The following is a 547,954-nucleotide window of genomic DNA, read 5'->3' on the forward strand; positions in this document are numbered from 1 at the left end:
GACACATGGAGGCCAGGATGGATATGTGGGGGGGGCAGGCTGGACACATGGGGGGGCTAGGACAGATACAGTACAGACCAAAAGTTTGGACACACCTTCTCATTTAAAGATTTTTCTGTATTTTCATGACTATGAAAATTGTACATTCACACTGAAGGCATCAAAACTATGAATTAACACATGTGGAATTATATACTTAACAAAAAAGTGTGAAACAACTGAAAATATGTCTTATATTCTAGGTTCTTCAAGTAGCCACTTTTTGCTTTGATGACTTCTTTGCATACTCTTGGCATTCTCTTGATGAGCTTCAAGAGGTAGTCACTGGAAATGGTCTTCCAACAATCTTGAAGGAGTTCCCAGAGATGCTTAGCACTTGTTGGCCCTTTTGCCTTCACTCTGCGGTCCAGCTCACCCCAAACCATCTCGATTGGGTTCAGGTCTGGTGAATGTGGAGGCCAGGTCATCTGGCGTAGCACCCCATCACTCTCCTTCTTGGTCAAATAGCCCTTACACAGCCTGGAGGTGTGTTTGGGGTCACTGTCCTGTTGAAAAATAAATGATGGTCCAACTAAATGCAAATCGGATGGAATAGCATGCCACTGCAAGATGCTGTGGTAGCCATGCTGGTCCAGTATGCCTTCAATTTTTAATAAATCCCCAACAGTGTCACCAGCAAAGCATCATCACACCTCCTCCTCCATGCTTCACAGTGGGTACCAGGCATGTAGAGTCCATCCGTTCACCTTTTCTGCGTCGCACAAAGACGTGGTGGTTGGAACCAAAGATCTCAAATTTGGACTCATCAGACCAAAGCCCAGATTTCCACTGGTCTAATGTCCATTCCTTGTGTTCTTTAGCCCAAACAAGTCTCTTCTGCTTGTTGCCTGTCCTTAGCAGTGGTTTCCTAGCAGCTATTTTACCATAAAGGCCTGCTGCACAAAGTCTCCTCTTAACAGTTGTTGAAGAGATGTGTCTGCTGCTAGAACTCTGTGTGGCATTGACCTGGTCTCTAATCTGAGCTGCTGTTAACCTGCAATTTCTGAGGCTGGTGACTGGGATAAACTTATCCTCAGAAGCAAAGGTGACTCTTGGTTTTCCTTTACTGGGGCGGTCCTCATGTGAGCCAGTTTCTTTGCAGCGCTTGATGGTTTTTGCAACTGCACTTGGGGACACATTCAAAGTTTGCCCAATTTTTCGCACTGACTGACCTTCATTTCTTAAAGTAATGATGGCCACTTGTTTTTCTTTACTTAGAATTTGTATTATGGCAAGAAAAAAACAGCTAACAGTCTATTCCACCAGACTTCTGCACAACACAACTGATGGTCCCAACCCCATTTATAAGGCAAGAAATCCCACTTATTAAACCTGACAGGGCACACCTGTGAAGTGAAAACCATTTCCGGTGACTACCTCTTGAAGCTCATTAAGAGAATGCCAAGAGTGTGCAAAGCAGTCATCAAAGCAAAAGCTGGCTACTTTGAAGAACCTAGAATATGACATATTTTCAGTTGTTTCACACTTTTTTGTTAAGTATATAATTCCACATGTGTTAATTCATAGTTTTGATGCCTTCAGTGTGAATGTACAGTTTTCAAAGTCATGAAAATACAGAAAAATCTTTAAATGAGAAGGTGTGTCCAAACTTTTGGTCTGTACTGTATATGGCCGGGGGGGGGCAGGATGGACACATGGAGGCCAGAATGGATATATGGGGGGACTAGGACTGATATATGGGGGGGCAGGCTGGACACATGGAGACCAGGATGGATATATGGGGGAGCAGGGTGGACACACAGAGGCCAGGATGGATATATGGGGGGGGGCAGGCTGGACACACAGAGGCCAGGATGTATATATGGGGGGCAGGCTGGACACACGGAGGCCAGGATGGATATATGGGGGGGCAGGCTGGACACACGGAGGCCAGGATGGATATATGGGGGGGCAGACTGGCCCCATAGAGGCCAGGATGGATATATGAGATGAGGCAGGCTGGACACATGGAGGCCAGGATGGATATGAGAGGGGGCAGGCTGAACACATGGAGGCCATGATGGATATATGGGGGGCAGGCTGGCCACATGGGGGACTAGGATGGGTATATGGGAGGGGGAAGGCTCGATACACGAGGGCTAGGATAAATATATTGAGGGGTCACACTGGACATATGGGGGCCAGAAAGGATATATGGGGGGTGTCAGGATGGATATATTGGGGGGCAGGCTGGACACACGGGGGGCTAGGATGGATATATGGGAGGGGGCAGGCTCAATACACATGGGCTAGGATGAATATATGGAGGGACTACCCTGGACATATGGGGGTGCCAGGCTGGACATGGGACTTAATTACTGTTTGGGGGCCAGATTGAGGAACATACTTTATTAGTTTATGGTGGCCAGTGGGGAACATTATTACTTTAGAGTCCAATTAGGGACATTATTACTTCTGTAATATAATTTACTTTTTAGGAAATTGTTTTCCATGGGATGGGACAAAAGAGGGAGCCTGTTACTGTGCAGGGCGGCACTATATCGCTTTTTTTCTTCAACTGGTGTAGTGTAGAAGTCAGGGGAAAAGTGGGAATGTGCTCTAAAAGAGATCAGTTATTGATAACTGTGTGTTATTTTCTGCAGAGATGATTCCTGGCTGGAAGAAGTGATGGCTGTTTGTGCCTGATGAAGAAGAAAAGCGAAGATGAAAGACTTCACCTAGATATGTCACTGGTAAGTCAGTGTACTACATGTACACTTACACTACAAACGTGGTCAAAATTGTTGGTACCCCTCGTTTAATGAAAGAAAAACCCACAATGGTCACAGAAATAACTTGAATCTGACAAAAGTAATAAATTAAAAATCTTTGAAAATGAACAAATGAAAGTCAGACATTGCTTTTCTGCTTCCACAGAATTTAAAAAAAAAATTAAACTCATGAAAAAGGCCTGGACAGAAATGATGGTTCTTCTTAACTTAATATTTTGTTGAACAACCTTTTGAGGCAATCACTGCAATCAAACGATTCCTGTAACTGTGAATGAGACTTCTGCACCTCTCAACAGGTATTTTGGCCCACTCCTCAAGAGCAAACTGCTCCAGTTGTCTCGTGTGTGAAGGTTGTCTTTTCCAGACGTCATGTTTCAGCTCTTTCCAAAGATGCTCAATAGGATTTAGGTCAGGGCTCATAGAAGGCCACTTCAGAATAGTCCAATGTTTTCCTCTTAGCCATTATTGGGTGTTTTTAGCTGTGTGTTTTGGGTCATTATCCTGTTGCAAGACCCATGACCTGCGACTGAGACCTAGCTTTCTGACACTGGGCAGCACATTTCTCTCTAGAATCCGTTGATAGTCTTGAGATTCATTGTACCCTGCACAGATTCAAGACACCCGGTGCCAGATGCAGCAGAGCAGCTCCAGAACATAGAGAGCCTCCCCCATGTTTCACAGTAGGGACAGTGTTCTTTTCTTGATATGCTTCATTTTTCCGTCTGTGAACATAGAGCTGATGTGCCTTGCCAAAAACTTCCATTTTTGTCTCATCTGTCCATAGGACATTCCCCAAAAGCTTTGTGGCTTGTCAACATGTAGTTTGGCAAATTACAATCTGGCTTTTTTATGGTTTTTTTCAACAATGATGTTCTCCTTGGTCGTCTTCCATGAAGTCCACTTTGGATCAAACAACGACGGATGGTGCGATCTGACACTGATGTTCCTTGAGCTTGAAGTTCAACTTTAATCTCTTTAAAAGTTATCCTGGGCTCTTTTGTTACCATTCGTATTATCCGTCTCTTTGATTTGTCATCAATTTTCCTCCTGCGGCCACGTCCAGGGAGGTTGGCTACAGTCCCATGGATCTTAAATTTCTGAACAATATGTGCACCTGAATCACAGGAACATCAAGCTGCTTGGAGGTGGTCTTATAACCTATACCTTTAACATGCTTGTCTATAATTTTCTTTCTAATTGCCTGAGACAACTCTTTCCTTTGCTTCCTCTGGTCCATGTTGAGTGTGGTACACACCATGTCACCAAACAGCACAGGGAGTATCTGTAGCCCTATATACAGGCCCACTGACTGATTACAAGATTGTAGACACCTGTGATGCTAATTAGTGGACACAACTTGATTTAACATGTCCCTTTTGTCACATTATTTTCAGGGGTACCATCGTTTCTGTCCAGGCCTATTTCATAAGTTTAATTTTTTTTTAAATTCTGTGGAAGCAGGGTTGAAAAGCAATGTCTGACTTTAATTTTAAATTTTCAAAGATTTTTAATTTATTATTACTTTTGTCAGATTCAAGTTATTTTTATGACTATTGTGGGTTTTTCTTTCATTAAACGAGCGGTACCAACAATTTTGACCACGTGTGTATATAATATATACAGAGCTCCTGTGTGTGTCACTGGTGATCACTGTATTACCTATACACTATATACAGAGCTCCTGTGTATAATGCCACTGGTGATCACTATTACCTGTACACTATATACAGAGCTCCTGTTTATAATGTCACTGGTGATCACTGTGTTACCTGTACACTGACACTACGTACAGAGCTCCTGTTTATAATGTCACTGGTGATCACTGTGTTACCTGTACACTGACACTATGTACAGAGCTCCGGTGTATAATGTCGCTGGTAGTAATAACAGTGTTGTCAGTATTGTGGTTTGTATTCATGATCAGTATTATAGTATTTGGTCACTTTGGGGTGGTAATATGTAGTCTTGTCATGGTGTGGCCGTATTTGTTCCTTCTATGTTTTATTATTCGGTCACTATGTGGTTGGTAATATGTGATCTAGTCATGGTGTGGCGATTTTTGTCCCTTTTGTATATGGTATTACTGGTGTTGATATAGTGGACTGTGTTGTGTATGGCGGCCATTTTGTTCTCGCTGATATTAACTAGGAAAAGATTTTTTTCCATTAGGACATAGCCCCCCCATCAGTATTTGGTCAATATATTTTCTCAGGAGTGAGAGCCAAAACCAGGAGTGGGTGATAAATGCAGAATTGGTGACGGGTTTCTATTATACCTCTTCTCAGATTGTTCCTCATCTGGTTTTGGCTCCCACCCCTGAGAAAAAATACTGACCGGATACTGACCGAATACTGATAGTAGGGCCGTGGCTTTAGAGATTAAATACTTGGACCAGAGCTGCAGAGATGCACTTACAGGGGTTCTCTGGTGAAAACAAGTAATCACCTCTCCACAGGATCAGTGATAATATTGATTGGTGGGGGTCTGACTGCTGGCACACAATTGGCAGAATGTGGAGCTTTTCTCCCCATTAGACTGGCGCCGCATGTGAGATGCGACCACTGATCCATTCATTCCCTCAGTGGCTGTGAGCGCTGCTCTTTTTTGGAAGCCCCCAAGAGAATGAATGGAGCTGTGGTCAGACGTCCCACCTGTCGCTGCATTTTAAAATGAGGATAAGTGTCCTGTCAGGGATAAAACTTCCCCATTCTTCCGATAGGTGCGTTTTCCAATGTTCCAAACGATCAATAAGTGATCACCGATCCTGTGGATCCCATGGATCGGTGATAACTTGTTTTAACCAAAGAACCCTTTTAATGCAAGCTACAGTAATTGTAAATCCCAGTTATAGTGTCGCACAGTAGATGTGCAGGAGCCGCCAGTCAATGCTCCACTATAACAGGGATAGCGGATAACAGATATTTGCATATTGCTGTAGATGGGCCCCTAGAGTCAATTCCCCCTGTGGGCCCCAGACACCCCAGTCCGACCCTGCCAGATGGAGTCCAGAGTAACTCGGCTGCCTTTTTATAGTGAATGGATCCCTCTGGGGTTTCATCTGAATTACGTCACTCGGAGATTTCAATGGAAACACAAATATCAGTGCTCAGCGTAGACCGCCGGATAAATGGGAACATTTTACATCACAATAAAAGCTCTTCTACTCAATCCACAGAAAAAGCAAGTCCCCACTCAGGTCCATCATCTGTTAATGGAAATATAGGGGGCTTCCATGTTACAGGTAGCACAAAGGCTCTGGAAAAGAGAAATGGCCCTTGCTCCCCAAAAGAAATTCAGCAAATTCTGTGCTCCCAAATCCAAATGCCCCCCTCCCTTCTGAACCCTACAGTGTGCCTGAGTCACATTTAGCATTCACATGTTTGACAATTCTGTAGTGATCAGAGCCCACCTAATTTATGGGTGCATGTCTCCTGAAGCACGAGCTAGGCATAACGTACTGGTCGCTACAATGGCAGTTTGCAACTTTCACTCAGCAACATCCACTGCTGCTTGTTTCTGGAAAACACCCATGATCAAAATCATCACTACACCTGTAGATAAATTCCCAAATGGGTGTAATTTTCAAAATGGGGTCACTTGAGGTGGGATTCTGCTCTTCTAGCACTTAGGCTATGTGCCCACGATGAAGAAATGAAGCAGAAAATGTCTGCAGCGTTTCTGCATCTCCCTTGCCAGAAAAAACGCATGCAGATTGTACATGCGTTTTTCCTGCAGAATACATGCGGATTCACATGCGTTAACGCATGCGTTTCCGCATGTGGACTGACAAGCACTTTCCAGGCGATAGCATCACTTGGAAAGTGCTTGACAACTAGGTCACACTATATAAATCCATGCAAACGGCATGCATTTATATAGTGTGACCGTAAAAATAAAAAAATAAAGCTATACTTACCTCCAATGCGGCCGCGTGTGCTGTCGCGCTCGTCCTGGCTTCTTCCTGATTGCCGGGCTCTCGCGAGACAGCCTGCGGTCTCATGACCGCGACGTCATCTCAGGTCCTGGAAGATAAGCGCTGCCAGCAAGCAGAGAGAAGCCGCCGGACAGGTGAATATAAACTTTATTTATTATTTTATACTTTTTTTCACAGGTACAATGGTACCCAGGTCGGGATGAGAGTCTTCTCTCCTCCAGAACTGGGTACCATCCGCTCATTGAAACGCATATAATCCACGTGTACAAATGTACTGACACGGATTATATGCATCTCAATGCAAGTCAATGGCTGCGCTTCTGCAAAATTAATAAACATGCTGCGGATTTATGAGCGCTGCGGAAAAATCCGCAGCATGTGCATTGACATTGCGGAATGCCATTGGGGACCATGGGGTGCGGATTACCAAGCGTTCAGAATTTGTGTGACTAATTTGGTGCCATATTTACCCATTTCCCAGTGTAAAAATGTAAAATCTGGGGCTAAAACAAAACCTTGGTGGTAATTATTCTTTCTTCACCGTCCAATGGTGTAAAATTCTATGAGTTACATGTGGTGTCAACATGCTCACTACACCCCTAGATGAATCTATTTAGAGGTGTAGTTTGTAAAATGGGGTCACTTATGGGGAGATCTGCTGTTCTGGCACCTTAGGGGCTCTACCAATGTGACATGGCACCGTCAAACCAGCCCAGCAAAATATGAACTCCAATATCGTGCTTCTTCCCTTCTGAGCTTTGCATTGTGCCTCAAAAGTAGTTTTCGACTACATATTGGGTATCGGTGTACTCAGGAGAAATTGCACAACAAATTTTGTGGTCCATTTTCTTCCTGCTATCCTTGTGAAAATGAAAAAATTTGGGTCTCAAGTAAAAAATTTTATTTTCACGGCTCAATGTTATAAACTTCTGTGAAGCACCTGGGGGTTCCTGGTGCTCATAACACATCTAGATAAGTTCCCTGAGCAGTCTAGTTTCGAAAATGGTGTCACTTGTGAGGGGTTTCCACTGTTTAGGCATATCAGGTGCTCGCCAAATGCGACATGGTGTCCGCTAATTATTCCAGCAAATTTTGCATTTAAATAGTCAAACGGCACTCCATCCCTTCCTTGTCCTGCCGTGCGCCCAAACAGTGGTTTTCCCCCACATATGGGGTATTAGCATACTCAGGTGAAATTGCACATTCAATTTTGGGGTCCTTTTTTTCTTGGTACCCTTGTGAACATAAAAAAAATTGGGTTTAAAGTAAAATTAAAAAACTTCTTGAATGTGGTTTTGAGTACCTTGAGGGGTGCAGTTTTTAGAAAGGTGTGAGTCACTTTTGGGTATTTTCTGTCATATAGATCCCTCACTTCAAATGTGATGTGGTCCCTAAAAAAAATGGTTTTGTAAATTTTGTTGGAAAAATGAGAAATCGCTGGTCAACTTTTAACCCATATAACCTGCTAACAAAAAAAAAATGGTTTCAAAAATTGTGCTGATGTAAAGTAGACATGTGGGAAATGTTATTTATTAACTATTTTGTGTGACATATCTCTCTGATTTAAGGATATAAAAATTTTAAGTTTGAAAATGAAAAATGTTATTCTAGAGTTATTATTTCATAAAGTGATACTGGTCAGAATTGTAAAAATTGTCCTGGTCATGAAGGTGAAAACAGCCTTCAGGGCTAATGACCTCAAGCACTTCAGATGGCCAGACATTCTCCTTCATGATGTTTTGGTAGACAGCAGAATTCATGGTTCCATTTACCACAGCAAGTCTTCCATGTCTTAAAGCAACAAAACAGCCCCAAACCATCACACTACCACCACCATATTTTACTGTTGGTATGATGTTCTTTTTCAGAAATTGTGTGTTACTTCTACATCACATATAATGGGACATAGACCTTCCAAAAACTTAAACTTTTGTCTTTGGCAATTATCAAGATGTTTTCTGGCAAAACTGAGATGAGCCTTTATGTTCTTTTTTCGCTCAGCAATGGTTTTTGTCTTGGAACTCTGCCATGCATGCCATTTTTGCCCAGCCTCTGTTATGGTGGAGTCATGAACACTGACCTTAAATGAGGCGAATGAGGCCAGCAGTTCTTTGGATGTTGTTGGGGGTCTTTTGTGACCTCTTGGATGAGTTGTTGCTGCACTCTTGGGGTAATTTTGGTCGACTGGCCACTCCTGGGAAAGTTCATCACTGTTCCATGTTTTCGCCATTTGTGGGTAATGGCTCTCACTGTGGTTCGCTGAAGTCCCAAAGCTTTATAAATGGCTTTATAACCTTTTCCAGACTGATAGATCTCAATTACTTTGTTTCTCATTTGTTCCTGAATTTCTGTGGATCACAGCATGATGTGTAGCTTTTGAGGATCTTTTGGTCTACTTCACTTTGTAAAGCAGGTCCTATTTAAGTGATTTCTTGATTGAGAACAGGCCTGTGTGTGGCTAAGGAAATTGAACTCCGCTTCTCAAAGATGTGATAAACCACATTTAATTTATGTTTTAAGGGGTGGGAGGCAATCAATTTTTTACACAGGATCCTGTAGGTTTGGATTTCTTTTCCCCTTAATAATAAAGACTTTCATTTAAAAACTGCATTTTGTGGTTACTTGTGTTATCTTTGTCTAATATTTAAATTTGTTTTGTGATCTGAAACATTTAAGTGTGACAAACATGCAAAAGAATAAGAAATCAGGAAGGGGGCAAACACTTTTTCACACCACTGTGTGTACCCCAAAATTAGAGCATAGATAGTGCATAAAATTGTGAACCCAGTCAGCTGCACAATACAAGGGGCAGTCAACGTGACATAATAGAAATCTTTATATAGCGCCATCATATTCGGCAGCACTTTACACTTTAATGGATGCATGTCAATAAATAAAAATAGACAATACACAATACGGAACCCACTTGAAAAAGCGCTATAAAAATGTAAAAAAAACATGCATTGCAATGTCATAACAACTTGCTGTACCGATGTCCCTTCTTTATTAATTTCTTTCCACAGCTTAAGGCCTCATTCAGACGTCTTTGTTGCACGTATGTGTTGTATCCGTTTTTTTCAACGGATACAACACGTACCCATTATAATCTATGCTGCTATTCACATGTTTACGTTTTTCATGGACCGTGTCTGTACAAAAGTCACCGAGACATGTCCATTTTTTTCCTGTATCACAGATGACAAGGGCCAATAAAAGTCTATGGTCAGTGAAAAACACGTAGAGAACACGTGTATGGTAACCGTGCGCGGTCCATATTTAACATTACTTTGTCATTTACTTATTTATCCATCTGTGAAAAACACTGATGGTAAAAATGGACACACAGACCAAACACTGATGACACTGGTACCATTTTTTTCACGTATGTGTTTAACAGCTTGGGGCCCCAGTGCAAGAAAGATGTCTGTGGCCCGGCATGCCACTTATGTTGAGGGCAATCTGGCCATGAGACCCCCGGAGCCTCGGGCTCCGAGCAACAAGCCAGGTTGCCCTCACTGCCGGCCTGCAAGCAGGGGTGTACATAGAAATCACAGGCCCCATAGCAAAAGTTCTATTTGGGCCTCCCCACATCTTTAAAAATTATTTATATTTTTTCACTGACATTGAGATATATATACTGTGTGTGAATATATATTTAAAATTAGGAATCAGTTCTGTTGGTTCCAGCGCAGTCATACTTGCAGTCAAGTGACAACTGGAGTGTCAGCTCTGTCAGTGAATAGAATATTGCAAGACGTGGCTGAGACTCTAGTTGGCACAACAGCAAGCAGAGCCCAACCATGTATATATTATATTACATTATATGTCTGCTATCTGTATCATCTGGCATCTACTTTATTCATTGTCTATGGAGCTGATGGAAATAGCTGAGCGCAGTGCTCAGCAGCTCTATAGATAATGAATAGAGCAGAGGCCAATCAGGCACAACCAGGGGCGTACATAGGATTCATGGGGCCCCATAGCAGAAGTTCAAATTGGGCCCCCACCCCGCAAAAAAAATGTAAATAATTGTCAGGGTCACAGAAGAGCAGATCACACAACCTTCCAGCCTTTACATAGTAATTTTCCTCCTGCTGACGTCCTAGGCCCCTCTTTCATTAACTCATAAAGTGTGATACCAACAAAAGTGTCCCCCAAACACAGTAGGATACCCCCATGGTGAATTCCTCCACATGCGCAGTATAATGACCCTACTGTATCTCACCTCAACTCCCAGGGCAAAGTTTGCTGATCCCAACACAGTATGATCCCCCAATTGTGAGCCCTAGAGATAGAGAAGATGGTAGGTAATAAGGGAGGGTGTTATATATAATAAAAGATGAAACTATATAACTAAGGACGGCGCTATACATAATAAGCGAGTACACTATATACTAAGGGCGTATGCTATACATAATAAGTGAGTACACTATGTACTAAGGGACTGTGCTATACATAATACGGCTACATTCCTGCATCTGTGTGCAGTGTCGGTGCGCTGCCCTGTTTTACAGACGCATTGAGCATGTCCTATTCTAATCCTCAAAATCGGATCAGAACAGGACATTCTCTGACCCTCACAGATCTCATTCTCAGAACCGTGATTTTCATGGATGTGTGAATGGATCTATAAAACTCTACAAGTCCGTGGACTATCCGATAAAAAAATCTGACATTTCACACAAATGTGAGAATGCAGCCTAAAGGCCCTGTCACACTTAGCGACGCTGCAACGATCCCGACAACGATACGACCTGTCAGGGATCGTTGCTGCGTCGCAATGTGGTCGCTGGTGAGCTGTCAAACAGGCAGGCTCACCAACGATCAGGGGAGCAGCGACATCGTGGAAAGAATCTTTCCACGATATCCTGCTCCTGGTTACGAGCCTGCTGAAGCAGGAGCAGGCTGGTAACTATGGTAAACATCAGAGTGGTAACCATGATAAACAACGGGTTACTAGGTGCGCGTGTGCCCCTAGTAACCCGATGTTTACCATAGTTACCAGCCTGATCGCTGCTCCCGCCGGTCACACACAGCGATGTGTGCTGACCAGCGGGAGAGCAACGACCAAAAAATGGTCCAGGACATTTTGCAGCGATCAGCGACCTCACAGCAGGGGCCTGATCGTTGCAAAGTGTCACACATAGCGACATCGCTGGTGAGGTCGCTGTTGCGTCACCAAAACCGTGACACAGCAGCGATCTCGCTAGCGATCTCGCTATGTGAGACGGGGGCTTAAGGGATTTTACAGATAACATTATCACTCCAAGTCACACAGTGCAGATACAGAATAATATTTACATCCAGGCACTTACCGCTGACGTCTCGTCTGATCAGAGTCGGTTTCTGCTGCTTCTTCTCCATCTGGTCAGACCTTCATGTCGACATCTCCCAGTCACGATTTGTCTTGTCATGATGATCTCCAGCCTAGATAATAACAAGGTCACATATATTGTATATATACACATGTGTCTCCCCCGCACTGCGCCCCTCAAAACAGATCTGTAACCCCCCATTAATATACTATTAGCCACTTAGTAATCAAAATATTAAGTGATAAGCAGCACTGTGCCCCCCATTAACTATAATCTCCACCTGCCAATAATATAAATTATTCAGTCTCTGTGACTCTCCCCAATTAACTGTAAGGCTATGTGCACACAGAAAATATACAAGCACCCCCATCATTCCTCTCTCCCAACACCCCCATCATTGCTATGTCCCAGCACCTCCCGTCATTGCTCTCTACCAGCACCCCCAACATTGCTCTGTCCCAGCACCCTCGTAATTGCTCTCTCCCAGCACCCCTGTCGTCATTGTTCTCTCCCTGCACCTCCATCATTGCTGTCTCCCTGCACCCCCGTCATTGCTCTCTCCCTGCACCCCCGTCATTGCTCTCTCCAAGCACCCAGATCATTGTTATCTCCCAGCAACCCCCGTTATTACTCTCCCAGCACCCCCAACATTGCTCTGTCCCAGCACCCCTGTCATTGCTCTCCCAGCACCCTCGTAATTGCTCTCTCCCAGCACCCCTGTCATTGCGCTCTCCGAGCACCCCCATCATTGCTCTCTCCCAGCACCCCCATCATTGCTCTCTCCCAGCAACCCCGTCATTGCTCTCTCCCAGCACCCCCGTCATTGCTCTCTCCCAGCACCCCCGTCATTGCTCTCTCCAAGCACCCAGATCATTGTTATCTCCCAGCAACCCCTGTCATTACTCTCCCAGCACCTCCATCATTGCTCTCTCCCAGCAACCCATCATTGCTCTCCCCATCCCCGTTATTGGTCTACTAATCCCCATCATTGATCTCCCCGCCCCATCAGCCCCATCACTGCTCTTCCCAGCCCCACCATTGCTCTCCCCAGACCCATCCGCGCCACCATTGCTCTCCCCAGCCCCACTAGCCCCACGATTGCTCTCCCCAGCCCCACGATTGCTCTCCCGAGCCCCACGATTGCTCTCCCCAGCCCCATTATTGCTCTCCCCAGCCCCATCAGCTCCATTATTGCTTTCTCCAGCGTTTCAGTAAAAAAAAACAAAAAAAACAAACACTTAGCTCTCTGCCCGTTCCCCCGCAGGCCGCAGCATCCTTGTTGTCTGCAATTTCCTCCCTCACACAGGCCTGCGGTGCATGATGACGTCATCAAGCAGCGCATGCCTGTGTGAGGGAGGAAGCGGCGGGCAGGAAGCAGAGGACGGATCTATGCAGCTCCGCTGCCATTCTGTCTTGGCAGCAGCAGGGAGACGCTGCACCGGCGTGCCCCCCGGCGCAGCTGCACCAGCAGCGGTATGTCCACCCCGGGACAGCTATGGGTCCCCCTAGCTCACGGGCCCCATAGCAGTCGCGTGGTCTGCCACCATTGGCGGTACGCCACTGCGTACACATATACCTAACATACATACACACACATAGATACACAGTTACACACACACATAAAAATATATACAGGCACACACACACATCGATATACATACACAAATACTACTCTTCTATATCAGGTGTTCAGATGAGCTGTGTATGAGCTCTGTCGCATAGTGCAGAGATCAGCTGGAGATGGCTGCAGAAACTACTGAGGGGGATGGGGACACATCAGACAGGACTGATAGGTTCCTGCTGCTACCGTGCTGTCCCGTGCAGTGAGCCTCCTCCCCCGACCTCTTCTCTGTGTGAGATGCTGCTGGAAGGAACAGTGGAGGGAGCAGAAGATGCACAGTCACTCCTGCTCTTCCTTCACTATTGTCCCCAGTGTGCGGCCCAGGCCCCTGACTACAGGCCCCTCACCATAGGGATGCGCCATGCAGGAGGCCAGAGGCTGCAGCCAGTGAGCACTCTCACCAGTCTGGTGGGGAAAGCGTTCATTGGCCAGAGTCACTCTCCCTGCATGACACGCCCCCTTTTTTAAATCCTGAGTCCTGCACTCTGCGTACCGATCTATTTCCGGTAATGGATATCAGAATGATCACGGGCGGGAGTGAGAGGGGCCGTGCTGCTTGACACAGGGCTCCTTTCACTCCCGCCCATAATCTTGATTGAGTGTCTGCATAGCGGCTGTGTTGGTTGCTGCCTGCCTGCAAGGGCCCCTCTCCACCTTTGAGCCCCGGTGCAGTTGCACCGGCGGTATGTCCGCCCCTGGTGTGAATGAGGCTTTAGGTCAGGGATGTCAAAATCAAATACACAGATGGCCAAAATGAAAAACTTGGACAAAGTCGTGGGCCAACCAGTATACAGTATAGTGGGCTCCGCATAGTCCTCCATACACAATAGTGGGCCCCGCATAGTCCGCCATACAGAATAGTGGGCCCTGCATAGTCCTCCATACAGAATAGTGGGCCTCGCATAGTCTTCCATACAGAACAGTGGGCCCCGCATAGTCCTCCATACAGAATAGTGGGCCCCGCATAGTCCTCCATACAGAATAGTGGGCCCCGCATAGTCCTCCATACAGAATAGTGGGCCCCGCATAGTCCTCCATACAGAATAATGGCCCCAAAATGGTGGTTTTGGTTTCAAGGGCTAAATAAAATCACACTGCGGGACAGATTTTGACATGTATGCCTTAGGTTGTTAAAGCTGTGAAGTGACTAAAAGAACTGACTTGTCCATTCTTCCCTATTTTACATATAAAATGCAAAAAAAAAAAGGGAATGTCAAAGATGACAAAAAAGACACTTTAGGAAAAACAGTAAAATACATCATGTGCACATGACTCGCCCAGGGGGACACGGGGAACTCGGTACCCGGGCCTCTACCTTCCTGGGATGTCACGGCAGTTGGCTCCCGGACCTGTACCCTGGGGTCACTCTTTAAAATTGGTTTGTTACTTGAAGGGATGAATAACAGTTTTGTCTCGTGACGCCACCTGTGGTTCCTGGTAATGGGTACCAGCGCTGCTGCAGACCTCCGGGGGATGATGGGATGGCAGCTGAGATGTTTCTGCTCCCCACAGGTGGAGCGGGCCCCCGGGGCAGGGTTGATGGACGGGATGCAGGTGAGAGGTGGCCCAGTCGGGTCAGGGGGAATGACGGACACGCACACAGGGGATTCGCTTCAGTACCTTTACTGGTGTAAACGGCAGGTATGGTCCAGGGTACTTAGTAGGAAGGGTGCTCTTCTTGACTCTCCCCAGTGAGCGGGTAGTAGGCCTCCTGATCCGTTTCTTCCTCTCTCTCTCTGAAGCTCCTGGCCAGCCTGGAACTAGGCCTAGCTTCTGTACTGTTTCACTCTCTCACCTGTCTGCTTGGTAGTAAGAACTTTTCTCTGGCTACCACTATCCCTGGATGCTGGGGCATTCGTGGTTCCTAGTTCTGTACATGATTGTAGCTTCAGGTTGACCAGGGGTCTAGAATCCTCCTAGTATACCGGTTATTCCCACTGGGCGTAGAGGATCCAGTAAGCGCGGACCCGGTGTCCGGCTTATGTTCTGAGGTGAGCTTAAGATGCTCCTCTGCCCCCTTAACTCCTCTCTCCTCTCCTTGCCTCCGGCCATGCTCTAGGCCCTAGGCTTCAGCTTGTGCTTTAGGCTTTGGCTTGCCCTCAGCACAGCAGCTCAACAGGTGCTGCCTCTTCAATGATCTCAAGTGCCAGCACACTCTCCCTACCTAACCCCACCCTCCAGTATATATATCCCTAACAGGGCTCCCTCTGGTGGTATGAGGTGGAAATGTGGAGGTGTCTGTGTGTAGTAAGGGCTTCTTGTGGAGAAGTCCCTCCATGCACCCTTTTGGGTCCTGTGGTACCTGTGTGTAGCAGGGTGCCACATTCCCCCCTAGTACAACTCAGTACTCCTGGACTGAAGCATTTTTTTGTAAACAGGTCACAACAACAATTACAATAACAATAACACATATCAAAGTTACAGTGAGTCCCATAACCAGGTGTCCATCTCACTGGTGAAGGTGCAACATGAGCAGCATGAGGGACCTGTCCGAAAACCCTCAACGTAGGCCCTGGGCATGGCTACAGGGCATAAGTGATCCAGGTGTTGGACCACGTCTTCAGCCACGCCAAACGGGTTTTTGTTCAGTGGTCTCTTAAATATAAAACCAGTAGGGAGCACTTTAATAAGTACAACTATTTACAATGGACAGTTTTTGGCTGCTCACAGTCCTCAGTCTGCAAGTCTTTATACCCTTTACGGGTAACTAAATGCACACACAAATTTTCCTTCTGTACCCTTACGGGTAACTATTTACACTGTAGGCATTTCGTACCTTATTCCCTATACCTGGTAGGGATTTGGCCTTTTGTGCTGCGTGTGGATATACGTAGCACTGGGGTGATACTGGTGTCTGTGCGTGCTCTATCCTCTAACCTATCAGGTCTACGTGCGGGTAAGTTATAGAACTGCCTCAACATCTCTATAGGACTGGCAAGTGTCCTGTTTACTGGACCCTCAGGCTCAGCTTCGACTGGTGATCCTCCTCTTACTGGGGACTCTTCCTGTTCCTGAGCAGGTTCTTCCAGGGTGCTCACAGGTTCTTCTTGTGGTGGAGGTTCTTCTGGTGGCTGACAGAAGTGTATCACTGGTATGATAACTGCTCCATCGAGTTGAGGCCAGTCCGCGGGGAAGTCTCCTAGGACTGTATGAACTACATCTTCCTTTGGTTTTCCCGGTATTATAAGAGGTACTTCTTCCTCCTGTGTCTTCAGTAGACCTGGGCACAATTTTAAGTGGTCTCTTGAGACTGTTGTGGTTGTCCTACCTCCATCCTTGCTGATCAGGCAGGTTTTGGTGTTGTCAAATCCGGAATTTAACACTGTGTAGGGCTCTCTTTCCCACTGGTCATCGAGCTTGTGACCTCTTCTATTCCGCTTTAGCACTATTTCTCCGGGTGCCAAGGGTTCTGCTGGTGCATGCTTGTTATATTGGTCTTCTTGTCTTTCCCTTACTTTGTTTAGGCTGTCTTCAATACAGACCTGTACTTTCCTGTACTACTCTTGCCGATTTGTGTCCCAGTCTTCAGTGGACATATCTGCAGCAGGTTCTACCACCCCGAGTTCCAGGTCCATGGGCAATTTTCCGGGTCTTGCTCTCATGAGGTACGCTGGGGTACAATTGGTAGAACTCACAGGTATGTGGTTATACAGGTCCACCAGATCAGGTAGTTTGTCTGGCCACTGGTTTCTCTCTTCCAAAGGTAGGGTTTTTAACAGGTCAATGACGATGTTATTAATTTTCTCGCACATACCGTTGGTTTGAGGATGATATGGTGTAGTCCGGATCTTCTAACATCCATACAGGTGACAGAATTCTTTAAACAGCTCAGCTTCAAAGGCAGGGCCTTGATCTGTTAGCACCTTGTCCGGGTATCCATGGGGCCTGCAGATGTAGGTTTGGAATGTTCTTGCTGCAGTTTCTGCTGTCAGATCCTTGACAGGGGCTACCACCAGGAACCGGGAATAGTGATCTACCATGGTCAGGGCATAGGAATAGCTTGATCTGCTGGGTGACAGTTTGACGTGATCCAGAGCGACAATCTCCAGGGGTTGGGTTGTTTTGATGGACTGCAAGGGTGCTTTCTGACTTCCATAGTCTTTCCTTCTGAGGCTACAGGGCCCACAATTCCGGCACCACCTTTCTATGGAACTCCGCATTTCAACCCAATAGAACCGGTCCTTCAGGATGGTTTCCAGCTTCTTCCAGCCAAAATGACCTGCTTGGTCATGGCATGGTAGGCCTCTAGCACCATCTGGATATCCGTCCTGGGCACTACAATCTGCCACACCATTTCAAGGGTTCTAAGGTTGACATACCTCCTGCACAGCTTTTCTCTGTAGATGACCAGCCGGCTTCTCTCATTCCACAGGTGTTTGGCTTGTGGAGGAGCATCCTTTTCTTGGGTTATCAGTCCTTTGATGAGGCTGACAACCGGGTCACTGTCCTGGGTCTCCTTCCAGCTGTGATGAGATAAAGAGTTTAGCGTCTTACCATGACGTCTTCTGGAGGTGTGTTGCTCGTGGACCATTCCATTTCTGTGGAAAGCAGGTAATTCAATTTCTTCTAGGTCATCCACTTCATCCTCGGTGACCGACTGGTGGGGCATTCTTGACAGGGCATCAGAATTGGTGTTCTTGTGACCTGCCCGGTACGTGATTGTGAACTGGTAATTCGACAATCTGGCCACCCAACGCTGTTCCATGGCTCCCAACCTGGCTCTCTCCAGGTGTGTCAAGGGGTTATTGTCGGTAAAGGCTGTAAATTTAGTTGAGGCTAGGTAATGTTTGAATCTTTCAGTGATAGCCCAGACCAAGGCCAGGAACTCCAGCTTGAAGGAACTGTAATTCTCCGGGTTCCTCTCAGTAGGACGAAGCTTCCTACTGGCATAGGCAATTACCTTTTCTCTGCCGTTTTGCTTCTGGGACAACACAGCTCCCAGTCCCTCATTGCTGGCGTCTGTGTATAACAGGAAAGGTTGGCTGTAGTCGGGGTAAGCCAGGATTTCCTTACCGGTTAGGGCTTCCTTCATTAATGCAAAGGACTCAGTTTGTTCTTTGCCCCACTGGAATGGGGGACTTTTACCTCTTTTGGACTGTCCTACTAGGAGATCTTGTAAAGGCGCTGCCTTTTTGGTGTAGTCCTTAATGAACCTCCTGTAGTACCCGACCAGTCCCAGAAATTGACGTACCTCTTTGATGTTCCTAGGTTCAGGCCACTTCTGGATGGCAGTGACCTTCTCCGGGTCTGGTGCTACCCCCTCTGAGCTGACTACGTGCCCCAGGTACTGAACCTTCTGCTTGAGCAGGTGGCACTTGGAAGGTTTTAGTTTCATCCCATACCGGGACAATGCCTCAAATACCTCTCACAGGTGCTTTAGATGGTCTTCATACGTCCTCGAGTACACAATAACGTCATCCAGGTATAGCAGCATTGTCTCAAAGTTCCGGTGTCCCAAGCAACACTCCATTAACCTCTGGAATGTTCCGGGTGCGTTGCAGAGTCCAAATGGCATGCTGTTGAATTTGCATAATCCCATTGGGGTGGTGTAGGCTGTCTTCTCCCGGTATTCCTCAGCAACAGAGACTTGCCAGTACCCGCTAGTAAGATCCAATGTGGAGAAATAATTGGCAGATTTTAGTGCAGCCAGGGATTCCTCTATACGGGGCAAAGGGTATGCATCCTTATGTGTTATTCGAGTAATTTGTCTATAATCTACACACATCCTCATGCTGCCGTCCTTCTTTCTGACCAGGACCAGGGGAGCTGCCCAGGGGCTACTGCTATCCCTTACTACCCCTGCCTTTTTCATGTCATGCAACATTTCTTTTGCTTTTTGGTAATGTGCTGGTGGTATGGGTCTGTAACGCTCCTTAATGGGTGGATGGTTACCTGTGGGTATGTGGTGTTGTACCCCTTTGACCCTTCCAAAATCAAGTGAGTGTTTACTAAACACCTGTTCATATTCCTGAACCACTCTGTAGACACCGTGTTTTTGATGGACAGGAGTGGCATCAGTTCCAACATGGAGCTGTTGACACCATTCCTCCAGCTGGGTTTTGGAGTCATTGTCCTCCACCGTATCTGGTGGGGTCAAGGATTCCACTGTGTATACGGCATTATTATTCACAGTGTACAGTCTGGCAACAGTGGCGTATCTTGGCAATTTGACTTCCTCCTCCCCACAATTTAGGAGGCGTACGGGTACCCTCCCATTGCGCACATCAACTACCCCTCTAGCAGTTAGGAGTGTAGGTCTGTGCTCTGAGTTAATGGGCTCTACTACCGCCTGGTAGTTCTGTCCCTTGAGACCTATTGCTGCCCTACACCAAATCATAATTTTGCTTAGTGGGGGAATCACAATGGATATCGGGTCTGTCACCCATACATTACCAATCTCACCACCTGTTAGTTTTACCTGTTGCTGGTACAGGAGGGCGCGAATTTCCTTCTGGAGCACCTTCCTCTGCCCTGGTCTGGCAGTGTCAGCAATCTGTTGGAGTAAGAACAACACTTCTCCCAAACAGTTACCAACAACATTTGTACCAAGTATCATATATGGGTTTGTATCACCAGGGTTAGACTCTATTACAATCAGTCCCTGGTCCTTTAGTTCCACTCTTCCTACCTTCACTGTCACGTCCTTAACCCCGACTAGGTTAAGAGGAAGGCCATTGGAGGCATACACAGAGAGGTTTGGGTCTGGCGGGTGGAGTTCATCTATGGACCAGTACCTTTTGTAGAGGACATCAGGTACGATGGTTACCTGTGACCCGGTGTCCAGTAGTGCAGGTGTTGCTATGCCGTCCAGCACGATGGACAGGAAAGGCCTTCCTCCTACAAACCGGTCATACCAGCTCGATGGGCCTGCTTGATCTACTCCTGGGTGTCGGCCCTTGGCCCCAGGGTTTGCCCGTTTACAGGACAGGTCCGTGTGGTGTGGCCTGCCTTGTGGCAACGGTAGCAAATGAGTTCACCTGGAGGGCGAGGTCGGTCGTTGGTCTTCCCACGGGGTGGCGTTGTCCTCCTTCTCCTCATCCAGGGGGCTTCCTCAGGACTGTCGGCAAGTAGGATCCTTCCATCCGGCTCGGGCTCCGTCTGTAGCTACAGGGCGCTCAGGACAGTGGTCAGGGTTTTACTTAGCTGACGCACTTCAGAGAGCAGGCTGTCCAGCTCGCTAGGGGACGCGGTTTGCACTTTTGCCTCAGCCGCTAATGAAGGGGCAGTGAGTGCTGTGGGCATTGGGGTGGCCCCACCCTGGTAACGCTGGATAGCAGTATCTGATGTTTCCAGGGGCTGAAGGCCCTTAATAGCCATGTCCTTCAGGGCGTCAAAGGTGGCATTTGGATGATCTAAGGCCCACCACCGTACAGTTCTGCTCTCCTCCTGGGACCTTAACCCCCGGATGAATTGTTCTATCAGCATTTTGTCCTCATCATGTATGCTGGCTGGACTAACCTGTTTCAGGGCCCGCAGGGCCTCTTGTAAACGCCAGGCATAGTTCCGGACACTGTCCTCAGGTTTCTGGGTACAGTGGTAGAACCTCATCCGAAGATCTGTCTCAGTGCGGTTTTGAAAGACAGTTTGCAGTCTTTCAAATATAATAGATACTGATTCCTGGTCTGCGGCTGGCCAGGTTTCATCTTCCCGCTCTGCGGCACCAGCCAATTGTCCCAGCACAACAGCGGCTCTCTGTTTACCAGTCATTGAGTACATGTCCAATACACCGCATATTTTTCTTTTGAACCCAGACAGGGTGCCTGGTTTGCCGTCATACTGGGGAAGCCATTTGGCTCCGGGGACGTACGGCAGGGCCATGGGTATCACTGGAGTCACGACCCCTGCTGGTGGGGCGGCCGCTCCGGCCTGAGCAGCGCCGGGCGCAAGTTGAGCATCGGGAGCGTTAACCGGTGCTCCGGCGTTTTGCTGGTCGTCGGCCATGGTTGCGCCCCCCCCCCCAGTAAACCGTAGCCTACCTTCTTTGTTTTTATCGGGTAGGCCGCAGCTCCGCAGATCATGGTCTCCTTCCAGGACCTGATGCTTCCTGGTGCGGCGTCAGAGCGCGAGGTGGGGCTTGGGTGTCGCGCGCTACCAACGGTCATGCCTCCCTGGTTCCCGCGGTTACGCCCCTCTTCTTCCCGTGCGGCGACGTGATAATGGCGATGATGTTCACCACAGTTCAAACACAGTTCAATTACGGCACACAGTACCCGTTGGCAACGGGCACAAAATCCTGTTCGTGATGCCAGGAAGAGTATGAATCGCCCAGGGGGACACGGTGGACTCGGTACCCGGACCTCTACCTTCCTGGGATGTCACGGCAGTCGGCTCCCGGGCCCGTACCCAGGGGTCACTCTTTAAAAGGGGTTTGTTACTTGAAGGGATGAATAACAGTTTTGTCTTGTGACGCCACCTGTGGTTCCTGGTAATGGGTACCAGCACTGCTGCAGACCTCCAGGGGGTGATGGGATGACAGCTGAGATGTTTCTGCTCCCCACAGGTGGAGCGGGCTCCCGGGGCAGGGTTGATGGACGGGATGCAGGTGAGAGGTGGCCCAGTCGGGTCAGGGTGAATGACGGACACGTACACAGGGGATTCGCTTCAGTACCTTTACTGGTGTAAACGGCAGGTATGGTCCAGGGTACTTAGTAGGAAGGGTGCACTTCTTGACTCTCCCCAGTGAGTGGGAAGTAGGCCTCTTGATCCGTTTCTTCCTCTCTCTCTCTGAAGCTCCTGGCCAGCCTGGAACTAGGCCTAGCTTCTGTACTGTTTCACTCTCTCACCTGTCTGCTTGGTAGTAAGAACTTTTCTCTGGCTACCACTATCCCTGGACGCTGGGGCATTCGTGGTTCCTAGTTCTGTACATGATTGTAGCTTCAGGTTGACCAGGGGTCTAGAATCCTCCTGGTATACCGGTTATTCCTACTGGGCGTAGAGGATCCAGTAAGCGCGGACCCGGTGTCCGGCTTGTGTTCTGGGGTGAGCTTAAGATGCTCCTCTGCCCCCTTAACTCCTCTCTCCTCTCCTTGCCTCCGGCCACGCTCTAGGCCCTAGGCTTCAGCATGTGCTTTAGGCCTTGGCTTGCCCTCAGCACAGCAGCTCAACAGGTGCTGCCTCTTCACTGATCTAAAGTGCCAGCACACTCTCCCTACCTAACTCCACCCTCCAGTATATATATTCCTAACAGGGCTCCCTCTGGTGGTATGAGGTGGAAATGTGGAGGTGTCTGTGTGTAGTAAGGGCCTCTTGTGGAGAAGTCCCTCCATGCACCCTTTTGGGTACTGTGGTACCTGTGTGTAGCAGAGTGCCACACACACGCCCTAAGAGGTTAGCACTTTTAGGCTGAGTTCACACGATGCGTTTTTCATGCGTTTCCGCGGCGTTTGCGGAAACGCATGAAAAACGCATGGTAGAAGGGCAGCAATGTTCCCCAATGGAAATCCGCATGTGCTGTGCCCATGATGCGGATTTTTCCGCAGCGTGAACGCTGCGGTCAAAAATCCGCAGCATGTCAATTAATTTTGCGGAAACGCTGCTCTTTTGCCGCCATTGACTTGCATTAGACCGCATGGAATCCGCATCACTGTATATGTTGATGCGCTTTTCATGCGGTCTAATGTGCGGATGGTACCCGGGTGTGGATGAGAGGACTCTCATCCAGACCCAGGTACCATTAAAAAAAAAAGAATAAAATAAAAAATATATATATTCTCACCTTCTGACGGCCCGCGCTGCGTCCTGCCGGCTTCCCGGGCACTTCGCGGTTGAATGAAGAAGGACCTTCGCTGACGTCAGAGTCATGTGACGGGTCACGTGACGCTGACGTCGGAAGGTCCTAAAGTCTTCACTGCCGGCAGCCGGGACCGATGAAGCAGGACACCGGGGGCCATCAGAGGGTAAAGTATAGATTTATTTTTTATTTTTTGACATTCACACACTATATAAATCCATGCCGGTTGCATGGATTTATATAGTGTGAAGTTGACAAGCACTTTCCAAGTGATGCTAAAATCGCTTGGGAAGCGCTTGTCAACCCGCATGCGGAAATGAAAGTGAAGACCGCTTCATTTCCGCATGTCCCTGGCAGGAAACCGCATGTACAATCCGCATGCGTTTTTTCCTGCCAGAGAGATGCAGAAATGCTCAGGAAAAAATCCTGAGCATTTCTGCATCGTGTGCACATACCCTAAGGCTACATTCAAACTGAGTTTTTAGGCCATGTTCACACGTTCAGTATTTGTAAGCCAAAACCAGGAGTGGATGATAAATACAGAAGTGGTGACGTGTTTCTATTATACTTTTCCTCGGATTGTTCCACACCTGGTTTTGGCTTACAAATACTGATGTAAAATACTGAACATGTGAAATGTGAACGTGGCCTTTTGGAAATAGAAAAATCAGAAGAGTTTTTCAAGAGGAATCCACTTCAGAAGAAAATCCTTTTTTTTTTTTTTTTTTTTAAAGCATGTAATTAAATGGTTTTAGATCACATATCCAATGTAGTACTTCTAAAAGGGAGCCTAAAATAAATAAACACATGTAAAAAACACAGTTCTGTTTTTAAGTGTAGAATCCCAAAGATACAGCACTAAAAAATTATAATAATAAATATATATATATATATATATAAAATACTGCTTCAAATCTGCACCAAAAATACATTAAAAAAGGAAAAACAGCAAAAATCAGAGCATATTGCTTTTGTGCATTTTGGTGCAGACAACTGCAAAAAAAAATGCAGTGGAAAAAAAACAGCATTTTGCATGTGTGAACATGGCCATAAAGAGGCTTTCAAACTTATTTTTTATTCCACAAACTGTTAAGATTGGAGCAGATTCCACGCAGAATGTCGCTTTTTTTGCTACCTTTTTCAAATCCTTATTGGGAAAAAAGCTTAAAAACTCCTTTGAAAAGTAAGGTGGATTTTACATTGAAATAAATAGGAAGAATTCAATGCGATCTGCTTCAAAATCCTTCTCAAAAACTCCTTGTAAACCGAACCTTAGGCTTTGTGCACACAGCTCATTTAGACACCGGCACAACAGTGCAGTTTTCCCAGGTGAAGCTGCTTCAGGAAAATGCCAGCTTTCACTCTATACTGTTAAAGGGAACCTGTCACCAGTAAAAACTCTATTAACCTGCAGATATAGGGTTGAGCTGCAGGGTAATAGCGTTACTATCCTGCCTAGTGCCTGCACATTTATAGCGTTTTTTCTGGTGACAGGTTCCCTTTAACAAGTTTACGACCTATAACGTATAGATACATAACAGGTCACCTCCCCCTCTTTCCCAGGACATGACGGCTGATCTGTACAGCTGTCATGTGCCCCTAACAGCCGCTGGTGGAATTGGTGCGCAAAAAATAAGCCCTCACCCGGCCCCGGATCCCAAAAAAATGGAGACGCTACAGGTCTCGGAAAATGGTGACTTTTTTTTTTTTTTTTTTACAAACTTTGGAATTAGTTTTCACCACTTAAATGAAAAAAGAACCTATACATGTTTGGTGTCTACGAACACGTAATAACCTGGAGAATCATAATGGCAGATCAGTTTGACATATAGTGAAGGTGGTAGATAAAAAAAAAAAAAAACATTGTGGAATTGACCTTTTTTTTTTTGCAATTTCACCTCACTTGGAATTTATGGTAGAATGAATGGGGTCATTCAAAAGTACAACTTCTCCAGTCAAAAAACAAGCCCTCACGCGGACATATTGATGGAGTTTTTTTTTAAAAAAAGTGACAGCTCTGGGAAGAAGCAAAAAACAAAAATGGAAAAACTCATGGTCGTGACGGGGTTAACGCAGGAAACTGAATTTGGTCTTGTATATTTTATCATCTGCCCATGTATAAAAACAGGTGATGATAAAGGATGAAAAATCATCCGTTTTTTTTTCAGGGTGTAAATCAGACGCCTTTTTATCCGCTCGTGTGAACTTAATCGTTGAGGAATAAAAGACCCTGCTCACGAGAACTTACAATCTACCCGCTCCCCCCTCCTTTTCCAGTAAAGTATATGCAGGAGGACTGGCAGAGGAGCTACAAGTGGGGTCACCTTGTCATGTCTGCGTCCCTCTCCCTGACATTCCCATGCATTAGAGAGTGAGATGAGAATTTCCACCTTGCAGCGGCGGAGAGCTTTCTGTCTGAGCTTTGGATGTGGAGCCCCTGAGAACTCGATCATGAATTATTCATAGTTGGGTGGTCTCAGCACACCATTGAAGATTGTCATTGGGTTGAAACAGAATGACTCTTCCTTCCAGAGAGTGCTGAATGAGGATGCAGCAGATAGAGTCACTGCAGGAGAGGGAACCTCGCAGCTCAGCACTGCCATAGATCCAGCGAGCCATTCCTGACCCCAGGGGGACATCTCCTCCATGGCACAGACCCACCCCATCCCCTGCCCCAGGGGGTCTCTGTCTTCCAGGTAAGTCTGATCCCTGCCCGCCCTTACATTCTATGTGATGCTATGCTATCCTGGGGTCACCTCATCCTCCAGTAAGTCCCCACACTGGGATGATGTCCTTGCTTGAGGACAGGTGAATTATTCTGCACGGCTGGTGCTGTGATCGGCACCGGGGCACTAAGTATCACATTACCACCGGTCCAGGACAAGCAATGCTTTCATTAAATAGGAACATCTATTGCATTTCCAAAATTAAGTGGGTACGATTAACCAGTTTATTCCCAGGCGATGATGCAGAAAATGCTTTGAACTACTCCCCCCAGCAGATCCACCTGTTGTTCCTATGACAAGCGTTTGCGTCCCCCTCCTTTAATATCATTTAACGCCAGCTTAAACGCAGCGAGTGGGATTGAATCCTGCAGACGGAGAGGGATAATAATGATTTTGTTGTTCCCGCTGGGATCTCACATGACAGGGAAGCAGCATGAGGGGTGGTCTGCCATCCGCTGGGAGTTGTAATTGAGAATCTACCCTATCCACCTGTATGGGGACCTCCTAGCGAACACCTGGGCTAGGTGCCCTCTCCTCCTTCTCAGTGTTAACTATTGCTCTGCTGGGAGCTGCACACTCTGCAGTAATCAATTCAATTAGAAATGTAAAAAAAATGTCACTTTATCCCCATGCGGTAACATTATGGCTTCCAGCGGACGACTGAGGGGGCTGCGCATGTAGCATCGTGGGTGTAGAAAAAAGTGCAGAGTACTTTTTTATTTTTTTTTATATGTTATACCTATTTTTTTATTACACTGCTGATAGCTCCGGTAATTCCTGGGCTGTTATAAACGAAGCTGGAAAAAAATATAGGTATGTTCACACGGTGCTTTGTTTTTGTTTTTTTCTTTTGCAGCTTCTTTTTGTGCAGAAAAAAAAAGCTACGTGCATTATGTGCGTCTTTGATGCGTATCTTATGTATTCAGTTGAACGGGTGGAAAAATGCAGGAAAAATGCAACAAAAATGCTGGAAAAATTGACCCGCTGCAGATTAAAAAAAAAAAAAAAAAAAAAAAAGTACCTGAGTTCGAAAAACGCAAGGAAAAAAAGTGAGCTGTGTGAATGAGGTGTTACAAATCTTGTTTATTTTGCTGCTACCCTAAAATGCTGCATTTTTTTCTCCACTGAAAAATGCTACATGTGAACAAGCCTTAAAAATGTGTCTAAGGCCATATTCATAAATCTGTGTGAGTGTTAGTATCCGAGAGAAAAGGACCGTTTTTTTTTTTTTTATTATTATTTTTTTCCCTCAGGTGTTATCCTAGTTGCATCTTTTCTTTTTTCTTCTCATCCTTTTTTTTTGTTATTGAAGCAGGCAGACTGTGAACTTTTTTTTAATCCATTGAATCTGAGGAAACAGATGAAACTCGGATGGATCTGTGAAGTGCAAAAGTACAAAGTCTGTCATCTGTGTGTCATCTGTTTTATACGGGTCCCCATAGACTTTAATGGCCGAGAATGTGTAAAACGGATGAGAATAGGACAAGCTCTGAGTGTCGCACACCGGAGACACAGATCCATTAATTTAAAGCTGATGTGTGTATGGATCAATGAAACTGTAAGGCCAATATCCAAGGCTACATAGACCGCTGGGAGCTGATATTAATAGGCTGGGAAGCTCCATGGATATTGGCCCCTTCCCAGACTATTAAGACCAGCTCACAGCTCTCTGCTTTCTCATAGCTGGTTATTAAAAATAAGGGGGACTCCACGCTATTTTTTTCATTTATTTAATTATTAGCTAAATACATGTTCCGTAAACTACACACGCAAAGCACTGATTATATATATCACTGACCTATATCTATCAATCTATTCTATTCTGACAGTTCGGGCTGTGAACTTACTGTACTTGGCTGATGAATGTTGGGTTTCCATTGAGATGTGTGTGTAAAAATCGGACGACACACGCATGGTCCGTGTGCCGTGCGATTGTTTTTTTTTTTTCTCGCATCCATTGACTTGCATTGGTGGGTGTGATCTGATTCTCGCAGACAATCACCACATTCTGCAATTTTTTTTTTTTTTTTTTTCAGTTCGATCCAAGCTGAGAAACTCGCAGATGAACACTGCTTCATTTAATGTTTTCACATAGCACTTGTCCAATTTATACACCAGTGTGCATTGGCGCTTATACTTTTCTGATTGTTCCACTCCTGGTTTTGGCTTGTAAATACTGAGATAATAAAGTGACCAAATACCCGTGTGCACGTGGCCTTATGTCATACTGCAGTTTTTTGACCTATTTAAATAAAGCTGCTTTGTTTTTGATACTTCCAGGTATTTAACGTTGACAAAACTTTATTGATTCAATCATTTGTGGATTATATTTGTTTTTAATGCATTTCCACAGCGTAAATGCACTAAAAATGCATATGAGTTTATTTATTTATTTTTTTTTTTACTGCGGGTTTTCCGCATCGAATGCAATTTCATGGGGAAAATTTGCACGTAAAACTCTGGCACCAGGACCAGCTCCATAGCGGCCACATGGTCTGCGGCTATCAGCAGTACATTATATGTGGATTTGCCCATTTAGGCCACGGCCCCAATATCAGTATTTGGTCAGTATTTTGGTCAGTATTTTTTCTCAGGAGTGGGAGCCAAAACCAGGTGAGGAACAATCAGAGAAAAGGTAGAATAGAAACAAGTCACCAATTCTGCATTTATCACCCACTCCTGGTTTTGGCTCCCACTCCTGAGAAAAAATACTGACCAAATACTGATAATGGGGCCGTGGCATTAATTATTTTTCATATGGCCGCACCTGGCAGTATTATGGCCGTTCAGGGTATTTTTGCATGTAGCAGATTTGTTTCAGAAGCTTTTACGCCGGTCTCATTCATGTTAATGGCTCTTGATCACAATCCATGCGTTTGCTGCAGAAACAACCTCGTTCATGTTAAATGGAGCTGATTTTCAGTGGCAAAAATTTCTGCAAAATTTCTGCCACAGGTGAATGGATCCTCTCACACGTTGTGCAGGAGTCACTCTGAAAATCTACAGTTCAATGCATGTGAATGGAAATTGTTATTAGTAAATTGCCATGTGGACACGTTTAAAATTCGGTCTGCGGCTATACCTCGGTATTTGTAACCCAAAGTCAAGAGTGGGTGATAAATACAGAAGTGGTGACGTGTTTCTATTATACTTTTCCTCTGATTGTTCCACTCCTGGTTTTGGCTTACAAATACTGAGCTAAAATACTGAGCGTGTGAACGTGGCCTAAGTGTGAGGATGTGGACTGTCTTACCCCGTCTCTATCCTGAAGACAACTGCCGTATTCATATGTGTAATGTGAACAGTGTTATGCCTTGTATGTATGTAATATGTATGCTCATAATCCATATGACGCGCCCCTGGGCCTGCTGTGTCGTGCGGCATCGCGCGCACGGGGGCTTACCCGGAGCCGGATCAGATGGGGGTAGTAGTCTCGTGGCGGTGACCCGGTCCGTGCCCAGGGAGTCAAACTGAGCGGCAGAGTTTAGCAGAAGATGGTACGGTGTTCGACTACGCCACCCGTTGAATGCGGCTATGAAGCCGCCGCTGCAGGACAGTCCACTGAGGCCGGTGGTACGGATGTGCAGCGTGGATGGTATAACCCCCAACAGGAGGGGTATGGCCTCAGGGCAGCAGATGTGGATGATAGTGGTAGTGATGGTGCAGCAAGGAAGCTCAGAGACGTGTGGTGCAGTTTCAAGGCTTTTACTCACAGGTGTTGCTCCGGTCACTTCGGCCAAGAGTGACCACCCGAGCCATGCTGCGTCCACCAGGTGCGGGACTCGGCCAACTCCCAGGCAGTTCCAGAGCGTGGTCCTGATCTCCCCTCTCTTCCTTCCTACTGGCCGTCCTCACCAGGGACCCACCTATGTCCGGCTTCCTCGGGCCTTATGGGGCAAAACCTCTCTCCGGTTTTCCTGACCCTATGTGGCGTGCCTTCCTGGTGGATGTGGCGAGGGGTCGTGCCAAAGCTTGACCACGACCTCCGGTTCCTGGCGAAGGATGATTTGCCTCCACCAGCTTGGGATCCGGTACCCTTCTCTGCCAACCCTTCACCCGTTTTAGTTCACTCGTGGGATCTCAGGGTTCCTTCTGCTTGCGTCTCTGGGCCTTTCCTAGTGTTCCTCTTCTCCCTTCCCTCTCTTTGCTTCAGGCCTGGCTCTGGAGCTGGGCCCAGACGGAGCCACAGCTCCCCCTCAGCCCTCTCTGGCTGAGTTCCTCTCTCCACTCCTCCAGGCTGAACAGACCCTGTCTTAAGATGGTGCCCACCTTATATACTCCCTCTGACACCCGAGCCCAGGTCACAATGCAACCATGGGCTCCTCCTATGCCCAGAGTCCCTCCCCTGACTGCTCCTACACTACTGGGATGTTCCTCCCCCCCTCCCACTCCAGCCAGGGACAGACGCTGTCGTACCTGCACATCTATCTGGTGGGAGTACCGTTGTTCTGTCCCCCGGAAATGGGATGAGTGTAGTGCATGCAATTAGCTGAGCTCAGTCCCACCCTCCATCCTTACCCGGGAGTGGAATACCACACCTCTGGATCGAGGTGCAATACCCCTGTAGCAGCCGAGCCCTCGGGGTGCTACACATATATAATATGTTGTGGTAATGTATAGACTAGCGGGACAAACGTGGAAGACCGATATTATGGTGTTTTACAGGAAGCAGAGATTATTGGTAATATAATGTAGAGATTGGAAATAGATAAGGAATAGTTAATGTTAGGTACAAGCTCGCAGATGGGAGGGGAATAATGTTACTAAAAGGAGAGGTACTTCCTGGATATGTGTGGTTAAAAGTAGTGGAAGGTTTAAGCAAGTTCTTTGTGGAGTTCAAGTGCAGTGGGCTGCTAGGGCCAACATGGGCCTATCACTCGGGGCAGTGGATTGCCATACATCTCCTCCATGTAGATCCATTCTTCGGGCCCAGGACCTCGAGATTGGCACTGGGGCCATCGGGCACATCGCACCTGCAGGGGAAGATGTACACGGATCTTCAAGGGCGGAGGATGATGGAATCCGGGTGCACTGTTTTCGGTGGAGAGGGAGCCCTAGAGGTAGTGGAGACAGCAGAGGAAGGGATGCTCTATCGGGAATGAGTGCTAGGGCTGAAGTTATGTCCGATACCTGAAGGAAAGACTGTAACCTGTTGTGCCCTATCCCACATGCTCCATTGTAATGGCTGTGGACTGTTCAGTAAAAGTTGAACTGTTGAAAAGCACTTGGTGTCCCATGGATTGTGTGCAGCGGTTCCAGAAGATGGAAGTCTGGAGTTAGCAGAGGCCTATGGCTTACAAGTGAGGCACCCCACACCTAACTGCACACTGGGAATGGGGCACGATTTTCCTGTAGGGTGCCAGAGAGTACAGTTCGGACACCTTACATATGCAGCAGAATAAAAATCTGAATGCATTTGAGAGCAGGTTGAAGATTTTTTTTTTTCCCCTCCGGATTTGAAGCCTGTTTCACCCACTACATTGCTGTGTGGATTTCAAGCCACTGCAACCAGGAGTAATTGCAATGTGGGTGCAAAATGCTTACTAAAAATGACGTCACCCTGTATACTGTAACACTTATGGAGAACAGTATGAGTGCAGCGCTACCAACGTCTGCCTCCTCCTCATCAGCTCAGTCTACAAATAGCAATGTGGGGGCTAACGTACAGTAAAGGAAGAGAAGCTGGTGTTACCGAGGTACGCTCCACCTGCTGAATCAGGGCAAAACAGCAAGGAACAGTGTGACGCTCAGTTGTGAGATACTGGAAAGCCCTACCCTGGGAGATGGGGGACTCGGAGCCGGGTCCTTGATGTTGTAGATGGGGTGCAGCTGTGGCCCGGACCCGCTCCGTGCCCAGGGCCGTCACATTAAAAAGGGATGGTATGGGCTTATCCGGGTTGAGTGGCTGATCTCGACTACGCCACCTGTGGCACCTGGTGAAGGCCACCAGTGCTGCTGCAGTTCGCTGAGGCATGGTGTTCTGGCGGCTGTCGTTATTACTACTCCCCACAGGCGGAGCAGGGCCTCAGGGCAGAGGGACAGGATGGAGGGGGTAGTAGTCTAGGAGGTCTGGTGCTGCGTAGTACATAATAAGAGTCCGGAAGCCATAGGGGTAAACTTCCAGTTTTTTTTTACTCACGATGGAGATGGCAGTAGGAAGGCGTCTCCCTGCTCCTCGCGGAGTTCTGCGGTCACCAAAGACGGGGGTCCGACAACCTCCGAGTAAGTCCAGTGTTAAATCAGGACCCTGCAACAGAGTGTTCCTAAACTTCAGACCGGGTCCTTTCCTGTCTGTGTGTGTGTGTAGATAGGCAGGGTCTCCCTCTGAACTTCACTCAGAAAAGGGCACGGGTGGCAGCTCTGCTCTTTCCGTTACCCGGTGGGATCCTCTGGGCCTACCGGGCTTCCCCGACCAGGACATAGAGTACCAAGGTCAGGTATCGGGGGCCGGTACCACTCTTGCAGCCGGAATCCCTCTGAATAGATCAGGTTGGCGAGGACAGGTGGCGTATACCGCTCAGTCTGCATCCTCCCTGGGATCCATTTGCGGTGGAGCTACACTCCTAAGCTCCGGGCCTTCTTGGTCATGGTCCTTGACCGGGCTGAGACATACATCATCTGCAACCTGCCCCTCGACCCAAGGCCAGGGTACGAGGGCCGTGCCTCTGTCCTCTGCAGGTCCACACAGGATCCACGCTCAGAGAGAGAGATCACGATCGAAAGACAGTCAAAAGAACCAAGAACCAAAATGGCTTTGTATTAAATATGAAATTTACAGTGTCACTAAAATGTGAGTCCTCCACCCTCACTCACTAATTGGTTCCCCTATCTCTTGGTTCCCCAATCTCCCGTATGCCAGTAGGGGCAGCACCTGGTGCCTTCTAGCCTCCTCTGGTGGGAGAAGTGTGGTGTTGGATGTGGAGGAAGGGTCCTGACCATCACACTGCTCTTACCTCAGAGGAGGAACACTACACTCCACTAGAGAAGTGCAGCATCCCTGTGGCGGTCTAACCCTCAGGGGCGCCACAACAGCTCTGCAGCACTGTGATGTCTGCCATTTCCCTGGCTGATGTTTTGGAAGGGATTGATTTTTGGATGATTTCCCTAAAATATTGGTTATTGATTAACACTGGTTTTACAAAGAAGTGTTTTGGTCACTAATTTATGTCAGTATTTTTAAGCCAAAATCAAGGGTCTAACTAATTAGGGCGCAGTCAGACGGCCATATAAATCGGACTGCAGTGCACGGACTGGCTGGCGGATCTCACAACCCGAGAGTGACATCCTCATGTATGTCTATGCAGCTGTCACGCGTCGGTAGGGAGAGCGACCGGCCGGTCCGTGCACTGTGATCTGATCTATGATTTATATGACTGTCTGACTGCGCTCTTAGAGAGAGATTTGCACTTTTTTCATCTTTTTGATCCGCTCCTAGCTTTGGCTTATAAACATTGATGTAAAATGTTGACGTAAAGTGCTTTAAAAGGAATAATGACAGGAGACTCTTGTTGCCCATGTGATTCTGCAGCCGCTACAGCATATCAGAGAAATAATACTTTGCAAGGGCCATAAAGGCGCGTCTCCCCACCCCACTATCCTAGACAGAGAGGTCTCTCCCTATCTGGGTGTATAGGGTAGTATAGGGGAGCAACGACAGGGGACCTGCCTTGGCCTATCCATCTGAGACTCCCAGTCCATGAGAGGATTCTCAAAGCATGTTTTCTATTAAATGCCACATAATTTCATAGTAAAAAACATATCTGTCCATGATAACGCAGCCGGTGTCTGATTTATGCTGCCCATTGTTCTGATAGGATGAATATTTTGCCATGTTCCCTTTAAATTGGATCTGTCACCAGATTTCCTATTACATACTATATACATTATTTAAAAAAAAAAAAAAATCTCCTGGACCTGATGAGGCTGGTGTACTTGCTTTGAAGAGACTGTTTAATCTTTTTTTAAAAATGTGATTATAGCAAAAGTCGAAGTCCGTACATGACCTAAACTCAGTTTCTACCCAGTCGAGCTGACTGAGAAGAGCAGCTTGTACTGAGCATTGTGAGATTTCGGAGGGACACTTAGAAGCTGTCAGTCAGGGTTGGTGGGCAGGGAATGACTTTAGCTCACGAGCACACTTGGATTTATGAGCTCTCTCACTTTCTGGCTTTAGTGAAAATTTCAAAAAGGGTTATATAGCCATTTTGCCGTGAATTTACAGTGTAAGTACACCAGCTTTGGAACAAGCACAATATACAGGCTGTTGGAATAGCAGCCTCAATAGTCAAGACTGTTATAAAAACCACATACTTACATGGTCCCAACTCTTCCAGTCCCATTCTCTTAGGCTATGTGCCCACAATGCAAAATTGAAGCAGAAAATTTCCGCAGCATTTCTGCATGTTCTTGGCAGTAAAAACGCTTGCAGATTTTACACGCGTTTTTTCAAGCATTTTTGCAGTGTTTTTACATGCGGATTTGACTTGCGTTTTTCAAATGCATTGTGACCTCAAATCTACATGCGGAAAAACACATATAATCGACATGCTGCGGATTTTTCCGCAAGGAAAATCCGCTGTGGAAAATTCCGCAGCATGGGCGCAGAACATGCGGATTTTCATTGGGGACCATGGGGCACGGATTACCAAGCGTTTTCCAAGCGTTTACGCTGCGGAAATTCCGCATCAAAAAAACACTTAAAAAATGCATAGTGGACACGCAGCCTTAGTATGAGGACACTCTACTTGAATGTAACATTCCAAAAGTCAGAAAACCTGCCTTACCACCATAAAGGTGCAAGGCTACCTGAAGCCCTTTTGTGGCTTACAGCAATTTCAGCCCATGGACTCACCCCCTACAACTTGTCCCTCTCCTGCCTTTGCCAAACTCCAGTACTACTGATTGTCCAGACGTCTCTTCACGTACCGGTAACATCACCATCAGTAAGGTCACCGCACTCAGATGAGCTTTGCCTCCTCCTGTACCACCGGTAGACTATTTTCCTGAATTCTCATAAAAGTCAAATGAGAGACAGACGTGCGCAGCCACCTCTCTGCTGACTGTGGCCGAGAGACTGAGCAGAGGGAGCCCCATTCTGGAGATATATTGGGTGACACCTCTGGGAAGTAAAGCTATCGAATATTTATAGCATATCCTTATGGTGTCTGTTCATTGTACCGTGCAAACAGCTGTGCCACGTGTATGGGCTCTTATTAAAGAGGACTTTTCACCAAATGTTGAACTGGAAACATGATGTAATAATAGGCGCAGAGCAGAATATAACCTGTTTTTTTTTGTTTTTTTCTTTTTTTAATTTTACCTCTCTGTTGGGAAAATATAAGCAATCAAAGTATTTGGTAGGTAATGAAATACTTTTTGTTAAGTCCAAGTGGGTGTTAATTGAGAGTTCCCACTGACGACAGGTACTTCTTCCCACTGTATGACATCAAGCAATCATAAGCAGGCAGCAACATTCAAGAGAAAGAAGAACATGGCCCACAGTAACTTAGGCCAGTCTACTCCTGTGTGAAACATATAGTGACAGACAGCCTGATCTCACTTCCGAGTGATTACAAGTTGCAGTGAGCACAGCAGACCTGAGTGTCATTACTGACATCTTTGAACTTTCATCTCCTGGCAGTCAGTGTTAGGGGAGAGTCAGCACAGCTGAGTTTAGCGATGTCACATTACAAACCCTTCTATCGGCTCTCATAGCACAGTCGCCTCCATTGTACTTTCTCTACCCTCACACTGCCTGTCTGGAGCTGTTTCAGTAATCACACTTATGTCTATTGTGCTCAACTAATATTGGCTCTGCAGGGAGATCAGGCATTAAGTGTTATTGCTGACACATTTGAGCTTTGATCTCATGTCAGTCAGTGTGGGTGGGGGGTTCGTACAGCTGAGTTTAGCTGTTTCACATTACAAACTCTTCTATCAGCTCTCCTCCTCTCATAGCACTGTCACCTCTGCTGTACTGTCCCTCCCCCTACACTGCCTGTCTGTAGATGAGGGCTCTAAGGTGTCAGTAATCACACTTATGACTCTTGTGCAAAACTTATAATGGCTTTGCAGTGAGATCAGGTATTGACACCTTTTGACCTCTCAGCTCAGGACAGCAGTGTGACAGTGCCATAAGACCAGGAGAGCTGATAGAAGGGTTTGTTATCTGACACAGCTAAACTCAGCTGTGCTGTCCACGTGGACTGCCAGAAGATGAAATCTCAATGAGATCAGACTGTCTATCATTATATGCCTCACTCAGGAGTAGCCTGCTCTAAGCTATTGGGGGCATGTTGTACTTTGCATGTTGCTGCCTGCTCATGATTGGTCAGGGGAAGAAGTACATGCCCCCAGTGAAAACTATCTGATGACGCCCATTTAGACTTAACTAAAATTAACTCATTAGCTACCAACTACTTTGATTGAAATATCACTGTAATGTAGAGGCGAAATTAAACAAAAAACGCAACGATTTATTTCGCTCTGCAGTCACTATTATATCGTGTGTCAAGTTCAACATGAAAAATTTGGTGAAAGGTCCTCTTTTTAAAACAACTTGACTTAATTAACGATTAATGTCTATAATTAAATTGGCGATTGTTAATGATCAGTAACTAGTAAGAAGTGATTAAGCCGTGTGTCATCAATTCTGCATTTTTATCACTAAGGTATGAAGACTTGGCAAATGTCACGGATTGATTGATGATCTTAATGTTTGTGTCAGGAGGTTTTTCAAATGTAAAATATGTGGGAGACGGCAGAAAGAATTCCTGTCTGTAATCATTACTTTAAAGACACTTGTAGAGGCATATGCTCTGTACACAGCCCACTGAGACTGTCTAACAGCTCACACTGTGTGGGTGTCAGCTAGATATCATAGTGATTGCTCCAATCCAGAATATCGGACACATAGATAGTATGTGATCAATAAAATCAGTGTGGAGTTCCTCAAGAATTGCTATAACTGCTCCCCAAGGGGGTAACTAGAAGGAGAGAAAATAATTCCTTTGCTCAATATGAGGACACCAGTATCATTAACCCCAATTCCCCCGAAGGTGGTTTGCACGTTAATGACCAGGCCAATTTTTACAATTCTGACCACTGTCACTTTATGAGGTAATAACTCTGGAACGCTTCAACGGATCCCCCTGATTCTGAAATTGTTTTTTCGTGACATATTGTATTTCATGATAGTGGTAAAATTTATTCGAGATGACTTTGTGAAAATGTTGGAAATTTGACCCAAATTTTTTTTGTTAGGAAGTTATAAGGGTTAACAGTTTACCAGCGATTTCTCATTTTTCCAACAAAATTTACAAAACCATTTTTAGGGACCACATCACATTTGAAGTGACTGAGGGGACCCCAAAATTTGTTGTGCAATTTGTCCTGAGCACACCAATACCCCATATGTAAGGGAAAACCACTGTTTGGGCGCACGGCAGGGTTCGGAAGGAAAGGAGCACCATTTAATTTTTTGAATGTAAAATTAGCTTGAATAATTAGCGGACATTATGTCGCAATTGGGGAGCCACTGATGTGCCTAAACAGTGGAAACCCCCCACAAGTGACCCCATTTTGGAAACTAGACCCCTCAAGGATTTTATCAAGGGGTATAGTGAACATTTTGAATCCAGAGGTATGACACAGACTTTGATAACATTAGGTCATCATATTGAATAAGTTGTCATTAGTCTTGAGCGCAAGTGCTTGCTACTTGAGTTTGCATCGGGTACTCGGGTATGTACCAAGTATCGTGGGTGCTCGAGTGACATGCTTGAGTCCCCGCCTGCATGTTTCACGGTTGTTAGACACCCAAAAAAAAAAAACATGCGGGGATCGCTCGTGCATGGCAGGCAATCCCCGAGTGGTTTTTTATGACTGTATAACAGCCCCGAAACACATGGGGCGGAGACTCAAGCATGTCACTTGAGCACCCGCGATAGTCAGTACATACCCGAGCACCCGATGCAAACTCAAATAGCGAGCACTTGCGCTCAACACTAATCGCCATAGCATCATCATCATTTTTTTTCTTTACTTTTGAAAAAATCCCAGCCCTAACTCCAACCCAACCCTAACCTTAGAGTTTATTTTTTACGCCGTTCCTCGTGTAGTATAAGTGATTAGACGACTTTATTCTTCGGGTCGGTGTAATTACGGAGATAACAGATTTCTATCGGGTTTTTATGTTTGACATTTGTCACACACCAAGAGACGCTTTTTTTGCAAAGACTAGTTTTTGCAATAATTTTTCCATATTTTGGCCGACTGAGTCATGTAAGAGCTTGTTTTTTGCGGGACAAGTTGACATTTTTACTGATAGCATTTTCGGGCAAATAAATTTTTTTTGATGGGTATTTAATGAGTACAGTATATTTTCATTGTTTTTGGAGTATTTTTTAAAATATATATTTTTTCACTTTCTGACCCTTTTTTTTCACTTTTACACTTTGTTCCATTATGGAACTTTCATTTTTTGCACCTGATCGCTTGCATAGCATAGGGATGCAGCAGCATCCCTGTGCTATGCAGGCTGTCGGCTCTGCACTGGCACAAGTTAGATAGATCGTGCGCAGTGCACAATCTAACTTCCTGATGCCTGGTGACCCGGATGTCGTCATGATGACATCGGGTCACCATGGCAACTATCTGGACCCCGCGCTTGATCCAAGATAAGAGGGGTGCTCTTACCTCTGCCTGCCCCGGAAAGCATTTCGGGGGTCAATGTGCCAGGAGCAGTGCGGAACCTCTCCTGGCATATAGTACTGGGTGTTAGCTGTCAAAATCAGCTGACACATGGTAGCACCTGCACAGCTTCTGTTCGGGCGTGATCTGTGAGGCGTAATAGGTACCTGGTCATTAAGGCTCAGGTCACAGACGTATTATTATTACGCCTCACGTCAAAAAGAGGTTCATGATGCATGCTGGGACAACCTTTTTGACCCTCACCTATAAGGAGTACATTGGTCCAGTTCCTGTGAACATACTATTTCTCGGGAAATTACAAAAAAAATAAAGAAAATGTCATTAGTAATTTATTCCTAAATACGGTAGCTTTAATTATTAACTTGCACTTGTTTTGCCTAGGGGGTAAGCACTATAGAAATAAAATGGTTCCTGTCTAGTTAGGGTATGTGCACACGATGCAGAAATGCTCAGGATTTTTTCCTGAGCGTTTCTGCATCTCTCTGGCAGGAAAAAACGCATGCGGATTGTACATGCGGTTTCCTGCCAGGGACATGCGGAAATGAAGCGGTCTTCACTTTCATTTCCGCATGCGGGTTGACAAGCGCTTCCCAAGCGATTTTAGCATCACTTGGAAAGTGCTTGTCAACTTTACACTATATAAATCCATGCAACCGGCATGGATTTATATAGTGTGTGAATGTCAAAAAATAAAAATAAATATATACTTTACCCTCTGATGGCCCCCGGTGTCCGGCTTCGCTCAGTCCCGGCTGCCGGCAGTGAAGACTTTAGGACCTTCCGACGTCAGCGTCACGTGACCCGTCACATGACTCTGACGTCAGCGAAGGTCCTTCTTCATTCAACCCCGAAGTGCCGCGAACCAAGCAGGAGCGCTGCGCGGGCCGTCAGAAGGTGAGAATATATATATTTTTTATTTTATTCTTTTTTTTTTAATGGTACCTGGGTCTGGATGAGAGTCCTCTCATCCACACCCGGGTACCATCCGCACATTAGACCGCATGAAAAGCGCATCAACATATACAGTGATGCGGATTCCATGCGGTCTAATGCAAGTCAATGGCAGCAAAAGAGCAGCGTTTCTGCAAAATTAATTGACATGCTGCGGATTTTTGACCGCAGCGTTTACGCTGCGGAAAAATCCGCATCATGGGCACAGCACATGCGGATTTCAATTGGGGAACATTGCTTCCCTTCTACCATGCGTTTTTCATGCGTTTCCGCGGCGTTTCCGCAACTGCAAAAACGCCGCGGAAACGCATGAAAAACGCATCGTGTGAACTCAGCCTTACACTGACAGAATCTTGTCCTGGAATGTTAATAGGACAGTGAGTATGTGCAGTAGGAAACTCCTTGCTCCTCCCTTGGGGATACCAGGGGTGGTCAGGTAAGAAGAGGCTGCTTACACTGCTGACATTCCTGTCTATCGGATCTGTGAAGATCTGAGTTTGGGGTTTTTTAATAATCACCTAGGCAGGCTTACAATGCAACAATATTTTATTCCTTTCATCCATGGTAATACAGAAATTCCAGGTAAATGTCCAAAATACAATTGTCTCGGTCCACAATCCTCCATACAACAGATAAAACAATGGAAGCACAGGTATCCAGTAGCAGTCCTTTAGGAAAGTTTAAATCCCAACGAAATATCTCCCAACTGTAGCACGTTTATCCAGCCCAGTCGGTGCTGATCTCCATATGACATCGATCCATCCATAGTCCAGGTCCTCAGTCTCGATCCTATTCCTTTAATGTCCTTTCACACAACTCCCCACTAAACATGTGGCTTCTTTTCTCCTTCACTGGGATCCGCCCCCTGAATGGGCAGAACTGCTCTCACCCTCCTCGCCAAAGCTAAGTGTGTATTAGTGGAGGTATTTTTCTCAGGTCGAACCCATCAACTGGATCTGCATTTAACACTCCCTGTGGTGACGGCTCAGCCGGATCTACATTCAACACTCACACAATGGACCTAGTCACTGTTTGAACAATGGTTTAAGGCCCCTGAGATATTAACGAGATTGAAAAAAATTAAATTTACCTTTGGCAATCTTTTGCCAAGCCTTATGTACAGTGCTGGCCAAAAGTATTGGCACCCCTGCAATTCTGTCAGATAATACTCAGTTTCTTCCTGAAAATGATTGCAATCACAAATTCTTTGGTATTATTCTCTTCATTCAATTTGTCTTCAATGAAAAAAATACAAAAAGAATTGTCCTAAAGCCAAATTTGATATAATTCCACACCAAACCTAAAAAAGGGGGTGGACAAAAGTATTGGCACCCTTTGAAAAATCATGTGATGCTTCTCTAATTTGTGTAATTAACAGCACCTGTAACTTACCTGTGGCACCTAACAGGTGCTGGCAATAACTAAATCACACTTGCAGCCAGTTAACATGGATTAAAGTTGACTCAACCTCTGTCCTGTGTCCTTGTGTGTACCACATTGAGCATGGAGAAAAGAAAGAAGACCAAAGAACTGTCTGAGGACTTGAGAAACCAAATTGTGAGGAAGCACGAGCAATCTCAAGGCTACAAGTCCATCTCCAAAGACCTAAATGTTCCTGTGTCTTCCGTGCGCAGTGTCATCAAGAAGTTTAAAGCCCATGGCACTGTGGCTAACCTCCCTAGATGTGGACGGAAAAGAAAAATTGATGAGAGATTTCAACGCAAGATTGTGCGGATGGTGGATAAAGAGCCTCGACTAACATCCAAACAAGTTCAAGCTGCCCTGCAGTCCGAGGGTACAACAGTGTCAACCCGTACTATCAGTCAGCGTCTGAATGAAAAGGGACTGTATGGTAGGATACCCAGGAAGACCCCACTTCTTACCCCGAGACATAGAAAAGCCAGGCTGGAGTTTGACAAAACTTACCTGAGAAAGCCTAAAACGTTTTGGAAGAATGTTCTCTGGTCAGATGGGACAAAAGTAGAACTTTTTGGGAAAAAGCATCAACATAGAGTGTACAGGAAAAAAAAAGAGACATTCAAAGAAAAGAACACGGTCCCTACAGCCAAACATGGCGCAGGTTCCCTGATGTTTTGGGGTTGCTTTGCTGCCTCTGGCACTGGACTACTTGACCGTGTGCATGGCATTATGAAGTCTGAAGACTACCAACAAATTTTGCAGCATAATGTAGGGCCCAGTGTGAGAAAGCTGGGTCTCCCTCAGAGGTCATGGGTCTTCCAGCAGGACAATGACCCAAAACACACTTCCAAAAGCACTATAAAATGGTTTGAGAGAAAGCACTGGAGACTTCTAAGGTGGCCAGCAATGAGTCCAGACCTGAATGCCATAGAACACCTGTGGAGAGATCTCAAAATGGCAGTTTGGAGAAGGCACCCTTCAAATATCAGGGACCTGGAGCAGTTTGCCAAAGAAGAATGGTCTACAATTCCAGCAGAGCATTGTAAGAAACTCATTGATGGTTACCGGAAGTGGTTGTTCGCAGTTATTTTGGCTAAAGGTTGTGCAACCAAGTATTAGGCTGAGGGTGCCAATACTTTTGTACGGCCCTTTTTTTGAGTTTTGTGTGAAATGATCAATGATTTGATTTTTGCTTCATTCTCTTTTGTGTTTTTTCCTTGCAAGCAAATTAAATGAAGATAATAAGACCAAAGAATTTGTGATTGCAATCATTTTCAGGAAGAAACTGAGTATTATCTGACAGAATTGCAGGGGTGCCAATACTTTTGGCCACCACTGTATACATAAGTTTCAGCCAGCATGTCTTCTTCTGCTTATTGTCACTGAAAGGAAACATTGATTCTTGAAGCTGGACACTTTACTAGTAAAATGAGTGTACATAAACTGACGAGCAAGCAGAACATTAATAAAACACAGCAAGCAAATCTCTAATTAAGCACACTAATAATATTGCCGAAAACGTAGATCCATGATGGAAAAGTCTCATAGTCTTTAGTAAGTGGGCAGCTCCTCACAGGATCCAATATTGGAGGTACCAGAAGTGCTGAGATAAGTTAAAGTGGTAGTCTGGTCTAAATTTATAAGTCTGCAGTCACTCTATTTAACTGCTGACTTATGAATCCCTCCAGCGCACGCACTGTACACTGCGGGGATTCTCCAGTTTCTGAGCCGGGACTGGCGGGTACATATTGTATTGAGCAAGGACGTGCCCACTGGATGGCCGCATCTCTACACAGGGCGCGGCCTCGCTCAATGCAAGTGTATGGAGCGAGGCCACCCCCACTATATGTGGTCTGGCAGAGCGGACATCTGATTAGCTGCAGCAGTCATGTGACCTAATGATATAATGTGACCCCCAGTTATACCAGCAATGACAATGCAGGAGCAGTGCTGGTTCGGAAGGTAAGTATACCTTTTTTTTTCTATTTTATTTGACGCACAGTAACAGTTAGGCTATGTGCCCACGATGCAGAAATGCTCTGGATTTTTCCTGAGCGTTTCTGCATCTCCCTGGCAGAAAAAAACGCATGCGGATTGTACATGCGGATTGTACATGCGGATTGTACATGCGTTTTTCCTGCCAGGGACAAGTGGATGTGAAGTGTTCTTCACATGCATTTCCGCATGCGGGTTGACAAGCGCTTTCCAGGCTATTTTAGCATCACTTGGAAAGTGCTTGACAACTTGGTCACACTATATAAATCCATGCAAAAGACATGGATTTATAAAGTGTGACCCTAAAGAATGGTAAAAAATAAATCTATACTTACCTTCTGATGGCCCCCGGTGTCTTGATTCGATGCGTCTCGGCTTGCCTAACTAAATGTCAGCGCAGGTCCTTGAGTCCACCGCGATCTGCCAGCAAGTGGAGACAAGCACACCGGGGGCCATCAGAAGGTAAATATAAATATTTATTTTTTATTTTATTCTTTTTTTACAGGATTTATGGTACCTGGGTCTGGAGGAGAGTCTGCTCTCCTCCACACCCGGGTACCATCCGCAAATTGAAACGCATGGATTCCGCATGTACAGATGCAGTGATGCGGATTCCATGCATTCCAATGCAAGTCAATGGCGGCGAAAATGCAGCGCTTCCGCAAAATAATTGGTAGTGCTGCGTTTTTTACCGCAGTGATAATCCGCAGCGGAAATTTCCGCATCATGTGCACAGCACATGCGGATTATCATTGGGGAACATGGCAGACCTTCTACCAAGCACTTTTTAAGCGTTTCTGCAGCGGAACTGCCGCTGCGGAAACGCTTAAAAAATGCATCGTGGGCACACAGCCTTAAGAAGACATTGTTCAGTAGTTGACAAAGCCTTTAATAATGACATTTTGTTTTTCTCCTTTTCTTTTCTATTTTTCTTTTCCTTTTTTTTTCTCATCAGTTTCCTTCCTTCCTCTTTCTCCTTTTTCTCGGAGAACACTATCTGCCCACTGTAGAAGATGTATTGAATGGTTGTCCATAGGGCTTCTGCACTTGGAGGTCAAACGTGCAGGCTAACTGGGAAATCGAAGGTCAGAACTTATCTGATCTTGCCCCAATAAACTTTGAATTCAAAGTAGCTGTATAGTTGCCAGTATTTAGCCTCCTTCAGTTGGTCTTCAAAGTTGATAGAAGGTCGTAAAGCTATTGCAAGAGAGTTGGGCTTAAATTCCATGAAGTGCATCATATTTGCAAGCATGGGGACCTCAGTGTCCTCGCTCATTCCTCAGCATTCTTCGCGCTTCTTGTTGTTTCTTATGTATGGACAGCTCAGGTATTTATTTATTTTTTTATACATCTCTAGTTTTTACAATTTATATGCCTCATTGGGATTTGACACAGATTTTAAGCCTTCTTAAATGCATATAAATGTGTTTTTTTTTTTTTTTTTTGTAACTCTATTGACATGCAGCAAAAAAAGGCTCAAATTTTTGGCACAGCAAAAGTAAATCAGCCACAGAACTAAGTAGCCATTTACTTTTCTGCAGATTCAGCTTGGAGGCTCAGAGTATTAGATGACAAAGTGCAGATACGCGGCATAAATGTAAGTGTTAGACTGGGATTACTGAAGAATTCAGTAGTAAGTAAGTGTCAGATTAAATCCAACACATGAATATACCCATAGGGTTGCGCTTTCATTGTTATTAGTTCAACCCGCAAAGAGACTAATGTACTGTGCGAGGTATCACCTCCAGCACATAACAGGGCAGTAATTACTGATTAATAGTGACAACCTAATTGGTTTCTCACATTTCTGAGATGATGTAATCACTCCTCCAGTACAGCAAATGCAACAATTAAAAAAAAAAAAAAAAAAAGTGAAAATGTGTTATAGACGAGTAAAACAGTCTCTCGTCTTCTTCCTCCTGCTGTGATCATTTTGTTTTTGTATCAAGGGAGTGAATATAACAAAGATAATAAAAAATTAAAAATCCACTCAAATATGACACCATTTTAATGCATATTTAAACTGATAATTCTGCCCCTAGTCCAAATCTACTCTCTCCTGCCCAAGGACCCACATGGTTAGTATTCTGATCATTGATCATTATTTTGCTAATTAATAACTCTTTTTAAGGTGAAGTTTTTAGTTTTCAATAATAACGATGCAATAATAAATTAACTGTCGAGTAGAGATGAGCGTTTCGATTTGCGCTGCCCTGGTTCGGCGTCTACACGGTCCTCCGTTATAGATGGTCTTCACTTCCGCACTCGGCATCCAGAGGCAGACAGGAAGACCAGCTATCATGGAGAAATGTCTGGACACCGAACCAGGGCAGCACAAATCAAATTGCCTTTTTCTTCTGTCTAGTTAAAGGGTTTAACCAAGACTTTTTTTTTTTTTTTACTATGAACTTAAAAACTACTAGCAGGTAGTTGATAGCTTAATAACTACCTGCCTAGTCTACCTGTGGCCGGCACAGAACGGTTAGGGACCTCTCAGCTACTCAACTTCAACAGACCTGCTCTTCCTCTTCTGTCTGCTTTAACGATGGGGCGTGACTGTCGACGTCATGCTGATTGACTGCCGGCTCTCCGCGGTTAGGTAGTGGGGAGCTGCCTGCTAATCAGCATGACATTGTGGTCACAGACCTCTCCTGTTGGCGATTCAGCTGCTCAATGTCAACAGAGCAGCTCTTCCGCTTCTGTCTGCTAGGACGATAGGGCGTGACTGCCGACGTTATTATAATTCACAGCCGGCTCTCCGCACTTAGGTAGTGGGGAGCTGCCTGCTAATCAGCATGACATTGTGGTCACAGACCTCTCCTGTTGGCGATTCAGCTGCTCAATGTCAACAGAGCAGCTCTTCCGCTTCTGTCTGCTAGGACGATAGGGCGTGACTGCCGACGTTATTATAATTCACAGCCGGCTCTCCGCACTTAGGCAGTGGGGAGCTGCCTGCTAATCAGCATGACGTTGCAGTCACGCCCAATCGTCAGAGCAGCTCAATCGCTGGCAGAAGCTGCTCTTCTGTTGATGTGACGTCAGTGGAAGCCGCTGAAGCATCAGCAGGAATGGTCTGTCTCTGCTCTGTGCCGTCAGAGATTGGTGCTGGCACAAAGGGGTAGGTAGGTAGCACCTACCTGTCTTTTCATTTTTAGGCCAATAATAATAATTAATTATTATTATTAAGTCTTGGATAAACCCTTTTTAAAGCCTGTAATTTGCCATTTAGCCGCTGCTTCCACTCAACAAGTATTAATACTTCATTGTCCAAGCTGAAGCTTCTCAGATGTGGATAGTTATGCATCCTCTTCTTTTCTTTTTTTCTTATATAAAAGACACATTACCCTTTTTGGTGAGTGATGGCGCCGCTACTATACGTAACACGTACAAGCTGCTGATAACTTTGCGGTATCTTGACATATATTACTATGATGTGAATGGTTTCGGAAACTAAGTAAGATTTCTCTGGTCTCTGAGGACTTTTGTCAGGAGAATCCCATGTTAAGAGAGTCGGCTTCCCAACCTTTCATCTACTATCCTGTTTCAGAGCCGACCTCTGGCAGCATCAATAAAGGAAGTTATTGTTTTACTATTTCATGCGGATTTTTAATGCTAAGAGGGCTAAAATGATCTTTTCAGAACCAGCTCTTACACGAAGAATTCACATTTAGGTCCATGTCCTATGTAAACTCCACTGTCATAATTGGTCTACTGATGTGTATAGGAGTGTACGGAGGAGTTTTTCCACAATCTACATTTTTTATTGTCTGTTTTGATGGATTTTTATTTTAAAGGGAATGTGTCAGCAGGATCCATTTTCCCCAAAAACTTTTTATATAGTCATGTTGCTCTCTGAAAGATGTCACCCACACCTATACTGATGCAATTTGCTGATCCCTAACCAAAAAAAATCAGTGTTTTCATTAATATTCAAATGAAGCTTGAGTGCTCTGGGAGTGTCAAAGCACTTCTCAAGCCTCTGTCTTCCTGGCTCTATTCCCCACCCATATTCACCTTCCTCTGCTGGATTGACAGCTCACTGACTGTGTACTCAAAGCATTGAGCTGTCAGTCAAGCAGATGAAGACGGTGCTTTACATGGAATAGAGCCATGGAGGCATCACTTTAGAAGACACCAGTAATATAATGGCAATTGGTTAATGTGGGGGTTGTTACAGGTTTTGCATTGTAGCCCAGGAACCTTAAATTAAAGGGGTTTTCTAGTAAGAAGAAGGTATCACTTACCTACGGGACTTCAAGATTGGTAGGGGTCAGACAGATGAAACCCCTACCAATCTCCAGAACAAAAGACTCTGCTGTGGAGCATATGCACTATGCTACTGATTCTCCATGGGACTGCCGGAGACAGCTGAGCACCGGGTATCGACTGACACTGCATTCAAATTGGGGACGAGAGTCCCGTTGTACTGATCAGTGAGGGTCTGAATCGTCGGACCCCATCAAATATATAAACTGAATGGATGACAATTTTTGACACAAAGTACATGAATACATGTGAAGTGCAGACACTTTTCACATTATACTGCTTTGGAGAAAACCATGAACAAAGGTAATGCAATGGAAACATGGCTAGCTAGTCCATGGCTAGCTAGTCCTCTTGTTTCTTTTTCAATAAGGGCTATGAAAATAAAGAGAACTTGATCGCTTGTTAAGGGTCATCTGTTCTTCTTTTCCATTAATCTTCATTTCAATATAATTCATATAAAATATTTATTTATAAAAATTAAATATAATTTTAAACACACTTTTTAATTCAGTCCATTTTACAGCAAGTCGTAAAGCGATACCTTGACAGCAGTGCAAAATGCAATCATCTAGTGGATTATCTAAAAACTGCAATATTTCACCATCCATTTTTATGCAGGTCCCACAATGATTGTGTAACCTTTAACACAATATGCAATACTTTTATTCTCTGATGGTGTTTTATTTTTGCTGAAAAAGAGATGTCTTCTAGTTGGTGGACCCTGATCTGCTTTTCTAGTGGTATCTATAAGAAATGCTAAATAAATTGGCCATAATTTCATCTGCCTGAAATATCACTCTAGACAGCTGTACAAAGTAGACTTTATTAAAGACAAAGACTCCTTAGCAATAATATACTATAACCTAGACTATGCTGGCTCCTATTCTGATATCCTGGAAGGCAACTATTGAGAGACCTTCTTAATCCATGGGCGTTAATATGGTTTTGTCTGTCCTCTTCCCAGCAGTGACCTGTAAGATCCTGTCTACTAAATCCCTTCCTACCTCCAAGTGAGCAGACGTTCAGATCACACACAGGACTGAGGACATCAGGTGCTCCTACAAAAGAGAAGCTACTACCACATCCAACCCACCACCTCCAAGGCTCATGTGGTTGTGACACCAATGGCTCTTAAACTTTATATACTAATGATGCTGTTCTGTGGAAGTACTATTTCTGAAAAATCCCTCTCTCACAATATTGCACCATTGGATTTTGGATACGTACCCACTGGAAGCTATGACACCAATGCCTATCATGAGCCAGGACCTATCGGATTGTTGTTTCACCTAGTGCAAGGATTCCTATATATTGTACAGCCCAATGCATTTCCTCAAGGTACGTGCCGATGCCTCCATTATTTACTCCTGTCTTAATCGAGATGCAATGATGTGTCACCTACATGGGATTATTACAGGCTGGACTTGTGTGTCTGAATTAGATTAAAGGAATGTTGTCATCATTATCGGCTTTCATCGACATAAAGACTGGAGATAAATATTCCGTAGCGGTAATGTCATAGACCTTCCGTCACTTGGAGTAGAAGATTCAGTTTGATCTTCTAGCCCCGTACTTAAATATCATTGGTTGAGAGAGAATGTCTTGTTAGCGCTCCCCTGGAGCACAACACCAGGGGGAACCAACCCCACCAGCCACCCCCAGTTTTACATTATGTAATATCATAGGTTAGTTCACATCATATTCAAGACACATTCTCTTATATGTTTATTCATAATTTTAGACCAAGGTTCAAAGGAGAAGGCAAACATTTTCCATGCTAATATTTTCCCTTTCACTTGTGCCGCCATCCAACACTCCTTTCATGAGACAACAGATCTCCCTTACGTAATGTAAGAAACATGGGAAACCAGCCGGCACTACTCCAATGTAATTTCAGTGATGGTTGGGTGAACGTAAGAAGATTAAAAACAGTTTTTTTCCGATAACTCAACCCAAGCAAATATAGAATAAAAAAGTATGAAGTGGCACTCACCCATAAGAAAGACAAAATGAATGGTGAGTGCCACGTTGTGCTCTTTTATTCTATGTTTGCTCGTCTAAGACAAATTGGGAACTCCATAAAAAAATAGAAGGGTTAACTGATACTCAAGGATAAAGGAAAATAGGGCATAGGAGGGGTAGACAAGAGCCATATATTTTTTTTTAAATCTAAGGTTACTGGTTTAAGAAATGGAATAGTGAGTGGTAAGAACAATAAAAGGTCTAGATTCTACATTTTCTCATATTTAATGTTCTGAAAATTCTCATATTAGATATTTTACATATTTCATCAAGGTACATATTCTTCTGATATCAGTTTAAGTATAACACATTTAAGGAACTATGGCCCTAATGAATCAGGCTTTGCTCCTTTTTTAGGTGATAATTGATTTGAATAATGACTTTGTTCTTTCTGTTTTATTCATTCTTAAAGACAAAAAAAATAGATTTTTTGATTTTATGCAAAATTCATAACACGCTTGTGCCATTTTAAAGAATTTGACACAAAAATTAGCAATGATTACCTCAAGAAAAAAAAACAGATGCTTAAACTCAGCAAAGGAAGAATTGGGGCCTTTTTTTTTTTTTTTTTTTTAAATTGCGTTGGTCGAGATTAAAAGGTGTAAAGGAAATTGTTGCTTTTGTTGAATCCATAAACAGTTCCTTTGAAATATTTTTTTAAACCTAAGTCAGATCAATTTTGTGTTCATTGTTTTAGGGATATCCAGAATGGGCTGTTTTATGAGGTTCCTGTATGGCATTGTACCAAATTAGGATGTTTAATTCAGTATAACAATTGAAACAAATTGGATCATACTCTTCATATCAGCATAAAATATTCTTCTCTGGTGACACTCGGAGTCTACATGGTGATATGTACTATATAGGAAAGCATTAAATAAATGTCAAGAAAGAAAAAAAACGAATAAAAGCTTCAAAGAAATAGTAAATTGTAATAGAAACTCTCAAACAAAACTAAAAAAAAAAAAAGTTGATAAAAGGGCAGCAGGGTGGCTCAGTGGTTATCCCTGTTGCTTTGCAGCGCTGGGGTCCTGGGTTCAAATTCCACCAAGGACAACATCTGCAAGAAGCTTGTATGTTCTCCCCGTGTTTTCCTGGGTTTCATCCGGGTTCTCTAGTTTCCTCCCACACTCCAAAGACACACTGATAGGGAATGTAGATTGTGAGCCACAATGGGGACAGTGCCAATATGGTCTGTAAAGTGCTGTGGAATTAATGGCGCTATATACAATACAGGCCAAAAGTTTGGACACACCTTCTCATTTAAAGATTTTTCTGTATTTTCATGACTTTGAAAATTGTACATTCACACTGAAGGCATCAAAACTATGAATTAACACATGTGGAATTATATACTTAGCAAAAAAGTGTGAAACATCTGAAAATATGCTTCAAGAGGTAGTCACCGGAAATGGTTTTCGCTTCACAGGTGTGCCCTGTCAGGTTTAATAAGTGGGATTTCTTGCCTTATAAATGGGGTTGGGACCATCAGTTATGTTGTGCAGAAGTCAGGTGGATACACAGCTGATAGTCCTACTGAATAGACTGTTAGCTGCTTTTTTCTTGCCATAATACAAATTCTAAGTAAAGAAAAATGAGTGGCCATCATTACTTTAAGAAATGAAGGTCAGTCAGTCCGAAAAATTGGGCAAACTTTGAAAGTGTCCCCAAGTGCAGTTGCAAAAACCATCAAGCGCTACAAAGAAACTGGCTCACATGAGGACCGCCCCAGGAAAGGAAGACCAAGAGTCACCTCTGCTTCTGAGGATAAGTGTATCCCAGTCACCAGCCTCAGAAATCGCAGGTTAACAGCAGCTCAGATTAGAGACCAGGTCAATGTCACACAAAGTTCTAGCAGCAAACACATCACTACAACAACTGTTAAGAGGAGACTTTGTGCACCAGGCCTTCATGGTAAAATAGCTGCTAGGAAACCACTGCTAAGGACAGGCAACAAGCAGAAGAGACTTGTTTGGGCTAAAGAACACAAGGAATGGACATTAGACCAGTGGAAATCTGTGCTTTGGTCTGAGGAGTCCAAACTTGAGATCTTTGGTTCCAACCACCGTGTCTTTGTGCGACGCAAAAAAAGGTGAACGGATGGACTCTACATGCCTGGTTCCCACCGTGAAGCATGGAGGAGGAGGTGTGATGGTGTGGGGGTGCTTTGCTGGTGACACTGTTGGGGATTTATTCAAAATTGAAGGCATACTGAACCAGCATGGCTACCACAGCATCTTGCAGCGGCATGCTATTCCATCTGGTTTGCGTTTAGTTGGACCATCATTTATTTTTCAACAGGACAATGACACCAAACACACCTCCAGGCTGTGTAAGGGCTATTTGACCAAGAAGGAGAGTGATGGGGTGCTACGCCAGATGACCTGGCCTCCACAGTCACCAGACCAGAACCCAATCGAGATGGTTTGGGGTGAGCTGGACCGCAGAGTGAAGGCAAAGGACCAACAAGTGCTAAGCATCTCTGGGAACTCCTTCAAGATTGTTGGAAGACCATTTCCGGTGACTACCTCTTGAAGCTCATCAAGAGAATGCCAAGAGTGTGCAAAGCAGTCATCAAAGCAAAAGGTGGCTACTTTGAAGAACCTAGAATATAAGACATATTTTCAGTTGTTTCACACTTTTTTGTTAAGTATATAATTCCACATGTGTTAATTCATAGTTTTGATGCCTTCAGTGTGAATGTACAATTTTCAAAGTCATGAAAATACAGAAAAATCTTTAAATGAGAAGGTGTGTCCAAACTTTTGGTCTGTACTGTAAGTGAATAAAAGAACAGTTTTTTTTTTGTGATTGTAGCCTGGTCATGTGTTTAAATATTAATATGGCTGGAGAAGAAGACCTAAATAATTGGTTATGAGTGCGTGATCATCTCGAACGGTTCACGGGAATTTTCATCTCATTCGTTCACGTCGGCAGTATAATAACTCGTAATTATCAGCATATACTGCACGTAGTGTGAAGAACGTTGGGTGTTGTTCAATTTAATTATTCTGACAGATTTCTGGCTTTCAGAGTTCTTCTATCATAGAAGAGCTATAGTTTGTGAAACCATGGAAACTGATGTCTAAAATAGGATAATACCATTCAATTTTCCAGTTAAGAGTCACTTCTTTTATACTTTTCCCTAAATAAACAGGTTTGGAATAATAATGGAGTTTGGTGGTTACCGGCTATGTCCTGGAGAGAAATGTTTGTTAATAGGGTTTTCTGGGTTTTAGGTAAATGCAGCTTATCTAAATTACCGGTATAATAAAAAAAAAAAAAAAATGATGCAACTTTTTAATATGCATTATCATATCATTTTCTATAAGTTTCAAACTCTCTGCTTGTTCTCCAAGAATGGAAATTTCCATGTTTATCTTCAGAGTCTGAAAAGCTTTCATCCACTGGTATTACCCCTGCACTTATGTCATTTTCACATTATTAGGGCAGTTTTTCCGCCTTTTCAGCCACTGACAGCAAGCAGAGATCTTGAAATTGTTTCTAACAGTCTCTCACAACTTTGACACCGATTATTGACATTAAAGGGGTTGTCCATTACTAGGATAACCCCTTCTTGATCTAAATGTTAGGCCTTGATAAAATAAAAAAGCAGATACTCACCTCCCGTGCCGGTGCCGTGCCAGCGATGTCGGCACTCACTCTCCTGGAGCTCCCATGCTGTTGTTGTAACACCTGAGCCGGGTGCACAATCAGCGCTGACGTCATTGTCCCCGCTTTCGAACGAATTAAACATGAAGAGAAAGTCAGAGATCAGCTGCAGCCCGGACTTCCTCTTCATGTTCAATTCATATGAAGACGGAGACCGTGACGCCAGCGCTGATTGGGCACCATGAGTTACAACAACAACACTGGAGCCCCGGGGAGAGTGAGTGCCGACACCGCTGGAATGTTATAACACTATTGCAGTATATAGAAGAAAAGTGACATGCCTGTGGCCAGGTGTCATGGCAGTACAAGATGGTGGCAAAAGTGTGGGCCCCCGACAGCCATGGCAGTCCATTGGCACTTCGCATTTGCTGCTGTTAAAGGCAGATTATGGCTGTATAAAACAGCCGGCACCCTCTGTGTATGAAGCGGGTTTAGTACCTGAGCCCACGTGACACACCTGTGACGCGCCCCCTGGGCCATGGGGTGCCGGGCCGGTAGATGCTGGGGGTTGTAGTCACAGTGGCGGTGACCCGGTCAGTGACCCAGGGCGGTCAATCCAAGGGAAATTATATGTATAGGTTTTATTGAAGAGTCCGACTACGCCACCTGTGGAATGCGACTAAGGGGGGAGGGCCGCCGCAGCGTTAGTCCTCTGAAGCTGGTGGTATTGCAGCAAGGATGTTATGACTCCCCACAGGAAGAGTTAGCTTCAAGGCAGGGTGTGGATGTTGGTGGTTGTGCAGGGTGTCGTAGTGCAGTAATAACCACAGAGTCAGTATAGTGCAGTCCCAGGGTCTTTACTGATGACAATTTAGGCAAGCCTGGATTGGGGTACTGGCTAGAGGTAAGAGTCCGGTCAGCCTGGAAGCAACCATAGAGTCCTCCTTGCCAGGTGAAGTTGTAGGCCTCCCCTTCTCACTATGCTCTGACTTTTCTGCTTGTAGCTGTGCTATAGCCCACGTCCCTGAGTGTAACGTTCTGTGCTCACCCGTATGGTTTGCAGCTCGGGCCTTACTCACGCATTGCTCCCACGTAGCGGTGCTGGTCCCTCTGTGCTGCTGAGTCTCCGGGCGTCTGATGGGACCCGGAGACTTTCAATCTCCTGCCCTACGGTATCCGCTGCTGGGCCTTCCGAGCCCCACAGCCTCTGACTCCGGTGTCCGGTCCTCTGTGTTTCTCTAGCTAGGACGAGCTACCTCAGCTCCAGTCCCTAGCTCTTGTCTCCTCGACATCCTAAACTCAACTCCTGACACTAAGACTAACTAACCCCGCCTCCAGATCCCAGTTGCCAAGGGGAGGGTCTCCCCTTGTTGGTCTGGAGCCAGGAAAGTGTTGCATGTTTAGTATCCCTGACTAGGGGATCCCTGCTTGCTTCCAGGCATGGCATTACCTCTTTTGAGGGAGGCAATGCCACTGTGGCAACCGGACCCCTGGGGTGCCACACCTGCACCAGACATAGGACGTATCAGTATGTCCTATGTCGGGAAGAGGCTAGAAAGGTTTTCCACTTCACAATAAGATGATCACAAAATGTCTCACTGCTGGGACCTCTAGTGATAAGTGGTAATTCTTGGGAAAGCCTGTAAATGTTCAGTTTCTCTGCAGTTCTCCCAGAGGGGAAATTGAGCACTGCATATTACCCATGCAAATCAATGTGTTGTCTATGTCATACAGGATGGGACGTCCTCCGGAGCAAGAGATCTTAAGCCACTCTCCACTCGGAATAAAAAAGGAGGATCCCGAGCAAATGACCCGTGAACTCAGATTTCCTAAATGGAATTCTTTAAAAATGTAATTTGGGATTAGGATTTACCTATGGCAGATCGGATAGGACTTTCAACGTGGCAATATTCCCACCCATCCATTCTCTGTTAGAACCATTGTACAATCCTATCCTGGTAACTAAGAAGATTTGCAGCATTTTTAGTGTTGGACATAATGCTACATTTTATTCCGTTCTGCCTCCATTATTACATGGTGTATCCAGTTCAACATAAAAAATGTGGTTAAAGGTTCTCTTAAAGACCAGACCTGTTCCTGACCAGGCACATTTTTGGGGTTTTATTTTGTTCTAGCTTGGACATTTAAAATAATTTCTGCATCTATTTTAATGTTACACTGGGGCTAATTTTTGTGTTCTTTTTTTGCCAATATTTGATGAGATCAGTGGAAAAATAAAGAAAATATGTCTGATTTATTATTATTATTATTATTAATAATCTTTTTTAGGACTACAAAGGACCACTGGAAAACATTTTATATTTCTGTTCCCCTTTACATAACAATTTGTTTTATATATCTAACACATTTTATTTTATTTTTTTCTCAGCGAGGGTGGGGCTTGTAACAGTATTTTTGGATTTTTTTTCCTGCAATTTATTTATTTTTCATTTATTTCATATATTCTGACCCTAATAAGTTCATTAAAGTCCTTTTGGAGGGCATTTCATTAATTATATAAAGTTGTTTTTTTATCCAATTTGCCCTGTAACTGGTGCTGGTATATTATCCCCAGTTACATGGCAAATTCTGCTTCCTACCTATATAAGGAAACCGAAAAAGCTGTGGTCCAAAGACAAATGTAGTTCTTCCCACTGCATTTATGAGATAATAGTAAACCAAGAAAAAAATGCAGAAAGCAGGGAAACTCAATATAAAACATATGAATTTTATTTAGGTCTCATTAAAAGCATATATGAAAAATTAAAAAATGCCACATTACATAGATTCCACAAATGTTTGGAAGAAGTATACGAGCAGTGGTGTGGTTCACCATCATGCACCTGACGCGCGTTTCACAGATGCATTGTTCCTTGCTCATTACGGTGATCTTATATGGTGCACAGTGACCGCCACTAATACTTATTTCTGTACCCCTGTAATGTTTTGCCAATATTATTTGAATTAATAACATATGTATTTTTTTTTTACCAACGGCTCACTAGCCTTACATTGTATCTAACAAATTGTGGCATTCTATGTTTTTTGGCTCACCCGCCATTTCTTTTATGTGTCCGGATGTGACTGCCATTTGGCTCCCCGCTCCCTCAGCTGCTTTACACTGCAGTAACTTTTTAGAACATCACTGCAGTGTAGAACGCGGACTGCACAGACTTTTATAAAGTCTATGGGCGGTCCGCAAGTAGTTAAACATAGCCCAAATTTTACCAAATGTCATTCATAGAAACCTAAGTTTCATGTGAAGAAGTTCAAGCTTGTGGAATTAATTTGCTGGATAATTAGAAGAGGATTAGTGTTAGGGTCCTTTGACAATTCTGTGGAAAGTAGGTCAATAGAAGAAACCTGTTTTAAGGCCAAGAGGAACATCTAAGGGGCTTTCATTTGATGGGTCCTGCTCAACACTAGAGATATCATGATTATTATACTTTGATATCACATCATTAAAAAAAAAATAAAATACTTTTTTTTCTATAGGTTTTAATAAAATGTAACATATTACGTATGTTGTGATAGTTAGACTTTCTCTGCATAGAATCCGTAATATTGAAAGGAAGATGTCCCCAGAAAATAACCTCTTGGTTAGATCACATTTTTAAAAAAAAAAAAAAAAAAATATATATATATATATATATATATATATATATATATATATATATATATATATATGTTTTTAAATTTTTCATATCTAAAAAAAATAATCATAAAATCTTCCAATTTTTTCACTTCGGCCATTAAGCTTAAAGGAGGATTCCAAATCCATTGGGAGGTGAGGGGGGCCACATCAGCTGATAACGTGCACCTATCCTGTTCATTAGAATTAGACAGGTGTACAATAGCTACCAATCACGCAAGTAATGTCACCAATCCTGCCTACCTCCCACTGCGAAATACTTCTTTAATATGATGCTGATACTCCATGTTCTGTATAGATCACTTTTAGGCAGTCATCATATTATCATCACAGGCAGAATGACGATGGCAGATAACCTCTTTATATGTAGTAATAATTAACGATGAGCGGATCTTTTGAAAATTGATTTCTACAACTTCATATACCCCCCCCCCAAAAAAAAAAAAAAATTCAATTTGCATGGCTCTCATTACTGAAAACTTTGCAATTACTCTGAAAATACACATGGGCAAGAGGTGATAGAGAGAGAGAGAGAGAGAGAGAGAGAGAGAGAGGCAAAGGACCCCACAGAACATAACAGCTTACACTCTACAGAAGAAAGAGAGAACCCCCTGACCCTGCCCATAAGAGCTTACACTCTACAGGAGAGAGAGGCAAAGGACCCCGCAAGACCATAAGAGCTTACACTCTACAGGAGAGAGAGGACCACGCTGACCATAAGAGTTTACACTCTACAGGAGAAAGAGAGAACCCCCTGACCCTGACCATAAGAGCTTACACTCTACAGGAGAGAGAGGCAAAGGACCCCGCAGACCATAAGAGCTTACACTCTACAGGAGAGCGAAAGCCCTACTGACCATAAGAGCTTACACTCTACAGGAGAGAAAGGACCCTGCTGACCCCATAAGAGCTTACACCCTACAGGAGAGAGGGAGGACCCCGCTGACCATAAGAGCTTACACCCTACAGGAGAAATGGATTTATCCAGTGACTTTGGATATGGAAAACAACTCTGCAGTACAAACTGTGTGCCGCTGGGAACCACTGATCGCTGATGGCGCAGGTACTGACCACCACTGTACAAGGTACGATAAGTCGTTAGATGTCATTGGTGTAGGACATTATGGGGTGGCCCGCGCGGCAATGTAAAATGACGTTAGCCCACTCTCTGATGCTTCAGAAGTGTGGGAAATGGTGCTGGGCAAGTTTTTTTATTTATTTTTGCGAATAGAATCTCAAAATGTTTGAACTTGCGTGATACTGTAAATTTCAGTAAATTCGAATTTAACTCGATCCTCCGTGGATCCATCCGCTCATCTCTAGTAGTTAACATAGAATTACAAGAGGTGACAGTCAGAGCTCACCCCCTTCTCCTCTCTGCGCAATGGCTTCTGCACAGTTCAGAAAGCATGCCTACATCAATCTCCCACAGAAATCAATAATTCAGATACGGTCTATGCTCCAAATAATGTTAACAACAGCTCAGGCAAGATGACTGTCCCCATAATCATGTACAAAAAATTATATTTGTGGGTAACCAAAGGACAAGCCGACCAGTTTGAACACCCTGTTACTTGGATCCAATGAGTTGCAACTGGTCCGCAGTGCACAAGCTGTAACTGGGAGCCTGTAATACTGGTATCATCACGTATTGCCAGAGGGATCTTCTGGGACCCCTGGACCCAGGAGCCATCGCTACCTGTGCTAAGCCTACAGCTACACCCCCTACTTTTTTTATCCATGTTTATATCTCTGATGACTTCTATTTTCATTATTCACAGTATTTTGTACCAAAAATATATCATGGTTTGAAAACCCTTTGTGTAAAATCATCTAATTAGAACTGTCGAGACTTATGTAGATATATTATTATAGGTGTACAATGAGTGGGTGACCTGCTTTTTGAATTATGGAGCTGATTTATGATGGAAGCCAAATAATTATGCCTGGTGGTCGGTATTTTGTCACTCAGCTTGTGTATTATTCAAAATAATTATTCATTATTATAAGTGTTTACTGAATTTCATTAAAAAATACTTTCTGTTCTGACAATTTTTAAATAATAATCCCACTAAAGGTAATTATGAGTGGATAGAAATGAACATCTATTTATTCTAATTTTTTTTTTTTATTTCCCCAATGGGGTCTTGATTCAAAGCCATGAATAAACTCGGCAAAGTGACTAACTCACAAATCTTCTTGGCGGATCTCCACTCTGAATGGAAAGCATTGTCTTCCCCTATGTTGGCTGTCTGGTGTTGATGATATCCTGTGCAAGCTGCAGACGATCAAAGGTGTAGCAGCTCCCTCCTGTGACCAGAGACTAGCTGCATCGTTCACATTTCCCTGTGATTAGATGTCCTTGCTGCAACAGGAAATCTAGACTGCCTACAGACACTCCTTTTAGCTTCTGTGTGAAGGACCCACATTTTTTTTATGTGGAGCTATCATGGTTGTCCCTTTTTTTTTCCTCTCTTTTTTACTTTTTTTTTGTTTTTTGTTTTTAAGTCTTGGGTTCATTACACTTCAGAAGTTTAAAAAAGTTTTTATATTACAGCTCAACTCCATATGATTCTGACTAAATTCAAAGCCCCTATTGCCAGTTCAGTCGCTTTTGACAGCAAGAATAAGAATACAGATATAACAATACAATATCTTTGTCAGGTGGATCCATCTGGAACCCACCTGAAAAAGCACTGAAGAAACCCTAAAATATAATATATCCACAGCAATGTCAAAATTACTTTCTGTGCATATGATCAGTCTTCTGTAACTGGGGCTGGTAATAATAGCTTCAGTTACAGGGGAAATTCGGCCTCCCAGGTGCATAACAGAGCTGTCTGACTCTTCTAGGTCCCAGAAGCTCTTGCTCCCTCCCTACATCCGACAACCACATGATAACTGGGTCCAGAGGAAGAAGCGCCGTTATAGGGACTCTGTCAGCACAGAATGACTGTTCAAACCAAGTCCTGCTGCTCGCTGCTTCATGGCGGGCCAGCCATTTAAATACACCTTCCCACCTGCTTGTTTTCCATCTATCTCCACCCTTCTCTGGCTCTATAAAGCCAGAGCTGTCAATCAAATGAGAGGAGTGGAGCTAGATGGGATACAATCAGGTGGGAAGGAGTATATAAATGACTGGCCCCGCCATGAAGCACCGAGCGGCGGGACTTGGTTTGAAGAGTCATTCTGAGCTGGCAGTCCCTTTAATGCTGTGTCTACACAGCAATCGGTAAGGCAGAGGCAGTAGTATTAGGCTTCTTTATGTATCTGAAGGGCGTGTCATTCCCCTCCTTCTGGGTATGTGCCACCCAGCTATTTTTTTAGGATATGCCGGTGTCTTTTGTCCTGAAGTGCCTTTTTTATTTTTTACATCTTTTCAGTCATTTTTTAGGATATCTTCGGCCCCCGTTTTTTTTTTGTTTTGTCTTTTTTAAAGGTGTTATCCAGTATCACCTACCTGCCTTTTAAGTTTTTAGGCCTATACAAAACCAAAAAAAATAGTCCTGGATAATCCCTTAAACTTGTATTGAATAGACTAGTGAGTAGCTTCCAAGCAGAAGCCGTCTTAAGAATGGTCATGTCGTTTCTTTTAACCACTTGGCGTCATTGGAAACCTCAAATCGTTAAAAGCTCAAAAGACTGAACAAATATGCACAGCAAGTCATTTTTTTATATAAATACATATATTGATTATTTTTAGAGTTTATTTAGCGTTTTTTTTAGGCGGGTTATGGAGTGGACCCATTTGGGGGAAAAAAAAAAACACTTTATGCCTCTTCCATAGGTCCTTTTTTATGAGAAGCTTTCCAAGAGGGGTTTCAGGAGTTCCGGAGGTCGCGCTATTTTCTGGATGTCTCTCGGAATAAATGTGGAACAAATGTGAAATATAAAAATATACATGGTATATAGGAACTCTACTGAGACTCTTCCTAGTGTTATCTGTACATTGGATCATACTGATTTAAAGGATGTTCCTTCTCATATTAAATCTTAAAACAAGACACTGTAGGACCAAGACTGCCTCCATGTATCACTGGCATGTATCCTGGTGCAGATCAACACTCCTGTATGTGGGGATGGTGCGGAGATCTGAGTCATGCGATTTAATTAGCTAATCCTTTAATCTTTTTTTCTACCATATGTCAGTCAATTTATAATCCACAGCGATGAATATATTCTGCGCTTTTTTTTTTTATGTATATATTGAATTTAATAGTTATGTGGCACAGACGATATTAACTATTTGTGCACTTAGAATGTTGGGAATTTATCCTGATATTATTCAAGAAGGAGAAACTAAGACGCGAGGGACACTGGGAAGGCAGATAGTTAAATCTTCTCTCACTTACTCCCGACTGTTGCGCCTAATAGTTAGCAGGTGGCAACTGAAGTGATAAAGAAAAGTGCTTATTGCAATCAATGGGGATAAGATGGAGAAGATTCAAATGCAAATGATGGATTATAACTGTACGTCGAAAGAACATTTTAGTCCAAGAGAATCTAATTTCTCTTTATTGGTGTTGGTGGAAAAGAATGCAGGAAGCTCAGATCTAAAGTACAAATGAAGAGCTAGAAGTCTGTGAGGTCATATAATTGTAGTAAAAGAGCAGAGAATAGTAGAGCTAACGTATAAGGTTACATACAGCATAATAATAGGGAAACGTTCAGGACAACACTGACTACAGGACATATTTCAGAACTTCAATAAATGTCAAAATAAAATGAAAAATTAGGAGATGAGAAAGAAGGGTGGAAGATGGTTGAGTGAGAAAGCACCAGGTAAGGGCTCCCAGAATAATGCCTCGAAAAGGGAAAGGCCAGCAGGAAAGTGGAGGAGATACGGGGAACCAGCTTATACTAACTCACAAGTGCACAATATAAGTTCAGTCTATTCATGGTTCACCCATTGTGCCGGCACAGTCTGACATTGTTGTCTAGGACAGGAGCACACACGTTTTGTGTCTACCACAATTCTCCCACTGACCGTCCTTCTCGAGGAGGCTCATTCCTCCACACACCAAAATTCCTCACTTCCCTTGTGGACATTACGCAGTAGCAAAATTCCCTGTCCGACTCTCAGGCCACTCTACCACTGTACCTTTTTTCTGCCAAGGTTCATTTGGATATTTTCACTATCACTCGGGGCTGTACAGAATTATCAACTTGAAATTTATCCTGCTATATTTGGGCAAATATTTAATTAACTCACCCTTAATGTGATGGATTTTGCTGCTTCTCATTGGTGAGAATTGTGACGCTAGGTGGTATGGATTATGTTGCTACTCACAACTGCTTTTCCAGGTTTGCATCAGTCTGGAGCACAGTCGACTCTTTGCAATAAGTTTTGTAAAGAACTCGCAGCAGTAAGTTGTTTCAAACACATATATATTACACTGCATTTCTCCTCACAATGGGAAATAAATCACAGCATGCTCATTTTACATTCATATAACTCAAGTAGTGGGAAGTCGGTAGTATACATCACATAGGAGACACAGACTGCTGTATACACATGACATAGGATACACCGATACTGCTGTAAACATCACATAAGAGACACCGAGACTGCTGTGTACGTCACAAAGGATACGCTGATACTCTGCTGTATATACATCACATAGGAGACACCGAGTGTTATGATCTGCAACAAGTACTAAGGAAAGATAGGGGAAAGCTGTCCCTACAGTAAGACTAAGCTGAATCCCTATGATGTAGCGTGCTGCCAGTTCCTAGTGAACAGACCCGCCTTTGTCCTCGGCTAGTCTGAACGAAGACCGATAGCATAAAGGGAGGCGTCCCTAAAAGAACTAAGGACTTGGACAAAAATGGGACACCTCCTAAACAGAGAAGTTGTTGCAGAACACAAAAAGACAAACTGACAAAAAGCTACTACACTGTGTTCCAAATTATTATGCAAATAATATTTTCTCAGATTTTCCCAAATTGCCTATATGAATTGCAGTCATTGTAATTTTCCAGTCAAATAACTATTAGAGTACAATTGAAAGGTTTTTGTACAAACTGCCTATGATAACAGTATATTTTTAAAAAAATAAAAAACTCAAACTGCACTCAAAATGCATGTTCCAAATTATTATGCACAGCAGAGTTTTCAACCTTTTCATTTTAATAAAGAACAAAAAAATGGTCATTTTTTGAAATTATAAGCATTAGCAGGTTATTACAAACTGAAATCAAACAGTTTTCAACTCAAAACTTTATTCTAGGTGATGTTACATTTGCACATAGGACCCCTTGTTCGAAAGGAGCTTCTGAACTCTCTCGTCCATTGAATTTGTCAGGTTTTGGATGGTTTCTGCTTCAATTGTTTTGCATGAGGACAGAATATCCTCCCAGAGCTGTTGCTTAGAAGTGAACTGCCTCCCGCCATCATAGACACTCCTTTTGATGATGCTCCAGAGGTTCTCAATGGGGTTGAGGTCAGGGGAGCATGGGTGCCACACCATAAGTTTGTCCCCTTTTATGCCCATAGCAGCCAGAGATGCAGATGTGTTATGTGCAGCATGAGACGGGGCATTATCATGCATGAAAATGGTCTTGCAGCGGAATGCACGGTTCTTCTTCTTGAACCATGGAAGGAAGTGCTGTTTGAGAAACTCAACATACATTATGGAGTTCATCTTTACCCCTTCAGGGATCCAAAAAGGGCCGACAATCTCTCTCCCCATGATTCCAGCCCAAAACATTACTAAACCTCCTCCTTGTTAGCGCCGTAGCCTTGTTTGCATGGGGTGACCATCAACCAGCCATCCTCCACTCCATCCATCTGGACCATTGAGATCATTTCATGCATGATAATGCCCCGTCTCATGCTGCACATAACACATCTGCATCTCTGGCTGCTATGGGCATAAAAGGGGACAAACTTATGGTGTGGCACCCATGCTCCCCTGACCTCAACCCCATTCAGAACCTCTGGAGCATCATCAAAAGGAGTATTTATGATGGCAGGAGGCAGTTCACATCTAAGCAACAGCTCTGGGAGGGTATTCTGTCCTCATGCAAAACAATTGAAGCAGAAACCATCCAAAACCTGACAAATTCAATGGACGAGAGAGTTCAGAAGCTCCTTTCGAACAAGGGGTCCTATGTGCAAATGTAACATCACCTAGAATAAAGTTTTGAGTTGAAAACTGTTTGATTTCAGCTTGTAATAACCTGCTAATGCTTATAATTTCAAAAATGACCATTTTTTTGTTCTTTATTAAAATGAAAAGGTTGAAAACTCTGCTGTGCATAATAATTTGGAACATGCATTTTGAGTGCAGTTTGAGTTTTTTATTTTTTTTTAAATATACTGGTATCATAGGCAGTTTGTACAAAAACCTTTCAATTGTACTCTAATAGTTATTTGACTGGAAAATTACAATAACTGCAATTCATATAGGTAATTTGGGAAAATCTGAGAAAATATTATTTGCATAATAATTTGGAACACAGTGTAGAGGTCCCAGAAGGACCAACCAAACTGACAGAGAAACGCACCGAAGCACCTGGCTAGAGAAACAGTCAAACACTGCAGTACAGCACAGCTAAAAGGGCGGAGCTGGAATATAATGGCAGATGGTCATGTGACCGCAAAACACAAGATGGAAAAAACAAACAGGAGAGTTCTAACAGTAACCCCTCTTTTATGAGGATCGTCCGGATCCTCCAGGCCCAGGCCTATCTGGAAACCTCTTGTGGAAAGATTTAACAAGCCTAGGAGCAGAGACATCATCCGTCCTTACCCAGGAGTTGTCTTCGGGACCGAAACCCTTCCAGGAGACAAGATACCGTAATCTCCCTCTATGCCATCTAGGTTTCAAGATACGAGAAACTTAATATTCGCCGTCTTCCACCACAGGAGGAACTGTGACAGTGGCATCCCTATTTGACACATCAACCTTTTTCAACAAGGAAACATGAAACACAGGATTAATCTTCCAGGAAGTAGGGACATCCAACCTAACAGCAGACGGGTTAACAACCTGAATCATGTCACACACAGTAAACAAAACCTCCTTACGTTTCCTGTCAAAATACTTCTTGGACTTCTTGTTAGCCTCTTGAAGGTTGCAACGTACATTAGTCCAAACTCTCTCCAAATCACCGGAAAAATTCTCCTCCTCCGGCACCGCTGACCCCAATTTGGAGAACGAACCAAAAGACGGATGTCTCCCAGTACAACAAAAAAAAGGAGAACACCCAGCAGAGGAGGATATATGATTGTTAAGAGCAAATTCCGCGAGAGGCAGAAACTCAGACCACACCTCTTGATTGTCTGGCAAAAAATGTTCTACATCCTGGTTCTTTCAGTCTGTCCATTAGACTCAGGATGATACCCAGACGAAAATGACAAATGGACTCCCAACCTGTCACAAAAAGCACGCCAAAAGCGAGCCACAAACTGGGGTCCTCTATCAGAAACAATATCCGTGGGAACGCCATGAAGCTTGACAATCTCCTTAACAAACGCCTTAGCGAGTGTCTTGGCGCAGGGCAACTTAATGAATGGAACCAAATGACACATCTTACTAAAACGGTCCACGACCACCCAGATGACAGTAAAACCCTCGGATACAGGAAGATCAGTAATAAAATCCATTGTGAGAAGCGTCCAGGGCGCACTAGGAACCTCCTGAGGGCAAAGCAACCACGCAGCAGGAGTATGTGAAGCCTTTGACCTAGCACACACCGTACACTGACGCACCCACTTGATGACTTCTTTCTGCCATCCAGGCCACCAAAAACTGCAACCGATAAGTCTCTTAGTCTCCGAAATTCCTGGATGACCTGCCAACCAAGACTCATGACACTCCACAAACAAATCTCTCCTAAAAGTTCTAGGCACGAACAACCTCCCATGGGGAGTGTCAGATGGAGCATCATCTTGAGCTTTCAGAATCCCATCCTCCAAAACGGAGTCCAATGCCAACACCACAACTCCTTTCTGTAAAATGCACTCCTCCTCTGCACCGACCGTAGGAGAGAAGCTGCGAGATAAAGCATCGGCTTTAACATTCTTAGTACCAGGGATATAGGTAACAGAAAAATGAAACCGAGAAAAAAGAAGTGCCCACCTAGCTTGACGGGTATTCAAGCGCTTGGCAGCATCCAGATAGATCAAATTCTTAGGATCTGTGAAAACCTGAATAGGAAATCTAGCGCCTTACAAAAAATGACGCCAATTTTCGAATGCGAGTTTAATGGCCAGCAACTCCCGATTTCCACCATCATAATTCAGTTCGGTTTCCGAAATTTTTTTCTCGAAAAGAAGGCACAAGGATGTACTCCATCCCTGTTCTCCATCCCTGTTCTCCTGAGACAAAACTGCTCCGACCCCCACTGATGAAGCATCGACCTTGACCAAAAAGGCTTGGTCTCATCAGGCTGCATAAGGATAGGGGAAGAACTGAACCTCTCTTTGAGATACTTAAATGCTTCAATGGCCTCAGTAGTCCACTGGACCGTATTCGCACCTTTCCTGGTGAGATCGGTTAGAGGTTTAACAATTACAGAAAAATTCTTAATGAATTTCCTGTAATAATTGGCAAAACCCAAAAATATCTGTATAGATTTCAAACCAATAGGCCTAGGCCATTCCTGCATAGCCTGAACCTTCCCAGGGTCCATCTCAAAGCCCTCGCTGGAGACAATGTAGCCCAAAAAACTAATTTTCTGCACAGCGAACTCACATTTCTCCACCTTAGCAAAGACTGAATTATCACTCAATAACTGCAAAACTTCACGTACACTCTGCCAATGGGACTCTAGATCTGGTGAATAAATCAAAATGTCATCCAAATAAACAACCACATTCTTACCAATCAAAGATCTCAGGATGTCATTAATACGGTTCAGAAAAATGCAGGTGCATTGGTAAGACCAAAAGGCATCACCAGATTCTCAAAATGACCTACCAGAGTGTTAAAAGCAGTTTTCCATTCATCACCCTCCTTCACTCGTAACAAATTGTATGCCCCCCGTAGATCAATTTTAGAGAACCACTTGGCCCCCACTAACTGGTTAAACAAGTCAGGAATTAACGGCAATGGGTAGGAATTGCGTACGGTAAACTTATTAATTTCACGAAAATCCAGACATGGATGTGAACCCCCGTCCTTTATTTTAACAAATAAAAATCCAACTGCCACAGGCAACTTAGAAGGTCTAATGTGACCAGCAGCCAGGCTAGTCTGTATGTACTCCTCCAAGGCCTTTCTTTCAGGGATAGTCAGATTAAACAAGCGACTCTTGGGAAGAGTAGCTCCAGGAACAAACTCAATGGCGCAATCATAATCCCTATGAGGAGGTAAAACTTGCGACTCCTCCTCCGAAAAAACCCTCCAAAAATCTTGAATAGGTACCAGTAATTCCCCTTTTTCCACAGCCGCAATGCGACCATTACAACATTTATCATAGCACTTCGGACTCCAAGACTTAATCACATTAGTAGACCAGTCCAATAAAGGATTGTGCAGTTTTAACCAAGGCAAACCTAGAACAACTGGAGAGGGTAAATTATCTAATACAACCAAGTCCAAAATTTCTTGGTGAACTCCATTGATAGTGAGGGCAAATGCAGCAAACTTGTGAATAATACATTTCAAGGGAGTGTTATCAATTGCAATCACAGAAATAGGTGATGACAAAGGTTTGGATTTCAATTTAAGTTTTTCCAAAAACCCTTTATCAATCACATTAAGTGTTGAACCACAATCCACAAATACCTGAAATTCAATCAAATCTCCCTGCAAAGTAGTACTCCCAGAAAAAAATACTCGTGCAGAGCGTGAACAAGCAATACGGGTGTACCTGACCTATTTTTTTTTTCTTTACTTAAACGAAGCTCACAATACTTAATCAAATGGTCAGCTTTACCACAATAAAGACACAATCCCTCAGCGAACCTCCGGTCTCTTTCCTGAGAGCGGAGTGACATCGCCACAACCTCCATCGGTTCTCCGCCGTCTGAGCAGATTTTCTGGGGACTAGGACCTGACATTACAGGAGTCTTTACCTCATTCAGCCTGAACCTCAGACTCCTGTCCACACGAACAGCTAATTGCATGGCATCCTGTGGAGTCGCAGGTGCAGGGAATGCAATTAGCAGATCCTTAACCTTTTCACTCAGACCAGCAAGAAATAAACATTTCAGAGCAGGATCATTCCATAAGACGTTTGAAGCCCATCTTCTGAAGTGTGTGCAATAATTTTCAACATCACCTGACCCCTGATTCAAACGCCTGAGTTCTGCCTCAGCAGATGAGATTCTATCAGGATCGTCATATAATAGACCCATACCAGAAAAAAAATTCTTCTACAGACCTTAAGCATGGATCATTAGGTTGGAGAGAAAAGGCCCACCCCTGTGGTTCATTGCGTAAAAGTGACATAATAAAACCAATGCGCTGTGATTCATTCCCATAGGACCTTGGTCTCAAACGAAAATATAACAAACAAGCATTTTTAAAGGGAAAAAAAATCTTGCCGTTTACCATAAAAAACATCAGGCAGTCCTACCTTGGGTTCCACAAAATGCGCTCCAGAACAGCTACTCACGTGTTGCTGTAGCTCGGCCACCTCCAGAGACAATCCCTGCAAGCGTTGAGCCAAATCCTGGACGGAAACCATACGGATCCCCGAATTTCTTTCCTTTTAGTTTTTTGGGCTGGACTTACTGTTATGATCTGCAATACGTACTAAGGAAAAATAGGGGAAAGCTGTCCCTACAGTAAGGCTAAGCTGAATCCCTACGATGTAGCGGGCTGCCTGTTCCTAGTGAACAGACCCGCCTTTGTCCTCGGCTAGTCTGAACGAAGACCGATAGCATAAAGGGAGGGGTCCCTAAAAGAACTAAGGACTGGGACAAAAATGGGACACATCATAAACAGAGAAGTTGTTGCAGAACACAAAAAGACAAACTGACAAAAAGGTACTAGAGGTCCCAGAAGGACCAAGCGAACTGACAGAGAAAGGCACCGAAGCACTTGGCTAGAGAAACAGTCAAACACTGCAGTCCAGCACAGCCAAAAGGGCGGAGCTGGAATATAAGGCAGATGGTCACGTGACCGCAAAACACAAGATGGAAAAAAACAGGAGGGTTCTAACACCGAGACTGCTGTATACACATTAGTGAAAAAAACTTGGCACTCGTAGTAAGATGGAGAATATTTTGAATATATTTATTTAAAGTGCAGGCAATCCAAAAAGTGAAGACGTTTCGGTCATTTGACCTTCATCAGTAAAACAGATTGTACAAGACAGAATGTATATGCTAACGCTGTGGGTGAGAAGTGTGCAATGCAATGGCAGGAAGTGTTCCGGTCATTCCTGCCATTGCTGTGCACACTGCTCACCCACAGCGTTAGCTTATACGTTCTGTCTTGTACAATCTGTTTTACTGATGAAGGTCAAATGACCGAAACGTCTTCACTTTTTGGATTGCCTGCACTTTAAATAAATATATTCAAAATATTCACCATCTTACTACGAGTGCCAAGTTTTTTTTTCATTACTTTACAAGGGATAGGATCCTACTTGTGCACGATATATAATAGTGACGTGGTTCTACTTTGCTGTATACACATGACATAGGATAGACTGATACTGTTGTATACATCACATAAGAGACACCGAGACTGCTTTATATGTCACATAGGATACACTGATACTCTGCTGTATATACATCACATATGATACACTGGGACTGGTGTATATACATCACATATCCCTAACTTTTCGTGAGTAGTGTATTTGGCTTTCGGGTGAAATTTATGGTAAACATACATCACTGTTCACGCTACAGTGATATTTTATCACGAAAGTAGGGCATTTAAGTAGAAGCATGCAATGGTGATTTCCTCATCTCAAACAATTTATTGAAACAAATGCCAACAACAGTGGTGGGTATACTCTCCAAAGAATGTCAATGTCCCAATAACTTATGTGGCCTTGAGCATCAATTACAGCTTGACAACGACATCTCATGCTGTTCACAAGTCTAGTTATTGTCTGCTGAGGCATGGCATCCCACTCTTCTTGAAGGGCGGCCCTCAGGTCAATGAGATTCTGGGGTACAGAGTTAGGAGCATGTACATGGCCACTCAGCTGATCCCATAGATTTTCTATTTGATTCGGGTCTGGAGAAAGTGCAGGCTGCTCCATTTGAGGTACCCCAGTCTCCAGCAACCATTCCCTAATGATGTGATTCCAATGAGCTGGAGCATGATCATCCATGAAGATGAAATTAGGCCTGTGTTATTCATGCAGAGGCGCAATGACTGGATTAATGATGATATTCAAGTAATAGGGTCTTGTCACTGTACAATTCACAAAGCGTAGGGCGGCACCACCACCACCAAAGGCTCATCTGCCGACACATAGTGCTCTCCTTGACGTCTCCATCATCGCTGGCGGCCATCATTTCAGCTCACTTGGCACTCAAAGGAATATGAATATTTTTTGAAAATTTAATGGCAGTCCAATATATAGTACAACAAGTAAGACATTTCGGTCTTCAAGACCTTCATCAGTGTACAGACTACTCATGAAGAAAGATAGATAAATTACGGTGAACTCAGTGTCCAGAGAAATAGGTGATCCAGTGAAGGAGATAGAACTGTATGAGGAGGCGAGTCGAAAGTGGCATCCACCGCTTGTTCCAGGTATCGCCAGTGGTGATTTTGTCCTGAGTAGTCTGTACACTGATGAAATTCTTGAGGACCGAAACATCTGACTTGTTGTACTATATATTGGACTGCCATTAAATTTTCAAAAAATATGCATATTCATTTGAGTGCCAAGTGATTTGTTATTTATATGGCTTTGGATCCTACTTGAGCACCATTCCTCAGTAGTGCTACAGTTTTTTCCTATCATTTCTGCTCAGCGTGAATCTACTTTCATCAGTGAACATCACTGAGGCCCACTGGTCCCTCGTCCAGTGTAGATGGTCCCTGGCCCATTCAAGATGATAACACCGGTGCCTGGTGGTGTGGTCAGGTAGCCTTGCGGATCATCTAGCACGCAGACCACGCTGATGTAAACTGTTTCCAATGGTCTGACGTGACACTTGGGTGCCTCTCACATCCCTTAAATATGCCTGGAGTTTTGTGGCATTCCTCATCCAGTTCCGAAGGGCATTGTTCAGAATTAAGTGGTCATCAGTGTGTGATGTGACAAAAGGACGTCCACTTCTCTGCCTTTCTGTGACTCTGTTGCAACCTGCTGATGACTCTGTGACACTGTAAGCGCAGTGGTCACTTCCGTCTGAGAACACCCTGATTGAATCCTCGCAGTGGCGAGGTACTGCTGATCAATTGTTAGGTGTCGTCTTGGTCTCATGTCAAAATGTGAACAGCATGATGAGGAAGACTGTTTAATAACAATTCTAATTGAACCTTGAAATGTATTGGGCAATTCATGTATCAAACACTTGTTGTTAATTTTGCCATTAAGTTCCTTCTTAGCGAACAGCAAGTTGTGCAAAAAGTACTAAAACATTGAACAGTTGGACATGTGCATTCAAAAGTTTAGAGATGTCACATTAAGTTCACCTAAAAGCTTGGAGTGCATTTTAGGATCATCCTGAAGTTTCACCCGAAAGTTAAATATCCCTAACTTTTTGTGAGTAGTGTATGATACACTGAGACTGGTGTATATATATATCACATAGGAGACATTGAGACTGCTGAATACATCACATAGGATACACTGGGACTGGTGTACATACATCACATAGGAGACTGCAACTGCTGCCTTCATAGTAGGTACGGGAGCACAGAACGTGCCATTTTCACCCACAAACAAAAATATGCTCACGCTGGCACAGGCCAGCGTCAGGACGTAATTCTTAGTTGCATGCACTGCAGCGTGCTCGCAGTCTAAGGATAAATTAAAGGGCTGGCAAAATGAGGCCAGCGACCCAACCACTGTGGTCCCCATGAATTTGCCTGAGGGGGGCAGAGGAAATAACTCTAGAGCATGTGTCAAATTCAAGGCCTGCGGGCTAAATATGGCCCACCATGTCATTTTATGTGGCCCACGAAGTCCAGACACAGAAGGACTGACTCTCCACTTTCCCCAGTGCTGCAGCCTTCGCTAAGCTCTAGTTGCATCTTATGGCCTAGGATGCAGGCCAGCGATTGGCAGTGGGGACATTGCCAGCACAGGAAGCATGTGTCACCTTAAATTCTGAGTTCCAACATGCACCTCAACACTGTTCTTTTCTGCAACTCACTGGCAGTAGCCCATCACTGAGAGTCCAAGCATCCTAACACCCTCCAAGATAAAAAAAAAAGTCAGTGCTAATGAGGTGGAAAGGACTGGCTATTATCTAACCTGGTCTTAAAGGACATTTTGACTTTTTACTGACCAAGTGGTGCACCATAACAATAATGGTGAAACTATTTTGAACTACTTTACCAACAACCTGGAAACCTGCCTGCTGGGACACTTCCATTAAGTGCACGATGTGTCTTGTGTTTTTTTTTTTTTTTTTTTTTTGAGGATTGTGTATCTGCAAAAAAGTCATGGAGAACCAGTCTATTTTTATCAGTGTCCCACATGAAAATCGCCCATCTCAGTCTATGGGTCTGTGAAAGTCGCGGACTGCACACAGATGGCATCAGTACACAATCAGTGTGCTGTCTGTGATTAAAATTGTATAGGAGAAGCTTTGTAAGTTTATTTATTTTTTTCACACATGAAGGCGGTTTTCCAACAAGTGGAATTGAGAAATTTTATACATTAATCCCCAAATATCCAGCAAGAGAATAACTGATTCACTGCGTATTTTCACTTTGCAAAAAACGCAGAATTCTAGCAAAGTGAATGGGATTTATAGAAATCTCATACCCATTGGCCTTTTTTTTTCTTTTTACTCAATGTAAATTGACTTGCAGTGCATGTTTGAAATGCACAACATGTCAATTTCTTTTGCGGGTGCACTACATTTTGTGCAGCTTTTCCCCAAAGAATTGCGTTTAGGTGTGGAAAATCTGCAGGTTAAAAATGCATGTGCGCATATTTCCCCCTGCGGAGACTCATAAAAAATGTATTTCATCCACACATGACTGTATCAATGAAATTTTGTCAAAGCTAAATACCAGGAAGAATCAAAAACAAAGCAACTTAATTTAAGACATGACATAGCAACAAGAGTCAAAAACCACAGCATCAAAAACGTGATAAAAATGCATATAAAAAAAGCACAAAAAAATTGAAGCTTCTTAATTTACCCAAAAGGTGCAGAAAATCTGCAACATAAAAAAAACTCAGCAAATAGTCATTGTGGGAACGTAGCCTTAAAGGGAACCTGTCAGCAGGATTTTGCCAAGTAAACTACAGGCAGTGTCATGTTGGGGCTGCTGCACTGATTAATATGATACCTGAGGTGAAGAAATCCGTCTTGTAGTTCTTGTGTAATCAGTGTTTGCAGTTTTGAGTTAGTGATATGCTAATGCTCCGGGGCAGGATTGTAGGCAGGGTCTTATCATAGTGCTCTAGGGTAGATCAGCAAGGTGAGACCTGCCCACAGACCGCCCCAAAGCACAAGAATGGTCCTCATCATAGAGACAGCCAGCCAGAGGCAGACAGGGGAGCGCCAGCCAGAGGCAGACAGGGGAGCGCCAGCCAGAGGCAGACAGGGGAGCGCCAGCCAGAGGCAGACAGGGGAGCGCCAGCCAGAGGCAGACAGGGGAGCGCCAGCCAGAGGCAGACAGGGGAGCGCCAGCCAGAGGCAGACAGGGGAGCGCCAGCCAGAGGCAGACAGGGGAGCGCCAGCCAGAGGCAGACAGGGGAGCGCCAGCCAGAGGCAGACAGGGGAGCGCCAGCCAGAGGCAGACAGGGGAGCGCCAGCCAGAGGCAGACAGGGGAGCGCCAGCCAGAGGCAGACAGGGGAGCGCCAGCCAGAGGCAGACAGGGGAGCGCCAGCCAGAGGCAGACAGGGGAGCGCCAGCCAGAGGCAGACAGGGAGAGCCAGCCAGCCAGCGGCAGACAGGGAGAGCCAGCCAGCCAGAGGCAGACAGGGAGAGCCAGCCAGCCAGAGGCAGACAGGGAGAGCCAGCCAGCCAGAGGCAGACAGGGAGAGCCAGCCAGCCAGAGGCAGACAGGGAGAGCCAGCCAGAGGCAGACAGGGAGAGCCAGCCAGAGGCAGACAGGGAGAGCCAGCCAGAGGCAGACAGGGAGAGCCAGCCAGAGGCAGACAGGGAGAGCCAGCCAGAGGCAGACAGGGAGAGCCAGCCAGAGGCAGACAGGGAGAGCCAGCCAGCCAGAGGCAGACAGGGAGAGCCAGCCAGCCAGCCAGCCAGCCAGAGGCAGACAGGGAGAGCCAGCCAGCCAGCCAGAGGCAGACAGGGAGAGCCAGCCAGCCAGAGGCAGACAGGGAGAGCCAGCCAGCCAGAGGCAGACAGGGAGAGCCAGCCAGCCAGCCAGAGGCAGACAGGGAGAGCCAGCCAGCCAGCCAGCCAGCCAGAGGCAGACAGGGAGAGCCAGCCAGCCAGCCAGAGGCAGACAGTGAGAGCCAGCCAGCCAGCCAGAGGCAGACAGGGAGAGCCAGCCAGCCAGCCAGAGGCAGACAGGGAGAGCCAGCCAGCCAGCCAGAGGCAGACAGGGAGAGCCAGCCAGCCAGCCAGAGGCAGACAGGGAGAGCCAGCCAGCCAGCCAGAGGCAGACAGGGAGAGCCAGCCAGCCAGCCAGAGGCAGACAGGGAGAGCCAGCCAGCCAGCCAGAGGCAGACAGGGAGAGCCAGCCAGCCAGCCAGAGGCAGACAGGGAGAGCCAGCCAGCCAGCCAGAGGCAGACAGGGAGAGCCAGCCAGCCAGCCAGAGGCAGACAGGGAGAGCCAGCCAGCCAGCCAGAGGCAGACAGGGAGAGCCAGCCAGCCAGCCAGAGGCAGACAGGGAGAGCCAGCCAGCCAGCCAGAGGCAGACAGGGAGAGCCAGCCAGCCAGAGGCAGACAGGGAGAGCCAGCCAGCCAGAGAGAGCCTCTGTCTCTGACTGTTTCTATGTTGAGGAACATTCTTGTGCTTCGGGGGCCTGTGGGTAAGTCTTGTCTTGCTGATCTGACCTAGAGCACCAAGGAAAGACTCTGCCTTCAGTCCGGCCCTGGAGCACAAACATATCATTAACTCAAAACTGCAAACACTGATTACACAAGAACCACAAGACGGATTTCTTCACCTTCGGTATTATTTTAATCAGTGCAGCAGCCCCAACATGACACTGCCTGTAGTTTACTTAGCAAAATTCTGATGACAGATTACCTTTAAAGCCCTTGCTGCCTTCTTAAACTTTTCTGTCTCTCTCTTACATTTCTGTAGCTTGAATTAACCTTTTATGCTGCGTCAACACTTAACTTTGAGGCGCACACACATTGCGTTCAAAACTTTTTTTATATAGCCACAAATGTGCATGTGTCTGCACAAACGGTTAGAAACCGACTCCATGAGGGTGGTATGAGGGCCCAACGTCCACAGATGGGGGTTGTGCTCACAGCCCAACACCGTGCTGGACGCTTGGCATTTGCCACAGAACACCAGGATTGGCAAAACCGTCACTGGCGCCCTGTGCTCTTCACAGATGAAAGCAGGTTCACACTGAGCACATGTGACAGATGTGACAGAGTCTGGAGACGCCGTGGAGAGCGATCTGCTGCCTGCAACATCCTTCAGCATGATGGGTTTGGCAGTGGGTCAGTAATGGTGTTTGGTGGCATTTCTTTGGAGGGCCGCACCACTCTCCATGTGCTCGCCAGAGGTAGCCTGACTGCCATTAGGTACAGAGATGAGATCCTCAGACCCCTTGTGAGACCATTTGCTGGTGTGGTTGGCCCTGGGTTCCTCCTAATGCAGGACAATGCCAGACCTCATGTGGCTGGAGTGTGTCAGCAGTCCCTGCAAGATGAAGGCATTGAAGCTATGGACTGGCCCGCCTGTTCCCCAGATCTGAATCCGATTGAGCACATCTGGGACATCATGTCTCGCTCCATCCACCAACGTCACGTTGCATCACAGACTGTCCAGGAGTTGGCGGATGCTTTAATCCAGGTCTGGGAGGAGATCCGACAGGAGACCATCCGCAACCTCATCAGGAGCATGCCCAGGCAAAGTGTTGGGAGGTCATACAGGCACGTGGAGGCCACACACAATACTGAGCCTCATTTTGACTTGTTTTAAGGACATTACATCAAAGTTGGATCAGCCTGTAGTGTGTTTTTCCACTTTAATTTTGAGGGTGACTCCAAATCCAGGCCTCCATTGGTTAATAAATTTGATTTCCATTGATGATTTTTGTGTGATTTTGTTGTCAGCACATTCAACTTTGTACAGAACAAAGTATTCAATGAGAATATTTCATTCATTCAGATCTAGGATGTGTTATTTGAGTGTTCCCTTTATTTTTTGAGCAGTGTATATTTACCGCATCACCATGGCATAATAGTAGATGCATTTATATACATACAGTGGTGCTTTAAAATTTGGAAACCCTTCAGGATTTTGCATATTTTTGTATAAATTTTACCTAAAAACTACATCTGATTTTCACACAAATCCTAAATGTAGATAAAAATGACCAAATCAAACGAATGAATCCAAAATATTACTATTTGTCATTTTTTTATTTTAGAAAAATTATCCAATATCACAAGTCTGTGAGTGGCAAAAGTATGTGAACCTTTTCAGATTAACAGATAAATTAAAGGTGAAATTAGAATTTGGTGTGTTCAGTCAATGGGATTACAATCAGGTGTGAGTGGTCAACCTTTTTTATCTAAAAAAAAACAGGTATCTATGAAAGACTGATCTTTACAGCACGTTTATGGATGTATATCGTGCACAAACAAAGGAAATTTCTGAGGACCTAAGAAGAAATGTTCTTGATGCTTATCTAGCTGGAAAATGTAAGAAAACCATCTCTATAGAATTTGGACTCCACCAATCCACATTCAGGCAGATTGTGTACAAATGAAGAAAATTCAAGACTATTATTATCCACCCCAGGAGAAGTCGACCAGCAAAGATCATTTCAAGAGCAATGGGTATAATAATAGTCCACAAGGTCACAAAGGAACCCAAGATAAATTCTAAGTCACTAAAGGCCTCTCAGACATATGTTAATGTTCATGTGTCCACCATCAGGAGATCACTGAACCACAATGATATACATGGCGGGAATTCAAAGAGAAAGCCACTGCTCTCTAAAAAAAAGAAAATTGCTGCCGTCTGCAGTTTGCTAAAGATAATCTGTGCAAGCCAGAAGGCTATTGGAACAATGATTTGTAGACGGATGAGACCAAAATAGGGATTTTTGGTTTCAATGAAAAGCATTATGTTTGTTAAAGAAAAAACCTCATGCCATCTGTGAAACACGATGGAGGTAGTTTCCTGGTTTGGGCCCGTTTTGCTTAATCTGGGCCAGGACAGTTGTTATTGATGGAATAATTGATGGAAGGAGACAATACGGCGCCGGACTACTGGCAGCCCATTGCAGCAGCAGAAGCTTCTACTTTATTTTAGTTACAGTTTTGTTACAGTTATTTTATTTTATTATTTTATTACCTTCTCTGGATTGCAACGTTCCTGTATACTCGTCTATTGGGGATGGAAGATACAACACTTCCCACACTATCAACTGCTGCTGGGCACACAGCACGAGATCTGCACCTGGATCTTCTTCCACCACTTACAAGTCTCCTGCAGGTACAGACACTCTGGGGCACGCAATACGGACCATCTCAGCTAATGCTACTGAAGGATGCATGCTGCTACCCACAGCCTGTGACAGGGATACAGCCATATGTGAGCGGTGGAGGTCACTGTATACGATTTGCCATGGAGAGGACTGGTGTGACGGGTGGAAATAATGACGGGATGGTGGACCCTAGGTCTGTTGCTAAATGAGCAGTGTATTCTAGGGATCGTCTTCTGGAACTGCGCAGGATAAAGTCTTCTCCAGCAGTGGCAATACTGAATGTTCCACGGGAAATAAGGAGACCTTTCAGAGGCTGCAGAGCAGGCAAGAAGATCAAGTCCTGGAGGAGAAGGTTTAAACCAGTGGTCCCATCCATTATCATGGGTAACGTACGATCGCTGGGAAATAAGTCGGATGAACTGCTGGCTCTGAGTAAGACCCAGAAGGAGTTTAGGGAATGCAGTCTCATGTGCTTTACAGAAACCTGGCTGCATGAGGAGGTCCCAGATTCATGTGTCTCGGTACCAGGGTTTCAAATGGTTCGGGCTGATAGAGAGAGAGTTAGATGCGGCAAGAAAAAAGGTGGAGGAGTGATACTCTACATTAACAACAGATGGTGCAATCAGGGGCATGTAACTGTTAAGGAGAAACATTGCTGTCCAAATATTGAACTGTTAGCAGTGGGCCTCAGGCCTTACTATCTGCCTAGAGAATTCACTCTTGTTATTGTAGTTGTGATGTATATACCACCATCTGCGAACCCAGAGGCTGCTGGGGATGTGTTGTCAAGGGTGATGGCCCGGCTTCAGACTAAACACCCAAACTCTCTAACTGTAATTTCTGGGGATTTCAATCGAGTAAAGATCTCATCTGCAATACCAAAGTTCTATCAATATGTCAAATGTCCTACACGGGACAACAACACACTGGATCTCCTCTTTGCTAATGTTAAGAATGCTTATTCATCGGCTGCATTACCCCCCCTGGGGAAATCTGACCACAACCTCATACTATTGTCTCCTGCTTACCAACCAGACGTCCGCAAACAACCAGTGACAATTAAAAAGATAAGGAAGTGGTGTCCAGCAGCAGAGGAGGCGTTACAAGACTGCTTTGACTGTACAGACTGGGAGGTGTTGTGTACCATGAAAGAGAAATGTAATGTTAATGAGATTACTTGCAGAGTTACTGATTACATCAACTTCTGTATGGACATTGTAGTACCTGTTCAAGAGATTCGGTGTTATGCAAACAATAAGCCATGGATTACAAAAGAGTTGAAACATTTACTAAACATGAAAAAACTGGCTTTTAAAAGGAAGGACAAGGAGGCATTGAAAATTATACAGCGAGACCTAAAGGGGAAAATTAAGATTGCCCGTGAGGCATTCAGAGTTAAATTAGAAAATCAATTTGCACAAAAAAGCTCCAGAGAGGTGTGGGCTGGAATGAAGCTAGTGACTGGGTTTAAGGCAAGGTCGGAGCAGGGGGGTGGTGGACTTACAATGGCTAATGAAATGAATCAGTTCTTCAATAGATTCAGCAATAAAGGTGCGGTAGCAGCAGGGAAGGGGGAGGAGGCCGGGGAACAACTAGCTAAATTAACAGGGGGTGAAATAGATCATTTCTCGGTCTCCAAAAATGACGTGAGGGACCAGTTTAGTAAGCTGGCCATTGGCAAAGCAGCAGGGCCTGACGGTCTCAGTCCACGTGTCCTCAGAGTGTGTGCAAATGAGTTATGTACTGTCTTCCAGCATCTCTTTAACCAGAGCTTACAATCAAAGAGAGTACCAGTGCTATGGAAGACTTCCTGCCTGGTGCCGATTCCCAAGACTACCTTCCTGGCTTCCCCGGGGGACTATAGACCGGTGGCCTTAACATCGCATGCGATGAAGTCCTTGGAGAGAATAGTACTTGCTCACTTGTGTCCGAGGGTGATGGCGCATACTGATGCTCTTCAGTTTGCGTACCGGCAGGGACTGGGTGTGGACGATGCTGTAGCGTCTCTGCTACAAACAGTACATTCCTTTTTGGACAATGATGGAACCACAGTGCGTGCTTTGTTCTTTGATTTCTCTAGTGCGTTCAACACATTACAGCCACTCTTACTGCGAGGAAAGTTGATTAAAATGGCGGTGGATGAGGGACTTGTGAATTGGATAATTGACTACCTGTCGGATAGGCCACAGTTTGTTAGGTGGGGGACGGCTACATCAGATAGTGTACTGAGCAGTGTCGGAGCCCCGCAGGGAACAGTGCTGTCGCCATTCCTCTTTACATTGTACACAGCTGACTTTCAGTATAAATCAGACCGTTGTCACCTCCAGAAGTACTCGGATGACTCTGTGATAGTTGGCGGTATTGGGAAGGACCAGGACGAAGAGGAATATAGAAGGGTGGTTGCGGACTTTGTAGTATGGTGCCAGGCTAACCATCTAGAACTAAATGTTAAGAAAACCAGGGAGTTGGTGATGAGCTATGGAAGGTGCAAGAAGGTATGCCTACCTGTTACTATTGACGGTCAGGATGTGGAGATGGTGGACAGTTTCAAATATTTGGGGGTTTACCTGGATAGCAAGCTAGACTGGAAGTGCCACATGGAGAAGGTCTACAAGAAGGGGATGAGTAGATTGTACTTCCTAAGGAAGTTAAGGTCTTTTAATGTGTGTGGCAAAATGCTTGAGGTGTTCTACCAATCCATTGTGGCTAGTGCCACCTTTGCGGCAATAATTTGCGGGGGTAACAGTGTGCGTGTTGCTGACGCCAACAAGCTCAACAAACTTATAAAGAAGGCTAGCGCGACGGTGGGCCTACAGCTTGGGACTTTTGAAGAGGTGGTAGAGGAAAGGATTAAGAAGAAGTGCAGAGCTATAATGGGCAACAACACACACCCGCTTTATGAACTGTTTGCGAAACAGAAGAGCACATTCAGCAATCGCCTAATACAACTAAGGTGTAAAAAGGAAAAATACAGGAGATCGTTTGTTCCAACAGCTATGGGGGTGTTTAACAAATGTCTGAAAAGCAATGTCTAAAGTATTCCAAATGTTTTGTTATCATATGTGTCATGTTCGAGATCTGTGTTCTGCTGCTGTGATACCGCAATTTCCTCCGGGATAAAAATAAAGTATATCTTATCTTATCTTATCTTATCTTAATTGATTTTTACCAGCAAATTCTAACTTTTAGGTCAAATTTATGCAGAAAACTAGAAAACTCTGAAGGGTGCACAAACTGTTAAGCACCACTTTATATTATACCCGGTTTCCTTCTTTCCGAAAATATATTGTTGATCAGGTCTTGCTAAGCAATAACTAACACCACGCCGAATGGTACTTAACCACAGAGGACCATGAAGATTGAAGAGAATAGCTCCCTGATCTCTCATTAATATTGGATAAATGCTCCGGCAGCGACTGTACATAAACTCCTCTCAATGATGGTGGTTACAGGTTAATTATTCATGACGCTCAGATAAATATAGCAGATGAGCAGAGAAACACAATCTCGTCACTTTGGATTTTCATAAATCGGCACCACATAGCAGAAAATCATCTATAATATTTATAGCACAAAAGACACATTTCATGTTCTCGTAGACTTTCCAGTAAAGAAATACTGAAATAATGAAAGGAATATTCTAAGCAAAAGCAGCCTATGATTTAGTGCTGGGTCTCAGCCATCAAATTCCGGTTGGACCAGAGTTACTGATAATGCATATGACTGTGTAAAGTACCTGAGCGAGGTAGTCATGGACAAGCTGCTGCTTCTACTCGCTCTGACACCTTACAGAAAAATCGTGTCCCGATGTGCTGCTGTGTGTGGGGTGCATCACACTTACTTGTGGCCCATAGGCCTCCACGGGCTCCAGGTTTTCACCTTCCAGAACCTTTGCAGCACAATATCCAGGGGACACCGAATATGTTAAAATAGTCAAACTTTTACATTGCAGTATACAGCCATTACAATTGAGCATGTAGGATAGGGAACAACAGGGTATAGTCTTTCCCACAGGCACCGGACATAACTCCAGCCCTAGTTCTCAGTATGGGTAGAATATCCCTCTTGCTAACTCTTCTAGCACTAGGAATTCTTCTCCACCACTATCAGTGTACCCGGATTCCATTACCTTCCACCTCTTAAAGTATGAGTCCACCTTTCCCTGCAGCACCGCAGGCTTAGTGCGCCCAAAGGCCAACGTCCATCTCGAAGTCCCCATCCTGACTGACAGATTTGCACGGAAGGGTTGTATGGAAATCCACTGCCCCGAGTAACAGACTCCTGTAGACCCTAGTAGCCCACTGCGTAAGACCACTGCTACTCCTTAATTCTCTTAACTGAACTTGAGTCTTCCTGAACTTGGTGCTAACTCTGTACCCCCTCCCCAGTCTGGGCCGGCCATTACAGTTAACCCTGTCTAGGCTAAACTGCAGCCCCAGGGGGTTTTACTTTCAGATAACACTTTACTATAAAATACATTTAACCACTTGGGGTGTCAGAGAGTAGGACCTCATCTCCACCACTCCTACAACTGTTCCCCAAAGTACTCCTTACTGAGTTTTGTTACTCACATGTCCAGCCTCCATTCCTTGGTGCTGCATCCTCCTCCTCTTTCGGGTGGCTATCTCTGCTCCATGGGTTACGGGGGCAACCCGACACACTTCTGTGACAACTCCCCCTTTGGAGCTACGTATATCGTCCAGCATATTGAGATAGTTTGACTCCATTACAAACTCCGCTTTACTACTCCTGTCTCCTATTGTTGGGTAACTCTGCTATACTCCTGTTCCAGCTCTACTACTTGAACTATGATACAAATTCAGATCTGCTACACTGGTACCTCATCCCTCAGTCAATTCTGCTACATCGTACTACCAGCTCTGTTACATCGCTCCGCTATATTGCTGTATGAGTGCTACCATATTGAACTCTGCTGCAAAGTCAACTCTGCTGTATCATTGTGCTTGCTCTGTTATATCAAACCTATATCTTGTGCAACTCAGCTCTGCTCCTCCTGTTCCTCACCTCTGAATTAGCTATGCTCCATCGCTATGCCCACTCTGCTACACTAGTTGCCATAATGCCAACTCATTGTGGATTATAACACTGCTGTACCAGTTGGTTATGTTCACACGTTGTGTTTTTTGCATTTTTTTTTTTTTTTTTGCTGTTGTTTTTTTTAATGTAAATTTAAAATCTGCTTTTTACAGGCCATTAAAAGTTATAAGATTTCAGAAATCTCATGCACACGCTTGTTGTTTTTTTTTTCCCGACTGAATTGGAAAGCTGTTCCTGAAACAAATGTATAGGTTATATACAGATATAGGGTCTGTACCAGAGGACTGGCGTATAGCAAATGTGGTGCCAATATTCAAAAAGGGGACAAAAACCAAACTGGGAAATTATAGGCCAGTAAGCTTAACCTCTACTGTGGGTAAAATCCTGGAGGGTTTCCTAAGAGATGCTATACTAGAGTACCTGAAGAAAAATAACCTCATGACCATGACCCAATATCAACATGGGTTTACGAGGGACCGTTCCTGTCAAACTAATCTGATCAGTTTTTATGAGGAGGCAAGTTCCGGACTGGACCAAGGAAATGCAGTGGATGTTGTGTATATGGACTTTTCAAAAGCTTTTGATACGATTCCACACCAAAGGTTGATACATAAAAAGAGAACAATGGGGATAGGGGAAAATATATGTATGTGGGTTAAGAATTGGCTCAGTGATAGGAAACAAAGGGTGGTTATTAATGGAAAACACTCAGACTGGGTCTCAGTTAACAGTGGGGTACTACAGGGGTCAGTATTGGGCCCCCTTCTTTTTAACATATTTATTAATGACCTTGTAGGGGGCATACAGAGTAATATTTCAATATTTGCAGATGACACTAAACTCTGCAGGGTAATCAATACAGAGGAGGACCATTTTATATTACAGGAGGATCTATGTAAACTAGAAGCTTGGGCTAATAAATGGCAAATGAGCTTTAATGGGGATAAATGTAAGGTAGTGCACTTGGGCAGAGGAAATAAAATGTATAATTATATGCTTAATTGTAAAACACTGGGCAAAACTATCACTGAAAAAGACCTGGGTGTATTGGTGGACAACAAAGTCACGTTTGGTGGCCAGTGTCAGGCAGCTGCAGCAAAGGCAAATAAAATAATGGGATGCATTAAAAGAGGCATAGATGCTCATGAGGAGAACATAATTTTACCTCTATACAAGTCACTAGTGCGACCACACTTAGAATACTGTGTACAGTTCTGGTCTCCGGTGTATAAGAAAGACATAGCTGAACTAGAGCAGGTGCAGAGAAGAGCGACCAAGGTTATTAGAGGACTGGGGGGTCTGCAATACCAAGACAGGTTACTACACTTGGGGTTATTTAGTTTGGAAAAACGAAGGCTTAGAGGTGATCTTATTACTATGTATAAGTATATGAGGGGACAGTACAAATACCTGTCTACTGATCTTTTTACTCTGAGGCCTGAGACGGGGACCAGGGGGCATCTTCTAAGTCTGGAGGAAAGAAGGTTTAATCATAATCACAGACACGGATTCTTTACTGTAAGAGCGGTGAGACTATGGAACTCTCTGCCGCATGATGTTGTAATGAGTGATTCACTACTAAAATTTAAGAAGGGGCATGGATGCCTTTCTTGAAAAGTATAATATTACAGGTTATAAATACTAAATTACTTGATAGGGCGTTAATCCAGGGAACTAGTCTGATTGTCGTATGGAGTCGGGAAGGAATTTTTTTCCCCAATGTGGAGCTTAGTGTTTGCCACATGTTTTTTTTTGCCTTCCTCTGGATCAACATGTTAGGCTATGGGTTGAACTAGATGGACTTAGTCTTCCTTCATCCTTAAAAACTATGTTACTATGTTACGGTGTTACTTTTGTTTTTTTGGACATGGGGCCAAGGCTTAGCCAGGGAGGAGGGTTAGCATTCCTGTTTCTTCTTGCAGACACATGCGTTAACTGGGGAAGGGCTCCTGTTAGAATCCTCTGTAGTACAGTTGGACAAAAATTTTTGATAGGGTGGTCGGGAGAGTAATAACTAATCTCCTAGGACAAGACTTGAGAAAAAGATCACAGGACCCTGGTCCAGCGACCATGCCAGAAGTCCCTGGCTGCTGGACCAGAGCCCTGTGAACCTCCTACCTACCGGCATTCCCAGCTCCTCTTCTGATTAGTAGGCCCAATGCAATTTTATGCATGTGTTGTGCTGGAACAATGTTGTGCCGGATCTATTAATGAGAAGTAGAGATTGGGATGTCACCAGATAGGAGGAGACTTGCAGCGCTCTGGTCTGGCAGCCATCGACTACCAACATGGCTGCTGGACCAGATTCTTGTGAATCTTTTTTGCTCAACGCCCCATGAGTAATTGTGACGCCTCTACTCGTAAAGCCCGTGTTTTACCCTGGGTGTTGGGGGATTCTGTGTCGGGCCCTGTGATGGAGAGGTGAGATGCAGCCGTGGCCCGGGCCCGACCCGTGCTCAGGGCCGTCACATTAGAAAGAGATGGTGTGGGCTTGTCCGGGTTGAGTGGCTGATTAACGACTACGCCACCTGTGGTGCCTGGTGAAGGGTCACCAGCGCCGCTTCAGTCCGCTGAGGCCCGGTGTCATGGCGGCCAAAGTTCTCACTGCTCCCCACAGGCGGAGCAGGGCCTCAGGGCAGGCAGACAGGATGGAAGGGGGGATAGTAGTGCGAAGAGTACGGGCACCGCGTCGCATGGTATGGCGCATAATGAACAGTCCGGAGGCCATAGGGGTGAACTTCCAAGGCTTTACTCACTTAGAGATGACAGCGGGAAGGCGACTACCTGCTCCCCGCGGAGTCCTGCGGCCACCAGGGATGGGGGTCCGACTACCTCCGAGACAGTCCAGTGTTCGGTAGCGACCCTACACCAGAGTGTTCCTGCACTACAGACTTCACCCTTTCCCGTCTGTGCGCGTGTAGATAAGCCGGGACTCCCTCTGAGCTCCTCTCAGGACTAGGGCACGGGTGGCAATTCCTCTCCATCCGATGCCCGGTGGGATCCTCAGGGCCTAACTGGGCTTTCCCGTCCAGGACATACAGTACAAGGTCGGGTGTCGGGGGCCGGTACCCCTCATGCAGCCGGAATCCCTCTGAATAGATCAGGTAGGCGAGGACAGGTGGAATACTCCGCTCCGTCTGCATCCTCCCCGGGACCCGTTTGCTGGGGAGCCACACTCTACAGCTCCCGGGCCTTCTTGATCCTGGCCCTTGGCCGGGTTGAGACATTCCTTGTCTGCAACCTACCTCTCGTCCCAAGGCCAGGGTACGAGGGCTGTGTCCCTTACCGGTGCAGGCCCACACAGGATCTGCGCTCCCGGAGAGAAGTCACATTAACACACAGTAGTTGGACAGCACAGTACGACCACTAGAACTTGACTAACTAGGACCAGCCAAAAAGGACGAAGGGCCAAGATCAAAGATGGCTTATTATTAAATATGAAATTTAAAGTGTAACTAATTTGTAAGTCCTCCACCCTCACCCACTAACTGGTTCCTACCACTTTGTGTTCCCCAGTCTCCCTGTAACCAGGGGAGCAGCACCTAGTGCATACTAGCTCCCTTTGGTGGAGAAGTGTGGTGTTGGATGCAAAAGGTTAGGTCACAACTATCACACTGGCCTTACCTCGGAGGAGGAACACTACACTCCACTAAAGAAGTGCAGCAGTCCTGTGGCGGTCGAACCCTCAGGGGCGCCACATTCCCCCCTGGTAAAACACAGCACGTCCGCGGGCTGCAAAAGAAGTAACACCCAGGAAATTTTCTTTTTATAATACCAAACTATCTTCCCTTTATGGGAGGCACCATTTCTTAAACGTTGCATAACCGGTATAAAAATACAAAAGTTTAACATTATAAAATTATAAAAGTGCTAGCATTTTTCCAGAGACATTTTGTACAAACAGACAGGTAAAATGCAAGGACGCCGAGTCACTTCAGAAGTGCGAGGGACCTGTCCTAAACCCCCAACGTTGGCCCTGGGTTGGCTGCAGGGCATGAAGATCCCGGGTTGGACCTCCCGGAGAGCCACCCCAACAGGTTTTTCTTCTGAGGCTTTGAGGTAGAGAACATCCGCGGTTTTGTATAAAACCAATATGGAGCACCTAAAGAGATGCAAACTATGTACAATTTTAAAGAGTCTGTCTTCTGCCAGTCCGCAGGGACACGTGTCTCTAGAAAAACCCGGTAGGAATCAAACAATAATAGAAGAAAGTCAACACACACTTAAACTTGTAAACAAATTGCAACAACAGCCGGGGGCTGCTTTAAACCTTGGGCTGTCTTCTTGGAAAGGGCTCATTCCTCCCGACTGAGGCTAGCCGGTCCCCTGAGGCTGAGCGCGGGGTGACGTCGCTCCCGGACACTTTGTGTACGTCCAGGGCGTACCACCCACGCTCCCCCTGGTGGCGAGAGAAAGTCACTGTGTCGTCCGGGAAGAGGTTCCGACCGGGGTGTCCCTTCTTGAAGCGCGGCTCAACATCTCGCCGGCTGACGAACACATCGTCCTGGAACTGGGGACACCGGATGAACCCCCACCCCTCCTCATGATGAAAACGGACGACTCGGCCTTCGTACCGGGGACTGGGACAGGTGGCCTCCTCCTGACGCGCCCGAGTTTTAGCAGCTTTGGTCCTGACCTCGAGGCGCTCGCAGCGCTGCTCCTGCCGACGCTGCTCCCATGCAAGCTGGAATATCTGGTCGCTGCACCACTGGCTCCTCCTCCGCGCTTCAGCCCGGGTCTCCCGGGGGAAGCCCATCAGGTCGCCCCCCTGGCTTTCCCAGGCCCACTCCTCAGCCTCGGGCCAGGTTACTGCTGGTGCGGGTAGCGGGGTAAGAACGAGTTGCTGCGAGTCCTCTGTAGGCGCGGACCAGTCCGGGTTGGAGCCGGTAGTTTCCTCCGCAGCTTCAGGCACCTCCATGTCAGGGTTTGGGCGGCATCGCAGGTCCCCACCGATGGCTGCCGATTGCAGCTCTGGAGCCAACGCTTGCTCCCAAGTGACCGCGTGGGGAATTAGATACTCCGTCATGAGGTCCAGAATAGTCACGGTAGGCTCTGCAGCCAGGGCAGGGGTTGCACACTCACCCGCCGCTGGGCCGCCCTCGACCTCTGTCACCGAGTCGACTTGTCCTGGAACCTCGACTCCTTGGCGGCAGTCCCGGATACGCAGCAGCATCTCCTCCCTCCATGCAGCCGTCGCCGCCTCCTGGGCCTCTCTTTCTGCCTTCTTAAGAGTTCCGGAGCTTCCTGCTGGAGAAATACAATATCTCCCGGGGTCAACACGCTGCCGCCTTGCTCTCTGCCGGGTGAAGGGCCTGAACCAGGTTCAGTAGACGCGTGGTCTTGCTCCCCAGAGGCATCCATGTCTGCCTCTGTTGACTGACAAGCTCCGACTGCAATGGCCGCACCTTGTTGCTTTTCTTCCTCCTCTTTCGGGGCGGTTCCTGGGCGGAATGCTGACAGACCCGCCTTCGTTCAGCCCATCCAGTTTGACTGGCATTACCCCGCGGACAGTCTCTGATGGAAGGGGCAGTCCACATTTTTGGCGCCAAGCGGGAGCCCAGCCCACGATGGGAGGCGTTCAAAGGCAGTCTTTTTACAGCGTTATGGCGTCTGTTCTTCTTAGGCGGGCGCCATTTTAAGTGTAAAACAACAGTTCAAGGTGTAAGGCACACAGTACCCGATAGCAATGGGCACTTCTTTCTTTGCTGCGGGCACGCGGATCCTGCCGACTACGCCAGGTTGTGACGCATCTACTCGTAAAGCCCGTGTTTTACCCTGGGTATTGGGGGATTCTGTGTCGGGCCCTGTGATGGAGAGGTGGGATGCAGCCGTGGCCCGGGCCGGACCCGTGCTCAGGGCCGTCACATTAGAAAGAGATGATGTGGGCTTGTCCGGGTTGAGTGGCTGATTAACGACTACGCCACCTGTGGTGCCTGGTGAAGGGTCACCAGTGCCGCTACAGTCCGCTGAGGCCCGGTGTCATCGCGGCCAAAGTTCTCACTGCTCCCCACAGGCGGAGCAGGGCCTCAGGGCAGGCAGACAGGATGGAAGGGGGGATAGTAGTGCGAGGAGTACGGGCACCGGGTCGCATGGTATGGCGCATAATGAACAGTCCGGAGGCCATAGGGGTGAACTTCCAAGGCTTTACTCACTTAGAGATGACAGCGGGAAGGCGACTCCCTGCTCCCCGCGGAGTCCTGCGGCCACCAGGGACGGGGGTCCGACTACCTCCGAGACAGTCCAGTGTTCGGTAGCGACCCTACACCAGAGTGTTCCTGCACTACAGACTTCACCCTTTCCAGTCTGTGCATGTGTAGATAAGCCGGGACTCCCTCTGAGCTCCTCTCAGGACTAGGGCACGGGTGGCAATTCCTCTCCATCCAATGCCCGGTGGGATCCTCAGGGCCTAACCGGGCTTTCCCGTCCAGGACATACAGTACAAGGTCGGGTCGGGTGTCGGGGGCCGGTACCTCTCATGCAGCCGGAATCCCTCTGAATAGATCAGGTAGGCGAGGACAGGTGGCGTACTCCGCTCCGTCTGCATCCTCCCTGGGACCCGTTTGCTGGGGAGCCACACTCTACAGCTCCCGGGCCTTCTTGATCCTGTTCCTTGGCCGGGTTGAGACATTCCTTGTCTGCAACCTACCTCTCGTCCCAAGGCCAGGGTACGAGGGCTGTGTCCCTTACCGGTGCAGGCCCACACAGGAGTCACATTAACACACAGTAGTTGGACAGCACAGTACGACCACTAGAACTTGACTAACTAGGACCAGCCAAAAAGGACGAAGGGCCAAGATCAAAGATGGCTTATTATTAAATATGAAATTTAAAGTGTAACTAATTTGTAAGTCCTCCACCCTCACCCACTAACTGGTTCCTACCACTTTGTGTTCCCCAGTCTCCCTGTAACCTGGGGAGCAGCACCTAGTGCATACTAGCCCCCTCTGGTGGAGAAATGTGGTGTTGGATGCAAAAGGTTGGGTCACAACTATCACACTGTTCTTACCTCAGAGGAGGAACACTACACTCCACTAAAGAAGTGCAGCATCCCTGTGGCGGTCGAACCCTCAGGGGCGCCACATAATCATGCATTTACCATCGGAAAACCTGTTTACCAGAATCGGTGTGACTCTTGAGCAGCGCTTGTTTCTATAGCAGTCCGATGTTCGTCTCGGTCAGATAGTGTTAATCCCAGATTAATTCCTCCGTGGGATATGAGCAACAAATCTGCAGCTTTGTCTTCTATTGTATCCCCCCACAAAATCGAGCAACCTGTAAAAAATGGGATTAGTGAAAGCAACACAAAGTTTGGGGCTCTTCCAAAAATTAAAGAATGTGTTGCCAGCGTTTCCTGTGCCAGCTCGGTCGTGTGAAACCATGGTAATCCTCCAGTATTGTCTATTAATTGTGTCACGTCAAATATTATCAAGTCTACTTATTCTCGTTCCTATATACTAATACATTCCATAGGAACCTTTAGAGTATTAACATAATTGTTTCTATGGTTTGTAATAATATATTACACTAAATAGGTTGTTTTTTAGAAACAGATAATTTGTGTCTTTTATGCAGACTTGTGTGTCCATGATTACAAACCCTTTCATCTCTCCGTAAGGTATCTTCATTCTAGCCATCTTTTGAGAAATTACATTAAAGGGGTTGTCCAGTACAAATCAATAAGTCTGCAATCACTCTGTGTGACTGCAGACTTATGAATCCCCCCAGCGCACGCACTGTGCGCTGCAGGGATACGCCGGTTTCTGACCCGGGACTGGAGGGTATGTATGAGTTATACAGGGTGGGCCATTTATATGGATACACCTAAATTAAATGGGAATGGTTGGTGATATCAACTTCCTGTTTGTGTCACATTAGTATATGGGAGGGGGAAAACTTTTCCAGATGGGTGGTGACCATATACCACACCATACCATCAAGATACGAGATGTGCAGCATCTGAAACAACGGATACTGGAAGCCTGTGCTAGCATTTCTTCTGCGGTGTTGCTATCAGTGTGTAAAGAGTGGGAGAAGAGGGTTGCATTGACAATCCAACACAATGGGCAGCACTTTGAACACATTTTATAAGTGGTCATAAACGTGTAAAAAACTCATGAAAGAATAAAGTTACGTTAAAACCAAGCACACCATTGTTTTTCTTATGAAATTCTCAATAAGTTTGATGTGTCACATGACCCTCTTCCCATGGCCATTTTTTTTGCAAACTTCAAAATGGCCGCCATGGTCACCACCCATCTGGAAAAGTTTTCCCCCTCCCATATACTAATGTGCCACAAACAGGAAGTTAATATCACCAACCATTCCCATTTAATTTAGGCGTATCCATATAAATGGCCCACCCTGTACATACTCCGGGTTTCTGGGCGTGTATGGAGCGAGACCATTCCCAATAGATGGGCTCTGGCCTGGAGTATGTATAACACATACATACCCTCCAGTGTCGGGTCAGAAACTGGCACAGTGCCTGCGCTGGGGGGATTCATAAGTCTGCAGTCACACACAGTGACTGCAGACCTATCGATTTGGGCCGGAGATCCCCTTTAAGGAGATTCTGAGCTGACATTGAGTTTCAAAGGGTTATTCTTAACTTAGTATATTAATCCTTTATCCATAAAATAGGGGACAATTTTCTGATTGCTGGGGTCAAACGACTGTGACCCCCAAGAATCATACAAATGATGCTAAATAACCGGGAATTGGGGCTCTGCAAAGCCCCAATGTGAATGAAGTGGAAGTGCTCATGTTCAATCTACACTCCATTCATTGTTTATGGGACTACGGGAAATAACTAAGAACATTGATTCACTATCTCTAGCAGTCCAATAGACAATGACTGGAGCTAAGGTAGAGCATGGGCACCTCCATTTCACTCAAGATGGGGCTTTAGTTAACCTATTCGGCCTTGTATGTGATTGAAAGTCAATATAAATAAATCAATCAAGAAATAGTAATGACTCTTTTACATAATACGGCCGATTTACGGTGAAATAAGTATTGAACACATCACCAATTTTCTAAGTAAATATATTTCTAAAGGTGCCATTGACATGAAATTCTCACCAGATGTCGGTAACAACTCATCTAATTCACAAAGACAAATATATCACACGAAAGATGTCCTTAAATTAAGTTATGTGTAATAATGTTTTGCAACAATAAGGTTGCAAAGGTCTTGAGACAGCTCACTGGTTTTACCCATCATGAGATGTTTCTTGTGTGGTACCTTGGTAATGACACCTTTTAATAGGCCATGAATTGAACCAGCTGAGTGGCAGGATTGCTTTCTAATTACTGATAGATTTCAGCTGGTGTGAGGGCTTTTAGCACCTCTTTCTTCATGTGTTCTATACTTTTTTCCCTGTGTCATTTCTCATTATTACACATAACATAATTTATGGACATCTATGGTTTGATTTCTTTGCCTGTGTGGATTGGATGGGTTGTTATCGACATCTGGGGAGAATTTCATGTCAACAGCATCTTTAGAAATATATTTACTTAGAAAATTGGTGACGTGTTCAATACTTATTTCGCTCTCTGTATATCAAATAAACTAATTCTTTATATACACTGCTCAAAAAAATAAAGGGAACACTCAAATAACACATCCTAGATCTGAATGAATGAAATATTCTCATTGAATACTTTGTTCTGTACAAAGTTGAATGTGCTGACAACAAAATCACACAAAAATCATCAATGGAAATCAAATTTATTAACCAATGGAAACCTGGATTTGGAGTCACCCTCAAAATTAAAGTGGAAAAACACACTACAGGCTGATCCAACTTTGATGTAATGTCCTTAAAACAAGTCAAAATGAGGCTCAGTATTGTGTGTGGCCTCCACGTGCCTGTATGACCTCCCTACAATGCCTGGGCATGCTCCTGATGAGGGTGCGGATGGGCTCCTGTGGGATCTCCTCCCAGACCTGGACTAAAGCATCCGCCAACTCCTGGACAGTCTGTGGTGCAACGTGACGTTGGTGGATGGAGTGAGACATGATTTCCCAGATGTGCTCAATCAGATTCCGGTCTGGGGAACGGGCGGGCCAGTCCATAGCTTCAATGCCTTCATCTTGCAGGAACTGCTGACACACTCCAGGCACATGAGGTCTGGCATTGTCCTGCATTAGGAGGAACCCAGGGCCAACCGCACCAGCATATGGTCTCACAAGGGGTCTGAGGATCTCATCTCGGTACCTAATGGCAGTCAGGCTACCTCTGACGAGCACATGGAGGGCTGTGCAGCCCTCCAAAGAAATGCCACCCTACACCACTACTGACCCACTGCCAGACCGGTCATGCTGAAGGATGTTGCAGGCAGCAGATCGCTCTGCACGGCGTCTCCAGACTCTGTCTCGTCTGTCACATGTGCTCAGTGTGAACCTGCTTTCATCTGTGAAGAGCACAGGGCGTCAATGGCGACTTTGCCAATCCTGGTGTTCTGTGGCAAGTGCCAAGTCCTGCACGGTGTTGGGCTTTGAGCACAACCCCCATCTATGGACGTCAGACCCTCATACCACTCTTATGGAGTCGGTTTCTAACAGTTTGTACAGACACATGCACATTTGTGGCCAGCTGGAGGTCATTTTGCAGGGCTCTGCCAGTGCTCCTCCTGTTCCTCCGTGCACAAAGGCGGAGGTAGCGGTCCTGCTGCTGGGTTGTTGCCCTCCTAGGGCCCCTTTCACGTCTCCTGGCCTGTCTCATGGTAGCACTTCCAGCCTCTACACACTACGCTGACAGACACAGCAAACCTTCTTGCCACAGCTCGCATTGATGTGCCATCCTGGATGAGCTGCACTACCTGAGCAGCTTCTGTGGGTTGTAGAGTCCGTCTCATGCTACCACGAGTGTGAAAGCACAACCAACATTCAAAAGTGACCAAAACATCAGCCAGAAAGCATTGGTACTGAGATGTGGTCTGTGGTCCCCACCTGTAGAACCACTCCTTTATTGAGGGTGTCTTGATAATTGCCAATAATTTCCATCTATTATCTATTCCATTTGCACAACAGCATGGGAAATTGATTGTCAATCAGTGTTGCTTTCTAAGTGGACAGTTTGATTTCACAGAAGTTTGATTTACTTGCAGTTATATTCTGTTGTTTAAGTGTTCCCTTTATTTTTTTGAGCAGTGTATAAAGCAATGATGAAAACATTACATCAATGAAATGTGGGGTACAAGGTACAATTCCGGTGACACTTAGCATACTGTATATCAAAGATTACAAACAATATTTCAAAGGTTACAAAAAATTGCACAAAGACCCTTGAGAACTTCTGATTATATACAGTAAATATCCCTTTAACAAAATACACAATTAGGTCAGAGTATAATGCTAAATGGTCATCAAAGTGCTTTGTGCTCATAAGGTCAAGAAGGATGTATTGCACGAAAATAAATGATATTGCCGCATCTAATAAGTCTGGTTGAACCTGGGATCATTAACTACAGTGTCCTCATGTGTGTTCAAAACATTATTATTTTATAATTACTTCTAGTGGGAATATTTGAAACTTGCAAATGCAATATATACAAAGTAGAAGAGTGTACACACTGTTACAAATAAGGCAACCAGTATTGCAAAAGAGATAAGCATTAAAAAAGGCAGATAATATTGACAGATAAATTAAGGATGGATTCATGGATTTTTGCATAGTGCACAAATAGTAGTAGTAGAGCTCAGCATGATTAGAAGCGCAAACAGTATTCAACGTAGAGTAAACAATATTAATAACAGCACAGGCAGCTCAGGGGGGCAAAACATCTGAGTGGGCCCCTAACCAGGTAACCCTGATTACAACTATAGTTGTACCTAATCGTGGGTATAGGGGTACAACAGCAGATGACCCTGCTGTAACAGAAAATAAATCTACACAAAGACCAACACCAATATTACCGCCATATGGTGACATATAGTGGTAGATATCAGTCCTGCAGAACATGTAAGAGATTACAGTACAGTTGTAGATTGTGACTTACAGCTGATGTTCTTTCTGATGGAGTCATTCACTTTTCCAGTCTTTTCCTTCTGGCCCAAACCGACATAACTACTTTTCCAGCATCAACTTGTCTACAGAGTGTGGGGTTTCTACTCGCTTGGGTGCGACAGAGGCAAACTGGAAGTGTTTTCATTTAAATGTCCATGTAGGTTTATTGCTTCATAAACCGGCCAAAAGCAAAAGGAAAACAAGCAGCCTTTAGTGCAAGCAAAACAAAGAAAACAGTCCTTTAGGCAAAGTCTGTGGTTAGCCAGTCCTGTGGGAACACAGCCTGGATAGCATCCAGTTCACTGGCTCAGTCTGGAGACACACCACACACAGGAGGCCTTCTCCCTCCAAACACAGCCCATGTGCCAAACAACGGCCTCCATTTTAACCAGAGATGAGGTTTGTGGGTAGCCAGACACGCCCATCTCTCCGGCTACCTGTAAAAGCTGGCCCAGAGCACCAATCAATCCTCTTAGTGCTTACATGCACTAGAGCAACATTCCAGGATTACATCACATAGGATAACCATCTCTGTGATACATACCTTCCATCGACTATGTGTCCGTGAGCTATCTTACAAGAGATTACAACAGACACATTTGACGTCTCACATTTCCCGCACCGTCCTACTCTATTCCCAACCTGCACAACCTCCTGATCCTTCTGATACCCCAATGCTGAGCTGCTGCCATATGTGTCTCTATTACACCTGCTGTTTGGCATAACAACAGCGCTCCTCTCTCTTAGTGCACCACATAATAATGCCCATTACTGTGCCCCTTACATAGCAATAATGCCTTCTTTGTGCCCTCTAGATGGTAAAATTGCTCCCTAGAGAATATTAATGCCCTGTGCAAATGCCCTAGAAAACACTGCACACATTTTGCCCCTAGAAAGTAATAATGACTCCATGTGCACCTTTGACAGTAACTGTACTATGTGTGCCCCTATAACAATAATGTTTCTTAGGTGCCCACTTAAGATTTATTAATGTATCCTGAGTCTCCCCATGTACAGCTCCTCTATACGCAGTATGATGGGCCAACAGCTCCCCTATACACGGTATGATGGGCCCACAGCTCCGCTATGCACAGTATGATGGGCCCAGAGCTCCCATTTACACAGTATGATGGGCCCACAGCTCCTCTATACATAGTATGATGTCTCCATTGCTTTCCCAAAACAGTTTGACCCCCACAATAGCCCCCACACTGTATGATGGCTTCCATAGTAGTTCCCACACTTTATGATGACCCTCACAGTAGCCCTAAAACGGTATAATGGCCCCTACAGTAGCCCACAAACTGTATAACCTCCCTCACATTAGCTCTCACACTGTATAATGGCACCCACGATAGTCCCCAAACTGTATAATGGCCCACACATTAGCTCTCATGCTTTATAATTGGCCCCACACTTTGGGGACCCCCATAGATGTCCCTACAATGTATTAGGGGCCCAACCACAGTATGAGAGCCCCCACACTGAATGAGGGTCCCCTACAGTGTATGAGGACCACCCACAGTAGTCCTCACAAAGCATTATGGCCTCCACATTAGCCCCAAAACTGTATAATATCCCTCCCATTAGCCCCCAAACTGTATAATGTCCTCCACATTAGCTCTCAAACTCTATAATGGCCCCCACATGTTATGGGGCCACCCACAGTAGTCCCAACAATGTATGATGGCCCCTCCACGCTGTTTCAGGGTCCACCCAGTAACCGTCACACTGTATGATGCCCCCAGTCACACCACAAGTTTTATTTAAAATAAAAAAATCATATACTCACCTAATCCAGGATTCTTGTGGACCAAGGCGCTGATATCATGGCGCCGATGCACGCACAGGACATCAGAGACCTGGTGCGGCGCGATTACGTCACCACACCGAGACATCCTGTGCTTGCGCCGATGCCATTATCACTGCATCACCCTGCTGTTCTGTAGACTGCAGGCATAAAGCGACTTGCGGTCTATTAAATGGATAATGGTAGTGCAGGGGGATCGTGTCTCACTGCACTACCGCTGAGCTTAACTATATTGGTGTGCGCAATTAGTTAAGTTCTAGTTAAGAGTGGCATAGCTTCGGTTGGGCCCCTTTGAGGCCAAGACAACCGCACCTTCTGCCCCTCCCAGTAGATACTCTATGTATTACAGGCCATTTACCTTATTAAGGTCCCCAGAAAAAAAAACCTTTGAAATATGTTAAGTGCCAGCGAATAGTAAGTTATCACCTATCCTATGTAAAGTGGATATCTCACTATCTCAAGAGTAATCCTTTAAAATTTTCCCTGCTTAAGACTCACAATTGCATATGAACCCAATCATTACACCTCAAAATGAATACAAACCCAAGCTAAAATAAATACAAACCTCAATTGAACCCCTTAGACCAGGGATGTTAAATGCAAAGAGTGCCGAAATTAAAAACTTGGACAAAGTCGCGGGCCAACCAGTATATAGTATAATGAGCCCCACATAGTCCTCCATACATAATAATGGGCCCCACAAAGTCTCCATATAGAATAATGGGCCCCAAATAGTCCTCCATATAGAATAATGGGCCACACATAGTCCTCCATACAGAATAATGAGCCCCATATAGTCCTCCATACAGAATAATGAGCCCCATATAGTCCTCCATACAGTATAATGGCCCGACATAGTCCTCCATACAGAATAATGGCCCCACATAGTCCTCCATACAGAATAATGAGCCCCATATAGTCCTCCATACAGTGTAATGGGTTCCACATAGTCCTCCATACAGTGTAATGGGTTCCACATAGTCCTCCATACAGTATAATGGGTTCCACATAGTCCTCCATACAGTATAATGGGTTCCACATAGTCCTCCATACAGTATAATGGGCCCCACATAGTCCTCCATACAGTATAATGGGCCCCACATAGTCCTCCATACAGAATGATGGCCCCACATAGTCCTCCATACAGTATAATGGGTTCCACATAGTCCTCCATACAGAATAATGGGCCCCACATAGTCCTCCATACAGAATAATGGCCCCACATAGTCCTCCATACAGTATAATGGGCCCCACATAGTCCTCCATACAGTATAATGGGCCCCACATAGTCCTCCATACAGTATAATGGGCCCCACATAGTCCTCCATACAGAATGATGGCCCCACATAGTCCTCCATACAGTATAATGGGTTCCACATAGTCCTCCATACAGAATAATGGGCCCACATAGTCCTCCATACAGTATAATGGGCCCCACATAGTCCTCCATACAGAATGATGGCCCCACATAGTCCTCCATACAGTATAATGGGTTCCACATAGTCCTCCATACAGAATAATGGGCCCACATAGTCCTCCATACAGTATAATGGGCCCCACATAGTCCTCCATACAGAATGATGGCCCCACATAGTCCTCCATACAGTATAATGGGTTCCACATAGTCCTCCATACAGAATAATGGCCTCTTATAGGAGTGGTGGTTCTGGTGTCGCGGGCCAAATAAAACTACCCTGCGGCCAGATTTGTTTCACATGTATGCCTTAGACTAATACAGATTCCAGACCACACCTACCTTAGACAATTGAGACCCTATATCAGACTCCATATATAAGTACAATCCCTAGACCAAACCACCTAAACAAATCCAAACAAACAGATGAGACCCCATGAATTAATACAGACATAGACCAGACCTACTATATAAATACAGACTGCAGACCCGACATCCTAGTCTCTTTACATACAGATCTGCAGATACTTATCTCTTCTCTTTCCCATAGTCCACTTCACCTTTATATACAGTGGGGAAAATAGGTATTTGATACACTGCTGATATTGCAAGTTTTCCCACCTACAAAGAATGGAGAAGTCTGTAATTTTTGTCATGAAAAAAAAAAGTTGAAGAAACCTGCTTCCAAAAGTGCAAATATTTATTGAAGCAAATCCACGCAGTTTAAAAATTTCCAAATTACATCGGGGAATCTCACATGGAAAAAACGCAACGCGTTTCGAACACAGAGCTGTGTTCTTTGTCAAAGCTGGTCACAGCTCTGTGTTCGAAACGCGTTGCGTTTTTTCCATGTGAGATTCCCCGATGTAATTTGGAAATTTTTAAACTGCGTGGATTTGCTTCAATAAATATTTGCACTTTTGGAAGCAAGGTTTCTTCAACTTTTTTTTTCATGCAAACACGTGAGGCCACACGTACTCGTGCTTCCTTCCAAAGCCTACAGCAATCAGGTGAGCTGAATCTACTTTCCTCTTTTTTCACTTTATAATTTTTATCGTAGATACACTTCAAGTGTGAGAGACAGAATCTAAAAAAAAATCCAGAAAATCACATTGTATGATTTTTACATAATTAATTAGCATTTTATTGTATGAAATAAGTATTTCATACAATACAAAAGCAGAACTTAATGTTTGATGCATAAACATTTGTTTGCAATTACAGAGGTCAGACATTTCCTGTAGTTCTTGACCAGGTTTGCACACACTGCAGCAGGGATTTTGGCCCACTCATCCATACAGATCTTCTCCAGGTCTTTCAGGTTTCGGGGCTGTCGCTGGGCAACATTGAGTTTCAGCTCCCTCCAAAGATTCTCTATTAGGTTCAGGTCTGGAGACTGGCTAGGCAGCTCAAGGACCTTGAAATGCTTGTTACGGAGCCACTCCTTAGTTGCCCTGGCTGTGTGTTTCGGTTCATTATCATGCTGGAAGACCCAGCAACGAACCATCTTCAATGCTCTTACTCAGGGAAGGAGGTCGTGGCCAAAATCTCACAATACATGACCCCATCCATGCTCCCTTCAATAAGGTGCAGTCATCCTGTCCCCTTTGCAGTAAAGCACCCCCAAAGTATGATGTTTCCCCCATTATGCTTCACGGTTTGGACGGGGTTGTTCTCATCCTTCTTCTTCCTCCAAACAGTGGAGTTGATACCAAAAAGTTCTATTTTGGTCTCATCTGACCACATGACCTTCTCCCATGCCTCCTCTGAATCATCCAGATTGTCATTGGTGAACTTCAAACGGGCCTGGACATGTGCAGGCATGAGCAGGGGGACTTTGCGTGCCCTGCAGGATTTTAATCCATAATGGCGCAGTGTGTTACTAACAGTAATGTTTGAGACTGTGGTACCAGCTCTCTTCGGGTCATTGACCAGGTTCTCCTGTGTAGTTCTGGGCTGATTCCTGATTCCTTTCTCAGAATCCTCCTTGCCCGACAAGGCGAAATGTTGCATGGAGCCCCAGACTGAGGAAGATTGACTCTAGTCATTTTGTGTTTTTTCCATTTTCTAATAATTGTGCCAACAGTTTTTGCCTTCTCACCAAGCTGCTTGCCTATTGTCTTGTAGCCCATCCCAGCCTTGTGCAGGTCTACAATTTTGTCCGTGGTGTCCTTAGACAGCTCTTTGGTCTTGGCCATGGTGGAGAGGTTGGAGTGTGATTGATTGTGTGGACAGGTGTCTTTTATACAGGTATTGAGTTCAAACAGGTGCAATTAATATAGGTAATGAGTGCAGAGTAGGAGAGCTTCTTAAAGACAAACTAACAGGTCTGTGAGAGCCAGCATTCTTGCTAGTTGGTAGGTGATCAAATACTTATGCAATAAAAACCCATTTAATTATGTAACTATCATACAATGTGATTTTCTGTATTCTTTTTTTAGATTCTGTCTTTCACAGTTGAAGTGTACATACGATAAAAATTACAGACCTCTCCATTCCTTGCAGGTGGGAAAACTTGCAAAATCGACAGTGAATCAAATATTTATTTTCCCCACTGTAGCCAAATGTGGTATTTGTTACAGGTAATTTAAAGTGGTTGTGCTACGGATCCGGGTGGTGGAACCTCTGTGCTGTGGTGCAAAGAGGGACCAGAGGGGCGTGACTAAGTATCTACTCGGCCTGACCAAGGTCGCACGGCGGCTCAGTCGACTCCGTGAACCAGGGAGGGACTGAGTAGAGGGACCAGGTGCCACTCTGGGACCGACCTTGTATGAGAGCAGGTGACTCCCACGGGTCAGAGGGCAGGAGCTGACCGGTATAGCGGATGAGCAAAGCAGGCAGGCTGACGGGTGCTCCGGGTAGGCAAGCTGGCGGGCACAACAGGTAACAGGCAGGTGCTTCCAGGTAAGCAGGCTGGTGGGCACAGCAGGTTAAAAGCAGGTGCTTCCAGGTAAGCAGGCGGGCAGAGCACGGCAGGTAACAGGCCGGTGCTTCCAGGTAAGCAGGCTGGCGGGCTCGGCAGGTAGCATGCAGGTGCTTCCAGTTAAGCAGGTGGGCAGAGCCCATGGACAGACTCACGGACTGGACCGAAGATCAAACTGGCGGACAGGCCTGACTTGCAGAGGACCTGAGGGCTGAAGCAAAGTAAGTATCACAAAGCAACAACCTTGTACGGGCACCTCCATATGCTTTAAATAGGGAAAGTCCTCCGGCCATTGGCCGGGGACTTTTTAGGATGGCGCGTGCGGCCCCTTTAAGAGGGAGGGAGCGCGCTTTCCCTAAGCACAGTGCCTGGGAAGCTGCGTGCACCAGCAGCAGCAGCGAGGCCGGAAGACTCCGGAGCAGGAGCACGGCGGTAAGGGGGACGGCGTCTCTGCCTGGCAGGGTGCAGAGACGCCGATGCTATAGTACCCCCCCCTTTACGCCCCCTCTTTTTTAGGCCTGCAAGAAATTCTTTAAGAAGAAGGGGGGCATGAATATTCTCTCTGGGTTCCCAAGACCTCTCCTCCAGGCCAAACCGCTTCCAATCCACCAGAAAATAGGTTTTTCCTCTTACCCTTTTGGCGGCCAAAATGTTCTCTACCTCATAGACGTCCTCAGCGGAGACCGGAGCTAGAGAGGTACCTGGATCGTCAGAAAAATAATTAAGAACAACTTGTTTGAGGAGAGATACGTGGAAGGAGTTGGGAATCCGTAAAGTGGCCGGGAGTTTTAGCTTGTAAGCCACGGGATTGATTTGCTTGAGAATCTCAAACGGGCCGATGAACCGCGGACCCAACTTACACGACGGTATTTTGAGCCGAACATGTTGGGAGGAGAGCCAGACACTTTCTCCCGGATGGAACTGAGGCAGATCCAGATGTCTCTTATCGGCATGTTTCTTCATCCGCTCAGAGGACAGAAGAAGTGTGGATCTAGTGTTTTCCCAAATAGTAGAAAATTCTCTGACCAGAGACTCCATGGCAGGATTGTCCACAGAAGCGGAGACGGGAAAAGGAATCAGGGGGTGTTGACCGTACACCACAAAGAACGGGGATTTGGAAGAAGACTCATTCTCATGGTTGTTATAGGAGAACTCGGCCCAGGGCAGGAGCTCAACCCAATCATTATGGTGAGCATTGACGAAATGCCGGAGAAAGCTGGTAAGAACCTGGTTGATACGTTCCACTTGACCCTTGGACTGGGGATGATAAGCAGAGGAGAAATCCAGGGTGACATCCAGCAGCTTACACGTAGCTCTCCAGAAGCGCAAATTGAACTGAACCCAGCGATCAGACACAATGTGGAGGGGAAGGCCGTGGAGACGAAAGATGTGATGGATGAAGTCCTTAGCCAGCTCAGATGCAGACGGGAGACCAGGCAGAGGGATGAAGTGGGCCATTTAAGAGAAGCGGTCAGCGACCACCCAAATGACAGTACAACCGTCAGAAACAGGGAGATCCGTAATAAAGTTCATAGCAATGTGTTGCCACGGAGCGGAAGGTACGGGTAGAGGCAGGAGACGGCCGGTGGGAAGATGCCTGGGAACTTTGTTATGGGCACAGGAGGAACAAGCTGTGACGAATTCCGTAACATCTTTGCGTAGAGAAGGCCACCAGTAATGCCGGGTGATGAGCAGGAAGGTCTTCCTCTGGCCCGCATGGCCAGCTAGTTTGGACGAAAGACCCCAGAGAAGAACCTTCTTACGATCCGGAACAGCTACAAAAGTCTTACCGGGTGGAAGACGAGACAGGTCAAACGGGGCCACAGTCATTACACTGGAGGGTTCAATGATATGCAGAGGCTCCTCCTCTTGGTCGGGGGACAGGAATGAGCGGGATAGAGCCTCGGCTTTTACGTTCTTGTCCGCAGGGCGGTAATGTAGAGTAAAGCTGAATCGGGCAAAGAACAGAGACCACCGGGCCTGACGTGGATTGAGTCTCTGGTCGTTTTGTAAATAGGCCAGGTTTTTGTGGTCTGTGTAGATGATTACTGGGTGCAGAGCCCCCTCTAGCAGGTAGGGCCACTCCTCCAGCGCCAATTTGATGGCAAGAAGCTCACGATCTCTTATGGAGTAGTTATGCTCGGATGAGGAGAAGAGCTTGGAGAAGAAGCCGCAGGTTACCATTCTTCCGGACGGGGATTTCTGGGTAAGCACCTCTCCGGCTCCGGAGGAGGTAGCATCGACCTCCAGGAAGAACTGCTTGTTGCAATCCAGACGGTGCAGCACAGGGGCGGAGGAGAAGGCTTGTTTTAGGGAGACTAAGGCCTCCTCTGCTTCGGAAGTCCATTCCTTGGGATTTTCTCCCTTACGGGTGAGCGCGGAGATAGGAGCGTTCCGGGAGGAGAAATGAGGGATGAAGCCCAGGAATCGCTGAATCGCCTTCAACCCCTCCGGTCGGGGCCATTTTAAGACAGCAGAAACCTTCTCGGAATCCATCCGAAGACCAGTGTCGGAGATAATATATCCCAGGAACGGAAGGGAAGTCTGCTCGAAGAGACATTTCTCAAATTTTGCGTAGAGATGATTCTGCCGGAGCCTTAGCAGAACCTAACGAACATTCCTCCGGTGTGTGTGGGCAGATCCTGAGAGAAGACCAAGATATCGTCCAGGCACACCACTACGCAAGAATACAAGAGGTCACGGAAGATGTCATTAACCAGCTCCTGGAAGACGGCTGGAGCATTACAGAGACCAAAGGGCATCACGTGGTATTCATAGTTACCGTCCCGGGTGTTGAATGCTGTCTTCCACTCGTCTCCCTGGCGGATCCGGACCAAATTGTACGCCCCACGAAGATCGTGCTTGGTGAAGATCCTCGCGCCTTTAAGGCGGTCGAACAGCTCCCAGATGAGAGGCAGGGGGGACTTATTCTTGATGGTAATCTGGTTTAGGCCCCTGTAGTCGATACACGGCCGTAGTGAGCCGTCTTTCTTTTTAACGAAGAAGAATCCTGCTCCAGCCGGGGAAGTAGATTTCTGAATGAATCCCCTAGCAAGATTCTCCTCTATGTATTCAGACATGGCCCGGGTCTCAGCCAGCGACAAGGAGTAGATACGCCCGCAGGGAGGAGAAGTGTAGCGCCCCGAGGGTTCGGCCGCTACAGGGGTATTGCACCACAGACCAGAGGTGTGATATTCCACTCCCAGGTAAGGATGGAGTATGGACCAGGGCTCAGTTAGCTGCATACAGCACACACACACCATTTCCGAGGGACAGCTCAACGGTGCTCCCACTAGACAGAAGTGCAGGCACGACCGACCATGTCCCTGGCTGGAGTGGGGAGGGGGGTGGAATACCCAGTGCTGTAGGGGCAGATAGGGGTTGGTTCCTGAGCATAGGAAGGAGCCCATTGGTTGCTGGTCACCTGGGCTCATGGTCAGAGGGAGGTATAAAAGGTGGTCAACATCTTAGATCTAGGTTCTGTCCAGAGAGGAGAAGACTGGGAGTAGAGGCTCCGTAGGAGCTCTACTCCAGGAGGGCCTAGTGAGAGGCCGAGGAGGAGGTGAAGGGGATCTGTGGTGCCACCTGAGCCCAGCTCCACGAGAAGGGAGGATAAGAAGGAACAGGAAAGACGGAGGAGAGACAGAGAAACAGAAGGGCTCAGGAACAAGAAGGTGGAAGGGACCCTAAGAACCCACGAGAATCCAGGGTGAAAGGTCAGGCAGATTAAGGGTACCGGATCCCAAGTTGGTGGAGGAGAAACTACCCTCAGCCAAAGACCGGACGTCGGTATCATTTATTGGTGCGACACCTCATCAAACCTGCTAGGAAGGCACCATATAGGACAGCGGAGGACGGGGCCCACGTTTAACCGCACAAGTCCGCGGCAGCTGGACAAAAGTGGGTCACTGGTGAGGCAGGCCAGAGAAAGGACAAAAGGGGGTCCTGAGCCATACTCTTGAACTGCCTGGGAGTTGACCGAGCCCCACACCTGGTGGACGCAGCGTGGCTCGGGTGGTCACTACGTGTACAGAAGTGACCCGGAGTACCTGAACTGTGAGTAAAAGACATTGGACTGCAGTACGTTGTCTGTGTACTCTTTCGCTCCTCCAGCACTAACGATACTAGGACTCTCATCACCATCACTCCCACCATCCACTACACTGCCCTGGGGCCGCACTCTTCCCGTGGGGAGTCACACCATCCCAGCTGCACATATCATCGGCCCCAGCGGTCTGCCCTGAAGCGGTGGTTCCTAATAACCGCAATCCACGGGTGGCGTAGTCGGACATCTCTTAAAACATCTAAAAGACTGCCACTGGTCTGACCACCCTGAGCCACAGGACCGGGTCGCCACTACTACCCCCACCGTCTCCCTGTCGCCCGGTTCCGAGTGCCCCAAGACCCAGGGGGCGAGTCAGAAGCACCGGGTACCAGGTCAATGGGGCAATCATAGGGCCTATGGGGTGGTAGAGTCTCAGCCTCCTTCTTGTCAAAGACGTTCGCATAGGACCAGTAGGGTGCCGGCAGACCGGGTAGATTAGCCAGAGAAGACGGAGGTCGAACCGGACGAACCTGAACCAGGCAGGTCTCATGGCAATCCTGCCCCCAACGGAGCACCTCACCAGATCACCAATTCAGGACAGGTTCAAGTCTCTGTAGCCAGGGTAGACCTAGCAATAGGGAGTGAGAGAGTCCAGATAGCACATGAAAGGAGATCCTCTCCGAGTGCAGCATTCCCACCTGAAGTGTTACTGGCTCTGTGACCAGCAAGATGGTCACCGGAAGGAGTCTCCCATCCACGGAAGCAACTGCCAGTGGCTCGACCAGACGTTTGGTAGGAATCTGATACCGCTCCACAAGGGCCTGAGAAATGAGATTCCCAGCGGCTCCGGAATCCAGGTGGGCGGTCTCAAAGAATCGGGTATCACCACTGGAAATAGAAACGGATAGAGTCAAGGACGGAGAGGATTTACTCTTGCCTAGGACGACCTCTCCAAGAGGTCCTAGACACTGGAGTTTCCCGGCTTCACCGGACAGGAACAGATCAGATGCTCCTTGCTGCCACAGTAAAAGCAGCTCCCCTCGGCTCAGCGTGCCTCTTGGCGAGACTTGACCATCTTGGTCAGGTCAATTTGCATGGGTTCGGGAGAGCGTGACCGGGGAATTGCTGGTTGGGAGGCAGGTTTCTGGAATACAGGAGCGAGGCGAGGAAATCTTCTCTCCCAGGTAGTCTCCTTAACTCGTTCCAAGAAACGGATGTCAATCTGGGTAGCTAGTGACACCAGGTCATCCAGGGTAGAAGGGATGTCACGACTGGCTAGCTCATCCTTGATCCGACTGGAAAGACCCTCCCAGAAGGTGGAGACCAGGGCCTCATTGTTCCAGGCAAGCTCAAATGTGAGGGTACGGAACTGTATAGCATACTGGCCCATGGTGAGACTCCCTTGGCGGAGACAGAGAAGAGAGGAGGCAGTAGAAGTCTTTCGTCCAGGCTCATCGAAGACCTTCCGTAAGGCAGTGAGGAAATTCGGAAGATCAGACACCAGGGGATCCCCTCTCTCCCATAGAGGGTTAAGCCATGCCAATACTTCCCCAGTGGGGTGAGACATAATGAACGCCATCTTGGCCCGGTCAGAGGGAAATTGATGTGCCAGGAGTTCAAAGTGCAGTGTGCACTGGTTCAGGAAGCCCTGACATAAGACAGGGTCACCACCAAAACATGGGGGCGCAGAGAGCCGGGGTCCAGAGCCGTGTGCCTTGGCACCAGTGGGTTGAGGTGCCGCCGGAGTGGGTGCTGCTCGGCTGGAGACAGCCACAGACGGGGTGGACAGCGTGTCCAGGCGGGAGTTGACAGTCCGCAGGTAGGACAAGATAGTCTCCTGTTGGGACCTCTGACGTGAAACCTCCAGGTAAAGGTCAGAGAGCGAAGGAGCCTGGGAGCCACCGGGTTCCATGGTCCGTGCAAACTGTTACGGATCCGGGTGGTGGAACCTCTGTGCTGTGGTGCAAAGAGGGACCAGAGGGGCATGACTAAGTATCTACTCGGCCTGACCAAGGTCGTACGGCGGCTCAGTCAACTCCGTGAACCAGGGAGGGACCGAGCAGAGGGACCAGGTGCCACTCTGGGACCGACCTTGTATGAGAGCAGGTGACTCCCACGGGTCAGAGGGCAGGAGCTGACCGGTACAGCGGATGAGCAAAGCAGGCAGGCTGACGGGTGCTCTGGGTAGGCAAGCTGGCGGGCACAACAAGTAACAGGCAGGTGCTTCCAGGTAAGCGGGATAGCGGGCACGGCCGGTAACAAGCAGGTGCTTCCAGGTAAGCAGGCGGGCAGAGCACGGCAGGTAACAGGCCGGTACTTCCAGGTAAGCAGGCTGGCGGGCTCGGCAGGTAACAAGCAGGTGCTTCCAGGTAAGCAGGTGGGCAGAGCCCATAGACAGACTGGCGGACTGGACTGAAGATCAGACTGGCGGACAGGACTGACTTGCAGAGGACCTGAGGGCTGAAGCAAAGTAAGTATCACAGAGCGACAACCTTGCACGGGCACCTCCATATTGGAGGAGGTGCTTTAAATAGGGAAAGTCCTCCGGCCATTTTAGGATGGCGCACGAGGCCCTTTAGGAGGGAGGGAGTGCGCGCGCCCTAAGCACAGTGCCCGTGAAGCTGCGTGCACCAACAGCAGCAGCAGCAGGGAGGCTGGAAGATGCCGAAGCAGGAGTGCGGCGGTAAGGGGGACGGCATCTCTGCCTGGCAGGGGGCAGAGATGCCGATGCTACAGGTTGTCACACAAATACCACCTATATATACAAAATAAGTGATAAGCGCCAGATCTCTTGTGGACAGACGGCTCCACCAGGCACGAGTACCAAAGTCTTGTGTCCCTCATTGGACTGAGTAGCGGTCGCACATACGCCACTCCATTAACTGTACATGGAACTGAGGGCAATAGCAGAGTATAGTGCTCAGCTATCTTTGTCACTCTCACAAAGAATGAATTGATCGGCAGTGCATGGGTATCGCCACTTATGATTGGTGGGGGTCCCTTTGATGGGCCACCAGGGATCAGACACAACTTTTCATCTATCCATCGGAAAGTTCTTGGATGTGTGACAACTTCTTGACACCATGCTTCCTAAATGGCCAGATCTGCATAGTTCTGATGTTCTCCATGCACTCACTGACTTGCATAGAATCCTATAATGTTAGAGTTGGAAGGGACCTCCAGGGTCATTGTGTCCAACACCCTGCTCAATGCAGGATTCACTAAACCATCTCAGACAGATGTCTTTCCAGCCTCTGTTAGAAGACTTTCATTGAAGGAGAACTCGCCACCTCTCATGGCCCCTGTTCCACTCATTGATCACCCTCACTGTCAAAAAGTTGTTTTCTAATATCTAATTTGTATCTTCTCCCTTTCAGTTTCATTCCATAGCTCATGTTTCCATGTGCAAATGAGAATAAGGATGATTCCTCTACACTGTGACATCCCTTCAGATATTTGTAGACTGCTATTAAGTCTCCTCTTGGCCTTCTTTTTTGCAAACTAAACATTCCCAAATCATTTAACTGTTCCTCGTAGGACATAGTTTGCAGTCCGCTCATCATTCTGGTTGCTCTTCTCTGAACTTGCTCCAGTTTTTCAGTCTTTTTAAAAATGTGGTGCCCAGAACTGGACACAGTAATCCAGATGAGGTCTGACCAATGAGGGGTCGATGGGGATAATTTCTTCATGTGACCTAGACTTTATGCTTCTCTTAATACATCCCAGAATTGTTTGCCTTTTTTGCTGCTGCATCACACTGTTGACTCATGTGCAGTCTGTGATTTATTAGTATAACCAAGTCTTTTTCACACGTGCTGTTGCTTAGTTCTACTTCTTCCATTCTGTAGATGTTGTTTTTCATTTTTCTCGCCCAGATGTAGAATCTTACATTTCTCCCTGTTGAATACTATATTGGATGCAACTCGAGCATGCTGTGATTTTCTTTTTTTCACCTTGGACAGACTCGGTCCGAGGAATAACATTGGTCCGAGTGCGATCCGATGTTTTGTTAGATTGCAATTGGACCAAAACTACGGTCACCTGCATGAGACCTTAAGCTGAAAATTTTAACAGCTCTTGTCTATCTCCATTGTGTTTTGGCTGAAATTTAAGAATTAATTACTGACGAGTCAAATCATAGACCTGTGGGGGACCCAACTTTCAGGATGGAGGACAAAAACTTGGAGACTGCGTTTTTCACCTACTACTGAATTCAATTTGTACAACACCATACACACGTGGTCAAAATTGTTGGTACCCCTCGTTTAATGAAAAGAAAACCCACAATGGTCACAGCAATAACTTGAATCTGAAAAAAGTAATAATAAATTAAAAATCTATGAAAATGAACAAATGAAAGTCAGACATTGCTTTTCAACCCTGCTTCCACAGAATTAAAAAAAAAAAATAAACTCATGAAATAGGCCTGGACAGAAATGATGGTACTCTTAACTTAATATTTTGTTCAACAACCTTTTGAGGCAATCACTGCAATCAAATGATTCCTGTAACTGTGAATGAGACTTCTGCACCTTTCGACAGGTATTTTGGCCCACTCCTCATGAGCAAACTGCTACAGTTGTCTCATGTTTGAAGGTTGCCTTTTCCAGACGGCATGTTTCAGCTCTTTCCAAAGATGCTCAATAGGATTTAGGTCAGGGCTCATAGAAGGCCCCTTCAGAATAGTCCAATGTTTTTCTCTTAGCCATTTTTGGGTGTTTTTAGCTGTGTGTGTTGGGTAATTAACCTGTTGCAAGTCCCGTGACCTGCGACTGAGACCAAGCTTTCTGACACTGGGCAGCACATTCCTCTCTAGAATCCCTTGATAGTCTTCAGATTTCATTGTACCCTGCACAGATTCAAGACATCCTGTGCCAGATGCAGCAAAGCAGCCCCAGAACATAACAGAGCCTCCTCCATGTTTCACAGTCGGGAAAGTGTTCTTTTCTTGATATGCTTCAATTTTTTGTCTGTGAACATAGAGTTGATGTGCCTTGCCAAAAACTTCCATTTTTGTCTCATCTGTCCATTGGACATTCTCCCAGAAGCTCTGTGGCTTGTCAACATGTAGTTTGGCAAATTCTAGTCTGGCTTTCTCTTTGGTCGTCTCCCATGAAGTCTACTTTGGATCAAACAATGACGGATGGTGCGATCTGACACTTATGTTCCTTGAGCTTGAAGTTCACCTTTATTCTCCTTAGAAGTTATCCTGGTCTCTTTTGTTACCACTCGTATTATCTGTATTATTTGACATTAATTTTCCTCCTGTGGCCACATCCAGGGAGGTTGGCTACAGTCCCATGGATCTTAAATTTTTGAATAATATGTGCAACTGTAGTCACAGGAACATCAAGCTGCTTGGAGATATTCTTATAACCTTTACCTTTAACATGCTTGTCTATAATTTTCTTTCCAATCTACTGAGACAACTCTTTCCTTTGCTTCCTCTGGTCCATGTTGAGTGTGGTACACACCATGCTACCAAACAGCACAGTGAATATCTGTAGCCCTGTATACAGGCCCACTGACTGATTACAAGATTGTAGACACCTGTGATGTTAATTAGTGGACACAACTTGATTTAACATGTCCCTTTTGTCACATTATTTTCAGGAGTACCATCATTTCTGTCCAGGCCTATTTCATGAGTTTAATTTTTTTTTAATTCTGTGGAAGCAGGGTTGAAAAGCAATGTCTGACTTTAATTTGTTCATTTTCATAGATTTTTAATTTATTATTACTTTTGTCAGATTCAAGTTATTTCTGTGACTATTGTGGGTTTTTCTTTCATTAAACGAGGGGTACCAACAATTTTGACCACGTGTGTAATAGATATCCATAGATTTTCCAGATGATTAACTCTAAAAAGCAATTTTTTTATATAGTCATGACAAAACAGGAAATGTAATAATTATTTAAATGGTGAGGAATCTATAATAGTTTTTTTCTGCCAACAGCAAAATCTCATAATTTTGAAACCAAGTTGAGTCTGCAACTGACAGTGTGAACATGACCAAATAATTCCATAGAACTAATCCTTATTTCTATCCTATTCAGACTAGAGCGCTTGTAATAGATCAGTCTCAGGAAATAATTGAGAAAGATCTTGTGGAAAAGAAAAATTTAGAAAGATCTAACTAAAAACTTGAAGGCCATCAAGCGTTACAGGAAAATTAATAACCACAAGTACCTACTAGCGATAAGGGAGGGATGTCTTGATGAATGCATGATTATATAGGAAATGTAACATTAAAATGTTCGAAGACAGTAACACCTATACAGGACATAACAAAATCTCACCAAAGGATTTCAAATTCAATAAAGAACGTCATGGACGAAGGACTAGTGATGAGAGCATGGACCAATAAATCTAAATCTATGTGTAGAAAACTCAATAGCACTAATGTGTAAATCCTTGCCAAAAATGTAGAAAAATTATTTTCCACCACCGATTTGACCCAATTTTTTTCCTTTCAGGAAATGTAGTGGCGTAACAGCTATACATGGATAACTTGTGATGTAATAGCATTGCATCTATCCATAACCCACTCTCAGGGTTTGGAGTCCTACCATTAAGACAAGTATCGCATATATCCCCCTCGTAGTGTCGGACTATGTTACCAAGGGCCCACCAGTAACACTTACTGTGGGGTCCCACGCTACAGCTACATGCAAATATTACATTGCCCTCTTTCACAAAATTAACCTGTGCTTCTATATAATGATAAACTGGGTAGTTTAAGTGAATGATGAGAAGCTGCCATTGTTTGTACACAGTGAATCAAGTATATTGTGCCAACTACAGCTCGTGTAGGGGAGTGGGAGCTCTCCCTTGGAGATGAAGGAATTCTTACTAATCTCAGAATTTATTTTTTTACTTCTGATTTTTTTTGTATACAGAAACTAGAAGCTTTAGTGGAGGCTTTGTGAAAGTTTTATGCCTATGTGGGAAGAAATGCAATTATACAGTACAATTATTCAAATCAATTTGCCTCCATATCAGGTGGTATGGTCATTATATTGACGACCTGCTCCTGACAAGGGAGGACACTTAAATTGAGGCACTGAATTTTGTACGGTGTATAAACATAAAAACATGAATAAAAACATGAATTTAAAGAGGGTGCCCACCTTTTAGGGACAATATTTTTTTCTTAATTGCATATACACCGAATTCCAAATTATTATGCAAATTGGATTCAAGTGTCATAAAGATGTATAATTTTGTTTGTTTTTCAAATAAGCTCATGGATGGTATTCTGTCTCAGGGCTCTTTGGATCACTGAAATCAATCTCAAACACCTGTGATAATTAGTTTGCCAGGTGAACCCAATAAAAGGAAAACTACTAAAGAAAGACGATCCACATTATTATTCCGGGCCCATGTTTCAAGCCATATGGAAAAGAGAAAGGATCTCTCTGCTGCCGAAAAGCATCAAATAATGCAAAGCTTTGGACAAAGTATTAAAAAATTTGAAATTTCATGAAAACTTAAAAGGAACCTGTCAGCAGGATTTATCACTATAAAGTAAAGGTATGGCCATAATGGTGCTATTACACCGATTAAATTGATACCTTTGTTGAAGGAATCCGATCAGCGATTCTTTTTTAATCATGGTTTTAAGTTTTCTTCTGATGACGTCTTCTGTGCATCAGGGCGGACCAGGGGGGCATTGGGTCTTTTTCTGCTCTGGCCCCTTCGCCTGCCTCCTGTGTTTCTGCAGGTTACTGATTATTAGCTGACCTGCCTCTGTTTTTTTAAATTTCGCACCTCTGCCATCATTGGATAGGCGGCACGTGCGCAGTGTGAGATTCCTCATCTGGTTTTCGAGTCTTCAATAAAATGGTGACTGAGTCGGCGCATGTGCAGATCGAGTTCTCTGCTCAGATCACAGATTTGTGACAGTTTGTGCACATAAAGGCATAATGAGGAAGGTTTCTGCCAAATAAATTCATCTGATTAAGAGAGCTGCTGCAAAAATACTATTGCAAAGTAGAAAACAGGTATTTGAATCTGCAGGTGCCTCTGAAGTCCCGCAAACTCCCAGAGGCTTGCAGTTGTGCATAGCCATACTATTCGATCACCCCTAAACAGTGCTCACAAAAAGAAATAGTTGCAGTCGGCCCAGACATGCATGAAGACTACTTTTCAAACAGTTGTGTTTACTGATGAGTGCAGATGGATGGAGTAGTGGATGGCCACCATGTCCCAACAAGGAGGTGGTTGAGTCATGTTTTTGGCCGAAATTATGTTGAGAGAGCTTGTAGGCCTCTTTATGGTCCATGAAGGTGTGAAAATGACCTTGGCAAAGTGTATAGAGCTTCTGACTGACCACTTTCTTCCATGGTACAAAAAGAAGAACCGTGCCATCTGTAGCAAAATCATCTTCATGCATGACATGCTGCAAAGACCTGTGAGTCATTGGCTGCTATTGGTATTAAAGGAGAGAAACTCGTGCTATGGCCACCATCCTCCCCTGACCTCAACCCTATTGAGAACCTTTGGAGTATCCTAAAACAAAATATCTATGAGGGTGGGAGGCCGTTCACATCAAAAGTGCAGTTCTGAGAGGTTACTCTGACATCCTGCAAAGAAAGTCAAGCAGAAACTATCCAAAAACTCACAAGTTCCATGGATAAAAGAATTGTGAAGGTGATATCAAAGAAGGGGTCCTATGTTAACATCTAACGTGGCATGTTAAGATGTTTGATTGAAAAAGCTGTTGATTTCAGTAAATGTGACTCCTTAGTGCTGCAACTTCAACAAATAACCATTTTCAGTTCTTTACAATCTATAAAATGTTTCAAAATTCTGTTGTGCATAATAATTTAATAATTTGGTGCATTTTGATTTTTTTTTGTGAAAAATAAAAAAAAAAAACTGTGAGGTTTGTCCAATAAAAATAAATTTGATTTTCATTGGACAATTTTTTGCAATTGGACTTTGTTTCCTTGCACATTCAACTTTGATGTGGTCATAAATCAGCTGAGAGGAGCTCAGAAAAAGAGAAAAAAGAGTAATAAACTCCTTATCAGATCATCATAGTAAGCTGACAGATGGGTTCTCTCTCAGTTAATTCTGTGGTCAGCAATAGACAGTGCTACACAGAGGCTATAGAAGGCAAATGGTGTGAAATTTTAATGAAACTCAATTGCATAAACGTATTTTTAGCTCAAAATACATGCATTTAAGTGTAAATCAATGGCCTGAAATGTGGACAACCACCCTAAGTTTACAGCAAATCGTAGTAGTCACACTGCTGAATATTTGGATATTTCAAAAATAACTATGGCCACCTGTAAAGATCTGAGGTTGTGGGTTACTTGTAAGTAATCACCTAGGTAGGTTAACGATGCAACAATATTTTATTGATCACAGCCATGGTAATAAAACAATTGCAGGTAAATGGCCAAAATACATTTCTCTCAGTCCTCAAGTTCCCAATCTGGGTTCAGTAGTTCCACTGGCTTTGTATCAGGCCATACTCACTGTCTCCCAACTTTTGGTTGGCCCACAGATTTCGTATCTCAGGCCAGTATAGTCTGTAGCCACTGTCCATGATCCTCTAGATGGCAGATAAAACGACGAAAGCACAGGTATCCAGTATCAACAGTCCTTTTAAGAAAGTTTAAATCCAAACGACATAATCCATAATGGTAACATGTTTATCCATCCATCCTTCCAAGTCCACGGTCTCCATCCTCTTCCTTCAATCCTTGCACACACTCTCCAAAACATGTCTCTCCTTTCTTCCACGGGGATCAGTCCCCTCCCAGGTCAGAAGAGATCACACCCTCCCCCTTAAACATTCACTGTTTGCTAAAACAATGAAGAATATTCTAGAATCCTTCATCTGAGACTGCATGTAAGACCCCCTGTGGTGACAGCTCCACTGTGTCTACAATCTACACACACATAATGAGATTATTGGCTGTTGGAACAATGGTTAGATAGGTCTGAGACACAGATATCCTGAGATACAGATTAGTGGAATGCTGGACATTTTACAAGTGAATCTAGTGCACATACTGACAAGTTAGCAGAACTATACAAAACACAACAAGTAAATCACCAATCAAACACAACAATAATATTGACAAAAATGGTGGTCCGTTGCTGACAAAGTATCATAGTCTTTAGTAACTGGGCAGCTCCTCACACCACCAATTTCACGTAACTTGCCACATCTTGCCATCCATCACCCACATGTTTTCTCAGTAGGAAAATTGATCAGAACAAAACTAAACTGCACTGATCAAGAGAACTATAACAGGAAAGACAACATAGTTTGTAAAAAAAAAAAAAAACTGTGAAATTATCCAAATTGGATGTTTAAAGGTAATCTGTTACTAGATATTTTCTACTTCATCTGAGTGCTGCATAATGTAGAGAGACCCTTATTCCAGCGATGTGTCACTTCCTGGGCTGCTTGCTGAAGTTTTGATAAAATCACTGTTTTGTCTGCTGGAGCTCTACCAGTTCTCTGAATGTAGAACCCTGTATAACCCCGCCCACACCACTGATTGGCAGCTTTAGACCTATGCAGAGCGTACAAAGAAAACTACCAATCAGTGGTGCTGGCTTGTTTACACACAGCTCATAAATATTAAGGACTACCTGGCTGCAGGTTTACTAATCCTCTAGTGATAATTTCCTGCTGATAAAACAGTGATTTTATAAAAACTATAGCAAGCAGCCCAGTAAGTGACACATCACTGGAATCAGGGTCTCAGCCCCTACAGTATGCTGCTCTCGAATTAGGTAGCAAAAATCTGGTGACAGATTCCATTTGAGACAACTACGAATACTCTTCATGATATGGTTAGAATTAAAGGGGTATTCCCATCTCCAAGATCCTATCCCAATATGTAGTATAGTTTTTCTGATTCACTGTCTCTTTCCTCATGTGCAGACATTGCAGGACCTTAGGTATCCATGGTTACGACCCCTGATAGTTAGCTAGTTACTAGTGGTCGTAACCATGGATATCTAAGATCCTACAATGCCTAAACATGAGGAAAGAGACAGTGAATCAGAAGAACTATACTACATTTCTAATTGGAGGTATTCGCTATTATTGTTATTATACCTACTACATATTGGGATAGGATCTTGGAGATGGGAACAACCCTTTAAGTACTTTTCCCATTAGAAAAACTTTCATCTACCACCATAACTCAGAACAGCAACATCAAGCATTTTATTTCTGATGACCAAATACATGTAAGTGTTGTGTGCATGTACATAGGACCAGGACATTTACCTGCATGGTGAGCCGACCCTCTTCCTCTCTGCTTGACTTATGAGAGATATTCTCTAATGGGGTCGTATTCTGCTGCTGGATCAATAGGGCCCATTATTGTGCCAGAATCAGGGCTGACTGTGGCTTCCCTGGTAGCACAGCTTGTACCACGGCTGCGAATCATGGTGGATAATTACTTTGAAATCGAGTGTACCGCCAGGATTAAATGCTTGTCAGGGCATCATTTATCATTATGGCTCGTGATGAGCAGTGATGAGGAGTTTGCCTAGGGTGCCCGGGTATGCACAGAGTATCGCGGGTACTTGATCATGTCACCCAAGTGCCCACGATACTCGGTACATACCCGAGCACCCTAGGCAAACTCCAGTAGCGAGCACTTGCGCTCATCATTAATTAAGGCATTACACTCCATATTAATTAAACCCTAAGCATGCCTTTAACTAAATAGATAACATTAAATACACATAACACGTTGACTTAGTGGATATTTTCTGGCCACTGCCTTTATTAAAATTCTTTTAAATACATGAGTAACCAAACTTCAGCAACTCACGTAACAGTCTATTCTTTCTTAAAACCAAAAACCGCAGCTTAGCCAAAGCTCAAGCCCGTTAACCCTTTAAAATACCTGTTGTACATTCAGTTCCCTTAATGACTGACCCTGTGACCATGACCTACCAATTCTAGGGGTGAGGAAGGGTGGGGCAGCACTTCAGCTAATGCGGCGTGGAGGACTGACACTGCACCTCGGCGCCGCCATCTTTTATCCACAACGCTCTCATGTATTTACAAATATAAGTTTCCCTATCAGCGGATGTCGCAGGGGTACAAACACAGTCTTCCCCTGTGACATACCGCTGACTGGCTAACTTTCCCAGTCAATCACCAACTTTTCCTCCCCCTTGTACGTGTTAGGAGAAATTGGCTGGAAAATCTTTTCCCACCAATTAATCCCTTGAGAAGAAAAATAACAAATGCACGGTAATGCAATGTATTCCCATCCTGAGGGTCCAGGTCTATCATTACATAGGTCTATTAATTATGTTAACTAGAATTTCACGCTATTTGGGCTGTGTTTAACTCTTTGTTCATTTATCAGGTGTCTTATCAGGAGATGACATAACAGGACTTTAAGTGCTCTTGATATTACGCAACCATTAAAGACACCAGTCTGAATCTCGTCTGTGTTCATTTTAGTTTCATTTGAGTGGTGTTGTAGCACATTTTTTACAATTAAGAAATAAACATGATAGTTTTCAGCTATGGGGTTGATGGTGCTGGATATATTGATTTCATAGAATCCTAGAATGTTAGAGTTGTTGGGGACCTCCAGGGTCAGTGTGTCCAACCCCCTGCTCAATGCAGGAGTCACTAAACCATCTCAGACAGATGTCTGTCCAGCCTCTGTTTGAAGGCGTCCATTGAAGGAGAACTCCCCACCTCTCATGGCCCCTGTTCCACTCATTGATCACCCTCACTGTCAAAAAGTTTTTTTTCTAATATCTAATCTGTATCTTCTCCCTTTCAGTTTCATTCCATTCCTCCATTGCTCATGTTTCCATGTGCAAATGAGAATAAGGATGATCCCTCTACGGTGTGACAGCCGTTGAGATATTTGAGATTGTCTCCTCTCAGTCTTCTCTTTTTTGCAAGCTAAACATTCCCAGAGGATGGAGGGGAAAGGGGAACCATTCAGGGTTGCCGGCAACAGCGTTACATAGACCGACGCAAACCTGTAAAAGCAGTTGCGGGTAGCAACATCATCAATTTGACCTAACATCACAGCTGCACTAAAGAAAAACAGTTCCAGCCATCACATTAGGAGTGACTTAATTGTTTGACCAAATATAACATGTTAATTTTCAATTTGATAATTTAGCATGGCCCGAGAATGATTGTATAAATATCCAAATGGCCCTTTGGCAGAAAAAAAGCTTCCCCACCCTTGCTGTAGGCAGATCACTCATTTCTATCATGGTGCTTGATTTTAGTAATTCATGAGTAATAGATTCTGTGAGACTGGGCTCATAACCCCCATGGCCCTCCTCACTAAAGCTATCTATACATGTGAAATGAAAGTTGGTCAATCTTTATGATTTTGGTAGGTTTTGCCAACAGTTTAATACATATGGGGGCCTCCTGACCACCGATGATATGGGAGATAAGTTGCTGCCATTGCACTCGGCATGCATCTCATTTTAATAGCTACCTAATGTAATTTACTTATGTATTTTACTCACTTATATAGCGCCATTAATTCCACAGCGCTTCACAGACATTATCAGCACTGTCCCCATTGGGGCTCACAATCTAGATTCCCTATCATTATGTCTTTGGAGTGTGGGAGGAAACCGGAGAACCCGGAGGAAACCCACGCAAACACGGGGAGAACATACAAACTCCTTGCAGATGTAATTATGTAGTAATTATGTAGTAATGTGTCATATTAATACTCCTGTTTCAGCCAGATTCAGTTGGACGTTATCATAGGTCTGTGATGTCTGCAAATTGCGGACATCACTAGGTTAATGGGCAGCTCTTCTACATCATAGCCAGGTGTAGGAGCTGCCTGCCATTACATGCACTGTTCTCCATAAAACAAACCACATAGGCTAACATTGGTCCGTGTGCCCATGGAAGCACAGTGACCAAAAATACACCTGTCTAATTAAGGGCTTAAAGAGGTTGTCCAGTACTTTAGCATTTATGACCTATCCTTAGAATAAGTCATCAATGTCTGATTGGATCGGGGTCCGGCACCCACGCCGATCAGCTGTCATCAGTGTCGGTGGCAGCCGCCGACCTGAAAACTCATTAACGGAGCTGCTCCATCTCCTGATAGTGGCCGCCACAAGGTACTACACATCCGCCTCCACCCTGCCGCGCCACTATCAGAAGATGCCCAGCTCCGCAAGTGAGTATTTCCGGCCGGTGGCAGCCAATACCAGTAACAGCTGATCGACAGGGGGAGCAGGGTGTCGGACCCGACCGATCAGACATTGATGACCTATCCTAAGGATAGGTCATGAATGCTAATGTAGTGGACAAGCTCTTTAAATGTACAGTTAGGTCCATAAATATTTGGACAGAGACAACATTTTTCTAATTTTGGTTCTAGACATTATCACAATGAATTTTAAACAAAACAATTCAGATACAGTTGAAGTTCAGACTTTCAGCTTTCATTTGAGGGTATCCACATTAAAATTGGATGAAGGGTTTAGGAGTTTCAGCTCCTTAACATGTGCCACCCTGTTTTTAAAGGGACCAAAAGTAATTGGACAATTGACTCCAAGGCTATTTCATGGACAGGTGTGGGCAATCCCTTCGTTATGTCATTCTCAATTAAGCAGATAAAAGGCCTGGAGTTGATTTGAGGTGTGGTGCTTGCATTTGGAAGGTTTTGCTGTGAAGTAAACATGCGGTCAAAGTAGCTCTCCATGCAGGTGAAACAAGCCATCCTTAAGCTGCAAAAACAGAAAAAAAACATCTGAGAAATTGCTACAATATTAGGAGTGGCAAAATCTACAGTTTGGTACATCCTGAGAAAGAAAGAAAGCACTGGTGAACTCATCAATGCAAAAAGACCTGGGCGCCCACGGAAGACAACAGTGGTGGATGATCGCAGAATAATCTCCATGGTGAAGAGAAACCCCTTCACAACAGCCAACCAAGTGAACACCACTCTCCAGGAGGTAGGTGTATCAATATCCAAATCTACCATAAAGAGAAGACTGCATGAAAGTAAATACAGAGGGTTCACTGCACGGTGCAAGCCACTCATAAGCATCAAGAATAAAAAGGCTAGACTGGACTTTGCTAAAAAAACATCTAAAAAAGCCAGCACAGTTCTGGAAGAACATTCTTTGGACAGATGAAACCAAGATCAACCTCTACCAGAATGATGGAAAGAGAAAAGTATGGCAAAGGCGTGGTACAGCTCATGATCCAAAGCATACCACATCATCTGTAAAACACGGCGGAGGCAGTGTGATGGCTTGGGCATTCATGGCTGCCAGTGGCACTGGGTCACTAGTGTTTATTGATGATGTGACAGGACAGAAGCAGCCGAATGAATTCTGATGTATTCAGAGCCATACTGTGTGCTCAGATCCAGCCAAATGCAGCCAAACTGATTGGTCGTCGTTTCATACTACAGATGGACAATGACCCAAAACATAAAGCCAACGCAACCCAGGAGTTTATTAAAGCAAAGAAGTGGAATATTCTTGAATGACCAAGTCAGTCACCTGATCTCAACCCAATTGAGCATGCATTTCACTTGTTAAAGACTAAACTTCAGACAGAAAGGCCCACAAACAAACAGCAACTGAAAACTACTGCAGTGAAGGCCTGGCAGAGCATCAAAAAGAAGGAAACACAGCGTCTGGTGATGTCCATGAGTTCAAGACTTCAGGCAGTCATTGCCAACAAAGGGTTTTCAACCAAGTACTAGAAATGAACACTTTATTAACAATTATTTAATCTGTCCAATTACTTTTGGTCCCTTTAAAAACAGGGTGGCACATGTTAAGGAGCTGAAACTCCTAAACCCTTCATCCAATTTTAATGTGGATACCCTCAAATGAAAGCTGAAAGTCTGAACTTCAACTGTATCTGAATTGTTTTGTTTAAAATTCATTGTGATAATGTCTAGAACCAAAATTAGAAAAATGTTGTCTCTGTCCAAAATATATGGACTTAACTGTACATATGTGAATGAGCTGATCTGGGGTGTACTATCTACATAAGCACTAAATCTAAGAAACTGTCATATTAAGATCTGTCAATAGCAGTTAACCTGATGAAGACATATCATATATATTATAGATGGAGCATAAACAAGTTAAGAAAAAAGAAGTGAAAACAGCAACAGAAGCAACATATATTACATTTGCTGACTTCAGCGTCAATTTTAAAAAAAATGTGGCGTCTCCTTTCAAATACACAATTACCTGTATTGTCGTCATTACAATAATTGCATTGGGAAAGCTCCTTACATGGACCGCACTCGCTTCCTCTAGGATTTCTGTGCCTTTTGGTCAGGGATTGTGTGTAACAGAAGAGATTCTGGATGATCTGCCAGATGCATCTCACTTGGAAGACTGCACACTAAATGTGTAGCTGTGCCCAAGCCATTAGCCTGCCAGATGGAGCGACTTATCCATGTGAGTGCTGATTGGCATTGTTAGCAGGCAGTGCCCAACATAGCTGTACTACATGTATCTCTTCAATAAAGGCAGGCTTGTTATTATACTTTCCTATTTCTACACCTTTCTTTAGTCAGTATGAAGAGCTTCACAAAATACTTGGAAAATCATCTATCATGTCCTGTATATCGATTCACTGATGCTAATTCTTTTTACTATACCCAAGAAATATATATTTTATATATATATTTTTAAATTAGTCTACAGCTGGCCATACACCTCAGATATTCCACTTTTCCTCTCGACTGTCTCTCCCACCCTCCAATACGCGTGCATGCTCCGACGAGTGTTCACGATGGTGAGAGGAGAATAAGCCACGGTAAAACCACTGTAGTAGTAGTTTCTTTCCTTTGAGAAACAAAGGATTGTGCATGTTGAGATCCAACATGCCCAATCCTTTTCATCCGATATTTTCCATTGGGTGAATGTTGGAGGCACCTTTATACACAGTAGATGGTTGGATGGTCCTGCTACAATTGGTGTGTTTGGACGATGCTCCTCTAATATATACTTTAAGACTATAATAGATGTGAACTGTTGTGTTAATCTGGACCCTGCTCAAGGAATCTTATCTGGAGGGCACATGCAGTATGCAGGACCTCCAACATACAGTGGTGGCCAAAAGTATTGGCACCCCTGCAATTCTGTCAGATAATACTCAGTTTCTTCCTGAAAATGATTGCAATCACAAATTCTTTGGTATTATTATCTTCATTTAATTTGTCTTCAATGAAAAAACACAAAAAGAATTGTCCTAAAGCCAAATTGGATATAATTCCACACCAAACCTAAAAAAGGGGGTGGACAAAAGTATTGGCACTGTTTGAAAAATCATGTGATGCTTCTCTAATTCATGTAATCTACAGCACCTGTAACTTACCTGTGGCACCTAACAGGTGTTGGCAATAACTAAATCACACTTGCAGCCAGTTAACATGGATTAAAGTTGACTCAACCTCTGTCCTGTGTCCTTGTGTGTACCACATTGAGCATGGAGAAAAGAAAGAAGACCAAAGAACTGTCTGAGGACTTGAGAAACCAAATTGTGAGGAAGCATGAGCAATCTCAAGGCTACAAGTCCATCTCCAAAGACCTGAATGTTCCTGTGCCTTCCGTGCGCAGTGTCATCAAGAAGTTTAAAGCCCATGGCACTGTGGCTAACCTCCCTAGATGTGGACGGAAAAGAAAAATTGACGAGAGATTTCAACGCAAGATTGTGCGGATGGTGGATAAAGAACCTCGAGTCCGAGGGTACAACAGTGTCAACCCGTACTATCCATCGGCATCTGAATGAAAAGGGACTGTATGGTAGGATACCCAGGAAGACCCCACTTCTTACCCCGAGACATAAAAAAAGCCAGGCTGGAGTTTGCCAAAACTTACCTGAGAAAGCCTAAAACGTTTTGGAAGAATGTTCTCTGGTCAGATGAGACAAAAGTTGAGCTTTTTGGGAAAAAGCATCAACATAGAGTGTACAGGAAAAAAAAAGAGGCATTCAAAGAAAAGAACATGGTCCCTACAGTCAAGCATGGCGGAGGTTCCCTGATGTTTTGGGGTTGCTTTGCTGCCTCTGGCACTGGACTGCTTGACCGTGTGCATGGCATTATGAAGTCTGAAGACTACCAACAAATTTTGCAGCATAATGTAGGGTCCAGTGTGAGAAAGCTGGGTCTCCCTCAGAGGTCATGGGTCTTCCAGCAGGACAATGACCCAAAACACACTTCCAAAAGCACTATAAAATGGTTTGAGAGAAAGCACTGGAGACTTCTAAGGTGGCCAGCAATGAGTCCAGACCTGAATCCCATAGAACACCTGTGGAGAGATCTCAAAATGGCAGTTTGGAGAAGGCACCCTTCAAATATCAGGGACCTGGAGCAGTTTGCCAAAGAAGAATGGTCTACAATTCCAGCAGAGCATTGTAAGAAACTCATTGATGGTTACCGGAAGCGGTTGTTCGCAGTTATTTTGGCTAAAGGTTGTGCAACCAAGTATTAGGCTGAGAGTGCCAATACTTTTGTCTGGCCCATTTTTGGAGTTTTGTGTGAAATGATCAATGATTTGATTTTTGCTTCATTCTCTTTTGTGTTTTTTCCATGCAAGCAAATTAAATGAAGATAATAATACCAAAGAATTTGTGATTGCAATCCTTTTCAGGAAGAAACTGAGTATTATCTGACAGAATTGCAGGGGTGCCAATACTTTTGGCCACCACTGTAACTATTCAGTAAAAGTCTAAGGGAGTCACTGGCTCAGCACGGTCTTTAACTTCAGTGGCGAGAACCATACACATGCAGCCATCTTTTATTTTTGTGACTGTGATGAAAAATCATGGTCTCACAATATTTTTCAAGCAGGGATTTATTGCTGAAAGTCCCTGTCCTTTGTATCTCACCTGTCCCAGGTTTGATGCCTTGCCTTGTTTCCTCTCTCTACAGCTGATTCCCTTTGTGCTGGTCCATGCTGGGTTACCATATGTCATCATAACCCAAGGCCTTTTAAGGCAGCTCAGGCAGCCATGTGTTGTCTGAGTACATAGTTACATAGTTACATAGTTTATAAGGCCGAGAAAGACAAGCGTCCATCCAGTTCAGCCTATTTCTTGTGCACTGCAGCTATTCCGCAGCGTTGATCCAGGGGAAGGCAACAAAAAACCATGCGGTATAGGCCAACTTACATCATTGAGGAAAAATTCACTTCCCGACACCAATCTGGCAGTCAGATTAAATCCCTGGATTAATTAACTAAGCATAAGATGTAATTTTATTATTCTCAAGAAAGGCGTCCAGGCCTCTCTTGAACTCATTAAGTGAGTTGGACATCACCACTTCCTCTCCCAGAGAGTTCCAGAGTCTCACGGCTCTGACCGTAAAGAATCCCCTTCTATGCTGGTGCAGGAACCTCCTTTCCTCCAGACGCATAGTGTGCCCCCTCGTCTTTGTCACCAGCCTTGGTATAAACAGGTCATGGGAGAGATCTCTGTACTGCCCCCTGATGTATTTATACATGTTTATGAGGTCTCTCCTAAGCCTTCTCTTTTCCAATGTAAATAGGCCTAATTTTGACAACCTCTCTGGGTATTCTAGTCCCTCCATTCCCTTTATTACTTTAGTCGCCCTCCTTTGTACCCTCTCTAGCTCCAATATGTCTTTCCTGAGCACCGGAGCCCAGAACTGTGCACAATATTCTAAGGGCGGCCTTACCAGCGCTTTATACAGAGGAAGAACAATGAGTAGAGATAGCATTGCTCTAAGCAACCATGTACTTTTCGGGAGTTGCATCATCTTTTACTTAGCTCAGCTCCAGGTCCTTGCCTAATTATGTCCTGCTATTCCTAACTTCCATTGAACTACCAGCGTTTATTACCAGGCTCAGTCCAGACTGAGTCCAGCCTACCTATGTTTAGTCCATGCCTATCTCTTCTAATCAAGTTTCCAGATTACCACTTATTTTTGGCTCTGTTCAGACCTTAGTCACTGTATTCAAGGTAACACATCACATTAAGCAAGTTTCCAGTTAGACTTTATTTTTCTGCTAATTATGTGTGAACTTCACCTCTGCAAGTAAGAACTGGTTGCTATTACTTCTGTGCTACTCTTTAGTTAACTATTTAATAGCTACAGATTCCTGTTTGCCTACATCTGCAATATAAACCATAACTCTGCAAGCCAGTTACCAGATTGGCTATTTGTCCATTACTACTGTATGTATCTACACCTCTGCAAGCAAGAATCACTTGAAATTATATCACTGCTGTCCTGCTATTAACTGCATCCCTGTTGGAACATAGCAGACTGCATATACTTTTCTGTTATCCCTATGATTAACTGCTTCCCTGCTGGATGAAATCCTCACATTTGGCACTGCTTCATCTGAAGCTTCCTGCTTCACTTGTCTATATACCATCCTACATGCTCCGCTGTCATGGTACTTGCTGATTCACGTGGTATCCGACACAACCAGCTGTGCTGCGCCATCGACTCTGGACATGCTATTCACCTTAACCTATGGCTTAGAGAATCCAATTCACAAAGTGAGCACATGAGGCTTGGGGACTGAAGCCTCAACATCTGACCAGTTTCCACTGAGGCCTCCTACAAAAGGCATTAGTCAAAACGTTATGCTACCTACAGGTTGAACTGTTCAGCTGCACCCCATATCTAAGCTGAAACATAAGCAGGTAATAATCAGTCTGAAGCAAAGTACAGTGGTAACCATGATTGTAGCTAGACTAAGTAAGTCAAGAAACCATGAATAAAGACAGAAATAATAGAAAACAAAAGCTGGAGATATTGGCGTGACGATTTAGTGAACCTCTCCACTAGGTATCACTGTCAAAGTGTGCCTACCCTTTTTGTTCTCCAGAGTGATCTCACTAACTGGTATGGTGCTAATAGCCTCTTTAGAGCGGAAGCGGACATGAACTTTAGCGCCACCTATTGGATGTAGAGATCCTAAAATTCAATATTGACCCTTCATTGAGCCTTGCCACATTACTCAGGAAAAAAAGCCAAACTAGAAGCTCCATTTGCGGACACATGTTTTGGCTTGTTTGCCACTCATCAGTGCAAAGCAGGAGGTCTTATTTGGCTGGGTGAGAGGCCTCTGACAGGTCCAAGGTGGAACTTTCTCCTTGTGGAAAATGCCAAGCCATATGGAGACTTACAGGCCATGCAATGCTCCTCTGGTAATTTAAATATCTGGTATGGTATAACACATCTGCATGAAAAGCGGTAAATTGCTGTGCAAGCCATAACACACCCAGAGAGCATGGTACAATTGCCACAGCCACTGTGCTGCCCCCTGTACAATGGCATCACAACACATTTTCAGACCCACTGGTAGAATATACAGTATAGTAAGTGTAGATAATATGCTTTTGGGCTCATTCAGACTTCCGTGCAAATTGATCCGATATCGGACCGCAATGCATGGATTGGCCATGGCTCTCCCGACCACAGCCTCCTAGAAATACGTGAAGCTGTCACACGTGGCCAGTCCGTGCATTAGCGGTCCTATGCTCACATTAAATGACAGAAAGCTCAAATCAAAGAGAAGTAAAAAAAAAAAAATACAGTCCTAGGAGACTTCAGGGTGTCATTCTTGTCTTTTTGGGGTCATTGAAGGCTTTGTAGGACTTTTGAGTCACAGTGAATGAATTTTGCCAGAACTTGAATTTCCTGGGAAAAAAATCTGCAAAGCTGGATGACTCAAATATCAAAAGACTCACTCATCTCTAGTTACATGGAATATTTTATAAGGCATTAATTTAACCCCTTCGTGACATGCTGATTTTCTGGGTTTTGTTTTTTTTCATTTTCGGATTTTTTTCCTCCCCTTCTTCCAAGAGTCATAACTTTTTTTGATTTTTCTATCAATAGGGCTGTATGAGGGCTTGTTTTTTGTGGGACGCATTGTACTTTTGAATACCACCATCCATTCTGACATATAGTGCACTAGAAAATTGGGAGAAAATTCTAAGTGTGTTGAAATTGTAAAAAAAAAGTTCAATTTCACAATTGTTTTTGGGATTTTTATTTACCATGTTCACTATATAATACAGGTAAAAAGAAAATCGAGTCAGCTCACCCATGTGAAGAACCATGGCATGGAAGCAAGTTGTGCTACATGAGAAAGGACCTAGAGAATTTTTTTTTCCAGTATATTGGTCTTCCGTAATCACGGCAATGAATAAGGATTACTATCCGAAACGCATTTGCCTGATACTGCCCCTTGTTGCAGTTGTGACTTTGGATACATTTTATATTTTTCTAATAAACTTTATTTTTTTTACGTTGGAAATTTTTTTCTCATGTTCACTATTATGGTAAAGCTGACCTGGCAATATGATTCTCCAGGTCAGTATGAGTACACAGATACCAAACATGTATAGTTTTTCTTATTATTTAAGTGGTGACAAAAATCCACAAATTTGCAAAAAATAAAAAATATTTGCTTTTTTATTTTCCCAAGACCCATAAAGTTTTCATTTTTCGGGCTGTGTGAGGGCTTATTTTTCACGCCGTGAGTTGTCGTTTTTACTGATACCATTTTGGGGTAGATATGATGTTTTGATCGCCTCATATTGCATTTTATTGCAATGTTGTGGTAGCCAAAAAATCATAATTATTGCGTTTTGATTTATTTCTTCTTACACCGTTTACTAATGGGATTAATTTATTCTATATTTCAAAAGATCGGACTTTTACAAACACAGTGATACCAAATATAAGTGTTTATTTTCTTTTTTTTAAAAGGGGGGGCGTGATTTGAACTTTTGTGTTTTTTTCTTTTCATGTTTTTTAAAACTTTTTTTTTTTCACTTTTTACTGTACTTAATAGTCCCCTTAGTGGACTTTGAAGCTGCGATCGTCTGATTGCTTGCGCTATACAGTACAGACCAAAAGTTTGGACACACCTTCTCATTTAAAGATTTTTCTGTATTTTCACGACTAGGAAAATTGTACAGTTGTGTTGTGCAGAAGTCTGGTGGATACACAGCTGATAGTCCTACTGAATAGACTGTTAGAATTTGTATTATGGCAAGAAAAAAGCAGCTAAGTAAAGAAAAACGAGTGGCCATCATTACTTTAAGAAATGAAGGTCAGTCAGTGCGAAAAATTGGGAAAACTTTGAAAGTGTCCCCAAGTGCAGTTGCAAAAACCATCAAGCGCTACAAAGAAACTGGCTCACATGAGGACCGCCCCAGGAAAGGAAGACCAAGAGTCACCTCTGCTTCTGAGGATAAGTTTATCTGAGTCACCAGCCTCAGAAATCGCAGGTTAACAGCAGCTCAGATTAGAGACCACGTCAATGCCACACAGAGTTCTCGCAGCAGACACATCTCTACAACAACTGTTAAGAGGAGACTTTGTGCAGCAGGCCTTCATGGTAAAATAGCAGCTAGGAAACCACCGCTAAGGACAGGCAACAAGCAGAAGAGACTTGTTTGGGCTAAAGAACACAAGGAATGGAAATTAGACCAGTGGAAATCTGTGCTTTGGTCTGATGAGTCCAAATTTGAGATCTTTGGTTCCAACCACCGTGTCTTTGTGCGACGCAGAAAAGGTGAACGGATGGACTCTACATGCCTGGTTCCCACCGTGAAGCATGGAGGAGGAGGTGTGATGGTGTGGGGGTGCTTTGCTGGTGACACTGTTGGGGATTTATTCAAAATTGAAGGCATACTGAACCAGCAAGGCTACCACAGCATCTTGCAGCAGCATGCTATTCCATCCGGTTTGCGTTTAGTTGGACCATCATTTATTTTTCAACAGGACAATGACCCCAAACACACCTCCAGGCTGTGTAAGGGCTATTTGACCAAGAGGGAGAGTGATGGGGTGCTACGCCAGATGACCTGGCCTCCACAGTCACCAGACCTGAACCCAATCGAGATGGTTTGGGGTGAGCTGGACCGCAGAGTGAAGGCAAAAGGGCCAACAAGTGCTAAGCATCTCTGGGAACTCCTTCAAGATTGTTGGAAGACCATTTCTGGTGACTACCTCTTGAAGCTCATCAAGAGAATGCCAAGAGTGTGCAAAGCAGTCATCAAAGCAAAAGGTGGCTACTTTGAAGAACCTAGAATATAAGACATATTTTCAGTTGTTTCACACTTTTTTGTTAAGTATATAATTCCACATGTGTTAATTCATAGTTTTGATGCCTTCAGTGTGAATGTACAATTTCCATAGTCATGAAAATACAGGAAAATCTTTAAATGAGAAGGTGTGTCCAAACTTTTGGTCTGTACTGTATATAGAAGTGCATCAGCAAGCAATGTATAGAGTAAATGATGATCTCCTATGAACGCCAGCCACAGGCCAACGTTCACAGGGGGAGTGTGATGATTGGCACGAGGGTCTCCAGCAGACCCCGGCTGTCAAGACAACCCATCAGAGAACCACGATCATGTCACGGGTGCGCCATTGGAAATGAGGCATAACGCGCCCCCCTTGTTGCGTTTTCGCTTCGTCCGGTTCAGTCGTCCTTGGTAGCTGGAGCAGGACAGTATTTACTCCTGCGCTGGCAATCTTCTGCTAAGCATACTAAGTAGCTCTACCGCTTACTAGGACCCAATGATGTCATAGTTGGAATCTTTTTGATCATCTCTAAAAGTGACCCAATGATCTGGAGAGATTTTGAATGTCTGTGAAATATTTGTGATATATTGAATACTACGCAGGGATCTTCTAAGTTGACACAGCAGGGTGGTCTACATTATTCTTCTGGTGAGATCCATGACATCATCATGATCATGGTGTATAAATCAAAATAGAAAAGCTTCCTACTACACATGCTCACAGGCTCCTGTCCTACTGCACATGCTCACAGGCTCCTGTCCTACTGCACATGCTCACAGGCTCCTGTCCTACTGCACATGCTCACAGGCTCCTGTCCTACTGCACATGCTCACAGGCTCCTGTCCTACTGCACATGCTCACAGGCTCCTGTCCTAACATCCTAGGACAGGTTTTCCTCAGTGACAGAAGGCGGCGGCCATTTTAATTCTATAGCGATTTACCTCCCTTGTGATTTGCTAATTAAATATATTTAGGAATTTATTTATACTAACATTTGCTTTCTAGTTATTTCGTTTTCTCTATTCCCGGTGAACCCCTTTAAGAAAAAAAAAAGTCTCAATCACTACTTTCTAAAGTAACATGGGGAGGATTAACCCTATATATAAATAATGTGACAAAGTTACTGGCAGAGTACTGGAGGGGAGACATGTAGCACTGAGATTGTTAGCTCCAATAATATAAACATAGAAAAAATGTTCCAGCACACAAAGTGATGAGAGAGGTTAATCAGCCATGATTAGTGCTAGGGTGATTAGACACTTGTACAGAGGGAGGAGGGCAGAGGATAAATCCCCAGCCTTTTATAGTATTTGGTGTGTGGTGGGTTTGGAGGCACAAGCTCTGGAGCTGTATTGCCATGTGAAGGAAAGCTAAACCTTGGGTTGTTTGTTCCTGAAGCGGGTGGTTACCCGTAACAGCAAAGACTGTGCCATATGTTATGTTTTGTTTTTTCCTGTTAGGCCGTGGTTTATGCAATACTCTTAATAAACCATCGCAAGATTTAAAAAGACATTGTTCCTGTATCCACCTCTATGTGCAGCTGAGTGAACCTTCTTCTTCCGGCCACTTTATCTCTGGATACCAATCTTTTGGGACAGACCAAGTTTAAACCTCCTTTCTGACATCCCCCTTTCCAGTCACAGACTCACAATCACTTTTTTAAATTTTTTATTTCATGATGACTTCAGGACTGGATCTAGACTGCAATGATACAATCTCAACAACTGAATGTGTGGCAGTCAGGAGGTCTCATTCTCTTGTAGAAATCACCACCTCCTTGTCTACATAAAGGGACTTTTTGCGACACATTTAGATGTCAGTTTTTCTGATAGGAGTGCTATCTGAGATTTTCATGGATAACACTCTATGGTAGTTTATGTGGTAGTTCACATGTCCATTTTTTTCTCCTCAGATCGAGTAAGCCACACAAAAGCACGGAAACTTGTCTGATATTGATATCAATATTGCTCACAGAGTCTTTTTGCTGCATTTCTTGAGCAGAAACTTCAAGTATTTGAGGAGGATTTGGAGGGTGTCCACCAAGTTTCTGCTCTAAGATCTCAGCAAATAGATTCTGGGGCCGATTCATCAAGGCTTTTATGCCAGAAATGTGGTGTAAAAACTTTTAAAAAGCTGCAACATTTTTGGGCAATACAGATTTGCATAAAAATTTAGCAATTTTTGTAATTTTCACAAAAGTTTGAATTTGGGCAGAGCTGGGGAGGAGGCTGTGTGGGCGTCCTGTATGGCAGAAATGCCACTTCAGTCCCTAACAATTCTGGTGTGGCACACTAAGACAGGTTCCACTCAGAAGATTCGCCAAATTAATTGAGTGGCGTGCACCTCTTAATGAATTTGGTTCTTTGTACTACATCCCCTTTATGTGCATGTAAGGGCTCATGCGCACATTAATAATTTTATTCTATGGAAAAATTGGTCCAAGTTTTATCAGTGTTTTTGATCAGTGTCATCAGTTTTTCTCTGATGAGAAAAAAAACATGTCTCCATGATTTTGCACTGACCACTCAGTCAGCAAAAAATCACAAACATGTGAACCACCCCATAGACCATCATGGATACGAGAGCTGTGAATGAGCTCTTAGGAGTTTATTCACCCCTGGAATGGCGTATAAGTCTCCTCACTCTGACATGCCAGGCCTTGCTTGTCACTCTCCACAAGGAGAAAAGTTACACCTTAAATCCCAGTCTTAAGCCTCTCACCCAGCCAGATCAGATCTCATACTTTGCACTGACGAGGGGCAATACCCAGAAACACTGTGTCTGCAAATTAAGATTCTGGTTTGGCTTTTATCTTAAGTCATATTATTATTATTATTATTATTTATTATTATTATAGCGCCATTTATTCCATGGCGCTTTACATGTGAAAAAGGGGTATAATACAAGAACATTACAATAATCTTGAACACAATGTGGCAGTGACTGGTACAGGAGGAGCGAGGACCCTGCCCGCGAGGGCTCACAGTCTACAAAGTCATATGCCAAGGCTTGTTAAAGGGTCAATATCGACTTTTAGGATTGCTACTTCCAATAGGTGGCGCTAAAGCTTTAGTCCCCTTCCTCTGTGAAGAAGCAATTTGCATATTTAATTTCCCAGAGCAGCATGCACGGCGTATATAAGTCTTCTCACTCTGACATGCCAGGCCTGGCTTGTCACTCTCCACAAGGAGAAACCTTACCCCTCAGAATGCATCTTTCAGAAATCCATGTGTTTTTCGCTGAACAATCACACGGAACTGAATTTCAGTTGCAGAAATCTGCTTTGCACAATGTTTTAGTACAAATTTCCACAGTTTTGAGATATTGAAACTTGTAAAATAAATGTGGCGCGAGTGTAAAAACCACATCCCAGCACTTTGGCAACTGATGTTAAAATTTTGTGTGTTTTTTGATGTTTGGTGTTTTTTTTTTTTTACTACGCGGTCATGTAAATACACCCTATGGATTATTATTGGATCGCTTCACCCCGTAAAAGAAGACAATCCGCTAATACCATTATGTTAGGATATTGCTGGTTACGCAGGACGGTAATATGGTCAAATCCATAGTTTATGCTGCGGCTTCGCTCTCCGTTCTCCTCTTACTTCTGCTTAGTGTCATTAGCCGTTGTCTACTTTTTAGTACAAGATATGGGGGCATTTCTCCTGTTTTCCAGCCTGTAAACAACAAGCTTTGTACTCGCTGTAGAGACATCCACCATGCACAAAGCACAACAGCTGGGTTGACGTTAAGCTCCCTATTATTAGACGACACAAGTACTGATCTAATCAGGTTATGTCTGGTCAAGCGCCTTTGTATCTTGCGGATGCTCAGTAGCGGCTGCAGACAGGGGCGCTTTGTTCGCTGCTTGGCTTTGATCTGATATGATCTTGTCATCCAGCGTATGTTTCTCCTCTGCTCACTTGTCCATTGGTGGATTCAGTGACATACGAAAATTGGGCTATTTCTGATGCACCAGGTTCTTTGTGAGCAAAGCCTGTTCCATGCCACTGGAAAAACATATGTCATATTGGTAAAGGTTGGACATACGCTTGTGCACGTATCAGTTTTGATTCTTTTTTTTTTTTTTCCAGGATGCATAAAACAAAGTCCGCTGCTCTCGTTCAATCAATAAAAAAAAGGATGAAAATTGGAACAGTTTTTTTTTTTTAACATTGCTTTCAATAACGTTTCCAATATAAAAGTGCGAGGCTGTTAAAAACATTTCAAAATATTTGTGGGAAACAGGTCTAAGGGTATGCGCACATGGCATCTCTTAGACACCGGTGTGCCAGCATCATTTTTGAAGCAGAAGTGGAAGCTGCCTGAAGAATGGACCGGACACTTCTTTTAGCTGCTTCACAGATTTCGAAGTCTGAAGTGGATAAATGAAGTAACAAAAGACAAAATTTTGTGCACAGCAATATAGTTTTAACATTACAGTGCATATGTTCTTTATTTTTAACATTTGTTGAGCGCTTTTTCAGGTGGGTTCCAGGCAGAATCCGCCTGAAAAAGACGTTGTGTGCACATTAGCTAAAAGATAAAGTTCTGGTTAACGTTAATTGAGTGCACACAATGGCCTCAAAGTTGAGCAAAAGTTTTGTGACTTTTGACACTTTCACACCAGTGTCTCCCAGCATCGCCAAAATTGACACAGCTGGACCAGGACAGGGGTGCATCAGGGACGTGACCATACAGCTTGTCTAATTCCTGACGAGCTGTGGAGCTCCTGACTTGTAACAAAACGAGAGGCGCACGTCACTTGTCAGATGCTCCTGATTCATTAAGAAGTGTGTGATTCTTAATACATCAGGATTGTTTGACTCCAGCACCCTCCTAAGCAAGACTGACGTAAACAACATTGGTTTTGATGAATTTGGGCAACTCTTTAAATAATGCCCCGGTCCCAGAGACTCAATGGGCATTCTAATTCATCATGTCTCATTCCTCATATGCAGGGCATTGCAGGACCTTAGATATCCATGGTTACGACCATTAGTAAATGGTCCGTGGCGGGGCTGACCCCCTACACTACAATATTTACAGCAGTGCCCCCCTTCCAATGTTTAACGCCTCCTCTCTACTTTCCAATAGTCCCAGCAGTGGTCCCACTCTCAGTCACAGTAGTCATTCCTGGCACAATGAATAGCCTCTTTCCCCAGCAGTCACAGCAGAGCCGCCATCTCCTTTTCATTATTTCCTCACCCTTACCAAATATTTTAAATATGCCCTTTGCTGGCAGGAAGCCACGGGAGCTTTTTTTACCACTTGCTACATGCATCTTCCTCCTCCTTCTTTGCTCCACAATGCGAGAGGAGAACACAACATTATAATTATCTGGCAGATCTGATGTTCACCTCTCTCCAGCACAATAAAAGTTATGTCACCTAGAATGAAAAAATGTGTGGATGTTAAATGGAATCTATTACCACGTTTTTGCCACCTAATCTGAGAGCAGCATAATGTAGAGACAGAGATCCTGATTCCAGTGACGTGTCACTTACCGGGCTGCTTGCTGCAGTTTTCATAAAATCACTGTTTTATCAGCAGCAATTATCACTAGAGGACTAGTAAACCTGCTGCCATGTAGTCCTCCATATTCATGAGCTCTGTATAATTTCACCCCACCACTAATTGGCAGCTTTCTGCCTATGCACAGTGAACACAGAAAGCTGCCAATCAGTGGTGTGGGTGGGGTTTTACAGAGCTCAGGATTTAGAGAACTGCTAGATCTGCAGCATTTAAAACAGTGACTGTATCCAAATGACAGCATGCCGTCCAGTAACACATCGCTGGAATTAGGGTCTCTATGTTCACATCATGCTGCTCTCAGTTGAGGTAGCAAAAACCTGATGACAAATTCCCATTAAGGCCAAATTCTTAAAGGGTTAAACAGTAAAATATCATCCGTGAACTCTTTTTTTTTTTTTCTTTTACATGGGGCAATTATCTTGCTTTGGCGACTTTGATCCACAACATGGACCAAAGTAGGATGTATCTCAGTTTATTTTATTGTGGACAATCGGTCCATAAAAAAAGGACATTGAAAAAAAGTGAAAAATAAAAGACAGCGCATACCCTCAGACCAGTCTTTTATGGTCTTTTCCTGGTAAAATTGGGCATGTAGAATATGGAGCGAGACCTTGTCATCAGACACACTGTTACTTCCACGTATATACCAGGATTTGGCACACGGCTCTGGTGCGCTCCTACTGTATATACTACATACAGGGCAGCGCCAGGCTTTGGATACTATATGAGGTCCATATATTTCTATAAGCTGCTCTGCCCCCACTAGAGACCAGTAATATACATGAATTACCTTCACCGCTGCTACATTGTAATGACTTTCATTTATTATTGGCTTCTATATTCATCCCATTGTGACCCCCAGGAGCAGATTAGTGCAGCAGAGTGGCAAAGTCTGATGTTTAGCCAGTGTGATAAAAGAAATCCTGACCTTGCAAATCAACTGAACCATAAAAACACACAACCATGTCCAGACTGGGATCACAATCCCCGGTGCACAAAATGCGCCAGTCCACAGGGATCGTAGGTGGTGATGAATGTATGTCTACCACAGCTATGCCATTATTATTGCCACCGTGTTTAATAGGATTTTGGGAAATGTTCCTACAATTGCTTCTATGGAAAACGATGTCTGTAGTTTTCGCTGTATAACCAATATGGTTAGGGTGAAAAATTTGCAAACTGTATGAATATTGTAATGCGGTATTATCTGTGCACTACATTGTAATACAGGTCTGATAATAGCGGAGCCAGAGGTCAGGGTGCGCTGCCCTTGACTATAGCACTTATAGTGTCCACAACACAGCTCACCTGTCACGGGTGTGTCGGAGGTGACAGACGGTCACCCTGCAGTGGGTTGCAGGAGAGTGATGGGGTGCTACGCCAGATGACCTGGCCTCCACAGTCACCAGACCTGAACCCAATCGAGATGGTTTGGGGTGAGCTGGACCGCAGAGTGAAGGCAAAAGGGCCAACAAGTGCTAAGCATCTCTGGGAACTCCTTCAAGATTGTTGGAAGACCATTTCCGGTGACTACCTCTTGAAGCTCATCAAGAGAATGCCAAGAGTGTGCAAAGCAGTCATCAAAGCAAAAGGTGGCTACTTTGAAGAACCTAGAATATAAGACATATTTTCAGTTGTTTCACACTTTTTTGTTAAGTATATAATTCCACATGTGTTAATTCATAGTTTTGATGCCTTCAGTGTGAATGTACAATTTTCATAGTCATGAAAATACAGATAAATCTTTAAATGAGAAGGTGTGTCCAAACTTTTGGTCTGTACTGTATGTATATATATATATATATATATATATATATATATATATATATATATATATATATATATATACTGTGTATTAAGGTGCAGTCATCAGCATCTTATTAGCTCATTTACCTCTCCCCTCTTATATAACATGACCTCACAAGCATGTGCGCATATGTACAGGAGAAATCGCTGTTGGATGAACGCTGGTTGCCTTTCATGCCTAATTCTAGCTTTAGGGTTACTGTATATAAATTCATTATCAGGGACCCTGTACAGAAGTTCAATCCTTCCTGCGCTGTAGAGAGTAGATCACTGGGCTGACGAGATTAGTCACATTTCTTCCAGACAATCTCTGTAAAGTTTACACCTTCTGTAGCTCAGAAACAATAGTATTATCCTATGCAAGCATGGCAGGAATTATAGGAGTGTTATAGTGAGTGTGACATTATAAATGGAAAATAGCGCCACCTAATGGCAATAGTAGGAATTACAGTGTTAAAATTAGTTATTGTTTCTTGCACTTCAATCTGCATGGATCATGATGAACACAGGGAAAAGTTAATCATTGGATATAACTGGGTCATTTATAAGGCGTCATTTATAATCGACTGTCCCGTTACTTTGCGGTGTAGTGGATGCTTGTTGTTTTACCGTCAGGGGGTTGAGGAGTACTGTATGGTCGTATACGGACACAGGGAATATGTGACTAACCTGGCGGGGGAATTATGATTTATTACTGACCTACTCTCTATTTGTCCATTTCAGACCTAGTGAAGCGGATAGCACAGCAGAAGTTTGGGGAAACGCGCAATGACTATCAGAAGGTAATGTATTCCAGATTATACAATATTCAATGTTTACAGCTAAAGTGCTGACCAAATTGAGAAAGAAATGCAGTGAACTAATTGAAAACTTTTATGGAGTAATAGTGTCTGTAGGGGTTCACTCTCTCTGGTAGGCATTAGGCCTTAGGTTGCGTTCACACAGGCAATGCAGTTTTGGTCCAAACATATGCAGTTTTTATCGCTTTTCACAGGTTAGCCAGCACCAAAACAACAAAACCATAAACATAAACCCCTAGCCTTGTCCAGGCACTAACTAAATAGAACAGTCACCCAAAACTTCTATTGTCCATAGTAACCACTGATTTAATTATGATCCCATATGTCAGTGCAGGCTCACCAGAACAGATAACAGTCCTTTCTCCGGAGCAGACTTCATACACAGAAGAAGCACAATCCCACCAGTTGCGTTGTCCCCTTCAGCCTGAACTCCAGCAGCTTCCAGCACCAAACAGAAGTGTTCAACACCGGGCACAGTTCACACTGAACAGGCTGCAGCTTCCACACGGTTCCCTGCGGCTCTCACATACAAACTGTTTAGCGCATGTTTCTATCTCACAGCTACAGCTCACATTTTGGCTGATCACTCCCCAGTAGCACACTCAACTCTGTTCAACATCCAACTAACCAACTTCCTGGTTCTTACCAAAACCCTACAGGTGTATCTAATCAAAATCCTTGCAGAGCTGGGATTTAACACTGTCCTTCCTAGCTATGCTACAGTCCCCCATTCTGGCTCCCATACAGTAATATTGTCCTACAAGTGGCCACATACAATAATAATGTCCCCCACTTGCTCCAATAAACTAAAAATGTATGTTCTTCATTCTGGCCCCCATTCTGTAATAATGTCAGCCATCTTGGCCCTTATCGTGTAATAATGTCCTCCATCCTGACCCTTATCTTTAATAATATCCCTTGTCCTGACTTCCTTTGATTATAATGTCCCCCATCATGTAGTAATATCCCCCATCCTGGCCACGATCTTGTAATAATGTCCCCCATCCTGGCCCCTTTCTTTAATAATGTTCTCCATCTTTATAGGAGGGAGTGGGGGTCAAGACTCTTGTTTTTGTGATCACTGGGACACGGAGGTTGGACTTCACCCATTTGCTATTTATGCTGTGAATATCCTCTTGATTTCTAGGATATAAAGAATATAAAGAATACTTTTCTAGTAGAATCCCATCAACACTTAATACTAGATATTGCCCTCATGTATGATCTATAGCTTCTATATAATAAGTGTAGCTGATTTTACTCTTTATTTCCGATTCCTTGCTTATTCGCTGTGTTTTTGATGTATTCATCCATGAATGGTTTATCCTGATATTAAGCTTGCTGCATCTTCATTACATGCTGCCCACGACCGCTGTGCCTTCTGCAGCCGGAGAACGTCGTCCTGACTCTGCAGGTAATCTCATCTTGTTATCTTGTAGACCTGTAACGTGTCAGTGGGATGTCTAATGTACTGTGAGCTCTTGCCGTGAGGACACAATTTGGTTTTCTCAATTTAAAAGACGGTGCTGACAATAAAGGCAAAGTCTGTACTGAAATATCCAGAATCGCCCATAGATACCTTGTAGCACTCTAATACCCTTATTGTACCAGGTTCTGAAGGCCACAGTCTCGGAGAAGAAGTCTTTACAAAATATACGCCATGTAACACATGTACCTTAGTGGTAGCTTCCGTACTTGCCCTCATGGGAGCCCAAGTCCTCTTATTCAGGGATAAAAGGAACACGTGCAGGGCTTTCCCCACAGCCACGGTTGGACTGAAATACTGAAGAAAACGATCCTTGGGATATGTTCATACGATGCCTTTTTCAGGTGGGTTTGGAGCTGGAGCACCTGAAAAAGCGCTAGTGAAACACAAAAATGAACATATGTATTTCTACGTAAAAATGACTTGCTGTTCTTATGTCCAGTCTTATAACCACTTTAGACCTCTAAAGATGCCAAGCGGTTAATAAAAAAAGTGAGCTGACCATTCTTCAGACATTTTCTACTCTAAAGACACCCTATTATTTAACAATACAAGTCAATGGGAAAGCTCAAAAGATGCCTGGACTTTTTGAGCGTTTTCTTAGCGTTTTTGCTTGACAAACTTCTAGCGGTTTCATTGTTAAATGGAGTTAAAAGTAATGTTTGGAAAATGTCACTCTAAAATCTGCCCCAAAAAACACTAAAAAAATCTGTCAGCGGTCAAAAACGTCAATTGACGTAAAAAAAAAGCACTAAAAAAAAGACGCTTCAGATGCCAGAGAAAAAGTTTCCTGAAACTTCTTCTTTAGAGAAACTAACTTTTTTGGCTGCCTGAAAAAGACGTTGTGTGAACACACCCCAGGGTCCAGCCTGCAGCTGTACAGAACCGACTCCTGTTAGTGTTTTAAGCACATTATCCCTTTACTGATTCACACAAATTTTGTTTTTGTGCTTTCATTCTTTTCTCTTCTTCTTCCAAGAGTAATAGCTTTATTGATTCTGTCAAAATAGATGTTTTTGTAGGCAGAACAAACCAGAATAAACCAAAGTTAAAAACAGTAATCGCTCGAACAGGCATAAATAGTTTAAAAAACAGATATACACAATGTATAATTAGTAGATAATGAACAAGAGAAGAAATATGGATATATATTTAAATTAAGTATAATTCCAAAGTGTATTTAGTTATTGTATAATCTTATATACTGTACTAAATCCATATAGAAGGGACTGTAAATGCATGAACCGGACAGTCGATGATTAGGGCAGCACGGTGGCTCAGTGGTTAGCACTGTTGCCTTGCAGCGCTGGGGTCCTGGATTCAAATACCACCAAGGACAACATCTGCAAGGAGTTTGTATGTTCTCCCAGTGTTTGCCTGGGTTTCCTCCGGGTTCTCCAGTTTCCTCCCACACTCCATACACATACTGATAGGGAATGTAGATTGTGAGCCCCAATGGGGACAGTGATAATGTCTGTGAAGTGCTGTGGAATTAATGGCGCTATATAAGTGAAACAAATAAATAAATAAATATATACAATAGCAGAAAAAGAGAAGAAATTCAACCAAAAAGGCCAGATAGTTCAAGTGCTAAAAATATCATGTCTTTATTAATGACCAGGTGATAACAGAGGATTACAAAGAAAACAATTTTAAATAAATTCAGATAGGAGACCCACAATCAGGAAAATTAAAATGAAAGAACACATATAACTAGTGGGATGTAACAATAAATAAAGTGCTAGTGCATCAAAAATTATTATTACGTATCCGTATGTCATACAAATATATGTGCATCCCTGCACATAAATGTAGTGGCTGATCACTATTGTTTAACAAAGTGCTAGTGTTTTATTTTGTATGGATGTAAATCATACACATATATACAGAAATGCACCAGAAAATAGATGTAATTGCATCCTACAAGGAGCCGCATCACACTCTTATATCCAAGCTAATGTAGTAAAGTGCTAGTGCAGCAAACATTATTCATACACATCCTATATGGGTAGGAGAGCATTACTGCATAAATGTAATGACTTGACCTCTTTTATAGAACTGTGCTAGTGTATCATCATCACGTACCAAATACAAATCATATGTAACACCATTTGTTCAGCAAAAGTATATAGTGCTCATGCATTATCCTATATATATATATATATATATATATATATATATATATACATGTATATGTATAAATTGTGCTCGCTATAAATGGTATATAGATCCCACTTCGGAATGACGTCCACCCGTGTATAAATATATATGATGTTGGTTTATTCTGGTTGGAGGGTCTGTCTTCATCCTCAGGCCCATTGTTTGGTCCTGGGATAATATTTATGCAAACACAGTTGAGTCGAGTTTTTGCAGTGTTTTTCACCTATTCAAATGAATGGGGGGGAAAGCATCAAATACGCATACAAAAACGAACCAAAAACACACATATTTTATTTAGCATTTTACCTGCCAAGAGATTCATTTTTGGTGCAGAAATTTCTGCTGCAAAAACTGAACATGTGCACATACCACAAGGCCGAGTGTTAAATGGGTTGCCCAGGTTTGATGTGTAAGTCTGCAGTCATTCTATGCGACTGCAGACTTGTGAGTCCTTACATTGTGCACAGTGCACGCTCTCAGAATTCTCAGTTGCTGACAGTGAGACTGGACAGTCATATGCAAATCATATTCTTGTGGTTATGTGACCTGCAGCATCGGAGAATCCTGACAGCACGCGCTACGCACAGTGTGAGGATTCACAAGTCTGCTGTCACATAGTGTAACTGCAGACTTTTGACCCAAACCTGAACAACCACTTAAAAAGCAATAATTAATTGTCTTTATGTTACATGCACGCCGCTAGGTTCAGATAGGGCGAGACGGGTTTCATGAATTCGTTGGAATCTTGGGGGAACCGTTACTCAGGGCGACCATAGGCTGCAGCTTCTCTCAGGCACACGATAGATTCAATTGCTGACCAGACACATCTGACAAGAGTCTTTTTCAACAGCTTAACAGTGGAATTTAATCTGAAGCACGGCCAGTGCAATTCAGGGATATTACAGCAACAATCTTCATTACAGTACAGTCTGAGTTTCTTGAGCAACCGGCTCCAGTAACAATACAGTAGTTTCTTCACAAGGCACAGTAATGTCAGTCTCTTCAGTAGCATAATTCAGCATAGATTAGATCTCTTAGCAGCACACTTCTATGCATACACAACTACTGGCTTTTCCTTCACAAGGACACAATAGTACACAGCATTCTTTATCCTGCATGGAGATGGAGGGGTGAAGGTTTGATGAGGGAGATTATCCCTGTGACACAATTCCTTCCAGTCCTTATCTTCCTGCTCGATAATACTCTGCGCTGTTAGCTCAGGGAGTTTATCTGACCTGTGTTTAGCTTCACTCCTGACCTGAATCATGTTCAGTTCCCTTCTGTCAGATCCAGATAACACACCACCTTTCTCTTTGGCTTCAGCCAGACTACAACACCAAGTTCCCCACAATCCCCCTGGGGCTCTTGCTAAAACACTCCCTGTCTCCTGTGACTGTGTTAACCCCTCTAGTTGCTGGATGCTTCTGAAGCACAACACTTCCTGTCTCCTGTGACTGTGTTAACCCCTCGAGTTGCTGTATGCTTCTGAAGCACAGCACTTCCTGTCTCCTGTGCTTATTTTATTTGTTACAGTTGCTGGATGCTTTTGAAGCAACCGCACTACTTCTGCATGTCACATTTACTTGCGCAGGGTAGCCAGACAATACCTGGAGGACATCCTGACGTTTCTTAGGGGATCTGCTGTTACTTCTCGTTTGTTTGCCTGCTCTTATTAATTATTTCCAATTGTGGTGATCACTTGTGACCTTGTTTTACTGATGAAAGAGAGAACCATTAACACAAGAGTCTGGAGAGTAAGACGACGGAAGGACTTTAGGATGAGATCAATGGAAAGTTTTAAATCAGTATATTATTAGACAATGTCCTGGGAAGTGGTCGCATTATGTAACATTTGTCCCATAATGAGCAACTGTAGGTTGGACATTGTAAGCTACCATCTGTACCTTATTTTTGGATTCCCTATATAACATCCTTTCTGCATTGTGTGCTTCCTCTCCTATTCCTCCTGGAATGATATAATATAATTGTAACATGTCTGATGATATATAATAGTTAATGGGTCTCGTCTGGGGGAGATTCGCATTTTTTAAAGCGTATGGACACCTTAAGGGAAAATTTCTCTGACTACAGAATGAGTTAACTCAGAATTTGTCAGTGAGTTTATTCTGATGGAAGAGTTTACAACTCTTATCTTCCTTCTTCTGAGCTCCTCTCAGCTGATATATAATCACATGAATGATGAGCTGAACTTTGTAGTCATAAATCAGCTTGGAGGAGCTCAGAAGTAGGAAGGCAAGAGTTCACTGATGGATTCTCAGTCAACTTATTCAACAGTCAGAAGTAAACGGTAAAACACAGACGCAAAAGAGAGCAAAAGGTACAAAATATTTAAGAAAACCCAAATAAAAAATTATTTTTAGAGTAGACGGACATTCCTTCTATTTGGACCTTTCTCACTAGAACAGTGTTTCTAAACTATGTTCTCAAAGTGAAAAGACATTTTAACCAGGTACCCATAAGGCTATAATTGACCATATTATGAAGCGGCGAGAGTTTGTAGGGGGATTAAGTCAAATCTTCAACATTTTGTGATGGAAAGAGGACTGAAAAAGGAGAAACTCATTGGGGGTGAGCTGTGTACACCTTGGGACCATGGAAGAAGTAACAGATCTGCAACATTTGCAAGACCTTGTCCACCACATGTTTGCCTAAAAGCAGTGATCATCTGAGTGAGCCAACCTGGACAACCTATATAAAAAGTGTAAACCTCACAGATCAGGATCACGGACTTTGCCAAGGACAGTAAATCTGATAATAATTAGTATAATCAGAATCTCTCAGCTATTAGAACACAATTGCCACTATAGGTCTTGGTTAATTAATAGATGTGTTGAGTTTTCTGGTTGATGTCTTCACTATCACTCCTACACTGATGACGTGTTTCTGCTGATATTCCAGACCATACACTATGAGGTTGGCTTCATCGTTGCTGCTTCCCTGGGACTGATCTTCTTCTTCTTGATGCCCCTGTTGGGGTTGTGTTTCTGCATGTGTCGTTGCTGTGATAACTGTGGAGGGGAGATGCATCAAAGACACAAGAAGAATGCAGACTGCCAGCGAGGATGTTTCGCCACCTCCCTCTTTGTGACGACTATGATGATCAGGTCTGTTCTGGATACTACATTACCTTTAAAAGATGATCTGTCACCAGATATCACGTTACCAACTGCTTATATTATTAACTAGATCTTTTAGACCAGAGGAGGCTGGTGTACTTACTTTGATAATTTATATCAGAATGGCTGTATAATCTTCGATCACAATCTCTACCCACCCAGCATGACTGATTTGACATTTCCTCAGTGTCCCTCCTCCCCGCTGAGATCTCGCACTGCTCAGTATAAGCTGCAGCTATCAGGCTGAGTGGACAGAGACTGAAAACACTTGGACTCATCAACGCTCCCACTTTTTTGCTGGATAAGTTGCCAAAAGAGAAAGACACATATACACTGCTCAAACAAATAAAGGGAACACTCAAATAACACATCCTAGATCTGAATGAATGAAATATTCTCATTGAATACTTTGTTCTGTACAAAGCTGAATGTGCTGACAACAAAATCACACAAAAATCATCAATGGAAATCAAATTTATTAACCAATGGAGGCCTGGATTTGGAGTCACCCCCAAAATTAAAGTGGAAAAACACACTACAGGCTGATCCAACTTTGATGTAATGTCCTTAAAATAAGTCAAAATGAGTCTCAGTATTGTGTGTGGCCTCCACGTGCCTGTATGACCTCCCTACAATGCCTGGGCATGCATGCTCCTGATGAGGTTGCGGATGGTCTCCAGTGGGCTCTCCTCCTAGACCTGGACTAAAGCATCCGCCAACTCCGAGAAGTCTGTGGTGCAACATGACATTGGTGGATGGAGCGAGACATGATGTCCCAGATGTGCTCAATCGGATTCAGGTCTGGGGAACGGGCGGGCCAGTCCACAGCTTCAATCCCTTCATCTTGCATGAACTGCTGACACACTCCAGCCACATGAGGTCTGGCATTGTCCTGCATTAGGAGGAACCCAGGGCCAACCGCACCAGCATATGGTCTCACAAGGGGTCTGAGGATCTCATCTCGGTACCTAATGGCAGTCAGGCTGCCTTTGGAGAGCACATCAAGGGCTGTGCTGCCCTCCAAAGAAATGCCACCTCACACCATTACTGATCCACTGCCAAACCAGTCATGCTGAAGGATGTTGCAGGCAGCAGATCGCTCTCCACGGCGTCTCCAGACTCTGTCATGTCTGTCACATGTGCTCAGTGTGAACCTGCTTTCATCTGTGAAGAGCACAGGGTGCCAGTGGCGACTTTGCCAATCCTGTTGTGGCAAATGCCAAGCGTCCTGCACGGTGTTGGGCTGTGAGCACAACCCCCATCTGTGGACGTTGGACCCTCATACTACCCTCATGGAGTCAGTTTCTAAACGTTTGTGAAGACACATGCACATTTGTGGCCTGCTGGAGATCATTTTGCAGGGCTCTGGCAGTGCTCCTCCTGTTCCTCCTTGCACAAAGGCGGAGGTAGCAGTCCTGCTGCTGGGTTGTTGCCCTCCTTTGGCCCCCTCCACATCTCCTGGTGTACTGGCCTGTCTCCTGGTAGCGCCTCCAGCCTCTGGACACTACGCTGACAGACACAGCAAACCTTCTTGCCACAGCTCGCATTGATGTGCCATCCTGGATGAGCTGCACTACCTGAGCAACTTCTGTGGGTTGTAGAGTCCGTCTCATGCTACCACGAGTGTGAAAGCACAACCAACATTCACAAGTGACCAAACATCAGCCAGAAAGCATTGGTACTGAGATGTGGTCTGTGGTCCCCACCTGCAGAAACACTCCTTTATTGAGTGTGTCTTGATAATTGCCAATAATTTCCATCTATTGTCTATTCCATTAGCACAACAGCATGTGAAATTGATTGTCAATCAGTGTTGCTTCCTAAGTGGACAGTTTGATTTCACAGAAGTTTGATTTACTTGGAGTTATATTCTGTTGTTTAAGTGCTCCCTTTATTTTTTTGAGCAGTGTATATAAACAAGGCTGCACATCCAGCTCCAGTATCTGTACACAAATATATATACTTTACTATTATTATCATGATGCAAAAAATAGGAGTCAAATACACACTATTAAAGGCAATTAAAAAACTAAGACGTACAGATCAAGGTCCAGACCCATCATAAGGCCACAGACACGGCCCCTAAAGCAAAAGTATGCACTTACAATGGGAGTTTGAATAGTACATGCAACACAAAAGCTTTTCTCCAAATAAATCTGAATACTATAGTATATGTTAAAGTGCAAAGAACCCAAATAATACATCCAAAGTAATAGAATGCAGGTTCAATAAAATGCATAAAAAAGAGAATATGTAAGAGACAAAAAGGAATCCAAGTGGGCAATATTCATGGAAATAAAAAAAAATGTGTATACAATTCATCCTGTTGCAGCCATGCGTATCGCCAAAATGGCTTCATCAGGGGTTTTGAGGCGTTGCACAGATAACTTGGCTAACTTGGTTATGGTGCTTTTTAGTTGGGCTCATAATAGCTCATTTTAAGATCAGGATTAAACAACCCATTCTGACATGAATTTGTTAAAGTTAGGCCTCATTCAGATGTCAGCTTTTTGTATACATGTTCTTTATTTTTAACGGATAGAACACGTCTATTATAGTCTATGGGGCTGTTCACATGTCTGTGTATTTTTGGGGACTGAGTGTCAGCACAAAATCACGTAGACATGTCTGATTTTGATCCAATTTATGGATCAAACTTGCTAATGGGAGTCTATGGTCCATGAAAAATTGGAAAACACTCTGATGCCATCCGTGCGCTGTCTGTTTTTCACAGATTGTTGATAGCAGAATCTCGAGAAACCGCCATCTTTTATTTTTTCTTTTCATATGAGAAAATTACTAATGGTAAAAACTGATACTGACGAAACACTGCTAAAAATCATATGCAAAACACTTATGACAGAAAGTCATGTTTTCATGTACTCGAAAAATTTCTGACGTCTGAATGAGCCCAAAGTGTCCTCAGGACGACGAGATCAGTCTAGCATTGTCTACAGTTTGCATTGAGAAATATGGTGATAAATCTGCAGTAAATGATCTGTGATCTAATTTAGAAATTTCTCTAAAAAAATAATGAGTAAATCACATCATTAACTTCCAAATCTGCAAATGATTTACATAGCTTCATTACAGAAATGTAAAACCTGTATTGTGAAACAGGAAGTTAACAAAATAATATACAAAGGCCAAATGCATTACATTTGAGACGCTTAAAGGGAAACGGTCTCTTCCAGAAATGCTATTTACTTGTAGATATAGGGGTAATCTGTAGTTAAAAAGCTCTTAAATTCTATTTAGTCAGCTTCCTGGATCGGTGGATGCAGGGAGAAAATTAAGTTTTTATTCTCCCTGCAGCCTCTTGCTTTCAGTCATCGGACGGTGCAGGTACAACTGTAATCACTCCCCAGCAATTTGCTTTACAACCTGCTCCGCACACACACAATGCACACACACTACAGAGAAAGCTGTCAATCAATGTGCCAGGAAGTGATTACAGCTGCTCACCGTATACGGCTCCGTGCACCACTCCTGACTGGAAGCGAGCGGATGCAGGTAGAATAAAACTTTATTTCCTCCCTGTAGCTGCTGCTCCAGTAAGGCTACCAGACACTGCTTACCTGCAAATTACCATTAAATCTGCAGGTAAATGTTGATGGTGTAACAAGTTCCCTTTAAGGGAATCAAATGTAATGCATATGGCCGATAACAAGGTGTATATGATCTTGTTAAAGGCCTGTTTCCCAATACATGTTTCCAAACGTTAGGAAACCTATAACTACTGAAAACTCTCCCTCTGCTCTCTTAGGTAGCTATTCTGTAAGTCAATGTCCAATCCATAAAAGCTCTATCTCTAGAGTTAGTTAACTGACATACGAAATAACTATAGATGGCGCTAGAGAGAATGTTCTTCCTTTTTGGAGAAAAGCTAATCTGCATCACGCAGATTGTAAGATAGTGAGTATGGGATGTAAACCAGGGGTGGACAATTAATTTTCCCGAAGGGCTACATGAGAGACATGAATTCTGCTCAAAATGAATATTAACATTATTATTGTATATTAATATTAAATGTATCACTTAATTGAGCAGAATTAAGTATGCTGACACCCCTCTCTATGCTGTATGAGCCCACATACAGCCCCCCATATACAGTATGAGCCTCCACATAGCCCCTACAGTGGTGGCCAAAAGTATTGGCGCCCCTGCAATTCTGTCAGATAATACTCAGTTTCTTCCTGAAAATGATTGCAATCACAAATTCTTTGGTATTATTATCCTCATTTAATTTGTCTTCAATGAAAAAAAACAAAAAGAATTGTCCTAAAGCCAAATTGGATATAATTCCACACCAAACCTAAAAAAGGGGGTGGACAAAAGTATTGGCACTGTTTGAAAAATCATGTGATGCTTCTCTAATTCGTGTAATTAACAGCACCTGTAACTTACCTGTGGCACCTAACAGGTGTTGGCAATAACTAAATCACACTTGCAGCCAGTTAACATGGATTAAAGTTGACTCAACCCACTGTATATATGGTATGAACCCCCACATAGCCCCCTATGCAGAGTGAGCCAACACACAGCCCCCTATACACAGTATGAGCCCTGACATAGCCCCAATATACAGCATGAGCACTCACATTGCCCCCTATATACAGTACGAGCCCCCACGTAGCCCCCTATATAAAGTATGAGCCCCACATAACCTCCTATATACAGTATGAGCCCCACATAGCCTCCTATATACAGTATGAGCCCCCACATAGCCCCCTATGAGCAGTATGAGTCAACACACAGCCTCCTATATATAATGATAGAAGAAAAATCGCTGCACAGCTGTTTGCTGGTGCTCGAGTGGGGGCCGAACCCGTACAATATAGTGGAATAACCTCGGCACTCAGATTAGATCAAACAAAATTTAATTTTATTGCAGTCCAAAAAATTAACAAACGTTTCGGTCAAGCAGACCTTCATCAGTAAAACAGACTGCCTATAAGGAGGAGGGTTAAAGGCATGGGTGCCAGGGCTGAGGACACAATGTCACAATGCAGCAATAAACTACCTTAACCGCTGTAAGTGTGGGGAGCCTGGTGAAGAACGCGGTGTCCACTGCATTAAAATTACATTTTGTTTGATCTAATCTGAGTGCCGAGGTTATTCTCCTATATATAATGAGTCCTGACATAGCCCCCTATATACAGTATGAGCCCACGCACAGTCTCCTTATATACAGTATGAGCCCACACACAGCCTCCCTGTATACAATATGAGCCCCCACACAGCCTCCCTGTATACAGTATGAGCCCCCACACAGCCTCCCTGTATACAGTATGAGCCCCCACACAGCCTCCCTGTATACAGTATGAGCCCACACACAGCTTCCCTGTATACAGTATGAGCCCCCACACAGCCTCCCTGTATACAATATGAGCCCCCACACAGCCTCCCTGTATACAGTATGAGCCCCCACACAGCCTCCCTTAATACAATATGAGCCCCCACACAGCCTCCCTGTATACAGTATGAGCCCCCACACAGCCTCCCTGTATACAGTATGAGCCCCCACACAGCCTCCCTGTATACAGTATGAGCCCCCACACTGCCTCCCTGTATACAGTATGAGCCCCCACACTGCCTCCCTGTATACAGTATGAGCCCCCACACTGCCTCCCTGTATATAGTATGAGCCCCCACACTGCCTCCCTGTATACAGTATGAGCCCCCACACTGCCTCCCTGTATACAGTATGAGCCCCCACACTGCCTCCCTGTTTACAGTATGAGCCCACACACTGCCTCCCTGTATACAGTATGAGCCCACACACTGCCTCCCTGTATACAGTATGAGCCCACACACTGCCTCCCTGTATACAGTATGAGCCCACACACTGCCTCCCTGTATACAGTATGAGCCCACACACTGCCTCCCTGTATACAGTATGAGCCCACACACTGCCTCCCTGTATACAGTATGAGCCCACACACTGCCTCCCTGTATACAGTATGAGCCCACACACTGCCTCCCTGTACACAGTATGAGCCCTGACATAGCCCCAATATACAGCATGAGCCCACACACTGCCTCCCTGTATACAGTATGAGCCCCCACACTGCCTCCCTGTATACAGTATGAGCCCCCACACTGCCTCCCTGTATACAGTATGAGCCCACACACTGCCTCCCTGTATACAGTATGAGCCCACACACTGCCTCCCTGTATACAGTATGAGCCCACACACTGCCTCCCTGTATACAGTATGAGCCCCCACACTGCCTCCCTGTATACAGTATGAACCCCCACACTGCCTCCCTGTATACAGTATGAGCCCACACACTGCCTCCCTGTATACAGTATGAGCCCACACACTGCCTCCCTGTATACAGTATGAGCCCACACACTGCCTCCCTGTATACAGTATGAGCCCACACACTGCCTCCCTGTATACAGTATGAGCCCACACACTGCCTCCCTGTATACAGTATGAGCCCACACACTGCCTCCCTGTATACAGTATGAGCCCACACACTGCCTCCCTGTATACAGTATGAGCCCACAAACTGCCTCCCTGTACACAGTATGAGCCCTGACATAGCCCCAATATACAGCATGAGCCCACACACTGCCTCCCTGTATACAGTATGAGCCCCCACACTGCCTCCCTGTATACAGTATGAGCCCCCACACTGCCTCCCTGTATACAGTATGAGCCCACACACTGCCTCCCTGTATACAGTATGAGCCCACACACTGCCTCCCTGTATACAGTATGAGCCCCCACACTGCCTCCCTGTATACAGTATGAGCCCACACACTGCCTCCCTGTATACAGTATGAGCCCACACACTGCCTCCCTGTATACAGTATGAGCCCACACACTGCCTCCCTGTATACAGTATGAGCCCACACACTGCCTCCCTGTATACAGTATGAGCCCACACACTGCCTCCCTGTATACAGTATGAGCCCACACACTGCCTCCCTGTATACAGTATGAGCCCACACACTGCCTCCCTGTACACAGTATGAGCCCTGACATAGCCCCAATATACAGCATGAGCCCACACACTGCCTCCCTGTATACAGTATGAGCCCCCACACTGCCTCCCTGTATACAGTATGAGCCCCCACACTGCCTCCCTGTATACAGTATGAGCCCACACACTGCCTCCCTGTATACAGTATGAGCCCACACACTGCCTCCCTGTATATAGTATGAGCCCACACACTGCCTCCCTGTATACAGTATGAGCCCACACACTGCCTCCCTGTATACAGTATGAGCCCACACACTGCCTCCCTGTATACAGTGTGAACCCACACACTGCCTCCCTGTACACAGTATGAGCCCACACACTGCCTCCCTGTATACAGTATGAGCCCACACACTGCCTCCCTGTACACAGTATGAGCCCACACACTGCCTCCCTGTATACAGTATGAGCCCACACACTGCCTCCCTGTATACAGTATGAGCCCACACACTGCCTCCCTGTATACAGTATGAGCCCACACACTGCCTCCCTGTATACAGTATGAGCCCACACACTGCCTCCCTGTATACAGTATGAGCCCACACACTGCCTCCCTGTATACAGTATGAGCCCACACACTGCCTCCCTGTATACAGTATGAGCCCACACACTGCCTCCCTGTACACAGTATGAGCCCACACACTGCCTCCCTGTATACAGTATGAGCCCACACACTGCCTCCCTGTATACAGTATGAGCCCACACACTGCCTCCCTGTATACAGTATGAGCCCACACACTGCCTCCCTGTATACAGTATGAGCCCACACACTGCCTCCCTGTATACAGTATGAGCCCACACACTGCCTCCCTGTACACAGTATGAGCCCTGACATAGCCCCAATATACAGCATGAGCCCTCACATAGTCCCCTATATAGAGTATGAGCCCAGAAACATTCACATGTAAAAACTATATATACTCCCCTCGCTTCTGTTCTCCTGGTGCTCTGCTCCAGTCTGTGTTTGTTGCTCCGCACAGTAGACACAATGTAGTGACGTCATCGGGTCGGCTTTCTCAGTTGAACATGCTAAATGGTGAAAGAAGGAGCCGCCGGCTCCCTCCTCCACCATTATATTCACCGCCATTTGCAGCCTGAAGAGGCGGAAAGCTGTGATATCGGGATGTTGGGCGGGGGAGGGCAGTCGCATGGTTCTGCCCGCGGGCCACTTTTTTCAGCCATTCGGCTATCTTTGTTTATAGGCTGGACTGTACCAGCCATAGGGGCGGTTGTGGCCCGTGGGCCGCACTTTGCCCAGGTCTGATCTAAACCAACCCAAATACCCAGTGCCCCCCATTTAGCCACAATCCCTGAGAACATTTCTCATGACCAAATTGTAACATTTATTTTAAACCCACCTACTAGATTAAAGTTTAAGCCATGTAACTTTACTGCAGATGTAACTTGATTAATGACTTCATGTGTAAGATATCACGTGCTACTGCTTGCATTAACCGTGTCGCCCCGTTCCTCGCAGTCTTGGCGTTCTCTGTGCGTTTGCTGCCAATCAGAATCTTACCGACCAAATTCGAGGGTCAAAAAAGCTGGTGCAAAGCAACTTCAAGGACCTGAAGACCCTAATGGCGGACACTCCCCTGGTATAGTACCCACTCGTGAATACAATGAGCACGTGAACATATATAACGCCTCTAAACACACCTCTTCTGATAATAAGATCATTTTATGATGTCAGCTGGTGCCATGATATATAGTATATGCACTGATTATGTTTTGTATATATTTTTCTTGAGGTTTAAGGTGGAGGAGATAATCTCTCTGGAACTAGTAGTTTGTGTTTGTCTCCTGTAAACTCTTAGTATCCGTAGCAAAAAAAAATAAAAAAATCACAGCATTGTAAATCTTGAAATAACCAACAGAGGGCAGTATCGGGCTTCAAACAAAAGCCAATGTATAATTTATTGCGAAATGCAGTTTTATTATACTGGTTGTAAAATATTTTTTTTTAACAAACTGCTTATCTCTTAAGTCCTAACTGCAAATTAAAGGTGCATGTTGTGGCTTCTCCACCCTACGGTCATGCATGGAATAATTTAGGATCGTGACACGCATTACTTTCACTTGTTCAATATTGCAAACCATGAAAGAATTGGTGATCTATACCCTTAAAGGGAACCTGATGTAAAATTTTTTTTTATTAAACTGCAGATATATGATTAATCTGCAGGTTAATAGCATCCTGATGCCGTGGAGCCACTGCACTGAGAGCCCCGCTGCCAGGAGGAAATGAACTTATATTTCCTTGGGGCAGCCTAGGGCTTTCAGTCATAGAGGCACAGCTGGCCGGCTTCATTCACCACCCAGAACATAGTGATTGGTGGCTGTAACTGCGCCCCTGGCAATGACTGACAGTCGGCTCTCCAGTGCATCAGTGCAAAGTCGGCTGTCAGTCAGTGCCGGGGTGTGGACTGGTTAAAGCTGCCGCTCACTATGTACTGAGAGGTGACTGAAGCCACGTCGGCCGCACCCCTTTGACTGAAAGTGGGAGGATGCCAGGAGGAATAACATTCATTTCCTCCCGGCAGTGGGGCTCTCAGTGCGGTGGTCGCATGACTTCAAAATGCTATTAACCTGCAGATTAACCCTATATCTTCTGCATGTTAATAATGTTTTTTCACATGACAGGCTCCCTTTAAAACGGATCTGTCAGCACATTGCTCATTGCAAACTGTATGCATTATTAACCAGATTTCTTAGACCCGATGAAGCTGTTGTACTCACTTTGAAATCCCATGTCAGAACATATGAGCAATACAAGAGCACAGCTAGAGTGGGAGAGCTCGTGAGTCCAAGTATAATCAGTCCCCGTCCATCCAGCCTGACTGACAGCTGCATCTTGTACTGAGTAGTGTGAGATCTCAGCAGAAGGAGTAGCTGGCGATCAGACTAGGTGGCCGGAAACTGAGATAAAACTTTCTAAAAGGATTATACAGCCGTTCTGACATAGATTATTACAGTGAATACACCAGCCCCATCAATCTATTTAATAATATATGCAGCTTGCATTGTGAAATCTGGTGACACTTTAAGACGTCTCCTTCTCCATTGCTACCATCTGTTTAGCAGTTAAACTATTGTTATGAATCTTTGATTCAGTGCTGCAGGCAGCACAGGACACTTGCCAGTTAGGAGCATAGCATTGGGGTGGCCTCAGGAGCAGTTGCACAGGGCGCCAAATTCTATGGAGATGCAAAATTTCCTCCACTATCCCCATTGTTACTTCTTCTTGGAGTAGAAAAGATGAGCAATGAGTGCCTGCCCAGTGACCGTCAAGCTTGACATCTCAGTTGCTGCCGCTGTGTTGCAGGGTCCAATGCAGAGAGCAGCAGTTAAGATGAGTTTGGCTCCAGCTGCTGCCCTCAACATATGCAACAACCAAGATGACAAAGGCTTTCAGTATAATGAAGTACCTTAAGCTTTGTCATCTTAGTCGCTGCCTATGCAGAGCGCAACAACCAATGAAAAACCCATCTTGACTGCTGCACTCTGTATCAGCAGGTACTGAGATGACAAAACCTGCACTGTGCTCTCCTACAGCTCCCCCGCTCTCCTCTCACAGAAACCTGATGGGGGGAAGCTGTCACAAATGTAAATGTGTACCCTGTAAAAAAAAACAAAAAACTAAACCATATTGTTCTGATAAACTTTTTCTAACTCCAACTAAGATTATAATTAGGACTAGGATTCAGTTCAGGACTAGGGTTAGAGCTAGGGCTAGAGTTTGAGTATGGCGACCCACACTACGTATAGTGCCAGTATTTACCTTCCCTGCTCTTCTTGTAAATCTGAATGAAACATCCAGATCTCCACATTATCCTGAACATTTTCCTGGTGTTTTCCTTTAAGCTACACATATAGACACATGAAATCACACCACTTTGCTTTATGGCGGACCTTTGACATGTCATGATTATATTTGGTTTGTTCCTTTTAGCAAATTGACTATTTATTGGACAAGTTTAACATCACCAAGGAGAAGGCACTGGCGGAGCTGAGCAGTAAGTAATACATAACACTTATCAGTAGTAATATTAGATGTAAGGAACAGAGTAGTGGCCATAGCAGTGATGAGTGTGGAGGATGATGAGTACACACCAAAATAGTTTTTAGTCCTTAATGTTCTGATAAAAGAGGAGCTCCATCATCATCCAGTACATCCACGGCTACTAGTCTTCATGATTTGCATGTGATGATACTTGGACTGGCCCACAGGAGAACAGGAAAATCCTCCGGTGGGCCGCTGTGCAAGATTGGGCCACCACCTTCTTATATGAGCAGTACTTGGCACAACACGCTTGATTCACTATATACAGACAAAGGCACCATCTTATTCATTTCATAATCTACCCATTTTATTGCTATAGATTTTTGTGAATGAGGGTAAAGTTATAATTGCATGTACCTGAAGAGTGGGGCCTTGGAGTTTATGTCACTGGTAGGTGCTTGGAATGCCAGTCCGACACTGCATGTGATTATTGTAGACAGTTCTTTGTAATATACAGTACAGACCAAAAGTTTGGACACACCTTCTCATTTAAAGATTTTTCTGTATTTTCATGACTATGAGAATTGTACATTCACACTGAAGGCATCAAAACTATGAATTATCACATGTGGAATTATATACTTAACAAAAAAGTGTGAAACAACTGAAAATATGTCTTATATTCTAGGTTCTTCAAAGTAACCACCTTTTGCTTTGATGACTGCTTTGCACACTCTTGGCATTCTCTTGATGAACTTCAAGAGGTAGTCACCGGAAATGGTTTTCACTTCACAGGTGTGCCCTGTCAGGTTTAATAAGTGGGATTTCTTGCCTTATAAATGGGGTTGGGACCATCAGTTGTGTTGTGCAGAAGTCTGGTGGATACACAGCTGATAGTCCTACTGAATAGACTGTTAGAATTTGTATTATGGCAAGAAAAAAGCAGCTAAGTAAAGAAAAACGAGTGGCCATCATTACTTTAAGAAATGAAGGTCAGTCAGTCCGAAAAATTGGGCAAACTTTGAAAGTGTCCCCAAGTGCAGTTGCAAAAACCATCAAGCGCTACAAAGAAACTGGCTCACATGAGGACCGCCCCAGGAAAGGAAGACCAAGAGTCACCTCTGCTTCTGAGGATAAGTTTATCCGAGTCACCAGCCTCAGAAATCGCAGGTTAACAGCAGCTCAGATTAGAGACCAGGTCAATGCCACACAGAGTTCTAGCAGCAGACACATCTCTACAACAACTGTTAAGAGGAGACTTTGTGCAGCAGGCCTTCATGGTAAAATAGCTGCTAGGAAACCACTGCTAAGGACAGGCAACAAGCAGAAGAGACTTGTTTGGGCTAAATAACACAAGGAATGGACATTAGACCAGTGGAAATCTGTGCTTTGGTCTGATGAGTCCAAATTTGAGATCTTTGGTTCCAACCACCGTGTCTTTGTGCGACGCAGAAAAGGTGAACGGATGGACTCTACATGCCTGGTTCCCACCGTGAAGCATGGAGGAGGAGGTGTGATGATGTGGGGGTGCTTTGCTGGTGACACTGTTGGGGATTTATTCAAAATTGAAGGCATACTGAACCACCATGGCTACCACAGCATCTTGCAGCGGCATGCTATTCCATCCGGTTTGCGTTTAGTTAGACCATCATTTATTTTTCATCAGGACAATGACCCCAAACACACCTCCAGGCTGTGTAAGGGCTATTTGACCAAGGAAGAGAGTGATGGGGTGCTACGCCAGATCACCTGGCCTCCACAGTCCCCAGACCGGAACCCAATCGAGATGGTTTGGGGTGAGCTGGACGGCAGAGTGAAGGCAAAAGGGCCAACAAGTGCTAAGCATCTCTAGGAACTCCTTCAAGATTGTTGGAAGACCATTTCCGGTGACTACCTCATGAAGCTCATCAAGAGAATGCCAAGAGTGTGCAAAGCAGTCATCAAAGCTAAAGGTGGCTACTTTGAAGAACCTAGAATATAAGACATATTTTCAGTTGTTTCACACTTTTTTGTTAAGTATATAATTCCACATGTGTTAATTCATAGTTTTGATGCCTTCAGTGTGAATGTACAATTTTCATAGTCATGAAAATACAGAAAAATCTTTAAATGAGAAGGTGTGTCCAAACTTTTGGTCTGAACTGTATAGTTGAGTAGATTACTTGCTGGTTGTCTGAGAATCTCCTTTTTCAGATGTCGTACCTTTGCTGGGCGAGCGTGTCCATGATCAGCTTGGGAAACAAGTCCGTCCTGCTTTAGATGGCGTTCTCAACATGGCCGGAGGTAATTATTATTAAAGCAGTAGTTCTTTAATGTTCAAGATGTCCATGTGATACTGTACTTATTATTGAGGTTATTACTATGTTTCTCTTTGGTCAAATAGTGAGTCACAGTCACTACATTCACATGTATCTCTATCAGGAAGCACACAGGACAGCAGAGGGAGAGACCTGCAGCACTGAGAAGAAGCAGGCTGCTGCAGGGAAAGTTAGTTTTAGAATTTCCCATTCAGCTCTGTGAAGCTGGATGCACAGAGAGGCAAAAGGAAATACACAGTACCAGTACAACTTGAAGTTTTTTTTCTTGTATCTTTGTGTCAAAGGGGTTGTCCAGGTTTGAGAGAAAAGTCTGCAGCCAGACTATCGCATGATGTCAGCATTCTCCGATGCAGGTGTCAAGAGCATGTGGTTATGTGGCTGCAAGTATGTGGTTTGCATGCTTTTGGCCACATTACAACTAGACGTGCACAACCTCGTTCAATTCAAGTGAATCAAACGAGGCCGAGCATGTCTAGTCAGCATGTAACCGCATGGATGCAAATCACATATTTGCGATTACATGACTGCCAGCTCTTGTAGCCGGCACTGGAAAATGTGGACAGCGTGCAAAGGACGAGCTGTGAGGATTCAAAAGTCTGCAGTCACACAGAGCGACTGCAGACTTTCGTACCAAATCTGGACAACTTTTTTAACAATAGTGCAGGTATTGGGCTTTGTAAAACATATTGCCATGGTGTGAATAACACTTTCTAGGGATTCTGACAACTAATACATGCTGCTCGATCCATGAGCAGCATTTATCAGACACTGGCTTAAAGATTTCAGTCATGTATGACTCTGAACGCTGTGCAGGTCTATCCGCAGGTCTCTCTCTGCGTCTGTGTGTATACAGAGAAAGCCGTCAGTCACTGGCAGGAGGGAGGGAGAAGCCGTCAGGCCGTCGGGCAGGTCGCCTTTCCGACAAGTCTCCTGTGCGGCTCAGTCCTGTTTTCGTCTGAAACGCTCCAACATTTTCGTCTGAAACGCTCCAACATTTCCGAGTCAAAACATACATGTCTGAAATCTTACAAATAACTAACAAAAATTGCTGCCAACAATTATGATAGATGCAGTGGTAGGGCTGAGTCTTAGCCCCAACTTAGTGAAGGAAGGCCCAGCTACATCTCTGAACATAAGAGAAGCCATTAATACTGTTCATAGATCTTCGCTCGTCATTGATCTGGGTGTTGTATATTACTAAATTACAGTAATATTACAATTACAACAAAGGATCAAAGTATAAAAGTAGATATCAAGCATTAGTGACATCAAAGGGACCTCTCTGTATAAAGGTTCTGGTTCTCTCAACGATATCATGATTGTGTCATATTAATCAGTGTTATGTCAGGTTTTCATCCATGATGGCAGACGGTGCGGGATGTGTCCAGACAGGCCTGTGTAATCACACCTGATACAATTGAGTTAGGGCTTCGGGGCTCTCGCAGTAAGAGCGCAGCAAACACTTAGTTGTCCTATGGCAACATTATTAATTATCGAATGATTTATCCCTGTCTTCTGTAAATTCTTGCTGAAGAGCTCGGCGTTACTCATTAGTGCAGCATAATGTCACCACGGAGGAATGTCGAACTCTGACTTCCCAGCACAGGTAGTGAGATACGACCTATGAAACGTATAGGAGTGGGGTAAAAGTCTGGACAATGCTCTGCATCCCACAACCAATGTCTGCAAACCTCAAGATCAATTATTCCTAAAGAATGGAAATGTCAGCCCTGTATTATTAATAATTACTCGAATTGTTAGGAAATATTGTGCACAGATCTGTAACCTTAAGAAGGTGTCCACTTATTATAATAAAACTTAAAGCGAATATTCACCCATAAACATCATGTTTCCATCTAGATCTGTCCAAAATTTGGCACTGATAAATTTACTTTTCTAAGGTGTTTCTGATACAGAGCTCAAAACCCACTGTATAGGCATAGATTTAAAAGATAACATTCTAACTACCTGCAGCCACCACTAGGGGGAGCTTAGGAGGTCACTGCATACTGCTCAATAGCGACATAGTATGTAGTAGGCTCGTAAGCTCCCTCTACTGGTGACTATGGCATGAAGAATATTTTTATGAAACTCTGACCCCAACTTGTCGTAGTCTTGCACCTTTTTCTGGAGTAAATATGGTTCTATTTAGTGACTTTTATGTTTGCAGTTTGTTCATTATTTAATTTGCGCCATTTTTTATTAGACTTTACTTAATGAACCTAATTTCATCATTTGTGGCTAATCGAAATGTTGCCAATTTTTTTTCGTTTATCGGTGTACAAAATCTGCCTAATTTTTATTTTTGTGCATCTGAAGACTAAAGTGCAACATTTTTAAAGATCTTGCGATTTTAGCTTTAAAAAAAAAGCGTAAAAAAGGTAAAAGACTCAAAAAAAATAGCATCTTTTGTGTTTGTGCAAAACTAATCAACCCACGTGTGCCATTTTGAAGAATTTGGCACAAGAAGTGCCATCGATTACCACAAGTTAAAAGAAAGGTCACTTAAAGAAAAAAATGGAAATGATGAATTGGGTTCTATGGATATCCCAAAAATAAAGCTCCGAACACTGAGATATTATAGGAACGAAGCTAGCATAGAATTTTTTACCTGCAAATGGCATGATTAAAAAGAGTAGGTAAAATTAATCTACATCCCCAATACCAAAACATTTGTGACACTGTCTAAGATATAAAGAAAACGATAATGTAATAATTTGGAAATCTCTTATAGCCACATTTTACACATCAGAATATAGAAGACAGAACAGACCGTGAAAGTTTTTCCATTTTATTTGAAAGAAAATAACTCATTTACAAGTTGATGGCAGCAACGCATCTCAAAAAAAAGTTGAGACCGGACCGTGTCTACCATTTCTTCTCATTATAACAATCTGTAAACATCTGGGAAGGCAGGAGACAATTGCCAGAGTTTTGGGAGAGGAATGATGTCCCATTCTTGTCTAATGCAGGATTCTCGCTGCTCCACAGTCTGGGTCTTTGATGGATTTTTCATTTTATAATTCACCAAATGTTTTTTATTAGTGACTAAGAGTTTCAGTGACCCCTGTAACACATACCACGATTCATGATGCACAGATAAGAAATTATATATCTAGTACAAGGCCAAAGATTTCACTTCTTACATTACATGAGTGATATCTATTGTAAATTCTACAATGGCTCAGAAACCGGCGAATCCTCGCAGCGCACAGTGCGTGTCCTGAGGAGGGAGGGGAGGAGTCAAACATTATCATTTTAGACAGGAAAATCTAGTCCTCCACACAGTATTATGAGCCCCATATAATGCTCCATACAGAATACTGGCCCCCATATAATGCTCCAAACATGATGGGCACTATATAATGCTCCATACATGATGGGCCCCATATAATGCTCCATGCAAGATGGGCCCCATATAATGCTCCATACATGATGGGCCCCATATAATGCTCCTTACATGATGGGCCCCATACAATGCTCCATGCAAGATGGTCCCCATATAATGCTCCATGCATGATGGGCCCCATATAATGCTCCATACAAGATGTGCCCAATATAATGCTTCATATAGGAAAAAAAAATCAAATACTTAACTCTCCTCGTTTCTTGCTGGCTGCAGCTTCATACTCCTCAGCGTCTTCCCGGCTCTCTGCCCTGTGACGCTCATAGCAGAGGGCACGCTGTAGTGATGTCATCGCGCCCTCTGCTCTGAGACGTTATAAGTCAGCAGACACGGAAGGAGCTGCAGGGGAATGGGGAGTGGTTAGTATTCCAAGTGTCGGGGCCCTGAGCAAGCGGGGGGGCCTACTCACGGGCGCTGGCAGTGAGCTCCCCCGATTCACTTGCCCCATAGTGTGCTCAGGGCCCCGGAACTTGCCCGGGTGCGCCGGGTGCTGACGCCGACCCTGGTGACCAGTTCGGACTGCAGACGGCTCGTTCATTATCAGGACTCTTCTTCTGGTAAACCATGCTCTTGTGATGGAGGCAGTATGTGGTTTAGCATTGTCTTGCAGAAATATGCTGGGACATCCATGAAATAGACGTTATCTGGACGGAGCATATGTTGTTCTAAAACATTTATATAGAGCTCGGCATTCATGATGTGAAAGCTGCCCATGCAATAGGCACTAATAGTTTCATAGTTTTAAAGGTGGAAAGTAGACATAACTCCATACAGTTCAACCCATAGCCTAACATCTTGATTCAGTGGAGGGCAAAAACCCCATGGGGCAGACATTAATAGCTCTACATTAGGTGAAAATGCCTTCGAGACTCCACATACAGTACATCAATCAGACTAGCTCCCGGGATCAATGCCCCATCACACAATCTAGTGCCCATAACCTGTAATATTATATTTTTCAAGGAAGGCATCCAGGCCCTACTTTTACCTTTATACTGAATCAGCCATTACAACATCATGCGGCAGAGAGTTCCATAGTCTCACTGCTCTTACAGTAAAGAATCTGCATATGTAATTATGATTAAATCTTCTTTCCTCTAGAGTTAGAGGATGCCTCCTTGTCCCCGTCTCAGGCCTAAGTGTAAAAAGATCATTAGAAAGATCTCTGTACAGTCCCCTCATATATTTGTACCATGTAATAAGATCGTCTCTAAGACTTTGTTTCCAAACGGAATAACCCTAAGTGTAATAACCTGTCTTGTTATCGTAGTCCATCCATTCCCTTGATACCCTTGGTCACTATTCTCTGAACCCGCTCTAGTTCAGCTATGTCCTTCTTATACACTGGAAACCAAAATTGTGAAAAAGTTTCCAACATTCACCTTCTGATATGTTCTACGTTCTGTTGTGAATACACTATGGCTTTAAGAGATTTCAAAATCATTGCATTCCTGTTTTCTACACATTATACACAGTGTCCAAACTATTTAGGAGTTGGGGCAGTAATATACCCCATTGTTTTGTGTCTATAACTCTAATGTTCCTATTTGTCTATACGGTAGCATATTACAATCTGTGATCCAAAGTGTTACGTTTCTCTTTGTGGAGAGTGACATACCAAGCCTGGCATGCCAATGTGAGCAAACTTTTAAGCATTGCAATGCTCATCTGGGAAATTAAATATGCAAATAACCTCTTCAGAGAGGAAGGGAACTAGAACTCTGGAGTCACCTATTGGAAGTAGCAATCCTAAAAGTCAATATCGACCCTTTACTGAGCCTTGTCACATAACTTAGGATAAAAGCCAAACCAGAATCTCAATTTGCAGACACTGTATTTCGGGGTGGTGCCCCTCATCAGTGCAAAGTGTGAGATCTGGGTTGGATAGGTGAGATGCTTCTGACTGGGATCCAAGGGGTAACGTTTCTCCTTGTGGTTTGGCTTTTATTCTGCTAGCTAAAGGGTCGATATTGACTGTTAGGATTGCTATTTCCAATAGGTGGCTCTAGAGTTCTAATCCTCTTCCTCTGTGAAGAGGAAATTTTCATATTTAATTTCCCAGAGGAGCATTGCAATTCTTAAAAGTCTCCTCACATTGGCATGCCAGGCTTGGCATGTCTCTCTCCACAAGGAAAACGTTACCCCTTGGATCCCGGTCAGAAGCCTCTCATACAGCCAAATCAAATCTCACATTTTGCAATGATGAGGGGCAATACCCCAAAACACTGTGTCTGCAAATTGAGATTCTGGTTTGGCTTTTGTCCTAAGTCATATGGCAAGGCTCATTAAAGGGTCGATACTGACTTTTAGAATTGCTAATTCCTATAGGTGGAGCTAGAGTTTTAGTCCTCTTCCTCTCTGAAGAGGCAATTTGCCTACTACAATCTGTGTAATGTTTGATCCTATAGTCATTTGTCCATGCCTCTGTCCACTACTTCGGCTCTGATGGAAAACTGAAAGGCTGCAGCCTCTTAGCGTCTGCTGATTGGCTGCAGTGGTTACGTGATACAGCTATGTAATTTGACAACCTTGAGATTTGGCTCAGACATCAGAAAAACAGCGCCAGTCCCAAAGGTAAGGGACTTCTTTCTGATGGGGAATTTAGCTATTCCAAAGGGGTTGTCTAGTGGTATGTGACACCTTTTAATAAGAAGTAGAGGACAGATGGAAAAAATGATGGCTGCTGGATCAAACTGCACATGTTTGCTTGTGGTCTGGAACCATGGAGAGACATAGAGCAGTATACACAAAACAATGGGATATTATGCACAAGTGTTATGTGTTAAGCATAGTGTACGTTACAATTCAGCCGCCGTATATATGGAAGCAGTTAGTGATGTTTTGGTTGCACTGACATAAAAGGTAAGTATAAAGCATAGAAAACTTCCTATAAAATTATTATTGTGCATTTGAAGAGTTTAATGGGGCTTTTCTTCTACATACAATGTGACATTGTGAATTAAAGCCATTGATGTTCAAATGATTTTCATTCTCATGGTGTTTTTATGTCTTGTTGTGATTTGTTTCATTGTCACTTTTTTTGTTGCATATTTTATTTTCACGTTTTGTCTTAACTTGAAGTCAAAGTGGAAAGGGCAATTAAAGGTAAAAAAAAAAAATTTAGAAAAATCTGTGATGTGAAGTGATTGTTCCATATATACCTAGCTGTGCTGTGTGTAGTCTTGTAATTCTCTTTGGTTCCACCAACTAAACAGACCCTAAATATGAAAAAGAAAAATGGCGGCACTCAAGGGCCTTGGAGGCAAATGAGCAACATGCCAGAGGAGTAGCTGTAAGGTGTGCAGTGATAGAAGTCACAGCTAGACCCTGATATGTAAGGGAATCCCTCTGCCACAATAGAAGACGTAGTATCACAGATGGTGCTTGGTAGGTGGGAGGCCGAGGACCAGATTTTGCATTGGGCCCTAATGATTCTACTGCAGAAGGTAATAGTCTATAGGCAGAACTCTATCTATCTATCTATCTATCTACAGTAGATATACAGAGCCTTGAAAAAGTATTCATACTCTTTGAACTTTTCCACATTTTTTCACTTTACACCCACAAACTTAATTGCATTTTATTGGTATATTATGTGATATACTAGCACAAAGTAGCAAGTATTTGTGAACTGTAAAGGAAATGATATATGGTTTTCTAAATATTTTAAAAATATAAATCTGAAAAGTGTGACGCTCTTATTAGTATTCAACCCCCCTGAGTCAATACTTTGTAGGACCACCTTTCACTACAATTACTGATGAAAGTCTTTTGGGACCTGTCTCTACCAACTGTGCACATCTGGAGGTGACATTTTTGCCCCTTCTTCTTTACAACAAAATCACACAAAAATCATCAATGGAAATCAAATTTATTAACCAATGGAGGCCTGGATTTGGAGTCACCCCCAAAATTAAAGTGGAAATACACACTACAGGCTGATCCAACTTTGATGTAATGTCCTTAAAACAAGTCAAAATGAGGCTCAGTATTGTGTGTGGCCTCCACGTGCCTGTATGACCTCCCTACAACGCCTGGGCATGCTCCTGATGAGGTTGCGGATGGTCTCCTGTGGGATCTCCTCCCAGACCTGGACTAAAGCATCTGCCAACTCCTGGGACAGTCTGTGGTGCAACGTGACGTTGGTGGATGGAGCGAGACATGATGTCCCAGATGTGCTCAATCAAATTCAGGTCTGGGGAACGGACGGGCCAGTCCATAGCTTCAATGCCTTCATCTTGCAGGAATTGCTGACACACTCCAGCCACATGAGGTCTGGCATTGTCCTGCATTAGGAGGAACCCAGGGCCAACCGCACCAGCATATGGTCTCACAAGGGGTCTGAGGATCTCATCTCAGTACCTAACGGCAGTCAGGCTACCTCTGGCGAGTACATGGAGGGCTGTGCGGCCCTCCAAAGAAATGCCAACCCCACACCATTACTGATCCACTGCCAAACCGGCCATGCCGAAGGATGTTGCAGGCAGCAGATCGCTCTCCACGGCGTCTCCAGACTCTGTCACGTCTGTCACATGTGCTCAGTGTGAACCTGCTTTCATCTGTGAAGAGAACAGGGCACCAGTGGCGACTTTGCCAATCCTAGTGTTCTGTGGCAAATGCCAAGTGTCCTGCACGGTGTTGGGCTGTGAGCACAACCCCCATCTGTGGACGTCGGGTCCTCATACCACCCTTATGGATTCAAAAGTGACCAAAACATCAGCCAGAAAGCATTGGTACTGAGATGTGGTCTGTGGTCCCCACCTGTAGAACCACTCCTTTATTGAGTGTGTCTTGATAATTGGCAATAATTTCCATCTATTGTCTATTCCATTTGCACAACAGCATGTGAAATTGATTGTCAATCAGTGTTGCTTCCTAAGTGGACAGTTTGATTTCACAGAAGTTTGATTTACTTGCAGTTATATTCTGTTGTTTAGGTGTTCCCTTTATTTTTTTGAGCAGTGTGTATGTATATATATATATATCTACTCTCTACAGCGCAGGAAGGATTGAACTTCTGTACAGGGTTTCTGATAATGAATTTATATACAGTAACCCTAAGGCTATGTGCCCACAATGCAGAAAGATTTTTTCTTGAGCGTTTCTGCATCTCCCTGGCAGAAAAAAACGCATGCGGATTGTACATGCGGATTGTACATGCGTTTTCCTGCCAGGGACATGCAGAAATTAAGCGTTATTCACTGACATTTCCGCATGCGGATTGATAAACGCTTTCCAAGCGATTAGCATCACTTGGAAAGTGCTTGTGACAACTTGGTCACACTATATGAATGCATGCAACCGGCATGGATTTATATACTGTGACCGAGAGAGTGGTTAAAAATCAAAAAATAAATATATACTTACCCTCCGATGGCCCGTGCTGGCTTTCTTCGCTCGGTCCCGGCTGCTGGCAGCGGTGGATTGAAAGACCTGCGTGACCCGTCACATGACTCTGACGTCAGCGCAGGTCCTTCAATCCACCGCGAAGTGCCGGGAGGCAAGGCGGAGCGCATCAGGGGCCGCCAGAAGGTAAGTATACATTTATTTTTTATTTTATTCCTTTTTTACAGATTTTTTAATGGTACCTGGGTGTGGATGAGACTCTCCTCTCCTCTACACCCGTGTACCATCCGCACATTAGAACGCGCCATTTACGGAAGTACAGATGCAGTGATGCAGATTCCATGCATTCTAATGCAAGTCAATGGCGGCGAAAACGCAGCACTTCCGCAAAATAATTGGTAGTGCTGCTTTTTTTTCCGCAATGATAATCCACAGTGGAAATTTCCGCAGCATGTGCACAGATTATCATTGGGGAACATGGCAGACCTTCTACCATGCGTTTTTAATGCGTTTCCGCAGCTGCAAAAAACGCTGCAGAAACGCATTAAAAACTCATCGTGGGCACACAGCCTAAAGCTAGAATTAGGCATGAAAGGCAACCAGCGTTCATCCAACAGCGATTTCTCCTGTACATATGCGCACATGCTCGTGAGGTCATGTTATATAAGAGGGGAGAGGTAAATGAGCTGCTGATGACTGCACCTTAATATACAGTATATATAATATATGTATATATATATTATATATATATATATATATATATATACAGTACAGACCAAAAGTTTGGACACACCTTCTCATTTAAAGATTTTTCTGCATTTTCATGACTATGAAAATTGTACATTCACACTGAAGGCATCAAAACTATGAATTAACACATGTGGAATTATATACTTAACAAAAAAGTGTGAAACAACTGAAAATATGTCTTATATTCTTGGTTCTTCAAAGTAGCCATCTTTTGCTTTGATGACTGCTTTGCACACTCTTGGCATTCTCTTGATGAGCTTCAAGAGGTAGTCACCGGAAATGGTTTTCACTTCACAGGTGTGCCCTGTCAGGTTTAATAAGTGGGATTTCTTGCCTTATAAATGGGGTTGGGACCATCAGTTGTGTTGTGCAGAAGTCTGGTGGATACACAGCTGATAGTCCTACTGAATAGACTGTTAGAATTTGTATTATGGCAAGAAAAAAGCAGCTAAGTAAAGAAAAACGAGTGCCCGTCATTACTTTAAGAAATGAAGGTCAGTCAGTGCGAAAAATTGGGAAAACTTTGAAAGTGTCCCCAAGTGCAGTTGCAAAAACCATCAAGCGCTACAAAGAAACTGGCTCACATGAGGACCGCCCCAGGAAAGGAAGACCAAGAGTCACCTCTGCTTCTGAGGATAAGTTTATCCGAGTCACCAGCCTCAGAAATCGCAGGTTAACAGCAGCTCAGATTAGAGACCAGGTCAATGCCATACAGAGTTCTAGCAGCAGACACATCTCTACAACAACTGTTAAGAGGAGACTTTGTGCAGCAGGCCTTCATGGTAAAATAGCTGCTACGAAACCACTGCTAAGGACAGGCAACAAGCAGAAGAGACTTGTTTGGGCTAAAGAACACAAGGAATGGACATTAGACCAGTGGAAATCTGTGCTTTGGTCTGATGAGTCCAAATTTGAGATCTTTGGTTCCAACCACCGTGTCTTTGTGCGACGCAGAAAAGGTGAACGGATGGACTCTACATGCCTGGTTCCCACCGTGAAGCATGGAGGAGGAGGTGTGATGGTGTGGGGGTGATTTGCTGGTGACACTGTTGGGGATTTATTCAAAATTGAAGGCATACTGAACCAGCATGGCTACCACAGCATCTTGCAGCGGCATGCTATTCCATCCGGTTTGCGTTTAGTTGGACCATTATTTATTTTTCAACAGGACAATGACCCCAAACACACCTCCAGGCTGTGTAAGGGCTATTTGACCAAGAAGGAGAGTGATGGGGTGCTACGCCAGATGACCTGGCCTCCACATTCACCAGACCTGAACCCAATCGAGATGGTTTAGGGTGAGCTGGACCGCAGAGTGAAGACAAAAGGGCCAACAAGTGCTAAGCATCTCTGGGAACTCCTTCAAGATTGTTGGAAGACCATTTCCGGTGACTACCACTTGAAGCTCATCAAGAGAATGCCAAGAGTGTGCAAAGCAGTCATCAAAGCAAAAGGTGGCTACTTTGAAGAACCTAGAATATAAGACATATTTTCAGTTGTTTCACACTTTTTTGTTAAGTATATAATTCCACATGTGTTAATTCATAGTTTTGATGCCTTCAGTGTGAATGTACAATTTTCATAGTCATGAAAATACAGAAAAATCTTTAAATGAGAAGGTGTGTCCAAACTTTTGGTCTGTACTGTGTGTATGTATATATATATATATATATATATATATATATATATATATATATATATATATATATATATATATATATATATATATGTATGTATATATATATATATATATATATATATATATATATATATATGTATGTATATATATATATGTATATATATATATACACACACACATATACAGTATATAAAGGATAGGAGAAGCTTGCAAGTATGTTCCCGCTCGTGAGCTTCACTTTAACTCTGTTCTCGCTTCTTTCTGCTAGGAGATATATTTGCCCTGCTTTGACAGCTTAGCAGAACAATGTGATCAATCGTTCCTATTAAACGTTTAAAAAAAAAAAAAAAAATGCCAAATTGATCATTACAGAAGTGACATTTCTGCAGATTTCAATGATGGAGCGGTCACTTCCACACTTGTATTTTATGATTAAATTAAGATACGGAGCTGTGTACGCGAGGAAGAAATAGATTATGGTGAAGACTCTGTTCTTCCATGTTAGGACACTAAAGATGATGCATGAGGTTGTCTGACCTGTAATAAATGGAGAATGCCTCCTCATCACAGTAAAGGAGAATAAAGCTTAGGGACTATTAAATCGCAGATGTTCTGCAGCAAATATATCTGATCCCATAACCATCATTCATGTAGAAATACAACCAATAGAATAATAGTTAATCCTCACGATTGTCAAGAACTGTAGCCATTAAAAAGAATCCGGATAAAAAATAAAACTGAAACCAATAAAATTAATTATTGGATCATTTAGAAGACGAAAGAGGACTGTACATTCTTTTATTTTTCGGGTATGACCTCTTAAAGGTTACGAGCACATCAGGACTAGACTGATCCACCTGAATAGTAGAGGATTCTCCGATATTTCCCTGGTTCTGATAATATCATGGAACTTGATAGCCCTTCAGAAGACCATATCATTTGGGCCAGTCACTTACTGCCAGGGAGAGACCATTCACAAATAAACTAGAAAAACAATACCATAGAATTCTAGAATGTTACAGTTGGACGGGACCTCCGGGGTCATCGTGTCCAACCCCCTGCTCAATGCAGGATTCACTAAACCATCTCAGACAGATGTCTGTCCTGCCTCTGTTTGAAGACTTTCAATATAAAACCATTGTAGTATTCGTTGTCATTTTTGGAACCAAATTCATCAACATTATGCACGTGACTCATGTATTTGGCACAATATAAAAAATGGCCTTTTTCCTGCCTTGAACTGCTTTTGTTGGAGCCAAAAGTTGCAAACAAGCGTCAAAATTTTGGCATACTCGGGAAAAAAACAGGCGCAAAGGCAATTATGAATCGGGGTCATACTATGTAGAAGGTAAAAATAGACATGCACCATTTCTGTATAGATTGAATGGAGATTTAATCCACCTTTGGGGAACTTTATTACTTAAATGCATGCTAAAAATCATTTTTGCAACTGGGTTTTGTTAAAAATTCTCACAGTTTGGCTTTTACAAGCTAATTTTTCTTGTACATTCAACTTTGATGTGGTCTGCAGCCATAAATCAGTTGAGAAGACTTTCGATAAAAACAAATAAAAGTTACAAACTCTTCTGTCAGAATCTCACTGACGGATTCTCAGATAACTCATTCTGCAGCCAGCAATAGACAGTGCAACACAGAGCCGATGCAAGGCAAATGGTGCAGCATTTTTAATGAAATGTAATAGCAAAATAGATTTTTAGACATGATTACATGAACTTAAGTAAAAATAAAATATGTCCACAAAAATGGATGTCAGCAGGTTTTTGCTATGTAATTTGAGAACCGCATGATGTAAGGGCTGCAGGGATTCACATTCAGCAGTAGGCAGCATTCACACAAGCACTGGATTCTTGTGTCAAAAACAATGTGATGTTTATTTCCATAAGTTGCACAGCACCAAAACAAAACTATAAACACAAAACCCCTAACCCTTGTCCAGGTGAGAACTAAACAAAATAGACCCTGGCTACTAATGATCTAGTCCCAATTCGGTCAAACAAAATGGCTATCATCCATAACAACCACTGATACTTTCTTTTCAGAGAGACTCTGGTTTGTCTCTTCCCAGCTCCAACACAGCCCACACTGCTTGTCTTCTCCAGCTGACTGAGAGAGAAAGGTGAATAGGTCTTGGTTTTTAGTTAAAGCTAGCCAGGTGCATTTAATCAAACCTGCAGTGCTAGTATTTAACCCAGTCCTAGCTGGCTTTTCTACATACCCCCCCCCTCTGCCCAAAGCCTAAGGCTGGGCACCATCTGCCAACCCACAGTGCCTACAGGGATTTAAATTGATCCTAGCAGGAGGTTCATGCTTGATGATATGAGTGTGACTTTCTACCTCCACAAACCTTCCCCTATTTTCGGGTACCCAAGCAGCCGTTCTGTTTTTGGGAAGGCGACAAATTTCCTGCTACTTTAACACCGGCAAAGTTGGCTTCTGACTTGGTCAACCAGCAAGCAATTTCAAGCAGATCCCTATCCGTCCAGGATTTTTGTAGGTTGCCATAATATATCGGGAAGGGCTTCCTTTTCCCTGGTTGGTCTATGTTATAGTAGACCTCTCCCACCTTTTCCACCATCTCAAATGGTTCCTGTCACTTGGCAAGGTACCCTACACTGCAGTCCATTGTTTCTGAGACCATCAGACAATGGGCTGATATATGACACCGGGCACGACACCTCCAACAGACAATGATACGAGACGTACCCCTTGAAACCAGCTCTGACACCTCCTGGGTCCTTGGATGCTCCTCAGATGTGGTCTTGGGCCTCTTCTTTTGTGTATCACAGAAAGGTGACCTCAGGCTTCCTTGATTGTTCAAGGAGTTTTCCACCTCCAAATATCTTTCCACAATGCTCACAAGATCATCTGCATTCCAGGTATCTCCTTTGGAAACCCTGTTTTGCACGGATTTAGGTAGTGAGTGGATAATTTGGTCCACTTCCACTTTTTCCACCATCATTTGTGCCAGAGAGCAGGTCTTAGGCTGCTGCCATTTTTGCACCAGGTGTAAAAGTTCAAACATCTTGGACCGAAGAGGCCTGTCCTTTTGGTAGCGCCAGAGTTGCACCTGTTGTGCCCGGACAGCTAGGGTTACGCCCAAACATGCCGTAATCTCTGCCTTCAGCTTGCCATACTCCTTGGCATCCTGCAGGACTAGGTCATAGTATGCTTTCTGCGGTTCCCCAGTAATGTATGGAGCCAGGACCTCTGCCCATTGCTCTGGATGCAGTTTCTCTCTGTCTGCCACCCTCTCGAAAACAATCAGGAAAGCCTCGACATCATCGTCCTCCAGAGTCATTTTCTGCAAGGCCTCCTGTACTGTTCGCCTGACACGGAAATCGTCCCTTTGGCTGGCGGAAAGTGCCGTTTCCCTTGCTCAGACAGTTTCTGCCAAGAGAGCCATCTGCTGCTGTTGCAGCTGAAACTGTTACTGCAGTTGATAATGATGCAGCTGTAATTGCTGTTGCTGCACCTGCACCAACTGCTTAACAAGCTCCTTCATGCTTTCAGACTGTGTTTGCAATGCTGTAGTTATCTTTTCCATTCAGTTTTAAACTGTAATCATCTGTGCTCTTTGGGACTGTGCCTGCATTCTCCACCAACTGTAGGGATTCACGCTCAGCAGTAGGCAGTGTTCACACAGGCACAGGATTCTTGTGTCAAAAACAATGTGACGTTTATTTATACAGGTTGCACAGCACCAAAAACAAAATCATAAACACAAAATCCATAGCCTTGTCCAGGCGCTAACTGAACAAAATAGACCTTGGCTACTCATACACAGCTGAGCTTGTCCCAGTTCAGTCAAACAAAACGGCTATTGTCCATAGCAACTACTGATACTCACAGCTTGATGCACACAGCCATGTGGAGACTCTTTTCAGAGAGACTCTCTGGTTTGTCTCTCCCCAGCTCCAACACAGCCCACACTGCTCAGCTTCTCCAACTGACTGAGAGAGAAAGGTGAACACATGTCCTGGTTCTTAGTCAAAGCTAGCCAGATGCATCTAATCAAGACCTGCAGTGATGGCATTTAACCCAGTCCTACCTGGCTTTCCTACAGAACAGAGACCCTGATTTCAGGAATGTGTCATTTGCTGGATGCATGTTGTTGTTTCAGTAAAATCAGTGTGTTATCAATAGGAAATTATCATTACAGGTCTAGTTGTCTTGTGCTATGTAATCCTTCTGCTCAGTGTAACCACACACCCCTACCACTGATTGGCAGGTTTCTGTCTATGCACAGTGTACACAGAAAGCTGCCAATCAGTGGTCTGGGTGGGGTTATACAGGACTCAAGTTTCTGAGCACTGATAGGTCTGCAGCAGAGAAAACAGTGATTTTATCAAAATGACACCAAGCAGCCCAGTAAGTGACACATCGCTGGAATCGGGGTCTCTGCCCTATATTATTCTGATTTCAGATAACATAGCAAAAACCTGTTGACAGATTCCCTTTAAGAATAATATCACTATGTCATTGACCTACCACATCCAATTCCTCCAATTTATAGGGCTTCTCTTGTGCTTTACGTATTATATAGAATTCACTGACCCTTACAATTAGATTGGTTCCCAACATTACCAGTTTAAGGGTGGCTAGAAAACTCAGAGAAGACTATGCTAAAAAGCTGTTCTAATACAACTATAGCCCATGGCGCACATACAGCCTCACTTCTAGTCTGTCCGCGGCAAGCTTCCCTTGTTACATCGCTCTCAATGTAATACCTTTATAGGTTCAGATATGGACTGGTGAGGCGTTTGTGCAATTCTATTTATCTTCCCTGTGCCAACAAAAGGGGCTTGTCTACTAAATTAAAATAGCACCATGTACCTATCGTGTCACTTCTCCCATTCCATTCAGATTGTAAACTCTTAAACAGTAACCTTCATTTTAATTTGTATTTTATAGATCAATAGTACAAATGGAAATGAGCAACTTTATAAAATATCTTATCAGAGAAATTTGCTTCCTTCTCCTCCTGGAATGATCTTTCACTCTCAATTCATTGGTTAAATTCTGGATTTACTGAAGACAGGTTTTCCCATTACAGAGATAGGAGATGACAGTTGGTGCTTTTAAAATTCTATGCAGGGAAAAGGAGGAGGAGAAAGGAGGGGCTGATCTCACTGAATACAAATTTTACTTGTGAATTGAGAATTTTGAGAATGAAAGATCAGTCCTAAAAAAAAAAGAAGCAGATTTCTCTGATAAAATATATTACAAAGTTTCTATTTTTTCCATGTACTATTGATTTATGAAAAATTAAAAACACGGTTACACTTTAAGAACAGGGATCTCTTTCCTTTTGTTTCATTGTTTGTTCATTTGTCCAGAATATACTGGCGTTTGAAGAATTATTATTATTTTCATTGGTTGGCCCAATGTTCCTGTCTGAAGATGGATGTTTAATTATTATGTAATTATTATTATTATCATTGGTTGGCCCAATGTTCCCGTCTGAAGATGGATGTTTTTTTTACTTAGAAAATGGACAGATTCCTTTCTATCATATCTTTTGTTTTAATTTTTTTATATCAATCATAAGAACAAGGTGAAATGTAACCGCTGTTTTTCATTGGAATCTGGTTTTGGTCTATTTCTACAAAATGATTTTACTTGTCTGTTTCCCGTTCTGTGAGATTAGAAGTTGTTGTTTCTTGGGTGGGATGAAAATCTAGTGAAATCCAAGAAAATCCATTCTAGTCGTGGCCATGATATTCCTTCCCAATACAACTCAATGGGGAAATGAGGAGGTTCAGGATGTTACAATAGAACCTGGACAATCGTGATGAGAACTGATGAATGAGAGAAACCAAATGATGGGTTCTGTTCTTAATTAGTCTTAGGCTTTTAATAAAATATTAAACCGCCATATTTGTATTCTCAGCAATCAAGGAAACAAAGGAAGCTTTGGAGAACATCAGCATTTCTTTGGAAGTCCTTCAAGAGGCAATGGACCGGCTTCACGAAAACCTTACAGATGCCAAGATTCAACTGAACACCACATTGAGCGACCCGGCGTGCTTCACCAATGTGGCACTGATTCCCTGCAACAAGATCAAGAGCTCGTTGTCCCAGCTACGGGTCAATGCCAACTTCAGTTTGGTAAGTTAATTAAAGATCCAATAAATCAACCCATAAAGCTAAAATCTGATCATCCTTATAAATAACATACTATTGTATAGATCCTCACACAGTAATTCATGCAATCTTGAATCACTTTCTGTAGTTACCAGACCTAAACCATCATCTTGGCAAATTAAACAACGTTCTCAAGACGGATCTCAGCAACTTGGTACAAAAGGTGAGATGCTGAATGCTTAGGACAGGGATATTCCAGTAGTTCTAGGCAGGTTTTAATAAAGCATTATTTACATTGGTTAAGAAAGGAAAACTCCAGCATTAAACAAAAGAGGAGTTAGTAGAGATGAACCGATCTTTTTAAATTCAAATTCACCTGCTTTTCTAAACTTTTCCCCATAATTTGATTCATGGCAAATTGAAAGTACTGCAAATCTATGAGTAAATCGATGGTAACCTACAACCTGTTCTTCACACATTAATCTTCTTCCATGCTGTGCTGTGACGCACACTATTTGTAAAGTTTCTTCAGTGTTTTATGGCTTTCTCTTCCTATGTCTATGGCCAGTGGCGTAAGCAAAATCCGATGCGTCCTGGTGCAAAATATGGACTTGGGACCCCACCTGCATGTATGGGCCCTTGTAGCATTCTAGATCCTATAAATGCGTATGTGTTAGCCCACCATGTAATAAGTCCCCAATAATGGGCCCCTTCCTTTAATAATATACCCCATCATGGGCCTCTTTCAGTAATGCCCCCATCTTGAGCCCCTTCCTGGTATAATATCTTCCATCCAGGACCCCTTCCTAGTATAATGCCCCTCATCCGTGGCCCATTTTAGTAATAAAGGCCTCCATCCCAAGTCTCTTTCAGTAATAATGTCCCTCATCCTGAGCCCCTTCCTGGTATATTGTCCTACATAGAATTATAGAATGGTCGAGTTGGAAGGGGCCTCCTGGGTCATCTGGTCCAACCCCCTGCTCAAAGCACTATTCACTAAACCATCTCAGACAGATGTCTGTCCAGCCTCTGTTTGAAGATGTCCATTGAAGGGGAACTCACCACCTCTCGTGGCCGCCTGTTCCACTCATTGATCACCCTCACTGTCAAAAAGTTTTTTCTAATATCTAATCTGTGTCTCCTCCCATTCAGTTTCATCCCATTGCTTCTAGTCTTTCTTTGTGCAAATGAGAATAAAGATGATCCTTCTACAATGTGACATCCATTGAGATATTTGTAGACAGCTATTAAGTCTCCTCTCAGTCTTCTTTTTTGCAAGCTCAACATTCCCAAATCCTGTAACCGTTCCTCATAGGTTACATCCTGGGTCCCTTTCTGGTATAATGTCCCCCATCCTAGACTTCTTCCTGATATGATGTCTTCCTTACTGGGCCTCTTGAAGTAATAATGTCCCCCATCCTGGGTCCCTTCCTGGTATAATGTCCCCTGTTTTGCCACTCTTCTCCAACACATTTAAAAAAAATTAACAATTCTTTTTACTGTCCCTTGCTCCCGCGATGTGCGGCATCCTCTTCTATAGCTGGAGCGAAATAGGTGCTGGTGTCGGCGTACCCCCCCCTCCTGCACGAGCCCGATTGCGGCTGCACCATCTGCAACTATGTCCTTACACCTCGGTGTATGTCTAAGCTGGGAGCTGAGACATCCTCTCAATATCCAGATTCCCCCCCAATATGGCTGCTGCATTTCCTGCTTCTGCTTTTATAGTGGCTATGACAGTTCCTCCTAATTGGTTGTGCTATATCATGTGATGTGATAGCTTCTAGATATAACGAGGAACCCATCCAGGTGCACCAGAGGTCATGTGATTCTTCTCTGGTTGATGCAATCATTTTCAATATGTAAAATGACAGTGGGCATTTCAAGCAATTTGCTCGAAGTGTATTGCAAATTGTTCAAATTTACCAGGTTCAGCAAATTCCCACAAATTTAATGCACATTTGATTTGCTTTGATTTGATTCGCTCATCTCTAATTATTAGCCAGTTCTTCCATAATTTAAAGATTAAATTCAGCCGTTCGGGTTGGTCATTTTCTTTAAAAAAAAAAGTTCAGTAGGATGAAAGAGGATGGGAAAGTGGATGCTGTTACTGTGTCTGTGTTTGTTAAAATTAGTCATTTTGTCTCAAGAAATATTTTATCTTTCACCAAATTAAAAAAGATATACACTTTGGAAAATATATGTCTGCTATAAGGGTTACACTGAAAATTGGGTTTCATGTGGTGTTCTACTGATGTAACCTCTTGCGATGACCTACTGCAAGGGTTAAGTTTGCCTGCAGCGCCACCACAGGTGAAATATTGCATTACACCTTGCCTATTGAAATCCTAATTATGAAAGAAAAATAGAATGCTCTGATTGCCAACTTTAACTTAAAGGAGTTGTCCAGAATTAGAAAAGTATGACTGCTTTTTTTATTTTTTTTTACAAAAACTGCACCACAACTGTCCACAGGTTAGGTCTGATATTCTGGCTGAGCTCCATTGAAGTAAATGAGGATAATCTACAGTACCATATGCAACTTGTGCAATCCTTTTTGTGTTTCTTTTAAATTAGTTTTTTTTTATTAAAGTGTCTTCACTTTTTTTTCTCTAAGGGTTATGCTGCTTTCAATAACACTCCAAAAATGGTACAAAACCAAACGAAAAATATAGAGGAAGGTGAGTGACTCTCTTCTACCCTGGTACTAATGATACCGTCTTCTATCATTTATACTGATATTCCAATAGATCTCCTCCAGCATTAGGACTCTCTAGACTGTTTCCTTCATTGTACATGGCATTGAGAAATTTACTGATCACATTGCGACTCCTCCTCATATTGTTATACAGTACTGGGCACAATATGATGGTTTTGGATAAGACGTCTTGCACACGGCTAAGTATGGAGCCTTCAGCTTGTAGGGGAACTACTTCTGTACTTCCAGCGTCTGAAAAGTCCTATTTATAAAATTGGAGTCAGAGGTACAAGAAGGGCCCAGATACAAAAGTTACATTTTTGTTAATGTATAATTAAAGGAATCCTGTCATTATTTTATACCCCAATGTGATAAAATGTATGTAAAGGCACTTTGCTGCTGATTACGTCCTTACCGTTTTTGTAGTAATTTCTTTTTCCCATTTTTGAGAAATCCAGCGTTGATATTTTATGCTAATGAGTTGCAAGTGCAGCGCGGTGGGACAGTGCACTTGCAGTTCTACCATTTCCTGCCGCCGTCAGCCTCTGACTGACACATCACTCTTGTCCCATTATAACTAACAAATTAAAGCTGAACTCTGTAAAACTGTAGCATGCAAACATGGAATATATGAAATAGGAATTGCATTACTGCTCTAGAAAATGGGTTAAAATGAAGATAGGAGACGAGGGGGGAGAGTCAGGGAGCTTCACGCTGAATCCAACAACGAGGGAGACATGCTTCAATGGAGGGTGCCGGTCTCGCTGGTGAGCACAGCAAATAGCAAAAAATTGGAAAGGAGGGATGGCCGGTACTCCAACGGATAAAATTAAAAAGCTTTATTGGATCATCTTAAAAGGTTTCTGGCGCTAGTACTGCACCCTTAGTCATTTTTTAAAATGAAGATGCTTAGCTCAGAAATTGGCCAATTCCTGTATGTCCTGTAGCCAAGAATAAGGTGACCTTTCTTTCTGGGAACCTAACCTAATATACCTCTCCTGGGCTGATAGCCTACATTTATTCAGCTACGTAGGATCTTGTCCCAGTGACCTGCCTCTGCTGACCAAGAACTCTCTGTGCGCAGTAAGGACCTCATGATGTTACAAGACCAGTGCAGTCATGGGAGGCAGCTCAAGGAGACAGGAGTGACCTGTCAATCACAGACAGGAGGCAGGCAGTCAGGGGAATAGGGAGAGAGGCAGGAGAGCTGCAAGTGCAATGTCCCGCCCCTCTGCACTTGCAGTACAATTTCATCAATGGATTGCTCTAAAACAGCAAAACAGATTTCTACAAGAAAGGTAAGGATTTCCTCAGCATTAAAGCACCTTCATATAAAATCCTAATTACAGGCTCCATGCAAGTTTTTCCCACTTCTGTCCTATCCATTACTAAAATAAATTATTTGGGTAACAAATAAATTAACTTTTTTCTTTTTAGAATGAAATACAGATACAAGGTACATAATCTAGTGCTCCAATTACAGGGCAGCATTATGACTAAAATCTCCCACTGGTCTGTACTCTGGGGTGACTTGTAGGTTCCCAATAAATGTAGTGATAATGTTTCCCTACTGCACCTCTGGAGTTTGACCACCAGGTGTAGGTGAGACATGTGAAAGCCTGACTCAGTAGAGCCCCTTCTTTACTTGCAGGCACAGGATCACCTCCATGCTAGATGGTCAAAGCAACAACAGACATCTGTATGTCACAGTGTAGTACAGAATCACCACAAAGAGAGTCACAATTGCAGTTTCTTGGTTCACCCTTTGGAGACATTAATAATATTGTCTTATACAACTGGAAGTAATTCCAGAAAAAGAGTCTACACGTGCACGGGCAAGTGGTCTTCATGGCTTCCTGTGGGAATGGCCTATGGGACCTCTCCATTGTCCGCATGGTATCTACATGGCAGCCACCGAAAATCTGATTTCCCTGCTGCTGCCTTGTTCTGAGCAACCTGGATACCAGATCTTGATGGCCATTTTGGTTACTGCATATCTTTTTTTAGAAAAATATATAACTAAGAAATGGCAGAATAGACAAAAAAATTACAGCTTGTACATAATTGCCAACATATTTGGAGACATTTAAAATGGTATTCCCATCTCCAAGATCCTATCCCAATATGTAGTAGGTGTAATAATAATAATATTAGCAAATACCTCCAATTAGAAATGTAGTATAGTTCTTCTGATTCACTATGTCCCTTTCCTCATGTGCAGGGCATTGCAGGACCTTGGGTATCCATGGTTACGACCACTGATATAGTGACAGTTAGTTAGGTAGTTGCTAGTGGTCGTAACCATGGATATCTAAGGCCCTGCAATGCCTGCACATGAGGAAAGAGACATAGCAAATCAGAAAAACTACACTACATTTCTAATTGGAGGTATTTGCTAATATTATTATTATTATTACTCCTACTACATATTTGGGTAGGATCTTGGAGATTGGAATACCCCTTTAAGTCTGGTCTTCAATCAAGCCACTTCTAGGAACGTTTCCAGCCCACTTTTGGGTGGGGATTACATAACCTTCCCGACAAGGAAAACTCTGGACATTGACAAGTATGCTTGTAATATATTCCAGAGCTGCATTCATAATTCTGCTACTTTTCAGCAAGCGTAAGATCAGACAAAACCCCTAGCAGCTCAGCTGAGCTCTTACAATACAGACGGTATGGGTAGTGTTACTGTACTTTGCTGGGGTAAAGACTGCACTTCCCAAAAATGCAAATCTCCAGAGCAGACACTGGGAGATTTCAGCTCTGAAGCCTACAGAACTGTATTATAATATACAGCATAATGTAGGATCATTTTATGAATATCAGAATACAGGGGCTGCTTTTAAATCTGCTGGCCCTTTAATCCCTCCGGAATCGTAGGAGTACAGCGGTGCTATGAACAGGCTCTGCCAAGACTGATGACATCATAGTAATTACATCACACTGGCTGGCGCTATACCAAAACTACAATATCTGTGGATGCTGCACAGGAGGGCAGTACAATTTACAGCAGTTCGTGGCATCACTTACATCTGGCAGACAAAGCTTTTGGTTCAGAGCCCAGCATTCTCTACCTTTGTCTCTGCTGCTGTTTTATTAATTTCTCCCTTCTCTCTTCACTACAGATCATTTATTAATTTTAATATTTAAAAGTCCTGAGCAGAATCCTATAAATCATTTGTAAAATACATTTGACTTCTATAAATTAAGTGAAGTAAGTAGTTAGAAAACAATCAGTTTAAAATGGGATTAATTTCAAAATGTAAACTGTACACACCTATCAAATACAGTGCCTACAAGTAGTATTCAACCCCCTGCAGATTTAGCTGGTTGACACATGCGGAATTAACATGGTATTGTGACATTTGTACTGTAGATCAGCCTGGAAGTGGGAAATGCACTGCAGCAAATTTTGTTTTTGTTTTTTTTTGTTTTTTTTTTTAAAAACGTAAAAAGTTAATTCAGAGTGTCATTTATTATTCAACCCCTCAAACCACAAGAATTCTGTTTGGTCCCCCTAAAGTATTAAGAAGTAGTTCAGGCACCAAGAATAATGAGCTTCACATGTGTGGATTAAAGATCTCTTTTGCCAGCCTTTTCGGACTATTTAAGACCCTCCCCAAACTTGTGAACAGCACTCAGACATGGTCAACATGGGAAAGACAAAGGAGCATTCCAAGGCCATCAGAGACAAGATCGTGGAGGGTCACAAGGCTGGCAAGGGGTACAAAACCCTTTCCAAGGAGTTGGGCCTACCTGTCTCCACTGTTGGGAGCATCATCCGTAAGTGGAAGGCTTATGGAACTACTGTTAGCCTTCCACGGCCAGGACAGCCTTTGAAAGTGTCCTCCCGTGCCGAGGCCAGGCTTGTCCGAAGAGTCAAGGCTAACCCAAGGACAACAAGGAAGGAGCTCCGGGAAGATCTCATGGCAGTGGGGACATTGGTTTCATTGGTTTCAGTCAATACCATAAGTAACGTACTCCACCGCAATGGTCTCCGTTCCAGACGAGCCTGTAAGGTACCTTTACTTTCAAAGCGTCATGTCAAGGCTCGTCTACAGTTTGCTCATGATCACTTGGAGGACTCTGAGACAGACTGGTTCAAGGTTCTATGGTCTGATGAGACCAAGATCGAGATCTTTGGTGCCAACCACACACGTGACGTTTGGAGACTGGATGGCACTGCATACGACCCCAAGAATACCATCCCTACAGTCAAGCATGGTGGTGGCAGCATCATGCTGTGGGGCTGTTTCTCTGCCAAGGGGCCTGGCCATCTGGTCCGCATCCATGGGAAGATGGATAGCACGGTCTACCTGGAGATTTTGACCAAGAACCTCCGCTCCTCCATCAAGGATCTTAAGATGGGTCGTAATTTCATCTTCCAACAAGACAACGACCCAAAGCACACAGCCAAGAAAACCAAGGCCTGGTTCAATAGGGAAAAAGTCAAGGTGTTGGAGTGGCCTAGTCAGTCTCCTGACCTTAACCCAATTGAAAACTTGTGGAAGGAGCTCAAGAATAAAGTCCACATGAGACACCCAAAGAACCTAGATAACTTGGAGAAGATCTGCATGGAGGAGTGGGTCAAGATAACTCCACAGACCTGTGCCGGCCTGATCAGATCCTATAAAAGACGATTATTAGCTGTAATTGCAAACAAGGGTTATTCCACAAAATATTAAACATAGGGGTTGAATAATAATTGACCCACACTTTTATGTTTAAAATGTAATAAAATTCAACTGAGCAACATAACTTTTTGGTTTGTAAGATTTATGCTTCTGTTCATAAAACCTACTCTCGTTTGCAGTTTGAAGGCTCTAACTTATTTGCATCTTATCAAACCAGCTAAATCTGCAGGGGGTTGAATACTACTTGTAGGCACTGTAGATCTTAGTCCTGATGAGGCGGGTGTGCTTACTTTGATAATCCATCTCAGAATGACTGTATAAGCCTTACTGAAAGTTTAACTTTATCTCCGTCCACCTAGCCTGATGAACAGGTCCCCAATGTCTTTACTCCCTGCTGTTGCTGAGATCTCACACTGCTGAGTACAAGCTGCAGCTGTCAGTCAGGCTCGGTGGAGGCCAAATACACTGATCTATTTTATTCTATAGTTAGACTCATAAATGTTCATATTAATATCATAGTTTTACAGCCATTCTGACATGGATGTTCAAAGTAATTACATCAGTCTCATTAAGATTAATTTAATAGTGTATGCAGTTTGAATTGTGAAATAATGTGGCAAATCCTCTTTAAAGGGAATCTGGCAGCAGGTTTTTGCTATGGTGAGAGCAGCGAGATGTAGGGGGTGAGAGCCTGTTCCTAGCAATGCGTCACTTACTAGGCTGTGTGTTGTGGTTTCAATAAAATCAGTGTTTTATCAGCAGGAGATTAACAGGACTAGATGTCTCGTGTCTCCTAGTCTAACCCCGCCCTCACCACTGATTGGCAGCTTTCTGTGTACACTGTATATTGACAGAAAACTGCCAATCAGTAGTGTGGGCGGGGTTATACGGGGCTCAACATTCTGAGCTCTGCTAGATCTGCAGCAGATAAAACAGTAATTGTATGAGAATGACAACATGCAGACCAGCAAGTAACACATCACTGTAATCAGGGTCTCTGCTCCTACATCGTGCTGCTCTCAGGTTACATATCAAAAACATGCTGACAGATTCCCTTTAAATCACAGTCTGCCCTTAAAACTCATCCAAATATTATCATCCTGCTTTCCTAGACTTTTAATGGCCTACCTGCCCAGCTGTACATTGAATGTTCCCTCAAATATAGGCAATGTAAAGGTATCAGTCTCATCAGGTCCTGGTGCAAGAGGAGGTCTAGTCACCCACTATCACATAAGAAAATTGTTGTCCAGAAGAGTCAAATGTTATGTTGTATAACTGATCAGATGTACCTTTCAGGGGCTGTAGTGACTGCCAGATTACACAGCAATATCAGAAAAATGTATAACTAAAATATAGCTGTATAGAATATGCAAGTATGTATATAGAAAAAAATGAGTTACTTTATAAATATATTCTCTTGCACTGCCCGTGTTACTTCTTGTATAATATTCCAGAGCTGCATGCATAATTCTGCTGCTTTTTAACCAGCATCTCAACAAACAAATCGCTAACAGCTTACAACACAGCTGGGACAACTTTTTACTACCTCACATTAAAAATTCACTTTACTAGAAAGCAAATCCTCCCCAGAGTAGACCCTGGGAGATTTCACCTCTAAAGTCTCAAAAAGCTGTGTTCACACGCAGCGCTTTATCTGCAGCCAGGAATTGCTCTATTGCCAGTAAAAATGACAAGTAAAAATAGTGTTTTCCCAGCGTTTTTTGCAACGTTTCTTGGTTGTAGATTGCATTTATGCTTTGTCTACAGTAAATAAAGTTAATTTTATTCACCAAAACGCCACGAAAATGCCGCAAAAAAACGCTTGTTGTGTTGTTTTGGGGTTTTTTTGCAGTGTTTTTTCACTTTCTCGTTGCTTTCTGGTTGTGAAAACTAAAAAAAAAAATGCTGCAAAAATGCTGAAAGTGTTGACATGCTGCAAATTTAAAAACCGCTGCAAATTTTAAAAAAGCTGCAGTTTTCAAATTCGGTCATGGGAAAAAAAAACAAGCTTGTGCATGAGATTTCTGAAATCTTGTAGCTTTGGCTGATACTGTAAAAAGCAGCTTTTAATGTGCATCAAAAAATGCTGCAAAAGAAGAAACAATAACACAGCAAAAATGCAATGTAACCAAACTGTGAATGCAGCTCTGGAGTATACCATAATCCATATGGAAATGTAGGATCAGTAAAAGATAAGCATGATTCTCTTGTCTTAAAGAGGTTGTCCACTACTTTAGCATTGATGACTTATCCATAGGATAGGTCATCAATGTCTGATTAGCTGGGGTCTGACCCCCGGCCCCCCACCGATCAGCTGTTCTCTGTGTTGGCGGTGGTGGCCGCTGGCCAGAACTGCTCGATTGTGGAGCTGCTCTTCTTCTGATAGTGGCCACGGCAGGGTACTGCACATCCGCCTCCTATTGATTTGAATAGGAGACGTATGTGCTGCGGCCACTCTCAGAAGACTGAACAGCTCCGCAATCAAGCAGTTCCGGACGGTGGCTGCCAACACCGAAGACCGCTGATCAGTGGGGAGGGGCCGGGTGTCGGACCCTGACCGATCAGACATTGATGACCTATGGAGAATGTCGGACCCTGACCGATCAGACATTGATGACCTATCCTGAAGATACGTCATCAATGAAAAAGTAGTGAACAACCTCTTTTAAATCTAACTGCAAAAACTTTAAAGAAATGTTCAGATGGACATACCGCAGACTAACTTTTTTTTATATATGTAAATTATATAGTATATATATATTTTAAAGGATTGTTTTGAAAATCTTGTGAAACTGTCCTATTTCCCCTTCTTTTACATTATTTTTCTGTTTAGTTGGTTGGTGACTAATAACATGTTTTGTTTCCTATTATTAACAAAATCTTTTTGGACCTGTTTTTGGAAATGTTACTCAGCCATTCCCTGTAAGTTGTTCCTGGATAATGTATCCTTACAGGAGATTGTGTCCCTTATATGCCAAGCGGAAAGTCAGAGCTTTCTTTAATCACAACTGCTGCCCGAGTATGTGAAAAAGGAGCAATCAGCTCACCTGTCCGGGAGCACGGCAAATACTCCAGTAACAGCACCAGTCCAAACCACAGCCGGCACTCACATCTACTTAAAATAATTGCTTTATTGATCCAGTAGTATAAAAGGCACAAAAATGGTTGAACACAACAGCACAAAAATGAAAAAGACAGCAAAAAAATATCTGCTGCCTTTTTACTTTTTTTTGCTGTTGTGTTCAACCATTTTTTGTGCCTTTTATACTACTGGAACAATAAAGCAATTCTGTAAAGAAGATGTGAATGCTGGCTGTCGTTTGGACTGGTGCTGCTGTCCGAGTATACTACTGCTACTACTACTATGACTTCTATGCCCACCACCATTACTACTACTACCACTATTATTATCACTATTATGACTTCCACCACTACTACTGCTACTACTATCAGTATTATTATCACTACTATGACCACCACCACTACTACTCTTGATACAGGAGCTGTATATTTAGAGCTAAAGCCTGATTTACATCTGATATTACACACATCTTCAATGCAAAATACTATCATAAAATACTTACTTCCTTCCAGATCAGGGGTCTCAAACACGTGGTCCGTAGCCACCGGAGCTCCCGTGATGATCACGGCAGAATGGGGGAAATTACTACAAGATAGTAAACAGGATGGGGACATTACTACAGTATAAGATGTGTAATCCAGAAGCAAGTATGAGACCCGGCGATGGAGGGCCCAGTGCACTTCAGAGGTCTTTTTTGCATAAAACTTCCATTTTATTGAAAAAATGTTAAAAAAAATGTGTAAAAAAACAGTTACAAGCAGTCAGATCAACTAATGAACATCTAGAGCTCTGCAAAAAAGACCTCTGAAGTGCACTGGGCCCTCCATCTCCGGGTCTCATACTTGCTTGTGGATTACACTGTGGCGATTGCTGAGCCGCGACCCCGCCTGAACGAAGGACCCCTGGAGTGAGATGTGAATGGTGAGCTGACTTCATTCATTACTACAAGATGGTGAACAGTATGGGGACTTTACTACAAGATGGGGACCAGAATGGGGACATGACTACAAGATGGGGACCAGAATGGGGACATGACTACAACATCGGGACCAGAATGGGGACATGACTACAAGATGGGGACCAGGATGGGGACATTAGTACAAGATGCTGACCAGGATGCGCACATTACTACAAGATGGGGACCAGGATGGGCACATTACTACAAGATGGGGACCAGGATGGGCACATTACTACAAGATGGGGACCAGGATGGGCACATTACTACAAGATGGGGACCAGGATGGGCACATTACTACAAGATGGGGACCAGGATGGGCACATTACTACAAGATGGGGACCAGGATGGGGACATTAGTACAAGATGCTGACCAGGATGCGCACATTACTACAAGATGGGGACCAGGATGGGCACATTACTACAAGATGGGGACCAGGATGGGCACATTACTATAAGATGGGCACCAGGATGGGCACATTACTACAAGATGGGGACCAGGATGGGCACTTTACTACAAGATGGGGACCAGGATGGGCACATTACTACAAGATGGGGACCAGGATGGGCACATTACTACAAGATGGGGACCAGGATGGGGACATTAGTACAAGATGCTGACCAGGATGCGCACATTACTACAAGATGGGGACCAGGATGGGCACATTACTACAAGATGGGGACCAGGATGGGCACATTACTACAAGATGGGGACCAGGATGGGCACATTACTACAAGATGGGGACCAGGATGGGCACATTACTACAAGATGGGGACCAGGATGGGCACATTACTACAAGATGGGGACCAGGATGGGCACATTACTACAAGATGGGGACCAGGATGGGCACATTACTACAAGATGGGGACTAGGATGGGCACATTACTACAAGATGGGGACCAGGATGGGGACTTTACTACAAGATGGGGACCAGGATGAGGACATTACTACAAGATGGGGACATTACTACAAGATTGAGACCAGGATGGGGACATTACGACAAGATGGGGACATTACTTCAAGATTGAGACCAGGATGGAGACATTACGACAAGATGGTGACCTAGATGAGGACATTACTATAAAATGGGAACATTACTACAAAAGGGAGACCAGGATGGGGATATTACTACAAATTGGAGACATTACTATAAGATGTTGGTCAGAATTAATATATCATGCTAATTTTAAGAAAAAAATACTGTTTGTGGCCAATTAGAGGACACGGAAAGGAAATAAAAAAATCTACAAAAAAAATCAAAATGAAGTATGAATTGTTTTTACACTAAAAATGCTGTTTTAAGTATAAACTAAAGTAAACAATAAAAAGTGCACATTTGTTACCTGGGCACTTGTAATGACCCAAGCTATAAAACTGTTCCATAACCCATAAGATGAATGCAATTTAAAAGAATAAAATATAAAAACAAGGCAAAAATGTTCAAAAAAATTATCAATAGGTGTATAGAAAAAACAATATGGCATCACTAAAAATGTCATCTTGTGCTGCAAAGAATACGGCCCTTAAATTCACATTTTTTCTATGTGCGGCCAATATACCCAGCCGTGTTTGAGCCCCCTGTTCTAGATGTTTCTGATTACTGCACATTTGCCACACTGTGAAGTTTTATGACCAGGAAAAAAAAACTTAAATTTGATTTGTAAATTATTACTACAGGTTTTTGTTATCTAATACTAATCTTATCCATCGCAAGAAGTACCGGTAATGATTGCGTTAATGATGATAGTAGGCTGAAACTCCAATAATGGCAATGAATGCAACTAGAGATGATCACAACCTGTAACTACTGACACAATTTAAGAGCGCCTGCAGATGAGCATATGAAAACATTTCTGGATAAAACTCAGACAATTTTTTTTATAATTTTCATCAGTTTCATCCTTGTGCCATCAGTGTGTCTATTTTTTACATCCGTGTGCGATCTATTTTACTGCAAGTACTTTAAAACATGTACATGATCACACATTTTAACTAATAAGTGTGAGATCTGAAGGAAAGGACCTCCAAGGTTGTTATTTTTAGGAATACTGTCTGTGTCATCACAGAAGAGACAGCGGGAGCTCAGGGAGTTAAAGAAGACCTTTCAACAAATTTTTCATGTTGAACTGGAAACACGATATAGTGGCCGTAGAGTGAATAAAACAAGTTTTGTTTGGTTAATGTTGTCTCTTTGTTGTGGAGATATTAACAAAAATTAACTCATTAGCTACCAAATTGCTTCATGTCTAAGTCCAGGTGCAGTTTTAAATGTTTTCACTGGGGACATGTATGTAATCCACCTGTATGACATTGACCAATCACAAAGAAGCAGCAACATTCAAGGGAAAGACCTCGCCCCACCATAGCTTAGAGCAGACAGCTTGATCTCACTGCAGAGCAATTACAAGTATCTGGGAGCATATCAGACATAAGTGTGATTACTGACACCTTTGAGCTTTTATCTCCTTGCTGTTGCTGTGGAGGGAGGGGTAGCACAGCTGAGTTTATCTGTGTCACATTAACAACAAATAAACCCTTCTATCAGCTCTCCTCCTCCCATAGCACTGTATCTCTGCTGTACTACCCCTCCCCTTATAGTGTCTATCCAGAGCTGAGAGCTGAAACATGTCAGTAATAACACGTATGTCTGTTGTGCACAGCCTACTTGATCTCCCTGAGAGCCATTACAAGTTACACACAAGAGACATAAGTGTGAAGATTACTGTCACCTTTGAGCTCTCACCTCCAGACAGGCAGTGTGGGGGCAGTACAGGAGAGGTGACAGTGCTATTAGAGGAGGAGAGCTGATAGAAGGGCTTGCAAGGTGACACAGCTAAAGTTGGCTGTGCTTTCCCTCCCCCTCATGGGCGGCCAGGAGAGGAAAGCTTAAAGGTGTCATTAATCACACTTATGTAAGCAATTTGTAATTGCTCTGCAGTGAGATAAGAGCTGTTATTATATGTCTCACACAGGACTAAGCCTGTTCTAAGCTATGGTTAAGGCGTGTCCTTCTTTCTCCTTTGCAGCTGCCTTGATAAGGAGATCCATGTATTACAAACAAACAAACCGTGAAGACAAATAGGCCAAAAATAATTTCAGGAATTAGCATTTCTGAAACTAAATGAGGGAAAATGGAAGGAAACCAAAAAGTTTATGCTCACAAATACCAGGAGTTTAGCAAGCAAAATTGGGGAGATTGAGGCATTTGTACTTGAGGAACACATTGATCTAGTTATGTGTAGTAGTATATGTAGAAATTAGACCCTTCAAACCATTTTTTGGGTCAGATTTCTACTATAGATCTATCACGTACCACACTCTATATAATACATTTGTTATATAAGTCATATTCCATCTTCACAGGGATGTCCAACTCGTATGAAATCTGCTTGTGTAACACCTTGTTGCCATGAACTTTATCGGTGTACCAGATATATTTAGGTAAAAGTGTACACATTACAGAAAGTTACTTTTTACACACCCCTTTCAAGTCTGAACACCACTAGCAGAATATATGACAGATCTTGCTTAAAAATAGATCCCACGGGCAAAAAAATAAAAATACCTAAAATTCCAAAGCCTGAAAAATGTATGTTCATGAGATGTTCAATGTGAAAGATAAAGAGAACTCTGACTTTATCCCAAGACTTCATTAAACACCAGTTGAGTGCGTCTAGTGTGTACCGTGTCCATTACTCATCATGTGCCCTGTTTTCCTCATTCATGATACATTTGTGAGTTCTTTCTATTAAACATCAGTTGATACCTGACATAAACGGGCAGCCTTTGGACCTTCAGTTTTGGAGAGCTACATGTTCTGTTTTGTAGGATATGTAGTTAATCAAAGCTGTGCCATCTAAGATTGCCCAGAATTGATAGGAAATGTTGATTTTGCATTTGTGTTTTTGTTGTTTTTTAGATGTAAAGAGAGTTTTGGATTCTATTGGAGCGAATATCACAATCTTTTCCAAAATGATCCCAGTCAATCAAGTACTGTCCAACCTCTCGTTCTTTCTAGCTCAAAGTGAGATGCATGTCCGGGACTTTTATCCTGTCATCGAACAGTATGACTTTTACAGGTACGGTCTGGTTAATGCGTTCTATGATGTTCGTATCTAAAGCCTGGATCCAAAGCCTTGATTATAACTAATTAGCGCCTAGTCACAGAGAAGGTGATAATATAGATGACAATGATTGGTAGGGATCTGACCTTTTGGACCTCCATCGACTGCAAGAACAAGGTCCCTGTGTAAACAGTGGTAGTATATGTTGCATGTATGACTACAACCACCACATTAACTTCTTTAGGAGCGGTAGTGCACATGCGTGACTACTGCCCCATAGTCAGTGGTTTGAGAGATGGTCACAATTGTGCACTAAAGCTCCATTCCTTCTTGAGACACAGTACCCCATTCTCATGATTTATGACTTTAGATAAGTCTTGGCAAAACAGATATTTGAATCTATGGACTGATACATGACTGTTTCATTAAAGAATAACGATCAAACTATGTAAGTCACCAGATAACACCACTATTGTACATGGCACAGATTAAGTAGGGGACCTGTTAAAGATTTAGCATTAGGGACCAAGAGCTTTCCGTTGCACATTTAGGCTGTGTGGCCAGTTTTTGACGCTGCATATTTTTGATGCATTAAAAAAGCAACATCTTACACACTATCCTCACAAGAGTCTTTAGCACTTAGTAGAACCCCTTTGGCTGTTATAACCTGCAGAAAAAGTGATGCATAACCTGGCACCAGCTTCAGGCAGCATTCCTGAGGAATGTTTCAAACCTCTTCTTCAAATCCCACCAACGATTTTCTGGAAACAATGATGGCCACTACAGAATCTTCCAGGACTTCTTCTGAAACCAAGCCTTGGTGCACTTTGAGGTATGATTGAGATAATTATACTGTTGGAAGGTCATTTGACACCCAAGCTTAATTTTCCCCACAAAAGCCATAATGTTTTCTCCTAGATTTCCTGATACTTGGTTGAATCCATCTTGCCCTCCACACACTGCAGATTTTCAGTGCCAGATGAAGGAAATCAGGCCCAGAATATCACTGAGCCACCGCCATGCTTCACTGTAGGCATCACTGAGCCACCACCATGCTTCACTGTAGGCATCACTGAGCTACAGCCATGATTCACTGTATGCATCACCCAGCCACCGCCATGATTCACTGTAGGCATCACCAAGCCACCACTGTGCTTCACTGTCGGCATCACTGAGCCACCACCGTGTTTCACTGTAGGCATCACTGAGCCGCCACCATGCTTCACTGTAGGCATCACAGAGCCACAGCTATGCTTCACTGTAGGCTTCACAAAGCCACCACTGTGCTTCACTGTAGGCATCACTGAGCCATCACCGTGCTACACTGTAGGCAGGGTGTTCTATTTAACGTATACTTCAAACTACTGATCCATAGGCTCAAAAAGTTCCAGTTATGTTCCATTGCTCCACAAAACAGAATTTCCAAGCTACTGTAGCTTACTTAATTTACATGGTTTTCAGCATATTGCAACCAGTCTTCTGGTGGCAGCCGGTGACGGCTTCCTCTATCTGCCAAGCCAGGTATTGTATCCAATGCTCCTTTAACTTTGATCTTGGCTTCAAATTGTACTGTATGTCTAGGAACACTCAATGCCGTTATTTTTTGTTGTATCCTTTTCCCTTTTTAAATTCTCCTCTCACCTTTTTGGACCACTCTCTTAGTACCTAAGAACATTAGTGAACTTGAGGTCATGGCTATGAAAAATGGGCTAGGATTCCTCAGGAACGCTGCCAGAAGCTTGTATATGCCTATGCACCACGTTTGTAGCAGGTTATAACAGCTAGAGGGGCTTTACTAAGTACGAAAGGCACTTGTCATGAAGGGGTGAACTATTCTGAGACTGCAGTACTGAATTTTGAGAAACGATTTGTTGTTGTATTGACCTTTTTTGTTTCATTGGTTTATTGCAAACAGCAGAAGTTTGTACATTTTTCTAATAAACCCAATGTGCAGTGGAGGGTGAATAATTTTGATTGCAACTGTGTAAGTGTGTTTGTGTCTGTCTTTTTATCTATATACAGATATCAAATAGCTTAAATTCCATTCAGCTATTAGTCATATTAATATAAAAAATGTCAATTATGAGATGAATGTTGATGTTTCAGACACTTTGTCCAGACACGCTATAGACTTGACTTTCTGGGGAATTTTGATTCTACATTATTCCCTTTTAATCTTAACTTCGGATAAAAAAAATAACATGTATTTCTTGCTATGCTGTTTGGTAAGAAGAGGTGTGAATATATTTGGGCTGTTGGTTAGTTGCAGGTGACCATACTGAGCCGTCTTGCTCTTGTGGAAGTCACTCTCAATGACAAGTGCTAATGGTCTATATCATCGGTCTCAAAATAAAGTGGGGTCCAGGGTCACTTAGAAAAATCCCCTTTGTGCTCAGGCCGCATTGTTAAATTTAGGTTGGGGTTACACAGCAAGAAAGGGGTCACGTGGCCAAACATTTTTCTGTGTAGCTGCTACATCAAGGTCATATAAGTAAATGGTGCCTTATTCTGATGCCTAGTGTATTGTGACCCTACATCCCTATATGTACACAGTATTATGGGCTCACAGACCCCAAATACAGTATGGTGGCCCCATAGCTATCCTATATATAGTATTATGGCCCTACATAGCCTCTATGCACAGTATGATGGCCCCATAGCCTTCCTACATACAATATGATGGCCCATAGACTCCCTACATACAGTATGATGGCCCATAGACTCCGTACATGCAGAATGATAACCCCACAGCCCCCTATATACAGTTTTATGACCTCACAGACCCCTATATAAAAATATAATGGCCGCACAGCCTCCCTACATACAGTACAATGCCCCCTATAGCGCTTACATCTTGCTATACGGCTCATCTCCCGTCCGGCACTGTTGCTTGGAGATCCTCTCTGGCAGGTACAGGCAGTGACGGGCGCGCTGTGTGATGTCATTCAGCAGGCATGGCCACGCACCGCATGCTACGTGGCCGCGTCTGCTATTCTGTGATGCAACCAAGTCCACACATTTAAAGACACAGTGCCGGCCAGGCTGATAGCTGCACCTCTGTCACCCGGCCCAGCCTACCCCTGGCTGTGGGCTGTAAAAAGTTGTTTCTGGGGCCATATGTCTAAGATCCAAGGTCTATATTTATGACTTACTATCACAAGTGGCCTTAAGGCGCACTTAGATGGCCCGTTACTGATCGCTGATCGAATATATATAAGTCAATCAGTGCTTTCTTACTGGCTTCTTCACACAAGCCCATGAAAACAGATGGGACCAAAATGATGATTCTGTCCCCATATTGGCAGCACATCTACCATATACACTGGGCAATGTGTTGCTGACCACAATGATTATTTTGCTTGTGCTTTGGGTGGTCTACGGCATGCTTACATTCAACAAGCGTTCGTTCCCTGAGTCTCAGCCCATCAAACTGCACAGTGTGAAGCATGATGGAAGGACAGCCCAGTAGTCTGACAAGACATGAGATCGATTGAGGCTGATAATTGCTACTTATTAGTAATAAAAAAATAACTGAACGTACAGCCACACACTTGCATTATGTCACCGGGCTGTTTATCACTTGTACACAGTAGCTGTATACTTTGCCCTACGATGATCACAGCTTCATTAAAGTAATCAGTGACCTCTGCACAACACGTAGATGTGAACTCTTGTACTTCCAATATCCAAGAGGAGACCTGTAAACTTATTGGAATGGGAAAGGGGTTGTCCACCTTTGGGGACAATTTTTATTTTATTTTATTTTTTTTACTTTAGTGCATGTATTTTGGAAAACAAATCATTTTTTAAATTGGGTTTCTTAGAAAAAAAATGTTCCATATTAAAGCGCCATCCTCTGCAGCCGTACTCTCCTCTATATCCCCTTAGCCAGATCCACGACATATGGCTGGAGTTACCCTTTAAGTGCTCTGTAAGCATTGTCTTCCTGATCTCCCAGCTGTAGCCCTTGAAGTCTTACCTGTGCATATAGTTATAATAACTGAAGAAGAAAACCCACAGATGTGATCTGTATATGACTAGATGCCTGAACGGAACGTCTGCTCCTCAAGGCCAGCAATTCTTGCATATATTTATCAGGAAATCTATTCATTTTACAGTCACTTTGAGGAGAGTTACATAATGTTTCATACAGTCATCTGTAAAGTATGTTCTGCGATGTATGGGAACATTTGGTATCTATGTAGCTAGCAAGAGTTCGGAAAAATGTGATGAGGAGATGAGCTGCAATTTCAAGCACGGCACATGGACAAGGGGCGCTACCAGTGGGGTACTCAGAAATCACAGGACCCCATTGCTAAAGTTCTAATCAGACCTCTCCCCTAAGATATACAGTGGGTACGGAAAGTATTCAGACCCCTTTAAATTTTTCACTCTTTGTTTAATTTCAGCCATTTGGTAAATTCTAAAAAGTTCTTTTTTTTTTCTCATTAATGTACACTCTGCACCCCATTTTGACTGAAAAAAAATAGAAATGTAGACATTTTTGCAAATTTATTAAAAAAGAAAAACTGAAATATCACATGGTCATAAGTATTCAGGCCCTTTGCTCAGACACTCATATTTAAGTCACATGCTGTCCATTTCCTTGTGATCCTCCTTGAGATGGTTCTACTCTTTCATTGGAGTCCAGCTGTTTAATTAAACTGATAGGACTTGATTTGGAAAGGCACACACCTGTCTATATAAAACCTCACAGCTCACAGTGCATGTCAGACCAAATGAGAATCATGAGCTCAAAGGAACTGCCCAAGGAGCTCAGAGACAGAATTGTGGCAAGGCACAGATCTGGCCAAAGTTACAAAATAATTTCTGCATTACTCAAGGTTCCTGAGAGCACAGTGGCCTCCATAATCCTTAAATGGAAGAAGTTTGCATCCACCAGAAGTCTTCCTAGACCTGGCCGTCCAGCCAAACTGAGCAATCGTGGGATAAGAGCCTTGGTGAGAGAGGTAAAGAAGAACCCCAAGATCACTGTGGCTGAGCTCCAGAGATGCAGTAGGGAGATGGGAGAAAGTTCCACAAAGTCAACTATCACTGCAGCCCTCCACCATTCGGGCCTTTATGGCAGAGTGGCCCCACAGAAGCCTCTCCTCAGTGCAAAACATATGAAAGCCCGTATAGAGTTTGCTCCAAAACACATGAAGGACTCCCAGACTATGAGAAATAAGATTCTCTGGTCTGATGAGATGAAGATAGAACTTTTTGGTGATAATTCTAAGCGTTATGTGTGGAGAAAACCAGGCACTGCTCATCACCTGCCCAATACAATCCCAACAGTGAAACATGGTGGTGGCAGCATCATGCTATGGGGGTGTTTTTCAGCTGCAGGGACAAGACGACTGGTTGCAATTGAAGGAAACATGAATGCGGTCAAGTACAGAGATATCCTGGATGAAAACCTCTTCCAGAGTGCTCTGGACCTCAGACTTGGCCGAAGGTTCACCTTCCAACAAGACAATGACCCTAAGCACACAGCTAAAATAACAAAGGAGTGGCTTCAGAACAACTCTGTGACCATTCCTGACTGGCCCAGCCAGAGCCCTGACCTAAACCCATTTGAGCATCTCTGGAGAGACCTGAAAATGTCTGTCCACCAACGTTCACCATCCAACCTGACGGAACTGGAGAGGATCTGTAAGGAAGAATGGCAGAGGATCCCCAAATCCAGGTGTGAAAAACTTGTTGCATCATTCCCAAGAAGACTGATGGCTGTACTAGCTCAAAAGGGGGCGTCTACTCAATACTGAGCAAAGGGTCTGAATACTTATGACAATGTTATATTTTAGTTTTCCTTTTTTTAAAAAATTTGTAAAAATTTCTACATTTCTGTTTTTTTTCAGTCAAGATGGGGTGCAGAGTGTACTTTAATGAGAAAAAAAATAAACTTTTTATAATTTACCAAATGGCTGCAATGAAACAAAGGGTGAAATTTTTTTTAAAGGGGTCTGAATACTTTCCGTACCCACTGTATATATAGAGTTCTCACCAGCAATACACCCTTCATGGCCATTTTAGATTATGATGCTCTGAAAAATGCCCGCACCCACACACACGGAGTATGGTATCCCCACAGTAAAGCCCCCACTCTTTCACAACACACATACAGTATTGTACCAGTCAGTATGGGTCTCCTAATCCGTCTGAGGGCCTCCACAGCTCCCCACAAAGAAAAAGGCTATATTCACACATTGCATTTTTTTCAGCATTTTTTTTCTGCAGCAAAACCTGATCTCTTGCCAGGAGGTTTGATCAGGATTTTACTTATTTTTTTTTGCTTGGTTTTTACTTGTTTTTTTGCTGCGTTTTTGGTGCGTTTTTTTCCCACTGTCCTTTTGTCTCTTTATGCATGTACATAAAGTTCAGTGAAAAAAAAAAATTCATTCTGGTTTTGGCACAAAAAATGCTGAAAAACCTGACACCTGCGTTTTTGGTGCATTACTTCCAATGAATGAAAAACGGTGGAAAAACACTGAAAGAAGTGACATGCTCTATTGTGCAAAAAAACATGCAAAGCACAAAATACTGATCAAATAAAAACCAAGCTGTGTGCATAAGATTTCTGGAATCTCATAGACTTTGCTGGTACTGTAAAATGCAGCTGAAAATTTGCATAAAAAAGCATTAAAAAAAAACACTGAAAAAAACACAATATGTGAACATAGCCTAAGAGTCCCCATGCAGAATGAGGGCTCCACAGACCCTCACTCAGTACGGGAGTCCCCACAGTCCCCACTTAGTATGGGAACCCACACAGCCCCCCACTCAGAATAATGGTCCCCTCAGCCCCTCACACAATATAATGGCCCCCACAACTCCCCAGTCAATATGATGACCCCCACAGCCCTTCACACAGTATTGGGACCAGCACAACCTCCCACACAGAATGAGGACCTCCACAGCTCACCACTCAGTATGAGGGCCCCCACTCAGTATAGGGGCTTTCACTGTCCTCAACTCAATAGTGGGTACTTACAGTCCATCATAGCCAATCATACAAAATGATAGCCACTAAAGCCCCCCATTCAGTGCAATTGCCCCCACCAGCCTTCCACTCAGTATTATACCCTTCGGCTCCCTGATCCACCATTGTATTCAACGGTATCCGCGTCCTGACAATGCAGATACCGCTGAAATTGTGATGATGGAGGGAGGGGCCACCCTGACTCACGGTCCCCATAGTGGCCACGTGGTCTGCCGCTATGGACGGTACGCTCTTGTTGCTACCTGTCCTTTAAAGTAAATCTGTCAAGAAGTTTTTCCTACACTGAGGACCGCATGATGTAGGGGCAGAGACCCTGATTCCAGTAAGGTGTCACTTATTGAACGGCTTGTTGCAGTTTTGATAAAATCACTGTTTTATCTGCAGATCTAGCAGTTCTCTAAATGCTGAGCTCTGTGTAACCCCGCCCACACCACTGAGTGGCTGCTTTCTGTGTACACTGTGCATAGGCAGAAATCTGCCAATAAGTGATGGGGGGCTCATGAATATGCTGCTCTCAGGTTAGGTGGCAAAAACCTGATAATAGATTCCCTTTAACTAAGTAGTAATTAGCTTTTTCCCCTTACATGCCTTAAACCACGATGGATGCTAATGCTAGCCCCTTACATGTGTAAGTGCTGTGTTTATTTGTCTACCATCATGGTAGCTGGTAACCCGAGCAAGAAGCAGGAAACAATAGAATTTAAAAAAATTCTGTTCTTGAGAACTGGGAGGTTTTTAATAAGAGATTAATAGCGAAGTTGCTTATTTTTACAAGCGCTTTTCATTTTTACCCATTAAATTAGGTGAGACAACCCCTCTAAGTACCCAAGTCCTCTGGGAATCATGGCGTTAACCTATTTACTATCCTACATATTTATAGTGGTTTAGGTAACAATCAAATGGGCAAGTTGTTTTATAAAATCTTGGACAACCCATAAAAGATGTTCAGATCTGCCGATATTAGATCATATCTATTCTGTCATTCTACAGTATTTCTCTAACATGTTTATTGATGATGCCTAATAGGGTTTCACCAACTTAAATGGCCAAATCTGATGAAAAGTAGCAAAGATTTTTTTGTCTTAGGCCACGGCCCCACTATCAGTATTCGGCCCCACGATCAGTATTCAGTCAGTGTTTTTTCTCAGGAGTGAGAGCCAAAACCAGGAGTGGGTGATAAATGCAGAATTGGTGACTTGTTTCTATTACACCTTTGATATGATTGTTTCTCACCTGGTTTTGGCTCCCACTCCTGAGAAAAAATACTGACCGAATACTGATCGTGGGGCCGAATACTGATAGTGGGGCCGTGGCCTTAGGTGGACTCCAGATGGCCAAGAATCAGAAGCTCTCTAAAGAACATATATTCTCAGGCATTGAAATCTATCTATCTATCTATCTATCTATCTATCTATCTATCTATCTATCTATCTATCTATCTATCCTTTCTATTTTTCAGCAATTAACTAGTTTTCATTTAACACTGACGTCTCCTCTGCAGGTGGTTGGGATCTCTTGTCCTCTGTTGTATGGTGACACTTATTGCCGTCTTCTACTTCCTTGGCCTGCTATTTGGATCTTGTGGTTTTGACCAACATGCTTCCCCAACCACGAGAGGCTGCATCTCAAATACTGGAGGGAATTTTCTCATGGCGTGAGTATACTTTTCACAGCTTGTAGGTACCATATCATATCTCCCTCCTGATTCAGTGCAGTCTTACATGGTGTCCTTATTGGGGTCAGTGGCATAGAGTGGTGGGGGGGGACAGAGAGGCGGTAGTCCTGGGTGCCACAGCCCCTTGAACATGCAAACTTCAGAGTGTAACCCGTGAGATGAGTTTATCATCCGCTGCTACGCTCTGCATAGGCAGAAGTGACAAAGCTCAGTTTAATGAAGTAAGCTTTGTTATCTCGGACACTGGATAAGCAGATCACAGTAGCCAATGAGAAACTCATCTTTGCTGCTGTGCTCTGCATAAACAGCGACAGAGATGACGACAGAAGATGAGCATATATTGGATGAAGGCTGAATTGAATCACTTACAGTGCACATGATTCAATACTATCATCATTTATTTCTATAAAGCTGCTTTTAGATTTTAACTAGAGTTTAGGGTTAGAATTAGGGCTAGAGATTGATCTAGGGTTAGGGCTAGAGTCTTAAAATTGTTACATAAAAATAAAAATATTGTAAAAAAAACAAACAAACAGAACAATGTATCACTTTGTATTTTAAAAATTGTAACAAAAAGCAGAAAATAAACCTAGGAATTAGGAGGTCAAAGTGCAAACTATTATTACATATGTATTTTCCTCCAATTACAATACATGTGCTTGGGAGATAAGGGGTTAAATACGAGAGTTGTGCACCCAACTCTGGGAGCGATAACTGTTCAGGAGCTGAGGGGCACAATATACTTGCCCCAGGGAGTTGGTAACTTGCGCTACACCACAGATTGAGGTCCCTAATAATTCATGATTTTATGCTTCATATGTCACATACGTCATTTTTTTTCTCTGAAATTCTCCTTTATTACTTTGCAGCGGAGTTGGATTCAGCTTCATCTTCTCCTGGGTTCTCATGCTTATCGTGATTGTTACATTCTTGGCTGGAGGAAATGTAGAAAAGTTGGTGTGTGAACCTTTCCAAGACAGATCTTTGTTTAAGGTGAGAATGAATGTCATAGACCTTGACTGTAGGGTGAAAAAGTTGCAAAATGGCAATTTTCTAACACCTGGTTACATTGTTGGAAAGAATGAATGGTTCTTGTGGAAAAAAAAAGCTAAAATGGCTTTATTCTGGAAGATCTGACCCAGAGAAAAGCCTTGATGGCCAAACTGTAAAGGTCCAGCTGTCCCATTCTTACTTCCTCTCACACAGATTCGCCATGATGGAAATGAAATGGGGGAATACTTATGTAACGTATTACCTCCGAATGTAAACTCTAATCTTCTTTTATAATTAACTATCAATACAGCAACATGTCTGCATATATGGCCATGGCATATGTGCACCTGCACATTAAATTTATGCCATTTTCTGAGATAATATAATATTGTTGGCCTATCCTTTTGTACTAGATGGTGGCCTGATTCTAACGCATCGGGTATTCTAGAATATGTATGCGGCCGACCGGGCGCAATCAGCAGAACGTTGTTTAAATTTGGTGCCAAAATCGCTGATAGGTCGCGGCCGGCCACCGCGACCAATCAGCAGAGCGGCGTTTAAATTTGCCGCCCATCTCGCTGATTGGTCGTGGTCGGCTGTCCACCGCGACCAATCAGCAGAGCGGCGTTTAAATTTGCCGCCCATCTCGCTGATTGGTCGCGGCCGGCCACCACGACCAATCAGCGTCGTATTAGTGTGGGCCCGGGAGCGGCGCTGCTTGTGCGGCTCCGTATTAGCGAGGACCGGGGAGCGGCGCTGCCTGTGCGGCTCCTTCTGCTGTGAGAAGCCGGGAGATGAGCGGCTGCTCGCAGCAGAAGCATCCCGACCGGCGGCGCCGCTCCCAGGTTCTCCGTTCACACTTGCTGTCGGGAGATCAGCGGGCAAAGCCGCTGATCTTCCGACATTAGCCGCATGGAGGTCAGTGGCGCCGGTCGGGGTAGTTGTGCTGCTAGCGCCGCTCATCTCCCCGCTGCATCGCCGCTGACCTCCGTCCGCCAGATGAGCCGCTAACTGCCGCCATCTTTTTTCAGAAATCCCGAGGCGCTGATTGGCCGCTGCCGGACCAATGAGCGACGCAGGATTTCCAGGACAGACAGACGGACAGACGGGATAAGACGATTATATATATAGATAGGTTATCAGTATCAGATTCTGAATCCTGTATCCCCCCACTGATCAGATGATTGAAGGTGGTGTAGGGCCCGAAAGTGGTACATTTAAGTAGTGTCAAAAAATAATACTGTAGGCTAGAGAACCCTATAGGTGACATTATTCCTCTTCAGTGAAGGATTGAGAGAACCAGTTATTCAATTTCTAAAGTATATATTAGATTTATTCCCAAAATTAAAAGGGATATCCAGAATAATTTTTTTTAACATTGTGTCTAAGAATGATTTCTGCCGGCACAGAGTGGTCACAAACTGCTCCTGCTGACGATTCAGCGTCTTCCATTGATTTCACGTCGACAGAGCAGTAGCTTCTTTTCCACTCTGCTCTGTTGACAGGGTGTGACTGCCGACATCCTGCTGATTGATAGTCTGCTCCCTGCTGCCTAACTGCAGGAAGCCAGCTGTTAATCAGCATGATGTCGGAAGTCTTGTCCCATCAACAGAGCAGCCCGGAAGAACAACCGTTCTACTGACGTGGAACCGCTGAATCACAGGTAGGAGAGGTAGGTGACCGAGAGGAGAGTTTGGCACCTGGACAACCTCTCTAAAAGTTATCACCGATCTAAAGTTGGGTAATAATATGCAGATTAGTGGGGGTTCTGGCCATTGGGCCCCCTACTGATCTTAAGAACAGGGCTCTAAAATGCCACTTTGATTGCTGCACATGCGTTCACAGCTCCATTCACTCTCCCGGCTGTCTCTAACACTCCCATGGATGCATGCGCAGTCAACGCTCTATTCCACTGGGGCATTTCAGAGCCCCAATCTCAGAATCCCAGCATTCCCACACCCACCGATCCGCAATTTATCACATATCTATTGATCTGGAGTGCTCCGCGCAGCAATCGGGATAGTTCAGAGTTATGTGTGAATCGCTCATTGAAGTGCGGTGTTATAGACAGTCCTATGAGACAAGTTAGTTATTGTTTCTTTACGTCAAATCCCACTAATTTATCCCATTGACACATCCTGGACCTCATTCTGTGCACGTTCCTCTTCATCATCAGGCACTGTAATATTTCTTGACATATTACCTTCCCAATGCATAAAGGAGCAGTAGGAGTCTGTGTATAATCCACACAAATATGACGCTCCGGGGGAGATCCCATTTGTCTGTCCTTCCAGCTTATTTTATGGTGCATGTTTTCTCAAGCCGCGGCCTGTATGACAGCCGAGATATGTCAGTCACTTGCTCACTGCTCCAGGCACCAGCACAGACACTGGAATCTTCTTTTGCACACAGATACAGACTTCTATATATTTCTAGTTATAGATGATTTCACTTTGTCATTTTCAGTAATTTTTAAGTAAATGGTTTAACGATAATAGGAAGGAATGCCTGACAAATGGGATTACATTATAAGTATACTGTTAAAATAGGGTTAATCCGGCATGTACGGTAATCATCTCCGCATTTCTATTCACCCTCTTCTATGTCTCCGTATAAGACTCTTCTTTATTCATCCTGAGCCTCCTGATTCAGGACTATATAGCCGTAACTACAGAACATGGAGATTGTAATGTTTTATCATCCTACTGATTTAAAGGTCGGTCAGGAGGGCAATCATTATGGGCATAGTAATAGTCACCATTAGAGGTGGTCACCCAGCGTGGTATACCAAGAAAATACTTCTCACACATTGATGACTTAGGAACTTTTTATTTAAGAAGAAAAAAAAAATCCTTTAAGAATGAAAAATTAGAAAGAAAAATGTCAAAGTTTTGAAAAATTTGTGTCCGGTACTATGTAGGATATGCAGGTATTCCAAGCATGCAAAATCCAGCATTGCAGGAGGAATACTCAATCGCTTACTACCCTTAGGCCAATATCACACATGCATTTTTTATGGCTGTTTTTGTTGCAATTTTTGAGACAAAGGTAGAAATGTTTTTATAAAGTTGGGTAAAATAAAGGAAAGTCTTATGAATCTCTTCCCGATACACTGATACAATTCCTGCACCTCAAACGACTAGAGTCCATTTCCCCATTTATTATGGAAAACTATGATGTGAACTAAGCGAAATCCATTCATTTTCTCCATAACCATGACACAGGCTGCAGGAAAACCCTATGGGACTTGAGTATTTCATAGAATCCTAGAATATTAGAAATGCAGGATTCACTAACCATCTCAGACAGATGTCTGTCCAGCCTCTGTTTGAAGACGTCCATTGAAGGAGAACTCACCACCTCTTGTGGCCGCCTGTTCCACTCATTGATCACCCTCACTATATCAGTTTCATCCCATTGCCTCTAGTCTTTCTTTGTGAAAATGAGAATAAAGCTGATCCCTCTACACTGTGACAGCCCTTCAGATATTTGTAGACAGCTATTAAGTCTCCTCTCAGTCTTCTCTTTTCCAAGCTAAACATTCCCAAATCCTGTAACCCTTCCTCATAGGACATTGTTTGCAGACCGGTCACCATTCTGGTCGCTCTTCTCTGAACTTGTTCCAGTTTTTCGATGTCTTTTTTAAGATGTGGTGCCCAGAACTGGACGTAGTATTCCAGATGAGGTCTGACCAAAGAAGAGTAGAGGGGGATAATTACTTCACATGATCTAGACTGTATGCTTCTGTTAATGCAACCCAGTACTGTGTTTGCCTTTTTTGCTGCTGCATCACACTGTTGACTCATGAGCAGTCTGTGATCTATTAGTATACCTAAGTCTTTCTCACATGTGCTGTTGCTTAGCTCTATTCCTCCCATTCTGTATATGCTTTTTTCATTTTTCTTGCCCAGATGTAGGAATTTGCCTTCTGTTAGTTGCTGCCCACAGTTCCAATTTGTTTAAATCTTTTTGAATCCTTTCTCTCTTCTCTATTATTATCTATCCCTCCTAGCTTTGTGTCATCAGCAAATGTAATCAGATTATCCTCAATTCCTTCATTTAAATCATTGATAAAGATGTTGAGGAACACAGGGCCCAGGACAGAGCCTTGTGGCACCCCACTTGAGACATTCTTCCAACTGGATATTGAACCATTTATGACCACTCTTTGGGTCTAATCACTAAACCAGTTATGAATCCACCGAACAGTTGCCTTAAAACTTTAAAAGGGTTGTCTAATTTGGACAATGGCTTCTTGCTAGAATGGTCCTTTTTAATATAAGCGAATCACAAAAGTACTCTTGCTGGGACCCCCAACGATCCGCTCGTTTTTGAGGGGAAATCTGTCTGTCTGTAAGGGTCCGTTTACACAGACCAACCTGTATCACTGAATGACTGCCGATTGGTAAACCTTTACTGATTGGCGGTCATTTAGTAGCCTGTTTTACACCAGAGTAGACGATGCACACTGAGTGATCTGTAATGGATCTGTATTAGACTAAGGGCAGACGACCAAGAGAATTGGGCAATTATGCTAATCACACTCTGCTCATACTCTCCATCTTCTCCTTTCTGTTAGTCCATAGAGAACGAATTGCACTCAGATGTTATCCGAGTGCAGTCCGATGTTTTCCATTGACTTGTATGGTCAAGTGTGATCCAAATATCAGGTCAAACTTGGGCATGCTGCAATTTTTTTTCCTTGGACAGATCCTGCCCAAGGTAAAAATCAGACATGTGCACGGCCCCATACAATCGTACTGTTTTGACGAATCGCACTCGGACCGGAAATATGAGCCCTTAATTCGCTCAGCATGCATCAGCTGCCATTGTTCCCGGCAGTGCGAGTCCTGTTTACACAGGTCGATGTGCTACCGAGAACGATGACAAAAGATAATTTCACCCTATGAATGAGTGTTTTGGTCGTTCATCGTCAGCCTGTTTACGCTGAAAGATTATAGTGAACGAATGATAATCTTTCAGTGTGAATGTAGATTAACTTCTGTTTCTCTACAGCGCCTCCATAAGAGAAATTAAGCATTACTCAGTTTCCATTAAAATCAGTGGATTGTCTGGGTAATGCAGGACAGGACAGGTCCTCCTGTGAAAGATTTATTTTTCACATTTTTCATTCTGGCCAAAAAATGAGGGTCCTGAAAATAGGACCTCTTCCATCGTACTGATCTCTGGGTCTTGCAGGTGTATATATCAAGCTCTTCCACTGCACTTAAAGCGCCACTCCAGTGTTTTTTTAATGCACCACTGGAGTGGTGCTTTAAATGCATTTCCCCTGTCCCCTGTCTCATACTCACCTGCTGCTGCCTTCATTGTTTTCCAGCGTCGTTCCCGTCGGTCTCTGGCGAAAAGTGACCTGCCGGCAGCTCCAGTGTCTCATGGAGCGCACCGGAGATCACTTCTCAATACAAGTCTATGAGCGCTTCATTCTGGTCCTCATAGAGTTACATTGAGCTCTTGTGATGTAACTTCAGACTTCCAGCCAGGCAGACTGGGGACTGGAGTGGCGTCGGTAAAAGATGAAGGCGAGTATATGACTGGGGGCAGAGGGATCAAATTTAAAGCACCACTCCAGAGCTGAAAAAAAAACTAAATGTTGGAGTGGTGCTTTAAAGGAAACCTGACAGCTGATTCATGGTTACTCTAAAACATACTTTTAAAAGGCGGACTGAGAGGATACGACAAGGATGACTAGTCCAAAAGGCCGGTCCCTTCTCCTTTAGACTAACAGGTATCTCGGTGTGTATTATGGAGAACGAGACCGGTCAATTCAAGCAGAGCACCTTGGACTTGCATCCAAGACACATAGTTCCCAGACGGCCTCTAATAATGTGTCCTCTCTTGAACGCTAACTAGCAACCACCTGCTTAACCTACAGCCGGATACACCTCAGAATCAAAAATCACCAAATACAGCCTTGAGGATTCTATTAAAAATTAACTTTTACTTGTTATTATAAAAAATATTGGCCTCAGTTGCCATACACCCTAGAAGCTTAACCAAAAAAGACCCCGCTAACCTCAGGACATTAAGAGCTATATATAACAGACACAATAACATAAATGTCATATCTGTCATATCTCTTCACATGTAATGTCCTGACGGTTAGATAACATACATAAACAAGTGCTCAAAAATAACAAAGAAGGAAAATGTCTGGATCTCCCCCATTTCACTGGTATGCATTTCTCAGGGATAGTCGTCCATGTTCATAAGTTCTTTTCCTGGACTATTCTACCCTGTCGTGCCCCGGTAATGGCTCCTGCCCTTGCAAGGGCAGTACTCAAGTATACCCTCAACTTAGTCCCATAAAAACCCTCCCGACGCATTTCTTTCTCCTTTCGGCGAAGTCATCAGGGGAGTACGTTAGGCATTTGGGAAGGCACGGGTATTATATAGAAAATAAGTAACTCCGTGCTTAAAAAGTGCAAAAGTGCTTAAAAACGCCAAAAGAGCTTCCTCACAGTGGGGAGTGATCTCTCATAGTGGTGCAGAGTGCTGCCACCACTCTTTCCAGCAAAAATAATAGAGAAAACCCACTATACCTACACTGTTTAAATAGGCTTGTATTCCCTCTTTTCTCATTTCTCTGTCGGCGTCCCACCTCACTTCCTGGGCCGGGCCTTAATCTCTATATTCAGTTAGTCTATTTATGAAGATAAACACATTTCTCCTTTCCCTTATCCTTAAAATATGTAAATTTTGCATTTCAAATAATGTGTGTTACCTCTATTTTTCTTTTTTAATCCCCATATATGAAGTAAGTTGAACCAGCTTCGGTAGTCATGTGCCATGTCATGTGTTTCCCACCGTGACGTCATATCCAGTCACGTGGCCTACCACAGTCACATGACACCGCTACTTGCCACACACCTCTCTGCACTGCAATTTCCTCAAAGATCGCGCCATTTCCAGCCCCGCATCACGTGACCGCATGACGCGGTTACATCAGGTGAACACCATACATGCAGTCACGCATCCTAACGCGATGATGCAGCACAACCGCATCATGCGGATACTCAAAACCCTCCCTGATGCTTTCCATCATTCTCCGCCACACTTTAACTGCAAATCTATACCAAATGGGCCAGTTCTTATTTGTACCCTTAAACCACTCAAATCCCCTTGGATCACCCTACCTTTTCCCAATATGACATCTGGAGGGTGGGGCGGGGGCTCAAGGGTGGGCAGAGGGGTGGGGGGACACGGCCGGAGGGGGCAGGTAAAGGAGAGAAGGTCAGTGGTTCAGAGAAGCCAACATAAAAAGGAGCCCTCATATAACATAGAAATTTGGAGGGACTATCAGTTCCTCCAGGTCCTTTCCATTCTTATATCAACTGTCAACTTACGGGGTTAAGAAGGATAATCAGAGAAAAGGAGTATCTTCCTTATTGGATATGTACTCCCCAATAACATTAATCAGTAACGTTGAACGCTGCAGCGTTTCACCATAAACCATACACGGCTGCGATAATGGAGGCGGTCTCTGATTCATGCTGCCCGTGGTTGCCTTTAAAATCACAGGGTTCTCTCTATGGTAACTTGCTCTTCTTTTTTCCCAGTAATAATGAATGTTACCTTTTGTCATATGTAATAACATTTGGTTCTTTTTGTTTTCAAGGTTCTGGATACTCCATATCTGCTGAATTCACAGTGGAAAAACTATCTCTCCGGTGCCCTGTATCAAAACGCCAACATAAATCTCACTTTTGAAAAAGTCTACAGGTAAAAAAAACAAAACAAAGATAAACAGGCGGGAATGGATTCATGGGAAGGGGTAGATGTGTAGTTATAAGGTTTTAAGACTCAAGGTAAGAATTTTACCTGGGTCCATGTTCTAAGCAGTCCTGTCCACTGTATATAGTAACATCAGGCCCAGCTGGGTATATAAAGTACCAAGTACCAATATCTCTGTATAACCCCAAAAGTGCTCTATACCTGGCCTCGTAGTACTGGGATCTATGGGCCACAAGAAAGGGTTAGAACCAGGGGGAGTAAAGTGCCTATAATGAATATGTAAAGGGGTATTCTCAAGTTTGAAAGTTATCCCCTATCCATGAGACAGGGGATAACTTCCCGACTGCTGGGGGTTCCAACTGGTGGGACCACCAGTAATCCTGAGATCTGGAAAAGCCACGTTCAAATGGTGCGGTGGTGGAACATGCGCACTTCTGCTCCAAACTCTAAACTTGAGCACATACCCTTACACTGTGAGCTGCGCCCCCTTGGTAGAAACCCTTAAAATGAACACTAAATTAAAATGGCAGATAAAAAAGGAATACTCAGGAGAGCAGTGAGAATAAACTAAGAGCAAAAACTGGCCACTTTTGATCTGGTGACAGGGCCACGTTAAATACGACAACCAACATGTCCCCGATTTGTGTAGCCACTTTTGCAAGAATGGAAACAAAAGCACCATGTGCAGGGTTATTCTTCCTGACACTATTTTTTCCCTAAATCTACAATTGAAGCTCTGACTAAGATAGGAACAGAGGGTTATACTGACGCCCACTGAATACCATGCAATGCAGCGGAGCATCCTGGGTGTTTTCTCCGACAGTGGAATTAATGGGACAGCCCCCTTTAAATGCATTATTATTTGGGAAATGACTGATCCTATATCTTTTTATTCTTTTCCAGTGACTGCAAGGAAAACAAGGGCGTTTTTACAGCTCTTCAGATCGATAATTTGTTTAATCTCAATGAATTCTTAAATATCAGCATGGTAAGTGCTAATGTTGCAGACGTGAGGTTAGTTGCGATTCTGGAGTGTAGTATATCAATGACATACATTAATTATAAGAGTGGGAATTACAGTAACTTTCAGTGTCTGCTTTATTATTGCACCCCGATGGCTAAATGGGACTCATAAATGGTGCAAGAGTAGTTGACACTTCCACCATCTTGTAGGACGAAGGAGCATTATAACTTTCAGCCCTATTCCTCATCTCTAACATCAAGGTCCTTTTTGACACATGATCCCACTGGGATCCACAGAATTTATAGTGGGGTATTCACATTTCAATAGAAGGGTGATTTTATAAATTTGAAGATCTCACTTAGTATTTAGCATTACTAATTTCTGTCACCTCAGTCGTCATTTCTGTCAATTGGATACCATGACAGACCTCAGTATAAGGCTGGTCCAATATTCAGAATTCAAATACAGACCACGATGTCCAGACCAGCCATGTGTCTCCTGACCGAAACTCAACAACACTATATATGCCTATGAAGCTGTTGATTTTGGCCAGTCTGGCATTGTGGATTTTATTCGGATTTTGAATGTTGGACGTGTGAAACCGGTCTAAGTCAATGGGGTTGGTCATGTGCTATTGGAACCTGTTGTATGACATCCAATTCTGTCATTATAAAGAAGCCATAACACAGATGTGAATAGAGCCCAACATTATGACTGGGTGTGACTCCAGGGGAATTTTGGCAGTATAGGGTCTTTGTGAAAGAAAAGTACATGGGCTCCTTGTAGTGTGATGTGTCAACCAGTCACTTTGACTTGACCAAGATACAGAGCAATGGCAGCAAACTGAACCTTACCCTCTGGTGAAGGAAAGCTGGTTTATTGAGAATGAGGTGCTCATCATTTAGCTCCTTTCTAGCAAGATCTGTAATTATAAGCTATGATGATCATTAACAGTCCTCAAAGAGTTATCCCATCTTAAACACTTATAGTGCATTCAGAGGATATGCCATAAACGTCTGATAAATTAAGTCTCCCCTCTGAGAATCACACCTATCTCCAGATAGAGGTCCTCTGACTTGTTCCCTGACTGATGAGTTGGTTGACAGCTATTGTATCTATACGGTGAACGATTGGAGAGGTGGAAGGCATGGGAACATTCGATGGGGCACACTTATCTAAGAGGAGAATACCCCATTGACATGCAATCAGGTAGATCATAGGAAGCCTCTGTATTTTCTTTTAGGATAGTTATGGACTCCATCACCTAAGGTATGTCCATCCCGGTGTGAGTTTTCAGCACTTTACATCTCTTACTCTTGGTTTCCCAGTACGTTGATGAAATATCAGATCGGATTGAGATGATGAATATTAACTTGAGGAATATCGTTTTGCTGGATCAAAGAGGAAGAAAGAATTTAGAAGATTTTAGAGCCACAGGGATCGATGGCATAGACTTTGATGCATTTTTATCTGAGGTAAGTACATGCTAAGAGATGAGGTCTCCATGCCTTGAAGGCCTTGTATGTGTCATAGATCAGTAAAAGCCACATAACATGCTGTTGTGTGTATGGGTGCAACTCAATTAAAATGATAAAACCATGTTAGAAACAGATGCAATTTCCAGTATTTGTCTATATCATCCCCAATATCATAACGGCATTGACATCACATCTCTACATGAAGCAACCTGTAGGCAATGAAATGTCATCCAAGTACCCTGCATTCACACACAGGACACAACCGGTCGGTATGATACTGGGGTGGTTTTCCGCCTGCATTGGGGGTGATTGGTGCCCATTTCCTTCACACAATTTATGTTGGATAATTTGCAGCAGGGTTGAAAACGTTCTGTAAATTTTTGGACAGTTTGTATAAATAACCGTCCACTCGAGAGCTCAGGCAGCATAACTCCTAGTGGTATGGTTGCTGGGAGCAGGATCTGGGTAGGCTGACCACTGTCCATCAATATAAATATAGATCAACAAAACAAATTGGAACAGAACCCAAATAATGCTTAAAACAATTTTTATTCAGATCCACGGACTCACGGCTGGTGTATAACCTTACATGCAAAATTTCAGGTATATAAGCTCTTCGTCAGGCTTTACAAGAACAAATAAAAAAAAATCAATACAAAATAAAAATAGAAAAAAAATCCTATAAATCAAGTAATTCTATACATGTGAGCGCACCATTATGTTAATGCATTAATAAGGTGTTGGAGCATATTTCATTATTCTCTACTGCTTTTACTTGCATGTGTCCATGTTTTTCCTATCATCTTATGTTGGAACCCTGATCACGGAGTATGCCGGTTCACAGCCCAATTTCCCCATATATTTATGTATAAACACAATGTTGTTGTGCTCACATGTATAGAATTACTTATACTACATGTAATTTTTCGATTTGATTTTTTTTTATGTGTAAAGCCTGAAAAAGGGATCATATACCGGAAATGTTGTAAAGTTATACCGCTGCCATGCATTCATGTATCTGATGGAAAATCACTCTAAGCACTAAAGAGTTTGTACCAAGATTGGAAGTTGTTACTTCTCAATAGGATAAGGGATAACTTTCTGATGGCTGGGGATCCAATTGCTTAGACCCCCACCGTTCTCGAGAACGGGTTGAGCTGAGGTCGAGCATGCGCACCTCCAGTCCATTCATTCTCAATGGAACCTCAGTACTCGGAACTCCCATTGAGAATGAATGGAGTGGAAGTGCGCATGCTCGACCTCAGTGATTTTATTTAGAGTTTCATATGTTCAACAGAGTTTCATTTGAGTTTGGTCTGAGTTTCATCAGTTTTTCTCTGATGAGAAACAAAAAAAAATAAAAAAAATAAAAATATTTTCCACCTTCTACTATCTAACAGTCTGTGAAAAACGGACAACAAGCATATGGCATCCGGGTGCAGTCTGATTTTTTTCCACTGACCCATAGACTTGCATTGCCGATTTTGATCCGAGATACGGATCAATATCGGATATGTCTCTGCAAATTTGCATGGATCACTTGGTCCAAAATAAAATTTGAACATGTGAACAGCTCGATAGGCTATACTAGGCATGAGTTCTGTCCACAAAAAAACAAAAGTTGGTACTTCACGTGGACTTTTTCTCCACATGGACCGTCAATCAGTTTGGGGAAAAAAATTTCAGCAGGTGCTAGTCACCTCAATTTTTTGGATGAGGCTCGCTCATAAATTTCAATAGGTGTGCAATAATGTGATGCCATACAGACACCATCCATTTTAACGGATCCCATTGCAATTATTATCGTAGGAAACTAATTTTTTAGTTATTGTTGTACAAAAACAGACGGCATATGGATGGGGTACGGATGACAATATGAATTAATAATCGTCCATCTTTTCTGGACTAATGCTGAGAGAAGGGGGAGCAGAGAGCCAGGAGGACCAGGAGCAGGAGTTACATAATGGACGAAGACACTCCACAGCAGCAACATGGTGGAAAATATTTAATAAAGACTAAAAAGAAAGTTGCTTCACTTTTCATTTAGGAAGCAAATGAACAATAAAAAATGTCTATGGCAAGATGTACAGAGCCGGCTTTAAAGCAGTGTTCATACCCCGTAGAGCACGAGCACCGCAGAACCGCTCTAAAAGGTAAATGAGTATAAACCACTGAGCCTTGTTACAGTTCTTACATTGGATCTTTTCATTTTTCTGTCTCTAGACAGGCAAAAGCAGCACAAAAGTGGATCTCTTGGCTTATGCCAATGAGCTGGAAGGCAATGCTGACATGCTGGTAAGTCCATACAGTCTGACTTTGTTCTTCATACGTTGCAGGATATAAATTTTACATTTTAAACTTTAGAATTCAGTAATATGCACAGGCATTTCTACAGATTTCTTCTGATGTCCTAGAATGATGGCGTGCACACCTGATCTTCTATTAGTATTACGGAACATTTCAAGAATTTAGTTCGGGGTTCTAAGGGGTAACGTTTCTCCTTTTGGAGAGTGACAAGCCAGGCCTGGCATGTCAGAGTGAGGAGACTAATATGCCATGCAATGCTCCTCTGGGAAATTATATATGCAAATTATCTCTCCAGAGAGGAAGAGGACTTGAACTCTATAGCGCCACCTGTTGGAAGCAGCAATCCTACAAGTCACTATAGACCCATTAACAAGCCTTGCTATATGACTTAGGATAAAAGCCAAACCAGAATCTCAATTTGCAGACACGGTGTTTTGGGGTGTTGCCCCTCATCAGTGCAAAGTAGTTAAAATACTAAAGATAGAACTTTTTTTGTCTCCTGTCCTGACTTGTCTGATTTAGTACATAATTATATTCCCCAATGAATAACAATAATGGAACATGTTTTCTGAGGTGTCATCTGAGAATTGTTGAAGGGCTTGTACCAAGTTTGGAAGTAATCCACTATTTATCGGATAGGGAATAACTTCCCCATCACTAGGGGTCAGAATGGTGGGACCCCCATTGATTTTGAGAACCTGGGTTCTGAAGATTGCTGTATGAATGGAGTAATGGTCGATCATGTGCACCTGCGCTACATTCATTCACAATGGGAGTGTCGAAGACCAGAGGTCCCGTTAAGAATTAATGGAGCAGTAGTGTTCATGATCCACCATTACTCCAATCACACAGGACTCTTCAGAGCCCCGATTTTCCAAATTGACTGTGTCCCAGCATTCGGACCCCCAGCGATCAGGAAGTTATCCCCTATCCAATAAATAGGACTATAAAGGAAATATCTAGTTACGCAGAGCAGATTAATGTCTTAACATATTGTTATCGCTGCTGGAACTCCAATATTCCGATATAAAGTTTAAAGGGTTGATCTCATCTTCTTTTCTTCAGGAGCACATTGCTCCTCTGCCCACCAGCTTCCTGTTGTGCTGGGGGGCGGTTCGCTCCCGAAGACTGACAGTTCAGACCGGTGGCATGTTCATGTTGCTGGTCCGAACTGAGCACTCTGCAATACTGCTAGCAGAGGTAGCTTTGTCTCTGTATCATCGGAGGAGCACAGAGCAACTGAGGCTTGTCTGATGCAGTGATCCGGCCAGTTACAGATCGGCGCTTGCAGGCTCTAAACCAGGGGTCTCAAACTCGGCTGGGTATATGGGCCGCACATGGAAAAAATTTGAATTTGGGGGGCCGCATTCTTTGTTCAATGTGACATTTTTAGTGATACCATTTTTTTTTCTATACACCTTTTGAACATTTTTTCCGTGTTTATTTTTTTATAGCTTGGGTCGTTATGGATGTGGCGATAATAAACGTGCACTTTTTTGTGTTTACTTTAGTTTACATATAAAACAGCATTTTTAGTGCCCAATATTTTTTCATGCTTTATTTTTATTTTTTTGATTTTTACAATTTTGTTTCCCCCAATTGGCCACATTCAGTAATATTGTCTTACAATTAGCATCATATAGTAATAATGGCAAACATCTTGTAGTAATGTGCCCCATCCAGGTCCCCATCCTGTGGCTATGTGCCCCATCCAGGTCTCCATCCTGTGGTTATGTGCCCCATGCAGGTCCCCATCCTGTGGCTATGTGCCCCATGCAGGTCCCCATCCTGTGGCTATGTGTCCCATCCAGGTCCCCATCTTGTGGCTATGTGCCCCATCCAGGTCCCCATCCTGTGGCTATGTGCCCCATCCAGGTCCCCATCTTGTGGCTATGTGCCCCATCCAGGTCCCCATCCTGTGGTTATGTGCCCCATTCAGGTCCCCATCCTGTGGCTATGTGCCCCATCCAGGTCCCCATCTTGTGGCTATGTGCCCCATCCAGGTCCCCATCCTGTGGCTATGTGCCCCATCCAGGTCCCCATCCTGTGGTTATGTGCCCCATGCAGGTCCCCATCCTGTGGCTATGTGCCCCATCCAGGTCCCCATCTTGTGGCTATGTGCCCCATCCAGGTCCCCATCTTGTGGCTATGTGCCCCATCCAGGTCCCCATCCTGTGGCTATGTGCCCCATCCAGGTCCCCATCCTGTGGCTATGTGCCCCATCCAGGTCCCCATCCTGTGGCTATGTGCCCCATCCAGGTCCCCATCTTGTGGCTATGTGCCCCATCCAGGTCCCCATCTTGTGGCTATTTGCCCCATCCAGGTCCCCATCCTGTGGCTATGTGCCCCATCCAGGTCCCCATCTTGTGGCTATGTGCCCCATCCAGGTCCCCATCTTGTGGCTATTTGCCCCATCCAGGTCCCCATCTTGTGGCTATGTGCCCCATCCAGGTCCCCATCTTGTGGCTATTTGCCCCATCCAGGTCCCCTCTTGTGGCTATGTGCCCCATCCTGGTCCCCATGTTGTGGCTCTGTGCCCCCTGTGCTGTTCTTCACACACATAAAATAGAAAAAAAAAAAGATGATTCTCACCTGTCCTCCGTTCCCTCGGCGGCCTTCCTGCAGATGTGGCCCGCGGGCACCACAGAGTCCGACCCCTTGACGATCCCGACCTGGTCCAGGAGGAGCCGCCGACAGCAGCGCTGCATTGCCGCACAGAGACTGTCTCCCAGCACTGCATTTCCAATGTCAGCCGCCGGCCAATCAGAGGCCAGCAGCTGATAGCTGCGTATGGCAATGACGTCATACTCGCTGCGCCGACACGCAGATATCAGCTGCTGGCCTCTGATTGGCCAGTGGCTGGCATTGGAAATGCAGTGCTGGGAGACAGTCTCTGTGCGGCAATGCAGCGCTGCTGTCGGCGGCTCCTCCTGGACCTGGTCGGGATCATCAAGGGGTCTGTGCCCGCGGGCCGCGTGTTTGAGACCCCTGCTCTAAACCATAAAGTCGGCAAACGGAATACATTCATTACTTAGGTAATCAGCCGCTCTGGGGACTGTAGGGCGGCCGGTAACCTAGGGTATAATTTGTATACAATAGTTTTTTAAAAAAAACTCGGTTATTAAGAATAGGGAGCATTTTTAAAAAAGGGTAAATTGCAAAGTTGCTTGTTTTTACAAATACTTTGCAATGTCAACTATTTAGGAACCTGAGAAAACCCCTTTAAATGATCAAATCTGACTGCAGACACCACTAGAAGGGGCTTAGGAGTGTGCCGCATACTGTATTAATGCTGCAATCAATGTAAGAACATAGCTCTCTTTAATGGTGGCTGAAGGAAGACAGTGTAGTTTATTTAAAGGGGATGTCCACTACTCAGACAACTCCTTCTCAATTACTATATTCCCACCTGTAAAATAAAAACAGCCTGTACTCATGTCTGGTGCTGGCGCCATTCCAGTGATGATGGCGCTGGGAATCCCATGATGTTGTTATGCCACGTGAGCCCTGCAGTCAATCAACTTCTGGTAATGGACCATTGGTCTCCCACTTTCTTCGGATGCAATGGACATCTGGAAAAAGTCAGAGAGCAGCAGCAGCTCTCACATAAAAATGTCACGCGAGCCCAGGCACTGACAGCATTAGAATGGCGCCAGCAACGGAAGTGAGTATAGGCTATGTTTATTTTATATGGGGGAACTCCTCCTTGGTCACACCTCATCTGGAATACTGTGTCCAGTTCTGGGCACCATATTTTAAAAAATACATAAAAAAACTGGATCAAGTTCAGAGAAGAGCTACCAGGATGGTGAGAGGACTGCAAACTATGTCCTACGAGGAACGGTTAAAGGATCTGGGAATGCTTATCTTGCAAAAAAGCAAAAAAGAAGACTGAGAGGAGACTTAATAGCTGTCTACAAATATCTGAAGGGATGTCACATTGTAGAGGGATCATCCTTATTCTCATTTGCACATGGAATCATGAGTAGCAATGGGATGAAACTGAAAGGGAGAAGATACAGATTAGATATTAAAAAAAACTTTTTGACAGTTAGGGTGATCAATGAGTGGAACAGGCGGCCACGAGAGGTGGTGAGTTCTCCTTCAATGGAAGTCTTCAAACAGAGGCAGGACAGACATCTGTCTGAGATGGTTTAGTGAATCCTGCATTGAGCAGGGGGTTGGACATGATGACCCTGGAGGTCCCCAACAACTCTAACATTCTATAATTCTATGTTTCTATATAGCAAGTGAGTAGTAGACATCCCCTTTAACTCTATGTCGGCACAGAATTTTAGACCTTTCTAGTTGAAAAAATGTAAATAGTTTTCAAGACTGGTCATTTACTTTTTGAGTTGAGATGAATTTTTCCTATTTCAAAGAGCAGGCTTGTTGTTTTGTTATGGTCACTGCGACTAAAAGATTGCACCTTCCATACGGCTATTCCTAGCTTGCGATTATGGGTCAGATGTGGCTAATTACAGAGGTGTCCTTCCTTACTTTTCCTGGACATATCTAGTTGTGAATGGTAGTCGCTGAGCGATTCTAGTGGGGATCCGATTAATACCACAACCTTAGATAACGAATGCCGTGACTTTTTGTTCTTGTCGGGCAGCTCTTCTATGGGCAAAATCACAATCCTGCTTTGAGCTACTAAAAATGTTGCACAATCAATGGACGTGTTTTTTGACGATTAACCCTTTGTTCTAGCGCTGCTTTTGCATCAATAATGACTATGCTCAGAAATCTTTCTATTTTCTTTTAGCCAAAAGGAGCATTAGGAAATGCTTTAAAAGGACACGCAAATAGTATACGGATGATACACCTTCAGCAAGTCGTACCGATGGAGCAAACGATGGTAAACACTATGGGTACTCTGCATTGTGTAGACAGATGATGGTCCCTGGACTCTATATTCTGCCTACTAGAGCTGCACTGGTGTTCTCCAATATATGGGCGGCCGTCACTCATCACAGTTACTATATTCAATATATTTGCTCGCTGTTTCCTCTGAAGGGGTAGCAGTCTAAGTGTGGCCAAAATATAAAGGGTAAAGGCAGCACAGCAGATTGTTAGGATATTGGAGTAATGTCTGTTCGGTGGTGTCTGACACCTGTCACCAGAGGTGTAACTTCAAGAAACTGGATGTTTTGGTCCCCCGCAGGAACCAGGACATGGGAGCGAATACAACCTCTTCATCCCTTATAGTGATACCCCTGCCTGTGAGCCCCAGCTGAAGCAAAGTGGTGTCATGACACAGCTTTTTTTTTTCAAAGGCCATGTGGTTGCTCAGATGACAATAAGGGGCTCCAAAATAAAAGATGTCCTAAAAAATAGTCAAGAAGGCAAATCCACATGGCACTTAACTAGATTTGGTCACGGCGGTCCCACTTGGAAAATAATCCAAAGGCACATATCGGTTAAAATGCTAGTCACCCTTCCCCCCTCCCCAAAAAAAAGTTATGTCCTACTGTAATTTAGGATAGGGAATAACTTGCCTACCGTGGGGATCCAACCGCTGAGACCACCTGTGATCCCAAGATCGGGGCTGTGGAACCCTGAGATCAGGGCTCTACAGCCCCTTCTTGAAATCTGAGAGCTGTTCTCTGCTATTTTCGGCAGCCCCATTAACTGAGTGCAGCGGAGGTATAGCATCCGCATCTCCACCCCATTCAAGAAGGGGCTGCTAAACACTGTTTTTGGGGATCAGTGGGTGCCCCAGCGGTCAGGCCCCCATCGGTCAACAAGTTATTACATATCCTGTGTATAGGAGATAACTTGTTATTTTTTTGGGACTAACCCTTTCAGCTTGGGTCACGCTTGTGTGATGGCTTAATTTATTAAGCCAAATGATTCATATACAGTGAAAGAAATAATTATTTGAACCTTTGCTGTTTTTGTAAGTTTGCCCACTGACAAAGACATGGACAATCTATAATTTTAAGGGTAGGTTAATTTTAACATTGAGAGATAGACTATCCAAAAAAAATCAAGAAAATCACATTTTATAAATTAGATAAATTTATTTGCATTTTGCCCTACAGATAGGGCATCAATGTAAAAGTAGTGGACACCTTCTTTAAGCAAAGCTACAACTGACAATCTGCTGCTCACAGCAAGCCAGCTAAATACCTTGCAAATCAATAGAGGATGGGAGGCACCCGGGGAAACGCCCGCAGGCTAGACCAGATTGAGCAGCAGGGCTATCAATCAAAATGCTGACAGCCCAGCATGCCTCAAGATCAGATTGGATGACTGGACTGTCACTCACAAAACTGACAGTCCAGCACATCACAGATCCAATGGGGGGGCTGAACTGTCACTCTCAGAGTCCACAGGCCAAAATCAGTGATGGAACCATGACATGAATAGTTGATAAAGGGTTTTCCCATTATAGATGTTTAACTGAAGCTAAAAAAAACAAACATGGGTCCAATCTTTCCATTGATTGCACATTTTGGTGGACCAAGTCCTTAGTGACTGAGTCTGAAATATCCAGACTTGATATAAGACTTAGGAAACATGTGATATGTAACTCTTGTCATATTTGACACTTGAAATTCTAATATTACTTCCCTCTGGTCTATTTCCCCAATGGATTTAACATCCTATTGATGTGCGTCCTCCTGTTCCTTTCACCACATAATATCCTTCAGACGTCAGACATTACTACACGTCCCATCATGGTCCTAGCCTCCTCTGTACTGTGGTGAGATCAGGAAATGGGATAGTTTTAGAGCTAGTAATACAATATGTCAGGCTTGCATGTCCCAGTATGGTCTACACAACGGGTTGCTCTCAGCTAGTTTAGGAGCCACGGTGCACTTTGATTTCTATTGTTCATATTACTTTCTTATTCTTCCCTCTGCTTGTCAAGAAATATGTTAAAGCCAGGGTAAGCATACATTACATGTTGCACGTCTGTAAATGTATGTTTTACCTGTGGTGTTCTATGTTGTGAATAGGGTGACAATTACTATTGAAAGATCCTTGGTCCTCAGTGCCATCTTGTAAGAAAAGAAGGCATTTGGGATCTGTAGAGATGTCACTATAAGTCACTATGAGAAACTAGACAATGGTAAGTAAATGGCAGCTTATGACAGATCCAAGACAGCTGTGATCTTTGTCATTTTACTGATTACACATTTGTCTATGTTTATTAGTCTGTTTATTAGTGCATGCTGGAATATTTAAACGAGACACAGACATCATCAGGGGGCAAAGGCTGCGGTCACTGCTACAGCCTTTGTTCCCACCCTGAAATGAGGCATTAACACTGACGTCTGTTTCAGGGGCTTGACTAGTCCCTGCTCTACTGAGCATATGTCGGTTGTCAATTCTGATATATGCCAAGTTCAAACTCCCACCTTACTGTGCAATATTCATCTTCGTGCACAGTGACAGTGCACTCCCTCACCATCTCTAATTAGAAATGAAGAGCTGGCAACAGAGTGCACTATTAGTTCATATTGGAAGGAGAGAATGCGGCGATCAAAGACCAGCCCCGTCCAATAGAGACATCCAATTGCTTGTCACATCTGATCAGAGCCGGAGAGAGAGTGCACTGTTGTCACTGTGGACTGAGAAGAATATTGTACAGTAAGAAGGGAGCTCGTACTAAACATATGTCGGAATTGACAACCGGTCCATGCTCAGTAGAGCAGGGACTAGCCCAGCCCCTGAAACTGTGGTCACTGATAACGCTTCGTTTCAGGATTGGGACAGAGGTTGCGGCAGTGATTGAAGCCTCTGCCCTCTGATGACTTCTCATTTAAGAATCCCAGCATGCACTGGGGGTTCTCAAACAAAGCGTCATCAAAACGGAAATAGGTAAGAAAAAAAAATAAAGCAGTTAGATTACAGATGGAAGAGTAGGCATTTTTTTAATTAAACCATATCAGAAAAACTATTCAATTATTAAAATAAATAGAGAGACATTTAGAATGAAATTCAATATTCGTTTCGGACCACCTTTATTAAAGAGTAACGTCACCAGACGTGAACGAAGGACAGAGGCAACCTTTTTCAAGAGTGTTATAAAGCAATTGGCTTTAAAACTATCCCATTCACGTACAGGACGTAAAAGTATATGTCACCAATGTCAGATCAGTGGGGGTCCGACACATGGCTCCCCCAGCGATCAGCTGTCACCAGGCAGATGTATTGTGTAGTGGTCACTCCTGGGTCCTGCAGATCAACTCTTATTGAAATGAGTAGGATAGGTCATCAATATCACAGGAGTGGACAACCCCTTTAAGGATAATAATAAAATGTTTGTTGTGTATGTAAATTAATATCATGGTGATTGTTTTGATTATTAACCAGTTACAGTGGCTGCCCTTTTGGTATGGCTATTTGGCTGTATAGAATCTGGGATGTTAAAGGGGTTGTCCACTACTTGTACATCCCCTCTTTAAATGAAACGGGGCCCTATTGAAAATAAATATACTCTCCTCCCGCACCGTTGTTCTCATCGATGTCGTTGCGGCAGTGCCAGTACTTGCATGACATTATTTTACATGACAGCTGCAGCCAATCAATGGTCGTTAATGGGTAGCAGTGTTCACACCCCCTCTGGACGTACGATGGAAGAGTGTGCAAAGCAATCCATTAGCAGCCGCTGATTGGGCGCACCTCTCACGTAACATAACAATGTGTGCGAGTGCTGGCAGACGCCGCGCCAACATCGCTGAGAACAGCACTGGTGCTGGCGGGGAGTTTAAGCTCCGTTTACTTTTAATGAGGCCCTGTTTAGTTTAAGAAGGGATTGTCCAGGTAGTAGACAACCCCTTTAAGAACATCCCTAGTATTTAGAGAATGTTGCAGTGAATTGCAAGTCTATCAATACGACAATCCATCCAAGTCTGATCTCCAGTGTAATAAAAGCTGCTCACACTCGGCTTCCTCCTCCTGCAATGACATTTACTGAGTTCCCGGCAATAACAAATAGAAAATGTCAAAAAGTGAAATCTGAAAATATTTGGAAAAGGCACATAAGATCAGCTCAGAATATCTGACTTTATATTACAGAAATATGCTGGGAAAATATTGCATATTACCTATTACATCTAAGGAAACCAGTGTGATTATTCATTCCTGTTTTTATGTCCTATTAAAGACACCAGATTTTAGCTACCCCATCTGAGAACAGCATGATGTAGGGGCAGAGACCCTGATTCCAGTGATGTATTACTTACTGGGCTGCTTGCTGTCATTTTTATAAAATCACTGTTTTATATTCTGTAGATTTAGCAGTTATCTGAATGCTGAGCCGTCTAACCCCGTCCCCACCTCTGATTGGCTGCTTTATGTGTACACTGTGTATAGGTAGAAAGCTGCCAATCAGTGGACGGGGCGGGGTTATACAGAGCTATGGAGGACCACATGACAGCAGGTTTACTAGTCCTCTAGTGATAATCTCCTGCTGATAAAACTATGATTTTATCAAAACTACAGCAAACAGCTCAGTAAGTGACAAATCATTGAAATCAGGGTATTTGTCTCTACATAATTCTGCTATCAGATCAGGTGGCAAAAACCTGCTGACCAATTCCTTTTAATAAAATATATCTATTTATTCTTAAAACCTAAAGTATTGATGCGTATATAAGAGTCAAACAAGTTGAAATGCCTGCAAGATAATTTTATGCTTATTTATATGCAAGTCTATCCATCCATATTCCTGAACATGGTTATGCTACTAACCAACCAAGTGTTTTGATGGAAATACTTTATTTTACAGGGTGTTTTAAATCAAAGTATTAAATTACTAGAAAGGACGTCATTTGATATTGAGGTATGTAATTCATGATCACCTGGTCTTGACTATGACCATATCATATGTATGTGTGTGTATATGTATATGTGTGTATATGTATATGTGTATATGTGTGTGTGTGTGTGTGTGTGTGTGTATATACATATATATATATATTATACATTAATATATAATACAGAAAATATGATAAGTAGTTAGTATTAAAGGGAATGAATCTTCAGAAAATGATCTATTGATAAATCAGGTTCATGTGTTAAATATATATTTTTTTAAATTGCCAATGTTTTTTTTTTCTATATCATAATTTGTATTAAATAAAACTAGACATTTTAAAATTTTACCTCTGGGGCCATTATAGAGTCTAACTTTCTGTAGTTTCAGGAAGTTCACATGTATATTAGCAGCAATAAGTGTCTAATTAGTATGTACACAGGTAATTTTGAAGGAGGGGAGAGCTGTGACATCACTTATTGTGATTGTTGGATTGAACATGTCAAGATTTCTATTTTTTGTTTTTTTAATACAGATCATAATATGGGAAAACATATTGCAAATAAAATTTAATAAAAAATACATGTACTTTAAAAAACTTATTTTAAACTGTAGTAAAACTGCAGGCACATTTCCATAACCAGTAACATATCAGGCCACCATAAGTTGTTACACTGACTGTAAGCACGCCCCAGCACTGACTGACAGCTAGCTCTGCACTAATACAATATAGAGCCGGCTGTCAGTCAGTGCCGGCTGTCAGTCAGTGCCGGCTGTGCTTACGCTCTCAGCGAACGTTTGTTCTTTATTCTAGGAAAAGGTCCGTGATGTCATTTCATCGATTGATGCAGCTCAAACGCTGATCAATAACAATGCTTCTGCAATCATAAAGCAGGTACGACGTTTCTTGTATTTGATCCCTATAATAAGGGATAATTTTTTTTCAATTTGAGTAGATATTACTCTATACATTTTCTAAAATTCCTATTTTCTATGGTTAGATGTGATCACAGACCCAAAAGGATGAGGCTGCACTACTGAGAGATTTTATTTTTTACATACTTTTCAAACTTTCATATTGCTTAAAAGATGATTTAGGGATTTCCAATCCAGACCTCTCTTATTAGTCCCTGCACGTCAACAATGTGCCGTTAATAATACTGATGTTGACATGCGATCCCCTCAGGCACCAGTTATGAGTGCTGCCTCTGCCATATGAAGGGTTAACTAATATTAATTATTTGTGCTTTGTTTCAGGAATCTAAAAAGTTCATTGATACAGTCCTCAGCTACTTTGTTCAGTATGTTCAGTGGGTGAAAGATTCGGTAAGTAATTCTGAAGATGTAAACATACAGTGCATTGTGAAAGTATTTGGCCCCTTGAACTTTTCTACCTTTTGCCACATTTCTGGCCTCAAACATAAAGATATAAAATTCAAATTTTTGGGGGAAGAATCAACAAGTGGGACACAATTGTGAAGTGGAACAAAATTTATTGGATATGTTAAACTTTTTTAACAAATTAAAAACTGAAAAGTGGGGCGTGCAATATTATTCGGCCCCCTTGAGTTAATACTTTGTAGTGCCACCTTTTGCTGCGATTACAGCTGCAAGTCGCTTGGGGTATGTCTCTATCAGTTTTGCACATCGAAAGGCTGAAATTCTTGCCCATTCTTCCTTGCAAAACAGCTTGAGCTCATTGAGGTTGGATGGAGGGCGTTTGTGAACAGCAGTTTTCAGCTCTTTCCACAGATTCTCGATTGGATTCAGGTCTGGACTTTGACTTGGCCATTCTAACACCTGGATACGTTTATTTTTGAACCATTCCATTGTAGATTTTGCTTTATGTTTGGGATCATTGTCTTGTTGGAAGATAAATCTCTGTCCCAGTCTCAGGTATTTTGCAGACTCCAACAGGTTTTCTTCCAGAATGGTCCTGTATTTGGCGTCGTCCATCTTCCCATCAATTTTAACCATCTTCCCCATCCCTGCTGAAGAAAAGCAGGCCAAAACCATGATGCTGCCACCACCATGTTTGACAGTGGGGATGGTGTTTTGAGGGTGATGAGCTGTGTTGCTTTTACGCCAAACATGTCGTTTTGCATTGTGGCCAAAAAGTTCAATTTCGGTTTCATCTGACCAGAGCACCTTATTCCACATGTTTGGTGTGTCTCCCAGGTGGCTTGTGACAAACTTCAAAAGAGACTTTTTTATGGATATCTTTGAGAAATGGCTTTCTTCTTGCCACTCTTCCATAAAGGCCAGATTTGTGCAGTGTAAGACTCATTGTTGTCCTATGAACAGACTCTCCCACCTCAGCTGTAGATCTCATCCAGAGTGATCATTGGCCTTTTGGCTGCATCTCTGATCAGTCTTTTCCTTGTTCGAGATGAAAGTTTAGAGGGACGGCCGGGTCTTGGTAAATTTGCAGTGGTCTGATACTCCTTCCATTTCAATATGATCGCTTGCACAGTGCTACTTGAGATGTTTAAAACTTGGGAAATCTTTTTGTATCCAAATCCGGCTTTAAACTTCGCCACAACAGTATCTCGGACCTGCCTGGTGTGTTCCTTGGTCTTCATGATGCTCTCTGCCCTTGAAACAGAACCCTGAGACTATCACAGAGCAGGTGCATTTATACGGAGACTTGATTACACACAAGTGGATTCTAGTTATCATTACCAGTCATTTAGGACAACATTGGATCATTCAGAGATCTGCACTGAACTTCTGCACTGAAAGTAAAGGGGCCGAATAATATTGCACGCCCCACTTTTCAGTTTTTAATTTGTTAAAAAAGTTTAAAATATCCAATAAATATCGTTCCACTTCACGATTGTGTCCCACTTGTTGATTCTTCACAAAAAAATTTGAATTTTAGATCTTTATGTTTGAACCCAGAAATGTGGCAAAAGGTAGAAAAGTTCAAGGGGGCCAAATACTTTCCCAAGGCACTGTATATGTACTGCATGTATGCATATATACAGTGGTATGTAAAAGTTTGGGCACCCCTGGTCAAAATTACTGTTATTATGAACAGTAAAGCAAGTTGAAGATGAAATGATCTCTAAAAGGGCTAAAGTTAAAGATGACAGATTTCCTTTGTATTTTAGGCAGAAAAAATATATATGTTTTCTTCTTTTACATATTAAATATTACAAAAAGGAAAATGGGCCAATGCAAAAATTTGGGTACCCTGCATGGCTAGTACCTAGCAGCGCCCCCTATGAAAGTATCACAGCTTGTAAATGCTTTTTGTAGCCAGACAAGAGTCTTTCAATTCTTATTTGAGGAATTTTCATCCATTCTTCCTTGGAAAATTCTTCCAGTTCTGTGAGATTCCTGGGTCGTCTTGCATGCTCTGCTATTTTGAGGTCTAGCCACAGATTTTCAGTAATGTTCAGATCAGGGGACTGTGAGGGCCATTGTAAAACCTTCAGTTTGCGCCTTTTGAGGTAGTATATTGTGGATTTTGATGTGTAAGATCATTATCCATTTGTAGAAGCCATCCTCTTTTCAACTTCAGCTTTTTATAGATGGTGTTATGTTTGCATCAAGAATTTGTTGAAATATCATTGAATTCATTCTTCCCTCTACCTGTGAAATGTTCCCCATGCCATTGGCTGCAACACAACCTCAAAGCATGATTGGTCCACCCCCATGCTTAATGATTGGGAGATGTTCTTTTCCTGAAATTCTATGCCCTTTTTTCTCCACACATACCTTTAATCATTGTGGCCAAAGAATTGTTTCCAAAATGCACCAGACTTGTTTAGATGTTCTTTTGCATACTTCTGATGTTGAATTTTATGGTGCAGATGCAGGAGAGATTTTCTTCTGATGACTCTTCCATGAAGGCCATATTTGTGCAGGTGTCTCTGAACAGTAGAACAATGTACCACAACTCCAGAGTCTTCTAAATCTTTCTGAAGGTCTTTTCCAGTCAAGCAGGGCTTCTGATTTGCCTCTCTAGCCATCCTTCGAGCAGCTCTCCCTGAAGTTTTGCTTGGTCTTCTAGACCTTATCTTGACCTCCACTGTTCCTGTTAGCCGCCATTTCTTAATTACATTTTGAACTTAGGAAAGGGCAACTTGAAAATGCTATGCTGTTTTGTGGGCCTCCACCATTTTCATTTTCAGGGTGCTAAGCAGCTGCTTAGAAGAACACATGGCTTCGTTTTTTTGGCACAAGGTTAGAGGAGGCTGGGTTTTTATAAAGCTGGGAAATTTACATCACCTGGTCTTTCCTAACGATTATAGTGAACAAGCCATAACCCTAATGGGATAATTAAGGTCTGAAACCTTGGTCAAAGTTATCTAAGCACATAAATCTCCAAGGGTGCCCAAACATTTGCATTGGCCCATTTTCCTTTTTGCAATTTTTAAAATGTAAGAAGTGAAAATGTATTTATTTTTGCCTAAAATACAAAGGAAATGTGTCATTTTTAACTTTAGGCCTTTTAGAGATCATTTCATCTTCAGCTTGCTTAACTGTTCACAATAACAGTAATTTTGACCAAACTTTTAAATGCCACTGTATATATTAGCATAAAGACTGGATTAAAATCGATTAAAACTGCTCTGCCATCAGAAGGATGATGAGGAGACAGGAATCCAAGATTGCGGTTTATTGGTCAATGCTTTTTCAAGTATCAAACTTCTTCATCATGACAAACCACAGCAAGCTGATAAAGTTTGATCCTTTGAAGCTCGTAAAATCTGGGTCACTATGACTCTGATATTGTGCATCAATATCTAATATTATGATTTTACTATCATGGGATCCAGAGTCGGAACTGGTTATTATTTACACATATTGATAAAAATATGACAATAATTACTTCTAGAATGCCCTCAGTCTAGTGCCAGCCCGAGACATGTGAAGATTGCTGGCGCGTTGGGCAGCACCTTTTGACGCTTACAGATAAATACTAAGGGCCGGATTCATCATTGAATTTCTGATAGTTTTTTTGGCGCGAATACCTCTTAGTCAGTGACTTTGTGATTTCCAACAAATTCATTAAAATACTTGCGCCTTTTTTTTAAAGTTGTCTTTTGTTGCTTAGTTTTCTGATCTTTACGTCAATGTGGCTTTTCCAGATGTTTTAGAAGTGATTTAAAAAGTAAAAAAAAAAATTGTTGCAAATGTAGTCCCAAAGACAAGAGAAAACAGAAAAAAATGTGCAAAATTCACAAACCACATGCAACATTTGAAAGAATTTGCTACAAAAAATACAACGAATATCACAAGACAAATAATAAAGTGTTTAAAAAAAAAATGCAGATGATGAATTGGGATCCAAGTTTTTATAATAGCAATTATCAAGAAATCTAACAGGGGCTCTTGATCTGGAATATTCGGCAAGACCAAGTATTTCATTGTTGACCATTTATATTGGACTATCAATGGTGGTGTATATGGCTGAAACTTTGGTGGGCATTTGTCTGGAACATTGTACAGAGGTACACTGTAAGAGGACATGTATCGGCATGGCTGACACTGTATGGTGAGGTATATGAATATCGTATCGGTCCGACACATGGCACCACTGTCAATCAACTCTACAGATCAGCTCCCATTCTCTTAGCTCTGATGTTCGGCTAGTATATTAATTTATGCACTTTTTTCAGAACTAAGTGTCTCCGCAAATACCTTTTTTTGCCCTAAGTTATTCAGGTCTGATGTATGTCTGTGCCAAATTATGCAAAAATACTGTATGTTGTAGATTATTTAGAGGGAATCTGTCAGCAGGTTTTTGCTATGTAATCTGCGGGCAGCATGAGGTAGGGGCTGAGACACTGATTTCAGCGATGTGTCACTTTATTAGGTTGTGTGTTGTTTCACTACAATGAGTGTTTTATCAGCAGGAGATTATTACTGCTGGCCGGCTCCCGCATGCATCCTGGTCCAACTCTGCCCCCAGCATTGATTACTGTCAATAGACAATGTACATAGAGAGCTGTGGTGTGGGAGGGGCAGCTTTCTGAGCTCTGCTACATCCTATATCTAAAAACTTTGACTGTATCACAACAGCTGCACCCAGTAATCTAAGTCATACATCGCTGGAATCGGGGTCTGTTTCCCTACATTCTGTTGCTCTCTGATGAGGTAGTAAAACCTGGTGACAGATTCCCTTTAATACCAAACAGGAAGGAATACAGCAGAATCATGTGTATGAGTTTCAGTGAGTGGTACCTTGAACAATATATACTGGGTATAAGTATTGGAAGGGGAAAAAAGGGAGAGTCGGCTCACCAATTGCTGGTACACCTGTTGTCCGGACTAGGTAACACTACACAGGAACGCTCGAGTCAAGGCTACGTAATAATATCCAAGAAGAAGGTAGAAAATCCAGTGATGAGAAGGATAATGGTTAAAGGGTTTGTCCGGTCCAAATCGCTAAGTCTGCAGTCACTCTGTGTGACTGCAGACTTACGAATCCCCCCAACGTACGCACAGTGCGCTGCGGAGATTCCCCAGTTTCTGACCCGGGACCGGAGGGTATGTATGAGTTATACATACTCCTGGCCACAGCTCGTCCAGTGGGTGCGACCTCGTTCCATACACTTGTATTGATTGAGGCCGCACCCGTCTAGTGATGCGGCTGCTCAGTGGGCGTGGCCGACCAGAGGGCACGACCTAGCTCCATCCAAGTGTATGGAAGCTAGACCACGCCCATTAGCCAGGAGTATGTATAACTCATACATACCCTCTGGTCACAGGTCAGAAACCGGCTAATCCTCGCATCTCACAGAGTGACTGCAGACTTATCGATTTGGACCAGACAACCCCTTTAAGGCTTTTAACCGAAATGCGTCAGTCTCATGTCCTAAGTGGACTAGCATGTTTTTGCATTGAAGCTCGTTTTTAATTCTACAATATATCTGAAGTTTTATTCATTATCCTTTTCATGGCTGGGTTTTTCTACCTTCTTCTTGAGTACCCTGAATAACACCCAAAGGTCCAAAAGCTGAAGGTCAAGGTCTCAGGCTGTTGACGGATTTGCCTAATGTTTGTAGTGTACAATAATTCTATATGGGAAATGATAACAGTCAGTAGGCAGGTTAACAACACATGAAGATGCTCCAGATATGCTGTGAACAATCTGTTACTATTCTTCTTTAGCTGACGCCATCTTTCTGATCTTGTCTTTTCAGATCGCCCTGGATGTTGCAGGATGTAAACCCGTGGCAAATGTCGTAGATACTGCAGTAGATGTCTTTTTATGCAGTTACATAATAGACTCGGTGGTAAAGAACTTCATATTTCTCATCATTTCATTTAGAAAATAATAGAAAACCTGGGATGTATTTACAGTGAAACCACTGTGCACAGGGAATTACCATCCGGCGTTTCATTTCTTCCACTCACTGTACATACTGTACCAAGGCTTCTATCCTGCTGGAAAATTACCTCTTTTTACACTTTTTAACTCCCTCTCATTTATTTAGTCTATTACCTGGGGAGACAGGTGCTGTGGTAACGGCACAACAGTGCGGAAAACATTCAGCCGGCATGATCCGACCCCTATAGTGAGAACAATTATTCTCAGGGACACATTCTATCATATTTATTGAAAAATAAAGCAGAAACAGAAGAGAAACCCTGTGCAGAACTGATACATGCCTGATGCAGAGCCGCGGGGGGATGTATGGCACAGGGGTTATCACCGGTGTACTTCGAGTTCATGCCCTGTGTATAATACAAATAATACATTTTACCTGTAATATTTTTACGAGTTGTGAAAGTTATTTTCTGTTTTCTTTTTTTTTTTTTTAGAATTCCTTCTGGTTTGGCTTGGGAGGCTCGACGGTATTTTTAATCCCTGCTATTATTTTTGCTATCAAGTTAGCAAAGTTTTATCGTAGAATGGAGACAGAAGATGTTTATGATGAGTAAGTGCATGTTTATGTCTGCATACTATTGAGCTATAGATTACTTCATCACAGAGGCCTGAATTTAGAAAAAAGAAGAAATCTGTGTGCATTTGTATATCCTGCTCCTATTCTATCTATATACTGTGTGTGTGTGTATATATATATATATATATATATATACAGTACAGACCAAAAGTTTGGACACACCTTCTCATTTAAAGATTTTTCTGTATTTTCATGATCATGAAAATTGTACATTCACACTGAAGGCATCAAAACTATGAATTAACACATGTGGAATTATATACTTAACAAAAAAGTGTGAAACAACTGAAAATATGTCTTATATTCTAGATTCTTCAAAGTAGCCACCTTTTGCTTTGATGACTGCTTTGCACACTCTTGGCATTCTCTTGATGAGCTTCAAGAGGTAGTCACCGGAAATGGTCTTCCAACAATCTTGAAGGAGTTCCCAGAGATGCTTAGCACTTGTTGGCCCTTTTGCCTTCACTCTGCGGTCCAGCTCACCCCAAACCATCTCGATTGGGTTCAGGTCTGGTGACTGTGGAGGCCAGGTCATCTGGCGTAGCACCCCATCACTCTCCTTCTTGGTCAAATAGCCCTTACACAGCCTGGAGGTGTGTTTGGGGTCATTGTCCTGTTGAAAAATAAATGATGGTCCAACTAAACGCAAAGCGGATGGAATAGCATGCCGCTGCAAGATGCTGTGGTAGCCATGCTGGTTCAGTATGCCTTCAATTTTGAATAAATCCCCAACAGTGTCACCAGCAAAACACCCCCACAACATCACACCTCCTCCTCCATGCTTCACGGTGGGAACCAGGCATGTAGAGTCCATCCGTTCACCTTTTCTGCGTCACACAAAGACACGATGGTTGGAACCAAAGATCTCAAATTTGGACTCATCAGACCAAAGCACAGATTTCCACTGGTCTAATGTCCATTCCTTGTGTTCTTTAGCCCAAATAAATCTCTTCTGCTTGTTGCCTGTCCTTAGCAGTGGTTTCCTAGCAGCTATTTTACCATGAAGGCCTGCTGCACAAAGTCTCCTCTTAACAATTGTTGTAGAGATGTTTCTGCTGCTAGAACTCTGTGTGGCGTTGACCTGGTCTCTAATCTGAGCTGCTGTTAACCTGCTATTTCTGAGGCTGGTGACTCGGATAAACTTATCCTCAGAAGCAGAGGTGACTCTTGGTCTTCCTTTCCTGGGGCGGTCCTCATGTGTGTTAGTTTCTTTGTAGTGCTTGATGGTTTTTGCAACTGCACTTGGGGACACTTTCCCAATTTTTTGGACTGGCTGACCTTCATTTCTTAAAGTAATGATGGCCACTCGTTTTTCTTTACTGAGCTGCTTTTTTCTTGCCATAATACAAATTCTAACAGTCTATTCAGTAGGACTATCAGCTGTGTATCCACCAGACTTCTGCACAACACAACTGATGGTCCCAACCCAATTTATAAGGCAAGAAATCCCACTTATTAAACCTGACAGGGCACACCTGTGAAGTGAAGACCATTTCCAGTGACTACCTCTTGAAGCTCATCAAGAGAATGCCAAGAGTGTGCAAAGCAGTCATCAAAGCAAAAGGTGGCTACTTTGAAGAACCTAGAATATAAGACATATTTTCAGTTGTTTCACACTTTTTTGTTAAGTATATAATTCCACATGTGTTAATTCATAGTTTTGATGCCTTCAGTGTGAATGTACAATTTTCAAAGTCATGAAAATACAGAAAACTCTTTAAATGAGAAGGTGTGTCCAAACTTTTGGTCTGTACTGTATGTACATATATATATTATATATACACATATATATATATATAGATATACACACACGCACGCACATACATATATACATACACGCACGCGCATACATATATACACATAATGCTGTATAATACATAAGCATATACAGTATGTGAGTGTGTGTCTGTATTGCTTCATAGTAGTGACTTTACATTTTTATATATAAATTGAGCCTGTTTTCTTTCATTTTATATGTTGTATACAATATTTACTGTGGAGATCTGGCAGTGAGGACCTGAGATTCTTGATCTAAAAGGGTATAGGCGTTTGGTGAAGTAACCAAACTCCTCCTGGGGTAGTCAGGGTTTTACATGATTAAATATCCAACATTGTGTATCTATTGCTGTATTACCTAGTAATCAGCTGATTTTTTACTGTGTAATCTGACAGCAGCATGATGTAGGGGCTGAGATCCTGATTCCAGCGACATATCACTTAGTTTACTTAGTTGTGACACAATCACAGTTTTCTCTGCTGCGGATCTAGCAGAGCTCAGAAAGATGAGCCCTGTATAACGCCGCCCCACACCACTGATTGTCAGCTTTATGTGCAGAGAAATTATTGACAGAAAGCTGTTAATCAGTGGTGGGGGGGATGTGGCTGAACCAGGAGGCACGAGACACCTAGTCCTGTAGTGATAATCTCCTGCTGATAAAACACTGGTTTTATCCATGTACGAGTGGGGAGACCAAAGTGAATGGTGCTCACCTGATGTGGTTGTGTGACCACAGCCACTCATCAGTTTATGGCTGCTGCAGACCCACAATAAATATAAACTGAAATGGAATGTATTTTGGCCGGTCCTGTGGAGATCTACAAAGTTTTGTTTGTTTGCTATCATTTTACAAGGTTAAACTGATTGCTTAGTCATGAAATAAAAAAATAATAGTTCTTAGAATGTTATAAAATAACAAAAGAAGTCATACCTATCCTACAGACCTAGCACTACCCCTGCTGTTCCGGGTCTAATGCATCATACTGTTCATTACAGTATATTTCTCTGCAGCTGATCTTGTGCTGTCGAGCCGCATGATCTTTGCAGGCAATCTTTTTTTTTTTTGAGGACTATTCTTAGTGCAGTTTTGAGTGTTTCAGATCATTTTTGGGATGATATAACAAATCTGTTTTGTGTAATTGGGCTAGACGATAACTTTGATAGTCCTAGATTTGGCTTTGGGGTTACTGCAGGCAGAAAGTGACTTGAGTTTGGCCCCAGGTAATTTTACGTTTATTTGGTCACTTACTGTGAATAAGGCTTCTCTCTGTATCGGTACTACTAAAGAGTGTTTGGGCTTTGTATGGTTAATGTGATTAGAAATAGAATAGAATTATATTGGAAGATGATACATAGGAGTTTTTTCCTTTTAACTAGTTTGGTATAACAAAGAGTAAGTAAACTTTTTTTTTAATTTAATTATTGATCAGCCTTTGCAAAGTTATGAAACTTTGTATTATACTCCATTACCTTAGTTTGCTTCCTTTTCTCTCAAGCACCATGCTGAAAGTACTTTGCAAACATTGCAGAGCTACAAGTTGTATTCCTGCCAAGTAAAAACACCAATATTTAAATAATCTAAAATGGCAAGTGAACGAGCTTGCAGTGATTTGCACAAAGTTTGCTTTGACTTATGTGTGTGACTTGTGTTTCAGTGACTTTGCAGCTAGAGAATGTAGAAGGGAGTGACTTGTGTTAGTTCACTGTTTATTTACTTGTTTATATTCCTTGTTTTCTGCCATTTTCATTAATAAAATGTGTTCCATTATTGACAATGCTATCCAGGGTTCATCTTGTCGCACCAGCTGTTTTGAAGGTGCACACTGCTATTTGAGATTACATAATTACACAGCTTGAAAAAAAGACCTAGATCCATCAAGTTCAACCTTTCTCCACCAATTTAATTACACATTTTATCATATTTTTTTCCACAGTCTGATGCTCTAACAGTAAAGAACCCTTTCCTATTTAGCTACTGGGACAATATCCAGAGAAATAAAAATACACAAAGCAAATGAGGGACTTCTATAAACATTCTGAATAGAACCTGTGCACAATAAATACCCTATGGCATACATTTTAAACTCTGGCCTGCACGGTGGTTATATTTGGCCCATGACACCAGAACCACCACCCCTATGTGGGGCCATTATCCTGTATGGAGGACTATGTGGGGCCCATTATACTGTATGGAGGACTATGTGGGGCCTATTATACTGTATGGAAGACTATGCGGGGCATATTATTCTGTAGGGAGGACTATGTGGGGCATATTATTCTGTATGGAGGACTATGTGGGGCCCAATATTCTGTATGTAGGACTATGTGGGGCCCATTATTCTGTATGGAGGACTATGTGGGGCCATTATACTGTATGGAGGACTATATGGGGCTCATTATACTGTATGGAGGACTATGTGGGGCCATTATACTGTATGAAGCACTATGTGGGGCCATTATTCTGTATGGAGGACTATGTGGGGCCATTATTCTGTATGGAAGACTATGTGGGGCCCATTATTCTGTATGGAGAACTATGTGGGGTCCATTATTCTGTATGGAGGACTACGAGGGGCCCATTATTCTGTATGGAGGACTATGTGGGGCCCATTATTCTGTATGGAGGACTATGTGGGGCCCATTATTCTGTATGGAGGACTATGTGGGGCCCATTATTCTGTATGGAGGACTATGTGGAGCCATTATACTGTATGGAGGACTATGAGGGGCCCATTATTCCGTATGGAGGACTATGGGGGGCCCATTATTCTATATGGAGGACTATGGGGGGCCCATTATTCTGTATGGAGGACTATGTGGGGACCATTATTCTGTATGGAGGACTATGTGGGGCCATTATACTGTATGGAGGACTATGTGGAGCCATTATACTGTATGGAGGACTATGAGGGGCCCATTATTCCGTATGGAGGACTATGAGGGGCCCATTATTCTGTATGGAGGACTATGGGGGGCCCATTATTCTATATGGAGGACTATGGGGGGCCCATTATTCTGTATGGAGGACTATGTGGGGCCCATTATTCTATATGGAGGACTATGTGGGGCCCATTATTCTATACAGAGGACTATGTGGGGCCATTATACTGTATGGAGGACTATGTGGGGCCTTTATACTGTATGGAGGACTATGTGGGGCCATTATACTGTATGGAGGACTATGTGGGGCCCATTATACTGTATGGAGGACTATGTGGGGCCCATTATACTGTATGGAGGACTATGTGGGGCCCATTATACTGTATGGAGGACTATGTGGAACCCATTATACAGTATGGAGGACTATGTGGGGCCCATTATACTGTATGGAGGACTATGTGGGGCCATTATACTGTATGGAGTATAGAATAACCTCATGACCCAGCATCAACATGGGTATATGAGGGATCGGTCCTGTCTAACTAATCTGATCATCTCCTATGAGGAGTAAGATCCAGACTGGACCTGGCTAATGCTGTGGATATTGTCTATTAGGACTTTTCAAAGGTGTTTCATACAGTGTCACATAAAAGGTTGGTACATAAAATTAGAAAAATGTGCCCAGGGTAAAATATATGTATTTGGGTTAATAACTGGTCAAGTGATAAAATAAACAGAGTGTGGTTATTAATGGAACTTGTCACCAGTTTTTGAGTATCTCAACAAATGCCACCACCTTTATCCGCTCCTGTACTGCATTCTACAAACCTGTATATTATCTCCTAACACCCACTGTATACACCCCCAAAAATATCTTCTGAATATCTCCCACACTGTATTTAAATGAGCATGGTGCGGTCTGATGGGCTTCTTCGCGGCGGCGTCTGTACCTCCTCTCTGCCCTTAATCGCAGTCCTCCGGCTCTTTTCGATGTGGATGATGCATCCTTCTTTTTAACATATTTATTAACGACCTTGTAGGGGGCATACAGAGTATAATTTCAATATTTGCAGATGATACTAATCTCTGCGAGGTAATCAATGCTGAGGAGGATAATTTAATACTACGGAGGGATTTATATAAGCTGGAGGCTTGGGAAAACTGTCGCTGAAAAAGACCTGGGTGTATGGCTGGATGACGAACTCAACTTTACTGACTAGTGTCAGGCAGCTGCTGCCAAGGCTAATAGAATCATTGGATGCTTTAAAAGAGGCATAGATGCTCATGAGGAGAACATAATTTTACCTCTATACAAGTCATTAGTGCGACCACACTTAGAATACTGTGTACAGTTCTGGTCTCCGGTGTATAAGAAAGACATAGCTGAACTAGAGCGGGTGCAGAGAAGAGCGACCAAGGTTATTAGAGGACTGGAGGGTCTGCAATACCAAGACAGGTTATTACACTTAGGATTATTCAGTTTGGAAAAACAATGGCTTAGGGACGATCTTATTACATTATACAAATATATGAAGGGACTGTACAGAGATATTTCTAATGATCTTTGACACCTTAGGCCTGTGACACTGGGGCATCTTCTATGTCTGGAGGAAAGAAGGTTAAATCATAATCACAGACGCGGATTCTTTACTGTAAGAGCGGTGAGACTATGGAACTCCTCTGCATGATGTTGTAGTGGTTGATTCACTACAAAAGTTCAAGGAGGACCTCGATGCCCATCTTGAAAAATATAACATTACAGGTTATAAGTACTAGTTTCTGCAATGGGACGATGATCCAGAGAACGAGGCTGATTGCTGTATGGGGAGTCAGGAAGGAATTTTTCTCCTAATATAAGGCAATTAGCATCTGCCTCATGGGGTTTTTGCCTTCCTCTGGATTAACATGTTAGGCTATAGGATGAACTCTGTGGTTATAGGTCTACCTTCATAAAGAGAATCTGTCACCAAGTTTTTGCTATGTAATCTGAGAGCAGCAGCATTTAGGACTAGAGACCTTGATTCCAGCAATGTGTCACTTACTAAGCTGTGTTTTGCTGTTTCAATACAATTAGTGTTTTATCAGCAGCAGATTATCACAAGAGAAATAGTTGTCTTGTGACTTCTGGTCCAACCACGCCCCCACCACTAATTAGCAGCTCTCTGTCACTATACAATGTACACAGAAAGCAGCCAATCAGTGGTGTGGGCGGGGTTATACAGAGCTCAGCATTCCGAGCTCTGCTAGATCTACAGAAGAGAAAAATGTGATTCTATCACTCAGTAAAAGAAGTGACACATCTCTGGAATCAGGGTCTCAGTCCCTATATCATGCTGCTATCAGATTGCATAGCAAAATCCTGGTGAGATTGCCTTTAAGCATTATGAAACCATAAAAGTGTTTTTTAACTGCCTAGTTCATGCTCTTTTAAAAGCTATTATGAACTGATGTTCTGCCAAGAATCTGTGTGCCCCTCTCCCATACTCACAGAGAAAAGTGATCGGAACTGGGTTTTGATTACGGATTCTTTGTAGAGCATCAGCTCAAAGCAGATTCTAAAAGAGCATGAACTAGGCAGTTCAAAAAAACATTTTCAGCATGGTGTTTGAGAGAGAAAGAAGCAAAATAAGGTAGTAAAGTATATTACAAAGATTCTTAACTCTGCAGATGCTGATCAACCATTAAATAAAAATAAGCTTACTTACTTCTTTAAATGGATTCTCCGAGAAATGTAATAAAATAAATAACGTAAATAATACACATCTAAGTATTGAAATATTTTTTTAAATACCTTAATTTAGCAAAAAGGTATGCTTCATCTAGTGCACTATGTCAAGATTGCAAAGATGGCAACTGCCATTTATATCCTTGTGCAGCCCGTCCTAGATTTCAGAGAACACCGAGTAGGACAGGCTGCTCGAAGAACATCTGCTCGAGACAGAGGTCACGTCAGAGCAGCTTCCGGCCAGGCGTCTGTTCAGTCAACCTGACAGGACACTGAGCGGAGTGGACTAAAGGAGAAAATAGACGCCTTTCTTCAGATCCATCTCAGTCAGCCTGACAGTTTTAGTGTGTATGTCTCTAGCTCCATGCAGCCCGTCTTACTGCTTGTATTCTGAAATCTAGGACGGGCTGCACAATGATATACATTGCAGTTGCCATCTTTGAAATCTTGACTTGGTGCACTAGATAAAGCATATATTTTTGCTAAATAAAGGTATTTAGAAAACGTGTATTATTTATTTTATTACATTTTTACATTTCTCAGAGAACTCTTTTAAAGTTGACCTTTCACCAAATTTTACATGTTGAACCGGACGCACAATGTAATAGTGGCTGCAGAGCGGAATAAAACATTTTTGTTTTCAATTTGGTCTCTCTTTGGCAAAGATATTAGCAATCAAATTATTTGGAACCCAATGAGTTAACTTTAGTTAAGTCTAAATGGGTGATTTCACTGGGGGCATGCACTTTTTTTTCCCTGTATGAGTTGCTAATACCAACTTGGACTTAAGGAAAGCTAACTCATTAGGTGCCAAATACTTTGATTGCTATGGGCGGCACGGTGGCTCAGGGGTTAGCACTGCAGCCATGTGGCGCTGGGATCCTGGGTTCAATCCCACCAAGGACAACATCTGCAAGGAGTTTATATGTTCTCTCCGTGTTTGTGTGGCTTTCCTCCAGGTTCTCTGCTGTACACTCTGCCGGCTCCATGATGGGCTCTGGTCCCGTTGGAGCATATGTCTGAATTCTGTTTTGCGAGAGGGGGTTCAGACACAAACCCGATGGAGTAAAGCGCAATGTGAAAGCGCCCTTAGTGTGAGGTGACTTTTCTCGAAAAGTTTTACTGGCATGAATGCTGTTGGAGATTTGGAGATCCTCTTCTACTAGACTTTAGTGAGTCTATCTATTCTAGGAAATATTTCCTAGAATTTAGACCCACAACGAACCATGACTTTATGATCACATAGCTGGAGTAGTGCCATCACAGTTGGCCATTTTTTAATTGATATCGTTTTATTGTTTCATGATCATGACTTCACCACATGACCAATACGATTACAACAAACTTTGCTTTTGAACTTCCTCACTGTGGCCGAATGTGTCCGTCCTAATTGGTTTTTCTTCTCTTATCTACAGTACTTCTGTTTCAGGGACTTGGCATTTCACTTTATGATAACTGTTTTTACCATTCGACCTCCTCATTCCTCTTTCTTCAGTTTTAATTCACTCTCCGAGAACCTTTACCGCTATACGTTATCCATATTTCCTCTTGTATTTTGCTTTCACCGATGCAGACAAATCCTATACATTGCATTGAGTAATAACGGTGCTGCCGGAACGCACTTGCATTGTTCTCAAGGCGCTTCTGGCATTATAGCCAAATGTAAAAGAAAATCAGGACTGACTGAAAGTCTGACCCACTAGAGCACAAGCTTATATTTTTTTAGAAATTTATTACATACTAACTTTGCCGTTTTAAAAGTAATTTTCCCTCTTTTTATATCTTGTAGTGTTGAAACTGTCCCCATGAAAAAGTAAGCTTTTTATGCAATTTTTGTGTTCTTTTTTATTATTTTTGTATAATCTTTACAAAGGGACTATCTTGTATTTTGTGATACCTTTTGTGTCAGTCTGTGCTTATCTATGTTTTTTTTTATACCAGAATCACTAATTTTCAATAATATGCACGATGAAATAATATGATAATATTAACTCTATTTATTTTAATACAGTTTTGGATTTTTATTGCATGGCACTCTTTTAATTATCCTGTTATTGTCACACAGGATCACAAAGAAATAAATATCACATGTCACGTTCATTTTATTTTATTTTCCAAATTATTGATCTTTTTTTTTTTTCTTTACATGATACATCAATTTATTTTTTTTTCATGCAATTGTTTTATTACAGTATGGAAAATGGTAATAATGGTTATCATAATGAGTATTTGTATGGTATACGCAATCCTATTATGACAAGGTAAAACATTTTTTAAAGCATGCCTATCTGTTTATCATTCATTTTTATGCATGATATATTTTTTTTCTTGCATGACTTTTGGCTGTCCTGGTTGCACGGACATATAACATATATGTTTTCATTTTATTTGCTAATCTATAGAGTTCATTGCTAGCTGATGGTCTGGTCTAGCTTTTCGTTAAGAAATTTGCAAACTTTTTTTTATTTTTTAAGTAAACTATTAAAACAATAAAAAAAATTAATTAGCCATCGTTCAGATCGTCACGTTGCATGAAGTAATTGACTTCAACAATTTTGATTGCCAGGCAAGTATCTGAATTACACTTTTATTAAATGTAATCTGTCAGCAGGATTTGCTATGTAATCGGAGAGCAACATGATGTAGGGACTGAGAGCCTGATTCCAGCAATGTGTCACTTACTAGGCTGTGTGCTGTTGTTTCAATAAAATCAGTGTCTTATGAGCAGGAAATTATTACTACAGGACTAGGTGTATCGTGCCTCCTAGTCAACTGCTCTGTATTAACCCCGCTCTTACCACTAATTAGCAACTTTTTGTCAATGTATAGTGCACACAGCTGCCAATCAGGGGTGTGGGCGGGGTTATACATATCTCAGGATTCTGAGCTCTGCTAGATCTGCAGCAGAGAAAACAGGGATTGTATCAAAATGACAGCAAGCACACCAGCAATCGACATCTTTGGAATCAGGGTCTCTGTCCCTACATCATGCTGATTTCAGTTGAGGTAGCAAAAACCTACTGACAGATTCCCTTTGCTACACCTAAAAATCGGATAAATATATGATAAAACTAATATTCGAACAACATCAGATCACAGAGAAGCAGAAAAACAGTTAGGGAGCCCCCTGGATATAAATGTAACCCAGCAATACATAGATCTGCCACTAGAAGCATAAGACTACAAGTGCATCACCCAATGCCAATGCGGATAGGAAGGCTATATATATATATATATATGTGTACAGTACAGATCAAAAGTTTGGACACACCTTCTCATTTAAAGAGTTTTCTGTATTTTCATTACTTTGAAAATTGTACATTCACACTGAAGGCATCAAAACTATGAATTAACACATGTGGAATTATATACTTAGCAAAAAAAGTGTGAAACAACTGAAAATATGTCTTATATTCCAGGTTCTTCAAAGTAGCCACCTTTTGCTTTGATGACTGCTTTGCACACTCTTGGCATTCTCTTGATGAGCTTCAAGAGGTAGTCACCAGAAATGGTTTTCACTTCACAGGTGTGCCCTGTCCGGTTTAATAAGTGGGATTTCTTGCTTTATAAATGGGGTTGGGACCATCAGTTGTGTTGTGCAGAAGTCAGGTGGATACACAGATGATAGTTGTCACGCTGTCTCTGTATACTGGAGGTAGGGGGCCTAAGCTGACCCTAAGCTGGGGCCCTGACTAATCCCTCAACCTGGAGGTACTGTTAAAGGTACAGAGGTCCAGGCCGCCAGCGTAACCCCTACCTCCTGAAGATCCCTGCACCTCAGTAATCTAGTCCTGAGAAGGACCCCGATCACAACCAAAGGGAACAAGAAATAATATGCCCAAACACAGTATTTAGACGAACGAGACAGTACAAGGGAAAAACCAAAACCACCTTGCATACAAACAACTTCTCAACTACAACAGAGGGAAAACCAACGGGAAAGGAGATAAATGATAAAGCGAGGAAAGGGAAAAAACACTTCCAAATACACTTATCTCAGCAACTCCAAACACCACGATCCGCTCTGTCAGTCTGAATGAAATGCTTTCACCGACACCTCCCAAACAGACCAGCAGGTATATGAAGGAGTCTCACTACAGAAGTATTGATTGCAGCTGGGCGAGGCTGGACCTCATCTAGCCCAGAGAGAGAGAGAATTAACTCCCTCACTGCCGAGAAACACAAAGCACCAACAAGTCAGCTGCGAGAAGTCAGGCTGTGTACTCGTGATGATCTTCGTGGCAACACACCCGTGACAGTACCCCCCCTTCTACGAGGGGCCTCCGGACCCTCAGGGCCAGGTTTATCCGGGTGAGTCGTGTGGAAGGCCCGAACTAATCGGTCTGCGTTAATATCCGACGCAGGAACCCACATCCTCTCCTCAGGACCATACCCCTTCCAATGAACCAGGTACTGAAGGGACCGGCGATTAAAGCGTGAATCAATGACCCTCGATACCTGGAACTCCAAGTTACCATTGACAACCACTGGAGGGGGAGGTAAAAGTGACGGTACCACCGGCGCCACATACCTCTTAAGCAATGATCTGTGAAACACGTTGTGAATTTTAAACGTAGGGGGGAGGTCAAGACGGAATGCCACCGGATTAATAATAGAACTGATTCTGTACGGCCCGATGAACCTGGGACCCAGTTTACAGGAGGGAACCTTAAGCTTTATATTCCTGGTAGACAACCATACCCGATCGTTCACACTTAGGTCCGGACCAGACACTCTCCTCCTATCAGCCATACGTTTGTATCGGTTCCCCATAGTATTCAGATTCTTCAGCACCCCTCTCCATACTGAAGCGAGTGATGAGGAAAATCGTTCCTCCTCAGGAACCCCCGAAGAGCCCCCCCCACTGAAAGTACAAAACTGGGGGTGAAAACCATATGCCCCAAAAAACGGGGACTTACCAGTGGACTCGCTCCGCCTATTATTAAGAGCAAACTCTGCCAGAGGTAAGAAAGAAGCCCAGTCCTCCTGGTTCTCTGACACAAAACACCGGAGATATGTCTCCAAGCTCTGGTTCATTCGTTCCGTCTGACCATTGGTCTGAGGATGAAAAGCCGATGAGAATGACAACTGCATCCCCCGCCGTGCACAAAACGCCTTCCAGAACTTAGACACAAACTGAGACCCCCGATCAGACACCACCTCGGAGGGTACCCCGTGAAGCCTCACAATCTCCCCAATGAACACCTGCGCAAGAGTTTTAGCATTAGGGAGAGCCGGAAGAGCGATAAAATGTGCCATCTTGCTGAACCTGTCCACTACAACGAGTATGACCGTTTTACCCGAAGACGGAGGGAGGTCCGTAATAAAGTCCATAGACAGATGAGTCCAAGGACGCTCCGGGATCTTCAAAGGTAAGAGGGCCCCAGACGGACGGGTATGTGAGGTCTTAGAGCGCGCACAAACCCCACAGGACGCGACAAAAGTTACCACCTCCTTATGTAAATTAGGCCACCAAAACCGACGTGAGAGGAGATCCACAGTTGCTTTACTCCCCGGGTGTCCTGCAAAAACTGAGTTATGGTGTGCCTCGATCACCTTTTGTCGCAACTGATCTGGAACAAACAATCTCCCTGGAGGTCCAACAGGGGCGTCCCCCTGAGCCTCCAATACCTCCTCCTCCAGCTCAGAGCATACTGCCGAAACCACCACCCCCTCCTGAAGGATAGGAATCGGGTCGTCCGTATTCCCGGCCCCCGGGAAACTACGAGATAAGGCATCCGCCTTTACATTTTTTGACCCAGGACGATATGTAACGACAAAATTAAACCTGGTAAAAAACAATGACCACCTAGCTTGTCTGGGATTCAGACGTTTCGCGGACTCCAGATATAGCAGGTTCTTGTGATCGGTGATGACGGTGACCGGATGAACTGCCCCCTCCAGAAAATGGCGCCACTCCTCAAAAGCTAACTTAATGGCCAAGAGTTCCCTATTGCCGACATCGTAATTCCTCTCAGCGGACGACAATTTTTTAGAGAAAAAGGCGCACGGATGCCACTTACCAGGGGACGAACCCTGTGACAATACTGCTCCCACCCCTACCTCGGAAGCGTCTACCTCTACAATGAATGGCTGAGACGCATCAGGTTGAATGAGTATGGGCGCCGAGGCAAAACATTTTTTCAAAGAGGAGAATGCTTGACAAGCCTTGTCAGACCACCTAGAAAAATCCGTCCCCTTTTTAGTCATGTCAGTGAGAGGCTTAACCATGGACGAGAAATTACGAATGAACTTTCGGTAATAATTAGCAAACCCCAGGAAACGTTGTAGTGCCTTAAGATTCTCTGGCCGATCCCACTCAAGAACTGCCCGCACTTTCCCAGGGTCCATACGAAAACCGGACGCTGAAACCAGGAAGCCTAAAAACTGGAGTTCCTGTACGGCGAACACACACTTTTCCCACTTGGCATACAGTTTATTATCCCGCAAGATCTGTAACACCTGCCTAACGTGCTCCTGATGAGACACCAGATCCGGCGAGTAAATTAGGATATCATCCAGATATATGACAACAAACTGTCCCACCAAGCGGCGAAAAATGTCATTAACAAAGTGTTGGAACACCGCCGGGGCATTAGTCAGACCGAATGGCATGACAAGGTTCTCATAATGCCCCTCCGGAGTGTTAAACGCCGTCTTCCACTCATCCCCCTCCTTCATCCTAATCAGATTGTACGCCCCCCTGAGATCCAACTTAGAAAACCATTTGGCGCCCACGATCTGATTAAAGAGATCGGGAATAAGTGGGAGCGGATACGGATCTCGGACCGTAATCCGATTAAGTTCACGGAAATCCAGGCAAGGGCGTAGGCCTCCATCTTTCTTCTTAACAAAGAAGAACCCCGCAGCCACCGGTGAAGATGAAGGTCTAATATGCCCCTTAGCCAGACTTTCTGAGATATAATCCTTCATGGCCTGCCTCTCAGGACCAGAAAGGTTATACAACCTAGCTTTAGGTAACTTGGCCTCAGGGAGCAGTTTTACAGAACAGTCATACACGCGATGAGGAGGTAGTTCCTGACACCCTTTCTCCGAGAATACATCCTCAAAGTCCGCCAGAAATGGAGGTAAGACCCAAGGAGTAACCGCACCAATGACCGTGTTCATGCAGTTTTTATTACAGAATTTACTCCATTGGCTTATCTCCCTGGTTTGCCAATTAATAACCGGGTTATGCTTAGCTAACCAAGGAAGGCCCAACACAATAGGAGTGGGAAGACCCTCCAACACATAGCAAGACAACAGTTCTTTATGTATTGCCCCCACTTGAAGTTTTACGTCATGCACAACTTGCAAAAAACTTCCCTGCCCGAGAGGCCTGGCATCGATCGAGAATATGGGGATGGGTTTAGCCAACTCACTCAACCGCATACCTTGAACCCGGGCAAACCGAGCATCAACCAGATTAGCCCCGGCCCCACTATCCAGAAGAACAGATATCCTCTCAGTTCTCGTACCCACCACCACCTCCGCCGGTACGAGAAACTGAGACGAACCTAGGGACGAAATACCTACTCCCAGATTGCCGTCCACCACACAACCTGGGATCAACAGTTTTCCGACGACTCTTCACTCTGCAAGGGACGGGATGGACACCCCCCAATAAAATGTCCCTTTCTCCCACAGAAGAAACACCTTCCTGCCTTATGGCGCACCACCGGTCCCCTCCCCCGAAATGATGTCCCTCCTAATTGCATAGGCTCCTCTGGACTGACCAGGGGAACCACCATATGAGGGGACCTTGTAGGAGGTGGAGTCATCACAGGGGGTAGAGTTATCCCGCACCTCTCCCGAAGCCGTCTGTCCACGCGAATAGCGAGGGCCATAGCGGCTTCCAGAGACACGGGAGAGTCATACTGTGCCAACACATCCTGTAATTTGTCGGATAAACCATGATAAAACTGGCTCCTAAGAGCCGGGTCATTCCACTGGGTGTCCGTGGCCCACCTACGGAACTCCGAACAGAATTCCTCCGCCGGACGATCTCCCTGCTGGATCCTACGTAACTTAGACTCAGCAAGGGAGATCCGATCTGGGTCATCATATACGAGTCCCAGGGCAGCGAAAAACCTATCCACTGACTGGAGAGCCGGGGAACCCGGGGGAAGAGAGAACGCCCAAGATTGAGGGTCCCCTTGTAGGAGCGAGATGACAATTCCCACCCTTTGTTCTTCACTCCCCGATGACCGAGGCCGCAGCCGAAAGTACAATTTACATGCCTCCCGGAAAACAAAAAACTTGTCCCGCCCCCCAGTGAACCTATCAGGGAGAGCTACTTTAGGTTCTGGTCCGGCTTGCTCCTGAGGATGCCAAACCTTGGACCTAACGTCCGCCAGCTCCATGGACAAACTCTGCAATTGCCGAGCTAGACCGGCTACTGGATCCATAGTAGCTGGAGAAAAACTAAGTGGGTCGGTGAAAATGTCACGCTGTCTCTGTATACTGGAGGTAGGGGGCCTAAGCTGACCCTAAGCTGGGGCCCTGACTAATCCCTCAACCTGGAGGTACTGTTAAAGGTACAGAGGTCCAGGCCGCCAGCGTAACCCCTACCTCCTGAAGATCCCTGCACCTCAGTAATCTAGTCCTGAGAAGGACCCCGATCACAACCAAAGGGAACAAGAAATAATATGCCCAAACACAGTATTTAGACGAACGAGACAGTACAAGGGAAAAACCAAAACCACCTTGCATACAAACAACTTCTCAACTACAACAGAGGGAAAACCAACGGGAAAGGAGATAAATGATAAAGCGAGGAAAGGGAAAAAACACTTCCAAATACACTTATCTCAGCAACTCCAAACACCACGATCGGCTCTGTCAGTCTGAATGAAATGCTTTCACCGACACCTCCCAAACAGACCAGCAGGTATATGAAGGAGTCTCACTACAGAAGTATTGATTGCAGCTGGGCGAGGCTGGACCTCAACTAGCCCAGAGAGAGAGAGAGAATTAACTCCCTCACTGCCGAGAAACACAAAGCACCAACAAGTCAGCTGCGAGAAGTCAGGCTGTGTACTCGTGATGATCTTCGTGGCAACACACCCGTGACAATAGTCCTACTGAATAGACTGTTAGAATTTGTATTATGGCAAGAAAAAAGGAGCTAAGTAAAGAAAAACGAGTGGCCATCATTACTTTAAGAAATGAAGGTCAGTCAGTCCGAAAAATTGGGAAAACTTTGAAAGTGTCCCCAAGTGCAGTTGCAAAAACCATCAAGCGCTACAAAGAAACTGGCTCACATGAGGACCACCCCAGGAAAGGAAGACCAAGAGTCACCTCTGCTTCTGAGGATAAGTTTATCCGAGTCACCAGCCTCAGAAATAGCAGGTTAACAGCAGCTCAGATTAGAGACCAGGTCAATGCCACACAGAGTTCTAGCAGCAGACACATCTCTACAACAACTGTTAAGAGGAGACTTTGTGCAGCAGGCCTTCATGGTAAAATAGCTGCTAGGAAACCACTGCTAAGGACAGGCAACAAGCAGAAGAGACTTGTTTGGGCTAAAGAACACAAGGAATGGACATTAGACCAGTGGAAATCTGTGCTTTGGTCTGATGAGTCCAAATTTGAGATCTTTGGTTCCAACCACCGTGTCTCTGTGCGACGCAGAAAAGGTGAACGGATGGACTCTACATGCCTGGTTCCCACCGTGAAGCATGGAGGAGGAGGTGTGATGGTGTGGGGGTGATTTTCTGGTGAAACTGTTGGGGATTTATTCAAAATTGAAGGCATACTGAACCAGCATGTCTACCACAGCATCTTGCAGCGGCATGCTATTCCATCCGGTTTGCGTTTAGTTGGACCATCATTTAGTTTTCAACAGGACAATGACCTCAAACACACCTCCAGGCTGTGTAAGGGCTATTTGACCAAGAAGGGGAGTGATGGGGTGCTACGCCAGATGACCTGGCCTCCACAGTCACCAGACCTGAACCCAATCGAGATGGTTTGGGGTGAGCTGGACCGCAGAGTGAAGGCAAAGGGGCCAACAAGTGCTAAGCATCTCTGGGAACTCCTTCAAGATTGTTGGAAGACCATTTCCGGTGACTACCTCTTGAAGCTCATCAAGAGAATGCCAAGAGTGTGCAAAGCAGTCATCAAAGCAAAAGGTGGCTACTTTGAAGAACCTAGAATATAAGACATATTTTCAGTTGTTTCACACTTTTTTGTTAATTATATAATTCCACATGTGTTAATTCACAGTTTTGATGCCTTTGTGAGAAGGTGTGTCCAAACTTTTGGTCTGTACTGTGTGTATATATATATATATATATATATATATATATATATATATATGTGTGTATGTATATGTATGTATATATATATATATATATATATATATATATATATATATATATACATATACATATACATGCACAATGGTTTATATGGAACAATAGACAAGGTCCAATTCAATAAATGTAATTGGACTTGCATGGTAAGCCTACCAATTAGGGTGATTTAAGAAGAGCGATGAAGACCAAAAAACCTCAAGGTAAACATGTAGACATATATCACCAAGTAGTGAAAAGAAAATAAACCAAAGTACATCAGACGAAAATCAGGGAAAATCCAGCGAAACCCATATGTTTATTAATAAAGCAGTTTTTTTCTAATTAAGTTACTTGCCTGCACATCTTTTTCTACTTGTTTTCTATACTTATTTTTGTTGTGCTTTACAATACAATTGGACACCACCCAAATAAAGAAGTGTTTGGGTTGTTTTTTTTCAGTGTGGTAACCTATGCAACTGTATGGCACATAGTTTTGTATATTGGTGCTTTATGTTCATTGCATATCTATTGTGATTTCCCTGTACATGCACTGAACATAGAGTTTAAACGCAATGTGAACAGAGTCACAATGATATTTGCATGTTTAAGCAAATTGCAAATGTTGAAAATAGGAACTGTGCAGTTGTCATGTAAAAGTGCTGTGAGTTGGGCTGATCTACTATTCTGTTTTGTTTTTAAGAAGGTCTTATTACTTAGTGCATGGCTGTTGTTGGCTATAGATAAATGAAGCATGAGCATCTAAATAACTATTGTCCATTAGTTTGCTTGACTCTTTACTTGTCTGAATTATATTAGAAATAAGATCATATGTTTTTCCTTTTCCTGCAATTTGTTGGAAAAACATATCAATTGTTGCAAGTTGTTATGCTGAAAAAATAAATTAACAAATTTCTTAATTACTTTATGATAATCTGTTGAATTCCTCTACAGCGCTACCACAGGAGAAAATAAGCATTACACTGTGGTCAATAAATTCAATTTCTGTCCTATGTACCAAGTCCTCCAGCCAAGAGCTTCTCTCATCTGTGGATAGTAAATGAGATATCTTAAAGTGTTACTTAACTTTGGAACATATTTGAATACTTTGTAGGCTTTCAGATTTGCTGCAGCTCGGTGGGGGTCCAAGTTATGAGACCCCCACCAATCACTGAAAAGACTGCTCAGAAGTAGGCAGCTTATGAGTCAGAAATACACGGTTTTACCTGAGCGCACAGAGTGGAGTACAAGCACAACAGAAACTTTATGGGTCCGTACTCTGCTCAGTGCATGTTTTCCGGCAGGATCTGAGTGCTTCTGCCTCCTGAGCTTGGCACTTCTGAGCAATCTTTTGAGTGATCGGTGGTGTCTCAGGTCCTGGACAGCCACCGATCTGCACGGAATTTAAGGGTCTACAAACATAAAAATATGCTCCAAAGCAAAGAAGACCCCTTCCATTAACTGAGAATACTAATAGCTTATTTGGTAATGGGTTTTCTAAACCAGACAACCCCTTTACATGTGCCTTGAGCTACTTCTATATGGTCTTGATGCTTTGCGAACAGCCTTTGCCAGCTTTTGTGTATAATATAAAACTGCATGATTTTAATTTTGCAGCATAAAACGATGTTGAATGTTCCTAAATAAATGCTGGCTTACACCTGGTGACACTTTAATTTTTTTCATACTACGTTCCTTGAATTTTCTACTTGAATAGCCTATCTTCATTTGACACTGTGAGTAGATTCCCTCGAGCTTCTGCCCCACCACGTCAAGATGATTGATGAATCCTATCCAGTTGTATGAGATTGTCGAGGTATCATATCTGTTCTCTGTAGCTTGACTCTTGTCCATCATGGCTCAAGTTTTTGCCTCTATCCGTTACTAAGTTCTGTACATTTCTATTACTTGGTTTCTTCCCAGCTTTCTAACACTGGTGCTTCTGCAACAATCCACATAATTATTCTCAACAATAAAAGTCATACGTAGACATCCACAAGAAAATGCCTGAATTCTGGGGGCCCCACCGCTCAGAACCTCACTGATTGACAAGAATGGAAGCCCCGAATGCCCACTCTACAATTCCCCTAAGTTTTCTAGGATTTTTTTAACAGTCCTGTAGTAGGGAATAAGTTAAAAATTTAGAAACAAGCATTACTTACCCTAAAGATCCCCGTCATTGTAGTGCAGCTACACCTGTGATCTCTGTCAACACCGGACATGATGACTTCCCATGTCAGTAATTTGAGCGTTGCACGCAATCACTGACCTCAGTAGTCAAGTGTCATACATTAAAAGTCACCACTGAAGCCAGTGATTGGCTGCAGTGGTCAAATGAATGATGTATGGGAAATTACAACCGCCAGTAGTGGCGGAGACCACTGAAATTGCAGTACTTGAGTGGTGGGGAATTCAAGGGGTAAGAATGCTAATTTCTTTGTTATGGATTATTCCCTACACCTGGGCAAATGTGTAAGAAAATCCTGCAACAATTTTAACCCAAAGAAATAAATTACCCAGAATAAACCTTCTCACATAGGTAAAATGGAAATGGGCCTTGCAGGGAACATGCATAATTCCCATGGCCGTTCCCAAGATTTGTTTTAATTGCCCATTCTACATTACTGAACTGTAAGTGTTGAGAATAGTTATGTTCTTTAAAAATAATGGTGTGCTTGGGATAAATGTCATCTTTTCAATATTTGTGTCAATGCTATCTTTATAAAAAAAATAGACATTTTAATGACTTCTAATTGGATAATTGACTTTTAGTTCTGGTGAAATCAGCTGATTTGTCTGTTTTGGGCTTTGTCATGTCTAAGCTATTTATTGTTTTGTTTTATGTCGCATCTTAAAGGCTACTGACATTGTCTGTGAATTCAGGGGTCATGGTATAATTAAATGATTGTTTATGTAGCTGAAATATGGTTTAAAAGGTATTTGGTAGTGAATACATCAAGATTAGATAAGTGAAATTGTAGTTTAAAGGTTAATTGTAATGTTTTTAATTAAAAATTATATACATGAATGTTATCATGTTTTTTTAGTTTATAAAGTTTTATTGGAAATCATTAATTAAATTAAAGGACTAAATATTCATAAATTCAAAAAAGAGAATTAATGTCATACGAAATGCATACTTCTCTGAAAAAGTTAGAAATTAAAGAAAAGAAATTCAAAGTAGAGGTTTTATACCTTTCGAAAATGTTTTGCACCAAAACTTTGATGCTGGCACTAGACGGCTTCATTTAGAAAAATCGTACTTTTACCCAACTGATACCAAAGTTGGAACGTAGGTTGGGAAAATATGAGAAAAGTGCCTATTCGTTCACGATTTTGTCATATCAAGGCCGGGTTCAGACAAGCGTATGAAAATTAGTCAACGTTTTTGGGATTTTCATCCATATTCCATCCATGTGTCTGTTTTTTACATCCGTGTGGCATCCGTATTTCTGCATCAACAGTTTAAAATATACAAGATCAAATACAGTTTCCTAGGTTATTAATTGCAATCTATCTGTAAAAATCTGATGTTATACAGATGATCCATATGGTATCAGCCGAATAGGTGAGTCTCATACAAAATACGGAAGAGAATAGTGCATGCCGTGATTTTATTTTCACACAGACACTCGGTCCACGTGAGAAAACTGTTATCTGAAGAACGCAATTGAGTAACATTCAACAGTCCAAACAATAGCCGTCACTCATATCTTCTTAAAAGAATTGCTTTATTGATCAAGTAGTATAAAAGGCACAAAAAATGGTTGAACACAACAGCAAAAAATGTAAAAAAAAAGGCAGAAAAGAAATATCCGCTGAGCCCACAGGCAACATGTTTCAGATCTACATGGTCCTTTGTCAAGCATGTAGGTCAGAAACATGTTGCCTGGGAGCGCATTGGATATTTCCTTTCTGCCTTTTTAATTTTTTGCTGTTGTGTTCAACCATTTTTTGTGCCTTTTAGACTACTGGATCAATAAAGCAATTCTTTTAAGAAAATGTTTGTTTGCACTGTTGTTATTACTGGAGTATTTTGTGATGCACCCAGACAGATGAGTTGATTTTGCTCCTCTTTCACAATTGAATTACATTAGTCAGTGCGCTGTTCGATCGTTTCACGGACCACACACATCCATATAATACACTGGTCTGAACCACCCCTAATCCTGTGCAACCAACTTTATGCTCACTGACTACATAGAACAGCTCAACATAGATTTCGATTAAGTGGAGAGTTATTTTAAGGTCTTGGAGAAGCAGCTTAGAATTAGACTACGGCAGGATTTCTGCGTAAATATTCTGTAAGAATTTCTGTAAAAATTAGAAATACGTAAAAGAAAAAAAACACATTAAATTATATCTTCCTTTGTTCATTTCAGTGCTATGGAACAGTGGTAGAAAACAATGGAGATTATGGTAAGTAAAGTCAATTAAGAACTGACCAAATGTCCGGATAATACAGGTTACGCTTCAGCATAAATAACACATCTAAAGATATGAGTGTGAGTTAATAAATGGAGTATAGACATGAGGATGAAAAGCTGCAAAAAAACTGTTGCAAGTCAGAAACATAGAAAACATACAGTACATGGGTAAATTTCATAGAAAGACTGATAAAATCACCGGAGAGGAACATTCCAAGAAAACTACCAGATGACAATGGAAAGCCCCTACACATATCGCCTTGGGCCTCTTTTCTGAAATTTCTAAAATATTGAGAATAATTGTAAATTCATCATCCAGATTGATAAAGAATTAACAAGAATATAATGAAATTATCCAAAAGGTAGCAACAGGTTTTAAGGTTTTTCTTTGGCCAGAACATATGGTTGTGCTCAAAAGTTTACATACCCCGGCATCATTTTTCCTTTCTTGACCTTGTTTCAGAGAATATGAATGATAACAAAAAAACGTTTTCTCCACTCATGGTTATTGGTTGGGTGAAGCCATTTATTGTCAAACTACTGTTGCTCTTTTTAAATCTTATTGACAACCAAAAACATCCAAATGACCCTGATCAAAAGTTCACATACCCCAATTCTTAATACCGTGTATTGCCCCCTCTAACATCAATGACAGCTTGAAGTCTTTTGTGGTAGTTGTGGATGAGGTTCTTTATTTTCTCAGATGGTAAAGCTGCCCATTATTCTTGGCAAAAAGCCTCCAGTTCCTGTAAATTCCTGGGCTGTCTATCATGAACTGCGCGCTTGAGATCTCCCTGTAGTGGCTCAATGATATTGAGGTCAGGAGATTGAGATGGCCACTCCAGAACCTTCAATGACAGGTCGACTTAGCCTTGTGTTTTGGATCTTTGTCATGCTGGAACGTCCAAGTATGTCCCATGCGCAGCTTCCGGGCTGATGAGTGCAAATTTGCCTCCAGTATTTGCTAATAATGTGCTACATTCATCTTTCCTTCAACTTTTACCAAGTTTCTTGTGCCTTTGTAGCTCACACTTCCCCAAAATATCAGCGATCCACCTCCGTGCTTTACTGTAGGAATGGTGTTCCTTTCATCATAGGCCTTGTTGACCTCTCTCCAAATGTAACGTTTATGGTTGTGGCCAAAAAGTTAAATTTTGGTCTCATCACTCCAAATTACCTTGTTCCAGAAGTTTTGAGGCTTGTCTCTGTGCTGTTTGGTGTATTGTAGGCGAGATACTTTGTGGCATTTGCGCAGTAATAGCTTTCTTCTGGCGACTCGACCATGCAGCCCAGTTTTCTTCAAGTGCCTCCTTATTGTGCATCTTGAAACAGCCACGCTAGTTTTCAGAGAGTCCTGAATTTCAGATGATGTTATCTGTAGGTTTTTCTTTGCATCCCGAACAAATTTCCTGGCAGTTGTGGTTGAAATTTTTCTTAGTCTACCTGACCATGGTTTGGTTTTTACAGAGCCCCTGATTTTCCATTTGTTAATCACAGTTTGAACGCTGCTGACTGGCATTATCAATTCCTTGGATATTTTTTTGTATCCCTTTCCTGTGTTATACAGTTCAACTACCTTTTCCCATAGATCCGTTGACAATCCTTTTGCTTCCTCCATGACTCACAATCCAGAAACGTCAGTGGCTGGATGAAAGATGCAAGAGTCTGTCTGGATCCCAGAAACTCACTCAGCTTTTATACACACACACGGATTACAAGCAAACAGGTCACAGGTGGGGATGTTACCTTTAGTAGCCTTTCAAACCCATTTGTGTCAAATTCTGTGCATGTTATCAGGCCCCAATCAGCAGGGTATGTGAACTTTTAATCAGGGTCATTTGGATGTTTTTGGTTGTCATTAAGATTTAAAAAGAGAAAACACAGTAGTTTGACAATAATCTTACTAATAATCATGAGTGGAGAAAAAGTTTTTTGTTATCATTCATATTTTTTGAAACAAGGCCAAGAAAGGAAAAATTCTGCCGGGGTATGTAAACTTTTGAGCACAACTGTACATTTCTATATGACTGCAGATTGCTAAATCCTGACTGTGCGGTAGAACATTGAGAAAAGCCGGAAAAGTTGCTAATCGGCATGTGGCCTCCACAAGTATGTAACTCACACACTTGCAGTCACATGATGATCGCTTGAGCAGATAATAGAGGGGAATCCTGACAGTATGTACAGTGCCTTTAAAATGTATTCATACCCTGTGAAGTAGTAAATATTTGTGAAGTGTAAAGGAAATGATATAAGGTTTTCTAAATATTTTAAAACTATAAATCTGAAAATTGTGGCATGCTTTTGTATTCAGCCCCCCTGAGCATCTCCTTCCACATTTGTAAGGGGTATATCCTGTGCACCACTTCGTGACCCATGCAGGCTTGGTAAACCGTCCACTAGGTTGCAAAATCTGCAAACAATCCAAGAATCCAAGCCAGTGTACACACAAAAAAATCACTGACATGCGATGTTTCAGCCACTCAGGGCTTTTATCAAGCCAAACAAGAGGTGTACATAACACAAAACAGGTACTATTCATAGTAAGTCAGTTGTAGACCACTCCCCTTAGTTCCTCCTTGTGGTCCAACCTCCATAACCATAGAGACACCCCCTTCACGTTTTCCCTTATTTTATTGATTGAATCCATTGCTTAATCCGACTGGTATTTGAAAACTCCTCTAGATTCTCTTTACATCATCTTACCCCCCCACGATCTGTGCCTAATTGAGAATGAGAACTGACAATGCTTTGATTCTCCCTACTGCGACTGGATTAATCGGCGGTGACCTGACCCATGACGTGTGTCCTTTTGTGGTCCTGCCATTCTGCTGTCAGGTGATTTGGGCCTCAATGGCACAGTGGGAGGTGTCCTTAATGACACGCACGTCACATGACAGCCGAGCGCACCTTATACACATGATCTCGGCGGTCACGTGATGGATTGTGGTGACGTTACGATCAGCCTCGCTGTGATTGGTCCAATGGACCGAGATGTTTGAGGAGGTGCGTCTTCCATTCTGAAGTATTTATTTGGCGGAATACCCTGTTCAATACCACAGTAGAGCACCCTATGAGTGCGTTTGGCGCATTTGTTAAAAAAGTTTATCCTCTCTTGGTGTCTTGGTGTTACTGGAGACTAATAAATAGCTCTCCCCGGTTTTCTCCAGTAAGTAGATGAGTGTAATCTGACACATAATACTGGCTGGGTTGAATCAATCTGGGCGTATACCTTTGTCAATGGTTATGTCATACACAGGAAAATGTGTCTATGTCAAACTATATATATATATATATTTACAGTGGGTACGGAAAGTATTCAAATCCTTTTAAATTTTTCACTCTTTGTTTCATTGCAGCCATTTGGTAAATTCTAAAAAGTTCATTTTTTTCTCATTAATGTACACTCTGCACCCCATCTTGACTGAAAAAAAAACTGAAATGTAGAAATTTTTGCAAATTTATTAAAAAAGAAAAACTGAAATATCATATGGTCATAAGTATTCAGACCCTTTGCTCAGTATTGAGTAGAAGCACCATTTTGAGCTAGTACAGCCATGAGTCTTCTTGGTAATGATGCAACAAGTTTTTCACACTTGGATTTGGGGATCCTCTGCCATTCTTCCTTGCATATTCTCTCCAGTTCAGTCAGGTTGGATGGTGAACGTTGGTGGACAGCCATTTTCAGGTCTCTCCAGAGATGCTCAATTGGGTTTAGATCAGGCCTCTGGCTTGGTCAGTCAAGAATGGTCACAGAGTTGTTCTGAAGCCACTCCTTTGTTATTTTAGCTGTGTGTTTAGGGTCATTTTCTTGTTGAAAGGTGAACCTTCGGCCAAGTCTGAGATCCAGAGCACTCTGGAAGAGGTTTTCATCCAGGATATCTCTGTACTTGGCCGCATTCATGTTTCCTTCAATTGCAACCAGTTGTCCTGTCCCTGCAGCTAAAAAACATCCCTATAGCATGATGCTGCCACCACCATGTTTCACTGTTGGGATGTATTAGGCAGGTGATGAGCAGTGCCTGTTTTTCTCCACACACACCGCTTATAATTATCACCAAAAACTTTCTCCCATCTTCCTACTGCATCTCTGGAGCTCAGCCACAGTGATCTTGGGGTTCTTCTTTACCTCTCTCACCAAGGCTCTTATCCCACGATTGCTCAGTTTGGCTGGAAGCCCGGACTAGGAAGACTTCTGGTGGTCCCAAACTTCTTCCATTTAAGGATTATGGAGGCCACAGTGCTCTTAGGAACCTTGAGTAATGCAGAAATTCTTTTGTAACTTTGGCCAGATCTGTGCCTTGCCACAATTCTGTCTCTGAGCTCCTTGGGCAGTTCCTTTGAGCTCATGATACTCATTTGGTCTGACATGCACTGTGAGCTGTGAGGTCTTATATAGACAGGTGTGTACCTTTCCAAATCAAGTCCTATCAGTTTAATTAAACATAGCTGGACTCCAATGAAGGAGTAGAACCATCTCAAGGAGGATCACAAGGAAATAGACAGCATGTGACTTAAATATGAGTGTCTGAGCAAATGGTCTGAATACTTATGACCATGTGATATTTCAGTTTTTCTTTTTTAATAAATTTGCAAAAATTTCTGTTTTTCAGTCAAGATGGGGTGCAGAGTGTACTTTAATGAGAAAAAAGGAACTTTTTAGAACTTACTAAATGGCTGCAATGAAACAAAGAGTGAAAAATTTAAAGGGGTCTGAATACTTTCCGTACCCACTGTATGTGTATATACAAAGTTTGGACACACCTTCTCATTTAAAGATTTTTCTGTATTTTCATGACTTTGAAAATTGTACATTCACACTGAAGGCATCAAAACTATGAATTAACACATGTGGAATTATATACTTAACAAAAAAGTGTGAAACAACTGAAAATATGTCTTATATTCTAGGTTCTTCAAAGTAGCCACCTTTTGCTTTGATGACTGCTTTGCACACTCTTGGCACTCTCTTGATGAGCTTCAAGAGGTAGTCACCGGAAATGGTCTTCCAACAATCTTGAAGGAGTTCCCAGAGATGCTTAGCGCTTGTTGGCCCTTTTTCCTTCACTCTGCGGTCCAGCTCACCCCAAACCATCTCGATTGGGTTCAGGTCTGGTGACTGTGGAGGCCAGGTCATCTGGCGTAGCACCCCATCACTCTCCTTCTTGGTCAAATAGCCCTTACACAGCCTGGAGGTGTGATTTGAGGTCATAAAAATAATGACCTTATAATAGAGGGAATGTGTATGGAAATTACTCCTCCCTCCATACTGATTACTGATCCACCTATTTTATCCACACAAGCAGCAGATGTAGAATTTATTGCTAATCCGTCTACTATTTCCACACAAGTAGCAGATATTGATGAACTGAACTTCACATTACATATTAACACACAGGAGATATCCCATAGTGGATCTAATATCTCAGAGCTTTCTAGTGCAATACAGATTCCTATTGCTGGGGAGTCATCTGGTCAGATCCCGATAGCGGATACACTGAATATTTTTAATCAAGGGAGACCTTCTGATAAAACAAATGGTATAAACCACATAAAACCCCCTATAAACAGAATGACATCCTTGGAATTATCTCCGATTTTGAATGAAAATAGTATCTTGATAAATCCTCAAACACAGAATGCAGTTGCATCTCAAACTAATAAAACGAAAATTACACATTTTTTTCACGTGGTCCCCGGACGTTGTCCAAAACGAAAAAGAAATTTAGGGGATGTAGAGGGAGTGGAAAAACCCGAGGCCTCAATAACAAAAATAGTCCAAATGCCGAAATTGAGACACAATCCAAATATAAAGAAAATGAAATCTTGCCAATGAACCAGAATACAAATTCCCTGCAGATAGAAACCCCTATCGGTTGTGGGGGTATTTTTAATATTTCTAGCTATGTGCTATCTGAAGCTGAACGATCCTTGTTAGGTCGAGGATTATCTTTCTGTCCAGCTGTCCCATTTAATAATTTCACTTTGTTCTGTGATTTAAATGAATTTATAAGGAAATTGACACTAAAAAGACATTTTCTATTGGAAGATAAGAGAAAATCACATCCTATTAGTTCATGCTCAACAGTATCCCCCTCCATTCAAGAATCTAATATACCAGGCCCCCCATTACTGGACCCTTTCACTCATGTAAATGTGAAGGGGAAAAATAATTTTTATCCATTACATCACAAAGGTTCACACCTTGAAACTTTCCAACAATTAATTTTGAGGGACCTTAGGACATTCCCCCCAATTTCTAAAAAAGTGAATAACTTGAGCTACCAGGAGAAATGTGCATTAAAAACCCTTCAGGATAATAAAGAAATAATTATAAAGAGAGCAGATAAGGGAGGGGGGACTGTGATAATGAACAGAGGCTGGTACATCAAGGAGGGCCTCAGAATCTTAGACGACTCAAACTACTACTTGAAATTAGAAGCAGACCCATCTGTAACCATTTTTTTGGAGTACAAAGGACTTGTAGCAGGGGCCTCTACAGCTGGCTTCCTCAATAAAAAAGAAAAATCCTTTTTAGACATTAAAAAATTCAAAGTCCCTTATTTTTATTTTTTACCCAAAATTCATAAAGATAAATTTAATCCCCCTGGACGTCCTATTATTTCTGGTATTAATTCTATCACATCCAACTTATCCCACTATATTGATCTTTTTTTACAGAAGTACGTTTTATCCCTAGATTCTCATTTAAAGGATTCCACACATTTAATTAGACTATTGAGAGAATTACCCCCTCTTCCAGGCTGTCTTCTTATTACACTCGATATAAGCTCTCTTTATTCCAATATCACACATGTATTGGGTTTACAGGCAATTAAAAAATTCCTAGATGAGGACCCTAACTTACAAGATCCTCAAAAAAACTTTTTATTGAGGGGTATAACTTTCATTCTTGAGAACAATGTATTTTCTTTTGAGGGGGTGATGTATCGGCAGCTGAGGGGCTGCGCGATGGGGACGAGGTTTGCCCCCAGTTATGCAAATCTATATATGGGGGCATTCGAGTCTATCCACATCGCGCAATCCCTCGGCGCCGATAAATCCATCGTTATGTACCGCCGCTTTATAGACGATCTGTTTATTATATGGAGGGGAAATACTGTGGAGGCTGCCAAATTTATTGATGAATTAAATTCTAACGACTGGGGTCTTTCCTTTACCTCTACCATATCTGAGAGTAATATTCAATATCTTGACCTTCAGATAAATATAGACAATTCGGGTAAAATATCCACATCTACCCACTTTAAGGAAGTGGATGTAAATAGCTATCTTGAATTTGACAGTGGCCATCTACCCAGCTGGATTAGAAATATTCCATACGGTCAATATTGGCGTGTCAGAAAAAATTGTACACATGATTCGGATTTTTTTCTGGAATCTAAGGTTTTACAAAAACGTTTTAGAGCTAAGGGATACCCCCGGAAATTATTAGAGGATGCTTTCTCCAAAACTAGATCCCTATCACAGAACCTGTGTATCAACAAATCCAAGAATACCAGCCAAGAGCCATACAGCGATTTCAGTTTAAATCTGATTACTACCTATGGTAAACCTACGCAAGTGTTATCCAGTTTATTAAAAAAATACTGGTTCATTTTAAGTAATGATCCAATATTAACTGGTCATTTACCGGAATTTCCTCATGTCATATATCGGAGGAGTTAAAATCTAGGAAACTATATAGCCCCTAGCAATACAACAATTGGTAGAAGACCGAACCATTCAGTTCCTATTAGCAATAATGGATGTTATAAATGTAATGTCCCTAAATGCTTATGCTGTCAATCCATTGATAACGGAGCCAAAACATTCGTCTCTGCGGTCACTGGAGAGATATATCCCATTCGCTTTAGACTTACATGTCAGTCCTCATATGTGATCTATCTGCTCCAGTGCACCTGCGGCCTGCAATACATTGGCCGCACTATCCAGGAAATGCACTCCAGATTAAATAAACATCGCCAAAATATTAGAAACGGCTTTCCCCTACATAGTGTTTCTAATCATTTCTTAAAAGAACATCAAAAAAATCCTAATAACCTAAAACTAACTATCATTGATCATATAGTTGATACACACCCTGATAGACTAAATCGTCTCATTACACGTGAAAATTATTGGATTTTCAAAATGGGAACCTTGTCTCCTGAAGGTTTGAACCTTAATATAGAGAAGACAACTTTTTAAATAATTGTTTTCATATTTTAGCAAATTTATTATATATATCTTTTATATGGAGGAGGAGGGGGGAGGAGAGAGAGAAGGAGGGAAGAGGGGAAAGGAGAGAGGGAGGGGAGGAGGGAGGAGAGAGAGAGAAGGGAGAAAAAATTTAAAGAAAAATTTTTTATTTTTTTTTTATTATTTTTTTTATTATTATATTTTTTTTTTATTTTTTTTTTTTTTTTCTCTTTCCTTTCTTCGTCTACTTTTCCTAATTATAATGATAGAAACTGATTGTAATTTTATACTTTATATTTATGCATTGTTTTATGTTGTATGTAAAAATTATTATTATTTTTTTATATAATCTAAAATATAGGGTGGTAGATGACAATATATCCTATGAAGTATTAAGATTATAGGATTCACAAGTTGTTGTTTTTTTACAGCGAATCCTTTTTATAAGAACCCTATATGCTTCATTAGGCATTATTTTATAACAATCCTTTTTACTCTATTGAGCATATATGAACTCAAGGGGTTAATATAGAGGTATTACTCTGTATTTGGCCCCGCCCCTTTTAAGTAATTGTATACCTAGTCAAATGTATATAAGGATCAATTGTTTGCTGCTTGTCACACCTGATGAAGGTGGCTGTGTCCACCGAAACGCGTTGTGTGTATATTAATAAATCAGTCCTTTTAATATTTTTGCCCTGTTATTGGCGCTCTGGTACCGCTATTCATATCCATTTATTGTTTGAGGTCATTGTCCTGTTGAAAAATAAATGATGGTCCAACTAAACGCAAACCGGATGGAATAGCATGCCGCTGCAAGATGCTGTGGTAGCCATGCTGGTTCAGTATGCCTTCAGTTTTGAATAAATCCCCAACAGTGTCACCAGCAAAGCACCCCCACACCATCACACCTCCTCCTTCATGCTTCACGGTGGGAACCAGGCATGTAGAGTCCATCCGTTCACCTTTTCTGCGTCGCACAAAGACACGGTGGTTGGAACCAAAGATCTCAAATTTGGACTCATCAGACCAAAGCACAGATTTCCATTGGTCTAATTTCCATTCCTTATGTTCTTTAGCCCAAAAAAAGTCTCTTCTGCTTGTTGCCTGTCCTTAGCAATGGTTTCCTAGCAGCTATTTTACCATGAAGGCCTTCTGCACAAAGTCTCCTCTTAACAGTTGTTGAAGAGATGTGTCTGCTGCTAGAACTCTGTGTGGCATTGACCTGGTCTCTAATCTGAGCTGCTGTTAACCTGCGATTTCTGAGGCTGGTGACTCGGATAAACTTATCCTCAGAAGCAGAGGTGACTCTTGGTCTTCCTTTCCTGGGGCGGTCCTCATGTGAGCCAGTTTCTTTGTAGCGCTTGATGGTTTTTGCAACTGCACTTGGGGACACTTTCAAAGTTTCCCAATTTTTCGGACTGACTGACCTTCATTTCTTAAAGTAATGATGGCCACTCGTTTTTGTTTACTTAGCTGCTTTTTTCTTGCCATAATACAAATTCTAACAGTCTATTCAGTAGGACTATCAGCTGTGTATCCACCAGACTTCTGCACAACACAACTGATGGTCCCAACCCCATTTATAAGGCAAGAAATCCCACTTATTAAACCTGACAGGGCACACCTGTGAAGTGAAAACCATTTCCAGTGACTACCTCTTGAAGCTCATCAAGAGAATCCAAGAGTGTGCAAAGCAGTCATCAAAGCAAAAGGTGGCTACTTTGAAGAACCTAGAATATAAGACATATCTTCAGTTGTTTCATACTTTTGTTAAGTATATAATTCCACATGTGTTAATTCATAGTTTTGATGCCTTCAGTGTGAATGTACAATTTTCATAGTCATGAAAATACAGAAAAATCTTTAAATGAGAAGGTGTGTCCAAACTTTTGGTCTGTACTGTATATGAGAATGTCTTTATTTTTTTCTTGTGCTTTCCTGTAGAAACGCGCATTTATTATTAACTATTCCATCAGCGATATCTTGATAATCTCTTTTCTATGTTTGTGTTTGAATTTTTTTTTTATTTCTGTCTCCATGGGTATGGAAGTTGAAGCACTAGGAGGAACTAAGGGGATTGGTCTATAACCGACTTACTATAAATAGTACCTATTTTGTCCTATGTGAATATGTACACCTCTTTTTTGGCTTTATAAAAGCCCTGAGTGTCAGAAACGTCGCATGTCAGTGTTTGTTTTTATGTGTACACTGGTTAAATTAAACTTTTTTGAAGGAGACTACCCGGTACCTTGAATTCTCAGATTGTTTGCATCTTCTTCTTGCATGTGGAAGAAGGTGCTCTGGTCAGATGAGACCAACGTAGAACATTTTGGGCTAAATGCAAAACCCTATGTGTGGCGAAAAACTAACACTGCACATCACCCTGAAAACACCATCCCCACCGTCATGTTGGTGGCAGCACGATGCTGTTTGGATGCTTTTCTTCAATAGGGACAGGGAAGCTGGTCAGAGTTGATGGGAAGATGAATTAAGCTAAAAAGAGGCTGCAAAAGACTTGAGACTGGGGCGTAGATTCACCTTCCAGCAGGACAACGACGGTAAACATCCTGCCAGAGCTAGAATGGATGGTTTACATCAAAGCATATTTATGTGTGTGAATGGTCCATTCACAGTCCAGACCTAAATCTCATTGAGAATCTATGACAAGACTTGAAAATTGCTGATCACAATCGCTGCCATCCAATCTCCGTGAACTAGAGATAGTGTGCAAAGAAGAATGGGCAAAAATTTTAGCCTTTAAATGTGCAAAGCTGGTAGAGACAGACCCCAAAAGACTTGCAGCAGTAATTGCAGCGATAGGTGGTCCTACAAAGTATTGACTCAGGGGGCTGAATACAAATGCACTAGTGATGCGCGAACGTGCTCGGATAAGGGGTTATCTGAGGTCGCTCGGGTGTTAACCGAGTAGATTCGATGTGCTCGAAAACTATGTTCGAGTCGCCACGGCTGCATGTCTCTTAGCTGTTAGACAGCCGCAACACGTGCAGAGATTGCCTAACAAACAGACAATCCCTGCATGTGTTGCGGCTGTCTAACAGCCAAGGGACATGCAGCCGCGGCGACTCAAACATAGTTTTCGAGCATGCCGATCTACTCAGCACCCGAGCGTGCTTGGATAACCCCTTATCCGAGCACGTTCGCGCATCACTAAAATGCACGTCACAATTTTAAGATTTATATCTTTTAAATATTTAGAAAACCATGTATAATTTCCTTTAAACTTCCCAAATACTTGTTACTTTATGTTGGTATATCACACAAAATCCCAATAAAATACATTTAAGTTTGTGGGAAGAAGGTGTAAATGTGGATAACTTCATGTATGCATTTTCAAGGCACTGTGTATTGCACACTGTCAGGATTCAGCAATCTGAAGTCATATAAAATTACAGCAGAAATGTATGTTCAGCCCAGAATACACCTTTACATAGCTGTCAGGTGAAAAATGATAGGGCCAAATCTGTCTCTCCTGGTGACCCGCTTCCCACACACATGCATGTTGGATTTCTATATACATTTGTTTTCAGTTCAACATGCCCAATATGAGGGGGAATGTCAGGAAACTATTAGATCGGTAAACCATACAAACAAAATCTATAAGTTCAGCCAACTTTAATCAATGTCCAACGTAAGGAGAGGCTTCCCCAATATTCTGAGGATCGGTAGAAAAACCCATTCGGAACTATAAGGATTTAAAAAAAGGACACTAAATTTACCCCATCAGTTAACATTGAAAGAGCTAAGAAAGTGACAGTGACTACTTTGGGACAATATGAAGTAGTTTCCCAGCCAGAGATGAGCGGGTTAACTGCAGATGGCTACATAGACCAAGGCTAATAAACAAAGATCCATATGAAACAGTAATAAACACTAGGTCACAACCATACAAACTTCTATAAAGTAATGGACAATCTACGTTAATAGCCTCATACACTTGATCGTATCATGGTACGGTACAAGTTCTAAGTTGTTTGGAGGTATAATATGGCACTCATATGAAATGGGCACAATATGTGGCCCAGACTTCTACAAGTCTCCTCACACAAGTCTCCTCACACAGATTTATTCAGAACTTGACAAAAAAGAGGGTTACATGTTTCATCAGGTGCCATATTATAGAGGCAGCAATAAGGTGCTATGGCTGTTGTAAATTTCTGGCACTGCCTTTACATGACTCCTATAATCGGTGCCTACAATATTTTGAACCCAATTTGTAGAGCATTTGCAATGGTTCTGCTGCCACATTTCAAAACACAAACATCACACATTACTAAAAAGATATTATAGACCTGATGAGATTGGTGCACTTACTTTGATTATCTATAACACACTGGCTATATAATCCTTTTGGAAAGTGTATACAACTTGATCTCTATCCACCTGTCCTGATTGGCTCCTCAGTGTCCCTCTTACTTGCTGAAGTCTCACACTGCTCAGTACAAGCTGCAGCTGTTAGTCAGGCTGGATGGGCAGAGAATGACTACACTTGTGCTCATGAGCTATTCCACTGTTTGGATAATCCTTTTTGAGTCCTGCTACTCAATCTGACATGAATTTTCAGTAAGTACACCAGTCTCATCAGGTTTAAAAATTCTATTTAACAATGCATATAGCTTGTTTAGTGAAATCTGGTGATAGAATCTGTTAATTTTATGTGATTTTTTTTCAGATCTAGAGCTCTGGATGGTCCTTTCAGACTCATATAAGTGTTGTTTTTCCATAGGTGCAGCATCATACACTGAGATCACACAACTTCTGTCTCTGCAGAGTGTAAGCTTTTTTTTTGTAATATGTAAGACATGACCGCCTGACAGACCATAATAAGTCTTCATGGATTTTCTTCAAAAAGTTCCTTTTCAAGAAGAACAATTACATGTTGGACTGTAGAGAAACTCTTACAAATGTCATATTTGTGGCACTTCTTTTAATTAAATGTAAATCTGTCACTGCCAAGAGGTCCAGCAATGCTACGCTTAGCAGAACTATGGGGTTAAGAGCAAGCGTTTACACTAGTAATTTTTGTATGACGAACTTTTGTATTTATACTCACTATTTATTATGGTGTTTTAGTTACATGTTCTGTAAAAAAAAAGAGGAAAAAACAGTAATGGCGTATCATTCCAGTTTGTAAATCTTCACTTGTACGGTCAGTAAAAGTCAACATTGTTTAATAACATTCGGTGTTGCGTTGTCCTTATATGTGGCAAATTTAATGATCAGTGTGAAGACCCGGGGTCTTCCGTGGGCATAACGCTACTCAGACAACACAGGGCGAGGGTAAAACAGCGTGGCAAAACTTTATTGAACCACAAAGCGGACAATAAACACATAGAACAGTCCCAGCAAATATCCAAGATGGTACACCATTACACTCCGCTCCGCCCGCCTGGGATAAAACAGCTGCGACTTTGGGACTTCCAGGGCCAACTACCTCAACCAGTGGCCCTCCCGCTTCTGGTGGGCTCCCACAGAGAAAAGGTAGTGGTAAGCTTAGGAAGATAGCAGTCTATCGAGGTACAAGGCCAGGAGACCCAAGGGTCCCACCCTGGCCTCTCCGTGAGTTTCCATGGGGCCAGATGACTGGCGGGTCTCAATCTGGCTTCTCCGAATGTCTCGCACCCCCAAACAACATATCCATGGGGCCAGGTGACTTTGTGATTCCAACCTGGTCTGTATCCATGAGCTCTCTGATGGTTAATGGAGCAGATCCGTATCTTTCCAGTCAGGGCTATATACCCTTAGGCTAGAATCATGTAGAATCCAAATCTGTGTCTCTTTGGGTAAAGCTATACTTCCAAGCTCATGTTCTCAGAAAGTCTGATCCTTGACTCTCCCTGTAAAGTCTCCTTCCAAATTCTGTTCCAAGTCTGACTCCTACAGAAGCATATCTCCTTTTTATTCAACACTATTCAATTCTCTCCTTCATCCCCCAGCGCCTCCTCCCTCTCCTCTCATCTAAGCTGAAGACTTTGCCTCATTCTTCAAGCAGATGATCGTAACATCAGAGAAAGCTTTGGCCTACAGCCCCACATCCCTTCCTCATAATTACTCAGCCCTCCTCTACCAAAACTAACTTCTCCGCCATTACAGAAGATCAACTTTTCTCTCTAGTCTCAAGATCACATCTCACCACCTGTGCACTTGACTTGATCCCGTCCCACCTCATGTCAAACCTCACCACAGTGTTCATCCCAACCCTAACCCATCTCTTCAACCTATCACTAATAACTGGTGTTTTCCCCTCATGCTTCAAACATGCCTCGATCACACCCATCCTCGAAAAGCCCTCCCTTAACCCATCCTCTGTGTCTAGCTATCGTCCAATATAATTTCTCCCCTATGCCTCAAAACTACTGGAATAACACGTATATCTTGAACTTTCCTCCCACCTCTGCTCCTGCTCCCTCTTTGACTGGTTACAATCTGGCTTCTGACCGCATCATTCCACTGAAATTGCCCTGACTAAAGTCACCAATGACCTGCTAACCGGCAAATCCAAGTGACACTACTCTATCCTCCTCCTGGACCGATCCTCTGCTTTTGACACAGTGGACCATTCCCTCTTACTACAGATTCTCTCATCTCTTGGCATCACAAACTTGGCCCTATCTTGGATCTCTTCATACCTAACAGACCGGACGTTCAGCGTCTCCCACTCACACATCACCTCCTCATCTCGCCCCCTATCTGTCGGTGTCCCCCAAGGTTCAGTTCTACGACCCCTGCTCTTCTCCATCTACACCTCCAGCCTGGGACAGCTCATACCTCATACAGTCCCACGGCTTTCAGTATCATCTCTAGGCTGATGACACACAGATCTATCTCTCTGCACCTGATATCACCTCCTTACTAACCAAAATCCCAGAATGTCTATCCGTTTTTTCATCCTTCTTCTCTGCTAGATTTCTAAAACTTAACATAGCTCAAACAGAATTCATCATTTTTCCCCCATCTCACTCAACCCCCAACAGACCTATCCAGTAAAGTAAATGGCTGCTCACTTTCCCTAGTCCCGCAAAATCGCTGCCTCGGACCCTGGATACTGGACTCTAATCTCTCTTTCAAACCACATATCCAAGCCCTTTCCACTTTCTGTCGACTTCAACTCAAAACATATTTCCCAGATCCGTACATTCCTTAATCATGAATCTGCAAAAAACCTAGTGCATGTCCTCATCATCTCCTGCCTCAACTACTGCAATCTCCTGATCTGTGACCTTCCTTCTAACACTCTTGCACCCCTCCAATCTATCCTAAACCCTGCTGCCCGACTAATCCACCTGCCCCCCCACTATTCCCTGGCCCCTCCTCTCTGTCAATCCCTTCACTGGCTCCCCATTGCCCAGAGACTCCAGTTCAAAACCCTAACCATGGCATATAAAGCCATTCACAACCTGTCTCCTCTATACTGTACATCTGTGACCTAGTCTCCCGGTACTTACCTGCATGCAACCTCCGATCCTCACAAGATCTCCTTCTCTACTCCCCTCTCATCTCCTCTTCCCACAATCGCATACAAGATTTCTCCTGTGCATCTCCCTTACTCTGGAACTCTCCACCCCAACATATCAGACTCTCGCCTACCGTGGAACCTGAAGACCCACCTCTTCCGACAAGCCTACAACCTGCAGTTACCCTTGTTCCACCATACCGCAACGCAACCACCTCTACCCCCACCTACTGTATCCTCACCCATCCCTTGTAGACTGTGAGCCCTCGAGGGCAGGGTCCTCTCTCCTCCGGTACCAGTTGGCGACTTGTATTGTTTAAGATTATTGTATTTGTCTTTTTATTATGTATACCCATTTTCACATGTAAAGCGCCATGGAATAAATGGCACTATAATAATAAATAATAATAGGTCATCAATGATAAAGTAGTGGACAACTTCTTTAAGTATTTGGTGCAGAAATTTCTGCACCATTTCCACATCTCTTGGCAGGAAAAATGAAGCTGCAAAAAACGCATGTTTTTGCTGTGTTTTTTACTTGCGCTTTTGGTGCAAATTTTTCCCCACTCATTAGTATGGGTGAAATCTGAAAGAATTGACATGCTGTAGATTAAAATCAGCACCAAATCTGCAAGGCACAAATAAGCAATGTATGCAAGAGACTTCAGGATTCTCATTCACTTTGCTGGCATCAGGAATCCCTTCAGATTTTGTGACAAATCTGCACTAAAAAAAACTAGCAAAAATGTGTGCATACACCCTTAGAGCCCTGCTTTGAAGGCCCTTACTAGGTCCAGCTGACCACACCTATGTGTATTGAGTGACAGTCTGTTCTCCTGATCTACATGTCTCGCACTGGTAATGCCCTTTTTCATTTAAAATAAGCTCTGGAGGCAGATTCTCAGGGAGATCTATGTCCGGCCCATAGATCTTAACAGTTCATTTACATACAGTAAAAAAAGCGGGGGTTTCGCGCCAGGAAAGTAATGAGTAAGTTCAGTGCAATGAAAATAAAAAGTCTTTATTTGCCAAAAGACACAAATTAAACACAGACTTCTTACGTCTGGATCACAACCGGTAATGACCCCTTCCAGTTTGGTATCGTGAGCACCTGCACTACCATAGGAATCTGAAATGTGGCGTCTGCTTTCCCCAGGTCTCTGGCACCTGCACTCCTGTAGGAATCTTGAGTTTGGTGTCCACTTTACTCAGTATCCTGGCTCTGGTCTGTGTTCACCTCACACAGCCAGGCACACTCAAAACCTTCAGCTCTGCAACACATGGACCTAAAACCGACCACACCCAACACTTTCCTGCAGGTTTAAATGTAAATTATGGCCATGGGAAAAGATCCATCCCACTACCTTCCTACAGATCTTTACGAAAATAAAAACTCATGTCAGATTTTCTTAATCTGACTTGGTCAACTAGTTTGACCCAGTCCACACTTACTGTTATTTTGCGTTGTAACCAAAGCCGCCCTCCAACGGATCAGCATGTTTCCATACACATCCTGGGGGACACATAACAACCCTCATATATGACTCCTATCACTGCCTCACAATATTGATAAAAACTGGAATAAGACACCAGATCGCAGATGTCAAGTTATAATTTTATTCAGCTTTCTATGACTTGCATGCACATTTGGATGACTTAGGATGGCTGATCCTACTGACAGATGCCCTTTAAACCAATCAGCCAGCATATATGATGAAATGACAAAAAATTGATACAATAAGTTTATTAAACATTACGGGATAATAATACAAATTCATAATATATCTGATTGCTGGATATGTACTCATTCCCCAATATCTGCTCTGCTAAATCTATGCCATATTTTGCAGTTCCAGTTCCCATTAAGGACTTACTCAATGCACCAAATGAAAGTGAATCTCCTCAATCTGGAGTAACCCAATAGTAAGACTGCAATGGCAGAATGGGTACGCTATCCTTGGTGGCATTGCATTATAAGAACAATCGATTGGCCTATGATTTATCGCATGTTACCCAGAACCCAGTAAAAGAAGGGTCTTGCGCACCATCAAATGAGACTCTCTGATAAGACAACCATGTGTGTCTGATTGTTCTCCAATACTATATAATTTTGATGCCCATCAACCGGATCAATGAATAGGTGCTGACAGTCACAACATGGAGATTTACAGGAGAGACCTTACACATAAACCAAAGAGGTCACACAGTACAGAATTAGCAGCAAACACGGCATCTTCTGCTGTCTGCTCAACCCAGTCCCCAAGCATAAGCCTGCAGCTGTTGTATACTCCCAATAAGTTTAACATATACGTTGGGAGCTTTTCCAAACAAAAAGGTATGAACGGGAGACTAATATGCAATTCTGTTTTTTGCCAGTCTTAGTTTTAGACCATGTTGCATTTTTTCTATTTTTATCTTTACTTATTTATTTTATTACTTTCAAACTACTCAGTTAGAACAAGTGTTAATACGTGAAATATATTCAGAATTATCATTATTTTTGATACTACACTGGTACGTACTACAATGATCAGAAGCAAAAACGATCTTCACGTTCCAATAAATGAGAAATTCAGAATTTCTAACTTGTAAATGACACTTTCACCACTTGACTATTTACAGAATTTGACAAGATGTGTCTTGCTCCCGTTCTTTGAGATCACACTGGGTCTTTAAACGTTGCTTTAAGCTACTCATTACAGGCACATTCTTTGCGTGGACAAGCTTCTCTTTTTCTCAGAAAGCGTTACTCTCTCAGATCCAGACTTCAGTGTACCTTTGTGGCTCACACTGAGCACAGCGGCTTGACTGAAGCATCGGGCCATCATCTCAAAAGAACAGGAGGCTTCCAACCCGAATTTCTGGCCATGAAGTGTGGCACGGTCATAATCACTATGGCCATGGTCTGGGTGGGGACCTTAGCCCAGCAGCCTGGTACAGAAGAAAAAATTCCCTTTCAAACTAAAAACAGAGATGCTTGTATCATGACCATCAGTGGTCAAGAGGAGAAAAGAGTAAGAATCGAATGCAAAAATCAGGGCAAGAATACTTTATGTGAATTTGCTTCCAAACCAACCTTCTGCCGAGCATTCAACAAAGACCAAAAAGGATTTTGGAATCAGCTTAGCCAAGATTTAAAAAAGGGTGGAAATCCATGTGTTCCCCAAGTGTTCAAGCACAGCATGTGCCCAAGGGCTCCTGCTCCTTCTCAGTTCAAGCAAGTAGACCCTCGGAATCAACAGTCTGATACCTCCAAATCGGAGAAGAAACCACCACCAACAAAGAAACCAACAACCAAAAAACCTCCAGCTACCAGGAGACCAGACCCCCCCAAACCTAAACAAACGGAAGAGCAAAATCCCAAAGCCGTGAAGATGGCAAAAGATCACTGCTCATGGTTCTTCCAGACATTCTGCTCCTACATCATAGAGATATTCGTATAAACTAAAGGTAACCTCAACATTTATTGTTAAATATTCTATCAATGGATCATGATTTATGCATAATAAGTAACAATTATATATGATCTCCGTTTAATCATGGCATGCACTGTTTATATGAAGATTCATTAACCTTCTCTTAATACCTGAGCTAGTTTGAGCCTTAATGACTGGAAGCTGTTTGGGGTTTTTTTGCACATAATGGTCAAATGGTTATTATTATTATTATTATTATTATTATTTTATTTATATTTCAGGTTATTAAAGTGTTCTTTGTCATTTTATTTTTGTAAAAACAGAGCTTCACTTAATTTTTTGCACATTTTTGTACTGGAATTTTTATTTTATAATACAAAAAAAAATATTTCACAAGTTAAAAAAAACAACTTTTTCCACTATTGACTTATGGTTATTCTGATGAATGACGTACGATGGTTATTTCCAGATAAGGTCCCCTTTTTTTTCAGTTAATATGCCTTTTATTGACAGCCTTGACAATTGACAGCTATCACTGCCAGGGCTGTGCATTAGAAGAACACTCCTTAATGACCGCCAATTGTTACAACAATCATTAGATGTTAAATAATTAGTACAAGTTGGGTCAGGGTTGAGCAATTTAAAAGTTTTAACACTGTAACATACTTGTTAAGTTTTTAGGCAGTTCAATTTATGGGTCTCTGGTCCATCAGCCAGGTCAGTAGCCCTTGGCCACTGGGTGGGAGGCACACAAATCTGTTACCTTCTGGGATCATCGGTGCAGCTTTTGATTAACCGGTCTGGCATGACTTCATCATTCTGGCGTGATGCACAAATGATGTCGTGCCAGCCCAGCTAATCAATAATCACGATGGAGATCCCCAAAGTTAAGAGATGCACAAAGCTCCTGTCCAAAGGTCACAGAGCACTGACCTTGCTGATGGACTGGAATCCCGAGAATTCATCCGCCCGACTCTACTGTTAAGCAAATCTACTGTAGTTCCCAAAAACTGACTTGGGGCTCAGTGAAAATTCTCAACCTTGGCACAACACATCAGCTCTCAATGGACCCACTTTATACTACATGTAAATTTACAATTTTAAAATATTTATAGTGAATAATCGCGGTAAGATCGTTATGGTTTTTTTTCCTAACTAAAAGTTGCCTATCAGAGCACCGCATACTGGTATATGTTGAACCCCATAAATAAACATTATGCGGTAGACTCCAATTCTTCATCTATTAATGGTTCCAGGGATCCAGAATTTTATGTGCCAAAGGTTAGAGGATATGAGGTTCTGTTGGAAAAAGAAAGAAAACTGTTCAGACCCTAAGGACTCTTTGGTACGAGATCTATCATTGTTTTCACAGATAGAACTCATACCTAGTGTAGTCTATAGGATAGTTAATATGTCCGATTTATTTTTGCGAACAGTGACGTCTGCGGAAAATAGCAGAAACATGTCCGATATTGATTTGAGTTTTGGATCAAAGTTGACAATGCGAGGATGCCATCTGAGTGCTGCCATTGTACTGGTATCTCTAGATAAGAGAAGGTAGAGAAACATTCTCATCTGAGAAAACTGATGAAAATCTGATGAAACGCTGTACAAAACCAAGACCGTTTTTCTCGTACAGGAAAAAAATAGATTTCAGAATGAGCCCTTATAAAGATTTATATCATAAAATAAGGTGGGTATCTGCATATGCATTGTATCTGCTGCGGAAAATTCACAGTGAAATCCATTTAGGTAAAAACGAATGCAGATTTTATTGCGGAAATGCTGTGAATTTACGCTGCAAATGGTGAAACCTGCATTGAAATATTCAGTGTAAATTGACTTGATTTTAAATCTGCAGCGTAGAAATCTGCTGCGTATCTGGACAGAAAATGCATTGTGTATATTCCTCATATTTACATACGCTAAGGCTCTTAGACTTTGCAGAATTTAGAAAACATGATTGTCCCCAAGTAGTATATTCCAAAAAGTATTTAATTTCCTCATATAAATATGAAGTTTTTCCATCAGTCTGTGTGATTCATGGACCAATGCAATGGTGACCTCAGTGAAATGGGTCATCACACTAAAGCTTCCGATAAAAGGCCTTGTCTCTGGTTTTCATTACATCATATAAAGGTATGTGCACACTGAGTTTTTTAGGAGGTGCGTTTTTCTTCTACTTAATGTTTTGAAAAAAGCCTAGCGGGGAAAAATAAATCGCAGGTCCCATCTTTTAAAAAAGCTGCAAAACACTTGCACTTAATTGATAAACAAAAAATGTTGAACCTCATGGATGTCTATTTTTCACCTATTTAAGTATATGCCTATGAATAATTAAACACACAAACTTACAGAGTAGGGTCCCCTGACTGGTCTACGCTTTATAGCTGATTCAGACATCAGTTTTTCACGTATGAGTGCTATTTGTGTTTTTCATGGATAACACTCGTACCTATGATAGTTTATGGCAGTGTTCCCCAACTCTGGTCCTCAAGAGCCACCAACAGGCCATGTTTTCTGGATTTCCTTAGTATTGCCCAGGTGATGGAATTCTTGCCTGTCCAGGTATCACCTGGGCAATACTAGAAATCCTGAAAACATGACCTGTTGGTGGCTCTTGAGGACCAGAGTTGGGGAACACTGGTCTAAGGCATAGTTCACATGTCCGTTTTTGTCCTCGGACAGAGTAGTCCGCACAAAAGCACGCAGACTTGTCCGATATTGATCAGACTTCCCAGTGCAAGTCTATGGGTCTGTGAAAAAATCGGATAGCACTCAATGCCATCTGTGTGCTGTCTATTTTTCACAGACTGTTTGCTAGGAGAAGCTGGAGAAAACCTCAATAATTTTTTTTCATTTTGAACCTGACAAAAACTGATGAAACTGTGACCAAACTTTGATTGTTAATTCTTTGGGGCATTTTTCAAACGGAAATCGCAGCAAAAGGTGTGGTTTTATTGTGTTTCTTATAGTATGTGTGTTTTGGAAAAGTTTTGGTTGTGGAAATGCTCCAGAAAAAAACATCCCATTACAACAGATCAGATAAGGCCACATTCACACGTTCAGTATTTGTGAGCCAAAATCAGGAGTGGAACAATCAGAGGAAAAGTATAATAGAAACACGTCACCACTTCTGTATTTTTCCCCCACTTTTGGCTTTAGCTTACAAATACTGAGGTAAAATACTGAACGTGTGATCGTGGACTTAATGAGAGTGTAGAACTGCTCACTAATGTCGACCTAACCCATCAATGAGACACACAGTTGTCAATGAACTACTGCTGGTACATCCTCCCTAAGTGATAATAGATGATCCCCAGGGGGTTTCGGACTCCAGATCTACCATGATCAGATGGTTGCATTTATTATATAACATAGGATGTATTCATAATCTCTTAAATATGTGAAAGTGAAACATGTAATGGACTCATGAGAAAGTTTTCAAAAGATGATTGTGTCAACTGTTTTCCCCCTATATATGGAAGTGAACATGTTCTGTACGTAATCCTAGGATTATCTTTGTTATCTTAATAAATTGTTCTACAAATAAGATTGGAGCCTTGAACTACTTTATGTAATTGCAGACAAGTGGAGTCCTGCAGGCTGCACATGACATGTACATTGGGACCCTCAGTCAGGGGCTCCTGCAACCACAATCTGATTTGATGAAAATGTTTTGGGGTTTAAATTTCCCAATATACAGTAATTATTCAATACATTCTCCTATGTAGTTCAATTTCTTCAAAAGACCATAACTATGAGAAAACTAATCATGACCTAGATGAACAGACCTATTTCACTGCAATTTTGAATGATTGTCTAAAAAAAAGTTTCACTATGTTACGCCTTCAATAGATTACCTTATAGATATTGAAAATTGGGGCAGACACGAACAATAGAGCGCCCCTGTGCAAGAACTACACCTGGGCCCCCCTCTTATCCATAAGCATATAATAAAGCACCTATTACTATCTCTCTAACAATCCACCAGTAATTGTGAGCTATAAAGTTTATTCGCTCATCCCCTTATGTGCAATATAATTGATAGTAGGAATTGTCTTTCAGGGCTCGTTCCGTGAAAAACAACGGACAGCACTGGACCAATGTTATTCAATGAGCAATTTTTTGTAGTGTACACTAGCATCTCCTGTAAATCAGATGAGACTCGCCCATTCAAGTCTATGGGTGTGTGAAAAAAATTGGATACCGTACGGAGCCACAGTGTAGCATCCGTTTTTTATGGATACATTGCAATTCTGTAACATAGGAAACTGGAAATAGTCTGTAAATGATTAATAGATGCTACTGTAAAAACGGATTGTATATGGATGACAGACAAGTGAGAAAGAAATCGACCCACTTTTATAGATGAAAGTCTGAATGATTTTTTTATACGCTCATGTGAGTCTTAGAATGACTGATCATACAACATGGGAAAAAAGTCACGACTAGGTGTAGGCGAGTAATGGGCAATCAACAGTCATTACATGCACGTTGCTAATTGGGTGTAAATGACTCATTTAATGAAAGGGAGTCTTCTGATTTATAGCAGTGTGGAGTTCAATTAGTGAGGTCATTCATTCTGTGAAGAAACAGGTGTCAATTATGGCCATTATTAAAAGAAGGACAGTGGCAAATGTTGTACCTGCTGGTTTTAGCCCTTGCTCAGTGAGTATAATGGGTCGTTCCAGACATTGTACCGAAGGAGAAAGAACTTTGATCAAGAAGTTGATTGGAGAGGGGAAAACATATAAATAAGTGCAGAAAACAATTGACTGCTCAGCTAAATAAATTTCTAATGCTTTAAAATGGTAAACAAAACCTGAAACACGTGGTAGGAAAAGAAATACAACCATCCGCGTAGATCATAGAATCACAAGAATGGCAAAGAAAAAATGCAAAGCGCAGTAGGGTCTTTTCCAAGTAAATTAGTGAGGATAAAAAGAGTTTAAGCTCATCTGAAAGGGTTGTGTAGGACACAACCAATAATAAGGCGAAAATGTTATCTGCTGCAATATCCACGAGTGTTTTCAGAGAAATCCCAGAGTAAAGTGGACATTTTGGATTGTGTCTAAATCATCAGCGCATATCAAAAAATCCACTCTACCCTGGTATCTCTAAGAATGGCAAAGAAGCATCCAATGATCAGCTCCAAGGAGATCAAAGAAGATCTTCAGTTACTTGTGAGCCCGGCAATCATCAGAAGACGCCTACGTGAAGCCAACTATTTGCAAGAAACCCTAGTAAATTACCATTGCTGAAAAAAAAGATGCGTGTTGTAAAGGTTATTGTTTAAACCCAAGATAGAAACAAAATTAACACACACCCTGCTATAAGTAAGTAAAAAGTAATAGTACACATAAATAACATAGGGTACTTAGTAAACATTGTTTTTTAGCAAAAAAAGAGTAAAAGCCATCCCAGCAGTGCCAAGGTGTACCCAGTTCTAATCTCTAGTATGTAAACCTTACCATGTGTCAAAAATGACCTCAATGTGAATAAGGGCTGAGCAGGACTGGAAGCCCAACTATGGACACTCAGCAATGAGAAGCTATATAAATGTAATGTCCAGCTCAAAGAAACGGAGGCCGCACCCTTACGTGCGCTGAGTGCAGAAACCTAAAATGAAACCAAAAGAAATGAACTGGAGAATAAGTTGGCGAGTGACATCAGAAATGATGTTTTTGATACAAAACCTAAGAATGCAAAAGAACTGTGGAATGTAGTGCAGTCATCTTGGGCTGGAAGATCTGTTCTCAGGTGTCAGATGTTAGGTGACTCCATGCCACACAAATGTAAAGCAGTTATCAGAAATAAAGATTATACAACTAAATAGTGATTATACAGAAAAGCGAAGTCTGTAAACAAATTTCAGGTTCAACTGCAAATATTCAAGTTTGTAAATTAAAATGCAGACACTGATATTTTTTTGAGCAGCCTATTTTTCCACTTTCTTCATTTTCAGTTTAAAAATGTATATTTTGTTCATGTTTTCATTTGGAATTGAATGTGCAGCTTCCAGTGCCTTTGTGCATATGGAAATAAATGCTATTATGAGGACTGAGCTTGTTCTCAGTTGTTTTAAACACACTGCAATTATTTTGCACTTATCTGTAAGTGCAATTTAGAAAAATGGAAGTATCAATAGAAGAATCCAGGTATCATATAGATTATATTATTCATTCTAAACAATTAACTAAATGAAATATGCAAACAGGATATATATATATATACACATACACACATATATTTTATGGTAAATACTATCTAGAAGACCATCTCTTTGAAAAACACCCACTTATCCAGACTAAATATTCTGTGACTGATTAGAAAACCACTTTTCTATGAAATTTTGAGTGGTTATCCTAAAAAGGGTTCACTGGTTATCACCATCCATTTGGCAGGGGTGCATTTTGCATGAAATATTTTGCCTATATAACAAAAAATGTATATTAATTCACATCAATGACAGGGAAACCTTTTTACTAGTGATGATTGCAAGTGGTCATTACTGGAATTTGCTGAGGGTGCTCGGGTATGCACCGAGTATCGCGGGTGCTGGAGTGAGATGTTCCCGTCTCTGCACCCGCATGTTTCACTGCTGTTAAACAGCCACAAAACTTGTGGGGATAGCCTGACAAACACGGGCAATGCCCCGCATGTTTTGTGTCTAATAGCTGTGAAACATGCGATCGGGGGGACGGGAACTTCTCACTCCAGCACCCGAGATACTCGGTGCATACCCGAGCACCCTCGGCAAACTCCATTAATGAGCACTTGCACTCATCACTACTTTTTACCAATTTTTTTCCGTGGAAAAATCAATTGGACTTGTTTAAAATCTTGAAAATCTTTTACCACTTGTTCCAATTCTTTCCTCAATCTCACCGATAGTTGGAAAATCTCTTTTAAAAACTGTGAAAACTTGGGGAAAATTAAAAAGTGGGATTCCCATCTTCTGGGTTAGATGGTTGACATAATAGGATTTAGGTTTCACACTGGCTGCAGCCACTTTTATGTTTTCTTCACTCAATAAAATAAGTCTTATTATATAGAAAATAATAGAATAAATCCTCGGCAGCCAGACCACTCACTAACACACGGTGGGCCCCTTCGCTATATGACTCCGGGGCTACTGCCCAGCACCTCAAACTCAACATCATAGTGTTTATCATCTTCATGATGATCACGGTTCGTTGTGGGAGAAAATTTCTTAAAGGGGTTGTCTGAGGTCCAAAGTAATATACTTCTGAAATCCCTATCTATTTAGTACCATAATCTATACTATTTTTTAATATACTTGAATTAAAAATTCCCTCTGCTTCCCTAAATGCTTTTCTATTTTTTTTTTCACTTCCTCTTTGATGACGCTTAATTTAAGTATTCCAGTGCATGCTGGGATACTGAAATGAAATGTCATCAGGAGGAAGAGGCTGCAGTGACTGTCGCAGCCCCTTCCCCCTCCCTGAAACGAAGGGTCATCAGAGCGCACTGTCAGAATATCGGGCGTGCAGAGACCAGCGCCTCCTGCACAAGCGACGTCACTCGTCTCTGCATGCCGGGTTTTCTGATAACGCGCTCTGTTGCCGGCTCATTATTGCTGATCTGAGTCGGCAACAGAGCGTGCGCTGTCTTTGTGCAAATCGCACAAAGCCAAACCCCTAAAACCAGCGTCACTGATGACACTTCGTATCAGGGAGGGGACAGGGACTGCGGCAGTCATTGGCCATGCACTTCTCTCTTATTCATGAATGGGAACTTAAATTTGAGCAACCAAATAATGGAGCTACTTTATTTTTTTCTGTTCCACTTTCCACAGTTATAGGGAATCTGTCAGAAGGTTATTGCTATTGTAGGGTCACAGACCCTGATTCCAGTAATATGTCACTTGCTCAGCTGCTTGGTGTAGTTTCAATACAATCATTGTTTTATCAGCAGGAGATTATCACTGCAGGACTAGGAGTCACTTGCCAAGCAGTCCAGCTAATCTGTGTAACCCCGCCCACACCACAGAAAGCTACCAATCAGTGATGTTGGCGGAATTATACACAGATCAGTATTCAGAGCACTGCTACATCTACAGCAGAGAAAACAGGGATTTGATCAAAACTGCACCAAGCTGCTCAGAAAGTGACACATTGCTGGAATCAAGCTTTCTATCCCTGCATCATGATGCTCTCATATTACATAGAAAAAACGTAATGACCAATTCCATTTAAAGAGGTTGTCTTATCAGAGACTATCCCTTTGGAAAATGCAGCCTTTGGGGTAGTCTTGGTACCCCACTCCTGGCAACCCCAGCAAATAATGTTTTTTGCTGAGCAATTCATGGCTGGTACAGGAGAAATACAATACGGCCACTGACTTGCACAGAGTATAAATGTTTCTACTTCCTATAAGATGTAGTGTTCAGGACACAACACCAAACAGACACAGGAGAGAATAGGCTGCTAATGATCCCACTACTGACCTCCCTTAATTGATGACTAAACAGCTTTATTTATAAACACCTTTAATTCAATTAGCAAGAAAGCATTAATGGGGTGAGTGGATTACCCAGATGGGTTTGGGTGGGGGGAGGTGCAGAAGATGGGAACATTTCAAAACTAGTCCACTCGATTTTTTACCTCCTTGCAGTAGATATTATACTATACCCTAGATAAAGTAAACCCTTTATCGCAATGTGTCAAATAAAATTGCATAAGGCCGCATGCACACATTCAGTATTTGGCCAGTATCTTACATCAGTATTTGTAAGCCCAAACCAGGAGTGGGTGATAAATACAGAAGTGGTGACGTGTTTCTATTATACTTTTCCTCTGATTGTCCTACTCCTGGCTTACAAATACTGATGTACATACAACACTGACCAAATGCTGAACGTGTGAAGAGTTGTATTTTGATGGCTGCCGGCCCATTCATTTCTTCTTGCTCTGTGAGCACACACACACGTAGTGTTCACTACTGAGCGCTGAGGAACATGCAATGAAACATTACGTCATGACACCAGTGCCAGCGTGAAGACTTACTTTGTTGGCGGAGATGATGTGCAATTTGCATGGCCCCCGAAGGATGGTTTAAATACTCAAATAGCCCTATGCAGAAAAAGATTCCCCACCCCTGGCCTAAAGCAACATTTTACCTTACATAGTGTACAGCACACAGTACAAGGTTTGCTCTGAGCGCCTCTTGCACCTTTTCACCTTGCAGTAAGAGAATTTCAACAGACGCTGGCCCAGTATCAGCAACTTCTATAGTCGCAGTCACCTGTAGGCTCAATCTCTTCTTCCTCTACTTCTTCTTACCATCTGAAGGTATCCAGTCCTTTTCCTGACTTTTTCGGACATAATGATGCTCCTGACCATATCATAGTCCTTGGCTTTCTTGCTACTATTACATTTACTAGGATCTGTTGGCCTTTATTTTTTCCCGAGCACTTTTCTCCCCAGCACTCATCTCCTTTCATTATAGATGCATCTAATTTGCTCTGCAGCCAGACAGATTCCATTCTCCATCATTACTATGATATATTGCAAAAAAAAATAACTTCATAGGAAAAATAAGATTGACGCTAGCTTTACAATATTATAACAAAAGCATTTCTTTAATTAAGTAATTTTGCCTCTTTATTCTTTATACGTTTATTTAGTCTTTCCCTAAGGACCTGCTTAAGAGAACCTGTCACTCCATTCATGCTGCCCAAACCACAGGCAGCATGAATCAGAAGCAGGCGGCACGACTGCAGCCAGGTATGTTTTGCATTAAAATGCTCTAGCACTTTTTCAGTGCACACCCTAAGCGTAGAGGAACCTGTTGTATACACAAATCCAGGCAGCACAAATGCTATGGAGGATGAGTAGAGCCAGGGTTGATGTTCCAGTAGGACTGGCCACTTGCCCAGTAGACTTCAGAATATTTAGAAAGAGAACAGCACTTCGTAATCAGGTTTGCCTCAAAACATCTTAATTGTGTTTTTCCAAATCCAAATGGACACATTTAATTCAGCCAGGTGCTGTATGTTTTTTTCTGAAATGCTTTGGCGTTATAGAAAAAACATAGCTTGAAGAACCAGTTGGGGACCGTAGGTAGAGAGGAGTCTAGTCCAGCTAGCCGGTTTCTCTCCACTCCGCCAGAATAGTCTCGTCTCTGCCTATGGTTGGCTCTTCTTCTTATACTCCATAGGAGTTAGGCTCCCTGGATTTGTGTATACCATCGGTTCCCTTTAACATCATGTTTTGTTTTTTTAATTTAGCGTTTGTGCTGGGAAAGCGTTTATTGTACAGGCCACATGTCTATAAGGCTCCACTGTCCAAAAGGGGCCAAAAGAGTGTCCTTTTAAACTCTATCTGGCCAATACGTTAGCATATCACAAAAAGGGGTATGGAATAGCCTGGAAGGCTACGCTTTTCCACCCGTGGAGTCCACCAGCAAAAAAAAAAGTTGATGTCAATATAGACTGCCTTTGAAAGATGCCACTATAAGAAGATTGGCGGGCACTCGGTCATTCAGCAAGGTGCTTGTGGGACAGGGTACGTGACCCCTGGACCAAGGTGAGAGAAAATTTCACCAAGAACTCTGAGTAGTAGCTGATGCAAGGTTTTTATTCGCAAAATGGCACACAAGGAAATTGTGGTGAAAATGTAACATGACGTTTCGACCCTACCAGGGTCTTTGTCACAGTGTCATTTTTAGTAGAGGGAGGGAGGGGGAATCCATACAATAGGATGTTGTAGGGTGCCAGAGAAAATGCACTGCTTAAGTGGTGATGTGGAGGCGCTCCCGTGCCTATGTTGCATCAAGGCAGTAGTAAGATGGATGCCAAACATCCATTTTTTATGCCATGAAAACTTTTGATAATCTAGTGAATTATATTGTAAATGGAGGCCGTTATAACCTATGGGCGATGGCCGCCATTGTTAGGCATCCAACACAAGCTCCGTTTAATGTATACGTCGGCAGCTTTTCCTGCTGTTCTGTTAAATAAGGTAAAAAATGAAATATAAACAGGGTCTAACACTAATCCACTGTAGAGGGAGAAGACTCTTTACTAGTCTAGAGCTCACACTGTCAAATAGAATTATTCTAATGGTCTCCAATAAACTAATCACTGTATGATACAAGACTAGCATATCTGATAATGTTACAGTGGCTTGCGAAAGTATTCACTCCCACCACCACCCTTGGCTTTTTAACTATTTTGTTACAATACAACCTGTAATATTTTTGTAATCCGATTTATGTGTGATGCATCAGCCCTAAACAGTCTAAGTTCGTGAAGTGAGAAAAATATAGGCACAAATTAAATTTATGGGCTCAAATAACTAAAAATTGGCATGTGCATATCTATTCACCCCTTTTGCAATAAAGCCCCTAAAATTTCAGGTGCAAGCATTTACCTTCATAAGTCACATGCTTAGTGAAAGGAAGTCTACCTGTGAGCAATCTAAGTGTCCCATGGTCTGTCAGTATATACACAGCTTTTCTGAAAGGCCACAGAGGCTGCAGCACCATTAAACAAGAGGCACCACTAACCAAACAACACCATGAAGACCAAGAAGATCTCCAAACAAGCCAGGGACAAAGTTGTTGAGAAGTACAAGTCAGGGTTGGGTTATAAAAAAAAAATATCCCAATCTCTGATGATCCCCCTGGAGTACGATCAAATCCATTATCATCAAATGGAAAGAACATGGTACCACAACAAACCTGCCAAGAGAGGACTGCCCACCAAAACTATCAGCCCGGGCAAGGACATTAATCAGAGAGGCAGCACAGACACCAAAGGTAACCCTGAAGGAGGTGTAGAGTTCCCAAGCAGAGACTGCAGTATTTGTCCATGCAATTACAAAAAGCTGTACAATCCATAGAGGTGGCCTTTATGGAAGAGTGGGCAGAATAAAAGCCTTTACTTACATACAAAAATGATAAGGCTCATTATGATTTTGCCAAAAGACATGTGGGAGACTCCACAAATGTTTGGAGGATGGTGCTGTGGTCAGATGAGACCAAAATTGAACTTTTTGGCACCAAGGTAAACACTATGTCTGACGCCAAACCAACACAGATCATCACCCCAAGAACACCATCACCTCAGTGAAACATGGGGGTGGCAGCTTCATGCGGTGGGGATGTTTTTTGGCAGCAGGAACAGGGAAAACTTTACAATTTTTTTATTCTATTGGAAAGTTTAGCACTAACTTATAAAAAGGCACAGATGTGCTGTAGTTTAGATGTTGACTGCAGGTCTGTAGGGGGATCATAGAGGATCATTGCTGCCTGGATATTGGGTATTTATTATCTACAGCAATGGTGGAAAATCTTAAGTATCCAGGCAGACTCAAACATACTTTTTTGCTCCACTGCCACTTTTTATTTATCCAGTGGAGAAGAAAGATGATGTTTCTACTGCTTCTGTCTGTTCTGATGTCACATATACAGAGACCAATGAGCACTTGTAATAGAATAATGCCACAAATTGTGAAATGAACTTTGTAACAGACTTCAGTTGGATTATATTCTAATTAAAAATCCATCAGTTTTACCTTAATGGAAAGGGAATATTCATTGCATCATTTTTTACCTTTTCCTCATAAGCAATGTTCGGTCAAAGTGAGAACAAATGCAGTAAATCGTAGAGGAATGTCACAGATGCCAAGCTTCCCATCTGTTAATATTAAAAAGGAAAGCCACAGATGGAAAAACTTACATCCAACAAATTTAGATATTTTTTCATATATTGAAATAAAAGGTCACAATAATGTATCAAGTGATTTGTTATCTTTTCCAAAATAGAACAGATGGAAAATTGAGTATAGGAAACTAAAGGGTGTATGCTTTATTGACGATGTGTAACAGACAGTATCAATGTAAAAATGAAGAGGTATGCCAAAAACAGGGTAAAAACTATAAGGGACAAAATATAAAAAAAATGTTATGTAATGATGTTCTTCAGTCAGCAAACATCAGCTGCTTCGTCTGCTGACCCCTTAAATTAGCCTTGACATCAGTGCTTGCGGGATTAAGGGCATACTAGGCATAACCTAACAATAGCTTACAATATATGATACTTATCATCTGGGATTCATGTACACATTAATGGAAATTTATCAAAATGAGAGAACGGAAAAGAGAGAGAAATTACCCACTATAGCGAACATATTCAACCTCTTATTTTGAAGGTCCCTTTAAAAATAGAAGAAATAATTGTATTAATTGGAATGGATATCACTTTTATTTTGCATGAGTTCTGAATAGAGATGCAAGCAAGAAACTTGGCACTCAAATTGCAGTAAATGAAACAGTTTATTTTAGTGGCAATGCACACAGTTGTCAACGTTTCAGTCCTAAAGCTGGACCTTCATCAGAACTAATTACCATATGGTGATTTCTTATGGTCTGTCAAGTGCTGCACCGTTAGCAGTGCGCCATTCCACAGCGATGCACGTTGCATTGCTAACAGCGGGGCACTTGACAGACCATAAGAAATCACCATGCGGCAATCAGTTCTGATGAAGGTCCAGCTTTAGGACCGAAACGTTGACAACTACCGAATTTGGATTGCCACTAAAATAAACTGTTTCACTTACTGCAATTTGAGTGCCAAGTTTCTTGCTTGATTGACAATGGGTTGGAACCCTACTTGAGCACCTCATCTACAAGCAGGGAGTGCTGTATACTTCTACAGTACACTCTGAATAGAGATGAGCGGATATTCAAAATTCGAATTTGCCTGTTTGCACGTTTTTTCCCCGGAAAATTGGATTCCCAGAGAAGTTATTCTCAGCAAATTTAATGTCTTTTATTGTGATCTGGGGTCTTTCCAAACCCCAGATCATAATAAAGGAGACATGTAAAAAAATTGTAAAACTTCTTATACTCCCCTCACTGGTCACCTCTCCAGCTCCTCAATGTCACCCGACTGGTCTTCGTCACACCTTCTGATCTGACCCTTGTTCTGAGACCCTTGGGGCTCTCACACTGAGCGAGGACAGCCAGCTCGGATGAGGCCCGGGAGGGTTCTGCACAAACATGCGAAAGGTCATGATGTGACAAGGACCAGGCAGGTGAAACTGAGGAGCCAGAGAGGTGAGAATACAAAATTTAAAAAAATTTTTTTTACATGTTATGTTTATTATGATCTGGGGTCTGGTAAGGTGAGTATAAGGATTCTTTTATTTTTTCCAACATGCTTATGTTTTTTAATGGTTCAGAAACTGCTAAGCCCATCCACAAGCTGATTACAAAAAATCGGAATTTTAGCGAATGTGGATTAATAGAATTCAACTCCACTCAATCTATTCGCTCATCTCTAGTCCTGATGAATCTCCCCTTATGTATGGTAACACCAGTGGCATTTCCTATAGCAGAAGTCATTCCTGCATTATAATCAGTACATTTCGTGAAAAATTAATGAAGTCCATATACCATTTTGTCTTCCAGATGCAAAAGATTAAAGAATTTCAAGCAGGAGGGTGTTCGACATTCTGCAATGGGACTATCCTTGTAAATATAGATATTATTTACCCATCACATCCCTTTCTTAAATGGCTTCTCTGAATCCAAGTCTGCAGAACTGATGGAACATGAACTGTATTTACTGAACGTCTTCTGGAGTCTCAAGTATACCAAGAAAAAGAAAGCTTTTGTACATAATGTTTGACTTATTATAGCAATCAGATTGCTTTGTGTGTTTTTTTCATGGTACATCATATTAATTAATAAAGTAACTAAGACTACAGTGTGTTTGTTATAACTAGATATTGAATTTATTCAATATAATGAATGGATGGGACTGTCGTCGCCACGTAATGTGGCACGTTCCGAGACATTGTGCCTGCTCCAAATTAAATTGCAAAGATCCAGTACGTAAACTCTTATGCATCAAAGAAGAACTCTGTTTATTACACTATGGTCACTCTTTATATAGGCATTTCTTGGACATACATTGTAGCAATATAATTGGCTTCTTCTTATCTTTACATACATGCTGGCATTAGCATACATACATCTCATTGACTAAAGTTAATATTAACCCATTGCTATTGTTGTTTTTTTTAAAAAAAATAATTGAAATCATTCTACTCTTTACATCTCTATTACGCTTCAATTTTTCATGTACATATTTAGGAGATTAAAGTGGTTATCCACTATGGAACAACCCCTTACTAATGGGCTCAGAGAGCTGAAACAAATGTAAGAAAACTGATACTCAGCTCCTGATCTAGCATTGTTCCTCCATACTCAGCAATGCATTCCCCATCGGTCTGCTTGGATGAAATTTTGGTGGGGGGCATCACTTAGACGTTGTAGGCCACTGATCAGCTGCAGCTCTTACATTATGTTGGAATGGAAGAAATAGTGTTACTTCTGCTTGGACAAAATGTGAACACTGCAGCTGATCAGCAGCTGCTGTTTGGCTGTAGCGTTCATGTGATTCCCCCCAACAGAACTGATCCAAGTAGACCTATGGGGAGATGTAATGCTGAGTATGGAGGAGCAGTGACAGATTATCAATTTTTTATTTTATTCTTTCACCTCAGTGGACCAATTATTAAGGTGTTGTCCAATACTGGACAATCTCTTTAACAGGTTGAAATTAAAACAAACCAAACACCACATTTCACAAAACAAACTGCAAACATTATTAAATAGATCATAGACCTCAACAGTTTTTTTTTTTAATCCCAGACAATCCATTTAAAAGTAAAATACATGGCTAAAAAGGGTCATCATTGGGCCCTCTTCATTTTAATATGTTTATTAATTACCTTGTTGAGGGAATATAAAGTAAAATTTCAATATTTACAGATGATACTAAACTCTGCAAGGTAATATTCACAGAGGAGCATAATTTATTATTACAGAAGGATTTGGAGAAGCTGGATGACTGGGCTCAGAAATGGCAGTTGAAATTTCATGTAGATAAATGTAAGATCGTGCATTTGGGCCAAGAAAGCAAAATGTATAATTATGCACCAAAAAGTTCAACACTAGGTAAAATTGTCACTAAAAAAGACCTCTGTGTATTGGTGCACAGCAAACTACTTTAGTGACCAGTGCCAGGCAGCTGCTGCCAAGGTGAATAAAATCATGTGATGCATTAACCCCTTCACAACATTTGACATATTTAAGTCAAAAGTCGTGTCCCTGCCTGTCATATGAGCTTGCATGCCGAGCCCACATCTTTCCCCGCACACGATGACTGATTTAATCAGTCATCATGTGCCGTTAACAGCATTTAACCAGCTAAATCCCTCTGTCAATCACTGAAAGCGGGATTTTACACAGCCTGGCCGAAAGCATGTTATTCATCCCGCCCATCGGTGCCCCTGTCATGTAATTGCAGGATGTCGATGGCTTGTCATGACAGCTAGGGGTCTGCTGATGACCCCCATGCCTGTCATTACGATACTCCTGTGAACACCGGCTCTTGGCGATCATCATTTTTGCTATGCATAGAAGAGCTGAAGCCCTGATATGTATAGCACAAGCGATCAGACAATTTCAGCTTCAAGTCTCCATTGGGACTATTAAATAAAGTAAAAAGTAAGAAAGAATAAATTTTATGTTTTTTTGGCAGCCTCAACATTGCAATAAAATGCAATAAGAGGCAATTAAAGCACTGTATCTACCCCAAAATGGTGTAATTAAAAACGCCAGCTCAGGACGCAAAAAATAAGCCCTCACACAGCCCTATATCCTAAAAATTAAAATGCTACAGGTCTTGGAAAATGGCGACATAAGCAAAATATTTTTTATTACAAATTTCCCAAAAAATTTTCACCATTTAAATAAAAAAAAATATAAATGTTTGGTTTCTGCATACTTGTACTGACCTGTAAAATCAAATTGCCAGGTCAGTTTTACCATATAGTGAACATGGTAAATAAAAAAAACAAAAAACAATTGTGGAATTGCACTTTTTCCCACTTTCTAGTGTATCACATGATAAAATGAATGGTGTCACTCAAAAGAACAACTTGTCTCGTGAGCTATGGGGCCGGAAAAATAAAAAAGTTATGGCTCTAGGAATAAGGTTAGGAAAAAACAAAATCCCAAAAATGGATAATTGCAAGGTCATGAAGGGGTTAAAAGAGACAAAAACATAGTTTTACCTCTATGCAGGTTGCTAGTCAGACCACACTAAGAATACTGTGTACAGTTTTGGGCTTTAGAGCGGGTGCAGAGACGAGAGACCAAAGGTATTTAGGGAATGGGTGACGTGCAGTACCAAGACAGGTTATCAAATATGGGGTTATTGAGTTTGGAAAAACAAAGACTTAGGGGTGATCTTATTAAAATGTACAAATATATGAGAGGACAGTACAGATAAGTTTCTAATAATTGTTTAATGAGAGAAGTATGGATAATATGTGGTTCCTCTGCGCTGCTAAAGGAGATCGAAAGTAAAATTCAAAGAGGCTTGATGCGTTTTAATTATCAACGCATTTCAAAGTCATCTGACTTCTTCATCAGGATTTAACCTCAGACTTTAAAGAGGATGTATTTTCAAACAAAGGAACCAAAAGATCACATGGAGTATCAGTGACTCATCATTTGTCAGTTTCAATAAAGCTGGAAATGGAGAAAAAAAAAGGGAGACAAGGCCATCAGAGGAGGAGGAGGATACTGGCATTGGTGATACACAACGCAGGCGCCATCTGTTAAAAAGATCCTGTGATGCCAAGTCAGCCTTTCCTGTGGTCAGCTCTAGAGCAGGGAGTGCCACACGTGCTGTTGGTGGAGGAGGCTCTACAGTGCCTGAACGGTCTGGTCGTGGTGGTGGAGAGTCATACGAGCAGGATTCTCGTATGTAGGAGTTCTTGTGCATGTTGCCATAAGATGATTCTGTCATGGATGTCCTGACTCGTATAGACTCGGAGCTATGGCTCCCTATCAGCACATGAGGTGTCATCACCAGTTCATTTGGCAAAGTCCAGCCAGCAGCCATGAGAGCAAGCCTCAATTTTTCCTTCTCCCTCTTCTCGCCATCCTAGTCTTTCTGTCAGCAAAGCTGCATCCTTAAGAAGCACCGGGTCGGTGACATCATAACCATCATCATCATCACAGTTATCCTCCTCTACTGTGTCTACTGCGTCTATTCCTAGTACACCTACTCCTGATCATTCTCCATTGCAATGGGAAATATCCATCCCCGATTATGTGCTGAGGACAAAAGCATATGTCACAGCAGTAACTCGTGTGCATCCTCAGTGCTGCCCTATTCACCATGGTCACCGCACGGTGTCTTCTCGCATCAGGTTGGTGCGCTGAGGTTTGTTTCCTGCTGCACTCCTATGCACTGCTACTTAGGCATGGTGGTTCCATCTGGCCTTAGGGATGTGTGGCCGGTCTCTACAGAAATTTAACCCTGCTGTATCCTGCAGAGATTTGGCTCCCCTGCCTATCCCATGCGAGCAGGCTCTATTTAAGGCAGCTCCTCTCTCCACTCCTTGCACGAACATGGTTTCTGCTCTGTTGGTCTATGTATATGCAACCTCCTGTATCCAGATTCCAGTTAATGACCCGGCCTGTTTTCCCGTTCTGCCTGACCTCTTCGATCCAGACCTTGGTTATGTTTTCTGATCTTGTGCTGATTGCCAAGACCTCGTGTAAAGTGCTACAGAGTGTAGTCGTGACCAAGCTGCTGTCTAGTTGCGCTTTGGCACTTTACAGACATGGGGTGTCCCAGTCCTAGTGTGCTGTAGGTTATGGGGTGCATCACACTCACTTGTGGGCTGCAGGTCTCTTTTTCCTCCAGGCTTCTGGACCTGGCCTCCACAGTCACCAGACCTGAACCCAATCGAGATGGTTTGGGGTGAGCTGGACCGCAGAGTGAAGGCAAAAGGGCCAACAAGTGCTAAGCATCTCTGGGAACTCCTTCAAGATTGTTGGAAGACCATTTCCGGTGACTACCTCTTGAAGCTCATCAAGAGAATGCCAAGAGTGTGCAAAGCAGTCATCAAAGCAAAAGGTGGCTACTTTGAAGAACCTAGAATATAAGACATATTTTCAGTTGTTTCACACTTTTTTGTTAAGTATATAATTCCACATGTGTTAATTCATAGTTTAGATGCCTTCAGTGTGAATGTACAATTTTCATAGTCATGAAAATACAGAAAAATCTTTAAATGAGAAGGTGTGTCCAAACTTTTGGTCTGTACTGTATATTTGTGAAAAAATTGTTTCACTATTAAATTCATGATGTGGGCCATGCATGGAGTGTACGTTACTTTGTCTGACCATAAGGCAGCCAGAAAGTTTCATGAGTTTGTACGAACAGTGTAAAGTGGTGACAGACTACATCATGCAGCAGTTAAACTGGATTGTGGTTAACTTTGAGTTGCGACATTGGCAGCTAATGAGGGATGACTGCAGCCCTTTGAAGATATTATAAAATTTGTCTGTAGGGACACATTTGGAATTATATAATCGTGCTAATATTTATCCAGAAAAAAGCACCCACCAGCATGCAAGAGGGGGTGAATGAAGAACACCAATTTGCACCTGTTCAATGCCGCCCTGCATCTGTTGAAGACCCTCAAAATCACTGTCACATGCTGCAGAATTTAGAGGAGGAAGAAGAGGAGGATGATCATCAACCGGTGGATGAGGACAGAGGCTTGGCGCAGGCATGGGACAAGGCAGACAGTGAAAATTATGATGACGACACTGGTCATGGCAACCAACTGTTGCACAGGATGATGACAGAAAAAGAACAGGGCCCTTGGTCATGCTTGCAAGCTTTATGCTGCAAAGCTTGTGGTAGGACAGGCATAATGTTAACATGATCCAAAGTGATGATTATTGGCTAGCATTGCTTTTAAACCCTCGCTATAAAAGTAAATGGCTTTTGAAAGGGGAGTCCAAATGCATGTATTACCAGGATAATCTCTATTACCTGCTGTATGATGATTTTGATGAGCAAATACTGAAACCCACAAGACTAACCAGCAGACCTTTCTGCGATCCACAGAGACACAATGTTCTCCAGCTTGCGCCAGCATTAGAGGTACATAGACTGCATACTTTCTCAGGCAGATGCCCTGTGCCCCAATCTCATGGACTACTGACTCCACAAATAGGACTAATGGCAAAAACTGGCCCACTTTTCTATGGGTGAACTGCCATGTCCAGCTACCAGTGTCATGTCATAGAGGGTATTCAGCGTGACCCATGGATTTGTCACACCAAATAGGACCAGATTATCTATCACAAGCGTGAAAAACCTAAACCTTGTCAAAATTAATCAGTTATGGATTAGTGCAGACTTTCGTGTACCGACCGTTGATGCCAATGAATAAATCGTCTATTCCATCCATCTTCTTGTTTGTTGACTGTCTTCTGCACCATTCTGCTGCCACCAGTGCCGATGGACAACACTTAGCCAGTTACCTACTCTGTCCAACATGTCATCTATACTGTAGTACTGCTGTTGTTCCTGGCTTTAAACTGCCACACATCTTTTTGCCTGTCTCGTCTTAACTCTCTACCATGCTGCTCCAACCCCAGCCACTGGCTGGCCAATGTGTTTCATAGTAAACATGGAAAAAAATAGGGTATTTATTAAAAGGCTTAGTGACAACAAGCCATAGCTTCATTACTTTGAGAACATTACTCCTGTTTTGTCTCCCGCAAAAAAGGGGATCATTTTTGGATAGCTTGAGTAAAACCTTTTGTAATTGCCTAATCACTTTACTAGCAAATCAGTTGCGGACCCCCAAAAAAGAGATCACTTTTCACTCCTAGATGAGAAACAATAACTTCTTCATATTCAAATAATATACCTGTTTAGTGTCCAGAAAAATGGGGATAATTTATTGGAAGGTTTGATAAACAGATTTTTTAATTACCTAATCATTTTGTGATTAGCAAACCAGTTGAGGACCCTAAATAGTGATTTTTCAATCCTATTTGAGAAACAATAACTTCTTCATGTTCAACCACTTGTTTTGTTTCCTTAAAGTAATAATATTTTGGACAGCTTTTCAAAAAAACGATTGCTTCCTCATTCAGCAAAGTGCTAAGCTCTTGTTACTTCCCAACACAGGATAATTTTTACACCCAACTGTGTGAAAATGCCACGGTTTCTTCTGTTTTTACCGCCTACATACAAACTACAGCATGACATGCATCTGCCCCTAAACAGGGATAATTTTTGGACCGCTTAACTAGCCTACAAACTGCTGTATTTGGTTAAATAGAATGCTGGTTACCACTGCTTACCATCAGCTTTCCTCTAGCCAGATAGGTTGAGGACATTAAAAAGGCTGTGTTTGCACTATGGAGTTCAAAACAAGTCCAATAGACTCCAAAGGGAACTCAGAATGTTATACACATATTTTCCAGGCAAGTAGAGGCTGCTTATTTATGTGATTTGTGACAAATTTACCCGTTGTGAATTAAATTTTTTGGGAAAATTCTGCGAAGGCGTAAAATTTGAATTTCAAAAGGTCCGCTTTTTTTTTATTAAACTACTTACAAATTGAAAAAATACTCATAAAAAGTATTTGGCTTCGGACTGCATTTTCTGAGTTATAACTTTTTTTTTATTTTTTAGCTGATAGCATTGTATCTTATCTCATCTTATGACACTATAATTTATTTTTATATATGATTCATAATTCCTTCTGAGTTTAAAGATAAAGTTTATTCACTTTCTGTAACTAAGTAAAATAACCTTGTTGCTAAGTCCAGGACAACTATTCTATGTAACATAGAAATACATAGAATGTTGCTAAAGTGCTCATCACAAATACATTACACAGTATGCGCCTGCCCCCTGCTGTACATCAGTATATATATTTTAACAAACTAAGACAACAATGTATTGATACTTATTTTATGTTCACAAGACTGCTTTTAGGTTGAAATATACATATAGTTTATACTTTGACATCACAAAGACATAAATAAGGATTGGGAGACTGATTTAGTAAAGGATCCTAGAGGACAGCCTGCATCAAAATCACTGCACACCTTTGATACAGGAAAAATATATACCTTTGTACCATTTTAGACAGTAGATAGAAAAATATTTAGATTTGAGAGTCCTAAGTGGTTGATACCTTTTAATGGTTAACTGAAAAGATGGTAACAAATTGCAAGCTGTCGAGACTACTCGGGTCTCTTCATCAGGCATACTATAACAAAAAATCTGAACCTTTCTTATGGAATACCTAGGTCACAACTTCAGAGTAGTCTCTGATAACAACAGCTAACAGATGATTAAATTAAATCAAAGACGTAGGGTCAAAACATGATCATTACAAAGTCATACCAAAAAGCCTTAGGGAATAAGGAATTCACTCAATGCATTAGTTAAGAAGGTCAAGGCCAGCGGCAGATAAGAAACAAGGTCAGGACATAAGCTCAGAAGACATCTCAGAATAAAGCCCCGACTCACATAGCGAGATCGCTAGCGAGATCGCTGCTGTGTCACGGTTTTGATGACGCAACAGCGACCTCACCAGCGATGTCGCTATGTGTGACACTTTGCAGCGATCAGGCCCCTGCTGTGAGGTCGCTGATCACTGCAAAGTGTCCTGGACCATTTTTTGGTCGTTGCCCTCCCGCTGGTCAGCACACATCGCTATGTGTGACCAGCGGGAGCAGCGATCAGGCTGGTAACCATGGTAAACATCGGGTTACTAGGGGCACACGCGCACCTAGTAACCCGTTGTTTATCATGGTTACGAGCCTGCTAAAGTGAGCGGTAACCTCCTGCTCACCGTAGCAGAGTGCTAAACATGATAAACAACGGGTTACTAGGTGCGCATGTGCCCCTAGTAACCGGATGTTTACCATGGTTACCAGCCTGCTCCTGCTTCAGCAGGCTGGTAACCAGGAGCAGGACATTCTTTCCACGATGTCGCTGCTCCCCTGATCGTTGGTGAGCCTGCCTGTTTGACAGCTCACCAGCGACCACATAGCGACGCAGCAACGATCCCTGACAGGTCGTATCGTTGTCGGGATCGTTGCAGCGTCGCTAAGTGTGACGGGGCCTTTACACCATTGCACAGATAAGAACAAAATAGGGTAGGTCTCTGAAATATTCATGGCCAGCTGAGCCTTTTGAAAGAACATGAGCTATTGAGTGCACCCTACATGTTCCCACCAGAAGAGCAGAATGGGAGACCTATTAGTCTTTTCTGTTAGATTCTATACAAATCACTAGGAACCAGCAATTTTGGATGTAGATTATGGGAATGTTTCTATTTTTCAGGTCATAGTAGGATAGCACGGTGGCTCAGTGGTTAGCACTGTTGCTTTGCAGCGCTGGGATCCTGGGTTCAAATATCATCAAGGACAACATCTGCAAGGAGTCTGTATGTACTCCCCGTGTTTGTGAGTTTCCTCCAGGTTCTCCGGTTTCCTTCCACACTCCATAGACATACTGATAGGGAATCTAGATTGTGAGCGCCAATGGAGACAGTGCTGATAATGTCTGTAAAGCGCTGAGGAATATGATGGCGCTATATAACCAAAGCGGAATAATAGTACCTTTTTAATAAAGAAAAGTTCAGATTTTAGATTGTCATTATTGTTTTTTTTTCGTTAATACATTTTACGTTTTGATTACATTGTCTAAGATTTCTTCTTTTTCCTATATTCTATATTCTTCTACAACCTACTACACAATCAATTTCCACTAGATCTGTCTATATTGATCATATAAGAATGACTTCTGAATGAATTACCTTTTTTAAAGGGCATGATACAACTATTTTCTTTAGTCATCTAAATAACTCCTTATACTTTGTGCATAGATTGTCTAAAGACAAAAACCTTAAAAACAAAAATGTAAGTAAATTGAAAAAAGTGTATGAGAAAATGAAGTTTGCCACTCATCACAACTGTGAAGTCTACTCAATGAGGAGAATAAGCTTGTACCATAGGAAAAGATGTTTCTACCCTAGAAAGCATGACATGGTTAGGTTATACCAGTAGAACGCTGCTTTATAAAATCAAAGTAAGGGGCATTTACTTTATTGCAGGTTTATGAATATCAATGGTTTTATTGTTTTGCTTTATTTTCAGTCTACTAAGGTGAATTCTAGTTTAAAGTATTGTCCCGTAGAAAGTGAAACAGAGAGTCTGGAGGTGTAACGAATATTTTATAAGAAGAGAAAGCTCTTGAGAAAGTTCTACAGCTAATTAAATCTGAATTTTAAACAGTTAGTGATAACAATATAGAGATGCAATAAGATTTTTTTGCTTATGCTAAGTAGTGGATGATTACCACTGGATGGACTTTTAGGTTGTTTTGAAGAGTCAACTATTCAAACTATGAATGTCAATAACATTGCTGATGATAAGTTGTCTCCTTTAATGGGACTGTACACTGCCCGGTTATATGCACAGCACAATGGTGAGTGTAAAGTCTGTATTTACTGCGTGCTTTAGTGACTGTGGGATGATTTCTTTCATCTCTCTAAGCTAACTATTGGAAGTAGCATTCCTAAAAGTCAATATCCACCCTTTAACGAGCCTTGCTATATGACTTAGGATAAAAGCCAAACCAGAATCTCAATTTGCAGACACAGTGTTTAGGAGTGTTGCTCCTCATTAGTGCAAAGTATGAGATCTGATTTGGCTGGGTGAGGGGCTTAGGACTGGGATCTGAGGTGTAAGGTTTCTCCTTGTGGAGATTGACAAACCAGGCCTGGTATGTCAGAGTGAGGAGACTTATAAGCCATGCATGCTCCTCTGGGAAATTAAATATGCAAATTGCCTCTTCAGAGAGGGTGAGGACTTGAACTCTAGTGTTTGCAAATTGAGATTCTTGTTTGACTTTTATCCTAAGTCATATGGCAAGGCTTACTAAAGGGTCGATATTGACTTTTAGGAATGCTACTTCCAATAGGTGGAGCTAGAGTTAAAGTCCTCATCCTCTCTGAAGAGACAATTTGAATATTTAATTTCCCAGAGGAGCATGCATGGCTTATAAGTCTTCTCACTCTGACATGCCAGGCCTGGCTTGTCACTCTCTGTAAGGAGAAACCTTACCCCTTAGATCTCTATAAGCTGTAATTTGTATTTTATCCTTCAGTGGGAGTACTTATTAGGACAGTGTTATATATTGTTTGCTGAGCTACTCTGGGTTTGTAGAACCTGTTGTATCTAATGGGTGTCGCTAAGTTTATATAAGGTTGGAAATATATTGCGGAAATGTTGTAGTGTGATTCTGTTGATGTGGTGGATGAAAGACTTGAGCCAGTGAGCCTGCTGAATGCTGTTACTGGACACTGATTTGATCCAACTTACTGTAGTTATCTATGGAGAAGTGAAAGACTGTCACTGGAGACATCTGAGGACATTTGCTTCAGCTACTAAAGGGAAAGCCGCGGGTACTGGAGTTTGTGACTGCGACATGTGGAAGCATGGGCCTATGACACGATTCATCCATGTTTGGTTTGCCAGTAAAAAAAGCAAGCATCCAACCTTCCTCTGAATAATGATGAAGATGAGAAAGACCAAAAATAACCACAGAGTGATAAAGACCTCTGTAACCATCTGTATACAGTTGAAATTTTCTGTGTTTAACGTTAAAGGGGTTGTCCGGTCTTAAGCTACAAGTCGGGCAGTCATGTGACTGCAGGTATGCGATTTGCATACTTCTGACAACATTCCAACTAGACATTGCTGGCCTTCCTCAATACACTTGAATGAGGTGGTGCAAATTTAGTCAGCAAGTGACCGCATGTATGAAAATCGCATGCTTGCGGTTATGGGCCTGCCACTCCTGGCTACAGAGAATCCTCAAAGTGTGCAGTGTGCACACTGTAAGGATTCACAAGTCTGCAGGCAGACAGCATGACTGCAGACTTGTAGCCTAAGGCAGGACAATCCCTTTAAGTGAAATGCCTTCTTATAAGACAGGCTGTAACCACCAGGCAAGTTTTCAAGTAAATTTGAGTTTTGAGTTCAACCCCGGGACTACAGTTTATAGTATGACACCTATTCTGTTCATTCAATAACCATCTGAGGCATCAGCAAAGGGGTTGAGGCTGGGAAAATAAACAACCCTACAAACCCAATAATAACCAGCGGAATCCCTACCTGTTCAGGCAAGACGGCGGTGACAAATACATGAACAGCCCGTTAAGAGGACATGAAAAAAGCAGGACTTATTTGTTCTTCATTTTCCTATTAGTTCCTTCTCTTTAAAAAAAAAATGTGATTTGGGTTGTGATGTGGAGTGGAACATTGCTGTGTCTTCTGTTCTCGATCTATACGTAACCCACAGTCTTGTTTCTTGTTTTGGTCATATTGTTATGTATTTTCTCCACTCTGGGGACATCTCAAGCGCGCAGTTCATGCTAGACAGCCCAGGAATTTACAGGAACTGGAGGCTTTTTGCCAAGAATAATGGGCAGCTTTACCATCTGAGAAAATAAAGAACCTCATCCACAACTACCACAAAAGACTTCAAGCTGTCATTGATGTTAGCGGGGGCAATACATGGTATTAAGAACGGGGGTATGTGAACTATTGATCAGGGTCATTTGGATGTTTTTGGGTGTCATTAAGGTTTAAAAAGAGAAAACACAGTAGTTTGACAATAAATGGCTTCACCCAACCAATAACCACGAGTGGAGAAAAAGTTTTTTTGTTATCATTCATATTCTCTGAAACAAGGCCAAGAAAGGAACAATTCTGCCGGTGTGTGTAAACTTTTGAGCACAACTGTATATATATATATATATATATATATATATATATATATATATATATATATATAATACACATATATATATACAGTACAAACCAGAAGTTTGGACACACCTTCTCATTTAAAGATTTTTCTGTATTTTCATGACTTTGAAAATTGTACATTCACACTGAAGGCATCAAAACTATGAATTAACACATGTGGAATTATATACTTAACAAAAAAGTGTGAAACAACTGAAAATATGTCTTATATTCTAGGTTCTTCAAAGTAGCCACCTTTTGCTTTGATGACTGCTTATTTTTTGCGTGCCGAGCTGACGTTTTTATTGATACCACATTGGGATAAATCCGATGTTTGGATCGCCCGTTATTGCATTTTATTGCATTGTTGCGATGACCAAAAAAAACTTAATTCTGGGGTTTAGAATTTTTTTCTCATGACGCCGTTTACCGATCGGATTAATTCTTTTTTGTATTGATATCGGGCGATTCTGAACGCGGCGATACGAAATATGTGTATATGGGAATTTTTTTATTATTTTATTTTGAATGGGGTGAAAGGGAGGTGATTAGTGTTGAGCGAGCATGCTCGACACTGCTCGGTACTTGCCCGAGCATCACGCTACTCGGGATGTTCGGCGAGCACCGAGCATTTTCGGGTTACTCGCGCGGGAGCTCGGGTCTCCGCCCTGCATGTTTGGCGCTCTTTACAGAGCCAATGAACATGCAGGGATTGCCAGTCACTGTGATGCCGCAGCCATAATGTTTGTGGGCATTACAGTGATTGGCTGGCCGCACAGCGTCACCTCGAGTATTTAAAACCGGGCGCCGCCATCTTGGACACAGTCGCTCCGGATCAGACAGTGTAGGGACAGCGCTGCTGAGCTAGGGAGAGATTTATCCTGCGAAATAGTTAGTGTAGGGTCTGTAAAGGCTGCCAGATCAAACAAACAGTCCTTCTCAGGACTAATATCCATCCCAGATATCAGGCAGGCAGGCAGTATAGGAGACGCAGTGGTTATACCAGCAAACGCTGCATTACAGTCCTGTGTGCTACTGTTTCTGAAATTGCTGGACTTAGCTCCAGGTCTCGGGGGCCAGTAAAAATCCTTTTTTTTCATCTAAATCCTCTTTTTTTTTCTCCTTCACACTGTACAAATACCGTCTTATTAACCTATTGGTGTCCCCCCCCAAAAAAAGTGTGTCTCTGATTTTTCCGACACAAATATATCTGTTGAAAAGAGTCTGGTATAGGCCACAGAAACAGAAGTGTGGTTTTGCAGTTCCACGGGTCAAATCTCTGTAGTATCCAGTTTTGGGCCTTTTGTATCTAAAAAAAAAACAGTTTGAGTGTGTCGCTCACTGTTCAGCTGCAAATCCATATTTTTTTTATAAAAGTCTGGTATACACCAGTAAATTAAAACTGTGGTTTTGCTGTTCCATGGTAAAAATCTCTATTATCCTGTTTTTCGCATTTTTTGGCTTAAAAAAAACCAGTAGTGTCTCCGGACTGTTCTGACACAAAAATATATCTGTTGAAAATAGTCTGTTGTAGGCCTGACAAATCCAAGTGTGGTTTTGCAGTTCCACGGGTCAAATCTCTGTAGTATCGAGTTTTGGGCCTTTTGTATCTAAAAAAAAAACAGTTTGAGTGTGTCGCTCACTGTTCAGCCGCAAATCTATATTTTTAAAAAAGTCTGGTATACACCAGTAAATTAAAACTGTGGTTTTGCTGTTCCACGGTAACAAAATCTCTATTATCCTGTTTTTCGCATTTTTTGCCTTAAAAAAAAACAGTAGTGTCTCCTGACTGTTCAGACACAAAAATATATCTGTTGAAAATTGTCTGTTGTAGGCCCGACAAATCCCAGTGTGGTTTTGCAGTTCCACGGGTCAAATCTCTGTAGTATCCAGCTTTGGGCCTTTTGTATCTAAAAAAAAACTGTTTGAGTGTGTCGCTCACTGTTCAGCCGCAAATATATATATTTAAAATTTTATGGTATACCCCAGTAAACAATAACTGTGGTTTTGCCATTCCACGGTAAAAAATCTCTATTATTCAGGTTTTGGTATTTTTTCCGTAAAGAAAAACAGTAATAGTTTCTCCCTGATTGCTTAAAGAGTCGGGTGTAGGCCAGAGAAATAGAACTGTGGTTTTCCTCTTCCACGGTTCTAATCTACTTTTTATTACCCTTTTTCCATTAATAGTGAGAGTGTAAGCTATTTTACTTCCTTTACAATGGGCAAGGCGCGTGGCAAGGGACGTGGAAGTGGACGTTCTGGTGATGGTGCATGCAGAGGACGGGGCCGTGGCCAAGGTGAAAATGTGCCACAACCAACAGCTGCATCTTCTCGCTCCCACTTCTTGACCGAAATACTAGGGAAGCACAGTACAACACCAGTATTGCGAACTGATCAGTGTGAACAGGTTATTAATTGGATAGCAGATAATGCTTCCAGTTACCTGGGCACCACCACCTCCGGTCTGTCTTCCACATGGTCAACTCTTAGTAGTAGTGAGTCTCGACCGCATACTCCTCCTCACCCTGATGCTCCTTCCTCCCACCATGCCGAGTGTCGTCAGACAGCAAGTGATCCCACACTTGGACACTCTGAAGAGCTGTTCACTGGTCCATTTCCATATTTGTGCCCCTCGCCTGCTCCGCTTGAAGTGGTGGAAGAGGAGATCCCATGTAGCGATGCCCAAATATTTGAACAGCCACGGCCCCAGGAAGTCGACGCTGGCAATGTGTCGCAAGAGGTGGACGATGACGAAACACAATTGCCAGGAAGTGGGGAGGAGCATCGTGGAGCGCAAGTGGAAGAGGAGGAGGTGGTGGATGATCTAGTAACTGACCCAATGTGGCAGGAGGACATGCAGAGTGAGGCCAGCAGCACACAGGGGGAGGGAGGCAGAGTACCCCAACAGGCAGAAAGAAGCAGTGTGGTGGCCGCAGACAGAAGGCGGGCAACTGTTCTCCGTAACACCAACAGACTCTGCTGATAACCCCAAAAAGGCCATTCGTACCACCTGCCATGCCAGCATCAGCAGGGGTGACAAAACTACCAGCCTGACCACCACCAGCATGATCAGGCACATGGTAGCAAAGCACCCGACTTTGTGGGGCGATCCGCAGGGTCCACGACCAGTGTCAGCGGGTGTCACCACTGCTTCTTCCGCTGTTGTGCGTGCAATAGAACCCCCTGTTGTGTGTGCAAGGCAATCCCCTGTCCATACTGCATGTAAAGATGCCCCCTCCTCTCAGTCTTCACTTGTTATGGCAGTTTCTCAAGAAACAGCATCAACGTCCACGTCCACGTCCCACTGCAGCGTTCAATTGTCCATATCCCAGACCATTGAACGAAAGCGGAAATTCACAGTTAACGCCCCACAGGCCACAGTCCTAAATTCGCACATTTCACGACTGCTTGCGTTGGAAATGCTGCCTTTTAGGCTGGTGGAGACGGAATCCTTCCGCAACCTTATGTCGGTGGCCGTCCCTCAGTACTCGGTCCCCAGCTGACACTATTTTGCCCGGTGTGCCATCCCCGCACTACACAAGCACGTGTCCCAAAACATCTGCCGTGCCCTCAACAACGCAGTTACTGGGAGGGTCCACCTGACAACGGACACGTGGACAAGTGCTTGTGGCCAGGGACGGTACATCTCCCTGACGGCACACTGGGTAAACATAGTGGAAGCCGGGATCCAGTCGGACCTTGGGACGGAACACATCCTCCCCACACCGAGGATTGCAGGCCCTATGTCAGTCAGAGTTGCCCCCACAGTGTACAGCTCCTGTGCATCCTCCTCCTCCTCCTCCTCATGTTCAGATTCTATCTCAGATATCACCACATCAGTTACAAGCTGGAAGTACTGCCTCCGCCAAGCGGCAACAGGCTGTGCTGAAACTCATTAGCTTAGGTGATAAACCTCACACTGCTTGTGAGTTGTGGACAGCTGTGAAAGAGCAGGCAGATCTGTGGCTGAGACCTCTGAACCTACATCCAGGCATGGTCGTGTGTGACAATGGCCGTAACCTGGTGGCGGCTCTGAGGCAAGGCGAGATAACACACGTACCATGCTTGGCTCATGTGCTTAACCTCGTGGTTCAGCGGTTTCTTAAATCGTACCCCGAGTTGCCAGATCTGCTCGTGAAAGTACGCCGCCTGTCAGCTCATTTTCGCAAGTCAGCTACAGCTTCCGCCGCCCTTGCTGTGTTGCAGCAGCGTTTGCAGCTTCCGGCACACCGACTGGTGTGTGATGTCCCCACACGTTGGAACTCTACCCTCCACATGTTGCTAAGGATTTGTGAGCAGAAGAGAGCAGTTGTGGAGTACCAGCTGCAACAAGGCCGTCGATATTCAGGTCAGACTCCACACATAAGACCTCAGGAGTGGACCTGGATGTCTGACATATGTACCATCCTGACAAACTTTGAGGAGGCCACCAAGATGGTGAGTGGCGATGACGCCATCATTAGTGTCAGCATCCCACTTGTCTGTCTTTTGCAACGCTCTCTGCAGAGAATTAAAGAGGAGGCACTGCAGCCAGAGTATGATGAGATGGATCAAGAAGCCGTAGCGGGCGATTACACACAGCCCAGCCTCATCTCATCCCAACATGCATTGGGGGACAATGAGGGAGAGGAGGAGGAGGAGGAAGAACAGGAGCTGGTATCATGTGCTGTAGACGCTAGTACCTGTACAACTGTCATACCGTTGGTTCAGCGTGGGTGGCCTGAGGACAGGGGGGTGGAGGAGGAGGAGGAGGAGAGCATGGTCAGTCGTCATCTTGGTGAGGACACGGAAATCTTGCCCGTTACCAGTCTGGCACGCATGGCTGACTTTATGTTACGCTGCCTTAACCGTGACCCTCGCGTTGTCAAAATGTTGGGTGACAGTCATTACTGGCTGGTGACACTTGTAGACCCCCGCTACAAGGAGAACTTTCACTCTCTTATTCCTGAGGTGGAGAGGTCTACAAAAATGGGGCAGTACCAAAAGGCCCTTGCTGCAGAACTGTTAAAAAAATTCCCATCTGAACACGCTAGCGGCAGAGGTCACAGTTCGTTGCCCAGCCAAGGCGTACATGCGAGAGAGAGGCAACTCCAATCCAGCACAGGCAGGGGAACACTGTCAACGTTCTGGGACAGTTTTCTTAGACCCTCCCTTCGTACAGACCCTGAGGCGCGGGGTACTCTCACAAGGAGTGGAAAGTTTCAAAAGATGGTGAGGGAGTACCTTGCCGACCGTACCAGGGTCCTCCGTGATTCCTCTGTGCCTTTTAATTATTGGGTATCCAAGCTGGACACTTGGAATGAACTCGCTCTGTACGCCTTGGAGGTCCTGGCCTGCCCTGCCACTAGCGTGTTATCGGAGCGTGTTTTTAGTGCCGCTGGGGGAATTATAACTGATAAGCACACTCGCCTGTCAACTGACAATGCTGACAAGCTGACCCTTATCAAAATGAACAAGGGCTGGATTGGGCCAGACTTCTCATCACCACCAAATGACAGCAGAGTAACATAAAGTCAAATCCACTGTGTTATTTTGGGACGTGTATTCACATGCACCCCTTCACACCCACACATGGGTATACGCTTCCTCATTTCGGCTGTTTTATGTTCTTCTCCTTATCCTCAGCCTCCACCACCACTATACCACCAGGGTGACCGTGGTCCGTGTTGCCATTATTGAAAGTTCCTCCATCCTGATTTTTGTCAGCTTTTGCTTGGAAGGCATAAGCAAATACTATGGGAGACCCACTCCCCAATAATGGGAATAATGTTTTTAAGATGCTGTACTGTATGGCTCTTGTAAGGGGCATTAAAACCATCTTGTTAAGCTACTGTGACCTCCACGTCTCTTCCAAGGGGCATTAAAACCGCCTTGTTAAACCACTCTGAACTCCACAGCTCTTCCAAGGGGCATTAAAACCGTCTTGTTAAGCTACTGTGACCTCAACGTCTCTTCCACGGGGCATTGATATTGTCTTTCTAATTCCACTGCAACCTCCGCCACTCCTCCAAGGTGCATTAAAACCGTCTTGTTAAGCTACTGTGACCTCCATGTCTCTTCCACGCGGTATTGATATTGTCTTTTTATTCCACTGCGACCTCCACCACTCTTCCAAGGGGCATTAAAAACGTCTTGTTAAGCTACTGTGACCTCCACGTCTCTTCCAAGGGGCATTGATATTGTCTTTTTATTCCACTGCTGTTAGAACTCTCCTGTTAGGTTTTTTTTAGTTTGCTGGTCACATGACCATTTTTGCCTATTTAATCCGGCTCCGCCCTCCTGGTCTTGCTGGACTTCATTGTATTTACTACTCTTGAGCTAGCTTGGTGCTCTGTTGCCGTTCTCTGTTAGTTTTGCTAGGTCTTCTGACCTCTATGCTTTTTGTTGTGTGTTTGTCTTTGACTGCTACTATTTCTGCTAGGAGGTGTCCAAACTTATCCCAGTCCCTAGTTCTTGTAGGGATCCCTCCCTCACATCTATAGGTCTTCGTTCAGACTAGCCGAGGACTTTAGCGGGTCTGATCGCAGGATCAGGTTCCTCGTTACATCGTAGGGATCTAGTTTAGTTCTATTGTAGGGACAGTTCTCCTGTCTTTCCTTAGTCCCTGTAGCAGATCATAACAGTAAGTCCAGCCTTAAAAGAAAAAGAAAAAAAAAAATTTCTCTAAGGAAAGACCTCCAGTTTTCCATCATGGTCTCGGTTCAAGATTTGGCTCAACGCTTGCAGGGACTCTCTCTGGAGGTGGCCAAGCTCCAACAACACGTGAGTAGCTGTTCTGGAGCACATTTTGTGGAACCAAAGGTACCTCTGCCTGATTTATTTTTTGGCGAACAACAAGATTTTTTTTCTTTTAAAAATGCTTGTTTATTGTATTTTCATTTGAGACCCGGATCCTCTGGTGATGAATCACAGCGCATAGGGTTCATAATGTCACTTTTGCGCAAAGATCCTCAGGGATGGGCCTTCTCTCTCCAACCTAGTGATCCGTGCTTTAGATCAGTGGATAGTTTTTTTTCTGCTTTGGGTTTGTTGTATGATGATCCTGATCGTGTCTCATCTGCTGAGTCTGAATTGAGACGTTTGAGGCAGGGATCAGGTAATGTGGAAAAATATTGTTCTCACTTCCGTCGGTGGTCTGCCCAGGTGGGGTGGAACGATTCAGCTTTGAAAAGCTTGTTTCTTGCAGGGCTAGGTGAAAGGGTTAAGGATTTACTGATTGCTTATCCCACACCTGGAAACTTGCAGGAGGCAATGCAATTAGCTATACGGGTGGACAGGAGACTGCGTGCAAGGGTTAATGAGAGCAAATCCTCTGCTATGTCAGCTCCGAGTCTTGAGAGGGTCTGTGCTGACAATGGAGAGCCGATGGAGATTGGGGCGATGGCACCCCGCTCTCAGGAAAAAGATCGCAGGCTTTCTGAAGGCTTGTGCTTCTATTGCGGAAATTCTGGTCATTTTATTAAGAACTGTGTGCTTCGTTTGAAGAAAGAAAAAAAAATGGTCAGTTATGCCCGTATTGCCTGTTTAAATTCTAAGGGAGTATTCCTATCTGCCACTACTGCTGCTCAGGATGAATTAATTGAATTTCGGGTATTTGTGGATTGTGGTTCTACTCTGAATGTGATTGATGGGGGATTCTTGGAAAAACTTAGATTAGAACCTAAAACTTTGTCATCCCCTATTGCTGTGGTTTCTGTTGATGGCTCTCCCTTGAAGAGTGTTACTCATAAGGTCTGTGAATTTCCCCTCACTATTAATGGTATTCACCAAGAAAATTTGGATTTGGTGGTATTGGATAATTTGCCTTCTCCAGTAATATTGGGGTTACCCTGGTTAAAATTGCACAATCCTGTACTGGATTGGTCTACCAATGAAATTAAGTCCTGGAGCCCTAAGTGTTATGACAAGTGTTGTAACGGACGTATTGCTGCTGTGGATAAAAGGGAATTGCCTGTACCTATTCAGGATTTTTGGAGAGTTTTTTCTGAGGAGGAGTCACAAATTTTGCCTCCCAATAGAGACTATGATTGTACCATTGAATTTGTCCCTGGAGCGACTCTTCCTAAAAGTCGTTTATTTAATCTTACTATTCCTGAGAGAAAGGCTTTGGAGGAATACATACAGACAAGCTTGGCCGCCGGTCACATTAGGCCTTCCAAGTCTCCTGTGGCTGTTGGATTTTTTTTTGTAAAAAAAAAAAGATGGCGGTTTACGTCCTTGTCTGGACTTTCGTGAGATTAATAAAATTACTGTACGCAATCCTTACCCACTGCCATTGATTCCTGATTTATTTAACCAGTTAGTGGGGGCCAAGTGGTTCTCTAAATTTGATCTCCGGGGGGCATACAATTTGTTGCGCGTGAAGGAGGGTGATGAATGGAAGACTGCTTTTAACACTCCTGTGGGTCATTTTGAGAATCTGGTTATGCCTTTTGGTCTTACCAATGCTCCAGCATTTTTTCAGAATCTTATTAATGACATCCTTAGACCTTTAATCGGCAAAAATGTGGTTGTGTATTTGGATGACATTCTGATTTATTCGCCTGATCTGGAGTCTCATTGGCGGAGCGTACGTGAGGTATTACAGTTATTAATGGACAATTCGCTTTTTGCTAAGCTGGAGAAATGTGAGTTCGCTGTACAGAGAATTAGTTTTTTGGGCTACATTATCTCCAGTGAAGATTTTGAGATGGACCCGGTTAAAGTTCAAGCTGTGCAGGAATGGCCTAGGCCTATTGGTTTGAAATCGATACAGAGGTTTTTGGGTTTCGCCAATTATTACAGAAAATTCATAAAAAAAATTTCTATTATTGTCAAACCGCTGACCGATCTCACCAGGAAAGGTGCTAATGCTGTTCAGTGGACTTCTGAGGTCATTGAAGCTTTTGTGTTTCTAAAGGAGAGGTTCAGCTCTGCTCCCATCCTTATGCAGCCTGATGTGACTAAGCCGTTTTTGGTTGAGGTTGATGCTTCTTCGGTGGGGGTCGGTGCGGTGTTGTCTCAGGAAAACAAGGATGGAGTACATCCCTGTGCCTTTTTTTCAAAAAAATTTTCTGAGACTGAACTTAATTACGATATTGGTAATCGGGAATTGCTGGCGATTAAACTCGCATTTGAACACTGGCGTCACCTCTTGGAAGGTGCTGAATTTCCCATTCAGGTTTTCACTGATCATAAAAATCTGATCTATCTTGATGCTGCCAAGCGCTTGAATGCCCATCAGGCTAGGTGGGCACTTTTTTTCTCGCGGTTTAATTTTTCCGTTACTTACATCCCGGGTACCAAGAATGTTAAAGCGGATGCTTTGTCTCGCAGCTTTTCTCCCATGGTCGGTGTTGAGGAGGAAAAGGAGAGCATTTTACAAGATGGTGTTGTGATTGCTGCTTTGGACTCCGTTTTGGAGGATGAGATTCTTAAAGTTCAGGAGAATGCCCCATCTAACACTCCCCATGGGAGGTTGTTTGTGCCTAGGACCTTTAGGAGAGATTTGTTTGTTGAGTGTCATGAGTCTCGGTTGGCAGGTCATCCAGGAATTTCTGAGACCAAGAGACTTGTGGGTCGCAGTTTTGGTGGCCTGGATGGCAGAAGGAAGTCATTAAGTGGGTGCGCCAATGTACTGTGTGTGCTAGATCCAAGTCTTCGCATGATCCTGCTGCGGGGTTGCTTTGCCCTCTGGAGGTTCCTAGTGCACCTTGGACACATCTGGCTATGGACTTTATTACTGACCTTCCCCCCTCTGAAGGTTTCACGGTCATCTGGGTGGTCGTGGACCGTTTTAGCAAGATGTGTCACTTGGTTCCCTTCATCAAACTGCCTTGCGCTAAGACACTCGCTAAGGCCTTTGTCAAGGAAATTGTCAGACTACATGGTGTTCCTACTGACATTGTTTCTGATAGGGGACCTCAGTTCGTGGCTCGTTTTTGGCGTGCCTTTTGTGACAGGTTGGGAGTTCATTTGTCGTTTTCATCTGGATATCATCCTGAGTCTAATGGCCAGACAGAAAGGAAGAACCAGGATGTTGAGCAGTTCTTGCGTTGTTTTGTGGCAGACAATCAAGAGGGGTGGTCTGAGTTTCTGCCACTTACTGAATTTGCTCTTAACAACCATACATCCTCTTCTGCTGGGTGTTCGCCTTTTTTTTGTTGTTCTGGGAGACATCCGTCTTTTGGGTCATTCTCCAAATTGGTTTCGGCTGTGCCTGAGGAGGAGAGTTTTTCCGGTGATTTGGAGAGAGTTTGGACGGATGTGCGTGGTAATCTTCAGGAGGCTAACAAAAAATCTAAGAGGTACTTTGATAGGAAACGGCAAGAGGTTTTGTTTGCTGTTGGTGACATGGTTTGGTTGTCCTCTAAGAATCTGCGATTGAGGATTCCTTCTAAAAAATTGGGTCCCAAGTTCGTAGGGCCCTTTAAGGTGCTTCAGATAGTTAACCAATCTGCTGTTAGGTTGGAGGTTCCTACGTCCTGGAAGATTAACCCGGTGTTTCATGTTTCTCTGTTGAAAAAAGCTGATGTGTCTGATGGTGACGCCTCTGCCACAGTTCCTCCGGTGGTGGAGGACGGGGAATATGAAATTTCCCGCATCCTAAATTCTAGACGGTATAGAGGGAGTTTGCAGTATCTCGTCGCTTGGAAGGGTTTCGGACCTGAGGATAACTCATGGGTGAGGGCGGATGATGTTTCTGCTTCCAGACTTGTCAGAGCGTTTCACAGGAGGTTTCCTGGTAAGCCTGGGCCTAGGGGATCCGGAGGATCCTCTTAGAAGAGGGGGTACTGTTAGAACTCTCCTGTTAGTTTTTTTTTAGTTTGCTGGTCACATGACCATTTTTGCCTATTTAATCTGGCTCCGCCCTCCTGGTCTTGCTGGACTTCATTGTATTTACTACTCTTGAGCTAGCTTGGTGCTCTGTTGCCGTTCTCTGTTAGTTTTGCTAGGTCTTCTGACCTCTATGCTTTTTGTTGTGTGTTTGTCTTTGACTGCTACTATTTCTGCTAGGAGGTGTCCAAACTTATCCCAGTCCCTAGTTCTTGTAGGGATCCCTCCCTCACATCTATAGGTCTTCATTCAGACTAGCCGAGGACTTTAGCGGGTCTGATCGCAGGATCAGGTTCCCCGTTACATCGTAGGGATCTAGTTTAGTTCTATTGTAGGGACAGTTCTCCTGTCTTTCCTTAGTCCCTGTAGCAGATCATAACAACTGCGACCTCCATCACTCTACGAAGGGGCATTAAAACCGTCTTGTTAAGCTACCGTGACCTCCACGTCTCTTCCAAGGGGCATTAACACCGTCTTGTTAAACCTCTCTGAACTTCACAGCTCTTCCAAGGGGCATTAAAACCGTCTTGTTACGCTACTGTGACCTCCACGTCTCTTCAAAGGGGCATTAAAAGCGTCTTCTTAAGCCACTCTGAACTCCACAGCTCTTCCAAGGGGCATTGAAATGTTGTTTTTAATTACCTTACCTCTAGTCTCAACGACTCTTCCAACGGGCATTGTATTTCCTCCTAATTTTAGTCAGCTTTTCCTTTTCAATGCAAAGGCGAAAACTAAGGGAGACACACTCCTCAATAATGGGTAGAAGGTTTTTAGTACGCTGTAATCCACGTCTGTTTCAAGGGGCATTGCAGTTCCTCATAATTTTTGGAAAGCCTTCCATTCACTGCTTAGGCCAACAGTGCACAGGAGACCCAGTTGCTATAAATGGAAAAAAGGTTTAGTTAAGGCCCTCTGACCTCCATGTCATTTCCAAGGGGCATTGGAGTGCCTCAAAATTTTTGGTAGGCATTGCATTCACTGTATGCCCTATAACTGTGTAGCCGAACTGCTCCTTTTGTTACAGAAACATATCCTACAAGACATATATGGTTGACTGGCCTGATATTGATGTGAATGGTCCCTGTTCCTCCTGCTCTTTCTCCTTTGCCACTACCTCATCCATCATTTATCACCTGAAGCTTTGTTTTAACGGGAGTCATAGAACTTGGATAGTAGCAGGAAAACATCCAGCAATCCTCGGAGGAGGTAGGATATGCGCCAAAACTCTGACCACCTCAGGCCTTGCCGCTACTACATACATGCGCTTGCATTCCTTGAAAACAAAGCAGATACTAACTTCTATCATCTTCATCATGCTCCTCACCTTGGCACTCTCAACTCCCCTGATGGAGAAGCCAGGGACCATCGGAGGAGTCTGGTTCTCTGGCGGGCTCGTCCAATGCTGCCCTAAAGCAGGCCAGTCTAAGAAAAGTGTGTGGTTCGGTAACAGGAGAAATAGGGGCGGCTGGGGACCGTTTATGGACACCCGGCCGCCCCCAGGCGGCTGGGGACCGTGTGTAGACACCCGGCCGTGGGGCGGCTGGGGACCGAGCGTGGACACCCAGCCGCCGGGCGGCTGGGGACTGAGAATGGATACCTCGCTGCCAAAGCAGCCATGAGGTAGTGGCCAGCTTCGGCCTCCTCAAAACTAAAAGGCCCCATTTCAAGTGCAAGCAAGCAGTATAGTATTGCAGCCTGCGGGTGGGTGGGTGGTTGGCTGCATATTTGCGCTTGCATTGCAAGGAATGGGGGAGGTACAATTGAACACTGCCTTGGGACAAGGACTTGCATGGGGATAGTTGCAAGTCTGCATCTTCAAATGCGGCAAGGATCACTTCTGATGGGCACACTTTTAAGCAGTGACCTGGGAGTCAGAGATGCTTCCAGGGGTCTTCCCCATGCTGTCCTCATGTCTTTTCAGCACTGTATGCATGTGTCACACAGCACATGGCCAGATAAGATTGTAAAATGTTAAAATGACATTTCCCGGTGAATGCATTTGTCACAGTTGAAAGCAATACAAAAGTGCAAAAACGCATAAAAATGCTACTTGTGAACATAGCCCAAGGTGTGGAGGAGTATTTTTGTTTTTGTTTATTTATTTTACCTAATACACAAGTCTTTACCCTGGAAAAGAAATTCCTTAACATATTTCGCAGGAAAAAAGTTTCACTTTCATTTTTGAACATTTTATTATGAGCCTGTAAAAGTGGCTCAATACCTCTGAACACGTTGTTGACAACAGTGACCTGGGGGTCAGAAATGCTTCCTGGGGCGATCCCCATGCTGTCCCCATGCTGTCCCCATGTTATTTGAGCACTGTCACTATCGTTTTGGGCACTTTTTAGGCTTTCTACAGACTGCCGGGGGTGCCGCCGCAAGAATGCTCGGGTCTCCCATAGACTAACATTGGGCTTGTTGCTCGGGTCGAGCACCCGAGTGTTACGGCGAGCTCGGCACGAGCTTCGAGCACCCGAGCATCTTAGTGCTTGCTCAACACTAGGGGTGATTTAAACTTTTATATATTTTTTATAATTTTAAAACCATTTTTTTTACACTTTCTTCATGCTTCAATAATCTCCATAGGAGACTAGAAGCTGCAGTTTCCTGATCGTTTCTACTGCATACAGGCGACGAGCAGATCGCCTGTATGCAGGAGAAATGCTCCTGCGCTATGAGCGCCGACCACTAGGTTGCCATGGCCATCCATCAGTGAACCGCGATCACCTGACGGGGTCACTGATGGGCAGGGCTAAGGCTGCACTTCCGGCGCGGCACTGTTAAATGCCGCTGTCAGAGACTGACAGCGGCGTTTAACTGGTTAACAGCCGCGGGTGGATCGCGATTCCACCTACGGCTGTTGCGGGCACATGTCAGCTGTAAGAATCAGCTGACATGTGCCCAGTTCAGTGCGGGCCCAGCGCCGAAGCCCGTGCTAAACCGGGGGTGGTGGCCTAGGGTGTACTAATATGCCCCTAGGCTATAAAGGGATTAAGCTAATCTTATGTTTTATGAATGAGTTCACTTCTTGACTACAAGGAACCTGCAGAAACCCTACCAGTATGACTCAGCTGGAAGGTCGGGGTCACACTCCTGCCAGTGTATCGGGAACTTCTCTCAATGTATATATGGATGTGCTCATAAAGAGTAACAGAACCACTCATAGAAATATCCAGATACTACTGGCCCAACTGTTAACATTTTTTCATTCGCAGTAAAACCTTGCATTGAACACCCATACAATCTTTACTTTTCATTATTCATGATTCCTAAATGCAGCAACTTGCACTTTTCTAAAGAATCTTATTTAAAAAAAATCTTAAATGTTTTGCTGATTTATAGTCTGCACAACTCTTTCACATAGCTGTCTATGCTACAGCGTCTGACCTGATAACACACTGCCCTTGCTGCTGTCTGCTCAGAAGTGACATCATCTACATACCATACTTTGTTAGTGAGGGAGTAAAGCACCTAGAGCTTGCAGTATTAAGGGAAGAACACACACAGTCTGTATCAGTGGAGAGAATGAGCAGCAATCGCGCACACACAAGTTTCAGGTGTGATTTTCATATTGCGCACACCTATTACTTGTCACGGGTTAGCTTGAAAGAGCATCACATGCTTGAAACAAAGTTGTTTAGCCACAGTTTTGGAAAAGTGCCAACAATTTTGTCCGGACAATTTTTGGGGTTGTGAGAAATTATGTCCAGTTTGCCTTTTTTTTCACTGTTTTTTTTTTTTGTTGTTCCAATAAATACAAAGGAAATAAACGTGTGTAACAAAACGTGTGTAATTTCAATAATGTTATGGGAGAAATACTTCATTTGCAATATGCATATGCAACCACATAAACAGGAGCTAATACAGGAGCTAATAATCCAGCTATCCAGCTCAATGGACTTGTGAACAAACTACTCAGCGATTAAGGGTGTGCAGTCACCTGAAACGCGTCAATGTCGTATATCATGTAACTTGCATCACGATTAAGGGTGTGCAGTCACCTGAAACGCGTCAATGTCGCATATCATGTAACTTGCATCATGATTAAGGGTGCGCAGTCACCTGAAACGCGTCAATGTAGCATATCATGTAACTTGCATCATGATTAAGGGTGTGCAGTCACCTGAAACGCATCAATGTTGCATATCATGTAACTTGCATCTATATTAAGGGTGCAGAGTCACCTGAAATGCGTCGATATCGCACAACATGTAACTTGCATCATGATTAAGGGTGTGTAGTCACCTGAAACACGTCGATATCGCATATCATGTAACCTGCATCGTGATTAAGGGTGTGCAGTCACCTGAAACGCGTCGATATTGCATATCATGTAACTTTCATCAAAGTTTATTCATAAGTCAGTTGAGCTGGATTTTCTCTTGTTTATGTGATCGCCCTACTCTCTGGCGCAGCGTATCCTGTGCTCCGAACATCTAAGGATGTCTATTACGGTGAGCTGGACCTATATTTGTTTCATATGCATATGCAACACCTTCTTCTGTCGTTTTCCTCTCATCATATGTATGTGTTTTTAATATATATTTGTGCAGTAGTCTTCCCCTTGAAGTTGTTTTAAAAAATATTTTGCTTTCAATAAACGTGATGTTACATTGTCATTTGAAATTTAGGTCATGTATCTTATTTATAGGTTTTCAGGACCCATGACCATTAAATATTTGTATTAGTGTTTAACACAAAAAGAAACAAGTCTAAACACATTAGTATAAGACATTCTGTGCGGACAGAAGAAGAAAACCCGCTCTCCTACATAGCGAGGATGCCTGCATTACAGCGAGAGCCCAAAAGAGGGCTTATACTAGTATGGAGACATGAAAGACTTCCTGGCAGTAATTGCAGAGCAGGTTATTTGGAAAAGAACAATGAAACAACAAAAGGAAATCCAGTCTTACGGTTGTCAGGTATCATATCTTATACTGGCCTATATCCAGGAGGTGTGTCCCCATAAGAGTCTATTGAAACAAATATTGGAAGACTGTGTCGTAATCCTGAGCTTAGGTGTGTCCTCTACACTTTATAAATACCTCTCATTTACAACTAGCAACACATGTGACACAACAGTGCAACCGAAGACATCCAAGGAGTAGATCTTCAGACCACAAGGTATGAGTGATGAGATATTTCTTTCGAGTCATTTCCGGATAGCATGGCATTGTTCTCCATATACCAATTAGTGAACAAAATATTATCATATAATGCAGAAGAAAAATATAACTTATATGATTTATTATCATTATGTAATGGGTTAAATAAAAAAGAAACCTGTATTGCTAGATGACCAGATAACTAACCCCCATTACGGGACCCTATTATTATGAGTTGAATTTTTCAATATTGTCCCAAAATCTATTGATTTAGACCGCTCATGCAAATTAGGGATGAAATAAGATGGTTGAAAGGGTAAAACTGATCTTCTATCATCCCTGAGAGGGCATGGATACACAGGGATCATCTAATGTTCTCTCAATCCCTTTGTCATGCACCGGCCCATTGGATTTAAGCACTAGACATAACTCACTAAATTAGTTTTGCTCGAGGTGTTCTGTCTCTTTTCCGGACATAGCTATTTTAGTAAGGGCTCTTTTCAGACGTTCGTGATTATCGGTCTGATCTCGGATCACAATGCTAGGACTGACCGTGCGTCTCCCGACCAGGAGTGTGACAGCCTTATAGAAATAAATGAAGCTGCCACGCTCGCGGTCGGGAGACTCACGGCCAGTCCGTGAATTGCGATCCGAGATGGGACCGATGATCACGGATGTCTGTAAGAGCCCTAAATGTGTTTAGTTTGAAATATCTCTTCTTAGATCATTGTGTTGTTCCTCTGCTATTCCTCCTAGAAATTACGGAATAAATTGACTGGTGGGTGTGTCCCCTACACAGTCCAGCATGGCCCCATCAGTGCTGATAGTGAAGTGACACACCCTGCAGACAAGAGAAATGATAACTCCCAGTTGTATATTTTTTTAGATGTTTCTAAGAGGAATAACATGTCTCAAAAATTATTATTTCAAGAGAAATGTACTAAAGCAGATAAGTCTGTAAAGGTATTAGGTCCTCATTAAGTCCAGGACAGGATTGTGAAGTGAGTCATGTCATTGCATGATTCAACTTTCCCTTGCTTGAGTCACACTTCAAATAGATGTCAACCAGATTGAATCCCTTGTAAAGTGCAATTCAATGGATTACGATCTTAGCGCACTAGAATCACATTGTGTCACAGCTCATGGTTAATTCATTCATCTTTATTCCAAGAGAGCAACAGCAGCAGATATGAGGCAACACAGTGACAGGTTACAATATTAACCCTTGTCAGGGTAAAATCCAGTTGAGTTTAGACATTGGTCCAGTTTGTAATTTAGCCCCAGTGATTCTCAGAATGAAAGGGCAAAAACATTGAAAAAATAAGAATGTGCCTAATTTACAATATTAGAAAATTATACGTGGGGTTAAAGGGGTGTGAATTTTGGCTTAATCTGTGTTCTTTCCACATACATTACATAAGCACATCATATAGTCTATCGAGACCTTTTATATCTGGTCCACATAAAAATAGGGAGACATGTCTTACTCTGGAGCATTTTGCCCATTAAAGCACCACTCCAGCTGGGTTGTTTTCAGTGCTGGAGTGGTGCTTCTAATCTAAGGTCCCTTCCCCCAGTCTTAATCTCATCCTCCAGCGTCTTCACCTTATTTCGATACTGCTCCAGTCTCGCGATACTATCTTGTGACCATAACTTCTGACTGGCCGGAAATCAGAAGTTAAGTCACAAGCTCTCGATGCAAGTCTATGAGAGCCAGAACGAGGATCTCATAGACTTGTATTGAGTTGTGACCTCCGGCTCGTCCAGCAAACACTGGAGCGAACTGGCAGGTCACAAACTGCCGCAGACCAACAAGAGTGGTGGTGATAAAAGGTGAAGATGAGTATAGAAGTAGGGTCAGAGAACTTAGATGAGAAGTACCACTCCTAAGGTGAAATAAAAAACACGCTGAAGTGGTGCTTTAGAGTAAAGGATGATAGCACTGTGTATGGATGCTGCCCATTTTTCACTGACCAATTCGAGAAGATGACTGAGAATCCTCATTCTCATTTTACACATTTACTAATAAAGGATACACACACGGGTATAAAAACCAGATCAGCAAATTGAAGACAAATGGTCCGCTGTTATTTCTGACATAAAACTGACCTGCACATGTGAAAAGGACTCATATCTGGACTCATATCTATAGAGCCCTTTTATTCTAGAAATCAATGATGGTTTGAGATCACAATTTTAACCAAAGTGATCTTCCTCCATATAATCATAACCAGTTGTTTGTTTTTATTGGAATTCCCCTCTATCCATCCGGCGTATGTAATCATACTAATATCATTCCTGTAAGGTTCCCTATTCTTCAGCACTGACACGTAGCTTTTTTTACCAACATTTATATTAATTGTCATCTTTTTATTTTTCATCAACAGCACATCATGAAGCTGAAAAAGTTTGCCCTGCTCATTGTGGTGACCCTCCTGATTTTCCAGCTTTTCCTGGTGGAAGGAAATAAACAAAGAGAAGGAAAAAAAGACAGACAGAAAGGGGCAGGTAGAGAGGAAAACCAAAAATCTCCCACTCGTAATGGAGAGAAACAGAGAGGATCCAAAGGAGGGAGAGGCTCACTTCAACTACAAGGAAAATTTGTTAGTAAAGACAAAGCAGAATGCATCTGGTCTGTATCTGGGACTGAGACGGTGGCTTTAAATGTGGAGTGTGCAAAAGGAGAAACAAAAGTATCCTGCGCCTATGGAGGAAACCCTACAGCATGTCCAAACTATGTTGCAAATCAGAAGTCTTACTGGAAGCAAATCACTCGAGCTCTGAGAAAGCAGAAGAACCTTTGCCAGGACCAAAAAGCTGTCTTTAAGTCCAAGGAATGCAAGAAAGGACCACCAGAGGCACATCTAAGTTACCTCCTGCCTGTTGTGCCAGTACCACACCATGAACACAAAGTCCATGAAGGGTCCAAAGTGGACATTACTGAACCAGCACAGGACTGTGTGGAGGATGCAGATGTTCTTGAGAAGCAACGATTAGCCAAGGAATACTGTGGGAACTCGTGGAGCTCCCTGTGCTCATTCTTCTTCTCAATGGTTCAAGGCAAAAGTTGCTAAGTCAAAATAATTGTTTTTTTACACAATACATTTTCTTCTTTTATTTTATTATTTTTATATAAACGTGCTTCTATATTTAAAATCGTAAGTCAAAAGGCTTTTTTTCCAGATTTGTCTGACATGTCTTCAAGTTCGTTTACTGGATACCGATTGTACAAAATGAATCAACTTTCTAATCTGTGGACTGGTAAAAATTAATAGAACCGATTCATTACTACAGTACTATATATATTATATATTGTTTTTATGTTTTCTTTTTTTTATAAAATAAAGATTTTTTTTTTTACTATGGTTGGTGAACATTATATGTTATATAAGTATACCACTAGTGATTATTCCTACAGGAGGGACTAGAGGCAGCCCTTTCAGGTTTCTCATGGATCGAAATGGGACGCAGCTCAGATTAGTAAAAGGAACCTTCCCCATAAAGGGTTTGAGCTTGAGCCAAGCTTTCTCTGCAGGTGCCACGATTTTATAAAAGCAATGGAGAACCGGTAAGAGATTCCTCTTCTCCCTTACAATAAATAGCAAGCCTGTATGTACAATAAAGAAAGACCTTGGGGCTCTTGGAGAGAATGGGGCCAACCCTTCATTGGTCCTGTCCCCTTTGTTTTGGGTGTTTAGAACCTGTATTGGATTACTCTCTACACAAGTAGTGCATTGTAGGCAAACACTGGCGGGGGGGGGGGGGATTGGCTACAAAGTTGTGAAGAGAATGTAAGTGAGTACCACTTTTGCTCTACGGTTAGGGTGGATATGAGCTCCATGGGTGGGGCTTGGTCATAAGCCATCAGCCGGGACGGAGCATCATTTCAATTGCAGTTACTGGGTTTAAAATATGTTTAAATCGTTATTCCCATCTTCATAGATGCGTGTTGTTGGATAGTTTTGATATTTACCGTATGTTAAAATCTGCAGTTGTTCTGGAGATAGCGCCTTTTTTTAGCAGCTTGTTGCCTAAGAGACCGACCCCCGCTGCTGTCTAGCTTGTAAGCACTGCGCTGAAGCTAGCCGGGATTAGGAGGTAAGAGCGTGCTGCAGAGAGCGCAGCCAGCTTGAAAGGAGTGCTTACAAGCTGAATAGAAAAGTGCTTGTAAGCACTGAGCATGTTTGGTAACCGCAGCTAGACTGCAGTGCTGGTCGGTCACCAAGGCAATGAGCTGTATACAAAAGAAAAGTGTTAACATTTCAAGAGCGGCTAAAAATAATAAATGATTAAACAGTAAATTGCTAAAGTGCTTGTTCTTCCAAACATTACCCAACAATACCCATCTATGAAGATGAAGAATAACCATTTAACTAAAGTATAATCTCACTGAGTATAAAGATAAAACAAGCAAGCACTGCAACAGTTATCATATATATATATATATGTATGTGATAAAACTGGATGTTATTACATTTATTAAAAGTATTATATGTTCACTTAAATGTTGAAGTGTCCTTGCTTTTACAGCTACAGAAAGTACAGTAATATATAATACATAAAATACACAAAATACATACATCACACACTAATAATAAATATAATACATATAAATAATACATAATAGATAAAATACAGGAATAGGTCTACTCCTAAGCCCGCTTCTTTGTGCAATTATCATGAATAAATTATACATGTTATTTTGGATATGTTATTGACCTTTTTTTTAACTCGATAATTTGTTATATTTACTTCAAATGCCTCTCTGTCTTCATTGTGAGAGATATAACTGTTGTAAAAAGTATAGATGTGAAACCCTTTTTTAGTGGAACCCTCCTTTACATTTTCTAAATAAAAATTTAACAAACAGAAAAACTTGTTTGCTTGGTTTTGTTATGTTTTTAGCTATTGTTAACATATTATTATCCTGTTTTAATAGGTTGTACATTTAGTACAGGTACATACTGAAGGTACCATGAAAGTGCTACAAATAACCGGAGAGCAGATGTGATACTGCTTTGATTATCTAAGTTAGAAAACCCTTTTAATCCAAAGAGTTGTTATTTTCCAGAATCAGTTCTATTTTTCAACTACACCTTTATTGGAGCACGTATACACCGTGGACCTCATTCATCACTTCATTTGGGATTTATTGAAGCCACTCTTCTTTTTTTGTCTTTTGGCATTTGCTGTTGTTTTTTGCACATGGGGTTCATGAATTTGGTGCAGAAAGAAAAATGGTCTGCATTTTTTGCTTTAACCAGTTTTGTGATGTTTTTTTTTTTAGTGCCAAAAGTCGCAAATCCTTTAAGATGTCGCAAAATGCGGCAAATTGAAAACTTCCGCAAGGCACGGAATGGCGTGAGATGCGCTAAAAAATGCGACATTTGGTAAAAAAAAAATGAAGAATCGGGGCCCAAGTTTTATTAACTCATTCTGGGGAAAATTGGTTAAAAAAATGAATTCCATCATTGTACATTATAAATTTTGCGGCGTTCATCATGTAGTGTTATCTTTATCCTGCAAGTTCTTCCGATTACGGCGATACCATTGGTCCCAACTTCAAAGTGTTTATGCCAGAAAACTGGTGTAAAACACTTAGAAAAGTCACGATTTTTTGCGCAATGAAGAGTTCCGCAAACATTTTGCGACTTTTCACATTTTAAAGTCAGTTTTGGGCAGCTGTGCCAAAATGGGCATAACTGGGGAGGAGCCAATGCAGGATAGGGCGTGGCTAGGCCCGCCCACCAAATTTATCAAGATAAATTAGGACAGAAATGTTACTCTAGTCCCTGAGTGGAATAACGCACAGTGGTGCACACTGCTTATAAGATGTGCCAAATTTATTAAGTGGTGTGCACTTTTAATAAATTTGGCGCATCTTATTCCTGCACGCCCTTCATTAAGACTGGAGTACGAAATGCCAGTCTTAATGAATCGGGATCTGTAGTCTTTGTGTTTTATCACTTTAATACAAGAACAACTGTCTTTGCAAAGCTATTTTTCACCAACAAAGCAGTGTGACAGCTTATTTTTTTGTAGAATTAAATGAAGTTTTTATTGGTACTATTTTCGGGTGCATTTGACAGCAATTCTGCCACAGTTACACCTGTTGCTCCATTTTAAGACCCCTAATTTTTTTAAAATTTCTTTTACTGAGCTGTGTTGTTTTTCTTGTGTGCAATTTTGGGGTACAACATTTTTTATGACTTTTTATTTATTTATTTATTTTTTTTTACAAAAGGCATTTTATAATGTAAAGAACAGTTTTTTTGTATTTGTTAGTTTTTTAATATATGTTTAAATATTTAATTATTTTTTTTATTACTAAAAATTTTATCTCCACTGGTCGACTCTGAACTTTAATTATCTTGATCATTCTTATATTATACACTGCAATATTTCTTTATTGCAGTGTATTGGTATTATGCCTGTCAGTATGTCATTGATTCTATCAGACCATGCTAGCTTATATCATTACTAAGATCACACCCAAGGGGGGTCACTGTTAGGCTTCCAGCTACCACTGCAGCTCATCAACACAGGGCAAGGGGTGCTGGTGAGTAACAGAGGGCGCTCTCTCCCTCTGCCTAATCATCTAGATGTTGCATTCGCTATTGACTATTGAACATCCGCCCCTTCTTGATCAGAATAGGGGGCAGACATGAGATACCCGGCCGCGGTCACTATACAGTTGATGGAGTTTTGCAACTCCACATCTGAGCACTTGCAGCCCCCGCCAGCACCGGGAAGAGTGCCGGGTGTTTCACCCAGATATTTATGACCTATCTTAAGGAAAGCCCATTAAAGTAAAAATCCCAGACAACCCCTTACCTGACCATTCACACAAATCAGTATAGATTGATCATGGTTTGCCTGGGAGCCGTTATCTCTTTATTCAGGTGATACAGGACCATTGAGAACGTGAGAAATGGGGAGGGTTTCAAATCAGGAACCTAGACTGAAGGGTGGTCTTCCTTAAAATTGCCATACATGTTAAGATTCTTCCCCAAAACACAGTTTAAAGGTAACATGCCAGAACATTTTTAATCATGGAAGTAGTGGTATGGCTGTGCAGAAGCTTGCCCGTCCCCCAATAAAAATTATGTCTTTTATTTAGGAATTTGATGTGCCAGTCATGAAAAATCTACATAGAAGTCATATGCTAATAAGGTTTGTACTGCACTGAGAGGGGGGGGCGTAACAATTATATTTGGACTTCTTCTGAGGGCACTGACAGGTGCTTGGTTTGTATATCCAGGCATCATCCAGACGAAATCTTCGAGACAGTGCTGCTTTTGCCAATTCTTCTGGGTGGTCTTCCCCTTTCTTGGGATCTTCCTAGAGAGTTGAGACGTGTCACCTATTTCCATCATCAATGATCTGTAAGACAGCATCCAGCTCCATTTATTAAGCAGAAGATGGAAACTCCCAAGTGTATAGTCGCAATGGCGATTGGGTTTTATGCAGTCTGTAATAAATATACTTTGATTACTGTGAAGAACATTTTACAATTCCTTGGCGTTGAAATTTGACAGCAGATCTTCCTGGTGCAAGAGAATGAGCAGCGAGCAGATAAGTTGCAGGGGGACGGAACGGTTGAAATGACTGTAGTACTAGCACATAAACACATTAATAATGTAACTTGATAGACATGCACTTCTCCATGTCTCAGTACAACTAAGCAAGAACATTTCTGAGGTTGCAGTCCCTTTATAGAGTTTATTGGCAGAATCAGATTAACAATAAACCTGTTTTACAGCTTTATATTTCTTTTCTTGTAAAATATAAAATGCCTTTGAACATAGGTCCAAAACCAAGAAAAGAGCAGAGGTATTGTGCACATGACACAGATATGTAGTGAAACTCCCGAGGGCGGCTACGTCTCACATATAAGACGTCTTTACAATTTCTAGATCATCAGTTTCAAAAGAATAAAATCAATGTATCTCCTGTGTCTAGTTTTAAAAAGGATTTGTCACTACATCAAAATGGCACAGCTTTTGCCCTTATTTATTCCCACTGCTCCCTAGAGTATTCCGTTTTGTTGTTTGTTTCTTTATTCCGCCTTACGGTTCCAAAGATATGGGCCTTTTTATTTAATAATACTTTTTATGTTTTTTACCATGTAAAATATCTCCTGAAAAGATAGTTTAGGGAAACTGCTTGGATATATAGGAATTCATATGTCTTAGGCTCGGTTCATATTTATCCAGTGCCCTCTGTCGAGCACTACCACTGGGTTTCTGTTGGAATCTCTGAAAAACCAAATTCAGACAGAAAACCCGATAAAAGCATTCACCGGAATGAATCCGATGGAGTCAGTGTGAACACTGTCTGGCCTCTGTAATGGCAGTAATTGTCTTTCTTAGACATGCATAAAAATGTGGTTTTCCTGCTCAAAGACCCTGTAACCGCCATGGTAGTCCTGTGAAGCTCAGGCACAGGATGCGATTATTTTTATTTATTTCACTCACTTATATAGCCATTAATTCCACAGCACTTTATATCATCATCACTGTCCCCATTGGGACTCACAATCTACATTCCATATCAGTCTTTGTGGTGTGGGAGGAAATTGAAGAACCCGGAGGAAACCCACGGAAACCCAGGGTGAACATACAAACTCCTTACAGATGTTGTCCTTGGTGGGACTAGAATTGAACCCAGGACCCCAGCAGTGCTAACCACTGAGCCACCGTGCTGCCCATAGACTTCATAGGAGAACCACAATTTTGCTGTACACTGTAGATATATACAGTATATTTTAAGCAATCTATCAATTCCAGTTTCAAGTTCCCTAAAGAAACTAAAAAACAAAGTAAAAATTAAAAAAAAAATGTTTTAAAAAGTAAAAAATTACATAAAAGTTTTAATCATCCCTCTTTAATAGAAAGTAACCATACTTGGTATTGTTATTTTCCCCCAAAAAATCGGAATGCCACCGCCCCCCCCAAAAAAAAAAAAAACAATAAAGAGAGATCAAAATGTCTTAAGTAGCCCAAAATGGTATCACTAACAACATCAGCTCAGGTCACAAAAAAACAATCTCCTTTGACAGAAGAATAAAGAGAAGGTACAAGATTTCGGAAATGGCAAAAAAAAACAGAACTTCTTTTTGAACAAATCTCAGAAATTTTTTCACCACTAAAAAACAAAAAAATCTGGACAAATTTGGCATCATTCTCATCATACTGATTTTAAGAGTCATGATGCCAGCATTTAGCTCTTTAAAGACAAGTCCAGCAATATCTTTACATGGGCAGTTCGTTCCTCTGTTAGCGAGAAATAAGCATTTGAATCTATATGGAAATGAGGCTCAAGTGATTTCAGCTTGTGGAAGCTTTTCCCAAGAATCTGTCGCTCCAGCTCATCCTCCCAGACTAAAAACATCAGCTCTCAGCCACTCCAGAAATGGCGCATCTATAAGGTGCGCCAAATCTTGCGCTTAGTCTCTGCTCTTCCCACTTGCCCTGGTGCATTGGCAAGTGGGGTAATAGGGTTGGGGTTGATGTTAGCTTTGTATTGGCAGCTAACATCAAGCCTAGGAGTTAGTATGAGACGCTCCCATTAATAACCTCATAGTCAAACTGTAAATAAAAAACACCCAGAATAAAGTCTTTTATTTGAAATAATAACACAGACTTTTTTAAATAAAAAAAGTACAGTTATACTCACCTTTACGCCTAATCCCCTGAAGCCCATATCCCCTGTAAAAGAATAAAAATAATAAACCAACATAATCCTCACCTGTCTGACGTGAAGATAATCCTCTGTCCCACGTCGTGTCTAACACTGCTACATCTAGATGCCAGGCTGAATGGTTGCATGAAGCGACTATTCAGCCTGGCATCCAGCAGAGACACTGAGCTGCGCATGCTTGCACAGCATCAGTGCCTCGCTGTGACGGGAAAAAGGTGAGCGAAATTCATAGCTAATGAACTCGTTCACCTCACTGATGTCATCGTGAGCGTAAGAAATTTCATGCGCTCGCGGTGATGTGAGAAAGGTGAGCGGAGTTCAGAGCAAATGAACTCTGTTCACCTCAATGACGTCAGCGCGAGCACCGTGGGGAAGTTCTCATGGCACTCGCGCTGACGTCACTGAGGTGAACGGACTTCGTTGGTCTGAACTCCGCTCACCTTTTTACCACCACCGTGAGGCACTGATTCTGTGCCTGCACGCGTAGCTCTGTGTCTCTGCTGGATGCCAGGCTGAATAGTCACATCATTCAGCCTGGCATTTAGATGTAGCAATGCTAGACGCGTCGTGGGACAAATGGATTATCTTCTCGCCGGACAGGTAAGGAATATGGTTGTGAATTTTTTTTTATTTTACAGGGGACATGGGTATCAAATGGATTATCTTCACGTCAGACTGGTGAGGATTATGTTGGTTTATTATTTTTATTGTTTTACAGTGGACATGGGCTTCAGTGGATTAGACATAAAGGTGAGTATAATTGTGTTTTCCTATTTTTATTTAAAAAAGGAGTCTGTGTCATTATTTCAAATAAAGGACTTTATTCTGGGTGTTTTTTATTTACAATATGACTATGGGGATAGTAATGAGATCATCTTAAAGATGCCTCTCCATTACTAACCCCTGGGATTGATGTCAGCTGCTAATAGAAAGCTAGTGCTAATTCACCCCCAACCCTAATACTTGCACCAGATCAAGTGGGAAGAGCGGAGGCTGAGCGCCAGATTTGGGGAATCTTATGGATGCACCATTTGTTGGGTGGCTGAGAGCTGATGTTTTTAGCCTATTAATATCAGCCCACAGCTGTCTACCTAGCCTTTGCTGGTTGTTAAAATAGGGGGGGACTCCACATCATTATTTTTGGGGGGTCCCCCATTTTAATAACCAGCAAAGGCTAAGTATATAGCTGTGAGATTATATTAATAGCCTGGAAAGCTCCATGGGTATTACCCCCTTCCCAGGCTATAAACATCAGCCCCCCGCTGTCCAATTTCCCTCTGCTGGTTAATAAAATTTCAGGGGAGCCCACGCCATTTTTTTCAGAAATGTATTTTATTTATTACTAAAATACATGTACAGTGAGGCAAAGCACTGATTATATACCTCGCTCACATATTTCTATCTATCTATCTATAAATGTTTAGAACAATATTTCCTTTGAAATCTATCTTTAAATGACATAGAAAATTACTCTATGTAAAAGCTAATGTTAAAATCGCATTGTATGCGGATTGCATTCGCATTTCATTCAGACGTCATTCAGATGCTAGGTGAGAAAAATCACATTGTACTGGCATGAAAAATGCATGACACAACAACATCAGACTGATTTTTTTAACAGTGATAGGTATGAGCCCTAAAGGAGGAAAATACAGGATAGGTAAAGGTATTGCTGGACTTGTCTTTGAAACAGCTACCTGCGCATATAAATGAACAAAAATATATATTTTTTGGGGGGGTTGAAGTCCTACTGACAGACTCTGCTACTTTTACTCCTTGTTTCTTGTCCACAAAGGCAAAGACAAGAGCGCTAAGAAGATCAAAAATGCTATTATCACCAAGCACAACTAGTCTAAAGTGTACAAGACTATCTGAAAGCTCGGCATCCTGGCTTCCATAGTTTGAAATATTATCAAAAGTTTGCTATGCATGAAATGGTGAAAAACCTTCCAGGTTGTGGTAGAAACAGGAAAATTTAGAAAAAGAGATGACTGAACCTTAATTTAGAAAAAGAGATGATTGAACCTTATGTTAGTTCGAAATGTGTCAAAGATACCACATACAACAACGAAGGAACTTTAAGCTCAGCTGGTGAATTCTGGTGTGATGGCTTCAATGCATAAAATATGCCACACATTGCACAAAAAAGGGCTCTACGGCTGAAAGCAGTGGGGGGAAACCACTGCTTAAAAAAGGTATACAAAGGGCAACTGAATGTCACAAATTGTTACACAGTTGAACCACAATCCTTCTGGGAAAATGTTCTATGGACAGATAGAACCAGGTTGGAGATTTTTGTCAATACCTACCAGAATTGTTTGTAGAAGATGTGCAAGAAGTTTACAGATGCCCACAAAGCACATTTGGAGGCTGTCACTGCCAAAGATTGTGCAAGTATTAGAGAAGAATGCCTTTAATCCTGCCATATCATATAATAATATACTATGTTTCCTCTTTATTTATTTTAATGAATGAATGTATGTATATGTAGCACCCCGAGGACTCGGTTGCTACAGGGGTATTGCACCTCAAACCAGAGGTGTGGTATTCCACTCCCGGGTAAGGATGGAGTGTGGGACTGAGCTCAGTAGGCTGCATGCACTACATACATCCCATTTCCGGGGGACAGAACTACGGTACTCCCACCAAGTAGATGTGCAGGTACGACAGTGTCTGTCCCTGGCTGGAGTGGGAGGGGGGGTGGAACATCCCAGTAGTGTAGGGGCAGATAGGGGAGGGACTCTGGGCATAGGTAGGAGCCCATTGGGTGCTAGTCACCTGGGCTCGGGTGTCAGAGGGAGTATATAAGGTGGGCACCATCTTTAGACAGGGTCTGTTCAGCCTGGAGGAGTGGAGAAAGGAGCTGGGCATAGAGGTAGGAGCCCATTGGGTGCTAGTCACCTGGGCTCACACATAGAGGGAGTATATATGGTGGGCACCATCTTAGGACAGGGTCAGTCAGTCTGAGGAGGAGCAGAGCAGAGGAGCTCAGCCAGGAGGGCTGACAGGGAGCTGTGGCTCCGGCTGGGCCCAGCTCCAGGGCCAGGCCTGAAGCAGAGAGGAAGAAGAAAGGCCCAGAGACGCAGAAAAGAGGGAACCCTAAGATCCCAGAAGCAAACCAAAAAGGGTGAAGGGTTGGCAGAAGAGGGCACCGGATCCCAAGCTGGCGGAGGCAAAAGTAACCCTTAACCAGGAACCGGAGGTCGTGGGCAAGCTTTGCCACGACCCTCACCACATCCACCAGGAAGGTACACCAAGAGTAGGGTCAGGAAAGCCAGAGAAGGTTTTACCATAGAAGGCCCAAGGGAACCGGACAAAGGTGGATCCCTGGTGGGGACGGCCAGGAGAAAGAGAGAGAGAGGGAAGCTCAGGGCCACGCTCCGGAACTGCCTGGGGGTTGGCCGAGTCCAGGACCTGGTGGATGCAGCACGGCTCAGGTGGTCACTCAAGGCCAGAGTGACTGAAGGAACACCTGTGAGTAAAAACCCTGAAACTGCATCTCACGTCTCTGACTCTCCTTTCTGCACTATCACTACCCCCATCATCCGCACCAGCTGCCCTGAGGCCATACCCCTCCCGTTGGGGGTTATACCACCATCGCTGCACCCATACTACCGGCCTCAGCGGACTGTTCTGCAGCGGCGGCCTTGTGACCGCAAATCAACGGGTGGCGTAGTCGACACAGAAACAACATCTACCAAGACTGCCACACACTTAGTTTGACACCCTGGGCACGGACCGGGTTACCGCCACGAGACTACTACCCCCATCTGATCCGGCTCCGGGTAAGCCCCCGTGCGCGCGATGCTGCACGACACAGCAGGCCCAGGGGCGCGTCATATACAGTATATATTCCCCGGAAAAAAAATACCCCGAAAAGAAGGCATTAGGAGGTATGGGGGCGAGCTTGGCAATTGCCCAGGACCCCCACTCTCATAGCGTTTCTATTCCGAGGCTAAGACTGCTTAAGAGCCTTTGGTGTAAACATGGTCATGTGACCATAATATCATCAAAGGTCCTTAAACTGTGTGAGTCTGGAGGAGGTGAAGAGGAGACAGACTGGTATGCAGGGCCAGCATTGGAGGGAAGGGGGAGGGGGGGGCTGGGCAATTTCTTAGGGCCCCCAGTGTTTCTATTCCGAGGTTATGACTGTCTATGGGCCTTTAACTGTGGGAGTTTAGAGGAACTAAAGAGGTACAGGCTGGTATGTACTGTATGTGCAGTGTGTGTATACACATGTGTGTGTGCACTGTGTGTGTGTATACACGTGTATGTGCACTTTGTGTGTGATTACATGATTATATTTGAATAAATGTTGATTTTTTGTTCAAGAATAAATGTGGATTGTTCTTCATGGAAAAAAATAAGAAAATAAGACATCCCCTAAAAATAAGCTCTACCCATCTATAAGAGAAAAAAAATGTAAGACTGTCTTATTTTTGGGGAAACAGTTGAAATATATCCCATAATGTTTGAAGATGTTGGGTTTTATAACAAGCAATCACAGGTGCCAAAACCTGTAAGTGCCATAAATGGCTAAACCCCACCTCCCATCTGCATGTTGGTCAGATGTATGTGTTTTGCAGCATTCTTTTGACTTTTAGGCTCCATATCTCACCATCTACTACTTCTAACGTGAGACTACCGTCATTTTATAGACAGTCATCTTGGCTATCTCACACATAAATTTGACTTGCAACGCACATCCAGTTGAAGTTTGTGCTGGTGGGCTCCCCCACCTGAACGAGCCCGGACGCGACCTCTGTGACCGCGATTGTTACGTTCCTGTTTCCGAATGATGCCACATTGTTAAAATTAGAAGAGCAGATTTGTCACATACAGTACCTTGGTAAGTTGATTTTGTGAGTCCGTACATTTTTTAGTCCTGGAAATAATGTGAACATACGCTATTATATTTCTGTAGAAATGTAATTGCTATCAGGACTTGTCACTGTGTTTACACTAACAAACAAGAGAACAAGGTATTTGAATAATTCATTGTGCAGATGAGTAAACGATCAGGAATGTTTCACTACAGAGTAAATTAGTCATCAATCATTAGAATCAGTTCTTAAAGGGAATCTGTCAATAGAATCAACCCTACTAAACTGTCTATATGGACAAGTAGGTCAAAGGAAGCTGAATAAAATGATACCTTAATATCTGAGACTTATTTAGGAGAAATCCACGTTTTTCTTATTATGTAAATGAGCTGTTAAGATCTATGGGCCGGACATAGATCTCCCTTTAAGTCTATGTTCACACAAAATGCTTTTTTTTTTGCGGATCCATTCTAAAAACAGCTATAAAAGTCACTGAAAATGCTTTAAAGATTCCTCGTATTCACTTCAATATTAATCTACTTTGCTGTTTATATGTTAATTTTTTTCAGCATTTCTTTTTGTCTTCAGGTTTTGAAAAATCTGGTGGAAAAAAAAGAGAAGTGCACGTCATTTCTTTGAATTACTTTTCTATATTTATGGTTACAAAAAGGGTCTAATATATCAAATGTATCATAATTATGTTTGTGAGGAAAGTTCTTAAATACTGACATGTCGGGACTATTAACCTGCCATAGGGAATTTGTGTCATGAGGAAATTTACCTAATACATTACGTAAATGGAAACACGTTAGTACTGGTGCTATCTGGGGGCCTCTGCTATTACACGATTCTAAATGGAATCTACAAAATACATATTACCAAAAGGAATAAATGCACTTCCGGTCTCATAAGTAATGAATTAAAATAATGTTTAGAGACTTTAGGACCAATTCTATTAAAGGGAACCTGTCATGTGAAAAATGCTATTAATTTGCAGATATGGGGTTAATCTACATAGCAATAGCGTTTTGAAGCCACGCGGCCACCACACTAGAAGTCCGGCTACTGGGAGTAAATTAAAAGGGAATTCCCATCTCCAAGATCCTATCCCAATATGTAGTAGGTGTAATCATAATAATAATATTAACAAATACTTCAAATTAGAAATGTAGTATAGTTCTTCTGATTTGCTATGTTGCTTACCCCATGTGCAGGGCATTGCAGTAGCTTAGGTATCCATGGTTACAACTACTAATAACTAACTGTCGCTATATGAGAGGCCGTAACCATGGTTTCCTAAGCTACTGCAATGCCCTGCAATGAGATAATCGACATAGCAGACCTCAGTGGTAATGTGCTACTATCACCACTGCAGTGATTGGCAGCAGAAGTCAAGTACGGGTAATCAGACCACTGCTGGACAGCTAGCAATGGACGATGGGACCACTGGAGCAGCTGCAAATTTACTAGGTGAGAGTTATTTTTGTTAGTCCTTTTTTACATTTTAGTACTTAAAGGGAATCTGTCACCCCTGAAATGCAAACTAAACTAATTAAACAGTCATATAGGAGACTTATGCCCAATAAAAATCATATAAGCAGTACATATGTCTCCTGTAATTTCTTTTAAAACTCTTTTTATGACATATGCAAATGAGGGGGCTTCGATGCACGCTTGGCATGGCCAAGAACAGTGAGTAAGCACTGCCTGAACCCTAACCGAGGTGCTACACTTGCACAGTGACTATAAGGGTATGTGCACACGATGCAGAAATGAAGCAGAAAATTTCTGCATCATTTCTGCATCTCCCTGGCAGAAAAAAACGCATGCTGATTGTGCATGCGTTTTTCCTGCGGAATACATGCGGATTCACATGCGTTTCCACATGCGTTTCCGCATGTGGATTGACAAGCGCTTTCCAGGCGATTTTAGCATCACCTGGAAAGTGCTTGACAACTAGGTCACACTATATAAATCCATGCAACCGGCATGGATTTATATAGTGTGACCCGAGAGAGTGTATATACTTACCTCCGATGGCCTGCGCTGTCCTGCTCAATCCGTTCTCCCTCGCCGGCAACTTTGAATTGAACGACCTGCCGACGTCAGCGTCACGTGACCCGTCACATGAGTCTGACGTCAGCGCAGGTCCTACAACTCACTGCAAGTGCCGGGAACCAAGCAGGATGGTAAGTATACATTTATTTTTTATTTAATTCTTGTTTTACAGCTTTTTTAATGGTACCTGGGTGTGGATGAGACTCTCCTCTCCTCCACACCCGGGTACCATCCGCACATTAGAACGCGCCAATAACGCAAGTACAGATGCAGTCTTGCGGAATTGGTGCGTTCTAATGCAAGTCATTGGTGGCAAAAACGCCGCGTTTACGCAAAATGAATTGACATGCTGCGGATTTTTGAGCGCAGCGTTTACGCTGCGGAAAAATCCCCATCATGGGCACAGCACATGCGGATTTCAATTGGGGAACATTGCTGCCCTTCTACCATGCGATTTTAATGCGTTTCCGCAACTGCAAAAACGCCGCGGAAACGCGTTAAATACGCATCGTGTGAACTCAGCCTAAAGGAGTCAGCGGTGGCATAGTGTCGGTGCAGACCTCCTTTCATCATTGCTGCCGCTCTCTACACTGATACACCCAGAAGGCTTCAGAGAAGATCAGTTGCGTGCTTCTCCAGTGTTCAGTGCATCACAGAGGACAATGTAACTTATAGGATTCAGGCATCGCTAGCTCTGGCCAAGTGAGCTCTGTTAATCAGAGTTAGAACCGCTCAATATGCAAATTGAGGGGGGCGTAAAGTTGCACCGAGATTTTGGCCATGCCAAGGGTGCATCGAAGTCGCCTCATTTGGACAGCAATGTAATATATACTGTTTATCTGACTTTTATAGAGGCTAAGTCCTCTATATAACTGTTTAATTTGCATTTTGGGAGTTACAGAATCTCTTTAACCCCTTCCTGCAAAATGATGCAACAATACATCTTGATGACAAGTGCTTTCCCACATTCCAATGTACAGTTATGTCACAGGGAGGGCATTGGCTCTGGAGTCGTGCCAGTGCCAATCACAGTGGGTGTTATACACAGCTAAATTCCTACTTCATATACTGGAACCAAAGCTAGCTCCAATCCCAGCGCTTTAACCCCTCAGATGTCGCCGTCAGTGGTGAAAGCAGCAAGTGAGGAGTCCGACACAGGGAGATCTCCTCTCAGGTCAATCCATCATCACCACTGTAGCCCAATCGAGGGGTATCAATGGCCTTCTTGTCTGCCATAAATCTCAACCTATCAGAGCCTGTCGGGGTCTAATAGGTTACCTGTTAGTCGAACACTGACAGGTTAGATAATGATGAACTGTACTACATAAGTTATACAGTGTATTAAAGCGATCAAATTTTCACATTCAAGTCCTCTTGCGAGACTAGCAAGTATTATAAAAAAAAATGTTTTTAATTGTAAATAAAATATATAAATTCCAGTTTTAATAATAAAAAAATGTCCACAAACCCCAGAAAAAACAACACATATGTAATATCACCGCATTCTTAAAGAGGTTGTCCACTACTTTTACACTGATTAGGTCATCCATGTCTGACTGGCTGGGGTCCGACACCCTGCACCCCCAACGATCAGCTGATATCAGTGTCTGCGGCCATGGCTGACGACCAGAAATACACACTTGCCGAGCTGCTCCGTCTACTTGTAGTGGCCGGCGCTTGGTACTGCACATCCGCCTCCTATTCAAATCAATATGAGGCGGATGTGCAGTACCCTGCGGTGGCCACTACAATTAAACTGAGCAATTCGGCAAGTGAGTACCTCCGGCCGGTGGCCACTGCCAGCACTGAGAGCACCTGATTGGCGGGGGGTGCCAGGTGTAGGACCCAAACCGATCAGACATTGATGAACTATCCTAAGGATAGGCCATGAATGTAAAAGTAGTGGACAACATCTTTAATGACCCATACTATAAGACTATTATAATTTATGTTGCATGGTGAATGCAAGAAAACAAATATGAAAAACTATGCCAGAATTGCAGTTTCTATTCATCTTGCCTCACAAAAAAATAAAATAAAAAGTGTTAAAAAGATTGTATGGTGCCACTAATAATAATAATAATAATAATCTTTTTATTTATAATAATCTTTTTATTTATAAAAAGTAAGTATAACCAATAGAAACTACAGCTTGTTATGCAAAAACAATCTCTCACAGAGAAAAGTGAAAAAATGATGGCTCTCACAGTATGTAAAAAAAGAGATTTTTTTTTTTAAAAAGTGATTTTCTTGTACAAAACTAGTAAAAGATAAAAAAAGAAATTCCATATCACCGAAATTGTATGGACAAGCAGAATAAAGTTAACATGTCAATTATACTGCACTGAGAACATCATAAAAAATGCAATTACACGTTTTTGTTTCAGATTTAGCTTTTTCTTTTTATATTTCCTATGAAAAAAAGAAAGAATCCCATAATGGTACCAGTAAAAACTATAGCTTATCTTGCAAAAAATCGAGCTCTCGCACAATTTCGTCTACAGAAAAATAAGAAAATAATAAAAAAGTCATCAGAATATTGTGACCAAAATATATTTTTTAAAAAGTAATTTTTGCACAAAAATACCAAAACTAACATAAATAAACTATATGAATATGGCATTGCTGTAATTGTATCGTCCGACAGAATAAAGATAACAACATGTCAGTTATACCTAATGGTTAATGATGTTTAAAAAGATAAAATACATTCAGAACTAATTTTTGTTTGTTCATTTTGCCTCCCCTAGAAGTGATCATAAAACTGCATGTACCACAAAATGATATCAATAAACAACAGTTTGTCACCCCCCAAAAATACCTCTCATACAGCGCCACTGACGGAAAATTGTAAAACTTAGGGCTTTCGAAATATGACGACACAAAAATAAGTGATTCAAAGTGTGTTGGCACCCTTGAAATTGTTCCAGAAAATGAACTACACTGCTCAAAAAAATAAAGGGAACACTCAAATAACCCATCCTAGATCTGAATGAATGAAATATTCTCATTGAATACTTTGTTCTGTACAAAGTTGAATGTGCTGACAACAAAATCACACAAAAATCATCAATGGAAATCAAATTTATTAACCAATGGAGTTTCCTGGATTTGGAGTCACCCCCAAAATTAAAGTGGAAAACACACTACAGCCTGATCCAACTTTGATGTAATGTCCTTAAAACAAGTCAAAATGAGGCTCAGTATTGTGTGTGGCCTCCACGTGCCTGTATGACCTCCCTACAACGCCTGGGCATGCTCCTGATGAGGTTGCGGATGCTCTCCTGTGGGGTCTCCTTCCAGACCTGGACTAAAGCATCCGCCAACTCCTGGACAGTCTGTGGTGCAACGTGACGTTGGTGGATGGAGCGAGACATGATGTCCCAGATGTGCTCAATCTGATTCAGGTCTGGGGAACGGGCGGGCCAGTCCATAGCTTCAATGCCTTCAGTTAACCCCTTTCTGACGTATGTGGTAATAAACCTAAACGGTCATATATTAGCTGGAAGCGCAAAACACAGCAAACCTACAAAGAATACTTCCATACAAAAACCTTATTTAAATAGTTCATCTTTATTTGTATACAAAAACATTATAAAAACAGGTAAAAAAAGATATTCTGCAGAATGAAAACAGCTGGTATACAAAACCTATGTGTGTCACATGCATAGAATAAATTCAGATTAAGGCTATGTGCCCACGATGCAAAAATGCTCAGGATTTTTTCCTGAGCGTTTCTCCATCTCCCTGGCAGAAAAAAACGCATGCGGATTGTACATGCGGATTGTACATGCGGATTGTACATGCGTTTTCCTGCCAGGGACATGCGGAAGTGAAGCGTTCTTCATATGCATTTCCGCATGCGGATTGATAAACGCTTTCCAAGCGATTAGCATCACTTGGAAAGTGCTTGACAACTTGGTCACACTATATAAATCCATGCAAACAGCATGGATTTATATAGTGTGACCCGAGAGAATGTCAAAAAATAAAAATATACTTACCTTCCAATGGCCTGCGCTGTCTTGCTTTGCTTGGTCCCGGTTGCCAGCAGCGGTACACTGAAGGACCTGCTGACGTCAGCGTCGCGTGACCCGTCACATGACGCTGACGTCAGCGCAGGTCCTTCATTCCATCGCGAAGTGACGGGAAGCAAGGAGGAGCGCAGCGCGGGCTGCCAGAAGGTAAGTATACATTTATTTTTTATTATATTCTTTTTTTACAGCTTTTTTAATGGTACCTGGGTGTGGATGAGACTCTCCTCTCCTCTACACCTGGGTACCATCCGCACATTAGAACGCACCAATTACGCAAGTACAGATGCAGTGATGCGGAATTGGCGCGTTCTAATGCAAGTCAATGGCGGCAAAAACGCAGCACTTCCGCAAAATAATTGGTAGTGCTGCGTTTTTTTCCATAATGATAATCCGCAGCAGAAATTTCCGCAGCATGTGCACAGCACATGCGGATTATCATTGGGGGACATGGCAGACCTTCTACCAAGCGTTTTTTAAGCGTTTCTGCAGCGTTTTTCCCGCTGCGGAAACGCTTAAAAAACGCATCGTGGGCACACAGCCTCAATGCCATATAAATATGTTCACTTATATGCAGAGAGACATGTACAGTGGTGGCCAAAAGTATTGGCACCCCTGGAATTCTGTCAGATAATACTCAGTTTCTTCCTGAAAATGATTGCAATCACAAATTCTTTGGTATTATTATCTTCATTTAATTTGCTTGCAAGGAAAAAACACAAAAGAGAATGAAGCAAAAATCAAATCATTGATCATTTCACACAAAACTCCAAAAATGGGCCGTACAAAAGTATTGGCACCCTCAGCCTAATACTTGGTTGCACAACCTTTAGCCAAAATAACTGCGAACAACCTCTTCCGGTAACCATCAATGAGTTTCTTACAATGCTCTGCTGGAATTGTAGACCATTCTTCTTTGGCAAACTGCTCCAGGTCCCTGATATTTGAAGGGTGCCTTCTCCAAACTGCCATTTTGAGATCTCTCCACAGGTGTTCTATGGGATTCAGGTCTGGACTCATTGCTGGCCACCTTAGAAGTCTCCAGTGCTTTCTCTCAAACCATTTTATAGTGCTTTTGGAAGTGTGTTTTGAGTCATTGTCCTGCTGGAAGACCCATGACCTCTGAGAGAGACCCAGCTTTCTCACACTGGGCCCTACATTATGCTGCAAAATTTGTTGGTAGTCTTCAGACTTCATAATGCCATGCACACGGTCAAGCAGTCCAGTGCCAGAGGCAGCAAAGCAACCCCAAAACATCAGGGAACCTCCACCATGTTTGACTGTAGGGACCGTGTTCTTTTCTTTGAATGCCTCTTTTTTTCTCCTGTACACTCTATGTTGATGCTTTTTCCAAAAAAGCTCTACTTTTGTCTCATCTGACCAGAGAACATTCTTCCAAAACGTTTTAGGCTTTCTCAGATAAGTTTTGGCAAACTCCAGCCTGGCTTTTTTATGTCTCGGGGTAAGAAGTGGGGTCTTCCTGGGTATCCTACCATACAGTCCCTTTTCATTCAGACGCCGACGGATAGTACGGGTTGACACTGTTGTACCCTCGGACTGCAGGGCAGCTTGAACTTGTTTGGATGTTAGTCGAGGTTCTTTATCCACCATCCGCACAATCTTGCGTTGAAATCTCTCGTCAATTTTTCTTTTCCGTCCACATCTAGGGAGGTTAGCCACAGTGCCATGGGCTTTAAACTTCTTGATGACACTGCGCACTGAAGACACAGGAACATTCAGGTCTTTGGAGATGGACTTGTAGCCTTGAGATTGCTCATGCTTCCTCACAATTTGGTTTGTCAAGTCCTCAGACAGTTCTTTGGTCTTCTTTCTTTTCTCCATGCTCAATGTGGTACACACAAGGACACAGGACAGAGGTTGAGTCAACTTTAATCCATGTTAACTGGCTGCAAGTGTGATTTAGTTATTGCCAACACCTGTTAGGTGCCACAGGTAAGTTACAGGTGCTGTTAATTACACGAATTAGAGAAGCATCACATGATTTTTCAAACAGTGCCAATACTTTTGTCCACCCCCTTTTTTAGGTTTGGTGTGGAATTATATCCAATTTGGCTTTAGGACAATTCTTTTTGTGTTTTTTTCATTGAAGACAAATTAAATGAAGATAATAATACCAAAGAATTTGTGATTGCAATCATTTTCAGGAAGAAACTGAGTATTATCTGACAGAATTGCAGGGGTGCCAATACTTTTGGCCACCACTGTATGCACACACATGCCCCCTTAATATATATAGGTAAATATAAATAAACCAATATAAACACGACATCAGTAGAGAAAAATCATGTATATTACTGGAGATTGTAACTCCGCTACACAAAAGAAGATCACTTGAACATTTTGCCTAGGTATTCTAATTTAGTAAACAAAAATGCAAATGTAAGTATAAATAAATTCTAAGGCAACCGCAAGTGCTTCTTAGTAAAGCAGATAAATATATATGCACACATGTGAGAAGGTCCACACTATAGTTACCAGACAAAGCCCTCTAACGTACGTTTCGCGTGTCTTGCTTCCTCAGAAAGGGCGTATACGCAAGACACGCGAAACGTACGTTAGAGGGCTATGTCTGGTAACTAGTGTGGACCTTCTCACATGTGTGTGACTCGCCCCCTGGGCCGTGTGGCACTCGGAGCCGGGCAATAGGTAGACGATGGGGGTAGTAGTGGCAACCCGGTCCGTGGCTCAGGGTGGTCAGACCAGTGGCAGTCCTTTATAAGTTTTAAGTAACGTCCGACTACGCCACCCGTGGATTGCGGTCAGTGCTAACCGCCGCTGCAGTGCAGACCTCTTGGGCAGATGTAAATGTGCAGCTCCGAATAGTACAACTCCCCACGGGAAGAGTAGGGCCCCAGGGCAATGTATGATGGAGGGGATGATTCCAACCGCGTTAGCTAGGAAACGGAGGCCTCTTAAACAGTTCAGGGTCTTTATTAGAACAGGTAAAATGACCCAGAAACAGGCCCGGCTAGGAGGGGGCCTGGATGTCTGAGAGCAAGTGGGAAGCTGGCCCTGGTCAAGGTGAGGGTGTCGGCCTACCGTTTTCTCTGTGCTCCTTCTGGCTATTTCCCTTCTGGTAATGTAACAGCCCACGTTCCTGAGCTCACCGTGTCCTTTCGCCCGTATGGCTTGCAACTTGGGTCTCTTGCTACTCCCGGCCTGGTACGGCTCTGCTGGTCCCTTCTGCTGTGGCGGAGCCTCCGGGCTTCTTAGGCCAAGGAACATACAGTCCCCTGCGGACTGGTTATCTGCTGTAGGATGTGGAATCCTCACAGCCTCAGACACCAAAGTCTGGTAGATTAGTCTCTTTATCTGCCAGGACAGACTCACTTCGCCTTTTGTCCCTGGCTCGTGGCTCTCCTACTGCCACACGTCCTCTTAGGCTGCAACACAACTGTCTGTCCCTGCTCTGGGACACCTCTCAATCCAGAGACAGGTTGTCCAGTTCTTCCTAACCCTGCCCCCAGTTCCAGCTTTTATAGGGGCAGCCTGCTCCCACTACTGGCCTGGGACAGGAGGTATTGCATGCTAATGGCCCTTGACTAGAGGACCTCCCCCTTGCTCTCAGACACAGCTTTATTATACATTTGTGGCATCCAGGCCAGGGTGACACATGTGCATATATATTTATCTGCTTTACTAAGAAGCACTTGCGGTTGCCTTAGAATTTATTTATACTTACATTTGCATTTTTGTTTACTAAATTAGAATACCTAGGCAAAATGTTCAAGTGATCTTCTTTTGTGTAGCGGAGTTACAATCTCCAGTAACATACATGATTTTTCTCTACTGATGTCGTATTTATATTGGTTTATTTATACTTACCTATATATATTAAGGGGGCATGTGTGTGTGCATATATGTCTCTCTGCATATAAGTGAACATATTTATATGGCATTTAATCTGAATTTATTCTATGCATGTGACACACATAGGTTTTGTATACCAGCTGTTTTCATTCTGCAGTATATCTTTTTTACCTGTTTTTATAATGTTTTTGTATACAAATAAAGATTAACTATTTAAATAAGGTTTTTGTATGGAAGTATTCTTTGTAGGTTTGCGTATGTGGTAATAGTACGTTCTTGTGCCCTGGGCCTATAGGGTCAGGGACGTACTATTACTGCATAATGGGAGTACGGGCGATTGCTGCCGGGTGTCAGCTGATTGTCACAACTGACACCTGGTACTATGTGCAAGGAGAGGTGCCGCACTGCTCCCTGCACATTAACCCCCGAAATGATGCAATTGAAGTCGATCGCAGCATGCGGGGAGCAAGGACGACCTGACCTATAAAACTGTCCCACTAGTTAACCCCTTTAGTGAACAGAGCAAAAAAAAAAAATACGAAGCAAACAATGATGCTTTATCATCATACCGCCAAACAAAAAATGGAGTAAAACGTGATCAAAAATGAATGTAAATAAAAATGGTACCAGTGAAAACGTCATCTTGTCCCGCAAAAAACAAGCCACACTTCAGCTACATGAGCCGGAAAATAAAAAAGTTATAGCTCTCAGAATAAAGCGATACAAATTTTTTTTTTTCTATAAAATACTTTTTATTGTGTAAAAGCGCCAAAACATAAAAAAAAATATAAATGTGATACCGCTGTAAATGTGCTGACCTGAAGAATAATGCTGCCTTATCAATTTTACCACACGCAGAACGGCATGAAAAAAAAAAAAAAAAGGTTTCTGAATTGTTGGTTTTTGTTTATTCTGTCTTCAAAAATTGGAATAGAAAGCGATCAAAAAATGTCAGGTGCCCGAAAAAGGTACCAATAAAAACGTCAACTTGTCTCGCAAAAAACAAGCTGTCACATGACTGTCGGTCGAAATATGGAAAAATTATAGCTCTCAAACTATAGCGATGCAAAAACTAGCCAATCATAAAAACTCTATATAAATCTGGTATCACTGTAATCGCACCGACCGAAGAATAAAGTCGTCTAATCACTTATACTGCAAGAGGAACAGCGTAAAAAATAAATAAAACCAATACTTGTTCTACTGTTGATTTTTTCATTCTGCCTCCCAAAGATCGCAGTAAGGCTCGGCTCACATTTACCCTGCACTCTGCGCTGAGCGGTTACACCGGGATTTATGTGTAAATCACTGAAATATGTGATTCAGATAGAACCCCAGGTGGAAGATTCCAGGGAGAATATATCCTATAAAGAGGCAGATGGAGTCACTGTGGACTCTGTCTGGCCTGTGATCGGCGGTGTTTGTCTTTTTAGGCGTGCATAAAAGTGCCGTCGGCCATATTTTTGTGCACTTCTGAAAAGCAACGCTGAACAGAGGCCAGACAGAGTCCACAGTAACTCTGCTGTCTCATTATAGTGAATGGATCCCTCGGGGATTTCATCTGAATCACGTCATTTGGAAATTTAGATGGAAACCCCGATACAAGTGCTCAGCGTAGAACGCTGGATAAATGTGATGCCAAATGTTATATAAAATGTTCCTAACAAAAGTTGCAACTCAATAAAAAAAAAGGCCCCCACTCAGGTCTGTCATCTGTTAATGAAAATATAGGGGCTTCCACATTACTGATAGTACAAAGGCTCTGGAAAAGCACTATGGATCCTCGCCCCCCAAAAGAAATCCAACAAATGCTGTGCTCCCAAATCCAAATGCCCCCTCCCTTCTGAGCCCTAGTGTGCCTAAACCGCAGTTTAGCGTCCACATGTTTGGCATTTCTGAAGTGATGAGAGCCCGCCTAATTTACGAGTGCGTGTCTCCAGAAGCATGAGCTGTGCACTACAGTGTACTGGGCACTACAGCGTACTGGGCACTAAAGTGTACTGGTCACTACAACGGTAGTTTGCAATTTTCACTCATCAACATCCACTGCTGCTTGTTTCTTGAAAACATCCTTGGAGACAAAATCGTCACTACACCTGTAGTTAATTCCCAAAAGGGTATAATTTCCAAAATGGAGTCACTTTAGGGGGGATACTGCACTTCTAGCAATTAGGGGCTCTGTATATGGAGTCCACAAAGTATTCTAGGAAAATCTGCGTTCCAGAAGGCAAATAGCACTAGGTCCCTTCCGAGTCTCACCATGTGGCTAAGCAGTACTGTACAGCCACATATGTGGTATTGCCACGCTTGTGGAACAAACTTGGGTGCCATTTTTACCCACTTTACCGTGTGAAAATGTAAAATCTGGGGCTAAATCTAAATTTTGGTGGTAAAAATTGTATTATTTTTACTTCACTGCCCAATGGTATAAAATTCTGTGACACACCCGTAGTGTTAATATGATCCCTGCACCCCTAAATGAATTTGTTGAGAAGTGTAGTTTGTAAAATGGGGTCACTTATGGGGGGTTCTGCTGTTCTGGCAGCTCCCAGTCGGTCATGGTACCCGCAAACCATAACAATAAAATCTGAACTATAATATGGCGCTCCTTCCCTTCTGAACTTTGCACTGTGCCTGAAAAGTATTTCCCGATTACATGTAGGGTATTGTAGCACTCAGGAAAAAATGCAGTTTGTGGTAAATATTTCTCCTATTAACCCCTAGAAAAATTAAAAACTTGGGGCTAAAACAACATTTTAGTGGTAAAAATTGAATTTATTCTTTCTTCACCTCCCAATGGTATAAAATTTTGAGGCACATGTGGTGTCAATATGATCATTGCACCCCTAGATTAATTCATTGGGGGGTGTAGTTTGTAAAATGAGGTCACATATGGGGGGTTTCAGTTGTTCTGGCACCTCCGGGGCTCTGCCAATGTTAGATAGCCCCCTCAAACCATTCCAGTAAAATCTGAACTCCAATGTGGCGCTTCTTACCTTCTGAGCTTTGCACTGTGCCTCAAAAGTAGTTTTTGACCACATATGGGGTACCGGTGTACTCAGGAAAAATTGCACAACAAATTTTGAGGTCCATTTTCTCCTGCTATCCTTGTGAAAATTAAAAAATTTGGGGCGAAAACAAAATCTTTGCGGGAAAAATATATATTTTTTCATATTCACAGATCAAAGTTGTAATATTCTGTGAAGCACCTGGGGGTTCAAAGTGTTCACGACATGTTACATAAATTCCTTGGGGGGGGGGGGCTAGTTTCTAAAATGGGGTCACTTGTGGGGAGTTTTCACTGTTTAGGCACATCAGAGGCTCTCCAAACGGGACCCGGAGTCCACTAATGATTCCAGCAAATTGTGCGTTCAAAAAGTCAAATGACGCTCCTTCCCTTCCGAGCCCTGCCGTGGGCCCAAACACTTTTTCCTCCACATATTGGGTATCGGCATACTAAGGAGAAATTACACAACAAATTTTATGGTGCAATTTCTTCTGTTACTCTTATGAAAATGCAAATATGGGGCTAAAAAACATTTTAGTGGGAAAAACTAGATTTTTTTTTTTTACGTCTCAATGTTATAAACTTCTGTGAAGCACCTGGGGGTTCAAGGTGCTCACTACACATCTAGATAAGTTCCCTGAGGAGTCTAGATTTCAAAATGGTGTCATTTGTGAGGGGTTTCCAAATTCGACATGGCGGATGCTAATGATTCCAGCAAATTTTATATTCAAAAAGTCAAATGGCGCTCCTTCCCTTCTGAGCCCAGCTGTACACCCAAACAGTGGTTTACCCATAACATATAGGGTATTGGCATGCTCAGGACAAATTGCACAACAAATTTGGGGATCCATTTTTTCCTGTTACCCTTGCTAAAAAAAAAAATTGGGTCTAGAGTAAAATTCTATAAGTGAAAAAAAGTTAAATGTTCATTTTTTTCTTCCACATTCCAACAATTCTTGTGAAGTAATAAACAGAAGTCGGCCTTCATTTTTGAGAACCGGTTGTCAGGCAACCCGTCAATACATTGTGCCTGTCCCCCACATGCCTACTCAACTACGTGTATAAAACAGGAACAACGTAGAGTATATAGGGCATAAAACAGCTTTTTATTTAATACATAATTAAAATCTAACCATCAAAATCGTACAGTGTTACAATATATATTATCAGTCATGGTACAAATCAAACATAAGGTGCAAAAAAGGTCGTCACACCCCTCAAGAAAAACACAACATGTGGGCCCTAATAGATATTTAGCACGACCAGCGGACCATTGGCATGCCTCTTGAGAAAGCCTGCAGCTTCAGCGGCGAAACGCGCGTCGGGGCTCCTTCCTGGCCAGGTGATGATCTATTTTTCACCCCTCCATGTCTCCCTATGGTACTAGTTGGTAAGTGGAACCTCCTCTGATTTTTAAGATGTGGCAATTACACACACTAGTGGTTACTACAAATGCCAATGGTCCGCTGGTCGTGCTAAATATCTATTAGGGCCCACATGTTGTGTTTTTCCTGAGGGGTGTGACGGCCTTTTTTGCACCTAATGTTTGATTTGTATCATGACTGATAATATATATTGTAACACTGTACGATTTTGATGGTTAGATTTTAATTATGTATTAAATAAAAATCTGTTTTACGCCCTATATACTCTACGTTGCTCCTGTTTTATATAATTCTTGTGAAGCACCTGAAGGGTTAATAAACTTCTTGAATGTGGTTTTGAGCACCTTGAGGGGTGCAGTTTTTAGAATGGTGTCACTTTTGTGTATTTTCCGTCATACGGACCCCTCAAAGTCACTTCAAATGTGATGTAGTCCCTAAAAAATGGTTTTGTAAATTTTGTTGGAAAAATGAGAAATCGCTGGTCAACTTTTAACCCTTATAGCTCCCTAACAAAAAAAAATGTTTCCAAAATTGTGCTGATGTAAAGTAGACATGTGGGAAATGTTATTTATTAACTATTTTGTGTGACATGACTCTCTGAGTCAAGGGCATAAGAATTGAAAGTTGGAAAATTGCAAAATTTTCGCCAATCTTCAGTTTTTTTTTTCACAAATAAACACAATTCTTATCGAAGAAATTTTACCACAATCATGAAGTACAATATGTCATGAAAAAACAATCTCAGAATCAGGGGGATCCGTGGAAGCGTTCCAGAGTAATTACTTCATAAAGTGACAGTGGTCAGAGTTGTAAGATTTGGCCTTGTCATGAAGATGGAAACAGGCTCGGGGGTGAAGGTGTTAACGTTCAGATTTTTTTTATGAGGGCAAATTCATGATTTGAGACTTTTGGAAATGTCACAAAAATTTTGCGCAATGGTACGTCAGCGTCTTACTATACATAATCCGTACGTTATCTATTTTTTTTTTCTTGGGCACTTGGAGACTAAAGTGCAACAAGTTTACAGCTTATAGAAAGGGGCGATCTGCACTTTACAAAGCAAAAATAGAAAACAAAATAAAAAACTGCACGTGGTAACGTGGGCTCATGGCTTTCTGCTGCGTGACCACCTGCGGCAACAATGGTGACTGAACTACCCCTCCAGGTCACATTAGTCTTATTGGTCGCTAGGGGCTTTTTTTACCCCATAGCAACAAAGCAGAATTCAGCTTTCACTTCTCCCACCAAGAAGCCGCGCTCTGATTGGCTATTTCTATCAGTTCTCGTTAGCCCCTTCATCTGAGACAAGTTTGACCCCTGCGGCTGCCCGTACTTATAGCACTGTCTTCTACTGTTGTAGTATGGGGTACAGCACAACGTGACGTGCACAGGCGGCGGCGGCGGCGGCTCTCCGTCACTAGCCAGTATCTGCCTGCTGTATCCAGGTGACTCATGCTTGTATAATGGCGCCATCTTCCGTTGTGGCCACGCCCCCTGCTAGTTCTCCAATCACAGCGCAGCTCCTGATATCTCCCCAGCTTGGCCGACCAATGAGCGGTCGCTGAGCGCTCGGATGTTCGCGGTCTCACTCTTCATTCATTGACTGGAGAGTTGGCCGCGTAGCAGCCTCACAGAGGGAGAGCTCCCGGCACCTCCGCCTGTGCCGCTGCCAAAATGCCTTCCAGGTGTAGGCGAGGCCTGGTCACCTCACTGCTAGTGTTACAGCGCTGACAGCACGTGTAGGAGCCGCACACAGGACAGCGTGTGCCTGCGGTGTGTGCAGGTCTGACACTGCCATGTAGGGAGGCTGCCTGTCCCCAACAGGATGCGGGGAGATCATACTGTTCTCTCTTTAAAAATGGCCAAGCCATAAGTGTGGCAAAGGTGGGCACTGTATGGCTCAATCACATTGTGTCTCAATGGCGGGACGCTGTATGGCACAGTCGTGTCGCATCTCCATGGCGGGGCGCTGAATGGCTCAGTTGTGTCTCCATGGCGGGGCGCTGTATGGCTCAGTCGTGTCTCCATGGCGGGGCGCTGTATGGCACAGTCGTGTCTCCATGGCGGGGCGCTGTATGGCACAGTCGTGTCTCCATGGCGGGGCGCTGTATGGCACAGTCGTGTCTCCATGGCGGGGCACTGTATGGCTCAGTCGTGTCTCCATGGCGGGGCACTGTATGGCTTAGTCGTGTCTCCATGGCGGGGCGCTGTATGGCACAGTCGTGTCTCCATGGCGGGGCACTGTATGGCTCAGTCGTGTCTCCATGGCGGGGCACTGTATGGCTTAGTCGTGTCTCCATGGCGGGGCGCTGTATGGCTCAGTCGTGTCTCCATGGCGGGGCGCTGTATGGCACAGTCGTGTCTCCATGGCGGGGCGCTGTATGGCACAGTCGTGTCTCCATGGCGGGGCGCTGTATGGCACAGTCGTGTCTCCATGGCGGGGCACTGTATGGCTCAGTCGTGTCTCCATGGCGGGGCACTGTATGGCTCAGTCGTGTCTCCATGGCGGGGCACTGTATGGCTCAGTCGTGTCTCCATGGCGGGGCACTGTATGGCTCAGTCGTGTCTCCATGGCGGGGCGCTGTATGGCTCAGTCGTGTCTCCATGGCGGGGCACTGTATGGCTCAGTCGTGTCTCCATGGCGGGGCACTGTATGGCTCAGTCGTGTCTCCATGGCGGGGCACTGTATGGCTCAGTCGTGTCTCCATGGCGGGGCACTGTATGGCTCAGTCGTGTCTCCATGGCGGGGCGCTGTATGGCTCAGTCGTGTCTCCATGGCGGGGCACTGTATGGCACAGTCGTGTCGCGTCTCCATGGCGGGGCGCTGTATGGCTCAGTCGTGTCGCGTCTCCATGGCGGGGCGCTGTATGGCTCAGTCATGTCGTGTCTCCATGGCGGGGCGCTGTATGGCTCAGTCATGTCGTGTCTCCATGGCGGGGCGCTGTATGGCTCAGTCACGTCGTGTCTCCATGGCGGGGCGCTGTATGGCACAGTCGTGTCACGTCTCCATGGCGGGGTGCTGTATGGCACAGTCGTGTCGCGTCTCCATGGCGGGGCGCTGTATGGCACAGTCACGTCGTGTCTCCATGGCGGGGCGCTGTATGGCTCAGTCGTGTCTCCATGGCGGGGCGCTGTATGGCACAGTCACGTCGTGTCTCCATGGCGAGGCACAGTATGGCACAGTCATGTCATGTCTCCATGGTGGGGCGCTGTATGGCTCAGTCGTGTCTCCATGGCGGGGCGCTGTATGGCTCAGTCGTGTCTCCATGGCGGGGCGCTGTATGGCTCAGTCATGTCGTGTCTCCATGGCGGGGCGCTGTATGGCACAGTCGTGTCACGTCTCCATGGCGGGGTGCTGTATGGCACAGTCGTGTCGCGTCTCCATGGCGGGGCGCTGTATGGCACAATCGTGTCTCCATGGCGGGGCGCTGTATGGCTCAGTCGTGTCTCCATGGCGGGGCACTGTATGGCTCAGTCGTGTCTCCATGGCGGGGCACTGTATGGCTCAGTCGTGTCTCCATGGCGGGGCACTGTATGGCTCAGTCGTGTCTCCATGGCGGGGCGCTGTATGGCTCAGTCGTGTCTCCATGGCGGGGCACTGTATGGCACAGTCGTGTCGCGTCTCCATGGCGGGGCGCTGTATGGCTCAGTCATGTCGTGTCTCCATGGCGGGGCGCTGTATGGCTCAGTCATGTCGTGTCTCCATGGCGGGGCGCTGTATGGCTCAGTCACGTCGTGTCTCCATGGCGGGGCGCTGTATGGCACAGTCGTGTCACGTCTCCATGGCGGGGTGCTGTATGGCACAGTCGTGTCGCGTCTCCATGGCGGGGCGCTGTATGGCACAGTCGTGTCGCGTCTCCATGGCGGGGCGCTGTATGGCACAGTCACGTCGTGTCTCCATGGCGGGGCGCTGTATGGCTCAGTCGTGTCTCCATGGCGGGGCGCTGTATGGCACAGTCACGTCGTGTCTCCATGGCGAGGCACAGTATGGCACAGTCATGTCATGTCTCCATGGTGGGGCGCTGTATGGCTCAGTCGTGTCTCCATGGCGGGGCGCTGTATGGCTCAGTCATGTCGTGTCTCCATGGCGGGGCGCTGTATGGCACAGTCGTGTCGTGTCTCCATGGCGGGGCGCTGTATGGCACAGTCGTGTCACGTCTCCATGGCGGGGTGCTGTATGGCACAGTCGTGTCGCGTCTCCATGGCGGGGCGCTGTATGGCACAGTCACGTCGTGTCTCCATGGCGGGGCGCTGTATGGCTCAGTCGTGTCTCCATGGCGGGGCGCTGTATGGCACAGTCATGTCATGTCTCCATGGTGGGGCGCTGTATGGCTCAGTCGTGTCTCCATGGCGGGGCGCTGTATGGCACAGTCATGTCGTGTCTCCATGGCGGGGCGCTGTATGGCACAGTCGTGTCGTGTCTCCATGGCGGGGCGCTGTATGGCACAGTCGTGTCACGTCTCCATGGCGGGGTGCTGTATGGCACAGTCGTGTCGCGTCTCCATGGCGGGGCGCTGTATGGCAGAGTCACGTCGTGTCTCCATGGCGGGGCGCTGTATGGCTCAGTCGTGTCTCCATGGCGGGGCGCTGTATGGCACAGTCACGTCGTGTCTCCATGGCGGGGCACAGTATGGCACAGTCATGTCATGTCTCCATGGTGGGGCGCTGTATGGCTCAGTCGTGTCTCCATGGCGGGGCGCTGTATGGCTCAGTCATGTCGTGTCTCCATGGCGGGGCGCTGTATGGCACAGTCGTGTCGTGTCTCCATGGCGGGGCGCTGTATGGCACAGTCGTGTCGTGTCTCCATGGCGGGGCGCTGTATGGCACAGTCGTGTCTCCATGGCGGGGCGCTGTATGGCACAGTCGTGTCTTCATGGCGGGGCGCTGTATGGCACAGTCGTGTCTTCATGGCGGGGCGCTGTATGGCACAGTCGTGTTGTGTCTCCATGGCGGGTCACTGTATGGCACAGTCACGTCGTGTCTCCATGGCGGGGCACTGTATGGCACAGTCACGTCGTGTCTCCATGGCGGGGCACTGTATGGCACAGTCGTATCGTGTCTCCATGGCGGGGCACTGTATGGCACAGTCGTATCGTGTCTCCATGGCGGGGCACTGTATGGCTCAGTCGTGTCTCCATGGCGGGGCACTGTATGGCTCAGTCGTGTCTCCATGGCGGGGCACTGTATGGCTCAGTCGTGTCTCCATGGCGGGGCACTGTATGGCTCAGTCGTGTCGCATCTCCATGGCGGGGCGCTGTATGGCTCAGTCGTGTCTCCATGGCGGGGCACTGTATGGCTCAGTCGTGTCGCATCTCCATGGCGGGGCGCTGTATGGCTCAGTCGTGTCTCCATGGCGGGGCACTGTATGGCACAGTCACGTCGTGTCTCCATGGCGGGGCACTGTATGGCACAGTCGTATCGTGTCTCCATGGCGGGGCACTGTATGGCACAGTCGTATCGTGTCTCCATGGCGGGGCACTGTATGGCACAGTCGTATCGTGTCTCCATGGCGGGGCACTGTATGGCTCAGTCGTGTCTCCATGGCGGGGCACTGTATGGCTCAGTCGTGTCTCCATGGCGGGGCACTGTATGGCTCAGTCGTGTCTCCATGGCGGGGCACTGTATGGCTCAGTCGTGTCGCATCTCCATGGCGGGGCGCTGTATGGCTCAGTCGCGTCTCCATGGCGGGGTGCTGTATGGCTCAGTCATGTCGTGTCTCCATGGCGGGGCGCTGTATGGCTCAGTCACGTCGTGTCTCCATGGCGGGGCGCTGTATGGCTCAGTCACGTCGTGTCTCCATGGCGGGGCGCTGTATGGCTCAGTCACGTCGTGTCTCCATGGCGGGGCGCTGTATGGCTCAGTCACGTCGTGTCTCCATGGCGGGGCGCTGTATGACTCAGTCGTGTCTCCATGGCGGGGCGCTGTATGGCACAGTCACGTCGTGTCTCCATGGCGGGGCACAGTATGGCACAGTCATGTCTCCATGGTGGGGCGCTGTATGGCTCAGTCGTGTCTCCATGGCGGGGCGCTGTATGGCTCAGTCATGTCGTGTCTCCATGGCGAGGCGCTGTATGGCACAGTCGTGTCGTGTCTCCATGGCGGGGCGCTGTATGGCACAGTCGTGTCACGTCTCCATGGCGGGGTGCTGTATGGCACAGTCGTGTCGCGTCTCCATGGCGGGGCGCTGTATGGCACAGTCACGTCGTGTCTCCATGGCGGGGCACAGTATGGCACAGTCATGTCTCCATGGTGGGGCGCTGTATGGCTCAGTCGTGTCTCCATGGCGGGGCGCTGTATGGCTCAGTCATGTCGTGTCTCCATGGCGGGGCGCTGTATGGCACAGTCGTGTCGTGTCTCCATGGCGGGGCGCTGTATGGCACAGTCGTGTCTCCATGGCGGGGCGCTGTATGGCACAGTCGTGTCTCCATGGCGGGGCGCTGTATGGCACAGTCGTGTCTTCATGGCGGGGCGCTGTATGGCACAGTCGTGTCTTCATGGCGGGGCACTGTATGGCACAGTCGTGTTGTGTCTCCATGGCAGGGCACTGTATGGCTCAGTCACGTCGTGTCTCCATGGCGGGGCACTGTATGGCACAGTCACGTCGTGTCTCCATGGCGGGGCACTGTATGGCACAGTCGTATCGTGTCTCCATGGCGGGGCACTGTATGGCACAGTCGTATCGTGTCTCCATGGCGGGGCACTGTATGGCTCAGTCGTGTCTCCATGGCGGGGCACTGTATGGCTCAGTCGTGTCTCCATGGCGGGGCACTGTATGGCTCAGTCGTGTCTCCATGGCGGGGCACTGTATGGCTCAGTCGTGTCTCCATGGCGGGGCACTGTATGGCTCAGTCGTGTCTCCATGGCGGGGCACTGTATGGCACAGTCGTGTCGCATCTCCATGGCGGGGCGCTGTATGGCTCAGTCGCGTCTCCATGGCGGGGTGCTGTATGGCTCAGTCATGTCGTGTCTCCATGGCGGGGCGCTGTATGGCTCAGTCACGTCGTGTCTCCATGACGGGGCGCTGTATGGCTCCGTCACGTCGTGTCTCCATGGCGGGGCGCTGTATGGCTGTCACGTCGTGTCTCCATGGCGGGGCGCTGTATGACTCAGTCACGTCGTGTCTCCATGGCGGGGCGCTGTATGGCTCAGTCACGTCGCGTCTCCATGGCGGGGCGCTGTATGGCTCAGTCGTGTCGCGTCTCCATGGCGGGGCGCTGTATGGCACAGTCGTGTCGCGTCTCCATGGCGGGGCGCTGTATGGCACAGTCACGTCGTGTCTCCATGGCGGGGCGCTGTATGGCACAGTCACGTCGTGTCTCCATGGCGGGTCACAGTATGGCACAGTCACGTCGTGTCTCCATGGCGGGGCGCAGTATGGCACAGTCATGTCGTGTCTCCATGGTGTAGCGGTGTATGGCACGGTCATGTCGTGTCTCCATGGTGTAGCGGTGTATGGCACGGTCATGTCGTGTCTCCATGGTGTAGCGCTGTATGTCACTGTCATGTGTCTCCATGGTGTAGCGCTATATGGCATAGTCATGTCGTGTCTCCAGGGTGGGGCGCAGTATGGCACAGTCATGTCGTGTCTCCATGGTGTAGCGCTATATGGCACAGTCATGTCGTGTCTCCATTGCAGGGCGCTGTATGGCACAGTCACGTTGTGTCTCCATGGCGTGGTTCTGTATGGCACAGTCATAAATAAAAAAATTTCTATACAATAGTTTTTATTGTGGAAAAGTGCCCAAACAAAAAATGATATAAATTTAATATTGACCTGAAGAATAAAGCTGCCTTATCAATTTTACAAAGCATGGAACGGCTTAAAAAAAAAAAAAAATTCCTGAATTGATGGGTTTTGTTCATTCTGCCTCCCAAAATCAGAATAGAAAGCGATCAAAAAATGTCACGTGCCCGAAAATGGTACCAATAAAAAACGTCAACTCATCCCTCAAAAAGCAAGCCCTTACTCTGTTGGCCGAAATATGGAACAATTATAGCTCTCAAAATATGGCGATGCTTTTGCAATAAAAAGCGTCTTTTAGTGTGTGACAGCTGCCAAACATAAAAAAACCCCCGATATAAATAGATTAGGTATTGCTGTAATTGCAACGACCCACAGAATAAAGTCGTCTAATCACTTATACCGCACGAGGAACGGCATAAAAATGAAACCAATTCTTGACCTGCTGTTGATTTGTTCATTTTGTCTCCCAAAGATTGCAGTATGGCTCGGTGCACATTTATTCTACACTCTGCGCTGAGTGCTTACATCGGGTTTCCATGTAAATCTCTGAAATATGTGATTCAAACAGAAATCCCGGTGGGCGGTTCCCTGTAATGAGCAGATGGAGGCACCATGGACGCCGTCTGCCCTGTGATCCGGCGGTGTTCTTCTTTTTAGGCGTGCATAAAAGTGGCGTTGGCAACAGTTTTGTGCACTTCTGAAAAGGACAACGCTGAACAGAGACCAGGCGGAGTCCAGAATAACTCTGCTGCCTCATTATAGTGAATGGATCCTTCGGGGGATTCATCTGAATCACATCATTTGGAAATTTAGATGGAAACCCTGATATATGCAAGTACGTTTATGAAAATGAAGTGATTAACCAGAGTCGGCATGAGTTTTTAACTAATAAGACATGTCAGACTAACTTCATTTTGTTATATGACAGAATCACTGACTGGGTTGATCAGGGAAATGCAGTAGATATAGTATATCTTGACTTCAGCAAAATATCTCATACCATCCTTATTGAAAAAATTACCAACTATGGAATGGACAAGGCAATTTTTGGGTGGATTCTTAACTGGCTTAGTGATCGGTCCCAAAGAGTGGTCATAAATGGTTGCACATCCAGTTGGAAGAATGTATCAAGTGGGCTACCACAAGGTTCTGTCCTGGGCCCTGTGTTGTTCAATAAAAGCATAATTAAGATCTAGGCCCATTTCTAAGGTAAATTTAGTACCATGGGACTTAAATTTGGTCTTGACAGCCTTAATGAATGTCTCCTTTTGAGCCCATGGAATTGGCAACCCTTAAAGTTCTTTCACTCAAAATAGCCCGGTTGATAGCTTTGACATCAGCCAGAAGAATCAGTGATATTCAGACTCTTTCTATAGCTTCACCCAGATCCTAGATGACAGGATAATCTTTAAAGAAGTTTTCCACTACTTTTACATTGTTTCCCCCTCCTATGGAGGGGCATCAATTTCTGACCGGCCGCGGTCCCGCACCCGGCACCGCCGCCGATCAACTGTTATCGGTGCCGTCGGCCGGAAGTACTTACTTGCGGTGCTTGACTGTCTAGCTGTAGTGGCCGCCGTGGGGTAGTACACATCTGCCTCCTATTGAATTGGAAGTGGATGTGCAGTACCCCACAGCAGTCACCACAGCTAGATGGCAAGCACCGCAAGTAAGTACTTCCGGCCGGCGGCACCAATAACAGCTGATCGGCGGGGCTGCCGGGTGCGGGACCCCGACCGATCAGACATTGATGCCCCATCCTTAGGATGGGGCATCAATGTAAGAGTAGCAGACAACTTCTTTAAGCCAGATCTAGCCTACCTTCCCAAAGTAGCTTCTCGGTTCCATAAACTACTGGAAGTCGTTCTTCCCCCCTTTTGTTCTAATCCAAGGAACCAGAAGGAGGAAAGACTGCACACTTTGGATGTTAGGAGATGTGTAATTAGATACCTGTCCTCTACGAAAGACTGGAGAAAGGATAATCATTGTTTGTATCCTTCCAGGGTTCTAGAGCCTCAAAACCCACAATTTATAGGTGGATTAGGGAGGCCATTTGTATAGCCCACTAAGCAAGTGGCAAAGCGGTCCTGGAAGGTGTAAAGGCTCATTCCACACTCAGGTCGCGGCTACCTCCTGGGTGGAGAGATTGGACGTCTCGATAGAAGAGATTTGTAAAACATCAACCTGCACCTCTCTTTCTACCTTCTATAGGCATTATACAACCCCTGGTAAAAATTATGGAATCACCGGGCTCGGAGGATGTTCATTCAGTTGTTTAATGTTGTTGAAAAAAAGCAGATCACTGACATGGCACAAAACTAAAGTAATTTCAAATGGCAACTTTAGCGCTTTAAGAAACACTAAAAGAAATCAAGATAAAAAATGTGGTACTCAGTAAGGGTAATTTTTTTCAGACCAAGCAGAGGCAAAAAAATTATGGAATCACTCAATTCTGAAGAAAAAAATATGGAATCATGAAAACAAACACACAAAAGAACACTCCAATACATCACTAGTATTTTGTTGCACCACCTCTGGCTTTAATAACAGCTTGCAGTCTCTGAGGCATGGACTTAATGAGTGACAAACAGTACTCTTCATCAATCTGGATCCAACTTTCTCTGATTGCTGTTGTCAGATCAGCTTTGCAGGTTGGAGCCTTGTCATGGACCATTTTCTTCAACTTCCACCAAAGATTTTCAATTGGATTGAGATCCGGACTATTTGTAGGCCATGACATTGACCTTATGTGTCTTCTTTCAAGGAATGTTTTCACAGTTTTTGCTCTATGGCAGGATGCATTATCATCTTGAAAAATGATGTCATCATCCCCAAACATCCTTTCAATTGATGGGATAAGAAAACTGTCCAAAATATCAATGTAAACTTGGCATTTATTGAAGATGTAATGACAGCCATCTCCCCAGTGCCTTTACCTGATATACAGACCCATATCATCAATGGCTGGAAATTTGCATGTTCTCTTCATGCAGTCATCCTTATAAATCTCATTGGAACGGCACCAAACAAAAGTTCCAGCATCATCACCTTGCCCAATGCAGATTCGCGATTCATCACTGAATATGACTTTCATCCAGTCATCCACAGTCCACGATTGCTTTTCCTTAGCCCATTGTAACCTTGTTTTTTTCTGTTTAGGTGTTAATGATGGCTTATGTTTAGCTTTTCTGTATCTAAATCCCATTTCCTTTAGGCGGTTTCTTACAATTCGGTCACAGACATTGACTCCAGTTTCCTCCCATTCGTTCCTCATTTGTTTTGTTGTGCATTTCCTGTTTTGGAGACATAATGCTTTAAGTTTCCGGTCTTGGCGCTTTGATGTTTTCCTTGGTCTACCAGTATATTTGCCTTTAACAACCTTCCCATGTTGTTTGTATTTTGTCCAGATTTTAGACACAGCTGACTGTGAACAACCAACATCTTTTGCAACATTGCGTGATGATTTACCTTCTTTTAAGAGTTTGATAATCCTCTCCTTTGTTTCAATTGACATCTCTCGTGTTGGAGCCATGATTCATGTCAGTCCACTTGGTGCAACAGCTCTCCAAGGTGTGATCACTCCTTTTTAGATGCAGACTAACGAGCAGATCTAATTTGATGCAGGTGTTAGTTTTGGAAATGAAAATTTACAGGGTGATTCCATTATTTTTTCCTCAGAATTGAGTGATTCCATAATTTTTTTTCACTCTGCTTGGTCTGCAAAAAATTACCCTTACTGAGTACCACATTTTTAATCTTGATTTCTTTTAGTGTTTCTTAAAGCCCTAAAGTTGCCATTTGAAATGACTTTAGTTTTGTGCCATGTCTGTGATCTGACATTTTTTTCAACAACATTAAACAACTGAATGAACATCCTCCGAGCCCGGTGATTCCATAATTTTTGCCAGGGGTTGTAGATTGGATATGGGTGCGTCTTCCGACCTCACCTTTGGGCGTAGGGTGCTCCACGCTGTGGTCCCTCTCTGAATTCTTATTTTCTCTGTAATCCTCTGTTGGTGCTGTCATGGAAGTCTTAGCTACTTAACGATTATGGGATTTTTCAGAACCCATGACAGCACCCTTATATTCCCTCCCATCACGTGTGGGTGAGCACTCCTTTCGCTAGCGTTGTGGTTCCATACCTTATGTTTGTTAGGTGGTGTCGGTTTGCTTTATGTTGTTTTTATCATATTAACCATTGGAGGTCCTCTCATGCTTTGTAATTAGTGATAAGCATGGCTGGGTGCTCGCCGAGTATCTTCAGCGGGTGTTATGTTTGAGTCACTCCATGTGCATGATTTGCGACTGTTTGACAACTTTAATACATGTGAGGAATGCCTAAGAAACAGGCATTCCTCACATGTATTAAAGCTGTCAAACAGTTGCAAATCATACACATGGAGTGACTCAAACATAACAACTGAGCACGCTGAAGATACTCGGAAAACACCCGAGCATGCTCGTAAATCTTGAGTAACGAGCATACTCGCTCATCACTATTTGTAATCCAACTGAGGCAAAGGAGAGGTGCTGTCCTTTTAGCCTGTAGGTTTTCTGTCCTTGGTGGGCAGATCCCCTCGATGTTCTGTCATGGGTTCTGAAAAATCCCGTTACCGGTAAGTAACTAAAACTTTTGTAAAAAAAAAAAAATAAGGAAAAGTCATAAGCTAGATGAGCTGTGACATTTTTTTTATTACTTCTTGGTCTTTTAATTTTTGTTTTATGAAGAACTTAAAAAAAATTGATTATGTAAAAGCTTGTACATTTAGTGATATAAATAAAAGAAACAAAAGTTGTCACAATAAGCGAGCACAATAGTTACCCTTCATTCAGGAGCCATATATATATATATATTTTTTTTTTCTACTGGCTTATCCATATGAGGGCTTGTATTTTTCTGGTACCATTTGTACTCTTTAATGACACTATTTAATTTAGCTTATGATATGCTGAAAACATTCTTTGTGGAGTGAAATGGTGAAAAAAATGCAATTACACATTTGTAATTACTCAGGTTTCAGTATTACAATGTTCAATGTGCATTAAAAATTACCTTTTTTCTTCAGATCAGAAAAATTTTGCTTAACCCCTTCCCGATATGGCAATTTTCCATTTTTGAGCTTTTCCTATGATGTACTAGAAAGCGGGAAAAAAATTCCAAGTGCGTCGAAATTGCAAAAAAGCATAATTCCGTGATTCTGACTATTTTCCTTTTTTGTTTTTGCAGAGTACATTACATGGGAAAAATAACCTGGCAATATGATTCTCTAGGTCTATAAAATGAAACAAATGTACCAAAAAATAAATATTAGCTTTGTTTCATGTTGATGGAGCTGTGTGAGGATTTGATTTTTGTAGGGCCAGCTTTAATTTTTATTGTTACAATTTTTATTTTTATTTTTTTTTAATTAAATTTTAAATATTTTTGGTACCTTAGCATACTTGAACCTACTTGGTTGCAGGTACAATAAACTGCAATATTTCCTTATTGCAGTGTATTGTAGAATTAGATGTTTTCTATGAAATTCTGACTGTAGCAGACACGGGGACTTTTTGGGTGCCACGACATGACGTCACACAGGAAGAAGTAATTGTGTGACAGAGGGGCCCCTTCATCTTAATATTTAAAGACCTGGGTTAATCTGCAGCAATTTGAGCTCATTTTGATCTCTATAGTTACAGGCATGTGGAGAATTATTCCTTTTATTTTGGTGATTTCATTGCAATTAGTCAGATTTTGGCTCTCATAGCTTGTAGCTTTCTAGTTTCGCAAGCTTACTAAAAGGCTCATAAAAATTGAATGTCTGATAATAAAATGGCTAATACATTGTTAACAGCCTAAGGCTGCGTGCACACGATGCGTTTTTCATGCGTTTATGCTGCGGAATTTCCGCAGCGGAAACGCATCAAAAACGCATGGTAATCCGCACCCCATGGTCCCCAATGGCATTCCGCAATGTCAATGCACATGCTGCGGATTTTTCCGCAACGTTTCTGCAGCGCTCATAAATCCGCAGCATGTTCATTAATTTTGCGGAAGCGCAGCGGAAGCGCCGCCATTGACTTGCATTGAGACGCATAGAATCCGTGTCTGTACATTTGTACACGCGGATTATATGCTGTTCAATGTGCGTATGGTACCCAAGTCTGGAGGAAAGAAGACTCTCATCCAGACCTGGGTACCATTGTACCTGTAAAAAAAAGAATAAAATAATAAATAAAGGTTATATTCACCTGTCCGGCGGCCCCTGCAGCGCTTCTCCTTCCAGGACCTGAGATGACGTCGCGGTCATGTGACCGCAGGCTGGCTCGCAAGATGCCGGCAAGCCAGGAAGGAACCAGGAAGGAGCGCGACAGCACACGCGGCGGCATCGGAGGTAAGTATAGCTTTTATTTTTACGGTCACACTATATAAATCCATGCCGGCTGCATGGATTTATACAGTGTGACCTAGTTATCAAGCACTTTCCAAGTGATGCTATTGCCTGGAAAGTGCTTGTCAGTCCGCATGCAGAAACACATGCGTTAACGCATGTGAATCCGCATGTATTCTGCAGGAAAAACGCATGCACAATCTGCATGTGGTTTTTCTGCCAGGGAGATGCAGAAATGCTGCAGAAATTTTCTGCTTCATTTCTGCATCGTGGGCACATAGCCTAAGAAACAATAAATCTTTTATTTCCATAGTGAATGGGAACATGAATATTTTGTAATTAAGGTAGAGAGTAATACAATGTAAAACATTTATTAAAGCAGTCCTTATTTACGCTGTTGAATTGTAGTATCAGGTGCCAGCTGTGCCGCAATCAGATAAGTTTTCCAAAATCTAAAAGCCCCGTCACACTTAGCAACGCTGCAACGATCCCAACAACGATACGACCTGTCAGGGATCGTTGCTGCGTCGCTATGTGGTCGCTGGTGAGCTGTCAAACAGGCAGGTTCACCAACGATCAGGGGAGCAGCGACATCGTGGAAAGAATCTTTCCACGATGTCCTGGTTACCAGTCTGCTGAAGCAGGAGCAGGCTGGTAACCATGATAAACATCTGGTTACTAGGGGCACACGCGCACCTAGTAACCCATTGTTTATCATGGTTACCACTCTGCTACGATGAGCGTGAGGTTACCGCTCACTTTAGCAGGCTCGGAACCACGATAAACAGCGGGTTACTAAATGCGCGTGTGCCCCTAGTAACCTGATGTTTATCATGGTTACCAGCCTGATTGCTGCTCCCGCTGGTCACACACAGCGATGTGTGCTGACCAGCGGGAGGGCAACGACCAAAAAATGGTCCAGGACACTTTGCAGCGATCAGCGACCTCACAGCAGGGCCTGATCGCTGCAAAGTGTCACACATAGTGACATCGCTGGTGAGGTCGCTGTTGCGCCACCAAAACCGTGACACAGCAGCGATCTCGCTAGCGATCTCGCTGTGTGCGACGGGGGCTTTAGACTTAGTATTGTTTGCATCACCATTTTGTACCTAATACAAGTACCGTAAATGACTTTTCAAGTGTTTGTACCACCATGTTGATTCATCCCCCCCAAAAATCATGGGCATGTTGCAATAAATTAAAAATGAGTGTCACCAATTTTCTAGGATCCAAGAGGTAACGCTTTTCCTTGTGGAGAGTGACATACTAAGCCTGGCATGCCAATGTGAGGAGAGGCTTTTAAGGCCTGCAATGCTCCTCTGGGAAATTAAATATGCAAATTGCCTCTTCAGAGAGGAAGAGGACCAAAACTCTAGTGCGACTGGTAGCAATCTTAAAAGTCAATATTGATCCTTTACCATGCCTTGCCACATGACTTGGGATAAAAGCCAGAACCAGTATCTCAATTTGCAGACACAGTGTTTCTGGGTGCTGCCCCTCATCAGTGCAAAGCGTAAAATCTTATTTGGCTGGGTGAGAGGCATCTGACCGGGATCTAACGGATAAAGCTCCTTGTGGAGAGTGACATGCCAAGCCTGGCATGCCATAGACCAACAGAAGAGAAGCAAAAACATAAAGACTACCATCACCTATCCATAACCTATAAACCAAACTCCGGCATGCACTTGTCAGAAAGGAATCAGTAGACTTACTAAAAACAAACGCACTATCTTAAAAACAATAGCTTAGTTATATATTGTTTAACCCTTTAACAATGTACATTTTTATCATAGGTCGATGAGGAATGTATGAAGCCGGCTTAGGCCCTGAGCCTGTTAATACCAGGCAGATTCCGGCTGTGTTACATGTATAGTTATCAGTAAAAACGTCATCTCAGGACGCAAAAAGTAAGCCCTCACACAGCCCCATATCCCGATAAATGAAAACGTAGCTCTGAAAATGGCGACACAAGCAACATTTTTTTTTTTCTATAGAATTTTCTGACATTTTTTGAACACTTAAAAAAATATATATACAATGTACCATTGTGAAATTGCAATTTCAACGCACTTGGACTTTTTTTTTTTCCTGTTTTCCAGGACACTACATGGTAAAATCAATGATGTCATTTAAAAGTACAACTAGTCCCGCAAAAAAAACAAGCCCTCATATGACTATATGACTGGAAATAAAAAAGATGGCTCTTGGTAGAAGGAGAGGAAAAAATGTAAAAAGAAAAAAAACAGAAAACTGCCATGGCGTGAAGATGTTAATGAGATATTTACAGTATATTTACACATGCATGGCTTAATCTTTGAGACAAACATGGTTCTCCTTCTCTTACTTTATCTTTTCTTAAAAAACAAAACTGGATTCATTTGGTTTAAACAGACTTTCCTGCTGCTTGTATGTTAATAGCGCAACCTTTGTAAACTTTCACACCATTCATCCCCTGGTCGAGTCACATTTCACTAGCAAGTAGATCTTAAGATCTCCCACAAGTTACAACATTACATCTTCATATTTTGAATATTGCCAACTATGGCCAAAGGGTTAGTTTACAACACTGTATTCGACAAACAAGTACAGGAAATGTTTTTATCGTACACTGAAGAGCCGTATATAAACATTTCTTTTGGTAAGTCTCAAAAGAAGGGACAAACAAAAATGCTAAAGTGCTTTATCCCTTTAAACTGGTCAGGCTGCGGTTCTAGTGCTCGGTTCATATATATACACACTGTACATGACACATCACATTCTATTGTCTATTGTGGAGGATTGTGTTGGTGTATTGGTTTTTGCACTTTTGATCTTTTGTATAGTGACATGTCTGTGACTGCAGACTCGCATGGCATTTAAAATTCACGTTGGAGTTTGTTTGCTAATCGTCTCATAGGTAAAATAGCCGGGAGCGGAATATGACTAATGTATGAAATATGAGATTCACAGTGATATTGATTCAAGGGGTATTCCCATCACAGCGGAAGCTTTTGTAAATCCCATAGAAGTAAACGGAGAAAGGAGGCCACATCTCTGAGCATTCTCTGCTTGTATGCAACAGTCACCCCATCAGGTGAGACAGAGGGCACTGGAGCCCTGTTTTAACCTAAGGCATTGCTTTCAGAGGTGAGAGCCATATCTAGTGCCAGAAATCTCTGAGCAGTGCCAGTAGTTTAAACTCTGTAGTTTTCTTTTTGGAAGTCATCCGCAATTTGAGATCACAGCCTTTGTAAGGAAATGGATATGCTGCTCACGTCCCACCCCTTGAAGAAACAAGTATATTCTTGTAATGTGAACTGTGATGTATAATGTGAATTGTGATGTGCGTTGAAGGTGTTAGTAATATTGATAGTGTGTGTAGTTTGACAGTAGGGATAATGAGAGTTAATGTTTAGGACTAGCCCAGAGTGAAAGGGGTTGAGTTGAATCGAAAGTGATGCTTTTCTGTTAGAATGTGAGATAGGGTCTGCAGTGCTTAGAAAGAGGACCTAAGGTCTATTGTGAGCAGTGTCGCTTTCTGGGGTGTCCCTGAAGTGAGAGGAGACTGAAAGAGATAGCGAGATCTGGAGCAGAAGTGACTAAGAGACAGTGATCTATGGGAGTCGGGTCCTGGGAGACGACGCCTAGCAGAAAGGCTCGGAGTTTATAACTCTTTAAGGTAACGGGCCTAGATAGGACTTAGTACCTGAGACAAATAGATTGTCCCCGACGGGAGTTCCAGAGCTTCAGAACTAGAAAAGATAAGGACCTGCCATACTGGCACCCAGTGGGGAAAGAAATTGCGGAACCGCGGCTTGAGTAAAGGACTCTTGCTAAGCAGGACTATAGAGTCAATCTGGGTTGTGGTGAAGTAGTGCGAAACAGTGGAGACAGAGGACAAGTAGAGAGAGTAAAGAGGAAAGGAGGACAATAGAGAAAAAGAAGAAAAAACTGTGGAAATTGCTTTGAGTTGTATGGGGGAGGAAGGTTGAACTTGATGGACCTAGGTCTTGATTCAACTTATGTAACTATGTAAAGGAAAGGTTCATAAGACTGTGTACCTGCTATCTCTTGTATATATTCCATACCAAGTTCCTGTTCAGTAAAAAGTTTAATTTTGTCTGGTCGTCTCTCTCATTGAACTGTAAAAGACTTGGTCCTGGCAAATCGGCAACATCAGCTACATGTGCCCTCACAGCACAAGTCCACACACCCAGCCAAGACCCCCACCTTCATGTCACGTGCCGATGCACAAGAGACAAGTTCCTCACCCTCGGCTACCGCCCCGCACCACGTTACACCTTCACCAATGTAATCTCATGAAGTTATAGCAGAAGATTACTTTGCAGAACAGGAGTGCCTTTGGGTTACGTACAGTTGCCAAAGAAACCAAACGCCTCAACCGATGCTGATGTAGCTTCTGCTGGCACTGTACAACAAGCAATTATACTGGTATTTCTTATGCAATAGTCATTGCTAAGTTGTCAGGTGTGGCATTTTGGCGGTAGACGTTAATTTTTTTTAAGTAGTGAGCAAAGTATAAGTGTACTTATTAGCACTGTTAGAAACCAATTATGTGGATCTTTGAAAATATCAGCGATGTTCTTAACGAGGCCATGATTCTTCAAAAGTAGACAAAGAGTAGAGAATGTTAAAAAAAAATGAAGTTACTTACCCACTCAATGTCTCCCCACTTTGGTGCTCCCAGCCAGTTATGCAGTGACCACTGCAACCAATCACTGACCTCAGAGGTTACACGCCATACATGCAACCATCACCGCCGATAAGAGTGATATGTTGCGATGGTCACGTAGAGGATGTTATCACCGAAGAGCCAGCTGGGATTACTAGAAGTGTGGCAAGGATTCAGATCTCATTTTTTTTCATTTTTTTTCTACTACCACAATTACAAATAATACAAATATAACCGAAAAAAAGAAAAAAAAAAACATCTGAGGATTGTGGAAATCTAACTGATAATTGATTGCCACCTTTCGACTCCTTTCCTAACTAATCTCTAACTTTTATATCTGAGGAAGCGCATAGCGAAACGCGCATCAGGAGTTCCTGTGGCAGCCTAAACAGGTTATGTATTAGTTTTGGCATACTTTTATCTTCCACCTTGTTCCATGTTGTTCTCCATTAATTACCTCTTCGTAGGTGTTATATGCCATCAGGGAATGTGACCATCCCTGGGATTTTGACCATTCCTTTGTGCTCCTATCTGTCTTTCTATTGCTTAGGAATATGTTTATATACTCCAATTAATATTATTTATCTCATTCTTGTAGGATTTATCCACAGTTGAGTTTATCTCCTCTTTTGTTGATCTATAGTAGTGCACTTGATTTGGTCTAATAAACATACTGATTACGGGATTTTCCCTATTTATGGTTGTGCATCACTCAACAGTCTTATGACGATATATATGGATTATATAAAGCAAAAACCTGACCAGCAATTCTAATAGTGTGAACACATGCCTGCTGCCAATGACTACAATGCCTGCTGTATAAAATAGAAAAGCAGCGGCAATATGTTGTATTAGAGGTCAAAATACATGAATACATAGGAAATATTGAATCTAGACTGATTTGTCACTTAATAAAATCACACTATTAGAATTGCTGGTCAGTTTTTCGCTTTATTTAACATTGGGGTTTGACAGCCTCTTTTCTGACCATGCATCCCTCCCATTAACTCCTTCCACTCATTCACAGGTGGTTTTAACTAGCTCTACCAGCCCGTATATTGTAGGTTTATAGCCCAAGCAGAGACATATTGTCCATACAGGCTTACAGCCCAAGAGTGGCATATCCAGTGGTAGCGTAGTTACCCATCAGACGGAGGTTACCTTGTCGTGGTTGATGGGCACACATGAATTGGCCAAATTATGCGCAAAAGACCTTCATTTTGTAAGTATATTTCATTAAGTGACAAATCAGTCTAGATTCAATATTTCCTATATATTCATGTATTTTGACCTCTTATTGCTGCTGCTTTTCTATTTTATACAGATATATATGGATTATACACTAACTAGTGAACAACACTTGTGCGGCTAACCTAAGTCTAAATTTCTCCTTTTAAATTTCATGCTATTGTATTTTAACAATTGTATTAATAAAGCTGATTTTAGTATTATTTTGGCATTTTGCTCCAGTTTTTTGTATAGGTTCTGTGTATTTTGGGAGTGCCTATAATTTTTTGGTCTACTTAGGTGTAATCTTTTATATTACATGCTTATCAATTCCTTCCTCTTGTATCCACTTCCTAGTGTACAATTCTCAATGCACAACTGACTGGCTATCTATTGAGGTAACAGCTCCTTCGAAAACCTGAGCCATGGCCATGGTAGACAGCCACCCCCTCATCCAGGCCCTGGTGCTTCTTGTCATTGCCTGTTCATCTGTTCCTAGAAACTCCATGTTTTTTTGAAAAGTCCCTAAAATATCAATTTTAATAGGCCAATTACTGTACAGGGCAGGTCTACCTGTTAATAACACAGTGATTATCGCCATGTTTGGACTTGTTTTATGAATTAGAGTAAAGGAAACATTTACACCTATACCTACATGTAGAGTCCAACTTCTTTACATACAGTAAGATATTTACAGCGCTCCCATGTACATGACTCGCCCCCTGGGCCGTGGGGCACGCGGATCCGGGCGATAGGGGAACGATGGGGGTAGCAGTGGCGACCCGGTCCCGCGGCTCAGGGTGGTCAGGCCATTGGTAGTCTGCTACTGTACTTTAGATAATGTCCGACTACGCCACCCGTGGATTGCGGTTATTAGGAACCGCCGCTGCAAGGCAGTCCGTTGGGGCTGATGATGGGTGCAGCTGAGGTGATGTGACTCCCCACGGGAAGAGTGCAGCCCCAGGGCAGTGTAGTGGATGGTGGGAGTGATGGTAGTGCGAGTCCCGGTGCTGATAGTGCTGGAGGCGCGAAGGAGCACACAGACAACAAGTTACAGTCCAGGGTCTTTACTCACAGTTCGTTTGTTCCGGGTCACTTCTGTCAGCAGTGACCGCCCGAGCCGTGCTGCGTCCACCAGGTGAGGGGCTCGATCAACTCCCAGGCAGTTCAGGAGCATGGCACAGGACCCCTTTTATCCTTTCTCTGGCCTGCCTCACCAGTGACCCACTTTTGTCCAGCTGCCGCGGACTTGTGCGGTTAAACGTGGGCCCCGTCCTCCGCTGTCCTATATGGTGCCTTCCTAGCAGGTTTGATGAGGTGTCGCACCAATAGATGATCACGACGACCGGTCTTTGGCTGAGGGTTGTTTCTCCTCCACCAACTTGGGATCCGGTACCCTTAATCTGCCTGACCCTGCACCCTGGATTCTCGTGGGTTCTTAGGGTCCCTTCCACCTTCTTGTTCCTGAGCCCTTCTGTTTCTCTGTCTCTCCTTCTTTGCAGTTCCTGTTCTGTTCCTTTCTGTTCCTTTCTCTTGGAGCTGAGATGAGCCAGAATCTCAGCTCCCCTTCACCTCCTCCTCGGCCTCTCACTAGGCCCTCCTGGAGTAGAGCTCCTACAGAGCCTCTACTCCCTGTCTTCTCCTCTGGCTGAACTGACCCAGAACTAAGATGGTGCCCACCTTTTATACCTCCCTCTAGCCATGAGCCCAGGTGACCAGCAACCAATGGGCTCCTACCTACGCTCAGAAACCGCCCCCTATCTGCCCCTACAGCACTGGGTGTTCCACCCCTCCCTCCCCACTCCAGCAGGGACATGGTCGGTCGTGCCTGCACTTCTGTCTAGTGGGAGCACCGTTGAGCTGTCCCTGGGAAATGGGGTGTGTGTGCTGCATGCAGCTAACTGAGCCCTGGTCCATACTCCATCCTTACCTGGGAGTGGAATACCACACCTCTGGCAGAGGTGCAATACCCCTGTAGCGGCCGAGCCCTCGGGGCGCTACATTCTCCCCTGGTAAACCACAGCACGTCCTCGGGCTGGAAAAGAGCAAAAACAGATAATTACAGGACATGCTAAAACTTTTTCAATAACTTTTCACATCAGAAAACAGGTAACATGGTTCAATTCCCTTTATGGGAAACACTCCTCTTCTCTTGCCACTACCACAAAACACTTTGCTAATGCCTCTGGAACTCTTTTGTCATATAAAACATCTTGTAAAACATTTGCATTATCACCTAGCAGCATATTAAACTTTCTCATGTAAAACATTTTTAAGTAAAGCACATTCTTGGATTCTTGGATCATGGCCGCGGTGCAACTTGCGACCAGGTAAAGGTGCAACAGTCCAGTAAATCTTGAGGTAGACGTTGCGGTTTTTGTATAAAACCAGTAGGGGGCGCTTTAGGAAGCGCAACTATATACAAGGGGTTGACCGCTCTCAGTCCTCGGCCAGTTTTGGGAAGGGAATAGCTGCTCACAGTCCTCAGCCTGATAGGGGATGAGGGGCACACAGGTAACAGTTCAATATTTGTCCCAACGGGGACCACACTTTCAAGACGGGAACAGTCCCAAAAACAGTTCTGATACCCTGACGGGTAACTATGTACACGGGTACTTTGCTACTTACTAGTAGCGGTGTCCTCCATATGCTCCTTCTTCCTCCTCATATGGCTCTTCAGACCCGTCCGGGTCCTCTTGGCTCTCCTCATAGCCGCGGTATTGTAGCTCCTCCTCGGTGAGCCGATGGACGTGTAGGGCGTATGGTACTTTTGCACCTACGTGGCGGGTGAAGGTGACCACATCACCAGGGTACAGGTCACGGCCACGATGCCCCTCAGGTAGATGACTTTCGACGTCCCTGCGGGTCACAAAGACGTCGCCTGCTGTTTCTGGGCCCCTGATGAAGCCCCAGCCGTTCTCCATGTGGAACTTGACTATGGTCCGGTGATTCGGGGACCACGGGCAGCTTTGGGGTCTTGGCGGGCCTTACGTTTTTGTTCAGCACTCTGGGCTTGGAGCCGTTCCTCCCTGACGCGCCTCTCTCGTCGCTCCCGCTCAAAGGTCGCCAGTTGCTGGTGACAGGCCTCCAGACGACGGACCGCGTCTGCCCGGGTCTCTTGGGAGAACCCCATCAAGTTCCCGCCGGTGGGGTCCCACGCAAATTGTATGTCCTCCAGTGGGGGTAGGGGGACCTCCACGGGTTCTGGAGCCGGTAACAGAGGCTCACGCGGGGGCTGGGTCTTCCATGGCTGATTGCTGATGACTTCGGCCGGCCACTCCAGGGGCAGTTCATCCGGACCGGTATGATGGGCAATCAAGTCCACACCCAGTCGTGGTATGGTGGAGGGACTTGATCTGGGGGCAGCGCCCGGGGGCACTCGGCCTTGCGACCAGGCCGATGACGCTTCTCGTTTTACGGCGCCCAGGGTCAGGGGGCGTGGCGACGGGCGGGGCGTGGCCGCGGCGCTCACCACTTGAGGCCTAGCTGGAAGTAGTGGCGGCGCGGCAACAGGCGCGGTGAGTGGGGCTTCGGGTGCCGCGACTGGGGGCTGGGGCAGGCTTGCGGTTGCTGGGCTTGGGGTGGTGACGTCCCCTTCACTTGCCTCAGTCCTCGCGGCTCCCTCCGCGGCGTCGCCTCCGGTCCTCTCTCCTCTTGCGCCGTCCTCCGAGGCAGGCAAACCGCGGGGTGCGGCTGAAGTCTGTCGCTGGTGGGTCTCGGCCTGCCGGGCCAGTTCTTTTCTCCACTCTGTGAATGCATCTCGCTGCGCCTGGACCATCCTCCGCTCCAGGTGCTCCAGGTCCTCCAGTGCAGCTTGTGCACGCTCCGGATCTCTGGGGAGCTGCGCCAGGACTTCTGCTAGGCTGCAGAGCGGTTCGGCCTGCAGCAGGCTTCGGGCCAGGAGACTGGTGCTGCTCAGGGCGTCCATTCCCGGGTGCGGTCTGTCTGGACTGATCCAGACCACCCCCTGCCCCGCAGTTTTCTTTCCTATCCGCCCCCATGGGGGGTGGTCCTGGGGCATTCTGCTGACAATCACTCTCAGGGGCAGCCCCCCCACGTTGACGGACATTTCCACAGCAGTGCTCATGGTTGTTGGGGGCGGGCTTCCTCTTTGGCGCCATTCTGGGACCCGGCCCACGATGGGAGGCGGCCTCCTGTGGTCTTTTGGCGCGCACATTATGGCGCTCGTTCTTCTGGGGCGGGCTCCATCTTTAGTACCGTGAAACAGTCTCTTTTCAGGCGCGCAGTACCCGTGGTTAGCGGGCACGAAATCCTGCCGACTACGCCAAAGCTGACTCGCCCCCTGGGACGTGGGGCACGGGGATCCGGGCGATAGGGGAACGATGGGGGTAGCAGTGGCGACCCGGTCCCGCGGCTCAGGGTGGTCAGGCCATTGGTAGTCTGCTACTGTACTTTAGATAATGTCCGACTACGCCACCCGTGGATTGCGGTTATTAGGAACCGCCGCTGCAAGGCAGTCCGCTGGGGCTGATGATGGGTGCAGCTGAGGTGATGTGACTCCCCACGGGAAGAGTGCAGCCCCAGGGCAGTGTAGTGGATGGTGGGAGTGATGGTAGTGCGAGTCCCGGTGCTGATAGTGCTGGAGGCGCGAAGGAGCACACAGACAACAAGTTACAGTCCAGGGTCTTTACTCACAGTTCGTTTGTTCTGGGTCACTTCTGTCAGCAGTGACCGCCCGAGCCGTGCTGCGTCCACCAGGTGAGGGGCTCGGTCAACTCCCAGGCAGTTCAGGAGCATGGCACAGGACCCCCTTTTATCCTTTCTCTGGCCTGCCTCACCAGTGACCCACTTTTGTCCAGCTGCCGCGGACTTGTGCGGTTAAACGTGGGCCCCGTCCTCCGCTGTCCTATATGGTGCCTTCCTAGCAGGTTTGATGAGGTGTCGCACCAATAGATGATCACGACGACCGGTCTTTGGCTGAGGGTTGTTTCTCCTCCACCAACTTGGGATCCGGTACCCTTAATCTGCCTGACCCTGCACCCTGGATTCTCGTGGGTTCTTAGGGTCCCTTCCACCTTCTTGTTCCTGAGCCCTTCTGTTTCTTTGTCTCTCCTTCTTTGCAGTTCCTGTTCTGTTCCTTTCTCTTGGAGCTGAGATGAGCCAGAATCTCAGCTCCCCTTCACCTCCTCCTCGGCCTCTCACTAGGCCCTCCTGGAGTAGAGCTCCTACAGAGCCTCTACTCCCTGTCTTCTCCTCTGGCTGAACTGACCCAGAACTAAGATGGTGCCCACCTTTTATACCTCCCTCTAGCCATGAGCCCAGGTGACCAGCAACCAATGGGCTCCTACCTACGCTCAGAAACCGCCCCCTATCTGCCCCTACAGCACTGGGTGTTCCACCCCTCCCTCCCCACTCCAGCAGGGACATGGTCGGTCGTGCCTGCACTTCTGTCTAGTGGGAGCACCGTTGAGCTGTCCCTGGGAAATGGGGTGTGTGTGCTGCATGCAGCTAACTGAGCCCTGGTCCATACTCCATCCTTACCCGGGAGTGGAATACCACACCTCTGGCAGAGGTGCAATACCCCTGTAGCGGCCGAGCCCTCGGGGCGCTACATACATATGACACCAGCATTTTCCTTATATAATTTACAACTACAAGCACTTGGGTTATTGATACAGATGTTCTTTAGAGTGAAATGCATTATTTTTGAAATGCTAGTTTTGCACTATTTGGAGAAGGAGCATTTACGTAATGCAGCCTAAAAATTGAACATTGTCGGCTGCATATCTCCCAATGTAAACAGGGAATGTGCAACTAGAAATATGCAAACTGTATAGGGAACAAACATCATTCTAAGGGTTCACTGACAAAAGCACATAACTCAGAGGAGTGCAATCTGATATAAAAAGGGATTGCACTGGGACCAATGTTATTCAAAGGCAGTGCAGATCTGCATATTTTTTTCTCAGCTTTATTTGGTGCGGAAAAAAATTGCAATTCTGTAACATAAGAAACTATAAAAGGTCCTGTAAATGATTAATAACTGCTGAGTAAAAAGTATATGGACAGCACATGGATGCCAAGTGAGAAAAACCCATCCACTCTACTGGATGAGAATGAGACCAATTTTTTTTTATACGCTCATGTGACCCCAGCCTATGATTATATGAATTATTATAATCAGTTTGCAGGACCTTTAAATGAGCTTGGTTTTCCAGGGCTTAGTTTCTTCAGCCTTTCAGCTTGCACCAGGTTAAAATAATAACAAGAGCTGTTACTCACCCACTTTGTCACTGCTCCAGTCTTTGTTTACAAGCTGCTGATGTGAAGTCACGAATACAGCGGGCATCACCACTGCTGCCAGTCACATCACCGCTGCTCTCTATATTGGCAGAGCCACTGTAGTCATGATGTCACTGTTGCAGATTATAAGCAAAGACTGGAGCAGCAGAGGGTGAGTTACAGCTCTTTTTATTATTTCAACCTAGTAGAGAGCAATTGGCTGAAGAATAGTATTTCTGGAAAACACCTTTAAACTTGTTATATCATCAATATGTGCCTTTACTTAGCAGTTCTCTACTCTGACTCAGAGACGGGGGTTTCTATAATGTTATCATGCCTTAAAGAAGCACTCCTCCTCCCATCAAAGTTTTTATCATCTTAATATATAGCAGTCATCATATAATACAGCACTGTGTGCTTACAATTGCTCATTCTGCCTTTCTACCCAGCTAATTTTCTCTGCTTTATGTAAAAACAGGAAGTCTCTTGTCCGTGCATTTATTATTCCCCTCTTCAGCTTCTGACCCAGCTGCTCCCTCCTCCCCCTGCCATTGACTTTTGCAGTGACTTATGACTCATACAGGTAAAATTGACCTCCTATTTCTACGTAGAGCTTAGAAGGATTCAGCTAGTCAGTTTTTAATCAGGTGATGTCATAGACTTAATGGAAAAGAGAATAATTATCTGGGTAGAAAGGCAAAATGAGCAATTGTAAGTACACAGTGCTGTATAATATGATATAATATGATGACTTCATTAATAAGAACAATTTAAATAGCTCAATTCAACTAATACAACATTTTGTTTTTCCAAATTCAACTCAAAATGACACTTTTATTGACTACTGCAGACTCATGACAGTAATTATTCAACCCCCTTCATGGCAAACATCTTTAATACTTAGTAGAGCCCACTTTGGCTGGAAATGTGCTTCATAGATGAACACCGGCCTCTGGCAGTGTTTCTTAAGGAATCTTAGCCCATTCTTTACAGACAATGGCCTCAACTTCACTGATATTCTTGGATTTGTGTTCTGTAACCGACTTCTTCAAATCGCATAAAATATTTTTTATGGGGTTTAAGTCAGGCAATTTCTAAAACAATTCCAGAATCTTCCTGGGTTTCTTCTGTAACCAAGCTGTGGTAGACTTTGAGCTACGCTTGGGACCATCATCCCATTGGAAGGTCTAATGATACCCAAACTTCAGCTTCCTCACAGAAGGCATGACTTTTTGTCCTAGGAATTCCTCATATGTGATTGAATCCATCTTTTCCTGCACACGGTGGAAGGAAACCAGCCCCCTCGGAGGCATTATCTTATTTATTTTACTCACTTATATAGCGCCATTAATTCCACAGCGCTTTACAGACATTATTGGCACTGTCCCCATTGGGGCTCACAATCTACATTCCCTATCAGTAAGTCTTTGGAGCGTGGGAGGAAACTGGAGAACCCGGAGGAAACCCATGTAAACACAGGGAGAACATATAAACTCCTTGCAGATGTTGTTCCTGGTGGGATTTGAACCCAGGACCCCAGCACAGCACAGCAAAGCAACAGGGCTAACCACTGAGCCACCGTGCTGCCCATATATTATTTTAAGCTTTAAATGACAATGTAATAGAAGAATTTATCATTATTTAACGCAGTAATACTTTGTGGGAACAGACTGCAGTCATTCTAAGCAGCTCACAATCTGCTGGAAATGCTTGCACAGCCCGGAGTGTCTGTATCTCTGCATCTTAGTTCTGCTATGAAGGAGTGTCTGCTAGAACATACTGTGATATATGCACTGGCAAGTGAGCCTGAATAAAAAAGAATGTTACTCAGAATGTCTAGTGAATTTGCTGATATTCTCCACAAAGGAGCCATGTTTTATAAAATGTTTAATATAAAGTAATTTTATTGTAAGAGAGATAAAAAAGATAAGTTCACATTGATGTCCTATCCTCTGATGAAGCCACTGCTGAAGCGAAACGTGTTAAGGAGACAACAAACGATTGTAATGTGTTTTATTGTTTCAGTAACAAATACTGCGGATCAGGCATTTACCAATAACAGCACTGTAATCTGGTGCATCGTCTTGCATCCATGAAAGCATGCTAGGTGCTTTATACATTATGTAAACTACCAAGTATTTGAGTCTTTAATTCTTACACGATCCCTATATGTATACAATTTCTATTAATCAAGTTTTAATGTATACGCATTAAAAGTAATGTTTTAGCGATATGTTAGAGACTGTTCTGCTAATGGGGCTTTTTACCTTTTTAGTACACCGTTTTCTTTGTATTATTTCAGTATCATGACTATTATGTCTTATGAAAAATCAATACTGCTAGAGTTTGTTTTGTAATAAAATATTTTTTTATGTAAATGCATATGTATTTTATCAGCATAAGTCAATTTGCATTGATATAATAGTATATACAGAAACTATAATGTTACATATAATTCTGCATTTAAATTACCAGTTCAGTTCAGATGCAGTTCATATCCCTGTCCTTTCAGATTATTGCACAATACTGAATAGCAAATCATTAGATCAGGAGCAGCACTACCACCAGGTGGTCATCCAGAGCACCGCTAAAAATAAGAATACATTCAGATCAATGGCCAATCTAATGCGAATTCTAGAACTTTCTCCAATCTGATACAACATGGTAAAAGAAAAGAACATATTGGATGTTTTCTGCCCCTTTCTTTTGTTCCTCTCAATTTGCAGCTCATCTCCTTCTCCTATATATTTGTGTCTACAGTTGACAATGAAAAAATGCGACATTGTAATTCTGCAAGAAAGACCATTTGTCTGGCAGCTATGGTCTAAAATGTGTAAGCTGATGCATTTCTGCAGAGATGTGCAAATCGATTCACAGTGCTCTGTTCCAGCTACTGGTGCATCTCACTAAATTAGAATATCATCAAAAAGTTAATTTAGTTCAGTTCTTCAATACAAAAAAATGAAACTCCTATATTATATAGAGTCATTACAGACGGAGTGATGTATTTCAACTGTTTATTTCTGTTAATGTTGATGATTATGGCTTACAGCCAATGAAAACACTAAAGTCATTATCTCAGTAAATTAGAATACTTTATAACAACAGCTTGAAAAATGTTTTTTAAATCCGAAATGTATGTTCAGTCAATGCCCTCAATACTTGGTCGGGGCTCCTTTTGCATCAATTACTGCATCAATGAAGCGTGGCATGGAGACGATCAGCCTGTGGCACTGCTGAGGTGTTATGGAAGCCCAGGTTGCTTTGATAGCAGCCTTCAGCTCGTCTGCATTGTTGTGTCTGGTGTTTCTCATCTTCCTCTTGACAATACCCCATAGATTCTCTATGGGGTTAAGGTCAGGCGAGTTTGCTGCCAATCAAGCACAGTGATACTGTTGTGTGTAAACCAGGTATTGGTACTTTTGGCAGTGTGGACAGGTGCCAAGTCCTGCTGGAGAATGAAATTTCCATCTCTAAAATGCTTGTCGGCAGAGGGAAGCATGAAGTGCTCTAAAATTTCCTGGTAGACGGCTGCGCTGACTTTGGTCTTGACAAAACACAGTGGACCTACACCAGCAGATGACATGGCTCCCCAAACCATCACTGATTGTGGAAACTTCACACTAGACCTCAAGCAGCTTGGATTGTGGCCTCTCCACTCTTCCTCCAGACTCTGGGACCTTGATTTCCAAATTAAAATTGGAACTCTGGGACCTTGTGTAGTGTGTCAGTGACTGCCTTCTGGACATCTGTCAAGTCAGCAGTCTTCCCCATGATTGTGGAGCCTATTGAAACAGACTAAGAGACCCTTTTAAATGATTAGGAAGCCTTTGCAGGTGTTTTTTGTTATTCTAATTTACTGAGATAATGACTTTTGTATTTTCATTGGCTGTAAGCCATAATCATCAATATTAACAGAAATAAACACTTGAAATAGATCACTCTGTTTGTAATGACTCTATATAATATATGAGTTTCACTTTTTGTATTGAAGAACTGAAATAAATTAACTTTTTGATGATATTCTAATTTAGTGAAATGCCCCTGTATCACGTCATTAATCCGTGGCCACTGGATGGAAGACCTGTGGATTTCCTCCTACCGGCCGACATCCCAGACGCCTGTTAGTAGGCTCGCGCAACATCATATATGTCACACCACAATGTTGACATCATGCCTACTTACAAATCAAAAGAAGACCTGGGGATACCTGTCATGCTAGGTATGGGAAGGATCCAGCATACGAGGAGGGAAAAAGGGGGGAAGCCCAGCAACTAGAGAAAGAGGGAGTGGAGACCCCTAGGTAGATCTTACAACACCCTACGTCCCCTATCGTCCCTAAATAGGTTCCTCACCTATTGCCGAGCAGGATATCTAATCCCACTGACCCTAGAGCTAGGCCCCAGGAAGGGAGGGGACATGGTGAGCACTAGTCAGCCCCACTGCAACTAAAGACAAACAAGGTAAACAGACAAGGGGATACACTTAGCTTTGAGAAGACACCAGAGCGATCACGACAACGATCACAAAGGAACTCCAAGAAGAAACTGTAACGGGTCTGGGAGGCGGAACCTCTGAGCAACTTATACAAGGGGGCAGTCCTTGTAAGGAAACGGGTGGCGACCAGGGAAGACAGGCAGGCGGTCACAGCAGGTGACCGGGACAGTCTCTGGGCAAACGGGCAGGAGGTCACGGCAAGTGACCGGGACAGTCTCTGGGTAAACGGGCAGGAGGTCACAGCAAGTGACCGGGACAGTCTCTGGGTAAACGGGCAGGAGGTCACAGCAAGTGACCAGGACAGTCTCTGGGTAAACGGGCAGGAGGTCACGGCAAGTGACTGGGGCAGTCTCTGGGTAAACGGGCAGGTACGACCTGGGCCGGCTGAGCCTCCAGGTAGGCTAGCAGGCAGATGGCAGATGAGTGCTCCCAGGTGAGCAGGCAAGAGTCTCTGGACTGGCAGGTGGTCACAGCACGTGACGGCGGAGCCTCTAGGTAGGCTAACAGGCAGGTAGCAGATGAGCGCTCCCAGGTGAGCGGGCAAGAGTCTCTGGACTGGCAGGTGGTCACAGCACGTGACGCCGGAGCCTCTAGGTAGGCTAACAGGCAGGTAGCAGATGAGCGCTCCCAGGTGAGCGGGCAAGAGTCTCTGGACTGGCAGGTGGTCACAGCACGTGACGGCGGAGCCTCTAGGTAGGCTAACAGGCAGGTAGCAGATGAGCGCTCCCAGGTGAGCGGGCAAGAGTCTCTGGCCTGGCAGGTGGTCACAGCACGTGACGGCGGAGCCTTCAGGTAGGCTATCAGGCAGGTAGCAGGTGAGCGCTCCCAGGTGAGCGGGCAAGCTGGTCCATAGACAGACTGACAGGTGTCGGAAGGCAGACCGTCGGACCTCAGGCTAGCAAGCAGGAAAGCGGATGACAGGCAGGAATCAGGCAGCAAACTGGCAGGTGACTGGCAGGTAACTGGCAACGGGACCTGAGGGCTGAAGCAGAGTAGTGAACAGTGCAACAACATTGCTCGGGCACCTCCATTTTGGAGGAGGTGCCTTATATATGGAGGGATCCTCCGGCCATTGGCCGGGGACTCCTTAGGGCGACGCGCGCGGCCCCTTTAAGAGAGGGGGAGCGCGCGCGCGCCCTAAGCACAGTGACCGGGGGAGAGCGGGCGCTGCAGGCAGAGCGGGAGGAAGCCGCCGGGCACGGAGCAGAGAGGTGAGGGGAACAGCGTCCCTGCCTAGCAGGAGGCAGGGACGCCGACACTACAGTACCCCCCCCTTTAGGCCCCCCCTTTTTTAGGCCAGACAGATATTTAGCAAGGATGAGAGGGGCATGGATGTTCTCCCGGGGCTCCCATGTTCTCTCCTCAGGACCAAACCCCTTCCAATCCACTAGAAAAAAGGTCTTTCCTCTTACCCTTTTGGTGGCCAGAATGTTCTCTTCCTCAAACTCGTCTTCAGCAGAAACCGGAGCAGGAGGCGTACCTGTAGACTTGGAAAAGGAGTTAAGTACCACGGGTTTGAGAAGAGATACATGGAAGGAGTTAGGGATCCGTAAGTTGGCCGGGAGTTTCAATTTATAGGCCACCGGGTTGATCTGTTTGATAACCTCCAGTGGGCCGATGAACCGAGGCCCTAACTTATAGGAAGGAATCTTGAGCCGGACATATTTGGATGAGAGCCAGACTTTATCTCCGGGACGAAATTGTGGGGAATCCAGGCGTTTTTTGTCGGCGTGTCTCTTCATCCGCTCGGATGACTGAAGGAGTGCGGATCGGGTGCTCTCCCAAATGGAGGAAAATTTGCTAACGAGAGATTCCGCGGCCGGGTTGTCCACAGAGGTGGAGACAGGAAAAGGGATCTGAGGATGCTGACCGAAGACTACAAAAAACGGGGATTTAGAAGAAGATTCGCTCTCGTGATTGTTGTAAGAGAACTCGGCCCATGGTTGGAGATCCACCCAGTCTGAATGGTGGGCATTAACGAAGTGCCGGAGGTAACTGGTCAAATTCTGATTGATCTGCTCCACTTGACCATTGGACTGTGGGTGGTAAGCGGAGGAGAAGTCCAGGGTGACGTCGAGCAGTTTACATGTGGCTCTCCAGAAGCGTGAGGTGAACTGAACCCCACGATCCGACACGATGTGGAGAGGCAGACCATGGAGACGGAAGATGTGGCGGATAAAGTCCTTAGCTAGCTCGGGAGCAGACGGGAGGCCTGGCAGGGGAATAAAATGAGCCATTTTGGAAAAGCGGTCAGCGACCACCCAAATGACCGTACAACCGGCAGAGACGGGGAGATCTGTTATGAAGTCCATAGATATATGTTGCCAGGGGGCAGCAGGCACAGGCAGAGGAAGAAGTCGGCCGGCAGGCAGGTGTCTCGGAACTTTGTTGCGGGCGCAGGACACACAGGCAGAAACACAGTCAATTACATCCTTGTGCAGGGTAGGCCACCAGTAGTGCCGGGTAATAAGCTGGAGGGTCTTTTTCTGACCGGCGTGCCCAGCTAGCTTAGATCAGTGACCCCAGTGTAGAATCTTCTCCGGATCGGACTCCGTTACGAACGTCTTACTGGGAGGGAGACGATTTAGGCCCACGGGGGCTACCTGCATTACTCTGGCGGGATCGCTGATGTGTTTAGGCTCCTCCTCAAGATCAGACACCAGAAAGGATCGGGACAGGGCGTCAGCTTTGATGTTTTTGTCAGCCGGACGAAAATGAAGAATGAAATCAAAGCGGACAAAAAACAAAGACCACCGGGCTTGGCGCGGGTTAAGTCTCTGGGCGCTCTGGAGATATGCCAAGTTCTTGTGGTCAGTGTAAATTATTACCGGGTGGAGAGCCCCCTCGAGCAGGTAACGCCACTCCTCCAGTGCCATCTTAATGGCCAACAATTCTCGGGCTCCTATAGAATAATTGCGCTCAGAAGAGGAGAAAAGTTTGGAGAAAAAGCCGCAGGTTACCTTTCTTCCGGAAGAAGATTTTTGGGTAAGTACCACCCCAGCTCCGGAGGAGGATGCGTCAACTTCTAGGAAGAATTGTTTGTTGCCGTCCGGACGATGCAGCACCGAGGCGGAGAGGAAGGCCTGTTTTAAGGAAAGAAATGCCTCCTCTGCTTCGGGCGGCCATTCTCTGGGGTTCGTACCTTTACGGGTGAGAGCAGAGATAGGGGCGGTCCGGGAAGAGAAGTGCGGTATGAACAGGCAGTAATAGTTGGCGAAGCCCAGGAACCGCTGAATAGCCTTCAACCCCTCTGGTCGGGGCCACTTCTGGATGGCAGACAGTTTCTCAGGATCCATTTGTAGACCAGTCTGAGAGATTATGTAGCCCAGAAATGGAAGAGAGGTCTGTTCAAAGATGCACTTCTCATATTTAACGTAGAGGTGGTTCTGCCTGAGCCTGAGCAGGACCTGACGAACGTCCCTCCGGTGAGTAGGAAGATCCGGAGAGAAGACCAAGATATCGTCCAGGTACACTACCACGCAGGAGTAGAGAAGATCACGGAAGATGTCATTGACCAACTCTTGAAAGACGGCAGGAGCGTTACAGAGACCGAAGCGCATCACAAGGTACTCATAGTGGCCGTCCCGGGTAGTGAATGCCGTCTTCCACTCATCCCCCTGACGGATACGGACCAGGTTATATGCCCCACGGAGATCCAGTTTGGTGAAGATTCTAGCCCCCATCAGACGGTCAAATAATTCAGGAATAAGTGGAAGGGGGTATTTATTCTTCACAGTAATCTGGTTTAGGCCTCTATAGTCTATACATGGACGGAGTGAGCCGTCCTTCTTTTTGACAAAGAAGAAGCCTGCTCCCGCCGGGGAGGTAGATTTCCGGATAAATCCCCGGGCCAGGTTCTCCTCAATATATTCAGACATGGACCGGGTTTCAGCAGCGGACAAAGGGTAGATTCGCCCACGGGGAGGAGTAGAGCCGGGCATCAGGTCGATTGGGCAGTCGTATGGTCTATGAGGAGGTAAAGTCTCTGCCTCTTTTTTATCGAAGACATCCGCATAAGACCAATAGGGAACCGGAAGACCGGGCAGATTGGCTGGGGTAGGAGAAGGACGGGCAGGATGAACGGGAACTAGACAAGTCTTATGGCAGTCCTGTCCCCAGCGAAGGACCTCTCCGGTCTGCCAGTCAAGCATGGGTGCATGTCTCTGGAGCCAAGGCAGGCCAAGCAATAGTGCGTGAGAGAGTCCAGGCAGAACATGAAAGGAGATGCTCTCGGAATGCAGCATTCCCACCTGTAGAGTCAGAGATTCGGTGATGAGTTGGATGGGATGTGGTAAGAGGCCCCCATCCACGGCGGCGACAGATATAGGTACGGCCAGAGGTTTTGTGGGAATGTGGTATTTTTCTACCAGGGATTGAGAGATGAGATTTCCAGCAGCTCCAGAGTCAAGTTGAGCCAGTTCAAAATATCGGTTCTCTCCGCAGAGGATAGAAACAGACAGCATCAGGGATGGAGAGGGTTTACTTTTGTCTAGGGCGACCTCTCTGAGCGATCCTAGACACAGGCGTTTCCCGACCTCTCAGGGCAGGAACGGATCCGGTGCTCCTTACTGCCACAGTAGAAACAGCTCCCCTCGGCACGACGTAAGTCTTGACGGGTCTTGACCATCTTGGTCTGGTCGACCTGCATAGGCTCAGGTGAGTGTGCCTGGGGAGTAACAGGGGGAGTGACGGGTCTCTGGAAGGTAGGGACTAGACGTGGAATCCTCCTCTCACGGGTGACCTCCCTAGCGCGCTCCTGGAACCGGATGTCAATCCGGGTGGCAAGTGTAATCAAATCGTCGAGAGTGGTAGGAATGTCCCGACCGGCGAGTTCATCTTTAATACGGCCGGACAGACCCTCCCAGAAGACGGACACCAAGGCGTCGTTATCCCAGGCCAGCTCCGAAGCTAGGGTACGGAACCGTATGGCATATTGGCCCACGGTGAGACTCCCTTGACGGAGGCGTAGCAGAGATGAGGCGGATGAGGTCTTCCGTCCGGGTTCGTCGAAGACCTTCCGGAAAGCCGTGAGAAAGGCTGGCAGGTCGGACACCAAAGGGTCTCCTCTCTCCCATAGAGGATTTAGCCAAGCCAGTGCCTCTCCCGTGAGATGGGACATGATGAAGGCTACTTTGGCCCGGTCGGAATTAAACTGGTGGGACTGGTGTTCAAAGTGCAGGGTGCACTGGTTAATGAAGCCCCGAGCTTGAGCGGAGTCGCCTCCGAAGCGAGGAGGTGCAGAAAGCCGGATTCCAGAGCAGGATACTATGGTATTGGTGGGCAGCGGAGCAGCCGGGCTGCGAGTCATGACACTAGCGGTGGTTGCTGGTGGGGCATTCAAAGTGTCCAGGCGAGTATTGACATTCCGCAGGTGACCCAGGATGGACTCCTGTTGGGACCTCTGTCGGGACAGTTCATGACAAAGGTCCGAGAGCGAGGGAGCTTGGGTGCCACCGGGTTCCATGGCCCGAGCAAACTGTAACGGGTCTGGGAGGCGGAACCACTGAGCAACTTCTACAAGGGGGCAGTCCTTGTAAGGAAGCGGGTGGCGACCAGGGAAGACAGGCAGGCGGTCACAGCAGGTGACCGGGACAGTCTCTGGGCAAACGGGCAGGAGGTCACGGCAAGTGACCGGGACAGTCTCTGGGTAAACGGGCAGGAGGTCACAGCAAGTGACCGGGACAGTCTCTGGGTAAACGGGCAGGAGGTCACAGCAAGTGACCGGGACAGTCTCTGGGTAAACGGGCAGGAGGTCACGGCAAGTGACCGGGGCAGTCTCTGGGTAAACGGGCAGGAGGTCACGGCAAGTGACCGGGGCAGTCTCTGGGTAAACGGGCAGGTACGACCTGTGACGGCTGAGCCTCCAGGTAGGCTAACAGGCAGATGGCAGATGAGTGCTCCCAGGTGAGCAGGCAAGAGTCTCTGGACTGGCAGGTGGTCACAGCATGTGACGGCGGAGCCTCTAGGTAGGCTAACAGGCAGGTAGCAGATGAGCGCTCCCAGGTGAGCGGGCAAGAGTCTCTGGACTGGCAGGTGGTCACAGCACGTGACGGTGGAGCCTCTAGGTAGGCTAACAGGCAGGTAGCAGATGAGCGCTCCCAGGTGAGCGGGCAAGAGTCTCTGGACTGGCAGGTGGTCACAGCACGTGACGGCGGAGCCTCTAGGTAGGCTAACAGGCAGGTAGCAGATGAGCGCTCCCAGGTGAGCGGGCAAGAGTCTCTGGACTGGCAGGTGGTCACAGCACGTGACGGCGGAGCCTCCAGGTAGGCTATCAGGCAGGTATGAGGTGAGCGCTCCCAGGTGAGCGGGCAAGCTGGTCCATAGACAGACTGACAGGTGTCGGAAGGCAGACCGTCGGACCTCAGGCTAGCAAGCAGGAAAGCGGATGACAGGCAGGAATCAGGCAGCAAACTGGCAGGTGACTGGCAGGTAACTGGCAGGTAACTGGCAACGGGACCTGAGGGCTGAAGCAGAGTAGTGAACAGTGCAACAACATTGCTCGGGCACCTCCATTTTGGAGGAGGTGCCTTATATATGGAGGGATCCTCCGGCCATTGGCCGGGGACTCCTTAGGGCGACGCGCGCGGCCCCTTTAAGAGAGGGGGAGCGCGCGCGCCCTAAGCACAGTGACCGGGGGAGAGCGGGCGCTGCAGGCAGAGCGGGAGGAAGCCGCCGGGCACGGAGCAGAGAGGTGAGGGGAACAGCGTCCCTGCCTAGCAGGAGGCAGGGACGCCGACGCTACAGAAACTAACCGACTGCTAGAAACGCCAGGCCTGAACAGAGGAAAATGCTTCTATCACTAGTGATTTTCTCGAGAGACTGGGTGTTATTTAAAAGTTCAGCAAGGGTGTGTTAATTAGCAGCAGAAGGGAGAGCTCACCGCTGGGTCTTAGAGAGGGAAGGATGGTGAAAGGATCAGAAAGGTGTTTGCAAAGCCAAGCGCAGCGACCTTCTACAGCCGGATCCAGAATGACTGTCACACCCAACACACTCGTGACATTACCAGCAAGAATGAGTCAGTTCACAGGACGCAGTAGTAAGGAGATAGGCGGCTTTTCCTGTGCTGCTGGCAATGTCCCACAAATGGATTCAAGAGATCAGTAAGGATAAAAACGATATTATCTTGTAGTGTAAAATTTACGCATTTGAGGTTATCCAACCTTTTCTTCAGGATACAACCACATTGAAGATAGAATGGAATCTGAATAGTTATATAGGCGCGCTGATGTTTTGAGAAAAAAAAGCGCCAGAAAACCACATAACATGTCAAAATTCAGTTGCAGTCGTACAAATAAATTGCATAGAGGGCACCATAAAAACATCATTATGCAGACTCAATGTATGAAACTAAGAAATATATATGTTCATAGGACTCACGTCTTATTGACGCCTCTAATTCAGCCATCATCTGCCGGAAAAGATGCAAGGTCCTGATCCCGCATCAAGGTCATGGACCCTCATATGTCGGGAGGGGCTTAAAGGGGTTGTCCATTATTTTTTGTATTAAAAGACAAACACCCAGCATTGTCTAAAAAATATCCTGTGTTTAACTAGCAATCCCCCACCACTCCTCTTGCACTACTATCGTAGGATAACGCATACAAAAATGTCAGTATGTCAGCACCTAATGAGTTGTCACTATTGAAATCTTTATGCACGGAGGGCCAATAGGGGACACAAAACTTATACCCCTTTCCCTACAGAATTAAACATGCACACTTCCCAATCCGAGCATGCGCGTACGTGGATAGGAGAGTTGGTAGAGACAGCTGTTAAGTATGGAAAAATGTTTCACATCAGAATTACAGATTAAAAGAAAAGAACAGTCACTGCCAAATAAAACATATTCGTTCTCTGGCACATAGCCAGGCAAGATGTTCGCTAGCCACGTGTAACCCACAAGAACGTCTTTACAATGTGTACACAATGCACAATTACATTACTGACACTAAGAGTTTAGCAATGTTACATGCTACATGATTTAGCTTGTCTCGAAAGAGTCTCAAGGAGTCGTTCTGATGGAATTTTACAAGTGCTATAATAAAAACTGACTGCGAATATTAATCCACACAAAAAATGAACCTGAATGAACTGAACCTTGATATACAGTACAGACCAAAAGTTTGGACACACCTTCTCATTTAAAGATTTTTCTGCATTTTCATGACTATGAAAATTGTACATTCACACTGAAGGCATCAAAACTATGAATTAACACATGTGGAATTATATACTTAACAAAAAAGTGTGAAACAACTGAAAATATGTCTTATATTCTAGGTTCTTCAAAGTAGCCACCTTTTGCTTTGATGACTGCTTTGCACACTCTTGGCATTCTCTTGATGAGCTTCAAGAGGTAGTCACCGGAAATGGTCTTCCAACAATCTTGAAGGAGTTCCCAAAGATGCTTAGCACTTGTTGGCCCTTTTGCCTTCACTCTGCGGTCCAGCTCACCACAAACCATCTCGATTGGGTTCAGGTCTGGTAACTGTGGAGGCCAGGTCATCTGGCGTAGCACCCCATCACTCTCCTTCTTGGTCAAATAGCCCTTACACAGCCTGGAGGTGTGTTTGAGGTCATTGTCCTGTTGAAAAATAAATGATGGTCCAACTAAACGGAAACCGGATGGAATAGCATGCCGCTGCAAGATGCTGTGGTAGCCATGCTGGTTCACCATGCCTTCAATTTTTAATAAATCCCCAACAGAGTCACCAGCAAAGCACCCCCACACCATCACACCTCCTCCTCCATGCTTCATGGTGGGAACCAGGCATGTAGAGTCCATCCGTTCACCTTTTCTGCGTCTCACAAAGACACGGTGGTTGGAACCAAAGATCTCAAATTTGGACTCATCAGACCAAAGCACAGATTTCCACTGGTCTAATGTCCATTCCTTGTGTTCTTTAGCCCAAACAAGTCTCTTCTGCTTGTTGCCTGTCCTTAGCAGTGGTTTCCTAGCAGCTATTTTACCATGAAGGCCTGTTGCACAAAGTCTCCTCTTAACAGTTGTTGTAGAGATGTGTCTGCTGCTAGAACTCTGTGTGGCATTGACCCGGTCTCTAATCTGAGCTGCTGTTAACCTGCGATTTCTGAGGCTGGTGACTCGGATAAACTTATCCTCAGAAGCAGAGGTGACTCTTGGTCTTCCTTTCCTGGGGCGGTCCTCATGTGAGCCAGTTTCTTTGTAGCGCTTGATGGTTTTTGCAACTGCACTTGGGGACACTTTCAAAGTTTCCCAATTTTTCGGACTGACTGACCTTCATTTCTTAAAGTAATGATGGCCACTCGTTTTTCTTTACTTAGCTGCTTTTTTCTTGCCATAATACAAATTCTAACAGTCTATTCAGTAGGACTATCAGCTGTGTATCCACCTGACTTCTGCACAACACAACTGATGGTCCCAACCCCATTTATAAGGCAAGAAATCCCACTTGTTAAACCTGAGAGGGCACACCTGTGAAGTGAAAACCATTTCCGGTGACTACCTCTTGAAGCTCATCAAGAGAATGCCAAGAGTGTGCAAAGCAGTCATCAAAGCAAAAGGTGGCTACTTTGAAGAACCTTGAATATAAGACATATTTTCAGTTATTTCAGACTTTTTTGTTAAGTATATAATTCCACATGTGTTAATTCATAGTTTTGATGCCTTCAGTGTGAATGTACAATTTTCATAGTCATGAAAATACAGAAAAATCTTTAAATGAGAAGGTGTGTCCAAACTTTTGGTCTGTACTGTACACTGCCCACTTAAATCACGCATCAGATCTTTCTCGTCGTACACATAAAAGGAAATTCTAGGAGGTAGCCTATATTGTCACTGGAGAAGGAAGCAAGAGTTGATTCCGAAACGCGTCAAGCCTAGAAATTGCTGTAACTGCATGTTATCAAGTGCATACGACATCATGTACTGCTATGAAGTCAGTTTCCGCAAAATGGAAAAGTGGCGGAGAATGGTAGCGTGATTGTTGAAACACAGAGGATGCCTGGTTGTAACACCGATTGTTTGGAATTGGGCCTTAACAGTCTGCTAATTGGATTTCAACATACCGTATTTTTCGGACTATAAGACGCACTGGACCATAAGACGCACCCCAAATTTTAGGGTGGAAAATAGGAAAAAAAATATTTTTTATAAGATTGGGGTACGTCTTATAGTCTGAATAGGTAACTTACCTGTGAGGGGCGGTGGAGCTGGGGTCACAGGAGGCAGGGTCCTTCAGGAAGCTGGCGGAAGTGGAGGCATGCTGGTGGCTGGGGGACTGGTGCCCTGGTACTTGGGGGCCTGGAACCTGGGGTGCTGGGGGCTTGGTGCTGGTGCCTGGCACTGGGGTGCTGGGGGCCAGGGTGCTGGTGGCCTGGTACCTGGGGTGCTGGTGGCCTGGTACCTAGGGTGCTGGGGGCCGGGGTGCTGGTGGCCTGGGGTGCTGGGGACCTGGTACCTGGGGTGCTGGGGGCCTGCTACCTGGGGTGCTGGTACCTGGGATGCTGGGGTCCAGGGTGCTGGTGGCCTGGTACCTGGGGTGCTGGTGGCCTGGTGCTGGTGCCTGGGGGCCGGGGTGCTGGTGGCCTGGTACCTGGGGTGCTGGTGCCTGGGATACTGGTGGCTTGGTGTTGGGGGCCGGGGTGCTGGTACCTGGGGTGCTGGGGGCCGGTGGCCTGGTACCTGGGGTGCTGGTGGTCTGGTACCTGGGGTGCTGGAGGGCCTGGTGCCGGTGTATTGCTGTGGTGGTGGAGAGGGATCGCAGAGCGGCGGCAGAAGAAGAGGTGAGGCGGGCCGGTATCTGGCTGGGGGCCGGGCCTGGCTGGGTACCAGGGCCGGTGTATTGATGTGAGCGGAGTTTGCAGAGCAGAGTGATCAGCTTCCAGTGGCCGCAGCCATCTTTCTGAAGCTGTGCTCTACAGAAAAATGGCCGCCGACTCGGCAGAGCGCATGCGCCGGCTCCAGCGGCCATTTTCCTGTAGAGCACAGATTCAGGAACATGGCCGCGGCCACCGGAAGCCGTTCACTCTGCTCTGCAAACTCCTCTCACAGCAATACACCGGCCTCGGTACCCGGCCAGGTCCGGCCCCCAGCCAGATACCGGCCCGCCTCACCTCTTCTTCCGCCGCCGCCCTGCGATCCCGCTCCACCACCACCGGTAAGTTGCATTCGGACCATAAGATGCACCCCCCATTTTCCTCCCAAATTTGGGGAAAAAAAAGTGCGTCTTATGGTCCGAAAAATACGGTACTTGGATTTTTGCAGTGTTGATCATATTTTAGCAATTCCACCACAATTGACTTCAGCTTCATCGCCTCGCCGATCAACACGTTTATCATCAGCATGTGCAACAACCCCAATCAGGAGTAGCCATTTCCAGGACTCCATGAAACCACAGACAAATACTTGTGGAAGGGTGAGCGGCGTATGTGCACCATTACAGACTATGTATTTTAATAATCTAACCACTTTTCTAATGTACTTCAATTAAAAATTCCCTACTATTTCCTCTCTATGCTAACTTCTAGGATGTGTTTCTTTCTCTTACTTCCAATGACGATTCTTGTGAGTCTCTCATGCACTGGGAATTATCAAACAGATCATCATGGGGGGGTTACGGCTGCTGTCACTCACACTGCTTTTTTTTCCGCCCTATAACAAATCATCAACAGGGAGTGGCGATATGATCACCACAGCTTCTTTCACCGCCATCCCCTGATGATGTCATGTTTCAGTAACGGTGATGGAGAAGTGACCACAGCGTCTATCATGCCACCACTCTTCTTCTGTCCCCTTCCCCGTCTACACTACTTCTATAATGAGAATACCCCCTGCATGCTGGGTGACTCAAACAAATCGCAATTGGAACAAAAAAAAAACAGTAGAGGGAACATTCGAGAATTTTTAATTGAAGTACATTAGAAAAGTGGTTAGATTATCAAAGTGAATAATTAAACATATACAGTCATGACCGAAAGTGGTGGCACCCTTGAAATTGTTCCAGAAAATTAAGTATTTCTCCCAGAAAATGATTGCAATTATACGTGTTGTTATACACATGTTTATTTCCTTTGTATGTATAAAAAAAGAGAAAAGAAGGCAAATTGGACATAATTTCACAAAAACCCCCAAAAATGGCCGGACAAAATTGTTGGCACCTTTCCAAAAGTGCGGGTAAACAACTTTGTTTGTTTTGTGTGATACTCCTTCAAACTCACCTGTGACAAGTAACAGGTGTGAGCAATATGAAAATCACGCCTCAAACCAGATATAAAGGGGAAAAGTTGACTCACTCTTTGCATTGTCTTCCTGTGTGTGCCACACTAACCTTGGAGAACAGAAAGAGAAGAGAACTGTCTGAGGACTTGAGAACCAAAATTGTTGAAAAATATCAACAATCTCAAGGTTACAAGTCAATCTCCAGAGATCTTGATGTTCCTTTGTCCACAGTGCGCAACATAATCAAGAAGTTTACAACCCATGGCACAGTAGCTAATCTCCCTGGATGTTGACGACAGATAAAAATTGATGAAAGTTTGCAACGCAGGATAGTCTGGACAGTAGATGAGCAGCCTCAATCAGGTTCCAAAGAAATTGATGCTATCCTGCTGGTTCAGGATGCATCAGTGTCAGCGGTAACTATTCGTCGACATTTGAATGAAATGAAACGCTATGGCAGGAGACCCAGGAGGACCTCACTGCTGACACAGAGACATTATAAAACGACTGCAGTTTCCCACATGTCTTGTGTACACATGAGACCAAGATAGAGCTTTTTGGTAAAGCATATCAATTCTACTGTTTACCAAAAATGGAATGAGGTCTACAAAGAAAAAGACCTACAGTCAAATATGGTGGAGGTTCAAAGATGTTTTGGGGTTGTTTTGCTGCCTCTGGCACTGGGTTCCTTGACTGTGTGCAAGGCATCATGAAATCTGAAGATTACCAAAGGATTTTGGGTCGCAATGTAGTGCCAGAAAGCTGGGGTTGAGTCCTAGGTCATGGATCTTCCAGCAAGACAATGACCCCAAACATATTTCCAGAAGCACCCAGAAATGGATGGAAACAAAGTGCTGCCGATTTCTGAAGTGGCAGCAATGAGTCCGGATCTAAATCCCATTAAACACCTGTGGAGAGATCTTAAAATTACTGTTGGGAGAAGGCGCCTCCAAAGTTGAGAGACCTGGAGCAGTTTGCAAAAGAACAGTGGTCCAAAATTTCAATTGAGAGGTGTAAGAAGCTTGTTGATGGTTATAGGAAGTGATTGCAGTTTTTTTTTCTAAAGGGTGTGCAACCAAATATTAAGTTGAGGCTGCCAACAATTTTTGACTTTTTGCGTGAAATTAAGTCAAATTTGCACAATACACACAAAGGAAATAAACACGTGTATAACAAAACATGTGTGACTGCAATAATTTTCTGGGAAAAATACTTCATTTTCTAGAACAATTTCAAGGGTGCCAACACTTTTGGCCATTACTGTAGTATGAAATTCACTATACTCCTCAGACGCTACAGAGGAAAAGCTGCTTAATAGCAACATCGGAGAGCATACAGTTCAGGCCAGTGGTGCAATAATGCCGCTGTCAATCATGCAGGAGCACGCCACCCCCACCAAGCAGGAGGCAAGGGAGCGGTCAACTCCTGAAGGTCACTCTACATTGGAGTGCTGTGAATATGACTGGACGAGTTTGTTTAAAGAAACATGATAGGGGGATTTATCAAGACATTAAAGAAAAAGAGGGGGAGTTGCTTACATCAGAGGAACCTTTTAAATATTAGATTGCACTAATTTTAATACATTTCCATTGTATTTTATGTGAATATTTTAGGTAGTGAGTAGTAGTAGGCATTATATCCAGTGGTACATCACATGCAAATTCTCTTGGTATATGTAACATAGTGAGCACCGTGTATCATGGCTTCCTTCCTTCTTACTGACAGTCAGCATTAGGTTACATGTTTGTATAAGCAGACATGGATAATGAAGGCATAATAGTGCCCGACTGCTAAATGCACACATTGTGTAGTGGTGGTTACATAGGCGGTTTCCACTTACTACTGTTGTAAAATATAAGACTACTTTACTCTAGCCTGCTCTACACTGAGAGTTCAGCACCGCCATTATGGAAAGCATACTCATAATGAAATCACAATAAAGCGCAGTGACCTGTAAACATGGCAGCACCGTTCATGTTATCTATAGACGTTCAAACAGTATTTTTATGGCAATTTGAGGTGAAGTCTTTGAGTATGTGTAAGGGTGGCCACAGGCCGAATTGTTCTGCTGCGACCCTAGGCGCCAATGAGCTCCTCTGGCTGTGTGATTGTGACTGATGCCATATAGTAACAGATGACACAGGATCCCCACATATAACGTATAGGCAAGGACGGCTTCATTGCAGATTAGAAAACAAAAGAATTTTACTGATGACCTTGAAGGAATTTATGTATATTCGGTAGCAGGTCCATGACTCGTTAATCACATCTTCTGTATTAATCACAGGCACAGGCTTAGCAATTACAAGTGGTGGCACATTTTAAATACAAGGCACAGTATCTGCTCACCGTCCACAGCCCACTTCTGCGCAGTACCCGTGCCCCGGCCTGGCAAGCCTAGTCTTCTTTCACTAACACTTTCAGGTAAAGCCTACACAGTGCCTCAGCCTCACATTTCACCTTTTGCTGTCTTAAGGTCCCCACAAACGGACCCCCACAGGTCATGTTTTCCGGATCTCCTTAGTATTACACAGGTGATTGAAGTATCATCAAGGCATCAGGAATTCTCTCACCTGTGCAATACTAAGGAGATCCTGAAAACATGACCTGTGGGGGGCCATGAGGATGGGGTTTGGGAAACACTGAGCTAGACACATCAGCCGCTGCACAGATCTCTCTCCTATCCTGATAATTTGCTACCATGCATGAAAAAGTAACACTTCTGACATCTTATTAACTTTGCATTGAGCCGTTCTTCTGAGGATTATTCTACTTTTGTCATCAAAAGCACCCGAGCCCTGATATCACAGTAAAAAAGAACGGAGCTTAAACGAGGACTCCAAATTCAGGAAGACGATTTTACCTTTTTTACAATAAAAAGCTGGACAGTTTTCATAGAAAATTATTTAGATTTGAGAGTCCTCCTTGGTTGATACCTTTCAATGGCTAACTGAAAAGATGGTAACAAGTTGCAAGCTTTCGAGACTACTCAGGCTTTTTCATCAGGCATAGTATAACACAAAATCTGAAGAGTCACATATTTATACACAATAGGACACAGAAATAATGTAATAGATGAGATAGGTGACGTAAAGCAGAACTATTACTGTGGGAGAGAGATAAACAGTTCTGGCTGTAAATATTTTAGCAGTTCATAGTTAAGGAGTGTGAAAGTTTTGTTGTCCTGTGACTGAGGTCTGGTCCAGAGTTGTGATGACCCCCGCAGTTCTGAGGACCACATTTCTTAGTTGATGTAGAATGACATAAATCCATTGCGACACATTCATTCCTTCTCTGAAGGTGTCAAAGGTCACCATGAGTTTATATTCCCAAACTCTTCTGTCCGAGATTTGAAATGACCAATAAATTCATGTATGTGATGCTGTGATCAGGGAAACAAAAATGCTTGGCCACAGTTTTCATAAATATTCTCTCTATCAGCTCCCCATAGGTCTCTAGATGCAGTTATTCAATACAAGTCAACATTTGAGCCATCGTTTTCTGAGTTCTTCCTTTGGAATGGCCGGATGCAGGTAGTTTGCATTGGACATAGCCAGTAAGACTAGTCTTACATTGCAGACTTGTAGGTGTAGCCTCAAATATTGGACATTTATTTTGGGTTGACTGTCAAAGGTGGAACCTGAACATTGAATTCCCACCATTGTTGCACTGGTATCTCTTGACTGACTAATATTATCTGTATATCAATGTACCCCATGTATAACAGCGCTAATCTATGTATGTATTGATAACATGCAGTATTATATGTCACATGCCATCTAGTGGACAAACTAAATATTGCAACAAATTCACTGGTGCTGTACAGAATAAAACTATCACCCTCTATTGGTCATAGCTATTTATTACAATAATATTCTCATTTAACAATATTATAATTTGCAGTTAAACCTTGATTTATTAGTTCATTAACTACAAACATTGCTTCAAATATTTACAGCCCAAAGTATTGTCAGGCAATTTTCCAGCTCTGATTCGTCATACAGAACTGATCAAGGGTTGATGAAGTTAGTCTGTGTCGCTGATTTCTTTTATTAACCAGTTATTCCTTAAATACTTTTCAAAGTTTCAAAGCTCATGGTATCAGGCAACAAACAGCAGGTAAATAATTCTTATTTCATGTAACACTGAGCGAATTGCACAGTTACTGGTAGTTGCACCGATTGCAGGCAGCATGATCAGGGTTCTCGGCACATTGCAGAGCTTGGACCGGCCTGTTGGTTACAAAACATAAAATGTAGAGTAGAATTATTAGGAAACCAATGCTATATTATAGGATGATTCACCCTAAATCCCACAGAATATAAAAGTAAAGATACTTGATAAAGTAGTTATTGTGCAGACAGGGAGGAGTGGAGTTTGCCTCATATACACGGTGTTAGCCAAGACAGGAATCTTCCCCAACTCCCACCTTGTCCGGGCATTTATGTATTTTCAAGAGGAGATAGAAGCAGTTTCTCTCCCCTGAGTACAATAGGATCGGGTGTTTAAAATTGACTCTTATCATCATCATTTGTCGGAGAAGAAAAGGGAGACCCCCGTAACACATGAATTGGTCAGCTGGTTCCGCAGCGGGATCTGATGAGTTTAATATATGTCTTTAGATAGCTGTCAGCCTATCATTTAAAGAGATGTTCCATTAAAATAATGTAAATGTTCTTCCCTTAGAATAATTCATCTGCTCAAATCGGTGGGGGTCCGACAATGAACAGGAGCGGGACCGCCAGAACAGCTGATTGGTGGGGGAGCAGGGTGTCAGACTCCCACAGATCTGATATCAATGACATATCCTAGGGATGGATCATCATTATCAAAGTAGTAGAACAACCCTTTAACCCCTTTACGACCTTGTATGTATTGGTACGTCCAAGGTAGTCTCTCTCCCTTTTGATGCAGGCTCCAGTGCTGAGCCCGCATCTTTCCCGGCACATGATGCGGGCTCATGTACCTCTAACAGTCGTGGGTGGCTCCAAGATCCACTGGCAGCAGTTAAGGTGTTAAATGCTGCTGACAGATAATTGGTCAGGCAACTTACCCAATGTACATCACCCAGGTCTATTTTTCCCATCAAATATGAATGAATCTGCAATGGAGGCTCCAGAGAGAACCTAATTACTTTTTTCCCAGGGTGATAATCAGGTGACATTATGGCCTGCCATTTACCCAGTTGAGATAACTTACCTGTAGTTGTCAATGCAGGAATATTTCAGCTTGTGCCCCTCAATATAATGTTGAAGTTCCAGTAAGGACTTGCTGTTACAGGAATTTCTGAAATAAAAGTCGTATTTACTGTGTAAACTTCTATACAAAAGTCATTGTGAAGAGGTGTTACAGTACAAAGCACACACGTAATCTGTAGTGTCAGCAAGGCGTTACTGACACAGAAATACTACTGTATACCATTATAGGGGTTCACTCTTTCTGGTAGGCATTAGGTAGCGTTCACACTGGCAATACAGTTTTGGTCCAAACACGTGCAGTTTTTATTGTTTTCCACAGGTTCAACAGCATCAAAACCATAGACATAAACCCCTAGCCTTGTCCAGGCGCTAACTAAACAGAACAGACCCCGGCTACTCATACAAGGCTGAGCTAGCCCCAGCTAGGGCAAACAAAACAGCCATTGTCCATAGTAAACTCTGATACTTGTGGTTCTCCACACACGGCCTGTCTTCTCAGAGAGGGATTCTTGCCTCTGCTACATCCAGCAGATTGACTGACTCCTCAGTCACTTAAAGAAACCATATATATATATACAGTGGGGAAAATAAGTGTTTGATACACTGCCGATTTTGCAAGTTTTTCCACCTACAAAGAATGGAGAAGTCTGTAATTATCGTGGGTACACTGCAAATGTGAGAGACAGAATCTAAAAATAAAAACCAGAAAATCACATTGTATGATTTTTACATAATTAATTTGCATTTTATTGCATGAAATAAGTATTTGATAGTGTTGAGCCACCCCCGTAGTGTTCGAGTTCGGTTCGGTTCGTCGAACACCCGTGTGTTCGCCGAACTGTTCGTCGAACACCTTCGAACACCGTTAAAACCAATGGCAGGCAAACAAAAACACATAGAAACACATACAAAACACCTTCAAAGATGTCCAAAAGCTGACAAACTGCTCAGAAGACATAACTAACACATGGAAAAGTGACAAGTACATATAGTCATGCGAAAATAAAAGAGGTGGAGGAGTAAAAGGAGGGGGAGACACAGATATAGGCATGTCATGCCCTTCTAAAATCCAAAAAGTGAGAAGCCGACACGTTCAGTCCGCTCCTGCCCGTGCCACCTCCGTGTCGCCGGGTTTGTGCCAGAGCCGCGGTGAACCCTGACGGCCAGCCCCCCTCTCCCAATACTGGTGCCTGTCCGCTGGTGGGTCGAGCGAGCCCCCCTGTGGTGGAGGCAGCTCTAAGCTTTTTAATTTAAATTGTCTCTCTAATTTGAATAAATACACTTTAAATCCATTTACAAGGATCTATTGGAGGGCAAGTCTCATGCCAGCAGCCGCGTAATTCCAGCTCCAGTAGCGTCCACTAAAGCTGCTGCAGTTAAAAAGCTTTTATAAGGATCGAGCTCGGCTGTCCACCGCAAGGCATCCTACTGCCAGTCCGAGCCCCTATGCCTTGGGGTGCCTCCTGATGCTCTTCACTGAGTATCCCGTGGTCCCGAAGCATTTCCTTTGAAAAAATGAAGTGTCCAAACTACAGGTGGTGTAGCTTGCTTAACAGCCGGGATAATCCGCTGACTAGCAGACCCTGCTACTAGGCACAAAGTATTTCCTGGGCTAGATGCAGTTAAAAATTTGTAATTAGATACTCTCGTTGGATGCTGAGAAAGCATTCCATAGAGTCTCCTGGCACGCCATATATGATTCTCTTAAAAAGCTTGGGGTAGGGGTCTAGGGGACCCTTTTATAGCCAAAATCACGGCCCTGTATCGCAATACGTCACCTAGGCTGAAGATAAATGGAACTGTAGCACCCTGAGGGCTCGGTTGCTACAGAGGTATTGCACCTCACCCAGAGGTGTGATATCTCACTCTCAGGTAAGGATGTAGTGTGGATCAGGACCCGACACCTGCATGCATTACACCACATTGCCGTGGGGCAGGGCGACCAATATGACCCTGAGATGGGCACGACAGTCCCTGTCCCTGGCTGGAGTGGGGGGAGGGAACACTGAGGAAGGGGAACCCTGTAGTGCAGGAGCAGGGAGGAAGCAGTTCCTGGGTGCATTGAGAAGGGAGTATAAAAGGTGGGCACCATCTTAGTTCAGTGCAGAGAAGTCTGAGCAGAAGTGGCAGGGAGCAGGGGCTCTGCATGAGCTCTGCTCCGGAGGCGGGCCTAGTAACAGAGGCCCAGGCCTGGAAGAGGGAGAAGGAAGGAAGAGGAGCGGAGAAGGCTCCAGGAACGAGGAACGAAGGGATCTCAGGGGTGCGGACGGGCGAGTCGCCACCGCACGCCCGAATCCACCTGCGTGGAGGGGTCAGGCCAAAGGGGGAGACCGGTCCCCGAAACTAGTGGAGGCAGGAAACGACCCTCAGCTAGAAACAGGAGGCTGTGACATTTTATGTGGCGCAGCCCCTCGCTACACCCGCTAGGAAGGCACCACATAGGGTCAGGGAAACTGGCGCCAAGTTTACCAAGAGGAGGCCCGAGGCAGCCGGACAGAAGGGTTGGTAAGAAAGGCCAGACAAAGGACACACAAAGGGGGTCCTGTGAAGCGCTCCAAAGTTATCTGGGAGTTGTCTGAGCCCCTCACCTGGTGAGCACAGTACGACGTGGGCAGCCGTTACCTGCAGACGTGGTCTGGATAATAAGAACTGTGAGTAAAGGCCCTGGACTGCATCACTGACTCCGTGTCATTACTGCTGCTGCCCTGCACCATCACCCCCATCCTCCGCATACACTGCCCTGAGGCTATACTCCTCCCGTGGGGAGTTATGCTACGCTCTGCTGCACCCACAACACCAGCCTCAGCGGTCTGCCCTGGAGCGGTGGTTCACTCTGACCGCAATCCACGGGTGGCGTAGTCGGACATTTAAACATCAAAACCACATAAATAGTTCCGCCACTGGTTTGACCGCCCTGAGCCACGGAACCGGGTTGCCGCCACGGAGACTACAACCACCAGCATCCACCAAAAAGGGTCCGGCTCCGGGTGTCCCAAGGCCCAGGGGGCGCGTCAGAACATTTTCATCACCTTTCACAATCACCAATGGGACAAGGCAGGGATGTCCTCTGTCCCCTCTCTTATACATCCTAGTGACGGAGCACCTGCTCTCATCAATTCGCCATAACCCCAATATTAGGTGGATTGAGGTGGGAGGCACCGAGTACAAGTGCTCTCTATTTGCTGATGATGTCCTAGTATATATCACTCAATCACATATATCCATCCATGCTGTTATGGCTGAAATAGATCACTTTGTTACATGGTCAAATTTTAAAATCAATGCAGCGAAGTCTGAGGCCCTCGATGTCTCCCTCCCCAAATCCATATAGGATTCCATCCAGTCCAACTTTCCCTTTGCCTGGCCCTCACAGGGTATCAAATACTTAGGAATTCCTATTCATAGAGACCTCTCCCATCTATGTTATCTTAATTTTGGGCCCTTTATTGAACAACTCCATACAGACCACGGTTGGCAAGTTAGAACTATAAGATTCACTACGTGAACCACTGGTGTTTTGTGGAAAAGCACATGTACACTGTGTTCCAAATTATTATGCAAAAAGTGTTTAGGAGTGATAAGGGAAGAATTTGTTTGTTTGTCAGTTAAACTCATTGATGGTGATGTGTGTCAGGGCTCTTTATATCACTGTAAGCAATTGCAGACACCTGTGCTAATTAGTTTGGCAGGTGTGTCCAATGAAAGGCAAGACTACTTAAGAAGGCTGTCTCACATTATTAAGCAGCCTACATTTTCTGCCAAAATGGGAAAGAAAAAGGATGTGTCGGCTGCTGAGAAGCAACAAATTGTGGAGTGTTTAGGTCAAGGCATGACTACAATCAACATTGTGCGATGATCAGGATGAAGTGTCTTGGCAATCAAGAAGTATGTAGCTGATTCACAGTACACACGTGTGCGTGCTGATAAGGGCAAATTGAAGACTCTTTCCTACAGGCAATTACGTCAGGTTGAAAGAGCAGCGGCAAAAAAGCCTTGTCATAGCAGCAGACAAGTTTTTGAAGCTGCTTGTGCCTCCAACGTCCCCCGAACAACAAGATGCAGGGTCCTTCAGAGGTTTGCAGCTGTGCATACGCCATCCTGTCGACCTCCTCTATCCACTTCACACAAGCAGAAACGGCTCCAGTGGGCCAAACATTACATGAAGACTGATTTCAAAACTGTTTTGTTCATGGATGAGTGCCGTGCAGCGCTCGATGGTCCAGATGGATGGAGTGGAGGATGGCTGGTTGATGGACACCCCACGCAAACACGGCTACAGCGCCAACAAGGAGGAGGTGGAGTAATGTTTTGGGCTGGAATCATGGGGAGAGAGATTGTCGGCCCCTTTAGGATCCCTGAAGGCGCTAAAGATGAACTCCATAATGTATGTGGATTTTCTCAAACAGCACTTCCTGCCATGGTTCAAGAAGAAGAACCGTGTATTTCACAGCAAGATCATTTTTCTGCATGATAATGCACCATCTCATGCTGCACATAAAACATCTGCATCTCTGGCTGATATGGGCATAAAAGGGGACAAACTTATGGTGTGACCCCCATGCTCCCCTGACCTCTACCCCATTCAGAACCTTTGGAGCATCATTAAAAGGAGTGTCTATGATGGCGGGAGGCAGTTCACATCTAAGCAACAGCTCTGGGAGGGTATTCTGTCCTCATGCAAAACAATTGAAGCAGAAACCATCCAAAACCTGACAAATTCAATGGACGAGAGAGTTCAGAAGCTCCTTTCGAACAAGGGGTCCTATGTGAAAATGTAACATCACCTAGAATAAAGTTTTGAGTTGAAAACTGTTTGATTTCAGTTTCTAACAACCTGCTAATGCTTATAATTTCAAAAATGACCATTTTTTTGGTCTTTATTAAAATGAAAAGGTTGATCGAAAAGTTTGGGGGATCTAAGAGTGTGGCAACCCAGTAGTCATGATTACTTTGAATTCTGACAATATGAGGGTCATGCTGCAGGTAGTGCAGCAAGAAGGCACTTATGTGTCTTGCGCATCTCGGAGCCCCAAAATTATTTTCCGGGCTAGATACAGCTAAAAATTATTATTAATTTTAAATCTGGTGAAGCTTTAGTATAGATGGCCTAATAGGATCAGTGCTGCACACTGCTACAAAGCCCAAATTATTTTCCAGTCAAGATACAGATAAACATGATTAGTAATTTTAAATCTGGTGGAGCTTATTATAGATGGCCTAATAGAATCAGTGCTGCACACTGCTACAAAGCCCAAATTATTTTCCAGCCAAGATACAGATAAACATGATTAGTAATTTGAAAGCTTAAAACGGTTGGTAGGGTGATTTTAACCAATCATCAAGCTTTTACTCTCCCCAGGATGACACAGGGGTAGAAAAGTCGTTTCGGATCCATGATTTGTTCATCTTTATGAACGTGAGTCTGTCTACATTATCAGTGGAGAGCCGCGTGCGCTTATCTGTCAGCACACCACCAGCAGCGCTGAACACAGGTTCAGACAGAACGCTGGCTGCGGGGCATGACAAGATCTCCAAGGCATAAGTGGCTAGCTCCGGCCATTTATCCAGATTGGAAGCCCAAAAAGAGCAAGGGTCCAGTGACACAGTCGTGGCTTCAATGTTTACTTGGAGATACTCCTGTACCATCGTCTCTAGGCGTTGACTATGTGTCAGACTTCTTGTCTCCTGTGGCCTTGCAAAGGATGGGCTAAAAAACTGGTGAAATGATTCCGCAAAATTGATGTTACCAGCAGATACTGTGGTTCTGTTACGGTTTGAGTGCTGAACACTTGACGGTCCCACGGTTGGCAAGTTGGAACTGTGAGATTCACTACGTGCACCACTGGTATTTTGTGGAAAAGCACATGTAAGATTCTGCAACAGTCTCTGCTGATACTCCTGCATGCGTGCATCCCTTTCTATGGCAGGAATAATTTCTGCAAATTTACTTTTGTACCGGGGATCTAACAGTGTGGCAACCCAGTAGTCAGGATTATTTCTAATTCTCACAATTCGAGGGTCATGTTGCAGGTAGTGCAGCAAGAAGGCACTCATGTGTGTTGCGCATCCAGGAGCACCAAGTCCCTGTTGTGTTGGTGGCGAGGTAACAATCATGCTTCCTTCCTCTGTCCTCTCCCCCCAACCTCGCACAACAGAAATGTGATCAAGGTCTCCCTCATCTGATGAGTCTTCCATCAGTTCGTCCTCCACTTCTTCCTGGGCTCCTGCACCTTCCTCACTAGTTTGGCTGCTACCATGCGCCCTGGTAAAACCATCTCCCCCACCCTCACATGCCTGCCGCCTTGGTGCTGCCGACCGTCTGGACCTTGCAGATGTTAGCCCTTCCGCATACAACTCCTCCTCCTCTACTTCCTCCACCTCCTCTTGTGCCACCACCTGACTCCGAATTCTGTTTAACATGTGCTCCAGCATGTAAATCACCGGAATAGTCATGCTGATAATGGCATCGTCAGCACTAAACATCTTCGTCGCCATTTCAAAACTGTGCAGAAGGGTGCATAGGTCCCTGATCTGAGACCACTCCTCCAGCGTGATTTGCCCCACCTCTGGATCTCGTTGGCCCAGGCTATACGTCAGAACGTATTGCACCAGGGCTTGTCGGTGCTGCCACAGTCGCTGCAACATGTGCAGAGTTGAATTCCACCGGGTAGGCACATCGCATTTTAGCCGGTGAAGTGGCAGGCCCAACGACTTCTGTAGAGATGTAAGTCGCTGAGCTGCGGGATGCGAACGGCGAAAGTGAGCACACAGCGACCGTGCCCTCTGCAGAAGGCCATCTAGTCTGGGATAGTGGGCTAAAAATTGCTGGACAACCAGGTTCAACACGTGAGCCATACAAGGCACGTGTGTGACATTGCCCCGGCGAAGGGCCGCACCCAGGTTTGCAGCATTGTCGCACACGGCCTTCCCTGGTTTCAGGTCCAGTGGAGACAACCATTCATGAAATTGGTTCTCCAGAGCTGACCACAACTCCTCAGCTGTGTGACTCACATTTCCCAGACATTTCAATGTAAAAACCGCCTGATGACGTTGAGCCCTACTGCCAGCATAGTAAGGAGGTGTGCAGGATCCCTTCTGCGCAGTTAGAAAGCTTGTGGCATGACCAGACAGGCTTTGGGTGCAGGTGGAAGACCGAGAGGAGGTTGAGGAGGCAGAAGCAGTGGAGGAACTTTGACATAAAGAGGATTGACGCACAACTCGTGGGGACGGCAAGACTTGGACAGCAGCACCTTGTCCTGCTGTCACCATAGTTACCCAGTGCCCAGTCAGCGACATGTAACTCCCCTGTCCATGCCTACTCGTCCAAGTGTCTGTGGTGAAATGCACCCTGTCACACACAGAGTTTCTCAAAGAAGCGGTGATGTTGTGTGCGACATGCTGGTGGAGCGCAGGCACACCTTTCTTTGAGAAGTAGTGCCGACTGGGCATCTGGTACTGGGGCACTGCGACGGACATAAGGTCTCGAAAATCCTCTGTGTCCACCAGGCGGAAAGGCAGCATTTCTGTAGCCAAGAACTTGCAGATGGTGAAATTCAACCTCTTAGCTTTCTCATGGCTAGGAGGAAATGGTCTTTTACTTGTCCACATCTGAGGGACGGAGGGCTGGCTATTGTGCTTAGACGGGGTTGATAAGGGTGTCCCCGGCAAACTGCCGGTCTGTGAGGAAGATGCAGGCGGACATGTTAGGTTGCCTTGATCCAAAGGTGGTGCTATCGATGTCGGACAGCGCTCAACACCAGCTGGTGTTACCACCTCCAAAGAAAATGATGACCTGCCAATCACGCTGGCTGTTGCAGGTAAAGAGGTGGCAGGTCTGCGCCCCAAAACAGGTGTGACTGCTGTCCCCCCAGTCACAGAGGATGAAGAGGCCGCGGATGCACAAGATATGGCAGACGGTGGTTGGCCCGGCCGGCTAGGCCGCATTGTAGCACACTGAGCTTCCCACTGCAACTTATGCTTCATGTCCATGTGCCGGTTCACGCATGAAGTACTCAAACTATGTATTTTTTGGCCTCTACTTAGCTTTTGCTGACAAATGTTACAGATAACACGAGTTGGGTCATCTTTATCGATCTGAAAAAATGCCCAGGCTATGCAAGGCTTAGCACCCATGCGACCTGAAGAGCCACCACGACTTGTGGTGAGAGGCAGAGTTGTGTTTGAGGATGCAGTTGTTGACGTGCTTCCAGTACTACGTCTCTGTCCAGGAAGGCGCAACCTGACCTCGTCGTCACTAGCATCTTCCTCCACCTCCTCTGTTGACCTCATCTCTTGGCTGACTGTGGGTTGACAGTAAGTGGGATCTCCAACCTCATCATCATCACCCTGTGCGTTATCACACCCGTCGTCCTCAGAGCCAACCTGTTCCTGCCCTGACAAAAAACTAAAGTTGTCGCTCCAATCAGGTATTTGAGTCTTATCATCGTCTTCCTCATTGTCTCCACCAACAGGAGTTACAGTTTGGGAATGAGGGTCTACATTATGGTCAGAACCTTCTGCGTCTGGTCCTGGATCCGACTCATAAAGATTCTGGGCATCAGTGCAGATCATTTCCTCGTCTGGATTCACAGAAGCGCTGGAGTCGACCTCTGATTCCCAGGCTATAGTATGAGTAAACAGCTCTGCAGACTCAACCATCTGTTCTACCTCATACTCAGACGGGCAGCTGGAGATTTGGGAGCTGTGAGGAAGCAAGTGCGATTGGGGGACACCTTTGAGGACTGGAGTATTTGTGATGTTGAAGTTGATGTGGAGGAGAGCCCACTTAAAGGAGCACTTGATATCCGTTGAAGCACCTGCTGTTTTTGTGCCTCATCTGGAATTTGTAGCGATTGGCGTGGCCGTAAGAAAGGGATCTTATCACATTGTCCTCTAAAAGAAGTAGACATTTTAGTTTGGCTGGAAGATGGTCTTTCTTCTGCAGATGTTACTGTTGCTTTAACACCTACCCCACGGACACAACCTTTTTTCCCCTTCCCAACACGCCTATTCCCCTTTCCACCAGCAGCAGGCCTTTTTCCACTCATTTTGGTGGTTAACTAATTAACAACTCTGGAGTTGTTTGCACAAAAAAACAATGGATGGGAACCGAGCAGAGCTGAGTGGCCAAACTGTGGTATTAGGCCAAAACTATTGGCTGGGTTAGATGCAGAAAAAATTATATTCAATTTGCAACCTGATGGAGGTCAGTATAGATGGACTAATAGAGAAAGTCCCACACACTGCTAGAAGGCCAAATATTTTTTCAGAGCTAGATGCAGATAAAAATTATTTTTAATTTGCAACCTGATGGAGGTCAGTATAGATGGACTAATAGAGAAAGTCCCACACACTGCTAGAAGGCCAAATATTTTTTCAGAGCTAGATGCAGATAAAAATTATTTTTAATTTGCAACCTGATGGAGGTCAGTATAGATGGACTAATAGAGAAAGTCCCACACACTGCTAGAAGGCCAAATATTTTTTCAGAGGTAGATGCAGAAAAAAATATATTCAGTTTGCAACCTGATGGAGGTCTGTATAGATGGATTAATAGAACAAGTCCCACACACAGCTAGAAGCCCAATATTTTTTCAGAGGTAGATGCAGAAAAAAATATATGCAGTTTGCAACCTGATGGAGGTCAGTATAGATGGACTAATACAACAAGTCCCACACACAGCTAGAAGCCCAATATTTTTTCAGAGGTAGATGCAGAAAAAAATATATTCAGTTTGCAACCTGATGGAGGTCTGTATAGATGGATTAATAGAACAAGACCCACACACAGCTAGAAGCCCAATATTTTTTCAGAGGTAGATGCAGAAAAAAATATATTCAGTTTGCAACCTGATGGAGGTCAGTATAGATGGACTAATACAACAAGTCCCCCACACCGCTAGAAGCCTAATATTTTTTCAGAGGTAGATGCAGAAAAAAATATATTCAGTTTGCAACCTGATGGAGGTTAGTATAGATGGATTAATAGAACAAGTCCCACACACAGCTAGAAGCCCAATATTTTTTCAGAGGTAGATGCAGAAAAAAATATATTCAGTTTGCAACCTGATGGAGGTCAGTATAGATGGATTAATACAACAAGTCCCACACACAGCTAGAAGCCCAATATTTTTTCAGAGGTAGATGCAGAAAAAAATATATTCAGTTTGCAACCTGATGGAGGTCAGTATAGATGGACTAATACAACAAGTCCCACACACAGCTAGAAGCCCAATATTTTTTCAGAGGTAGATGCAGAAAAAAATATATTCAGTTTGCAACCTGATGGAGGTCTGTATAGATGGATTAATAGAACAAGTCCCACACACAGCTAGAAGCCCAATATTTTTTCAGAGGTAGATGCAGAAAAAAATATATTCAGTTTGCAACCTGATGGAGGTCAGTATAGATGGACTAATACAACAAGTCCCCCACACCGCTAGAAGCCCAATATTTTTTCAGAGGTAGATGCAGAAAAAAATATATTCAGTTTGCAACCTGATGGAGGTCTGTATAGATGGATTAATAGAACAAGACCCACACACAGCTAGAAGCCCAATATTTTTTCAGAGGTAGATGCAGAAAAAAATATATTCAGTTTGCAACCTGATGGAGGTCAGTATAGATGGACTAATACAACAAGTCCCACACACAGCTAGAAGCCCAATATTTTTTCAGAGGTAGATGCAGAAAAAAATATATTCAGTTTGCAACCTGATGGAGGTCTGTATAGATGGATTAATAGAACAAGTCCCACACACAGCTAGAAGCCCAATATTTTTTCAGAGGTAGATGAAGAAAAAAATATATGCAGTTTGCAACCTGATGGAGGTCAGTATAGATGGATTAATAGAACAAGTCCCACACACAGCTAGAAGCCCAATATTTTTTCAGAGGTAGATGAAGAAAAAAATATATGCAGTTTGCAACCTGATGGAGGTCAGTATAGATGGACTAATACAACAAGTCCCACACACAGCTAGAAGCCCAATATTTTTTCAGAGCTAGATGCAGAAAAAAATTATATTCAATTTGCAACCTGATGGAGGTCAGTATAGATGGACTAATAGAATGATGCTATGCCCAAAAGATTTTACTTCACTAGGTGCAGTAAAAAAATTGGTATTCTATACACAGGTGGTATATCTTGCAACACAGATAGGCTACTCCACTGACTAACACACTCTGCAATAGGCCAAAAAGGATTAGCTTTGCTAGATTCAGCCAAATGCTGTGAAAAAAACTTGCACAGCACTGGCACAGACCTGCCTGGCAAAAACTGATAGGAACTGATGTAACCTAGTCCTGAAAAGGACTCCAATTACAATTAGTCTTTACTCCCACAATTTATCTATTTAAGAGCACAGACCTGCCTGATAAAAGTCGTAGGAAATGCTGTAACCTAGTCCTTAAAAGGACTGCAATCACAACTATTCCCTACTCCCAAGCTATCTGTAGATTTGTGCGAAAATTGGCTTGAAATTAACAAGGTATAGCGCACACAGCAACAGCGGTGCCGTCTAACACGCAGCTGCAGCAGTGAGAAAATGGTGGCGACGGGGAAAATGGCTTGGTCTTATAGGGCAAGGACATGTGACATACACTGCCAATGACACATGCCCTTGCTTGTGTGAAAAAAAACACTTCGCTCCGTGTGTGCGCTGCTGATAGGCTGACAGATTGCACCTCCCCACTGTAAATGAGGGAAAGAGAAAAAAAAATGGAGATCTTCATTGTTCCTGCAGAGATCCATCCCCTGCCCCTCCCCCCACCCCGCTGTACACTCAAACTGCGTATTAACATTAATTTTCATCATTACTGAGAAAAAATCCAGTTATGATTTTGGTGCACGAACAGTTATCGAACATAACCTCGAACAGCCGAATTTTTCTCAAATTGTTCGTGTTCGCCGAACGGCTCGAACACCGCCCAAAACAGCTCGAATTTGAGATTGGCAAACAGTTCGAGTAGAACAACGCTCATCTCTAGTATTTGATAACATAGAAAAACAGAACTTAATATTTTGTACAAAAACCTTTGTTTGCAATTGCAGAGGTCAGACGTTTCCTGTAGTTCTTGACCAAGTTTGTACACACTGTAGCAGGGATTTTGGCCCCCTCCTCCATACAGATCTTCTCCAGATCTTTCAGGTTTTGGGGCTGTAACTTGGCAACATTGAGTTTCAGCTCCCTCCAAAGATTTTCTATTGGGTTCAGGTCTGGAGACTGGCTAGGCCACTCCAGGACCTTAAAAAGCTTCTTACGGAGCCACTCTTTAGTTGCCCTGGCTGTGTGTTTCAGGTCACTGTCATGCTGGAAGACCCAGCCATAATTCATCTTCAATGCCCTTACGAGGGAAGGAGGTTGTTGGCCAAAATCTCGCAATACATGTCCCCATCCATCCTCCCTTCAATATGGTGCAGTCCCCTTTGCAGAAAAGCACCCCCAAAGTATGATGTTTCCCCCACCATGCTTCACGGTTGAGACAGTGTTCTTGGGGTTGTACTCATCCTTCTTCTTCCTCCAAACACGGCAAGTGGAGTTGATACCAACACGTTCTAATTTGGTCTCATCTGACCCATGCCTCCTCTGGATCATCCAGATGGTCATTGGTGAACTTCAAACAGGCCTGAACATGTGCTGGTGTGAGCAGGGGGACCTTGCCTGCCCTGCAGGATTTTAATCCATGACAGTGTAGTAACAGTAATGTTTGAGACTGTGGTCCCAGCTCTCTTCAGGTCATTGACCTGGTCCTCCCTTGTAGTTCTGGGCTGATTCTTGATCTTTCTTAGAACCATCCTTACCCCCGCGAGGCGAGATCTTGCATGGAGCCCCAGACCAAGGAAGATTGACAGTCATCTTGTGTTTCTTTCATTTTCTAATAATTGTGCCAACAGTTGTTGTCTTCTCACCTAGCTGCTTGCCTATTGTCCTTTAGCCCATTCCAGCCTTGTACAGGTCTACAATTTTGTCCCTGGTGTCCTTAGACAGCTCTTTGGTCTTGGCCATGGTGGAGAGGTTGGAGTGTGATTGATTGTGTAGACAGATGTCTTTTATACAAGTAATGAGTTCAAACAGGTGCAATTAATACAGGTAATGAGTGCAGAGTAGAATGGCTTCTTAAAGAAACACTAACAGGTCTGTGAAAGCCAGAATTCTTGCTGGTTGGTAGGTGATCAAGTACTAACAGTATTTCATTCAATAAAATGCAAATTCATTATTTAAAAATCATATAATGTGATTTTCTGGATTTTTTTTAAGATTCTGTCTCTCACAGGTGAAGTGTACCTACGATAAAAATTACAGACCTCTCCATTCTTTGTAGGTGGGAAAACTTGCAAAATTGTTAGTATATATATATATATATATATGTATATATATATATATATATATATATATATATATATATATATATATATACACAGTATATATATATATATATATATATATATATACATACATACACACATATATATATATATATATATATATATATATATATATATATATATATACAGTACAGACCAAAAGTTTGGACACACCTTCTCATATAAAGATTTTTCTGTATTTTCATGACTATGAAAATTGTACATTCACACTGAAGGCATCAAAACTATGAATTAACACATGTGGAATTATATACAGTTATATGAAAAAGTTTGTGCACCCCTATTAATCTTAAGCTTAATGTTTTATAAAAATTGGTGTTTTTGCAACAGCTATTTCAGTTTGATATATGTAGTAACTGTTGGACACAGTAATGTTTCTGCCTTGAAATGAGGTTTATTGTACTAACAGAAAATGTGCAATCTGCATTCAAACAAAATTTGACAGGTGCATAAGTAAGGGCACCCTTATCATTTTCTTGTTTTAAATACTCCTACCTACTTTTTACTGACTTACTAAAGCACTTTTTTTGGTTTTGTAACCTCTTTGAGCTTTGAACTTCATAGCCAGGTGTATGCAATCATGAGAAAAGCTACTTAAAGTGGCCACTTGCAAGTTGTTCTCCTGTTTGAATCTCCTCTGAAGAGTGGCATCATGGGCTCCTCAAAACAACTGTCAAATGATCTGAAAACAAAGATTATTCAACATAGTTATTCAGGGGAAGGATACAAAAAGCTGTATCATAGATTTAACCTGTCAGTTTCCACTGTGAGGAACATAGTAAGGAAATGGAAGAACACAGGGACAGTTCTTGTTAAGGCCAGAAGTGGCAGGCCAAGAAAAACATCAGAAAGGCAGAGAAGAAGAATGGTGAGATCAGTCAAGGACAATCCTCAGACCACCTCCAGAGAGCTGAAGCATCAACTTGCTGCAGATGGTGTCACTGTGCTTCGGTCAACTATACAACGCACTTTGCACAAGGAGAAGCTGTATGGGAGAGTGATGCGAATGAAGCTGTTTCTGCAAGCACGCCACAAACAGAGTCGGCTGAGGTATGCAAAAGCACATTTGGAGAAGCCAATTTATTTTTGGAAGAAGGTCCTGTGGACTGATGAAACCAAGATTGAGTTGTTTGGTCATACAAAAAGGCGTTATGCATGGCGTCAAAAAAACACAGCATTCCAAGAAAAACACTTGCTACCCACAGTAAAATTTGGTGGAGGTTCCATCATGCTTTGGGGCTGTGTGGCCAATGCCGGCACCAGGAATCTTGTTAAAGTTGAGGGACGCATGGATTCCACTCAGTATCAGCAGATTCTTGACAATAATGTTCAAGAATCAGTGATAAAGTTGAAGTTACGCAGTGGATGGATCTTTCAGCAAGACAATGATCCAAAACACCGCTCCAAATTTTCTCAGACATTCATGCAGAGGAACAATTACAATGTTCTGGAATGGCCATCCCCGTCCCCAGACCAGAATATCATTGAACATCTGTGGGATCATTTGAACAGGGCTGTCCATGCGACCATCAAACTTAACTGAACTGGAATTGTTTTGTAAAGAGGAATGGTCAAAAATACCTTCATCCAGGATCCAGGAACTCATTGAAAGCTACAGGAAGCGACTAGAGGCTGTTATTTTTGCAAAAGGAGAATCTACTAAATATTAATGTCACTTTTCTGGTGAGGTGCCCATACTTATGCACCTGTCAAATTTTGTTTGAATGCAGATTGCACATTTTCTGTTAGTACAATAAACCTCATTTCAAGGCAGAAACATTACTGTGTCCAACAGTTATTACATATATCAAACTGAAATAGCTGTTGCAAAAACACCAATTTTTATAAAACAATAAGCTTAAGATTAATAGGGGTGCCCAAACTTTTTCATATAACTGTACTTAACAAAAAAGTGTGAAACAACTGAAAATATGTCTTATATTCTAGGTTCTTCAAAGTAGCCACCTTTTGCTTTGATGACTGCTTTGCACACTCTTGGCATTCTCTTGATGAGCTTCAAGAGGTAGTCACCGGAAATGGTCTTCCAGCAATCTTGAAGGAGTTCCCAGAGATGCTTAGCACTTGTTGGCCCTTTTGCCTTCACTCTGCGGTCCAGCTCACCCCAAACCATCTCGATTGGGTTCAGGTCTGGTGACTGTGGAGGCCAGGTCATCTGGCGTAGCACCCCATCACTCTCCCTCTTGGTCAAATAGCCCTTACACAGCCTGGAGGTGTGTTTGGGGTCATTGTCCTGTTGAAAAATAAATAATGGTCCAGCTAAACGCAAACCGGATGGAATAGCATGCCGCTGCAAGATGCTGTGGTAGCCATGCTGGTTCAGTATGCCTTCAATTTTGAATAAATCCCCAACCGTGTCACCAGCAAAGCACCCCCACAGCATCACACCTCCTCCTCCATGCTTCACGGTGGGAACCAGGCATGTAGAGTCCATCCGTTCACCTTTTCTGCATCGCACAAAGACACGGTGGTTGGAACCAAAGATCTCAAATATGGACTCATCAGACCAAAGCACAGATTTCCACTGGTCTAATGTCCATTCCTTGTGTTCTTTAGCCCAAACAAGTCTCTTCTGCTTGTTGCCTGTCCTTAGCAGTGGTTTCCTAGCAGCTATTTTACCATGAAGGCCTGCTGCACAAAGTCTCCTCTTAACAGTTGTTGAAGAGATGTGTCTGCTGTTAGAACTCTGTATGGCATTGACCTGGTCTCTAATCTGAGTTGCTGTTAACCTGCGATTTCTGAGGCTGGTGACTCAGATGAACTTATCCTCAGAAGCAGAGGTGACTCTTGGTCTTCCTTTCCTGGGGCGGTCCTCATGTGAGCCAGTTTCTTTGTAGCGCTTGATGGTTTTTGCAACTGCACTTGGGGACACTTTCAAAGTTTTCCCAATTTTTCAGACCGACTGACCTTCATTTCTTAAAGTAATGATGGCCACTCGTTTTTCTTTACTTAGCTGCTTTTTTCTTGCCATAATACAAATTCTAACAGTCTATTCAGTAGGACTATGACTTAGGATAAAAGCCAAAACAGAATCTCAATTTGCAGACACGGTGTTTCGGGCTGTTGGCTCTCGTCAGTGCAAAGTATGAGATCTGATTTGGCTAGGTGAGAGGCTATAATTCCACATGTGTTAATTCATAGTTTTGATGCCTTCAGTGTGAATGTACAATTTTCATAGTCATGAAAATACATAAAAATCTTTAAATGAGAAGATGTGTCCAAACTTTTGGTCTGTACTGTATATATATATATATATATATATATATATATATATATATATATATATATATATACATATACGTATATAGTCACACAAACAGTTTTCCAGGCGAAATCCATATTGGGTACAGTGGGTTCCTTGTTCCCTGCTGTTCTACCTTAACTGTTAACATTGTTATCAACCTAACTGGAAAGCTTATTTTGGCATGTCATGCACATATATATGGAGTCGATAAGTGCCTTATATCCATTGCTTTTAATTTATTACCCCAATTGCTATATTATTTTTCCAGCACTCAAACATTTTTTTTTTTTTTTTGCAATTCTGTTTATACATTGCCATCTTGTGGTGAGCATTGAAATTGCAGTGTGTTAGTTCAGGTGTTTTCCCATCCTATTGTGTTGTCTCTATAACTAATACTGTCATGTATTTTAGTTTAGATGTTTACTTTGCAATAAAGTAGTAGTTATGCTCCAAAACAATTCAAATGATCCAGCGAAGACGGCATGTAGATAAAAATAAAACGTAGCTTTTATTAGCCATATAGAATATTGCTCCACATGGTGTTTAGGGTTTGGTACTCACTCAGCCGCGTTAGAGGTAGACACAGGATACTGTTGCTTTAATATGTCCAAGACAGGTTTATTATGCTGCATAAGCCGCACTTGTAGAAGTAAACAAAAGAAAGCCTTGTCCGGCACAGTGTAACAAAAACAGAAAATAAACAGTCCGTACAATATGGCGGGTTCACTCGCTCACGGTCAGTGTCCTTTAGCACAAACACTCTGGAGGTCTCCACACCTCCAACCACAGACACTGAATGAGACTCTGTCTCCATTTTATACACACGTTTTATACACACGCCCTGGGGTGGGGATATGTGAGCAGCCAATCCCCCCATCTCTTATGACTGCTCGTAAAAACTAGCCCTGATACACCTAATTAACCCTCAGCACTACTTGTGCTGGAGTATACTTTTTTAGGTTTTACATCACTGAAGTTGTCAACCTCAGTGATACATATCTCCCCTCATGGACATGTCTGGTGGCCATCTTACAGGTGTTACTGGCAAAGTGCAGCTGTGCAAAGATAAAGACCAATCTTTGGCTGCACTTTGCCTGTAACACCATGTGGAGCAATATTTTATATGGCTAATAAAAGCTAAGTTTTATTCTTATCTACATGCCGTCTTCGCTGGATCTTTTGAATTGTTTTGGATCCTCTCCTAGTTGCTCTGGCTGGATCCGTGCGTGGCATAGATTGCTCCACATCCCGAACAGGTGAGCTGACTACTTTTCTTGTATTTCCACAAAGTAGTAGTTATGGGTACAAAGTTATATAGTATATACATTATATATACACACATGATTAAACTGATTGCAATCTTTTTATCTGTCCATTTTTAGTACTTACTTGTCCTCTCCTTGAATGTCATCAATTACCCAGACCCTCACTTCAGAAATTGTGTTTGGGTCCATATTGGGGATTTCCACAGTCTTTAGAATACTGGAAGATAAAACAAGTGTTCACACTGATACTTCTGCGCATCTACATGACAGCAACTCATCACGTGAGCAATCAGATGCACTGTCCAAAATAGAAGCCACTGCTGATCCAGGATAAGGGCAAAACTAAGCAACTACCATTCTATGGTCCGCTTTACAAATGTTAATCCCCTACCCTCTCCATAACATGATGGAGGGGGTGCGGGTGTATGGAGCAGGAGCTGAGACCCATCCATGCAGATGAAAGTTGTGTTATACAGCCAGCACCTTTTTCTAACAGCAGCAATAGAAGCTTTAATATGACATACAGTTGAAACCAGAAGTTTCCATACACCATATAAAAAGACGCATCTGCATGTTTTGCTCAATATCTGACATGAAATCGGAATAAACCTTTCCCGTTTTAGGTCAATTAGGATTTCATGTTGTGGGGTTGTTTTGCTGCATTAGGGATTGGTGCACTTCACAAAATAGATGGCATCATGAGATAAGATTATGGGGCAAAACTGAAGCAACATCTCAAGACATCAGCCAGGAAGTTAAAGCTTGGGCGGAAATGGGTCTTCCAAATGGACAATGACCCGAAGCATACTGCCAAAATGGTAAAGTGGCTTAAGGATAACAAAGTCAATGTTTTGGAGTGGCCATCACAAAGCCCTGATCTCAATCCTATTGAAAATTTATGGGTAAAGCTGAAAAGGCTGCGAGCAAGGCGACCTACAAACCTGGATCAGTTACACCAGTTTTGTCAGGAGGAATAGGCCCAAATTCCGATCAACTATTGTGAGAAGTTTGTGGAAAGATATCTAAAATGTTTGACCCAAGTCATTCAGTTTAAGGGCAATGGTACCAAATACTAATGAAATGTATATAAACTTTTGACTTTGCAGTAAGTAATAAAAATGCCTTAAAACATTCTCTCTCTCTCATTATTCTGGCATTTGGCAAATATTAAAAATTATGGTAATCCTAGCTGACCCAAAACGGGAAAGGTTTATTCTGATTTCATGTCAGATAGTGAGAAAAACATGCAGATGTGTCTTTTTATATAGTGCATGTAAACTTCTGGTTTCAACTGTATGTGGGACCATTATTCTGTGTGGAGGACTATGTGGGCCCATTATACTGTATGGAGGACTATGTGGGACCATTATTCTGTGTGGAGGACTATGTGGGGCCATTATTCTGTGTGGAGGACTATGTGGGGCCATTATTCTGTGTGGAGGACTATGTGGGGCCATTATTTTGTGTGGGGGACTACGTGGGGCCATTATTCTGCGTGGAGGACTACGTGGGGCCATTATTCTGTGTGGAGGACTATGTGGAGCCATTATTCTGTGTGGAGGACTATGTGGGCCCATTATACTGTATGGAGGACTATGTGGGGCCATTATTCTGTGTGGAGGACTATGTGGGGCCATTATACTGTATGGAGGACTATGTGGGGCCCATTATACTGTATGGAGGACTATGTGGGGCCCATTATTCTGTATGGAGGACTATGTGGGGCCCATTATTCTGTATGGAGGACTATGTGGGGCCCATTATTCTGTATGGAGGACTATGTGGGGCTCATTATTCTGTATAGAGAACTATGTGTGTCTATTATTCTATATGGAAGACTATCTGGAGTCATTATACTGTATGGAGCCCATTATTCTGTATGGATGACTATATGGGGCCCATTATTCTGTATAGAGGACTGTGTGGGGCCATTATTCTGTATGGAGTACTATGTGGGACCATTATTCTGTGTGGAGGACTATGTGGGGCCATTATTCTGTGTGGAGGACTATGTGGGGCCATTATTCTGTGTGGGGGACTACGTGGGGCCATTATTCTGTGTGGAGGACTACGTGGGGCCATTATTCTGTGTGGAGGACTATGTGGAGCCATTATTCTGTGTGGAGGACTATGTGGGCCCATTATACTGTATGGAGGACTATGTGGGGCCATTATTCTGTGTGGAGGACTATGTGGGGCCATTATACTGTATGGAGGACTATGTGGGGCCCATTATACTGTATGGAGGACTATGTGGGGCCCATTATTCTGTATGGAGAACTATGTGGGGCCCATTATTCTGTATGGAGGACTATGTGGGGCCCATTATTCTGTATGGAGGACTATGTGGGGCTCATTATTCTGTATAGAGAACTATGTGTGTCTATTATTCTATATGGAAGACTATCTGGAGTCATTATACTGTATGGAGCCCATTATTCTGTATGGATGACTATATGGGGCCCATTATTCTGTATGGAGGACTATGTGGGGCCCATTATACTGTATGGAGGACTATGTGGGGCCCATTATTCTGTATGGAGGACTATGTGGTGCCATTATTCTGTATGGAGGACTATGTGTGTCTATTATTCTATATGGAAGACTATCTGGAGTCATTATACTGTATGGAGCCCATTATTCTGTATGGATGACTATATGGGGCCCATTATTCTGTATGGAGGACTATGTGGGGCCCATTATTCTGTATGGAGGACTATGTGAGGCCCATTGTTCTGTATGGAGGACTATGTGGGGCCATTATTTTGTATGGAGGACTATGTGGGGCCCATTATACTATATGGAGGGCTATGTGGGGCCCATAATTCTGTATGGAGGACTATGAGGGGCCATTATACTGTATGGAGGACTATGTGGGGCCATTATACTGTATGGAGGACTACATGGGGTCCATTATTCTGTATGGACGACTATGTGGGGCCCATTATTCTGTATGGGGGACTATGTGGGGCCCAATAATCTGTATGGAGGACTATGTGGAGCCATTATTCTGTATGGGGGACTATGTGGTGCCATTATTCTGTATGGACGACTATGTGGGGCCATTATACTGTATGGAGAACTATATGGGGCCCATTATTCAGTATGGTGGGCTATGTGGGGCCCATTATACTATATGGAGGACTATGTGGTGCCTATTATTCTGTATGAAGGACTATGTGGGGCCCATTATTCTGTATGGAGGACTATGTGGAGCCATTATTTTGTATGGGGGACTATGTGGTGCCATTATTCTGTATGGAGGACTATGTGGGGCCATTATACTGTATGGAGGACTATGTGGAGCCATTATTCTGTATTGGGGACTATGTGGGGCCCATAATTCTGTATGGAGGACTATGTGGGCCCATTATTCTGTATGGAGGACTATGTGGGGTCATTATACTGTATGGAGGACTATGTGGGGCCATTATACAGTATGGGGGACTATGTGTGGCCCAATATTCTGTATGTGCGGCCCATTATTCTGTATGGAGGACTATGTGGGGCCATTGTACTGTGATGGATCACCATACTTGGCTGGGTGGGGGAGTTGTACATTAGTGTCATCATACTGTGCTTGTGGAGGGTACTGTGGAGGAATTTACTGTGGGGGTATCTTACTGTGTTTGAGGGGCACTTTTGTTGGCATCATACTTTATTACCTGTATTATTCAAGGATTTTAATCCTTTGTTATTACATATTTAAATTAGGCCATTGGACCATATGCTTTTACTGCTCTTACATAACATATTATATTATTCCAGTATGCCCCATTTGTGATTATTTGCTAATTTTGTTCTTAAATCTATTAACTGAAATGTACTTTGTTCATGGGACAAGCCCTTTAAGTTTGTTTCCATATGAAAAGTTTCATCATTATATTTGATGATAAGGAAAAACTCTCAATTGTAGACATTTTTTTTTTAAAAAATATCAAGGTTGCCCCGCGACTTTGTCCATGTTTTTAATTTTGGCCCTGAGTGTATTTGAGTTTGACATCCTTGCTATACAGGCAGTCTCCAACTTATGGACATCCAACATATCGTACAATCCCTAGTTACAACTGTCGGATGTTAAAGAAAAAACAAAAACCTAATACTAACCTCACCACTGAACTCTACAGCCGCTCCCCTGTCCTGTCCTTTCCGCAGTCATGTGCCTACTTACATTCTAGTTTTTAATCTGGGGACTGCCTGTATTCCCCTTCTCTGGCGCTTCCATGACACAGCTTTTCCGGTCCCCCTCTGATCTGTATACACCTGGTCTACTGCTGGAAGATAAATATGACAAAACCTCATTGCAGAAGGCCAAGAGTGCAAAAATTTGCTGCCATGAGAGGGTCAGGGAAGAGGACAATAGAGCCGCAAATTATGGCTCATGTCATATTTGGATTATAATTTGCAATTTGTCTCTAAAAAAAAAGTGGCCTTCCATTGCCCGACACATTTACCAGTTTATGTTAGAAAATGCACACCAGCCTTTTTTAAACCTAGATTATATACTTTGTTTAATTTAAACCTATCTAGATTTGAGGATTTTGTTGTGAATGTAATGAAATAAAGAAGCTTGTTCAGTGGTTATAATTGCAATTTATGTCCTGACTTCTACTTTTAAATGACATGCACCATTGATAAAATGACGCCATACCTTTCTTTGCGGGCTATATCACCATCTGCCGAGCCATTTAACATCACATTTACCAATCCACATGACACTCGAGCAAACTGGGAAAACAAAGCGGATAATTTATACTGCAGCACATGTATGTATATGCTCCCTGCCATAATATATTGTATCTGACACAGTATAAGTAATGACTAGTGATGTGGAAACCCGTGGATGTTTGGGTTCAGCCGAACATTAAAAAAAAATTCTCTTCGGGTACCAGAACAGTACCCAGCTCCAGTAAAGAATAGACGGTAATAGCAGGTGTCCCTTTGTGTTGCTTTGTGTATACAAGATAGAAGTTTAGTACAAGGATGTACTTGAGTGATTAAGGTTTCAAACAGAGCAAGTTCATCCTTTATACTAGTCAAACTCAAACCCTATTGAGATGAATGGGGGGCCCGAACATCCGTGACAGCACGGGAAATACTGGCTCTTATCGGCAGTAAGATCATTATTGCCAGTCACAGTGCTACGGTTCCAACGCTGTGAGATGATAACGTGTGAGCCAGCAGCTCTGATCGGCGATAAAAAGGTTACCACTGGTCACAGGCATCGGCTAACGAGAGAACTACTCTCATCAGCATACGCCTGGTATCGCTGATAGCAGTGAGAGCAGGCGAGGCTGATGAGAGTATTCATCAGCTGGCGCTTGTGCTATAAATAAATTTAAAAAATGGCATGGGTTCCCCTCTATTTTTGATAACCAGCGCAGGTAAAGCTGACAGATGTGGGCTGCAACCCCCAGCTGTCAGCTTTATATTGGCTGGTTATCAAAAATAGAGGGGTCCCCAAGCCTGGGATGTTTCTGAGGCGGTGACGGGCTGCTATTTGTAGGCTGGGGAGATCCAATATCTATGGCCCCTTACCAGTCTGAGGATACCAGCCTCCAGCTGTCAGCTTTAGCTTGGCTGGTTGTCAAAAATGGGGGGAACCCACAATATTTAAATAAATAATTAAAAAAACAATTAAAAAATATTGCATGGGGACCCCTCTATTTGTGACAACCAGCCAAGCTAAAGCAGACAGCTGGGGGCTAGTATTCTCAGACTGGTAAGGGGCCATGGATATTGGTCCACCCCAACCTAAACCAACCAGGTGCGGTGGCAAGTGGGGTAATAGGATTGGGTTAATGTCAGCTATTTTATGGCCGCTGACATCAAGCCCAGGGGTTAGTAATGGAGAGGCATCTATAAGACGCCTGTGACCAGCGATAACATTTTTACCGCCAGTAAGAGCTGCTGACTCACATGCTGTCATCTGACAGCATGGGAACCGCAGCTCTGTGACTGGTGGTAACGAACTTGCTGTCGATCAGAGTGGCCAGTGTTTCTAGAACTGTCACACAGGTGACAGCTTAGGAAACACCCGATGTTTGGGCTGCCAAACCCAAACAGTAACACGGACTTCCTGTAGAAGTCAGTGTTCGGGGTCCTTGCACTAGCTGTTTGGTACAGACCCCAAACTTTACTGTTTGGGTTGGCCCATCACTAGTAATGACCACTTGCTGGGTGATTGCCAGCCATCATGGTCAATGCAGACATTGTCGAACCCCAGTTCTTATTTATAGCATCAAAGTGGTTGTCCGGCACAGAAGAAAATATTAGACATAGGTTATTTTAAAATAAAAAAACTGAGATATACTCACTACCTGCAGCAATAAGTAGATTTAGTGCAGTTCGCTCTGTAAGCCTGCGCCAGCTCCAAAAGTGTTGCCTGCTTTGTTCGGAAGCCATCGCTGAAGCCTGTGATTGGCTGCAGCAGTTTAGGTGACTAGAAGAGCGCACCGTTTGATGCTTCTATGATGACATGTTGGATCTACAGCGCCACCCTTTGATGGCACATTTGCTATTGGTTTCCCTCCCAGGATACAAATGACCACTCAGTGTCGACACATCAGGATTGTTTAGTTTATCATTAGATTCCTGGTTGTAACTTACCGCAGCAGATGTCATCTTCCAGAACGAGGAAATGGAGTTGTGGTCACATTCATTCCAGGCAGGACAAAACTTAAAGTTCATTCCTAAAAAATACACATTTATTAAGAATTTACTGAATAGATTGTAACCTGTTAGAATATAACTTTATGTTGCCTTTTGTTGTCTTTACAGTCTGATAACAATCTATCCAATATGAAATGATCTATATAAACATATATAGCAATAATTGATAAGAATTGCATAATTTCACAACAATATCCCAGGTCTTTTGTCCTGTATATATTACCAAAGAGCCACAAGAATCTGGGGAACCCCTGATAGGTAGATAAATCAGAGGAGCCACTGGGTCTATATTCACCCCATAAGCTATTTAATTCAGGCTGTCAAAGCTAAGTCATAGAGATGGCAAATCATTTATCAATAAACTAAGAAAAGTTGAATTACCAAATGAGTGCTCTTTTACATGTTTTGATGTAACTAGCCTTCATTCAAGTAATAAGTAGGGTATCTGAGCAGTAGAGATGGCATTGCAAAAACAGGCTATGAGTGATGACTACAGGGAATTTCAATTAGCACTTGAGGTGATAGCAGATTACAAATATTTTCTTTTTTTAGGACAGGTTTTATATCCAATCTAAAAGGCACCTCTGTGGGGGCTAACAATGCACCTACCTATGCAAACATTTTCATGGCAGATTTTTGAAAAACACATCTATACCCATCCAGTCTCATCAAGTTAGGTATATTATTGATATCTATTTTGTGTGGTCTGGGGATTCAACACATTTGAGAAAATTTGGTGATGAGCTTAACTCTCACTTTTCTGAACTACAATTCATTTCAGTTTATTCCAGGACTGATCTGCCTACCCTTGATATCACAGTAAAAATGTATGATAAGTGTTACGCACACGCCCGGACTGACTGGCGTGAGCGTGGTTAGTGATCCCACTGGACCATGAACCGAGTGCCTGGAGGGGCGTGACTAAGTATCAACTTGATCTGACCAAGGTCGCACGGCAGCTCAGTCAACTCTGTGAACCAGGGAGAAACCGAGCAGAGGGACCAGGTGCTACTCCAGGTCAGACACCGGTCACAGCTGTTGACCCACCCTGGCGAATGCAAGAACAGGCAGGTTAGGCTGACATACTGACAGGTGGGTACTGGCAGGCACGGCTGGTATGCAGACAGGTGGGTACTGGCAGGCACGGCTGGTATGCAGACAGGTGGGTACTGGCAGGCACGGCTGGTATGCAGACAGGTGGGTACTGGCAGGCACGGCTGGTTTGCAGACAGGTGGGTACTGGCAGGCATAGCTGGTATGCAGACAGGTGGGTACTGCCAGGTAGGAACACAGGCAGGATAGGGAACAGTACAGACTGGGATACAGGAACAGAGCCGCAGATGCGGCAGACAAGCAGAGCAGAGCAAAACCCGCAGATGCGGTAAACGAGCAGAGCAGAGAAAAATCCGCAGGTGCGGTAGACAAGCAAAGCAGAGCAAAACCCGAAGGTGCAGTAGACAAGCAGAGCAGAGCAAAACCCACAGGTGCAGTAGACAAGCAGAGCAGAGCAAAACTCGCAGGTGCAGTAGACAAGCAGAGCAGAGCAAAACCCGCAGGTGCGGTAGACAAGCAGAGCAGAGCAAAACCCGCAGATGCGGTAGACAAGCAGAGCAGAGCAAAACCCACAGGTGCGGTAGACAAGCAGAGCAGAGCAAAACCCGCAAGTGCGGTAGACAAGCAGAGCAGAGCAAAACCCGCAAGTGCGGTAGACAAGCAGAGCACACTGAAAGAAAGTGTTGCTCAGGCACCACCTACTGGGTGGAGGGGGTTTAAGTATCCAGTGACTCACAACAATAGGTTGGGGACCCATTAGGAGTGCGCACACAGTAACTACAAGAATCAGACAGTAACCGCGCCGCCGCCCTAAGCAATCAGACAAGAGACCTGCACACAGCAGGCACTGGAGCAAAGTGTGCAGCCTGGACTGATAGGTAAGATGGCGGTCTTGCATGGTGGGAGATGGTAAGCCATGCCAGCACGCCGCCAGGGATGTTACAATAAGTAGGTAAATCATAGAATTTAGAATATGTTGTTATACAGAAGTAATCAACCCAAAGTAACAATTAGTCATACAATAATCTTAATGTAAGGATAGTTGTAATGGAGGATGAGAGCGTTACTGACAGATTTAATGAGATCTGTAAAACATTCACAATGAGCAGGTACCATAAAAAAATCTTCAAATTTTATAAACCGAGATTATAGGCAGTAGATCGGAAGTCGATATTAAGCACTATAGGAGAAAAGAAACACTTGAAATGGATACCTTTTCTGTCTACCCTCTACCTGCTGATCTTTAGTTGGGAAACTATCTGGCCTATACCTTTAGAGGGAATTTAAATGTTCCCATGATGTCATACCGCCACTATCCCAGAAAAAGACTGTTTGGTCCATGTTAATATACATATACTAGAAGAAGTTAAGTTTCCAGTGACCATCTATACAGACTATAAAAATCTGGAGTATCGTCAATCAGCCCATTGGCTGAATCACCATCAAGCTCGATGGTCACTGTTCTTCTTGCGGTTTGGTTTAACCATCAACAGTCCAACAGTCCAGCTGCTGTTAAAATATGCCGGAATGATACCCTTTTCAGGTCTTTTGTTCTACATGATGCTTATGAATATGCACCCTCGCATAAAATTGAACCTGAACATATTCTTGCTTCTATTTCTCCATCTATTAATTTTCCACCTAAAGGACATTCCCTCATCTCTAAAGCATTTCGACAGAAGGTTTCAACCTGGACCCAATCTTCCCTTCTTTGTAGCCGCCTACGAAGTAAACAATCTTCAGACATCCTTCCCCGTTTCTATTTTTGGCCTATATGATATCAAGGTCTCAAAAAGTTCATGGCATGTTGTCCACGGTGTGCACAATTCAAATCTTCACGTCAAGCACTTCTTGTTACTTTTCAGCCTCTAACTATTCCACAATAACCTTAGTCTGAAATATCCTTGAACTTTGTTACACATCTTTCAGAGGCAAAATAGTTTACAAACATCTGGGTCATGGTGGACCATTTTTCCAAGAGGTCCTGTTTTGTTCCTTTACATGGACTTTCATTTGCCCCATAACTGACACAAGTATTCCTCAAAGAAATTATTCAGTTCCACAGTCTTCCAGCTTCTATAGTTTCTGATCATGAAGTAAAATGTTGTTTCCAGGTTATGGTGGGCATACCAAAGCATCTCACATTTCCATTAACTTCCCCACTGCCCATTACCCTCAAAGTATTGGGCAAACTGAGCAGACTAATCCGTCTGTGAAGCAAAACCTTGAATTTTCTGCAATTTCCATCAAGATAACTGGCTTTGGTATTAAGGGGCTCACCTTGTTAGGTGGATCCTCCAAGACCAGGTCCAGATGGGAACATGGTTCCCGGGTGTTAATCCAGCAGCAGAAAGGCATGTATGGAGCAAAGGTGTGAAGCACTGGAGGCTGTAGGCAGACAGGACACAGGAAAGCAGGTATGGTGCAAGGACTTGAAGTACTGGAGACCGCAGACAGGCCGAACACATGAAAGCAGGTAGTGGTGCACAGTCAAACAACAGTACTAAAAGTCTTAATACGAAGACACGTGTGTGTCTTGGTGGGCCTAAGATAGGCCTAGTGAGATGTCACACGCTGGGAAACCTGTGAAGCCTGATGTGGAGCACAAGAGAGAGCCCAGGACAGATGTGTAACACTTGGGCTGAATTTAACCACAACAATTACGCTTCTTAATCTTTTGGAAAATCTACCCTTGTCACAGTCTATCGTCGGGTACCTTGTCCTCTGCCAAATGCAGCAGAGTGTCAATTTCATGCCTTGAACAGCTTGTCTCCGGACATTCATTATATCTGCACTGAGGTGGTAGGAGTCTCAGCTAAAGCGAGAAAAAGTGCTAATAATCAATGTTGACCTGTTCCCAACATCTCTCCTGGAGAAAAAGTTTTTCTTGCTATCAAAAACATCCAAGGCCTCGTTGGAAATACTGACTCATAAATATCCATCCTAAATTGATCCATACCAAATTATTGAGCAAATCAATCCAGTCACTTTCAGTTTGAAACTGCTTTCCAAGTTAAAGATATATCTCCTTATTACATCCTCTGGTCCTGAACAAATTCTCTTCTACTGCTAATTGAGCTCCTGCTTCTGGCACTGATCCTGATCTGGAGTATGAGATTATCCAAATTCTAGACTATAAGAGGGTTCATGGAAATCTTTTTAGCTCATAGTCTAGAAAGCATACAGTTGCTGGATTTCTAAAAATGACATTAATGCTCCAATTTTACTTAAGAAATTTAATGCCAAGCATCCTCTTTGTTGTGTTGCAGACTCTTTTGGGAGAGTCCATTAAGGGGGGTACTGTTACCTGTTCTGGTCTATAATGATGGTTCTTACTTTCTTCTTTTATAGCCAGCTCTCTCTGTGATAGTCCTTGCCGGGTTACGATGGTAGCCTGACCTAGCACCACTAATATCATTCTAGAAGTTTAAGGGCCACATGGTTTTCCTGGAGTTAGTCTCATCTTCCTTTCTGCTTCAGCCAGGTGTCTAATTAAGTTACCAACTACTCCTGTCTGAAATCTAGCAACCGGATACTTCTTCCAAGCCCAGTCCAGATATTCCTGGTGTTATTTCACTCTTACCTCTGCTGTGTTAAGTTTTGTTAACAAACTCATCTCTGCTATCGTGATGCTGTCCACATTTGCTACTCTGTTATTCCTGTGAGTAATTACATCTCCGCAAGAAAGTTACCAGTTTGCCTATACTTCTCTGCTATTCCTGTGAGTAACTACATCTCTCCAAGCAAGTTACCATTTTGCCTATACTTCTCTGCTATTCCTGTGAGCCACTACATCTCTTCAAGCAAGTTACCATTTTGCCTATACATCTCTGCTATTCTTGTGAGTAACAGAATCTCTCCAAGCAAGTTACCAGTTTGCCTATACATCTCTGCTATTCCTTTATTTAACTGCACTTTTGCAAGTAAGATGCAAATTTGCCAGTACATCCCTGCTATTCCTGTGTTTAAATACACTCATGCATCAAGATATCAGTTGCCTACACAACTTTTCTGTTCATGTGCTATCTGCACTTCTGGCTCCGTTGCATCTAATGCTTCCAGCTCTGCTTGCCCATCTTCCATCCTGCTCCACTGCATCCTCACCTTTGTCCCATGCTGCTCACCCTGACCTACAACTTAGATAATCCACCTCACCAGGTGAGCCCTTAACAGACTCCACCTCTGCACACTAGGAGTATCTGGATGCCAAGTACAGGATCTGATTTGTCACTGTGAAACTTTATAAACTATTGTTATATTTGTATGATTTACTATTCATTTGAGACCTTTTAACGATTATTACTTTACATGTTAAAAGGCTGTTGCCTTATGTATATAGCTCAGAGGCGACATTATTTATCGCCCTAGATTATCGATAGGTAATTACCTGGTCTAAAGGTTTTCCCACACCACATAAGACCATTGAACATGAAGCCCAGGAGAGTGTCTTCTAGTGTGATGAAATTCTCTGTGGCTTTTGTGTAACGGTGGACAAGTTCATTGGTTCTGCTCCACAGAAGAGTCTGCAAAGATACAAAACATTTACTTAAAGTCATCATGGTTACTTATGAGTAAGTGGCATAATAAAAAAAAAATGAACTGAGCCGTTGGGCTACATTCCCACAATGAGTGTTTGGTGAGTTTTTCTTGATGCAGATTTTCTGCAGCATTTATGCACCTGTTAAGTAAATTAGGTTACTTGCATTTTTTCTTTGCATTTTTTTACATAAGTTTTTATCATGTGTTTGACGCTGCGTTCTTTGTCTCTTTTTGCTATGTCATGTTTTAAATAAAGCTGCTTTGATTTTGATACTTCCTGGTATTTGGCTTTGTCAAAACTTTCTTAATACAGTCATGTGTAGATTACATGCATTTTTAATGTTTTTCTTCAGAAGAAACTAACTAAAAAACACATTCATTTCTTACCTGCGGATTTTTTGCATCTAATGCACTTTTATGGGGAAAATCTGCACATAAAACTCACGTACCGCAGGTCAGTTTACATGAGCAGGAGATTTCTATAAATCCCACACACTTTGCTGAAACTGTAAGACGCTGCAGTTTTTGCGCATTGAAAATATGCAGTGTCAAAAACTTACCAAAAACTCATCATGGTAAATTAACCTTACTGCTCCTTCCCGAATCTGTAGATGCCGCTCTTGTTGACAGACTGCAGTGGTAACTCCATGACTACAGTGCATGTGACCGCTGCAGTCAACCACTGAGCTCAGTAGCACGTGCCATCTAAATCAACATCACAGTTGAGCCCAGTGTAGAAGAGGTCACATCATGCACTATAGTCATGACGACACAGCCAAAGGCCGTCAGCAAAGACCGGGGCAGCACCGAGAGGCATTACTGGACCTGGAGAGGGTGAGGAACAGCTCAGTTTATTATTTTTTATGTCTGCAAGTCCTTGGGGAACTAATACAGTGATACCTTGACTAACGAGTGCATCTACTTACAAATTTTCCGAGATACAAGCCAATACAAGCCATCGCTTTGTTGATTTATTGTTTTATGATGCGAACTGAGATCTGAGTCCTTGCTGTAGCACTTTTGACCTGTTCTTGTGACTCATTTACCTGGGATGAACTCTATTTTATCAAAGCCTGCTGCATGCATTTGACATGGAGCTATACATAGGATAATGCTTATTTTTTGCTTTATGCTTCTGTTATTTTTTCTGTGGCTGTACTGTACGCTATTTCACATGTGCAGCAAGGTACAGTATACTGCACTATTATGTGCCCTCTCTGACTCTTTGGAGTGTTTACGGTTCAATATTTGCTATATTTATATGTGAAGATGATTAAGTGAAGTTATTAAAAAAAAAAAAAAAAGAAAGAAATTTAAAATTAAAAAAGTACAGTGCAATAGTTTTACACGTTTAATAGTTTTTCATACTGTACATTACTGTGTTTGTTATTAATAAGTTCATTTTTCTTATTTAAAACACCTAACAAAAAAAAATTTGTGTGTTTTTTGTGGGGCTGGAACGGATTAATAGCATTTCAATTAATTTTAATGGGGAAATGGAATTTGATAAAACAGCAAATTGAGTTAAGAGCTCAGTTACAGAACAAATTAAACCCGTAAGTCAGTGTATGACTGTAGTTTATACCGGATAATGTCCTTAATCTATTTTTGAATAATATTGTACATTTGGTGGTTCAGCTGTGCAGTAATCGACTTCTGTATATTTTTATTGTATGAATATTGTACAGTAGGTTCCAAGGTGATCGGGGCTGCAGCACACATGAATAGATAAAATCATAGTTTATTCCAAAATTGTTAAAAACATCTTCATCAGTGTATATTCCATATTAAAATTAATTAGGTGAGAAGTCCATAAGAGTTATTACGCATTTCGCATCTTTGAACTCCCTGGTTCTTAATCATATGCTAGATCATGGCAGTCTGACTATAGGTACATGCACCCATCATTAGATCAGATACTAAGAAAAAAATAAACATAAAAAAGCCAGATTAATGTTGGCAAATGCACACAGGAACAAAGGCCTTAATTTTTGGAGACATGTCCTGTGGTCTGATGAAACTAAAATGTAACTTTTTGGGCATAGTTATGTTTGGAGGAAAAAGGGAGAAGCTTGGAGGCCTAAGAACACCATCCCAACTGTGAAACATGGGGGTGGCAGCATCATGTTGTATGGTTGTTTTGCTGCAGGAGGGACTGGTGCACTTCACAAAATAGATGGCATCATGAGATAAGAAGATTATGTGGTAATACTGAAGCAGCATCTCAATACATCAGCCAGGAAGTTAAAGCTTGGGCGGAAATGGGTCTTCCAAATCGACAATGACCTGAAGCATACTGCCAAAATGGTAACAAAGTGGCTTAAGGATAGCAAAGTCAATGTTTTGGAGTGGCCATCAAAAAGCCCTGATCTCAATCCTATTGAAAATTTCTGGGCAAAGCTGAAAAGGCAGGTGCGAGCAAGGCGACCTACAAACCTGGATCAGTTACACCAGTTTTGTCAGGAGGAATAGGCCCAAATTCCGGCCAACTATTGTGAGAAGCTTGTGGAAGGATATCCCAAACGTTTGACCCAAGTCATTCAGTTTAAGGGCAATGGTACCAAATACTAATGAAATGTATGTAAACTTTTGACTTTGCAGTAAGTAATAAACATGCCTTAAAAAATTCTCGCTCTCTCATTATTCTGGCATTAATCAAATATTAAAAATTATGGTAATCCTAATTGACATAAAACGGGAAAGGTTTATTCTGGTTTCATGTCAGATATTGAGAAAAACATTCATAAATCTCTCATATTGACAATACCTCTTTAAAGAGAATCTGTCAGCAAATGTTTTCTATGTAATCTGACAGCAACATGATGTAGGGGCAGATATCCTGATTCCAGCAATGTGTCACTTACTGGGCTGCTTGCTGTACAATCACTGTTTTCTCTTCTGCAGATCTAGCAGTTCTCTGAATGCTGATTTCCTTTAATAGAACAATTTTACAGCAGAGCTTTAATAGGAAGTTACATTTCTTTACCTTATTACATGGTATTGTCTGTGCAGCCACAAGTGCTAGATGCTTGTAATCTTCTTCAGTGATCTTACATGGATCTTTTCTTTGTACTGCATCAACTAGTTCTTGCCATATTCCCGAGCAGTTCTTATCCCTTTATGAGAAAAAATAAGGCAACATGTAAGCGGGTCAGTGTTTATTTATGTGTGGCCCCCAAAAAGGGGTTCCTAGACACTAGATTTAAATCTAACACTGTTTTTTATCCTACTTGAGGCAGGCCAGCGTAACAACACAATCTGAATATTCATAACAAGTATTTGATACATGTCAAAAATGTATTTGTTATTTTCTTCAAAGAAAGCATCTAGGCCTTTTTTGAAACAAATCGATGGTTCCCGCTATAACCAGATCCTGAGGCAGACTGATACACAGATTTAGAGTATGTTTACACTAGGCGTTTTTTCAGTATTATTTTTTCTGCAGCAAAACCTGATCTCTTGGTAGGAAAGAAGCTGCAGCAAAAACACAGGTTTTGGTGGATTTTTCAAGATCCCAAAGTTCAGCTTTGCTTCCACCACAGAAGCATGAACACAGGTCACCAATGGCAGTGCATTTACTTACTTTCACACTTTGATCTGCCATTGAGTTGCTCAGGCATTGTTCAATTTCACACCTTTGTCAGCCACAGTTTGGATTAGTACAGTTTAATTAAATTAGTGATGTGCAAAAAGTAAACATTGGCTGACCAAGGTGTGAGATTAAAGTACATGGTAAGCCAATGTTTATTCTGCACGCATCACTAATTTAATTAAACTGTACTAGACAAGATGGCAAACTTGGGAAAATCACAAAAATAAATGTTTCACATAATAACATAGTAACATAGTTTTTAAGGTTGAAGGAAGACTAAGTCCATCTAGTTCAACCCATAGCCTAACATGCTGATCCAGAGGAAGGCAAAAAAAAAACCATGTGGCAAACACTAAGCTCCACATTGGGGAAAAAAATTCCTTCCCGACTCCATACGACAATCAGACTAGTTCCCTGGATTAACGCCCTATCAAGTAATTTAGTATTTATAACCTGTAATATTATACTTTTCAAGAAAGGCATCCATGCCCTTCTTAAATTTTAACAGTGAATCACTCATTACAACATCCTGCGGCAGAGAGTTCCATAGTCTCACTGCTCTTACAGTAAAGAATCCCCGTCTGTGATTATGATTAAACCTTCTTTCCTCCAGATGTAGAAGATGCCCCCTTGTCCCCGTCTTTGGCCTCAGAGTAAAAAGATCAGTAGAAAGGTCTTTGTACTGTCCCCTCATATACTTGTACATAGTAATAAGATCACCCCTAAGCCTTCTTTTTTCCACAGTAAATAACCCCAAGTGTGATAACCTGTCTTGGTTTTGCAGACCCCCCAGTCCTCTAATAACCTTGGTCGCTCTTCTCTGCACCCGCTCTAGTTCAGCTATGTCTTTCTTATACACCGGAGACCAGAACTGTACACAGTATTCTAAGTGTGGTCGCACTAGTGACTTGTATAGAGGTAAAATTATGTTCTCCTCGTGAGCATCTATGCCTCTTTTAATGCATCCCATTATTTTATTTGCCTTTGCTGCAGCTGCCTGACACTGGCCACTAAACGCGAGCTTGTCGTCCACCAATACACCCAGGTCTTTTTCAGTTACAGTTTTGCCCAGTGTTTTACAATTAAGCATATAATTATACATTTTATTTCCTCTGCCCAAGTGCATTACCTTACATTTATCCCCATTAAAGCTCATTTGCCATTTATCAGCCCAAGCTTCTGGTTTACATAGATCCTCCTGTAATATAAAATTGTCCTCCTCTGTATTGATTACCCTGCAGAGTTTAGTGTCATCTGCAAATATTGAAATATTACTCTGTATGCCCCCTACAAGGTCATTAATAAATATATTAAAAAGAAGTGGGCCCAATACTGACCTCTGTGGTACCCCACTGTTAACTGAGACCCAGTCTGAGTGTTTTCCATTAATAACCACCCTTTGTTTCCTATCACTGAGCCAGTTCTTAACCCACATACATATATTTTCCCCTATCCCCAATGTTCTCATTTTATGTATCAACCTTTTGTGTGGAACCGTATCAAAAGCTTTTGAAAAGTCCATATACACAGCATCCACTGCATTTCCTTGGTCCAGTCCCGAACTTGCCTCCTCATAAAAACTGATCAGATTAGTTTGACAGGAACGGTCCCTCGTAAACCCATGTTGATATTGGGTCATGAGGTTATTCTTTTTCAGATACTCTATCATAGTATCTCTTAGGAAACCCTCCAGGATTTTACCCACAGTAGAGGTTAAGCTTACCGGCCTATAATTTCTAAGTTCAGTTATTGTCCCCTTTTTGAATATTGGCACCACATTTGCTATACGCCATTCCTGTGGTACAGACCCTGTTATTATGGAATCTTTAAAGATTAAAATTAATGGTCTATCTATGACGTTACTTAATTCCTGCAGTACTCGCGGGTGTATCCCATCCGGGCCCGGGGATTTGTCAACTTTAGTGATTTTTAGATGCCGCCGTCCTTCCTGCTGGGTTAAGCAAGTGACATTTAATGGAGAATTTTTGTTATCACTAATCATAGAATCATAGAATCATAGAATAGAATCATAGAATGGTAGAGTTGGAAGGGACCTCCTGGGTCATCTGGTCCAACCCCCTGCTCAAAGCAGGATTCACTAAATCATCTCAGACAGATGTCTGTCCAGCCTCTGTTTGAAGACGTCCATTGAATGGGAACTCACCACCTCTCGTGGCAGCCTGTTCCACTCATTAATCACCCTAACTGTCAAAAAGTTTTTTCTAATATCTAATCTGTGTCTCCTCCCATTCAGTTTCATCCCATTGCTTCTAGTCTTTCCTTGTGCAAATGAGAATAAAGATGATCCTTCTACAATGTGACAGCCCTTGACATATTTGTAGACAGCTATTAAGTCTCCTCTCAGTCTTCTTTTTTGCAAGCTAAACATTCCCAAATCCTGCAACCGTTCCTCATAGGACATGGTTTGCAGACCAGTCACCATTCTGGTCGCTCTTCTCTGAACTTGCTCCAGTTTGTCTATGTCTTTTTTAAAATGTGGTGCCCAAAACTGTACACAGTATTCCAGATGAGGTCTGACCAAAGAGGAGTAAAGACCGATAATGACTTCACGTGATCTAGACTGTATGCTTCTGTTAATACATCCCAGAATTGTATTTGCCTTTTTTGCTGCTGCATCACACTGTTGACTCATGTTCAGTCTATGATCTATTAGTATACCTAAGTCTTTTTCACATGTACTGTTGCTTAGCTCTATTCCTCCCATTCTGTATATGCTTTTTTCATTTTTATTGCCCAGATGTAGTACTTTGCATTTTTCCCTGTTAAAAACCATTCTGTTGGTTGCTGCCCACTGCTCCAGTTTATTTAGGTCTTTTTGAATCCTCTCTCTCTCTTCTCTAGTATTAGCTATCCCTCCTAGCTTTGTGTCATCAGCAAATTTAATCAGTTTACCCTCAATTCCTTCATCTAAATCATTGATAAAGATGTTGAACAATACAGGTCCCAGGACGGAGCCCTGTGGTACCCCACTTGAGACATTCATCCAGCTGGATGTGAAGCCATTTACAACCACCCTTTTAGTCCGATCACTAAGCCAGTTATGAACCCACCTAACAGTTGCCTTGTCCATTCCATACTTGGTCATTTTTTCAATAAGGATGGTGTGAGATACTTTGTCAAATGCTTTGCTGAAGTCAAGATATACTATATCTACAGCATTTCCCTGATCCACCCAGTCAGTGATTCTGTCATAGAAGGAAATTAAGTTAGGCTGACATGACTTGTTAGTTACAAACCCATGCTGACTCTGGTTAATCACTTCATTCTTATCCATGTACTTACATACATGTTGTTTAATAATTTGTTCAAATATCTTTCCTGGTATAGAAGTCAGACTCACTGGCCTATAGTTCCCTGGGTCCACCTTCTTCCCCTTTTTGAAGATAGGAACAACATTTGCTCTTCTCCAGTCTTCTGGGACTTCTCCTGCTCTCCAAGAATTTTCAAAGATTATGGAGAGTGGTTCTAAAATTTCTTCTACAATCTCCTTTAGTACTCTGGGGTGTAATTCATCTGGACCTGGAGACTTGAACTCATTTATGTTAGCTAAATATTCCCTCACAATCTTTCTGTTTACAGATAACTTGGATTCCTCTATTCCTTTAAAAGGACAGTGAAGATCAGTTGATGTTACATTTTCTTTCTGAGAGAAAACAGATGCAAAATAGGAATTAAAAAGTTTGGCCTTCTCAACATCCTCTCTTACCATTTCTCCATTTTCATCCTGTAAAAATCCTATAGCATCTTTGACTTTTCTTTTACTTTTGACATACCACCAAAATCCTTTTTTATTGCTTTTGACATCTCTTGCAAGCCTTAATTCATTGTCAGCTTTAGCTAACCTGATACGTGCCCTGCAGGATCTGCAGACTGCATTATAATCTTCTTTAGATATGCCTCCCTCTTTCCATTTAATAAACATTTCTTTCTTTCTTTTTAGCATGTGTTTAAGTTCTGTGTTCATCCATCCTGGTTTCCTTAAATGCTTCCCATTCTTCTTACTTTTCGGGATTGTTAACGATTGTGCTTTGAGAATCTCATTTTTAAAAATTTCCCATCCTTCCTGGACATTTTTGTCCTTAAGGACATCCAGCCATTGGATCCCTCCTATTCTCTTTCTGAGTCTCTTAAAATCTGCCTTTCTAAAATCTAACCTTGAAGTTTGAGTCTTCACATGTCTTCCTCCTCTAGTTATCCAAAATTCTATAATAGCATGATCACTGCCTCCTAGGGTCCCAGCCACCTTTACCTCCTCAACCATTTCCTCCCTGTTTATAAGGATTAGATCCAAAGTAGCAGATCCCCTTGTTTTCTCCCCTACCTTTTGGAAGATAAAGTTGTCAGCAAGAGAGGATAAGAATTTGCTTGACCTGTTAGTTTTACTTGAGAGAGATTCCCAACAAATGTCTGGATAGTTGAAATCTCCCATGACCACTACGTCATATTTTTTGGAGAACTTGGTCATTTGATACATAAAGAGTTCATCCATATCTTCAGCTTGCCCAGGTGGCCTGTAGTAAATGCCTACAATGGTGTCCTTTCCGTTGTTCTCTCCTTGTATTCTTACCCAAACAGTTTCCACAGAACTCCCAGTCTCTGAAGCTTCAATCTCTGTGCAGATATACGCTTTTCTAACATACAATGCGACACCTCCTCCTCGTTTATCAAGTCTGTTTCTTGCAAATAAGTTGTATCCTTTTAGCCTTTTATTCCAATCATGTGTATCGTCCCACCAAGTTTCAGTGATTCCAATGACATCATATTTCTTTTCCTGCATTAGTAGTTCCAATTCTCCTTGTTTGTTGCCCATGCTTTGTGCATTTGTATAAAAACATTTTAGTTTGTGATTGGTTTCTCTTTCTCCCATATTTTTATTATTTAAATTGTTTTGTCTTTGTTCTTCCTTTCCACTTCCAGTAGCAGAGATCTCAATAGTATTTGTCAGCTGTATGGCTTTTTCTGGCCTTTTGCTTCTCTTCCCACATTGTTCTAGTTTAAAGCTCTCCTGATGAGTGTAGCAAGGCGACTTCCAAATACATGTTTTCCAGTCTTCGTAAGGTGCACCCCATCTCTAGCAAGTAGTCCATCGTATAGGTAATTCATTCCGTGATCCAGAAATCCAAATCCTTGTTGACGGCACCATCGACTTAGCCAGTTGTTCACCTGTAGAATCTTATTCCACCTCATTGTTCCATGGCCATCCACTGGGAGGATGGATGAGAAGACCACCTGCGCTCCCAATTCTTTCACTTTCTTGCCTAAGTCTTCAAAGTCACTGCAGATGGTTTCCAGGTCCTTTCTTGCGGTGTCATTTGTCCCCACATGTATTAGCAGGAATGGGTAGTGATCTGTAGGTCTGAAGAGTCTTGATATCCTGTCAGACACATCTTTAATTTTTGCTCCTGGAAGACAGCACATTTCTCTTGAGGTTATGTCTGGTCTGCAGATAGCGGCCTCTGTTCCTCTTAACAGGGAATCCCCCATGACCACCACTCTCCGTTTTTTCTTCACAACATTCTTCTTTCTCCATCCAGGAGGATTCTGAGGGCTTACAAGGTTATTCATTGCTGGCAAAGTCTTATCTTGCTGTATTTCTTCATGGTTCTCCTGCGTGAGAGCCTGGTACTGGTTCCTGAGCAGTATGCGTGCTGACTGCCTCTCGATCCTCCTGCTTCTCTGGGTCACATGCTTCCATTCCTCTGTTTCGTCAGGTGCAGTTCGAATTTCTTCTCTTTCTGAATCATGAAGAGATAATTCTGCTCTGTCTAAGAACTCTTCACCTTCCTTAATGATTTTCAAGGTAGTTAACCTCTCTTCTAGATTTCGCAACTTTTCCTCCAACAGGGACACAAGCTTGCATTTCTGGCATGTGAAGTTTGGCTTTTCCACTGGCAAGACTGTGAACATGTAGCAGGATATGCAGCTCACCAAATGGCTCCTGGACTCTTCCATGTTCTTACTGTTAATGTTCTGAAAACAGTGAAAAAAGCTTCAAAAAAAAGCTTCAAAATGCTGGCGCGCAGTTTACCGATGTCCTCTTTTCAGCTCCAACAGCCAAAATCCAGTGTTGTTTGAGCTCGCGGAGACTCTTCACTTACCCCAAAATGCAGTGGGAATATGCAAATTATCTCCTCAGGACTCCTCCCCTGGTTTACCGATGTCCTCTTTTCAGCTCCAACAGCCAAAATCCAGTGTTGTTTGAGCTCGCGGAGACTCTTCACTTACCCCAAAATGCAGTGGGAATAGGCAAATTATCTCCTCTGGACTCCTCCCCTGGTTTTCTCCCCATGGTTTCTGTCATGCGATTTTCTTGTGTAAATACGGTTGAAAAAAAATCACTTAGCATATTGGCTTTTTCCTCATCCTCATCCACCATTTCACCCAGACTATTTTTAAGGGGGCCAACACTATCATTTTTTAGTTTTTTACCATTTATGTAGTTAAAGAATATTTTGGGGTTATTTTTACTTTCTCTGGCAATGATTCTCTCTGCCTCAATCTTTGCTGCCTTGATTTGTTTTATACATAATTTATTTAATTTTCTATATTTATTTAATGCCTCATCACTACCTACTTGCTTTAGTTCTCTAAATGCTTTCTTTTTGTCACTTATTGCGCCCCTTACAGCTCTATTTAGCCATAGTGGTTTCCTCCTATTTCTAGCATGTTTATTCCCAAAGGGTATATACTGTGCACAGGTACTATTCAGGATGTTAATAAATGTCTCCCATTTGCTTTGTGTAGCTTTATGTCTCAGGATATCGTCCCAGTTTATTGCACTCAACCGTTGGAAATTAGCCTTCCTGAAGTTTAGTGTCCTTGTAACCCCTCTACTACACATCTTATTAAAGGTTACATGAAAACTTATTATTTTGTGATCACTATTACCCAAGTGACCCCCAACTCGTATGTTTGATATGTGGTCTGGCCTATTGGTTAATATTAGGTCTAGCAGTGCCCCCCTTCTTGTTGGGTCCTGAACCAGTTGTGAAAGGTAATTGTCTCTCATAGTGGTCAAAAACCTATTACCTTTGCTTGAACTACATGTTTCTGTCCCCCAATTTATTTCAGGGTAGTTGAAGTCTCCCATAATAATGACTTCTCCTTGAGTCGCTGCTTCATCTATTTGCTTTATGAGGATATTCTCCGCTACTTCCATTATTTTTGGAGATTTATAACAAACCCCTATCAGTAATTTATTATTTTTTCCCCCTCCCCTTATCTCCACCCACAGGGACTCTACATTTTCATTAGATTCACATATATCCTCCCGCAAGACAGGTTTTAAGGATGATTTTACATATAAACACCCCCCCCCCCTCGCTTGTTTGTATGGTCATTTCTGAACAGACTATAGCCCTGTAAATTAACTGCCCAGTCATGGCTCTCGTCCAGCCACGTCTCAGATATCCCTACCATGTCATAATTATTTTCCAACAAAATTAATTCTAATTCCTCCATTTTGTTGGTGAGGCTTCTGGCATTAGTGTACATGCATTTTATGAATCTCTCTGTACCTCTATTCCTTCTTACTTTATTGACTGTTCTAACCCCACCCCCAATTTCTTTATTTGTGCCCAGGTCACTATCTGCACTATCTTCCCCACCTATGAAATGAATACCCTCCCCCCAATCCCTAGTTTAAACACTCCTCCAACCTTCTAGCCATTTTCTCCCCCAGCACAGCTGCACCCTCCCCATTAAGGTGCAGCCGGTCCCTAGCGTAGAGTCTGTAGCCAACTGAGAAGTCGGCCCAGTTTTCCAGGAACCCAAATCCCTCCTTCCTACACCAGTTCTTGAGCCACTTATTTATCTCCCTAATCTCCAGTTGCCTCTCTGGCGTGGCACGTGGTACCGATAGTATTTCAGAGAATACCACCTTGGAGGTCCTTGCTTTCAGCTTGCAGCCTAATTCCCTGAAATCATCTTTAAGGACCTTCCACCTACCTCTAACTTTGTCATTTGTGCCAATGTGCACCTTGACCGCTGGGTCCTCACCAGCCCCTCCCAGTAATCTGTCAACCCGATCAGCGATGTGCCAGACTTGAGCGCCAGGTAGGCAGCACACTGTTCGACGATCCCTGTCTTTGTGACAGATTGCCCTATCTGTTCCCCTAATAATTGAGTCCCCCACTACCAGCACCTGCCTAGCCTGCCCTGCTCTCCTATTTCCCTCTTTACTGGAGCTGACACTCCTCCGGCTTTCAGGGGACATGCCTTGCTACAGCAGTGCTACCCCTGTACCGTCACTCCCCTCATCTGCCAACTTTGCAAACTTATTGGGATGTGCCAGATCAGGACTAGCCTCCCTGGCACTCTTCCCTCTACCCCCCCTTCTAACTGTCACCCAACTAACGGCCTCACTGTCCTGCAGCTCCCGACTACCACCCTCCCCCACATCTACCCCAGTGAACTGCTGCTCAGTGAGCAGCAGACTCCTTTCCATGTTGTCAATGGATCTCAGTGTTGCCAGCTGCTCATTTAGATCCAGTATCTGGGCTTCCAAACGCACAACGTGCACACATCTCGCGCAGCAGTAAGCAACCCCGACCGGCTGTTCAAGGATTGCATACATGTGGCAAGATGTACACTGGATAGCATTGTCAATAATGGAGCTCATTTCCTAATGGGGATTGCAATAGACAGAATGTTAAGTAAAAAAAAAATCAAAGAATTAATGAAATACAGACAGCAACTCAGTCCAAAGTCCTCCCTTCCAAACTCCCTGAATCCAAGTCACTGAAAAACAAGTCACACACTTACTTTCGTTCGCACTTACACTCAGGTCACACTCAGCTCGTTCAGACTCGCAGATTAAGAGATTTAAAGAGTTTTTTTTTCCCTTTTCCAGCAATGCACCCTTCACCTCAATGTACTTCCAAATAATGCTGTATTTTCTTTTTATTCACTAAAAACACAGCAAAACCTGATGGCTTTGTTCACACTAGGCGTTTTTTCAGCTTTTTTTTTCACCACCCATTACTTTCAATGGGTGAAAAAAGTTGAAAAAACGCTGAAAGAAGTGACATGCTCTATTGTGCAAAAGAACATGCAAAGCAGAAAATACTGATGACACAAAAACCAAGGTGTGTGCATGAGGTTTCTGTAATCTTATAGACTTTATTGGTACTGTAAAACGCAGCTGAATATTTGCATTAAAAAAAATTCTGAAAAAACGCCTAGTGTGAACATACCCAAATGGGTCTAATTTAAAAGAAGCCTTGTCTTCTCTGTAGATTTAACTTTTCTTTGTCTAAATGGTGGGAGGGCCCCATTTCTTTTGAGAGAGTTTCACATGAAACAGCTTTTGACCATACCATTTATGTATCTGTACAAGTTAAAGAAGTTGTTCAGTACTTTTTTGAACTGGCCCAATGTATTCAGCATGTGGCCATAAGTATTTTTGTAAATATCTTTCGTCATGTGTATTGCCTGTGAGCGGCGCTATCGTGGGCCGCTCACAGGCATCACGTGACCCCACTCTGATGTGAGGCGTGCCATCAGTGACGCGGTCCCCACGGTGGCTGCTGGGTTGTGGGTGGGGTTACGCCGTGCATCACACCCAGCATCCGACGCGCGCTTTCCCAATAAATGAGGAGAGGGAGAGTGCGTGGTTGATGCCGGGTGTGACGTGCGGGGTAACCCCTTCCACAGCCTGGCATCCACCATGGAACGCAGAAGAGAGAGACCCCCGGCTGCATCCGGAACCATGACGTGACATCAGCGGATGTCAGAGCCGGCTGTAGCCGGGGGTCACTTTATGCCTATGAGCGGCCAGTGATAGCGCAGCCCACAGGCAATGCATGCAACAAAAGGTATTTACAAAATAACTTATGGCCACATGCTGAATACATTGGGCCAGTTCAAATATGTACTGGACAACCCCTTTAGTCATTGTCCCCCCTTAGACGTTCCTCTCAAGACTAAATAAATGCAATTATTTTAATCTTTCCTCATATCTAAGATCATCCATGCCTCTTATCAGTTTTGTTGCTCTTTGTACCTTTTCTATCTCCAGGGCATCCTTTCTATAAATTGGTGCCCAGCACTGAACTGCATGTTCCAGATGAGGTCCCTCTAACACTTTGTAGTATTATATCCCTGTCCTGCCAGTCCATGCCTCTTTTAATACATGATAATATCCTGCTGCCTTAGAAGCTGCTGACTGACATTATATGCCGTTATTTATTCTGTGATCTACAAGTACACCCAGATCCTTCTCCATAAGGGACTCTCTAGATTTACTTCCCCTAGGCCTAGAACATATGATGCCCTCATGTTAGTTCTTGGGTGCATAATTTTGTATTTAACCACATTGAACTTCATCTGCCAAGTGGATGTGTGGCACCCCAGGGGTCTGGTTGCCACAGTGGTAGAAATACCATGTCTGAGAGCGAGCATGGGTTTTCCTGGTCAGGAGCATTATTGCATGCCACACCTCCTGCCCCAGTCCAGGGAGGGGAGGAACCTGCCCTTTATAAACTGGGTCTGGGGCGGGGTTAGCAGAGAAGTCTAGTTCCAGAGGAAGGGACCGAGCAGCAGCATGGAGCTCTGTAGGAGCCAGGAGCTGAAGACCAGGGGCTGTAGCAGCAGAGCTCGTCCTGGCAGAAAGACGCAGAGAACCGGACACTGGAGTCCGAGGCTGTGGGACCCTTCAAGCCCAGCAGCAGAAACCACCTGGCAGGGGATTTCAGGTCCTCTGGCCATAGAAAGCCCGGAGGCTCAGTCACACGCAAGGGACCAGCACCGCCATCGAGGAGCGGAAGGCACCAAAGGCCCCAAGTCACCAGCCATACGGGTGAGCACCACACGGTACACTCAGGGACGTGGGGTACTACACGACTACAGCAGGGTAGCCAGGAAGAGTGCAGTCAGACGGGAAGGCCTATATCTCCACCTATATCTCACAGACTGACCAGGCCTCTAATGTTAGCCAGTACTCCCGGCAGGGCCTTCTTCATTACCAACAGTAAAGACCCTGAACTGCACTGCACGGACTCTGAGTCATTTCTACTGCGCCCACGCACCACAACCCTCACCATCTTTAGACGCTGCCCTAAGGCTATACTCCTCCCGTGGGGAGTTATACTACCCTCTGCTGCGCACACAACATCAGCCTCAGCGGTCTGCCCCGCAGCGGTGGTTCTCAGTGACCGCAATCCACGGGTGGCGTAGTCGGACATTTAAACATTACAAAACCAAAGAAACAGATCCGCCACTGGTTTGACCAACCTGAGCCACGGGACCGGGTCGCCGCCACGGAGACTACAACCCCCAGCATTACACACGGCCCAGGGAGCGTGTCAGATGCCCAAACACAGTTTTTCCAAGCTTGTAACTTATGAGCATCTTTCATAGACTGCACTATACGACATATCCTGGTGTCATCTGCACAAATAAATACTAAACTAGTAAGCGAAAGTGCAGGGAAACAGGAAAGACTGCAGCAGCACAGGGCTGTTCTGGTTTTCAGCATGACTGCTGCATGTGAATGCAGTCTAATGCCCCAATCTATCAAAGTGTTTTCACAAAAATTTAGCAACTTGGCTTCTTTTGCCAAATTCACCCTGCTCCACTAAAATGGGCAATGCTGGAACGCGACGAAGGCCCCACCACACCACCACTTGTTTAATGCAATGCATAATGAGCTGTGGGGTACTTTACACTAGAAATATTACTCCAGATTCTAAACAGAGTAAGATTAGTGTTGAGGCACCTTCCAGATTTCAGATGCTCCGGGTTTATTAAAAGGCATGCACCTCTTAAAAGGAATCTGTCAACAGATTTTTGCTGTGTAATCTGAGGATAGCATAAAACACACAATTCAACGATATGTCTCTTATTAAGCTGTGTGCTGTTGTTTACTTACAGTGAAGGTTTTATCACTAGGACATTATCACTGCCAGGTCTGATGTGCACGCAACTGCTAGTCCGACTCCACCCCCTCCTGTGACAAGCAGCTCACTATCAATAGACAGTGTACATGCAGATCCTGGTGTTGGCGTGGTCATCTATGGTGTGGGCAGGGTTAGCTTTCTCAGCTCTGCTTCCTTGCTAAATCTAAGAAGTCTGATTGTATCAGAACTGTTGCCCCCAGTAAACTAAGTGATGCATCGCTGGATTCAGGGTCTCTTCTAATACATCATGCTGCTCTCAGATAAGGTAGCAAAAACCTGCTGACAGATTTCCTTTAATCAGGCTTCCCTGACTCCAAAATGCCCCCTCACTGGCATGAATAATGTGTCCTTGGATATGTTCACACAGAGTTTCACAATCCACATCAAAGAGTATCTGAAGCAGTTATTGACATGGATTTTGAAGAGGATAGAAACCCATAGAACAATTAAAATGTTAATTCTTTGGAACATTTTTCAAATGTAAATCGCAACAAAACGTGGTTTTATTGCGTTTTTAAATTGGTGTTTAGGAAAAACATCGTGTCTGCAAATTGAGATTCTGATTTGGCTTTTATCCTAAGTCATATTGCACGACTCGTTAAAGGGTTGATTGTGACTTGTAGGATTGCTGCTTCCAATCGGCGCTATAGAGTTCAAGTCCTCTTTTTCTCTGAAGAGGCAATTTGCATACCTGTTTTGGAAAAGTTTGTTTTGTAAAAATGCTCCAGAAAAAACACCCCATTACAACACTTTACATAATAAAAACGCATAAAAAACACGCGTTCATATAAATCCACACAAAAACCTTCTGTATTTTAGAAGCCATTTTAAAATGTGTCTTTTTCAGCTGGAAAAATCCACATTCCCAGGGCATGTTCATACAGAGTTTTTTAGGTGGATATTGGAGTGTATGCTTTTCAAAAATCCATTCTTCAATTTAAATAGCTTCCTATTAATTTCAATGGAAAAACATCCCGATAGTGCACATGGTACTGTTTTTTTTTTTGTCCACATGGAAAAATGCAATGTGTCAGTTCTTCAGGCATTTCTATTTGAAAAAAAAAATGCTCCAAATTTGACTACTGAATAAATAGAAGCTGAAAAAGCCCTATACACAAAAAATGTATGTATAAAAAAAAGAAACAAGCCAAAAAAAGTGTATTTTATGTTGTTTTGGTTAATATTTCAGCGAGAAAAATTCTGTGTGAATATACACTAAGTCTTTTTCATATGACAGGCTAGTTTTTGCGTCCTCTGACAATCCACATTTCTCAAAGATCTTTCCGTTTCATGTTTCGCTTTACACTACTGGTATAAGGACAAACAGTAATACAATACTGTGGTCACGGTCTACATGTTATCTACTCACCCAATGCCTGGATGCAAAGACATGTAGTGATAGCAGCGTCCAATGACGATGTTCCTCAGGTTGGTTGTTGTCCCTGCTCCATTATATTTTTTGCTTGGGTTTTTCTGCAGAGTTGGTGCATGTGCGTCCACTACATTGAGCACTAACACTGTCAGTACCAGAGCCTGTAAGCACAGGTCTTTAGTCACAGGTCTAGATGCTCGGTGCCAAGACATTGCTTTCTGTTGTGTCGGTCAGGACTGCTCGCTCAACGCTGGCCTTTTTACGAGCTGCCTACTCCTCCAGTCCTCACAGCCAGACGGGCACTGAGCAGTCAGCAGATCACTTTATATTCTGTCTGTGCTCTCCCTCCTACTCTTGTTTTCCAGCTTATACTGACATGCTGGTCTTTGTCAAGTTCTAAAAGGCGGGTTCATTATGGGACGCAATGGAATTTCTAAGTGAGTGACTAATGTTTACCATTTAGGGTCAAACTACTGTATGCCCCATATAGATGGATAGGATCAGATGTCACTATGCCTTCCAAAACAGTTGGAAAAAAACTCTTTAAAGGGTTCTCCATGATTATATAATTTCTTAACTTTGGATCTAAGAATTAGCAGGCAGGTAATTGATACCTACCTGCCTGCTCTGCCCGGCGTCGATCTCTGCTGGCACAGAGAACTCACAGACCGCTCCTGCCGGAGATTCAGCAGACATCACTTTGACAGAGCAACGGCTTCTCAGTCGCTCTACTCTGTTGACGGGGTGTGACTGCCGATTGACAGTGGTCTTGTGAGGGGCGCAGGGTGGTAGTTGTGGCGAGGGGTTGCTATTCTTCTCCCACACCCTTGCCCCCACAAATAAAAGATACTGTCCTGCTCTTCGTGCAGTTTGTGTGTATTTCATAACACTCACAGTTTTTCTTGAGGATCCCATCTTTTCCAGGTCTCCTACCTCAACATGCTGTGCTGGGCGGACATTTTAGATCTGGTCATAATTCCCATGATGTGAGAATCTTCTGGTGACTGGAGAAGATAATCTTCTGGTGACAAGATCCACAGGCTGTGCTGCTAACACGACCTACATGCTCTTCTACTTACACGACCTACACACTCTGCTACTAACAAGACATACACGTTCTGCTCCTAACACAAGCTCACGCTCTGCTCGGAGTACAGCAGACATAGTTTCAGCCTTCTTCATACCCCTTTCACTCCTAACTCTTTGTTCCCAAGGTATGATCCACCCGGTACCGCAGCTTTCCAGAACCTGGTTCTGCTTCCTATAGGGACATCCCCGTCCGTTTCCTCTTCTTGGAAAGTGAGTAAGGCTGGTTCCTCCATGCGTTCTCTGGGCCGAAGACCTTGGACGTTTAGGGAAGTCTCCTTGCAGTTTACCCCTCCTTTTTCCTTAGTGCTGCTTCTCTCTTTCTCTGCCTCTTGCTGCATCACTGTCGACTTTCAGCCCACTGGCCCTTAACTTCTCCACTCCTCTCAGTTATCCCTCCTGCACATACTTCAACGTTTCAACCAACAACTACATCTCTGACTGACTGAAAAAATACGTTACTCTACTCTGGCCCAAACCCCTTCCACTTTTAACTGGACCAATCACCAACTCTCTCCTGTCGCTAGGCAAACTTCCCTGTTACTACCCTACTGCAGTCACTAAACCTCCTATGTCCTGAACTATGCCTTAAATGGGTATTCCCAGCTCCAAGATCCTATCCCAATATGTAGTAGGTGTAATAATATTAGCAAATTCCTCCAATTAGAAATTTAGTATAATAATAATAATCTTTATTTTTATATAGCGCTATAATATTCCGCAGCGCTTTACATACATTATCATCGCTGTCCCCATTGGGGCTCACAATCTAAATTCCCTATCAGTATGTCTTTGGAGTGTGGGAGGAAACCGGAGAACCCGGAGGAAACCCATGCAAACACGGGGAGAACATACAAACTCCTTGCAGATGTATAGTATTTTTGATTTGCTATGTCTCTTTCCTCATGTGCAGGCATTGCAGGACCTCAGGTATCCATGATTACGGCCACTAGCAACTAGCTAACTAACTATGACTAGATCAGTGGTCGTAACCATGGATACCTAAGGTCCTGCAATGCCTGCACTTGAGGAAAGAGACATAGCGAATCAGAAAAACTATACTACATTTTTAATTGGAGGTATTTGCTAATATTATTATTATTATTACACCTAATACATATTGGGATAGAATCTTAGAGATGGGAATACCCGTTTAAATCTTATACACTAATAGGCCCACCACTGCCTATCAGCCCTAATGTTTCTAGCACTAACTAAACCCTGAACTATATTCTATATTTTCCCTATCCACTATACATGAATAACATTATACATTTATAACAATACATTACATTATCCACATACATTAGTGCCTATGAAACTATATGCAGATTCATATATTAATACAGTCACAAAAATACAATAAAATCATACACTTGGCACAAACACAGTTTAAAGAAGGAGAGGCATATGACAGCCTCTGTCACACCCTTACATACCTCTCTCCTAAAATATGGTTGTCCCCAACCATAACGATACCTGTAAGACACCAAATCATTCACATAAATATAACACCACATTTAAAACATTTTCTCTCTTAGTAAACAGTCCTTTTTCTTCTTGTCGACCATCACTGACCCAGCTCCTGGTCAGGACTGGTCACTGTCCCACTCGATTGGAACCCTGGAGCAACAAAGTTCCAGTTCTTTATTAAACCGGCCCTTTGGCACAAACAGGTAACAGTCGCCCAATCATCCATGGGCACAGTCCTTCTCTTCAATCTGGCACGCACATTGGGTTGTTCATTTTTATTTTTCACATGGGTCCACATGACCCCTGTCCCACTACTCCAGGGACCTGACACAGAGTGTCCAAGTTCCTCCTCTGACCGCCATGCCAGCTGTCGCTTCCATTTGACCTCAGCTTGCTGTGGTGGGCGGCCATTTTAGATCTGGTCATAATTCTCATGGCGATGTGAGAATCTTCTGGTGGCTGGAGAAGACAATCTTCTGGTGACACAATCGACAGGCTGTGCTCCTAACCCAGCGTACCCGCTCTGCTACATGACCAACATGCTCTGCTCCTAAGACAAGCTCATGCTCTGCTCGGAGTACAACAGTTCAGCTTTCTTCAATACCCATTTCACTCCTAACTCTTTGTTCACCAGGTAATATCCACCCGGTACCGCAGCTTTCCAGGACCCGGTTCTGCTTCGTACAGGGACGTCTCCATCCTTTTCCCCTTCTTGGGAAGTGAGTAAGGCTGGCTCCTCCACACCTTCTCTGGGCCGTAGACCCCGGACATTTAGGGAAGTTTCCTTGCAGTTTACTGCTCCTTTTTCTGTAGTGCTGCTTCTCTCTTTCTCTGCCTCTTGCTGCATCACTGTCGATCTTCAGCCCACTGCCCCTGAACTTCTCCACTCCTCTTAGTTATCCCTCCTGCACATACTTCAATGTTTCAACCAACAACTACATCTCTGACTGATTGAAAAAAAACGTGCTCTACTCTGGCCCAAACCCCTCCCACTTTTAACTGGACCAATCACCAACTCTCCCCCGTTGCTAGGCAAACTTACCCATTACTACCATGCTGCAGTCACTAAACCTCCTATGACCCGAACTATGCCTTAAATCTTATACACTAATAGGCCCACCACTGCCTATCAGTCCTAATGTTTTTATCTGTCACTAACTAAACCCTGAACTATATCCTATGTTTTCTCTATACACTATACATGAATAACATTATACATTTATCACAATACATTACATTATCCACATACATTAGTGCCTATGAAACTATATGCAGATTCACATAATAATACAGTCACAAAAATACAATAAAACAATATACTTGGCACAAACACAGTTTAAAGAGGGAGAGGCATATGACAGCCCCTGTCACACCCTTACATACTGCCCTCCTAAAATATGGTCGTCCCATAATGGTACCTGTAAGACACCAAATCATTCACATAAATATAACACCTGTAAGGTGGCTGCCGGACAGGTCGTGCACGGGAGGTATGTGTCCCCTAAGTACCAAGCTTCGGTGATGTAGGACCCGGAGAAGCAGGCTCCAGCACACATAGTGCTAAGAGGAATTTAATGGGCTTGGATTTCAGGGCCGGGTTTTACGAGCAGCTGAAAGAGCTGGGGGGGAACAGATGCTCACTTACCTCCAGTCTAGGTCTTGGAAGGCTGATTTAAGACAGCTGCACCAGTCTCAGTTTGTCTGTGTGTGTTTGGGCAAGGTGAGCAGACCTTGCATGTGCTGCTTAGACCCTGCAGGAGGCAGAGGAAGGCACTTTGTTTAAACGGCTGAAGCCGTGGCTGCATGGACTTGTTATTTTGAGCTTTGTTCTGTTATTCCTTTTTTGTGCCAGGAAAAGGCTGTTACTTTTGTTTCCTCACTGATGTATGGACACTAAATAAACCACCAGTTTGTTTGAACCCACGGGCTGCATCACTATGTGAGCCTGTGCCTACCTCCAACGCGACTCAGTAAGTACAAATCCCTACAATTGGTGGAGAATGTGGGCACAGATCCCAAGCGGCAGTGTGATTGCTACAAGAAGACGTATATGTCCTGGGTGAAGTCGGCCATAAGCCAGCAAGTGTCGTAGGACAAAATGGAGGACCTGCTTAAACATCTGTTGCAGGCACAGCAGGCGCAACAAGAGCAGCACCAGCAGCAGTATCTGCAGAGCCAGCAGAGCATGCAGCAGCAAGAAACAAATAAATTTCTGAATAAGCAGATCCAACAGCAGCAAAGACAAATGGAAATCTTGGCAGAGCAGATCCGGGGCAGGACGACCGCCACATCCTCAGATCCAGGTGATGACTCACACGTCAGGAAGACGGTAAGAAGAGCATTACAAAAGATGACCCCGGGTGATGACGTTGAGGTGTTCCTGACAGTCTTTGAGAGGGTGGCAGAGTGGGAGAAGTTGCCTCCAGAGCAGTGGGCGGAGGTACTGGCGCCATATTTGACAAGCGAGCCGCAGAAGGCCTATTATGACTTGGCCTTGCAGGACGCGAAAGAGTACGCTAAGTTGAAAACTGAGATTTTGGCACGCTTGGGAGTGACTGACTGTCAGGGCGCAACGGGTGCACCACTGGGCCTATTGCAATGACAAACCTCCCCAGTCCCAGATGTTCGACCTCCTACACCTGGTCCAAAAGTGGTTGCAACCTGAATCTTCCTCCCCAGCACAGATGGTGGAGAAGGTCATTATAGACAGGTTTATACACTCTCTCCCGAAGTCGGAGAAATCCTGGGTTGCCCAGGGAGATTCCCATAATGCCGATGAATTGGTGGAGTTGGTGGAAAGATACCAGGCGGTTGAGAGTCCATTGGGAAAACAAGGGGTCGTAGCCTCTCAATACTGGGGTTCCCAAAAGGCGGCGGACACCCAAAAGAAGGGAGCTGGCGCCACACCTGGAGGGCGTTCTAGACTTCAGGAGGGGTCTGAGTTGCTGCCCAAGGTCCCACCCCATAATATAGTGTGTTGGAGATGTCATACCTGTAATGTATAATGTTTAGATCTGTCTCTTTAAGAAAAGGAAGTCTTGTGACTGGGGTGTTAGAGACAGGAAGTGAGTTGGGGAGGTTTTTAGTTTAGTTTCGGTTTCTAGTCTGCTGAGAAACATGTTATGCTGTGTGCTGGAGGAAGAAGGAGAAGAATAAAATACAGATAAAATCTACTCTCTTGAATTCCTTGTACCGTGTGGACATTACAACTGGCGACAAGGATAGGATTGAATCACCTGCTGCTGTGAGTACTGACCCCTACTTTACCGCTTCACACGTCCGCATCACTGAAAGACTCCATCATGGCTGACTACTTGCATACATTCCCACAATTTGATATAATTGATGTCATTAATCTCTCTCATAACTGGAGAAAATGGCTAACCGGTTTGAGCACTTTCTGGAAGCTATGGACATAAAAGAGGAGAAAAGAAAGAGAGCAGTGCTCCTGCATTGCGCGGGCACAGGAGTCTATGACATATACAGCACGTTACCTGCAGCAGAGACAGACACGTACAGCAACTGCGCCAAAGCTCTCACTGACTACTACAACCCCAAACAAAACCTCAGATAGGAAAGATACAAGTTCTGGATTGCTGAGCAGCTTCCAGAAGAATCCATAGACACCTATGTCACACGGCTAAAAGAGCTAGCACATGGATGTGCATTTACGGACGTAGATGATGAAATTCTAACTCAAGTAATTGTCACCTGCTCGTCTAACAATATAAGACGTAAAGCTTTGTAGCAGGATCTCTCTCTGCATGATTTGCTCAAGATGGCCCGTGCTATAGAGATAGCAGATCATCAGGCCACCGCCATGGAGAATGGGGATAATTTACATGTGCATAATCTCAAACATAAAAGTACACTAGACAAGCAAGCCCCGAAACAGAAGAAATGCTATAGATGTGGACAAGATTTCCCTCACCACCTGAACAGATGTCCAGCTGTGGGACAAATATGCAGTAAATGCGGAAAAGGGAACCATTTTGCAGCTGTCTGCAAGTCAGCGCACAACAAGTCTCCTCTACCTATGACAAAGCCCGCAAATGTAAAGATGGTGAATCAGGATGTAGAAGTGTCGGTGGCTGAGAATTATGTGTTCACTACCTCTGTCACTGGCTCAGTACAGTCTCCCTGTATCACGCTCGCCCTCTGCAACACTGATCTCACTTTTACAATAGATACGGGAGCTTCAGTGGATATCATAGACAGAAATGCATATGAACAATTGAAAACAAAGCCAGTCCTACAACAAGTGCATACTAAGATCTTTCCATATGGACCTAAAACACCTCTAATTACAATGGGACAATTTGACGCTGAACTTAGCCATAAAGAAAACAGGCAGAAATCCACTTTTCATACATTGCACGGATCAGGAGGCTGTCTTCTCAGTTATCACACTGCATTGAAACTAGGACTCATCCAGATTATTCATACCATAACCGATCCTGCGGATCTGGATGTACAAGCCATGGTGAACAGCTTTCCCTCCCTATTTAGTGGATTGGGAAAACTAAAGGACTCTCAAGTGCATCTTCATGTGGATGACAGTGTTCGTCCAGTAGCCCAGGCTCACAGGCGTATTCCATTTCACCTGAGAAAGAAGGTAGAAAAGGAACTCCAATTGCTCATGGATGAGGACGTTATTGAAACTGTTACTGGTCCCACTCCATGGGGCTCTCCACTTGTGGTAGTTCCAAAACCAAAGACTCCAGAGCAGGTTAGACTGTGTGTTGATATGCGCCTGCTCAACACCGCTATTCAGAGAGAAAGACATATCTCACCCACAATTGATGACATCATCCACTTATTAAATGGAGCAACAGTCTTTTCAAAGCTCAACCTCAATAAAGGCTATCATCAATTGGAACTGAGTCCAGAATCCAGATACTTGACAACATTTTCCACCCATGTGGGTCTCAGAAGATACAAGAGATTGACTTTTGGGGTCTGTTCAGCAGCGGAAATTTTTCAAGATACGATAAGAAGCGTCATCCAACACATTCCAAATGCCTTTAATTACAGTGATGACATATTAGTTTTTGGGAAAACGCAAGCTGAACACAATCGTGCTCTATATGCCATTTTCGAATGCCTGCTCTCTGCTGGACTCACTTTAAACAAAGAGAAATGCGAATTTGATAAAAGTTCATTGGAGTTCTATGGTCACGTTTTCTCGGCTGAAGGAGTACAACCTGATCCCAAGAAAGTGGAATCTATCAGAGCAGCCGCAATTCCACAGAATGCCAGCGAGGTGCGCTCTTTTCTTGGAATGGCAAGCTACTGTGCTAGATACATTCCAAATTTTTCAACAATCAGCACTACATTAAGGGAACTTACAAAACAAAGCTGTGTTTTTCAATGGTCCCAAGACTGTCAGGCCTCTTTTGACACAATTCAGAACGAACTATGCTCAACAACAACCATGGCCTATTTTGATCCAGCTCTTCGAACCAAACTGATTGTGGACGCCAGTCCCGTGGGACTGGGTGCCATTTTAGCGCAATACAAGGATGACAATCAAAATCCCCTCATCATTTCTTATGCAAGTAAAAGCTTAACAAACACTGAAAGAAAATATTCACAACCTGAAATATTCACTTATTTCTCTATGGAGCTCCCTTCACCATTGTCACAGATCATCAAGCCCTTCTCACAATTTTTGGAAATAACAGCTAAAATGCCTGCACGGATCGAACGATGGGGTCTACGTCTACAGGACTACAATTATAAAATTGTTCACAAACCTGGAAAATACAGTAATCCGGCTGATTATCTCTCAAGACATCCTACGAATGATGATCTACCTGTACAGTCCTCCATTGAAGAATGCGTACATTTAGTTGCAGCTCACGCAGTGCCAAAAGCACTTTCTGTTGATCAGTTTGTGAATACAACAACAAGTGACAAGACACTGTGTGCCTTAATACAAATCATTCAAAATCGAAGGTGGCATGAAATTCAAAAGGCGAAATTTCCCAGTTCTGGGATTGATCTGAAAGAATTAAAATTATTCTCAAATGTACGTGAGGAATTGTCAGTCACTGAAGAACACCTCATCTTTCGAGGTACCAAACTGGTTGTACCCAAGGCCTTGCACAACTTAGTCATACAAATAGCACACGAAGGTCATCTGGGAATTGTTGGCACAAAAAAGTTACTCAGAGAAAAGGTGTGGTTCCCAAATATGGATAAATTGGTGGAAGAGAAGATTAGACACTGCTCCACTTGTCAACTAATTACTGCAATTACTGCATCATCAAACTTAGAACCATTACAAATGTCTCCGTTACCCATCGCTGTCTGGGAGGAAGTGGCAGTCGACATATATGGACCATTACCAAATGGCCAATACATTCTAGTAACAATTGATGAATATTCTAGATACCCTGTCATTTCATTCTTCTCTGCAACGTCTGCTAATAGTGTCATACCAGAAATGGACAACATTTTCTCTGCATATGGCATTCCAAGAGTGGTCAAAACAGACAATGGACCTCCATTCAATGGACATGTGTTCACACAATTTTCTGAATACTTGGGGTTCAGCCACAGGAAAATCACATCTTGCTGGCCGCAAGCCAATGGAATCGTAGAGCGTTTCATGCGCACTATGGGGAAGCGAATCAAGGCAGCTAGTCTGGAGCACACCCCACTGAAACAGTTTTTATACAAATTCATGCGCAATTACCGCAATACGCCACATTCCACCACTAATGCTGCTCCAACTCATCTAATGTTCAGCAGAACGCCTCGTATACGGATTCCTGATGTGACTAGCCATCCCTTACCAAGTGACTCTTCAGTGCGATCAACGGATTTCTTTAACAAGCAAGCCATGAAACATTATGCAGGCAGACGGCGAAGGGCACAGCAAAATGCCATCAAAAGAGGTGATATCGTTGTTGTGCGTCAAAGATCAAACAACAAAACCTCAGCGGTATATAGTCCTGCAAAATATAATGTTACTGAGCGAAAAGGCAACATGGTCACGGCTGAGCGGGAGGGACACTCCATAACCAGAAATTCCTCACATTGTAAAATCATACCGCAGAACAATGGTAATGGGCTCCCACTGATGGAAGATTTGGTACCTGACGGTGGAGAGGGCCAACAGGAGGTAGCAGATCTGTTGGCGATGGACACCCCCAATGAACACAGACATTACCCTCCACGAGAAAGAAGGGCTCCATCGAGACTCATTGAAGAGCTATAATTATTATTTTTTCGTTTTTGTACATTTTTTTGCACTGTTGCATTATAAATGTTCTTTTAGGTTGTTAGTATAAAAGAGAAAAAAAAAAAAAGAGGGATAATGTAATGTATAATGTTTAGATCTGTCTCTTTAAGAAAAGGAAGTCTTGTGACTGGGGAGTTAGAGACAGTAAGTGAGTTGGTTTTAGTTTCGTTTCGGTTTCTAGTCTGCTGAGAAACATGTTATGCTGTGTGCTGGAGGAAGAAGGAGAAGAATAAAATACAGATAAAATTACTCTCTTGAATTCCTTGAACCGTGTGGACATTACAATACCCATGGCCATATTGCCGCCCGGTGTCCCATAAACTCTGAGCCAATGGACTGCAACATGGGCCAGTGTTGCTCCTATTTTGCCTACCCCGCCTGCAGCGCGGTTCCTCAACATGGCGAGGGCCCTAAGGCATGCTCAATGTAAACAAGGTACAAGTCTCTGGACTATTGGACTCAGGAAGTTTTGTGACCCTGATAAGGGCCACGCTCCCTCATCGACTGGTTCTTGGGAAGGTGGTGGGTGTCCGGTGTATCCATGGGGACACTAAGAACTATCCTGCGGCCCAGGTGGATGTAAACACGGACTGTGGCACCACATCTCATGAAGTGGCGGTCGTTAAGGACCTATTGCATTCCATAATAATTGGACGTGACTTTGCATTATTCTTGGAAATATGGGGGAAAACGGGGACACCTGGTTGCTCGGACGACAGCCAGATCGCCCCTAAGGAAACTTACCCGCAGAACATAAACATGAGTTTCCCATGTGTGTGTTTGTGTGCCATGAGGATGAGGCAACATGCCCTGAGGCCAATATCCCTGAACTGGAGGTGTCTGAGGGAACCTTTGGAACTGCCCAACTCAGGGATCTAACTCTGAAAGAGGCCTTTGAAAATGCTACTGTGTTAAATGGGGTGCCTCAGGAACCGGGGGCTGACACTCGGTTCCCTCATTTTGCTGTGAATGGGGATTTGCTGTACAGAGTACCCAAGCCAAGGGGTGAGGTAATAGAACAGTTGCTGGTGCCAGGGCCCTATAGACGCAGGGTGTTAGACATGGCTCATTCTCATGTGTTGGATGGTCACCTTGTTGCAGACAAGACTCAGGAATGGATCCTCCAGAGATTCTACTGGCCAGGTTGCTAGAGAGAAATAAAAAGTTATTGTCGTTCCTGCCCCACATGCCAGATAACTTCCCCAGTGGCCCACTTCCACAGTCCCCTAGTGCCCCTACTCGTCATTGAGGTTCCATTTGAACGCATAGCAATGGATCTAGTGGGGCCTCTGGTCAAGTCCGCCAGAGGGCATTAGTATATCCTGGTGGTATTAGATTATGCTACACGGTATCTGGAGGCCGTACCACTACGAAACTCCACCGCCAGGTATATAGCCTGGGAGTTAGTCCACATGTTTTCAAGAATGGGGTTGCCTAAGGAGATCCTAACAGACCAAGGAACTCCATTTATGTCGAAGGTCATGAGGGAATTGTGCAAGACATTGCAGATTGCACAACTGAAAACCTCCGTGTACCATCCCCAGACGGACGGACTGGTTGAAAGGTTTAACAAAACCTTGAATGCAATGTTGAGGAAAGCAGTGGAAAAGGATGGCCGAGAATGAGACTGTCTGATTCCTTATCTGTTGTTCGCCATCAGGGAAGTTCCCCAAGCTTCCACAGGTTTCTCCCCGTTTGAACCACTCTATGGACGACACCCTCGAGGACTCCTGGATGTGGCGAAAGAGTCCTGGGAAGCTGAGACCACTTCTTATAGGAGCGTGGTGGAGCACGTTACCCAGATGCAAGAGAGGATTGCCCACGTAATGCCCATTGTAAGGGAGCATCTGCTCAAGGCACAAGAGGCACAGTCCAGGGTGTATAATAGGTCGGCCAGGGTGAGATCATTCAACCCAGGAGATAGAGTGCTTGTACTAGTGCCCACAGTAAAGAGCAAGTTCATGGCCAAGTGGCAGGGCCCCTATGAGGTGGTAGAGAAAGTGGGGGAAGTCAGCTATAAAATCCACCAACCGGGGAAGAGGAAGCCCTACCAAGTTTACCATGTTAACTTGATTAAGCCATGGCAAGATAGAGAGCCCGTGGAAGCTCCCTGTTTAGTCGCTGAGGCTGAGGCCGATGTGAAAGAGGTCAAGGTGGCAGAGTCACTGTCACGTGCCCAAAAGCAACAGTGCAAAGAGTTACTACAGCGAAATAAAGACCTGTTTTCGGAGTTGCCAGGACTCACTCAGGTCATAGAGCATGAGGTTCTCACAGAGCCTCATGTTCGCGTCAATCTAAACCCATACCGGATCCCCGAGGCCCGCAGAGAGGTGATCTCAAAAGAAGTGAGGCGGATGCTTAACCTGGGAGTCAATGAAGAGTCCAAAAGTGGATGGTCCAGTCCTATAGTCTTAGTGCCGAAACCAGATGGAGAATGGCATTTTTGCAACGACTATAGGAAGCTGAACGAGGTCTCGAAGTTCGACGCCTACCCAATGCCTAGGGTAGATGAGCTTATCGAAAGGCTAGGATCCGCACGGTACATCACCACTCTGGACCTCACCAAAGGATATTGGCAAATTCCCCTGTCCAAAGAAGCCAAGGAGAAGACAGCCTTCTCGACGCCAGACGGATGTTATCAATACGTCAAGCTGCCGTTTGGGTTACAGGGAGCTCCGGCCACCTTCCAGAGAGCCATGGACTGGATCTTAGCACCCCACAAAAAGTATGCAGTGGCCTACCTAGATGACATCATCATTTTCAGCCAGGACTGGGAAAGTCATCTGGACAAAGTTGAAACCATATCTGATGCCCTAAGGAAGGCGGGCTTTACTATCAACCCGAAGAAATGTGCCATGGGGATGGAGGAAGCCTAGTACCTAGGGTACGTGGTTGGTAGAGAGAAATAAAACCACAAATAAATAAGGTTGAGGCGATCTCGAACTGGCCACAGCCCCTCTTGAAGAAGCAGGTAAGGCAGTTTCTAGGCATTGTGGGCTACTATCGAAGATTTGTCCCTAACTTTGCCCTGATAGCAGCCCTGCTGACAGACCTTCTGAAAGGGACGAAGTCGGCTATGGCCAAGTGGTCCCCGGAAGCAGAAGCGGCCTTCCAGGAATTGAAACTGGTCCTCTGTAAACAGCCAGTCTTGATGGCACCCAACTTCTCCAAGGAGTTTGTGGTCCAGACGGATGCATTGGATGTCGGACTGGGAGCAGTCTTGTCCCAGGAGATTAACGGAGAAGAACACCCTGTAATGTACTTCAGTCGGAAGCTCTCCACTTGTGAGAAGAACTACTCCATTGTAGAAAAAGAATGTTTGGCCATTAAGTGAGCGTAGGACACTCTGAGTTATTACCTGTTAGGTAGAAGGTTCAGGTTAGTGTCAGACCATGCCTCACTAAGGTGGATGCGAGAAAAGAAGGGGAACAATGCCAGAGTGACTAGGTGGTTCCTGGCTCTACAAGATTTAAGTTTCCGGGTAGAGCATAGGCCTGGGAAACAACATGGGAATGCTGATGCCTTGTCAGGGGTTTATTGTATGGTGACAGAAGGTGCAAAGCCCCCCGGATTTGGGCAGGGGGGGGTATGTAAGGTGGCTGCCGGACAGGTCGTGGACGGGAGGTATGTGTTCCCGAAGTACCAAGCTTTGGTGATGAAGGACCCGGAGAAGCAGGCTCCAGCACACATAGTGCTGACAGGAATTTAATGGGCCCGGATTACAGGGCCGGGTTTTACGAGCAGCTGAAAAAGCTGGGGGGGGGGGGGGAACAGCTGCTCACTTCCCTCCAGTCCAGGTCTTGGAAGGCTGATTTAAGACAGCTGCGCCTGTCTCAGTCTGTCTGTGTGTGTTGGGCAAGGTGAGCAGTCCTTGCATGTGCTGCTTAGACCCTGCAGGAGGCAGAGGAAGGCACTTTGTTTAAACGGCTGTGGCCGTGCTGCATGGACTTGTTATTTTGAACTTTGTTCTGTTATTCCTTTTTTGTGCCAGGGAAAGGCTGTTACTTTTGTTTCCTCACTGGTGTATGGACACTAAATAAACCACCAGTTTGTTTGAACCCGCGGACTGCATCACTGTGTGAACTTGTGCCTACCTCCATCGCGGCTCAGTAAGTGCAAATCCCTACACACCACATTTAAAACATTTTCTTTCTTAGTAAACAGTTCTTTTTCTTCTCGTCGACCATCACTGACCCTGCTCCTGGGCAGGACTGGTCACGGTCCCACTCGGTTGGGACCCTGGAACAACAAAGTTCAAGTTCTTTATTAAACCGGTCCTTTGGCCCAAACAAGTAACAGTCGCCCAATCGTCCATGGGCACAGTTTTTCTCCTCTTAAACCCGGCACGCACATCGAGAATCTTCTGGTGGCTGGAGAAGACAATCTTCTGGTGACACTATCCACATGCTGTGCTCCTAACATGACCTACACGCTCTGCTACTAACACGACGTACACGCTCTGCTACTAACAGCACGTACACACTCTGCTACACCACCAACACTTGGCACAAACACAGTTTAAAGAGGGAGAGACATGGCAGTCTTTTAGGAAAAGAGCAGCAATGTTTCTTGCTAATTCTGTGTAATTTATTTCACTGTGATCTCCGAGGCTTCCATACAGCCCTCAGGTGACTAAATAGTGAATGTCTTGAATCCACAATGAAGAATCAAAACTCAATCATCTTTGGGTGATTGGATCATTGATGTCGGCATAAAACTCATCGTTATTGGCAGCACATCGCCACGTGTAAACAGGAAATGTGCTGCCAATACAAGGATGCTGTATGTGAAGAGAACAATCATAAACATATTCACTATTCTGTTCCCATCTGAATCCATCAGCCTTTATAAACAGGCCGGTAACGAGCGCTCATTGACTTGCATTCATTAACTCGCTGAAATAGGCTCACCTAAATCCACCAGGGATCTTCATTTTTAGCTGCTAATATCCCCTTATCTTAGCTTGTTCAAGGGCTTGGGCTCCAATCACTTATCAAATATTGTCGTGTAAAATTATATCGCCCTGCTCATTAAAGGGGTGGTCTCATCAGATGCAATCTCTGCATTCTTGAGGAGTATCTAATTTTTGGCCAGGATAGGAGCCACTCTCAGGGTAAGATTGGTTGATGTTTGCTGATGGTTATGTCTCACAGTTGGCTGTGGATCTGCACAAAGGTTAGCCTCATTATTTTATTTTATTTTACTCACTTATATAGCACCATTAATTCCACAGCACTTCACAGACATTATCGGCACTGTCCTCATTGGGGCTCACAATCTAGATTCCCTAATAGTATGTGTTTGGAGTGTGGGAGCAAACTGGAGAACATACAAACTCCATGCAGATGTTGTCCTTCGTGGGATTTGAACCCATGACCCCAGCACTGCAAGGCTGCAGTGCTAACCACTGAGCTACCATGCTGATATTAAGGGGTTGTCCACGACTCTACAACCCTTTCGCAAGTGCTCTATTCCCCAGTGTAAAATAACAGCAGACAATATTCACATTCGGCACCATTCCATCGATGTTAGCACCTGGTCTGTCGAGGCTCGACTGATGTTATTCCATGTAAACCTAATCTGCAGCCACTTCACTCTCACTTCCCGAAACTAACACCCGTAAAAAGTGAAAGTTCTGCTGCTCTGATTTCCTCCAAATGTCAGTTACATCTGAAGGAGGTGAGAGTGAAGCCGTCACTGACTGACATAACAATGCCAAGTGAGCCCTGGGAGAGCAGGCGCCATCGTTGATGGATCGACATCGCAGGCAAGTATAGGCTGCTGTTATATTACACGGGGCAGTATAACAATTGAGAAGGGAAGGAGAAGCCCTTTAATTCTTGCACATTTCGTAAAAAGTAATTACCAAGCTGCACCTTTCCGCTGTGTTTTTTTTAATGGTAGCACTAAACCTCAGGACAGAATTTTTTTTTATGGAAAACCCTTTCACATATGCATCAAGCAGATTTAGGCATGAAATCTACAAAGAAAATGTCTTCTAACATTACCTAAGGGTATGGCCAAATGGTGCTGCTGGCCACATGCATCCGAATCATCGTCCACCACGATAGCCAATTACCGAGCAAATTTGTTTCACAGTTTTGCTACCATTGTCCAGCAGATAGTGGTCAGAGGTTCATCCGCTTTTCCACCGCATTGCATCCGCATCATCTGGCTAGACCTTTTCAGAGAAGCTCTTTATTCTGCCTTATAAAGGGTCGTGAACAGGGGACCCCAATCTTGGTCTATAATGACTTTGTAGGTCCCATGGACAAGGGCTGGCTTTAAGGGGTTATTCCCATCTCAGTGATAAAATGGGAGAATCCATCCCTCGTCTCCGACCGGGTGTGTACGTATGGTAACATACTTCCATAGAAGCCATTTACCCTCGTGACATTCAGTTTGTAGGGCATTTGATGTGGCAGTCAGACTCGCTAGCACCGCTATGCCCCTGATCTGTACGCGGACAATATATATCTGGGTATGTGTAAATGCCATAGACACAATTAATGGCGTGCACAGGACCAGAAATTTCACTGGCGCCATCAGAGTCGCAGTATTTTCCAGAATTCAGTGCTGCTGACTGACACGGGATGATGAATGATCACATATCTGACTACTTTGTTAATTAAAAGCTGCAGGAATGAATAATGACCCCTGTATCTGTCATGTTTGGTTACACAGCCTCGAGGACAAATTCTAACTTTTTCTATAATTGTAGACATCCTATAAAGGAAAATACATAATCCTGGTTGTTTGTCTCTTTGAGGGCTTAAAAATGATATTCCTAAGCTTCTGTAGGACCAGAAAAGGACATACTCGCCGAATCACTACCCAGCATAGCAGACTGAAATCAGCTCTGCCAGTGACTTCTGTCACTATAGGGATCTGTTCTCCCCTGTAACGGGGGCTCCTATGGATTCCCCAGTTACAGTGGAAAAATTAGCAAAAAAAAAAAATTTCTTAGAGCTCCTTTATGGTTTTTGGTAGACAAGTTATGTAAAAGAAAAATGTACAGTACAGACCAAAAGTATGGACACACCTTCTCATTTAAAGATTTTTCTGTATTTTCATGACTATGAAAATTGTACATTCACACTGAAGGCATCAAACCTATGAATTAATACATGTGGAATTATATACTTAACAAAAAAGTGTGAAACAACTGAAAATATGTCTTATATTCTAGGTTCTTCAAAGTAGCTACCTTTTGCTTTGATGACTGCTTTGCACACTCTTGGCATTCTCTTGATGAGCTTCAAGAGGTAGTCACCGGAAATGGTCTTCCAACAATCTTGAAGGAGTTCCCAGAGATGTTGTCCCTTTTGCCTTCACTCTGCGGTCCAGCTCACCCCAAACCATCTCGATTGGGTTCAGGTCTGGTGACTGTGGAGGCCAGGTGATCTGGCGTAGCACCCCATCACTCTCACTCTTGGTCAAATAGCCCTTACACAGCCTGGAGGTGTGTTTGGGGTCATTGTCCTGTTGAAAAATAAATGATGGTCCAACTAAACGCAAACCGGATGGAATAGCATGCCGCTGCAAGATGCTGTGGTAGCCATGCTGGTTCAGTATGCCTTCAATTTTGAATAAATCCCCAACAGTGTCACCAGCAAAGCACCCCCACACCATCACACCTCCTCCTCCATGCTTCACGGTGGGAACCAGGCATGTAGAGTCCATCCGTTCACCTTTTCTGTGTCACACAAAGACATGGTGGTTGGAACCAAAGATCTCAAATTCGGACTCATCAGACCAAAGCACAGATTTCCACTGGTCTAATGTCCATTCCTTGTCTTCTTTAGCCCAAACTTGTCTCTTCTGCTTGTTGCCTGTCCTTAGCAGTGGTTTCCTAGCAGCTATTTTACCATGAAGGCCTGCTGCACAAAGTCTCCTCTTAACAGTTGTTGAAGAGATGTGTCTGCTGCTAGAACTCTGTGTGGCATTGACCTGGTCTCTAATCTGAGCTGCTCTTAACCTGCGATTTCTGAGGCTGGTGACTTGGATAAACTTATCCTCAGAAGCAGAGGTGACTCTTGGTCTTCCTTTCCTGGGGCGGTCCTCATGTGAGCCAGTTTCTTTGTAGCGCTTGATGGTTTTTGCAACTGCACTTGGGGACACTTTCAAAATTTGCCTAATTTTTCGGACTGACTGACCTTCATTTCTTAAAGTAATGATGGCCACTCGTTTTTCTTTACTTAGAATTTGTATTATGGCAAGAAAAAAGCAGCTAACAGTCTATTCAGTAGGACTATCAGCTGTGTATCCACCTGACTTATGCACAACACAACTGATGGTCCCAACCCCATTTATAAGGCAAGAAATCCCACTTATTAAACCTGACAGGGCACACCTGTGAAGAGAAAACCATTTCCGGTGACTACCTCTTGAAGCTCATCAAGAGAATGCCAAGAGTGTGCAAAGCAGTCATCAAAGCAAAAGGTGGATACTTTGAAGAACCTAGAATATAAGACATATTTTCAGTTGTTTCACACTTTTTTGTTAACTATATAATTCCACATGTGTTAATTCATAGTTTTGATGCCTTCAGTGTGAATGTACAATTTTCATAGTCATGAAAATGCAGAAAAATCTTTAAATGAGGTGTGTCCAAACTTTTGGTCTGTACTGTATATGTATAAAATATCTCCTAAAAGATTTCTTTAAACATTAAACAAAACATAAAGTCCCCATGACAAAATATATGAAATATCTAATTTTGTTCATATAAAATACTTTTTCTTACATATAACAAAAAACATCTACATATTAAGTATCCACACGACTGTAATGCTTTGGAAAAGTCAACGGGTTATTTTATGTGAAACATGAACAGTAAAAAAAAAATTGCCTTTTTCTCTGTTTGCATCTCATTAAAAAAATTGCAAGAAAGGCGTTTACAGAATAATACAATCTGTCCTATATAAAACATACGGCCACATCCTTAAAAAAAATTATAGCCGCTAAAAAGAGTAGAGAAAAAAAACAAAAAAGTTGGTTGGTCATTAATTAAAGCAATTGTCCCAAAGACAAAGTACATTTTAAATAGGTGTTCTCAAATTTCAAAGTTATCTCCTATCCTATCTTCTATCCAGTCCAATTGGAAAGTTATCCCCTGTCACGTGGATAAGGGATATTTTTTAAACTTGAGATCATCCCTTTAATTAAAGAAGCACTCCTCCTCCCATCAATTTTTTTATCCTTTTAATATATTGCAGTCATCATATTATATAGCACTGTGCACTTACAATTGCTCATTTTGCCTTTCTACCCAGTTAATTCTTCTCTTTTCTCTGCTCTGTGTAGAAACAGGAAGTCTCTCGTCCCTGCATGAGTTCAACTCCTGACCCAGCTGTTCCCTCCTCCCCCCTGTTGGGAAATTTTGCAGTGACTTATGACTCATGCAGGGAAAATTGACCTCCTATTTCTACATACAAGGATTCAGCTAGTTAGTTCTTAATCACTTGATGTCATAGACCTGTTGGAAAACAGCAGCATTTACTGGGCAGAAGGGAAAAATTAGCAATTGTAAGTAAACAGTGCTATATAATGTGATGATTAGAATACATTGAGTATAAAAAAGTTGATGGGGGAGGAGTGATTATTTATTGTCTTATACCCAAAAAAAAACAAGTTATCTGCTATCCTTAGTATAATGTCGCAATCAGACGGCCGTATAACACCGTGACGATCGCATCGCAGTGCATGGACTGGCCGGTGGCTCTCCTGACCTGAGTGTAATAGCCACATAGAAATACATGCTGTCATGCTGGGGTCAGGAGAGCCGCCGGCCAGTCCGAGGATTGTGATGTGATCATCATCCATGTTATTTGGTCGTCTGAGTGCGCTTAAAGGAATAACATATTTTAGTTTTTTGTAGGGAGGGGAATAACCTTTTAATTTGCAAATGTAGGTGTTGAATGTACTATGTCATTTTTTACAGTGCAAGAATTGTTTTCAGCACAATTTGCAGAGGAGAGAAGAGTCGTGCACATCAGTCCCCCAAGTTATAATGGAGTAATGAGCACACGTTGAGTGTTTGCAGTATATTTTTTATTTTTCTACATCAAAAATTAGATTGTTGGCAGGAGAAACACTGCTTAAAATAGGCACATTTTTGTTGCATTTTTATGTCAGTTTTCTTACTTTTTTCCCTATTCATTTGAATAGGTGATAAATGATGAAAGAATTGACACGCTGCTGATTTAAAAAACACTAATGGATAAAAATCCACACGGAAAAAAAGCAGCATGTGCATGGGATTTAAGAAATCTCATTCACTTTGCTAGATTTTTTTTACACTTGAATAACGCATGACAAGAAAAATGCGGCAAAAATGCAGTTTGTGAACAAGCTCTAGCATTATAAAATTTTCAACATAGGTCCACTTTCAATCGGCCGCACATGTTAATCAGTGTGCATCATTTCATGGGTAAAACGCTAATCAATAAGTGCAACAAAGTAAGAAAAGTGAAGCAGACACTTGCTTCACTTGACACTTGGAATGGACACTATGGCCACGCACGCAACCGCTCCATTCTATGGGACTGAAATAGAATGGAGTGGTTGCGTGCGTGGCCCTAGTGTCCATTCCAACCAGGCATCGTCCTGGGGATTCAGTAGAGGTTCCAGAAATCAGATCCCCATCTTTCAGACAGTAATCACCTATCCAGTAAATAATCTTTTCAGAGGTTAAGAACACACAATCCCTACAGGCCCTCATATAAAGTTAGCCAAGCCTGTCGATTTCTGCGGGATCAGCAGACCATCTAATATGTATGGAAATAACAGCCAGTGGTTGACAGCTATCTCTGCATGCACCGTCACACAGGGATCAGGACCCCGACAGCTGCATGCACTACACCACATTTCCGGGGGACAGGGCGACCGATATGCTCCTGAGATGAGCACGACAGTCCCTGTCCCTGGCTGGAGTGGGAGGGAGGGAACACCCAGGAAGGGGGAACCCAGTAGTGCAGGGGCAGAGAGGAAGCAGTTCCTGGATGCACAAGAGAGAGATATAAAAGGTGGGGGCCATCTTAGTGAGTGAGTTCTGTGAGAGGAGAAGTCAGGGAGCAGAGCTGCTGCATGGCTCTGCTCCCCAGGCAGGCCCTGTCAGGAGGCCTAAGCCTGGAGAAAGAGAAAGAGAGGAAGGAGAGGGGAGCGGAGGCGGCTCCAGGAACAGAGGAATGAAGGGATCCCAGGGGTGCAGACCGGCCAGTCGCCACTGCACGCCCGTATCTACCTGCGTAGAGGGGTCAGGCCAAGAGAGGGTACCGGATCCCTTACTAGTGGAGGCGCGAAACTACCCTCTGCTAGGAACCGGAGGCTGCGACATTTCAAGTGGCGCAGCCCCTCGCTACACCCGCTAGGAAGGCACCACATAGGGTCCAGGGAAACGGAACGCACGTTTGCCCGCCAAGGCCCGAGGCAGCTGGACAGAAGCGTGGTCACTGGTGGGATATGACAGGCCAGAGGAAGGACACACAAAGGGGGTCCTGTGAAGCACTTCAGAGATACCTGGGAGTCGGCCGAGCCCCTCACCTGGTGAGCACAGTGCGACGTGGGCAGCCGTTACCTGCAGACGTGGTCTGGAGTATAAGAACTGTGAGTAAAGGCCCTGGACTGCATCACTGACTCTGTGTCGTCACTGCTACTCCTGCACCATCACCCCCATCCTCCCTACACACTGCCCTGAGGCTACACTCCTCCCGTGGGGAGTTATGCTACGCTCTGCTGCACCCACAACACCAGCCTCAGCGGTCTGCCCTGCAGCGGCGGTTCACTCTGACCGCAATCCACGGGTGGCGTAGTCGGACAATACCAGTAAATTCGCCACTGGTCTGACCACCCTGAGCCACGGGACCGGGTCATCGCTACGCAAGGACTACAACCCCCAGCATTCATCCTACAAGGCCCGGTTCCGGGTTCCCCACGGCCCAGGGGGCACGTCACAAACATCAAGGATTTTTTACAGAAACTTTTCCAACTAAAATGTAAGCCTGCAGATCAGATCAGGTGCCATTTTCAACATGACAGCTTCTCTTCATCATCTATGTCTGATACAGGGAATGTTACTGGTCTGTCATCTCTTGTTTTTATCATCTCTCACCATCTTAGACGTAATCCATTTCCACCCACAACATTCGTCACATAATACACCCACAGCGACAGTGTCAGTCGCATCATCATGTATTATCCCATCACACGTGGAACTATGGATGATCAGGCACATTACTCTCATGGATTTTGGGTTTTCTGTAGAGCATCGGTCATCATCGTATAATCCATCCGGAGGATTAGTATTCCGTGTGCACGTAGGAACAGACATTACTTCCACTCTACATGCTACGAATACCAACTACCCTGCCATTCATTAGGTAGGGTGAGAAATGATGCTGCCCCGTCACAATGAATTCCAAGAGATAAAGCTGAAGAATTAAGTTTTCTATATACTTTTATCCTCATTACATTTCTTGAATGTTTAATTTGCCAGATATTTTTTTTTCATGGATTTTCTTATCAAATATCCTCTCGGCGATATCACAGAATAAGGGATTAATAAGGATCAGTGGCAATGTTCTGTGGTATTGAAGGGTAGATGCTAATAGTGAAGAGAAGAGGGGCACAGGGCACATGCTGGGGGCCGTTTCTGTCTTCTCTGCACCCTGAGCCCTCTCTTTTAATCGGGAACCTGACATATGCTGTGGGATTCGTTCTGTACTCACTAGTAGTTCGCAAGTCCTTGTTACCTCCACGTCCTCGGGACCAGATACAGCTGCACATATAACACAAGACATTTGGTCCGGTTCAACAAAGTCAGTTTTACTGTGCAGTTTGGATACATTTGCCTGCAGTACAGAGAATGAGACAGAGTCCCCTTTGGCCCAGTACGCTATCAGATCTTGCCTCCGTTACGCCCGAATTGCCCCCGCCTCAACAACTTCTGTTGGTACCAGGGGCTTCCCATCCGGCATTGCAGCTTCCCTGAGGCCCACCACCTTTCCCTCTTGCGGTGGACAGAAAGAGCCATGGAATCCGATGCCTCTTCCGGGCCCTAGGCCCAATAACGCCACTGGATCTGCCCAAAACTTCGGGTGTGTCCTCATGCTACTTTGGAGCCTTGAAACTGATAGAACCTTTAGCCACTTGTGCATCCACTGACCTTGAACCTTTTTCACTCACACTGTCAGAGACTTCCCCTCTAGAAGGAAGTGCTAGCCATTTTTGTAATCTATAACCCCTCCCAGAATATATGAGCTAATCCCACACAGTTAACTACATATTACCCTGACTGCCATTAACTGTATCCCTATAGCCTTCATTAGTTCCCTTATTGGACAGCCCTCCCCAAATCCCTGGCAACGGCCTTGAGATCGAACCCCCAGGAAACCGAGACACACACTGGCCATAAGGATAAAATGCAGTTTTTATAACAACAAATGAAACAATAAAAACATGTACAGTATATAAAATGTAGTTCTTTCTTGACACAACGTCTTCTTCTCACCCACTTACACAAGTACCACTGCCATACTGTGCACCACATCCAATAAATTGCAGCAAGAAAATTGCAGTGTAACAAAACGTAACCTCACCAGCAGTGTCGGACTGAGTTGGCAGAGGCCCACCAGTGACATTGATTCTTGGGGCCTACTGGTCAGCTACATATATAAATAACCTGACCCTGGTACACAAATTTACTTTTGCTTCTATGTAATATTAATTGGCCTAGCTTGTTTAATTAATGATTAAATTATACCCTTTTCTGCAAATTGTCACTAATAGCAATACTCATTAGTACTGCTTCAAGGTGCGGCCTACCGGAGGATTCTCCTGTTCTCCAGTGGGCCAGTCCAAGCCTGCTTATCAGTAAGGCTTTGCTCACATTGGGGCTATGGATTCCAATGGCGCCTGTTAGATCCCATTGATTTGTATTGAAGGGTCTGTTGTGGTTTATGAGCATACAGTATTATACTTGCTGTCAAACGTAATGGAACTGCCCATAGCTCCCTGACATTCTCCAATGGTGGAGTGTAGTTATACAATATGTGGTAAGAGAATGTAAAGTTCTGCTTATAAGTTCATATAATCTTGGCAGAATTTGTAAAGAGAACAACATCAAGTCTATTATTTTCAAATATGTAGATTTAAAATACAATATTTAGCATTGCAACATCACCAGGTCCAGCGTCAGCTCCCCACCGCTGCTCCAGTTTCAGCGTATTGGCTGCAGTGTTGATGCCATGACAACAGTGCACCTCACCACTGCAGCCAGTCGCTGAGCTCTGCTGATGTAGATAGCATGAGCCACTGAGCTCATTGATTGAGTGCAGTGATGATGTGCATTGTCTCGTGATGTCACCGCTTCAGCCAGTAAACAGAAACCGGAGCAGCGGCAGAGAGCTGACTATGGACCTGGGGAGGGTGAGAACTGTGTTTCTTCTAGTAGAAGTATGCAATCTGTGGAGCGCATATTTTTTGATATTGGAAAACACCTTTTAGTTGGCCATACACATTAGATAGCTGTCACAGCTATTCCTCCCATGTGCATGCATGTGGGTAGTAAGCCTATGTCCACCATTTTTGGAAGTAATTTGACTTCTTTCAGATCCAACCCTTCTTTTCCCTGATATTTGCCAAGGGGGGAGCAGTTTCTTTCTGATTACTTCCTTTATTATCTCAACGTAAGAGGAGGGTGAGGAGGTTATACACTGAATATCAGCAAGGAGAGAGGGGGGAAAGCATTAAAGTTATTAGAGAGGGCAGCTTATTTAGGCTGTAGATAGGAAGGAAAGCACATGATGCTTCATGAACTATAGAAGGGGAAATCACTCCAGGTATAATTCTATACTGAGACATGAAAGCATTAGCACCTTGGGAACATAGACCCCTTATCCAGAATGAGAAAAGTCTGAAACCTGTAGAAAACAGAATAAAAGGAGGCCTAAAAAAATAGAGATGAATATTGCTTACTGAAATGTAATGCAACTTTGTAAACTATAATGTAATGTAAAAATTATTTGGTTCTGTGACAGAGGTGTCCTTTGCTTTTAAGGCTTTGCCGTAGTCTAATCTGAAGCATTGACTCAAACCTGAAGGCATCTCATGAAGACAAATTGACTTATAATAGTTCAAAGTATTGTCTCCTGAGTAAAACAGAGCCCAGTCTGAAGGAGAACATTGCGGAAAAGGTGACAGTCCCAACCAGATCATACATTTATGGTACAATTTGCCATAGATATATGTTGTATGAAAGCCCCCTTAAGCTTCTTCTACCACTCTGAGCTAACATGCTTCACGAGACAGGGAAGGTCTAGGACCCTGCACCAATGTATTTATTTGCCATATGGGTTATTGAACGATATATATTCTTTGAGGTTTTCAAAAAGAGTTTCTCAATAGTTTGCATGCAGCATGAATAACCCAACCTTTAAAGTAAATTGAGCATTGATAGACATGAATTTGGGTTTTGTTGAGTCTTGCCTGAACCTGATATACACGAATGACTGGAAATGAAAACAAAGACCCAAATAAAGTGAGTTTCTATGGGATATTGAATAAAAATGGTCTGAAATGGTACTTAGTAAACCTGGAAAAAGTTCAAAAGGTAAAACTAATTCTTCTGCAGCTGTATTGGTTTAATAGAATATCAATCAATGCCCCTCTTTAGTCGGATGTGAATTTTGGATTAATTTAGAAAGAAATTACCGTAAGTTACTATTTGCTCTGTGCAATCGTAGACAATGGGTAATGACACACAGTATATTGTCACATAAGATGAAAAAATACATCACCATCAAACTGAATCATTCTCAGACCGAGCCGTCTGCTCTGAGCGAGTTATCTAGAGGAAAGCAAAATTCTCCTCCTGGTTAACATATGACCAACGAAATTCTACGCAAAAAAAACAAACAGTTAAATCTGCAGCCACTAATACTGTTGTGGATTTTGCTGAGGAAAAGGTGCAAAGTTTAAGCATATTTCACCCTGAGAAAGTCCCGCATGCCGCAACATTGCTTTTATGTGTTCTATAATGCAACATGGAAAAATGTATTTGCAGGGTTCTTGGATCCTTCTTGCACATTGGACTTCTGTGATGGATCAAATTTGTACTGACTCCCAAGCCTCAACCTCACCCGCTGCACAGGATACCTAGTTGGACATACACTAAATGAGTTGCCAATGTTAAGTCAAATTTACAATATGTCATTAGCTTTTGTATTTTATTGTGCCAAGGCGCTTTCAAGAGGACCTATCACTAGATCAAAAGTGTCCAGTTCTTGCTCTTATTTTATTCTCACTGCTACCTTGAGTATTTCGGTTTTTGGGCTTTTTGTCACGGGTGTGTAAGGGTTGACAGACAGTCATAAGGTGTCTGGCTGTAGAAGGTCACTGCGTTTGGCCTTACAAACATCTCCCTGATCCTTTTAGGATTTCTCTCTATTTAGAACCCAGCGGTGATCCTCACCTTGCTTGGGAATTATACCTTTCCCTTTAGGAACCTGAGGTATCCTCACCTTTTTGAGGTTAATCAGCACTTCCTTGCTGTGCCTTAAATACACTCAGATCCTCAGGGAGTTGCTGGTGATAGCATGTTATACCTATTCAGGCTTGGGATTCTAGCAGTCAACTAGAATTCCCTTGGAGTTCCTTCATGGATTGTTGCCGTGCTTTGTCTGTATCATCTTGCCGCTAAGTGTATTCCCCAGTTTGTTTCCCCTGTGTGTACTTTAGTTTGTAGTGGAGCTGACCTCCCGCTCCCTACCTAGGCTTAGGGTCAGCTAGGGCTATGTATCCTTCTCGGCGATAGGTGCAGAACCTATGTAGGGTCTATAGGAGAGTAAGGGTTTGTCATTAGATTTGTTTAGGGGTCTTCACTCTCCCTTTCCATAGTTGTAGGGCTCCCTCCCCTTTTCCCATCATTAAACGCTGGGTTCTCCCCATTCCTAGCGTGAATAGCGGGAGTCCCTTTTATTGCTAATTTTATGGTCTTTACCAAGGAGGCATTGGTCACATAATATTAATGCAGAGTAAAATAAAGACATGTCCCCTTGGTAAAGGCCATAAAAATAGGCATTACGCAAAAGGACCCATATGGTGGAATAAAACAAACAAACAAAAAAGAAAAGCTGAATATTACGGCTAACTGTGGGAATAAAATAAGATTAAAAAGTGGACACTTTGATCTGGTGACAGGTCTTCTTTAACATTGGCCCTGGTCTTCATGTGATTTAGCCTTGTGACCGTTCCCCTTACGGTCCCCCTGCTCAGATCCTGAATGCACAGATACAGGCAGAAAAACTCCTGTATATGTGATTATACAGAAGTGGATTAATCCTGGAGATTGTCAGTTAATAGGTCGTGTGGGTAGATATTAGGGAATCTTAAGGCCGCAGAGAGTGAAACATCCAGTGTTTTCAGACTTATCCCTGGGCAGTAGTAGGCTTAAAATGAAATCCAGCAAAGTCACCCATACACATTAGATGACTGTCAGCCAAACAAAGCTTTGGTCAATCGTTCAACTGGCAAGTGCCCCTGTGTTCTGTATGAAAAAGTCGCTGATAGACATCTCTGCCAACTGCTTATCTCTGGGAGAACAAATCGATCTACAGTCTGAAATCAGACATCTTCCCCGACAATAAGTTGGCTGGCACCCCCATACACATTAGTGTGTTGGCCACACCTGTCGATACAAGCGGGTTCAGTTGACATTATTCTACTGTATATGGTGGGGGGGGGGGGGGGGGCTTTCGTTTAGATTTCCCTGCCACAAAACCTGAAGATTTATGGCATATTAGAAATTTGACTGGAAAGTGGCCAATTCCTTTAAGCTCCTACTAATGGTGTAAATATAGAAAAAATGGAGCACCTTCATATCATGTTCAATAAATAGTGCAATTTTTTATTGTTCTATCATTTATACTAAAAAGCATTACTATTTGAAAAAGCACTTACCAATACTGATAAAAAGTTATTTTTTGGCACCAGTTATAGATTATTATATAGTCAGAAAAACAGAATATCAGGGAGTGTAAATATCCTGTTTATTCAATGAATGGCTGTTTCCATAATTAATTAAAAGAGAAAAACAAAAAAGGGATCATTGTCATCCATGATGGTGTAAATCCACTTCCACTATTGGGACTACAAGCTGGGTGACCAGGAAAGTCCACACACTGGAGGATCCGGACAGGTCTGTAAGGCAGATGGATACAGGAAAATCTGTCATTATATGGAGTATATTGTGCTGGTAAAATCAGTACATTGTGCGGACAATAGTGGACAGTAGTCCACTCATATGCAGGCTCCTCATAATACACTGATTATTAGTTTTCTGCCTATGCACAGAAACACAAATAAACCTATCAATGGTTATGAACGCCTTTGACATGGTAAAAATATATATTTTACCTGTGTTAGTGAAATTTCATTACTAGTGTTGAGCGAACATGCTCGACACTGCTCGGTGCTCACCCGAGCATCACGCTACTCGGGATGTTCGGCGAGCACCGAGCATTTCCGGGTTACTCGGACGGGAGCTCGGGTCTCCGCCCTGCATGTTTGGCGCTCTTTACGGAGCCAATGAACATGCAGGGATTGCCAGCCAGGCACTGTAATGCCGCAGCCATGTTGGTTGTGGGCATTACAGTGATTGTCTGGCCGCACAGCGTCACCTCGAGTATTTAAAATCGGGCGCCGCCATATTGGACACAGTCGCTCCGGATCAGACAGTGTAGGGACAGCGCTGCTGATTTAGGGAGAGATATATCCTGCAAAATAGTTAGTGTAGGGTCTGTAAAGGCTGTCAGATCAAACAAACAGTCCTTCTCAGGACTAATATCCATCCCAGGTATATCAGGTAGGCAGGCAGGCGGTATAGGAGACACAGTGGTTATACCAGCAAACGCTGCATTACAGTCCTGTGTGCTGCTCCTGTTGCTGAAATTGCTGGACTTAGCTCCAGGTCCCGGGGGCCAGGAAAAATCCTTTTTTTTATCTAAATCCTCTTTTTTTTTCCTCCTTCACAATGTACAAATACCCATCTTATTAACCTTTTGGTGCCCCCCCCCCCAAAAAAAAAGTGTGCCTCTGATTTTTCAGACACAAATATATCTGTTGAAAATAGTCTGGTGTAGGCCAGAGAAATAGAAGTGTGGTTTTGCAGTTCTATGGGCCATTTGTATCTAAAAAAAACAGTTTGAGTGTGTCGCTCACTGTTCAGCCGCAAATATATATATATTTTAAAAAGCCTGGTATACACCAGTAAATTATTACTGTGGTTTTGATGTTCCACGGTAAAACATCTCTATTATCCTGTTTTTGGCATTTTTTGCTGTATAAAAATAATAATAGTGTCTCCCTGATTTTTCAGACACAAATATATCTGTTGAAAATAGTCTGGTGTAGGCCAGAGAGACAGAAGTGTGCTTTTGCTGTTCCACGGTAAAAAATCTCTATTATTCAGGTTTTGGTAGTTTTTTCCGTAAAGAAAAACAGTAGTGTCTCCTGACTGTTGTGACACAAAAATATATCTGTTGAAAATAGTCTTGTGTAGGCCCGACATCCCAGTGTGGTTTCGCAGTTCCACTGGTCAAATCGCTGTACTATCCAGTTTTGGGCCTTTGGTATCTAAAAAAAAAAGCAGTTTCAGTGTGTCGCTCACTGTTCAGCCGCAAATATCTCTATTTAAAAAAGTGTGGTATACCCCAGTAAACAATAACTGTGGTTTTCCTCTTCCACGGTTCTAATCTACTCTTTATTACCCTTTTGCCATTGATAGTGCGAGTGTAAGCTATTTTACTTCATTTACAATGGGCAAGGCGCGTGGCAAGGGACGTGGAAGTGGACGTTCTGGTGATGGTTCGTGCAGAGGACGGGGCCGTGGCCAAGGTGAAAATGTGCCACAACCAACAGCCACATCTTCTCGCTCCCACTTCTTGACCGAATTACTAGGGAAGCACAGAACAACACCAGTATTGAGAACTGATCAGTGTGAACAGGTTATTAATTGGATAGCAGACAAAACTTCCAGTTACCTGGGCACCACCACCTCCGGTCTGTCTTCCACACGGTCAACTCTTAGTAGCTGTGAGTCTCGACCGCATACTCCTCCTCACCCTGATGCTCCTTCCTCCCACCATGCCGAGTGTCGTCAGACAGCAAGTGATCCCACACTTGGACACTCTGAAGAGCTGTTCACTGGTCCATTTCCATATTTGGGCCCCTCGCCTGCTCTGCTTGAAGTGGTGGAAGAGGAGATCCCATGTTGCGATGCCCAAATATTTGAACAGCCACGGCCACAGGAAGTCGATGTTGGCAATCTGTCACAAGAGGTGGACGATGACGAGACACAATTGCCAGGAAGTGAGGAGGAGGATCGTGGTGCGCAAGTGGAAGAGGAGGAGGTGGTGGATGATCTAGTAACTGACCCAACGTGGAAGGAGGACATGCAGAGTGAGGCCAGCAGCACACAGGGGGAGGGAGGCAGAGTACCCCAACAGGCAGGAAGAAGCAGTGTGGTGGCCGCAGACAGAAGGCAGGCAACCGTTCCCCGTAACAGCAACACGAGGGACGTTGCTAGTACAAGCGGTAGGTCTTCCAGAGTCTGGAATTTTTTTAAAGACTCTGCTGATAACCCCAAAAAGGCCATATGTTCCACCTGCCATGCCAGCATCAGCAGGGGTGACAAAACTACCAGCCTGACCACTACCAGCATGATCAGGCACATGGCAGCAAAGCACCCGACTTTGTGGGGCGAAACCCAGGGTCCACGACCAGTGTCAGCGGGTGTCACCAGTGCTTCTTCCACTGTTGTGCGTGCAATAGAACCCCCTGTTGTGTGTGCAAGGCAATCCCCTGTCCATACTGCATGTAAAGATGCCCCCTCCTCTCAGTCTTCACTTGTTATGGCAGTTTCTCAAGAAACAGCATCAACGTCCACATCCACGTCCCACCGCAGCGTTCAATTGTCCATACCCCAGACCTTTGAACGAAAGCGGAAATTCGCAGCTAACGCCCCACAGGCCACAGTCCTAAATTCGCACATTTCACGACTGCTTGCATTGGAAATGCTGCCTTTTAGGCTGGTGGAGACGGAATCCTTCCGCAATCTTATGGCGGTGGCCGTCCCTCGGTACTCGATCCCCAGCCGACACTATTTTGCCCGGTGTGCCATCCCCGCACTACACAAGCACGTGTCCCAAAGCATCTGCCGTGCCCTCAACAACGCAGTTACTGGGAGAGTCCACCTGACAACGGACACGTGGACAAGTGCTTGTGGCCAGGGACGGTACATCTCTCTGACGGCACATTGGGTAAACATAGTGGAAGCCGGGACCCAGTCGGACCTTGGGACGGAACACATCCTCCCCACACCGAGGATTGCGGGCCCTATGTCAGTCAGAGTTGCCCCCACAGTGTACAGCTCCTGCGCATCCTCCTCCTCCTCCTCCTCATGTTCAGCCTCCATCTCAGATATCACCACATCAGTTACAAGCTGGAAGCATTGCAGTACTGCCTCCGCCAAGCGGCAACAGGCTGTGCTGAAACTCATAAGCTTAGGTGATAAACCTCACACTGCTTGTGAGTTGTGGACAGCTGTGAAAGAGCAGGCAGATCTGTGGCTGAGACCGCTGAACCTACATCCCGGCATGGTCGTGTGTGACAATGGCCGTAACCTGGTGGCGGCTCTGAGGCGAGGTGAGATCACACACGTACTGTAACGGGTCTGGGAGGCGGAACCTCTGAGCAACTTATACAAGGGGCAGTCCTTGTAAGGAAGCGGGTGGCGACCAGGGAAGACAGGCAGGCGGTCACAGCAGGTGACCGGGACAGTCTCTGGGCAAACGGGCAGGAGGTCACGGCAAGTGACCGGGACAGTCTCTGGGTAAACGGGCAGGAGGTCACAGCAAGTGACCGGGACAGTCTCTGGGTAAACGGGCAAGAGGTCACAGCAAGTGACCGGGACAGTCTCTGGGTAAACGGGCAGGAGGTCACAGCAAGTGACCGGGGCAGTCTCTGGGTAAACGGGCAGGAGGTCACGGCAAGTGACCGGGGCAGTCTCTGGGTAAACGGGCAGGTACGACCTGTGACGGCTGAGCCTCCAGGTAGGCTAGCAGGCAGATGGCAGATGAGTGCTCCCAGGTGAGCAGGCGAGAGTCTCAGGATAAGCAGGTGGTCACAGCATGTGACGGCGGAGTCTCCAGGTAGGCTAACAGGCAGGTAGCAGATGAGCGCTCCCAGGTGAGCGGGCAAGAGTCTCTGGACTGGCAGGTGGTCACAGCACGTGACGGCGGAGCCTCTAGGTAGGCTAACAGGCAGGTAGCAGATGAGCGCTCCCAGGTGAGCGGGCAAGAGTCTCTGGACTGGCAGGTGGTCACAGCACGTGACGGCGGAGCCTCCAGGTAGGCTATCAGGCAGGTAGCAGGTGAGCGCTCCCAGGTGAGCGGGCAAGAGTCTCTGGACTGGCAGGTGGTCACAGCACGTGACGGCGGAGCCTCCAGGTAGGCTATCAGGCAGGTAGCAGGTGAGCTCTCCCAGGTGAGCGGGCAAGCTGGTCCATAGACAGACTGACAGGTGTCGGAAGGCAGACCGTCGGACCTCAGGCTAGCAAGCAGGAAAGCGGATGACAGGCAGGAATCAGGCAGCAAACTGGCAGGTAACTGGCAGGTAACTGGCAACGGAACCTGAGGGCTGAAGCAGAGTAGTGAACAGTGCAACAACATTGCTCGGGCACCTCCATTTTGGAGGAGGTGCCTTATATATGGAGGGATCCTCCGGCCATTGGCCGGGGACTCCTTAGGGCGACGCGCGCGGCCCCTTTAAGAGAGGGGGAGGGTGTGCGCGCGCGCCCTAAGCACAGTGACCGGGGGAGAGCGGGCGCTACAGGCAGAGCGGGAGGAAGCCGCCGGGCACGGAGCAGAGAGGTGAGGGGAACAGCGTCCCTGCCTAGCAGGAGGCAGGGACGCCGACGCTACAGTACCCCCCCCTTTAGGCCCCCCCTTTTTTAGGCCAGACAGAAATTTAGCAAGGATGAGAGGGGCATGGATGTTCTCCCGGGGCTCCCATGTTCTCTCCTCAGGACCAAACCCCTTCCAATCCACTAGAAAAAAGGTCTTTCCTCTTACCCTTTTGGTGGCCAGAATGTTCTCTACCTCAAACTCGTCTTCAGCAGAAACCGGAGCAGGAGGCGTACCTGTAGACTTGGAAAAGGAGTTAAGTACCACGGGTTTGAGAAGAGATACATGGAAGGAGTTAGGGATCCGTAAGTTGGCCGGGAGTTTCAATTTATAGGCCACCGGGTTGATCTGTTTGATAACCTCCAGTGGGCCGATGAACCGAGGCCCTAACTTATAGGAAGGAATCTTGAGCCGGACATATTTGGATGAGAGCCAGACTTTATCTCCGGGACGAAATTGTGGGGAATCCAGGCGTTTTTTGTCGGCGTGTCTCTCCATCCGCTCGGATGACTGAAGGAGTGCGGATCGGGTGCTCTCCCAAATGGAGGAAAATTTGCTAACGAGAGATTCCGCGGCCGGGTTGTCCACAGAGGTGGAGACAGGAAAAGGGAACCGAGGATGCTGACCGAAGACTACAAAAAACGGGGATTTAGAAGAAGATTCGCTCTCGTGATTGTTGTAAGAGAACTCGGCCCATGGTAGGAGATCCACCCAGTCTGAATGGTGGGCATTAACGAAGTGCCGGAGGTAACTGGTCAAATTCTGATTGATCCGCTCCACTTGACTATTGGACTGTGGGTGGTAAGCGGAGGAGAAGTCCAGGGTGACGTCGAGCAGTTTACATGTGGCTCTCCAGAAGCGTGAGGTGAACTGAACCCCACGATCCGACACGATGTGGAGAGGCAGACCATGGAGACGGAAGATGTGGCGGATAAAGTCCTTAGCTAGCTCGGGAGCAGACGGGAGGCCTGGCAGGGGAATAAAATGAGCCATTTTGGAAAAGCGGTCAGCGACCACCCAAATGACCGTACAACCGGCAGAGACGGGGAGATCTGTTATGAAGTCCATAGCTATATGTTGCCACGGGGCAGCAGGCACAGGCAGAGGAAGAAGGCGGCCGGCAGGCAGGTGTCTCGGAACTTTGTTGCGGGCGCAGGACACACAGGCAGAAACAAAGTCAATTACATCCTTGTGCAGGGTAGGCCACCAGTAGTGCCGGGTAATAAGCTGGAGAGTCTTTTTCTGACCGGCGTGCCCAGCTAGCTTAGACGAGTGACCCCAGTGTAGAATCTTCTCCCGATCGGACTCCGTTACGAACGTCTTACCGGGAGGGAGACGATTTAGGCCCACGGGGGCTACCTGCATTACTCTGGCGGGATCGATGATGTGTTTAGGCTCCTCCTCAAGATCAGACACCAGAAAGGATCGGGACAGGGCGTCAGCTTTGATGTTTTTGTCAGCCGGACGAAAATGAAGAATTAAATCAAAGCGGGCAAAAAACAAAGACCACCGGGCTTGGCGCGGGTTAAGTCTCTGGGCGCTCTGGAGATATGCCAAGTTCTTGTGGTCAGTGTAAATTATTACCGGGTGGAGAGCCCCCTCGAGCAGGTAACGCCACTCCTCCAGTGCCATCTTAATGGCCAACAATTCTTGGGCTCCTATAGAATAATTGCGCTCAGAAGAGGAGAAAAGTTTGGAGAAAAAGCCGCAGGTTACCTTTCTTCCGGAAGAAGATTTTTGGGTAAGTACCGCCCCAGCTCCGGAGGAGGATGCGTCAACTTCTAGGAAGAATTGTTTGTTGCCGTCCGGACAATGCAGCACCGAGGCGGAGAGGAAGGCCTGTTTTAAGGAAAGAAATGCCTCCTCTGCTTCGGGCGGCCATTCTCTGGGGTTCGTACCTTTACGGGTGAGAGCAGAGATAGGGGTGGTCCGGGAAGAGAAGTGCGGTATGAACAGGCGGTAATAGTTGGCGAAGCCCAGGAACCGCTGAATAGCCTTCAACCCCTCTGGTCGGGGCCACTTCTGGATTGCAGACAGTTTCTCAGGATCCATTTGTAGACCAGTCTGAGAGATTATGTAGCCCAGAAATGGAAGAGAGGTCTGCTCAAAGATGCACTTCTCATATTTAGCGTAGAGGTGGTTCTGCCTGAGCCTGAGCAGGACCTGACGAACGTCCCTCCAGTGAGTAGGAAGATCCCGAGGGAAGACCAAGATATCGTCCAGGTACACCACCACGCAGGAGTAGAGAAGATCACGGAAGATGTCATTGACCAACTCTTGAAAGACGGCAGGAGCGTTACAGAGACCGAAGGGCATCACAAGGTACTCATAGTGGCCGTCCCGGGTATTGAATGCAGTCTTCCACTCATCCCCCTGACGGATACGGACCAGGTTATATGCCCCACGGAGATCCAGTTTGGTGAAGATTCTAGCCCCCCTCAGACGGTCAAATAATTCAGGAGGCAGGGATGCCGACGCTACACGTACCCTGCCTGGCTCATGTGCTTAACCTCATGGTTCAGCGGTTTCTTAAATCGTACCCTGAGTTGCCAGATCTGCTCGTGAAAGTACGCCGCCTGTTAGCTCATTTTCGCAAGTCGGCTACAGCTTCCGCTGCCCTTGCTGTGTTGCAGCAGCGTTTGCAGCTTCCGGCACACCGACTGGTGTGTGATGTCCCCACCAGTTGGAACTCTACCCTCCACATGTTGCAAAGGATTTGTGAGCAGAAGAGAGCAGTTGTGGAGTACCAGCTGCAACAAGGCCGTCGATATTCAGGTCAGACTCCACACATAAGACCTCAGGAGTGGACCTGGATGTCTGACATATGTACCATCCTGACAAACTTTGAGGAGGCCACCAAGATGGTGAGTGGCGATGACGCCATCATTAGTGTCAGCATCCCACCACTTGTCTGTCTTTTGCAACGCTCTCTGCAGAGAATTAAAGAGGAGGCATTGCAGCCAGAGTATGATGAGATGGATCAAGAAGCCGTAGCGGGCGATTACACACAGCCCAGCCTCATCTCATCCCAACGTGCATTGGGGGACAATGAGGGAGAGGAGGAGGAGGAGGAGGAAGAACAGGAGCTGCTATCATGCGTTGTAGACGGTAGTACCTGTACAAGTGTCATACCGTCAGTTCAGCGTGGGTGGCCTGAGGACAGGGGGGAGGAGGAAGAGGAGGAGGAGGAGGAGAGCATGGTCAGTCGTCATCTTGGTGAGGACACGGAAATCTTGCCCGTTACCAGTCTGGCACGCATGGCTGACTTTATGTTACGCTGCCTTAACCGTGACCCTCGCGTTGTCAAAATGTTGGATGACAGTCATTACTGGTTGGTGACACTTGTAGACCCCCGCTACAAGGAGAACTTTCACTCTCTTATTCCTGAGGTGGAGAGGTCTACAAAAATGGGGCAATACCAGAAGGCCCTTGCTGCAGAACTCTTAAAAAAATTCCCATCTGAACACGCTAGCGGCAGAGGTCACAGTTCGTTGCCCAACCAAGGCGTACAGGCGAGAGAGATGCAACTCTAATCCAGCAGAGGCAGGGGAACACTGTCAACGTTCTGGGACTGTTTTCTGACACCCGCCCAGCTTACAGGCCCTGAGGCGCGGGGTACTCTCACAAGGAGTGGAAAGTTTCAAAAGATGGTGAGGGAGTACCTTGCCGATCGTACCAGCGTCCTCCGTGATTCCTCTGTGCCTTTTAATTATTGGGTATCCAAGCTGGACACTTGGAATGAACTCGCTCTGTACGCCTTGGAGGTACTGGCCTGCCCTGCCGCTAGCGTGTTATCGGAGCGTGTTTTTAGTGCCGCTGGGGGAATTATAACTGATAAGCGCACTCGCCTGTCAACTGACAATGCTGACAAGCTGACCCTAATCAAAATGAACAAGGGCTGGATTGGGCCAGACTTCTCATCACCACCAAATGACAGCAGAGTAACATAAAGTCAGATCCACTGTGTTATTTCGGGAGGTGTATTCACATGCACCGCTTCACACCCACACATGGGTATACGCTTCCTCGTTTCGGTTGTTTAATCTTCTTCTCCTTATACTCAGCCTCCACCACCACTATACCACCAGGGTGCCAGCATTGCAAGTTCCTCCGTCCAAATTTTTGGCAGCTTTTGCTGGGAAAGCATAAGCAAATACCATGGGAGACCCACTCCCCAATAATGGGAATAATGTTTGTAATATGCTGTACTGCATGGCTCTTGTAAGGTGCATTGCAAGTTGCTCCGTCCTAATTTTTGGCAGCTTTTGCTGGGAAAGCATAAGCAAATACTATGGGAGACCCACTCCCCAATAATGGGACTTATGTTTGTAATATGCTGTACTGCATGTGACGCGCCCCCTGGGCCGTGTGTACACGTGTGTGGGATACCCGCTGCCGGGTCTCTGGGGTCTGTAGTCTCCGTGGCGGTGACCCGGTCCCGTGGCTCAGGCTGGTCAAACCAGTGGCAGTCTTTCTTAGGTTTTGAGGTTAATTGTCCGACTGCGCCACCCGTGGATTGCGGTCAGGGAGTACCACCGCTGCGAGGCAGACCGCTGAGGCTGGTGTTGTGTGCGCAGCATAGAATGGGATAACTCCCCTCGGGAGGAGTATAGCCTCAGGGCAGTGAGTGTGGATGATGGGGGTGATGGTGCACGAGCGCAGCAGGAATGACTCAGAGTCTTTGCAGTGCAGTTCAGGGTCTTTACTGATGATTATAAGGTAGACCCTCCTGGGAGTACTGGCTAGCATAAGAGGCCTGGTCAGTCTGTGAGCAAGCAGGAGTTCCCCTGGCCAGGTGGAGTTGTAGGCCTCCCCGTCTGTCTGCACTCTTCCTGGCTACCTTGCTGTAAGCGGGTAGAAGTAGCCCACGTCCCTGAGTGTACCGTGTAGTGCTCACCCGTATGGCTGGTGACTTGGGGCCTTCTGTTAGCCTCCGCTCCACGACGGCGGTGCTGGTCCCTTGCTTGTGACTGAGCCTCCGGGCTTCTATGGCCAGAGGACCTGAAATCCTCTGCCGGCTGGTTTCTGCTGCTGGATATATAAGTCCTCACAGCTTCGGACTCCTGTGTCCGGTTCCTATTGTCTTCTGCCAGGGCGAGCTCTGCTCAGCTTCCAGCCTCTGGTCTTTAGCTCCTAGCTCCTACAGAGCTCCTTGCTGTTACTTTCCCTTGCTCTCACTCTGACTCTGACTGTTCTCTGACTCACTCAACCCCGCCCCAGATCCAGTTTATAAGGGCAGAATTCTCCCCTCCCAGGACTGGGGCAGGAGGATGTTGCATGTTTAAGGGATCCTGACCAGGAAACCTCCCACTTGCTCGCCGACGTAATATCTCTATTACTGTGGTGACCAGACCCCTGGGGTGCCACACATGGCTCTTGTAAGGGGCATTGCAGTTCCTCATAATTTTTGGAAAGCCTTCCATTCACTGCTTAGGCCAACAGTGCACTGGAGACCCAGTTGCTATAAATCGAAAAAAAGGTTTAGTTAGCGCCCTCTGACCTCCATGTCATTTCCAAGGGGCATTGGAGTGGCTCGAAATTTTTGGTAGGCATTGCACTCACTGTATGCCCTATAACTGTGTAGCTGAACCGCTCCTTTTGGTACAGAAACATATCCTACAAGACATGTGTGGTTGGTTGGCCTGATATTGATGTGAATGGTCCCTGTTCCTCCTGCTCTTTCTCCTTTGCCACCACCTCATCCATCATTCATCACCTGAAGCTTTGTTTTAACGGGAGTCATAGAACTGGGATAGTAGCAGGAAAACATCCAGCAATCCTCGAAGGAGGTAGGATATGCGCCAAAACGCTGACCACCTCAGGCCTAGCCGCTACTACATACATGCGCTTGCATTCCAAGGAACAGAAAGCTAAGGAGGTGGATGGCCTCATGATCATGAATAATTTACTCGTTGTGTAGGAGGCCGACCACTGCTGCTGTCTACCTTCTGAACTTTGTGTTGAAGCCTGATTGACCCAGGACCCGCAATCCTCTATGTCTGGAGGACGTGTTGCATCCCAGTGTCCAACTGTGTCCCGGCTTCCACAATATTAACCCAGTGTGAAGGCGTCAGTGAGATGGACCATTCCTGGCCACATTCACTTGTCCACGTGTTTGTGGTTAGGCTGTCCTTCCCACTAAATGCACTGGGGAGGGCACAGGTAATGTTTTGGTAAGCGCGCTTGTGTATAAGGCGCACCGGGACAAATAGGGGCGGCTGGGGACCGTTTATGGACACCCGGCCACCCCCACGCGGCTGGGGACTGAGTATGGACACCCGGCCGCCCCCTGGCGGCTGGGGACCAAGCGTGGACACCCGGCCGCCGGGCGGCTGGCGACTGAGTATGAATACCAGGCTACCGACGCAGCCATGACGTGGTGGCCAGATTCCACCTCCACATGCCTAAAAGGCCCAATTTCAAGTGCAAGCAAGCTAGCAGTATGGTATTGCAGCCTGGGGGTGGATGGGTGGCAGGCTGCATACTTGCGCTTGTATTGCAAGTTATGGGGGAGGTACAATTGAACACTGCCCTGGGACAAGGACTTGCACGGGGATAGTTGCAAGTCTGCATCTTCTGATGCGGCAAGGATCACTTCTGATGGGCACACTTTTAGGCAGTGACCTGGGTGTCAGAGATGCTTCCAGGGGTCTTCCCCATACTGTTCCCTTGTCTTTTTAGCACTGTATGCATGTGTCACACAGCACATGGCCAGATAAGGTTGTAAAATGTTAAAATGACATTTCCCGGTGAATGCATTTGTCACGGTTGAAAGCAATACAAAAATGCAAAAACGCATAAAAAATGCTACTTGTGAACATAGCCCAAGGTGTGGAGGAGTATTTTTGTTTTTGGTTATTTATTTTACCTTATACACAAGTCTTTACCCTGGAAAGGATGTTCCTTAACCCCTTTCCGACCTGGTCAGTAATAGTACGCACCAGGTCGGGAAGGCCGGTTCAGCGGGGGCTCTGGCGGTGAGGCCGCACTGAAGCGAGCACATGTCAGCTGATTATTGGAATCGCAATCCACCCGCGGCTGTTAACATGTTAAATCTCTGACAGTGGCATTTAACTCGCGCTTCCGGGAGTCCTAAGCCCCGCCCATCAGTGACCCCGTCACGTGATCGCGGGTCACCAATGGGTGGGCATGACAACTCAGGGTCTGCAGCAGACGCCTGTGGTTGTCATGTCTCAATTGCTATGAGCGCCACCTAGTGGTCAGCGCTCATAGCAAGTGAGCATTTCTCCTGCATACAAGCGATCTGCTCATCGCTTGTATGCAGTAGAAGCAATCAGACAACTGCTGCTTCTAGTCTCCTCTGGAGACTATAGAAGCAAGCAGAAAGTGTAAAAAAAAAGTTTTTAAAAAAATAAAAAATATATAAAGGTTTAAGTCACCCCCCTTTCGCCCCATTCAAAATAAAATATATATATATATAAAAAAAAAAAACACATACACATATTTGGTATCGCCCGATCTATCAATATAAAAGAAGAATTAATACAATCAGTAAACGGCGTAACGAGAGAAAAATTTTAAACGCCAGAATTAAGTTTTTTGGTTGCTACAACTTTGCAATAAAATGCAGTAACGGGCGATCAAAACATCAGATCTACCCCAAAATGGTATCAATAAAAACGTCAGCCTGTCACGCAAAAAATAAGCCCTCACCTGGCCCCAGATCCCGAAAAATGGAGAAGCTAAGGGTCTCGGAAAATGGCGTCATTTTTTTTTGGTTTTTTAGCAAGCTTTGGATTTTTTTTTCACCACTTAAATAAAAAAGAACCTATACATGTTTGGTGTCTATGAACTCGTAACTACCTGGAAAATAATGATGGCAGCAATCTGTGAACGTGGTAAAAAAAGGACCCAAAAAACAACTGTGGAATTGCGTTTTTTTTGCAGTTTCACTGCACTTGGAATTTTTTTCCCATTGTCCAGCACACGATATGGTAAAACCAGTGATGGTGTTTAAAAGTACAACTCGTCCCGCAAAAAATAAGCCCTCACATGGCCATATTGAACGAAAATTAAAAAAGTTCTGGCTCTGGGAAGAAGGGGAGCAGGAAAACACAAAAACAGAAAGACCCATGGTCGTTAAGGGGTTAACATATTTCGCAGGAAAGCACTTTCACTTTCGTTTTTGAACGTTTTATTGTGAGCCTGTAAAAGTGGCTTAATACCTCTGACCACGTTGTTGACAGCAGTGACCTGGGGGTCAGAAATGCTTCCTGGGGCGATCCCCATGCTGTCCCCATGTCATTTGAGCACTGTCACTATCGTTTTGGGCACTTTTTAGGCTTTCTACAGACTGCCGGGGGAGCCGCCGCAAAAATGTTCGGGTCTCCCATAGACTAACATTGGGCTCGTTGCTCGGGTCGAGCACCCGAGTATCACAGTGAGCTCGGCCCGAGCTTCGAGCACCCGAGCATTTTAGTGCTCGCTCAACACTATTCATTAACTTAAAGTAATCTCTAAGTTTCAGGCTGCAATTTTTATTCCTTAATTTATTTTCTGATCCCCTATATGCAGTTTGCATCCAGATTCAAGTTCCAGATTTGTCTCTTGTGGGAGTGTCTCTCCCAGTAATATAGGCTGGATGTGAGTTCTGTGTGTATCCAGGGTGCCTCTGTTCTTCACTGCTCATATCTCAGCACAACTTCTATCTGTTATGCGCTAAGCAGAGAGACCCACCAAGACTGGCACCAAACCATCAAAGGCGCAGCCACAGACGCACTTGGCGCAAACTGACCAGCTAGGCGAGCCTTTGACAGCCACTCCCTGCTAGATTGCACAGCATAATGAACATAAGAACATAATCCCACCACCGCCTAATGCCAGACACAGCAGCGTCCTGCGTTACCTAGCAACTGGGGGAATCAGTAAGAGATACGGTGTCCCGCATCCTCACACTGTCACGAGTGTGTCAGAGGTGACAGACAGTCGTCCTGCAATGATTTGGAGGAGATCTCCACATTTGGCAATGCAGACAGCTGCCTAGATAGGAGGCTATGTTTAGGACCCAGCGACAACCTCCCTTTAGTCTGGGTGTATATATACCTGGTGTGTCTAGGTGGGCGTCGCCGGTTATATTCATTCCTACTTAGAACTTGGCTGAAGTAGCATCACGTCCTCTTTGAAGTCTTGAGGCCGTGTGCCCTATTGGAGTTTTTTCTAAAGCTAAGTTGTTATTCCCCTGTGGTGTCTTCCCCTTTTGTCTTTAGAATGCTAGCAGAGGTGTGTAGTTCTCTTCTCCTTCTACCCACAGCTGTAGCCTTACGCCAGGGATAGTAGGTCGAGGCACGTGATCGGCAACAGCTGCGGAGGCTGTATAGGGACAGTAGGTGAAGACAGGGTGACACTAGTCCAGTTTAGGGGGTCACCACTTCCCCTTTCCCTAGTCTCTGGGCTCCCTTTACCTTTCCTCCCTGTATTGCACTCACACCTGGCGTAACACACACATCCTACAACACCAGAATGTGATGCTCCATAAGATTGGGATGGTTTCCCTGCACACGTAGTAGGACAGGACAGTGGCGACGCCCACGAACAGAATAGCGCAGCACCAGACCCAGGTGGGAGCACAGAATCACACTTCCTAACACTATCCTGCACTTATTTGCTCTTCATGTGCTTTACTCTTTTACTGACTGTTTTCTCTGCCCTCCCTGAGATACTTTCTCCCCTCTCTATGTTGTAGAAATGTTTAACACAGAGAATGGAGGGGGAGAGCAGAAAGCCATCAGAACCATGACTTCTACAGACTATTTGGAAAATTCCTTAACTTTGCTTTTAGTAAGCAAATGAGCAATAAAAAAAAAAATTGTGAAAACGTATATAACCTTTAAAAGGAATCCATCAGGATGTTTTTAACAACTGAGGCTAGTTATACGGCTGTATAGGACCTAGTACATGCTAAAAAATGATACCCATCTTGTAATAATCCGATGTGCCAAGGCTGAGAAATCTTTGGCTTTGAAGCCACATGCAAATTATACTAGAAGAACATTGGGGGTGTGTACTAAGAAACTCAGTGTGATACGCCCCCAGTGCACTTCCAGGCTAATTTGCATATGGTTTCAAAGCTTGATTTCTCAGTGTTGGCACACTATGATACCGGTATCTTTTTTTAATATGTACCAGGACTTATACATCCATATCACTGATCTCAGTATTAATATTGTCCTGACAAAACACTCGCTGGACTCCATGTTGGCCACTCGCTGTACTAATTAAGACATGAGTTCTGAAAACTGTTTCACAGTCACACCCACTTGCCAAAGAGTTGAAATCACCTGGTCGACACAAGACCTGACTTTTGTATAAGTTGTACAATATTCACGTGCAATTGTTTTATTATAAATGGCGCTCTACTAATGTATTGTTACTTACAGATAATTGTCATAGCAGCGGTACAAAAAACCTCTTTGAGACAAGACAGATTCTAATGTAGCTGTGCTGTTCTTTCCACAGGAATCCCTGAGAAATAGAGAATAATAAGCTTTATAATACTTGATTTTTCTACTTATCTATCTATTGAGATGCTGTAAAAAAATGAGACCACTCCTAGTTGGCTTCCACAGCCAGATGTGGCGCCGTTCACTCAGCCTTGCAGGACCGGGCAGCACATTGTTCTTCACTCTATAGCCCCTATACAGGGATCTGGCCTTCTCCGCAAGGGCCCCTGTGGACTAGCTGATGACTGATGGAGGGAGTTGAGATATTAAAGAGCAGCTGTCACCAGGTCAAAAGTGGCCAGTTTTTACTCTTATTTTATTCCCTCTCCTCCACTCTACAATTTTGCTTTATATCAAATCCACCAATTTTTATGGTCTTTACTAAGAGGATGATCCTCACAGGTTTGTCTGGGGTGTGTCTTTTCGCTGCTCCGCATAATTTCCCTGTAAGCAACACCCCCTTCATAAAGACTACCAAAATTAGCATATTGGCAACACTGAATAAAAATTTCCAGAACTGTATGGCGGATAAAAAAAAAAAAAAAAGCCCAAAAAATTCAGAGGAACGGCGGGAATAAAATAAGAGCAAAGCTGGTCACATATGACCTGGTGACAGGTCCTCTTTAGATCAAGCAGTATTAGGCTATGTTCACACGCGTTGGGTTTTGCAGCATATTTTGCTGCAGATTTTTATGCAAATTTTCAGCTGCGTTTTGCAGTGCCAGCAAAGTCTATGAGAAACCAGAATTCTCTGTTCACATGTTTTGTTTTTTTTGCTGCGTATTTTGCAACTTGGTTGTAGTTTTTGGAAAATAGAGCATGTCACTTCTTTCTGCGTTTTTCCAGCGTTTTTTCACCCATAAGAAGTAATAGGTGGTAAAAAAAAACGCAGCAAGAAACGCACCAAAACCTGCGTTTTTAACACAGCTGTTTTCCTTCCAGAGAAAAGTTAGCAGATTTGCAGCAGAAAAAAAAAAAAACAGAACATGTGTGAACACAGCCTTAGAGACACAGTGACAAGGACAAAATCAGATGCAAATGCGTAATCACTGGAAGTCAGGTCAGATCATTAGTACAAGAATGGAAAACCAGGCATCCAACTTATATGCTTTTAATGAACCTCTACAAAACATGTGTAATTGGATACACAGCCACCTGGCTGTCCATAACATGATGCTGACTACTTTCTTGGTAAATGGGAAAACAGCTAATATAGTTTAGGGGGAAACAGATTTTCCCATTACTGAGACGGGAGATGACATTTGGTGGTAGACACATAGATTCTGCTGCAAGTTCTCCTGAAACGACAGTTACAGTTCTCCACAGAACTTCATGAGCAACAATTGATATCTGTTATCTCAGTAATAGGACAAACTGTATTCAATAAAGGCAGATTTTACCCATTGATTGAGATTTTTGAGAATGAATGCCTGTCCAACTAGTCTCCCATGAACCTGGGTCCCTGGCGGCTATTAAACGCCACAGTGCTTCAGATTTAAACATGTAAGCCTTAAATCATACACCCACTATCTCATATGGACCGAGCAGCATGGATCAGCCGTCAGGTTCTCTTTTAATATACAGTACAGACCAAAAGTTTGGACACACCTTCTCATTTAAAGATTTTTCTGTATTTTCATGACTATGAAAATTGTACATTCACACTGAAGGCATCAAAACTATGAATTAACACATGTGGAATTATATACTTAACAAAAGTATGAAACAACTGAAGATATGTCTTATATTCTAGGTTCTTCAAAGTAGCCACCTTTTGCTTTGATGACTGCTTTGCACACTCTTGGCATTCTCTTGACGAGCTTCAAGAGGTAAGTCACCGGAAATGGTCTTCCAACAATCTTGAAGGAGTTCCCAGAGATGCTTGGCACTTGTTGGCCCTTTTTCCTTCACTCTGCGGTCCAGCTCACCCCAAACCATCTCGATTGGGTTCAGGTCTGGTGACTGTGGAGGCCAGGTCATCTGGTGTAGCACCGCATCACTCTCCTCCTTGGTCAAATAGCCCTTACACAGCCTGGAGGTGTGTTTGGGGTCATTGTCCTGTTGAAAAATAAATGATGGTCCAACTAAACGCAAACCGGATGGAATAGCATGCCGCTGCAAGATGCTGTGGTAGCCATGCTGGTTCAGTATGCCTTCAATTTTGAATAAATCCCCAACAGTGTCACCAGCAAAGCACCCCCACACCATCACACCTCCTCCTCCATGCTTCACTTCACAGTGGGAACCAGGCATGTAGAGTCCATCCGTTCACCTTTTCTGCGTCGCACAAAGACACGGTGGTTGGAACCAAAGATCTCAAATTTGGACTCATCAGACCAAAGCACAGATTTCTACTGGTCTAATGTCCATTCCTTGTGTTCTTTAGCCCAAACAAGTCTCTTCTGCTTGTTGCCTGTCCTTAGCAGTGGTTTCCTAGCAGCTATTTTACCATGAAGGCCTGCTGCACAAGGTCTCCTCTTAACAGTTGTTGAAGAGATGTGTCTGCTGCTAGAACTCTGTGTGGCATTGACCTGGTCTCTAATCTGAGCTGCTGTTAACCTGCGATTTCTGAGGTTGGTGACTCGGATAAACTTATCCTCAGAAGCAGAGGTGACTCTTGGTCTTCCTTTCCTGGGGCGGTCATCATGTGAGCCAGTTTCTTTGTAGCTCTTGATGGTCTTTGCAACTGCACATGGGGACACATTCAAAGTTTGCCCAATTTTTCGGACTGACTGACCTTCATTTCTTAAAGTAATGATGGCCACTCGTTTTTCTTTACTTAGCTGCTTTTTTCTTGCCATAATACAAATTCTAATAGTCTATTCAGTAGGACTATCGGCTGTGTATCCACCAGACTTCTGCACAACACAACTGATGGTCCCAACCCCATTTATAAGGCAAGAAATCCCACTTATTAAACCTGACAGGGCACACCTGTGAAGTGACTACCTCTTGAAGCTCATCAAGAGAATGCCAAGAGTGTGCAAAGCAGTCATCAAAGCAAAAGGTGGCTACTTTGAAGAACCTAGAATATAAGACATATTTTCAGTTGTTTCACACTTTTTTGTTAAGTATATAATTCCACATGTGTAATTCATAGTTTTGATGCCTTCAGTGTGAATGTACAATTTTCAAAGTCATGAAAATACAGAAAAATCTTTAAATGAGAAGGTGTGTCCAAACTTTTGGTCTGTACTGTATAAAATTACATTTCTAAAGCATTCCTTAAAGGGGTATTCTCAAGTTGTCTCTTGAGACGCTCAAAGCTGTGCAGTCTCCTTACTTCCTGGTGGTATGAGGCGTGATGCTCCTCAAGTAGCAATTTTGGTCAGGAGTTTTGTCCTGATACAACACATTTAGGCTATGTTCACACACGTTGTGTTTTTTTTCTGCTGCAAACTTTTCTCTGGCAGGAAAACAGCTGCTTAAAAAACGCAGGTTTTGTTGCGTTTTTTGCTGCGTTTTTTGACCACCCATTACTTCTTATGGGTGAAAAAATGCAGCAAATACACAAGTGCGTTTTCTGCTGCAGAAACGCTGAAAGAAGTGACATGCTTTATTTTCTAAATATGAAAGCAAGGCTGAAAAAACGCAGCAAACAAAAAGCAACATGTGTGAACAGAGAATTCGGTTTCTTATAGACTTTGCTGCTACTGCCAGACGCAGCTGAAAATTTGCATAAAAATCTGCTGCAAAATACGCAGCAAAACACAAGGTGTGTGAGCATAGCCTTACAGTCTGTCAGTGTTTGTTTTGAGTTTACACTGTTAATCACTATATTTGCATATAGAGATAAGGCTTTTGAACAAGCACAAGGCTCAGGAAAGTGAGAGCCATGATTAGGAGGAATGGTCTGAAAACTGCTGATGCTGGGGGCCAAGAGATTGTGATTCTAAAGGACTGATAAGAGCAGCTCAATCAGGAGCTGAGGGGGAGGGAGGTGAGCAGATAATAGCTGTATAGAAATCAATGTGTTGTAGGGATATGACTGGCATCTTAGGAGTTAACTCCTCTCTTGGAATCTGACTACTGCACACACTTGGCCAAGCTCTATGGAAACAAGCTGTGCACAAAGTAAGATTAAAGCTCTCATTGCAGGAGAATGGCAACAGATAGAAAAACCAAGTTGCTTATTTTCATGCTGTCTAACTAAAGCAATTTATTAAGAACACCCCTGTATAAGAAGTAATAAGAATCCTGAAAGCCTTGGAGATCTATTTGTACTTACACATTCACTCCATCAATTTCATCCATCACCCAAATATTGATGCTGGAAACTTTGTCTTTCTGAAAATTTGGTATTTCAAAGTCAGCTAAAAAACTTGATAGGATAAAAAGAAAATCAAATTATAAAATGTTGTAAAATATCGACAGTTTGCAGTAATACAATCAGTCATATAATGGAAAGCAGGGTTTTAATCATAGGCTTTATGTAAACATTTCCCATAACTTAAAAAGAAATGACCCGAAGACTGCCTAAACTGTACACCAATGAATCAGCCAAATATCAATCCTCCAGTTTTGTAGTAAATTGCTCCAGCCGATTTAATGGAGCAAGTCAAACATGGCTGATCATGTTTAATACTGATGAATTAGATCTTTTTTTTAAAAAAAAGTCTATCTCCAATCTTATAATTTCTCACCTGGGAACTGGGAAGGCGCCTCCTGGTGTGGATCCATTCAGCAGGATCTGTATCTCACCATAGCTGTACTTAGCATACTATAATGTAAGCAAGAGACAGAAAACCAGAGAACAGATTATTATTAAAGAGGTCGTGTCTGGTCTCCTGACATTTTAGTAAATTCTTGTAATCAATCCCTGAAAAAATAAAAATGAAAGGACCTTTTCTTTACACATTCTTAGGGCAGGTGAAGATGGCCGTAGATTCTCTTCCGAGAGAATTAGGACTATTATGCAATCTCTCATCATATTGTGATACTATTCTCTGGGATGAGAAAAAGATGGAGAGAAAAATAAAAGTGTCCATCTTCTCCATGTGAGGCTGTGGAAATCGGACTGCACTCAGATGACATCTGAGTGCGGTCCGATGTTTCCCACGCGCACACAGACTTTCATGGCCGAGTGCGAGCCGAATATTGTAAACTCGAGCATGTGCACTGCCCCATAGAATAACATTGATCCGATGTTTTATCGGATCGCACTCGGACCGAAAAAACGCTTATCTGCACGAGCCCTAAAGGTGGCCATGCAGTTTCAGTTACTGATGGATTGGTTCATTCCACCGTTATTCCTTCCAGCCTCACCAAATCCATGCAAGCTTGGTTTGGCTAAGCATACAAGTGCCATCAATAGAAGACGGGAATAATTCACTGCAGCTTATTTACACTGAGAACAAAAGATAAGTCATATTGAAATTCAGCATGCCCAACCTTTATTTTTTCCTCTCTGACATCAACCAAATATTAGCTGCTCCCACTAAAATGGGGTTTGTCAACTTCAGTCTAATGTGGACGACCACCTTAACAATCTCGGTGCTGATAGTATCAAAACTAATACGGAATCATTTTGAATAAACAGACTATAGAGCTAGTGGTGAGAAGTCAGATAAAATTACATTTCTAACATGGGTACAGCTACATACCCTATTCCATACGTTTTTATTTTGGAAAATTCTACGCATTTTTGCCACATAATGTGCTGAAAAAAAATCTGCGGCCGACCCCCAAGCTTCTTCCTTTGTAGTCTTATGCTGGTCCTTATGTGGAAGAGCATCAAAAATCAGTGCATATGCCAGGGCTGCACAGATTTGGGGTCCGCAAATGTACAAAAATGTAGAAAAAGTCAATTTTCTGAGGAATTCCGCACCCAAAAAAAAAAAAAGACGGCACGGCACATGTGGACGAGGTGAAGTTAAAACTCATCCACTTTGTTGGTACTGTAAAATGCTGAGGATTTTAGTATGCAGAAAGTCCACTCATAAAATCTGCACTAATTACATGACGTGTGAACAAAGCCTTAGAGGACGCCTAAAGAATGAAGTAACCAAGACATGCTCTTCTGCACGTCTACCGTTTCTCCCCATCCCACCACAAGTTTTGTACTTGTGAGGAGATATAGGATCAAGGCAGTGGATATACTGGCAAGTTTCTGTTTGTTTCTATTGTGGCCTCTGGGGTATTGTCAGGGGTGTGTCAGAAGTGACAGACAGTCGCCCTGCAGTTGGTTGCAGGAGATCTCTAACTTTGGCATTACAGACACCTTCTTAGAGGATGTCTCTAGGACCCAGTGACTACCTTCCTCTGGCTTATTAACACTGTGGCCTGGGTATATAAATACCTGCTTTGTTCCAGAGGGAGGTGCCGGCGATATTCATTACTCCTTGTGAAGGCTTGAGCAAGAGCAATACTCCTTCCTCTCTGGTGTTGAAGACGTGTGCCCAGTTGTCTGGAGTCGTCTAAAGCTAAGCAATTCCCCTTGTTGTCTTTAGTGTTAGTGGGGATCGACTAGTGCTCATCTCCCTTCCCTAGCCTTAGCCAAACGGCAGGGAAAGACAGGGCGAGGCACGCGTGCGGCAATTGGTGAAGAGCCAATATAGGGACGTTAAGGGAGACAGGGTGATATCCTATCAGCCAGGAGGTCTCCACTCCCCCCTTTCCCTAGAGTCTGGGCTTCCTTTCCCCCTTTCCTTTGTGTTGCACCAAGTCTTTCCCACACCTTGTGTGACAGATATCATACTGTATATATTCCCCCAATAATAACTTACAGTAACAGAAGCCAGCCTCCAGAAAGACTCCTCAGCATTGTGTTCACACTCCGACGTAATCGGACAAGAGTCGTAATTAAATCCTAAAGCCAGAGATAATATACTGCCATAATTATCATATATAGATATATAATGTAAGAAAATTCTACAAGATTTATTTACACATTTCTGGAAAGCAGGGAATGTGATAAAATAAAAATAATATACATTGTAAATTGACCTGGTATATATCATATATGTACATTTTTTTCCCAGACAGTTTTTAAAAATCCTATCTGTATATCCATTATGGTTTTAACCCTTCATGACATGGCAATTTTCTGTTGTTTTTTTTTTCCATTTTCATTTTTTCTTCCCCTTCTTCCTAGAGCCATAACTTTTTATTTTTTCCCTCAATATATCCGTATGAGGGCTTGCGTTTTTGAGGGACGAATTGTACTTTTGAACTGCACAATTGATTCTACCACATAATGTGCGGGAAAATGGGAAAAAAAAAGTTCCAAGTGCAGTGAAATTGCATAAAGAAGTGGCGTGAAATTCCACAATTGATTATTGGACTTTTTATTTATCATGTTCATTATATGGCAATACTGACTTGGTGATATGATTCTCCAGGTCAGTACAAGTATGCAGATACCAAACATGTACAGATTTTTTTTTTATTCAACCCCTTACTGACCTGGGGCGTATTAGTACGCCCCAGGCCATGAATCGCGATCCACCCGCGGCTGTTAACCAGTTAAATGCCGCTGTCAATCTCTGACAGCGGCATTTAACAGCGCCGCGCCGGAAGCGGGTCACTTACCCCGCCCATCGGGGGTCACTGATGGGTGGGCATGACAACCTGGGGTCTGCAGCAGACCCCAGTGGTTGTCATGTAAAGATCACTATCAGCGCCACCTAGTGGTCGGCGCTCCTGGTACAGGAGCATTTCTGCTACATAGAGGTGATTTGCTCATCACCTCTATGTAGCAGAGGCGATTGGACAGTTGCTGCTTCTCGTCTCCTATGGAGACTATAGAAGCAAGCAAAAAGTGTAAAAAATATGTTTAAAAATATTAAAAAAATAAAAGTTTAAATCACCCCCCTTTTGGCCCATTCAAAATAAAATAATAAAAAATAAACCCCACATACACATATTTGGTATCGCCGCGTTCAGAATCACCTGATCTATCAATGTAAAAAAAGAAATAATCCGATCGGTAAACGGCATAACGAGAAAAAAATTCCAAACGCCAGAATTACGTTTTTATGGTCACCGCAACATTGCAATAAAATGCAATAACGGGCAATCAAAACATCATATGTACCCCAAAATGGTATCAATAAAAACGTCAGCCCGGCGCGCAAAAAATAAGCCCCCACACGGCCCCAGATCCCAAAAAATGGAGACGCTACGGGTCTCGAAAAATGGCGCCATTTGGATTTTTTTATCACCTCTTACATAAAAAAGAACCTGTACATGTTTGGTGTCTACGAACTCATACTGACCTGGAGAATAATGATGGCAGGTCAGTTTTAGCATTCAGTGAACGTGGAAGGAAAAAACAACAACTGTGGAATTGCTTTTTTTTTGTAATTTCACCGCACTTAGAATTTTTTTCCCGTTTTCAAGTACACGATATGGTAAAACTAGTAATGGTGTTTAAAAGTATAGCTCACCCTGCAAAAAATAAGCCCTCACTCGGCCATATTGCCCAAAAATAAAAACACTATGGCTCTGGGAACAAGGGGAGCAAAAAACGAAAATGCAAAAACGGAAAATCCCAAGGTCGTAAAGGGGTTAAGTGGTGAAAAAAAAATTGGAAATTAGAGAAAAAAAATTGCTTTTGTTGTTATTTTTGGGATATGGGGCTGGGTGAGGGCTTATTTTTTCTTTCCTGAGCTGACGTTTTTAGTGATACCATTTTGGGGTAGATACGATGTTTTGATTGCAATGTGGCATAATTAACAGAATTCTGGCATTTTTTATTTTTTTTAACTTAACACTGTACACCGATTGGATTAATTTATTTTATATTTTGATAGATCGGACATTTATGTACACAACGATACCAAATATGTGTAGTTTATTTTTTTTTTCAATTGTTTTATTTTCAAATGGGACAAAAAGTGGGTGATTTGAACTTGTGTTTTTTGGCTCTTTTTTTCCATATTTTTAAAAACTTTTTTTACTGCACGTAATAGTCCCCTTAGGGGACTTGAAGCTGTGATCATCTGATCGCTTGTTTTATACATAGCAGTGCATCAGCTCGGCTATGTACAGAAAAAATGACGATCTCCTACGAACGCGAGCCACAGGCCGGCGTTCACAGAAGGTTCATAATGGCAGGCATGTGGGTCATCAGCAGACTCCCCGCTGTCATGGCAAGCCATTGGCACCCCGCTATCACGTCACAGGCGCACTGATGAGAGCATGGAATGATGCACTCCCTGCCGGCACAGAGATTGACAGAGGGATTTAGCAGGTGAACAGTGAAGGGCGCAGCTCCACTTTTCCCGCAGCTGTGAAAGGCACATGATGGTCGATTAATTCAGCAGTCTTGTGCCAGGAAAGTTGCGGGCTCGGTGTGCGAGCCCGTATCAAAGGCAGGGACATGACATATGAAGTACATGTACATCATATGTTGTTAAGGGGTTTTAAAGAACTTTACTATTGAGATTTGTAGGCAGAGAAAATACTCTCAGATAACAGTATATCATTTTGCTTCTACCACACATATCAGGTCTTGAGTTTGAGTCCCAGAAATAATGAGGTGCAATGAGGGGGCAGAAGATTACCTAATTATATAGAGAAATCAACTAGGCCCCTAGCACTGTGGTTATTATTCCTGTGACATCACTGTTTATTGGGCTATCTCTGGTATTCTCAACAGTTACATCTATACTTTACCTAGATGGTCGTCTCACCTGAATCACTGCTTGTTCCACAAAAGTACAAGTTATCCACCAGCCATCCCATTAAGGTGTCACCTAGAGCCATATAGCGGTTTCCGCGATCTGACAATCTGTGCACTAGATGTTTGTTGTTCTCCCAGAAGAGCGACTGCAGAAAAGTATAGAATGAAGGAATAGACTAAATATTATTACTGTGCGTCCATACTTTATCACTCTAGAAGTCTCGGTACAGCCACGTATTATTATATTTGACGCCTTTTCATATCATGCTAGGGCTACCCGTTCCTGTAGATAAGGGATGTGTGGCACTCCTGCTGGATGGGCGCACAAGTAAGGTTCCACCCTGTATTCTTATGGGTCGCGACTTGAGGTCGTGTGATATAAAATTAAATCTTAATTAATGACTACTGAATGAGTTTGTGATGTAACCAGAGAGTTGTTGTGTCCAGGACATGAGAGATCAGAAATCCAGCTCTGCTCACGTGGCCACAAGTCACGGTGCGGTCCTAACCCCATGGACATCACATAAGGCACATTTGTCCAGCGGTGGTCACTCAAGAAGAAATCTGTGGCCACCCATGACTTTCATTGGTAACAACAGCTGACAAGCAAGGACCCCAATCTGTACAATTAGTCGTATTCAATCTATACAATCACATTAATCTCTGATTTTGTAAATACATTTGATACAGAACCTTATTTATGGGGATGTCATGGGAAGTCAGGTTGATGTAGCTCTCGTAATCAGATGGGAATACAGAACATGGGTCCTTGCTGACAAAAGCACTTTTAAAGGCCGACCATATTGCTGAACAGTTCTTGTTCCTGTAGTGATTAAAAAAAGATAGAGATTTATGGATTATTATTTATTATTACACCTGGGTGCATTGGGAAGATTTGCTTAAATTAGGCTTCAACTTATTCTACTGTATAAACATATATTGTCCCTTTGCAAAAATAAACAACAACAAAAGAATAGTGCAGTGTGCATACAGCCTAACGCCGTCACAATTTAGGTATTATATAGCGGTATTATCTGGACATTGAAATGGCAGTTTTATTTTTTGAAGTATACAACAGCTGCAGGCTTATGTTAGAGGAACTATCTTGTCAAGACAGCAGATGTCACTGTGTTAAAGAGATTGTCCACTACGTTTATATTGATGTCCTATCCTTAGGATAGGTCATCAATGTCTGTTCGGCTGGGGTCCGACACCTGGCACCCCCCACCAATCAGCTGTTCTTGGCGGCCGCAAGTATTTACTTGGCCGTCTACTTGTAGTGGCTGGGGCTTGTGGCTGCATATCCGCCTCCTATTCAAGTGAATAGGAGGCAGATGTGCAGTACCGTGTGGCAGCCACTACAAATAGACTGCCAAGCTCCATAAGTAAATACTTCGGGCCGCCAACACCGTTAACAGCTGATTGGCGGGGGTGCAGGGTGTCGGACCCCGGCCGATCAGACAGTGATGACCTATCCTAAGGATAGGGCATCAATGTAAAAGTAGTGGACAACCTCTTTAACAGTTTGGTTATATGTGTGTATTTCCTCTCTTTACTGTACTGTGTGGCCTTTCGGTTGTGTATTTTGTCATTTCCCTTTCTGTAATCCTGCATGTTGTGGTGATTAAGATAATGGTTGCTGTATGTCCCATATAAAACAGTTCAATCAGAGCCCTGATGATTCTGCTGGAAGACCTGTAACATTGAAATGCGAGCATTGTAGGGTAAGTATATGGCAGTGAGTTATGAGAGTACTATATTTTAGTATTTTTTGAGTACTGTATAGAGGTTTTGTCACGCACAGTGTGGGAAAGACTAAGTGCAACACAAAGGAATGAGGGGAAGGAAGCCCAAACGCTAGGGAAAGGGGGAGTGGATACCCCTAGGCAGATCTAAAATCACCCTACCTGTCCTACCGTCCCTATATATATTTCGCACCTATCGCCGAACAGGAAACCTAATCCCTAGAGCTAGGCCCTAGATAGGGAGGGGGATGAGCACTGGTCAGTCCCCACTATAAACTAAAGACAACAAGGGGGAAAACTTAGCTTGAGCAGACACCAAAGAGATAACACCAAACGTTCTCCAAGGGTGCCAGAGAGGAAGCTAGCCGACTGCTATTGCTCCAAGCCTTCACAAGGGAAAATGAGAATATCACTGGCGACTCCCTGAAGCAGACTTAGAGCTTATAAACACCCAGACCAGGGTGTGTCAATCAGAGCAGGAGGGAGGTTGCCGCTGGGTCCAAAAGTATTAAGAAGGCATCTGAAATGCCAAACGCAATGACCTTCTGCAACCAGATCCAGAGCGACTGTCTGTTACATCTGACACACCTGTGACAGGTATTGTTTAGGCATTGTAAGGCATACCATAGCCTACCAAAAAGTTTCATCGCCCTGGAGTGCCCTATTATGGAGAATCTAGTTGACCACAAAGTATAAGAGGCAATCGTCTCAAATGTGGCTGTGTGTGGAAGATACTAAAAAAAAAACAACTGACCAGCACTTCTGAACAGAATAAAGCAAGTGTGAACGGGTGCAAGCTGCTATGGCTGCATAATATACAGACAAGAGAATACAGCCTCCTCTGTAAGAAATGCCATTGCCATTAGAGGCCGGGACCCGGCTCCCACCACAGCAGACACAGAGGTTAATCTCTGATAAGGGCCAATACTGATTATTGTAGCTCAGGGCACTTACCCCACAGAAGGATTCACGGTTTCAATGTAGTCATAACATCTGCCAATTATAATATTTTCCAAACTTGGAGTTGTACCTGGCCCCTTCCATTGATCCGTGCCTTCCATTTGTATGATGAAGATCATTCCAAAGAGTAATGTTTCCAAGGTGAGATGGGAGGGTTTCATATTATATATAAAGCAGATACACCTGCAAGAAAAAACAGCAATATTCTCCACTAGAACATGCCATAATTTTTTGTACAGAATCCAAAAAAAAAACTCCTCTGTACGCCTTTGTATAAAACTGGAGACATACAGTATGAAAGTAGAGAATGATTCTCTATGCACTTTTTACGGCAGCCTTAGTGCAGAGCTCAGCGTTGTGTGTATAAGCACCAAGACGGTATTATTGCTCAGAGCAGGAAAGTCTTTCCTAATCACACAAAAGAAAATCCAATCCATTCTTGTCTCAAAGTATATGGCTCATGGATGGATCAATAATATGGTTTTGTACATAGCCCTATGACTGTATTCACACCACCGTCTGCTGATTTTTCCCATTAAATAGGACTGTACAACAATTGTGAAAATACTTTGTGGGTTTTTTTTTTTCTTTAAGTTTTTTGTGCGCGAGTCGATTTTTACTTCTCTTGATTTAATGGTCAACTTTGTAGTGTTTTTTACTAGCAGAAATAACCCAAGAATTGACATGATGCTTCTTTTTCAAAGCTGAAAAAACTTGGAAAATAGAAGTACCATGTGTACAGTAGGCATTTTCCCATTGATAGTAATAGGAAGCTTATATTTTGGAGGTTGGTTTTGATGTGGATTTTGGAGCAGAACCGTCTCCAAAATCCTAATTAAAAAATTCAGTGCTAACATAGTGTGAAACAATCAAAAATTACCTGACACCATTTTCCACATTGCATTAGGCACAGAAGGCCAACGTGACCTCAGACGCGACTGACTAACCCTTTAAACGACACGCTCGTGTGCTCGCTGAGTATTTTCGGCATCTAGGTTCGATCCGCCGCGACTGCATGTGTCGTGGCTGTTAGACAGCTGCAATACATGCAGGGATTGCCTATCAAACAGGCAATCCCTGCATATGTCGCAGCTGTCTAACAGCCGTGACACATGCAGCCACGGCAGATCGAACCTAGATGCTGAGCACGCCACAAATACTCGGCGAGCACCCGAGAGTGCTCGTTTAAAGTTTTAAACGAGCACACTCACTCAATACTAATTGAAACCAAACGGCCCCCATTATAGTTTGTTATATTAGTTTCCATGACTGTCGTTGGGTCTGACATTTAAAATATAAGATGTCAAGGTCGAATGTTGCTATTTATCTCTTGTATTGTGTAAATCGTCTGTAAGCAATAAATGATTATAGAATCTAACTTTGAAAACACCCCCTCCCCCCGTTGAGCTTCAACCCTAAATTACGTCACTTTTTTTAACGTTTGCTGATATTTTTTGGTGAAAAATGTGTGTGTGCGTGGGGGGGGGGGCGCCGTCAGCTTCATCTGGCTAGGGCACCAAAACACCTTATCCCGGCCCGGATTTGAATTATTAATTTAAGTTCTTCATTCATTCATAATATGCTATAAAGCAGCAGAGAGCCAGTATAATACTTTTTATAGAAGAAATAAAATCTGAAATCAGCGTCGGAGAAGTGTGCTTGCTTGCCACAACCGATTATACTGAGTTTTTGTATTTTTGGAATCGTTTTTGTGAAGGGGTAAATAATTGTTGTTGGTTTTTGTTTTTTTTTAAATTTCAAAAGAAAATTTTACCCATAAACCAGAAATTTAACTGCGACTGTCTGCCCGAAAAAAAAAGTTGCAAATTATTATTTTTTGCACATTGTTTTGTTGCAAATGTTGACATTTTGGACATGAGCCTATGTACCATTTCTTATGACATTGTGTTTGGGAAGAAGGTTGACTTTTTTTTTTTTTAACAAAAGTCTATACATTTAACTTTTCAAGTCTGTACTTGCACACGTGGTTTCCCAGTCCAGTGTAACAACTTTACACATCACTCCTATACTCCAGACTGCAGCTAAATTTTGCTTTCTGTACCTCATCGTTTATAATCATAGTTTATAAGGCCGAAAAAAGACAAGCGTCCATCCAGTTCAGCCTATTTCTTGTGCACTGCAGCTATTCCGCTATTCCTATACCATGTGGTATAGGCCAATTTACATCATTGAGGAAAAATTCACTTCCCGACACCAATCTGGCAGTCAGATTAAATCCCTGGATTAATTAACTAAGCATAAGATGTAATTTTATTGTTCTCAAGAAAGGTGTCCAGGCCTCTCTTGAACTCATTAAGTGAGTTGGACATCACCACTTCCTCTCCCAGAGAGTTCCAGAGTCTCACGGCTCTGACCGTAAAGAATCCCCTTCTATGCTGGTGCAGGAACCTCCTTTCCTCCAGACGCATAGTGTGCCCCCTCGTCTTTGTCACCATCCTTGGTATAAACAGGTCATGGGAGAGATCTCTGTACTGCCCCCTGATGTATTTATACATGGTTATGAGGTCTCCCCTAAGCCTTCTCTTTTCCAACGTAAATAGGCCTAATTTTGACAACCTCTCTGGGTATTCTAGTCCCTCCATTCCCTTTATTACCTTAGTCGCCCTCCTTTGTACCCTCTCTAGCTCCAATATGTCTTTCCTGAGCACCGGAGCCCAGAACTGTGCACAATATTCTACCTACTTACCTTGCATTTCTTGTTATGTCTTTTTGGCAAGGGTTGAATAATTAGGGTTGGAAAGATTGTCAAAAGTTAATGATGGTGTTGTACAAAATGTATGATAAAAGAAAAAGTGGTAATGTCAATGGATAGGATAGTGTAAAAGAAAAAAAAAGAAATCCAACCATTGCTAAGAATGTGGGAGCATATTACTGGGGAGGAAGCGTGCGGCAGAATATAAGGCACATCACTTGTCTCAGTCACAGCAGGATGATGTTACCTCTGACAGCGACACCATCAGTTTGAGTCAATGTTCTGCACAGAATGGTTTTCCTGATCACAAATGACTAAAAATGATAATGTGTGAACTATTTTTAATAATAATAAAATAAAAACATGAAAAGTCTGTCAGTGCAGTAAATGGGCTGTTAGTTACTACCAGTTACCATGTGTTTTTATTTTGAAGTCACTTAACCCAAACACAGCCTTGGTAATATCAAAGAGTTTGAAAGGGGTAGTAAAAAGTCCTAGGAGGTCTCAGAGCATTCAACACATCTTTTCAGGGTAATTAAAGGCTGGACAGTATTGCGATTCAGGCAAATTCAGTGCAAATTTAATTTTGGGGAAAAAATAGAAACTAGTGAATTCAAATTTCAAAAATTATGATCAACTTCAGTGTTAATCTTACTGTAGAGAACGTTGACGTTTTTTACTTAGGAGTTTTGCATTTACAGTAAACAGTGACATCTGAAGGTTGAAAGTAGGTACTGCAGGTACCATGCACGTAGGTTATTGTAAAATGTGCTTTTATGTGATTCGTTGCTGATGTATCAGGTTTTCCCTTTGCCAACCTGCTTCCAGCAATGAAAGGGTGTCAGATATGTAGGTGTGTTGGAGGAATCAAAGACTTGACATCTGAATTTCACGTGAGATTTTACAAACCTCTTTGTGAAAAAAACTGTGAATGACCTGCTTCAAAATCCTCCTCAAAAAACACTCCTTGTGAACCTAACCACAGGATATGTTCATATAGAGTATTTTTTTCATTTGGTCTTCCACATGTAGAGTTTCAGCTCTCTGGTAGTTGCTTGGATATGCACCGGCACAGGATTTTAATATCAAAACAGCATAAAGTTTATTGTCCATCATAAACTTTACAGTTAAAACAAAAACAGCTTTTTTTCCCAGTACAAATTAATAACAAACAGTCCTTTCTTCAGGCACAATGAAACAAAATAAATGTAGCAGCCTCACCAATCTCAATATTCCAGCCAGTATCAGCTCAAGTAATTTAAACATGTTCACCAAACAAACACACCTCTGTTCAGCTCCAGCCCAAACTCCTCTCTGCTGAGCTATCCCAGCTGCTGTTATTAGGCCTGTAAGTCCCGAGCTGGATTATGGGAATGACCTTTTTCACCCATACTCTTTTGGTTGCTTCTAAATCCCTGACCCAAAATCCAGTCATATTAACCCTCTCTGTAACCTAATGTTACTGGTACATATTTTTACATTACTGAGGCCAACCACCTTAGTGCCTGCCATCCAGGACTTTACCTCTTGCTTTCTTACACACGTTAAATCTACTGAGAAACCAGCGCCAATAGATTTCAATGGGAAATCTGAGCCTTAACTTATAAAATGCTTTTTTAAAAGAAATAAAAAATCTTTTCGAAGTATAAAAAAAAATAGTAAATAATGTTTTGCATTTTTTATGCATATTTGTTGTGGAATCCACACAAAATATATATTAAATCTAATTGTTGGCTGCAAAAAAACTTGCAAATGCGTTGAAGTCTGACTGTAAATTCATCTTTTTCCTTTAATCCGCTGTTGGTTTTGGCTTGAAAAAGTGCACCAAAAGCCTGAAATTGGAAGCATAATGTTCACACAGCACTTTTTTTTAGGATACTTGTGGAGCAGATCCGCTCTCTGAAAAAGGTCACGGCCCCATTATCAGTATTTGGTCAGTATTCGGCCAGTATTTTTTCTCAGCAGTGGGAGCCAAAACCAGGAGTGGGTGATAAATGCAGAATTGGTGACTTGTTTCTATTATACCTTTTCTCTGATTATTCCTCACCTGGTTTTGGCTCCCACTCCTGAGAAAAAATACTGACCAAATACTGACCGAATACTGATAGTGGAGCCATGGCCTTAGCCTGAGAAATTGCTCAAATAACACTTGGAAGACTCTTCCTATTCATTTCTGTTGAAAAACAACCTTGCAGTGTTCATGTTGAATGTTTTTGATTAGCTTCTAGTGTCCAAAAATGGTGTCTTTTTGAAGATTTTGTATGCATTTTTGAGGCATTTTCACCTAATAAAAATACACTAGAGGACCAATACATCAAGACTGGCTTAAACAATGCCTCTTCATAGGAGCGCTGGACACATGGCGTACACCTCTGCGTGCCTCGCCACAAATCCTATTCCAGTCCCTACTGGAGTAAGATTTGTGGCATAGTGAACATCACCGCTCGTCATGAATTTGACAAACAGTGGTCGCCACACCCCCATCCAGCTCCAGTGCTGACTACTTTGTGAGAACTCAGCAAAAAAGAACACCAAAAGTCACATAATTTTAGCTCTGCCACCAGTTGCGCCAAAATTATATGACTTTTCAAAGCTTTTTAAGCCAGAACACTGGTGTAAAAGCTTTGATGAATTGGGCCCTAGGATTTTATTTTATGCTTAATAGATTAAAAAAAAAAGTGAAAATTGCCCATGAATAAACATTCTTTTAAACGACAAAAAAAAAGTTAAAGCTGTTTTGGATGTGACCAGCTTTCCAATCCTGTTCATTTGTCTGCAGCCTGCCCTGACCTCCTGGTTGATTACTCTAGTGAATGAACGACACCTGTCCAGACTTTCCGCTGGTCTTCTGTATTGAGCACACACTCCCCGAGATGGGGAGACGGAGCCTGGTGGCACACTATCATCTATAGATAGAGACTGCTCTCTTGTTGAACAGGTCATGATCTAGAAAATATTATACTCTATATCAGGGGTCCTCAAACTTTTCAAACAGGGGGCCAGTTCACGGTCCCTCAGACCATTGGAGGGTCGGAATATAGTTTTTAAAAAAAACTATGAACAAATTCCTATACACACTGCACATATCTTATTTTGTAGTTAAAAAAACAATACAGGAACAAATACAATATTTAAAATGAAGAACAAGTAAAGTTAAATCAACCGGTATTTCAATAGGTAGGTAACTGTACCCAATAGGCAGCATAGGTCCTCAATGGGCAGGTAAATGTTCCCAATAGGCAGGCTGTTCCACCCCTTATAATGCCCCATGCAGGCTGTTCCACCCCTTATAATGCCCCATGCAGGCTGTTCCCCCCTTATAATGCCCCATGCTGGATGCCACCCCCCATATAATGCCCCATGCAGCATGTCACCCCCCCATATAATGCCCCATGCAGCATGTCACCCCCCCCATATTATGCCCCATGCAGCATGTCACCCCCCCATATAATGCCCCATGCAGGATATCACTCCCCTGTCTTTATAATGCCCCATGCAGCATGTCACCCCTCCATATAATGCCCCATGCAGCATGCCACCCCCCCATATAATGCCCCATGCAGCATGTCGCCCCCCCATATAATGCCCCATGCAGCATGTCACCCCCCATATAATGCCCCATGCAGCATGTCACCCCCATATAATGCCCTATGCAGCATGTCACCCCCCCATATAATGCCCCATGCAGCATGTCACCCCCCCATATAATGCCCCATGCAGCATGTCACTCCCCCATATAATGCCCCATGCAGCATGTCACCCCCCCCATATAATGCCACATGCAGCATGTCACCCCCCCATATAATGCCACATGCAGCATGTCACCCCCCTATATAATGCCACATGCAGCATGTCACCCCCCCATATAATGCCACATGCAGCATGTCACCCCCCTATATAATGCCACATGCAGCATGTCACCCCCCCATATAATGCCACATGCAGCATGTCACCCCCCCATATTATACCCCTTGCAGGATGTCACCCCCCCATATAATGACCTATGCCTCCATACATTAAAAACAAAAAAGGAAAATCCAATACTCACCTCTCTTCTCACTTGCTGCCGCTGCTCTTGTCTGGACTCCAGCGTCGCGGCAGCGTTGTCCTGATCTGCGCTGCCTGTGACAGCACTCGGGAGAGCGCGGTGTAAAGACGTCACCGCACCCTCTGACCTGAGACGTCGCAGGAAGCGCAGAGCAGGAAGACAGCGGATCTGTGGAGGCACGGGGAGAGGTAAGTATCCGCCTGCCGGGGCCCTGAGCAAGCGGGGGAGAAGGGCGGGCAATGGCACCGCTCTCCTCTCCTCCGCCCATAGCCTGGCGGGCCTGATAAAAGTCCTCCGCGGGCCGCATGTGGCCCGCGGGCCGTAGTTTGAGGACCCCTGGTCTATATATACTATTATATTGCGTTACACCAGTATTTGATTAAGAGCAACATTATTCAATCGAATTGTTCTTAACACCCACCTGTTGCCATATGTGTATGGGGGAAAGGAGATGAAGGCAACAGCTCCTTTAGCATCCTTACTAAAACAATTTAGCCCCACACTATGCCCTATCAAAGCCCAGATGGTGAACTAATCTGTGACAGTCACGGGTGTCGGAAGACATGCATACTGCACTTTAAGATATTAAATGTTCCATACGCATCTGTCTTGAGAACCGTGGCACAGTGTGCCTCCCTAGGAGTGTAGAAGAGTTTACTCAGTGCCTGATTGGCAATTTTCAGAACTCTCGGATAGGTCATCAATGTCAGATTGGTGGAAGTCGATCAGCTGTTCCCAGTGCTGGTGGTGGCCAGAAGTGATTGGTTGCGGAGCGGAACAATACAGCTCCATCAACTATATAGTGGCCGCAGCGGGTTACAGCATAACCACGCCTATTCATTTGTGTGGCCAATGCACAGTTGATGGAGTGGTGCTATTTCGCTCTGCAAATGATAATTTTTTGCCAGTGGCGCTGCATACAGCTGATCGGCAGTGGTGCCTTGTGTCTCACCCCCACTGATATTGATGAAGTATCCTAAGTATAGGCCAATGTTACATGCACTCCGCTAGATCCAGACAGGGCGAGACAGGTTTCATGAATTCTTTGGAATCCTGGGGGAACAGTTACTCAGGGCGACCATAGACAGCAGCTTCTCTCAGGCACACGATAGATTCAATTGCTGATCAGACACATCTAACAAGAGTCTTTTTAAGCAGTTTAACAGTGGAATTTACTCTGAAGCACAGCCGGTGCAATTCAGGGATATTACAGCATCAATCTTCATTACAGTACAGTCTGAGTTTCTTGAGCAACTGGCTCCAGTAACAATACAGTAGTTTCTTCACAAGGCACAGTATTACAGTCTCTTCAGTAGCATAATTCAGCATAGATTAGATCTCTTAGCAGCACACTTCTATGCATACACAACCACAGGCTTTTCCTTCAAATTACTCAATAGTACACAGCATTCTTTATCCTGCATGGAGATGGAGGGCGGGAGGGTTTGATGAGTGAGATTATCCCTGTGACACAATTCCTTCCAGTCCCTATCTTCCTGCCCGATAATACTCAGCACTGTTAGTTCAGGGAGTTTATCTGACCTGTTTTTAGCTTCACTCCTGACCTGAATCATGTTCAGTTGCCTTCTGTCAGATCCAGATAACACACCACCTTTCTCTTAGTCTCCAGCCAGATTACAATAACAAGTTTCCCACAATCCCCCTGGGGCTCTGATAAAACACTCCCTGTCTCCTGTGACTGTGTTAACCACTCTAGTTGATGGATGCTTCTGAAGCACAACACTTCCTGTCTCCTGTGCTTGTGTTATTTGTAACAGTTGCTGGATGCTTTTGAAGCAACAAGACTACTTCTGCATGTCACACCTACAATATAAAGCATTGGACAACCCCTTTAATTCTATTATTTACTGCCTATGTTACTGCCCACCTCTGCAGTTTACCATTTGTTGCCAGTCTCCTAGGCAAGGAGTTCAGCATTTACAAGCTTTTTGCTGTAGAGATTGCAAGTGCTGCTCTAAATCTGGCTGGATCGCAGGATTCTATCAGCCTAAATGCCCCTGCGCTTTTTCACAAGGCTTCCTCTGCTTATAGCACATATTTTGGTCCAGCGTTTCAGCCATCAAAATGGGAAATCATCAGGAGCACGACGTCCCCCAGCAAACAGTAAGCCGGGTAGAGGAGCAGTGTGCTTCTTAAGACAAAAGCATAGAGAACCCCCTTAAGTGCATTCACAAACTTTTGGTAGTTTGCAAACTTCTAGCACAGTTGTTATAGACAGTACGTTGAGTCCAGGTCACCAGATCAGCCATAGAAGCGTCTGTCTGCTTTTTGCTTTTTATCATAGCAAAGGTGTCCAGGTACAAGGATCACTGATTGTCATAATGTAATTCTTATGTAATTCCCTGTATAAATTCCTTTCATTTCAGGGCAGTTGGGCAGAGCTGTACGTCCTTCCTGTCCTATCATTTATTTCTTTACTCTGAGAGGTAAATTCCTGTTTGGAAGATAGTGTTTTTGGCAAGGAAACATGATCAGAGCTGTGGCTCCATAAAGGAATGTGTTAGGGTGTGTGCCAATAAACCAATAAACTCCTATTAGTGATTCTGAGCAGAATGGTTTATTTCTCTAATTGTAGTAAACGCAGAGTTATAGAAAACAATTAAGTTGCACCCTAAATTGCTAAGAATGATTGCTCTAGAACATTGAAACGGCATTACTGCCATGGAAAATAGGAAAGCGCTACATAATGTATATATGAAGTATTGGAAAAATTAATCTGTAATATTACTATGAAAAATTACAGTTAAAAGAAGGTGCTTAGTGCATATATTGGCCAATGTATATGAAAAATTACAGTGAAAAGAAGGTACTTAGCGCATATATTGGCCAATGTATGTGAGTCCAACAGTTGGTTCACTCCTGCCCCATAAATTCTTGGCCAGGAGAGGTGACATAACAGGACAGGGACCCAACAATGAAGGACGCCTTGACATTGGCTGTTGGGCACATATAATGGCCGAGAGGGGCTTTCCTCTTGCCTGGCCTTACCTCCAACCCTCCAGGAATTTCTCTTCTGGAACCTGAGCAGCAATCAATCCAGGGGACACAGAATTCGCAAAAACAATCAAACTTTTACTTGGAAACTGGCAGTCTTTACAAACAGGCATAAAGGATGAGGTCCAACGGGTTGTCGTCTTTCCCACAGGTACCGGACACAACATCAGCCCTGGTTTTCGGTATGGGTAGAGTATCCCTCTTGCAAACTTCCATAGCACTAGGTATTCTTCTCCATCACTAGCAGTATATTTGGATTCCATCACCCTCCGTCTCTGAGAGATTGAGTCTATTTTCTCCTGCAGCTTAGCAGGCTGAGTGTACCCAAGGGCCCCGACGTCCATCTCGAGGTTCTCAGGCCAGCAAGAGGACTTGCACGGAGGGATTCTTTGTCAATCCACTGTCCCAAGGTTTTAGGCCCACATTGTCCCAAACAGCCTTTGACCTGCGACTTCTACTTGTCAACTCTCACTACTTCTTACCCATGACTGTCTCTTCCTGAACTTGACACCAACCCCCAGTTTCCCCTCCCCCATCCGGGCCAACCGCCACAGCCAACCCTACCCAGGCCAAACTGCAGCCCCATGGAGTTCCACCCTCAGAAACATACGCCATACAAAACACATTTAACTCCTTAGAGTGTCAGGAAGCAAATCATCGCCTCCACCACTCCTACATAGGCATGAATTTTTAAAGGATTCCCAACTTGGAAAAAACAAGGTGCTGGCTTACTGTCACATTTCAATAAGCTACGCCAGCCTCCTACTCTGGCATGGTTGATGCATAGACAAGGGTATGGAAATGATTGAGTTTGCCAGCCCTCTTCATACACATCATGGCTCACATGGCGACATGCCATGGAAAAGGTAAGACTATTTGCTTGCGGCAGTCCTCCCTTTTCTCTAGCATTATGTTCAGACCAGGGATGAACTTGGATGATCCCGCCTGCTATACTACAGGGTGTTCCTAAAGTCTGGACACACAAGAATTCTCATTAACTATAATTTTCTTTCCTCCACAGATTAAATATGGCTTTAGCCCTCTTGACCTTTTTGGGGGTATGTTCAAGGAGAAGGTATACTCAATCAAAATCAAAGATGTACAGTGCCTTGAAGCTCCTGCCTTTTGGTGCTATGCTCAGTGCATTGCACAGCTTATATGACATTCCTTCTACACTTTGTGTACTATACTCATAAAGCACCTTCTCTCCTGCAGTACTGTGCCCTGTTTCACACTTTCAACTAATTTAGTTTATTTGTCATTTGCAAAAAGTCATGTTTGGGACTTATCTAGCATGTAGAAAAAGGTGCTCTGGTCAGATGAAACCAAAGTAGAACTTTTTGGGCTAAATGCAAAACTATCACTACACATGACCCTTAAAACACCATCCCTGCCGTCAAACATGGGGGTGGCTGCATCATGCTATGGGGATGCTTTTCTTCAGTAGGGACAGGGAAGCTGGTCAGAGTTGATCGGAAGATGGATGAAGCTAAATACAGGGAAATCTTGGAGGAAAACCTGTTAGAGGATGCAAAAAATTTGAGACTGGGATGTAGGTTCAATTTCCAGCAGGACAAAAAGCATACTACCAGATTTACAATGGAATGATTTAGATCAAAGCATATTAATGTGTGTGAATGGCCCAGTCACAGTCCAGACCTAAATTCCATTGAGAATCTGTAGCAAGACTTGAAAATTGCTGATCAGTCGCCTCCATCTAATCTCGCTGAGCAAAGAAGAATGGGTAAAAATGTCACCTGTAGATGTGCACAGCTGGTAGAGACATGGCCCAAAAGACTTACATCAGTAATTGCAGCGAAAGGTGGTCCTACAAAGTATTGATTCAGGGGCTGAATACAAGTGCACATCACAATTTTCAGATGTATATTTTTAAAATATTTAAAAAAACATGTATCATTTCCTTTACACTTCAGAAATACTTGTTATTTTATGTTGGTATCTCATAAAATCCCAACATTTACGTTTGTGGGAGTTATGTGAAAAATGTGGAAAAGTTCATGGGATATGAATACTTTTACAAGCACTGTGTATAGTAAGCGAGTGACTTAATGTTTAACTGTTTTTTTTAGTTTATTTTTAAACCTATCAGAACCGGGCAATTTTTCGTTTTTTGCGCTTTCATGTTTTCCTCTCATAACATTTTTATTTTCCTGCCCGCATAGACATAAAGTGGCATGTAAAAGTTTGGGCAGCCCTAGTCAAAATTACTGTTATTATGAACAGCTAAGCAAGTTGAAGACAAAATGATCTCTAAAAGGCCTTAAGTTAAATATGACACATTTCCTTGTATTTTAGGCAAAAATAAAAAAAATATATTGAAATTTTTTACATTTTAAAAATTAGAAAAAGGAAAATGGGCCGATGCAAAAGTTTTTGCACCCTTAGAGATTTGTGTGCTCAGATAACTTTGACCAAGGTTTCAGACCTTAAACGTTATGGCTTGTTCACTATCATCGTTAGGAAAGGCCAGGTGATGCAAATTTCCCAGCTTCATAAAGACCCAGCCTCCTCTAACCTTGTGCCAAAAAAACCAGCAGCCATTGATTCTTCTAAGCAGCTGCCTAGCACTCTGAAAATGAAAATGTTGGAGGCCCACCAAGCAAGAGAAGGCTATAAGAAGATAGCAAAGCATTTTCAAGTTGCCCTTTCCTCAGTTTGATATGTAATTAAGAAATGGCAGTTAACAGAAACAGTGGAGGTCAAGATAAGGTCTGGAGGACAAAGCAAAATTTCAGTGAGAGCTGCTCGTAGGATTGCTAGAGAGGCAAATCAGAACCCCGCTTGACTGCAAAAGACCTTCTGAAAGATTTAGCAGACTCTGAAGTTGTGGTACGTTGTTCTACTGTTCAGAGACACTTGCACAAATATGGCTTTCATGGAAGAGTCATCAGAAGAAAACCTCTCCTGAGTCCTTACCATAAAATTCAGCACCAGAAGTATGCAAAAGAACATCTAAACAAGTCTGATGCATTTTGGAAACAAGTCCTGTGGACCAATGAAGTTAAAACAGAACTCTTTGGCCACAGTGATCAAAGGTATGTGTGGAGAAAAAAGGGCACAGAATTTCAGAAAAAGAACATCTCGCCAACCATTAAGCATGGGGGTGGACCAATCATGCTTTGGAGTTGTGTTACCGCCAATGGCATGGGGAACTTTTCACGGACAGAGGCAAGAATGAGTTCAATGAAATTTCAACAAATTCTTGATGCAAACAAAACACCATCTGTAAAAAAGTTGAACTTGAAAAGAGGATGGCTTCTACAAATGGATAATGATCGGAAACACACATAAAAATCCACAATAACTACTCCAAAAGGCACAAGCTGAAGGTTTTACAATGGCCCTCACAGTCCCCTCATCTGAACATCATTAAAAAATTGTGGCTAGACCTCAAAATAGCAGTGCATGCAAGACGACCCAAGAATTTCACAGAACTGGAAGAATTATTACAAGGAATAATGGATGAAAATCCCTGAAACAAGAATTGAAAGACTCTTGTCTGGCTACAAAAAGCGTTTATAAGCTGTGATACTTTCAAAAGGGGGCGCTACTAGCTACTAACCATGCAGGGCGCCATGCCACTGTATGACTGCTTTGTTGGCAGATGAGTTGTGATTTTGAATGACATCATTCATTTTACCACACAATGTACTGAGTAATGGAGAAAATATTCCAAGTGGGATTAAGTGGTTTAAAATGTGCAATTTTGACGTTGTTTTTTGAGGGGTTTTTTTGCGGTGTTAATTTTATCGTAAAAATTCATCTTGTAACCTTTTTCAGGTCAGTAGGATTACGATACCAAACTTGCATTTTTTTTTAATTTAAGTAGTGAAAAAAAAAAAATAATTTGGGATTGTCACCATTTTCCAAGACATGTAGCTTTTTTAGTTTCCTATTAATGGAGTTGGGTGAGGGCTGGCTTTGTTCAGGCGAACTGATGTTTTCATTGATACCATTTTGGGGTCCATTTGACTTTTTGATCGCTTTTTATCTTTTAAGAACTATGTAATTCTGATGTTTTTGATTTCTTTTTCTCATTACAGTTTTCACCAATTAGGTTAATTAGTTTTGCATTTTGATAGATCAGACTTTTCTAGATGCGGCGTAACTAGATATGTTTATTTTTCAAATGTTAAAAAAATTTCTTCACGTTTAATGGGAGAAATGTAATGAGACAAGTCAAATTTTTTGAATTTTTTTATATTTATTATTATTTTTTTAACTTTACTTGTTAGTCCTCACAGACTTGAACCTGTGATCCAATCATTCATACTATATACTGTAGCAAATAGCTGAGCTGAGAGTACCAAGATAGCAGCAATGGGGGGCTTCAACAAGTCATAGTAACTAGTGATGAGCGAGTATGTTCTGTTAACCCTTTCGGCGAGCATGCTCGGGTGCTCGCCGAGTATCTTTAGTGTGCTCGGGTGTTATGTTTTAGTGACTCCGTGCTCATGATTTGCGACTGTTTGAGAGCTTTAATACATGTGAGGAATGCCTAAGAAACAGGTATTCCTGACATGTATTAAAGCTGTCAAACAGTCGCAAATCATGAGCGGCGCAGTGACTAAAACATAACATCCGAACACGCTGAAGATACTCGGAAAACACCTGAGCATGCTTGTAAATCTCGAGTAACGAGCATGCTCGCTCATCACTAAAAGTAACCCACTCGGGCTCGCAATCATGTCAGATGAGGCCGATGGTGGTCAGCACGTGCACACATCGGCTATAATATCATTTAAATACCGCTGTCAGAGATTGATGGCATCATTTACATGGTTAACAGCTCCTGAGCCCTCTCCACGTGAGGTCACCTCAGTGAGGACATATGAGTGAAGGGGTTTTAAAAAGAGTCCAAACCTCCAGTATAAACTAAGCACACAGTTCTGTAGGGGTTATAGCCCCTATAAAAATTGTATATTAAGTGCTCTAATAGCTTCCTCCGCTCGACAGTAACTGAAGTTTAATTGAACATACTAATTAGGGTGTTGCTGAACCCTTTTTATGGCCAAGAGGCTTCGTGCACCATTCCGCCCACTGGTGCATATCCCCGCTTCCCTCACTTGTGATTAACACCGCCAGCTTACCTGAGCTTTCTCTGCAGACTGTGCTCCCTCCAAGCGCTGTCAGTCACCAGTGAGGGAGGCGGGGACATGCAAAACCATTGGACGGAATAGTGCACTTAGCCTCTTGGCTACACCCAGGGGGCACCAAGTTAATACTTGATTAACTTCAGTTTCTGCAGAACGGAGGCAGCGACTAGATCACTAAAAGTGGGATTTTTATTATAGCTATATCCCCTATAAGGCTATGGGCTTAGATTATATTATCAGTTTGCTCCGCCAGACTCCCTTTAATGGATCCTCAGTCTAATCTCCCAATCTCCTTTCTGAAATTATGAGCTTGTGTGATTCGCATAAGCAAGTTATTTCTCTGAGTTCTCCTCATGCCTTCTCCGTTAATAGTGTGCTATCTAGGCTATGTTTCTTCTTATGTAACCTCCCGTTTACTTATCGTTGGGTGCAGGCTGCAGCAAAACATATATATCGATTTTTTTTGTGTATAGAGACAGATCTCCCAGAAGTGCACATTTTGGAGAACACTTGCATAAATCAATACCACTTTTAGATCCATTTTATGGCATTGTCCCATAAAATGGGACAGTTGGGGGAGATTATATATTATATACCCTATAGTTGTTCTTATTAGTGAATGTCCTGGAAGATCTGGTTACAAGAGATCTGGCCGCTCTGCTCATTAATAGTTGGACTATTGACCTCCACCCATGAAAATGAAGGAAGGGTTGAAAGATTGCATATTTCAGTCTTTCGAAGTATATAGGTATTCCCCATGATACAGTATATACTCTAGGGGTGAGAATTTTTTTTTACAATAAATCCAACTCTTTATTTTTTTAGGCCTGGTCTTTCATCAGCTGTCAATCCTTGTTGCAAATGTAATAAGCGTGGAAAATTATAAGGAAGGAACATGGTGTCATCGAAAATATCAAATGTCCTTATGGGATGTGTGCACCTAAAATCCAGGCCTTAATCTAGGAATTTCCCGAACGAGCGGCACCCACTTCCTGAAGAATGTGACACCCACCCTTTCCGTAAGCGCTCCCTTCTGGCACTACAGCTGGACATGATTTTCCCGTCTTCCAGGCGTTCTCGTAAAATATCTTGACAAGACATTGTAGAATTTATTTTCTATCAGTTCATACATAGATCTCACCTTTATTATCTGGAATTAAGATCAACCATAATAAACTTAGGTAGTAGGTTCTGATTAATTCCTCGTTTACGAGAAAAGGCAGCAAAGAGGCGACAGTTCAGCTGAGGTTAATCCTCTGGAATGCCGCTAATCCTATCGTTTGTTCTGGAGCTGCACTTGGGATATCACCATCATTGAGGGGACTTCTTCTCCTGGATGTATAACCATAGCTGTCACTTGATTGTGTGGCCAAGTAGAAGAATTATCTACGTGGAAACCTTCATCCTTCTTACACTTATCTGGATGATCACAACAGACTTGTTGTTGTACCGAGATTAAGGGGAGGATTTTCTATCATTGACGTGTTAGTTCTTGTTCCTCTGGATAAAATGATTTGTTGCACATTACCAGCGATCATGAAGCAGAATTAAAGTATAAAAATGCAAGCGACACAGGGAGCGTCTACAAATTACCTACAAAGCGCCAACTTGTAATCTGAGGATCCTTTGGTTTTACAAAGGAAAAATTATATGTTATGTATCTGCATGAAGTTGGCAGCAAGAAAGAACGTAACCTGATGAGTGCCTCAAAAACATAGTAAAAAAAAGTAATTACACATAATAAATTATAGGATAGGATGAACTACATAACTAAAATTTGTCAATGTCCCTGTTAGACTCAGCTGGTGAGGTGGATCCTCAAACACACCGTAGGCATACAGGCCATGGTTGTTAGTGCTGCAGGCGGTGAGTCATGTGGGAAACAGGTAGCAGAGGTCCCAGAGACTGCAGACAGGTAACAGAGGTCCTGGAGACTGCAGACATGTACCAGAGGTCCTGGAGACGGCAGACACGTACCAGAGGTCCTGGAGACGGCAGACACGTACCAGAGGTCATGTAGACGGCAGACACGTACCAGAGGTCCTGGAGACGGCAGACACGTACCAGAGGTCATGTAGACGGCAGACACGTACCAGAGGTCCTGGAGACGGCAGACACGTACCAGAGGTCCTGGAGACGGCAGACACGTACCAGAGGTCCTGGAGACGGCAGACACGTACCAGAGGTCCTGGAGACGGCAGACACGAACCAGAGGTCCTGGAGACGGCAGACACGAACCAGAGGTCCTGGAGACGGCAGACACGTACCAGAGGTCCTGCAGACGGCAGACACGTACCAGAGGTCCTGGAGACTGCAGACACGTACCAGAGGTCCTGGAGACTGCAGACATGTACCAGAGGTCCCGGAGGCTGCAGACACGTACCAGAGGTCCTGGAGACCGCAGACACATACCATAGGTCCTGGAGACTGCAGACACGTACCAGAGGTCCCGGAGGCTGCAGACACGTACCAGAGGTCCTGGAGACCGCAGACACATATCATAGGTCCTGGAGACCGCAGACACGTACCAGAGGTCCTGGAGACTGCATACACGTACCAGAGGTCTTGGAGACCGCAGACAGGTAGAACAGGTCCTGGAGACCTCAGACACGTACCAGAGGTCCTGGAGACTGCAGAGAGGTAGCACAGGTTCTGCAGACTACAGACAGGTAGCACAGGTCCTGGAGACCACGGACACGTACAAGAGGTCCTGGAAACTGCAGACATGTACCAGAGGTCCTGGAGACTGCAGACACGTACCACAGGTCCTGGAGACTGCAGACACGTACCAGAGGTCCTGGAGACTGCAGACACGTACCAGAGGTCTTGGAGACTGCAGACAGGTAGCACAGGTCCTGGAGACCGCAGACACATACCAGAGGTCCTGGAGACTGCAGACAGGTAGCACAGTGTAATGCACACGCCCGGGCTGAGCGGCGTGTGATTCCACTGGACCGTGCCGGAGAGTGAATGCCTGGAGGGGCGTAACTAGGTATTCACCCTATTCGACCAGGGTCGCACGACGGCATACAACGCCAGTGCACCAAGGAGGAACCGAGCAGAGGGACCAGGTGCTACTCCAGGACAGACCCCGGACACGGCTGTTGACCCACACAGGGGAATACAGGAACAGACAGGTTAGGCTGGCACACAGACTGGTGGGTATAGGCAGGCACGACTGGTAAGCAGGCAGGCGGGTATGCAGGCAGGGGGGTACAGGCAAGCGCGGCTAGAGTGCAGACAAGGAGGCACTAGCAGGTAGGAACACAGGCGGGATAGGACCCAGTACACACTGGGACTCAGGAACAGAACCACAGATGTGGCGGACAAACACAGCAGAGTAAGGCCGCCCAGAGTGGTGAGCGAGAGCAGGGCAAGACGAGACCGCCTAGAGCGGTGAGCGAGAGTAGAGCAGGACGAGGCCGCCTGGAGCGATGAGCGAGAGTAGAGCAGGACGAGGCCGCCTGGAGCAGTGAGCAAGAGTAGAGCAGGATGAGGCCGCCTGGGGCGGTGAGCAAGAGTAGAGCAGGACGAGGCCGCCTGGAGCGGTGAGCAAGAGTAGAGCAGGACGAGGCCGCCTGGAGCGGTGAGCAAGAGTAGAGCAGGACGAGGCCGCCTGGAGCGGTGAGCAAGAGTAGAGCAGGACGAGGCCGCCTGGAGCGGTAAGCAAGAGTAGAGGAGGACGAGGCCGCCTGGAGCGGTGAGCAAGAGTAGAGCAGGACGAGGCCGTCTGGAGCGGTGAGCAAGAGAAGAGCAGGACAAGGCCGCCTGGAGCGGTGAGCAAGAGTAGTCAGAGCAGAGCGAGGCTGCCGGAGCAGTGAGCAAAGGGTCAGAGCAGAGCGAGACTGCCGGAGCAGTGAGCAAAGGGTCAGAGCAGAGCGAGACTGCCGGAGCAGTGAGCAAAGGGTCAGAGTGGAGCAAGACTGCCAGAGCAGTGAGCAAAGGGTCAGAGCGGAGCAAGACTGCCGGAGCAGTGAGCAAAGGGTCAGAGCGGAGCAAGACTCCCGGAGCAGTGAGCAAAGGGTCAGAGCGGAGCGAGACTGCCGGAGCAGTGAGCAAAGGGTCAGAGCGGAGCGAGACTGCCGGAGCAGTGAGCAAAGGGTAAGAGCGGAGCAAGACTGTCGGAGCAGTGAGCAAAGGGTAAGAGCGGGCCAGAACCGCTGGAGCGGTGAGCAAAGGCAGAGCAGGCTAGAACCGCCGGAGCGGTGAGCAAGGCAGAGCAGGCTAGAACCGCCGGAGCAGTGAACAAGGCAGAGCAGGCTAGAACCGCCGGAGCGGTGAGCAAGGCAGAGCAGGCTAGAACCGCCGGAGCGGTGAGCAAGGCAGAGCAGGCTAGAACCGCCGGAGCGGTGAGCAAGGCAGAGCAGGCTAGAACCGCCGGAGTGGTGAGCAAGGCAGAGCAGGCTAGAACCGCCGGAGCGGTGAGCAAGGCAGAGCAGGGGGAACAGGGCTCTGTACACACGGAACAGGCAGGAAGGGAAAGGCAGAACCAGATACCCACAGGGTACTTACAGTGAAGTAGCGAGTGGACCACAAACTCACAAACGGAAGTACAGTGACAACGAGCAGGAGTTAGGTACGAGTTCAGACTCTGCAGAACAAGGAAAGGTACGGACATAGAGAAACAGGCTAGAAGAGTATACAGACAAGAACAGACATAGTAGCAAGATACAGGAGCGGGTCTAGGTATGCAGCCCCTAGAAGGCGGGAGGAACAGGCTAGGAGCGTGTTCAGACAGGAAAGACAAGATACAGGAGCGGGTCTATGTATGCGGCCCCTAGAAGGCGGAACGAACAGGCAAGGAGCGTGTTCAGACAGGCCTGGAAATACAGCCTCCAGGAAGGGCAGGCAAGCAAACACAGAAGGGGACCTGGCACATTCAGAGTGAGAGAGCACACTGAATGAAACACAATGCTCAGGCAGGTATTCATTGGAGCAGCTAGGTTAAATACCAGGTGACAGACAGCAATAGGCTGAGGACTCACAAGGGGTGTGCCCGCAGAAGGTACAAGAAACAGGAAGTGATCGGGTGCCGCCCTTAAGCAGCAGACACAGAGGCAAGCAGACAGCATGGAGGGAAGCCAGGCTAGCAGACTGGACTGGGGATCAAGTGCGTGCTCTTGCACAGTGGGAGATGGACCACTATGCAAGGATGCCGCCAGGTATGTTACACACAGGTCCTAGAGACTGCAGACAGGTAACAGAGGTCCTGGAGACTGCAGACAGGTAACAGAGGTCCTGGAGACTGCAGACACGTACCAGAGGTCCTGGAGACTGCAGACACGTACCAGAGGTCCTGGACACTGCAGACACATACCAGAGGTCCTGGAGACCGCAGACACGTACCAGAGGTCCTGGAGACCGCAGACACGTACCAGAGGTCCTGGAGACCGCAGACACATACCAGAGGTCCTGGAGACGGAAGACACGTACCAGAGGTCCTGGAGACTGCAGAAAGGTAGCACAGGTCCTGGAGACTGCAGACAGGTAACAGAGGTCCTGGAGACTGCAGACACGTACCAGAGGTCCTGGAGACTGCAGACACGTACCAGAGGTCCTGGAGACCGCAGACATGTACCAGAGGTCCTGGAGACCGCAGACACATACCATAGGTCCTGGAGACCGCAGACACATACCAGTGGTCCTGGAGACGGCAGACATGTACCAGAGGTCCTGCAGACTGCAGGAAGGTAGCACAGGTCCTGGAGACTACAGACAGGTAGCACAGGTCCTGGAGACCGCAGACACGTACCAGAGGTCCTGGAGACTGCAGACAGGTAGTACAGGTCCTGGAGACTGCAGACAGGTAGCACAGCTCCAGGAGACTGCAGACAGGTAGCACAGCTCCAGGAGACTGCAGACAGGTAGCACAGCTTCTGGAGACTGCAGACAGGTAGCACATGTCCTGGAAATTGCAGAGAGGTAGCACAGGTCCTGGAGACTGCAGACAGACAGAAGTCCAGGAAAAGGTAGCAGAGGCCCTGGAGCACAGACAAACTAAGAGTCTCAATACCAAGACACAGGTGTGTGTCTTGTTAGGCCTAATATAGGCCCAGGTAGGTGATCACAAGGGAGCATGCCAGACTATTTGCAAAGCCTGATGTGGAGTAAAAGAGAGTTTGGCAGACTGGGGTGAAGGGAGCAGAGCCAGGACCCAGGACAGGTTATTGCGTTATGTGAATAAGGTCATGCGTTTTATACACATAGGTTGGGTCATGTGAAGTGTAAATTATATCTTGCGGTTTTTAGTGTGTATTGTGATATAGACTGACATGGTAATGTATAAAGTCTAGAGTAAGACATAGGTTAGGTTTTAGGACATAAGGTAGTGACTATAGGGTGAGGTGGACTTTGGTAAGCATTATAGATGAAATACACTGCTCAAAAAAATAAACACTTAAACAACAAAATATAACTCCAAGTACATCAAACGTCTGTGAAATCAAACTGTCCACTTAAAAAGCAACACTGATTGACAATCAATTTCACATGCTGTTGTGCAAATGGAATAGACAATAGATGGAAATTATGGGCAATTATCAAAACACCCTCAATAAAGGAGTGGTTCTGCAGGCGGGGACCACAGACCACATCTCAGTACCAGTGCTTTCTGGCTGATGTTTTGGTCATTTTTGAATGTTGGTTGTGCTTTCACACTCGTGGTAGCATGAGACGGACTCTACAACCCACAGAAGTTGCTCAGGTAGTGCAGCTCATCCAGGATGGCACATCAATGCGAGCTGTGGCAAAAAGGTTTGCTGTGTGTCAGCGTAGTGTCCAGAGGCTGGAGGCGCTACCAAGAATCAGGCCAGTACACCAGGAGATGTGGAGGGGGCCGTAGGAGGGCAACAACCCAGCAGCAGGACCGCTACCTCCGCAGTCAGGAGGAACAGGAACAGGAGGAGAACTGCCAGAGCCCTGCAAAATGACCTCCAACAGGCCACAAATGTGCATGTGTCTGGACAAACGGTTAGAAATCGACTCCATAAAGGGTGGTATGAGGGCCCGACGTCCACAGATGGGGGTTGTGCTCACAGCCCAACACCGTGCAGGACGCTTGGCATTTGCCAGAGAACACCAGGATTGGCAAAGTCGCCACTGGTGCCCTGTAATCTTCACAGATGAAAGCAGGTTCACACTGAGCACATGTGACAGATGTGACAGAGTCTAGAGACCCCGTGGAGAGCGATCTGCTGCCTGCAACATCCTTCACCATGACCGGTTTGGCAGTGGGTCAGTAATGGTGTGGGGTGGCATTTCTTTAGAAGGCCGCACAGCCCTCCATGTGCTCGCCAGAAGTAGCCTGACTGCCATTAGGTAACGAAATTAGATCCTCAGACCCTTTGTGAGACCATATACTGGTGCAGTTGGCCTTGGGTCTCTCCTAATGCAGGACAATGCCAGACCTCATGTGGCTGGAGTGTGTCAGCAGTTCCTGCAAGATGAAGGCATTGAAGCTATGGACTGACCCGCCCGTTCCCCAGACCTGAATCCGATTGAGCACATCTGGGACATCATGTCTCGCTCCATCCACCAACGTCACGTTGCACCACAGACTGTCCAGGAGTTGGCGGATGCTTTAGTCCAGGTCTGGGAGGAGATCCCACAGGAGACCATCCGCAACCTCATCAGGAGCATGCCCAGGCGTTGTAGGGAGGTCATACAGGCACGTGGAGGCCACACACAATACTGAGCCTCATTTTGACTTGTTTTAAGGACATTACATCAAAGTTGGATCAGCCTGTAGTGTGTATTTCCACTTTAATTTTGGGGGTGACTCCAAATCCAGGCCTCCATTGGTTAATAAATTTGATTTCCATTGATGATTTTTGTGTGATTTTGTTGTCAGCACATTCAACTTTGTACAGAACAAAGTATTCAATGAGAATATTTCATTCATTCAGATCTAGGATGTGTTATTTCAGTGTTCCCTTTATTTTTTTGAGCAGTGTATGTTTAATGTATGTAAATGCAATGCATAACCTGTGAAGGAGATCTGTAGCAATGGACGATATACGGCAGTCTTATAAAGTGAGCCTGGTGCACAAGGAGGGTGTCCAACACATACATCATGTAGAATAGAAAACTTTGCACTCAGATATGGTAAAAAGTTCCTTTTTATTGCATTCACTTAAGGTTAAACGTTTTCGATCTTAACTCAGACTTTCATCAGAACTGAATGCGTATGGCATGGAACTCCCAGAAAAAACGCGACCCGCGTCGCTGAGGGAAGCGACCGAAGACCGAAAACGTTTAACCTTAAGTGAATGCAATAGAAAGGAACTTTTTTCCATATCTGAGTGCCAAGTTTTCTATTCTATTGTGACGGAGATCTGTCAGCTACAGTCGTAGGGACAGACATAGTTAAAGTTTGGGACTAGCCCATAGTGGTAGGGTCAAGCCTCAGTTAAAAGGGATTGCCTTCTGATAGAAGTCAGATAGGGAAGTTCGTTAACCAAGTTCAAGTTGCAGTAGGCTGATAGTGGAAGTATGGATCTATCATTTGGGACAGTAGGAGGTCTTACTGGGATCCCTTGGGGACATTCCTGCAACGTCCGGATCTCAAGGCTTGATACAGGTATTATAAAGAGTGCCTTATCCTCGGGCGTACAGGAGATGATGGACGTGGAACCGCACGAAGGGAAGGTAATGGATACTGGGTGTACTGCAGAACTTGATGGGAAATCCCTAGGGCCTGCCAGAGCCAGTAAACGTAGGTGTGACACCCCAGGGGTCTGGTTGCCACAGTAATAGAGATATTATGTCTGAGAGCAAGTGGGAGGTTTCTCTGGTCAGGATCCCTAAGCATGCAACACGGTCCGCCCAGACCTGGGAGGGGAGGAATCTGCCCTTTTAAACTGGGTCTGGGGCGGGATTAGAGCAATCAGAGCCTGGAGAGGGAAAGGAAGAACTAGGAGCTCTCTAGGAGCAGTAGCAGAAGTCCAGGGGTTGGAGCTGAGCAGAGCTCGCCCTGGACAAGGACACTAAAACCGGACACAGGAGTCCGAGGCTGTGGGGACTGATCTACACCCAGCAGCAGAAACCAGCCGGCAGGGGATTCCAGGTCCTCTGGCCATAGAAGCCCGGAGGCTCAGTCACAGAGAAGGGACCAGCGCCGCCATCCAGGAGCGGAGGCTAACAGAAGGCCCCAGGTCACCAGCCATACGGGTGAGCACCACACGGTATACTCAGGGATGTGGGCTACTTGTAACCGCTGACAGCAAGGTAGCCAGGAAGAGTGCAGATTAACGGGGAGGCCTACAACTCCACCTGGCCAGGGGAACTCCTGCTTGCTCGCAGACTGACCAGGCCCCTTATACTAGCCAGTACTCCCGGGAGGGTCTGCCTTGTACCATCAGTAAAGACCCTGAACTGCACCACACGTCTCTGTGATTCCTTGTCGCACCAGCACCATTAGCACTGGGACCCTCACACCATCACTCCCATCATCTTCCACATTAGCTGCCCTGAGGCAATACTCCTCCCGTGGGGAGTTATCCCATACTCGGCTGCGCAACCAACATCAGCCTCAGCGGTCGGCAGCGCAGCGGCGGTCCCCACTGACCGCAATCCACGGGTGGCGTAGTCGGACACTTATTACAACATTTAGACTGCCACTGGTTTGACCACCCTGGGCACGGACCGGGTCACCGCCACGGAGAACTACAACCCCCAGCGATCCGGCTCCGGGTATTCCCCCTGCACAGCAGCAGCAGCACAGGCCCAGGGGGCGCGTCAACTTTGGCGTAGTCGGCAGGATTTCGTGCCCGCAACCACCGGGTACTGCGTGCCTGAAAAAGAGACTTTTATACTTACCTGTGGTGAAGTTTCCCGCCGTCCGGAGCCGTTTCCCGCCATTAGACGCCATCTTGGACCATTTCCCGCCGTCTTCTGCCTTCTTCCCGCCATCCGCAGCTGCTTCCCGCCATCGGACGCCATCTTCGGGACGCCAAGCAGGAAGAAGGGGGGGCGTGGACGCCGAAACCGCGGGATCCGAAGCTCCGCCCCACACAGTGACGCTGCGCAAGGTCCTGGAAGGGAGGAAGAGCGACGCTGACGTCATCGGAGCGCGACGCCAGGTCCTCAACCCCGACGATCGACTGCGGAGCCGCGGCCTACGGAAGAAGAGCATCGCAAGGTAGGCCACGGTCCACTAGGGGGGAGGAGGATGCCGGACACCGAGGGGAGCTCCATTGCCACAGCCACCGCTGCAACAGTCATGCCATTCACCATGCCCTATATCCCGGGGGCAGCCTGGCTACCCCAGTACTCAGGGGAGTCACATACCCTAAATGACTTTAGAGAAAGACTGGATAGCCTCTTCCAGGTGTACCCCCTCACAGAAGAGCAAAAAGTGAGCATCCTGGTGGCCCAATTAATCGGGGCAGCCCAAAGGGAGGTAAAGTCCTGGCCACCTGGGAGGAAGAAGACTGTCAGAGAGATACTAGCCCGGCTGAAAGACACATTTGACACCCGCACCTCAGCCGAAATAAAACTAAGATTTTATGGGTGCAAACAACGGGCACATGAGAGTATAAGAGACTATGCTCTAAACCTACAAGAGGCCCTGAGAGCCATTAAGCAGGCAGACCCTGACAGCGTGGGAAATGAAGATAAGCTGTTGACTGAACAATTTATTGAGGGTCTACTGTGCAATGCCCACCGAACCCAGTTGCGGGCAATGGCCTTACAGGACCCTGACCTGGACTTTGCACAGTTCAAGGACAGAGCCATCCGGGTGCTCCGAGAACCGGCACCAGGTGGCGCTGTGACCCACAGGCGCCCTGCTATCACTTACCACCAGGGGACGGCGCCCTTGTCTGCAGAGCCTGTGGGAGCTGATGCGCAGGCTTTAAACCGTGACCCGGCTACAGACCTGCACCATCAGGTCCAAGAGCTGACTAAGAGCGTTGCCGCGCTAACCAGAACTGTGCAGTCTTTACAGGTCTCTTCTCCAGGAAAGATCCAGCTGGCATCCGGACCGGAGGACGTCCCGTGGCGCCGACTGAGGAGGACCCCACCGGCCAGAGGAAGACCCAGCGACAGATACAACGAGGATGGACGACCCATCTGCCGCCGCTGCAATCAACCCGGACATGTGGCAAGGTACTGTCATTTAAACGGGCACAACCTGGGGTAGAGGGCCAACCCCCAGGCATAAGATCATCAGGCCCATCGAACTGGCGTGATAAATACGTAGGGGGACGTCCAATCTTGCCTGTGGTACTGGATGGCATTCCTATGAGTGCCCTACTAGACACTGGGTCACAGGTGACCACCATCCCGTACGTGCTCTTTAAGCAGTACTGGAATGACTCGGACATAACCCGCTACCCAGATGACGACCTGAGTATCATCGCCAGCAATGGTCAGCCCGTGCCGCAGGTGGGATTCAAAGAGGTGACCATTAAGATCGGTAAAGTCGAACTGGCGGCACAAGGACTGATTATAGTGGACATAGACCGTCATGAGAGTCACCCTAGAATAACCTTGGGAACTAATGTGATTGAAAATTGTCTTGCAGAGGTGATTCTCATTTTACAGCAGGTTGCCAAGAACGCCAGTTCCGGCCAGCAGCGTGTGCTCCAAAAAGAGATCCAGGCACTGATGAAGCGGCAACAGGTGGAACTATCTGGTGGTGAGATAGGTAGCGTGAGAATGTGTGACCCGTTCCCTATTGCCATGCCCCCAAAAAGTGAGATGATGATTTGGTGCCGGGCAGCTATTGGTCTAAGAGGTAGAGACTACCAAGCAATGGTAGAACCCGTCTACTCAGACAGTAGGCCCACCATTTTGACAGCACGGGGGGTGGTCGATGTACGCCATGGGAGGGTGCCCGTTCGCATCATAAATATCGGGGAGAGAGAAGTATACCTGCCCCGGTATGCCACGCTAGCCAAATTGTTCACCATAAACCAGAATTCTGTACAGGCCGTGGAACCCTTGCCTCCATCTCAACCAGAGGAAGGTAACGGCTCTAAGAAACCAATGGAGGACTGGTGTCAGCAACTGCATTTGGGTACTGACTCCACTCCCTCACACCAGAAACAGGGAGTCTATCGGGTGGTTCAAGAGTACGAGAGAGTGTTCAGCAAACACCCGTTAGACTTCGGGCGAGTAAAGGGGGTAGAACACCACATCCCCACGGGAGACCATCCTCCCATAAAGGAAAGATACCGACCCGTACCCCCGGCACACTACCAACACGCCAAGGGGATGCTTAGAGACATGAAGGAGGCTGGGGTAATCAGGGACAGCTGTAGCCCCTGGGCAGCTCCACTAGTCTTAGTGAAAAAGAAAGACAACACCATGAGAATGTGTGTAGACTACAGGAAGGTCAACCGTATCACACACAAAGATGCGTACCCGTTACCAAGGATAGAAGAGTCCTTAGCTGCATTAAAATCTGCTAACTTCTTCTCTACTTTGGATCTCACTAGCGGGTACTGGCAGGTTCCTGTAGCAGAGGCGGACCGGGAGAAGACCGCATTCACTACCCCGATGGGTCTCAGTGAATTTAACTGTATGCCGTTCGGGCTCTGCAACGCACCAGGAACCTTCCAACGGTTGATGGAATGCTGTCTGGGACACTGGAACTTCGAGACGGTCCTGTTATACCTGGACGATGTCATCGTCTATTCCAAGACCTACGAGGACCACCTGAAACACCTGGCAGAAGTGTTTGAAGCTCTGGCAAACTACGGCCTACAGGTGAAACCCTCCAAGTGTCACCTCCTGAAACCAAAGGTGCAGTACCTGGGACACGTGGTGAGTGCTGACGGAGTGGCTCCCGACCCTGATAAGATCACTGTGATTAAGGACTGGCCAAGACCCTCCAGCATAAAGGAAGTGCGGCAGTTCCTCGGGTTGGTAGGCTACTACCGAAGATTCATTCCCGGTTTCACCAAAATGGCAGCCCCTATGCAGGACCTCCTGATAGGTCAATCTCGGAAAGCCAAAAACCAGAAGCCGCCCTTCAGGTGGGAAAAGCTGGAAGAGGAGTCCTTCTGCCAGCTGAAGATGGCCCTCACGGGGGATGAAATCCTGGCATATCCAGATTACAGCCAGCCCTTCATCCTCCACACGGACGCAAGCAACATCGGGCTAGGAGCCGTACTGTCCCAGATCCAGCAAGGGAAAGAACGGGTAATCGCTTACGCCAGCCGAAAGCTACGGCCCACGGAGAGGAACCCTGAGAATTATAGCTCATTCAAGCTGGAGTTCCTGGCAGTAGTGTGGGCAGTGACTGAACGTTTCAAGCATTACCTTGCCTCCTCCAAATTCACTGTGTACACAGATAACAACCCATTGACGCACCTGGACACTGCAAGGCTCGGTGCCCTGGAACAGAGATTGATGGCCCGCCTGTCCAATTTTGAATTCACCATCAAATACCGGGCAGGACGCTCAAATGCCAACGCGGATGCCCTGTCTAGAATGCCGAACTTACCGGACGTAGGGGAAGATCCAGAAGATCTGGAAGTTGAGCTCCCTGCGTTCCACCGTCATGGGATTTCCCTGTATTCCCACCGTGTGAAGGACAGGCGCTCCGTGACGTTCAATCCCTTGCCCCACTACAACTGGGCGGAGACGCAAGACAGTGATCCCGCAGTCCATTTGGTGAAGGAAATGCTGACCCAAGCCGATGCCTGTCTTGATCCAGACGCTCCGGAGGAGACCAAGCAACTGTGGAAGGAGAAAAGTAAGCTGTTCCTCTACAGGGAGAAGCTGTGCCGGAGAATGGTTAACTCTCGAACACATGAGTTGACCTGGCAGGTAGTGGTCCCAAGACGAGACGCGGCTATGGTTCTGGAGGCATACCACAACGGAGCAGGACATTTTGGATGGAAGAAGCTGGAGTTCTTGTTGCGTGAACGGTTCTACTGGGTAGGCATGAGAGGAGCCATCGAGAGGTGGTGCAGAGACTGTGGCCCGTGCCACCTGAGAAGAAAGGACCGTGCCAGCCAGAAGACTCCCTTGCAGCCCATCATCACCAGACAGTCACTGGAACTGGTAGCCCTGGACCATGTGAAACTGGCTCCAAGCAGATCTGGGTATGTCTACGCCCTCACAATCGTAGATCATTACTCCCGGTTCCTGGTGGTGGTTCTGGTCAAGGACTTAACGGCTCAAACAGCAGCTAGAGCCTTTCAGCAGCACTTCTGCCGTCCACACGGGTACCCGGACCAAGTGTTGACAGACCAAGGACCAGCCTTCGAAGCGGAGGTCTTCCAGGAGTTCTGCAACCTGTATGGCTGCAAGAAGATAAGAACAACGCCCTATCACCCTCAAACCAATGGACTCTGCGAGAAGATGAACCAGGTGGTGATAGATCTGCTAAAAACATTGCCCCTGGAAGAACGCAGTCTGTGGCCTGAGAAACTGCCCGATCTGGTGGACCTGTATAACCACATCCCTGTAGGTTCCACCAACTGTACCCCGGCTTACCTAATGAGAGCAAGACCTGGTAAGCTGCCTATTGACCTGGATATGGGAGTCCTGACGCCTGAGGACACCTCGCCAGAGGCAGACTGGGATACAGAACGGCAGCAGCAGTATCGGAAAGTACAGGAGAGCGTCGAGCGAAGTCTGTCTCAAGCTAGAGAGAGGCAAGAGAAGGCTTATAACCAGTATGCTCCCGCTGTTCCCCTGGTACCTGGAGAGCAAGTCTTGAAGAGGAAGAGGCGGCTCCACAAGTTGGACGACCAGTGGGAGAAGGACCCATACACCGTACTGCCATCAAGCCATGAGAACCCAAAAATCTGCGTAATCAGTAAGGATGGAGGAGAAACCACAGCCATTGTGTTATGCACACGCCCGGGCTAAGCGGCGTGTGCGTGTGATTGGTAGTGATTCCACTGGACCGTGCCGGAGAGTGAATGCCTGGAGGGGCGTGACTAAGTATTCACCCGATCCGACCAGGGTCGCACGACGGCATACGACGCCAGTGCACCAAGGAGGAACCGAGCAGAGGGACCAGGTGCTACTCCAGGACAGACCCCGGACACGGCTGTTGACCCACACAGGGGAATACAGGAACAGGCTGGTAGGCTGGCACACAGACTGGTGGGTATAGGCAGGCACGACTGGTATGCAGGCAGGCGGGTATGCAGGCAAGGGGGTAAAGGCAAGCACAGCTAGAGTGCAGACAGGGAGGCACTAGCAGGTAGGAACATAGGCGGGATAGGACCCAGTACACACCGGGACTCAGGAACAATACAGGCAGAAGGGTACAGGCAGGGCAGGACAGGACTGCCGGAGCAGCGGGCAGAAGCAGGGCAGGACAGGACTGCCGGAGCAGCGGGCAGAAGCAGGGCAGGACAGGACTGCCGGAGCAGCGGGCAGAAGCAGGGCAGGACAGGACTGCCGGAGCAGCGGGCAGAAGCAGGGCAGGACAGGACTGCCGGAGCAGCGGGCAGAAGCAGGGCAGGACAGGACTGCCGGAGCAGCGGGCAGAAGCTGGGCAGGACAGGACTGCCGGAGCAGCGGGCAGAAGCAGGGCAGGACAGGACTGCCGGAGCAGCGGGCAGAAGCAGGGCAGGACAGGACTGCCGGAGCAGCGGGCAGAAACAGGGCAGGACAGGACTCTGTTCACACGGAACAGACAGGAAGGGAAAGACAGAGCCAGACACCCACAGGGTACTTGCAGTGAAGTAGCGAGTGGACCACAAACTCACAAACGGGAGTACAGAGACAACAGGCAGGAGTTAGGTACGAGTTCAGACTCTGCAGAAAAAGGAAGGGAACGGACATAGAGGAAAAACAGGTAAAGGATAGGAGAGAGTTCAGACTGGAACTGAGTGTACGGAGGAGACCGACACTGCAGCGGGATACAGGAGCGGGTCTGGGAATACTGCCCCCAGAGAGGCGGGACGAACAGGCAAGGAGCGTGTTCAGACAGGACAGACAAGATACAGGAGCGGGTCTAGGTAATCGGCCCCTAGAAGGCGGGAGGAACAGGCTAGGAGCGTGTTCAGACAGGACAGACAAGATACACAGAAAGGACTCAGTTCAGACACGGGAACTAATACCGCAAAGCAGGAGACATACAGGACTCAGTTCAGACACGGGAACTAATACCGCAAAGCAGGAGACATACAGGACACAGTTCAGACACGGGAGCTGATACCGCAAAGCAGGAGACATACAGGACTAAGTTCAGACAGGCCTGGAAATACAGCCTCCAGGAAAGGCAGACAAGGAAACAAAGACGGGACCTGGCACCTTCAGAGTGCAAACACACACTGAAGGAAAACACTATGCTCAGGCAGGGATAGAAGGGAGCTGCTGAGCTATATACCAAGTGACAGACAGCAATAGGCTGAGGACGCACAAGGGGTGTGACCCACAGCAGGTACAAAAAGCAGGAAGTGATCGGGCGCCGCCCTTAAGCAGCAGAGACAGACACAAACAGACAGCATGGAGGGAAGCCAGAGAGACATTCTGGACAGGAGATCAAGTGCGCGCTCCTGCACAGTGGGAGATGGACCACTATGCAAGGACGCCGCCAGGTATGTTACAGTACCTCCCCCCTTACGCCCCCTCTTCTTCAGGCCTGCCAGAATCTTCCGCAGGGAATTCGAGGACCAGTCGTTCACTGGGTTGGAGGGGGACAGAGACTTGAGGGTAATCTCTGCTTCGAGGTACATCTTGTCAAGCTCACAGGAAAAAATAGACGGGTTATCAGGTACATAATGAGGAAAAGTCACTGTCTCTTTGTTATCTGGTGGTACCCCGGAGGATTCAGGAAACAACTGGAGGTCCTCCGCCGGGTCAGAAGAGTGCAGAGGCTCAGAGAAAACAACTGCTTCAGAGTACACTAGGTCGGACTCACTGGAGGAAGCAGGCGAGGTATCGGGTACCGAGTATAGGAAAGTCTCTGTCCATTCACCACCAGGTGGCACCCCGAAGGGTTCTGAACACAACTGGAGGTCCTCCGCCTGGTCGGAGGGGTGTAGAGACTCGGGAGTAACCTCTGCTTCGGAGTACACTAGGTTGGACTCACTGGAGGAAGCAGGCGAGGTATCGGGTACCGAGTATAGGAAAGTCTCTGTCCATTCACCACCAGGTGGCACCCCGAAGGGTTCTGGAGACAGCTGGCGGTCCTCCGCCTGGTCAGAGGGGTGTAGAGACTCACAGGTAACCTCTTCTTCAGAGTACACTAGGTCGGACTCACTGGACGAAGCAAGCGAGGTATCAGATCCAGGATATAGGAAAGTCTCTGTCCATTCACCACCAGGTGGCACCCCGAAGGATTCTGAACACAACTGGAGGTCCTCCGCCTGGTCGGAGGGGTGTAGAGACTCAGGAGTAACCTCTGCTTCGGAGTATACTAAGTTGGACTCACTGGACGAAGCGAGCGAGGTATCAGGTACAGAGTATAGGAGAGTCTCTGTCCTTTCGCTACCAGGTAGCACCCCGAAGGGTTCAGGAGACAACTGGAGATCCTCCGCCTGGTCGGAGGGGTGTAGAGACTCGGAGGTAACTACCACTTTGGGGTACCCATTGTCAGGCTCACAGGACGAAGCGGACAAAGTATTGAGTACCGGGTGTAGAGAAGTCTCTCTCCATTTGTCATCGAGTGGTATCCCGGAGGATTCAGGAGGCAACAGGGGATCCTCTGCCAGGTAGTAGAGGTGCACAGACTCAGAGGTAACCACAGCTTTGGAGCATCCTTGGACATGCACACCGGTTAAAGAGAGAGAAGCATCTGATGCCGGGTGCAGGAAGTTCTCCTGTGTGGAGTCTGGATGGGCAGAAGTCTCTTCGGGCAGGAGAACTGGTGCACTACCCACGCACATTACCCATTGGGGTTTCTCCGGGATACAGGGAGGTGAAGCTTCAGTAGGGACTTCAAGGTTGGGGTCAGGAGGTCTCAGGGAGGACAGACCCTGGCGTGACGGCTTGCCTCTAAGTCTAGCACGTCTGGACTGCCTCTTGAGGTTGAGAGAAGTATTCCGGAAAGCGTAGTCACCCTGTGAGGATTCTGGGTGGGCAGTAGTCTCATTGGGCTGGAGGACTATTGCGCTACCCACACACATTACCCATCAGGGCTGCTCCGGGATATTGGGAGGTGAAGCTTCAGCAGGAGCCTCCGGGTTAGGATCATCGAAGACCATTAGAAAGGCCACCAGGAAGGCCATTAGGTCCCGGAGGATCGGATCCTGTGTTTCATATAGGGGGTTGATCCATTCCAAGGCATCACCCGCCAGGTAAGACATAATAAAGGCCACTTTAGCCCAATCGGAAGGAAAATAGAGAGGGTAGGCCTTAAAGTGTAGCATGCATTGCTCCACAAATGCACGACACTGTCTTGGATCCCCATAGTAACGTGGCGGATCCGCAGGAACGAGAGCTGATAGATCCATCTGGACGGTGCGTAATTTCGCCTGGAACTCAGCTAAGAGAAAAAAATTTATTTATTTATTTTAATGCATATATTCGCTGGAAAACTTCTCAGAGGGCGAAGGCCGTGGGGCTCAACGGGAACCATGGCCTGAGCATGCTGTTATGCACACGCCCGGGCTAAGCGGCGTGTGCGTGTGATTGGTAGTGATTCCACTGGACCGTGCCGGAGAGTGAATGCCTGGAGGGGCGTGACTAAGTATTCACCCGATCCGACCAGGGTCGCACGACGGCATACGACGCCAGTGCACCAAGGAGGAACCGAGCAGAGGGACCAGGTGCTACTCCAGGACAGACCCCGGACACGGCTGTTGACCCACACAGGGGAATACAGGAACAGGCTGGTAGGCTGGCACACAGACTGGTGGGTATAGGCAGGCACGACTGGTATGCAGGCAGGCGGGTATGCAGGCAAGGGGGTAAAGGCAAGCACAGCTAGAGTGCAGACAGGGAGGCACTAGCAGGTAGGAACATAGGCGGGATAGGACCCAGTACACACCGGGACTCAGGAACAATACAGGCAGAAGGGTACAGGCAGGGCAGGACAGGACTGCCGGAGCAGCGGGCAGAAGCAGGGCAGGACAGGACTGCCGGAGCAGCGGGCAGAAGCAGGGCAGGACAGGACTGCCGGAGCAGCGGGCAGAAGCAGGGCAGGACAGGACTGCCGGAGCAGCGGGCAGAAGCAGGGCAGGACAGGACTGCCGGAGCAGCGGGCAGAAGCAGGGCAGGACAGGACTGCCGGAGCAGCGGGCAGAAGCTGGGCAGGACAGGACTGCCGGAGCAGCGGGCAGAAGCAGGGCAGGACAGGACTGCCGGAGCAGCGGGCAGAAGCAGGGCAGGACAGGACTGCCGGAGCAGCGGGCAGAAACAGGGCAGGACAGGACTCTGTTCACACGGAACAGACAGGAAGGGAAAGACAGAGCCAGACACCCACAGGGTACTTGCAGTGAAGTAGCGAGTGGACCACAAACTCACAAACGGGAGTACAGAGACAACAGGCAGGAGTTAGGTACGAGTTCAGACTCTGCAGAAAAAGGAAGGGAACGGACATAGAGGAAAAACAGGTAAAGGATAGGAGAGAGTTCAGACTGGAACTGAGTGTACGGAGGAGACCGACACTGCAGCGGGATACAGGAGCGGGTCTGGGAATACTGCCCCCAGAGAGGCGGGACGAACAGGCAAGGAGCGTGTTCAGACAGGACAGACAAGATACAGGAGCGGGTCTAGGTAATCGGCCCCTAGAAGGCGGGAGGAACAGGCTAGGAGCGTGTTCAGACAGGACAGACAAGATACACAGAAAGGACTCAGTTCAGACACGGGAACTAATACCGCAAAGCAGGAGACATACAGGACTCAGTTCAGACACGGGAACTAATACCGCAAAGCAGGAGACATACAGGACACAGTTCAGACACGGGAGCTGATACCGCAAAGCAGGAGACATACAGGACTAAGTTCAGACAGGCCTGGAAATACAGCCTCCAGGAAAGGCAGACAAGGAAACAAAGACGGGACCTGGCACCTTCAGAGTGCAAACACACACTGAAGGAAAACACTATGCTCAGGCAGGGATAGAAGGGAGCTGCTGAGCTATATACCAAGTGACAGACAGCAATAGGCTGAGGACGCACAAGGGGTGTGACCCACAGCAGGTACAAAAAGCAGGAAGTGATCGGGCGCCGCCCTTAAGCAGCAGAGACAGACACAAACAGACAGCATGGAGGGAAGCCAGAGAGACATTCTGGACAGGAGATCAAGTGCGCGCTCCTGCACAGTGGGAGATGGACCACTATGCAAGGACGCCGCCAGGTATGTTACACATTGTCTCCAGAGACCACCTGAAGAAGTGTCCCGAGCAGCTGCAAAGCCCTGAAGAAGATCAAGAAAACCCTCAACCCGCAGAGGAAAGGGAAGAAATGATCAGTACCGTACTCGGAGACTTCCCCCGGTCTTGGACACAAGTAAACGACGCTGTCGTGGTACCCGTCCTCACCTTTCTCCAGCCAGTCCCGCAAGTGCCTACAGAGGAACCGGTAGAGCTGGAAGAGCAGCCGGCCCAAGAGGCAGAAGAGTCCACACCAGCAGTACAGGAGGATCAACCCTCTGCTAGTAGTGAGCCTGCCGTGCCCCTAGTGAGCCAAAGAGTGCGCAGAAAGCTGCCCAGCTTGCCCATAACACCTCCTACACCCTGTAGTGCAGGACCAGTTAGTGAGCTCCGTAGGTCCACTAGAGTCACTAGAGGTCAGATGCCCGCTCGCTGGAGAATCTAAACCAATGCACTGTAAAGTTGACTGTTTATTGAAAAATGTTTATTGACGCGCCCCTGGGCCTGCTGCGTCGCGCGGCATCGCGCGCACGGGGGAGCTTACCCGGATCCGGATCAGATGGGGGTAGTAGTCTCGTGGCGGTGACCCGGTCCGTGCCCAGGGAGTCAAGCTGAGCGGCAGTGTCTTGAATAGTAGGGTGTTGTACGACTACGCCACCCGTTGAATGCAGCTTTAGGGCTGCTGCTGCAGGACAGTCCGCTGAGGCCGGTGATATGGTTGTGCAGCGTAGATGGTATAACCCCCAACGGGAGGGGTACGGCCTCAGGGCAGCAAGTGTAGATGATGGTGGTAGCGATGGTGCAGCAAGAAAGCTCAGAGACATGTGATGCAGTTTCAGGGTTTTTACTCACAGGTGTTGCCGCGGTCACTCCGGCCTTGAGTGACCACCCGAGTCGTGCTGCGTCCACCAGGTGTGGGACTCGGCCAACCCCCAGGCAGTTCCAGAGCGTGGTCCTGAGCTCCCCTCTCTTCCTTCCTACTGGCCGTTCCCACCAGGGACCCACCTTTGTCCGGCTCCCTCGGGCCTCTTGGTGGTAAAACCTTCTCTGGCTTTCCTGACCCTATTCGTGGTATGCCTTCCTGGTGAGTGTGGTGAGGGTCGTGCCAAAGCTTGACCACGACCTCCGGTTCCTGGTTAAGGATATCTTGCCTCTGCCAGCTTGGGATCCGGTACCCTTTTCTGCCAACCCTTCACCCGTCCACTTGTGGGATCTCAGGGTTCCCTCTTGTCCTGCGTCTCTGGGCCTTTCTTCCTCCTCCTCTCCACTACAGGCCTGGCCCTGGAGCTGGGCCCAGCCGGAGCCACAGCTCCCTGTCAGCTCTCTCTGGCTGAGCTCCTCTCTGAACAGACCTGGACTGAACCCTGTCCTAAGATGGTGCCCACCTTATATACTCCCTCTATGTGTGAGCCCAGGTGACTAGCACCCAATGGGCTCCTACATCTATGCCCAGAGTCCCTCCCCTATCTGCCCCTACACTACTGGGATGTTCCTCCCCCCCTCCCACTCCAGCCAGGGACAGACGCTGTCGTACCTGCACATCTAACTGGTGGGAGTACCGTAGTTCTGTCCCCCGGAAATGGGATGAGTGTAGTGCATGCAGCTATCTGAGCTCAGTCCCACACTCCATCCTTACCCGGGAGTGGAATACCACACCTCTGGTTCGAGGTGCAATACCCCTGTAGCAGCCGAGTCCTCGGGGTGCTACATTCCCCCCTGGTAAATCACAGCACGTCCTCGGGCTGGAAAAGAATAAAACATACCAAAACATACAAACTTTTAAAACATACACTAACATATAAAACATTATCAGAAGATATAACATTACAGGTAACTTTTCAGATTACTATCTTAGCAGCATAAACTTTTGATATAAAACTTTTCCATATAAAGCATTCTTGTTCCTCCGGCCACGGTGCAACTTGTGACCGGGTAAAGTGCAACAGTCACTGGTAGAAAAACAGTTCTTTATAAAACCAGAAGGGGGCGCTTTAGGAAGCGCAACTATTTACAGGGTATGGCCGCTCTCAGTCCTCGGCCAGTGGGGAATAGGGAAATGGCTGCTCACAGTCCTCAGCCTGATTAGGGATAGGGACACACACAGGTAACAGTTCACACTAGTCCCAACGGGGACCACTTAAATTGGCAGTATGACAAGTACCCCTACGGGTAACTATATACAGCTTCAGTTTATGCTACTTCCCTTCAGCAGCGGTGTCCTCTCCTTGTCTCCTCCTGAGGGTAGTCTTCAGACCCGTCCGGGTCCTCATACCGCAGCTCTTCCTCCGTCAGCCGGTGCACATGAAGGGCGTATGGTCCTTTTGCACACTGATGCCGGGTGAAGGTGACCTCGTCACCCAGGTAAAGGTCACGTCCTCGGTGTCCCTCTGGCAGGTGGGACTCGACATCCCTGCGGGTAACAAAGACGTCGCCGGGGGTTCTGTGATCCCTGATAAAGCCCCAGCCGTGCTCCATTTGAAATTTTATTACAGTCCCGGTGGCGCGGGGACCGTGGGCCGCACGGGGGTTTCGTCGGGTCCGGCGTTTCTGCTCCGCACTTTGGACCTGCAGCCGCTCCTCGCGGACCCGCCTCTCTCGCCGTTCTTTGTTAAAGACCTCCAGTTGTTGTCGGCAGCACTCCGCACGCTGGGCTGCGGCCGCCCGGGTCTCCTGGGTGAACCCCATGAGGTTTTCACCGGTGGGGTCCCATGCGAACTGCGCCTCCTCCAACGGGAGTGGGGTGATCTTGGCGGGCGCCGGAGCCGGAATCAGGGGCTCACACAGGGGCCATTCCTTCCGGAATCGGGGACTGATGTATTCCGGTGGCCACTCAAAGGGCTGCCCATCCGGGCAAGTATGTTGCGCAAATAGGTCTTCGCCTAAGGGCAGCACGGTAGAGGTTGAGGGCGCGGTGGTGATAGCTGCGCCCGGATTCACCAAGCCTTGCGACCAGGCCGGTGGCGTTTCCTGCTTGGCCGCGCTCTGGATTGAGGCGCGTGACGTCACAGGGGGCGTGGCCGCGGCTCCTGCCGCTTGAGGCCTAGTTTGGAGCGGTGGCGGTGCAGCAACGGGCACGGTAAGGGGGATTTCGGGCTCTGCGACGGGGAGCTGGGGCAGGCTCTCAGCTACTTGGCTTGGGGTGGTGACGTCCCCTTTACCTGCTTCCATCTCTTCAGCTCCTTCCACAGCGTCGTCTCCGGCCTTCGTCCCTCCTGCACCATCCTCAGAGGCAGACAGACTCCTCGTCTCGGGTGGCGTCCTTTGCTGGCGGGTTCCAGCCTGCAGGGCCATTTCTCTGCTCCACTCGGCCAGCACTTCTTGCTGCACTCGGGCCACCTTCCGAGCCAAGCCCTCCAGCGCGGTCTGTGCATGCTCCCGATCTTTGGGGAGCTGTGCCAGGATCTCCACCAGGCCTTCTGGGGTGGCGGCCTGCAACAGGCTCCTGACCACAGGGTCGGTGCTGCCTGACTCTCCCTCCATCTCCGGGTGCGATCTCTCCAGACTCCTCCAGGCTGCACCCATCCTCTCTTTTGTTCTTGATCCGCCCATACTGAGGGTGGTCCCGGGGCCACTTGATGATTGTCAGTTCCAGGGGCAAACCCCTCGCTCTGATGGACATCTCTATCATTACAGTCTTTGCTGGTGGGGGCGGTCTCCGCTTTTGGCGCTCTTCTGGGACCAGGCCCACGATGGGAGGTGGTCTCTTGCCACCCTCTGGCACGCCCATAATGGCGTCCGCTCTGCCAGGGCGGGAAATCGTCTCAGATGGCGGGAATCGTCTCCTAATGGCGGGAAACTCCGTGGACGGCGGGAAAAGGCTGCAGATGGCGGGCAACCGGCGGGAAACGACCCGAGATGGCGTCCGATGGCGGGGACCCTCCGGAACTGGCGGGAGACTTCTTCTTACGGTACATATAAACTTTTCTTCAGGCACGCAGTACCCGGTGGTTGCGGGCACGAAATCCTGCCGACTACGCCAAAGTTGACGCGCCCCTGGGCCTGCTGCGTCGCGCGGCATCGCGCGCACGGGGGAGCTTACCCGGATCCGGATCAGATGGGGGTAGTAGTCTCGTGGCGGTGACCCGGTCCGTGCCCAGGGAGTCAAGCTGAGCGGCAGTGTCTTGAATAGTAGGGTGTTGTACGACTACGCCACCCGTTGAATGCAGCTTTAGGGCTGCTGCTGCAGGACAGTCCGCTGAGGCCGGTGATATGGTTGTGCAGCGTAGATGGTATAACCCCCAACGGGAGGGGTACGGCCTCAGGGCAGCAAGTGTAGATGATGGTGGTAGCGATGGTGCAGCAAGAAAGCTCAGAGACATGTGATGCAGTTTCAGGGTTTTTACTCACAGGTGTCGCCGCGGTCACTCCGGCCTTGAGTGACCACCCGAGTCGTGCTGCGTCCACCAGGTGTGGGACTCGGCCAACCCCCAGGCAGTTCCAGAGCGTGGTCCTGAGCTCCCCTCTCTTCCTTCCTACTGGCCGTTCCCACCAGGGACCCACCTTTGTCCGGCTCCCTCGGGCCTCTTGGTGGTAAAACCTTCTCTGGCTTTCCTGACCCTATTCGTGGTATGCCTTCCTGGTGAGTGTGGTGAGGGTCGTGCCAAAGCTTGACCACGACCTCCGGTTCCTGGTTAAGGATATCTTGCCTCTGCCAGCTTGGGATCCGGTACCCTTTTCTGCCAACCCTTCACCCGTCCACTTGTGGGATCTCAGGGTTCCCTCTTGTCCTGCGTCTCTGGGCCTTTCTTCCTCCTCCTCTCCACTACAGGCCTGGCCCTGGAGCTGGGCCCAGCCGGAGCCACAGCTCCCTGTCAGCTCTCTCTGGCTGAGCTCCTCTCTGAACAGACCTGGACTGAACCCTGTCCTAAGATGGTGCCCACCTTATATACTCCCTCTATGTGTGAGCCCAGGTGACTAGCACCCAATGGGCTCCTACTTCTATGCCCAGAGTCCCTCCCCTATCTGCCCCTACACTACTGGGATGTTCCCCCCCCCTCCCACTCCAGCCAGGGACAGACGCTGTCGTACTTGCACATCTAACTGGTGGGAGTACCGTAGTTCTGTCCCCCGGAAATGGGATGAGTGTAGTGCATGCAGCTATCTGAGCTCAGTCCCACACTCCATCCTTACCCGGGAGTGGAATACCACACCTCTGGTTCGAGGTGCAATACCCCTGTAGCAGCCGAGTCCTCGGGGTGCTACATTTATGGTTTATGTTTGTTGCCTGTTACTAATTATGTTTCTCAGTTACCCTGCAGATTTATTTGGACTAACAGGTTATGGACACTGGATAACCGGAACAGTTTTGTAGATAGTTGCACCTTGGTGCCTCTTGTGAAGACGGCCGCGGAAGAGAAAACCTGTCTGGCGTGGCCTCCTTGCGGCCCAAAGTAGTTAGTCTACCCTTGCAGCCACGCCCAAGGACAACGCAAGGGGTTTGCTTTGGACAGGTCCCCTATTCTGTGCCAAGACTTCGCCTTGTTGGGTGATATGGACACCCGGTCACGGAAACGCCGTGACCTCTACAGACTAAAGCTTCTTGTAAATATGTTGTCTTGTTATTGTTATACCTTGTATTTATGTTTCTTTAAAAATGTGTTTAGTCCCGGAGTACTAAAATTTACTAGGGGGGAATGTGACACCCCAGGGGTCTGGTTGCCACAGTAATAGAGATATTATGTCTGAGAGCAAGTGGGAGGTTTCTCTGGTCAGGATCCCTAAGCATGCAACACGGTCCGCCCAGACCTGGGAGGGGAGGAATCTGCCCTTTTAAACTGGGTCTGGGGCGGGATTAGAGCAGTCAGAGCCTGGAGAGGGAAAGGAAGAACTAGGAGCTCTGTAGGAGCAGTAGCAGAAGTCCAGGGGCTGGAGCTGAGCAGAGCTCGCCCTGGACAAGGACACTAAAACCGGACACAGGAGTCCGAGGCTGTGGGGACTGATCTACACCCAGCAGCAGAAACCAGCCGGCAGGGGATTCCAGGTCCTCTGGCCATAGAAGCCCGGAGGCTCAGTCACAGAGAAGGGACCAGCGCCGCCATCCAGGAGCGGAGGCTAACAGAAGGCCCCAGGTCACCAGCCATACGGGTGAGCACCACACGGTATACTCAGGGACGTGGGCTACTTGTAACCGCTGACAGCAAGGTAGCCAGGAAGAGTGCAGATTAACGGGGAGGCCTATAACTCCACCTGGCCAGGGGAACTCCTGCTTGCTCGCAGACTGACCAGGCCCCTTATACTAGCCAGTACTCCCGGGAGGGTCTGCCTTGTACCATCAGTAAAGACCCTGAACTGCACCACACATCTCTGTGATTCCTTGTCGCACCAGCACCATTAGCACTGGGACCCTCACACCATCACTCCCATCATCTTCCACATTAGCTGCCCTGAGGCAATACTCCTCCCGTGGGGAGTTATCCCATACTCGGCTGCGCAACCAACATCAGCCTCAGCGGTCGGCAGCGCAGCGGCGGTCCCCACTGACCGCAATCCACGGGTGGCGTAGTCGGACACTTATTACAATATTTAGACTGCCACTGGTTTGACCACCCTGGGCACGGACCGGGTCACCGCCACGGAGAACTACAACCCCCAGCGATCCGGCTCCGGGTATTCCCCCTGCACAGCAGCAGCAGCACAGGCCCAGGGGGCGCGTCATAGGGATAGTCCAGGAGGAACGGATTGCAATGCTGAAAATGTGCTGTCTTAAGGAAACAAGAAATAAGAAGTGTTGTGCCCAATACTGCCTGTCACAATCTGATCAACTTGAACTGTCCAGTAAACTTTTCTGTTGAAACGAACTCTGTGTCCTCTCAGTAATATGCAGCAGCTCCGGAAGATGGAGGCCTTGGGACAACAGTGGCCTGCGGCCTACAAGTGAGTGTGATACACTCCACACCTGACAGCACATTGGGACCGGGACATGATTTTTCTGTAACGTGCCGAGGCGTTCTGGAGCAGCTCGTCCACCGAGAGCGTCCTCCAACGCCTTACAAATCTATCACAGGTATTTGGGGCGGTTTTCTCACCTATGATTAGCAGTATTTTACACATGAAATCCACATTAATTCTTCAGCACAGTGTGCCATATTATAGACATTTAGGTATCATAGTGAGGGGACTCGAGACCTCTTCTATGGGTCAGGCTGGAGAAATGAGAGAGGGAAGGGTTTAATGAGACAGAGGAAGAGGGCAAAGTAGAGTGCCCGGGATGTAAAACGTGTAAAGCAGAGGAAGGTCTAGCACAGAGCTGGGAGGAGATGCAAGACAAGGAGCAGAGCAGAATCGGAGCACTGCAGATATCTCATAGAAAATAGACCATGATATTTTCATCAATCTAAAGTTGGGAATCCATGAGATGTGGGGGTCTCAGATGTCAAGACTACTGGCTAATAAGGAAGCAAACAAAGGAGCTGATTCCAAGCTGATGTAGAAAGGTTGGGTCAGTAGCAGAGAGCACCTGGTGCACCGACAGTACGATTAGCTACGAGATAATGGAGACTGCTGTCCCGGTTTATTAAAGGGAGATTGATAAAAAATGGCACAGTCAAAAAACACTGAGTTCAACTGTGCCAAAAAATGCCAGTGCTAAGGGATTTAGAGACTCTGCCTCCTGAGCTCAAGAGAGAGCTCAGCAAAAGAGAGCTCAACCAACAGTGCCGCTGCCAGGTACCTTAGGATTTGCACCTCAGTATATACGTTCTCGCATGACATGACTAGTGCTTATGGGGAATTTGTCAGAAAGATCCAACCCTCAAACTCTGTATAGAAACTGTTCATGTAGTCAAGGTACTCACCTTCCTCTGCTTGCCTGACTATACGCTGAGTGGACTGCACAGTTAGTGAGCAGCCAGTCAACCAGAGGAAGGTGAGGCTGGGTGGGGAATAGAGCCGGGGTGGCAGAGACAAAGCACTTAAGCCTTATTTGCATATAAATTAAACAATGATTTTTCAGTCAGGGAGCAACAGGTTACATAAATAAAGGTATGGATGACATTATCTCGCAGGGAACAACATAACCATATAAACAGTTTGTGGAGGATGGGTTATCCTGACAGATTCCTTTCCCTTATTTGTAGCCTGTTTTCTCTACCCTCCCCCAGACTGTAGATGCTTTCTTCCTTCTCCACATTGTGGATATTTGAGGCTACATTTTCATGATGAATATTTGGTTCATTTTTGATGTTGCAGATTTTCTACAGCATATCTACACTTATTAGGTAACTGACGTTTTCATTGCGTTTTTGAGTGCGTTTTTTACATGCATTTTATCGTGTTTTTGACATTGCAGTTTTTGTCTCTTTTTGGCTTACAATATTTTAAATTAAGCTACTTTGTTTTTGATACTTCCTGGTATTTGGCTTTGACAAAATTTTATTTATATAGTCATATGTGGATTTTTGAGTGCTTTTTTTTTTACCTGCTGATTTTCCTTATCTAATGCAAGTCTATGGGGAGAATCCGCACATACAACTCAGCGTTTTCCCGCAAGAGAAAGTGACATGTTGCAGATTTCAAAACACGCACCGCAGGTCAGTTTACAATAAATTCCTTCCACTTTGCTGGAAATATAAGACGCCGTGTGTTTTGTGCAGCGAAAGTCAAAAACTCTGAAGAATTTGCCACTGAAAAATGGGCGCAGAAAAGAACAGAGAGTCATCAGAATTAGGAGCTCTGTTGGATCTGTATATTTTTTGCAGAGCACTCAGCTAGATAAAGGACGATCAATGGCCTTATTCAGACATTAGATTTTTTTGATGTAGAAAAGCCTACTGGTTTCATTTGATTTTCATCAGTTTTTTTCACTGATGAGAAAAAAAAAGTTTCTCCACCTTCTATCAGTCAGTGAAACCCATAGATTTTCATTGCTGAGTTTGATGCGACACTTGGATCAATATTGGTCTGCGATAAATCACGGGCCTGTGAACAGCCCGACACTGTCATAAATGCGAGTGGTGAAAAAAAGTTTAATAAAGATTATTTAGAAAACTCCTTTACTTTCTATTGAGAAATCAAATATATAATAAAAAATAAATTCTGTACAAAGGTGTACACAGCCTTTAAGTGCAAATCAGATAAAAAAATCCAGCGTCATATTTTTCTTGCATGTTTTTCTCTTGAAAATTGGGTTGTCCAACATTCAAACACTTCCCTCAAAACGAAGCTGGAAAAAATAAAAGCTTGGAAATTTACAGTTAAAATTATATATGAATTTGATCATGTACATTTTAGAATGTTGATGTATAAAAACTGATGTAAAATTCTGACACACAGATGATATTTATGAAAATCAGCCAAGGTTTCTGGTTGAAAATCAGCTGATTTTTCATACGCTCGTCTGACCCCGGCCTTGGTATTACTGTGTTCACATATCCTGTGGAGAATGAGACCCTTGTGAGTAGGAGTCAATTTAGCTAGAAGTAACAGATTTCCAAATTTTTCTTTAAGGCCTCATTCACACGTCAATATTTGGTCAGTATTTTGCATCAGTGTTTGTTATTCCAAAACCAGGAGAGTAATTTATAGAGAAAAATTATAATTGATAGATTGACATCTGTTCTGTGTTTTGGAGACACTCTTGGTTTTGGCATACAAATACTGATGAAATACTGATCAAAAATACTGACATGTGAATAAAGCCTATTAAGTATTATTTTCTCATGTATTTCTTTGCAGGTGGGTTTTGTGATGCCAGGAAAAATACCTAATATTAAAATTACAACTCTTGATTATGTTTACTATTAAAACCAATACATAAGGCCCCGTAACAACTAAAGAGATATTTAATAAAATGTTAATCCTTAATACCGAGATATTTTAGTGTAGATTAATGTGACTCAATTCCTTCATGTAGAGCCACCATCAAATTATTCTCCCCAGCCATATACAGGGACTAAAAAGTGTGTGTGGTTGCTGAAAAATGATTTAAATATAGGCCCTATCAAAGGCCTCATAGCTTCCCGCTGCCCAATCACACCTTAATCCATAAGTGGAACGCTCTGTTTTGATATTTTCAACCTTTAAACACCAGAGGGAGCAGCTACTGACATTTGGCAATGAATAGTGTACATCTAGCTCACATTACGACTGCTGAAAATTGTGGGCGGGATCTGCTCACATACAGTGTGTGATGTCTCCTCCCCTTCTCTTCTGGGTATTTGCAAAATAAAAGGTAGGATGAAGTTTAAGATCACAGAGCAGACATATTTTGTAGGTGACTGCTAAATGATACTGAGATGTAGAAAGTATCACTAAGAACGGCAGGTATGTAAGGAGATAGGCATTAACTGTGTGCATCTCCTCACTTGTCTAACAGAGTGTCTGCATAACGACACCACCATCTGCTGGTCAAAGATGACAAAGAAAGTGAAAGTAAAAAGAATTACATTAGCAGGAACTCAAGTATGAAGTGCATGTTCCCTCGGGGAAGAGATTGGAGGAAACACCAGGTCAGGTGATACCTATGGTGCTGTTAGCAATTATAAAAGGCCCAGGAGGGCAGTGAACAGGAGGAGTTGTCGCCTGAACCTGTAGCTGGACGGACGTGCGGTACAGCGAGCTGGCTTATTGCCGCCATTACGAGAGACCAGACTCAAGTAAAGGAATCAAGAGACCAGTCGTGAGTAAAGGAATCGAGAGACCCAACCCGAGGAAAGGAATCAAGAAACCAGACCTGAGTAAACGAATCGAGAGACCAGACAACAAGTAAAACTATCGAGCGAGACCTGATCCGAGTGAAGACCCGAGAGACAAGACTTGAGTAAAGGAATCAAGAGGCCAGTCCTGAGTAAAGGAATCGAGAGACCAGACTGAATAGAGGAATTGAGATGCGGTGTACATATACCCTTAGACCAGGGGTGGCAATTAATTTTCCAAGGGGCCACATGAGATACTGTGACTGTTGTGGAGGGCCGAACCAACCAGATAAACTTAATTCTGCTCATTTTTGGTTTTATATTAATTTCTTTGACTTAAAGGGAACCTGTCATGTCCTATCTACTATGTAAACTGCCCCCATTGCGTTGTTAGTGATGCAATGTGCATTACTAACACACTTTTTTCATTAAAATCGGCTTTAATATAATGAGTAAAACCCACTTTATATACTTATATCCTACCTGCTTGTTTAGTCATAGGGGTGTGATCCTCGCTTTTAGTCATCGTTGGCGCCGCCCACGCATTTGAATTGTCAGTGCTCCCGGCTTGCACTGTAAGTATGGGGCGCTTGCGCAGTATTTGTCATTGCCAGACGAGCATTGCATCTCTAGGACCCGCGTATGCGCTGTGACGAGCAGCTGCGGCCACACACAGTGAAGCTGTGTAGTTCCCAGGTGAATGATGTCTGCCCACAGCCCCCATGGAGAAAGATGTCTGCCCATAGCCCCCATGGAGAATGATGTCTGCCCACAGTCCCCATGGAGAATGATGTCTGCCCACAGTCCCCATGGAGAATGATGTCCCCACATAAATTATACATATATATATATATACACATGAATAAACTACTCATCTCACCCCGTTCCCCCACAGCTCCGGTCTGCGCTGTGTACTGAGGCACAGCTGACGCAATGTAGTGACGCCATCGCTGTGCTCTCAGTTGCACAAGCTCAATAAAGGAAGAGGGAGCTGACGGTTCACTGTTCCATCATTTTTTTCACCGTTATGTCATATGGAAGTTGCAGATACCGGTGAATGTGTGATGCTGGGCAGGGGACAGCTGCGTTGTGCGGGACACCACTACATGAAGTCCTATGACTGTCCCTGCACTATGCCCACGTCTGCTTTAGACTGGCACAGGGTGTGTTAGAGCCTGTTTATTACTTGTTGGCCCTGGGTTCCTCCTAATGCAGGACAATGCCAGACCTCATGTGGCTGGAGTGTGTCAGCAGTTCCTGCAAGGTGAAGGCATTGAAGCTATGGACTGGCCCGCCCGTTCCCCAGACCTGAATCCGATTGAGCACATCTGGGACATCATGTCTCGCTCCATCCACCAATGGTCTGGGAGAAGATCCCACAGGAGACCATCCGCAACCTCATCAGGAGCATGCCCAGATGTTGTAGGGAGGTCATACAGGCACGTGGAGGCCACACACAATACTGAGTCCCATTTTATCTTGTTTTGAGGACATTACATCAAAGTTGGATCAGCCTGTAGTATGTTTTTCCACTTTAATTTTGGGGGCGGCTCCAAATCCAGGCCTCCATTGGTTAATAAATTTGATTTCCATTGATGATTTTTGTGTGATTTTGTTGTCAGCACATTCAACTTTGTACAGAACAAAGTATTCAATGAGAATATTTCATTCACTCAGATCTAGGATGTGTTATTTGAGTGTTCCCTTTATTTTTCTGAGCAGTGTAGTTCATTTTCTGGAACAATTTCAAGGGTGCCAACACACTTTGAATCACTTATTTTTTTGAGCCGCTGCAGCCTACACTGTCCCCGCTGCTAAAGAAAATGAATATTCACTGCTCCCCACGCCCATGGGGCGTGGGGAGCGCTGAATATTCATGCTCCTTAATAGCAGCACACAGTGTAGCCGCGCTGCGGCTCCTGCCGTAATCGCCTACGCCCGCTGTTAAAGGACATGAATATTCAACCTCTCTCCACGCCCATGGGCGTGGGGAGGGGGTGAATATTCATGCCCTTTAATAAGCGGGCAGACGCGATAGCCGGCAGCAGCAGGAGCCGCAGCGCGGCTACACTGTGTGCCGGCTATGAAGGAGCATGAAGTCACTGCTCCCCACGCACACAGTCCCGGCGTGGGGAGCAGTGACTTCCGGATGCTGATCTCTCCACGTGAGTCACACATGGCGTCACTGCCATGCGCGACTCACATGGAGAGATCAGTGCGGGCAGACAGGACGCAGCGCTGGAGGAGAGAAGAAAGGCGAGTAGGAGTGTTTATTTTTTTTTTATGTGCAGCCTGATGGGGATTAGGGGGGCCATACATACCAGGGTAAGGATGAGGGGTGCCATGCATACCAGGACGGGGATGAGGGGTGCCATGCATACCAGGACGGGGATTAGGGGTGGCAGGCATACCAGGATGGAGGGATTAGGGGTGCCAGGCATACCAGGATGGAGGGATTAGTGGTGCCAGGCATACCAGGATGGAGGGATGCCAGGCATACCAGGATGGAGGGATGCCAGGCATACCAGGATGGAGGGATGCCAGGCATACCAGGATGGGGACAACGTATAAAAGGAAGGGGGGGGCATATATATATCAGGATAGGGGATATTGTCAGAATTGGGGGATATTACCCCTATACCAGTGTCAGCAGAAGACCCCCTCACCCTTAAAAGTGCATCATGAACACATTTTTTGCTTAAATTTTTTTTTATTAGTTTCCTCCTCTAAAACCTAGGTGCGTCTTATGGTCCGGTGCGTCTTATAGTCCGAAAAATACTTTAGATTTGTGAGAGAGGGAGAGAAACAAGACCACCACCCAGAAGAAAAAAAAGAATCCTTAACTGTAAAAAAAAATTGTGGGATAATATGGGTTATACAGAGCTCATCACCGAGAGGACGATCAGATCATCAAATAAAACAGTGATTTTATAAAAACTGCAGCAAGAAGCCCAGTAAGTGACACATCGCTGGAATCACAGTCTCTGCCTCTACATTATGCCGCTCTAAGGTTGTGAAACATAAACCTGATGACATATTCCCTTTAATATTTTGCTACTATGTTTCAGTGTAGGTTAAAGGGATTGTCTGGCACTGGTCATTTCTGCATTAGAGGTGAGTGGTGTGGATGAAGTTATGACCACAAATAAATGCCAAGACGTGCACAATTCATTATAATGGGACACGTGGAGCTGTAACATTATTGGCACTGCTCATCTCCCATGTGGAAGTGAGCGGTGCTGGATCACCACCTTTATGTATCACCCTGCAGTCCGGACTGCTTAGGTCCCAGAGAATTGTCTAGACTGGATACAAGCGTATCACCCTCTCAGCTATGATGAGTACTAGAGCTGACCTGATAACAACAGGAGGTTGTTTACGGGGACAATTTTTTTTGGGCACCATCTGGCCAGACACTTAGCAACTCAAGCATTAAAGGAATGGTCTCTATGTAATAACATGATTAGGAGAGGTAGTCATGAAAGAGAGTGTTATGTGACTGTAGTTTGATAACCCGGGGCTAGGGGCTCCTTCCCTATCCCTAAAACTAGGGGTACCCTGGCTATCCCTGCTCCCCGGATTACTTCTAATGATGAAGACGCCGGGGACATGTACCTTGCTGAGCTCCTGAATCAGCCCTTATCTGTCCCCTCCCCACCCAGGGAAGTGAGGAGTAGTTGTATATAAGAATACACAAACCAGACTAACAAGGGAAGACATACAGGTATAAATGAATATACCAATGATACAAATATACACTCTACAAATATACACTCACAAACAACAGAATGGAACACCGGGAAGTAGAAGGAAGAAACAAATAAATAGGAGAGGATGAGGATATGCACAAAGACAAGTCATCAAGCAACAGTCTTTAGAACAACACTGCAAATGCCAACTCCAACAACCAGCTACTCCAACTCCTGAACCAGGCAGTGTGAAACTAACACTGGCAATCCTGAGTATAAATAGAAGAGGGGCCAACACTGAACAGCTGAGACCATCAATGCTGGAAAACTGAGCACATTTAACCCCTTAACTGCTAGCAGAAACCTGCAATGTTTAATATGATGGAGCAGTGCTTCTAATCAGTGCAGGAGTACGGGAAATCAGACGCTGCAGTCTTCTGGCCCCTCTCTGTCATTGTAAACCCGTGACAGGGAGATCTCAGTATAAGGCCTATAAGCACGGTTACCCCTTATGCTATTATCTGCTAATTTAACTATTGGAGCTGCAAAAAAATATATACAGTTATTGCACATACTCCGGAGAGTAATTCATTTGTGCCAAAACCTCAGGTTCAGTTTGAATCTGCAGCCATGTAGTAGATGCACAATTTTACAAATTTTAAATATAAGGTTTTTACTGTTTATTTTTTCCTTGGTTTTACCACTTCCCACTCTAATCGTAGGTAAGTGGATAGTTCCCATGAAGCACTGTACTAATACGATTAAACCCCTTAGATGTTGTGATCAATAGTGACCATGGCACCTTGGGTTATAAATAAAGAGGGATATGATGGATTCCTATGGAAGCCAGGGGCTTAAAGGGGTTGTCCACTACTTGGACAACCCATTCCGAATCCCTATTTCCCCCCTGTAAAATAATAATACTTATACTCACCTCTAATGCTTGTGTCTTTCCAGCAGTGTCAGCACTGGCTCTCCAGGGAATCACGTGACATTGCTATATCACACAATCTCTGAGGCCAATCAGCCCTGGCTTCACGCTCTCCTCTCTTACAGACAAATCAAGACATTGAGGAAATGAGAGGACCGCCACAGCTTTCACTTCCTCCGGATGTCAATTACGTCCATAGGAGGGGAGAGTGATGCCAGTGCTGATTGGCTGCAGGGATTGCGTGACATGTAATGCGATCTCTGGGAGAGCCAGTGCCGACACCAGAGGTGAGTATAAGTTCACGTTCACGCGTTCAGTATTTGGTCAGTATTTTACATTAGTAATGTAGTGCGGCGGTGTTCACACTGTGCAGTAAATGAGGCAGTGACCCAAGGAAAGTCCAACTTAAACGGCTTTATTTGCCAAAACTCACAACTCATATGCAAAAGCAGTCCTCCAGATATCCACACAGTCTGTGTAAAGCCAGTTGCCGTGGGAGACGGCTGCATCGTGTCACTTAGGGTGCATCACATACGTTGCCCTCACAGGCCTGTGTTCAGCATCACACAAGATTGCAGAGCTTCCTGGTCTGCTGCTAGCAATCCCAACACTGACACACCCGCCCCACTGCCATCCTGTAGTCCACTCCAAGAATAAAAGCCCATGCCGGGTTTTCTTAAATCCAACTTGGCCAAATAGCTTGACCAAGTTCAAATTTTACTTCTATTCTGCACTGCAATCACAGCTGTGGATGTGACTGCAATGCACTCCAGCGGGTTTAATTTGCCTCTATGCTCATTCTAGGAGAAACATACCATCCCTCGCATATGACCCCTCTCACTGCCTCACAGTATTAATAAGCCAAAATCAGGAGTGGAACAATCAGAGGAAAAGTATAATAGAAACACGTCACCACTTCTGCATTTTTCACCATCTCCTGGTTTTGGCTTACAAATACTGATGTAAAATACTGAATATGTGAACATGGCCTAAGTGTTATTATTTTACTGGAGGAAAAGATAGGGATTTAGAAGGGTTTGTCCGAGTAGTGCACAATCCCTTTAATGCACCACTCCAGCGCTTTTCTTTACTTTACCGCTGGAGTGCTGCCACTAATGTAAGTTCCCTGCCCCTAGTATTATACTCACCAGCCCCTGTCTTCAGCTCTTCCTGGCAGCACTCTGGTCCCGATCCACCATCTTGTGACTGCAACTTCTGATTTGATCGGAAGTAAGAGGTACATAGACTTACATTGAGAGCTTGTGACCGTTACTTCTGACTTTAACAAGGACCCCATAACTGCCAGCACTAAGTCCCAATACATGCCTGTAAGATTTATTCAACCAAATAGTAATGCATTGGATATAGCAGTCCACACGAGCACAGAAGAGAAATCCTGCACTTTGCAGTTTGGGTAGGGCACAGTTTTGTTTTTCCAGATATAAATGAAATCTGTGACTTATTACATAGTCACAAAGCACATGCTGTAAGTAAGTCACTGACTTTCTCTGCTGTGTCCCGCAGCTTTCTAATAACCCTATGAGATGCAGAATAGAGATCGTTCCATACCTTAGAGAATCTGTGAGTCCACAGTGACCCCACGTCTAAAGGCAGAAGACTCTGCTGGTCTGTTATTTGGAGGGCGGCTCTCCACCCAGCTCCTGGTAGTAATAATGACTTATTACAAAGCTCCTCTGTTATTAAGTCTCTGTCCATTATCATTGCACTTTGTTCCTCTTGTCTGGTGCACAGAAATGTTAAGGGTAATCTACAGTAAAAAAATAACTTATTGAATAAGTCAAGATTTTAGTTGAAACGTTTTTTTATTTTTAATGTTTATATTTCACACTATGGCCATTTTCTGTTTTTTTTCGTTTTTTCATCCCCTTCTTCTAAGAGCCATAACTTTTTTACTTTTCCAGTCATATAGCCATATGAGGGCTTGTTTTTTTGCAGGACGAGTTTTACTTTTAAATGACGCCATTGATTTTACCATATAACGTTCTGGAAAATGGAAAAAAAATTTCAAGTGCGTTGAAATTGCAAAAAAAGTGCAAATCTACAATTGTTTTTTTTATTTACCATGTTTACTATATGGTAAAACTGACCTGGCAATATGATTCTACAGGTCAGTGTGAGTACGCTGATACCAAACATGTATGATGGCAAATGGGGAACATTATTACTAGTGTTGAGCGAGTATGTTCTGTTCCGAGAATGCTCGGGCCGAGCTCCGAGTATTTACAGCTGCTCGGTGATATGGTTAAATCGCGCCCGTGTGCATGATTTGCAACTCTTTGACAGCTTTATTACATGTGAGGAATGTGTAAGAAACAGACATTCCTCCCATGTAATAAAACTGTCAAACAGTTGCAAATCATGCACAGGGGAGCGATTCAACCATATCACCGAGCAGCTGTAAATACTCGGTGCTCGGCCCGAGCATACTCGGCGAAAGGGTTAATAGAACATACTCGCTCAACACTAATTATTACTTTAGGGTCCAATTAGGGACATTATTACTATTGTAATATAATTTACTTTTAGGAAACGGTTTTCTGTGGGGGAGGGGGACAAAAGTGTGGAATGTGCTCTAGAAGAGATCTCTTATTGATAACTGTGTGTTATATTCTGCAGAGACGCGTCCTGGCTGGAAGAAGTGATGGCGGTCTGTACCAGATGTAGAAGAAAAGCAAAGATGAAGGACTTCAACTAGAGATGTCACTGGTGAGTCAGTGTATTACATGTACACTTACACTATATAGTATATACAGAGCTCCTGTGTATGTCACTGGTGACCACTGTATTACCTGTACACTATATACAGAGCTCCTGTGTATAATGTCACTGGTGATCCTTATATTACTTGCACATTATACACTATATATAAAGCTCCTGTGTATAATGTCACTGGTGATCCTTGTATTACCTGTACACTGACACTATATACAGTGCTCCGGTGTATAACATCGCTGGTGGTAATAACTGTTGTTAGTATTGTGGTTGGTATTCATGATCAGTATTGTATTATTCGGGCACTATGTGGTGGTAATATGCGGTCTGGTCATGGTGTGGCGGTATTTGTTCCTTGTATGTGGTATTATTTGGTTGCTATATGCTGGTAATATGTGATCTGGTCAAGGTGTGGCGGTATTTGTACCTTTTGTATGTGGTATTAATTGGTTACTATGTGGTAGTAATATGTGATCTGGTCATGGTGTGGCTTTATTTGTCCCTTTTGTATGTGGTATTGATTAGTGTTGGTATAGTGGGTTGTATTGTGTATGGTGGTCATTTGTTCTTGCTGATATTAACTAGGAGAAGATTTTATTCATTAGGCCACAACCCCACTATCAGTATTTGGTCAGTATTTTTTCTCAGGAGTGGGAACCAAAACCAGGATTGGGTGATAAATGCAGAATTGGTGACTTGTTTCTATTATACCTTTCCTCTGATTGTTTCTCACCTGATTTTCTCTCCCACTCCTGAGAAAAAATACTGACCAAATACTGATAGTGGGGCCGTTGCCTTAGAGATTAAATACTTGGACCAGAGCGGCAGAGATGCCCTTACAGGGGTTCTCCAGGGAAAACAAGTAATCACCTCTCCACAGGATCAGTGATAAGTTATTGATTGGTGGGGGTCTGCTGGCAGCTAACTGGCAGAATGTGGAGCTTTTCTCCATTACACTGGAGCTCACGTGCAACTCAACCACTGATCCATTCATTCCCTCAGTGGCTGTGAGCGCTGCTCTTTTTTTTGGGCAGCCCCCCAAGAGAATGAATGAGGCTGCAGTCAGACGTCCCACCTGCAGCTATACTTATTGTTATGTTGTATAGAGGTACAATGCCTGATATTCCCTGTCTTTTTCTTGTACATAGTTTTAAAAATTTTAATAAAAATTATTTAAATAAAAAAAAATGGGGTAAGTGTCCTGTCAGGGATAAAAGTTCCCCATTCTTCCGATAGGTGCGTTTTCCAATGTTCGGACCCAAACAATCAATAAGTGATCACCGATCCTGTGGAGCCCATGGATCGGTGATAACTTGTTTTAACCAAAGAAGCCCTTTAATGCAAAGTACCATAATTGTACATATCAGTTATAGTGGTGCACAGTAGATGTGCAGGAGCCGCCTGTGACTTACAGTCGACGCTCCACTATAACAGGGATAACGGCTAACAGGTATTTGCATATTGCTGTAGGTGGGCCCCTATGGTCAATTCTCCCTGTGGGCCCCAGACACCCCAGTCCAACCTTGCCAGAGACGCATGATCCGTCACCGCACAGAACATGTTCCCACTGCTCCAGAGTCCAGTTGTGACATGCTCCATCCGACACTTGGCATTGTGCTTGGTGATGTAAGGCTGCATGCAGCTGTTCAGTCATGAATCTCCAGCGGGGGCGCTGTGTTTGTGCTAATGTTATTACTAGAGGAGGTCTGGACTCTGCAGTTATGGAGTCAGCAGAGCATTGGTGACTTTTCTACCCTTTGCTCCTCAGCACTCCATGACCTTGCTCTGTATCTTCGTGGCTGAGTTGCTGCTGTTCTTTCCATTTCTCAATAATCTCACTCACAGGTGATGGGGGAAGATTTAGGAGGAAGAAATGTCAGGACCTGACTTGTTACA

At 44.2% G+C, this 547,954-nt stretch overlaps 4 protein-coding genes across 13 annotated transcripts; 3 read left to right on the plus strand and 1 right to left on the minus strand.

Annotated features, from left to right (window-relative positions):
* The first annotated feature begins 25,743 nt into the window (after positions 1-25,743).
* On the plus strand, positions 25,744-265,027 carry PROM1 (prominin 1). Of its 8 annotated transcripts, none has more exons than XR_012250681.1 (30): positions 25,744-26,067; positions 48,404-48,777; positions 136,807-136,865; positions 138,271-138,297; positions 143,449-143,654; positions 152,136-152,256; positions 154,611-154,674; positions 156,855-156,944; positions 174,032-174,249; positions 174,374-174,448; positions 176,840-176,903; positions 189,515-189,674; positions 198,164-198,316; positions 199,207-199,330; positions 206,967-207,070; positions 207,986-208,070; positions 209,375-209,521; positions 211,748-211,819; positions 216,597-216,689; positions 218,709-218,726; positions 221,574-221,627; positions 222,415-222,495; positions 222,858-222,926; positions 228,758-228,850; positions 229,380-229,495; positions 238,694-238,717; positions 239,097-239,165; positions 248,917-249,015; positions 251,582-251,618; positions 264,576-265,027. XR_012250681.1 is itself a non-coding variant. In XM_073647207.1 (29 exons), the coding sequence occupies exons 2-28, from the start codon at positions 48,564-48,566 to the stop codon at positions 251,598-251,600; spliced, it is 2,619 nt and encodes an 872-aa protein (XP_073503308.1). In that variant the 5' UTR covers positions 25,744-26,067; positions 48,404-48,563; the 3' UTR covers positions 251,601-251,618; positions 264,576-265,027. The 8 variants fall into 8 exon arrangements, 4 of the variants coding, with proteins under 4 accessions (XP_073503308.1, XP_073503329.1, XP_073503320.1 ...); XR_012250682.1 differs by having other exon boundaries at positions 48,407-48,777; XR_012250684.1 differs by lacking the exon at positions 239,097-239,165.
* A 4,944-nt stretch (positions 265,028-269,971) lies between these two features.
* On the plus strand, positions 269,972-285,445 carry FGFBP2 (fibroblast growth factor binding protein 2). Its single transcript, XM_073657180.1, has 2 exons — positions 269,972-270,752; positions 285,161-285,445. The coding sequence occupies exon 1, from the start codon at positions 270,170-270,172 to the stop codon at positions 270,743-270,745; it is 576 nt and encodes a 191-aa protein (XP_073513281.1). The 5' UTR covers positions 269,972-270,169; the 3' UTR covers positions 270,746-270,752; positions 285,161-285,445.
* Positions 285,446-313,204: 27,759 nt separating this feature from the next.
* Positions 313,205-318,213, plus strand: FGFBP1 (fibroblast growth factor binding protein 1). Its single transcript, XM_073647245.1, has 2 exons — positions 313,205-313,357; positions 315,726-318,213. Exon 2 carries the CDS (start codon positions 315,732-315,734, stop codon positions 316,410-316,412), a length of 681 nt encoding a protein of 226 aa, XP_073503346.1. The 5' UTR covers positions 313,205-313,357; positions 315,726-315,731; the 3' UTR covers positions 316,413-318,213.
* A 69,947-nt stretch (positions 318,214-388,160) lies between these two features.
* On the minus strand, positions 388,161-545,051 carry BST1 (bone marrow stromal cell antigen 1). 3 transcript variants are annotated; one of them, XM_073647267.1, is made up of 15 exons: positions 544,895-545,051; positions 492,946-493,134; positions 490,940-491,069; positions 490,257-490,392; positions 487,347-487,429; positions 485,265-485,341; positions 484,850-484,942; positions 480,557-480,643; positions 423,497-423,626; positions 420,359-420,494; positions 414,856-414,938; positions 412,898-412,974; positions 408,371-408,463; positions 390,334-390,420; positions 388,161-389,366 (listed from the first exon to the last, which is right to left on the minus strand). In XM_073647267.1, exons 2-15 carry the CDS (start codon positions 493,110-493,112, stop codon positions 389,297-389,299), a joined length of 1,449 nt encoding a protein of 482 aa, XP_073503368.1. In that variant the 5' UTR covers positions 493,113-493,134; positions 544,895-545,051; the 3' UTR covers positions 388,161-389,296. The 3 variants fall into 3 exon arrangements, with proteins under 3 accessions (XP_073503368.1, XP_073503359.1, XP_073503378.1); XM_073647258.1 differs by lacking the exon at positions 544,895-545,051 and adding an exon at positions 544,474-544,637; XM_073647277.1 differs by lacking the exon at positions 544,895-545,051 and adding an exon at positions 535,868-535,922.
* Between the last annotated feature and the right edge of the window lie 2,903 nt (positions 545,052-547,954).

Source organism: Phyllobates terribilis, unplaced genomic scaffold, assembly GCF_046119375.1.
Source record: "Phyllobates terribilis strain yellow unplaced genomic scaffold, ASM4611937v1 Scaffold_1__5_contigs__length_1240528914, whole genome shotgun sequence".
Taxonomy (NCBI): Eukaryota; Metazoa; Chordata; class Amphibia; order Anura; family Dendrobatidae; genus Phyllobates; species Phyllobates terribilis.

Bases quoted from the DNA above. Each gene is read 5' to 3' on its own strand.
- FGFBP2 (XM_073657180.1), top strand. From the start codon at position 270,170: ATGAAGTGTGGCACGGTCATAATCACTATGGCCATGGTCTGGGTGGGG.
- PROM1 (XM_073647207.1), top strand. From the start codon at position 48,564: ATGGCTCTTAAACTTTATATACTAATGATGCTGTTCTGTGGAAGTACT. The intron at 138,298-143,448 runs GTAATCTCATCT...CTGATATTCCAG, and splicing joins ACGTCGTCCTGACTCTGCAG to ACCATACACTATGAGGTTGG. The intron at 208,071-209,374 runs GTAAGTGCTAAT...TTGGTTTCCCAG, and splicing joins AATTCTTAAATATCAGCATG to TACGTTGATGAAATATCAGA.
- BST1 (XM_073647258.1), bottom strand. From the start codon at position 544,622: ATGGGGTCCTTGTTAAAGTCAGAAGTAACGGTCACAAGCTCTCAATGT. The intron at 485,342-487,346 runs GTAAGTTATTAT...CTTACATTATAG, and splicing joins GGAGGCTGGCTTCTGTTACT to TATGCTAAGTACAGCTATGG. The intron at 414,939-420,358 runs GTAATTACCTAT...TGTATTTTTTAG, and splicing joins TGGGAAAACCTTTAGACCAG to GAATGAACTTTAAGTTTTGT.
- FGFBP1 (XM_073647245.1), top strand. From the start codon at position 315,732: ATGAAGCTGAAAAAGTTTGCCCTGCTCATTGTGGTGACCCTCCTGATT.